The 576,716-nt window shown below is 43.8% G+C and overlaps 10 protein-coding genes across 11 annotated transcripts in view; 6 read left to right on the top strand and 4 right to left on the bottom strand.

The window, feature by feature from the left end:
* The window catches only part of LOC118796549 (calcium-binding mitochondrial carrier protein Aralar2), a 41,863-nt gene extending 28,571 nt beyond the window's left edge, over positions 1 to 13,292 (bottom strand). The window contains exons 1-4 of the mRNA XM_036555492.1: positions 13,226 to 13,292; positions 11,286 to 11,339; positions 9,753 to 9,895; positions 1,157 to 1,272 (exon numbers count right to left, since the gene is read on the bottom strand). Coding sequence (XP_036411385.1) covers positions 1,157 to 1,272; positions 9,753 to 9,895; positions 11,286 to 11,339; positions 13,226 to 13,237 — 325 coding nt within the window. The 5' untranslated portion in view covers positions 13,238 to 13,292. The remainder of the gene's footprint in view (positions 1 to 1,156; positions 1,273 to 9,752; positions 9,896 to 11,285; positions 11,340 to 13,225) is intronic.
* A 17,727-nt stretch (positions 13,293 to 31,019) lies between these two features.
* On the bottom strand, positions 31,020 to 35,944 carry sem1 (SEM1 26S proteasome complex subunit). The gene is made up of 3 exons (XM_036515884.1): positions 35,777 to 35,944; positions 34,300 to 34,393; positions 31,020 to 31,179 (listed from the first exon to the last, which is right to left on the bottom strand). The coding sequence occupies exons 1-3, from the start codon at positions 35,850 to 35,852 to the stop codon at positions 31,137 to 31,139; spliced, it is 213 nt and encodes a 70-aa protein (XP_036371777.1). The 5' UTR covers positions 35,853 to 35,944; the 3' UTR covers positions 31,020 to 31,136.
* Positions 35,945 to 85,131: 49,187 nt separating this feature from the next.
* On the top strand, positions 85,132 to 87,799 carry dlx6a (distal-less homeobox 6a). The gene is made up of 3 exons (XM_036555595.1): positions 85,132 to 85,649; positions 86,390 to 86,583; positions 87,005 to 87,799. The coding sequence occupies exons 1-3, from the start codon at positions 85,340 to 85,342 to the stop codon at positions 87,242 to 87,244; spliced, it is 744 nt and encodes a 247-aa protein (XP_036411488.1). The 5' UTR covers positions 85,132 to 85,339; the 3' UTR covers positions 87,245 to 87,799.
* Positions 87,800 to 93,118: 5,319 nt separating this feature from the next.
* Positions 93,119 to 95,602, bottom strand: dlx5a (distal-less homeobox 5a). The gene is made up of 3 exons (XM_036515876.1): positions 95,149 to 95,602; positions 94,319 to 94,503; positions 93,119 to 93,902 (listed from the first exon to the last, which is right to left on the bottom strand). Exons 1-3 carry the CDS (start codon positions 95,504 to 95,506, stop codon positions 93,594 to 93,596), a joined length of 852 nt encoding a protein of 283 aa, XP_036371769.1. The 5' UTR covers positions 95,507 to 95,602; the 3' UTR covers positions 93,119 to 93,593.
* An 11,252-nt stretch (positions 95,603 to 106,854) lies between these two features.
* ago2 (argonaute RISC catalytic component 2) lies at positions 106,855 to 124,201 on the top strand. Its single transcript, XM_036555568.1, has 20 exons — positions 106,855 to 107,071; positions 109,824 to 109,871; positions 113,950 to 114,130; positions 114,421 to 114,541; positions 114,803 to 114,984; positions 115,871 to 116,007; positions 116,151 to 116,285; positions 116,574 to 116,661; positions 116,879 to 117,026; positions 117,358 to 117,477; positions 118,035 to 118,157; positions 118,293 to 118,426; positions 118,549 to 118,733; positions 119,424 to 119,583; positions 119,696 to 119,786; positions 120,167 to 120,361; positions 121,343 to 121,477; positions 122,006 to 122,107; positions 122,213 to 122,412; positions 122,933 to 124,201. The coding sequence occupies exons 1-20, from the start codon at positions 107,047 to 107,049 to the stop codon at positions 123,039 to 123,041; spliced, it is 2,619 nt and encodes an 872-aa protein (XP_036411461.1). The 5' UTR covers positions 106,855 to 107,046; the 3' UTR covers positions 123,042 to 124,201.
* Positions 124,202 to 139,163: 14,962 nt separating this feature from the next.
* On the top strand, positions 139,164 to 144,522 carry si:ch211-57n23.1. Of its 2 annotated transcripts, XM_036516105.1 has the most exons (4): positions 139,164 to 139,240; positions 139,807 to 139,920; positions 141,010 to 141,497; positions 144,089 to 144,522. In XM_036516105.1, the coding sequence occupies exons 3-4, from the start codon at positions 141,016 to 141,018 to the stop codon at positions 144,228 to 144,230; spliced, it is 624 nt and encodes a 207-aa protein (XP_036371998.1). In that variant the 5' UTR covers positions 139,164 to 139,240; positions 139,807 to 139,920; positions 141,010 to 141,015; the 3' UTR covers positions 144,231 to 144,522. The 2 variants fall into 2 exon arrangements, with proteins under 2 accessions (XP_036371998.1, XP_036371999.1); XM_036516106.1 differs by lacking the exon at positions 139,807 to 139,920 and having other exon boundaries at positions 139,180 to 139,240.
* Positions 144,523 to 146,396: 1,874 nt separating this feature from the next.
* On the bottom strand, positions 146,397 to 148,055 carry chrac1 (chromatin accessibility complex subunit 1). The gene is made up of 3 exons (XM_036515725.1): positions 147,875 to 148,055; positions 147,620 to 147,746; positions 146,397 to 146,821 (listed from the first exon to the last, which is right to left on the bottom strand). The coding sequence occupies exons 1-3, from the start codon at positions 148,031 to 148,033 to the stop codon at positions 146,745 to 146,747; spliced, it is 363 nt and encodes a 120-aa protein (XP_036371618.1). The 5' UTR covers positions 148,034 to 148,055; the 3' UTR covers positions 146,397 to 146,744.
* A 1,979-nt stretch (positions 148,056 to 150,034) lies between these two features.
* trappc9 (trafficking protein particle complex 9) lies at positions 150,035 to 417,949 on the top strand. Its single transcript, XM_036555457.1, has 23 exons — positions 150,035 to 150,102; positions 151,536 to 152,137; positions 156,014 to 156,159; positions 156,867 to 156,992; positions 158,898 to 158,924; positions 163,004 to 163,125; positions 168,403 to 168,528; positions 172,417 to 172,633; positions 181,804 to 181,947; positions 198,690 to 198,816; positions 200,600 to 200,745; positions 214,251 to 214,336; positions 222,927 to 223,053; positions 227,289 to 227,421; positions 233,243 to 233,406; positions 250,261 to 250,413; positions 261,638 to 261,756; positions 297,212 to 297,354; positions 307,753 to 307,863; positions 327,201 to 327,354; positions 335,192 to 335,282; positions 417,026 to 417,249; positions 417,651 to 417,949. The coding sequence occupies exons 2-23, from the start codon at positions 151,554 to 151,556 to the stop codon at positions 417,828 to 417,830; spliced, it is 3,450 nt and encodes a 1,149-aa protein (XP_036411350.1). The 5' UTR covers positions 150,035 to 150,102; positions 151,536 to 151,553; the 3' UTR covers positions 417,831 to 417,949.
* A 37,323-nt stretch (positions 417,950 to 455,272) lies between these two features.
* kcnk9 (potassium channel, subfamily K, member 9) lies at positions 455,273 to 503,071 on the top strand. The gene is made up of 2 exons (XM_036515855.1): positions 455,273 to 456,992; positions 502,180 to 503,071. Exons 1-2 carry the CDS (start codon positions 456,404 to 456,406, stop codon positions 503,019 to 503,021), a joined length of 1,431 nt encoding a protein of 476 aa, XP_036371748.1. The 5' UTR covers positions 455,273 to 456,403; the 3' UTR covers positions 503,022 to 503,071.
* A 29,974-nt stretch (positions 503,072 to 533,045) lies between these two features.
* The window catches only part of col22a1 (collagen, type XXII, alpha 1), a 70,257-nt gene continuing 26,586 nt past the window's right edge, over positions 533,046 to 576,716 (top strand). The window contains exons 1-23 of the mRNA XM_036515661.1: positions 533,046 to 533,240; positions 537,153 to 537,301; positions 537,410 to 537,976; positions 546,786 to 546,866; positions 553,312 to 553,423; positions 558,459 to 558,582; positions 559,003 to 559,278; positions 559,550 to 559,630; positions 559,901 to 560,020; positions 560,691 to 560,735; positions 560,860 to 560,922; positions 561,331 to 561,369; positions 564,049 to 564,102; positions 564,992 to 565,045; positions 565,376 to 565,429; positions 567,520 to 567,573; positions 567,998 to 568,042; positions 569,994 to 570,047; positions 570,901 to 570,954; positions 572,090 to 572,125; positions 572,641 to 572,670; positions 573,677 to 573,730; positions 574,599 to 574,652. Coding sequence (XP_036371554.1) covers positions 537,211 to 537,301; positions 537,410 to 537,976; positions 546,786 to 546,866; positions 553,312 to 553,423; positions 558,459 to 558,582; positions 559,003 to 559,278; positions 559,550 to 559,630; positions 559,901 to 560,020; positions 560,691 to 560,735; positions 560,860 to 560,922; positions 561,331 to 561,369; positions 564,049 to 564,102; positions 564,992 to 565,045; positions 565,376 to 565,429; positions 567,520 to 567,573; positions 567,998 to 568,042; positions 569,994 to 570,047; positions 570,901 to 570,954; positions 572,090 to 572,125; positions 572,641 to 572,670; positions 573,677 to 573,730; positions 574,599 to 574,652 — 2,142 coding nt within the window. The 5' untranslated portion in view covers positions 533,046 to 533,240; positions 537,153 to 537,210. The remainder of the gene's footprint in view (positions 533,241 to 537,152; positions 537,302 to 537,409; positions 537,977 to 546,785; positions 546,867 to 553,311; positions 553,424 to 558,458; positions 558,583 to 559,002; positions 559,279 to 559,549; positions 559,631 to 559,900; positions 560,021 to 560,690; positions 560,736 to 560,859; positions 560,923 to 561,330; positions 561,370 to 564,048; positions 564,103 to 564,991; positions 565,046 to 565,375; positions 565,430 to 567,519; positions 567,574 to 567,997; positions 568,043 to 569,993; positions 570,048 to 570,900; positions 570,955 to 572,089; positions 572,126 to 572,640; positions 572,671 to 573,676; positions 573,731 to 574,598; positions 574,653 to 576,716) is intronic.

Raw genomic sequence — 576,716 nt, 5'->3', positions numbered from 1 at the left:
ATACAACCAGGGTGAGGCAATTAATTCTTTTAATATGGTTATAAAGCTGCAAGTCTTTTCATTCACGCAGAGTAGCTATTCAGTGTAATGAAAGCTGAAAAACAAACATAAAATGTTGTAATACATCACATATAGGGACTTTCGCATTACTCCAAGTCTACTGTGATTAATTTTTTATTTGAAATTGCAGCTGAATGATTCTGTGTTAGAAACACTAACACGTGTAATGCCCTCCACGTTACTTTGTGCTTTTCCCTAGTTAAAATTTTTCACTCTGCTTTTCAATATACTGTACCATTAAGTACACTCATTAACCTTTAAAAGGCACAGATAACAACAGACCTTTTAATTATGAAACTGAAATGTCTCAATTAAATATTTTAATTAAAGCTTTTAAATTTGAAAATTTAAATATGTGCATAAAATCAACTGTAATGATCATACTCCCTACTGACTATAACAATTACACCGGTATTTTCTTTCTCTCTGCGCTGGTGTATGTGCGGCGCATTTTAAATAAAGTTGGGATAATGTGCCACATAAACGCAAGGGAAAACGAGGTTATTTAAATTAATTAGGGAATCTGAAATATGCAATAACTGCAGATACCTGTTCTTTTCACCTTGGTGCACTGCAGCATTAAGGTAATGATGTCAATCACGTTCTATTAACATGGAAGTGTCAGTAAATATTATCTGCAGAGTATCTTTAGCTTTCAGACTTCTTAATGGGGAAAAAGACTCAGATTAAGTGCAGATTTCTGGGAGCATCCTTGCTTTGAGGAACATAGCTGAATATATAGACATATACACACAACATGTACACAACTGAATAACATATACACATATATAAATGAATATAATAAATATAATGAATTTAATGAATACATAAACACACAAACAAATGTAAATAAAAGGTCCAGCTGCTGAGACGTCACCAAATTAAACAGGATATTATCAAAAATAGCGATATCGTGTTGGGGTAATCAGTACCACTGCAAAACAACTGTATGTTAACACGGTCACACTTTGTCAAACGTATACTGACACCGACATGAATGAATTTTTTTTTTTATTCCTTACACCGGTCAAAAAAGTAAGGTGTTATGTGACCCACAAAGGGGGGCCTCAAAAAGGCAGAAACAGAAAGCATTTACCAAATGTCGCCTCCCCATTGCCGGTTTTATCGAAGAGCGCAAAAGCCACCATGAACAGCGCATCCGGGGAGCACAGCACCGACTCGAAAGCCAGGAACTCCTGAAAGGAGATCAACCTGAAAGACAAAAAAACAACAACATAGAGACGCGTCTTTAGAAGCTGTGGGAGCTCGAGAGACGTCCGAGACGCAGCTGAAAAGGCACCGAACCGCACAGACCTGCATTCGTAATAAAGGCAGTCCGATCCCCCCAGCGGCCCGGACGTATTTTTTGCAGAACGGACACATATTTTCATCCGGCGATTTTATGAATGAGTTATCAAAGAGTAATCAATTTGTGCGAGCGTGATTCCGTGATCGGTTTCCACACTCGAGCAAACGAGCACACTTGTGCAGCACACACTTGACACCTTTTGGAATGCTGTACAGTAATTAAGAGCATTAAACAATTTTGCAGAAAATATTAAAATTTCGGGTCTAGTTTCAGTGTAAGGCGCTGGATTTAACTGGATGCCAAAACAAATTGATATAATTGGCCATTTATCCGCTGCCATCTGTATTCAAGCACATAACATTCAACTGGGATATTATATTACAATGAGTAACAAAAAAAAATACAGTATTGAGTTACGAGAATGAAAGCCAGATACAGCTGGAAAAAAATATTATTGTACATAATGCATTTCTTTGCCAATCTCTGGTAAGGAGTTCACCTAATGGGACTGGCCAGTGAACAAAAATCCCTAACACTGCACCTAATCCCTAACAACTGCCAAACTGGTGCTTTAGCTGCTGAGATTTTGGCACCTCGCTAGTCAGCTCCACTTTTCTGATTTACAGTGTGCAATGTGCATGTTACTAGGTAATTGGCTTGGACCCCCTGTAAGCATAAAGCCCCACCTCCACCCATTACTGTGTGTGCAACACTTCACAGCGGAGACCCTCCCAAACACTTCCATGATGACCAAATAGGATAACATGAGATGATGCTATTAATGACCTTTACTGTTACACTTACAATCATATAAACATAAGGATTTTGGCATAACCTTTGTTATGTACACTCAACCCACATTAGCCCAGTGACTAAAATCTCCTTGGGTCATTCTATGTGAAATTACACCCATCTTGGCATGATCCGCCCCCGCCCCCCCCATTGTCTTTTAAGTTGGACCATATATTTCTCTGCCAGTAACTAATAACCCCACAGACCAAATGAAAAAAATGATTAAACATGACTGAATCTCCCACCCCATTTAATAGAGTGCTTTTGGTTACCTTTGGTTTACTTTGGTCTGTCTCACTTTTAAATCCCTGACCACAGGTTTATGAAACATAGTTAAATGTGCATTTATCTGTGTGTGTGTGTGTGCGTGTATGTGTGTACTGTATGTACATGTGCAGAACTGTGACTGACACAGAGAGGGAAAAGGCATTTGTAAAGTGTGAAAAGTGAAGGGCTTATTCAGGGCTGGGATGCACTGGGAACTGTGTCAAAATACAGAGCATTCCATTATATTCACCCCCGCCTCCCTAAACCCATCCACCGCCCCATCACATACCCACAGCACCCCCTCCCTTCCCAACATTACTCACGCAAAATTCAGCACCTAAAGCCATTCCAGAACCTGGGGGAAACCCAGCGGACCACACAATCCTGTCTTTATTTAAGCCTAGTTCAGAGCTGCCTGAACTCCATTAAGAATCGCACAAATGGATGTGATAATTGCGCGAGGTCACCGCTAATGAACAGTCCCCATAACGTGCATCTGTAATTTATTTCAATTTCCAGGAGGCAGTGATTACATTCGGTGGCCACTCTAATTAATTTTGTTACTGATGAAATTCAAAGCTGCCTGAAAGTTGTACGGCTCTGGCATGCAAATCTGGCCTATTGTGAAGTCAGGAGTAATTGTTTTATTAACTAAACGAGCAGTGTTAAAACACAGAACCGCTACCTTAGAGCGAGCGGGGGTATTAAGCACTCATCTTAGATAATGTATATCAGTGATACATATGAGTGTGTGCATGCATATGTACGTATATATATATATATATATATATATATATATATATATATATATATATATATATATATATATATATATATATATATACACAATATGTGTAGTGTAGTGTAGTGTTTGATGCTTGTTAAAACTCTGATACACAGTGGATCTGCTTTACCAGGATACTGACACCTGTCTGCAGAATAGGACTATGATCCAGGAAACAAAGCCTCTTTGAACATGTTATCATGGATCGTGAAAGGGGGCCGCATCGGAAAGAGGTCAATGCCTAATCTGTGGCAAGTGCGCATTTGTACTGACATCACTTTGTTTCTTTGTGCAAAATGCTGAGAAAACAGATTCACACCTCCGAAGACTGCAGAGGATGTTTTCACAATTCTTAAAAGTATGACTGCGCAGTAACGCAGGCCCTGGGAATGACGGACCAAGATACGTTGCGCTATCCGAGAAGCAGACCCACTCGCCATAACCCCCCGTTTTTAGACAGTAGTGTTTGTGTAGACACACCTCTTACACACTGCAACCCCCCCAGGTCTTCACGAACTCTGACCTCTTCTGAAAACGTATGTTCTAGACCGCCCCACCAAGACTGAACCCGCACGAAAACTATATAATTGCCTGCAACCCACTTCGATATTATTGCTAAGGATTATATCACTAGCTTTAGGGTAGTGCGATCGTTAAATTGCCATACCGCAGCGGTTTTGGTTTACGATGCGATGCGCTGCCGTCGCCATTTGCAGCGTGTTTTCAAGTTGTGCTCTGTGTAGCTCCCCACACTCGTATCTTCATGCACTCTGCAAATTTCCCTGGATAAGAGCGCTTCCCAAACACATAAATAATAATAATAACAAACACTGCTCCCATTGTTCTCCGCTGATTGCTCCGAGGATAAAGTTTATGATGGTTGATTAACGGTGCCATGACTACTAGAGAACAACTGCAAAAAAAATGCCATCACCCCTCAATGCAAACTAAATCAAGACCAAAATAATAAAACCAATCTAGGATATCTCCCAACCATCAACTAATGTGGCACAGGCCCAGGTTTTCCTTTTAAATGCATTTGCATTTACCGCGCAAAGCAGAGTACATTTGAGTGGGAGGGTGGGTGTGTCTGTGCATATCTGTAACGCTTGGTCATAAATGAAATGGTGCCTTGTCTTTAATGGTTATTGTTATTGAACTTATTATTTTAAGTTTGTTTTGTATCTCCGAGTGAACTTGGTCGCAGTGGTTATTGTTGTAAAGTATGGCTAAACAAGTAGTGTGTAAGCAATTACGATTACAAACATATATCTGACATTTTGGTAGCATTATGCTCACACCTTTGATACCATGAAATTCGGTGTAATTTCACATGAATGTCAACATAATTTCAACGTAATTGCTTGTTTCTTTTTTGCTTCAATCCACATACTTTGGGTAAGTCCAGGTAATTGCAACTTGCTGGCTTACCATTTCTACTATATTAGAGCTATGCAAACAGATATTTTGTTATTTACTTATGTCTCTGTGTGCATATAACACAAACAATATTCAGAATGAAAATGTACATGTTACTCTGGTTTGTTTTAAATTCATCAAAATTAACGTACAAATATGCTATACCTAGCTCATCTCATCATTACCAGAATAGCATGAATCAGAATTAGATTCTGTGTAGATGGCTCCCATTACAGTTTTATTATGACAACTACCATTCTTCTATTTCAAATGCCATACTCTGCTATTACAAGGTCAGCTTTGGTGTACGGCATCTTTTACACATATCAAGCCAATGGTTTGTGAGCATGAATTTGGTATTGATTACAATGACAGCAGTGATTATAATAAGAATGGCTAGTCAGGACAGCTGTAATAAATGGTAAATTGTATGCAGAGTTTATATTGTTTGTCTTCCTTTTCCAGTTTCTGAATAAATATATGAAAAAGGTACTAGACATTTAGAGGCCAAGGGCTGATCACCACTTACACTGAAGGAGAAATGCATTTACATTTATAGTTGTGTCACTATATTATTCTTATTTACTTGCCACGTTTTTTCAAAGCCAATTTATCCAGATAAGCTTATTTTTCACTCAACATTTTATGGCAACACTTGCCATTCAAAAAAAAAAAAAATCCACCCAGTAAGAACACTTAATTTGAATCAGATGGTTTGGGTGCTAAAAATTTAGACTCATCCCAGACAGAATCTCAGGCAGTTCCAGAGGTGCACAATAATGTTCCACAGTTTTAAAAAATGCAGCCACAATACCCAATCAATCAAGCCTTGCTTTTAATCAATTTCCTTATTCCTTTTTCAGAGTTTATTCATGCTTTATGCTTGGCTAGCAAGAAGTATAGCTTTGATAAGATCAGTCCACAGCGTCATCACTGACCACCCCCCCCCACCACCCTCACCCAACCCCACCTAGAGGCAACTGCAATTTGGTTTGGTTTTCAGAGCAAACCCCCCCTGACCAGACTGAATGCACATGGTCAGGGACTGCTATTTTCCCAGCATGCCCTCTTTACAAAGTTTTAACCCATGGGAGACGAGGAGTTTCACACTTGAAGAGTTTCCCATCAAAAAAATGCCTGACACATCTTGGAGTCAGCAGGGAAGTCTACATGCACACATGTACTGAATAACTGATTTCCAGCCTTCTGCGGCATGGCTTTTGAGGCTGTGAAAAGAGGGAGCAGTTGCAACATGATTTCTAGTGCCAGGGTTATGACACTACACATATAGAGCAAGAAAGGAAGATGCTATTTAGTTTTTATCGTTCCTGTGAAAATACTTCTAAGCACATTTTCAATACTGAATTTTCAACAGGCCTCTTGGCAACCAGCTGTACACAACAGTCGTTACATAAGCAATAAAACAATGAACTGTTTTGAAATGCAGATTTTGAGTTGGTGTTGTCACATACACCCCTTGCATTTAGCTAGCTAGGGGACAGCAGTAACTTCATTAATCATGGTCCGATTTGAGCGTCTGTTTTAGTTTTCGGCCACTTTACTCATTTGGCTTTGCTGACAGCCAAGACTTTTCATGAGGACAGTCCCTTACTGAATGTCTGGTCAAATTCTCAGGAGGTGTGATGTGTATCTGAGGACTGCCCAGCACTCCTGCGTGTTTTCAGTGGTTTTCACTGGAGTGGTGGCTAGTTTAAATTTGTACATGGCGACCACTAAAGTTGGGTGAAAAAGGGGCAAGATACAAAATGGAAAATTTTCAAAAACAGATATAAAAAAATGGCTGATCCAAAAACAGTCTCACTGAGTAAAGTATCAATGATGACAGTGGAGTAACACTGATCAGTACCCCCTGTGCTTCTTGAGGTGTGATCCTTGTGAATACTTTTGGCAATAGCAGTGCAGCTACACTTTGCAAGCAACTCCCTAACACTTCTAACAGTATATTAGTAATATTATTATTATGAATACTGTAATTGTGATTTATCATCACGGCATATTACCATAACATTTTATTTCAAAGCTTCAATATGACTTTGATTTTGAAGATGAAACAAAGTATGAATCTTATGAAAGGGAAGATTCAGACCCGCACAGTGAGCCGCTTTCCCCATTAATTTAGAGAGAAAAAGCCTCGATGACAATGACACACAATGGGACATATTGCGCAGTCACCTTAATTTAAGGACTGATTACCCTTCATGCATTCATCTGTGCAAAGGATACTAAAGGACTGCATCTCCTCCTCAAGCTCAATGCACTGCATAATTCTTCTCATTATTGTGTATCACCACTTGTTTTGCCCATCAAAATGGAAGTGTATTCTTCTCAAAAATGCCCAACAGAGGGAAAGCTGGGATATGGTCTTACAGTGGGCAGCAGGGTAGCACAATGGTTAAGGAGCAGGACTCGTAACCGAAAGGTTGCCGGTTCGATCCCCACTGGGATGCTGCTGCTGTACCCTTGGGCAAGGTACTTATACCTTATACTTATGCTTGCCTCAGCTGTATAAACGGATCACATTGTAAAGAACTATAACCTATGTAAGTCACTTTGGATGAAAGCGTCTGCCAAATGAATAAATGTAAATGTACAGTGGTCAACCAGGGAGGGTTATATTCCAGATTGACAGTATGTCAAAGTGTGAAGGGAGTTTGCAATTCTCAATGATTTATGGTTTATTCATTGTTAAAAATTCAACACAGCTGTAAGTTGTAACTGCACAAATGCTATCAATGACTTTGTATCCCTTCAGTGATGAAAACTGAGTATCTCTCACATGCTCTACACTATACTCCATAAATTTGTACTAAATAAACAGTACTCTTTCAGTATCTACACTATACTCCATAGGCATAAACAGAAGTACTGTTTACAAAAACAGTGAAGTGTTCTCCAACCAAAGGTCAGAAATGAGCAACAAAGAACTCAACATACAATGTAATCGGCTGCTGACACTCGGGCCTCTGAAGCTCGGTAAAATACCATGTGCTACACTCAAACACAAATTTAATACAAATATAATCTCTGTGATTTTGCATTCACATACACATATTTTTTCACTTAGTCTTGATGGACACATCCAAAAATTACCTGTGGTACAATAAATGGTACAACCAAATCACGCATTAATGATGACAATGTCAAATGTATAGCCTTCAGATGCATTTAAATGAAATCTATTTTCTGGGTTGATTAAACCGGCAATTTTGGTGCTTATTATTTTCACTACCCCCAAATCAGGTGTGGATACTACTCTACCCATGATTCCTAATAGACTTATCCCTTATTAGCAGTAATGCAAGCATTTATCTGCCTTACGATCCACACAATGCAAGAGCTGAATAGCAATTTTTCACAGGCAATTACAGTGCATGTGTGATTCCCTGTTTAAAGCAGCTTTAATAATGTAAGCAACATGACCACATGCACTCTGCTCTGCGCCGAACACAGGTAGTTGCCAGGGTAACGAATTTTCTTTCTGACTTACCCTAACATTTTATTGACTGTCATTATGTATTATTAAAAACATACATATTAATGTAAAAGACGAATTAGGCCGTTGAAAGGAGCAACACCTGAAAGGCTTTTTACGTGTGAAAGTTGGCCCTTCTCTAATAAAGCCTTCAAATAAACTTGTACTTTACATATGAAATAGCACGTTCATCCAATAAAATTTTAGAATTTTTTTTTGATATATATATATATATATATATATATATATATATATATACACACACACATATACATATACATATATAATACACACACACATACACACACATTTTATATATATATATATATATATATACATACATATATATATATATATATATATATATATATATATATATAATGTGTGTATGTATATATATATATAATGTATATATATATATAATGTGTATATATATATATATATATATATATATATATATATATAATGCATTAAAACATGCAGTATATATCAACATAATGTCATGAAAATGTGATAAGAGCATTGACATTAGACCAACAGGGTCTATAAAAAGGGGTCAGTATGGTTCTGGGGAACAGTCACATGTGCAGAACATGTGCATGTAAAGTTACATTAAAATTCATGCTAAAATGATCTAGTTAGCCACCGTAAACTTTAAAACGATCAGAAGCCTTTGTGACATGACCTTTGACTTTGCTACCTGAAAATGGATCCGGTTCTTTACATAATCACCCTTGTGCTGGATTTGTTAGCGGAAATACAAAAAGATTAAAAATAGGGCATAGAAACTGTACATCAGAAACTCACAACAGTCATTTTCTTCACTGAGATTAGCTTATTTGAATGTCTTACACTATTGTAGGATGGTCCAAAAAAATGTTCAAACCAAAATAGTACCATGTAACACAAAAACATACAGCTCACGGCCATTCAAAACAACTCATTATACTGTGTGACACTGGATGAAGTAAAACCGCACATAAAATTGGAGGGAAATTGGGGGACCAAAATTTACATTTTGATCCGGTCACTTTAATATGGACCAAAGCTCCTCATTACCCTATTACACAGAGTAAATGATCTTCATCTAGACGATTTCCACTATCATCACAGTCAATCCACTCACTGGGAAGCTGACAAAAACATAAAAAATAACTTCATCAGTGCCTTTTTATGAATATTTCTGTTGAGCGCATTGAAGAGGAGGAGCTCTGCGTTGGACAGACATGGGATGAGCCTGTGTGGTGGTGGCAGCTGTACCATTATCCCTCCCCGCTGCTGAAAGACCCTGCTGGTGGTAACCGCTAATTACTGACCATATGAGAACACCAGAGGATAGAACGAGACAAACTGAAATGAGTATGAGAAGAGTAGTCATGTTTAAAAATGTCAGACATGATATAATTCTGAAACACCCATTCAAGAATGGATAAACAAATACTCTGTGGCAGCTCACCGAGTTATGACAAAAACAAAAACAAAAATCTCCCAACCCTCAGGAAACTCAGTTCTTTTGGCAGGTGAAGACGTTCCTTACCGCTGCTGGACCACAGCACAACTTGCATTTCCACAACATTGGTGGAAATTTGGGGGAAAAGGGGGAAGGGGGGGGGAGAGGGTGCACCTACCCGTCTTTGGTCTGGTCGACCACCCCTGCCAGCAGGGCCACAGCCTCCTCAGACAGCTTGATATCGGTGTGCGCGTGAAGAAACCGAGAAACAAAGTCCTCCGGCGACATGAAGTGCTCCTCATTCTTCTGAATACTTGCATACTGCAAAAACACATCCCATCAAATGCACAGTGACAGTCTGACAAATATTGAAAAAAATGCACGTATACAATACCATCAGAATGTACTCATACCTCCAACCAAATATGTGCAAGTGTTTACTAATGACCAATTTCAGTCCAAACAACATGAGTAAAAAATATTTAGTCACATGTTTAGGAAATTTCTGGAATTAAAATCCAACAAATACTAATTTACATCAGCATTCCACTTTTTGGAAGGTCAGTGGAAGCTTACACTTCTACTATATAGGGGCATCCAAATACACAGAAGACGTATTAGTAGCATGCATTATTATATAGTTAAGGTCAGAGAGCATGGCAAAGACTGCAGGCAAAAGAATGGATATGAAAGAATTCACAAGAATTTGAGTCCACAACATTCCATTGTATTGCCCATCACTAGGAAAGGCTGATTGGCTGATTGGCTGTTTCATAATGTTTCTACAGTTGGATGCAGTATTATTGGTTTAATCACTTACTTTAAAACTATACAACTAAAGGACAAAAAAGCTATAACTGGCTACTCCTAAAGTAACAAAAAATGGGCTTCCAGTAACACTAGTAGTAACTAATAGTAACACTCAATTTAACAATGAAACATAGTGCATGACAAATGGTTCAGAAAACAAAACAAAAAAAAAAAACATTAAAAAGACATTAGCAAGGCTGTGATATAATGCAAGGTGATATTAACAGGGTTCATAAATGTGCATATATATCAAATATACAGTATATACACTAGGTATAGTGAGTACAATGTATATACAGTGTATAGTGTGTGTACATATGTACACACACACATTCACCCAGATACAATGGTCCATTTTTATTTCTGTCATTTTCACTTTTTTCACAGCATTATTGACATTTTCTGTGGCAGCGATGCAGCAGCCGATAATTAAAGCCAGCACCTGCTGCTCGAGACTCCTGCTTCAGTTCACTTTGCAGAGGAGGAAGACAATACCGATTCCCAGATGGAGCCCTGCAACTACACAACTGTAAACAATGTCTCTTTCCAAAGTCTGGCCTTTTCACAGCTCTTGCCACAGGTCAAGGGACTAATAATGCTTTTAAAAATTGCCAGTTGGGCTCTAAATGTTTAGCTTTTGAAGTGCATTGATTCACTCACGCGTTTTAATTTTTCTGATCGCACCAAATATCTTTCTTAGAGTTTTAACCCTGAGATGGTAACAAAATTTTTTGTTCCGATAGAGAAATGACTATAACAAAGTCACAAAATTTAGAAAAAGACTGACGTAAAATCATCAAAGTTACACTGTGGTAAAAGAGAAAGGATTAATTATGAATCCAAAACAAGTGAAGAATTCTGCTTATACATACTCAGCCAAGGTTTGCAAAACTAAACTTACCTTTAAAAAAATAGACTTTAATTCTGCTGGATCAGCCCTTTTGGGAAAGACTACCTGAAAAAAATGAATACAACACAAATTTTAACAAATGCTATGCTGACTCCGTTAACTAGACATATAGTGGTTAGTGAATCCTTAAATACAATTATATGGTGAATTTGACAGTTTACTATTCCCTGTTTAAACTAGCATTCTGTTGATTCAGCTGCCATACATCTCTGTGCTATTCAGGGAGCATGTGAGTGGAGCATAAGCAACCAAAACAAGCAAACTATTCATAACCACTGATGTGTATCATCATCACATAGGTTCATTCCGTTTTTTCCTATTGGTTTACCTGTCCCTATTTCACTATAATTTCACCTCGCAGTTGTCCTCTGCTATGATCTGACACATGGTATTATCCAGAAGTGCAATATTTTGTCACAAATTTATTGCTGCTTGTTTATGATCAGCACTTGTATTACATCTGTCCTGTTAGAGCTTATGATCATATGTGATCATAAGCTCTATGATCATTATGATCTGTAGCAGGTGACTCCTAACCAATGGCACAAGGAAGAACATTTAAGCATAGACAGTGCAGTGAGCAGAGCTAGCATGTTCTCCAAACTGTTCTTGGAAATGCGCAGCTGTAGAAATGAGCCATACCCAAGGTGCAGTGGTTTTCTCTGGAAAAGGTATCTGCTAAGCCAAGGGTTAATGCAATGCAATAATATTACTGGTCTTAGTTGGAGAGGAGCTGCTGTGTTTCGACCAGCTGTGTAGGTGAAGATTTGGAGGGGGAGCACGCTACAGTATCAAAAAGTGAGGAAAATAAACCCTTCAAATGAGTCCTTCTTTACTGATAACCCAACTCAGGTTTGGGTTCAGCAATAATTTGTACATTAGGTGGGAGCAGGACAAATGATACTGCGTAATTCAAATCTAAAATAGCTCAACAAGCCAATAAACCACAACTGGAGAAAGAAAAACTAATACTGGAGAAGAGGACATTAAACATCTAAAATAAGGGGAAAAAATACTGCTAGATATAACCTGAGAGCACGTTACCTAACTAGTATGCTTTCTCACATAAGTAACAGAAGTTTGGGTTAAGTAATATGCAAATCTTGCGACACACCTGTCGTTAGCCGGCTGGTTGACTAATTAATGTACGGCAACAAATTCCGTTTTCTGTCAAGGCAGGTTTATTCTAGTAATATAATTACAATTACACAAGGGTCCCTGATTCCTGAGTGTATTCAACAGACTGCTCAAATACCTAGGTTTTTATAACGTACTGTAACATTTATCAGTCCGCCATGGTAGCTTCCTACCAGCTGGCTTCCTAAATTACCTAGCTTACTTGCTAAGGACCAACTAATTGCAAAGGCTGAGTTCAGTATAAATTCTTACTAACCCACATTTGACAGACAGCCCATGCTTTACTACACTTTATTCTTACTGCTACCTAGCTCTGTTTATTTTTCTTTGGAAAGTGCGACAGCTAGCCGGCTTTGAGTTCACTACCCGGTAAAACTCAAGCCGTACCGGCTTCCTTGGCTGGTTCACGTTAATCAAGTTCACAGATGGAAACATAGGAAGCTATATGAAAGACAAATAATATTGTCCTGTCATGAATGTACTAATATACAATATTGACAGTGTTGGAAATAATGTTTCCATTACCGCCATGTCTTTGAATTTCTGCGCCTAGCTAAGTAGATGCCGTTAGCTACAGTATATTAGTTCATGTTTCAATGTCATTGACACTGACGGCGGACATCATCTTAGCTAGCAGCTAGCTAGCCGGCTGTGTGGGAGAGGGATGTGTATCCACAGTAGAAAAGCTTTCTTGGGCATCCCTGATAGAAACGCATGTCTGAAATGCTCATGAATAACTCGACATGGACGACCGATGCGCGGACGGCTAATTTTCTGCTCAAAACTGATCTTACCTTTGCAGCCATGCTTAGATTACAACTCTGCCCAACACACTCACTTCCTTGTGCGTGATGACGTTTCCATGGAAATCACGTGTGGACCACTGGCGTTGTTGGAAAGAAGAGAAAATGAAAGCGGCTGAGCTGGTCACGTGGTGCGCCAGCCGCAAAGGGAGGCGACACGTGAAGGACGGGCAGTTGGTCGCTCATTTGCATATTCATACGATTGCGCAACTGGGCAGCTAGTATAGGTGGTTTAAATAAGCATTATCGCCATAGTATTATCACCTTGGGATGGAGCTCCATACTCCCCGCACAGTCGCGTTGTCTCAGCGGCGGGGATAACACCTGATCAGACCAGTGATATCGTTTTATTTACCTACCAGCTAGCATTGTATACTGCTATAGAAGTGGAGGCTACTTGCTAGTTAGTCTACACAACGCTCTTGTAGCCTACTGCTGGGAGACAGCGTTAGTCTTTATCAGTGTGTCGCACGGTACGTTACATTTTCATGTAATGTTAAGTAGTTATTGGCCTCAACACGTATACGGGGATGCCGTGTTACTCTAAATTTAGAACATCCAAGGAGACCGAACGACCTTGCTCTAATCAGTCCCGTGTCACGTGGTGTCTGTTGAGCCGTATTTCAAATTAGCAAATAACCACGGTTTACTATCCAACTCGGCCCAGACTTCGGTGTGGGACACAGCAGTCAACACAGTGGCCTGTGGGCGGTAATTAAGCTAATATTGAAATAAGCAGAGTTGTAGTAGCCTATCAAATGTAGCTCCTTAAAATATACAGTGTTTCCCTGGAATACTACAGACTGTAGTCTGAGACTGTAGTTGACACTTAAATGATCTCTTAAGCCTAAAAACTAGCACATTTAAATTTATTATAGAAATGGATATGGTATACAATTGTATTCCGCTAATTGCACTGCATGATTTCGTGATGCGTTGTTCTTTTCAAACCTGCACTGTTATTGCCTGTTATGTCCCAGATGTCTAAACCGTCATCGTACAGAATAATTGTGGGGTGCAAAAACTGACTAAAACATTTGTGTTGTTGTGCAAAGCTTGTGCTAAGACAGTTGTATGACTGCATCATCAACCTGACAACGTGACAAAGCGATAGCGTGTATATACGTAGCACTTGCCACAAAACACAATACCGGCCACGCTGGATTCGCAAGAACAGTAAACCACACATGCAGAATGCCATAAATGTAATCATGACCACTGACAAATGGTCAACAAGACCAGTCATGCCACGTTCATACTTTGTAACTGCATCCGATGCATGACCGCAAAATTTCATCATGGATAAGGTTTGGGGAAAAAAGAAAAAAAAACCCTACATTACTTTTTTTGAGAAAGAGAGAGAGAGAGATTCATAAGCTGTGTGACTAAATCTTCCTGCCAAACTATGCGTTTTGGAAAAAGATAAAGCTATAGTTTATTATTTGCTTCATTGATCACTTTTATTATCCAACCCTAGAGCTCTACTGGCTGTGAGTTCTTCAGAGATTGTAACTCACATAAAAGACATCTCAACAGGCAGTACAATACAAAGTAGGGAATTATCCTATACCGCAAAACACATTCACAAAAAGCAATTACTTACTGTATTTTGCTCTTTTAGAAATTATTTGTTCTTTGTCCCCCCTGGGCCCCCATAGCCCATATTATATCATGGCCCAAACCAGTCGTAGATTTATTCTCACTGTGAGGAAATGTTGGCTGTCATGGGGTGAACTCCTTTGCCACTTATGTTTACCAGTATACTTATGTACTTATGATTCTGTCATTATGAATTCTTACTTAATATTCATACAATAACAGCATATGTTGTGTCTGTGCCATGCATTGATTGTTTCACCCCAAACCGACAGATAGGAATTGACGCTAATACGACATGTAAATAAATCTTGTTTTGTATTCACAGAGATACTCCCTGTCATGTTGCCAGATCTGAAACATGTCAAGTACAAGTACATTTAATAATTTTTGAATAAATGGCATATTGAGACAGCATTAAATGTATATTACTTTTTGCTAACTATGAAATGAAAACTGTGAAACTATGAAATGAATGTAATAGAATGTAATAACTGCAATGCTAAATGTACTTGTGTATTTATGATGAAATGTGTTGCATTGTAAAAGTGATATCACAAACACAACAGAATAATCTGCAATAAAACCAAAATGAAAGTATGAGGGAAAAAATCCCCCCAAAATTGAATGATCTCTGGCCTTTAGTTAGTTACTGCCTTATTGCTCAGTGATTTTTTTTGATAAAATAAAATAAATAAAAAAAAAAATAAAATAAATAAAATCCAAATGCCTGTGTTTTTGTGCAGGATGAGTGGGTGTTGAGAACCCAAGAATACCTGTTGTGTTGGTCAATAGGACAGTATGGTTCTGAGTTGTAAATGAGCAAGACTGTTCCAATCAAAGTTGGTACCAAAGTCACCATGTACCAAATAAAAATCGCTTTCATCAACTCCTACAATTAATTTTTAATATCATTTTATGTATAAGCCCCCCCCCCCAAAAAAAAAAGTTTCCACAAACATGAAATCACGGTTTAGTTTCTTTCAAGCTGGCTGCAGTCAATAGCATAGTATCTTCACTACATCCCATTATCCAAGCATCTGAAAAATGTTTACTTAATTATAATATTGTAGGCACACAAATATACATGTTTTACTATATGTACATGAAAAACCTTCCGTGTGCTGATCCAGTTAATAGGTCATCACTTTTTCTACCTTAAGATAAAACACATTGTTATTAGTACTGAGCCATGCATCATTCCAATGTACATTACTTAACCCAATTCACATTAACAGCTAATATACTCGTTGACCGTGTAGAATAACATTTTAAAAATTTTTCACTGCAGCTGTAGAACGCAGGTGGGTTCACAGACCAGAAGTGTCCAAAAAAAATAAAAGTCATGCGCTCGAACTGAGTCCATCTTTGCCATCAGACATCCTTTTATCCAGCGCTAAATGGTTCTTCTACTTTATTTCCAGGCATTCCAGCCACTGGATGCTTTCTCACCAAAAAGGAGAATTCCATAACTACAAAAGCAAAGGTTAACATTACTCACAGCATAAAAACAATTTAAAAGGGAGCAAAAGGGCTCTAATGGCAGATGGTCTTCAAAGAAAATGCATTTTGCGCACAAAAATAATTCATAGCTTTTTGTCGGTGGCTTCTTGGAGTCTCGGAGTAACAGCATGAACCACAGCATTTTTCTCAGTGGGTCTCCTGCTCCTTCAAAATGGGCTCCTCCAGGAAATTTCTCTTCCCCCAAATATTGATGGCACAGCTCTGTCACTTATTGGAAAATAGCTGTCAGTAATGTTTTATAAACTAATAAAATCGCTCAAGCTGCATTCTGTTTTGCGAGAGTGTGAGAAGATGTAATGTTGTTTAGTCTTTTTTTCTGACATTTTACAGGTGAATAAAACTTGGCACGCTTGACCTATTAAATGGTTCATATTATTTGCTTAGCAGTCGGTTTTATGTCTAGCGCTGATTTTTCTTCATCGTAATCCCTGTGAGGTTGAAAATGTTGCACTTGCTGTGTGCTTGCAGACATCAGTGAATGTTTGTCTTATTTTCTTAGGCAGTAGTTTAATACATCAGTTCTGCAGTAACGACATTAAAAAATCTGAATGACGGTGGCATTACTCCTGCCACAAGATCAATTGGCATGTCTTCAGATTCGGTCATGTGTTATTAAGAAAAACATAACACGAGAGACTATTTTCCCAAAGCATTTAGTCAAATTGGCCCATTTTCTGTGAGGGATCAGGGTATTCGGACGTATTCTGAAACCTATGACCCACCAATACTTGGACATGATTTCCGCTGCCCCCAAGGAACTGTGCATCTTTGAAAAGCTGACATGAGAGGGGAACAAACATCTTTTTGCCAAGTGCCTATATTTAGCCACCCAGACCCAGTGGTTTTAAATAGCTCCGGTACAAACAAATGATTAGACCATTTTGTTGCTTCTCCAACCAGGGTGCCTCTATTAACGGTCAATGATGGCCGACCCACCAGGCCCCAAGGTCAAATACTTTCTATTTAAAGAAACCAATTGAGAAATGTGGTGAGCCTTTGGAAAGTGTTCCCTCATTCAAAATGCTGACAGGCTCATCTATTTTTTTTTTATTTTTCATCAAATACCGGCACAAACGATAGACCCATTCTCACATATTATGCCATTGTCCGTCAGTCACATATATCATTTTTTTCTAATGTGCAAGGATGATATTGCCGGGCAGGTTTTGCATTTAACTTGCGGATGTTTTTTTTTTTCCCCTCCTGCTGTGCCTCAAAATGCCTGACACTAGGTCATACTGAAAACGAGGTTCAAAGAGAAACACGTTGGAGATGTATTCATGATATGAAAATGAGATTCAGGAGCATTAGGCACACCGACTGTTAGGACCCAGGGAAAAAAAAAAGGTTAACATTTGCAGCAGGCTCCCAGGTCTCCATTAGCAAAGTTATACAACCATTTTCTGTAAGCCCGCTCACTTAAATATTAATACACGCTTTAATTTTGCTGGTGATAGTCATGTCTTTGAAACATAGGGAACATTTTCTTTATTTTCAAAACTCTAAGAGTGGCTTAGTGAACTAGACATGTAGGAGGCACAAAAGCAGAGATTTGAGGTGTATGTGTTTTTTTTTTTGTTTTTTTACAACATGATAACACAAGGGGTTGCTTTGTTTAAATTGTGGAGCGAGACTGATTTAAACAAGGATTTATTTGCTCAAGTGGGTATGACAGTTGAGTGTGTTCACATCCAATAAATCCAACTCTGTTTGATCTTGCACCCTTTACAATGATCGAGCGTACAAACACAATACAGTTGGGCTTGCAGATTGTCATTAGAAGGGCAATTGTGAGTGCAGTTTGAAGTGTAATAAATTTATGTTTGATTGGATGCAGGTAAATTCAGGGAGGGTCCAAGGACAAATGTGGGGACATCACGGACAGGGAGTGGATATAGTTCCAATGTTTGTCCTGATTGTATAATCACGTTAAACTGATTTTGTTTCAGGCTACTAATTTTCAGTTGTATGAATGTAGCGTTGATAGAAAACTGAGGCACGCAAAAAAATTGAATGGAATGTAGGAATTAATCATAGGAATCCACAGATTTTGCTCAATTTATTTCTAAACTATAGTCTGCATGCCAGAGGCAGCAGAGAGTAATAGCAGGTCCCATAGGTGATGTGTGGTTTTGGAATGACTAATGCGATGTGTAAAATCATTCAAAGAAACAGGCACTCTGATCCAAAATCTGATCTCATAAAAAATCTGAAGTAGATGAAGTCTGCACTGCAAGACATTACAGCAACCATGCAGCAAAATCTTCAATGTGTCATGCATTTCTGCTCATCAAGCAAATACCTCACGCCCAACAAAGTGCACTTTGCTAAGATCTGGCTCAGGCATAACCAATAAGCACAATACGCTTCCAAACATTATACATTATCTATGTGCTTAATTTATGAGTATTTAGAGGGTCATTATAACAGTGCACCAATTTGAATACAGGGTGCTCGGGTGGATATCAACATGCCCTGCGCTTATGTCTGTAGCGCAACTGCTCTCAGCATACTTTGTTATTTAAATTATATATGCACTTATGAGGAAAACCCCAACCGTCCATGTCTCTGAAAGGAGCTGAGAAATGGAAGATGAGGGATCACTGTGAGATTCACAGTAGGACGCAATTTTTAGAGGAGACATTGATTAGCAACATTAGCAATCCGAGCGCATTGATGTGTCAAGGATGAGACGGGGTGAGGTAAACAAGATGATCCAAATAATTACCTGGTAACTTGGTATCTGTGTGCTCCGACTGAAACAGAGATGATGCATTTACATGGATCTGGTGTTTTGCGAATGCTGTGAAGGACAGCTGACACATTCAGAGTGCCCCACACGGATGTTATGAGGGAATTTTGTTTCATGCTTATTAGTATGTATGGCAGGGTTTACTAAAGCTGCTGTCTTTGGAATGTACTGTGGCAAGACCATTATTACTCAGGCACCATATTTTAGTGAACAACTAGGCACAGCATTGCCTTAATACATAGAGTACATCACCAATGCACTACTACCATGATCTGTCATCAGCATGCCACAAACGGACTGGTAATCCTGCTTTTAATAAAGGAACTGGCAATCTTGATATACTACACCGCAAAATAATATAATATAACACACAAAGACAATATATAATATACAAAGACATTGCTGTTTTTGTAATATAGACCATATAAGGATGTGAACTTCCAACCAATTATCTGACTGAAAAAGCATTGTAGATCTTCATGAGATAATCGAACGCAAAAACAACATACTGTCCAAACCTCAAAATGGCCCAGACAACCCCCAAATGGTGTTTATGTAACTGCTTAGTTGACATGTGCACAATGCACTGAACCACAGCTCCGTGCGACAATCTGGCTTGCAGAAAGAACAGGCAAGAAACGCTGGGCATTAAATGAAGGAAAATGGTAAAAACATTCATAATAAAGTAAAAAAAGTAAAATATTAATCAGAGTACAACAATCCAAAAAATCCCCCGCTTTAACTGATGCTAACAATCCCCTGCTTTATGCAGTGATGAATGCAGAAACCAACTGTTTGCGTCTTTTTATCTACCCATCTGTCAGATACATGACAAACTCAGTCAAAAATGACAGGGCATGTGTAACGTGTAAAAGTGACAGTGATATAAACAGTATATAATGGACTGTGGCAGGATCTTTGTGTTTACATTAAAATAAATCCATGTTAAAATAACACGATGATAAGTGACTCCACAGTCCCACTCACGCTGGCTTCGTTCAACCTGGAACAAAATAAACAGCCCTGACATTATTGTCACAATTAAATATGGACAAATCCTATACGCAGTGCTTCTGCTTAGAGGAGTCATTTGCTCAAATCGCCGTGGTAACAGATTGATTGAGCCCCTCTGAAGTTCACAAAGGGGAGGGGGTTCGATGTCAGAAAATGCCAAGTATTGGCAATGATTTTATGCCCGTTTTCATGGATGCTGCTCGGTTTACATTTTTCTCCCCAAGTTTTGCCCTTGTTTCCCCCCTCCCTTCAAAAACCTCAAGGAGACCGGCTTCTGAATGAATCTGTTTAACATCTTTCAGCTCAAATGAGGAGCTACACTAAACATGCACAGGGCATCTGGGATGGGCGAAATTGCCCCTCAGGAGAGATGGGCGGATGCGCCAGGGCTGCTTGAGAAGGTCCAGGCGGGCCCCTTTTTTTTTCAATGCTAAAAACAGAGCCCACTCTCAAACCTGCAACCCAAGAGGACGGTGGGTCCCCCCCCCCCTCCCTCACTCCAGCCTAGTTAAATGAACCCAGATGCGACGCACAAACACGGAGACCAGGCATTCTGGGGAAAAAAAAAAAACACTGAGCCTTGGGGCTTTTTTTTTTTCTTCTCCCTCAGCCGCAGCAGTTGTCTTTGAGATTCCTGGGCGTAATCTCTGATCACAGCGCTTGCTAACTTCATTGTGGGAAATCGTCAGAGGAGCATTTGTCTTGGAATGAAATGAGCATGTCGGCTAATCTCTAAGTCCTTTCCTTTTCCCCTTCCTGAGAACTCACCACCTGCGCTGAGCGGTAAAACAGCGGGCCCTTCGGTAAACCCTCGGATAAATGTCACTAAATCCCAAGCAGCCGAGTGATTCAAGATTAAATCTGAAGGATGGTGTCAGAGATAAACTTACCAGATATATCAATTGCAGATATGTCTGATTTCACTGGGGTCTACGCAGATCCATTTTCACTTTGACTTTGTAGTCACATGGCATTTCCGTCGATAAGTTACACAGAAAGGGGCAACTAGTTACTTCAGACAGACAATCTTACTGTGAGAGGACACAAAACATTTTTTTTGCCTCAGCAATACCTCATATTTCCAATCAAATATGCCATTTTATGTAAGCCAGGAATCAGTTGAGGGCTTGTTTTTTTTTTCTATCTACTGTGAGGCAGAACATGCAGAACACAATCCACGGTTCTCATGGTTACAGCTGAGTCACCACGGAAAGAAACAAAACGCAAAACAAGAATCACCAAGGAAGTATCCTATATTTGAAGTGTTCTGAATATGCTTTGAAAGAATTCTGACCGAGTGCTCAGTGCTCTATTGTAAAATTAAATAGGAGCTGAATTGAAAGTAGAAAGGTTTTGGTTGTCATGAGTGAAGGGATGGCAAAGTAGGACAATGGTATAGTATAGAGTGGTAAAAACATTTTTTGGGCGGTCCTTTTAACATCTGCATGTGGTGTGATGGGCTTTTAGAGAGACAGAGAGATTGACATGCTGAAAGTCTCTGGAAGAAAGTGATGCGTAGACATAAATAGCTCTATTTTGTATAGAGCTACCAAACATGAGTATCATAAGTAAGTACATAAGTACATAAGTAACCTGTACATTTGAATGTTCCAATACATTGTCACGTTTTACACAGGAACGAAAATACTGTTCCAGCACAGATGATATACACACCTGTACTTATCATGATAGTGTTAAGATTGTATTCCTACGGAACAACAAAGTCTATGCTAATATAACTGCATTTTAATAAAAGCTACATAGTAAAGTCAGTTTTACCATACCTACCACAACTACTTTCTACACTACAAGTCCCGTAGTGCACCAGGAGGCAGGTGCCAAATGGAGGATAGGCACATACCCAACTCACTGGCATGTGCCAACTCACAGTGAGCCAAGAGAAGTGAAATGTGGGGACCCCTGGCCAACCTACCCGCCCCACCCACCTCTATCCCAGGTAGGAGAAAGGCAATCTCACTGCCATGGGCTCCAGGTCATTGTCAGATAAAATGACTGGGTTTGAATGCAGGCCACAGGGCTAAGCCTGCACCGGAACAAGTACTTTGTTTGAGCTACGTTGGAGCATCCTACGCTTTGTTTGGTACTCATTACCAAGGATCTATTCAGTACACTGCACCTGTTACTCTCCTCTTATAAACAAAACAATCCAGCAGCTGAATAAGATGGTGGAGTTTATGAAAATTGAATAGTATCTTATCGTAGCTGGATAGAGAATAGTTTGGATTTTTGAAGCTGTGCTGCTTCTCCAATAACCTGCTCTTGCATTAGAAACAAAGGCCCTGAACATTCCCCTCTGCAGACAGGTGCCATGCACACAGAACAGTCATTTGATCCCTGAGCCAAAGGAGGGTTGGACAACACAACAGAATGTCAGAGAGCAATTGTGCCAAATTCTCAGTTAAAACATCCAATGCATCTGATGGCCTAATTAAAGGCAAAGGTTGAACCTTCCATATATTACGCCTGCCATGGAGGTGGACCTGCAGGGCCAAGGAACAGGCTTCTCAATGGGGCAAGATATCAGATTTGAGCAGGACAGTCTGTATGGAAAAAAGGAGGAAAAACTAGAGCATTCTCTCTCTCTCCATTTAGGAGCATGTGATAGAGGGTAACCAATGATTCGTAGCTGTTTTCCCAGCAGGCTCAAGAGTCTTTCTCAGGAAAGACCCTGGAGTAACCTGTGTCGCTCTCAATTTCGACGGCTTTGGGTGACACAGCCCAGATACTCCATCCTGAAACGCACACCGGCTCTTTGTCTAGCCCGAGCCGCATTTATTTTTCTTCCCTCCCCAAATCCTGGCGTAGCAGTAAGGATAAACTACAAATTTCCTCTCTCGTTTGGTTGGGCTTAGCCTGCGTTGGCTCATTCTTAAAAGAGTTTGCCACTCAGAAGACGAATAGTTAAATTAAGGATGACTAAACTTCCCCAAAATAAACGAGTAGGCTTGTCAATCCATGTTCTGTTTGTGATGCTTACAAAAATGGAGAGTCTTGTCGTTGGAGTGTCAGGAGAGTTATGCTTGTGTTAACACCATATGATACACGCGTAAGCCATTGCCTTTGCATCTATTTTATATTGCGAGTGATGAGCAAGCGGTGCAAAATATGATTTGCTTCAATTAGAGGACAGAGAAGAACTATGTGAGACAAGTAATATGAATATTAATACAGTATCCATTGATAGGTTGCAATTTCTTAGCAATTTATTGCAGCAAGCAAAACAACAGACAAGTCAAAGCTGTTTGTTGGATTCTCATTTCCTGCAGCAGAGGGAGGGGTGAGATTGTTGTTGTCTTGCAAGCAGACACCCACTCACATGATTAATTGTTTCCTTACTGAGTTTTTGCCAGAGATTGTCCCTCTGCCAAGCCCTCCCTGGCTTTTTGACCAAAGGCCATTCTCAGTGCGCTAATGTTCCAAAGGTTGTTTCTCTGCTCCATGTGTGTAAATGCAATGTGTGGTCTCCTTACCTTAAGGCCCTGAAGCAGGTATTACCTTCATAGCACATCCTCTGTTGGCTTGAAAAACTCTCTCACTCATAATTTTGTCCAAGAAATAAAAAAGCGCCTACCTGTTGCAGATACAATGTGAATTAAAGTTACATAAGTTAACTCCTCTTGGACAATCGGCATTTCAGTGAGACAGAAGCCTCAGTCTTTAACTGCACATACTTGAAAATGCTTGCTATTTACACCACTTAATTCACCCATTGAACAGCTCACTACTTGGATTGCACTTTGCTTCACAGCAGTTCTGCCTCAAAAGTTGTAACAGCATTGTTTGGGAAATGTTTAAGTATGCAGTGTCTATCAATTTTAATGGAAAGAAGTATTCAAGAAACAAGAATAGGGGAAATGTCTGTGAGCTCACAGTGCCTTCACCTTGCATTCTCAGTGTTTGTACGAGTGCATGAATGAGCGAGATGATTAATTAATTACAATTATTAGGCCAGTGATAATTCACCAGCGATGATAACGTCAAGAGTGGCTAATTGCTCTGCGAAGCCTCTCCGTGCTTAAATTGTTCCGTTAATTTTTTTCCCCTTACTGTCCGGGCCTATTATGTTCAGTGGAATGGCTTTGTGCGCGTGCTTACAAACACAATGAGGAAAATTAATAAAAACAGCAAACAAACTATAATTAGTGGCTATCGGTGTACATGCGGATGGCTCCAGAGTCGCAGTGGGGAGTTCGCCGGAGACGTCACGTAAACCGTCCCCCGTCTTTCAGGGCCCTCTCAGCCATCTGACACGATCAAGGCTTAATGACAGCATAAAGACAATTCTTGTGGAACATTGAGCCAACGTCTGCAACCTCTAATTACATTCAACTTTACTTCCCCGATGTGAAGTGAGGAAGAAGCTTTTTTCTTCCTGCAACCAGTACAAAGCGTGGCAATCTGATGCTGCTGTTATTAGTATATTGATTTTGTTGTTAAACGAAATGGCTTTTTCGCCGCATTAAGTTAAAATCAAGGGTGGGAACATTAAGACGGTTAGCTCTACCTGATAAAATGATAAAATAATATGAATACCAACCCGAAAGAAGACAGGCAAATGCCAACCTGCTTTCAGCTGCCTATGTTAAGGCTTAGAAATGACAGTAACTCATTTAAAAATACAAGGCTTTCTTACCATGTCAGAACAGAACAGATCTGGACTTTTTGCATTTTTTTTCAGTAACAGGTGGCTGACACTTCCACCAGAAGAGAAGGCGTTTGTGGCTATACCCAGTTATGTGTGACCTCAACATGTTGTTAGCTACCTGTCCAACTAGTCCAGCCTGATGTTAGCTATAATATGCTACTTGCAAGGGTTGAATGCAGTAAGCTGTGTCCTGCAAGAACATTGCAATGCAATTCACTTGGAAACAAGTGAAAAAGGAAAAAAGAAACAAAAAAGAAATCTGTATAGCTGTTTTTTTGAGGTGGCTGGCATGAGTTTATGAACCTTGAACCTTATTTTCATCTTACTTTCTGCACCAAGGGTGCACATGCATTGGCACATAGGGTGCACCTATGATGTCATACTTGTTTGTTAACATTAGAGTGTTTGGAACACATATACATTTTCATGGCAACAACTGAAAGTACACTTCAGTTCTGAAGCCTCATGAAGCATGTAAAGGCAGCAGGAAATATTTTCCCAGTGCACATGCATTGAATACAATACAATGGGTTCAACCAGATGTATCATCACACAATGGAGGCATCATCAAGAACCCCCCCACCCTCCCATATTAGCAATATTAGATCAGAAGGACATGCAAATGAGAGGGTAACAGCAAATGACTAGTGCACGTTTGTATCATCCTGCTTTGATCATGCACGGTTTGTTCATGAGAGGTTCAGTAAGTGGTACAGTAGTGATAAGCTCGCGTATGCCATTACAGTTCTGAAAATAAAAAATGTGTATGTCCTCAAATCAATTTTGATGCACATTTTTCATACAAACATCCAAGACAAATCTTAAATTAATACAACACAAAAGATATGCAGCAACGTAATTTAAATTACCTTCATCAGAGCAAGATCTGTAACCATCTGATAACTATAAATGGCAATGGAATTATACCCCACCTGAAGTGTATATGAAAAGTTAAAAACAATAAATCAGTCACACCTTTGAGGAAAACAACTACTTTCCTAATAAACGCTGTCAGGAAATTGCCAGCTGAACACCAAAACATAAGTGAACAAGCCATCTTGCTTACAAACTGGTTACCTCTTTAGCTTCTGTAGCTAGCAACTGGATCTCACTCGAACACTTAGCTAAACTCAGCAGACTAGCTAAACTAACACAAAATTACAGGTTGCAGTAGTTAGCTAGCATGCTCGGTGACACAAACATCTTGCAAACTAGTTGCACTTGGAAATGCAGGACCTCGAACGGGCGATTTACTTGGTTGCATGGCCCTGCAACCACACTCAAGCTAGCCTCTGCCAAAGCTTAAAATGGGCCTGAACGCTAAGTACAAATGTGCACAGAGGCCATTCTTGCTGGAGATCTTCCTCCCGCAGTGGGGAATGCATCAGCTGGACCTGGCAATGCCATATGTACCTTCTCACCTGGTCACCTGCTCAGGACATGTTGGTTGGGTGCAGTCTCAGTGCAGTCTCCCTCTCAACACCTTGGCTCCCTGTCTTGTCAGATACTGCTTTGATGCCCTGTTTCCCATTGTTCAAACAAGCAGACAGCAGGTGGATACATTGGTTTTTCAGCCTTGTCTTGCCTTAAATAAGCCACTGAAGCTAATTACCTTTGAAAGGTGGGGTGTAAGCAAAAGGAAGGTCTGTATAATATAACGTTATAGCTATTTTCATTGTGTATTTTATTCTCTTACTGCTGACGCACTGTCAAGCTAATGGATATTAAATTGTATAACATTCAACAGCTAACAAGCTTCAGTAAGCCTTTAACATTACTCCCTGGTTTCCTCATAAGTTATCATTAAGCACAAATGCCGTGACTGCATGGTGTGGACTGCATTAGCCTATTTCAGAACTGTTGATAGTTAATTACAAATGCTTTGAATTCTTGGCTAAGAATTAGTCATTTACAGTAACTAGCATATGTCATGCAATCAGCTAATGTAATTTTGCATAGTTTTCCCAGGATTGTTCATGTAACTGTTAGAGAATTCAGTTCCAGAACAAGCAAACTAAGTGGTAATATGTTACAGTGAAATTCTTTCATGTGCAGACTAAGATATGTTGACAAATTTAGCCACTTTGATAACTGCACTAATGTTTGTGATGTTTAGGGCACTAATGCTGTTGCATAGACTATTTAGTGTATTATCTGGTGATTCTATTATTATCCTAGAATTTATGAACAAAAAATAACCTGTTTTGGTGTGTGTTTCTGATCTGTTTAAGTAAAAATTCTCAAAATTAAGGAAAAAGCACATTGCACTGATTGAATTGAGGTTTTACTTATAGTTTACGAACGATCATTTTTGAGGTAATTTCTCAGATCAAACTAAGTTTTTGTTCCAAGTATTATACCTCAAAGCTCTCCTGAGACCCAGTTTCCCTGCTTGAAACAAGGATCTGTAAAGGCCGCAAAGACGCATAGCTTATAGTTCACTCCAACAATGTAGAACACTGTAATACAGATTGACATTAAAACCAAAGAGGCTGTTATTGCAGTGACTCAACCACCACTGTTGGTGTAAAAAAAATACCTTCATGTTTTCCTCTATGTCTGAGCACGTCAGTTCCCTATAAACGCAGATTGCTCTTAAATGGCACTGAAACGCAATCGGTCTGATCTTGCAGTTCGCAACGTCTCACTTCATGTTTACATTTCAAAGACTTGTAAGGCCCAACTTTTTCACTTGATATTATAAGATTTTCACTGCGCAAAAACAGAAAAGGAAAAAGGACAGGGGTGCTTAGAATTCCCGCTCTCGTTTCAATGTCAAACCGCGAAAGCGGATTCAAAGTCGGCGCCGTGATCGCAAAAACCAGCAGAACGACAGGAAAAAACGGACTCTTACACTGACACGGTGTCGTAGGGCGTTCGGAAGGAAAGAGAGGTGCTCCTCTATTTCCTCACGAGTTATTATTCCCTCTCGCGATAAACAGGCATGCCATTGTCACATCGGGAGCACTTATTATTATTTTTGAAGTAATTACACCTTATTATCCGTGTTTGCTTGTGCGCGAGTGCAGGTGTGGGATGCGGAGCTGTGGGTGGTGGATATGTGCCTCACTGGCAGCAGTCACCCCATGAGTCATTTTTTTTTTCTCGGGGTTTGGGCATTGTAGCTGTTTTTGCCACTAATTTCACCCCACAAAAGAAATGTGCAATTAGGCCTATTATTGTAGCAGCTGCGTGCTGCCGTACAATGGCCCCCGTCTTTCTTGGCTTGCGGAGAGAGAGACACTGCGGTCGAGTGCTCCCGCTCAGCAGCGGCCGGGTGAAACCCGCGCTGGCGTGCAGTCAACTTGGGAGCACCGCGACCGCAATGGGGGTAATCCATAACTAGGCGATTATCTTCGGCGCCTTTCCTTCAGTTTACACGTAGGTGTAGGGACCGTTCCCGGCTGGCTTTGTGTCGTACGCATTAACAGCACAGCCTTGAAAAGTCAAATACAGGCATGATCGTAACTTAGGAAACATGCGACCTAATGCGCTAGATACAGGTTGTTTGAGGTCTGTTTGCTTTGGAAACGACCAATGCTCAGGGGGATGGCGCTTCAGCGTGATGTGCCTCAAATGCAGGTATTATCTGTGGGTGCTATTCCAGTTTTTTTTTTTAAATAAAACATTTGTATTATTTGATTTGTAGCCAGTTATACCAAGGAACAAATTACAGTTTTACTTAAATTACAGCTTTTTTTTCTATCAGTGTTGAACCTGAGTAAGTAAAAATGTGTATGAAACAGTATTAAGTAAACAGTATTAGAAGGTAAAATAAATACATTCTACAATATCAGAACAACTGAAATAATAATATGGCAAATACACACTGCGATGTCTTGGCTTGGGGTAAAATCAATATATCTATCTAGTCAGAGCGCTGACATCTGATCAATACTGTTACAGAGGGTCACAGTAAGCAGCGAGCTGAGGCCAGAAAATATCTTATGGGTCAAGACTGAAATATAGAAGTGAGGCAAATAGAAGCAATTAATATGAAGCACAAAGGAAAAAGCACTGGGAAAATGGTAAAGAGTCAGGAATCAAAACTCCAGCTTCATTGTCTAGCGGATTCTGCCACTGGAACACCAGCAAAGACACAGGTGTCACAGAAATGGCATGTGTGTCAAACACAAGAGGCTAATCTTCCGCTTTTTGGCACAAACAAAACGGCCACAGACTCACCATCATTGCCCCCGCTTTCTGATTTACACACTTCAATAACTTCCCAACAATTAAAATAATGATCCAGCACACAGCACCTAATTTCATGGCCTAGGAGGATTTGCATGGTTTTGTGTTGTTTTTCTAGTTTGTTTGCAGCCAGGTGATACATAGTGGGGCATTCTAAAAAAGGTAGTCCCTGCGGTTTCTGTCATAATCTCAATTTTGTGAGACAGAGAATGCTGTTCTTAGATAAACATCCATTGCATTTTTCCAAATCAATTTCTTGTTTCATGCAACACGTTCACCAACAATCAGTATAATCTAGTCTAGGTAAAACATAAGTCTTCTTCTTGCAATTTAGCCCTGGTTTGTGAACAGAACTCAAGTGAATGACTAAATACCGTGTATAATTTTTTTCGGAGGTTGTTTATCTAACGTACAGTGTATTCACCACCCTTTTGGAAACCACAAAAAGTCACATTCATTTAACACAAAGGCCAGCCATCAAATACAGCTGTTGGACATGATCCTAATTTTATCCTAAAATAACTAATTCGTTTCAACTGCATTGCAACTACAATTGAAAAAGTCAACTAATTCAACAACCAACAACAGGTCTGCACAACTTCAAGCCGGCGTTCCTTTTAAAAAATAATCCCAACACTGAACAAACTTGTTTTCCCCGAGCTGAAGATCGGAGACTTCTCAGACTTTCGGTGCGATCCTAGACCAAAGAAAAACACACCGCACCTGCTCCCTGGACCCGGCTCACTGAAGACGGCCCGACGGACCCTGTCGGTCCGGCTTGCAGATGACAACATTTGTGATAATCGCCGGTGAAAGAGGAGCTTTAACCTCTGGGGCTACAGCCTGACATCCATGATGAAAGAACCTCACATCTTAGACACAGACTGAGAACATCACTGGAATTAGAAACAACTGGGGGGCGAGGCTGGATGCACTTAAAATGGCTGATCTATACAGGTGGGCTCCTTCTTTTGAGTTTTCCCTCCCTACCACTTTCACCAATAACCAGTCATCGTACATCTGCGTTCTGTCATACTGCAATCAAAAAATTACGGCTGTAGGACAAGGAGGGGGAAATCATGGGACTCGGACGCCCTGAAAATGTTAAATATGAATCTAGCATGCGTGTGGTGCGTGAACGGCAAGCTCGGGCTGCGGTTGGCCGCGCCGTCTGAATTTCAATTAGCGAACAAAGAGGAACTGTGAAAGCGCAGAGGGGCGTGGCGCGAGGAAGCCCTCCTGTCGCAGGCGATCCTCCACCGGCATCCATTTCAGCTCATTAAAGCGTGTGGGCTGAGGAGTCCAGAACCCGGCGCAATCATTTGCCGGGAGCGCAGCCTCGGCAAATTGGCCTCTGGTTCTGTGGGAGAACCCGCTGTGAGGCGGAAGACTAGCCCCGGTTTTCCACATGACAGAAGGCAGGCCCGGGCAGGACCGATTGGGCCACACGCTGTGACCAACCCCCCCCCCCCCCACACACACACACACGACACCCCTCCCCTCAGAAAACACAGTACTGGATAATCTCCCGATCAGAGACTCCGCAAAGCCCCACCGGTCCCGGGAGGTGGGGGGAGGCACCCTGTATACAGGCGTACGGCCCCTAGTCACAGAGCTGCTCATTTATGATGCTGTACCTCAGGAGAGTGAGAGTACACGGCTAATAGGCTGCTGCATTTAATTCTCCGCTTTAGCTACCACTTTCACCTTCTCTTCAAATACCTTAAAATATCTGCCAAACAAGTGATCCAGATCTACACTATAAATGTAACATTGCTGGTCTAAACAGGATTCATTTATCAGCCAATATTATCCATCCAACACTTTCTCATAACACTTTTGAGGAGCCTAGATTTTATAATACTCATCCTTTAATCCCAGCAAGGGCTGACAGGCCAACCAAATGAACTTAAAATAAAAAGGAAGAAGACCCAAAAAGAACACCCAAAAAGACTGTCATTAACTGGCACTAACTTAACATTAGAAAAGTAACAACATCTGTGATCGTGTTAAAACACTTTATTTTACATATGTTTATTTTATTACAAAAGAAAGAAGCAGCCAAAGTACACTATCAAACATCCCCTCTGAAGTGAATTAATGTTCGAATGTGGCAGACAACATTCCAAATAGAAATTTCACAGGTGTGCCAGAAGCTACGATGTCTCCATCTTGTAGCCATGTTTTTCAAGCTCAGCTCTGCGGAGAAAAGAAAAAAAAATCAAGTCACTTAAGGAACACCGTGATTTTCATTTGCCATGGTTTTGAGTCAGGAACAATGCCATATTGATTAACAATCAGCTTTCTGGTGATCTCAGGTGAGAGGGAAAGTATGCATATTAACAACAAAGTTGCAAACTCATTTGTGAAAACAGTGCTGACTTCAAGCCACTGTGGCAAGTAAACATAAGTGTGAAAAAAATCCTGCCACAATAGTCTCTTAACAGAGGCATGCATTACATATCTAAATATTCTGACATTTGAATATCAAAACAAGTGATATTAAAGAGGAAATGTGTTTTTATAGTACCCAACACAGAGAAGCATGTAACATCACTTAAAGAATTGTTTCTGGAAACAACAGAAAATCTTAGGACACCAATAGCCATATTAAAAATGTACTAACACTGACCCCTAAACTACAGTCTTGCTTGTGTGCTTAATTTAACTTTAGCAGTTAACTACCACTACCAATGGCAACTCCAATGTACATTGTGAAGATGTAATTTTGAACCAGTAAACCAGTAATTAAAGAAAATGGCTCTGCAACCACAAGGCTTTGGAGTTACCGCACAGAAAAGTCTGCAACGTTGCCGACGACATTAACCAATTTGTAAATCAAAGGGTATTTACAAGATTAAACCAATCTAAAGGTAGTTCGCTTCCACCTACGATAATCGCGCTACAGTTCACCTCAAACCGTTGCCGTTACCACCACTTAGAGAAGGAAGACCCTTTTCCTCAGTTCAGTCGAACCATGTAATTTACAGGACAGCTTACCCATTCATTGGAGTCATTGTGGTCTCGGACCACCTAGAGCACATTGGTTTGTAACTGGTTTCAAAATCCCAAAAGAAGCTACTTACAGACTGGAGTTTTACATTTAAGCCCGTACACAATGTTTTCCTCAACACACGATGGCCGTTTCACATTTATTGTGGCTTTTGTATGGGATTGAGGAAAATGAAGAGAACTCATTTATCTGGTGGGAAAAAATGTGTTTGAACCGACAAGGAAGAGATTTACATTCAGGAAAATCTTCAGGGTCCCATTTTACGATCACAAAGGATTACTGATTTATGTCCCCTAAAGACAAAGACTCCAGCATTATTTTTATGGTCAAGGATACGTGAAACATATCCAGACTTCACATGCTTTGTCAGAAAAAAAAAATTCCACATAGTAAAAAAATTACTATTGTAGGCTAAGACACTTTGCATTAAGAGCCCTTTCACATAAACCACCAGAGTTCGAATCTGAGCAAATTGGAGGTACTGGGGCTCTTGCCCTCTCCTGGTGAGATGGACCCGCAAATGAATTCTGAAGGAACCGCATGGACAGGAAGTACCTGCGGTCCACTCTAAGGGTTGGTGACAGGTTACATTTATGATCCTCCAATAAATCCACTGAGAAAAGATGCAGGCCATTTCTGTACTTCCATTTTCTCCCATTGTTAAAACGTGTTTTGAGTCACGGAAAAAAATGGGTAATAGAATCCTTGCTATAATGATGCCATTTTTTCCTTGCCATGAGTAATCCGTGGACAGATATTTTGAACAGTGCAAGAAGAAGCTGGTAGAATTCCTGCTATGAAACAGAGTGCAAAGTGTAATCTGGTTGTGCTCCTTCTATTTTTGTGTTTTGGTGGCAGCATTTATGAACATCACATGCCAGCTGACCGCCTGAAGTAAGACACAGTTATGAGCACCATGTTCCCATACTGGGAACTGTAGTTCCATATGGAAATTATATCTCACATCTTTGAGGCCTGCAAAGGGATAGCATCAAACCAATGTGAAACCAAATGTCATCAGGAGGCAACAGCTTGGAATATGAATGCAGGCCTCTAAGACTAAATTAACTCTTCCTTGCTCTGTTTGTGAACGCGGGCTTGTCACAAAAAATGAAGCACACTGAAACCGCGTCTGGCTGGCTGGCCATGCTGCTGTAAAAATGCTGCCGGCTGTGTGGTGGCAGTCACCGCATGCCCTGCAATCAGAGACAGGACCCCCTCAGATCCTCTAACACCGCACCCGGCGCTCTCCGCAGCACAGGTCCGAGCCGCCACGGGGGAGGGCGTTCGACTCCTGCTGCCGACAGCGTGAAGTCCATCCTGCCTGAACCAGCATGAGCAGTGAGATTAAAACGCCTGCTCTCCCGTGCTACTTTTTATTTTTCCTCGCTTTATTCTCCCCCCCCCCATCCTTTATCACTAAGTGGTGCTGACGGGTGTTTAGTTTAAGGGTAATCTGGTGAGTTCCTCGCATTCTGCGGGTCAGCAGTCTTCCGAGGGCAGTCTTTTAGGCTGTCTGAGGGAACGTTCGAGAACCCCGGAACCCCGCCTCGGCGGGTCAAGCGTGTTGGATCTCCAATGAAGCCGTATATGGCACAGCACCACCTCGAAAAGCGGTGTGTGTCTGAAAGCCCCATCATAGCTTTGGTAAAGTAAGAATGCTGTGGCACTCTTACTTAAATGTCCCTACTTTCTCGGTTTTGTCAACAATTTCAGTCGGTTGACAGCTTTTTTGTTTTGTTCTGAATATGCTGTAATGTGGCTTGCTATTTTAGCAAACGTGTGTTCGTGTGTAAAGACAACACTACAAAAGATATGCACTACAAACAGGAATGCAAAGTATAGGTTAAGTGGCATTCCAACACGACTGACTGTTGAGCTTACGCACTTCATGAAAAAGTAAAATATCTTGCATGCATCTGTGTGTCAAGAGAAAGACAAAAGGGTCCTTTACTCAAAGATCAAGTCTGCATAAATAGCAGGTGGAAGCCAATGAAAATGCTCAGAAGAACATGGACAACCACTGATAGCGTCTTCTTCATTTGTCTATGTCAAATTACTTCATGACAACAAAATGAAGGCCAGAGTATCTATCTTGCACGCCTCTAATAACACTTCAAGCTAGTCAGCAAGTACTGACACTGATTATGAAAACCTGTAATGCAAACAGATTTTTTCCCCCAACTAAAAACAGTGTGACACCTTACATTATTGCACCTCCTAATAGTGAACTGGGCCAAAACGGATCGATCCACTTTCTGATTGTCCATGCGAAAGCACTTTAAGCGGCCGTGGTGCCGTCTTACCTCAGCTGATTTGAGAAGTCATCCTCTACATTGTCATCATCCCAGTTATCTTCCCACACATGAGCATCTTCATCCTCATCCAACCCAGTCCAATCTATTACAAACACAGGCAAAATGAACAATCCAAATCCATGATCATCCAAGCATCCCTTAGAATAATGGAACATGATCAACATATGTTAAAGTTAGACACATTTATAAGTTAAAGGAAACAGTAAATACTTGTCTACAAACAAGCTGACTAGTAACCTAAAATGAAATGACAAATTTAACTTGCACAGTGGTTTAAAGTTGCACGATATCTACAACTTAATTAATTAGTGAATTTGTATTTTGCTTTTTAAAAGTGTATTAATTGGACAACCTAGCAAATGTCCTTTCTCATGCCTTAAGGGGACACACAAACCGTAAGGCGATATGGAATCACAGGAAAGATAGACACCTTCGGGGTTATTATTCCCTTACCCTTTCAGTTTGCGCGCATTCACTACACTACCAAACTGTTTGTTTACATATGTGGGCTACAGTTAGCCTACTTTAAAGCAGGTCAGTGAATGTATGGACAACGACACAGCGTTCCACTACTAACTTCTACATGACATTTTCGTCATTTAGCAGACGCTCTTATCCAGAGTGAGTTAATCGGGTCAGTTTGTCCATTTATACATCTGGATATTTGCCTTCTCTGGATTAAGTACCTCACCTAAGGGTACAGCAGCAGTGCCCCAGCGGGGAATCGAACCAGCAATCTTTCGGTTACCGGCCCTGCTCCATACCACTATACCTCCATATATGCCCAGTCAGTCATTTAGTAAATTATCATAATCAAAGCATTTTACCGCAGTGACTCGTCTATATGCATCACTAGCTAGCAAACCGGGTGCATGTTACAACAACGAAACAGGCCTCATGGCATCAACCTTAGCTAACGTTAGCGAGCACAAGAACTGGTAGCATTTATTCGCTTTCTAGGTCACGTCAGCTACCCTGCAAGACATAGTAATTAATGGTTCGCTTCTTTGCTGAACGACATTCGTAGACGCACAACAGTCATTTCACCGACAATGAACTCCCATTTAACTAGCTAGCAATGTAGTTAGCTAAACAGCTAGTTAGCCAGCAAGCTAACCCACTGGCATCAATATCCTTACAACTGACTACAGACAGCTAGCCATGGTAGCAGTTCACAAAACTGGTGGCCATAAACTACAGCTTATTGCTCTCTACAAAAATAAATAAAACAGGCCGCTAACGGGCAAGCTGGCTACATATAGTTCTATATGACGGCCTACACTGAGTGCTGACACCCCTGAGGCTAGCTAACGTTAGCAACATAGCAAGATACTAAGCTGAGTCACTGGCTAGTCCGGCTAGCTAGCTAACGTTAGCAGGTTTGGCAAACCATTTTGATTTGGCTACAGGAAAAGAACTGGTAAGACTCGCACAGTACACACGCAGGCTCTCGGGCTGACTTTACCTTCTGCTGGGAATTCTTCAAACTCGTCGTCCTCCTCTAATAGTCCCAAATCCACAGTTTGTTTCTTTTCCGACATCGTCTCCGACTTTCTCTGAGCGCGCTCGCGAGCTAAGCGTTTGCGTTACTGTAATGCAGGCCTTACGGGACAGCGGTGCTGTTTCCCTGCTCTGCGCATGCGCATTTGGTAAAGCGGTGATTTGGACGAAGGGCTTCGCGCAGGCGCTTCCACAGAGGCACTGAAAGCAGCCGGGGACTTCGGGCTTTGGATAATCTTGACCAAAACCTATAGCACCCCATTACATTTTTCTCCAATATAACCCATATTCATATTTATTCAGAAATATTTGGATAAATGTTTATGAATACCAATAAATGTTTTGTTTTATTTGTTTTGTAAATTGTTATATTATTTTAGTGCTAGAATTTATTATGTTATAAAGAAATGATTATATGTTGAATTAATTGTATATTTTAAATAAATTGTATTATTCTAATCTGATTAATATGTTTTTGTCATTCCACATTGTTTATTGCACCTCTACAGCAAAGGGAAAATGCTTACACTGCCAAATGAGCCACAGTGTCCATGTCATTGTGTTGGAGGAAGCTTGTGATGATTCGTCTACATTGTAAAAACTATGTTTGTACTTTCATTTTTGTATATATTTATGAGAAGATATATTCATTGCTAGCTATTGCACTGTGACCATGCACCGTGTCTTGCATTGTAATGAATGAAAAGCACACTCTCTGAAACTCCTTACTCAAAATGAAGGACAACTTGCAAAAAAAGGGGGGGGGGTGAATAACCATCTGAGATTGAAAATCATTCTGGCATTGAGGCCTAGACCAATACAAAGCCTTCAATCAATGGGTATCAATGGTTGACCAGTCACTTCCATCAAGGGAAATGACATGGCTACCATTCAAATTCAATACAATTAACATCAGATAACATAAGATACTGTATTTACACTCTTACATTTAAAGGAATAACATAGCCTTAAGACTAAAATAAATATGAAGTTACTTAAAATGTGAAGATCACCTTCAAGGGTGTTGCCACACGTGATACAGAAACTATGAGTGATTCCATATCGCACATGTTGAATTCTTAAGACAATGTAAAGCATAACAAACAACAAGCACACCTTCAATACCTGTGTACTCATGTTGGACATTGAAAAGTTTCAAAGGCATTGCTGGAGTCAGAGACGCAATAAGGAATCAGACAATAGTTCCAAAAATAGTAATAATATTGTTAAAATAATGATAATAATGTTGAAGTCAAACTCTGCTGATGTTGTTATTTATTAACATAGTTTGAAAAACTGATAAACTGAAATGCAAATGGTGCCAACAGAAGCAGAATATATGTAGACCTGCTTGTTCACGTAAGTGAAATGCAACTGTCAAAAAGGAAAATAACAGTCATATGTTAATATTGTCAGAAGCCCTGCCAGAAATTATTACCAAGCCAGTGGACCTCTATTAGCAGATATCACTTAATAAGATTTTATAATCAAAAGGTTTACATTCTTATTTAGGTGGCTTGTTTAAATAAGGTGATCAACTTCAGCCAAATGTGAACTGTTAGAAAATGTAAATGCATCCACTGCAAGGCCACATGCACCACTGTGTAGTTTCATACCACGAAGGACAGAAAAACCTCCCTCATGTCTGGATTCAGTCATTTACTCTTCTCTCAAATTATTCTGCAGTCCTCAAAAGCATTTGACATACAACAGTGCTTGTGAAACAGAGGCGCAAGTTCAAGAAAATTACCTCAGATCAAAACAAGTGCCCAGCTGATATGATAAAAAAAGTCATCATAATAATGGCGATGTAGAGCAAAGCCAATGAGAGGATATACAAATCTCAAAATTACTTGTTTGCTCCAGGAGAGCTGGTGGAGGTTTCTCACCAACCCAGAAAAAGGAAAGGGAAACAAAATATGAAGAAATAAGTGAGCACACCGGTGAGGTCAATGACCGCTCTCAGTCTCAGGTGAGTCTCTGGGAAGTGGCTGCAGCGTCTGCCTGGCATACCTGAGACTGCTGTTACACTGTGGCGCCTGGAGTCTCCCGGGGCAGACAGTGGACTGCCCAGACTGACTCCTGGGCATTCTTCGCATCTGAGAATGCCTTTCATAGTGTGGGCCTGTCCCAGAGGGCCTAAGCCTTAGCTGGGACTGCAGCCGAGACTGGCAGTCTCTGTTCCCGGGCCCCTATCAAGGCAGGTGATCGTGATATGGCCTTTGGGGTGGGGGGAGGGGGGGGGTAAGGGATGGGGGAGAGGGGGGTGGGGTGTGAGACAATGACAGTCATCACCTCCCACCCCCCTTCCCCCACCCCCCACCGCCCGAGTTCTCTCCTCACTGATTCCCCACTCAGATTAGGGACACGGCTACTTGTCTGCCAGAGAAAGTGACAACATCTGAGAGACGGGGACAAGGGGCCTTACTCCATGCTGGAGCCACAGAGCTGATAACCATCCCGTAACGTCCCCTCAGATCGGCTGATCACTGATTTACCCAAGTGTTTCTCCTGGGACAGATCGTCACCGACATTCTGCTGAATCTGATTCAAAAGTCATCATCATTGACAAGGGGCCACAGTTTTGTGGATGTTTTGTGTTTTGTGTGTGTGTGTGTGTGTGTGTGTGTGTGTGTGTGTGTGTGTACAGTGCACTGTTGCTGTGTTCTCCATTCCCCAGACTGATTACAAGGTGGCAATAATTTACCAAGATAAAAATAAGGGAAAAAGATATTTTTGAAGAGATGTTGGGAATGATCACTGTGGATTAGGGCTGCCTAATCATCCAATTAATAAGATTAATTTCAGAAAAACATGTCTGCTTTGGTCTTCGGAAATCTGCTGGGGCTGAGACCCTTCCAGGATATATCTGTCAAGATTCTGTATTAAACTTGATCCCGTGGCCTGAGTCAAGGGCTTTGTGTTCGGGATCAGAACCATTGTCATTAAAAGTGGCGGTCTCATCAGGGAGAAACACAAGACACGGTCAAAGTAAATTTGTTGAACATAGCCAGTGTTTTGGGTGGTGGATATAAAATATATATAAGAGTGATGCCCGTTTCTGGGGGGGGTTTTGGTCATCTTCTCTTTTCTCCACAGACCATTTCATTTAACAGTCTGTCATGAAGAATTTAAGTTTCATATTTTCCTCTGTCAGTCTTGAAAAGATCTGTCATCTGTGGCTTGAAGTACAGTTTGCCAACAGGCTAATAGCCCCCTATGACAATACAATCCAATATTTGTCCTTCCAGGCCCCAGGTAATCCTGTCCACCTTAGCTGCTCAGTTATGGTCAGGCTTAAGTTGCATATTTTGTTTTTATCAGGATTTCGCTGATAAATGCTATCAGCGAGAGTGAAATGAAATATGGGGGGTCTATCTCGTGTTGCAAGATTGGACAGTTACCATCTCGTTTTATGAAGGGGGTTTGTTCATATCTCAAAATAACACACAGAACAATGGCGCCTTCATTGGCAACGAGTTCATTGATAATGCATTTGTAATGTGTGTCAAAGTGGTCGCGATGTGAACCTAACAGCAGTCCTGTTGCATCCCTACTTAGTCTCATTTTTCAGTAAGTGTACCATTTTTGTCTGTAAAATTTGCCTGAGTGTGGGTTTTAATGAGCCCTCAGCCCTCCACTAACAATAAATCACAAACAGCTGTGTGTACTTGTATAAAATTTTATTAGTCATATTAAAATGATGACAACACAGTTTACTCACATATTTCTTGAATTGTTTAATAACATTAAAAAAACACCCAAATTACGAATGAAATTTAAACCCTTATTAAATAATGTGAAAATGGTGAAGTGGTCTTTTTGGTTTTCAGACTTTTTGAAAAATATGAATGATTACATTTATAATAGTCATTATTGTTCATGCATTTGTTTTATTTATCCCAAATTCAGCTATTCTTGCACAGCACAGATTATGCGGTGCATATTCATAAACAACTTCAGGAACAAATTTCACGCCGTTGACTTGATTTAGCTGGGTGCATTTCAGGGCAGTGTCATTTTAGTAACATTTTCTTCATTCATGCTTCATCATGAAATGTCCAAGGTAATAATAACATTTGGTGGAAACTGAAAAAGACAGATATCTGCATTTTTAAAATATTCGAATATGGATTATTACAATGATAGCGGCCACATCAAAGTACAGTTTATGCAGTACAAGTTAAGTTAATGACAACATAATGCATATGCACAAGGAGGATAGTCCTTCAAGTATTCCAAACCTTTCAGACAGCTGTTTATATATTTTATTTATTTATTTATATATGTTTTATATTTCCCATACTGTACTGACAATGCATCTCGTATTCTGCAGCCACTGAAATTAATGACACATTTAGGAGAAGGCAAAATGGTAACACTTGCTTAAACATTTGCTTACTCAACTTTGAGAAAAAAGCACATTGTGGTTAAAATGTGGGCTTAAATGGGAATTTTAAGAGCTTTCTGAAAGAACCCTTAAAGGGCACACATTTGTAAGCCATTTCTCTATGTATAAATGTTTTCACTTACGCCTTCCACTGAGTCGCTTGGACTTTACCAGAGTGATTCTGTTCATTTTGCCAAGTATTTTGCCATTGCTGCTCTGGCCTACTATATTTCAGGTTACTTCACATTTAACACTGAAATGCTGGTGTATAGCTTATAGTATAGCAGTGGTGGATATAGATATTAATGCCAGTGCAACGGAAAGCAAGGTGTGATGAAAAGACATCTTGGTGATCTGTCAAAGCCTGTGCTTTTTTTTTTGCAAATACACACATCTTCTAACAAGGAACTTTCAGTCCACAAAGACCTGGGATTCAAATATATTGAATACACCCCATGACGTTTACACATCTGAATTTCTGTTACACACCTGAATTTCTTATTTGTTTCTTTGGAAAGTACCGAGGGGTCTCTAATGACTACAGCAGCAGGTCATGACATATTTCATCCCAAATGAAATATATATATATATATATATATATATATATATATATATATATATCCCAAATCCCAAAAGGAGTTTCCTGCAGCAGCATCCTTACTAGTTCTTATTACTGTGTGTGTCTGTGTGTCTATATATATATATACTATATTTATATAGATTTGATTTGTTCAACGCTTTTTTGATGACTGCATAATTCCTATTAACTATTTCATAGTTTTGATGAGGAACCCTTCTATAAGTAGATGTGTCCAAACATTTGACTGGTACTGTATTTATACACAAGCACAGAAAGATGTTACGGAGACATAATTACTAGCACTGAAAGATGTTACAACCAGCACATAAAGTGTATTTTTTCCAGCCAAGGGAAAAACAGTCCACCAAGCTTCGTCGTCAATCAAACAGACAAGCACTTTGCTCGCGTTTGAAATATGGACCTCTTGAGACTCAACAAAGGTCAGTCCTTCTATAAACAGAAGGTGATGCACCTTGCCTTTTCTTCCCCTCTTCCCCCGCACAATGCAGTGGCATTGATCCAAACCCTGAGGTGAAACCGGAGCATTATTTTGCATCCTCCCTCTTCCAAACCAAGCCCTAGCCGAAGTTGCTTGGGGTTTTCTCTCCCGGCCACAATGGGGCTTTTTGTCTGCCGCATGTCGTTCGCATGCCTTAAGATAGAAGCCCGCGGTGTCTGGCGCGGCCTCTCCTGCTGACCTGGTTTCTCCTGTTTTCTCCAGGTCACTCTGTGACAGCCTCAAGTGGCCATCCTTCAGCGGCCGGTTCAGCGGGCGATGAAGTGGCCGGCTCTAATACCTCCTCATTCTGCATCTGTCATTCCAGGAGTATTAAGAACAAATGACATAACATGCCTCAGGTGATGCCAATGCCTCTCATTTATGCCTGTTTATAATCAGTGTGACATCTTGCCAGGCTTTGCACATACCAGTGGTGTTCCACGTGCATTATATAACTTAATTGCCCTTTTAAATTGCGCCTTTAATTTGTAACTAGTTTGGCACTGGAGTAGCCAAATCAATGGCAGAGAACACAGAGCACTCTTGGAGTGTGCAGTTGGCATGCGCTTATTTGTCAGGGGAATATATCTGTAATGTGATACAAATTCTGCCACTTTGCAAATGCAGAAAAATACATACATTGCATGTGCCATGCATATCTTTCTGTCAAATCATTTTTTTTCATTAAATTATCTGTAAAAATGCATACCTTTCACCTTTAGTCTTGAGAGTTCTTCTGTAAAATTATTTTTCACTATGCTTCTTGAGGTTTTTCACGTTATCTTTTTACAAGGAGAACCTGCTGATTTGGTGCACCCATTGTGTAATTATGTTAGTGTGAACAGGGTATTACTCCAGGGTTATTGGGGGCAATTACACTTAGGTGAAGATTGCAGGAAGAAGGAAAGTGTAATATCAAATTGGCTCTAAGGTAGTGGCTAGAAACAATAGCAATTTAGGGAACTTATAGGAGTATCTGTATCATAATGTACTTGAGTGCACTAACACCTACTTCCCAGCTTCCCATGTGTACAAATCAATAGAATTGAACCTGTCCACCTACACAACTGCCTTTAAGATGAACAGGTGAAAGTTTTTATGTCACTTTGTGACAGATCTGGGTTTTGTTACATGTTAAAATAATAAAGAGTTTGTGTGTTTGTATGTATGTGTATATGTATCAGCTTAGCTTTGAAATGTAAAATATTTTTATTCCGAAATATTTTTCAAAATATTTTTATTTCATTAGTATTATTTCAATGGCAGGTAGGATCATTTTGAATCGAACTGAATTTCTCACAGAATTTCATTTCCTCTCCACCATTCAAAATACTTCATTCTGGAAATCTCCGAATGCAGAGATTCAAGGAATTTTAACTAAAAAACTAAACTAAACTTTAGCTTTCCATTCTGACATCATTTACTATTACTGGCTGGGCACTTCCAGACAGCAGCATAATTCATGCACCACCTCATTACTAACCATTATCCCCACAGATGGCATGTCAATGCAGATCCAAACAGCATAATAAAATGCATAATTTTACATTCCATCTGGTGTGTTCTATAACAAAACCATTCTGAAGGTATCAATACTATTCTCGGGACTTCGGCCACAATATGGATGACAAAAGTCTGCCAAACATGTGGTCACCCCCCCCCCCCCACCAAAACATGTGGCAATCCAACGCCCCCCCCCCCCCCATGCATTTCATTGGCTGAATTGATAAATGAACCTCTTTTTGTTTTCTAGGAATGCTTTTTTCTGAGGCCTACAGCTCTGGACTTTGTCCAGGAAACCTCTAACAGCCGCTAATTAAGTTGTTAGATGTAGGAGGCAGGGACGCAGGCCTCCGGTTGTCACCTGGGCCTGTGTTTATTGGAACAGGGGATCGTGCCTGATCACAACAGGAGACCCCTCACCCCTGCTGGAGAGCCTCCGCTCCTCAGCTCCTCTTTCTTCTCCTCCAGGACCCTCGGACTCCGTGTTTTTACAGCTTGGCTGGGACATTTACAAACGCAATTATTAGTATTTTATCAAAACATCCCCTCCAATGCCGCCAATACGTCCTTGTCTCGCGGCCGCATTTAAGCGAATTCAAGGTATCTGTATGTTGCGGTGAGGTTGACATGTGCACAAACAAAGCGGGAAAGCATATGTGCGGGTCATTTTGTGAGAGTTAGTGAAACGGGAGGAGAGTGTCGTTGGTGTGAAGGTGCATGACATGAAATGAAGCGGGTTCAGCTAAAACCAGACTCAAGATGAGATGTTCTAGTGAGGATGTTAGCAGGTAACACTCACAATGATGTTAACATATGAACAAATAAATAGGGACTCACACAAGCCAGTCATTTTTTTGTAAGCTTGCAAAATGAGAGAAGAGATTCATCAGAGTGTGTGCAAAATTAAATGAAAGGGGTCAGCTGGAACAAGATTAAAGATGAGCGACTCCCCTAAGGACATATACAGATGGCACTTACCTACTTATGAAAGTGTGTCTGACTCATGCACAAAAACTTTGGAAGAGCCAGAATGAAGTCAGCCTTTTTCTTACTTAATGGACAGATATTAATATTCAAAACAATCGAGACTAACACACCGGCAGTTACAACAGTGTCTATTTCCCTTGCTCTGAAATAGATTTAATGATAGCTTGATGGAAATCTGAAAGAAGAACAGTGAAGATGAGTTCTCTCCATGAGAGCTAATGTGTCCTTGGTCCATTTAAAACATAACAAGTGTTGTTAATTTGGTGACAAATTTTTTTTAAAAAATCAACATAAATAACAAATCAACAAAAAATAACAACTGTGAACAAGAAGAGTGAATGCACCTTATTAATCAAGGGGAAGCAAAAGGAATCTCAAAGTACGGTAACATCCATTGTTGTGTTCAGCAAATTTCAAATTGGCAGGGAGAAACATCAATTCTGATCACTTCTGAATCACTCTGAGGACAAAAAAATGGGGTCTGAGCTCTGAGATTGGCACAGAGCTGGCTGCATTAGGTAGCTAATTACTCTGGAGCAGTTCAGAAGTATGCAAACATTTTGCCAGAACTTCCCCAGTGTCAAAGTCATTACTGTCTGATAATTGTCTCTTCCCCTTCATTGAATTCTTACGCAGGATTCAACATCTGCTGTTTAAAATCAATTCTGAATTTCCAAGCGGGGAAATCTATTTTGCGTAAACCTTTCCAATTATTAGGAAGCGCTCAGATCCCCGGTGGGGCCTGCACTAATGTTTTAAACTGATTTAATTTTTAACTCGTTCCTAACCCAGACTTGGATTGTTTCTTATGGCTTTGCTGTAACCGTTGCTGGATTCTCTTTTCTCTGGTGTTTATTGCCACAATCCATTCCACAAGTTAAGGTCATAACGGCCCCGCTGTAGATCGGCCATGGCCACACCCCCAACCATTAGAGCAACAGCACACACCTTTTCCCATTGTTTGAAGCCTGCGAAACCCAGTTTGCCCCTAAGCCTAACCCCTCTGCTGAACTCAGCCTTCCACAGTGACCAACCTGCTGCTAAACTCAACCCAGATAAACCTCACTCCCTGCTGAGGCCAACCCTCCGCTAAGATCATTCTGTCTGCCAAGGCAAATCAGTGTGCTAAGCCCAACCCGCTGCTAAGACCAAACCAAGTTTAAGTCATTTGAAAAAACGGACAAATTAAGGTAATAATAAACAGTGAATGCTATCGAAGTTTACATGTAGATATTCCAGTTTATGCGCACATAAATGATCCATACAATATGAATGGCAAATGTATGTCAGCAACGTGGTTTTGAATGTCATTTGAATGTCTCTAGTCTTGTTATCTTCAGATGCTGAATGTATTCAGCCTGACAAATGTTTGAAAATATTTTCTGATTAATGTGATAATAATATTGTTATTTGTTGAACTGTTATCATCTTTTTTGTTCACCTTTGTGTGCTAAACATTTAAATTACAGCTTGATACCTCAGCATCATGTCTGGTAATCTCTGTCATAGTCTGAATGGCATTGCTTTATGAACGAGTCCGGGCTCAATGCTGGATCCTTCACAGTCTGAATGCTAGTCTAACAGTTTAAGTTGTGATTCATTTTTGAGGACACCAGACTGTGCCTTATCATTAGCAACACTGAACAAACTCTTCAACTGTTCTGCAACTTTACAGGACACATTGACCTAAACTATGGAAACAGCTCTGGCCTGAGCTTAAAAATGACTGTAGAGGTATTAAGCCCCACTTGTGTGCAGAAGTTAGGGCAGGAGACCAAAAATAATTTTGAGAACATACCCACAGGCGAGGTGTAAGCTGCTCAGCCAATGACAAGTGTTTAAGTAGACCAGAACACCCTTGGTAGAGTGCAGATGAAACAGGAGGAGGTGAAGGGGAAAGTGGTGATTTGTCATTAAGACTTTTCAAAGAAATGAGAACGCAGAGGGTCCAATTTAACCCCCCCCCCCCCCCCCCCCCCCCCGCACCCTCTCTCAAAATGCACATGTGGCCCTACCTCTAAAAGAGCTTAATGTTAATACTTAGAGCAGCGAGCGATAGCTTGCCCCTTAATACAGCAAAGGCACAACAGCCAGGCATGTGATTATTGGAAAACAACCAAAACAAACATTATGAAAAGAGGCTGTCATTTTATTTCTGGTAATTTAATTCCAGCGTGTAATGAGGATTTATTCACAATGAGGATGCATTCATTTATGTGGGAATCCCATATTTGTTTTCATGCAAACATTAAAAGATGTTCCCGAGAGTACTTTTACATATCCATGTATAACATAACATTTAACTGAACTTTTCATTAACTGTTGTACTAAATACAGTACAGACATATTTAAGAACACATTCACAGATTTTAGTTTTACTGATTGTAGAATGCACTTCAAAAAACATGATGGAATACCACAAATACTCATTGTAAAGTATAATATGAAATCTTTAGCTGTTAGCCCTTCCATTGTTTAGTGTCCTACTGGTCAAAGGATCTGATTTTGGTCTGGTTTACCATCCTGTCAATCATGGCTGAAGTTCAACAAAAGCAAAAACTAGCATGAGAGTACCTTGCTGAAGCCACTGCAACTTCACACGAATCACACTGCAAGCTATGACTTTGAAATTACATTGAGGGATAATCATTATCTGTTACAAACCTCAGCCATTACTTAACATCAAAGCTACATCATTCACAGTTTTTTGCACATAAAATTGCCTTTTAGCAGTAATTGAATGAGTGAAACATACAGATGGGAGGCGTTAGCCTGGGAAGACAAAGTGGGATGATGCTCTTTTGTTAGAAGACATACTCAAAGGATTTTTTTCACTCTGAATCTCATTTTCAAATTGATATGAAAACAAAAAAAAAACTAAAGTAGCCTAAGAGCCTGGAGGAAAGCACCGTTGTGAATTTAATGTATCAGATTCATTAAAAATGCATAAAAATGGCCTGTTATGTGGGTGTGTCTGCATTTTGGCCAAGAAGCCATTTGAGGTTAGACATATTTCAATGTAGTACATCTTTCAATGTTTTTGACTATCTGTCTATTTATCTATCTATCTATCTATCTATCTATCTATCTATCTATCTATCTATCTGTCTGTCTCTCTGTCTGTCTATAGATATGTATATTAAACCATAATAGCAGTGTTTTCCCTATCTTGGCATCATTGTTTGCTGCATGGGATTGACATGTGATCATTTACATGAACCTACATGAACAAACCAGTCAGACTGAGAGAAGCAACAGTATCAATTTCTGTGTATGATGGCATCAGCCAAAGGTGGACCAATAAAGCAGCAGCTACATTTGTCCTTGCCAGCTGTAACACCTCACCTCATTGGTTAATCAGATACCTCGATGTTGGAGTGCAACGTGAAGAGCACAATAACAAAACCACAAACCATGAAATCATAATATGCTAACACATAGTTCCGAAGAAAAACCGGAATGTGAAAAAACCCGACCTGGTCTTTTTTGCCTCGAGAAGAAAACTTTCTGGAGCTGAGAGACACAAGAGTGTATCTTTAATTCTGTGTGACATAATGCACAAGTTACAAATATTTTGGGAATGGAGGACATTCAGAAACCAAATACACAAATTAGCTGCAATTTAACAAATGTGTAAATATTGACCACGTGCTCACTATGCTTTAAAACCTTCCAAACTCAAACAAAAATATGCAAAGCCACATATCTATGAGTGTGCTGTAACATAAAATATCAAAGCATTTTTCCAGACCTGTGGACAGTTAATGCTGGGCAAAAATTTTGTCTATTAAAAATTGATAAACACAGACTTCATCACCCACTGTTTTGTCAGGATGCCGTGCGCTTTTCCCCCTTCAGTTTTCACATGTGCATTTGCCAGCGCTGTTGGTCTTGTTCTGTTTTGACTGTAAATGGGAGTGCAAGGGTCTCGTATCCTGAGGTTTCTCCTCTGTGGAGGGGCTCCAGAAAGGGGGGGGCGGTGGGGGGGGGAGGCAGGCTGTACTTTGAACAGCTGCCAGCCATTGTTTATTTTGGCTTCTACATCTTTATGAAATATTTTTTTGAATTCTGGACTTTGGAATCAAACATTTCATTTCTCAATGGGAAATTGCTTCAGACCATTGCCTAAGAAGTCCGGCGTTAGTTACATTTTTTGTGCAACGATCAGTTTCACCATTAAAATGTTAAACAGAAAACTAGAATGAGATGTTACATCCCTGTGAGGCACGGCCAGAGAAATTAGTGGAAAGTATATGTTAAAAGATGCAACTGTACATGGACAAGTAAAGTACAAAATACATGATTCCAAGTTCTGCTTGCAGATTTCATGTAAGTGGTTGGCTACATTGTTCTAATTGCACCTCAGAAAGCATCCCTCAGGACCCAGTAACGAGCTGTGTCTATTGTGTTCTGTGATGTGTGCCCCTAGCTGTGACAATAGGGTGTTCCTGTGGACTGACTGCGTAATTACCTGCTTTCCATAACTAGTCTTAGTAAATTGGTCGTTAACTTCACGCTGATTCCAGCCACAATGAACCTGGGTGTGTTTGTGCTGGGCCTATCACCTTGGTGAGTCTTTTCCTTTTACTCATGGGCAAGCAGTATCTTCCATGTAAATGCTATTTATGTTTCTATGTAAACTTTATCAAGATTTATATTCCAAATTGTACTTATTTGTGGCTGACATTGTCACTTACAGTCCCTTAACCTTTACCGGTGAGTATCAGCACTGTCACCAGGTCAGTTCATTTAAGGTGTTATCTTTTTAATTACTATGTAATAACACAAAAATAGATCTACTAGTTATACTAAAGGATGTGGCTTAAACTACATCATTTATAGCTGGGTAAATCCCGGTGATATTAGAGAAGGTTGATTGAATTTTACTGCATGCATTCTGTGGGGTGACGGGTTCTGTCCAGAACCTCAAGTGAAGGCCACACCTGGACTTTGGAGGGTACCAGGCGGTGCGAGCTCATAGACTGCTGATATTAGGCTGTTTATTCTGAAGACAGAGGACGGAGGCTGTCATGCTGGAGGTGTCTGAGTGCTTCCTCTTCCTCCTGGATGTGAGCTCTCCATCTAAACCCCCATGGGCTGTAGCCCTGCAGCTGGACCAGCGCTGCTGCTGCTGCTCCATGTCCAGACAGGGCCAGGGGGGACAGGGGGGCCCAGAGAGGACCGGGGGGCCGGCGAAGGCCGGAGATAGCGTGACCAGCCCAGACTAGCAAGCACTGTGCCGCACTTGTTCCAGGAGTAGATGAACAAGCACAGACTTTCATAGGGGTGTCGGTACAAATAAGCTCTTTTATATCCCTTGGGGGGGGGGGGCAGACAAGAGGGCCAACTGGAGCTGTGCGACATGGAGCTTAACAACACAGGACGGGTTGGTGGTGGTGGCGGTGGGGGTTTGGGGGGGGGGGGGGGGGGGGGGGGGCAGAAAATGGGTTAATTGATGAGCCTGCATGACATCAGTCCCGTCGCTATGACTTCCCAGCCCAACCCCCCCCCCACCCCCTCCAAGTTTTCAGATCCTGTCTGAGACACTTTTTTTACACGTTTGCCACAACTTCCCCTCATTCCGTCCCAGATGGCAAATAACACCGGGCCCGCTGGTCTGCGAGCTCCAGCGTGATGTTAATAATTAGTGTCATTTACGCTGAGACAAGGACTGGGGATCTGCCGACGGTCCCCACTTTTCAAACAATCGCGTCCCCCTAAGCCATTCACAGAGGCAGAGGAGGATATGCAAATTCCCCCCCCCAGCACCACCATTGTCCATACTGTCATCGAAGCACTTCACTACAAAAGAGCTGTCTGCCAAAAACCCAGCTCTTTTGAATGTTTAACAAATACGGATTTTCTTCCATAAATAATTCCGAAAATTAGACACCATTCAAGGAACACAAATACACAGATCATAACACATACATGTATGTGCGGCTGAACAGATCATCTCGAAAAAAGTTTCTTTCAAGCTAATTTGGATTATTCTTTCCCGAAAATGTGAGTCAAGTGGATTGTTTGTTGGCTGTACATCTGAACGCATACAATCATGTTACAACCAGGATCTGATAGGCTGAGAGATTGTTTTTACAAAATATGTGCAAATGAAACACATTTGTGAAATGTAAATTCTGCAGCAGTCATATGGGTTATCAGATTATGGCAGCATGCATGCCTGCTGAAAAGGTCTCCATTTTATTTAATTGTCTCATAAACCACATGCTAGAGTTATGGCTGAAGCAGTTAAACATCGCAAAAAGGGATGTTTTTTTCCTTGTCTGAAGCATGCGGACATAGTTGCATGTTTGTGTTGTTTCATGTAACCACAGCAACCATCTCTGATGACGTCTCACAGAGCTACTGCTTGTGATTACTGTACTGCAATGCGCGCTAGCATCAAACATCACTTGTGTAAAAAACAGTGATAATAACAGCAAACATTAACAGGCAATGCAAAGGTGAGGAAAATGTCACAGTTGGTCGGGTGACGAGAACCTGAGAGAAATGACGAGCCGCCGTGGCTCTGAAACGGTCTTCGTTGAGCACCAAGAAGCAGCGCCCGTGTTTGGTTAAGGCTCTAATCACGAGCTTCCGGAAGAGCGGACGGAACGTTCGGGGGGGAGAGAAGGAGGGATGGGGGGGGGAGAAAATTGTCCTGGGGGCGAGCGAGCCTTACGTGCGAATCAGACGTGCCCGGATGACAAATGGCTCTGCTGGACAGCAAGGTTCATCCAGCTGGTTGGCCCTTTGCTTTGTGATTGATGGTGTTGATGTTCTAAATCGGCCTTAGATATGCCAAGTACAGGAATCATAATAACAGGCTTTAGATTTGCACTGTAGATAGCAGGAAGAGAAGAGGGAAAAGGAGGCTTGTTCTCAACCTACGGCCACGGGACTGAGTCACCACGTCTCTCTGTTCTTTGAATTGGCCTGCTTCAGATATATACAGGGTATTTTTCATTTGGGGAACTGGCCAGGGTCAGTACTGTAGCTTTAATGTCAAACATAACCGAGTCCCAGGGAGAGTTGCACATTCCGGCCTCTGCTGTAGCTAATCGCAGTTCACCTTTGTCCTTAACTTTAAGTAAGGAATTTAAGCAAGTGTTGCTTAATTTTTTTTTTTATTCTCACAGAAAACAATGGGTTTGGCGGTGAGATAAATGAACAAAAAATAATGTGGAAAGAATGAAAAAAAGATGTTATGCTTAAATTTATCACAAAGAGTTGTGGAAAAACTGCACATAAATAATACAGTAAAATACAACTAATATAAGTAAATAAACTGGTGCATAAAAGTTCATTCTGATGCTAAACCTGAAGTAAACAAAGATACCATTGTTTAAAAGTGTATAGCAGGAGGTTTTCCAGCAGCTTTTATGGTTTCGGCAGATGGCATGAAAAAAGATGTCAAAGGTGGTTCAGTCAGCTAAGGAAATCTTTCTGAGCGAAGGTTGTCCCTTATAGTCCATATTCGAATCCGACCGTGGCATTACCTACCAAAGACTGTGAGCCCACAGTAGCGGAACAAACTGGCTTTGTTGTCCCAAAGAAGGGTTGTGTTTGTCAGTGGTGTTTCCCCATCTCACCCCTCTCAGGCACCCAGGTGTCTATGAGCGAACCAGATGACATCATTGCAGGTGCACCGATCCCCCAATCGGCATGTGCTTAAATGAGGTGCAGCGCGGGGATTTCTAAAGCAGCGGCGGCTGCATGTGTGTCAGTGCATCACAGGATTACATTCACTATCCCCAGTGCTCCTGCTCCTGGTTGTCATGGTTGCTGTGACCCTAACATGCAACTGGCAGGTCCAAAACAAGCGAAGCAAGAATGGGGAAAACGCATGAAGAAAGCTAGCAGCTCTGAGCAAAATGCATTTATATTTTTTATATATCACTAAAGTGACGCGCAAAAGGCCTCTAATGGCTGGCCAGGGCTGAAAGGGGTAGCACATAAGACGATGAGAGTTAAGTTGGCCAAAGCAAAAATGAAATGTGCGCCCCTCATTGCAGACTTTTACGATGAGTAGTAATTTCAAACAAGACTTCATGCAAACTATTAAATAGATACATATGCGAAGTAACCCGTGGTCACAATATGTGCATTCTGTAGACAATGACTGGCATTGCTACTGCAGCGGAGCTTGGAGCTCTCGTAGCTCCCCGTAATAGAATTAGTCTCCTATGACTCCTCTGCACTCTAGGGACAGTACCAGGCCCGGCACCAGGAGCAAATACGGAGAGTACAATCGCAATCCACAGAGGGACACAAAACGTCATATCTTAAAAAAACATAATAAATACTAGGCAGACATTAGGATATAAGGAGACAACTGGGGGTACACTAAGGTCCGTCTGGGGGTGCAATGCACCCCTAAGCACCTCCATAGTGCCGGCCCTGGTTCACACTCCAGGCCTGTGATACATAATTTATAGTTTCTGATGTCATTTGCATAGTCAGCTGCGTTGGTCATTTTACTGAGCTCCATCCTGTTCCCGTAATGTCAGTCATCCCCATCAAAGCCATGGGTAAGTATTCACACATTACCCAATAATGAGGAAATGGCCACTATCAGTTTGGATGGAGAGACACCAGGCTGTTATTTTTAAGCACGTAACCTGTTGTGTGTTAACAACTGCTACCACAGCGACTACTGTTCCTGCAGCTAACGGTGAAACAGCTGTGACCAAAAATAACATTAGCATTGAGGGCTTTATTATAGTTGTGTGCTGTATAAATGACACTGAGGAGCTTTTGATCCGAGAGGCAATCGGTTGTGTGGGGTTTAATTAAAGCCAGTAATCCCAGCACATGCAAAACAGCACTGCGTGCACAAGAATGCATCAGGCTGCGAAACGTAAAAAGAGATGAATGCGCTGATTATTTTGCTTCAGAAAGAATGTTCCGTGATGTATCCAAAAATCATGTTTTTGATCATCAGAATTGATAATCAAGGCTCAATTCAGCCGAGCTTATTGCTTTCGCAATTATTTAAATCAGTAGTAGATTTAAGGCAGTATTATGTTGTGTCATTATTGACATAATCTTTCAATTTTTTTCTCCCTTGACTTGGCAAATAGGGATATTATAATCATCCTGTTCATGTCGTCTGTAATAAACAAACAAACACCATCACAACAGGGTAAATGGGCTGAATCGACAGCAAAAGCGAAAGAGAGCCAGAACAAACAGAGAGTGCAAGAGAGATAAAGAGAGAGAGTGGAAAGATACAATAAGAACAGATAAGAATGTATATGCCATTCATGAAGAGGGTACCAGGTATTTTTCCCAAATGTGATCATTCATTTCTCAGTGTACTTTCATTTCAAAGGACTATCTACATTACTGTTTGAGAGACTATACAGAGTTTTTCAGCTATTAAACTTATATTGACCTTGGTAAAAAAAAAAGAATGCTCTTTTCAGTTATGTGAATGTGTGCAATTGAAGATAATGGCCATTTAAAAGAGAGCTAGTAGCACCGTAGAGTATGTATAACAAGGTTCGGTTTTCAAGTATTTAAATGAAATCATTAGCTTGATGTAGACACTTCCCTTCTAAAAGGAGGCATTTTGACAGTGAAAAGTCATATATGAAAAAGGTCAATTTTTTGTTTAATGGCTTATTAAACAAGTAATAACTGCTTTATTACCCGCTGATAAAGTATTTAACTGTTGTTTTAAAAATTGAACTGTGTTTGTATGGTCAGATTTGTGGTTACACCTTTGCGGTAACCCGTGGACATTAACAGTGGATTATGCAGATCTTAAAACAGGCTGATGTGTTGTGTTTTTGGTCCCCAGACTCAGGTGAGAGATTAATTTACCAATACTGCTGACGCCACTCCCTTAGTATTGTATAAATTAAAATATATGTAGCACTTTACTTTACAGCTCAGAATAAGGTAGTAACAAGATGGTAAGAACATGGTAACAAGTTGTAGTTTCTTGTACTTAGAAAAACTACTTAATTGAACTTAACACATAACAGTGTAATGAATAAGCAATTATTTTAATAACATGGTTAAAATTTGGTTTAAAATGTTATCCTTAGTCATAATTGGGAAATATAATTTTTTATTAAATCACAAGCACAGGAATGAGTGATAGTTCAGTAAGTAATTGTTTTTTAAGACTTTTTAAGAAGTGAGAAGCGGTGTTCAATTCAATACTTCCATACCGTTCCTTGCTCTTATCTGTCTTTATGGCACCGGTGTTTTGCTTGTGAGATGTATAGAGTAGTAAGATTGCTTTTAATCTCCCTCACTGTGAACACTATTTAGTCTCCCACAGAACAGAGAGAGAATATTCCATCCACTCCATCCAGAGTAAACCATCACAGAAAAGTTACACAAAATAGACAGAGAACGCACCTGACCGTGGACATTAAAACATCAGAATTCACACTCTTTTGTCCTAGAGTCCACTGCATATGCAATTCCGTCTGTCAGCACAGTTGACTTCTGAAATGGCAAGCGAGCATGGAGTTTTTCTTCAAACAGTGAAAGCGATTTGACAAAATTGCTTTGTTATTGATTTGTTAAAATGTATAGTGTTTTGTTGGAACGTAGCTATATTTAAGACATACATAAACGCTCAAAATGCCAGGCACACTACCTGTTAACATTTTGTTCCTTAAACAGTAAAAAAAAATAACAGCGACTGCTTTATGAGTGAGCCGAAGAAGTCTGTTACTTGTTTGCAAAAGGCACAAACAGTCCTTTGAAATTAAGTTTGACTCAAAATAGCTTTACCCATTTACAAGCTTTTCTTCTCATTATTTTTATCGCCAGTTGTAAAAGTCTAGTGTACACTATCACACTAACCATTGTTTGGGAATAATGGTTGTGTAGAAACTTCTGTGCGGAGTGGGAGGGTGTTGATGCGTTGATGTGTATGGCCCCAGGCCTCTGAGATCGCCCTCCTCATGAAGTGGCCCCATTGTGCGCGCGTCCCCCAGGGAGGGAGAATTCTTCCCAGGATCCTCCACACGCACGAGAGATCCAGACGTCCGACCCCTCTGTATTTTCTCTGGACATGTGCGCAGTCTTCACCCCCTCCCAGGCCGGGCTGACCCCCCGAATTCCTGGATAATTTGCCCCTCTTGCTTTCAGTCTGGTGGAGCCACTCCCCAGTGCAAACATCTGAGAGGGATCGAGCCATCGAGTGGCGCAGTCCAATTTGAGGGCTCCCCCCTCACAGCTGCGGGCTGCAGGTGAGGCCAGTGGGAAAGGGCGTAAGGGGGATCACGAGTAATGTTCTTCCCCGCTGATCCCTCTCCTGTACTTCCCAGCACTGTGAAGACTACATGACAGGCCAATAGCTGCAACATTTTTCTAAGGGAAGTGACTTCACTTTGCTAGCTTTGTCCATTCCCTTGGCAGTCTTCCAGTTTAAATACTCTTCATAATATAAATGACCATACAAATTCAATTACACAGAAATTAGACATTAATTAGACTAGCATCCTTAAAAACTGAAGACCATCAGTTGTCAATTGTGTTCCGGATTACATATGAAGCTGTTGTGTTCAGAGCTGAATGTTAATTGTTTAGGGTTTAAGACCTACTATACCAGGGATTGTGGGATTAAATGATGACACAGAGGATGGTAGCTAGTGTTTTGCCAGCCCTGAGAATTGGTGCAGAAATAAAAATCAGTTTTACAATACCATCTGTGTAGTGTATAACATCAGTAGTATATGTTCAATTAGTAAATAAATAAAAAAGGGACAAGAAAGAACACAAAGGGAATTAGAAGGCCTTGTGCAGCCATTCTTAGGAAAACAGACCGACAGCGCTTCTTTTATGAGTTTACTCTGCAGATTAACTTTATGTGCCTTGTTTCCTGTTTCATTAGCAGTATTTGCTCTCTATGAACATGTCATAAGATAAATAGGGTGCTCTGAAATGGCAAAGAAGGGGCCACCATGCCCTCGGCATTCAGAGCCGTCTAGAACGCAGCCAGAATGGGAGTCGGAACTTTCCATGGTGGCTGGTGCCTCGCTTCTGGCGCTGTTCTGGCAAATTTTCTTTTTCCAATTAAATGACAGCGTTCCCTCTAACTGCAGAAGTGAGAACAGCACAGATCAATTCCTCTGGTTTAAAATGTGTCCCTAAATGCCATTAATAATTACGCGAGAGGACCACATGCATTGCAGCTAATCGATTCCATAACCTATCAACATGTGCACCCCATTAATGGTCTCGGAGAACGCCGCACGGCCCAGACTCTGGGTTTTCTGGGTGGAAGGCGCTTGTCTGTTCCGGATTAAAAAAATAACAGTGTGGGTGACACGGCGCTCTCCAAGATTTAAGTTGCGGAGAAAAACCAAAATAGTGCTCTGCAGAAATTGTTGGCACGGTTTTTTAAGGGCTCCTCTTACCCAACTGCCACTTCTCGGGCTTAAGCGACTTCAGATGTGTGCTTCCGGGCGTGTGTTTTTTCCACATTATCTGTTCCATGCACTAAGCAGACCCCGCACATCTCCAGGCCCTCCGCGCTCCCCTTCTGTCAGAGGGACGCTTCTTCCCCGCCCGCGAAAAGCCCTTCAGTTAACAGCTTCATAATGGGTATACCTGCGGCCTTTCGGAGTGATGTCACGTCTAGCCCAGGACGGCCGCCGTGATTTCGGATTGCGGTCATTAATGCGGAATTATAGAGCATTGTTAGGAGGCTAAAAAAAAAGAGAAACGGAATGGATTGCTCTTTGTTTGTCTGGAATGTGATTAATACCTTTAGTGGGCCTGCAATGAAACTCATTGCACACAGATGGTAGATGAAAGGCTAACGCGTTTGCGAAACTGCAGACAGCGCCGGCCGTCTCCGACTTCGTCGGGCCAACTGGACTTTGACCGTGGCGGAGCAGCGGGGGATGAGTTTGTCTGTCCAGCACCAGGAACATGTCCCATGGACTGCAGCCCCCGGCCAATTGGTAGGTAGTCCCTGTTTAGAATGGCCCCACCCTAATAGAAGATGGTGGCGCCGTGGAAGAGGTTTTTTTCCGTCTTTGGAAATGTAGTCTCTTGTCCTTATCCTTTCAACCTGAATCTGAGCATTTATATTTGGAGGCATGCATTTAGGCCACGCTTTCCACTGTAGTGATCTGAACTGCCTTTCACCCAATCAGAACAAGAGTGTTTTTTGGAATTCGTGAAGACCTTAGGCTTGCATTTATGGGCATGTGCAGAATAACACCGCCATGATAAAAGACTCCCTTCCATGTTTAATTGTCTTGTTTGCTGTCAAGTTGTCTTACATTTAATCTGTATTAGCAGCTTTTTGTTATACTTCAACTAATTTCATTGTATCCGGATGGTGTAATACACACAAACACAGGTATTAATAATGTTAATGTCATGTAGTACTTGCCACTGCACACACCAATCGGAATAATGTAGACTCTTAGTCAGTTGCTTGGAGATAAAGCTCTCCATCTAGTTCCATCACAACACTAAAGGTCCTGGTGTTTTTAATCTCTGGGTAGGAAATGAAAGTGTTTTAGACAGTCTGGCTACCATTAGTGGTGGAGAGTCTTGGAAAGAGCCGGCGGTTGTCTTAAATGTTAGAGCAGTTTTGCTCGTTTTTGTTGAACTCAAGTGAAAGAAGGGGTCTAAGGTCATGTGGGTTACCTGTGAAAAAAAAATCAGAACTAAATGCATTTGAAAGACAGCTACTTGAGTTCTGTCTGTCTGCCTTTTCTAAATGTATCACAAGAAGGAAACTAAAACTGAACCTATGATGCAACCTCAAAAAAGAGTGATTATCAAAGAGGTCAATGATACCACTGGAAAAAGGCATCGCCTAGTATCCGGTGTCTGAAGACAATCGGCTATTCATGAGAAAGAGGGCTGGGGGGTTATTGTTTTAGGATGCAGGAGGGGTAGAGACAGACCATTGGAGTGTCACTTTTAGATCTAGAGGCTTTCAGCTTTGAAATGGTCAGAGGGTCTCGTCAGGGGAGATTGCAAGGGAGAAGAGGGAGGCTTTGATGACTGGCTCAGGCTGTCATTTGGAAGTGGTGTCCCATGGTCCCCCGTGTCCTGGACTTTACGTTGGCAGTCAGGCCACAGAGCCCCCCCCCCCCCCCCCCACTTCCCCACCCCGGTACATTTCTGAGCTTCTGCGAATATTTTTTGACTACCCTCTCCTTTCAGAGACCCCTCATCCTGACAGTTTACATTCACCCAGTGTCAGGCTTCTCTTCAAAAGCTCCGCCATTTGGGATGGCAAGTCAAATCCTTCGGGATTCTTCATTGGGGAAAAAAAAGAAACGAGGGGAAAAAAGACAGAGAGCGGAGAACAAGGAACGTAAAACATGCGGCACCCGCCAAACATGAGTGCGGGCGTGGTTCTCGTCCTCGCTGTCCCAAATCTTGACATTTCCCTCAAAACAACATATCTCGTCTTCCTCCTCCTCACTTCTTTACCCGAGCCAAGCCGCAGAACAGGAGTAGAGAGGACTTTCGAGAGAGAATAAAAAAACGACAAAAAAAACACCCCTAGCCAGAAGAGAGAGCAGCAGCGGGGTCCAGGGCGTTATTACAGGTGTTCGGAGAGAAAGCACGGCTGATTGTATTCCCCAGTGCAAGCGCGCTCGAAGCCAGAGCCTGATGCTAACTTATTGCGGGCTTCCTCCCCCCGCTGTCGGCCTGGTTGTTTGCCTTAATGGATCTGCTCTGTTGACGAATTCCCTGTCAGACCGCGCTCTGGACGCTGCTCCCGCAGGTGGCTCTGCCCGCCGTCCCTCCTCCCACGTCTCTCCATCGTGAGCTCACTCCGCGGCCCACAGCATCCAAAACACCCCTGAGGGAGCAGCTGGGGCCCGCGGCGCAAACCAGGCTCACGGAAGATCCGAAAAACCCCCGCCTCCGCCTCGCCACTTGCCCCTCGCCTTCCCCCACGGCCCTGTTTTTCTTGGCGCCCTTTGGGCTTGTGTCAGTGTGCCGGGGTGTGCAGTGCATAGGCTGAGCTAATTAAGTTACCTCAAAGACAGCAAAAAAAGGTAATTATTAAGCAGTGTGTTACCGCTTGTCAGGAGTTTGTGTCAGGTTGGTGCAACACAGTCTAAATGAGACAGCCCCAATTAAGAATATGGGCTAGGCGGACAGGTGAGTTGTTAGGGCCACTCAAAATAGTAAAATTACATTTTCTTATTTCTTTTACTCTAAATCAACAACGTAAATATCCTTACAAAAGAGTTTCCCCCTTCCATTTTGGATAAAGTTATTTATTTTGATGTAATCAAGGGCACAGAAGGGTATTTGTCAGTCGGAGCCTGGTTGCATGCTGTCGTCAATAGGAAAACGAATTGTGCGCACCTGAACGTCCCGCAAACGCCTAATAATTTATTACAGCAATTTTCAGGTGGTTATGTAAGCATTGGCTTGTTTAACTTCGTGCTGAAAGCTAATAAATCTTACGCACACTTGAAGTGCATTTGCTTACCGGTCGCGTGCTCGCTGTGACAAAAGTCAGCTCTGCGCAGCGGCTAGCTTCCGCCCCATTCCTGTAAACAGAAACAAAAACCCGAAATGGATGTTTTGCCTGATTTCGATCTCTTTTTTTCCCAGGATATGGCAGCATGAGCAGTAGACGGCACAGCACCTACTTACTAACATGAATAATAATGTACTGCAATAACGCAATAAAGACATAAAAAAGCTTTTCTGTGTTATTATTGTTGAGATATTGTTGACATGATCATTTCCGCTCACTGCTGGTGCATGTATTCATAGCTTGTGCCCTGGATGTCATGACAACATTTTTTTTTTTTGTCAATCAATTAGTCCACAGCTGTTAAAGGTGAGTAATCAACTAATCAAGTACCCCCCATCCCACACATTTTAATTAACAGTGTTTTAATTGTCTTTCTCAGGGTTCTGCTCAAGCAGAACTTTTCTGAGAGAGCACCATATTCAACATTCAAGGCTGTCCAAGATTTTTTATTTTACAGTTTTATATTGGGAAACCCTTTCCCACTGGTTGCAAAGGACCTTAAGTTAAGTTTACAACAAGTTTAGTGTTACACCTGTGAGGGCCAGGATTGTGGTATAGCGGCGAGGGACATGGCTTGTAGTTGAAAGGTTACCATTTCAATTCACTGGCAAGGGACTGCTGTTGTACCCTTAGGCAAGGTGCATAGCCAGAATTGTCTCAGTATATATACGGCTGTATAAACGGATATCCTGTAAGCTATTTAAGTGCCCGTAGATAAGAGTGACAGGTAGGCCACTGTAATGTAACTAATTTGTAGAACACAATCTGATCTAGTGTTCAGCACTCTAATCATTACACCGCAGGATGCCCTGCAGCTTTCAGTGAGAAAGTCTGCCATTGATTCCATCAGTTTGCGTTACGTTAAGGATCACTTGATTTGAGCTCATTACTTTCCCGCTCCTGCGTTGTGTGTGAACCGAGGCGTGCGACACTGTGCAGGCTTAAAGACCATTTTCTGCTGACGGCGAGTTTGTGGTGGCACATCGGTTGGGCCTCCCCTAAAAACTGCTGCACATTTGGATTTCAGGACAGTCACCTCTCTCTCTCTCTCTCTCTCTCTCTCTCTCTCTCTCCTTCTATTTCTCACTCTGTCTCTCTCAGCCTGTCCTCTCTCTGTGTCTTCCTCTCCCTCTCTCCCTCTCTTTCTAACTCTCTATCTATCTCAGCTTCTCCTCTCTTTTTGTCTTTCTCCCCCCCCCCTCCCCCCGGCTGCTCTGGGGTTAGAGAATGCCACAGGCGAATGTGAGGCCGGGGAGAGACATGTGAAAGACATTACCTGGGGGTGAAGCCCAGATGATTATGTTTAAGAGGTTTACAATGCTCATTAACAGCCCTCCACCACAACCTCTGGCTCGGCTGCCTGGCTCCTCCTGTCATTGCCCGCGCTCGCGCTCAATTGCTTTCTGCTCCCTCACCTTGAAACCCAGCCAGCCCGGGGACGGCTCCGTGCCAACGAGAGGCCGAAATGAAGATAAAGGGATTAAGTGCGCAATCTAAAGTGCAAGCTCTCCTCTGTGTGATATATTCCAAAAAAAAAAACCATAGACTCCGTTCTGGAAACAATAACAACAACTAAAAATATGAAGCCCATAGCTCATAATTAAATAAAGCCTGGGCTCCGATTTGCTTTTCTCTCGATGATTTTATTGCCTTTTAATCTGAAAATTTTACAAGAGCACTGGTATAAACGCGTGTATAATTTCGGAGCAGCGGAGCTGTTTTTGAATAAGCGCCACGACGCGCTGATGTTATCCAGACCCTCTTGGGCGTTCTTGTCTCCATCACACAGGTAGCTGCAATTTGCTGGCCGACCTGCTACTGTTATTTTTATAAGAATATTTAAAACCACTGAATAAACTATTTTTAACTCGCTTCGCACAATATGTCACTGAGCGGTTCAAAGTCATGTATTGACTCCATATTTCAATTTCAAGCTCACTTTCATTTACCATCGCAGAGCAAACCAGAGAAGTGATTATACTTCTGTCTCATGACCAATATTTCATGCCATGTTTCATGCATGGAGCAATTGCCACAGAGTTTGAGTAATAGGACTGAAAGCAAAGTAACATGCATTCTTTTAAATGTGTGTCCTAACATTATCTTTAATGTTAGATTTGTAGTTTTGTTTTAATATGTTGGGAGGCTTTTCTTCTTGTGAAACTAAAAAATTACCTTGTGTTTTGAAAATATAATATTGGTAAAATTGTGATTTACTTGGTGAATAACGTGTTTACTATTAATCTGTCATCATTAAAATGGCTAAAAACACCTGAGGTCCTGTTTGGCACAGATGTATACACTTGAACATGATGGCTAACTACTGTAAGTTTTGCTGGTAGCCTTTTCAACTGTAGCTCTTAAAGATGATACATCCACTCAGCCTGATTAGCCCTTTCCCATACCTCCCACTCGAACTTAAGCAGTTCTTAACTACTATCTGCTGAGTCCTGCACACCGAGAATAGGATATCTGTGTTGTTTCCAGCTCCATATGCATTACCATCGCACAACACTGTTCCTCATTCACATTGACGCTGCATCATGGGTAGGGTCGGGTATAGTTCGAATTTTATCGATTCCAATTCTGATCCTGCTTATCGATTCTGATTCCGATTCTGCTTATTCTTGCTTATCACAAGACATCCAACACTGTGCAGTCTTTCAGATCGACGCCGTGCTGCCTTAAATGTTTGGTCAGATTTGATATGCAACCTGATTTGCAGCTAATTAGCTTCCCACATGCATTGCACTTTGCCTTGTCGTCGTTTTCTTTTCTAAAGTGAAGCCACACTTTTGACCGTTAACTGCGGTCCATCTTTCACACTGTTGTGACGTTAGCCATGCATGCTAGCTCGTATTTAACCCTTTCGCACGTAACTTATTTTTATGCTATTTAGCGCGCATGTTATGTTACATGATTCATTATGTTTTCATCAGCGTTATTAAGCTTCTCATAGTTTTCAATTAGCATTTCCTATGTTTTTAACGTTAAATCACTGTTTCCTCAAAGCTAAAATGAGCTAGAATTTTTCCAATCTAGTGTTCTAATCGCACCAGTTTTAGCATATGTGCTGAATGGCTAATCACACCAGTGTGACAGTACGTGTGAAACGGCTAAACAAATAGATGTGTTGATGCGTGACGTAGTCACATAGACAGGTCCTGGCAGATAGCTACATACATCCTTGCAGATACAGTATGTAGCCTTTGTTTGCAATAATAAAGGGTTATCGCGTTTAGGAAACGATAAGCAGAACTGAAATTCAATTTTTTTTACGAGGACCCAGTATTTGGCATTTTGGATTCAGTTTGGAAATTTGGAAATTTCTAATTTGGAACTGAGTTTCAGTTCCCAACCCTAATCATTGGCCTTTGCCGCAGTATGTTTAATATGCCACACATCCGCTGCCCGTCGGTGTCTCACAGTCTTCTGTCATTAATGCCAATTGAAACAATTTTCTCATGTTTGAGCTGGCCCGGCGAATCTCAGCACTAATCTCAGTATTAATTAAACTAGCCCTCTCAATCACCTATCCTTGTCAAATTCACTCATGCCACACACGATTACAGACCACACCGAGGTTCTGAAATAACAGCTTTCTCTGTTGCTTTCAACTCTGTATCCCTTTCCTCCAATGAGAAGATACCTTACTGGTTAACCTGGAGCACAGAGTGACATAGCCTACGTCTCAGTCGTTTGACCTTACTAAAGAAGAACAATGTTAAAAGATAGTTTAGACAGCTGATTAGTCACTCGGGTTTCGGGGAACTTGTCTCAGTTTCAGACATGTTGTGTATATGCTGTTGTGTATGTACAACACCACTGTAGAATTTGTTTGTACTTCAATAAAATTGCCCCTGTGAGTTTGCCAGGATACTAATATCGAGGCCTCTGTTCTATCTCACTGCAACGTGCTTAGGCTTCACTTTAAATAACAGACATAAAGCAAGTATAACGGATTTCTTTTTGTTTTTGACCCAACACTACAATTCTGAAGTTTTTTGAATTAAGGAAGATGCTGTGTCAGAAATGGAGAAACAACTACCTTTTAAGTTTCGTTTTGCAGTTAGATTGTGGAGCCAAAATTACTATCCACTGCTAGTTTCCCATCCACAAGTGAGGAACACATTTAACAAAGACTACATGTCATTTCAATGACATACTGGGTCATTTTCTAATCATAAACATTGAGTGAGTGTTTGTTTGGAAGCAATATTTATCTGTCAGTATAAATATAAATGTGAGTTTGATATAGCTACAGATATCTTCCAGAAAACTTTATTCTAAGTTGCACTGAGATGTGTTAAATGATAACGCTGACATAGATGAGCGTCAGTGATTTATGAAACAGCAATTTTGGTGCCCTCGAAGGAACATAAAGAGTCATTTTCTGGGAGTGTAATTATGTCAACAAGCTAAAACCAAGCTATACATTTATTCTTCCTTCAAACATGTGCTCACTTGAAATTTTGGACAGGGATGTGTTGCACAGTTAAATGTATGGCCTACTTAGTTTTATGAGCTCCAGTCTAATTCACTTCACTCTTACGAGTGTCTCCACTTTGGTCTCCCACCTAACCCTTTGGAGTAGAGCTCTCTTAATTCCCGCAAAGTAAGTTAGGGATGGCTGCATCCCTGGCTGTAGACACTGAAGTATGGAAAAATTCATTCTTCTTGAAAGGCTTTCTGTTTTGTCAATAATCTTAACTAGGATCCATAAAAAAAATTCCCAATGGAGACCGCATGTGATTTACGAAGAGACACTAAAACCTTATTATAGCTTTCCTTTATGTCAAATTAGTAGAGGCGGTATCTTAAAAACGGTGGGCGCAAGAATGGCGGGCTCACACACCGTATAGCGGTCAGGGAGGCACAAAAGAGTCTTGTTGGCGTTGCCAGACTCTGAGACATGAGACTTAGGTCCTGACCAAATCATAACTTCGGCCCGCCCGCTAATCACCAGCTGCAGACCAGCTCTTGATAGCTGGTATATTTATGAATAGTGGAAATAAGCACATGCCTTGCTCCGGGACTCTGCCCCTTGTGTAACAGGCGGCTCGGTGTTATCACTCGGACTCAATCCTCCGTTGTCATGACGGTTGAATTGTACTCCCGCACGCACGGTGCTGACTGGAGCGTGCATGGGAAAAATTGTGATCGACGTGTCACTAGATGGTTTTTCCTCATGAGATGTCACCAAATGTAACAATTTTCATACTAGACACTTTTTTTTCTGCATCTTGTGTTCTCCTCCCTCCGTGTGGCCTGGCCGCAGCTTTAAATAGCAAGTACAAGGAGGGGATGCCTGGTTGTGAGTTCTAGCTAAAATAAATGAAAAATGTTGTCTAAATAACTACCAAAAAATGACCACTTCCTTAAATTTGTTGCTGAAAGTTGCCTCTCATCCACAATGTGGGTCATATGAATTCCATCCATGGAGCAATCTGTTCTTTTTGTTTTGCGAGCAGTTGTCACAATTATTTTTCATTTGTTTTCCTTGACCAATGTTTGTAATATTTGGGAAAGCTGAAAACTGAACAGCACCAATATTAAGACATTCATTGACAAAACACAAAGCAATGTCTTTGCTTGTGGGACAATATAAGTGAATACAATTGAGATGTTGGAAATTTGGGAAAGTTATGAGGTTGGCAGGGCATATTCTATACCTACACAACACAGAGACTCGGCCCTTTCTTGGGGTTTCCTACAGAATCAACCACAATGACCCGGAGGTCTGACTCATTGTGAACACTTACGTCTATGCCTTCTAACCTCATGTAAACATACAGAATTCGGATACAGTCTGGGTTGACCGCACGATAAAGTAACCTGTGCCTGTTGTCATTCGAGAAGCCGTGCTACTTTATCAGCAGCTACGCCCTGTGCAGTCAGTGTCTGTGACATGGCTCAGAGGCTATCAGCTGTTAGTTGCTTCAATGTACAAACTGGTAATAAACTATTAAACACATGCCCACATTTTGTACTCTCCACCTGGACTGTCTGTGCTGTTGAGTTTACATTTGTCTAACTTTGGCTCGTTTTCATGACAGACTGGAACAGATGTATTCCAAATGCCTATCTACTTTTCAGTATGTGGATTTTGTTACATTTTTCAGATCCAGGGCTGTAATCATGAGTTTACATGTACTCATACCCAGACTCAAAGAAAGAGTCTGTTCTTTGCAGCCACATCTGCCCTAATGCAAGGGAGCACTCGGTTTCATTGCCATTCAAGGCGAAGTAAACACCCTTCAGTCCTCGGGATGGGCGGGGGGGGGGGTTGATTTCCAAAACATTCTATCTTTTTTTGCGGAACATGCTAAGCCTCACGCGACATGGGCTGAGGGACTTTTGATCGCCCTCCAAGCAAAGCACTCTGGGATTCTGGGCTGCCTTTATCAATGAGTTCGGCTGACGGACGGCCCCGCAACGTCCATGAAAACGATCGCTTTACATTTTTTGGACAGGCCCAGAGACGGATGATGCGTGGGGGTTGGGGGGGGGGGCTGACAGGGGCGGAGGGGGGGTGGGGGGTGCACCCCTGACTTTGTAGTGATTAATACGCGGCCGCGGCAGGCCGCGCTCACGAAGATTTATTTTACACAGAAGCCTAATAAACATATTGAAAAAGCTAAGGTTGAAAAATTGCAAGGACGCAGGTTTGTCTTGGCTCGCTGGCTTGTTCCATTCTCCTGCGGCGGGCCACTGGTCTACAGGCAGCCTTTTATTGACTGTGCCTCACGACCAGGGGAAAAAACGGCTTTGTATAATAACCTTATGGCAGAAGAAAAAAAAATATGCTGGCAGCAGTCTGTACTGCGTACTAAAAAAGAGACATTTCTGACCGCGACTCATAAACCACACTTTATTTACACTGGCTTGCACCCATTATTTCTTCATTGGCTTTCTGTCTCTGAGAAATGTGTTCCAGTGTTTCGGGGGGTGGAAGGTGGGGGTGGGGGTGGGGGGGGGGGGGGGGGGGGGCGCTGCCAGTTGTTGCCATGACATTCCATTAGCCCAGGCAATATTGGCCTCATCAGTAGTCACATACCAACAGGAAAGAGCAGCAAATGGGAGAGGGGACGTGGATCATATAGGCTCGTGTGCTACAAGGAGCTGCATGTATTTCCATTAGGAGAACATTAGGTGCATGAATGGAGGAGAGAGGCTGAAATAAGCCTTAGAGATGTATTGCTGGATGCAGTGACGAGAGTCCAACTTGAGAGTGTAACGTCCACAGCATTAATTGCATTAATTAACTTTTGATTTGCTTCCTGCCTTACGTTTTATCTCTGTTGACATGGAAACAAACGTCAGGCGCGGCTCATAGCCCGAACATCCCACCTTTTGCGTTGAGGCGGCTTTGGAGATTAAAAAAAAAAAACAGACTGGTGCAATTGATGTTTATGCACAGCCCTAGTGCACATTCACAAAATTTCCCCTGTTGCCGTAGTGAACATGGAAAATGCATGTTATGCAACCTGTTTGTTTTTGTGGTGAGCTGTTCCTTTCAAATATTGAATGAAATCGATACTTAATGAAATTGTGCTTCATTTTTCATTTTGACTTTTGTTTGTAATACTGTCTGGGGAACATATGACCTATGTTGTTGTTGCTGTTGATGTTTTTTTTTGGGGGGGGGGGGTTAATAGGGGTTGTTTACCTGCTGCCCCTTTAATTGAACTATAATCACACATGATTGAAGTAGTAAGAGTCAGTAATTAGTATAACCAACATCCTTGTTCCATTGTCTGGTTCAGTCCGTCTTTTTGCAGATGTTTTTGACGTCACCACATAAAATCTGGAATCCCACCATTGCATAACATCCCTTTGACAGTGGCGCTGAACTGAGAACAGTCCGGTGTAGCGCTTGATTCTGGTTGGTTTGAGCAGGGAAAATTAATGCAAGACATGGAAGAAGCTGCATGTCTTTCAGTGCCGAAGCCATCTGTCCTGAAAGGTCCCGGCAGCACAAGTGTGCTTTATTTTCCATACGAAACAAATGTAAACGGTGCCACAGAGTTCTAAGAGCTGGAAGAGCATTACAGTAGGATTATTACTAGTCTGCAGGCCTGGAGGCTACATCTGTTTTAGCTAAGTGTAGCACTTGTGCTATTCATGTAATTTGTAGATTTAATTCTTGCTATAAATCATTATTGTAATTGCGTGTTGGATGTTCTTACCTGAACCGTTTACAGCTGGCGGCTTGGCAACTCTGACCTGTTTTAAATCATGACTCCCTTTTTGTGAAGAGCTGTTTTACTCTTTGATCTATTTGTGCTGATAAGTATTTCCTATAGATGTAGGCTTTATATTCACACTTATTGTGAGACACACTGTACTTTAAATCACCCTCAGTCAGGACATTGGTCTATACGTAAGAGTGAAAACAATTTGCTGGATGAAAGCTCAACCCTGACGGGTTTTGGGTTAATTAAGTGTTTATTTAAAAGCTGAGGGGTCTCAGGAAGGCACAAGACACATGGTGATGGGATTCTTAAAAAGTAGAACAGATTCTTTGTCTCCCCTGAGTCCTCTCTGAATCACATTCAGCAGCTCCTGTGTCCAGACTGTTCCTGTTGATGCGCTGGTGGTGGTTTTGGGAGGGGGGGGGGGGGGTTGCCAAGTCAGAGGAAGATAAATCCCTACTTCCAGTGGATCTGTTCTGCCTTTTATTACATCAACAGGGAGCCGCAATAGAATGTTGCCAGGTGGCCACCAGGTATTCATGGCTGTACCGAAAAGCAAAGTCACATAGTCCTCTGCCAGACGGACAGACAGACAAACAGATACATACATACATACATACATACATAGGTAAGCACTTTATTAATCCATTGAAGAACAACGCCAAAGACTGTTCATTTGATTTTCAGGTGGGCAACGTCTGTTGTCTCTTTGGACAAGGTATTTAACCTGAATTGTTCCCAGTATATATCCAGCTGTATGAAAACGCGTGAAAATCGTCATGAGTGCTCTAGATAAGAGCATCTGCTAGGAAAAAATCTGTGTGATGTAATGGTTCACTGTCAGCAGTGAAGCCACGTTGTTATTTGGTACAGCAGAGCACAGGAACAGTGACAACCCTGTCTGCCTGCTGCCAGGGGACCTGATGTCATCTCTCAGACACAGCACAGCCTAAAATTTCTCCTACCAGAGGTGGATGTGCTGCTAATTTTCATGGTGATTATAATAAAATATGCATTTTTTAGTTTGAGAAGCATCAAAGCCATTGCTCTTTATGTGTCCTTGCTGTGAGATTTATAATCCATAATTGGAAAATGACACACTAATATACATAACCAGTTTCCAAAAATAGCAATGGGATGATGAAACAAATATAAAGCATGACACTATTTTAGTGGTGATTTTCAGTAACCCGCACTGGAAGAAGTTTTATTTCCTTTTTTATGCAAAGTATGGCATTACTTTATGAGACACCGAAGGCTGTACTGTAAAATTATTTGTAACCCATCAGTATTTGTGATTTTCCAACCTTTTCACTCGCCTGTTTTTGCACATAAAAGTTGTCTCATTGCAACATCCCCTGGTGCCTTATAATGCAAAGCCTCTTCTTGGTTAACATAAATTCCTGACTGCATGACCTGCTCCAGTAGCCAGGTCAAAGGTCACAGAAATTCTTGTGTGGTGCCACATGCAATATGAAATTTGGCTGATTTTGCATTAAAAGTTTGTTGCAAAACTTGTTGCAGATCCTGTGCCTGTTATTACAGTGTCACATTATTGTCAGGAGGTAAGGGAAGGTGAACAGCAATTATGAATATTTTAAAAAATCGAAGTACTCGGACTGGCAGATTGGAGAAGCAGTATTTGTTCAGAGTGTTCAACTGACCAGGAGACCTGTCAGCTCAGTGCCAACCTGTGATGAAGGTTCCCCATGACAACTGGCAGGAGCTGCGGTGGTGGCCCCAGTGCCAGGCCAAGATGCTGACCTTTTTAAGATGAATTGATACCTTGCTAACGCTGGGAGTGCTGTGACAGGCTCAGTGTTGTGACAGGAAACAGGAAGCAGGAGGCAGGAAGCCTGAAGTGACCAGCTGAGGTGCCATATGTTGGGATACGCTGGGCTACTTCTGAATGTCTTCTCAGCCCTTCGACATCTTGAGGGCAGTGGCTACTCTGTGCTCGGGTCTGCGGATGATGAAAGAAACGAGCAAGCTGACGTGTCCGTCCGAGTGCACGAAACCCGCCACATTTATGAAAACAAAAGCTTCCGGGTGGTGTTGCCATGGTTGCTGCACTCTGCAGTCTTTGCACTTTTGCTCACATGACAGAACTTTGCATCAGTAAGATTCCTGCTCGGTGCTGGAAGACACTATCATTATGTATGTTTGCAATCATGAGATTTGAACACCCGTCTCGCAATATGGAGAATGCCATCTCTTCTGCGCCGTTCTGAATCGCGCGAAATGCATTTGCTATTACAGTGCTGCTCTGTTTACCCCAGTGGGAGACAACACAGGAGGGTTCGGAACGGGAGGGATGCAAAACACTGTAAAATGAGCAAAATACATACATTAAGACTTTGTATTCCGGCCGCAAAGACTCATTTCAATATAAATAGAAGACTGGAAGGGTAGCCTTATACCTACTTTGCGTGGCACAAAAGTACAGCAAACCCTAGTGTCACAGCTCCTCTGTGAAGAGACAGCCTCGGCTGTAATTTCCCACCGCTGTTTCAGAGACTCCGTGGAAAGTTGCTCTTTGTCTTTCTTTCACTCGAGCTGGATGAATTTGCCTCAGACAATGCTATCAGGTGCCAAAAATACTATCGAGCGTTTGAAAGACTCTGCATCACGCTCTCTGTGAGCCTTGCCATAACGTAACAAAGGAATGACAGATGTCACCTTACTGTGAAATTCCCAGCGGGTGCCTTATTTTAGTTCGGTTTACGTTGTGAGTGTCCTCAGCTACTCATCCCCCCATTATTACGAAGGTATAATGAAGGTTGCATGTGTGTATCCAAATCAGAATTATTCTTCACAAGTAGTGTCAGAATTATTCAAGTCCAACAGAGTTGAAGCTTGATCTGAGGTTGTAAGATTTGTGAAGTCTTGATTTTAGCAGATGCAGTAGGGCTGTGAAATGAAATTTCTGGGGCAGAGAAATGGATATCAATCCCTGCCGGTTCACCCTCTATAGCTGTAAGTCAAGGTGGCACACAGCCATTTTACACATTGAGCATTACTGTATGTGTGTCTTTAAAGATGATTGAAATTAACACTGATCACATGATGAGGGCGGAATGTAGAGTTGTCTTATGTCTTCTCTCAGCTTCCATAGTTTGCTGCTAGTTGACATTCTGCAGCAGGTAAACAGTAGGGACTGAAGGGCAGGTGCATGTGTCTGAGCTTAGCTCCAAGGCCTCTGTTCGATCTAAGCACTATGCGTTTTCTCTATGGCTTTGACCACTGAATTAAAGCAGGAGCGACACTTTTTCCTTCATTTTCACTGATTTGAGTCATTGCTGACATCAAGCTATGGTGAAAAACAATCATATCTGAAGTGACTATTCAAAGCTGAGGAAAAATTGCATTGTGGGTACAATGAACTTGGCAATCTGGCTTTTCCTAGGCCCACACCTGTGCGCCTGACTACTTCACCCTCACCTTGACACCCCCCCCCCCCCTCCAAATTAGACACCTTCCACCACATGGAGCACTGATGTTGTTTTTGGACACACTTATGTGTCTGTAGATCAGGAATAAACATTTCTGTGTTGGCCTTTCAATGACAATCAAAAGTCTTTCAGCACTGAGAATGCTTTCAGAAGCATAAAAGGGATTTTCTTGTCAAAGGCACGAATATGTGTTTGCATTCTGTGCCTTGAAATTTTGAACAATAGTCGTTCCAGTATTGCTTCATCACTATTTAAAAAGCAGAGAAGAGAAGGATAACAATTTAGACATTTTTATCTTTGAATCCTTTATTCAACTAAAATATACATGCAACAGAACGAGGCATGCACAAGAGACTTGTGTCAAGTGCATTTAAACATAAAGGCAAGCATGTTTTTCCTGTTACAGATTTCCAACAATACTGTTCAATAGCCTGGACCTCATTCATTTACCCAACAACATGCAATATGTATTTCAGTATTTGCAAAAAAAAATATTTTAGATACATTTATACTCAACAAGCAGCTACACGCAGGTAAAAATGAAGTCAGATGGATCTGAATCCAGATGCAAATTGTACCTTTACGTACTGTTTTTCCCTATTTAGATACATTTTATTAATATTGGTTATGAATTATCAGTCAAAAAGCATAACATTAAAAATAATACCTCCAACTCAGAATGCATCCTTTTTAAATTTGAATGCAGATACTTTGGTGAGAATGTGAACACATTCAAATACATTCAAATGAAAATACCTCAGAATTTAGATTTACATATGAAAGGGTTTAAATGTGGCCCCTCTGTGACACATATCTTTGACCAAATACTCATGCACGTATACCTGAGTGTACACAGGCATGTGTTCACATGTGCACGTATGCGTGCGTGTGTGCGTGTGTGTGTGTGTGTGTGTGTGTGTGTGTGTGTGTGTGTGTGTGTTTGTCAATGTGTGTGCTTGGAATACTTTTTCCCTGAGATGGTAGTTTTTCCCTATTACCATTATTTATTAAGGAGAATTGCAAAAAAATGTACATTTAAATAAGCTTTCAAATGATGACAAGCCAACATAAATTTCAAAATCAATTAAATTTCTCCTGAAAGCAATTCTGGAGATTACCCTACATGTTATCATTGTAAATTTTGAAAGCTGGTTAGCTGGTTTAGTAATAATGTAATCCCACAGAAAAGAAAAAGAATATATATGTATATATTTGTGTGTGTGTGTGTGTATAGTGCTACAGGTTAAATTGTATGTATCCAGTACATGCTGGTAGGTGCATAGCAAAAACAGAAGAAAGCCATCAGATACACATACTCATCAGATGCAAGCATGATTCTGTGAGATCACTTTTCATGCCTCTTCATACCTTCAGAGGGAATATCCACCCTTGATATATCATCTGAGTATTTTAATGTGCATATGCAAGTCAGTAAATAAATCGAGAGGGGGAGAAGGTGGTGATGTGGGGGGTGTTTGGGGGGGGGGGGGGGTCGAGTGACAGGGGATTTAGTGCAGAATCCTTTTAGTAGACCATTGACACATGAATGAGGAGGAAAAAAAAAGTAGACAACCAATTTGGAAGTAATGCCACTAAAAACAGACAAGTGTAATTTCATCCATCTGGGTAGATGTGTAAAAGTGCTCTGCTGAGCATTCCCCATGATTCCCTCTGATTGATCTTGCCCGGACTGAAACACCTATTATTAGCCACAAGCCTAATAGCACCAGGATGGCTCGTCGCTTTCCGAGGGCTATTTCTCCGGTCATCTCTCACACCGCCGCAGCTGTGGAAACTAGAAAGAGAGATAGGAGGAGGAGGAGGAGAGACGGAGAGAGAGAGAGGGATGAGGGGGGACAGAGGGGAGGTCTGAAAACGGTTCATCACTCTCGATCGATAGTTTGGATCGAAAGCCTCTGTGATTTTTTTTTTTTTTTTTACCCTGGCGCTAACAAAAACTGGTGGTGATGAAACAGTTTGGGTCCAGAACAGATTGGGGAGGAACACAAATGTGACAGAAAAGTTAACGTAGAGAAAATGGAGTTTTAAAATGTTTAATTGCTCCTCCTTATACTTCTTCCCAAGGTACTATAAGATTGGTCGTGTTCAAATAAGTTCTGTGACACTTCCATTTCAGTGTCCATGCTCAAAGCACCACTCATGCATTTGTTTGGGATTAAAAAATAATTAGCCACACTCAACCTAACTGAGGACTTATTAAGCAGTTATTGGATGCTTGTTTTGCTTATTGATGAGGAACCTCTCAAAGAGATTGTAGGCCCAGACCCAAACCAACCTGTAACATTAACTTAACATGTACACAAACCCCTAGCATTTATCCATAATCTAATCTAATCAAATCTAATACCAATAAGCACATAACCTTTATATGGTGATAGAAAATACCAAATAATGTACATATCGTTCACAAAATTTACAGTGCTGCTCAATACGTGCCTCCTTCTGGAATATCTTAATACATGGCAATAACCTAATTCTTGTTATCTGATCCATTGCATTTACCTTCCTGTAAAAGCAAAACAAACATGAGATTACTGAAGGAATAGGTGGACATTTTGATGAAACTTCCGATGGGGGAAATTGCCGGACTGGAGGACTCGAGGGTTACCGTCTGATAATGACAGAATAATGAGCGTGAGACAGGAGAGAGATCCTTTTAGCGCTTTTATGCGCCTGTGTCTGTGCAAAGGCGAAGGACGGCCTGGCCGTGGGCCCCGAGATCCCGTGTCTGAGGAGCGTGCCTCCCCTTCGCCCCTTTCCCACCCCGTCCGCATCTCAGAGGTCTACCTCAAGACCCCAACTCGCTTTTGATCCGTTGGTGGAGCCCGAAATAAGGCTTCTTTGGTCTGCCTTACAGCTCGACGCGCTCTGCTCCCTCCGCCCCCCCCCCCCCCCCCCCCCCCCCCCCCCCCCAAACCACCCTCGCAATCCACGTGCATCTGATATGCCCTTAACAGCACCGCAATCTCAGAGCAAGACAATGCCTTGCCCGTGACGGGTATGGTTTTTGCATTCCGTGTCATTTGAAAAAGAAAAAGCTTAGTAAAACATTCGGAATTTGTTTGCATGCACTTGCCAGTCACTTTATTGCTCAGTAGAAGGCAATGCAACTCGCCGAATACACCATAAAGATACATTTGTGGAAAGCATACAGTGATCAATGGTAACCTATGCGTTTATCTGTGTGTGCGTGTGTGTGTGTGTGTGTGTGTGTGTGTGCGCGCGTGCGTGCGTGCGTGCGTGTGTGTGTCTTTTGGGGGTTGAGGGCACTACTAATGCACTGAAAGCAGAATACAACACAGATATCTTTTGTAAACTTATGTGAACACAACACCACACAATGGTATTGCTTTGCAGCTGATTGGTTTTTACAGAGTTTGACTGTTTGGCTGTTTGAAAATAGTGCCCCGAGATATCACAGCGGCCTTGGTTTTAAAGCAGCAGGAGTCATCTTCTTTTGTAGCATGGTTTTCCCATACCACTTTTTTCATTGGAACAAACAGGGTTTAACCTATAGGGGTAGATTCAGTATTCCATACAACCCATGCTGACATCCGGTGTGATTTATTAAAATCAGTTATGACTCTGAAGCTAGGCGACTTTTGTCAGTATTTGTGAAACCTTTTTCATTGTTTGATTTAGTTTGAAACAAAGAGACTGCAGTAATTGTAATGGAAAAAATAGCTGCCTTTAATTCATTGTTGATTTTACTTCTCTGCCATGGTGATTCCATGTATTCAAGCCATGGTCACACATGTGAACCTTTCATGAAAAATGCAAAGCACACATAACTGATGCTTTTTCAAAAAAAAAAAAAAAAACAATAATGTGACAAAATAAATGGCTGTTAAATAAATTGCAATGGCACTTTAAAACCAATGAAAATAAGAGCTCGGGGACTTCTCAGCACTAAACATTAATAACTGTGAAATTATATGGCCAATACTACAAATTATCTCCCCAAGTGCCCGTAAAAGAAATGCTCTGTGATTCAAACCTCTGAACGTCAATATTCTGAGTCAAGATCAGTGTTTTGCACCTTCTGTGCATCTTTACAAAGAAGCACGTAACCAGCTGCATTAATTGTGTGTTCTTCTCTGTCAATTTGCTCTCAAATGGAGAAAAAAATACAATCTTTGTTTTTCCTCTTTTTTTTTGCAATATCGCTGTCATGTTTTCAGGGCCACTTGCCTTCAGAAAGTGCAAGTGGAGCAGGCCTCAGTTGTAATGGTACATCAGAGACAACAGCAATACCTTTGTCCTCCCAAAGAAAAAAAAAGCAAAAAACAAAAAAAATGACACACCTACTTCCACCAAAAGAGCAATCCTCCACCGAGTTTCACCTCTGCAAAGCATTCATTATTCACCAATGTGCCCGGTCTGAAGCAGACTTGGAGGGACTTTTTGTCCGTGAGAAAGGAATTCCTCTGTAATACAGGCAGGCTTTGGCAGGTGACAATGGGAAATATTGTGAGCCGTCTCCTTAAACCAAGCATTGTGAACCAGGCATTGTGGTTACCATGAGAGCCTGGGCCGGCTAATGCATGGGGAAGCCTGTTCCTGCGGAGGTGCTTCACCAGGTGGGACTCCGTTCTTTCTTTCCCTTATTTTTCGCCTCAGCGCATACGGGCCGCTTGAATTTCAAGCACCCTTTTTGTTGTTAGCCAAAGCCATTATCTGTGCCACTTCCCCCTTCTTTGCCATTCAGATCGCGTTGATCTGGTCAACTTCTTGTTTCTACACACGCAACATGTTTTGGAATGCTATACTCCCCATCCACCCCCCCACCCCCCCGTCTCCCCCACCCACCCCCACTCCCCCCGTCTTCATGAGAAAGCCTGTGAGATGTTGTTGCTTGCTGTGTCTCCTGTTCAGTTCATTCAAATTCACTTAAGATCAGTGTGAGGTTCTTTTTTTGTCTTATTGAAATGGGCTTACTAAGATCAATGAGGAGCCTCAATGTGACCGCAAAGTGGTTTGGCCTTAAAAATCTCAATAATGAATTTAAGTCAGTGCTACCTTTTTTGTCGAAACTTACATAATGTTTCAATTTTCTTTTATGCTGAAGACAAAAAAAGGAAAAGTAAACTTAAATTAAGTTAAATTTGTTATTGAAAGTTAAGGGCAAACCGCTTTGTGGTTTGATTGAATCAACCACTTAATTTGCGCTGTCGTACAGCAGAGATCATGGAGAGACTTTAAAACAAAGAAAGTGGCGTTATTATTAGATTGTGTTGACATGTTCGCGTTGACGGGAAATTGCTGGGATTTGTATTTTAAGGACAAAAATGTGCATTTATGCTTCATACTGTAAACTGCAGCTGTCATTAAAAATGAGTACTGCGAAACATGCAGTGTACGTTCGGGTATCACTCATGAAGATAACACGCATGCACTTTACATGAAGGAAATGATGTTTTAATAGTCTAGTTTGACCTTTGCTATTGGGCCTAAATCAAAACTGGAGCCGGATATTTGCTCAGATGAAGATTAAGACGCAAGAGCAGAATCACTGTAATTTGCAGTTTGTGGCAATGCAAACAGAATGCATTCAGTGTTATTGCTGCTTATACACTTTCAGACTGTAAATCACTGTTACGAAGTGCGTAGACTGGCACTGCAGCGTGTAGGAATCACATGGGAAGATAGACTTCCATGTCAGACTTGCCTTGGATCATTTCTCATATAAAAACGCAAACATATGCACATGTGTGCACGCATGCACGTATGCACATGCACACGTGCGCGCGCGCACACACACACACACAGCGTCATTGCTATGAAAACAGTTTCAACTAAACTGACCGAGGGGAGCTTGTTTTATTTCAAAAATAAATAATAAATAAATAATTTTTCCAACGTTACTTTTTGTCTTAGCCCAAGCAGTAGCGTTGTATTTACTGAAGCTGAAATATTATATCGAGATAAAGAACATAAACCTTTACTGCGAGTAACAAAACGAGTGTATTCTTTATTTTAAATTATGGCTAAACCATTTAGTGGCTGTGACGAATCTCCCCAAAATTCCAGCATTCCAAGTGGTTGTATAAATTGCGATAAACAACTCAAAATGTTGGTGTAAATACATCATTATCATACAGTTGCGCTTTACTTGCACAATTTCAGTCAGAAATCAGCTTGGAACAGACAGTTACAACTTACAATCTTGTATGTTACCATTTCATAAATTGTACTGCCGTTGGGTTATGTATTCATTGAACAACCAGCAACATTTTGCCGCTAACAAAAGCGTACGTACTTGCATTATAATTTTAAACTTTTTTTGCATCATAGGCCCGGGGCCAGATTCAATCAAACTGCAACGCGTTTCGTCTTCGACATTTAGCACCCAGTTTTGGTTAGCTTTCCTTTTTAAATTCATAAACATTCTTAATTTCAACCAACGCCAAACTGGTGATGATACACAGTGTCCTACATCCAAAACGTATGCAAACGCGCTTTCAAATTCGCACTGTATTTAGATTGCAGTAGAATCTACTTTCACTGTTTGTTAACTGAAAGAAAGGGTGACAAAATAAAGATAAAAGCAATTTACATTCCAGCGTGTGAAGTGACCTGTCTTGCAACCGCCAACTAACTTCAAAATTCATGAAGCCAACGGAGCGTTAAAGAAACGGGAGAGGATATCGGTAATAGCCATTTCTTTTCTGTTGTAAACCTTGGGTTTCGTGTTGTCTAAATTATAGACTATAACGATTACACACTCCAGTGATTTAATTATAAGTGGTGTTTTACATCACACTACAGCACGGACCAGAGGCGTTATGTAGGCTACCCCTTGGCGTTAGCCACCTGTCTATGCAAACTCAGAGGTAGTATAATTCAACGCCAGTGGACCTCGAGATCTATTACCGAATGTTAATACTTTTTTTTTATTTGCTGAGATCAAAGACGAATTATCATAGTCAACGCTGATTAAAGGACACTTCAAAGAAAAGAATATGCACAGTATTTTCCTTTGTGGACAAATCTAGGACGTTTCAAACAAAGGCACATCCTTGCTGCGACTGTAAAATAGTGGCTATATTTAATGTTATTCATTTGTGGGCAATTTTGCCCGGCTACACACGGGTACGTTATTTTAAAGAAAAACAATTTTCATATGGGAATAATGAAATATTCTGCAACTTCAAGCCACGGCATCTTTCCAAATGAGGCAAAACAAGAAATTATGGTAATAACAACTAGGGTTAAATAATAGTACTAATAATATTACTACTACTACTAACAACAACAAAAAAACAAAAACAAAACAACAACAACCACAATATTATTATTATTTATTTTTAAATTTTATTATTATTATTATTATTATTATTATTATTATTATTATTATCATTATTATTATTTTGTGCACCCACATAGTTTTTTGAGTCAAATAAATTTTAAATCGTTTTTTGTTTGGTTTTTTAATGCATTTTTATCACCTGTTTCCCGCCCTCCAGAAATTGCTTAAACGTGTTATATGTCTATAGCTATTTATTATTATTCATATTGTTTTGTAATTTCAGGCCTATGCCCATTCACGGACTTATCATATCTAACATGACCTATGGAGGCATATCTTACTGTATAGCCCAAGCTACTGTGCTTTCGAACGAAAATATCAGCAATATCAAATGCTAACATGGACCAATTATATGACACATAAAATAATAACAATAGCTGTATTATGTAACCAGATTCAGCTTCACGATATCATACAGCTACATATAATTTACCAAAAGCTGTTTATTCCACAGCAAGTCATTATGTGAAATTAATCAGTTCACCCAATTCTATATGCGACATCGTTTTCTTTACAAAAGAGTAAAATCCTAATGACATCATTAAAATCGTAAACTGCAATTAGTGGCGGAGCATAATGCGATGTTGGGCCTTCTGTTTAACACAGATTTCAGAGCTTATTTATCCAAAACACATTTCGTGACAGGCTGCACGCCCAGCCATGTTTTTAATCTTACAAAGGGGGTTAGCCTGTAGCATATTGACAAACTGCAGATTTGTGGTAATGTCACTGACTACATCACTGTCGATTCTCAAAACGTAGCGCAGAGGGGCATTTTTATAATGAAAAAATATAAATATTGACCTAACCTGTGTGTTCAAAATTTGAAATTTGCGTAATTTCTTCCTGTAATGATTATAACCATTTTAACATTTTACATGAATTATTTTCATTATAGCAAATCCAATGACCATGTAGACTACAGGTAAAAATCAAACGTACAGATCAGGCAGCCATGTGATACTGAATCTTTTCTGTAAAATGATAAAAGTCGTTTTAAAAATATCATTAATGACGGCAATGTTCAGTGGGAAAGGCTTATATTTTCAAACTATTTAAGCATTTTGAAGATGTATAATTGCCTTTGAAGTACACCAGGGTCTCTGTGATTTGCAAGTGTTGAATTGAAGGCCCGGGCATTGCTGAAAACGAAAAATTACAAAAAAAAAAGCCCCTGCGCAAGAAAAAAAAGGTATCTTTGTTTGGTCTCCTTTGTTTACGGCGGGATTTTTCATTTTACTAATTCATTTCAATGGCTTTCAAACTGGAAAATGGAAATGTTGCTCTTGCCCTCTATTTCAGCTCCAGCGTCCTGGCAACAGAGCAATTTTCTATCATCAAGGATAAATGGCATCGAACAGTACATTCTGATAAAAAAGCCTTAGTCCAAGAAGCCCATGATTGCTGCCCTTCCTGTCTGTCATCTCGCGACGAAATCCTCTCCTCCAAACCCGAGCCGTTTGCTGTCAGAGCTAATAACGTCTTGTATTAAGGCGAAAAAAGACCCCAAAATCTACACACAATGTTCTCATTTGTCCAACATCCTACAAACGGTTATTTCTGTGTGGCAAATTCCGTGGTCTTAATTTCGTCCGCCGTAAATTAAAATTAAGAAAAGCAGGACGGTTCGGTGAGAAGTATGTAAGGTAACATGATGTCCGTATTTCCCTTCACAAGCCATGACACCCGTTTACACTTTTACTTAAGGGCTGTTAATGCCAGGCGTATACCACTGAGAAAATCTAGTGGTTTGATTAGCTCTCTCGGTTAGTTAGCTGGCACAGTCGAGTAAATGTGTTCATATTTTGTTTGCCATGTCATCACGCCTCTTAAATCGTTAGCATGTGCAGTAGTGTGACAATAAACAGCTCGTTATTGATTACATGTAATTGTCTGGGGAATAATATAGCATTAATCCTTTGATCACTAGTAGGCTAATATTGCGTATGTACTCTCTGTACTTGAGGTCTCCGTTTCAGCTGAAACAGGCCAAGTTCATGGCTATAGTATACAACCAGTCGTTAAAAATACTAATGATAGTAATAGTAACAATAAAGGTTCATGTTGTGAAAGGTCGACTGTTTAGAAAAACTGGGAATAAAAAAATAAGAAATATTAATGTTATTTTCTCTCAACTTGTTTCTTCCGTCGCCTATTAAAAGTAGCCTAGCAATCTGGGGTTTGTTGTGTTCACTTCATTGGTTTGGAGGGCAATTGAATCAGTCCGTCAGAGACTGAGAAGGTAGAATCCTGAGATAAGCAATAGGCTACACTGTTATTCACCACTGAGAATTACAGTGGGTCATGAAATGACACGAACTAGCTTGTATGACTGGTACTAACGCAGAGATGGAGAAGTTGGGGGTAAATATGGTAGGAATTCCAATATAAACACACACACACACCTACTACTACTACTACCACTGCTTCATAATATTATTATTATTAATAATAATAATAATAATAATAATAACAATAATAATAATAACATACGTTACATTTCAAAACACTGAAAGAATATGATAATAACAGATAATTACGGTTCTAATTATATTCTGTACCCCTCCACATCACTCATCTTTTCGATGACCTCATCACTCAACCCGCCCGATCTGTGACGGCAGGTTGTTTCTGAAGACAAGCGGACAGTGGAAACTATCACCTTGACTGGCAAACGATTATTTCAAACCTCATATTTGACATCTTGAATATTGACGTGTAATAATATGTAACAAGTGTCATTTATCAACGTATACAGGTTGCACATCTTAACTCATTTACAAACCCTGTTGCATTTTTGAAATATTATTAACCTTAAATTGGCTGCTTTAAAATAAACTAAGTAGTTACGCACTTTCATTACATTATCATCAGCAGGCCAACTCATCTGCAGTAGGCCTTCACATATTCTCAGGTATATACGCCATTTAGTTAAATTTCGAATTATTATTATTGTTATTATTGTTATTATTACTATTATTATTATCATTATTATTATTATTATTGAGGTTGTTATTGCTGTTGAACAGTAAGAGAACATTAAGAATGTATGGCTGCTTCGGGTCCCATAAACTTATGTCAGACAATTTGTTGAACCACAAATATGTGCTATGCCAACCCATGAACTGTGTCGCTGGTATATACAGTGCGCCGGGTGCATATTACAAAATACCAACGACTTCGTTTCCAGACTGGCAACATTCCTTATTCTGCTCTATGAAATTGTTGTCACGTGTCGAATGGTGTTCCTGGACGGTTTATTTCCAGGCGGAAGAAAAATCGGTCTCGGCAGTGGCGCAGTGCGTGGATCTGCACAAACGTTTGAGCCAGAGCTGAAAAGCGATGATGTTTGCACGGGACTTTGCGGATGCTCTCCTTCTGATTTGTATTAATGCTGACCCGTGTTAGAATACTGTGAGCTGCGTGTGGGATCCATCTGCTCTCGTTTTCCCTCGCCACTTCCTTCACACTGCAGCGATGGAAATCCATCGACGCCTGCGTGTCTGTGTGGAGCTAGTGGGTTTGAGCTCCAGAGAAAAGACACTTTAACTCTTTCTACTGGACTGGCAAGTTCTGACGCCCCGAACTCTCCTGAAAACGGAGCCCTACAATCAAGGAGGTGGCTTCCCATGCAATCCAGTCAATAGCTGTTAAAGCAAATGACCGCAAAAACTCAGCCGCTTGGAAGAAATATGAATGTGTTTTGTACGAGCTCCATGTTAACGCTCAAATATGATTAACATATGTCGCCATTTTAAAAACAGAAACATGGAGGCATGCACGCCGGTACGCTCTCCCCCCACCACACACACCCCCAAACACACACGCACCCACACACACACACACACACACACACACACACACACACACACACACACACACACACACGTTTGTAGTTAACGACTGAATAATACTATTACGAAAATTATGTTTTGAAAAATGTTAGTGTCAATGCTAAATTGAATATGTTCATTTTCATATTTTCCCAGGTCATTATTAGAAATCATGCGTACTGTGCGTACTGTGTTCACGAAATCTTTTCGGTTTTGCATTAATTTGAATGGATTGCTTAGTTTGCATATATCAGATTCAGAGACATCAGTGACTCAACTACGATATGAAATCATTCTTGTGTCCAGATGATATTTTGTTCTATTGAAATTAGTTAAAACGCCTCCTCCTGCTACTTTTTGGGGTAATACATGTGCAATTTTAGAGTTCAGCGTTTATGAGTGCTCGGGCAACGCTGTGGCCACATTGTGGCAATACACTGAGCACCTGTCATTTTCGTGCTTCTCAGAATGCAATTTCAGTCCTCAACGAAGAAACAAACACACAAGACAATTTGCAATAGTAATATATGTTTTCATATATGCATGTATGTATGTATGTGTGTGTGTGTGTTTGTGTGTGTGTGTCAGAGAGAGATAGAGAGAGAGAGACGGGGGACGTTTGTGTGCGTTCCTACTTACTCACAAGCAAATTTATTCATTCACATACACGCATACATGAATTCATGCACGTGTGTGTATGACTGTAAGTAGGCCTACATATAGACATATATTTGTAGGTGTGCGTGTGTGTGTGTGTGATGGTAGATGGGGTAAATGACTGTAGACATAAATTAATGCATATTTACAGGTAAAATAGTTAAGTTTACACAGAAATGTTTGAATATAGTACAGTTAAGTGCAATCGCATTTTTCATATCATGACCAATATTTCCCAAGCTTAATTTGGACACCTAGTTAAACTTAAAAAAAAAATCCAATTTCATTTTAAACGCCTGCAGTAACCGGATAAAACGAGATGTAGAATTCATACTACGAAAGTTACTTAAATTGTCTTTAATATATCTGTTTGTTGTATTTGAACGTTTTCATTTCTAAAGGTCAGACATTAATAAAATCATAAATGCAAAAAAAAAAAAAATTGACGGTAATTTATTGTAGCGTCTGTAGTCTCACCCCAACACAATATGCGATGAATTATGACATGCTGGCAATCTCTCATTCTTTTCATCATAACAATTTATTTCATCTAAAAAAGTTCAACGTACTTATTGCGCCGGAGGGATACTTAGCGTCCATGTTACACTTTATCCCATGTTCAAAAGCAATCAACCTGCCAGAGCAGGAAGATTATGTTCAGTCGTACTAAAGGTAATAAACCATGATGTCTCAACTAATTAAACACTGAAAGAGAAGTAAGCAAGAAAACCTGAAAGTTTTGTTTGTGTTATTCAAAGCCGATTAGAAAAAAAAAGTATGGATCTGGTTTCTCTCTCGCGTGTTAAAGAGGAACCCAGATTGTGGGAGACTGTGGGCTCATTCAGAGATGTCGCGGTGATGCAAAAATGGAACCAGTCAACATGCACGCGCTCTGCTTCCCTAAAACACGGCATTGATTATATTGATATTGTATGTGTTACGTTTTTGAGCGATACATGAACATGTGAAGGCTTAAACCTAATGTTGGCTACCAATACAACCTTAATTTCTAGTAAAATCAGTATCCCTTTAAAAATGCGCCAGTAGATATAATAGCATTCCTACCTCATCTTGCAACGTCCACAAACAGGCATCAAATATTGTATCCACAGGACATTGTATTTAAGAAAAAGACAAAATTTCAATATGTGGAAACTAAATATTTCCATCTATAGGCTACTTTCAGTGTTTCCCTGCAGTCAACCTTGAGGAATGGTTATCCAGCCCGGCGGTGGACTTATAAATCCCCAAGTAAATAACAACCCCAGTAATAATAGCAAGGTACCAACTTCTTGTTACAGAAAGGGAGAAAATTGAAACTAAACGCTGCATTTAGACAACCATTTTTGATAAGAGGATAATTGAGGCGACACTAGTGTATAATTAGCGGATAATTTATGCTATATCCACTTTTATTCCACCTCCCAAAATAAACCTAGTCCATAATCATTACAGGCGAATTGTTCTTAATTTTATAACCGCAATTTGAATAAAGTGTAGCGGTTAATCAGAGACGAATTGTTCAGTATAACTGATTGCGACCATAATTGCTTTTTTCCACCATTTTTTAAATAAATGAATACCACATTATGAAAAATGTGTTGACAATTAAATAAAAATCAACTGAAATAAGAATTAAGAGACCATAAAAGAGTATAGGTAGTTTACATTGATAGTTTATAATGTGATCGAGATTTGCCAAACCGCTAACCGCACGTACAATTTGCATACATTTGAAACTATAACAGAAGCTCCTGTTTTCAATAGGGAGAAATGTTGCTGACGGTTTGCCCCCGGATGCCACCGTCCTGATTCTTAAAGCATTTTTAATAGACTGTCTTGCGAGCAATGAATGAATTCACATTTTGTGCGACCATGTGAAAGTCTAAATAACAGCAATTAGACTATTATCTTGCTTTCAAAAAAAAATCCAAAAGAAACGATCACAGACACTCGAAATGTTACATGCATGATATTTTCAATGAAGCGTTTCAGCAAAATCGTTTACAACACCGGTGCATTAGCCTCAAGGTTATTTTGCACACCTTAAACCCGGTCAAGTGTGGCGAATTTTGAGGAAAGTCTCGGCGAAAAAAAAAACATATATAGGAACATTGATATTGTTGCTTTCGGGCGAATAGTGTGTGTCCTGTTACAAGCACCGTGCGTATACATTGTTTTCGCAGCGGTTATTCCAAAGATCTCCCACCATTAATTTTTCCTTTAAGTGTAGTTATGGGTACGGTAGAAGCTGGTAAGGTGGGTTAACTCACTGTGAAGTCTCCGAGAAGCACAGTACTGATGACGTTGGGTTGAATGACCAATCGGAAGGCGCTGCCCTTTGGAGACAAACCATTTTACTTGTAGTGTCTGCATCAAGTCTGGAAGCAGGGACTCAAATTTAACAGAATCCACCTTAAAATCTCTGCCCTAACTCCTACCCACCTTCTGCCAAACCGAGTAAGAATTTCAGGACCTAAAGGAGCAGTGAAATTTGGAGTTAATAAGACAATATCGCTTCGCCGAGGGGGGGAAACACAAGCACTGCGAGAGAACCCATTTGGACTTGAGAGAGGGTAAGTACTCTCAAAGCAGAAAATTTGATGATGACCATGACTGCCATGGCTGACGGTCTGGAAGCTCAGGACTCGTCCAAGTCTGCCTTCATGGAGTTTGGTCAGCAATCTCATTCACAGCAGAGCTCCCCGTCCATGGCCGCCAGCCACTACCCGCTCCACTGTCTCCACTCGGGTTCTCACCCGCATCACCAGCACGATAACTCCCCGTACTCCGCTACGAACTCCTACAACAGATCGCTACCTTACTCCTATGTGAGTCATTCCCATCACAGCCCATACCTACCGTCTTACCACAGTAACACCACAGCCAGCCAGACTCGGTTAGACGGCACAGGTAAGATTTTTTTCTCCTGCTATAAACGGAATTGGTTGATATGAGTGTCTTCTCTGTTTAAGTCAATAACGCTTACACGAATTGTCTACGCACAGACGGGAAACACTTACCCCCGCGCTCATTTGCGGGAAGGTAAAATCGCTAAATTTGCTATTAAACGAATTGCTCGCGATTGTGCTCGTGGGGTATAAATCGCTCCTCAGCCGTGGATCTCTTCTGCTCGTTGTGTCTCCTTTGGTCCCAGAGCACAGTCTCCGTTTTCCTTCTACCTGCATTCTTCTCTGGTCAAATGATAACCGAGGCACCATCAAGAGTTATTGTACAGGCTATTGTACGTCTCTTTAAAATTTGTAATTAGCATTTAATTGACTCATTTTAGCAATGCCATTACGTGCAATTCCCTAAATATTACAGTGCATTCTAGAGAAGATAACACACACGTGTAGCTATCAGTGGGCATAGCCGATATTACACCTTTGATTTTAGTATTCAAAAAGAGCAATTTCTACAAATTGTCGTGACCTTTTTGTTTGGGAATGATACCAAAGATCATGGATGATTAAAATATATCCACCGGGCACAAATGAATAAAAATGAGTGGGGTCATCTTACAAGCACATTTAATACAGTATTAATAATGAAATGCTTTTGCAGCATGATGATAACTTTCAGCGTTTCTGTAGCTTTCTATGTTTATCTTGCCACGGGCGTCGAAGTAATTTTGCCCTCTCTTTGTTCAGAACAGCAGAAAACGACAGTGATTGAAAATGGAGAAATTCGTTTTAACGGAAAGGGCAAGAAGATACGCAAACCTCGGACGATTTACTCTAGTTTGCAGCTACAAGCTTTAAATCACCGCTTCCAGCAAACCCAATACCTTGCACTGCCCGAGAGAGCAGAGCTTGCGGCTTCGCTCGGACTTACCCAGACGCAGGTAACTCCATTATATGTATATATATATAGGTAGTTCTCGTCGCTCCATAGTACTAGCGTTAAACTGCAGTTATTGCTGCAAATCTGTTTACCCCACGAAAACGTGTCCTCAGGTTGCCGTTTGCGTTGTTAATGTTAGACTTGGATAATAACTATATAATTTAAGAATGCCTCATTTAAAGTATTGTTGTTTTGCTGTTACATATATAAATGATATTGTGAATTCCTTCAACATTATATGACAAATGCAATTAACCATCAATGTCATAATGTTCGGTGTCTTTAAATGTGTAAGATGCAACACCGCAGTATTTACTAAAAAGCTGAAACACTATTCCTCATTTGTTTGTAAATGAATACTCATCTCCTTATTATTTTTACAATGACATTTATTTTATTATCTAATGTTGTTGCCATAACAGGTAAAAATCTGGTTTCAAAACAAGAGGTCGAAGTTCAAGAAGCTACTGAAACAAGGCGGTAACCCTCACGAGAGTGACCCTCTACCGGGTTCCATCGCCCTTTCGCCGCGATCCCCGGCGATCCCGCCAATTTGGGACGTTTCATCGACCACGAAAGGAGTAAATATGCCCGCTAACAGCTACATGCCCGGCTACTCTCACTGGTATTCCTCTCCGCATCAGGACACAATGCCGAGATAGGTTTCCAGCGAAATCAATACGCAGGTAGGCCCTAAGGCCTTGCTGCGGAGGTTCTTACCCAAACCCGCGTAACCTGCGCCACTGATTACCGACATTTTAAGAACAAAGCGTGGCCGCCGAACACTGAACAACTTTACAAAGAAAAGCGGGGACTTTTGAAGGACAACTGAGAATGGCTGTTCTGATGTGACAATTTCCAAAGGAATGGACCTTGAATTAGAACATAGCCTGCTCGTGGTTGTTCAGTGGGATACCCTCTTATCTTGCATTTTCGTTCATACTAAAGCGGACGTTTAAAACCAAATATGAGACGAAACAAGAACTTGCGCATAAAAGGGATACTTTCAAATGTGTTTCACAGGACAACGTGAAATCGTGTTTTCAAATGAACGGAAACGTGTTGTCTTTGCATTGCCACTGGCCATTTTTAAACATGCAAAACGAGGCAAGCTGCATATGTATATATTGTCCAATTTTAGTTGTATATACTTTTTATGTTTTGTCTTTCATATATGGAGTAAAACATGACTTAAAATAACGTCTCATGTGTTTGATGCCGGATATATCATATTGAAATGTTGATATTTCCAAAGGATGAAAGGTGTATATTAAATGTGGTGTTCAGTTTTAGAGGTGTGCTTCTGTCTTCGATTGTCAATATCAAACCCTCAACACTTGCCTCGAAATGTCGTTTATGCATGCAAGGTGTATAGGCTCTATGATCACGCGCCCATGTCAAATCATACGTCCATAAACATGCCTCAGATACTCAGTAGATACATAAGATTATGTAATCCAAGAAACGTATACATTCCTACCAAACAGTAAAAATACACATTTAACAGAGTTTTAAAAAGTAATTAGCTTAAAACCATAGTACGATTAATAAAAATAAAGACAATAGAAACGGACTTACCCTAGTCCTTCTTCTGTCTACACTAATTTTTCCGTAGAAGTCGGCTGCTTCTTGTCCAGTCAATCGTGCCATTTTCTGCCTCAATTATTAGAGTATTGACAAAATGTTTCACCCCTCTATCCCCCGCTCTCGCTATGAAACGCTGAATGCCAAGCGCCACAGGATCGATTCTGAACAATGCCTCCAGCTGCAGCCCTGTTCAATATGAAGGAGATATTTGGGACAATTTATGGGTTTTATCTACGAGAAGGTTTTTTTCTCATTCTCATAAATGCAGACATAATTAGGGTAATTTTTGATGTAGCCCGCTGATTACAGCGTTTTTACCGTCAAAGATAATTACCTGTAATTTTCTACCACTTTTAATACTAAAAGGCATCTTTATTTGGATTTGAGGTAGCAAAGACGAAACAAAAGACAAAATTATTCTGTTATTCATATACAAATTGCCAAGAAGAGTGAACGCTGGGGAAATTATCTGAAATTACAATGTTGAAAAGAAAAATGAGAAAGCGCTGCGCGGCTGTCAAGTTGGCAATGCTGTAGGCGCCTAGTATTTTAGTTGATTTATAGAGTAAAATCTCAGAATCGTGGCATTCGTGCTTTTATATATGTGTACGTCTCATATCTATATCTATCTATCTATCTATCTATATATATATATATATATATATATATATATATATATATATATATATGGGGAAATTAACGTATGTACGTGCACACATTTTGTTATTAAATAAAGCAATTATCCACAGTTGAAAAAAATACAAATATATAATATGATACCTTAAGTTTTAACAGTGGTTATTTGCTTTATTAATAATTTAGACAAAACCATTGTGCCTACTACGCAGGGGCCTGTTGAGTAAGCGTTTGGGGGCCCTCTGTCATTGTACCGGTGTAATTTAATATCTCTGCTCGCCACTTGCTTAGCATTATAGTTTTTTTTATCTGTACTGGCTGCAAACTATGTCTCGAGAAGACATAGATGGAGAAATACCTCAATCAAGCACAGCACAGTGGAGAGGACTCAGACAGAGGGAAAGAGAGAGAACAGAGACAGAGGGAGAGAGAGGAAGAGAGAGAGAGAGAGAGAGAGAGAGAGGTGAAAACACATTGGGCACATCAGGTTTATGTGGTGTATGCTTATGTGGTTAATTCTTAAGTGCGGCCACGACGGATCCAGCAAACAGCATCACTAACAGACTGGAAACAATTCCAAGTAAACGTTTCAAATTCACATGGTAGGCTCTTCGGGTTATGAAACACATTAGGGCAAGAATGAATTTAGGATGCAAATCGCTGGTTTACGGTACAAGACACTTCACAAAGAAGAATGCAAAAAACATCTAAACAACATAGTTTCCCTTCATATCTTGGGACAGTTTTAAACAGCAAATGTGTCCAAGTATCCTATCTTGATTTAAGGAAGACATTTTTACTGAAGTAATGAATAATAATGCACTGAAAAATGCATACTAATGGTGTTGTTTACAGTGTAAACATGCGTAATTCATAGCATTAGCAAAAATATGTAACGTACAATATTTTTGACTACATTAAACAGAATCACAGATATTTAACTTTTTTCCACGATAAGAATGAAATGCAGTTGAAAAGCCATCCTATAAGTGTAACATTCAGTTTAAAGCATAAACTAAAACCGATTCCAATGAAATGCACAAGCGACACAGCAGAAGCAATCTTAGAGATAAAAGAGACATGAAAGACCGAGGCTGTATCCTTACCTCGATGCTTCTCTTTTGAAATAAGTTGCAATGGTCACCCATACCGAAGCCGGGAGAAATACTTTACTGCGACTGAGCGCGATCTGGTACACCACTCTTGGTTGAGTAAGCACACCCAGGTGTGAAATTGTTTGCACACCCCGACACCTCTTATATTGCCAGCAAAATTAGCTGTTATTACTGTCACTGTTTAGTGATGGTGAGATAGAAAAAAAAGCTTTCTGTAATCAAGACCGGGCGCATCTTTGTAAATTATAGATAATTGTAAATGTCCAGATTATGATAATGGAATCCTAATCCAGGCGGAAGTATAATTATTTTTGAGTGTTACAGTTGAAGCTGTCCAGTAAATCTAACTCTGTCATTATTTAGACCCGATTTTCTTCTGCAGATGGACTTGCTGAGTGGAAAATGTTCAGTTGAAATTTAACGGGCACTCGATATAATGGCATAGGCTGGGAGGAGGGGGTAAACAGCAATACATCTATGATGGAGTGATCAAATCAAACATATTTAAGGACAGTACGCATGTTTATACCTCATAAAATACGTACAATCAAAGGAAAGGCGCAGCAGTGTTTTGGATTTACATGCGGTGTGTTCTCTCAGCATCTTCCGCGTTGCACCATATTATTTTTCCTCAACATTTTCAAATTGCCTACTTCATACAGTTTTTTTCCATAAAATCGCGCAGAGATTTACTTCCTTGTACAACAGGCCTGGGTAAAGGGCGCTCGAGTTGGCTGACCCTGTGGATGTCTGTAAGGCCTAGAGGCTTCAGAGATATTCAGTCATTTTGGTAAACCCCTGAGCTGTGGCTGGGTGGATATCTCCTCGGGCTGCGGTGGCGGAGCGTCCACATTCTTTTTTTCATTCTAAATTTTGCTTTCGGATTTTAAATGCGTGTATGCGTGTGCACGAACGTCTGGTGTGTGCATTTTTCTCTTTCTTTCTCTCTCTCTCTCTCTCTCTTTCTGTGTGTGTGTGTGTGTGTGTGCGTGTGTGTGTGTGTGTGTGTGTGTGTGTGAGAGAGAGAGAGAGAGAGAGAGAAAGAAAATGTGACAGAGAAATTTGTGGGTGTGTGAAAGGAAGACAGAGAAAGGCAAGCAAGATAAATATGCTCATATTTGCGTTGTCATGTGCCGATAAGTCACGTGTATTCTTCAATAAAGTATCCGAAATTGAAACTGAAGATAATAAAAAGCGAGGGCAAGAACGAGCGCAAGAGCATGTGTGTATTTTCACACACATATGAGCTGATTTAAAAACATAGCAAAGTATACCACATACTTGCTCATCAAATTCTACTAACCTTAAACCGACGGTGGTGTTCGCATCACTAAACGCCCCAAACGAGGCTAAAAACAGGCTTTGCATTTTTCTTAAAACCATCGCCATTAAAATATCCTTAACCCAATAGGAGATATAGCAAGCGATACTACAACAGGGTATTTTCCCCGCAGCACAAAATTTAACTTGCGCCAAAAAATGTCTAATAAATGTCTTTAATGGTTCCATCTGAATGAGAAGCAGATGCCCATACATTCTGGGACAATGGAAGGTGAGGTGAAACCAACGGGTCCTAAATTTTCCCACGGGACAAAGGTAAACACGAGCTGCGCACGCAGGCTATAACACGCAACGCAAGGCAACGCAATCTGACAACGCCGAAGACAGGGGCATGGAACCAACGGTCTCCACGATGTCCTGCTGAGTTCTGAGTGTGGAATCTGGATGTCTGTGTCAAGTAAATCTGTTGTAAATAAATCTATGATTAGGGAATGTTGTGCTATTATTAAAAGTAGAAGTGGTAGTAATGTTGATACGTAATGCAACAGTAACAATACAACATTTACAACAACAACAACAGCAATAATCATAATAATAATAATAATAATAATAATAATAATAACATGATTATCATAATTCCGAACAACTTCCCTATTATTTCAATGTTTATTATTTCTTATTATTTTTGTTTGATGTTGTAAGTATTACTGCTGTTATTATTATTGTTTTTACGATGTCTACATTGAAGATTGTACCAACAAGCTTAAACTGAGGTGGGCTGCGGCCGGGAGTGGCAGAGAGCTGGAGCCGGTCTGCCCCCACAGGAATGCGGACTGCCTCAGATCTCCGTGCCGCCCCTTCGCCTCCTTTCTGCCATTCAAAGCGACTAATTGTAGGCCATACAAAGAGAGAGAGAGACTGCAGACAGTCTGCCAGACCGACACCCATATTCTCGGGAGGAGGTTGGAATCCAGATGTAACCCAAGAAATGAGCCAAAAAATGCATTTAGCTCGTTTTTAACAAAAGCCCGAATGAGTCGACTGCGACATACAAAATATGTATGTGCACAGAAAAAAAACTGCTACAGCAACAACGAAAATAAAACCTAGAAAAATTATAGAGAGAAAAAGAAGAACTATTTAAAAATAAATATGTCCTTTCAATCATCGACTCTAATGGCGCGAGCACAACGTGACTCCATAAACACTGATATTGATACACAAATGCTGATCATCAGGGACACAGTCCGATAGCAAAGTGTATTGACTCAATTCAAAACAAAATAAATATCAAACCTAAACGTGCCAGTAAAAATCCTATGCTGAACTTCGAGCGGGTAACGTTTTGAGTGGCACAACAGTAGTTATACGAAATAATAATTTGAAGAGTACCTTTACTAAAATTATGAGGTAAATCAACAGTTTATAATTTTAGCTGTCTTTCACAGAGTTCCTCTGCACAGTGAAAGCTGATGTTTAAACTGGATTTGATTTGCTATTAACAACTACAGGTAAACGATGAACAACAAACTTCATACATAGGTTATATTTTTCAGCAAAGTGGTTGCAGATGGTAATATCCCAGAGTATCTCCTTACTCTGTAATGCAGTTTTGGAAATCAGACTTAATTCGTAAATCTATCATACATTATAAATCCATCCTCAACCCCATTCCCTTTAACAATTAGGTCATCCAAACCACAGTGATTTAAATCCAAACCCAGTTATTACTAACTAAATCACATCCAATGACGTTTTCTGTTATCATCGAAAAGATGGTCTATTAGCGAATGCCACTCGACGGACATAGACTGAATACTCTCATAGCAATGGACTTTTTTGTATTTTTAATGAAAAAAAACACAGTCTACAAAAGCCTTGATACACCTCGTTTGGAGATGATGTCCATACCACGGTTCAATTTAAAAATTACACAAAGTAGGCTAATTAAATTATATTTAGGCAACTGATACTCCCAAGACCACGTCCCGTGGTCCATAAAAGCAACGCACACAATGATGTAGCTAATCATGCTTGTTTTTTAATTTTTTTGATTAAATGCAGATGGATATGAAGATTCGAATTCATTCTCAGATGATGTTGTTTAATCACGTATTCTTTGTTGCTATATACAATTGAATTTCCCTATCAACATATTCAGTGTAATGTTAAAGGGGGCCGAAAGTCTTGAGGTCAAAATTGAAGGCACCATTGCAAGTGTCTGGAATTCCACTGTCCGTTTAAAACATGTTTAATGTCTGTTCCAAATGCAATAAATTACATGCACACATTTACACATTATACACTTTGTTCTATAACTGTCGTATTAATACATTGCATATTCCTCAGAAATTTAAACAAGTCCGGTACAATTAAATATTTAAATAGCGTTTCAGTACAACGTCCCCGGTCCAAGAGCCAACGAGTGTTGTATCGAGTTGGGGGCCTGAAGGTGGGTATTAACCGTACCAGCTGCGGAATACCAAGAACTTGAATTTTCCAAGAAGGTTGAGCCCGCGGTGTTCATGCTCTGCTGGTGGCCGTGAGGCCTGGCGGGTCCTTGCGAGTCCCAGACAACGGGGGATTGGGGGGAGTTACACGCCATGGGGTCGCTGGAGCTCGGGCTGTGCTCCGGCGGTAGCTCGCCGTTTTTTATGATCTTTTTCAGTTTAGATCTTTTGTTCTGGAACCAGATTTTGACCTGCAGAGAAACGAAGGTTTCAAGGTAAAGCCGCAGTCCCGAGGCCACAAAGTGAAAACATGTCAAAACATCTTCGTAATTAATCATAGGCTAGGAAGAATCAAAGCGAATAGCAAAGATGACCTAATTCATTCACTGCCGAAGGCACTGCGAAGGAAATTAGTCTTATGAAAACATCGTGATGTTTATACAATCTATTTATTTAATAACAGCATAAGATTATGTGCAGTTACATTTATGGTTTATGTTTAATTTTGCGGTGAACCCACAGAGTAGCCTTCCATTAATTAAAAACGCAAATTCAACCAGCTATTACAAATAAGGTCTAAACCGATAAAATGTGGAAAAAATCAATTTCATAATACTTTTCATAATTTCATAACACTATTTCAGATTTCAAGGATGAATGGCATTACCTGCGTTTGCGTGAGCCCAAGCGAGGCCGCGAGCTCGGCTCTCTCCGGTAAGGCGAGGTATTGTGTATTCTGAAACCTTCTTTGCAGAGCAGCCAGCTGAAAACTTGAATAGATTGTGCGAGGTTTCCGGACCTTCTTGGGCTTGCCGTTAACCATTCGGACCTCCGGCTCGGTTACTTCTTTTTCTGAAAATAAAATTAAAAAAAAAAAAAGTTTATAGTAGGCGAAATTTCCGAACACGCCTGTAATGTGAACGAGTAAAACACACCAACACTACCGTTGGTGCTTGTCTTGTAAAAATTATACAGACGATTTTGTGAATGCCTCATAAATAAGAATGTTTAAACTACCGTATATTATCTGAGAAAGTCGAGTTAAATCGTACTAACTCAAGACATCCGCAGCGGGAGAAAGGGACATTAAAATTATTTTTTATTTTTGTCGGGCTTAATACATGAAAGTAGTGTGAGTTGTGGAACGAGTGACATATCCACAGGCTACTGTGAAAGGGCTACGAATAGATCAGTTCCTTTTAGCCTTTTTGCATGAAACCACTTACTATCTTTACAGAATAATTCACATTGTTCAAAAATACTCAAACCGAGCTGCTTCCACGAACCGAATTGACTTCGAAACATTGAAATACATCTTTTCGAAACATTGAAATACATCTTTTCGAAACATTGAAATACATCTTTTCGAAACAAAAATAAATTATCCATTTATATGGGCATCTATTATCCGTTTGTATAAACACTAAAAGTTTAAATATTTTCACACGGAGATATGCATGTATATACTGGTCATTTTAATTATAACCATAAACCTACCTTGTGGACTCGACTGGGGTTGCACTCTGCTATAACTTCCGGCATATTGGTGGTAAGCAGCGCTTGTGTATGTAGTGTAATCTGGATATGATTTCGCAGGGTAATTTCCAGCAGATCCGTTTACGCCGTGGTACTGGTACTGGTAGGCATTAAGCGCTTTGCCATACGAAGCTGAGCTGGGCGAACAATAGCCGTGATGGGCTCCGCCAGCAGGGCTGTAGTAGCCAGAATCCGTGGCCGAAGACTCGGGTAACGTCGGCGATTCCTGAGACGGGTGATGCATCGTGGAAATTTGAAAAGGGCTCTGGAAATCTGACGGTTTAATACTTGGAATCCTTCTGTCGAATACTCCAGTCATAGTTCGAGGGGTGCAGCTGTGGCAACTTGAAGGGTAGCCTATGTACAGTCGTCTTAAGTTCACACTGACATCGCGTGTGCTACGCTGACAGGGTTCTCTTGCAGACTGCTGCCAGCCGCGCAGCAAAGACTTGGTTAAATCCTAAATTGCGCTCTTACGCGCTGCAGGGAGGATCCGGTTCTATTGGCCAAAGGGAGCCGACTGCAGCTACACCCCAACTTGTTCAACTAGTTCGACAAAAACAATTCGTATTGATACTCAGATGTTTTTTTTTTAACATATCAACCAAATAGAAAAACGATAAAATCATTAAAAAGGGAAATGGTAACTGGTGATTTAATTTAGTACGCTTACTTTATGCATGTTATATGAACCTCGACAAAATTATGTTAAACAGAGGTTTGAATGAACGCCCACTTATGGATTTTGCACGCCCCTTCATTGCTATAAGGCTTTTCTGAATCAAAATAAACATTACTACTTGGGAAATTAATACATTACTACTCGTATAACCGCCACTGATCTATGCAAATAGGCCTACCTAAATACCTGGATTATAAGGCATACAAAATTTTCAAACAACGAATAGTATGGTATTTTCATATAGATAACTAGTAAGGGATAGCTTTGGAGGATGTTATATTACCTTTTTTTAACAGTTCATAAAATTCCGAGTTCGGTTTTTGCCTTAATCCAAACTCATCAAATGTGTTTAAAAATCAAAAGTGTTCGGTACTCTGAAGAATAATGGTAATATACGTCATGCTGGGTATTTTTGGAATTGTTTTCTCTTTTTTAATGCTACGACGTCAGGTTCTGCAACCCAGCAACAATACTGCTGGGGTGATCACGCTGAAATGTAGCGTGCATTTATGTTCATATTTATTTACTGTGTCAAACAACAGTAATATTTTTTTCATTTATCAAGTATATGGACCTCGTTAGATATTAATATTATTAATCGGTTTTTATGTAATAACAATAGTTTTTTGTGTAGTGACACACACATACATGCACACTTTACCTATAGGCTAATATCGTCCATCGCGCATAATAAAACTAATATTCGTCAAGTGAAAGATAGCCCTTGGATTATGACATCAACCAAACTAGTCACTGTAAATACGATTGTGTAGATTTGGATAATGCACAGCACTTTGAAGGCAATTGAAATTTGCTTATGGTGGTAAAGTGGCTCCACCTTGTGGTCAAAAGCAGGGAAACGTTTGTAAAACCATTGTTTTGCATACTGATCTACAACAAATCTGCAATAATATGATTTGTCTGAATTCTAAACACAGGAAATATGACAACAAAATCCAAAGACTGAATATGACCAATTGCTTAACGTCAGCCATCAGTGTAAAGAGATTGTATTCGATTGAGTACTGGCTACTTATCAATTTCTCACCTTCCTCCTCTGCCGTGCGTGTAACACAAACGGTAAATTAATAGTTTATTCCTGCTATATTATCACCATTAGGTTCCCGTCCATTCATTCACCCCGTAAAATGTCTGTGTGCAGAAAACTATGAAAACCAAGGCTATTACGTTGTTTTTGTTGTAACATAGGTTTAACTATTGAACGAAATTTGAACATATCTGGAAAATATATATATACATAATTAAGAAGAACAGAGAATAGAGACACGTTTCGAAAAGAAAATTCAGTTAAAAAGAGGGCATATTGGAAAAAAAAAATAATTATATATTACAGAATCTCAGACGCTGTGACGTCACCTTTATGTCGCATTCAAATTCATGTTGTATAAGGATGAGGGGCGCCATTTAGTTATAGCGTGAGCAGAGTATGTATGCCTACTGTAAACGTGTAGGAACCTGTTTGAAGGCATTAAGACACTGGGAGGGTAAAAACATCTGTATTGCTTACGCATGAATAACAGAATCTACTTAGGGATTGAGTGGTCATTTTGACAGGTTCTGATTCAGTGAAAGACGGTGAAATCACACCTCCTTTACTTGCCTTATTTACCGGAAACAGGTTTCGTACACTTCCTACAAGTATCTAATTTACTCAATAAAAATACTTAAATAGCTGGTGTTCACATATAAGTCTGGGCTGAAACAGAAATCTAATGACAGATTTCCCTCATGGCTTTATTCAAATTCTATCAAATACAGCCTCTTAAAGGGCTTATTTGTGACACTCCTATAGCGAAATCTCATATAAGCATGCTGTACAACCCTGGGAAATTTCATGCTTGTATCATTAACTGAACAATAGCCCCCTAAATTTGTCACATAACCGCCTGGGCCCAGAGGGGGCTGCTGTGATGGAGTTTGGGAAAAAGAGTGGGCCAGCCCAGCATTCCTGTGGGGGCGACGTGCCTGCAAGCTGAAGTTTCCGTGATGAATCACAGACACAGCAGTCAGGAGGGCCCAGCGGCAACGACCGTAGCAGGGATCTCAACCGTGAGCCCTGACCGCTTAGACCGCTGAATTCCATCCCGGCTGGAAGTGGAAGCTCCTAATCTCAGATCAGCGTTTTTTTGAATGGAGGCTGCACCCCTCAAACCTTGCCGGGGGAACTGGGGGCGTTGCTTCCTCAAAAGGGGAGATGGAGATCTGGTTCTCAGACTGTGAAACATGGTGTCATTTAAAGGCCATAACAGGCTGCGAGGGATACAAGTGACCAGGCAGCCATCGTAGGAAATCCTCCTGGTGCATCACACCTGTTGATTCTAAATGGACACAGTTCTACACACAGACAGTCAACAGTCTGCGAGCAACTTTTAGTCGCTAGACCAGTCATATCGCTTTTCCTATTAGGGACAGTGGCTTACCCAGAAAATTTCAATTTCAATTTAAATTGCAATTTCAATATGTAAATGTAAATGTTATTTCAGTTTCAATTTCCACAAGATGTTTATTGTTTAGCACATGACTCCACCATAGAACCTGGAGCCAACAGTCCAGAGTGACTTACATAGCTTATAATTTGTATTATGATATAATAATATATTATACTTACTGCTGCAGTTTAGGTACCATGCCCAAGGGTGCAATGGCTGTGGCCCATATGGGAATCAAAGCCCTGATCCTTACAACTACGTCACAATGTAGGGAAGGCAGGGGCACCAGTTACCACTTAGGGAAATGATGACACAGAAATGTTTGTCTGTCGTTGGACCCCATATACACCCCATGCACCACATACCTCAGAGAGAGCAGCATAAGCTCCAAGGGCCAGGAAGCATTTTCCTGCATTCACATTTTTATGGAAAACCCATCACTGATTCAGAACAACAGTGCAGGGATTTCCACAGAGCTGCATGGAGCAAAATAGGAAAAAACTTCCACTGTGTGCTTGACCTTGTTTCCTGGCAGGGAAATGTTGCCTGTTGTGTTGCAGACAGGAAAGCGACAAAAAAAATATTTTGTGGAGGTGAAAAACTGACTCTCCTGTATCAGAAGATGTACATGTCGGGGAATGGAAGTGACTATGATTTTCCTGCATATTTGTGAATGCAGGGTTTGTTTTGCATTTTGTAAGCTGCTCCGGATAAGAGCGTCTGCTAAACGACAGTAATGTAATAATGTCATTTTTTGTGCAGTTACACATTTTTACAATAGTGGGATACATTGATAAGGACTACAAAGGGCATTTTTATGACTTTATATTATAAACGGCTATGATGTATGAGGTGTCATTAAGTCATAGGCTACATCCCCCACAGGGTTCAGTCAAACACCTCCAAATAAGGTTTGGGGCCAGAAATTTCACAGTTCGTTCCTTCTTAGCGGGATCCCATGATAACGGAGACAAACACTATCCAAGATTTTGTCAGAATTTAACAGCACAGCACACAGGTGAAAAAAGGGTATCGGGGACCGGGAGGTGCAACCTGACAGCCATATTAGCTAATGTGTGAAGTGAGCACTGTAGATGGCGCTTTCAGCATTCTCTATCCAAATATGAAGAGACGCAAGTCCGAACTACTCCAAAAACTACTCTCTGATACAAAGCGCAAATAAAAACAGGAGTGGATGGCTGGGCTGGTGTTTTAAGCGACACACATGAAGCGCAGATCTACTCAAGGTGAATTTGAAAAGACGTGCTGGCACCTCCTTTCCTGCTACAACCATTGCATTTGCTGTTGTTCACGGAGGGTGAAGTGAGGACAAAGTTTGGCCCGCACAGCCCCGGGCTGTGTGCCTGAGGTGTTTCACTGCTTTCAGCAGTGTTTATTTCATTCTACTCACACAGGCTGAGAGCAGGAAAGGACCAGCAACCCCTGTGCACCCTGGTGCATCTTGTACTGCAAAGAAAGATAATTACTTCCCAAGAACTTCCAGCCCTGGCTTGCCCAAGGGCCATTGACTCAGGGCGGAGAGGGCCGCAGGTGAGCGTGCTACAGCACGTCACATGCACTCCTCATTACGGCTGCCTCCGTGATTGCCTACTTCTTGAGAATTATCAAAATCAAATAAGAGCGCAGATGAAAAACAAAACTGAAATGTGTGTCTGATATTGGGAAAGGTTGTAGACCAGCATTTAAGACAAATAGTAGGCACCATAAACCATATGGTTTTGTTTGGTTTTCAACGCACTTTCTAGAATATGGGAGTGCACTAGGTCACCGTTGCCAATTCTAATTAGCTATTATGACTGTAACAATGTAGTTCGATTCCAGAAGCATTGATACCTTATTTTGTAAGAACATGAGATGTTGTTAGACAGTAGAATGAAGTACTGCCTACCGATGCATTCCTTTATTTATCTGACTTATCTACCCACACTAACATGAGTCAAACATGCTTTAATGAATGAAAGCAGTCCTCCATTACAAGACCTACTACGTCTGCAAACAAATAATTCAGTTAAATAAATCGATTTAATCAGGATTCCATCTGCAATCTTCTCTAAAATGCACAACAAGTGAAAATGAAGCAATAGAAGACTCTGTTCTGTACTGTATAGCATGTTTGAAAGTAGGCCTAATTCTCAAGTCAAATCAAAGTGTTGAGCACTCCAGCACACAGGCTAAAATCTTGTCCTCTTATGCTTTTGTCCAGGAAGGTTGTTTATGTAAATAAATCTAATATCATCAATGAATAACTCTGCAAAATTCAGTACTAAAATTGTTATCATTATTACCACGGTTGTTAGTATTGTTAATCATAATAATAATTATTTACTTTTGTTACAAGAATTGATGACAACACACTAGTAGCAGTTGTCTTAATGTTGAAATGTCACTGCTAACAACCCCCTGAAGCATTGTAGATGATCTGGCTAGGAATGTTTAATAGCTAGCATCGTCATGGACGAAGAAATATTTCCTTGTTAGCAAACATTAGCCCTGTGACTGACCCTGTTCAAACATTACTGGCTAGCACATTGGCTGTGTTATACCCATCTGCACTTTTTCCTGTTCCCTGTTTCCATGCGCACCTGTGAATGTCAAATAACAATAACTATCCAGACTGTTTCCCATCCATCCTTCTAGAGAGACCAATTAAACCACGACATAGCAGAAGGGGGTCAGAGATGTAGACCACTACAACTGCTGAGAGAAGATAATGGACTGTAACTAAAAGAGGGGATGTGAGCATTCCAGGCTGTGAGCTACCGGCTCCATCTCAGGCAATGCAAGGAGCTACCACAATTTCTCATGGAATCTACATGCACTGAAGGAAACAAATAAAACAACCCGTGGGGTTGCCATTGATCCAGGGTGATCGTTTTGTAAAAGGGTGTTGTAGTATCAAAGCTACAGCTGCCAAATGGCTGAAGCAGAGGATTCAATCACCAAAGAATTACTTTCATTCCACATTAGCGTTGCAAGAGCTCAGAAGAGACGGAGCCGAAATTAGAGAGAGCACGTGACTACTTTTATCAAAATCAATGATAGATGATTGGAGATGAAGTTTCTTCACTGAGCTGCCAGTGTGCATTACATGGTACCCAAGCATTGATATGTTTTCAGGACTTTTCTTGCAATAGTGCACCTGTACCTTGAGATATTTGGCATACAGAACTGGGGTTGTCAGAAGTAACAATAGAAAACACTGTTTGACTGTTGCTTGTCCAAATTTACAAAAAGCTTGGGTTCATGGTCACATGGGGCCCCTAGCGTTGGCTGCTCTACCCACTGTTTCCGACAGTACAGCCCTCCCCAGTGCATGATTGACTGCTTTCATGTTATCATATTATCATGAAAAAGCCTGAAAAATGAATGCTCAAAAAGTGCAGCAGTAAAAGTCTTCACTGCACATGTCCACCTTGGCACTGTGTAGGGTTCCAGGGTGAAGTTTCGTTAAAAGGAAGCAGGACCTTGCTTGCATTGATCGCTTGTGCAACAGGTATTGTGTGCTAGTTAATCTGGGGGGAAGGCATTGTATTTAAAGAATGATGTGGAAAAAATAAAGAACTGAAATTCACTGACACATACACTTTGCCATATGGTGTTGCAGATATGATAATGCTGCACCTTACCAGTTGTTCCTCATGATTTTTGTTGCGGTTAATTGGGGGTGAAATATTATTCCATTATTTGATCGTCCTACATGTGTCTGTTGTAATAGCATGTAGATATGTAGAAGTAACCTTTTCCTCTAATTCAACCATTCATTTAGTTGCATTTCAGGACATTGCTTGTCTGGCTGGAAGATCTGTGGCCTGTTTTTCCTTTGCACAATAATACGATGAACATTGCAGTTGTTCTTGATATGATTAAGTTGAAGCACACACTATTAGTGCTTCATAACCATACCAAAACATGAAGGAAAATTGGCTGTCACCTTCACAGAGCATGTTTCAGCCTTTATTCAGCTGTCAGCTGTTATTTCCCTGTCATCACACCTCTGAATCAGGCTCTCTGATATACTAATAAAGTCTGATATCATAGCCTTGAGGTGGATCCAACCAAAAGGCAGCTCCTTGCTGGTGTACTTAGAGAAAATTGGGCCATATGTAGCTATGCATTTAGACTATCAGAGCATCAGAAATCAGGGACAAAATTGTTTATCATTTTCCAAAAGATAGTAAGGATTTGTGCTGATTTAGCGAGGTAGAGTTGTGTTTTGTTCCTGCACATAGCTTTCTGGCTACCAATGGGCTGCATTTGCTAGCTGGTATGAACATGAGCATTAGCTAGCTGTGCAAACATGTAACTGCTCTTTGGAAAATGAGATGCAGTAAACTTCATTAGGTAATGAACTTTGTTCTGGAATGACACATGTACTTGCACAAATGACTGTGTTATTGTAGCTAGCTACCTGTTTTTGGGGATAATTTTACTTCTTGGGTTTCAGAAAATATTGTATCCCTGCCCTGGACATAACTTGCTATGACCTCACTAAATATGTGCCAATGTAACTATAGAAATCATGAGCAACAGGATATCAAAAATGGTATGATTCTCATCTCTAAGTGAAAAAACCTCAGGATTCCTGTGCTAGCGGCAGTTTGCAGCTTCACAGCAAACTATGTCATTGTTTCACTGTCATCGAGTGCATTGTTTGGCTCCTGACAATAGCAAAATACAGTTGAGCAATCAGCAACGTCTGTTTGACCAGTTCTTCGCGAGCTCATCTCCGCTTCCCTGACAACGTGCCATTTCCGCGAGAGCTCGTCCTTAGCAACTGCCTCATTGAGGTAGCCATTATCTCTTGAGATGCTGTCAACAATGGGTTTGTTGCCTGCTTTAAAGAGGCTATGGATTACAAGGAACTAGCTGTAGATCACTATCTCTGTCCACCATGTTTTGATATTGTGAGTAAATTGCCCTAGTTATCTGGGGTTGTGGTACCAGGCAGACTAGATTTGCGCTACTAAACCAATCCACCTTTCCCAGTTAACCTCAAGGTCCAAAGTGACATTTTCATCAGAAAGGGACATGACACTACTTGAGGTGATTTTCATTCATTCATTTCATGTAAAATTGATTTTTTCAGGACTATCTACCATGTAGTTTGACCCAGAAGTCATCGGGATATCGATATGAGCATTGCGCCAAGCTGACAGCGTCTGGTTTTGCCTTGTATTGATATCTGCCATCGTTATTCAGACGATCAATATACTCTAACGCAGCATTTCCCAAACCTGTCCTGGAGTACCCCTTGTCCTGCATGTTTTAGATCTCCCCCTGCTCCAACACAGCTGATTTAAATGATCAGTTTGTTATTAAGTAGCCTCAGGAGTTCATAACAAGTTGATCATTTGAATTAGCTATGTTGGAGCAGGGAGAGATCTAAAACATGCAGGACAAGGGGTCCTCCAGGAGAGGGTTTGGGAAACGCTGCTCTAACAGTATATTTCTCTCCTAGTGTTTTCTCTCTTACCTTTCGCTTCTCATAAACTGCTTTTGGGAATCCATCTAAAAACATGACCATTGGAACCATGTACTGGATTTCTCCAAAAGTTGCATCCTTCTGTAATGACAGTGACAAAAGAAATAAAGAAAATAATTGCTAAAATAAATACTTCTATCAAAAATATCTTTGGTAGTGAGCTAAATAAATTGACAGGGCTTCTGTTGATGGAGGAGTACCTACCTTGTGTCAGCTAGCTGCGGTGGCTATAATTTTAGTATAACTGTGCAACTATCACACTGAAGCCAACATTGCTTTGTTCTGTTTTTGTTCTGTTCTTTAGCAAGCGAGATAAAAGACGGCCATTTTCTTGTCCTCAGCTCACAAGACTCTCCAGTTTTGCTTGTTACTGCAAGTTACTGCTCCTCATCCCTGAAGTAAGCACTGCTTTGTCTGCTCTCTGTGTGAACAGCCATCCACCAGCATATATCGCTGCAGCCTTGCCCACCAATAAGCAGGACACACACTGGTTCCTTACTGTGATTACCCTCCTTGATTTTCTCTGGGCTTTATTCGTTCAGCATCTTAAATCAGCTGCGCCCAATCACCTGTCCGACTGACAAAGTGATGCAGCACATCTGCCATGTAAATGTATCAGTCAGTCATGAATAATCAAGTCATCAGCAGATATTTAATCAGCATCTAAAAAATCCATACACCCTACTCTACTCTCTAAAAACAGACCTGCATAATAAATAGGGTGACAAGATTCCTTTGATGCTCAGCATATCTTCCTAAACAGGTTTATCGGCAACAGGGCTCGTTTTCCCACCTTGAATCTGGAAGGTGTTAGGTTGAAACCTGTGCTGCCTTTTACATCACTCTGCACACTCACCTGCCACTCAAATCTTACCACTGCAGGTAGCGACAGAGGGACAGTAGAGGGTGGGCTGGAGTCTTTCACATTATTCATTTTGGGATTGTTGCATTGGGGAAATAAAAGGGGACCTGGAAACCATGGAGAATGTGGTGGACTTGTGCAAGACCTGCATCTACATTTCACTCACAGCCTATCAAATTGTCAGAAGCACCCACTGTCCAGTTACTATAGTTAAAATGTCATAAACTATATATGCGGTGAACTGTGGTTATATCCAATGAGTGTCAGGGTGGTGACAAGGAGATATCCCATATTATGCCACAGCAAAGTGAGACCTTCCACTACAATCTGACAGGGTCCATGGCCCTCCTGTCATTCCTGTTTTTCAGGTCACAAATACTGCCTGCTTTTGGACGTGACCCGAGCAATTTCTACACAAACTTTCCCCTGAGGTTCCCTGCAAGGTTCATTTCTCATCATAAACTATTAATTACGGCTTTACTGTGACACTTCTGAATTTGGTAATATGTTTATAGCATGAGACTATAAAAATCCTAACCATTGCCTCTGTGCCTGGAACTGGCCACATCAGAGATGGATTGTGGCAGTGATGGTCTGTCCTGTCAGGATAAACTGCAAATCACATTCTGAAGATTTAAAAAGGACACGGTATAATCTGCAGCAGATGGTCTGGAAGATATTTTACTAAACAAAGTGAAATGCGGCACCATAATTCTAATTTATTGAAGGGAATGCAGTTTCAATCCACCTTTGTTGAATCTTCATTATTCTGACATTTTTACCTTAAAGAAGGGATTTACAGGAATTGGGCAAAAATGGTACTATTTCAAACTGAGGACACAGTATCTAACTCTGCAAAATCACTTGAGTGGTTTCATAGATGAGGATTATTCAATTGACACTACAATCAGCATAAACACCTGAGTGAGTTTATTCTTTGTTTTGATGTCTTGTTAGTTTGTTGTATGTCTGTCATTGTTTTTATTTGTTGTAAGTTTCCTTTTTGGGTGCCCAGGGTTTTTGGCAGACTATCTGTACTGTCACAGCAACCTACAATCCATTACACTTGTGCCCTAATCACCATCAGCAGAGGCAAATGAGGGAATTTCTAACATGTTTTTGTATGTTGAATAACTGGGGAATCCATTGCACAAGGGCCATTCCTCATCCATTTTCTCCCTACCTTTTCCATGAAGCTATGTAGAAAAACAGCACCCAGTTAGCAGCTGTGAATCTACAACATTGTGACCATTTGAGCCCTATTTGAATTCTGATGTCCTTGCTATGTGATACCTTGCATTAAATCAAACAGTATGACAAGGGTTGACTGAATCCTGCAATAAACCAATATATTCTTAGCGACAGGGATGACATAAAAACAGTAGGCTCTCATTGTAATTAGAGGGTTTATTCCATTCCAAGAGGGTTCATTCAGGATGCTTGCAGTAAATAAACTAAATCACAGGCTTACCTAGAACTACAAATGTGCTCAAATTCATTTTATGAGATTATGCTGGGGTTATTTCGTGATGACACAAAACATTAAACTATCTGCGATATATTTTACCTAATTTTCACTTAACGCAGCTTTTAGTGGATTTACAAGTCATCAGCAAAAACTGCTGACCCAACAGCCAGCTAGCTAATCAAGACCAGCTACAAATTTGACATGGTTCTTAATAGCTTGTTTTCATATACCAAAAGGCAAACATACAACAGAAACCGTTATCAGCCATAACATATTCACAATTTAGCATTTCAGTCACTGATCCGTCTGATAATCTATGGAACTTCCGACGCCTTCTCGTCTACTTTGGTTAGGAAAATATGAACCTTCAGCGGCGAGCACGTGCCCCCGGAAATGACGTACTTATGGAGGCCTACTCAGTGATTCCTCATACAAAATGATTCTAATAAAACTCCACAAATAGACGATTGAATATCCGTGCAATTTTATTCGGCGCGTATACACTAATTGTAGAATTCAAACGAATTGCCTATTAATGGTCTCGGTGAACGACGGTGATATATGTTGAATTCGGCGCTCTTAGAGGGTGTAAACACGGAGGGAAGCTGAGCGGGACTGTCGGGTGACGTCACGCAGAGGCTGTTACGCCTCGCGCACAAACTACGCGCGTGCATAAACTCGGTGCGCGTGTATGTTGGGGGATGGGGGACGGGGACGGAAAAGCTCCCGCGGTGCTGTAATTTAGTGCTTCTTTCAAACCTTCCATTCCCTCTCTACCTAAATTATTTGGTGTAAATTTTGCCTTCGCTGTATGTACTCTAGGGAAATAATATAATCAAAGTGGAACATCGGTAGCTACGACTGTTACAGTGGAAGCAGGAAAACGGCGAAAAAATGTATTCCAGCGGAGCAGCTGGTGGTAAGTCATTTCAGTTAGCAGGCTAGCAGGCTAACGGTAGGCAGCTCACGCTAGCTTGTTTTGGTATTTCAGCTGGAGGTCCGCTTAACGTATTAAAGGCAGCGCGGTTCATTTGTTTGCACTAGTCTTTGTTTTTGTTCGTATTCTCGCTCGGTGTATGTTTAGTTTTCCGTTTAACCTTTGCGAGGTTTTGCCGGCCCAGGTTGTTATTAGCTAGCTAGCCTGTGTTGACCTGGCTTTCTATTGTAGCCAGCGAACGTTGGCTAGCTAACTAGCATAGCTGTGAGGCGCTTAGCTACTTAGTTAGCTCTGTGGCTGGCTAACTAGCTAGCAACGTATCCGGGCAACTTGCTGGCTGCTCCTGTTTCGACGCTTTTGAGATCTGGCGTTGTCTGCCAGTTTAAAACGACACATGATATCCAAAACAGGTTACATCCCGACTTATTTCTTGTCTGATATGTCACACTCCTTACTTCCCGAGCTCTCACGTAAAGCGACAGCCAGCTGGCTAGTTAAGGTTGGAGGGCTTCACAGTTTAGCTCGCTTACGTTAGCTTGATAGCTTGCTAAGTGTTTGAGGAAAGTGTTTAGTTTGCTAACTAGCTAACTTGCAATTGTCTCTGTTCGGTGGTAGTATCAAGTGAGTACTCCTAACCGAACTTATTAAACTTATTCGATGCATTGCAAATATTGAATAATATTCCCTGTCACCTGGCAAGCTAAACTGACGCTAGCTAAGTTAGACAACAAGCTAAGTAATAGGATGGCTACCTTGAATGTTAATTAACGTGAAATAACTTCGCAAACTCGCTAGCAAAGTTGCCGACGTTTCAGGAGGGATGCTGCTCGCAATAAAATATGTATTAGTGTTGCTATCGTCGGAGTATCAGTTAAAGGATTTGTTATTTTCTTGTTAATTGTTTGAAAGTTATAACTTTTGGCTAATTGGTATATCCATACGTTAAGATACTGTAAATTGGGCTGTTACCAGGTTTTCCATTTTTATCCAGGTTGTGTAGGCCTACGTTATACATACATTAAGACACTGTTTTCTGTGAGGAATTTAACAACGTGCTAAAAACAAAAAAAGGTGGCAACTCATGGGTATTTCAGAAGAAGCCATGGAAATTATTCATTTGTGGTTTGCCCACCTGTTCGTTAGCAGATAAAACATCCCTTATTTTAGTTGGGACCACAAGCAACTGACCTTAGTGTTAACTGTGCAGAGGTACATTCTCCTTGGGTAAAGTCTTATGTTAGTACAGATCCATGTAGTAGAATATTCTCGTGTGTGAAGAATAAATATGATTTTGCATTTGTCTGTTAAAACGGCAGCAGTGTGGCGTAGAGGTAAGGAGAAGGGCTCACAACCAAAAGATGGGGCGCTGCTGGTGTACCCTCGGGCAAGGTACTTAACCCAGAACTGCCTCAGTAAATATCCAGCTGTATAAATGGATAAAATTGTAACCTGTTGTATGCAAGTCACTTTGGATAAGAGCATCTGCTAAATGAAAATAATGTAATTAAAAAAACTTTGGCCTTAAGGCTTAATCTCTGTGGTAAGTGTTGCTGAAGTAATGTCTATCTGTCCATCTTTGCACACTTCCTTCTGTCATAAATTAGTCCTGCAGAGTAAATCAAAATTCAAGTACAACACGGTCTGTTTTCAAAGCATTAATTGCCCACTGTGCCTATTGACTTGAATTACAATGATAAGTTGAACACATTTTAAAGTTCAAATTGTATTCTGCTAAATGACATGTGAAAGAGTTGTTTTGAGGTATACTGTGTTCTGCGTTCTGGTGGAGGAACCACCGCCTTGTCTTTATTAGGGCAAGTGGTTTTAGGTGTGGTTAGTCAGCCTGTTGCTTGGCGATATTGATAAGGGCATTACCCTGTATTGCCTGCAGTACCTCCCGGAGAGGTATATCCCTCAGACTTGCGGCTATCTTCAGCTGGGCCTAGCTCTGTGTCGGAGGTGATGAAGCATGGCGTGTCCTGCTTTGGGAAATTGAAATGTAGGGAATTTCACACTAACACATCCATTTTCCCCCACGCTGTGCTAGCTTGTCAGCGGTGACATACATGCAAAAGCTCTTTAGCCAAGAACACGTGGTTTGCCTTCAGAACATCAGCTGCTCACGTAACTATTGCGCCACTGAAGTCCACTGCTGCGGTTCTCTTGGAGTCAGGGATGGCGTACCACACACATTTTTAAATCTGGGAGTGTCGTGCGTGTCACCACCGAGGATGCGGCTATGATTACCGCCACCATTATGGAGTTTTCTATTGTCTCCCTAGCTTGCCCTGAGGTACCTTAATTACAGAGCACAACTCCAGGGCATAGAAAATCACCTCTCAGATCTACCAAGCCTCCTGGCTTCTTCTGTCTGCTCAGTTTGCTTTCATTGTTTGGTGTGGTGGGGTTGCTGCACATGGATCACATAAGCACTCCTGTTCTTGTCTTCCTTAGTTTTCTCTGTCCAGCACTTTCTGATAAGGCAGACACTTGAACTACATTGTGTCTATAGTAATGAGCCGAGACCTTGGCACTCACGCTGAACTCGTTAACTGCTCCTGCAGAGTACTAGCTGGGTTTAAGCTGTCATTTATTGTTGCCTCCCAACTGTCCCTTGTATCTGTATTAATGATTGTAACTGTTGGCTGGTGACTCAGTAAAACCCAGCCTTCTCCCCCTGACTGGTTAGAGACCTGCTGAAAGAAAAATAAAATTGTGATTTTGTCTTCTATAGCTGCTGAGATGTGTGAGGGGCCCCACTCCACCGGGTCAGTTGGTTCTGGTAAGCGCTCCTGCCATAAACACCAGTAGTTAAGTAGAACACTGCGACAGCCTGCCATACCCACAAGTAGCAGCTGCTGCATTTTGCCATCAGCGTCATACACCAAACACTGCTTGGGCAGACTGAGATCAGCATACAGACGCTAGCTGTAAATGAATGCAGCCAAAAGCACACAAGAAAAATCGACACAGTGGGTTAGGAGAGGACATGACAGAGCAGTGCCCTGATGTGTCACTTTAAAGAGGAAAGACCCATTGCTCGTTTATGTTGCGGTTGCTCAGCTGAATCACTGTGTAACGTCTTTAAGTTCCGTACACTGGGAGGTTAACCTAAGACGTGTGCGTGGCAGAAGAGTGTAGCTGATAAAATAGTTTTTGGGTCATTTTATCTGAAAGTAACATGTTTTCTGACATGATCCCCATAAATGACTAATATGGTCACGCAAGCTGTGTTTGTTCAACTCACCCCTCTTTTTTTGTAATTCAAATGTTTAAGTGTGCAAAGCGTTTCTTACATTGTACATTTGTGTGATTATGGTGTCACTGTAAAGCTTTTTGCATTCCCTGGTGCATTACAATATTTTTCAGTAAGATTTGGAACATAAATATTAAAAATGTTAAAGTATTTGTGTATATTAATATATTGAAGTATTGCTTAATGTTTTTTGTATTTCTTTGTAATAATTCACTGATACCAAAGTCAAAGTAGTGTTTTATTTATTTATTTTTAAAGGGTATTGATTTTATGACTGCACAAGGTCACATTTCTAATTAAGATTTTCATAAGTAATTTACTCATTCAACAGCAGCTGTTAATGGACAGTCAGGAGTGATTTATGCTGAAATACCCAGGAACACACGCTCTCTGGTAACTGGCAAATTAGCCTAGTGACAGCTAGTCGAAGGCTATATTGGACAAAGTTGTTTCAGTGTAGTCACGCTGCATTTAAATTGTAAACCAACTTTCTTGCAGCTTTCAGTACTTAAGTGAACAAAGACAGACCATTTGTTTGTGAGATCAGTGTGGAAAAACTACAAGATCAGCAGCAGCAACTTAGAAAGCTAAAGCAGAAGAAAAATGTTTACCAGCAGTGCTTTTTGTTTGGTTGCTTGGTTTGTCATTATCTAAAACGATCCTGTAGACATGAGACCTGTTTTGTGTGCATTTCAGGTGCTTTTGTAGGTTTTGAGGTTGTGTCCCTGGAAGTTGAATCTCTGGGTGGTGGGCATTATTGTATTGCACTTCAAAATTTCTTTTCCTCCCATCTTGAGTTAATTTGACTTGGTGTGTGCATTTTGAGGTGGAAGTTATAGTCTGTGTTGTGCTGCTAATTTCATTCTGCTTGCGTTTCCCTTACTTCAGTTTATATGCTCCAAGCTGGTCACTCTGAACAGGTGTGTAGCTCCTCATGGTACATGCAGGCATGCTTCCTGTCATCGTGTAACTGGGTGCCCATGCCAAGCGGTGGCATCTGCAGTGCTCAGTCATAGTCCCAGCTGCCACCATGTGGGTGGCTTCTTTTGAGGCTTGCCGGGTTTCACCCTTGGCAACGGCCCCACTACACCTCCAGGAACAGTGGCTGCGAAAATCAGACCCTTACTGCCCTGCCCCCAGGCTGCCACCACTGCTTCAGAATCTTTTGCATCATAATTCAAGTGTACACGTACATTCAGAGAAAGTCATCTGTAATGAGTGCATCATATATGCCTCGTGACGTTTTGAGAGCGCGTGTTTAGTCTGACGAAATGCCCCTTGACATGATGTCCGCAGTCACTGCCCAGCTGCTTGTGGCAGCGGAAAGGAGAAACAGCCCATCGATATCATAGGGGCTGTCACCATATCAAGTGACATTTCAAACAAATTACGATTTGGCCCACAGACATCATGCAATGACTCACAGTGCGGTCATTCTGTGTCATGCAGGTGCGATGGTAAAGATGCAGGCGAAGGTCAGCGCAGCGGCCTGCCTCTCACGTGGCGTTGCTAATGACACCGCCCCGCCTCTTGCATCGACGCTTGCTTTTTGGAGCACTTTAAAGCCATCAGAAACCCTCCAGTGTGAGCAAGTGGAAGTCCTGATATGTGGATCAGTCTAAGTGCTGTTATATTTCCAGAGAAAGTCATGAGAAAATTAGACCCGAATTCTTTGCGTGGCCTTTGCGTTCTTCTGACTGGAGCCAGGTCTGGCGTCAGCCTCAGTTATGCCTTTGAAATGATCACTGGCCCTCTGTGGGAGTTCTACTCTGGCGAGGGCATGTGTAAAAGAAGCATTTTCAGAGTCATCTTTCTCTCTGCTAATAAAGCCCAATGTGAGCTGAACTCCTCCTGTTCTCTCTGCCTGTGTTTAATGTCTTGTCCTTTGCACGGTTATGCTGCTGCTGCGCTGTTGACTTAACCCGTTTAGTTACTGGACTACAGCGTGTGCATTCCATTGCTCCGCCCCCTCTAAAGAAACACTCTTTCCCCAAAAAGGAGTGAAAGTCCATGTGCCACTCCCACAACTGTCCATTTTAATCTCATTAATTAACGCACAGTGCCAGAGCTGCCTGCTCACCTGGTACTTTAGGCTCAGGACGGCACCAGATTGCCAGTGCATTCCAACATGCACAGACGAATGTACCGCAGCATACTGTGTAATTCTATGTATCTGCCATTGAGGAAATGGTCTGATTGTGGCGTGAGGCTTTTGTGCAGATGCCAGCTCTGTGTAACCTGCACCTTTGTGTATATTCTCACCTCCTGTTTGAAATGGTGTAGAAATATACTGGCTGCTGCCTCTTCTTATTCCCACATGGAAAATGATCAGAAAATAGATTTTGCAGTAGTAGAAGTCCTTGTTTTACCAGTCAGTCGTATTGTCTAATTTTAGATGAGATTTAGACGCTTATTTAAAGCTGTTGGGCCCGCGTGGCCAGTAATAGGACTCCAAGGATTGGAATCGTCTACCCTTGCAGTAGTGAATCAGACTTGCGAAGTATCAGAATGATAAAACTCTGCAGCTTTACATTAATAAAAAGGGTTGAGTCCATTCCTTCGGCTGCTGTTATTATATTAGAAATAGACTGATCAAATGCACACCAAATGAGCAATATACTGATTTTTTTAACTGATTTTTTTAACTGATTTTTGGGGCACCACACGGCTGTCTGAAAAATTCTTTTTTGTCTAATGATAGTGTAGTAATCATGTATAATTTGGCCTTGATGTTCTGGGAAGGCTTTGTAAATGTTAGAAAATGAACCACAGAGAAAGTGTTCGAACGGACATACTGAGCTCGTATCAAACATGGCGTTCATAATGCCCGAGATGTCAAAGTGAAACACTTTTCTTTGCTTTCATTTTCACATACGACATTGCGATCGCTGTCATTTTGCCTCTTGCGTAAAACATGAGATTCTATAAGGCTCTTATCCCCGCTCTTGCAACGTAGACTCCATCACACTTTGAACTCGGAACCGTCTCGCCAGAAGCTGGGTTTCAGCGCGGTCGATAGAGCTGTCGCTTTGCTCAGTCGAACCTCCCGCGCCTGGCTGTTGCCACGCACACACCCACCAGGAACAATACAGCGCGGGGGGGAGGGAGGGGGGGAGGCGGACGGTTGCGAGAGGCGCGGTTATCAGAGGAAGAGTGACGTGGGTGTGCTGCGGAGCAGAGCGCCGCCGGGGGGAGGTGTGTGGACGCAGCCGAAAGCTGAGGGGGAGAGATAAGAGGGCCAGGCCTTCTCCCCCGCTGCCGCCGGGCCTGCGCCGCAGAGAGAGGGGCTCACGCCCTAGTGCTGCGGGTGGCTCAGACCGCGAGCTTAGCAGATAGCGCGCCGTTAGCGCCTCCCGGAGAGCAGGGTCACACTCATCCATGCACCGTCAGTCTGCTTGGGAAATGAAGCAGTAACGTGGGAGTGCAGAAGGAAAGACTTCACACCTGCGGGTTTTAGAGGAACACAGTGTTACACCCCAGCTTAAGTTTCAGGCTAAGTTGCAGCTTAAGTTTCAGGTTATTGAAAAATTTGAATCTCCCCGTAATTGGGTATTTTACCGTTTCTTTTTTTTATTTTTTATTTTTTTATCCCTTTGTCCTCCAGACCCCCCCTCTCCTCCGGTGCCGGAGTATGTATTCAAACCCCCACAGAGGCCGGATTTTGGCACCATGGGCAGGACAATCAAACTGCAGGCCAACTTCTTCGAGATGGAGATCCCAAAGCTCGAGGTGTACCATTACGACATCGACATCAAGCCCGAGAAGTGTCCGAGGAGAGTCAACAGGTAAGATTACTCAGCTGTTTGGGCAATTTTGTTCCCCTTTTTTCATCAAGAAAAGGTACTTTCTCTTTTGCACTTCTCATGCATTGACGTTGCGTTTTGATGTAATGATCTGAAGGTAGCGCTTTGAGCCATGTCAGTAAGTTAGTTTAGTAATAAGTTTATTGTCAGTAAGTTTAATTGGTCAAAAACTAAATTAAATACACGTTAGTATATTGGTGGACTAAGTGTGTATGAATGTTTTCTCTCTAAATCTGATGATATTGGGGTTTTCTTCTTCCTGCCTTTGACAGAGAAATTGTAGAGCACATGGTCCAGCACTTTAAAACGCAGATCTTCGGGGATAGAAAGCCAGTTTACGATGGAAGGAAGAACCTCTACACAGCCATGCCCCTGCCAATAGGAAGAGAAAAAGTAAGGAGCTCTGACTACTCTGCACAGCCTGGCCACTGCTAGTAGGGGGTGCTACACTGCTCTGCTTTTCTCAGCTCCTCAGGTTTCTGCACGTTACATCAAACCTCTGCTTAACGCACCCTCTGTCTTTTTCATCTCTCCCCAAGCTTATTTTCAGAGCTCCAAACGGGAAGGATGGGGGAGTGGGGGGTTTTGAAGGTGTTGAGAGGTAACACTCAGCCGGGGAAAGCTGGTAAATTTGCACCGGTTCCCGTCCCGCAGGTAGAGCTGGAAGTGACCATCCCGGGGGAGGGGAAGGACAGGAGCTTCAAGGTGGCAATAAAGTGGGTGTCCTGCGTCAGCCTGCAGGCGCTGCACGAGGCCCTCTCCGGACGGCTGCCAAACATCCCCTTCGAAACGATCCAGGCCCTGGATGTGGTGATGAGACATTTGCCCTCTATGAGGTAAGCCTCCCCCGCTCGGAGCCTGCGGTCGGCATGCGCGCAGCGCCTGCACACAGCAGCCAGTCAATCGGCATTTTGTTCTCCGGCCGTTAACGTCGGGAGACTCGGGCACCACGCTGGCATTGCGGCTGGTTAACCAAGCATCTCTGCTGGAATGGGAAACTGCACAGCTGTGTCAAGCCAAGAAACAAAGTAGCTCTGAGTGTGCCGAAAAGAAACAAAACAGCAATTCTAGTGCTGCTAAATGCGTGCTACTCTTCACTGTAACAGTCACTCACCAGGGAGTTTATGAAGTTATGAATGAGTGTTTGAGTTGAGGTTATGAACACCCTCCACTCCCAAGGAGCGTGAAAAGTTGTCATTGCTTTACTGAAGTGCAAACACGCTACTTGAATATTAATGTTTGTCCTGTGTGTGTCATAACGTGCTTTGTGTGCGGAGAGTGAGTGTGGAGGAAATTGAATCCGCTCTGGATGGAATGCAGAAAATGCCTCGGGAATTAAATTATTAAAATGAGTTTTAGCGTGCCGCTGTAACAGCAAATCCTATCTGGCTATATTCATAGAGCGGTCGAGTAGTAGGCAAGTAGCTCAAGAGCACAGCGTTTATTTTCCAAGTGAATCATCCGACCTGTTGAATTGGGAAATTTCGCCATGTACCACTAGAGGGCAGTGTAGGATCATATTACAGATCATGACCACAGAGGTTAGGAGGGTTTCAGGTTCTGATTTGACAGATTTACACGTTGTCAGCAATTGTTTCTGGCTTTGATTTCTGCAAGCTTGATAGATGTCGTAAGGATATTGGTTTCAGAGCAGCCTTGGATGTGTTCAGAAGTGTCTTGGCTGTAGAATGCTAATCCTCTGCACCCTCCCCTTTTCCCCAGGTACACCCCCGTAGGCCGATCCTTCTTCACTCCCTCAGAAGGCTGTTCCAACCCCCTGGGTGGGGGTAGGGAGGTCTGGTTTGGTTTCCACCAGTCCGTCAGACCGTCGCTATGGAAAATGATGCTGAACATCGACGGTAAGCGCCGTGCGCGTGCCGTGCTCTCCGCACACAGCATAACCGTAACTCTACGCGGCTGCTTTTCGGGGGGGGGGTTTCCTCCGGAGATGGCAGGACGGTCTGTTTTCAACGACACGTTTTCTTTTCTCGTTAACGCGCAGTATCGGCCACCGCGTTCTACAAGGCCCAGCCCGTGATCGAGTTCATGTGCGAGGTTTTGGATTTCAAAAGCATAGAGGAACAACAGAAGCCCTTAACCGATTCCCAGAGAGTCAAGTTCACCAAGGAGATTAAAGGTGAGCCCCGTTTCCCTGCAGCACTTTGCTTTGTGTGTCTCGCCTACTGTGAGGATGATCCCTCTCAAACTAGCTCTCGCTCTCAGGGTGCTTACGGTATCTTGCTGTGCATTTGTAGGAGCCAGCATTAAAGCAGCACTTGCAACAGAACAGTAGAGAATTATGTGTAGGTTTCTAAGACTCTTACTGAACCGCAGCGGTAGGGGCGTGACGGGTAAGAGAAGAGCTGCTTGGCGGGTGAAGCGGTGTGATAAGGTGGCTTTCTGTTTTCCCCCGCGGTGGCAACAGGTCTGAAGGTGGAGATCACACACTGCGGCCAGATGAAGAGGAAGTATAGAGTGTGCAACGTGACGCGGAGACCGGCCAGCCACCAAACGTAAGAGCCCGCCCCTCCCTGCAGGCACTCTGAGCGCAGTCGCACACAGCAGAACCACCTGGAAGGTACCGCGTGCGGCGAGAGAGGAGCGCCGGTCCAGCGTATGCCGCCTTGGTGCCGTTCCCTGGAGCTGAGAGCCAGGGCTGGGGGTGTGCCACCTTGCCGAAGCTTGCCGTTTAGCTCATTTATCTCATTTCCTCCTGTCCGCTCCCCCCAGGTTCCCCCTGCAGCAGGAGAACGGGCAGACCATCGAGTGCACGGTGGCCCAGTACTTCAAGGATAAGTACAAGCTGGTGCTGCGCTACCCCCACCTTCCCTGTTTACAGGTCGGCCAGGAGCAGAAGCACACCTACCTTCCCCTGGAGGTCAGTCCTGCTGCTGCCTCTCTGAGCATGAGGTTTCTGCAGCCGAGCCTCCTTCAGCTTCCCCTGCAGCGGTGAAGCTCTAATAGTCAGGATGTCACCTTCTCTCTGCATAGATGTGCGCTGCGATGCACTTGTTTCTACTGTGCTTTACTTAGTCGGTTACTGCCTGTGTCGCTGCTAACAGGCATTAGCAAAGACGATCTACATGATCTTTTTATGTTTTTTGGAATATATATAATCCCGACACATGTTTGATTTCTGAAGTATTCTGATGATTGCCTGCATGTAAACGGTGGTGATTGTCCCCGTGCGTATCGCCTGTAAACTGCAGGTTTGCAACATCGTGGCGGGGCAGCGGTGTATAAAGAAGCTGACGGACAATCAGACCTCCACTATGATTCGTGCCACAGCCAGGTCTGCACCTGACCGGCAGGATGAGATCAGCAAACTGGTGAGCGTGCGGGCATGTTAGCCCTCAGCCAGTCAAGCCTCAGCATAAGCATATAGGATCATGGGCTCCACTGTTGTGGGGCAGAGTGTATATGGCATTAACAGTGCTAAGGAGGTGCAGGTTAACTGGTTAGCTACACTCTTGCACCACAATCTACATTTGCTTTGAATTGAAGAGAGCCCAATGTTTTGAAGTAAGCAGTGCGATTGTCAGGGTGTGGTTTGCTACATATTACAGTGCAAGAGTTTGTGACTTTGCTTACAAAGGTATGATGAGGCAAGCCTGTATCTTTTTATTGATGTCTCTTTTTGTTGGCAGCTGCATTATGTCACAGTTGCTTAGCAGATGCACTTATCCAGAGCGACTTGGATAGTCTACAGGCTTAAAACGTTATCCATTTTTACAGCCCGTTATTTACTGAGGTGTTTCAGGTTAAGCACCTTGTAGTGTTCCTTACCATTATTCCACGCAGACGCCCCAGAAAAATAAAACTAGCGAGAGTGAATGTTATTCTCTTGGTACATTGTTCCCTATGAATTTCAACGTGTGCTTTCCAGATGAGAAGTGCCAACTTTAACACTGATCCTTACGTTCGGGAATTTGGCATCATGGTGAGGGACGAGATGACGGAAGTGAACGGGCGCGTTCTTCAAGCGCCGTCCATCCTGTACGGCGGCCGGGTAAGCGCCCGCCAGCCCGATCACCGCGGAGCTCCTGTCCCCGCGTGAACCCCGCCGCTCTAAACCAGATGCCCTGGCTGCGTCCCAGCGTGGCGTCTCATGCGGCTGTTGCTCCCTCCCCCCTCCCTCCCGCAGAACAAGGCGATAGCGACTCCAATCCAAGGCGTGTGGGACATGAGGAACAAGCAGTTCCACACCGGCATCGAGATCAAAGTGTGGGCCATCGCCTGCTTCGCGCCCCAGCGGCAGTGCACCGAGCTCCTGCTCAAGTGAGTGCGCCCCTCCCCGCTGTCCCGCGCGGCGCTCCTGGGACCCTCTTTCCCGGGAGCGTCCCTCCGTCACTCTTGAGCTGTCATTAGCTCTGCTAAGGCGCCTTTGACTCGATTGGCAGGGCGTTCACAGACCAGCTGAGGAAGATCTCGCGCGACGCGGGGATGCCCATCCAGGGCCAGCCCTGCTTCTGCAAGTACGCCCAGGGGGCCGACAGCGTGGAGCCCATGTTCAAGCACCTCAAGTACACCTACCAGGGCCTGCAGCTGGTGGTGGTCATTCTGCCCGGGAAGACGCCTGTCTATGGTGGGTCGCCCTCTCCCCCTCTGTCTCTCTCTCTCCCTCCCTCTCTCTTTTTCTCTCTTTCCCGCCAAACACTCATCCTGCCTGCACACATCTGCTTGGCTCATGTTTTATGAGTCCTGCTACTTGCTCAAATGTGGGTCAGCAAGTATTTGCTTTTTGTCACTCCACACTGCTACTGAAAAGTGAAGTTTTTATAAACGGTGCATGCACTGATAGCAGTTTGTTGGTAGCTAGTAGTTATTCTGTCGGAGTATATGGAGAATAGTTTGTCCGAGAGACACGTTTAGAAAGCGTATGATGGTACTGTTATACGTATCCCCCCCCCTTGTGGATGTTGGAATGATGTCGCGAGTAGCATTGGGAAGTTTGTTACGTTTACATTACATTTGCTTAGCTGGCGTTCACATCCAGAGCAGCTTGCATAACTCACTTTTTACACGTTGGCCGTTTGCAAAGCTGGATAGATTAAGGAGTTGGCCCGAGTATACAGCAACAGTGACCCATCTGGGGACTGAACCAGAAACCTTTAGGTTGTGAGCCCTGCTCTGTAACCATTACGCCACATCTCGGTGAAAGGGGCTGCTCTGAGTATAGGAAGCCTCCAGCCGAGGCTGTGGCAGTCAGTCAGCTCTCTCGGTCGGCGGCTCCACCGCTGGCGGCGCTGACGGCGTCCCGTTTCCCCCCTCCCAGCTGAGGTGAAGCGCGTGGGCGACACGGTGCTGGGCATGGCCACGCAGTGCGTGCAGGTGAAGAACGTGCAGAAGACCACGCCCCAGACCCTCTCCAACCTCTGCCTGAAGATCAACGTCAAGCTGGGCGGAGTCAACAACATCCTGCTCCCGCAGGGCAGGTGAGTCGCGGCGGAGTCGCCGAGGAGTCGCCGCGCCTGTCTCACGCTCTTCGCGGCACCCTGGCCGCGCGAATGCGTGAGTGAACGCAGTGTGGCTCTCGCCCGTTTCCAGGCCCCTGGTGTTCCAGCAGCCAGTCATCTTCCTCGGTGCAGATGTAACCCACCCTCCTGCGGGAGATGGCAAGAAGCCCTCCATCGCTGCGGTAATGCCACACCCATCAGATCACCAGACAACATCCTGAAAAAGAACAGTGTCTCTACCCATTACAGCAAACTGAGTCAGAGACACATGCAGCATGAAATTGTGTATCAATGCTTTCTATTCCAGTATATTATACAGAAGTTTGGTTTTCTATAGAGTATCGTGTATACATGGAATATTTGTAAGTATATTTAGAAAGTAAGACTACACAATTACAATATATAATTTCACTTACACCTTGCAAATTTCAGTACAGCAGTACAGGCAGGCATGTGGCTCAGTGACATTACCCCACCCCGGATTTGAACCTGCAGCTCTCAGGGGTCTCAGGGGTCCAGGTCTGCCACGTGTTTGACAGGGCGTTTCCCCGGTCTTCTCAAGGTTGTGGGCAGCATGGACGCCCACCCCAGCCGCTACTGCGCCACGGTGCGGGTCCAGCAGCACCGGCAGGACATCATCCAGGACCTGGCCACCATGGTGCGCGAGCTGCTGATCCAGTTCTACAAGTCCACCCGCTTCAAGCCCACGCGCATCATCTACTACCGCGACGGCATCTCCGAGGGCCAGTTCAACCAGGTCAGGGCTCCGACAGGCACACCCAGGGCGCAAAGCTGCGTGTGTTCTCCGCCCTGTGAGATGGCTTCACTCAGCTTTCCCACAAAAGCTCTGATTTACTTGGTCTGTGTTTGTAAAAAGCGACCTCTGTTGTGCAACCGAAGTTTAAAGCGTTCCATGTGTTTCAGCGGAAGAGTTTACAGGATGAGGTCATACCTCTTGCTGACTTGTCTGTAGCTCTGGGGTGTCTGTATCTCGATGCCAACAGGGTTTGGGAAAGCGAATCAAGTCGCCGAGCACATAGCGAGGGAGAAGAGGGAGAATTCCCATTTTCCACGTCTGCACGTGGACAGTGCATAGTGTCGTGGGCACGATTGGTCTAGGCTAGGGGTATGATCTTCGTTTACACAAAAAGGCAGCTGCCCCGGAATGACGAAACTGGAAGGAAACCGGAACTTACCCTCACCAGGTCGCTTCGTAAGTTTTCTGGGCCAGTCCAAACCGCCGCTCTGCCGGCGAAGAGCTCCGCGTTTTTAGTTGTCAAGCTTAGTTCAGTTGTATGTGATATTTTGTCTGAAAGCACAGCAGTCTTACATGAAAACAAAAAAAACCTTGGCGAAGAAAGGGGTAGGTGAGCTTTCTCTGGAGGACAGGCAGGTCCCAGGTGCATCATCACACCCCGCTTTCCCTCCATTTTGGCTTTTTAAAAAGAAATGCCCTCCCTCACGAACGACTGGCGCCCAATCAAGACGCAAGGCGTTGTCCCCAATCTCCATACCAGCCACCCTTCCGGAAGCACAGCTGCCATGGCACTAAATGAGTGCTAGTTTTAAACATTTTATTAATAACAAGCATGAGGAGTTATTATGCCCTGCGCACTAATGCGTGGGCATAGCAATAGCCTCTGTTTGAGACGGCTGCCTGAGCGTATTGCGGTCATCACCTTTCGCATGCGTGTCGCGCTCTTCTCCGCGAGGCACTGAACGAACCCCCCTCCTGCAGGTGCTCCAGCACGAGCTGCTCGCCATCCGTGAGGCCTGCATCAAGCTGGAGAAGGACTACCAGCCCGGCATCACCTTCGTGGTGGTGCAGAAACGCCACCACACCAGGCTCTTCTGCATGGATCGCAACGAGAGGGTAGGCTACCGTCAGAGATCCTGCCAATTTCAACAGCAAGCGTTGCTCGAAGGAGTCCGAGTCTTCAGCTTTTCAAGCACAGGACGGCATTATTCATGGTTTAGTTTTTTTGTTTTTTTTTTGTCAATAATTCTTTGCTCATTGTAAGTACGAGCTGTGTTTATTATTGGTTAAAATCATTTAGTGTGGAAACAATCTGCCATTGAGCTTAATTTCCTTAATGGAACCAGCCAGCTCGTTTGGTTGATAATTAAAGGATCTCCTTCCCACAATGTATTTGATTTGTGGATTCAGTCTGCCTCCTCTGCATAGTGGACTGTTTCCGGGAAGAAACCGAGCTGCAGCTACTGAAGGACAAGGCTTGTAATTTAGTTGTACTTGCGCATAGGCAGAATTAAGAAGAGCGTTTGGGAGTTGGCACAGAAATTGGCTGTAGGTATTAACCATGATGGTGTCTTTTGGTGTACCATTGATTTGTAAGTTGATCCTGAAACATTGCGATAACTATAGATGTGTTTCATTTTTAAGGTGGGAAAGAGCGGAAACATCCCAGCCGGCACCACGGTGGACACCAAAATCACCCACCCCTCAGAGTTTGACTTCTACCTGTGCAGCCATGCTGGCATTCAAGTGAGTATTCGGCCAGGCTGCAGGCGCGGCTGTGATTGGTCTGGTGATGTTTCCTGATGAGGACTGAGGGGAAGAGTCGCTCTGATCGGGCCGTTTCCTCTGCAGGGCACCAGCCGGCCCTCGCACTACCACGTGCTGTGGGACGACAACCATTTCACCTCGGACGAGCTGCAGGTCCTCACCTACCAGCTGTGCCACACCTACGTGCGCTGCACCCGCTCCGTCTCCATCCCCGCGCCCGCCTACTACGCCCACCTGGTGGCGTTCCGGGCGCGCTACCACCTGGTGGACAAGGAGCATGACAGGTACGTGAGACCCCCCATGCCGTGTTTGCTCTGAGTTAGCGTGACATAAAGGGGGCGTGTCGGTTCTTTAAGCGGGAGGAACTGAGCTGGGGGGGGGGGGGGGGTCTGTTACAAATAGTTATCAGAAAGTTTGGGATATTTTTAGATGGCACAGATGGCAATTTTCTCTATGCTCGGAGAAGGAGAAAGTAAATTTGAGTAGCACTGTTTAAATTCCCCCTTTCATTCCCGATTGGGTGCTGGATGTCCTGGATCGTAGCTGAGAGATGCACTGACAGTATGCTGCGGCTCTCATTGAACATAATGACTTGTGGGTGGAGGCAATGCAGAAGCCCTGCCAAAAGAATGTAACAATCGTATCAGCACAGCAGGCCGGTCAAAGAGGTGGCACAAGCCGTTTCCTCAGCCTGTCAGAGACGAGTAACAGGAGGGAGGTGCAGTTAGCCAGGTTGTGCGTGTGCGTGTGCGTGCGTGTGTGTGTGTGTGTGTATAATGAGTGTAACTCCTCCCTGCATTGCAGCGCGGAGGGCAGCCACACTTCGGGGCAGAGTAACGGGAGGGACCAGCAGGCCCTGGCCAAAGCGGTGCAGATCCACCAGGACACGCTGCGCACCATGTACTTCGCCTGATCCGCCAGCGCTGGGAGCGGTGAGAGCCAGCCCGGGTGGGGGGGGGGGGGCCCGCCCCGCGGTCGCGTGCGCGTGCGCACCGCGTCCCTCCTCTCAGCGGGTTCATTCTCACGCTCGCCTGAAAAACAACCCCCTACACGCCCGCACACACACACACAGGGCTCGCCTCCTACTGTACGTGGAACGGGACGACGCGCGCAGGTTCATGCAAAACGAAACGCAGCTCAGTTTACCTGTAGTTGATTAGGGGTGTCAAAACTGTCAGCAAAAGCCCTTGGTTCTCTCTCTCCCTGCATGTATGCTTGTTTCAGCACCACCAGTACTTAATTCAACCAATTACTCAACCAGGTCAACTGTTTAAAAGGAATTACGTTTTCATTAGTGAGACATGAAAAGAGTACTTACACCTCATACTGGGGCAGTGTTGCTGCGGTGTTTTATTCAGAGGTATGAGGTGCACAGTGTGTTACCTAACTGGACCAATTACACCAGATTGGTTTGAAACAAACTGGGGCGCACACTGCATTTCTACTCCTGCTGCAGCTCTCCATACATGTACTTGCAGAGAAAACGAAGGACTTTGTTTACACACAGCTACACACGTTCTTGACCTTTTTACATCTCAGATTTTGCATTCATGGGGAAGTATATTTTTAAATACACATTTGCATGTTCAGGGATGGAAATAAACTGCCATCGCATGGCAATTCGCTGGCCAAAACATGGCCCCAGCAACACGCAGATTTGCTTTGCTTTAAAACTGACATTGAAGTTTCCACAAACTGGTCTTGCTGAGGCAAGGGATCGTCTCACAAGTGACGCACGCTGTCACTCCAGCAGCCAGAAAGCGTGCGTGCTGCTCCCTGCATCAGCTCGCTCATTTGGTGGCAGAGGAACCACCTGCCAAGGCGCCGCATTCAATTACATACAGGGGGTTGACTCGGGTCAGCTTGCTGAATCGGTGATAATGGGGGGGAAAGATCATCACAATATTTACTAAATTGACTAGCAATATTTCCAGCCGTGTCATTCTCAGAAGGTCGATGAAGGAAATTCAGAAGGTAATGCAAGATGAACATTTTGGGCATTTTGTACATTGGCGTTACTGACAGTTCAGAGCAATACTAACCAAATGAAACGCGTTCGTAAAACTGCCCCCCCCCCCCAGCACTGCTTTTTGAGCGGTCTCTGTGGTTGCGCGGTTGGAATCGCCATGTAAACCCTAAAGCTTATTTCCATCCCTGCCTTTTAAACACGGGTTGCAGAGGGAGGGGAGGGGAGGGGTACCGAGGGGAGGGCGTCTCTGCCACCACAGCGCTGTGCTTCTCACCCCCACGCAACTGTTCAGCCAAACAACGGGAAGAGCACTGACCAAATGGGTACTGCAGGACTTACAAGTACTTAACACATCTGTTCGTCATTTCTTTTTCTTTTATTTTTCTTTTTTGTTTTTCTACTTTGAGTTTATTCGGGCTGTACAGTTTAAGTGTTGTTAGCCCCTCCGCTCGGTGCGTGGGTCGGCCGAACCACCAGGATTGCGTTCGCCGTGGAAACGGGACTGGCTCCCACCGACCTTACCGCCATCGTCGTCTTAAGGTTGGGTCTCCGCTGTTGTGAACGGGAGCGAATCCGGAATTTCCAGAAGCGCTCCTGAAATGAAATTTTGTCGAGTGTCACGCAATCCACCCTGTCAGTTCTTTTCGTTTTCGTTCGTGTTTTGATTGTTTTCATTGATTAGCATTTAGATGACTTGTGCGTTTGTTTTAAGCTTTGAGGACTCATTGTACCGAGACTGGGTGAAATCTCAACTTTAACCAAACCCCTGAGATTTTAGTGTAAATTCTGATTCATTTGGCATCGGACAGTATCATTCGCCTGCTGTATCTGAGTTGGCGATGGCTGTAGTAATGTGTGATTTGTTGAGGCGCAGACTTGGGGTTCAGCAGGATCGATATCCAGTGGCACTTTAAGCGAGAGAGAGAAGGATCTTCTGCACCTTGTTAAGCTCCCATACCAGCTGTCTAGTTCAACTGTGTATATACATGGTTCATAGTTTAAACACGTATACATATTGCCATTCATTTTGCAGCATGCTCTCTAATACAGTCCTGTGGCATACGAACCTATAAAACTATAACTGAAAACTCGCATTTTGAGGTATAATTTAAAGCCAGGGATAGTTTATTTTTTTAATGTCATGACTATAATGCAAAGAAGGGGTCTATGTCATGCAAAATTATCATAAGCAAGCTCTGATGCAAAGGTTTTTAGTATTTTTTATTTTTCTGGTTGTCTAGAATCCTGGGATGTATGGCTGTGGGGGGCTGGAGAGGCTTAGTGATTATGTACACTCAACTATATGAACACAGTGGCCCATGTTGTACTGTAGAAATGGGTCATTTTAGCTGCAGTGTGTCCACATTTCTGTATATCCTCAATTTTAATGCAAATACAGCCTTCCAAAGTAATCAATTTTTAAAGAAAAAAAGTTTGACTACAAATTACTGTAAGTTTTTTTTTTTCTTTTGGTTCGCATTAAATTTTTAGCATAGGATAATAACCTAGATTGGGGAGTGTGGTTGTAATGCTTTTTCTAACTATGCAGTGTTTTATAGCCAAGTATTTTAGCAGTATATAAATATCTATATATAAATGTCATAGGGGAATTCATAATTACTTATATGATTCATAGTGTTGTAGATTGTCATTTTTGAGCTGTGCATTTAACAGTATGCACCTTTATTGCTGTGGAGATGTTTTTTTCTCATTTGTATTGTTTTGTATATTTATAACAAAATCATAGTGCATCCTTTGTATGAGACACACCATTAATCACCAAACTAAACATGACAGACTATTTCCTTGTACTAATGGAAAATTAACATCCTATAGCAATTAAGCACAACTGGACATTTAATCATGGGTGCTAGTTTTACAGAGCAAGGATATCTAAGATTAACACTTCTTGCCCAGTTTGCATTTGACCCCCGCATTTACCAAAAAAAAAAAACTTAAGTCGATCCCTGAAAGTGGCTGTGAAGTGCTTCACCTGTTGAAGCAATCTTGGCCTTTTTAACTTTTTATTTGTCATTGTATTTATTCTTGTTTGTTTAAAAATCGATCTACTTTCTCTGACAGATTGTGTATAATGGGCATTCTTAGAATCAAGTACTTGATATTTTCGCTTAAACCCCCCCCCCCAGTTCTCGTCAGCGCTGGTCTCACAATATTTAAACACCGACGCACTTTGGATCGTCGAAGACGAGTGGCGAATTCCATCAGCTGAAGTGGCAGCTGTTGAAAAAGCAGGGCCGCTCTGGTGTAATTGTGTGGAAATGGCTTTGTGTACTACCTCTTGTTACCTGTTGAAATTAATGGTAACATTGCAGCACAGGTCATTTCTTCACAATTGCGCGTTATGTAGACAGCAGCAGGATCGAGCTGCACGTTGTGTCGCTTGTATTCTGAACGTGTTGGCCTTGACAGTGCATGCGCTCTGTGTCACGCGCATTGGTTTCCCTGTGCTGTTCCCACGTGGAGAATCATTCCGCGCTAGCTGGTAAGGCTCAACACGCGCGAACGGAGCTGGCTCTTTTTGTAGTCTCCGCCATAATTTTACATTCTCTTGGTCGTTTTGCCTGACGGAGCAGTTAATGATCATTGTAAGATGTGGAAGTGATACGTCAAATAAAATTGTATGAAAGTCGGTCAGAGCTGTGCGAAGAATGAGTAATGAAAATGATTGATTGTGTGATGGTATAAATAAGATATCTGGGCTCAAAAACCTTGAATACTCAGCAGTCATGTTCATATAATCTGGTTTGTAAGCATACATTTGGACGTAAGTATTTTCCCCACTTTGTAATTTTATTTGGCTGTTTTGAATTTGACAAAACACTGAAGTATTACTACATTTTTATTTAAAATGGGCGAGTATCACATCTGTATGTGTAATGTGTACTTTCGTTATACACATATCCTGGTCTGTAGTTGCCAGTGTACTTCATGACTACCTGGAACACCACAAAACAGTGTATTTGTTGAATGTGACTTTGCAGCCCTTGAAGTGGTAGTGTCCCTCACTTACCCACTGACTGGGCGTCTCCCCTAAAGTCGTAACATTACCTTTGTTTCACCACTAGATGGGGGAAAGGGCACTAATAAGGGGATTCACCAAAGTAGCTGCAGCTCCCCAGTGGCGCCTGTCTGCATTTGCCAGTTCTAACACCTGCTTCCACTCAGTATTGAGCAGAAACACTTGAAATGCCCAAAGTCTAACAGAAAGTAAATGTAAAGTGTTTACATATCCAATGGAATGTGATATTCCTGTTTTGATGTGAACACTAAAATTGTCAAAACCAGCCTTTGGGATCATTTTTTAAAAATTTGGTTACATCAGCAGCCTGGCTTTTCTTTCATTTTTTTAATGTGTGATGTGTTATTCATGTTTGAATATATATGTATATGTATGTGTGTGTTTTTTTTCTGGTGACACATCTACTCAATAGCAATTGTGGTTGAAAAATGCTTATTTGGTTGAGACGATATACCCTTTGAGTTTTTTAAATTTTTTTTTTTTTTTTTTTAATGTGGTCTTAACTGTTGTTACTACTTGCTAGTATTTTTCTGATTCACACCAGCACCTTAGACTGACAAATCTGTACAGCATGTGTAAAGCCATTTATGCTGAACAAAATCCCCAGCTCTGTGATTTGCACTATAATAAAATAATTTCTGTAGACCTTGCACGGTCATGGATGCAGTGTGTCACAGGCATTACAGAGAGCTGTGCTTCATGAGTAGTGAAGACAGGAGCAGCCATTTGGTGATTACAGGATGTTGGGGGCGGGGCTACAGTGGAGTATTTTTTCCAATCAGTGAAGTTTCCTGAAGCCTTGGTCGGTCATTCGTGGAGGATTGAAAGTAGGAGGAGTCAGTGCTGAGGAAAATGCTGAGTACTTGATTGTTCAATACAAGGCGAAAGGCCTCTGTAATGTGTCTCATGTGAGCGCCACAGCCTGCTACAGGTTATTATTGGAAGTGAGGTGAAAGACACTGTTCCAGGGCTGCCTTCATTCTCACTCAGTGGTGATTCACAAGGAAGGGGAAGAAAACCAAACCTAGACGTTGTACTTGACAATACTGATAAAGTAATATGTGTTGTGAGAATACCAGCTCTTATTAAGCTTTCTTTAAGTTGGGTTTACACACGGAGCAAACAGGTTTTTTTTTCTTCATTCATTCTAGTACTTTGTGGGGGGGATACGAATAAGGTTTACTGTCTGCAAAAAAAACCTTTCAGATGTTTGTCATAAATTCCCCTTCTTGGGGGGTTTTTAAGGGCGGAGGTTTCTGTGTCTCTGGCAGAATGTACTTGACCTGGGTCTTGAATGTCAGTGTCATGTACACTAAGCTGGACAGTCTGTAAGAGAAGCCAATTTTTGGGAGTCAAGATTGAGAACAGAGCCTGTGTCTGCCAGCATCCTGGATTATACACCTAATTTTGGCCAGAAACGGGGTGATTCTGTAAGAATACAGTGATTAGCCAGTTGGAGTGCATTAAATGTGAACGAATGCCAGCGTTGAGGAAGGCAACATTTCACCCATTTGACTTGCATGACCATGATCCGATTGCCTGAGATTCTCGTTAGTCGTGCGTTTTACCATGTTTTTTGTGCAGCCGTTCCCTTCTAATACGGATTTGTCTGCATTTTGAATTAGTCTTTAAACCGACTGTTAGGATGGATATTTTCAATTTTATATCAGCACACATACTTACTCAACGTGAACTGACAGATGTATCACAGTATATTATATATGTGGCAGGGAGACTTCAATAAGAAAGGACTGGGATTTATAAGATTGCATTATTGCATTATTGTCATTTAGCAGACGCTGTTATCCAGAGCGACTTACACGGGCTACAGTGTTTTTATTTATTTTTTTTTACATTATCCATTTATACACCTAGATGTTTATTGAGGCAGTTGTGGGTTAAGTACCTTTCAGTACCCCAAGGGTACAGCAGCAGTGCCCCAGCGGGGAAATCGAACCAGCAACCTTTTCAAGCCCTGCTCCTTACCACTGTGCCACACTGCTGCCCTCGCAACCTTAATGCATTTAGTAGTATTACTAGTAGTACAAGCAGTAAGCAGTAGTACTAGTAGTGAGAGCTGTCATAGAAACAATAACACTAATCATACTAGTTGTCTTATCCCAAACAACTTAGAAGGCTACCACGACAACGATAGGCCTACATTAATCATATATGAACAATAACACAGACATGCAGAACAGACAACCGCAGAAGGCCAACCATCAGAGCAGATTTTTCACTGCCCATACATTGCTCAGGTACATTTCTGAATGTGTATTTCAAACCGTGATTACAATATAGCAGACTGAAGATGTGATTCTCATGCAGACTTTATCCACAGATAACCTAGCTACCTACAGGCTAATGTTCCTTCACATTTTGGCTGAAGCGGGGAAAAAACAGCCAAAGGTTTTCTTTATTATTTCCAAAGAAACACTGCATAGATGCTGAAAAGATTTTCACATATCTGAATAGCACTGTCGTGTTTCAAAAGAATATTAGACACAGGATTTCCTTAAAAAAGCAATTACACCTGCAGGATGACACTGCAAAGACTAAGTTTAGCAAGGACACACTGAAACTTCCAGTCAATACATTAAAGCAGTGTGTTATGGTAGCTAAATGCAACTGCATGTACGTTATGTATACACAGTAACTTTAATTAATGCCAGAGATACCTAAACAGCGAAACGAATATGGTCTTTAAATAGTTTAATAGTTTTAAGACAAACTGCTCCTTCACTGGGTTTTTCCTCCTGTCACTTTGTAATTTAAATGCAAAAATCTGATAATATCCAGCTACAGGGATAATCGGCTGCACAGCTCCTGCCACCCTATGATTCATTACATGACCTCACACCTCTACATGAGCTTGGGAACTTGTCTGGTAGCCCCTTCCCCTTCCGAGCACCATTCCCAACTTGGCCTTTTTCCTCAATGGCCCCCTGGTGGCGGAATGAGCTCCCTGCAACCATCGAGTGCAAATCGGATTTCCCGAGTTCCAGCGACTGACGTGCTGAAAAGTAGGATCAGGATCATAGCTCTCATTCTCGTGTGAAGCGGAGCGCTCCTATGGCAATGAAACGGCGCTCCCACCGCCATAATTTCCCTTCTCTAACTCCGTTCTCCCTTCTCTCTTCTATGTCGTAGGAAGACTTGCTTGGTGAAATCAAGCCAAGTTTTAAAAAAAAAAAAAAGCAAAAAAAAACTTGCGTAGGACTGTATTACACATTTAGTTGAAGGTAAATGCATTAACACATCAGGGCTTCAAGTTTGTGTGAATTTCACTGTGGTTATCTGCAAAAGCAGGTCTCTGCAGGGGAAGGTAATTTGGGGGAAAGGGACCAGGTGGACAGGTGAGAGGTGGAGATCGTACAGCTTTTTTTTTCTTTTTATTGGAGTAGTTCATCAGTAGGCGCTTAGGGTGCTTAGGGACACAAAGTAAGGAGACCTGCCGCCCCTTTGTAAAGCACCAGTACAGTCTCTTTTGGAAAAGAAAGTGCGAGGCATGGCTAACAGTCCTGTTCTTACATCTTTGATTATGCGAGGGCCTGGACCTCTTAACTTGGTATAAATACACATGGTTTTTGTTAACCAATAAAGGAGGTGGTGGTAAGGTCATGCCACTCTTTGCTAGCAGTTGGCCACTTTTCTGTGTAAGGAATTGGTACCACCATGTTGTCGATCCAGTCCCTGAAATTGTTGTTATTGCAGGCACTCTCGTTGGCGTAGCCTGCCAGAGTGTCAATTGGTTTTTGATTAACCGAGTGTCGGTGTTTGGTAGGCTGTGGGACCTGATGTTGGAGAGGACAGCAGAGGATAGCTCTCCCCTCCCAGGACAGGTGTGGAGAATGCCTGGCCACGTTGTTTAACCGGCTGAAAGAAGTAGTACAAAGTCTTGAACGTGGGCACACTGTGATCAGTAAAACCCAAGGCATATCATCTACCAGCGTGACACATCGGCTCATTTTGTCTGTGGCTTATGTATACTAGCCCGTGTTGGTGCTGACAGGAATATATACTGTAGTTTATCAGATTTGAGCTTCATTTGGTCGTACAGAATAACTTGTAACACAGTATTCTGTGTCTTTGTGCATTTGTGTGTGTGCGTATGCATGGAACAGTAGTTAACCCATTTCCCAAGCTAAACACTAGGTGTAGGATGTATTTATTTATTTAGGGGTGCTTTTAAATATAGTTTCTTGCATCTTGAGGTACAGCACTGACTGCCATTGTAAATTAGCAAAGAATGTATTTGAGCACGCAAAGGAATTACGCGGAAGGTCGCATTGTAAAACGTTAAAATGACTCTTACCGCCAGTACTGAAAGTACTTCTCAAGCAAAAACAAACCAAAATTTTTTTTGCTTCTGACAGTTTCGAATACCTTTCCTATTTACCTGTGTTAGGTTTGTTGATATTCTGGCTTCATATTAGTTGGTGCTGAGTGTTGCCTTTTCAGAACTTGAGGAATCCATTCCTTAGCTTTGTGCTCATAGTTCTCATATGGGTTTGCAGGTTAATGCATTATGGAGTGTCAAACTGTCAGGCCCTGTTTTGCAATGGCAAGCTTCAGGACTCTTTCTGGGAAGTGCTGTCTGGCCTCTCTCACTGTGGGTTTTAGGTCCTGCGAAAGGTAGACTGTCCCTTACAGACCAGGCCACAGTTGGCTAACATACCAAGCCCTGCAGGTCTACAGTGGGAATGGCAGCATCTGCCCACGCTCTGCTGTGGTTCTCCTCTCCTAGCCTGTCAGGTGGTAGAGACTCGAAACCCACGGCTGCATAGCTGACCTCTGGGCACCAGGCACAGCTTCCAGTGCTGCGTGACCCAGGGGTCCATCCAGCCTCCCGTGCGGCCAGAGACTCCCACAGAAGCAGCCCGTCTGCCTTCTAGCAATATTCTTCACCAAGAGAGCCCCAGCCTCTCTGATCAGCTTTGTTGTCACTCATCATTCAGCTTGACTTGGAAACGAGTAGAATTCCTCAGCCCCTTTGTGATACACCTGGATATTTCCATTCAAGAGAGGTGCTGATAAAACTGACAGCTTCAGCAGTTGCTTACTCAGTGTGAGCTTCCTTCTTGGAATGGGAGACACCTGTGTTAGCTGAGTAGTGTGTGAAAGAAAATACAAATGCCAGGGGTCACGTGAAAAGGAATATGCATACTGTCACGTTTGCACAATGGACTACTGCTGGTGATCTTTGGTGCTCTTTTGGAGTATTTTGGATGGTTAGGACAAGGTAGGATATTCCAGTTGCAAGCCCACTTCTTCAGACACCCTCTCTCCAAATGCGGCATTGCATATTTTAGAACGTGGGCGCATCCCTTTGCAGTAGAATTTTTAACCGAAAGTTAACAAGCGGAGTGAATGTACTTTGAAACGCCAGCGTTTTATAACATTTAATGTATGTAACTAACAATGTACGCATGTACATACACAGCCTATAAACATAACATTCCCTACACTAATGTGTAAAGCATGAAAAACATGGAGAATACACTGGCTCCATAAAGGAAATCTAAAAGCTCCTTGTCTCCTTTTTTTTTGTTGGGGTTCTGTATGTTCTGGTAGACGGACCCAAAACGTTGCTTGCAGTCACGATTGTGTGGCCCGGCACATTGGGACTCCTTAGATGTTGGAAGAAGCAGCGCTTCTTTTCACGAGCCTCTTCGGCCTTGCTCATCCTGTACTGCCAAGCTTTCGGTAGGACTGCAATGAAGAGTGAATGTGTGAAAATGCAAGGAGTGGGTAATTTGAGGGAGTGGCCTACGGTGATCATTCTAAACAGTGCCTGACATTTACAACGGTCAAATACACTGGAGCGCCTCGCACTCAGCAATATGTATTTCTTGGTAAATCGCCAGTCGATTACAAAATTAGGTTGAACTCACGCTGACGTTATTCAAGTATGAGATTCTCTCCTGCGGATCAAGTCTTTTTTTTTTTTTCTATTTTTTTTTTTGCACAGAGCTGGTTTTGAGATATGCAACAAAAAATTCACATAAAAACTAAAAAGTGGAAAGATTGAAATAGGTGCTTTCTCCTGTAATTGTGTGTGTGTGTGTGTGTGTGTGTGTGTGAAAGAGAGAGAATGAGAGAGAGCTGCCACTGTGCACAGTACTGTTATGTGTTCAGCAGTGAAGGTGATAATCTTATGGTGTTGTACACCCTCATTTGAAGCGTGAAGTTTATTTCCCGTTTTATAAGGTGCTCGTGACAGCGTTTTCTTGCAACCGGCTCATTTTTGCAGTTCTCTTTGGTTCATTTCTCGGCCCCTTTCCTGCAGAGCTGAGAAATGATCACGTCACTCTCATAGATTAGCAAAGGTACTGAACATATTGACACAAAGCAGCGCATTTCTATCAGCACTAGCTTTCTAGGTTCGACCAGGCTTTTCTTTTTTGCATTTTATTTTTCCTTGTGATTGTGCTTTGGCTTTTTAATCTTGTGTTCTTCGGCAGTACGTTCGTGTTTTGACGTGTGCTTCTCGCTGTCTCCAGTATGTTCTGCTGCGACAGTCCTTTGTCCATACTCTCCCTAGTGAGGCTCTGGGTGTGCAGTACAGAGTCTCTGGCTGAGCTGATGTTGAGTGCTAGCCTATGACAGCTTTCATGCCATGCCTGTCCCCTTGTTTTCACATCCTCCCATGTCTTTGGTTGACCCACAGAAATGTTATCCTGAAAAAAACTTGTAAAAAAAAAGACAGAATTATCACAGGGCTCTAAAAATACAAAACTGATGCCATATAATCTTAAGTGCGTAACAAAAGCGTGCAAGACTGAAACATATTTTGTACTTTTTTTTTTGGGCTCAAGGCACTAAAGAGCTTCAGAATGACCTGGCTTTTTACACCAACATGGAACTACCTCAGAACAAAGTCGGGTGCTAGAATTGTAATCCCTAATTTATAAGATTAAAAAGAACAATACTAGTGACCAAACGAAAAGCCAATACTGTGTAAATGGTCTCTTTATTTTTTGTTTTCTAAAAAATTTGTAGTTATGAATTAACTAGAGGGATGTTTTAATATGTAACAGGAGTTCAGGGGACCAATTTTTGTAATTGGAAATCCAGTGTAAAATGTTACATCTTATATTTTTTATGTATGCATGTGCTCCCTTTTTAAAATGTAGTAAAGACATTTACTTTGGCAGGTTTACAGCTAAGAATCCGAATATTGCAATATGAGCCTTAGATGTGACATGAGGATGTACTGAATTTAACCTGCCAATAAGAAGACTGCACAGAAATGTGAGAGTAGACGTTGTTCACAGTGTTCTGACTGCTTCTCGGGGCTGGTGGTTGCCAGCCCTACCGATTGTCAGTATGCCAGAAGACAGGCAAGGAATTATCATTTGATGTGCTCTAGACTGAGTAGTAGACACTTGGTTCAGACTCCTGGCAGATTTATGAGCAGAATCTCTCCCAGGCTTGAATTTTAAGCAGTCACATCACACAAGTACAGTTCACACATCAGACCATATCTGTTTTCTTTCCTGCTTCTAAATTATCAGAATTTTGCAGACTTGGAAAAAAAATGTTGGCAATATACGTTGACTCTAAAAGCAGGAAGTGAATGTGAATGTCAGTCGGATTTTTGGGCGAGATTCTGCTCATGAGCCTGTGTCTCGGAATCATGGCTAAGTCTTTGATTCCAGTTGCAGCATCTGACACGTTCTTCACAACATAAATTAGAGTTTACCGGAGTTTCACTTAAACACCATACAAGAGAAAGAATGAAAATGACCCATCTCAACCAAGCATTTACGAGGGGCAGGATTTCCTGCTGAAAACGTTTGAAGTGAGCGTAGAAGTTTTAAACTTGCCAACTGCCTGTGTGTTTTACTGTAGAACATCACTTTGCTTAACATGTTCCATTTTGATCCCCTCTTGTATCGCAATAAAGTGAGGTTATGCTTGCATCCAGCAAATTAAACCACCCGCTGTTTTTACTCAGAAGTGAAAAGCAGGATTGCATTTAATATGCTGTACATCAGCCCCATCATTTTCGGTTCAGATTTGTGGTAGGCATGAAATGCTACAATATCAGAAGTGACAGTGGTTATGATCACTGTTTGCATTTTGGGATAAGCCTTGTGCTGTGTATCAACAGTGTAGTAAAGTCATGTTATTCACAAATTTCTGCAGTTTTAAAGGAGAACCCCATTTTTAAACAGTTTTTCAGATAGATACTGGTAAATTCCCAGATCATTTTTTAAAAAATTGGAACCGAAAATGATGGGATTTAGCATGACAATAATCCAACCTAATATCTATTGTGTGATTTCTATTTTTTTTTTTAAGTACTACATTTTATAAAGGGAATATAAATATTTCAAACTTCTATTTTATGATCTACTTACTGATGGCATATATTTCAGTAACTGAAAATCCTTTGTTGACTCATTGGAAAGGTACAAAGGTTGTGTGGAAATTCAGAAAAGCTGATTGTGTTTATCTGTCTCGTCTTGGCTGAAAATGCCCCCTTGGTTTACGTGTGCCTTTTCTCTTGCGTCTCCACTCATCCCTAATGGGTTTCTTTCAATGTACAGCACCACACACAAAGAATTTCAACATCGATTATCATGCAACCTTGAATATGCTGCATAGAACGATCAGTATTTGTTTTGCACTTTCTAAGCAGTTACAAAATTGCCCTATAGGTCGGGCAAATTTAAAAAAAAAAAAAAAAAAAAAAGACGAGGTATTTTATGCTAACGAGGAATTGTAAGGAATAACATGACTTTGGACACATTTTCTAAGTATATAATATACATACATGCATACATACATACATGAAGTACCTCATAAGCCTGATATATGCTGCATTGAGTTTGTTTTTCCTTTAATATTTTGTGTACTCCATATTGTCCAAGGAAATTTTGAAATTACTTTCCCCCCCATTTATTATAAGGCTTGATGTTTGCATAGGACTGTGCATATGCCATTTTCTAAGGCAATTTTCTGGAGAGAATAGCCTTGACTGATACAAAAAACCATTTATGCGCATGGTGATTGCTCTTTAAAATGGATATAAAAAATGGAATAAAGTGATTGGTATGTTGACTCCTCAGAGTCGAGTGGATGTTAGTAATGACTTGTCAGCAGGCAAGACGCTTTAAGTTCCTTGAATCTAAAGCTTTACAGTGGGCTGGCTCAGCCAACAGGACTGGCCTGTGGGGTTTATTGATGCTACTCTGTCTTGAGGTTTAGTAGCTGTTGCTGTGGCTGGGTAGACTGATACCCCCCCTCCTATTCATTCATTAAAAGTCCCAGTAATTCCCTCGCTATATCAGCATGACTCTTGACTCAGGCATTGGCATTTAAAGGGCTGCATCTGCTCCTTTTGGTCCTCCCTTTACCTGTCACTCTTGTCTTAAGTAGCCTTAGAATTCCATGCGGGACATTATTTGACAGATTGGCCTTAAACTAAAAAGTTAGTGCACTATAACCCACCCTTCGGAAATTAACTTGAAAGTTTTACCGTACGCTCTAGTCATGCCATGCGCCTTTGCCATATCTACCTCCTATGAACTGAGGGATGTCCTGGAAGAAATGCCATAACCCTTTTATATATATATATATATACACAGAGGCATCATTGGACACATGACAATCACTTAAGCTAAATACTGACCTCATACAGAAGACAACTGAGAAAGCAGAGTTCACACTTCACAGCATCCAGTCTTACTCTCAAATGGAAACCCTTCATTCTCCACAACTCGAACTGAGAGGGTTGTCATGTTCTTCTGGGACGGTCCTCGGTGCTGTAGTTGGGTTTGTCGGTATAATTCAAAAGCAAGTCCATGTTCGTGCAACCTGGGGAGGGGGGGGGCAAAGTGACCAAAGTCTTTTTTTTTTTTTTTTTTTTAAATTGGCCCTCTGCACAGTCCTGTGTAACATTAGCCTTCCTTCATATTGTGGATTTCATTATTTTACTTTACTCTGTACCACATGCCAAAATTAGTGACATTCCTGTCATGGCGAGGTGTTTTGTTGCTGTTTTATTTTTCTTTTTGGATTTCACTGCTAAGCTCCTTGTTGTTGTAAAGTGTAAGTGAGCAATGATATTAGTTTCCTTCTGTTAACAATTCTGAATACAACTCGAATATGCTGTAAACCCTATTAGGACATAATGTGAAAATGTATCTCTTTGAAATTGATATGGATATAGTTCACACTTTTGGCTTGACTGTATATTGCATTAATAAAATGTAAACTTTCTGTGCTTGTCGGGCTGGTCATTTTGTCCTAAAGTGCAGCTCCTCTCCACAGACGTCGTCCTTGAGTGAAATCCTGGGCTTTTGTGTGGGGGGTATGCGCCTGCTGTTCTCCTGAATATCAGATGTCACTGGATGTCCTCACAGAAATAGTTTGCAAGGAACGTCGTCAGCTGCCAAGCTACATGCAGCCTTGGGTTAGATATTCAAACGAAAGTAAAAAAAAAAAAAAAATTAAAGATAAATGTGTTTAACATGTATACAGTTACATTTTGACTATTTTTTGTAGTAATTCATGTCATCTTTATTGTACATGTATCTGAACACTGAAAGTTCTTTGTCTGCATTCTCTACTCAGACATTTTTACAAGATATTTCCCCTGAGTACAAGATAAGGTACAATTGGGATCTACTTTTAAGAGGCGATTCTTTATGAATTATGGGGTGTGTGAATTTGGACTTCTGCCAAGAACAACATTGTATTCCAGTGATGTCACTGCTTTGGATGTTTCCCAGAGCAGCCTATACAACTGTCTTGCACCGAAACACCAGTTGGTGATCAAACACCTCTGTGTCAAAGACCCAAGCCCATAAAAATAACCAATAACTAGGGGTTTTGATTTTAGCTCTCTCTGTTTTTGAGGTGGTGTTTTTTTCTGGGGGGGTTGTTGGAATTTCAAAACTGACAATCATCAGGGGTCTTTTTTAGAAAGGAAAAAAACTTAACTTGTAACAGCAGAATGTTTGGTATGGTCTTCTGTGCACATTGAGCAATCCAATTTGACATATTTATAGATCTGCCCTCGAATCAAATTTTAAAGGCAATTTTGCATACAAGACCCATTTGGTAGACTGACTTATGCAATTCAAAATAGTACAAATTAAAAATAAAATTCCCTGGTTTAAATCCTAAATGTACGTCCAGTATCGGTTTAGTACATTGAAGACCATGCATTATCTTTGGGGCATTGAATAATTATATATTTATTACGCGAACGTTAACGATTTAATGCGATAAGTCTTGCATGGCTTATGACATTGACGATTACTTTAAACTTAAAGACCAAGGTTCCTCACCTATGCTAACTAAACAGATGACATCACCATCTGTCATGCTAAATTGAACAAGGAACCCTGTAACTCGTTCCATATGCAGTAGAAAAGTAGTCTGTTTTTGGACATTATGTTTTTGTGATAGTACTATTCCTAAAATACTTTTACCACTTAACTGTATTTGTTAACCATTTTTATATCATACTCGTTCAGTTATACAGGGCAGACCTAATTAGGCTGGTATTGGGTATGGATTAATGCAGTGTACTGCAGAACCCTATAGCACGGGTTTCCCGTTCTCATTTTACTCTCAAAATCTGTTTTACTGGCTTTACATCATGCGATGTTAACTCCATACACCAGTACTAGTCTTTTACAGAAGTATGTTTCATGAAAGAATATGACCCAAGTGTTGCTTTGTACGTATCTCTTTAAGTCTGTTTCATGAGGGAAATGCAATACTTAAAAATGAGTGGGATGTATAAATCGGTAAGAAATGCAAAAATGACATTTCTTGAGATAACATGACTTAAGACATTAGATTTGAAACAGGCTGTTATCACAATACATGATTTTCCAAGGTACATGCATACATGACATAACTCTTCAGGTTTTTTTTAAACATTTTGGTGAAACGAATTATGATGGAATGGGTGGAGATATGTAGGTTCTGTTTGCCTACATGTATAAAATGCTCTGCCCTCCTTGTTCTGATAGCGCGGAGCGGGAGCAGTCCTCGCTGTCAGGGTGGGGACAGCCCCATTCCACTACTGATTACTACTTTATAATGCGCGTCTGACCGCCTGGGGTCCACTCGTAAAGAGGTAAGCCTAAAAATACTAACCTCTACATCGCCTTCCACTCTTCACCCTGTAGGTCTAGGAAAAGGGGGACCTGTAGAACGAGAAACATAAGGACGTATTATATCCACTGGGTTCTAAGAATCTCGCCATAGAACGCTAAAAAAATCTGGTCTATACTCTTCAAATAGTTATTCAATGGGTAAGAAACATTCAGCTTTTTAAAATTAGATCGTTACATTCTTTGTTTTCACAATGGAAAGTTGTATATGCAGTATTTGCGTGTATTTAACCCGGAGTTCGACACATCAGTTATGAAGGTAAAACGCTTTATATTTGCGTTTATTTAACTCCTCGGGTTTTCGTGGTGCTTGTAGGTCAGCTTTAACCCTGAAATGACTTAAAAGCGAAGGTTATTTGTTTAGACTTTCCATAATAACCCTAGATTTAAGATGCCAAGAATGCTCGGAAGAACTCACCTGTCGGATCGAAAACATTAAAAGAATCCAAAGGACAGTCTATTAGGGAATCTGCGCTCCCGTTGGCATATTACGGCAATTAAATAGTGTTTTGCGTTTCCCTTTAACCAGACCGGCAGTCGCGATAGCGAGTCAAACTTTCCAATAGCTCATCTGTGCGTGTGCCTTGTCTCAACTGGTTCTAGCGGACAAGTCACCATTCTTCTGTAAGATTTCCACCGAAAGGTAAGGACTTTTCCGATTTTACGTTGACTGGAATATTTTCCTAAAAATTTGTCTGTTTTACAATTACATGTTCAGTGATTATAGCTGTTTAAAAGGCTATACCTTTTAGACATCTCAAATTCTACAGTAAGCACCTTCAATTTTTTGCAGATTGTTTTGTTACCTTGCGAAGTTAGCGAGCTAGCTAGCAAACAAATGTAGATCTCAACTAGAGCTATTGGAATGAACTGAAATACTGCATTTGTTGACTTAATGTAAAAAAAAAAATCTAAATGAACAATTTAAATATTCATTTTATTGCGTTATTTCACCGAAATATGGTTTAGTCGTGTTTTCAAGGTTAACGTTCTAGCTAATGTTTCATAGCCAGCTAATTACGTGCCAGTGCGTTATTGGCACAATAATGAATTGCCATGTTAATAAATTACCCGACATGTATTTGGTCGCCTGTGTTGGAATGGGAAAAATGTTTACCGTTTTAACTTCCCATAGCTCTGAATGTGTAAAAATACTGTATAGTTTTTCTAAAATACAATATGGAAACGTATCACAAATGCTACATAGACGTTTGGTCGGAGGACAGGGTCACATATCTGCATTTGCTGTCCCTCCATTACCTGTCACCTTTTGTTCTGTAGAGAATTTGAGTCACCCCTCTCTGAAAATCCAGACGTAAAGTTTTGCAGTCTGCGTGCCAAACTCGGTCGCCAAAAATGAATACATGGCCACGCTAACATTTTGTGGACAAAAACAAGGCTGGGGTACTAGTTCACGATAAATGGAACTAAGTTTAAACAGTGCTTTTGATGGGTTGTGGAGGGAGGTGTTATTAAGTGTTCAGACTGTACGTTAGCCTGTAGAATTTAAGGGGGCCCATGCCTTAGGCTTTCTTTCACCATGGTGGGAATTCGTTGTTCAGAGAAGCGAGTTGCAACATTCAAACAAACCTTTAGCTAGGGGTATGGAAAAAGAACATTTTAATGTAGCTTTAAAAAAAAAATAGTACATGAATTTAATGAGACTTGGAGGCATGTAGACACGCAATGCGTTGATTGGCCTGTTGTGGTGAGGCTGTGTGGGTTATTCCAGGAGAGAATGAGGGGGGCTTGGCTGTCCGGCTGCCTCCTGCTGGGAGCGCTGTGTCTGGTGGAGGCGGCGGAGGTTGAGCTGGAGACGGACCGGGACTGGGACTGGGGCTCGGGCCTCCAGGAGCTCCTCCACAGCTTCCCTGCCGACAGCCCCTTCGTGACGGAGACCCCGGGGAGCCCCGCCAACTGCACCCAGCGGTACTGGCTGCCCCCGTCCTCGCCCATCTGCTGGGACAACATCGTGGGCCCGGAGGAGTTCGAGAAGACCCGCCTCCTGGCCCTCCAGAACCGGGCCGCCCTGCGGGCCGTGTCCGAGGCCAGCGGCGTCGGAGAGGGGAGCGCCTCCTACAACGAGCAGGCGAGGGAGGACATGCAGGGCATCCGGGCCGACTACCTCAGCATCACCCAGACGGCCGACACCATGCAGAAAGTCTTCCACAACCTGGAGGAGAAGAGGAGGGACGGCACCGAGCTCTGGACTTTCTCAAGGTGAGCGTCAAGCCCAGCGACAAGGAAGCCAGTTCCAACACATGGTTTTTAATGGCAGGGGAAATAAAACAGGCGTTCAATACACAAGATGTGAGGCGGTTACGTGGAAGGCCCTGTGTGAGGTAATGGGAAGCAGAGTTGCTGGATTTTTCAAGGATGAAGTCACTCGAATCAGGGCACTTCCCACTGGTCTGAGTTGTCCAAAGTGGAACACAAACCAGTTGTCCATGTGCTGACCCAATCTTTTCACATACTCCTTTCAGCCTTGCGCACATCTGGTTTTGTAGAAACTCTGGCTTAAAACAGGAACATTTTTGTACATTTTAATGTTGCACCATGAGGTAATGTGATACTGCATGTTAAATATTTGAATACACAGATTTAGCTTGGAGAGGCTTTGGATTCATTTCTTAAACGTAGATGTTGTGGCAATTACTTCCATCAAAAAGTGAAGTTATTGGCATCAGTAGTGATTCAGGATTGGTTTTGTAATTCACTCTACATGCCATATTTTTTCTTTGAAAGCTCATATTTCAAAAATATGTTGAACATTAAAAAGGAGCTTTTGAAAAAAGCAAAAAGAAACCTTTTAAACCAAATACATTAATTTAACAGGACAATTACTCCTTTGAGTAGAGTCAAGTAAAATTCAATCCTTGTCACACAAACTTCCTAGAAACCATTTGTTTCTGTAACAGACATTTATAATACAATGGTTAATTGGTTAGCATTACCATTTTCTCTTCAGAAATATGTGACATAGTTTTGAAGATCTACTATCAGTATTATCATATTATCAATAATATTAGATTCAGGAGACAGAAAAGTGTGTTTTTATACAAACATTCAGTTAACTGACAGTTTCACCTTGAGACATCTGTAATTCTACAAATAGACTATAAAAGAGTAAACATTGCCTAAGATAATGGCAAATCTAGATAACCAAGGCGTGATTAAAAGGCTGGTGGTTGCAGTCCATGACACTTTGTCTAGATTGATGTTCAGACAGATGTTGTAGTTTAATATTAAGGTAAACAATATTTTTAATTGGGCAGCAGTGTGGTATAGTGGTAAGGGGCGGGACTGGTAACCAAAAGGTTGCTGGTTCAGTTTCCTTACGGGGCATTGCTGTTGTACCCTTGGGCAAGGTACTTAACAAGGTCAAGGTACTTGGACAAGGTACTCCACAACTGCCTCAGTAAATATCCAGTCGTATAAATGGATAAAATTGTAAGCTATGCAAGTTGCTCTAGATAAGAGCATCTGCTAAAGGACAGTCATGAAATGTAACTGACATCTGTTTTTATATTACGCTGGCTTTGCTGTTTTAAACATTAGCATTGCTTTCAGATGAGGCTTTTTGTAGACTTTTCAGTTGCACAACTTGTAAACTGACTTGAGGTAAATATTTATTATTGCACTCTGTTGATGATAAGAGCTATAACGTCTGCTACTGTTGTGATCCTGCCAATTGAAATGGTAAGCATGAAAACATCAAAGTGAAAGTTTTTTAGGCTTTCTCATTGCAAGCTCTGTTCCCTTCAAATTGATTTCCCCCTCTGAGAATTACGTGCCATAGAAGTCCTTTTACACTCATTGATTTTTATACTAACTTTTTCAAACATGTTGGTTTTACCATTTTACCATTTAGTGTTTCTATTGTATGATACAGCTATCGATGTTCTTTGTTGGCAACTGGTAAAAATGGCTAATAATAGCAAGCCTGTTAACTGCATAATGAGTAAAAGTTGTTATAAATTATATAATTGCAGCCCATGGCAGTAGACACAGTCTCAACGGGGGTGCAACACACAGCATGGGCCATAAACACCAGGAAGTGGTTACTGGATCCGAGCAGTGGGAGTCATTGCTGTCAGTCTAGTTCTCTGTCCACAGTCCCAGTCACTTCTTTTTCTCATCTGAAGAATATTCTGGGTATTGCTGTCATTTTCAAGTCCTTTTGTGGAAGGAATTCCAGTCCAGCTGCTTAATCTATAGTTCTATAACCCAATGTAGCTGGGAGTGTTGTGCTCTGAGGGTTCCAAACAGCGTAGAGGTTAAATGCTCTGTCAGATTGCATTTGGCTTATGCTAATTGACTTTTGGCTCACACCTCAACCCACAACGGCTCCTCCAGAGAAATGGGTAAAGACCGACCCAGCCCAAATTGGCATTCTACTCTCTGGGCAAAAGTTTGATGTCATCTTGGCTGGTTCTTTAAAATACTGGTTGCATGGTGGCAAACTTGCATATTTTAAACCTGCATATGTATTTCTACTTTTGTATTTATATGTAAATGTTTTTTTTTTTTTAAAGATGATAGTTAAAAATGACGGCAAATGACAAAATCTCAATGTTTTTGGGAAAACACATTTACTTTAATAAAACTTTAATCCAGAATTGTCACCAGCTGAAACCTTCCCTCGCCATTGCATGGAAAAAGGATCACTGCTGGCTGTTGAACCCTTGACATCACATATCTAAATATGGACACAAAAGCCAGCCCTGTGATCTGACCTGATCTGGTACTAGTTTATCTGCAAACACAGAATTCCCTGTGCATCTCATTTCTGAAGTGTGTTGTTTCTCAAGTTTGAAGGAGCAGCTTGGAACAGCGAAGGACTCCATCCATGGCAGGGAGCAATTGGCGGACGTTCTGGAGAAGCAGTTAACCAGCCTGGAGAGATCGCTGCACTTTCTTCAGCTCCGACTGGCCAAGTTACTGGCACGATGAGCGCAGCCAAGCCAGAATGGCAACTCCTAATGGATGCCAGCTCATACTCTGTATGTAATGCATGTCTGCCAAGCTGAAAGACAAGCATGAGAAAATGATTTCATGTAAAAAATGACCTATATATGCGCTTACCCATGTAGCTGCCCTCCACAGGGAAGTTCTCACTCAGGGTCCTAGCTACATATCACTTATAACTATACTTCTAACTTTCTCTCTAGCTTTCCAGAGATCCGCTCTCACAGTGTAATACAGGCTTGTACTGAAGTCATTGTAATAAAATCTATTTTTATACGCCCAGCCTGCAGTTGTGTTCCATAAAGGGGTTTCACATATTTTTAATAATCTTGTTAAAGGATTTAAACTACAGAGCAGTTGTTTAATTCACACTTGGTGTCATTGACAGAAAACATGGAAATTCTGAGTAACAGACATTTGGGCTGTTCATTCTCTGAAAACGAAGTGTTTGCTGCACACATGAATATGGCTTTATAAAGAAATGTATAAATCTTAAAATATAAATCGCTGGTCATTTTCTGGTTTCGTGCAACTGAACACTTTCCCCGATGTTTGTTTTTAAATACTGAAATTTTATTCAGAAAATGTAAAAATCATTGAAAAAGAAAAAAATAAGCAAACACAAGAGCTATGCACCACAACCCAGTTTATTCCTCATTACAAAACTAAACTATTGTACAAAAGACACTTTTAAAAGACAAATTTACTGAGGGCCAAGGCTGCTGAAATTCACATTTCTAGAAAAATTATTTACAACTACTTAAATATATTTCTCATTCCAAATAGAAACAGTGCATACCAGCAGCTACACTGTTGTGAAAGCTAATGAAGTTACCTTTGCACAAGCACAGGACTTCAGCACCATTGCAAATTACTGTAACAGGAACTGAGAGAAACTGTCATTTCTGACTCTGATTGGAAGCACTGATAAAACCATACTACCACTAAGAACTGGTCTCCACATTCAAACTTACAAACTCTGTTCATAACAAGTGGAAGATGTGGAATCTAGAATGGTGTCTAGCCTGCTCTTCTTAGTGGATCTCATCGGACTTGAAACCTGAATATCCCTTGAGTCCACAAAAACAGGTCATGCTGTTACTTCATTTTTACAACTTAAATACTGTCCTTTATCCATCATTACATTGTAGTTATGCTTTCCGCTTATTTTACCTTTCATCTTTGGTATTCATTCATTATATTTTCCTGTAATTTGCTTTGTGGCAATTCCAATGGAAAATTAGCTGTGTGAATCAGATTAAAAAATGCATCTCATCTTTACCCCCTTTCTTTAGTTTTGGGGATTGGGGAAGGTGTCATATGTTTAAATGCTACTGTCTACTGCCCAAAACATCCCATCCTAAAGCATAACTGAAAAAAGCCCGATTCAATGTACACATTTTAATTTTTCTTCAAGTACTGTGTAATAAAAATACCTAGAACTTAAATTAGGGCAGGCTCATCTGCTAAACTAAGGAAAAGAACAATACTAGCTGAGCATGAGAGAAAATATGTGCCTCTTCAAATAGTTAACTGATTTACTTGCATTCCCTCCTTCAAGACTCACAAATTGCTTAAAGTAAAGACATCCGAGCCAGTGCAGCTGTTTTCTAGACACCTGCTGTTGAGTAGTTTTCCAGCATGGTCTGGTTTCACTTTCCAGGAGACTGCAGCTCCTACACAGTCAAAAGTGAATGCAGAATTGCAAACAACTGACCATGTGCAGTTTAGTGTTAGCAACAGCTGTGTATATTGGTACCTATATACCCAGTTAAGGCAGGAACTCTGATGATACTGCTCTCCTGAAAGGCTGTATGGTGAACGTATTTACCTGAATGCCTTAATTCCTGATTGTGTGCATTGTAGGTTTCACTTAACCAGTAGCTACATTTCCCCTTTTTTAACTCAGCAAGGTCCTGTGTAGAAAGGCAGAGACTAAAGATCTGCATTCCTAAGCCCTAAGTGTTAACAAGTTACAGAGCATCAATGACAATACAGTGGTAACAAAATTACCTACACAGTCAGTAGTAAAGAGTGAGTGGTACTGTTCTTTGGCAGCTGGTGCATGGGTGGTCATGTTTGGTCAAAGAGGCCAGGAATGCTTTTCCTCCCCCCCTTTGTACCCAATGGTACTGACAGTGATTGATTCTCTTTTTTTTGTGCCGTGTGTATCAATCAGTGGTTAATCAATTCAGTCGACCAACAAATCATTTCATGTGACGGCGCAAAAAAACAAACAAACAAAAAAAAAACATAAAATGCTCTGCCATTACATATCAAGAGGCAATGCAGAACAGAGGAGAAAACCCTGAGGACAACACATGATTTGTCTAAAACCTGACAAACCAGTTTTGGAGCTGCGTTCATGTTCAGTGCTTTCAGGTCGAACTGATATAACCATGGTCACATAGTGGTTGTGCCGTGAAGACACGCAACGGGAGAGTGGAGGTTAATAGGAAATCTGAAACACTCCGCTCTCTCAGTGTCTGCCACTCTGGGTTAGTCATCGCCGTCTTCTTGCCTCTCCTCCAGCGACCTCAGGTAGTCTCTTGCCAAAATCTTTTTTGGCAGGATATCTGTAAGGGTACAATAACTGGGGAGCACATTAATGATACATTAAACCAACCCCACCGCCCCTAAAAGTCTTCACTATGACAAACACAAACCCTGTTTAGAAGTTAATAAACCATTTTTCCTGACTGTGTGTTTCACTGACTGCAGTAACAGCTGAAGGGGAACAGCAACGCATGTAACGTTGGGCACTGACTGCATAACATCAAGTTTTACATTGCAATGTGGTGGAATAAATCACTGATTCATATGATTGATAAATAGGGTCAAGTCATGCGTAAATTACAATCTATGAAAACCTATCAAATGGGATAACATGGGATACGTCGTTGCTAGAATTATAAACTGGTGCTTTGGAACCTTAAAAAATGGCTTTCGGATCACTGCTCAGTGAAACACCTGCCTGAGAGCCCAAGCTAACGTTACAAGCCATGTTCCTCGCCACACCGGTGACAGCCGTGTCATTAGCGAGCTACCTAGCAGCTAACACTATTTCGAGATGGGGCTAGGTGCGATCCATGGTGAACTGTTTTCCTTGCCTAGCGCTGTATCGTTAACCTGCAGTCGGTCACCTCGATGGCGTGGCAGTTACACTACAGCGGCAGCAAGTGTGAAAATGTTCTTCAAATAACCACGCAAACATCCCGTGTGGTGCTATCAGCAATCCAGCTTGCTAACTATTAGAAGCTGCGGCCTAAGACAGCTAAAGCTAACGAGGACATGGTGAGGTACAGAGGCCTAGCTTAACTAGTTTAGCATTTGGCGGGGCTTGAACCGCTGCAGTATCTTAGCTAAACACTTACCCGTGAGAAACTGAAAAGTCTCCGATTCCTCAGCAGCATTTGCTAGATCACTGTACGCCAGCGTGGTTTTCTCTTTACCAGAGCCGTTTTTGTAAGAACACTGCGCCAAGTGTTGGACAAAAAGTTCCTGCAAAGAGACGAAGACCAGCAAACCTCAGTAACAAATCGAGGTCATGTATTTTCCAACGCTTCAGTAACGTTAGCTCCTCTAAATGACGTTAGCCTGTAACTGAATTCAACTGGACTTATCTTTACCGTTGCTTTCGTTGTCAAGAAGAGAGCATCTTGGTTAATGCTGGAAACGTCCGGAGAACTTTTCATGATCAGTTTCACCCGTGACATAGGAAGCGAAATATTTTTGCTGTTTAATGTACTATTGGCATCAACTTTGTCACCCACATTGTTTCCCGACATCTTTCCACACACGGCTTGCTAACACAACACAAGCCTGTTGTTCAACGGAAGCTGCCCGTCACTTTTGAAACATGATTTCGTGAGAGCGGTGCTGATAGGGAATTGTAGTTTCATGGTTGGAGGCAGACGCCGCTCGTACTGCACTATGCCCAGTTTTGATGTTTACTTTGGTTAAAATTAGGATTAGGACTGAGAAATCTGGTCCTCCACCAACTTTCGGGCTGCCTCGAGCAGTTTCCGTGCAGTCATGTTGACGCGCTTCAGATCACAATTTTCTTACCTTATTTCAATGTATTAGGTTATCATAGAAACCACTCTGGAGGTCATTTTGAGTGACTAATTATGAAATAGCTTTGCAAAATAAAGCCAATGCATGAACAGATTAATCTAGGAATACAAGAACGATGAATGCCACTTAGTTTAGCAAATATTGATACAACTCCATACAATTGAAATGTACTCACCTTTTACACTTGTAAGCACCACGGTTCTGTAGCCTAATGATGAAGCCGGTGGTATTGATGGTGATGATAAAGATAATAATAATTAATATTGTTAAATTGAAATGCTTGCATATTATATATGATAACAAATTGTCCTATGTTCTTTATGTTCATGTTATGCTTCTGCATCTAAAGAGAAATCATCATTCACCAAGGTGACATTAATATAGGAGAAATGGGTTATACCACTACTAACTGAAAGCTGTTCAGATATCAATGGAAGAGGAACAGTAATATGTCCCTTGTAAAATAAAATAAAATAAAAAAAAAACTAAAAAAAAAAAAAAAAAACAGCCAAAAACAATGGACTCCAGCAATGAAAGGGCGTTGGTACAAGCTTAGCTTCCTTCCAAGTGGAAGAGGAACAGACAGTGATGGCAAGTCTATTAATCTGTCATTAATGGCCTGTCTCCCAGTTGTCCTTGACCAGCCTAGAGAACAGTTGATTTTCACTTGGCGACCAGGTATGTGGATGCACAGTTTGCATCATTCAGATGCATCAAGTCACAACATTTTAAATTATTACTAATTTATTTAGCAAATGCACTTGTTATTCAAAATAAGCTCCTCGGTGATGGTCAAGATTCACTGAAACACATATTAGAAAAGTGACAAGCTACAATCAGTGACACTGTAATGAGCACTGTAATAAGCCAGAAACAGTAATTGTATTATCATAAACATAATACATAACAGTCTTTCTAAAGCATAACATACCAGCATCACATTTTTGTGAACATGATCTTCTAAAATTATCTTTGAGGGAAACATTTACCTTAAAAAATTAATGATAACCAACCCTGACAAGAGCTGCAAAACTGTCCATGGGTGTCCCCTTCACAAAACACAATGACTGAACTAGATTCATTCAGAGAAGGTCAGAAAGGAACCAATAAGTAAAGCCATTTTGCATTAAGCTATATCTTTAATATTTGCAGCAAATGCGTATTTTAAAAGAAATTTCCCAATTTTAAAAGACACAGACATTTCTGACAATTATTGCGCTGTGGCTTCAACAATATATTCATTCATAAAAATGTGTTTTATTAATATTTTTTTTTTTTTACTGTTTCTAGTGCCATTCTCTCTTTTAGTGCAAGTGCCCCCGAATAAAAGACCTACAGAGGTCATTTGTTTCAGACTGGCAGACGGGATGAAATTAAATTGGCTGTGAGAGACAGGTTCAGAAAAAATTAGTCTGTTTTGTTGCTGGTGCGCTCGAATGTACGCAATAATTGCGTCAAACAGCAGGCGGGGAGCGCAACCAAATATCAGAGGTAAAAAAATTTGGCTCAATTATCTATGGTGATACAGTAAAACCCATATATTCCATATTTGGTTCATGTCATTACAAAATATGTTAAAATAAATCGCAGTTATATTAAATGAACTGATCACGGGTTTTCCCCGTGATAACATCCTCATAAATAGACGCGTAAAGAAACACTTCCCCCTTCTGAGATAGGACGGGCTATGAAGCAGGAAGTTGTCGCTGTCATTCAAGGAAATATTCCGGCTAGCCAGCAATTCAGGTCCTCCGTAAAAAAAACATTGGAAAGTGGACTTGTGAGTATGACAATATGTTTCGGCACAATTTGCAGACTGACAAAAAATAAGGCTGCAAAGCAGATGCGAGAAAGTATCTGATGTCTAGAGTATGGGGTAGATAGCAAACTAGCATTTATTTACAACAGCGGTGGCTAGCGCTAACTAGCACCAACACATTTAGCTGAAAAGCTGCTGTATAGTAGAAACAGCATTAGCGAGACCGAGCAGCCTAGCTAGTAAAGCTGTATATCCGTGAACATTAGGAGATACTGCAAATTACGATGCCAGCAAGCTGTGTATTGTTACGATGTTGGAATGCTTTTACTCTGACATACTGGGATGGATAACTGGTGGGTGAGATCGCTAGTTAGCTGACGAGACATTTCTTCTGCGACTGGGCTAGCCAGGATCGTCGCTAACTATTGTACAGTATCATCTAGTCAAAATATTGGAAACTACCTTGCTATTTATGGAGCAAGATAGGTTGCTATCTCTCTGATGTGCTCAGCGAGCTGTCTAGCTAGTTTCTCAGCTGTAAGGCTCGACGTAAATTCAGCATACATATTCACGCATGGCCATGCTTTTCAGTTGATTGGAGTTGATTTAATTTCTCTTTATTGTTGTGCAGCAATAACGTATCGCCCTGGACTATTTCATCATGGTGGTATTGGTGTGCAATTGCTAAGTTGTTACGAATAGCAAGTGACACCTGTATGCACGCAAGAATTGAATGTAACTCGCTCACTCAGCTGAATCGTGGCGTCGGAATTTTAAATGATGATGTCTTCGGTATTTTAAGTGACTCAATTCATTATTTCTATCAGTACGTGAAACACATTATGTTGAAGACGGAAGCCTTCGTCTAGCGAAGCGTGTGACAGTATAAGCTGTGCTATATTTCCGTGAGCGTCGTAGTTTTCTGACCGTGGGGTGTCTGCTACCAGAAGCCCCATTGAACACAAGTGTGTCACATCCTGCTAAGCAGTAGGAAGCAGTTGTGTGAAGTGGGGATTTTAAAAGGAGGCTCACAGATATATTGGCAGGAGTGCACTTAGTTATGTTGCACGTTGTTCCAGCATCAATTGGCGTTATGACGTAAAGTGCGGAGCAGGCTGTAAACGCAATGTTAATCCTCGGACATGCAACACTGTCTCTTTGGGTTTTTCTGGTGGAGTGCAATGGTAGTGGAGTCTCCTTTAGTTAAAACAAGGCTCAGAGAAGCCTGCAAAATGGAACACGGTTATACATGAGGTTATATGGCTGAATAGTAAGATAGACCATTGATAGACTGTTTGATGGTTTGGTTTGTTTCAGTGCTTTGCCAGTGGAGGTGCTACTTTGTTGGGGATATTGTAATGGCGGTGCTTCAGCCACAATAGATTAATGTGCAGTTTCTCAAAACGGGGTTCTCAGTCCTTACTGGGTGTGTGTTGTGGCCCCCTCTCCTCCAGGCCAAAGCCGCCTGAGCCATGAGTATCCCGGACTACATGCAGTGCGCCGAGGACCACCAGACTGTCCTGGTGGTGGTGCAGCCCGTGGGCATCGTGCCTGAGGACCAGTTCTTCCGCATCTACAAGCGCATCGCCAGCGTCAGCCAGGTTAGCGTGCGCGACTCGCAGCGGCTCCTGTACATCCGCTACCGGCACCACTACCCGCCGGAGAACAACGAGTGGGGTGACTTCCAGACGCACCGGAAGGTGGTGGGGCTGATTGCCGTGACGACGTGCGCCACGGCCAAGGAGTGGCCGCAGACAGCCGACCGCTTCCACGGGCAGAAGGAGGTGTTTGGCGCCACGCTCTACGACTCGCGCCTGCTGGTGTTCGGCCTGCAGGGGGAGATCGCCGAGCAGACGCGCACCGACGTGGCCTTCTACCCCGGCTTCGACCAGTGCGACGACGTGGAGAAGAGGGTGGAGGACTTTGTGGAGTCCATCTTCATCGTGCTGGAGTCCAAGAGGCTGGACCGGGCCACAGACAAGTCCGGGGACAAGATACCCCTGCTCTGCGTCCCCTTTGAAAAGAAGGACTTCGTGGGGCTGGACACAGACAGCAGGTGAGACCTTTTCTGCCGCAACGTGTCTCACGGTGGGGAAAAATTACGCTCTGAGCATTGCAACATCCCTGGCTCATTCTTTTTCTTGGTCTAATTCCATTACCACACAAATAATGCCTGTAATGCTCGATTTGTGCCAAGTGATCCAGTTCTTTGTATGTCAAAAGTTATTGAGTCTCTGGATTGTCGACCGTTGAAAGTGTTGCATGAGACTACCATTTGATAGAGGTTCTGAGTGTCAGTGAACTACTTTGTAAAGACCGTACTCATAGAATGGGAAAGTCACAAACCAGAACTTGAAGGATTCATGCCTGTGTCCAGAAAATTAGCTGAGTGTCTCAGATTTTTCTTTCACATGAAACAATAGCTTATTAACAGCACTAAAACCATCGCACAGAAGCAAATGTTTCTCTGTTTTATGTCTTGCAAAATGTCCATAACATTGCAGAGGTGGCAATGGCACTCCCAATGCGTAGCGGTTTGAGCCACTCCAGGTTTTACTATGAGGCAGTTGCCACAGGCAGCTTCTGCTCAGTGCACTGTCCTGCTCGTAGTAAAACCTGGAATGGCTCAAACCGCAAGGCATTGGGAGTGCTGTCTCCATCCCTGACACGGTTTGGCCTAAAAACCTCACCTGTTCTCTCCTGTCATTGTTTATGCTCAGTTCTTTTTTTGTTGATTTATCTTGCTTTATTTGTCTTTCTTCCTTTTTTTCTTTCATACTGTCCTGTGAGTTTGTTATTGGGTGTGAAAAGGTGAGCTGGAGCCCTGTACGTCGCTATAGTGACTCCCATCCCTGTCCATCAGCTTCTGCCCCTCCCCTCCTGCTCCCATACAAGAAGCCTCTGTGTCAGTGCTCAAGAGCCTCAGCTCAGTGCCAAAACGCATCGCTCTTCCTCGCGCTAAGAAACGTCAAATAGATTTTAGAATTGCCACCTTACTCAGTGAAAAATGCTCTTTTAATATTAAAGTATCGGGGAGGTTATGTACGGTTAATCCACAGACTTTGATTGTGTCTTGTTGAATGTGTTTTCAAAACTGGGAGCGTAGAGGATGCATTGCCCTCATCTTCAAAGTTAGTGCATTTATAATGAACACTCTGTTTGGAAATGAGAAACTTATTTTGTACTTCGGCCTTGATTTAGCACACAAGCGGAGCACAGCTGCAGGGTCATGCCGCTAAATTATACACAGCCTAAATCATGCTGACAGACCTCCATCTCGGGGAAATAAGTTCCGCATTTTGTTGAACCTAATATTTGCATAATAAGATTTATAATCCAGCTGTCATTTCAGTGACTGTGTCTCACATCGAAATCTGTCACGGCTCTGTGGTGATGATGATGATGATGATGATAATGATGGTGATTATTTATTGTTATTAGCTTTATATGCCCTCTCGTTGAAAATACGACATTCATTACACTGTTTATGATAAAGCACAAATTGAATGAGCACAGAACGTGTGATGAAAGAACTAAAGCGCTAAAGCACTACTACCCTGCTCTTTAAGGAGCAGTTCAGCCCCCGTCGAAGGAAATGAAGGTTTGCCAGACTGGACTGGTGGCTGAGCAGAGGAGGTAGCGATGGCTTGGAAAGGGTACCCCGTTGAGTAACCCGAAAACGGGAAGGTTAAGTGTCCTCTCCGATGCAGAACGCCGCTATGTTGACTCGTGGTACCTGGATTTCATACAGTAATTCATGGGCGATGCATTGCCACAGCTTGGCTTACCATTATTGCTATTGTCATAGCATGAATTTAATATGGCATCCATGTACTCTGCCGCCAAAATGGTGAGGGCATATTGGATCGGTCTATATTTCAGTAGGCTTTTGTGCGTCCTGAGTTACACTGCCCTGGTTTTGATTCTGGGATATTGCTGTGTTTCTTGAATTATTACTGATACAAAATGTCTTTGTAGAAATTGCCACTTAGGCTACAACTGCCACCCCAAATCATCTAAAACATAGTAAAACAAAAAACCTCAGTGGATGTTCGCTGTTTTGCACACATCCCTTGGCCACATAGCTTTGAACATCTGCTGCCATTAAATAGATGAGAAAAAAAGAACCTTGAAATGAGAAGCTGTAGTTGAGGGAACATCAGTCTGATCCCCCTGTAAGCTCTTACGCAAATCCCAGCAGGGTCAGTGAAAAGTAGACCTATGAGATCAGTGATGCTGTGCATGGTGGCGTGGAAGCAAAAGCAAATTACTTACTTTCGCTGTGTGATTAGTGTTGGATAAAACTTCTGGCAAAATTGCGTCTGAGTAATGCAACAAGTAAATGGAATCGATTATATAAATGGCACAAGAAACCATCTTTCGAAAAAGGACTGAAGAGAGTGTTTTGGCCCCAGGACTGTAATTGGTGTCGACTTTTAGGTTACTGTAGAGAACAAGTTAGTCTAGACTAAAAGCTAGCTGGAGTAGTGCTGAGTGATACTTCCTGTTAAACTATAATGATATTACATAACCCTTCACCGCTCAGAAAGTTTTACTTTGCATTGAAATTGTCCAGTTTCTTTTTGAATACTGAAATTTCGTACTCCGTGGCCAGTCCCGTTTTCAGTGGACTTGAATTCGTTTGGAAATTGAGTGACGAGGAGAATCCACCTTTTACCCCCACCGCTAACTCTACCTTCCTTTAATCAGGGCTTATGAAACGGTGTGGGTGACCGCGATCATCTCCCGTTTGGTTTTTCAGGGCTTTGCGTATGTGGTTAAAGCGGTGAGTGGGAGGACGCTTAACCTTCCCCTGCGCTGAGGCTTCAGCAGAGAGCCACAGAGGCCTTGCATGATAGGCTCCCCTCGTTTTAGCTCTCCAGATCAAACGCCTTTTGTTCCTCCTCCTTTTTAACCCTTTGTTTCCACACAAGATGTAGGGATAGAGAGAGGAGCTTTTGTTTGTGTTGTACTGGGGTGCCTGGGCTGTGCTTGTGCCATGTCATCCCTTAACCATTTGGCCAAGTGACCACGGCAGCAGACGGGCCAGGCCTCTGGCACCTTGTGACGTAAGAAGTGACACTATAGGGGAACTAGGAAAAAACGTGACATGGTCATATTTTTGCCTTTGCAGAAAAATAAAGCAGACAGGTAAGAGTGTCTTACATGTGATGTCCTGAAATTTTGTGAGGAGTTTTTTTTTTCTTAGTTCCCTTGTGATATAGCAGGAGGCTTCAGCCTTTTTATGTGAAGGAAACTCCTCACAGACAGCAAGAGGAGGTATTAAAGTGATAAGTGACAACACAGGATTCATTAAATGTTTTCTTTCTTTGTATATAGTTAATATTTGGGAGACTTTCTGAAAAATTGGCTCCGCCATCCAAGATATCCAAAGTCTTGAGATCGTCTGGCATCCCTTGACTTAAGTGACAGATTAGATTTGCAAATGACTTTTGATATCTTCGCTGAGAGTGTGAGCGTCTCACAATCCCTCCCCCACTAGTTATCCAAGACAAGAAAACCTTTAATGAATTTTGAATTTTTGCTGTAGTTCATCATGTAGTTCATGAGGAAGCTATTATCCACAATTTCAGATTTTGTCAGTTTTACGAATCATCTCAAGTTACGTCACAATGCCATCAGCATCCATTGGCAAGTTGGCTATATCACAGTATTTAACATTTATGCACTTGGCAGTTTATTTTTTTCTGGATTGTGCAGTGGATCCCCTTAAATTAAGCTCTAGCATCCCTAGGGGGTCCCCGAGGAAGCTCCTGAGGAAGTTTGTTCATAATAAAAAAATCTGTGCTTTTCTTTAATTTCTGGGAGACGCAAAGCAGTACTCATGCTTCCCCTGTTTTTAGTGAGAATAAAGGTGCAGTGGATGTTTGCGTCGGGCTAACGTGTCGTCCCCCCCCCCCTTCCCTGCCAGGCACTATAAGAAGCGCTGCCAGGGCCGCATGCGGAAGCACGTGGGGGACCTGTGCCTGCAGGCAGGCATGTTGCAGGACGCCCTCGTCCACTACCACATGGCCGTGGAGCTGCTGCGATCCGTCAACGACTTCCTGTGGCTCGGGGGTGAGTGGACCCGCTCTCTCCCATTGCCCCCAAAATAACTGACCCAGGAGCAGCTTAGTACACCTTGAATCCCGACCCCCAACCGGTGTGTTGGGGGGAAATTAAGCTGATCCTAGGTCAGTGCTTGGGGGTGCACTCTGGTTACCCATGGTTAGGTCAGTGCTGGTTGGGAGGTTGCTTGTCATAAATGGAATTTGGGAATGTTATGTTTAGGTGCTGAGCCAGGAATGCATAAGTCCAAACTGTTATTTTGAGAAGGAAGTCCCCTGCTATTCCAGGTGCAGATTGGTTACCCGCTGAAACGTGACCCTAAAACCGACAGGTCTCGTCTACCCTCAAGTGCTGGAGCTTCATATTGTTTAGTATGTGCATTATGAAGCCTTTGATATAAGGTTTTAGCAATAGCTAACTGTTGATCAGATGTGAGTACAACAGGAGACACAACAGCATTGTGCTAAAAGGGGAAGCTGTCAGAGCAGTCATCGCAGGTGACCGAATGCTCGCGGTTGGAAGTTGAGGATTATGCACTGGGCTGGTCCTGGAGGTCACGCCGCTGCATGTGTGAAACCAGCGCGGCTGAAACCAGATGGCTCTTTATTGCCTCGCAAACACGCGGTGATGAACTGCGGCTCCCGCCGAGAGCCCGGCTGATAATGTCTCTCCCAGCTTGTGTCCAGCGCGCTGACGGCCGTGTTTCCTGTCTCCAGCTGCTCTGGAGGGGCTGTGCTCGGCCTCGGTGATTTACCATTACCCAGGAGGCACGGCGGGCAGGACCGGGGGCCGCAAGCCCAGCATCGCGCAGGCGGCTGACGCCGGGAAGAGGCACCGTCCAGGTAACCCCACGGGTCCCTCCTCTGATGTCCCTGAAGCACTCAGATGAAGTTTTTGCTTGTGATAGGCAAAGTAACCCTTTTCATGCACGAAAGAACGAACAAAACGCAGCATTGAATCACAGTGTATTATACATCACTTCAGTTTTAAATTGTAAAGCCAATGTAGTTATGTTAAACTCAGTTAAGACTTCCTGCAGTGCATATCAACCCAAGGCCAATCTTTTTCAAACTCCAAGCTTTGGTACACCTAGTTCTGGCAGACTACAGATTTGATGTGAATATTTGCCATACTGTTTTCACATCAACAGGTTTATTATATGTCTGCTCATATTCCTACTGAATAGCCTGTTCATTTTGACATGCATTTCATGGAACACAAAATAAAAAACTAAATTTCAATTTATAAGGATATAGACACAGACACGTGCATTACCTTACCTACAAAAAACTAAGGCACATAGCTCTGTGTTTGAGATGCTGCTATGGACATTACTGTGTTTCTTATTTGTAACAACTGAAAGAACAGTTTTTTTCTATCCAGAGGCCATGAAAAGGTGTGGAATGATCCCCCTGGGTGATTGTGATTGGTGGGAATGGTGGCAAGGAGGAGGAGTCACTGTTGGACATGTGACCCAGCAAGCAAGCTTTGCTTAGCTTCCCAGCTTAGCTGCTTCTAATGTTTGTGCCTGGTCATCTCTCTAACCGCTCTCACTGAAACCACAGCCGATAACCCCTCAGCATAGCCTAGTAATGAAAAGTTAACATCATTTGTTGTTTCCTCATGGAAAAAAAGACCACATTCGCTTCTCTTGATCCCCCTTCAACAACAGAAAAAGATACGAACAAAATATTTTCTTGCAATGTCATTTGAAGTATTGCCAGTTTGAGAAAGGGGTTCTGTTACACAGAATCAGACTTTACCTTTTAAAGGCAATTTTAGTGGTTTTATCAGGTAGTCAAACCCAGGGAAAGTGCTCACATGGACTGAGCATGTAGCAGTAACCCTTGTCTGGATCTCATACTCATTTCTAAATATGTCAGCTGAACACAGAAATGGCATTCGTATGCTTGGCTTTTGCCAGAAAGCTCCCTTTTAAGCTCAAACACCCCTTATGCTAAATTTATCATTTTTATAATGATAATCTTAAAACTACCTTTTTGGGATTAATATCCCTGCAGCTGAAGTGCTCCCGCATAGCAGACTGGGCGGGCAAGGGCTTGTGGGCATTAGCATAGCGCTAGCAGATGTGGAGACCATTTGTTTGCTTTACTGCTGGAAATGGCTGCTCTGAGAGCAAGGCGCTAGCTGTCCCTCATAGCAGGACGAGGCCCCTTGTTGACTGGAGACCCTCTGAGGCTCACGTCGATAGGAAAACAAGCCTGGCGTGCGCCAGACCCCCTAACAGGAAACCGCACTTTCCCCTCTCTTTGTGTTTTCTCTGAGATTGGCATATGAAGGAGCATTTCCATGCTCTCTGTAGACACAAACTTTTTCTGAAGGGAAAAAAGATGTCTTTGATCTAAAAAAAAAAAAAAAAAGAATCAGACACAACAAACCGCCCTTCTATGCTTGGAGATAAACCTTAACAGTGCTTGTGGGCAGACTGACTGGAAAATCACTCCACTGAGAGCAAGGGCCAATTTCACAATGCACTGAAGTACTGTAATGTGACTCAATATATAAAGGAAAGCAGTGCAGTACATTGCATTTACATGCTGTTATTGGTCCCCAAAGGAGGGACACGCAGTCTGAGGTGACATTTAAAATTCCCCGGCTTTATTAGGTGCTGGAAGTGAAACAAAGTTTGTGTCTCACCAGAGCATTGAAATGGAGGGGACTAATATTGGCTACATTAACTGCGCTTTGAGCCGTGGAGTGAAACTGCATTCTCTCTCTCTCTGTAGGGGCACAGGAAGTTCTCATTGACCCAGGTACTGTATCCATTGGCTTGTAGCTGTAGCGATGCCTGTGTTTGCTTGTGGCCTTGTGTGTTTGTGCTTCGACCCACCCCCCCCGCTACGTAGTTTATAGTCCAAGTGACTACCTTTTCTAATGGACCAATTTTCTGGGTGTTTTCGGTTCAAAACTGATTGCACATCATCCAGTCAGCTCTGATAAACTGCAGTGGCTGTGTCAGAGCTGGTTGTGTTCCTGGCTGTCATTTTGTTACCTCCTTCTCTCAGGATCAAAACCCTTACTACTCTTCCAATCATGAACAGTGTTGGATTTTTTGTTTGTTTTCTTTCTCTCTTTTATTATTTTATTTTATCATCTTAAAGTGTGCATTTAATCTTTTATTAGGTCTGATGTGTATGATTTTTTTCTTGCAATAGTTGCAGTCTGTAATTCCCATTATCACCAGGTGGTGGCAGTGTGGTGACTGAAATGGGACTGCTGAAACGTTGCGGTGACTTATCTCACTTGTATAGCTGCTTTTTGGTTAATGGAAATGCATATAGGAATACATTTATAACTGTGGAAGAAGGTAATTAAAATTCTTCTATGAGTACCCTGGATGAATATTATATTAGTGTGATTATGAACACTTAATTTATACATACTTTTCCCAACCCTGTAAAGCAGGGTTTGCCTTTGACCACTTTAAGTTAACTTTTTTAAAAAAGGACAAATTTATGCGTTTGGTTTATACAGCGAGTAGCATGAATTCCCATCTGATTCCGCAAGATGGTATAGCGCTAGAGCTACACAGCTGATATGGACTCTAGAGCTGGAGCCAAGGGATGCATTTTTAAAAAGAAATTTGAACTTGAGTTAAATTAATATTGAAGTAGTTTCAGTTTTGCGTGAGTTGAAAACCGAACTGAAAGCCAACCCGCTGCAAAAGCTTTGATTACACCATACATTACTGTGGGGTTTTCAGTAACGGCAGAATTTTGCTTAAATCCTTTATTCACTTTTCAAAGGCTTGCAGCCCAAGCAAAAGAGTCCTAAGCTTTGAATGTGAACAAAGATGAGCAGCATAGGAACTTACAGCACTTGAACGTGATCCGGCTCTGCCTGCGTCTAATACAAGTGGAGGCAAGCTGTAAAAAGAGAAAATGGTTTATTTTTTAATGTTGTTTGTTCTCATACTGAAAGGTTTCTCACACACGCACGCATACACGCACCAAGATGCACACAAACCAGCTATTTCTGGGATGTACAGGAATATGTTTTCTTTCATCAGAAAGTGTGATGATTTTGTAAAAAAAACAAAAAAAAAAACAAAACAGAATTTCAAAGTTTGGTCGGCAGCACGGAGCTTTGTGCTGGCATCTTTCGTTTTACATCATCTTTAAGCCCCTGAATAACAGGAAACATCAAATCAGGCACGCTGTGCACCAAACTTTTTAGTGTCCTTAGATAGTTTCTCTGTTCTACCCTGCACAGGGGCGGGGATAGTGCTTCTGTCCAATACTTTGAGGGAAGGAATAGGACACATTAGAAACACTTTGAACCCGTTTGTCTTTGGATGCTGCTAACAGCATGGTAATGGAAGCTTTGCTGGAGCTCGGCAGACCCGAAACGACTTGGAGTCAGTTCCAAAGAGTACACCCCTTGGAAAAGTGCCTGTCCAGGGCAGGGCCTGCATTGTCTCTCTGCTCGACAAGCCCTCTCATCCTGGGCACCTTTCGTAGCTTACCGGTCACACATCATCCATGTGGCAGCTCGGATTAAGCTGCCTGCACTCATTTGGGAAGAGACCCTGCAGGTTAATTGTTTGCCAATAAGCCCAGTTCCATGCTGTCCTGTAATTTGTAGCAGAGCCACAGAGGGGCACTGTGTAGGGAAGTAGCATGTCCCTTTTTTGAAGCCTTTTTATTGATTAAGCAGAAAGCAAAACCGTTCCGTGGCCCGCTCTCTCCAAAGCCTAAAGGGCTGTCCACATTTAAAGCGATTCGCCCGTCGCTTTGTCGCTGACAGTTGGTCGCTAGTGGACATTCCAGGGTCTGGTTGCCTAGGTATCTCTCTTGTATATTTCCTACCCCAAATGTTTCTGAGTGAAACAAGCAGTAGCTGGCTAGTTCTGCAAGACCATAAATATATCACTAGTGTATGCATATGGGCAGAGCTACGCTTCAACAGTGACAATGCAGACCCACATTTAATTTCTTTTGGTTCACAGATGGTACAGTTTATAGATCAAAGCCGTAGTGGTAGGAACCAAAGTCCTGGACGTTGTCTCCTTGTGGTAAACGTTTGGGGAACTCAGTGTTGGCGTCATCTGTCAGTCAACAGTATCCTTCGTTCCCATTGGTCGCTGCCTCAGTCGTGTCGCCTCAAAGTTGAGATTAGTTTAGTTTAACTTCCCCCTTCCCTCCCACTTCGCGTCGCCAACTGTCATGTCACCTGACATCGCTGCAAGTCGCCGAATTTCATTAACATTCCATGGTCTGTCGTCGCTTAATCTCTTCCAGTGTGTACGGGGCTAAAGGAGCTGGCGTGGAGAGTCTGGCCAGTCTCTGCATCATCTGAGACTGCATTTCACTGGATCAAAAAAAAAAGATTCAGATCCAGACTGCCACCTGTTTTATGAGTCTTTTGGCTTTGCGTGGCAGTCGCGTGAAACGAACGCTCTAACCCCCAAAGCCGCGTTATTGGCATGCCCTGTTATTTTGTGCTGCCAAACGAGCTGGAATAGCTTCGTTATTCCAAACAAAGTCTCAGTGTTGTGAATTTCCGTCCTGGGACGTGCGGGGTAAATAACATCTCCTCTGACGATTTCAAGCAAACAAACAAGGCGGGTCCCGCGGGGCCGCTCCACTGGCGGGCGGCGTTTTTCGAGTTTGGGTTTTTACATCGCAGTTGGTGGCAGCTTGTTGTCTCTACACGGCCCCCGCTCTCAGCACGAGATCCCTCCCCCCGCCGCACCGTGACCCTGTGGCGTTCCCTGCTCGGTGGCTGTCGTCCTTAAACGCGTCACTGTGCTGGCCTGGACTGACCCTGACCTCTCCTCCCAGTGACGCGAGATGGTTTCCTTTCAAAGGGAAGAAAACATTCCGTGCAGAACGTTGAGGGGGAGCTACCCAGCGCTGAATAAGTTAATTCTGGCACTAAGAAACAAAATGTACGATCCATACTCCCCAGGCCTACCTGTTGGCCTACCACCATGACGAAAATCATTTGAGCCACTCCGTCACAAAGACAGACATTCCAAGAAAGCCATAAACTCCTTACAGTAGGCAAATACTGGTTTGGTACCTGCATCAGGCACAATGAGTTTTCTGCTAATTTTTCTTATTGGACCTAGACCTACTGCTAACAGTATCACTCGACAATGGCTGATTTGATTTGTAAGTTATTTTACTCTTAGCTGCATTACAAAGTATGTCTAACAGAGTAGGGGTCAATTCCATTTCAGTTCGGTTAATTCGGGACAAATGTTCAAATTCAATTCTTTAATTGAAAAATCCTCATAAAAAACAATGCTCAATACGCAATTCATTTCATTCTGAATTCAATTCATTCTGAATCAGTTCATTCCCATGATTGACTGCACTGAAATAGAACTGACCTCAAATCTAATGTCCAAGCAGTGACGTGGAATCCCTCAGCCCATTCAAACAGCAGTAAAGCCCTTGAAACCGACCAGACTTTGCTGCAGGTATCTGAAATCCCAAGCGGTGCACTCACTCCCTTACCTCAGTGAGGCCACAGCTCCCAGGGCCGGTCTGTGGTGCATGGCAGCCAGGATGGTGCCGCTGGGTCGTGGATGTTTGTGCGCTCAGACAGGCAAAGCGCCGTCCTGCTTGTGGCTGTGGCATGAGCTACAGTGTGACATGTACAACGCGGACACGGGCGCGTGTGATATTTTAGGGTCGTTATGACGACCGCACAGCTCCTGTGGTCTTGGTTCTGTTTCACGCCGTGGGCCGTGTGCATGGTTCTCCCCCCCCTGTGCAGCATGCCTGAGAGGTCCGGGCTCCGTTCGCCCCGCCGTTCCTCTCCTTTCCTCTCCGCGGCGCGCTAACGCGGGCGCTAACGCCGGCTCTGCTCTCTGTGAGTGCAGGTGCGCTCACCACCAACGGGATCAGCGCCGACACCAGCAGCGAGATCGGCCGCGCCAAGAACTGCCTGAGCCCCGAGGACATCATCGAGAAGTACAAGGAGGCCATCTCCTACTACGGCAAGGTACGGCGCCCCTGTGTGTGCATGTGAGTGTGCGTGTGAGGTCACAGAGAGGGGCCCTCTGCTACACCAAGGTACTGTGCCCATGCAGATGCATGTGTGCATGTTGTGTGTGTGTGTGCACAGTCACACTAGCGCTGTGTGCTTCCGTGTGTAAGTGTGTATGTCTGCGAGGGCTGTCAACAGCACAATATGACTATTTTTAGAGTGTTTTTGGCCGAGTTAGGACTGGAGAAACCTGATTGGATTTATTTGATCAGATCAATTAATGAAGGGTCTGACTCATAAAAAAAGATCAAGACATTTTCTTGTCGTTGCAAAGTTTTATTTGAAATCTACCAGTGTGACTCTGGTATGTTAGTATTACTGAGGAAAACCTCTTTGTGAAGCTGTTTCTTAATGTGTGTATGAAAATTTAGAAGTACACAGTAGAGACAGAAAAACACAGGAGCAAAAAGCTTCATTTAAATTGTAAGTGCTTTCTCGTTAAAAAGTGGCTGAATATTAATGAAGGTCATATTTATTCAAAGCTAATATTTGGATTCTGTTGACTATAATTAACATCTCAGCTGTTGTTAGTGGCTCTATTAGTGTTTTATTGAAGATGCAAAATATCGAGATTAGACAGACACAAAGCTGTTTTTTAATTGCAGAAACAAGTTGTACTGGGTCTAAAGCTGCAGTTGGCTTCTCTGCATTCTATCTTTCCACCACCAGGGGTCTCTGCAGCCTTCATAGTGAAAGTAATTAGCCAGATGATCTCATCAAAGTGTGGGAGTAATTAGAGTGAAACTGAAATGAAAACCAGTTAGGACAAATCTCTTAACGTCTCTTAAGCAATATATATCAGGACTGTCTAGAATGCTGTCTATATCAGGGAATGAAGGCTGTCAAAGCTTAGGCAGAAATTACTTTGAATGGTCGTGCAGAAAAGTATGTGCCAGGGCTGAAAGGTTGAATATATTTTGCGCAGTTTACAGCTCGAGTCTGCATCACTTTAGCAAAGCTCCGAACGCCACATTAAGGGTAATTTCTGATGCGCAAACCCAGAAAACGAACGAAAACAACTACTGTCTCATCGACGCGTTCCTAAGCGTGGACCCGTCCTCGGAGAGCGACGATCGCCCCGAACAGCGGCGCTTTTTTTTTTTTTAAACAAACTGCGTAGTTAACGGGGCAAACCTCTATGGAGCTGTCAGCTGAGGGGAAGAGTGTGTACCGAGACTGGCTGCTTCCCAATGAAAAGGAAAGCGCAGACACTCGGTGTCCCAGGAAAGTGCGCACGCAGATTCAGACGAGCACAGAGACACCCCCCACATCAGCATGCCACGCAAGTTCTGTTTGCGTTACGGCTAAACGAGCTCGCTGTTCTACACTCTGAGCTGGCGCGGCTGCCCTGCATCACCCTCTGTGTCAGCTTGGGAGGCCATTGCTACCGTCATGAGCAGGGCGTAGGCAATTAGCGGTGCTTACCAGAAGTACGCACAATCAACGCGGCCAAGTCACGCAAACAAATACATGCATAATGTAATTGGGAATGAACATCGGTTCAAAGGCTTTTAGATTGGCTACGATCCTTGTATGTCAGCTCTACCACTTAGTAATGCAGGGAGACGAGGTTGGAAAGGGTCAGACACTGCAGGCTTGTCAAAACAGGTTCAAGCAGATTTATCTTAACCATGAGAAACAGGTTAGTATTAAAATATATGAATGTTAAGTTCTGCTAATTTTTTTTTAAAGAATGTAATAAGAACCAATCCTTTGGGGTTGGGATTTGTCACTTGTTTTCCCAAAGGATATCTCAACAAATGGGTTATAAGTCTTGCAGTTTAGAGACTTTACTCTGCCTAACTGACAGTTTTGTTTAAGCAAAGCACTTTAAAGATGTGTGTTGCGACTTTTGCAGATGGTCCCATAGGGGCAAAACATGCCCTCCACAAGATCAATCCACCCGTTTCCTCCATATTCGAGTCAAGTGTTGGCTCACTGAGCCTCCTCTTCTCCTTTCAGCCATGTTTGCTTTTATGCCCCAGCAGTTCTAACACACTGTCCCCACTGCACACTCTCAGAGAGCAATCTTATTGGCTAGCTGTCAAGCACAAACCAATAGGGCGTGACACATTATAGGGCCCCGTGAGAAAAGCGAATCTATTTTTGCTTTTTTTTTTTTTTTCACCGCCTGTTCGAAATGAACCGAGCGATTTCTGGCTGTGCCTTCGCCGCTGACATTTTGTGCTGGACCTGTGACCCCCACAGCAAAGTCTCAGCCGCGTGGATGCTCTTCTTGCAGGGTGAGCCCCGTATCAAGGGCTTGCAGCGATGGTGTCGCAAGCTCTGTTAGCGAATGCAGTTCACAAGACCTGCGACGAGCTCCTCTGCCACCTCCCAATGCCTTGAGCACCCAAAGGGGACTCTCCCCCTCGGGCGGAGTCACACGGGAGAAGCCCAGAGGGGTAGACACAGGCCACAATTTGGATCTGATGAAGCGGGTTTAAGCACCCGGCTCATACACGCACCTTAAGAGTGACGACGTGAAGCTCCCTCCCAATCTCACTGAAACCGATGCGGGTCGTCTGTGGTCAGCAGATCTGTAGAGATGCTGAAGTCAGTACGCTTTCATCAGACACAGTGTTTGCACTGCGAAAACAATCAGAGGAGGAGCGTGTTAATCAATTGACAATGCTTATATTTAATAGCTGCATTTAATACAGACCTACTGATACAGCTCTGTATTAAATGTGTGCCTGAATGACTATTCAATTTTTCTTGGTCACGCTTTAATTTAATGGCCTATTTATACTGCGGGGAAAGCTAATAACTGCATTGCAAGCGATTAATTCAATATTCTACTTATTTATTTCATTTAACCGTTACTTAACCTTGCAGGTCAACTGAGAACTTGTTTCTCCTCGACAGTGAAGGCTGCCCCCTAGTGGCCCATGGGCACCACTTCCAGTAGCACCCTGGTTTTCTCTAGGAGCTCTCCTAGCCAGTACTCACTAATCCCAGCCACTCTGAGGCTCAGACATCAGGCAGCAGAAAGCGGCATGGTGGTAACACTACTGAGAGAGATGGCTGAAATTGAACACATGTAGCAAACACATTGTGAACAAGAATCAAGTTAGTTTTAAATGATGTGATCCTCATTCAGAAATCAATGTGTTGATAGTGTAATTCATATTTGGATTTCTTGTTTTAAACGAATGTTATTTTTATATTAATTGTTAATTAATGATATCCACGAAAGTTGCAAGGTACAGAGGCTGCATGCTACTTGGCAATCTAACCTGTAACGTTTTGGCTATAAGCCCAGTTCCTAAGCCACTGCACCGCACTGCCAGCCTGGTGTTCGGTATGCCTGAGAGGCTTTCACCCCAATAAAGCGTTATGCCAGAGGTGCCCACTGCTGTATGGATAAAGAGGAAAAATGGTAAGGCCTCTTCCCCCCCCAGAACAAGGCCTCCTCCCTGACATTTACTTGGCTGTCATTGAAGCTCTCTCCCCTGATGCAATTAAGCGTCTTAAAGCATGCGTCATGCGCTTCCAGGGAAGAGGGAATTATGTCACCTCTGTCACGTGACACGGATCGGGGGGAAAGGCAGAGGAAAGCGTTCGCCGGCGGGTCAGCGCTTCCACATCTGACCCACAGGGGGCAGTGTTTGCCTTCGGTATGAGCCTCTGTAGCTGTGAGTGAGCAGGAGAGGAGCGCGTTTGGGAGCTTTGCAGCTGATCTCAAAGCAAAAAAAAAAAAACAGGTTGTACAGAGGCAAGACATGAGCTCCGGGCGCAGATAAAGCCACTTGTAAAGCGCAAACATCTCTCGTTGTGACCGTCTTTGTTTCAGGACTAAAAGGCCCTGCTAATTATTTCTGCTTACGCGGCGCTTCGGATCTTTCTCGCTGTGACATTTAAAGCAAGCAAACGGCAGCCTGACCGCGCCACGCCGTCCGTACTCGCGGGCGCGTGTGGTGACGTGCGCACGCGCCCCCAATGAAAGTACCAGAAATCGAGCTGCTCGGCGCGGAGACGTCGGCCCGTGGCGAGCGCGCTTGTGCGAGAGCTCACAGAGGCACAACACGCATCAAGCCGGCGCAACAACAGACAGGGGAGAAGGGCTGGCCTTTGCAACTAATTGCCTGCTTTACATGCACGTCGCGTCCAGACTCTTTCACCTCTAACTAGTTCATGCCATTTCAAATTACACCCTTGATACAGGGGCAATTTGATAGTAATTGGATTTAATTAGGAAGATACTGGTAGTTTTAATGGTTTCGGGCCTGGTTCTGCAATTCTGTCGATTCCATTGTTTTTGCTCGGCCCTAATAGCTATGCTTTTGAAGCTTATTCCGATGTGAATGGTATTTACAAATTTCCAAGTTGTTTTGATGCGTTCGGTCCGGTGTGGGTGTCCATGCGAAGCTTGGGCTGTTGGGCGTGGTAGTGAAGAAATTTGTATGGAGATGTTTTCCATGTTTTTAAATGATTGCCTAAGGTTGACAATAATTTTCGGGACATTGAAAATCCGTAACTGCAAACTGTACAGACTGTCAATGGCTGAATAGTATTTTGCAACCTTGTCTCTTGAGCCCCGAAGACTAACTTGTTCCCGAGGATGCAGCTATTAAATGAAATGACTCTTTCATAACCTTTCACCTACTTAAGAGCATAACTATGGATGTTTCTAAACATGGAGAGTGTGCTGGGTAGTAGAGGGCCTGCACTTGGGGTGTGGAGAGCCTGTCTTGTTTTGGGAGCTAGGGATGTCCCCTCTCTCACTGGCCATGAGTGACAAGGGAATCCTACTGTGTGAGAGAGGAGCGGATTGGTCACCTAAAGAAGGTTCTGAACTGCAGTTCTGGTTTCGACCTAATGTATTGGCTGCAGAAAGCCAGTCACTGCACCACTGCGTGCAGTGAAAGCTGAAAATTCATCTCTTCAAGCTGTATCTGTAGTCTACCTTCCTCTCTATCTATCTCTATCTATCATATCTATCCCTATTTTCTATTAAAAAGGCACTACATTAGTTTAGCACTTAACTCAGTATCTTCCTGACCTCTTGTAATACTTCTTGCTACCTTCTCTTAGCATAGTGATGCACTTATTTGGAAGTCACTCTGGGTAAGAGCGTCTGCTAAATGACGTAATGTAATGTAACTACAGGCTGCCACCCCTGCTAGATCAAATACCAAGGTCAGACGCTGTGGTTTTATATGGGGCTTTTATATGAGGCTTGCTGCAACGCCCCCCCACTGACTCCCTCCTCTGCTCTATGTTTCCCAGTACAAGAACGCCGGCGTGATCGAGCTGGAAGCCTGCGTCAAGGCGGTGCGCGTGCTGGCCATCCAGAAGAGGGCCATGGAGGCCTCTGAGTTCCTGCAGAACGCCGTCTACATCAACCTGGGCCAGGTAACCCCGACGGCCGGCCACAGCGCCACCTGCAGGCTCCACACAAGAGCTGCGGAACAGTCTGGAAACTCAAAATATCAGAACAACGCCCAAGTCAGTTTTAACAGTGGTTAAGTTTAGAAGTGATGTCTTGTAATGACAACCTGAATGGGTGTTTGAAAATGAAGCCAAGCGCTGTCGCTTTGATGAATACTGAGAATGTGTGGGGTCCCACATTTAGTGTGCTACAGTATGTTCAAACAAAGTGCACCTCTCCACTGAAAAGCTGCCTAGGGCTCTGTTCAGTTACGGATAAAAAGTCAGTAGTTGGGCATATGTAATATAAGCTTGAAATGAATGGCAGGTTTTCAGGTAGAAATAAAACAAGCCAAAGTGAAATATGTAGTTGCGCTCATGAAGCACGCAGTATTTGAAGAAGTCTTGCAGGCTTACTTGATGAATGCATGTTACATCCAGCTGAGCAGTGAAGGAGGGGTCATTCTGCAGATGCCATCAGAGCATGATCCTAAAGATAAAGCATGCTCCCTGGTTATATGTATGTGTATTTAATGTGAGTGTGTGTTTTTGTGTGTTTGTCTGTGTGTGTGTATGAGTGTGAGAGTGTGAGAGTGTGTGTGTGTGTGAGAGAAGTGGCAGCCACTGGCTGGGTAAGCAGGCAGGGGAGTGCTCTGCGCTGTCAGTCCCCTGTGTTGCTGTCCCTGAAGGGCGGCCAAGCTGTGAGACAGAGCTGCTCTGCACCTGTGTGTGGGAGGAGCCATCAGCAGGCCTTAGCCACACACACACACACACACACACACTGCTCACACTGCTCACACACCAGCACACATACACATAAACCAGATAATCTCACGCATATACAGACACAAGCACACACACACACACACACACACACACACACACACACACACACACACACACACACACACACACACTGCTCACACTGCTCACACACCAGCACACAAGCACATAAACCAGATGAACACATGCATACATACACCATAAATACACACACATAGAGACGTATACACTCACAGACACACACTCATACACAGCCTGGAACACGAGTACATGCTTGTCTGTGCTTACCAGTCACAGCCCACACCCAATGCCACAGCTCACATCAAGAGTCTGACCTTCACTTTTGCACTTCTTGCTTGTCTTTTATTGGCTGACTATACAGCTGGGCATTAAAGCAGCTTAGGGCTACAACAGTGGCGCCTCGCTGGGAATCGAACCTTAAACCTTCCAGTCACCAGCCGCACGCCACAGTGCCATCCCTTGTCGTTGACAGGAGCGTACCTTCTTCACTCTCCCAGCACCTGGTGCATTAGCATTTACATTTTGCTAACATTATGAACAAATCGAGAACCACGTCGCCGTGACATCTCGGCCTTGGTTTTGCCCTCAGCTTGCAGTTTAGCCGGCGTGGCGCGCAGCAGATGTACCAACACTTCAGCTGCGTGCCAAACCAGCCGGCCTGGGATGACCCCCGCGGTCTGCGCCCCCCTGCTGACTGCGCAGCGGAAGCCTTTTGTTTTGGTGGGGTGGAGAGCGTGCTGCCTACTGGGCCTCAGTGTGTGCCCCCCTCCAGGATTAATTAGGGAGAGCTGTGTAGGAGAAGCGGGCTGGAAACTGGCAGAGTGGTGGGAATGGAGGCGCTAGGAGAGTTAGCACAATAGCGTTTTTGAAGTGCTCCGTTAATGCGTTTTTTTTTTTTTTTTTTCTTTCTCAGGTGCATTGGCAGGTATCGGTGGGTCTCCGCTGTTTTCGTGGAGAGCCTATTGTAGGTGTAATTAAACCCAAATATTAAACATTCTGCACCCTCCGGATTTGGCTTTTGAAGGCAGGCTTTGAAAAGTTCATCCAAATTTTAATAATGTTTTTTTCATTAATATTGTTTCGTTATTATTTTGCCGAGGCCAGTTTTTTCCGTTTTCACAGCAGAAATGAAATGACAAGTTTAGTGTTGTACTGCATTATTGTAACTTTGATTATTTTTACAACTACCAGTATCTGTGGGCCTTCAACTTGTGATAGACTGAAAATTTTGTCTTAAGACACAATTTTTTGCTGCCTATATATTATATAATTTTACTTTATGTATCACAATGTCTGAAGGCTATGAGGATAGATTGAATTGCTCCTCTAGGTCAAAAGGGAAGAAAAAAATCTAAAAACTAAAAACTACCAGAAGCTGTAGGCGGTAATGGGTTGTCATGTTTTATATGTAGAAATATTAAATTCAAGTCATTTTCAAGCTGGCAAAACAAAGGCCCATCTGTGGGAAGTCTCAGGCGAATTCTTTATGCGAATAATATGCCAATGTTTAGGTGGGAATCGCGTCCTAGTCAAGCAATAGCGCAGCATTTGATTAGCACCAAACTGCTCTTTTAGGAGAAGGTATAATTAAGGCTTTATTAACACAAAAGCTGACGTCCCAGGAACGGCTCGACATTTTGTGATTCCCGTGCTCGCGGCGTGTGCTGTGTGTGTGTACACGCTGTGTGCGCGCGTGCGTGTGTGTAGGTGCACCGGGGGCGCGTGCAGCTGGCTCTGCGGAGTGTGTAATAATGGCCATTACCGCCGCAGACGGCGTTTTGCGCCCGCTAGCTTGAGCGGCCGCACCGATGCTAGCTTAAGGAAAGCTCCCAGCGTCCCAGAGCAGCGAAACTTCCGAAAGACGAATATTATTTTCATTTTTAGCCGTTCTCCTTATCATTATTTTTCTCAGAACAATCTCCCGTGAAGTCTGTAGGGGCCGTGCAGTCGGCTGAGGTGCGCTGCTATGGCTGTTTCTGTGATCGTACACTCTCTGTGTGGGGAGTTATGTCGCCTGAGAGGAATGTGAGATTCAATTCACACAGATAACTATAGTAATTCATATGATAGAATTGCCTCTCCAGGAAGCTGCCTGAATTATCCAAGTTGCTAATATGCTTGTGAATTTACTACTGTAAATAAAAAAATAAAAAATGATTGCAACATGCTGTTGAAAACTGGCTAATCTACATGAGTTGTGCTAAAGATTCAATGTGATAAATGGTTTTATTTGTATTCAGTATCACCAAGGTGAAACATGTATTATTAACTGTATTATTAATAAGACTGTATCCTCCACTGGATGATGAGGTCACATCATTCAGCAGAGATTGCACGTTAATTTCAGACCAAGAGAGAGGAGGGATGTTACATAAAGGCCCAATTAGAGTTAAAAATGTCTGCTCTTTGTGTGATTATTGTCAATATTATGTCATTCAGCTTTACAGATGTGTCTGAGTAAGACATGATTAAGGCCTAGTGATTTTCCTGTAATTTGCGAGTGGTTGTGTGTTGATATGGGAAGCTTCAGAGCTGAAATGCAGGGGAAATTGCAAACAGGGGTGGTTATGGGGGTAAAAAGCAGCCTACTTTCTGAGACAAAGCCTTCACAGATGCTCCAGTTCTGAGCATCACAGCTCCTTATAACTGCTACTAAAAACCACCACAGAGTATTTCGAGAACTGCAGTGTTGTAACTCATATTATGTTCTCCCTGTGTGTGTTTCAGTGCATTACTCAGTAATATTTCAGTGAAAGATGCTGATCATCCAGTTTCATGAAGAATAAGTTATAATTACACAAGTATAATATGAGGAAAAAGGCACACTTTCCCTGTTGCTTCTGCCTTGTCCTCTCGCTTACTGCTTATAAGTTACTGTGCTCTCAGGGCAGCCATTATGAAAGAAATGCTAATTGAAATGTTCCTTTGCTGCCATTACCTTTCCAATTGCTTACAGCACTTTCCAAGTTGGCGGGATGTAACTGCAGAAGTGAGTGTAACTTCTCTTGCATTAGCAATTTCAGAGACGGACTTTTGAGCGCAGGCCGTCATGTGCTTTGCTCCCCCCAGCTGTCCGAAGAGGAGAAGATCCAGCGCTACAGCATCCTGTCCGAGCTCTACGAGCTGATCGGCTTCCACCGCAAGTCCGCCTTCTTCAAGCGCGTGGCGGCCATGCAGTGCGTGGCTCCGACCATCCCCGAGCCCGGCTGGAGAGCCTGTTACAAGCTGCTGCTGGAGACCCTGCCCGGCTACAGCCTGTCCCTGGACCCCAAGGACTTCTGCAAAGGTAACACTCCCCTCCCGAATCGCCTGCGTCAACACCCCACAGTTTACCCATTCCTCACTTAAACCACCTGGGCCCCAAGTTCCAATGACGCTGGAACAAAAAAAGTGCCAGATTTTTAAATATGTCTTAAACGTGTTCTTTTTTTAATCCTTTAATCCTAATGTTGTATGTGCAAATGTACAGCTGGCGGAACATCAACCAATGTCACGTGTCTTTGCTTTGAACCATTTATGGTTCTGTGTCCTTTATTCCTTTTTCAGAACCACATTTTCAGCAATTCAAAAGTCCATTTCATCTTAATAAATATAAATTGTTTAGAAGCAATATGCAGCTATTCATGTAACCCTTTCTTTGATAATGCTTTTCATGCAGAGGCTGGCAGAAATGATTGCTGGAAACGTCCAAGCTCAGCATCTGTGCAGTCTGTTTCTGTGTGCTGGGGTGCTGTGTGATGTTAGATGCACTAGAGGTAGACGCCTAATTGCTTGTGCACCTGGTAATTAACAGGGCCGCCAGCTGTCTCCTTCCAAGCATTCGGCGTCTAAAACAAGTAACGCCGTTCAGCAAACATTTTCAAAGAAAATGGACTAAATGGACATAAGTCTCCATAATGGAGAGCCAGTTTCACATGCGGAATTTGTAGCGCACCGCGTTTTTGTTACTGGATTATGGTTTTGAAGAGGCATCTTCAAGAGTGAGGTGCATCCAGAGCACCACTTCACCCGAAAACCGCGATCGATGCAAAACCCGACCCAGGTTTTCAAACATGCAGAGCGTGGAGTGTGGGGGCCCCGGCAGGCACTCGACCCCCCACTTCACGCAGTCCACTTAACAGCGGGTTCTTAAAAACATCATACGATAAAACAAAGACTGCCGGTTCAAACATCCCCCCCCTTCGTTGCGCTGAGAGGTAGAAACCGGCAGGAGTTTTTCTGCGCCATGGTCCTTGACCTCGTAGCCCACTTCTCAACAGATGGGGCTTTGAGAAGGAGAGAAACGTTTTGGTAGCTGGAATCAAGATTTATAAGCGCTGTCCAGAACGCCGCTTCTATTCTCCGCTCTGCTCCGCGGTGCCGCGGCGTCGGGAAGGGAAGGAATGGAGCCGGGTATCGATTATCCTTTTCTTCTGTCTTCCCCTCCCCACAGAACAAAGCCGAGCGGAGGAGCACCGCTTCTTAGTCTTTAGTGAGGCAATTTACCTTTCCGTCTGCTTCCTCACCTGCTTCCTCAGAGCGGGGCCTGGCCCACACCGGCCTGGTTAGGCTGTGTTCTTTCAGCTCCGAAAGTTTGACTTTATTTATCACCCGAGCAGACAGGCTCACTTCCTGCTCGGCAGAGCTTCACATACTTTTTCTTGTGTTTGTCCCAGCAGAGTGTAAAACTTCTCTGTGGATGAAAGGATACGTAGCTAATATGAAATATTTGTATTTGTTTACCATGAAAGAAGGATGTGTTTGTCCTTGCTATTCAATGCTGGTGCACTTTGAAGACCGTATGTATTGTACGTTGATTCGAGTGTGGCGTTTGCACGCATGTTCGTTCATCTTGAAAGGTGTGGTTCACTCTTGAGGTGTAAAAGGTTGCTTTGCACCAGAGTATGGGCCAGCAAGTGGTGTCTGGGTTCGCACCTACCAGGGAGGGAATCGCGGCGGGGAGGGTGCCCTGGAGGGTCTCTGCTGGTGTGGAAAGCCATTATATCGCCTCACTTTTGGTTGATATTGAGAGTTCCATCTCAGTTAAGCATTTCTAAAATAGGTCTTTCATTTAAGGCACTCTGATGCAGGCTCTCTCTCCAAGCATTGCTGTGCACCGTCAAGCTTTCCTCACTTTAAATAAAGACCAGTTTCCCTATTTTTATATAAGCTAAATTAGTAACAGATCTGCAGTCAGTGTTTCCAGCAAGGAATAAGGCTAAAGATTCAAATGTTTCAGCATGCAGTGCTTTTTCTTGCCGGTGTAATGATGTGATTCTCATGGCAACCTTTATATACCTAACTCTGAAGCATCACCACAGGAGTGCAGTTCTATTTTCAGCAAGGCTATTAATGGGATTCTGACTTGTCGGAGCAAATCCAAACTGTGTGTTAGAGTTATTAAAAGGGAGAAATTAATGTGAAATCCACTTTTGTTACAAATACTCATACTATGCTATACTATATTATACAATACTATAGGCTCTAATTTAATTTGATTGATTTGTGCATTGACTGACAGGTTTGAAGCCATTATCACCCTTGATAAGGGTGATATTTCCTAATAAAATATCTCTAAAAAGATTCCTATTGTCAAAGTGCATCCAGCTGTTCTGGGAAGGTTGACTTTTACACAGTGCTTAGACTTCATTAACACGCTTTTTTCCATCCATCTTCAGTTACAGCTTTCTGTGTTCCAATATCCAGTATTAACAGCATGCAAGCATTAGTATTGGAACTAACATTGCTTGCGTGGTTAGTGATATTTTTTCCTCATCTTTCTCATCTCACTTTCTCACCTGCATGAAGAACCAGCCAAATGAGACATGACACATTATAGGTATCAAGCCGCACGTTAATTCACAAAAGAGAGTGATGATTTTTATCTGAATTGCGACAGAGTGCATTTTTGATTTAATTCACTACAGCTCAGTCTGGCACTTGGATTTGATAACGGTATGATTTGAACAAAATATCTCTGCAAGGTGACAGTAATCTCATTTATTCAAGGACCGTTATAGGTGTTGTAAGTGTAGGTGAGGAAAAACAAATGTCAAAATTAATATTTTCCAGCAGCAATAAATGTATTCCTCAGACAAGCAGACATTGTGCTTTCAGATTGAAATTTGATTACTTTCAGTGGAAAAATACATTTGCATTCGTACTTGTGTAGTGACAGACTTCACTTACATGGGCAGCATTTTAGGACTGTGGCTACTTTGAGTTAATTTGGTGCAAATATATGTACCCTTGCCTCTCATGGGTACAGTGGTTCAGGAGCTGTTATCTTCCTGTGATTTCATGCAGGGCAGTAATGTGGTATAGCTCTAAGGAGCAGGGCTCATAATCACAGGGTTACGGGTTCAATTCCCCACTGGGGCCTACTGTTGTACCCATGGGCAAGGTTCTTAAACCTAATAAAAAAAAAAGCCTCTGTAAATAATCGGTTGAATAAGGATTTAATATTGTAACCTATGTTGCTTCGGATAAGAGCATCTGCTAAATGACAGTAATGTAATTTGCAGAGTGACGATTCAAATTTTGAGAATTAACACTTCAGCTCTGTTAACACTCAGCTATTCATCTGGTACGTAGTGTAGTAATAATTGAGATGTATCATTGTTTTAAACCAAATAACTAAAAGTCGGTTAAAGCCGTCAGTTTCTTAGCTTCGTTTTAGCTTCGTTCCTTCAAGTCACTGTCAAGTCTGTGTCAGATTAGCTTGTTCTATAGCTTGTTGAATGAAGTGTTCACCACAATCTGGTATTTTCACACCATGCGAAAAAATATGCAGCACACAAAAAGCTAGATCCCAGAAGAAAGGCGGTGAATGTTTGAATGTCCACATTAGATAACCGAATTCAGGCTGCGCATACTTGACTATCTCTGACATGCAGTGCTCAACCGAAATCAATTTTACTTCTCCAATGCACTTTGGGCAATCTCGCTTTAGGATGCAGTACATTATATTCTGATCCATGCTGCGATAAGTTGTGTATGAATTTAAAATGGAAAAAACGTGCAGCACTGTGATAAAATTATGTTCCCCTCCCCAGCACAGCTTCATTGGCCTCTCTGGAGCAAAACCCGAATTTTCAGTGATGGTATGAAGCTTTGCTCTGCTCATACCAGTGAAGGGTGTCCTCCCATTTCGAGCCCCTCCTGCGCTGACCTATTTAAAGGGGAGCGAAGTCTGGTTCATGTGAGATGATGGAGCAGATCAATGACATACTGTAGCTGTCGAGAGATAACGGGAACCTATCTGTGGTGTGTCTTCCCCAGAGCCACCACTAGGGAGAATTCTCTCCAGAGTTTGGGCTTCGCACTACGTCACAGTCTCAGAACTGAGAGTCAGGCGGTCAGAGGGAAAGAGTGAGGGAGTGACTGATTTTTATTCCTAAAGCTGCCAGGTGAAGGAAGTATATGAAGACTCAGTGCTCTGGCAGTCGTTGCTTTTGAGATGTGGCTGTTGTGCTCAGTCCCAGCATACATCTGTCCCAGTGATTGTCCCCCCTGTTGTGGCCGTGCTGCTTGATAGCCCTCCTTCTGTCGGAGATGGGGTGAGACTCCATGCTGCGAGGGCCAGGTGGTCCCCCTCTGCTTAGGCCTCCAGTACCACAGATGAATGTGACACCCCCCCACACCACCACCACAGCCCAGAGTGGCCTCAGCCGTGAGTTAATGGAGCCCTGGAGAGCGTCACCCCCATGCTGTGATACCGAAGAAGGAGGAAAATGGGACCCTCAATAGACTGGGCCAGCAGGGATAGCGGTGGTTTGAGAAATCGAGGAGGAAATGGGTTTTTAATCGGCTGGGGAGCGCTCCTACTCCCTCCTAAATTACCAGAGGTGCCGGCTGAGGCTAGACTGTGCCAGCCGCCAGGAGCATCAACCATCAGATAGACAGCTTGTACTCTTATACGCTTTTCCTCCCTCCCTCTCTCTCCCTCTCCCCCTCTCTCTCCTTCTCTCTTGAGAATTCATTATCCACATGAAGGGCAAAAAAAATTAGGGGGTCATTCAGTCAGATGGTTTGTCCTTCGTGTTACTTTTAGTAACAAATTGAAGGAAAGATCAAGTGATTTCGATTCATAAGGTGCATTTTTATTGCAGTTCAGTGATACACTTGCAGTGATTTCTAAGTGAATAAATGGAGTGCACTTCGTTACTGTTATGATGTGCCATAGCAGTCAGGTTTAAAAGTCTTATATGGGATATATTGTACACACATGTTCAGGTGAAGTATTGGAAAATGCACTTCGCTATTTAACCAAAGTACACTAGGCACATTGTGCAGTCTAGCCTCCAAAATGCCTATGCACAGGTTAGCGGCTTGGTGTAGCAAGCATAGTGGAGCCTTTATTTCTTGATGTTCAGCAGATTAAATCACTTCCTCCCAGACTAATATGATGTCATGCTTATGTGTCACGGTGAATTGGTAATGAGCAATGAATAGTTTAAAACGGATCATTAAAAAAACTGAATGTGCAAAATGACTATATATTTTCTTATAAACCACAGTTGATACTTTTCTTTTAATGCTGAGTTCTAACACTATGATGTTATTGATCTCTGTGAATGTGATCAATGAAATCATTTTCGTATGTTTTATACATACTTTTAGGGTACCGTTTCTGGATTCTCTGTTAAAAGGTACTGAGGAGGGTGAAATTACTGGTTTTAGATATCAAAGATGTAAGTTATGTAGAGGGGTTTAAGAAAATATCTTTTGTCTCACCAAAAAGAAGCTCTGCATGTGATCGAGTGTTAAGTTTTTTAAAAAGGGATCACTGAAGTGGATTTCAGGAGCCTTCTTATATTGAGTCCTGTCATCAGAAAATGAGGGATATTTGGTCAATTTTGCACAGACATTAGGAAGATGTTTCACAGTTATTAATGTGCACCAAAGCAAGAAAAGACCCTTGGAGAATTTAAGATTGCACGCTAGATACTCACCAGTCTGGACGTAGGGCGCAATGAGCCCGGATGGGCAAAATGGCCTGTTTTAATCATTAAATATTCTCCCATAATCACTCCACTTAGCAGACGCCTTTGTCTAGTGATATTAGCAGTGCATGTCGCATTAGTAGCCACAGTAACCAGTCAACATCGAGCAACGTGTGAGAAATAGATGGGAGCTGAAAGAAAGTGGAATATGGTAAGTTAAAGCTGAAAAGTGCTAGGCGGTAAGCACAGTTTTGATGCTGGTGGGAGGTTCCTCCCGACACAGAGAAGCAAGCAGAGCAAGAGATTAAGATCCCAAAATTAGAGAAGTGGCGGTCTGAGCAGACTCTGCAAAATATACTGAGCACTACCACAGCTTTCTATATTACAGCATGCTTTGGTAGCGCGTTAGCTCGTTAGCTCTCATATGCCCATCAAGCACATTTTTAACATGCAGTTCTTGGGGGGGGGGGGGGGAGGAGAGAGATTAGCATCAGACATCTTGTACAAGGACTCTGTGTCTTTTAGTTGGCCAGAAGGTGCAGTGTCTTTGATTCAGGCAATGTGTGACGGGGTGATAGCTCTGCGGTGGCGCTGGTGTCATTATCTTGGTGGTGTGCTAATTGGATTGCCAGACACATGTTTTTTTTTTTTTTTTTTGTGTGAGGAGAGCTGCAGCCCAGAGCCCGCCCTCTCCGATCCCCTCCCCCAGTCAGATAAGGCCTCGTTTCATGTTCAGTCACAGGAACCAGGTGGAATGGTGGCTATTTTTAGAGCGCTTTATTGGGTGCACTTTCAGAAAAGCTTAAGGATTTGCATGTATTTCTTTTTCTCTTTTTTTTTTGACAAGAAAAGACGCGTTTCCAGAAAAAAGGAGGGCTAACACGAGGCTGCGAAATGCTGAAGTCAGGAATGAAATTGCGCGCTCGCTGGATCGGTTTGGGTCGAGGAACAGCGGCTCACTTTAAACTGGCAGCGTTACCCAAGCGCAACTCAGGCGGTTTTATCACCGCGAACCAGAAATGACAGACAATGGCGTAGCTGCGAAGAGAACAGTAACCCCACAGTAGCAAGCTGGGACTTCACAGGCAGACTGTAGCATTCTGTAGCCTGTCTTTAAGCTGTGGACTGTGCAATGTTGCTGCTGAGATGGAGGAAGCTGTAGGAAAAAAAGAAAAGTTTCTCGCTTATCAGGATAATTATTAGACATTTTTGTCTTTCTAGTGGGGTATCTAATACCTTTAAACATCAGAACCTGCTTGAAATTTGAAAAGCGTTAGCACAGTGGACAAACTTTGAATGGGTTTTGTTTTGCACTACATCCAGATCATTATTGATTGCCTAAGACTGTACCTACTTGGGTTGGAATTAAAGAGAATTAATTAAAGAAAGGTTGTGGGCTTATTGGAGTTTTAGGCCAAAGTTTGTATGGCCCCATTTCCTGAGCCTAACAACATGAAGCGGTTAATTCTGCAACAAATCGCCCTTTTATGGCTTGTCACAAGGAGAGCATGTGTGAGGTCAGTGCTGAATTGAGCACATGATGAAGATATTATTCCGGTATGTTATAGTGTTGTGCATGTTATTCAATACTCTGAGGTTTTTCCCCCACAACATGTTATGTTGTTGTAAATATTCATGAGACACCAACACATGCTACATCTTAAATCCAGCTTCCACCCCCCCCCCCCCCCACCCCCCAGACGGATTAAGAAATGTGGTCCATGTATATCCTGACGTGCAACAAAGGTCCATAGAAGCGGTCTTCCAAATGAAGAATATTTATTAGGCTTCTTTGGGGTGCTGAGTGCATGCCACCATATGTGTCTTGCATAAAGCGAGCTGCATTTCAGAGCTCTGGAAATTTACCTCATAAATGCGAGGCGTGCACTTAGCGTAGCCGGCGGTGCTTTCAGCAGAATGCAGAGCGCATAATCGACTGCTCGATTTAAGCACGCTCATCCCGGCGACGCGCTCACGCGTGAAAAATGACACATGTCTCCGGAAGACACTCTAACCCATCGGAAGCGGTCGATAAATCTCCCGCAAGTTTATTCCGAGCTCTTCAACCTTACTCTCTCAGTAGTTTCTCCCAAGCTGTCATTTTTAATAGGTCTGGTTCTCCATCTGTTGCTAGTGAACGCTTATGAGTTCTTCTCAGGGCGTTTTTTTTTTTATTTTTTATGTGGAACCTGTAATGTAGGAAATTGAGGTATTCCAATAAGGTTTTTATTGCACGCTCTTCCTGAGATTTATGCAAGATGTCAGGGGCTAAGTGCGCAAGGCCTCTGCACCTGCTTGTGAACATGGCTGAGCAAATGCAGGGCCAGGTGAGTGCACATCTGACATAGGGGCTTGGAGTCACAGGGATTAGCCTCCTCCGGAATGAAGGAGCAGCTTCGCTAAACACAGATGGAAGGGAAGAACCGGGCGAGCCTCTCGCTCCCGGAGCCTGGAGACCGGCGTGCTCTCTCGAAAGGGAAGCCGAGGTCTCGAAATTTAAAGAAAACAAATGTCTGCCCGGCGCTGCCTCCGAACCTGCGAGGGGGCGGGGGGGGGGGGGGGGGCTGACAGATGCTGCGCACTCCTTGCCAAAAGCCGCAGTGGAGGGAGAGAGATTGTCTGCTCGGAGCGCGGGGGTAAACAGTCTCCGACACGAAGCAGCCTCTCCGATCGTCCATCACGGTGTACTTTGAAAGCGTCGCGTCTGTCAGCGTGATGGACGGCGTTAATTTGCGTCCTTCAGTGCTCGGAATTTTGGGCGACTAACAGAACATTGCTGCAAAACACAGTACTGATTACCCATGTAGAAAGTGTTTTTTTTTTTTTTTTTGGTGGCGGTGTTGCTGGTGAAGATGATGCAAACCAGAGCTAATACAATTAAAGTTTAACTAGTGGCCCAGGTGTGAAGTGTGGTTCCTTGTGGGCCCTTTGGCTTTTGAGAAGTGATCAAATAAATTTACCTCTGTAATACATGCTGTTATTTCTGATTCTTCATGGCTTCTCTGATTGCGGATGTATTGATATATCTGTGGATCTGCAGTACTCATTTTTCAGTATTGTTTTATTTGTTTAATAAATTGATCATGAGGGTACTGCTGATGATCTCTGTAAATGTTAGGTTTAATAGCAGTGTGCATCTTAAGAATGTGTCTGTATACACATATACATGCTACTTATTCATACAGAGGTTTATGAATAGGAAAATGTTTGACCCCCATGAAAAGTAGTTGAAGTAAACACTTGGTGTGTGTGTGAGGTCGGGGTGTCTGAGATACGCGCGCCTGTGCGTGTGTGTGTGTGTGTGTGACATGATCATGTGTAAGAGAGGTGTGCATGTATATGTGTGTGTATGTGAGTGCACGAGTTTATGTGAAGTATGTTTTTGTGCATGTGAGCTGATCGTGTGTTAGATATATGCCGGTATGTGTACATGCGTATGAGTCTGTGTGCGATTTGCATGTGTATGTGTGTATGGAGGGTATCACCACACTAACCCCCGCTCTCTCTCTCTCCCCCCCCCCGTCTCTCGCAGGTACCCACCGCGGCTGGGCGGCGGTGCAGATGCGCCTCCTCCACGAGCTGGTGTACGCCTCGCGCCGCATGGGCAACCCTGGCCTGTCCGTGCGCCACCTGTCCTTCCTCCTGCAGACCATGCTGGACTTCCTGTCCGACCAAGGTCAGCCCCCGCTGTCACGCGCCCCTGTCACGACCAGCCAGCGTCTTCTTGAGGACATCCTACATGCCTGTCCTCAAAACGAGCCCTAGATGCTGCCGGCCTCCATAGATTGCTACGCTAGAATAGCACCGTATCGCTCTGCGGAGCCCCTTACACAAGACACATACGTGACAAAACAGCCCTGTGGGGACATCAGTGTTACAAATGGGGCGGAAACCCACACAGCTGCAAACCCTCATGAGCAAAGGGGTCTCGATCCATTAAGCAAAGGAAAGATTAAAGCTGGTTATAGATCTGTATAACAAATACAGTAGCAGGTAGCATCAGCCTGAGTGGCGGTACTATACACACGCAGCCCCTGTATCTGATTCAGCCTCCCTCCTCTCATGGTTTATCGCCACTTCAAGCGCACAGCATGCATTAGACGGTGCTCGGAGCTGTTTGGCGAGCGTGGTGTTCAGTCCACCGGCGAAGCTTATCGCTGCCGCTTCGTCTGTTAGCACACGGCGGCCTCCTGCGGTGGGGGGGGCTGGGGGGGAAAGGAACGGTCACCTGCAGGGGACCAGCGCTTTGCCCGTGCGCCAATCCCAGCGCCGTGATTGATGTGAACGAATTATATCCTGGCTCATTGTGGGGATCCCAATTTGTGGGGGTGAACAGGTAAATGGGGTTGGGGAATACTGAGCGAGTGAGTGAGTGAGTGAGTGTTTGTGTGGTAGAAAGCTGGAGATTCTGTTCAGGCTTCAGGGAAGAGGATGCCAGTGTAGTATCGTCATACCTATACCGTCCCACCTTAAGAAGAGCATGGCACCCCAGGTAGTAATCGCTGCCTTTGAACAGTAGGAGGTGGACATGAGCCTCACCTTACACAGTGTGTTTGAATGAAATCTTGGCTTAATTTTAAACAGCATTGCATCTCTGTTGCCTGCTGGCACAGTAGCATGGGCTTATGAACAGTAAGACTGGTTTACCTCCTGGTTTTTTTTTTATGTTCCTTTAAGTATCGTTACATTTCAGCATGAGACAACAACGTCACAGCTGTGATGAAATGTACTGATAATGTAAATTAAATGGGTTAATGAACGGAAGAATGGAAACTCATAATGTCTGATAGCCATGCCCACCTCTAAACAATAGAGCCAGGTCAGTTGGGTATCAGATTTACATTTACATTTATTCATTTAGCAGACGCTTTTATCCAAAGCGACGTACAAAAGTGCATACAGTGGGCAAACAGGCACAAGGGCAAGATGTGTACAGGTCATACAATGCAGATAGTGCTGAAGCTGAGCACAAGGTCGGTGTAGCAAGACAGAGCTAATCTGATCTAAGGATACATATATCAAATACAGTCACTGGGACAATAAAGTGCTGCTATACTACCTAGGCAAAAGCGTGCTACAAAGGTAAGAGATAGAGCTACAAGTACAAGCCAAGAATCTTAGATTAACAAGGTCAAAATGGCAAGGGTATCAGTCAGATGTTATGGGATTCCATTCTTTGAAGAAGCTCAGGGAGGTAAAATAGATTCAGACACATGTATGGTTCATTTTTTTTCCCCCCAATGGCAATCCTCATATTTAACCCTGGGCTAAAAATGTAACACTGTCTGTGTTTACATCTCGCACTGAGAAGTGTGCACGGGCCACCAGTTGATATTGTGTTGCCACAGGAATAGAGGTGCTTCCTGTAATGGGAATTGTAGTTTTATTATGTGCTGACACATGGCAGTATAAATATTGATACGCTCAATGAGTCGTGTAATAAGTGTTTCACTGCTCATGCATTGATATTTCATGATTTAACTTGCTTCGGTCAGACCAGCATCAGATTAATGCTAGATTAATCAGATCAGATTAATCAGATGTAGAAAGTCTGTATGTGGCTGAAAACGTACTTTCCGCTGATAGCATAATGGAGGTGCATGTAGCCCTCCGCCGAAGAGAGCGAGAGAGCGCCAATGGTGTGAAATATTCATCAGCGCTAGCGGGAGCCGCGCACGGCCGGCCGCTCGTCCGGGCACGCAGGGGCCTCCTCTCAGAGCTGCCCGCGGAAACGCCGGCCGCGCTTCACCTGCAGTTAAACCGGCACCTGACAGCTCGCTCCCACCCGAGAGCGACGAGTCGAGCGACGAGCCGGGCGGCGTCAGCGTCATTATCTCCGGAAAGCAGGGGACCGGCTCGCCCGCGCCCGGAATGCGTAATGACAGGGGCGCGAGCTGCGGGCGCTGCTCTCGTTTCGCATGCAGGGCCGTCTGTTTTACATCCCACATTTACATTTACAAGCCGAGAGAGCGCGCCGCGGTGCTAGTCCTGTCCCGCACCTTAGCAGCGTATGAGATTTCAGCTATGCTGTACCTGTCTGCTTACAAGGACCACATGACCATTTACAGACATGTTTTGCAGCGGAGTCATCTGCTTGGCCATCCCGCCCCACCCGTCGGAATGGTACTGCTGTTGCTTTCTTTCTCCGCCAGCAGGTGGCGCTATGTAAATTGCACTTCGTGGTGCCACACTCTCACACTCGCACGCTTGGTCTCTGTCACAGCTCCTCCTCTGGCGGCTGCCCGGCCTGCTGCTAATCCCATTCGCTGGCGTGGCGATAGGGTGGCACTGGGAAGCGGCTGGCCTCGGGAAGCCCTGGAGGGGGGCACATGGGGTGGCGGATGATTCCGGGCCAGCAGCCCGGGAGTGTGTGGGGTCAGGGTGCTCATGGATGCCTGTCTCCGCCTCTTGGTGCTGCTTGCTGGATTCGACCTGCTGCACATTGTCTCTTGTGATTATGCTGTGCCAGGGTCTATTCGCCATAAAGTGTTCCCAGTTAAAGGGAGGCAAGAATGTCTAACCAGACAGCAATAGCATTAAATAGGCTACACACTTAGACTTAGAGGGATCTGACACTTAGTTAGTGGCTTGTTGTTTGCCCATAAAATATTTTCTGCATCTGTCAGAAAGCACTATGGGTAAAGTGAAGCTTCCCTCTGTTAGCCGTGATAGTTCCCTCCTTCCTCTATGACACTGACAGCCATTTTGCTCCAGAATGCTTAAGGCACAGTATTGGTTGAGCTGGAGGCGCAAGGGAGAAGCACATGTTGGTTCTCAAACTGGGGATGGTGGTCATGCACAAGCACAACTACTGCTTTGCATGGTCATAGAATCAATAGGTTTAATTTGTTCAGCAAGAACAAGAGACATCCGTGCAATATGGATTAGCATGGAGTGGAACAAGTGAGATCGGTACAATATGGTTAAGCATGGATGTGAAAAGGCATTCGGATTGTAACTGATTATAGCAAAAAACAGTATGATATATTGTGATAGGTTTTTTTTATACACCAATCCAAGACATGCAAACATAAGACAATTTAAGTAGTTATGTGGGCATAATTAATAGCAAAAATTAAAAGATGTTGCAGCGTAGCTGGGAAGCAACAAAAATGTTGTTAAAATGGAACAAAACTCAGTTAATCTTCGATAGCAGAAGTATTTTAACACCCTCCTGGTCCCTGGTCAGGGCAGCCTTCCCAACGAGGCCATTTTAAACACCGATATTTAAGTCCCACAGCTAATGCTGTTTGTGCTGTATGCCTTTCTCATTGCTCATTTTGTCCTCAATGCCCTTTAACTAGTAATTACTGTGCTGCTGACTTGCAAGCACCATTTAGAGTTATGCTGTATAAATACTTAGCTCTTGCATGGATATTATGATGTAAAGGGGTATTAGGCTGGCATAGTGGTGAGGAGCAGAATTGCCAGTTTGAATCCCAGGTGGGCCACTGCTGTTGTACTGCTGGGAAAGGTACTTAGCCTGTATTGCCTCAGTAAATACTCAGCTGTTTAAATGGATCACTTGTAAGAATTGAAAGCTATGTAAGTGGCTCTCAGTGAGAGTGTCTGCTAAGCAAATGTATTGCAATGTAAGATAATGGAAGCTTGGGCCTGAATCGAATCAAAACTTGTACTTAAATTTGATCCACAGTTGAATGCAGGTGCTTTATAACACGGGTGGGTGAATTCACTGGTCCATATTAACAAAAAATTGTATTGGAAATGGTAACACTTCCATTCAGCTAGTCAATCACAGTTGATTGAAATGTTGATTGAATTGGTGCCCTGCTCTTAAGATGTTAATATTTTAGCTTTGTTTGCTGTACATAAGTCCTTTTTAAAATACTGGACAGGATTTATACGGGATATATTTCCTAGTTTAGTTTAGTGTATGAGATGTGTCCATCTGTACGCAGGGCTAGTATAATACTGTAGCTAGGAGTTGGCAGCTCCACAGCTTGCCTTGTGATAGCAGTTCAGGGTAGTCATTTCTTCGGTACCGCTGTAACGGGTCTCCTGGAGGTGTCGCTGAAGGACTGCCTAACTTTTTTTCAGACTCCTGGGGAATAAAAATGATGGAGTTATCAAGTTCGCACGACGGGGGGGAAAAAAGGCCCAAAAGCTCACTAACAAACAAAAATGTTAAAGGATGATCATAAATCATGTGGCAGCACGCGAGAGTGTTGAAACTGAGCGCGCTCTGAAAAGCTGGAGCTCTACCTTTGAGCTCGGGGTTGATCATTAGTCCCCCCGTTTAAGGTCACACTTTTTTTTCGCTCCCGGGGAAGGTAGAGCTTTGAATTTGGGGCAGGCTCCTTTCAAAGACCCGTCTGCGGCAGCACCTTTCAAGTCCCCACCGTGACATTCAAATCGCCGCTCAAATGTTTTATTTAAGTTTGCCTCGGCGGCGCCGCGGCCCTTGATGATAGGGCTTAGCGTCACCTCGGGTCCAGGGAAGGTGATCGCGGCAAGCTAATTGCCACCGAGTCACGCTGGCTTGTCCTCATGTGGCACTGGCACTGCCACCTGGTGCGGCGGCACTAGGGGACGGGAGCAATCATTCCTTCCGTCTTACACTTGGCACTCTTTCAAGTGGACACGTCCGACGCGCACCGAAATCTCTGAAACAAGCCACGCCCGCGTTTAAGGTCTTCTTTTGGCTTAGTGCGGTGTGTCATTAGCCATTATGGAATCATTCCTTGATCATCCTTTTTTTTTTGTTTGGTATCTGTTATACAGTTTTATAATTTTTTGCATATCAGTTATCATATTTTTTCAGCAATCAGTATTTAGTTTTCACTCATTCACTCGGGTCGTTTTGCACGGTGTTCTGCGCAGAGTACATCATGATAAGCCAACAGATTGTCTCTCAGCCAGTGAACCGCATTCTACATTATATTCACCCCTTTAATGGCTTTGATCACAGCTGTCAGACTCTGTACATGACAGAGCAAAGGTGAGCCCGTGTCACAAAATTGATTTAGAATGTTTTGTTCATTATATTTATTACATCACATTTTAGTAGTGTTGATTAAAGTTAATTAATTACAGGAATATGGGAGGAACCCTGCGTGAACAGTGAGCATTGAAACATATGTCAGAAACCACAGGATGGTAACCGAGATATTGGTTTTGTTTTCATGAATGGACGTTCATACATTATGTTTACCCAGATGCATCTCTTCAGGTATCTGATACAGGTTTTTTGTGTCTTGAATTGGTTCCATTAACTCAGAGTGTATGAGTCTACTCGGTGTCCCCTGGTTCTCCACAGTGCTCCAAGTGGGGCTGTGAGGATTATTCATACCTCTTAAGTTTAGTTAAGGAGGACTGCAATTGAAATATCAGGTTCATTCACTCAGGATCTGAACTAGCGCTGATGTTGATGTTGTACTCTTGAGTGCTTACCTGGACTTGCTTCAGTGGCTACCCCATTGTATAAATATAAATAAGAGAACACATGAGATGCATATGTAGGAACCTATTCAAGGTGCTTCACCTGACTTGCTCCAGCATTACTATCTCAGAGTGAAAAGGGATAATATGCAAGAAAGGTGTACGTAGGAATCTATTCACGTTGGCCTGGGTAAGTGTGCATGCTGAGCGCGTGAACAGTGATGCTAATTACTGCCCCGTGTAATATTACAGCTATGTTTCACGCAGTCTCTCAGGCAATGCCGGGCAACAGTCTGAGAGCCCACCACAGCTTTGGGCATCGCTGTAGGCAGTCTTACAAAAATGAAGGTGTTTCCACCGAAAGAGCACGCAGTCTCTAAGAGAATCTGAGAGATTCCCCTTTAGGAACGCAGAAAAAAAGACCTCTGTCCTACAGGATGCAGATATAAAGCTCTCCTGAAAGTTAACACGGAATAACCCCGCAGCTAAGGCAGGAAAAGAAAAACAAAAATAAGCCCAGGGTGACGAACAGAACTGTGTGTAGCGAGTCGCTGCGCGTCGTCACCGGTGACGGAGGTGCAGCTGACCTCAGAATGCGTCGGATGCGAATTGTTCCACGGTATCTCATTTACATCTGTGTTTGCACGGCGGCGCCATGAATATGAATATGGCTTTTAATAGATCCCTCATTTGTTTTGCAATAAGGAAGGCACTATGAGCTGGCATGTCGTTTGGCAAATCATTTGCACTTAAAAACCCCGGTGACTGAGTCATGCAACTCCTCTCAATGGGAAAGAGCCAAGACGTGCCACAATGCGGTACTTTACGAACAGAGAGTCCCTGTCTGCACACTCCAAATATAAATCCGCGTTATGGCAACATGACAGGGAATAACTCCGTGTAACTCGCTGTAGGAGAAGTAAAAAAAAAAAAAGCGACATGTATAACAGGGAAACTATCAGATTGGTGTGTGATATTTTTCCACATCATTAGTCAGGGTTGCATTTGCTCTGCAAAATATCTTCGCTGTGAATTATTCCACAAAGGCTCATTTACATACCTGCTTGATTCTGCTTATGCGTCTTAGGAATAGGTTCTCCTTTGTTTCATGATACGGTCTGTGACTTTGAAACTGTAACAGAATGCCAAGAAAGACCCTTTGATATCCGTCCTCATAGAGTCGCATTACGGCTTGGTGCACGTTTTGCATTTATAAACAATAGCCATCGAGTCTCACAGCTCCTCTCGTGGAAGAAACCACGATGTGATGTTTTTACGAGCAGGAAGGTCCTGTCCTGACCGTGGAGAGAGGTGACTGAGGGCCCCGCTCGACCTCTGAGGCAACCCCACACGCCTGCGGCTTTAAATGAGCTTTTTACAAGCGCCTTGTCTTTTGTGTTCTCCAGACATCTCCAAACCAAGTGCAAACTTTTGCTGTTTGCCCTTGGCCGTTCCCTTTGACTTAGTGTTTCCCCCAGATTTCTCAGAATACTTTAAACTGTTGGTTGGCCATGTGTGTTGCTCTGAAAGCCGAATGTCACAGTGGAAAGAGACAGGTTAGCGTGATCAGATCGGCGCATCTGTGACGACACTCCCCCTCCCCTCCCCCCACCCCAAATTTAAACAGAACGCAAAATCCTGTCACAGAAACTCAGGGCAAGGCAACCGACAGCTCAAAAAATAACCCGCATTAGGAAGCCTGCCAGAGGAGTTGGCATGGAAACAGAACTTCCTTCGGCCCTGGACGCGGGGCGTGGTGGCCTTGCCGTTGCTGAGGCGCTCCGGTGTACGAGGGCGGGTTTGCGCAGGGCCTGGTGGCATCATGGCGTCACGGCTGTCACACGGTGTCCGTGTGACAGCTTCCGCTGGCAGGTAGACCCAGGTGTTCCAAGGCATGCCCGATCAGGGGCTCATAAACTCACTGGCTGCCAGCGCTGCCGGCTGTCTGCAGTACTAAACCCAGTCTAACAGAGACAGGCTTTCACTCTGCCTTAGCAAGCCAGCATACCCGTAACATCAGCTCAGCAGGCCTGCAGCTGCCTCCCCAGGGCCAACCTGTGTGGGGGAGAATAGCAAATAGGGCCAACAGTACCTTTTAGTATTTGCACTCTCTCTTTTGAGTGCGTGTTTATGTATACATTGCCAGTCAAAAGCTCGGCACACTTTTCTTTATGCAGCGACAAAAAAGCGTTATGAACAAATCAAAGCTATTTTATATTTTAGGTTCTTCAAAATAGCCAAAACTTTTTTTTAATTAAATTTCTTTTTTTTGGAAAGAAATTCATACATAGACATTTGTAAGATTTGTATTTGTCTAAGAAATAAAGCAGAAGTCTTAAGATCAAAATGTCTTTGAATGCATATGTCCAAACTTCTGACTGGCACTGTGCATTTAATCCACATATGAAAGTGGATAGAATATTCAGCTGTGTGGAATGGGTGTGCTTGGTTTTTGTGAAAAGTCTGTTACACAGGTGGTGTTAGGCAGAGCAGGTTAAGGAGAAGGTGAGCCCTGCATGGCTTGTCCAGGTGTCTGCGTGTTTCCAGGGTAGCAGTGAGAGTGGAGGGGTGGGTATTCCAGCAGGTTCCGCCCGTGTTGTTAACCCCGGCACCACGGCCATGACCTCTCTCATTTTTTCGGTTACTGCCAGAACATGCCTGACTGAGATGCCGGTTGTCGGTCATCAGCCTCCCTCCCTCTTAAAGTTTAAACCAGCTTTCAGCTGCATGTGGACTACAGAGCCATACTGGATCCTGTGTCCGCAGCTTGTTTTTTTTTTCTTACGGCTGTCTACTTCTGTTTCCAAACTGCTAAAATAAATGATTCATAATTCATTTGACATTTATTCCTGTTTGTATTCTGTCAGCAGTTTCCACATCAGGCCGTGCCTGGCAGTTCATCTTGCCTGACAGTCACCGGCGTTCAGGCCGATTTTATTTGCTTTATTGCGCCGTTAATGTTACAAACACATTCACCCCCCCCGATCCCTCCCGGGGCTTAGGTGAAGACACACAGCAAAGCCCAGGCACTATGTTAACTCCAGAAAGGGGGTTCAGAGGGCTGGACCTGAGACTGATAAAGGTCCTGACCCTCTTTTACTGTTTCTAACATGTCCATTTCAGTAAGTATCCTCAGTCAGCAACTGGCTCCTAATTGTAATAATGTGTGTTGTTGCATTGCCTTTGTGAACTTCATGTAAACTCTCTCTCAGTTGGGTTTTGTTCACTTGGGAAAAACAGGGTAAAAACGGCAGACATCAAATTGGCTGTAAAATTGACAAACCATTGAACTGTGTACAAATGTACAGCTGAACATATTGTTTAAAAAATGTAACATTACTTTTAAAATGGATAGGACTGAACTAGTGATCAAAGAGCACACAGACTGTAGTCTGCAGTTTGCATGGGAGACATACTACCGAAACCACATCTTACAGTATTTAGGGTTATCTTACGGTAAATAAATAATGTTTAAAGTACTTATATATTGTAAGATTTAATGCTATCTTAAAGTATTTAAAAGGGGACAAATGACTGATTTCTTTTATCGTATTAGTCTTCAGTAAATCGTCCAATGAAAACCTGTCTAAACACAAAGCTGTATTTCACCAGCTTTGTCATGAGTCACCCTCATTTTTCCACCAAAGGACATATGTGAACAGGCCGTAATCATGGTATTTCAGTGTTTTTTTAGTCCCTCCCCTTGTCAGAATTGGCGAACTCGCCACAGAGGTACCTGTCTGGAGCGAGAGGCACGCGCACAGAACCTCGCCACCTTCGGAGGGCCGGCTGCTCCCCCCGGAGGGCTTGAGCAGCCGGAGGAGAGAGCTCGGGCGTTCTGCTTCGCCGGACCGCGTAATGAAGTCGTCCTCTCGCGACCCCCTGCCCCCGCCAGCTCGCCGAGGATGGCGAGAGGTGAATCCAGCACCAGCGCACACAGGTTCAACATTCAGTAAGCCAGGCCTGGACCGACCTTTCCTTCCTGCGTCCCGGAAAGCGCCTTTCTGGGTTATATTGCGGCCGGCTGTTACCGTGGAGTGGATGCGTCCCCATTGGTCCGGAGTTCAGTGGAAATCTCGAATGAAATTTCCAGTCTTTTTTAGGATGAAGGGACTCCTAAATGTGTTGACTGACCTGCACAAATTGGGGGAAATCTGTTGCAAAACTTCATATTGAAATGTGCCAGGTGTACGGGCCTGATTGGCCTTAGCTTGTAGATAGTGTGCAAGAAAAGTTGTGTGTTCTGTCAATGGAGTTCTGGCTGTCAGGAGTACAGCAAAGTGCTGCGCTTAGCAACTTCATCCCTGAGTTTGGGAAAGTTCAGACTGTACACAGTTGCCTGAAGAGGAGCAGCAGTGTGGCCGTTGTGGTCAGGCACAGGGCTCATAACCTAAAGTTTGCCGGTGCAATTCCCAGGTGGGCCACTGCTGTTGTATGTGTAAAAATTAGATACGTGTAAGTCTCTTTGGATAAGTGTTTCCTGAGCAAGGCTACTTCTAATATTTATCTCAGCAGCAGGACTGTATCGGGCGACTGGCTGACTGTTGCCCGTCATGTAATGACATCCCAAGCGCTTTATGCAGTTGTACCGCTAAACCCGTCTGCCTGGTAGTTTGAATAACCCACCCTGCCTGACAGACAGTACCCCCCAGATCTACCTCCTCAGTGCACGCTGTGTCCGGATTTGGAGGCGTGAGATCGCTCCCCTTCGCCCGGAAGCCCCTTTGTTACCGTGCTCACTAAATCTCCTCTGGGCCAGAATTGGAAATGCCAGGGTTCATTTATTCAGCCGCGCCTGTGTACTGCGGTGGCTCATTACTCAGCTCACAAAAAAAAGAAAGAAAGAAAAGGCTCACCTTCCCCCTCCGTGGTAAAGTGGAGGTAGCATTTATTTATAGTTTGCCATTTGTCAGCGTCCATTGTGGCTACAGACCTCGGGATAGTTAGGCACACAGCTTCGGGTAGCTGGGTTTAAAACATAACACGGGCTGCAGCAATCAGTTGCCTACCTAAGCAGAAAGTCACTTAAAACCTGAGGGATATGGAAATCCATTGACTTGTTGTGCTTTCTCAGATGGTTAGAGTTCTTCAATTTTCATATTAGACAAGTTAGCATTTGTTAGGATTTCTGTCACCATCTTCCATAGTAACAGCTACAGCTAGGAGTGTGTGATTTTAGCCATTACTTTTTATCCTGAAATTCATTTACATTTACATTTATTCATTTAGCAGACGCTTTTATCCGAAGCGACTTACATAGGTTACAGTTCTTTACAATGTTATCCATTTATACAGCTGGATATTTTACTGAGGCAATTGTGGGTTAAGTACCTTGCCCAAGGGTACAGCAGCAGTGTCCCAGCGGGGATCGAACCGGCAACCTTTCGGTTACGAGTCCTGCTCCTTAACCACTATGCTACACTGCCGCCGCAGGAACGACACACTATTTTCACGTGCTTTTGGTTAGTGTCTGAAGGTGTCTCCAGAGCAGTGAGCCTGTGGGGCGACGCTCATTGCATAACCACGGAGCAGTCAGTGTTGATGGCCATCAAAAATCACTTGAAGTATTTTCATTAAACATGGCTCTATTGGTAACAATAAAATGAAATTGAATAGATCAAGGACCAGTAGGTTTTTTCCTTCATCACTGCTTGTCATTTTGTTTTTAAGATAAAAGCAGGTTTTGTGCTTTTACATTCATGCTGTCTAGTAAATTGATTCTGTTCAATTCCTTTTCTTAACACAGTCCTGCTCGTCTAATTTATTCTTGAATAGCAACAGCGTACAAACGGTTATCATGTTCTCTCTTGGCGTTGCATTAGTTTGAAAAGGGGCCATGATCTCACAGAGGTCCGGGGGAAGATGGTATTGAGATTTCCATTAATTTGAGTAATTCATATCTAATGGTTCTCATGTTACAGCTGAAGAAAAAAAAGCCATCATTTTTGATTTTGCCAGCTTTCTTGAGGGCCTGTGAATGTGTTTAAATAATGATGACAGTTACCACTACTACTGCAAATAATAAAGTCACTTTACAGAGAATAGACAAAATACGTCTTGTGTTAACGTTTGCGTGTCTGTGATGACGTCTTGGTATGTCTGTGTTAATCTGTCACTTTGTTCACCGGATGCTTCAGTCAGTTAGCCTTGAGTGTGTTACTCTGAGTTTTCCTCAGCATTATGCTTTCTCACTTTGGAAAAACATTGGAAAGAATGACTTTAATATTCTCGGGTCGCTGGTGCCAGACATTGACATTGATGTTGATGTCAGTATTCGCGCACTTGCATTTCCTTGATTTTATTCATGTTTTGTCATTTTAATCTGAGCAGATGCTTCTTAGACTGTAATGGGAAACCAAGCCATTTACTGCACACGCGACCATATTCTCAACATCCAAGCACAGATTCAGCCAATCGCTAACTCCATTTGCTCCTGCTGTAATCTGAGCAGATGCCTCAGAGAGGGCAGCGAACAAAATCAAGCCGTTTGCATTCTGACATTGGCTCAACATCCAAGAACGGAACAGGCAAATTGAAAGCGGCCATTAATGGGATTTCAGCGTGGTTATTTCGGTTATTAGCGGATGCCGTTTGCCGTTCCCTGTTCCCCCCGGTGTCGAGGCCCCGGAGCTGGTGGGCGGGGACGTCGGGGAGCTTGTGCGGCGCTCGCGTGGGCCGATTAAGGGCCCGTGTGTGCCCGGGCTGCCAGCCCGCCTGCCAGTGTCAGCCAGTCCCCGGCGCACCGAGTTCTGTTCCTTTCTAGACGGAATAACACCCGGCGCTAATTTTGGATGGAGCTCTGCCGAGCCAGCACGGCTTCGCGCCCCTCTTTTTTTTTGTTCCTTCATTTCTTTATTTCTTTATTTTTTTTGTCTTCGGCGGGATGATTAATGCCTCGGAGTTGAGAAGTTATTATGAATCACTGTGTGAGCTTCGCCCATGATATGCTTGTCATTACTTCTCTGCCAAAGCAGAAACTGCTCTCCCTGTTGGGTGCTCCGAACTCCCAGAGGACTGGAATTGGAAAACTATACATATATTTATATATATATAATGTCTGTGAGTGAGTGTGTGTGTGTGTGTGTGTGTGTGTGTGTGTGTCTGTTTTTGCTTTTCCCTGCATGATCATGCACTCGGAGACACAGCAGAGAATGTCTGCTGTTTTAATAAGTTTCAGTTTCACACATACACACAAAAAAAAATGTCTACCTTAAATTCTGTCACCCCTTCTCCTCTCTTTCCACTCGATCCAATGTCATGAGCAGAGCCGCACTGTGCCTCCATGACAGCGGTGTTTTCACCTTTTGCGCCTCCTGTGTGCTAGCGTCCCTGGCTCTTTATGGAATGTTTGCTGGGGCAACAGCAGCGGGCGTCAAGGTGGTGCGTGTGGGCAGACGGATGAACGCGCTCGCCGTTCCGCTCACGAAACCCGGAGACGAGGGGGCGACCCGCCCAAAGCGAGGGTGTGAATTAGACACAGGTGGACTGGCCTATCGCTCTCCTGGAGCCTGTTATTTGCCTGCAGTTATTGTTCTTCCTATTGTCTACACCGTCCTAAAACAGCAATAAAACGGGCCGGGGGCTGGCGTGGTAATTATTTTCTGCCTCTCCGCGGTGATGTACTGTGTTTGGATTTCTCTGTCCATCCCAGACACAAACAGACACACACAGGCATTTCTTGGTATTTACTGCCTTCCTAGATGTACCATTGGCCTTGTTAGGAAATGTTCAAAGCTCAATGACCATCTTGCTGTCACTTGTGCAGCACCTGCATGGTGATGGTTATGTTTGGTTAAAAGTGAAGCTCTTCAGTCTAAACAATGTGCGCCGTTTGCAAGAGCATAATGGTGAAAGTGATGGTGATTTTTTTTTTTTTTTTATTGATTTTGAGATTTATCTTAAGAGGTACAGCAGCAGCTGTATTTGTGGAGTTATTTAAATGTTTATTAGTGAATTTTCTCATTGGAAATTTAAAAAAACAAAAACGATAGCTTCACTTCAGTCACCCTTTGTGTTTGTCACATATGAAGAGCAGAAAACACGTGTTCTCCCTGCAGAAAGTTTTGGGCACAGTGGCTTTCCAACAGCGATTTCAGCACTTTGTGGTTTTCCATAACTGGCTGTTTACAGTACCTGTCAGCTCAGTGAAAATAGGCTCCCTAGTTAAATCTGAAATCTTGTCAATGAAAATGGGTATTTTCCAGTTAAGACTGAAAGCTTACCTGTAAACTGGGCATTTTTCAGCTTGTTTTCAATTTTCACAGCATTTTCTGTGAAAGTGGCCATTTTCAGCATTGCGGCTGTGAAAGCCGCAATGCATTTTTTTTAGAAAGCCTCTCTGTGAAAATGGCCATTTTCCAGTCAACTTTCTAGTCTTAAATTTTGAGGGAATGTTCTGAGGGAACGTAAGCGTTGTGTTATTAATGTCACGCTCAGCTGTTCAGTTTGAGCAGTGTGAAAGAGAAGAGAATCTCTGCAAAGTCCATTTTATTATTGCTGATATACAGCCAGGAAATTGGCTCTTCACTCTGAGTGGATGCTTCAGTGGAATTCCAAACGCTGATGCAAAGTGATGGCTATTTCTTATTGAATGGTAGTATTTCTATCTGGACAGAACCAGTGCTTTCAGAATAGATCAATCATGAAATTAAAGTGAAAGCAATTGTTTTCTGTACTTGAAATTCAGGCCTTGAGGCTAAAAAATCAAAATAGAATAATATGGGTATATAGTAAATGCAGAAAGTTCCTCAGCAAAAGCATTTGAGTTTAGGACATTGTGAGGTAGAGAGCCTCACATTAAACAATGTTTTCAAAGAACAAAGACGAGTATCTAGAGTTATTTTATTTTAAATAGTATATGAGTAAATAAGTCCACAAGACTAGTGGACGTTTTCGTACACAGAAAGATAACTAAGGCCAATGCCACAACTCTGCAGCTCCTTCAGAAATGACCTCCTTCACCTCCTCACACCTACTTTTATACTGTGGATAACCTATTGGCATCAGGTGCATAACAATGAACCAATTAATACTGCCTGTCCTCAGTGGTAGACCGCAACAAATGATTACAGTATCAGTTGAAGTGGTTCTGATGGCTGGCCTGCAGTTTTGCGTTAAATGTTTCATTGTATGTGAGCACCCGTGAAGACCTGCGTGCATATACAAATTTAAAAGCACAAGTCTTTGCATGCATTAGGGGAAAGTGAAGTCCGTTTTGCTGAAGATGAGGCCCGCGTCTTCACAAGGAAGCACTTAAATTCACAGAAGCGTTTGTTTACTCACCTTTTCCCTCTTGATACCTTCAACTGTGAAAGCAACTTTCACAGCAGATTTTCCCGGGCTGAAGAAAAGTTTACTCTAGCCGAGATAGCCGAGAGGGGAGCCGGCTGAGAAAACGGACTGTGCAGTCCAACGGATTTGTTTGCCACGCGGTGAACTTGGGGAGTGCATTTTTGGGCTTACAGCAAATTTTCCCAGAAAAGTAATCAATACCACATTGTCCGCCACACCACACAGATGTCCTTCAGCTCGCTGGTCACATTATTTTTTGCTGTAGGCTTTTGCTACTGGAGCCGCAATGCATTTTTCAAAAGGGATGAAAGCTATCGACTGCAGGCGTGTCAAGGCTCGGTCGAATTAACCAGTGGCAGGCAGGAGCTGGCTCCAAGTGGCCAAGTGTTTGACGGCAGAGGTAGTTTCTCTTCCGCAGTAGAATAATGTACTTTGAAAAGCAATATTGCCAGACATATTATTTTCTTCCTAATCTGAATGCAGAACATTTGTGTTTGTTGAGAGTCCTGCAGCTGGAAACTGCAGGTCTTGGGTAAATCCCCAAACTGATTGTGACAGTGCAATACACATGCATAAGGCTTTGACGCAGATTCATGAGTCATTTTCTATTGTCTGGGTAGTGGCCCAAAAGTGGCCTGCTGAATTTGAATGTGAGACTCCTCACTGCGTCTGCAATCTTCTGGGCACTTTAGTTTTGAAGCTGTCAACCTGAGATTGAGGTCTTAAAACCTTCCGTTTTGAGTGTCCATGAACCAATGGAATGCATTATGGCGTGCCATTTTAGTGCAGGAAAAACAAAGATATTTTGCTGTATTCTTTATCGCCAAAAGCCAATAAGAAGGTCCGCCGAAGCAGGAATCACAAACCACAAACCAATCATTGGGGTCATCCAGTTCCCCCTGCAGAGATGGCTGACTTTTTATTGCTGGGGGATAACGATATCGGCTTAAACACAAGGGTGTGTCATAAAAACTCACCTGCTGTGTATTTTTTTTTTTTCGTCTTTTTTTAGACTGTTCACCGCGTCAGGAGTGCACCTCCTTATTACAGGCTGGAAGAGCCAGGCAGCAAAACCCCTTGTGATATTCTGGTAGCGTCCTTCAGCCTCCAACCCCGTCCTCCTGGAACAATTAGTGGTGCGACCATTAATAAGCAATGAGGCTGAGCGCAGTGAGGGAGGATCGTGCCCCCTCCCCTTTCTGACGGGTGCAGCAGTGTAACTCAGAGAGACATGTTTGTTATGCAAGAAAGAGAGCGGTCCCGGAGCGATGACATAGCGCGGTCGTAAACCTTTTATAGATATAGCCATAAAATGGTGTCAGTCCACCTGAAGGCCAGGGTGAAATAGGACACTCCGTGAAGCGCACACCCAATGATCTACAAGTGCGAGGTAATTTGCCTCGTTAAATTTATGTTGACGGCAGAGGTTAACCCCCCGATGAGTAGAAGTGACAGTGAAGCACCTGTGTGTAAAGAATCCACTCTTCTGGAAGACTGTCAGCCCCCCAGAGCATCCTCGCCTCAAAAATTCAGTGTTTTCTTGGAGGTGAAAAATCATAGTGTTTACAGCCATTGTCTCGAAGCTGTCTTGCGATTACGAAGCATATTCAGTTCTGTATTTTGGCAGGGGCAGCCAGCAGATTTGCCGCCGCCCCCCCCCCCCCCGTGTAATGCCATAGCAGCAGTGAGCCACCTCCAGTTTTTAACAGTGTTTTTCATTTCCCACAGAGAAGAAAGAGGTCACCCAGAGCTTGGAAAACTACACCTCCAAGTGTCCCGGAGGCATGGAGGTCATCACTCTCCCAGACGGGCTGAAGCTGCCACCTGTCCCCTTCACCAGGCTGCCCATCGTCAAGTGAGTCAGAGTCCCGCTCTTTCCCGTGCCACTTCCTGTGAGGGAGCCCGCCTCACTGCCTCTGAGGCAGCCTGCCTCTTTTGCTGTAAAAGAGCTCGCATCCGCGTCACGCAAAGGGGCGTAGTGTCAGGTGTGTCACACACGCTCAAACATTAGCTGCAATGAGAACCCTCATGCTTATTTATGTGGAGTTTAAGATTTGTCTGGCATCATGTGCCTCTTTATGTAAGCTCTTGTAGCATATTTGAGTCTGTTAGTACTTTGTAGATCAAGACTGCACAGCCTCTAAGTGAAGCTTCATTTTTTTTGATCTTCTTTTATAGCATAAAAAGTCTTTTATTCATTTTTGCAATGCGCAGTTCCCAGCTACTTGTTGACGGCTTCACTGCACGTTTTTTTGCTTGATCTTGGCTCATTTCAATCAGTCCTGGCTTCCAGTTGGGTTGTTTATTGCCAGAGGAAATTAATGCAACTAATGGAAGTGCTTATTGAAAGGTACATGTAAGGGGTAAACAGTTCTCCAGTACCAGACGCCTAGCAGTGCTGAACACACCGGGAAGATCTGAAAGCGTCATTGACTAATTGAGTTGCAGGACGGCTTTGCACAGATGTGCAGAAGATCAGTGGGTTCTAATGAGTTGTTTTTCGAAAGAAAGTTTTTCTGAAATGGGTTTTCTCACTGAAGTCCTTGTTTAATTACAAATGTAATTACAAAAATTCATTTTCTTGTGAAAATTAAATGTACGTACCTGGAGGGCTTTGTTTTATTGGTAGCAGCATGTTTAGAGATGGGGGAATGTTTGTATAATTCTTTCAATTATATTCAATGTAGTAAAGTATTGGCTGTTAATTTTACTTTAGGTTTTGCCAGGATACTGCTGTGGTTTCATTATATCAAACAGTAGTTACTGATATAAAGGTATTGATGTCTTTACAAATTACTTTTTAAAAGTACATTTTAATGCAAATATTTAGGATACTTTAACTGTAAAAGAGTGGTCAGGGTAGATACAGTTCTTAACTCTGTTGTAAGATCCAGAAATCCAGGTCTGAGAGATGTATGCTGTCCAGAAACAGTTTCAGGTTTTTCAATTTAAGAAACTTTGTCTCAGCAACAGGCTTATATATGTTTGTTCATTTATTTTATATTCTATTGTTTTCCTCTAGTAACATGCACAGAAGCTTTGAATCCAGGCATTGCACACATCCCCTTAAAATACTGTGTGCTGCATGCACGGAAAGCAGACCTGTGGCCACAGCTGTATGTCGGGCTGTCTCTGTGTGCTCAGCATAGTGTTCCATGAGGCACTTCTGCCACTCATTTCCCCTCCTGCTGTACCTTTACATCCTTAATTCTTCTCTGTTTAGTTTTCTCACGCTCTCTCCCTTACGTGGCATGTGTCTGTTTGTTTGCCGTAACTCGGTGAGGAAGAGGCAGTGGCTGCTTCTTGAGTGCAGACAGATCTGGAAGGGAGCCATGTCTAACGGCAGCCGTCCGAGCTGTGAGGCCGTGTGTGAGTGTGGGGCGAGACGGGAATGGGCTATCCTGAAACAGGCGCTGTTCCACTCACAGCTAACAGTGCTGAATCAGCAGTATCCTCTGGCTCCAGAACCTGCCCATGGTCCAGGCCTAAATTGCCAGGGTCTCTCTCGGGGTGAGCTTTCTTGGGCTCTGTCTTGTTGAGTGTAATGTGGCCATTCTCTCCCCCCCCCCCCCCCCCCCCCCCCCCTTCTCTCTCTCTTTTTCTCCCTCTCCCCTCCCCACCCCCTCGCTCCGAAACAGGTCTGTAAAGCTCCTCAACCTGCCGGTCACGCTGCGACCCCACAAGGTGAAGGGCCTCCTGGGACAGAACATGAGCACCAAGAGCCCCTTCATCTACTCGCCCATCATCATGCACAACTGTGGGGAGGAGCGCTGCAAGAAGATCGGTGAGCTGGGGAACACCCGAAACCCCCCCCCCCCCACACACCCCGCCCGCCTTCCCACCCGGTCTGCACACATACCCACGCGTAACCCTCAAACACGGGAGCCTCCGCTGCCAGCTCAAAGGCCTAACTCTGGCAGCCAGACATGTCACTTTCCATTCCATTAAGGTGGAAAAGATCCCATTTTAGCTTGATAAAAGAATAAGCCTTTTTCCTTCCTCCATGCTTTTCATGTCAGGTAGGTGACTACCTCAGTGTGTAACCTGTACTGTGGAGTATAACAACTCGTATGTTACAACAGAATGTGTCCCTCTGCATGCAATTTTCCATTGGTAAGAGTACAGTATTTGCCTGTCTCTAGACAAAAAAGGTCTTCAACATACAGAAAAGGGCAAATTTCCACTGCTCAAGTCTGTTTAAGTGGTGATATTAAGAATATGGCATGTTCTCTCACATTATATAATAGGTTCAGCTCCACATAAGGCATATTGGCATCACAGCGAGGCAGATTGAGCTTAAGTTGCCAGTTGTATGGAGGTGACTAGCTATGTGTAAATTCAGTAAATGCCTTGTCATTCCCATATACATTAGAATGTAGAATTTCTCTGTCGTTTCTTGTTTTCTGGTCAATGTTTTAAAAAAAATCTGTAGTTGGCTGGCTTTTCGATGAGGCCTGGCATATGAGCTTGCTCTTGAGGGCCCCCCCCCCCCCCCTTTTTATCTGTAGAAGAACTGAAGAACGTTCTAGTGGCAGGAAGCGGACAAAGACAGATGGGGTTTCAGCACAAATGCGCCCTTGAGTTTCAGAGAGCTGCAGGATGGGGTTAAACGTCTCCTCCGGCAGGCCCTGATCTCACGCTGCATTATATCGCATTTTATCCTGAGCAGTTTGCATAGCTCATGGTTTTTATGTAGTATTTATCAGTGAAGCCGTTCAAGGAGCGCGGCCGAGCCTGTGAATACAGACCAACTGTAGATTGCGTGCTGTACTGCTTCAGATATAACAGGCCAATTCCCATGAGTTCAGAACCTCGCATGCTGCAGAGTCAAGGCCATTTCAAACTCTTCTTATTGATCGCCATGCTTAAAACGTGCTGGATCTTCCTATCACATTCAAGTTTTGTGTTTGAATGCTAAGTTGAAAAGAGAATGTCACAGAATGGCTGAATATCGCGCTGTGTTATAAATCCTTTAAGTACCACGTGTGAATTTGCTTCACTCTTATTTTCAAGTTTTTGTTAGTGTGCTTTTGCTTGTTTTTTAATGTGTGCCCTCTTGCACGATGTCATTCAATGTATATTAATGAGCTGGCTATGAAATAACTGACAATTTGGAGGTACAGATACAGATGTTTTAATTTGAAGCTAACTGAATACTTCATTTTCCACATTTCTTATGTGAGCTATGTTTACTGCACTCACTGAAGTCACACTGTTGCTTAGAAAACCATAAGACACACAAATATGAGGGAAAATTTCACAGAATCTGCATAAGAAACCAGTTTCAGTGAATACTGAATATCTGTAACGGGCTAGAAAAACTCAGCTGGTGCCATCCTTATAAGAATGACATTTGGAACCACGCAACAGTGACTGACAGTGACAGCAGTAATAATTTATATTATGAATTATTTATCCTTCATATATAGAACTGTAGAGTGATGTAAGTCCTTGTCGACTGCATGTTAACTAGTATTGTTTTATCCTTTTTTCCAGTGCTGTGTGTCCTGTTAGAGAGTGATGCATTGTCCAGAGTCTCTAGCTGCCTGTCTTTTTCAGCTCTCATTGTCTGACCCTCGGTAGCTACACACAGTCTTACCCTGCAGCCATTTATGTACCACGCAGTCATTGCAGATATCCTCATATTAAATATGGTAGTGAATTACAGAGGCCTGTCAGCTCAGGCTGATTCATCTCTGCAATTTTTGTGCTCCAGGAAACAAGTTTTGTCTTAAGCCGTGAAACGAAAGGCACTGGAAGAAAAAAATGGAAATTTCCTTGCGGTCTGTATAGCGTTGTTAATAATTTCAATTATTCATAGAATGTTTGTTACATTATGACCCCTGTGCAAATTCCGGCGGGGCGGCCCTCGTAAGCAGGGGATATTATCTCCGCGGTCCGGGCCGGATTAATGCCCTCCACCAGTAAATTCCCAGGCCGCTCAAACAGTGACAGATATTTGTCATCCAGGACAGAAGCTGCCAGCGCGCCAAGGCTGTGGGCAAGTGAGTCACCTCTCCTGACATGCAGTTTTTCAGGCGTGATAAACTGCACCTGTAACGGGCACATCTGTTTAAATATTTTAGACCATTACAAGCATTTCTCACCAGCTTTAAACTGGACTTAACATCTGAGAAGATGGATATAATATTACTCTGGATGCGTGTGTAAGCATGTGCGTAAAGTAGCGTAGGGAATGATTTCTCTTAGAAATCCCAGTTTGAATAGCACTGCTGTGGTAAGTTAGGGGCCTGAGGCGACATACAGAAACCGACCTGGGAGAGTGAAACGTGCAATTTTAAATCCTCTAAAGGACGATGTTCTGTGCGCCAGGCTGTCTCCTGGCTGTGGCCGCTCGCTCTGCCATTGCGTGAGGAGAAAAAGGAGATGATGTCACCCTCTCTCTCACTCTCCCTCCGAGCGCGTGGAGAGGTTCGGGCGCGGACGCGTCGGTATCGCGCAGCCGCCTGTCAGCACCCCTCTGCGGAGCTGCCGGATGCCACGCTGCGAGACAAATAGAGCAGCGCCTCACGAGTGCCCTTCACCCCGCCACCCTGCGCCGCGCCGGAGCCCGCGCCGCACCTCCGCCAAAAGGCCCCGCTCGGCCCGACTGTCACACCGCGGGACCTGAAATTTAGACAAGGGTTTGCCAACCTGACATTCAGAAGAACCCGACGCTCAGACCGCAAGACTCGACATTTAGACAGCAGAACCTGGACCGTGGACAGCGGTGCATAAGTGTTACAGACAAGCGTTTGGCTACCTGACATTCGCACAAAATTTCTGACAGAACCTGATAATGAGAGAGCAGAACCTGAAATGTAGAGAAGGGTTTTGGCTTTATGAAGTTTACACAGCAGCGTATGAAATTTAGGGTAGGGGCTTAGCCACATAAAATTTACACACCAGAGCCTGAAATACAGACAAGGGTATTGGCTATGGCAAATGTAGACAGCAGAAGGTGAAATACAGGCAAAGGTCCTTTGGCTACATGAAATTTATGTGAAAGCCTGAAATGTTGGGGGTAGGCTACCTGAACTGTAGGCAGGAGGACCCACAAAACTGCTGTTCCTCTCCTGTGTTCTTCACTGCTCATTTTGTTCAATGCAGTTTTTTAAAATGGAATATTAGCATAGATGGACTCCTTGGTAGTGAACTGGTGGAATGTAGAATTTTACGCTTTCAAGCAGAAAGTATCAGTTCAGCAGTCACTGACACAACTGGTCAGGACCTCAGTCACGTCAGCACAACAGTCTAAAAGAATATGGAAACGACAAAGGATGTTTTTTAAGATTGTGCAGAGGAAAGCAGTTTCTCTCAGCATAGAAGACGTCCCAGCCTTCCTCCTGTCCTCCTTCAAGTGCACCTCACTGAGAGGCTGGCGGCGTCCTCGGGATTTTCGCCGCCATGCTCTCCGTCTCCGCCTCCTCACCCGTCAATCTCACCGGCTGAACGTCACAGCTGTCAGTCAGAACGGCTGACATTCAGCCCCTTAAGCTGCCAGAAGCGGAGAGGCATTTTAAATAACGCGTCCGCCGAGAGGTGCTTCACAGCGGCGCCGAAGCAGAGCCGTTTGCGCCCACCTCTTAGCGGGTTCTGAGGAGGACTGAAGCTTGAGGCCGCCCCAAAGCCGTGCTGCACACGAGGGCCGTCGACGAACGCCCGCCGAGAATGTGGTTTTAGCTGAATGTGAACGCATTGTTTCTCCCTCCCTCTCCGTGCAGGGCTTTTAGGGTTTACTGACTTTTTAGAGTTTACTGCCTCCTTTGCCACATGCTTTGCAGTCATAAGCGGGAGGAGATTTGCTGTCCTGCTCCGGAATGCGAGCTCCGGACAATTTTGGTGCGCTCCGCTCCGTGTCATATTCCATAAAGAAGATTGATGCAAAGCTATAAAAAGGGGCATTCTATAATAGGGGATTGTTTTTCTCTGTAATTGCTCAGAGACTTGGTTTAAGATACTGCCGTATCTGCCAGTATCCACCAGCACCTCCATTGATATTACTGCGCAGTCGATGCATGTTTTACCAATGTAAGCACAAGTGTGTAGTATTTGTTGCAGCGATCATCCACTTTACTCCACAGTCACGTGGAAAGTTCGGGTTTAAGGTGCTGTAACTTTCCTGGTAAAAGTTACCTGGCTGTGGGATGCAGTACGGCTCATGAGCCCCCAGCTATTGTTCCTGACTTTAAGTCTGGAGTTAAGTTTACCTCAGTAACTGAAAGCTCTTCTTTTAGCGGGGAGCGATTGACTGTTTCCAGGTTTCAGGGGTGAGCACCACTCTGCCCTTTTGACAGTGCAAGGTTTCAGACAGCAGCAGCCCAAAGCCAACAACCTCTGCAAGAAAACACAAGCCTGTCCAGATGTCCTCAGCCACTAGAGTTTCCCCTTGAACATGTGCTGTCCAGTAAAGTAGTGTTTACCTTGTGGTTCGAACAAGTTTATAAATGTTTCCTATAAATGCTGGCTTTTCTGAATTCATGCAGAGACGTGGTACGCTGTGCAGCTACCTGAGTAAAAGAAGACGTTCGACCTTCACGGCCGGCAGTTGTCTTGAATGTGAACGCACAAGGGTTAACCTCGAGTTTCCACACAGAGAAGCACAGAACCTCAAACTCGAAACTTCGTTTCAATATTTATGATTTATTTAAGCCCCTGTGTTTCCTATTCGTTTCGGGCCGAACATTGCATTTGAAGAGAGTGGAATACATTTGCACACATTACCTTGAGCTAAATCCAGCCAGGGGCTGTATGTTATGGGGAGTTTGCTTTAATTTGACTGTTTCTCGCTAATTTGAAAAGGCAGGATTAAATGGGCTCGCTCTCTTTAAGAAGACGTGAGCACTGTCCTTGCAAACCTCCAGGTATTTCCTTTCTTTTGTGAAATTTTAATTCCCCTGTAATACCCACGGCTCCCTATTGATTGCCTTTGTTGGGATTTACGTCCATAAAGAAGCCATTGTTATTGTTACGCGTGATTTGCAGTGTACTTCTTACACATTCAAATGATGCTGTCTTACCCAGCAGACATGCAATCTCTTAGCGTAGATGTGCTTTAAAAAAAAAAAAAAACCTAACTTAATGCAATGATAAAACAGCACATCTTTCATTCTCAGTCCGCTGTTCAGATTCAGGTTCTTTCTACCAGTGCATTCTGGGAAGGATCTGTCCACCCCTGCAGACTGTAGCAGTGAGAACCTTGCATTGACTGCCCTGTTAAACAGACCGGCACAGGTTCATGGGTCCTCCTTGCATCTCCCAAGCAAGTCACAGCTTGCTGCACTGCCACACTAATAGGTCTCTGGCCGTGCCGTTTCATGTTGCCCTTATGAGATCCACACATCGCTGTCTGCGTATGCTTTTCCCCGCGGACTGGAATGTTGTGTTGCTGACGGTTTTTACATAAGTGTGTGACTGTTTACACGCTGCTGTGGATGCTGATAAGGCCTGGATTGCAGGGGACGTTATGTGAGTCAGTGGAAAAGGTGGTATTTATAACCGGGCAGCTTGACACAGAACTCAGACATTGTGTTCTGGGTTGGCAGGCGGTGAGACAGAGAAAAATATTTTCACCCATCAATTTCTGCTGCACTTGTTTGTGTTTTTTCTGTTTCTGGATGCAAAATGAGTGCCTTTATTAATGTAAAAATAATCAAACGCCGACAAAGCGCCGATCTGCTAATAAGGAGTGCGGACGCTGATCTCAAAAGCCGGAGCGAGGCTTTTGACCCCAATTATGGCAGGACGTTCCGGAAAAGAAGGGCCTTTTGACGTCCCGAGCGGCCCGTTTGCCTGGTGTGATGTAACGTGTGAGGGCAAATCGCATCCGGATCGTTTAGGGTATGCCCGTAGGAAGGAGAGGCAGGGAGAAGAGGCAGAGAATCCATCAGAGTCACTGCCACATAAATGCTATCGAACTGACCGAGGGGGTGCAGACAGTTTGAACACATATGCAGGCAAGAAGAACGATTGGGGGGGTTTGGGACTACATAAGAGTGTCTTTAAGGCTTTCACTGCTGTGGCCCATAGGTACCCTACTCTCCGCATAAACTATAAAACAAAGGGGCTTTTTGCATCCTGTGGATCCAGCGGAGAGCAGGATGGCCCATCATTGTGAGCTGTGAGGTGTAGGACAGTGCTGGGCAGATGGCCGGAGAAACAAAAGCCAATTCATTTTACTTAATATGAATATTATGGATATTACTTTATTACCAAAAAAAAAATAATTTTTTTGCTTCAGAGGAAAATGACTGGAAACGCGACTCCCATTGGTGTCATGTCTGCCAGTTGTCCAGTGGAGATCCACTAATGCTCTGGTGTTTTTTTAGGGCCATGGGGGAGGAGGCGCAATTTTATGAGTTATAAAGCCGGCACTTGTCATTAGTTGTGTAATGAGCCTGGGGTGTTACCTGTTGTAAGGATGTCTTTATGGTTGTGTGCGCACCTCTTCCACACAGCGCTAAGCTCTGTCGTCTCTCTCTCACACCACCTGCTGGACAGGCCTTTCATTGGTCCGACAGTTAAATCCGGTCTTCCGCTGTAGTGTTTTATGTAAGGCTCTGTTGGCTTCGGTGCCCTCCCGAAGGAGCGATTCAAACCCGTCTCACATCGGTGACTGTTTTTGGCTCGAGTTGTCCACGCAGGCATACCGGCCTTAAAGCTGATAGCTGAGGGGCGGAGGCTTTCACTTAATGAAAAGCGGGCGTCTCTCAGGGGACCGCCATGTGACCCTTTTTGTAACGGCGCGCAGCTCAGCCGTTTCAGCTTAACTCCCTGGCACTCGCGGCGCCGCTGAGCAGAAAGGGCCGAATGGCAGGGTCTCGACGGTGCCCGGGCGGAGTCATAAACTTGGTGGTTGTTAGTCGGCAGATGGAGCTGTTTTATTTAATCGGCCCCGGTGAAGGAAACAGCATTGTGCTCCCTGCCCGAGAGCGCTTAACTGCCAGTCATCGCGCCAGGCCCGTTTGGCCGTGCTAGAGGGGTCTGCGAAACCCAATCTGGAGGCGGAGTTAATTGGCTCTTGCAGGATGCGCCAGTGATCCTCTGAGATGTGAAAGCTGTGGTTTTCACGCAGCGGTGTTGCGCTGCTAAGGTGCGTGCCGGGGTGAGTTTGGCTCTTCCGCTTCCATGGGCGCTGGAAAAAGGCTTTGCGCGTGACTGTGAATTTGTGTGGACTGATTGCGATTTGGCAAAGCCGGGGCCGGGAAGAGAGGCAGATGAAGCAGAGGCTGCTGGGAAGGGGCACGCGGAGGCGCTTTCTGTGGATTATGTGTCTGCCGCTGACGGTGACCGATCCCATGGGCATTTTTGGAGTGTCGTTCAGAACCCCCGATCCATCACCGGCCTAATTGAAGAGCGTGTTCCTGCCGTCCTAGTCCGGGGCGGAACCCTGGTGGGGCGGGGAGAATTTGGAGAGGGCAACGGGGGTGCGGGGGAGGGGTGGGGGGAGGCTGCTGACTGCCTTCACCAGAAACAAAAGCGAGAGAGCTGGAGAGTGCTCATCTGTCTTCTAATGGAAAGAGCCACCTGTCAAAGCAGGGCCTGGAGCGATGGTGCCTTTTTACGGCTTTTGGCAGGTGGACTGAAGGGTTCCAAACGATCCTCATGGGCAGGGCGGTGTGGACTCATCTATTCATTTTTATTTCTGGCCCAGTGAAAGCATGCCAGACTGCTGCTCTAAACTGAAGCTGTTGGTGGAGGGCAGGCCAGACCTTGCCCGTGTGCGCGTTCTGTACTGACCCAACGCGGTCTCTGCAGAACTGCCGACAGCTAACCCTTCCTGTTTAGATTGTAAAGGATGCACTGAAGGGATTGCAGCCTCACCCAGATGCTCCTCCAGAATCCCTCAGCTATTTTACAACATAATGTCCGCTGGCTTCAGCATTTGCATTCCGCCGGCTGCAATAGCCTCTCATTATAGCAGTTCTAGTTGTGTTCCATCTCTGCACTGGTCACTGGCAGAAAAAACAGGGGACAGTTTTTCAGCAGGAAGTCTAAATCGGTGTAATCACTGCCTCATTTTCAGTTTTGTTCAATTTTCCATTTTAGCGAACACCTACAGCAGTAATCCTGAAGGTCACAAAGACGCCGATATTATATGGCACACTCCTGCGTGTGATACAGACATCTGACCAGGTGAAGCCGCGGACTTTTCGATCCGCCATTGGGTATGTGGGGCGCGCACACGGGGCTGAATAAGTGAACTGAATAAGTGTCACTTCGTGTGTCCTTGTGCTCCTTTTGGTCCGCGTTCGCAGTTTTGAGAGCGTTGTAGCGCCTTGGCCGGCTTTCATTGCGTAAGAAACGCCCGCGAGGTCGCTCAGGTTTGCAGCTGCCGCGTGCGCGTGGGTTCCTGGGATTAAGTAACCAGACCCGCAGCCCCTCCGGTCTGCATGCGTAAGCCGGCGCTGCGGCCGTGCGTTAATAATGCCGCTCCTGCCGAGGGGTTACCTCGCGCCGCCGCGTTCAGCAGCCGGTCTCCCCCGCTTCGCACGCATGCATTATTCACCGCCAGAGATTGCTGTGGCTGCCAGCTCATTGTTAGGATCAATTGGACAAATACAAGAGCAGTAAATGTCTTATGGTTTATCATAACTAGCGGAACAGGGACTGAACAGTCAAACGAATGGAGCGGTGTTTGGGGGGGGGGGGGACCGACGTCACGAAGCCGCTTCTTAGCAGTGCGCTCATTCATTCAGGGAAGAGGTCTGATAAAATTTAATCAATGGAGTTTCAAAGAGAACGCCTGCAGCTTTGGAGATCTCTGCAGTGCCATTGATTTGCATCTCTTTTTTTTTTCTCCCCGGCCTAAACTCCTAGGCCTTTTTGAATATTCCATTAAGATAGATAAAACCAGTCGTCGTGTACACCTGCTTAAATCCAGTGTGACATTCTTCAGACTCCAGGGCCAGGCTCTGTCCGCTGTTTGACTGGACATCTGTCACGTTTGGAGGGTCTGACTTTCTGCCTGGCTCGCACTGTGCGTGAATTTGCTCTCAATTCTTAAACCGATGAATGAAAGTAAATGTGTTTTTAAATTCGTTTTTAGTTGGATGTCCTCTTGAAATTTCCCTCACTGTCGGTGCCTGCATTGTTTTCAGTGGTAGTCGGGCGTATTGACCAATGCAGCTCCAGTATTTCTGCTCATCTTGTTGTCCATTGAAAAACAGAGCCCCAAACCATGCGGTGTAAGAAGCAGGCCAGATTAAGTTTCCTGCGGATCCTCGCTGGGGGATGACTGAACATTGCAGTACAAGCGGAGACGCTCTTCCGAGCGGTTATTAGTTGTGACGGAACGCTCCCGCAGAGACGGTCATACGAGAAGCCGCGCGGCACACCGGTGTGGCTCGTCGTCAAAGGCGTGACACCTCATTACTCCTCCGCCGACAGGGGCATCGGCTCACGCTCGTGGCCCGTTGGTCCAAACCGAGTGGGCCGGGCGCCGTGAGTGGCCGCGCCGTCCCTTTCCTCCCCGGCTCCCGGCTCCCGTTTCCTTTTTTTTTTTTTAATTGGCCGGCTCTGCGAGGGCTCCTGTGAAGTTATGAGGGATCTCTCTGGGCGCGCTCGCATTATGGACGTCCTCCTCTGACTGCCTTTAATTTCCCATGAGCGCAGCCGAGGCTTACCGGGCATAAATCCTCCCGCCTGCTGCGTTTCTGCCAGGATTTGTCAGGGCTCATCTTATGAGACCACTTACTGTATTTAGACATCGCAACAGAGCAGTATAGGAGCACACATTCAACATGGAGGAGAAGGAGGGGGTTTGCATGTTTATAAAGGGACACGGTCCGACTGGCCCACCCTGTGTTTAAATTTGCTCTCAAATTTAACTTCAGCGCATTAATGTCTTTATTCTAGACACGTATTCTCTTCAAATTTCTCTCACTGCTGTAGCTGTCATTGCCATAGTGATTGGGTATTATGATGGCGGCAAGAACTGCTTATTTCTGGTCCTGTAGTTAAACGCGAGGCAAAACTCCAGACCATGAAGTGAATGAGAGAGAATGGATTAAGTTTCCTGCAGACCAGAGTGATAGAAAAGCACTCTCAAGATGGAGCTAAACAGATTGAGGAGTTACTTTTAAAGGAGTAGAAGTGTTGCCTTTTGTGAACGGCTACTCTGAGTCGTGTCTGCCATGCAGAGGGGTAAGAGTCCATGCTTTTAAGCTCACACCATTACACTCGTATGTCAAATTCAGCTCGGTCACTCCCAGCTAGAATACTAGGGAGGTGGACAGCAGTAAAGGATGTTGCAAATTCTCTGGCACACCACATGATGGATATGCAACTGAGGCCATCACTAGGCACGTGTAGGCAGTAGTGACCGTAATATTTAGAGGCAACAAATGTGTTTTCGGATACAAATGTTAAGTCTTTCACCAGGAATGACAAAATTAAGACAGACGACTGAAATTGTCTTAGTCTGAATTGAGTTTGATTGTTTCGTTGTTTGAGACTTTGAAAGGCTTATGCCAATATGCAGTGTTAGCATCCAGGTTTTTGTCTTCGTTTTGAAAGTAGCGCTCGCCTGTTTTTTTTTTTTTTTTTTTTCCCCTGTGTGGAGGTTCGGGCCGAGCTCCCAGCGCGGCTGTAACTGAGAAACATTCACTTTCTCCATTCCTGGGTCAGTGTAGCTGCCAGTGAAGCCACAGAAGTCACAGCTCCAGCTTCATACCCGTTATGTCCAAAAACACGCTCTGTCGCTCTGGCCCGCCGCAGCCAATTCCTGCCCTGTGTGGTGTGGATTTGAAATGCAACGGTAGACCTTCATCTCCCAGCATAACGAAACTCTACAGGATCGCCGCTGAAGGAAACATCTTTTGACTCTACACCCAAAAATTCTGCAGCAGCACACCGAGATCAAAGACACCATTTGCATTTTTCACATATTTTTCTAGTCTTGATCTTTTGACACAGCGAAATATTTGTGGGTCAGTGTCGCTTCATTAGAATATCTTGTATTGATTGCAGTACAGATTAATTTCATTTGATCAGTGAACTAACAGTGAGCCCTAACATGACTCCATCTGTGCCCATTTGTCCCCTGTTTTGGCTTGGAGTCTAATGAATTTTGTTTGAGTAGCTCCAAGTACACAACGCTGGCTAATGGAATACATTAGTAGGCATTGCACGTGTTTAGGAAGCTTGTGCAAATTTAAAAATTTGTATATTTTGTAAGTCTTGAGGCATTTAAGGATTATGCCGCCCATCTGCCTTAAGCATGTACTAATTAATTGTATAAAGTACCGTTATGCAAATGTTTACAAAGTTGTGTTGCTCAAGTGTACATGTGCACACACATACACACACACACACACACACACACACACACGCATCTACACAAAGTCTCACATGCAGGCACCTACACAAACTGTTACATGCATGTACACACTCAAACTTGCGCACACACATGAAAACATACACACACACACACGTATATACACACATGCACGTACACGCTCAAACTTGCACACAGACACACACACGCATGAAGGCACCTACACCAACTCTCGCATGCATGTACAAACTTGCGCACGCACACACAAACACACACAAACATATGTAGTGGATTTAATCTCACATTTATCAGATTTAAAAATCGTCTGAGATTACAGTGTAATACTATTGTCTTGAAATGTTCAGTTTGCTCCCTCTGCTGTTTTTCATATTCCTGCCATTCACAGTTTCCAGGAGTGCGGCGCGCCTTCTCCCAAGTCCTCCAAACCACTTACCTTTAAATGTTAACAAGATTTCATTAGGACGTGATTGCGTTCTGATTATGAACGTATTATTCAATCTGAATGTTGGCTAGTCGCGGCAGGAGCTCCGCAATTAGAGCGGCGGACCAGACGGCCGAGCTCTGCGCGCCTCCGGAGCCGGGGAGGAGCGCGGCGTGGCGCTAACGCCGGCTCATCAAGGCCGAGAGCGCAAACCTCTTCACTGACCCCCCGGCACGCGCAGCCGGGGCTTTAAGGTCAATCAGCACGGGGACTTTCAGCTCAGACTCGCCTGGCGTTTCAGTTATTGGGAGGGGGAAGGAGCGGGACTCATACCTGCCCTTATGAAGCAGTCTTTTCCTTTGTCTGTTCCTGCTCCGTTTTCAACGTCCCTGGTGAAGTGTGCGCACGCATACAGCTTCCTGAGCACACACAAAGGACTGCTTTATGGTACATATTATGGATTTTGTGTCAGAAATGTTCTGTAATAATTGTGGGGGGGTTTGCAAGCTGGTTATTATCTCTGGATTCATTAAGTTTGCTCTCATACACAGCACATGCTGGTGCTCCCTGCGTCTTGCTCGCTGGGTTTCAAAAAACAACAGCTCTGAAAGAATGACCTTACTGAGAATGACCTTGACTCCCTGCTCGCTTAGTTTAGCTATTTGTGTTCAGTCAACCACATCAAATACAAAACTCATTGTTTCAGGCCTTGCGGTACTTGTTAGTGTGACATCTGTAAAAATCAATACAGAATTAGGTGTAGGTCAAAACGGGGTTAATGTGGTGCATTTCAGGTTGACCTTGGAACAGGTATATTTGAGGAAGTGTTCCTTACACAAGGCAATTTTATGAATGCTGTATAAGATTGTCCCTTCTTTGTGCTGTTAGAAACAGTGGTACTGGTCATCAAAAACTGCTGGTTTCTTTTTGTGTTCCCTTTGATCCAGTTGTTGTAAGATAATTAAGTATATATGAAAGTAAGACTACATAAACTTGGGATCTTTGTGCTAGATGAGCAGTATAGTTCTACAGAAAGATATTCAGGATACCTCATTCCTAGCAAGGAGGCAATGTACTGATTTGACGAGTCCTCTGAACAAAGGTAAATTTGGTGCTAATTGGATGGTAAACTGTTTTTATCCTCTCATTATGTTGGTTTAATTTAATTTTCTTGTTGGACTCCTCTAAACGTGCTCCACAACACTGCTTTAAAAAAGCACCAGCTACTGGGCTGGACTGGCCTGTGATGTTTGCCAGACTGTTAACTGTTAACTGAAGATTGGAAATGTAAAAATAGCAAAAACTGGCAAAAACTGCTACCAGATTTGAAAGATACCAGTTTGAAAGGCGTTTGGCTGCCATTTACTTTTTAAAAAAAAAAAACAAGTCCAGTTAACTAGCCCTGGTGACAGAGTCATAATGGAAAATACCTGGAGCATCTCACAGGGTGTCGGAATGTTCCACATGGCATGCAGGAAATGATCGATGTGATGATCTGGTCGTACCCCTCACTTCTCCTGGTCTCTCCTCATGCTGTAACTGGGGTTCTCTTGCCATTCTGTTTTCGCAGACTTCCAGTGGGTGCAGGGTGATGTGTGTGAGGTCCAGCTGATGGTGTACAACCCCATGCCCTTCGAGCTGCGTGTGGAGAACATGGTGAGTGTGGCGTCGCGGCGCAATGGTGAGGGGTCAAGATGGAGAAGCAAACGGAAACAGCAAACCCTCTTTACCCGGTATTTAATTTTCCTCCGGTGTCTCCTCGGCCGAATGTCAAAACCTAGTGGTGGTCTGGGCAGGGCCTGTTTTGGTCAGAAACAAGGAATGAAGAACATGCTCTCCCAACTTAACCAAACTTTACGTTAAGGATGCACTGGTGCTTAATCAGCCTCAGTAGCTACATTCCGCTAATGTTTCCATTGTTATCATTAATTTGCTATTGAAAGCTTTTAAAAGCCCAATTGTGGCATTTTAATGTGGATAATAAGTGTATGGGATAAGAGAACAGAGGAAACTCTGGACTGACACATCGCATAATGTAAGAGGAAGAAAGCCCCACGGTGCCATTAGGGTTTATGCTGGGCGTTTCTTCCTGTCAGTGTTAAAACGTCTCTGTTAGGAGAGTGAGAGTGAGAGTGAGAACCTATTAAATTCAGATACGCATTTGCTGCCCCCCTGTCCGTCCGAGCCCCGCTCTAAAAACCCCATCAGGCGTCGGGGCGTCCAATTTAACACGGCCTGTTTGATGGGCTGTGTAGCGAGGGGTAGCTCTTTGTGCTGAAGATTTCGATCAGGGCCCTCATTAAAGCAAGCTGACTGTTCAAACCCCCTCCGCCCTCTCCCAGTGCCGGTTTCATACCAGCAATCCATTTAAATAAAGCCTCGGCAAGTGGCGTCTGTGAATGTCTGGATTTACATTTAGATCCTCTGAAGTATACGTTACTGATGGCCATAACCCACATGTCGTATTTCACTGTGGATGTGGTTGTCTCCCGCTATAAGACATATTGAAACCAATCCTTCAGTTTCTTCTGATTGCCCTCTTTATTAGATTGCTAAGAATGTGTTGTGGCCCTGTAGTATCCAAATCCATTGTCTACAGCCTTGGGAAATTAATGAGAACCTTTACATGTGTATTAGGTTCACATATATGGAAAAGCACCTCAGCCAGTTACTTTATTTCCCTTATGCCTGAAAGGGCATAATGTACATTAAAAACAAATTCTTACTGTTGTGTTACCTGAAGGGCTATCATACACGTTAAAACTAGAATGCTACATATGCAGTTAAGGAAGCTGCAATGTTCCAGACGCGGCATTTGTCTTTGGATAACAGGACGTATTGAAAGGTTTCGGCGGCAGGTACCGTGTGATGCCACACAGCAAGTGTGGGAATGCGTATGGCCCAGCATTAGCAGGCCGCTCCCTAATGGCTGTGAAGCATCCTCGCAGGCGCGTTGTAATGAAAATGTGACATTTGTGAGAGTGCTGGTATTACCTGATAGGGTCTGGGTGAGTAATTTGCCTCTCATTGTAATGGCCCGTGATGGCACTCAGAGGTCGCGCGGAGGGAGCGGAATTATGAGCATCTGCAAGGTGTAATGATGACTGCAGGAAGGCAGGGCTGATGGAAGGAAAGCGTGACCGTGAGTGAGAGAGAGAGAGAGAGAGGGGGGGAGAGAGAGAGAGAGAGAGAGAGAGAGAGAGAGAGGGAAGGAATGAGGGGGAGAGAGAGAGAGGGAGAGAGGGGGGAAGGAATGAGGGGGAGGGGGAGAAAGAGAGGGAAGATGGGGGGGAGGGGAACAAAGAGAAGGAAGGAGAAAGCAAGAGAGGGGGAAAGGAATGAGGAGGAGAAGGAGAGAGAAAGAGAGAGAGGAGAAGGAGGCAGAACATGAGGCAAAGAGAGAAATGAAGAGAGTGATAGATAGGGAAGGAGAGGGAAAGAGAGAGGGAGAAAAGGAGGGAGGGAGAGGGACAGGGTACAGTGACAGACTGGAAACCCAGAGGTGAACAGGAATGAGGGATATTCTAACCCTGACTCCTAGGGAGAGTGACAGGCAGCCTGCCAGGTGAGAGAACACACACACACACACACACAGAGGGGCCTCTCCAAATCAGCCCGTGCCGCGGTGCATCAGGACGCAGATGGCTTCGCGAATCCGGCCCTACAAGCCAAACCTTCAGGTGGCGTTTCAGGCTGGGGGGGCGCGAGAGCGTCAGGGTGACCCCCACACAAGCGGCACCTTGTTTTATGGTGTTTACAGCCATCGGGCAGCCCGCCACCATGCCTGCGCCCCGCAGGTCCGCGGGGGGGGGGGGGGGGGTCTGCTGTCTGTCACCACCGCCACCGTCACCAAAGGCACCTTCCTCTTCCACTGCCAGCAAGGTGACCCAGCAGTCAGAGCAGCAGCGCCCCTCCGCTCTGCCCGGGCCTGCACCCCACAGCAGCCTTCCGACCGCTATGCGCCTCTCATCGATTTCCACTCAGTCTGGCGGATCATTCCCGCAGCCGCCGCCGCCGCCGCTTCCCTCGCTAGGAAAACTCACACTTAAGCTCCGCGTTTCGAGGGCTCTTTTCCCTCTCCTGGGGGAACAAAGGTTTTTTTTTTCCAGAATTGAGTTTTATTTAACGACTGTATTATTATTGCATTATTACATTACATCTCTGCCTTTTGATTCATTTTATTCATTTTCTCAACTGGTGACTCATTTGAAATTGAACTCGAAAGAGAAACCACTGCGCGCCCGCTCTCTTCTGTGTAATGCCTTTGAAATGAGTTAAATTGAATACAAACACGCGAACAGGGCTAAAGACTGAAGCTTCTAGGATGAATATGGATCTCGTCCAAGGGCAAAAAACAAGGGCATCCTTACTGCTGTGATGCTTGCTTCTTAGATTTGTCGCGCATTTTCTGCGGAGAAGGGTTTTTCTATGAAAAATCGTAAGTATTTTTAAGGCAGTCCCACATTCTGGAAAGTGTTAATACTACTGCAACTAATATACTTGCTAGTCAAAATTTTGAATGTTTGGATCTTGTCTTAATTGACCGCAGTACAGTACAGTTGGTCTGAATGCTAATTGGATTGTCATAATTGGAGAGGAAGTGGAGAAAAAAAATGCCAGTGCTGACTTTGTAGCTCCTAGGTGATTTCAACTGAGGATTAAAATGGCATTTGAATGCGTATATTTACTCACCTGTCATCAGCATTGGCCTAGGAGGTAATTAACCATTTCAAGGTTGTGCAGAAATGAGATTTCCCTGATGGGTTAGGCTGGGTACTCATACCTGCATACATTAATTCCCTTTGGAAAAGCAAGATGTCCACTTCAAATGAATGCCACAGAAAGTGAGCTGTAACCTTAAAAGAGGAATCTTAATGAGGCCGATATTTCATAAATGAGTGATGGTGGCATTTAGCTATTTGCAGAAATTTATGACACGGATCGGTAATGCTCAATCTCTTTCTAATTCTGTTATAAATTTAGGTGTTTTTCCCACATTAAACCCCCTTACTGTACGAGAGCCAGGATGCGTGAGCAATTCTGGGCCTTTCACAGAGGCAATAGGGAACAAGACTGACTTTATTTGGATTCTATTTCCAGCCCCTGTCTGGAAGCAAAATCCGTAATGATCTACATCATGGCAAGTCAGCTCTGGTTCCCAGCATGGGATTGTGAATCACGCAGTTGCTAATGCTAGCTAGCGAGCTAGTTGAACAGCTTGTGTTTTGTTGTTACTTGTATCTTGCTAGCAAGGTAGTTATGAAATATAGTACTGGAAAATGTACTTGTTACATTACGTCGCTTGTTTGTCAGACACTGCTGTCCAAGGTGACTTTGATGTTGCTTTTGCAGTTCTTTCAAACTTCAAGCTATCCAAGTTTCCTGGCTCTGTTGTGTTTGTTTCACAGCTGTGCCTTCTGCCATGCAAATTGTGCATTGTGAAGAATTTACCCTGTATGAAGCCAAAGGCTTTGCAGTTATGCAACAACAAACCAAACTTGCCTGTTTGCTCATAAAAAGCCATTCATTAATGCGGTTAGGAAATGGCCTGTCTGAACCCACTTTGCTGTAACAGCATCCTAAATTTCTTTAATTTCCTGAGATTTCGTCGTGCCGCAGAAGTGTAATTTAATTGTGATCTACGAACGTCTGTTCACGCCAAATTCGCTTATAAATGGCAGCGATTTTGCAGGCAGCACAATGGCCGGTTAGCCTTCGTGTTTTATTTTTCTTGTTGAATTTGGATTCCTGCAGGTGCTGATGGTGGTGTGAGCCAGGTTTAGGCCCGCATTGAATCTAGGTGATGCTATCCTGTCATTCTGTCAGTTTCTACAGTGGAGAACTGTTGTTGTGTTATAATGTGATTCACAGCCTTTTTGCTCTAGTTGACACTCCCTTCAAGAACTCATTGAGGTGGAGGGGAATAGCAGAAAAAGCTAACAAACAGCTGAAGCAAACTGCATAGTTACCGTTGACTTCTTACAACTTACCCTTTTGTGGCTTCCACATTTCTGTTTGTATTGAAATGGCAAGTGATACAATTGTGTAATCATGGCAGTCTATGGAGAGGCGTAGGCTCTCGGAATGCCGTGGACAGCCCAAAAAGGCCTCATCTGCGAGTCTCCTAATGAGCGTCATCGCTGCCAAATAATAAATGTGAATGTGAAATGGCCGGAAAAATTGTCGACGTGATCACGATGCGAATCACTTGTGTTTAGTGCCGTCACAGTCCTCGTGCCCCACGCTCCGTTCCAAGAGTCAACACGTCCAAGGAGGGTTTATCACACTCCCATTTAATTGCTCGTTGGATGTCTGGGTTATGTAGTTTGCGGGACAATTTGCCTTTGTTATGTGTGGCCCTTTCTGTAGAGTAGCTGGTAGCGATGCCATAAGTCAGTCAAAAGCCTCTTGATAGCAAAGGGCCCATTGGGAGGATCCCCGCACAGGGCCTCAGATCTGAACACTGATGTGCAAAATGAGGTTCAGGGGGTGAGGAAAGGAGGATCATTGAAAAGGTCTCTGTGTTGTTTTCTGAGGCAGCAACAATAATCATTTGATGGCCAGTGACTTAGATGGCTCAAGTAGCGTCCAAAATGTCAGTTAAGTTACGCTGGAAAAGCACCAGTCACAGTGAATTGGAAAGCAGCTGGCCTCTGTAGTGATGGGGACAAAGTAGCTGGCTACAGTATTGGCACTGTTTTCCATGGGCTCTACTTCCCAAGTATTTATAATGCAGCTGTCTGCGTGCTATCGCTTTGCCTTTGCCTGCTCTCAGTTAACTGCGTTAGGTGCCGTTTAGCCGTAGCGCTCCCTGCAAATGAGAAGCATATGGATGAGTCTTGGGGCTGATTCAATTTCAGTGATTTGTGCGAGTTAACGCTTTGGTACAGTGCGGCGTCGTAATTGACGTCTCTTCTGAGCTTGGTCGATCGGCGTAGCGCCCGTGAACAGGGAAGATGGAGAGCGGGCTCGCTCTGGCAAGAGCAGCCTCTCACCGTTATGGATTAAGCTTATTACTAACTAATTAAGCAGACCCTAATAAGAGGTCCCAAATCGGAATGGCGCCGCATCTGTCCTGTCCAGAGGCTTAGTAAATCCAAGGGCGCGTGGCGGATTCAAATCGCCCTCTCACGCTGGATTTCTGGGTGCCACTTATAGGAGCCATCAGTCAAACGTCCACCTCTGGCAAAGCCTCGAGGCGGAGCTATGAGGGGTAAACCGGCTCTGAGATGTGGGGCTCCTATCTGCAGAGGATGGGCTCCATGTGGGCGGCAGTGTAGCATAGTGGTTAAGGAGCAGGACTCGTAACCGAAAGGTTGCCGGTTCAATCCCCGCTGGGACATTGCTGCTGTACCCTTGGGCAAGGTACTTAACCCACAATTGCCTCAGTAAATATCCAGCTGTATAAATGGATAACATTGTAAAATACTGTAACCTATGTAAGTCGCTTTGGATAAAAGCGTCTGCCAAATGAATAAATGTAAAATGTAAATGTGAGAGCTCTGAGCGCTAGGACATGGGGTGGTGTATCCCAGCTGTGGGATGCCTTTACTGTGGTACTTTTGCTGTAACGTTCGAACCCCACATTCACACCCATTAACTTGCATCCCACATTTATACTCACAGTGATTGTATACCGTATTTAAACCCATAGTATGTTAACACTGTATGCAAAGCCATAGTATTTTCATGCCATATTTAAGTCAATAGGATCTGCATGCTATATTTAAACCTGTGCTACCTGTACCTCATATTAAAATGCTTAGTATTTGCACAGCATATTTAAACCTGTAATATTTATACGCCATATTTGCACCCATAATGTTTGCAGCCTATATTTTAAAACATTTTGTTTACACTTTACACATGGTATTTGCACACAATATTTATACCAGTATTGATTACACCCTGTATTTAATCCCGTTGCATGTGCACCCCCTTATTTGATCCCTTTGTGTTTGCACCCCATATTGAAGCCATATCACATGTGTGTATTTGCATCCCGTGTACACCGTGTTCTCCCTCTTGCTTCTTGGACTCAATTTCCTGTCACTAATGTCGAGCGTGACCTGTCCCACTCCCCCCCCCCCCCCCCCCCCCAGCACAATTATTCTCCTTTTCCCCGGAAAAACGAGTTCTTCTGTGCGTGTTTACGTGGGTCTTGCAGGTGCAGGGCTTCTGGTGAAGGGCCACTCTGTGTTTGTGAAGGGGAAAGATTGCTCAGAACATCCCTCAAAAGGTCTGCGAAGTGGGCCTCAGCTAGGTTTAAGTATTTGCCACGGCTCATTAATTTTTTTTTTGTGCAATTTTATGCTCAAGGAGTTTTGAGAGATGAGCCCCCATTAAAACACAAACAAACAAACAAAAAAAAAAAAGCTAAAATGGCTAAAAAACACTGGAGGGATCTTGTGAATTTCCTGAATTACCCGCCTTGCCACTGTATACAGTACCGTTTAACCACAGTCGGTCACGCCACAGGGCCAGCGGTAATACCGTTTAAAGGGTAGATTTTTAAAGAACTTGCATTGTCTCTGGGTAAGTATGAAAGCTCATTACTGAGATATAGTGGAGTGCCTCTCAGAAACGGCCGCCATGTCGAGGATGGATGACTTATAGCGTTTTAAGGCAGGAAAATCCAGGTGCTCTTTAATTGGCTGTCAGTCAGGAAGTGGATCTTTCCTCTGCTGAGGCCCCGTTCAGGCTGGATTAGCAGAACAGGCTAGCGGAACAGCAGATGCTGACGTGCTTGTGTGGATTGAGGGTCCGGTGTCGGTCCAGGCCCACTTTATCGCATCTGTTTCTGTCGTGGGAGGAGTCTTGAGTCTTCCGGCAGCTCCTGTCTGTCCCTCGAGCCAAACCCAGGGCCTCGGCCTGGTTAAAAGAAGCCTAGCAGCGAGAAGGCGCACATCCTGACAGGCTCATTTTTAATCTCTTCACAGACAGGTTTTTGAGAAACACGGTTTCTCTTTCGGTCGCGGTGTGAACAAGAGCAATTTTCTCCCTGGAAGAGAGCCAGAGCATGCTGGGACTGATTTGATCTGAGGGATATCATGGGCAGATGAGTGTGATTGATTAGGCGCAGGGATGCAGGGCTCACACATACAGCACGGCAGATGAGGACAGCACAGTGACCGAAATCCACTCCACTGCAGTCACACGGGTCAGAGGATTATCTTACTCATTACAACCGCACTACTGCTGTGTTACGTCGAAAATACCCTTTTTGTTATGTCATTTTCTTTCTCATAAACTAGTGCACCTGTATTGATTTTGCTAGAGGTTTTACTACAGAAATATTATTTGGCCCTGTCGTCCATTCTGTTTAAGACTCCCCTATCACAATAAGATTTATGACAAAAAATAACAAAGTAACAAAGAATATTCCTCATTTATGTCTTCCCCATGTCTTGGGTTTAGGTTTCTGATTAATTAGAAGATGATCCAAAGTACAGCACGTATCTTGGCGCAGTAGGAGATAATGACCCATCAAGTCACATTAAGTGACGGTCCCATCAATATCAATTTATGAACACCTACATAAAGCCTTATTCCCCTATTATTATTTTTAATTGCATCGTGAAATAGAATTGAAGTTGTTTGAGAGCTGTTGAGAGACCCAATAAATCCTAATTCCCTCCACATCTAAACACTCTTTTAACTGCTGTTTGGTCAGGACAGCAATCTATCTCTCTTTTGTTGTGCTACGCAGTCTGTTATTGTCAATGTGGACATTGTATTTAATTTTGAAGTCAATATCAGGACATACTCATGGTTCAAAGTCAATTGTATAGATAGCCAAAGCATTGAACTGAAAATTAAAAGTTATTGGAAGCAAATATGACTTTCCAGTGCCAGATCAACAATTTGCCAAAATATCCACTTGGCTGCAGAATTACAGGAGTGAAAAAGTTTGTTTGCGTGTGTGTGTGAGAGTGCGTGTGTGTTTGTGTGTGTGTGTGTGGTTTGGTGACCGTAATTGATACCCTCAGACACATCAGTTTGTAACTTCATCATGATATTTGCATAGGTACACTAATTCATCTAGCTAAATATGTCTTTTCACGTTGTTTATCAGGCTTCGGAACCTCTGTTGGCACTCAACATGTTGTTCATTTTATTGTAATGAACGTCAGGAATCATTCATGGGTCAGAGTTTGCTGTCACAGACATCACGCTGCGATCGCAGATCAACAGCGAACTGCCTCTGATCAGGGGTGGGGCTCTTCCCTTCTGGTTTGTCTTCCAGGGCCTCCTGACATCAGGGGTGGAGTTTGAGTCCCTGCCCGCCGCCCTCTCCCTGCCCGCGGAGTCCGGCCTGTACCCCGTCACCCTGGTGGGCGTGCCGCGCACCGCGGGCAACATCACAGTCAACGGTGAGCCTCGACCCCTCACCCCCACACGCTCCTCCTCCTCCTCTCCGAGAGTTCACAAGCGTGATGGTTATGGATGTCATATAAGGCACTAAGTGTCAAGGAATTTCTCCAGTGTTTCACAGAGATGTTTATGTTGTACAGAGGGATTTATCTGATCCAGAGTACTCTCTTACTCTCCTTACTGCTGGTGATATGTTTGAGTCAAAGGCAGTGCATTAGAGCATTACTCTTCATTGACCATATTAACTACTGTAGTACTACTGTGTCCATGTAGGCTAATTTGGAGTTGGAATGCGCTCATCAAGGGTTCAACAAATTGTGTGGCTATATAAGCTGTGCTGTGAGACAGACTGGTGGATATTGAAATGTCGTCTGTATGTCCATCAGTCTGTCTCACAGTGCAGTAACACCCAGTTCTATAGTGATTATAGAATAAGTGCTACATAAGTGCTAATAACATCAGGTAGTGATATAGAGGAACAGTAATGGTGTAGGGGCTGTTAGGTAGGGGACCGAAAGAGGTGGGTCCTCAGTCTGTGACAGTCTTCCCTGGACTGTAGATCCTGTTTTTGCTGGGTCTCATTCCGGCAGATCTGCGTGGGGCGAGGCCCAGGGGATGGTGTCACAGGCTCAGGGTTAGCGCTCTGACGTCGGCACGGGCCTGTTAGAGATTTCCGCAGTCTCCGCGGCCGGGTCGCTCGCCTGTGGCCGTGCTCTAGATAGATGCGTAATGCGGGGGCCCCGGTGACGCACGCGGCCCTGTGACGGACGAGCACGCCCCCCTCCAGGGCCAGACACCGCGCCCTGGCATCTCTCGTGAGGGCACGTCACTCGTCACTTGTCGCTCGTCAGTCATCAGTGCTGCCTCCCAGCATGACTGTCAGGCCGGGATGGCGCACCTGCTGAGATGCCCGTGATGGATTTCACTGCATTGCGCCTACTTTTCACATAATCTCTTACATCTTGCATACAGATTGCTGTTGTGCATCAGAACAAAAATGCCACTGCTTATGCATGTATGCTTTACCAGAAATAGGATACAGAGAATTAAGGAATAAGGATACAGAATTTTATATATTAATTATATGCGTTAGGCAACAGTTTGATTAATTGATTGTTCATAATGGACTGCGATACATCTTCCCAAGTTAGAAATGCATGTGAACAGAGGGAGTGAGCAAACAAATATTCATGTGAGGCTAGCTCACATGCTTTTAGGCCATACAGTACATACATTTTCCTAAAAGCGAGTCTTTTTTAAATAAAGTGCTGGGTTTGTTTTGATGCGCAGAGTGTTATCATTTGATGCAAGTTGTAACATGGTTGAATGACGCAGTTGGGATTAAACTCATGGGTACAGTAGCAAGGTTCTACGTGGAGCTTCCATCTGGTTTTGAGTCCAGTTTCCTAACCAGTACTCCACATTATCACTCCTCCGCACTGCCTCAATTACACACCACCACCGCTCCACACTGTTAATACTCCACACTGCCACTGCTCCGCACACTGCTAATACTCCACATTATCACTGCTCCACACTGTTAATACTCCACATTATCACTGCTCCACACTGTTAATACTCCACATTATCACTGCTCCACACTGCTAATACTCCACATTATCACTGCTCCACACTGTTAATACTCCACACTGCCACTGCTCCACACTGTTAATACTCCACAATATCACTGGTCCACACTGCTAATACTCCACATTATCACTGCTCCACACTAATACTCCACATTATCACTGCTCCACACTGTTAATACTCCACATTATCACTGCTCCACACTGTTAATACTCCACATTATCACTGCTCCACACTGCCACTGCTCCACACTGTTAATACTCCACATTATCACTGCTCCACACTGCCACTGCTCCACACTGCTAATACTCCACATTATCACTGCTCCACACTGTTAATACTCCACATTATCACTGCTCCACACTGCCACTGCTCCACACTGCTAATACTCCACATTATCACTGATCCACACTGCCACTGCTCCACACTGCTAATACTCCACATTATCACTGCTCCACACTGCCACTGCTCCACACTGCTAATACTCCACATTATCACTGCTCCACACTGCCACTGCTTCACACTGTTGAATAAACACACCTGTGATTAAATGCAGTTGAACGCAGTTGGTAAATGATACGATAGAAATGATATGGTATGAATGATACAGTTCCACAGACTTTTAAAAAGGCAGGGAGTCGTAACTGAAATGATAAAAAATCCCATTTTAAAAATGGGCTTTATGGCCCTTTGAAGCATTCCCTGCCTTAGACGCATTTACACACAGACATGGTGTAAGTGGCAGGCTTATGCTAGAGGTACGGCTTGACTTGCCCCGTCTTCTCTGTGAGGGAGACAGAGCGGAGCGCCTGAAAAGCCGAACGGAGCCACTCTGAGAGCGCTCCCATTCCCGGCACGTTCCCGTCCCCCTGGCCTCCCTCGCTCTGGCGGGCCCGCGTAATCCGCCCCATCTGCGGCCTCCCCTCCAGAGCGAGTTCACGGGTGTCCATTACCTTAACGCAGTTATCCCGCGTGTCATGTCGCGCTCATTACATCCCTGTTTAAGACCTCATTAATTCCCGTAATCGCTGCAGCCGTACGGCGGCCATACGCGGCAGTAATTGCTCTAAATGCCGTTCCGCGGCCGTCTGGGGAAATGACTGGGGGAGAATTTCCCGAGGACCGTCTCGGAGCCGAGTCCTGTGGGCGCTGTGTGAAATTCCAATTGACCCTCCGAGGCTCCTCAAGTGCCATTCCAAGCGCAGAGAGAGAGTGGGTCCATGTGCTTTTCCAGTCCCTTGCACGGAGCGTAATATTGCACGTTGCCTTGGGAGACGTTATCGTAATGGAACGGTTTGATTGAACGTTTCTCGCTTGAGGTGGTGGGCGGGAGAGGAGGAGTCTCTGGCTCCTTGAGGTTAGCTTTCATTTAGTTCCGTGTGTGGCCCTCCACCCCCCCTTCCCATTAAGGGCCTCACACTCCAGTGTGGGATGGCAGTGGGGTGTTCATTCTTCCGCAGCCCTCTGTGTGTAGTGTCTGTGGACGCCATTTTGGAGCACTTCCTTGTGCTGATTTTGAAGGCAGCTTCATTTACTTCATTTTTCCATTTCCTTCATTTTCATACTTTAATGCGGGCGTGATTTGTTCCTTCTCTCACGGGTGGTTGATGAGTGGATCTGTAACCCCCAGAACAAGTCTTTATATTTCCACTCTCCACACGAGCCATGGTGGCTGTGCTGAAATATTTAAGCCGTTCACTTTTTAGCGGGAAGTTATTATTTCGACAAATTTTTGTTTCATCCAAATGAACTTCATCTCGGTTTGTTCCTTTGTCAATGCACATTGAAGCTGTTCAAGCCAGCTGTGGCTGTTATCGTTCAACTGTTTCACTGCTGAAATCAATATAAACTCAAGTTCCTCGCAGTAAGACCAAACCAGTTTAGTGTACAAAGACTAGACTTTATCTATTCTACAGCTTAACTTAATGTTTGCAGCCTGTGTTTATGTGCTGCAGTGGTCAAATTTCAAAAAGGTTTTTAAAGAATGTGTAACAAGAGAGATTGTATAAATTATGAAGTATAAATCCTTGCAGTCCACCAAGAGAAAAATACAGTGAATTCTTGATTTTGTATGAGACATGGCCCGAAGGATACGGAATCACACTGAATTTCAGATCAATTCCTGTTATCAGTTAAAAGAAGTCAAGAGCTTTTTTGTATAAATACCAATGTAATAAAGATAATGATCGACAAATAACATTTCAAATGTAGATTGAAGTAACACTTTAAATGTTTCATAAAACACAGATGTAGTGATTGCTTTCAAGTGTAATAGTCGCATGCACAAAAAATAATGAACCCACTTGTTTCATCCACTTTGAGTTGTTATGGATCCAATGATAATTATGCACTAATTTGGATAAGTGCTTGACAAACGGTGGTTGCTGAGTGCTTTTGGTGAACCTATACAGTCATACTGTTGTATGATGTTGTATGATTCTGGAACAAGGATTGTGGCCTAATTGTGCAACATTTGTGGAAATTCATTAGATCTGTTTGGCGAGGCTATTATATGACAGGACCCTTTATTTTTAAATATTGTTTTGGTAGACCAGGCTCCATTGAGGGTCAGTCACTCCATTGAAGGATCAGCCAATTCAGAGAATGTGTGGCGTTCTACTAAACTACTCGCCCCCTGCATTTCCAGGGTACCACACGTCGGTTTTCGGGGTGACCAGTGACTGCCTGCTGGACAGCCTGCCGGGGGTGAAGACGAGCGGCTGCACTGTGGAGGTGGTGCCGGCCCTGCCACGCCTTCAGCTCAGCACCTCTCTGCCACGGTGAGACAAATTCACTTTCCGATTGAGATTCAAAAGCTTTGTTCAAATGCTTTGCTGACATGACTGTTGCAATTATATCAATAATACCCAAATAGTCATTCTTATTATCATGTTCTAGCACGTAAACAGATCAGTTATCAATGACATAGAGAAAAGCAAACAGGCAAAAAAAATATACATATATGTATCCATCAATAATACTGTGAATGGTGATCTTAACAGTATGGAGATTAGTCAGCTGCTGTCCCTTTGGTTGTTGTCCGTCCCTCTGCTAGGTTAATGGCAGGCTTTTCTGATTTTTCTCCAGTTCTTTAAATTTCAGAATGATTCTAGCAAATTTTTCAAAGTAATGTGCCCTTATATCTCAACCTCAGCCGTTGTACGGTGACCACAGATTCTCTTGCGCCGTGACAGGTGCTGTCTGTCCCCTCCCACCCTTACTTCATAAACTAAAGCTTCTTAACTTAAAAACGATCTGTGTTAGTTGTTACGTTTCAGAGAGGCTAAACCTGCGTGGATATGAAGTCACCTTACTATTAAGAGGTTAGCAGCACTTTTGGGCAGCCAAGCACGGCAGCTCGTTCCTTACCTCATTACCCAAATGGGAATGTATTCCAACTGCACCTTTGTGATAGGCATTTATCTAGCCAGCTAAGCCTGAGGCACACACACACACAGTAGTGTCAGAGGAGCGGCTAGCGTAGCGGCCTGGCGCTGCTTTATCTGTCTTTTTGTCCCCGGCTGTAAGCCTGGGTGCCTTCACCTCTTTATTGTATTGTGTTAATCACCGTTGGTTTCCTCCCCTTGGTGTGTTCACAGCGAGTGTGTTTGCATGGCGCTGGCAAAACATGAAGTCATGTGAAAAGGAAATTGTGTGCTTTGTACTAGCGTGGAAATGTGTGTCTGTTGTAGTTTTAAATCAGTCCATGCGGAGTCTCAATGCGAAGTTCTCAAAGCAAGCAAAGCCCGCGAGTGCTGCCAGAAACAAGAGGTAATTAACCGAGGGTTCTGTTGCACACGTTACATGGTAATCACTGACATTGCCTGTCAGGACTGTCTCAAATGTACTTTAAGAAAGGAGTTTATTGTGACAAACAGTTGAAAAAATTTAACCAAGGAGACTGGATTGGCTTTGTTTGAAATATACAAATCATACGCTTGTAGAGGTGTGAGTAAGCACAAACTTAAAGTTAAGTCAGGGGCTTAAATCGACACTTAAATGGACACTAAATCGATTGCCACTTTGAGTTTTGACCCCTTTCTTTACAGAGGTAACTTTGAAGCCTGCTATCCCCGAGCAATTACATCACTGTTTTCCCCTCCACGATAAAGCCCTCTCTCCCTAATACATCATTGCCACCGGCTGTAATACGTTCGGGTTTGCCTAAATTTAGAAATGTTTATGATATGACTGGGGGAATGGTACCGATGCGTCCGCGCATAGCTACTTCAGAATTAATTCAAGGGAGCGTTTATTGTCCAAGGAGAGAGCCTAAATGGAGATAGCGGGACACGTCAGAATTTTAAACAGCGGGCTTATCATCATGATTAATGGGCACTTAGCCTCCATACAGGTATTTTTGGACAAGGATTTTTTTTTTATGATTTAACATAAACGTGTTTTACACCACAAGAATTACAAAGCATCTATTATGATGTCATACTCACAGCAGGCTTTAGTCCCTTGTTAGAGCACCGATCTGAGGGTCACAGCGGTAATTGAATTGGCCATGATTCATGATTCACTCAGGAACACAGGTTCATATTGATGCTATGTGCCTGTCGGTGCAGTGGTTTAAACATCTATACACAGACAGTACAGCCCTGTGACATGGGCTGGTTTCCTTTTCAGCCTGTTACTCTCCCTTTGCTGACATTATGTGGTGTGTATATCAGGTGGAGCGCGGGTGAGCGTGACTCATTTATTTTTTCAAGGAAATGGAGGAAGCATCTTCTCCCTCTCAGCCGCAGCGCGCGGCAGCAGAAAGCACATGGAAATGGAGCTAATACAGAGCAGGATTGTGGCAGCAGACGAGCCTCGTAATGCCTTCAAAGGGAAAATCCATTTCTGCAGAAGTCGAAAATAATGGACCGTCTGAAAGCAGACGGGGGCGGGCCTGCGCAGTACAGTGCGCCGGGGTGAAAGAGAGGCCAGCGAGCGCACCTGTTTCTCGCCGAAACGAAACGGCAAGGAAGGGAAAAAGGGAATGGAGAGTTGTTGTGATTTATTTGATGGATTGCGTTTAAGCACGGCGGTGACGTCCTTTTCCTTCTATATATTAAAGGGTAATCAGTTGGCCGCCCTCTGGATGTGTCAAAGAAAAACAAGTTCAGTTCTACTGTACAACTGGACTGGATACCATAAATCATTGTATCTCTTAATGGGTTTTGTTTGTACAGTCCTGTTGTGTGACAGTGTTTACCCTGTCCGAGTGCTGTACTGTCATACAGTTGCCATACAACTCTGATTTTTAGTCATACTCTAGTATTGTATTTAAATTGCCTGCAAAACAACTTTGTGAACATGTTCCAGCTTTTGTTACCTGCGAATGATCAGGGTGATACTGAGTCTGGACTACAGTTAACCAAAGGTTTGGAGCTTGTGGAATTCATTACAGCAGTGTGGCCTGGACAGTATTACCAGCACTGTCAAATCAAACACAGTTCATTCTGTCTTTTCCTCACTGGAACTAAATTAACCTTGGGAAGGCAGGTGGACCCCGGCGGTCGGACAGTATTATTATCATGAATCACACCTCCATTTTCTGAAACTGTAAAGGCTTTTTTTAATGATCTGTGTGATCCTCAGAAACATTTTATTGTGATAGATGTAGCCTCAGTGATTACTCACATATATATTCTGGTGATTCAGAGGTCCAATAGGAACTGGGCAGACAGCACATTGAGACTGATGAAGTCCACGTCTTGTCAGTATGTGCCTCCACAGCGCAGAAAGGGCCGGGGGGGGGGGGGGGGGGGGGGTTAGAGTGGAGTGGGCGTGGGGGTAGGACGTCATGTTACAAAAACAGCAGGGGCATATACCTTCCTCCATTGAACACTGATGGCTTGGAGACATTGTATGTTGCATTGTATATGAGGCCGTAACTATAGCAGCCACATCTGAGAATGGAGTCGCCTTCAGCCAAATCTCAGTTCTGTGTTAGTTTGAGACATGCGATTTTGAGTCTTTGCAGTTTTGACAGCTCTGTGCCGTAGGACCGCCATGACTCCGGCGGAGTTCTGCGATGTCCCACCCCAGCGCACTGTCCTGCAGTCAGGAATTCGCAGCCTAATTCTCAACCGGGCGTCTTCGGGTGTCGGGAAAGACAGGAGTGCGTATGTACTGACACACACACCGTCTCAGCAGTCGAATGGTAGCTGGGCACCCAGGCGAAAACACTCATTGTTAATGTAGTGCGAAGTGAAAGATTAATTAACACAGAGTGGGTTTCGGGCGATGTAACGTGGCTCCGTCGAGACCTTTCAAAGCCAGCTGAAAAGGCTGAAAAGTTTGTGCAAGGCAACTGAGGACACTTCTCAGATATCAATCTGATCCTGCTAAACCATGACTGTCTCCTCCACTGCAGGGTAAGGAGAGACAAATCATTTCAGCTACATCATTCAAATCGTTCATCGGCATTTTCGGCTCCAAGACACATTTTAAATTACCCTGAGATGCTTTAAGACAACCGCTATGTACTCACTGATAATTCGTTAATTACAGGTACTTATCTTATTTGTGAAACAGAGGCTGTTTAATTTCCTGAATGTGTACCACTTCTTAATGCATGCTGGGAAAAAATGCTGTTATATTGATATGCTACACTTCTGACTCGATAACATGCTACAGTGATTTCTTACTTTCTGTCATTACTAGTTGACAACTCTGTGTTGTTCCCGGCTTTTCATTCATTTGTGATATCATTTAAATTGCTCTCTGTTGAGCAGATTGGAGCATACAGCATACCAACACACTCTTAGTGTGAGTATCCATGTAGTTCATTCGCTGCAGAATTGAACAGATACTCATGCTTATTGTTCACCTTTATGAAACCATGGGTGGTCACTCATTGGTCGTGGCATGTGTTCAACCGCCTGAAAGTGACTGGAGCCGAGTGTCAGATACACAGCACACAGAGTGCATCATGGGAAATTTCCTCATATCTCTGAATGTTTGTAGGTTACTTGATATGGAGTCTTGGCTGAAGACAATGGTGTGACTATGTCCCAGACCCGCTGCACTCCTTGAGTGCTCTTGTTATCTGGGGCTTAAAAACACACAGGGTCAAACCAATCTGAGTGATCTCACTTACCCTACAGCCCTCGTGGGTTTGCTCATCAAAAATGTAAAAGCTTGACCTGTGTCTCTGATCTTACGCTGGAGTTGAATCATCTTGCGGAATGTTTTGCTGGAACAATTTCCAAACATAGTTGGAAAGCACCATTGGTCAGGGTCTTACATTACAAGTAGACTTCAATCAGGGATTAAGGCAGGTTCAGGTGACTACATCCAAGGCTGCGTGGCCAAGGCTTGTACACTGATCTCAGGCAGAAAGCCTGTTCCCTCATTCTCTCTCTCTCTGTCATAAAACTTGACATTTCCTGGTAGGATCACATAAAGAACCGTGGAAGAATTTCAGAATGAACAAGGACACAATTCTAAGCTCCCATCTTTTGAGGTTCCCTTCTTTTGTGGCAATTTGAGTTTGCTTTCCCACAACCCCACACTGTGCTGTACACAAGCTGTCCTTAACCTTAGAATACCATGGCCTTTGTCTCCCAATAAAGCCTTTCCCTGTGGGGAAACCTCATCTCGGCCACGTCACTTAGGCCTTCTTTGTGTGGTCTTGGAGACCGTTAGTGCTGTCCACTTAAATGGAGCGGAGGGCCTGCGGCTCCCGGGTTTGTACTTATGCCAGGAGCGCCAGGGCCATCTGGGGGAAAGAGGCGGTGCCGATCACCAGGGTATTTTCCCTGCGGGGCGGCAGTTTGCATGGAGTGTGCCACAGAGGGGTGCCTCCAACTGGACGAGGGTCAAACCTCCAGTTCTCCTCTGGAGGCAGTTGAGTGGCACTCCTTAAAGGTTGCGGGCGGCCCTGCGTGGGGCCCGCTCTGCGGGCAGCGGTTCTTCTCACTCACTGCAGCAGTGCTGCCGTTTGGCATTGATGTCTGAGTTTGTCAGTATCTTGTCAGCATCCTTAAAGGATGTGTGATTTGATCTTGAAAGTTCAGTGACTTTGAAAGAGGTTTTAACCTGCCACACTGTTAAAGCTCGAACAGTGTCTTCACCCCCATTTCGTGACCTGTATTGTATATTTACAGCTCAGAGTATCCAAATCGATAGTAAAACTTGGATGGATGTTGACTCGTGTGTCAGAAAGGTACTCAAAGACACTTAAGACACAGATACCATGCTGTTGTTGCTTGTCTGGAGTGTGTATGTTTTCTTTGTCCATGGACAGTACTGTGATTTTTCTGTGTAAGAACTGCTGTAGTAAAACTTGTAGGTTGTTTTGGTTCTAAAGTGAATGGAGGACCTCATCCCTAGCTCTAACCTAAGCTAGGTCCTAACCTAATCCTAACCCTAACCTTAACCCTAACCCTAACTTTCACCCGAACCCTACTCCTAGCCCTTAACCTTGTCCTTATCCTTGGCAGCTGGGATAAGAATGTTTGCCAAATCTAATGATACATTCTGATAAATAATAAATATTACCAGAAATTTTCTGGCTCAGGTTATGCTGTAATAAGATCAGGCGTCTCCCAGAGTGCATTCATCTGGAGGAAGCTGGGGTCTCAACGCATTGCCCTCCTTCTGCAGGTCTGCCAATGCCCTGCAGCCCCCCTCAGGGGAAGAGCTGTCCAGCAGTGTGTCTGTGCAGCTCTTCAACGGCGAGACCCAGCAGCTGGTCATCACGCTGGAGAACATTGGCACCGAGCTCCTGGAGACCCTGGAGGTCACCTCCAAGACCGTCAACACCAAAGGTAGGGCGGGAGGGTGCCCCCGACACACAGACCTGTTTCAGTCAAAACGGAGCACTACCTCGCGAAGACAAAGACATTACATTAAAATGTTGTCATTTAGCAGACGCTCTTACCCAGAGCGACTTACATCAGTTACAATGTTATCCATTTATACAGCTGGATATTTACTGAGCGAGTTTTGGGGTTAAGTACCTTGCCCAAGGGTATAACAGCAGTGCCCCAGCAGGGAATCGAACCCGCAACCTTTTTGGTCACGAGCCCTGCTCCTTAACCACTATCCTACACTGCTGCCCCACAAAGACAAAACAAAAGCCAAAATAAAGTGACCCACTCAAACAAAGCAAAAAATATTTGTGTAGTGTGTGTTACACAGCCTCTCTGCATCCTGTATCCAAACAGGTTACTTTTTGAGCCATTTTTGTGTTGCTCTAAATGTAACAAAACAGCATAGACATAGGAGAATTCTGTGTACGTAGGATGTGGTGTGGAGGTGACTCATTGATGAGTACATGTTTCAACAGATGTATGTTCAAGGCAAGTTACTTTGTAGTAGTCCCTCAAGTGTTGATAAAGAGTTAAAATCACCTGAATCTCCCTCCGTCAAGGTGTGTAGAGCACTTCAATAGAGAGTCAAAGTGCTTGGTCAGACACACCAGCTGATACAAAGCAGCTGGCCATGCAAGCACTTTTCCTGAGTTGTAGCAGTGCCTGGGCAAGCTTTTGAAGGTCACGGTGACCACAGCACTCAGAGGAGAGAGACTGCATTGCTGAGGGGAGAGGTATGAGGAGCCCAAAGCATTTCCAGCCAGAAATCCTGTAAAACTGAATGCCGCTGCTTAGATAATTGATACCTACTGGCTGTTGCTATGCCAACATCTACTCATATATTCAGAATATCTCTTTCGGTGGCCAGTAGGTGTTGACTAAGTTACAGAAAAGTTGACTACATTTGAGCTTGAGGGCTTTAGTGGAGGAGCCCTCCTGAATAAAAGCGTACCTCAGCTTCTGGCTTCCTGTATGGATTAAGGGTACTAATAAGAAGAAAAAAAAACATTGTTTCAGAATGAATGCAATACCAAGACAGCTTTATATCAGTACTTATTAATAGATGAACAGTTGTGGGTCTCGGTGGGGGATCACAGCAGGAAGGAGGCAATATTAGATGTGTGATACTAGCATGATAGCACTGCTCGGGAAGCTTCTGGAGGCTGATGCGCCCGCGCTGATGGTGAATGATGCCTCTGACTGCTACAGACAGTGCCCCCTCTGTGAGCTTTCGGGGCCAGGTGTCCTCTGTCCCTCTGACCGCCATGGAGGTCACTGCTCATTGCTCCGGTTCCTCGCCTTGTGCGATATCAGCCTTTCGAGCTTTTGCTTTCTGTTAGATCACACCACTTAACACCTGCTCTCCCTACACTCCTCTCCAGATCCCTCTTGTCTCTCTTTCTCTCTTTCGCTCTGTCTCCTCCTCTATCTCTCTTTCTCCTTCTCTCTTTCTCTGTTTCTGTCACTCTCAGGTTCTCTCCCCTTGTCACTCCTTTCAATAGTTGGACAACAGCGGTCTCCAATTCCTGGGCCAGATTTAGAGTGTTTGTTTTTAAATGTTACACACGCCCATTTCAGTCAAAACGGAACACTACCTCGCAAACACAAAGACAAAACAAAATTCAAAACAAAAGCCAAAATAATGTGTCCCACCCAAACAAAACAAAAAATATTTATGTAGTGTGACACAGCCTCTCTGCATCCTATATCCGAACAAAAAGCTTATTATTAGTTATCATTTCTTTCTGAATTGTGAAAACTCAGTTATTAAAGCAATATATATTTTTGTTGCACAGTGAAAATGAAAAAATGAAAAAGGCAGAAATGACTGAAATTCCTCTGATCCACGCACCTCTGTTTTCTGCCTGGTTAAATTAGTATACATTGCAGCTATTTTGAAAAGGTATGTGATGTTTTCTCTGGATTCTCCACCATGAGTTGAGAGCTCACTATCAGCCAGCAGGCCCAGCTCTCATTACAATTGATATAATTGCGTGCGGGCACACGGCAGGCGAACCTGTCACACATCCTGAGAGGATACAGCCCGGACTGACGGAGCTGCGGCTGACACGCCACAGAAGTTTTGAAAATGGAATTTCATAGTACGTGTCATAAGGTCATGAAGCGCTCAGCGTGGTGCCAGAACATGGTCGTTGACCGTTTCAATCAAGCCAGTCACCCTGGCTTTTTCCAGCTGTCATGCTTCTGTGGCCTGGCACAGTAAGTGTGTGCAGATGGATCATGTAAACCCTTGTGTTGGCTTTGGCTTACCACCTGCATCTTTTGCCACTGCAGCATTGTATGGAGCTTTTCTTTCGCTATCCAGGAAACTGTCCATAACACGTAGCTGCCTGTGGCTTGCACATTGTGCTGCGGAATGCCTTTTTTTCATTGGCTGTTTGCAGTCTCTCACGACTTATGAAATCTGACACCAAACGGGATTCTGCAAACCTTTCAAGCCTGCGCAAAATCCACTCACCCACCGTAGGTGTTGGCAAGAACAGTTGTTATTGCTCGAAGCCTCCTGACACGCGACACACTAACATCCAAGAATAGAAACAAACATGTAATAACTATTAAAAGAGAAAAATTGGGGCTAAAAATGTAATTTGTGCATTTAAGGTTTTACTCAAAGTAGAGGCGTTGATTGGGACTTCTCAAATTAACTTGTATCTTGACTGTGCTTGGTTTTTAGAGCAAAGGTTTTTTATAAAATCTGCCAACAGAATATCTCCCTTTCGCCAATAAAGGCTGCATGCATTTGAGTCATAACCCTTATCTTCATTTAAACCAAAACAAAGGGAAAAAGGCTGATCTTTTATGAGTGTAGTTAATGAGTGGTCTTTTGGGGTGCTATTTGCTGTTAATTTGAAGGCAGTAGTGTTATTACTGAAGGATAAAACTGATGCATACTCAGAATATTTTCTCAGATGAAAGGACCCTCAGTGTAAAAAGACAGTCCGACGCATCCTCTCTGATCCTCTTTTGGGAATTAAAATTCTGTCACATTCTGCGTAGTGTTTGGCCTCAGCTACTGTATCTCCAATCTCCTATCAGTCTCCTTCACCAAATCAGTGTTCAGAGTGCAGAATTCCTCTGAAATGTCGAAAACAATGACGCGTGAAACGATACAGATCTAAGGGCTTTCCCGAACTAGACAAATGATTATTCATAACTATGTGCATTTATAAAAGTGCACTTTTTTCCACACAGTTACACTTTACTTTTGGCTTTTTGCCGTATCTGTGGATGCAGTTGCTCTCTTTGTGTCTCAGTCTCTCTCACTGTTACAAACAAGCTCACTGGCTCTGCTCATACTTACCAGCACTGACTGGCTTTCAGTTGCGAAACATTACCAGTACAAACTCAACCACTCCTCCTTGGCAACGTGTCACCAGCACCCCCACGCTTAGTTGTACGCACTATGCACCCGCCAGGGCGAAGCGCAAGGTTGCACGTGCACCAGCTGGACGGTGAGCGCCGTGTACGATGCAGTATTGGCGCCGGTTTGCCCGGCCGCCGCACCAAATTGAGCGGCTGCGCTGAAATCGCCCGCCTTCGAAGTTGCCAAGGAAACTGGCCGAGACATGCAGGTCTGCAGTGGCTGTAGTGGAAGAGCGGTGCGGTAAATGGCCTAGCGTGGACAGGGGAGGGGGCTGCTGGTCTTGCGTTCGTGTTTAACGCCGGCGCATCTACATGTGTTGCGTTTTAACTCGCCTACGAGCAGCGCTGGCGCCGAGGCCCCCTAACTGAGGAGCCGTGGGGATTGCTGTTTGAAAACGGCGAGCCTTCTCAGGCAGCCCTCAGGCAAAATGTTTGTGAGAGTTGTGGGAGGCTGGCACGCCTCTGGACGCCTCTCGGGCCCGCTCTTGCCTTTCAGACGTTGTTAATAACCAAAGAAAAAACACAAACGAGCACTCTGTAAACACGGCCGCCTGCATGCGTCAGGAGGAAGAAATCAGGTGGACTCTCACTCTTTTTTTCCCGCCATAGCTGTGATAAGACAGGGTTTAGTGTGTACATTTGTCTCCCTTAAGTTCTTCATCAGCAGCATAATGCAAAAAACCAGACACTTCCACGTTGTGCTGATATGTGGATTGTGTCGCTGTCAGTACAAATGACTTTGGAAGGAATATAGATTGTAATCTTTGTTGCAGATGTGACAGGAGACTTTTTTTTTTTTTTGGAGAGAATGATGGGAGAAACACTAGGCTGGCAATTCAGTGAAAAGCTAATTAGTGAACTTTATGCAGTAATGAAATCTAATGCGACCATTGAGGTGGAAAAGGTGCTCGAGGGTGGGCATGACGGTGAAGATCATGTCACTGCCATAACAAACACTGTTGACATTGCTAATGGAAAGGAAAGGCAAAATGAAATGGGCACACATGTAGCTCACACGCATGCGCATACAGACATGCACACACGCACATCCATTGTACATTAATGTGCACTTAAGCAACACTATACACAAACATACACACGCACATGCATATGCATGTACACACACTGAACATGAGTATGCATTGTACAGCACTGTACACAAATGCACATGCACTCTTTCACTCACACACACACACACACACACACACACACACACACACACACACACACACACATACATACACACACACGGTGTGTAACAGAATACAATCAGTGAGCAGTTTGCAGACAGTGAATGGTACTGACATACATTTCAGTGTTTCAGCGTGAGACAAAGCAAACACTATCACATGGACTTACACTGATTCTGCTCTCAGCTCTATGTTTAAGTACAGCTATTCATGAGACTATCTTTCTCCATACGGCCCCATCCACAGTGCCAGCAGGAACCAAGTGACTGTCTCAAGTTGCATATTACTCACAAAGATAATCAAGGCTGGGCCGAATTGAATCTCAGGAACCTGACAGAGGGGCGCCATCTCTCTCTGCCTTATTTGAAAGCCGAGGTGGCAAATGGATCAAGGGGACACTCGAGAGAAATAAGCTTTGTTTTTTTGTGCTTTGCTGCTGGGGCCGCTGACAATATTAATAAGAAACGAGGGGGAAAAAAAGGAGATAATGGAATCGATTTGACGTTGTCGGCCGGCCGCGGCCCCTGCTTTAATTGAAGAGGCCCTCTCCGGATCCGAAGGCAAAGATTTGATTTTGATGGCCCTGTCCTGCGGCCGGTAGCGATTTTAGACGGCGGGTTTTATCAGTGAAACCCCCCCGCCTCTCCTTGCCGTCACAGAGATCTTTAAAAAGGCATAAAACTAATGACTTCCCTGCCACCGGACCCCAGGACACGTCGGCGGAGCCGGTGAGCGGGATTCGCGGCCGCTCTGCTCAGACGGGTTCATTACATGGGATATAGCACCTAAACCAATTAAGCACAGCAAAGCACAGCTTAAATCAGAGACCTTTAGGAGGTATTAGATGACAGATCCACGGCCCTCGCCGGAGAGATGGAGAGTAACCTTTTGTCTTTTTCATTTGTGTTCTTTCCCCGGAGCCCGTGGGGGGAGTGATCGATGGCCTGACCGCGTTCGGCTGCCGCCGCCGCCGCTACCGCCGCTACCGCCGCTACCGCCGAGCAGCTCTGGAGCGACTGCCGGGGCTCTGTGGTCAGGCTTATTGACCACGCAAGGTTGTGAAAGACTGCAACCAGAAAACCCAGGGTTTGGACCCCGGTCCTAGCCATGTTGCGCTTACATTTACATTTACATTTATTCATTTGGCAGACGCTTTTATCCAAAGCGACTTACAAGTAAGGTACAATACAACAGAAGCTTCCACGACCGTGGTCCAAACCCTGGCCCCTGAACGTGGTCCGCTGTAGTTCTCGGCAGCTCTTGCCGACCTCTGAGGAAGCGCCTGCCATTTTTTGCATAGAAATGGGACTGGAAAGTCACATGGGAGAGCTCCGGACCCCTCCCTGTTTTGTTTTTATGGAAATAAGGGCAATCTCTGCCTGTGTAATGCCCCCTGGGGGCAGACTGAATCCCCTCGCGGCCTAAACCAAAGGAGACAGTTAAATTCCATGCGCAGATTATCCCGTGGAGGGCCTGGGCTGTTGTTTCCACCTCCTCTCTGAGGAACGTTGCCTTCACGTTTTCCGCGGGGGCTTTTGCATTCGGCAAGCTCCCAGCATGCAAATGGTTTTTGGTGCGCCTACAGAGGGGGTCTAGCTGAAGCCCTGTGGTTACTGTGGGCCCACGGGCACCCCGCCTTCTGCAGGCAAACTGAATGATTTGTTGGGCAATTAAAGTACAGTTACCTGGACAGGCTATTGTCACAGTCCTTGATGATACAGAGTGATTTGACAAAAATTGAAGTGGTCCCCACATCAGTTAACAGCACTGAATTTTCTAATACCGCAAGCCCCAAATACACTCTCTGTTACAGGGCTAAATGATGGGCCTCTCAAAGATCTCTGGAATTCCAAAAATGAACAGGGAGTCAGAAGATAAACACTCCAGAATCGTTCGGAGAGGTCCACCGTTGCACTTGCAGAGCACACTGGTACTCTCACAGTTCGTTTCCGCGGACATTGTCATGTACCGGAATTACTTTCCTATACTCTTCTGATCATATCCAATTCTCAGAATTGAAGAAGTGTCCACACTCCTGGCTCATACCGGCAGCCCTGTCACTGCAGAACAGGAGAGAGGAGACTGCATTTCTGAAGTGGCTTCCAGACCGTTCGTGGAGAAACCCAAATTATTTGGTAGGGTGCAGAGAGAAGAGTGGTGGACTTCAGAAGCCTGTGTTGGCATCCGAAAATTGCACTGTGCAATACAACAGAATATACATCTATCCCATACTCAGGTATAAGAAGTTGACTGTATATGTGTGACATGAGGCTGGTGCCTAAGTTGTACTCACATTTTTAATTGAATTGAACTGGATAGAATCTCGGTACGTTCTGTCAGGGAGTAGATTACCAGACACACTCAGTCGTTTTGAATATCGGTTGAACAGATGGGATATCTCAGGTGTAGCTGGAGTGTGGCATAGCTCTGAGTAACACTGTGTTGACAGTAAGCCTACTTACATCCAGATTAGGAGTTCAGATGAAGGAGCACTTTGCTTTGGGGGAAGCGGCTACCAGGTCCAGGCTTCACAGCATTTCTCGTTGCGTTGGCAATTTGTGCCTGACAGTAGGCTTCTCATGTTTGTCCATCACAGATAGGGATAGGGATTCTCTGGGTTCTTTTCTGTTGTTCTGTTCTGTCTGTTCGGAGGGAGTCTCAGTTGTGGTCTCTGAATGTGTCTTCAGCTGTTGTCTCTGTCTTAGTGTATGCTTCTTGATGCAGTCTTGATGTGGGTGCTCAACGGAGAGTTGGGGGGGCGGGGGTTTGCTTTTCCTTACCCTTAAAAGTGTCAGAACTTTTATTCTCGGTTTCCTTACTGGATTGATCTTCCTGCAGAGATTCACTGATCCTTAAGGGCCATCCATGTCATGTGTAAGTCAATGAGTCGTCTGTGATGAGTCGTCAATGATGCGTCTCCAGGCGACATACATAAATTGAGGGACAGTTTAAGTTCCAGAATACCAGATTGAATTCAAGACAATGAGGGAAGATGGGAATAAGAACATCAGATATTAAAAAACACAACATGTCAAGATATGTTTTCTTTAGTAGTTTTTACCTTTAAGCTCCATTATGTGCAACGTTCTGGATAGATTCATTTATATGGTTGTTGCTTTTATATAGTCTCCTCGCAAGCTTGTCAGTGTGACAGAGGTGTTGTTCCTTGACGTCAGCCAGCTCCATGCCTGCGGTGGACGCTCCATTCAAAAGTGTTTGTTGAAATGACCCCTGGACAGCAGAGGAAATTGAAGGCGGCTTTGAAATCTGTCCTCCCACTCGTTGCGGCCGATAATTAGCACAAATTGGTATGCCGCTGGTGTCACTCAGTTGTGAAGCCCGGCCAGGCCCCAGACTCGGGGAGCGGGCCGGAAAACCTCGGCAGCGGGAGAGGTTGCGGCCTGCAAAGAGGCGGGTCTCCTCGTACGCGGCGCCGGCTCATTACCGCACGTGTCGTCGGGACATGCGGGGTGAAATTTCACGAGCTCGGCTGCTCTTCGCGCATCCTTTCAACAGAGCGACCCCCAGGATGTCAGACACTTGGAGCACAGTAATTGCATCTCTGCGGCTGTCATCCCGGAACAATGTGCCATTGAGCTGTTTTGTCATTCTTAATACTCACTGTCGCAATGACTGGCAGAGAGGCAAAACAACATGTTTTAATTGCGCTGCAGAACGAATGAACCCCATCAGATTATCAACAGCTTTCTGCTTCGTTTTTGTTTCTGCTTAGGGGGGCTTTGCTGTGACAACGCGATCGTCCAAAGCAGTCAGTCTGTCCTGTGATCTGGTAAGGTGAGGTGGGCTGCTTCATTTGCTCCTTATTTTGGGGGAGTGGCAAACCGTTCTAACATAATCCCACTCCTGGCACCACTGGAAAATGTATAAAACAACAGTGAAGGCGCAGCTGCGGTACTTTGCTGTCTGAGTTCAGAAGTTTGATCGTCGCGGTGCCACGCTGGACACCAGAAGGCAAGTGTCTGTAATTTCATCCTTGCGGCTAACGTGCCTTCTCGCCACAAGGTTAAAGCAAGTAAATATTTTTGGCTGCTGCGGAGAGAGGTCAGCTGAGGTGTGCCGGGAGCAGATGGCTCATCCGTTCCTCCAAGAGACGGAGGCAAAAGAGCAGAATGGTCTGAAGGTCACGGCGCAGGTTCGATTGAGTTAGCCCGGGGCCCCCTGCCAGACCCACGGGCGGTCGACGGGTTCTCAGTGCGGTCGCGGACCGGTCAAGTGTTCATGCCTCGCCGTCTCCGTGCAGCCTATCTCTGTACAAAGAAGGGATTAATAGAAGGTGGCCCTTTCGCAGCGTTGCGTCGACTGTGATAAAAGCAAATGCCGTGTCCTTACTGAGCATGCGATGCCGCAGAAGGAGCCAGCTGACAAGCAAGCTCACGGAACGCTTGCCTAAAGCATGGGGGGAGACGCAGTTCCTCGATCGGCCAACAGAGGGCAGTGGAGTCAACGCAAACAGACCGCTGAAGCAGCAGGAATCAAAGCCAACCTTTGCCCGGGACTGAAGGGATTTTGTCGGTCTTTAAAAACGATATAGAACATTTCCATTACGAGTGAGTGACGGGCAAAACTGCCTCCATCCAGCCGACAGATGGCAATTATGTACTTTTCCCCTCTCTTTTCTCTGTTTCCTCTCCACCGGTAATGTTTTTGCAGCAATAGCAGAGACCTCCCCTCCCTCTGCTGGAAATATCGGGGTATATCGGGGTCTCTGAGAAACGTTAAAAACAAAAACAGTCAGAGGAATAGCTGGATCCTTCCATGTTTAAATGAAACGGCGGCCGCTGACAGTGTGAGAACTGCTCAGTCAAAGTGGAGTCTGCTCCGCTGACAGTTCAATTTCTCCACGGGGAGCCTCTTTTCGCCTAAGCTGGAATTCATACATAATAAGTCTGCAGAAGAGGCTTTTATTGCACAACAGATAGATATTTTCTATTGGTAATTTGATAAAAAAAAGTGTATCATGGTTTTTTTTTTCCTCTCCCACAAAGGATGGCGTATCTGCTACATATGCAGTGCGGTTTGCATGGAGGACAGACCTGAAGCAGAGGGAATGTCAGGAGGGAAAACCGTTTGAAAAGGGAATTCAAGGCTGAATGCATTGTGCTTGCCTTCAGCTCCTTTTGAAGCCACTGGTGTGCGCTACATTCAGAACTGTACAATAATGGAGGCATGGCTAGTATACTTGATCAGTATACTATACCTTTTTACCTCAGACTGGAGTCAGATGTGCTTTGCATTGTCCGACCAGTTTTCATGACTACTTTCATTTTCATTGCAGTGACTGAGCAAAAAATGTAAGGCTGCACTCTCGGCGTTATCTGTGGTCTCATTTCCGTGTGGTTTATCCCTGACCTCCCTGAGTCTTAATAGGTGGGGCAGGGGGTAAAAAGAGGTCTTTGTGCTGCCTGAACATGGCTTCCCCAGGAGAGCTGTGTTTACCACACGGCGCTTGTCTGCGGCTCGCTGTGATGGTCACACATCACAAATGGCCTACTCTTCCCCTTCTCCCTCTGGGGGGTGGGACTGTCAGCTTTTGAAGCCCAGAGAGGCCCTGTGGCGGAGGGCCGCCGTAGCGGGACGTCCTGCATCGAGCAGGGCCAGTGGGGCGTCGTGACGGTTGCGGGAGGGAAGAGGGGAGTAAAGGCAGCGAGGGCTCAAAGCGGCGGGAAGGCCTTTGAGTCGCCAGGCGTTTTGTGTGGGCTTCAGACTGCGGCCAGCGTGATCCACGTTGCTCGCTCCTTTAACACGCCCAGCAAGGCCCCCCCTCGGGATGAATCACATGATTACCCTGCTTATGCACAATTAACGCGTGACTCATCCGTTTGAAGCTTGCATGCTGATCTTGTCCGCTGCTTGTTGAATGCAGCGTCGAGGTACTGCTCCCTCAGGGAAAGGGGGGGGGGGGGGGGGTTGGGGGAGGGGGCAGGGCGTGTGACAGGAAAATGAGTCCCTCTCCTTTACTCTCTCTCTCCCTCTTGCTCTGTCTTTTTCTCTGTCCTCACATCCTTCTCCTCCATTAACTGACCCCCAAGGACTTTGAGTTCATTAATATTTCACACTGTCTGTCATTAAAATCTATATTTAATACATACACCTCCTCACCTTTTTTCAGGTGCGGGGGGGGGGGGGGGGGTGTAAGGCTGACTGATTTCCAGAGATATGCTTAGGGCTGTTCTGGTTTAGTAACAGGCTTTAAGGCACACTGCACTCTCATGACCTCCCGGAAAGCTTCACACACCAAACCATGATTTTGTGTTCTGGTGATTTGGCTTATTAGAGGGGAGAGGGTATGGGCCTTCAACTTCACTCAGAAACACGTATTCCCTACCTTTCACAGAGATGAACCAGTTGCTAAACTTTGTTTAGCAAGTTTGTCTTTGGTTGTTAACAGTATAGAGCATGTGAATTCCCCCAGTGTCTTGTATGATTGAAAAGGATTGCCTTGGTCCTGCACTGAATGCTGCAGCAGATGTGTTTGTGCGGAAATGGCAAATGATCACTGTGAGTCAGGATTTCATCACCAAATGTGTAATGATTTGGGGGGGGGGGGTCTCTTGCCAAGTCTCCTGGGAAACAAAGATTGAATAGAAATCACTTATGTGTCACTCCGTTCAGATTATAACGCTGCAGTCAATGGAAAACACCTTATACTGTATTGATTTAATATTAGATCATTCTGATACAGTACATAAGGTGTGAATGTGTATTGAAAATCTGTAAAGAGTGATACAAATGCATATTAAAAGATCCCAGCAAAAAATAACAATAGTAATGACACGGAGAATGAAGAGGAATGAGATGGGCAGTGATAAATAGACTCCAGCCGGTGTTTCCACAGGCCTGCTGCTGTGGCTTATGACCTGTGGAGATCCGTCTTTAACGGTCCCAGGTCCATCGCTGTGTCCACCGCCTGGCAGCTGGGTTCCAGTCTTGCCTGGGCTTAGTTCAGCTCCAGTCGACCGCCGCTGTGCCCGAACAGGCACCTCGCAGCAGTCTTCTCGGAAGAGAAAGGAAACGCACCCACAGCTTGAATTCCGTAAGCACTGGATGTCGTGAAATCCGTTTTAGATTGTTATCGGCATCTGATTCTCTTGCTTTTTGGCTGAATGGTCACACTTTAACACAGAAAGGTAATCAGCCACAGTTGTGTGTGCCATTCACGCCTTTGTCGTGGATAAATACAACCTGGGAAGACCTGTGTTACCTATATTCCTGGTGTGTTTTATTGTGTTTGGTTTCTGCCTGGTAGAGCAGTTTGTGGGCATCATATCTGGAACGAGTTGGTGCCAATTCCTGTTTGAGACTTTTGATGTGTTTTGCATGGGACGGGAATTAAAGCTTGCGGTGACACGTCTCGGGGAGCGCTGCTCGCCTCTCGAATCGGCCCCGGTCCCTGCCTCCTCGCTGGAGAGCGGCGAGAGGCTCACTGCGGCTGACGAGGAGGGATCTTCACCACCTGCCAGCACTCAGGCAGAGAGCGCTCCCTCTCCAAAAAGACGGCAGGCCCCTCGCCGAGCGGCCAGATCGGCCTGTCACTTGGCGGCGGGCTGAGGGCCGCCCCTCTGGTGCTGGCAGCGCACGCCGCTGGCAGGGGCTCTGGGGAGCGGGGGTCTCTCGCATTCCGGAGAGGCCCGGAGCAGCCTGGGAAATTTGCCCCGTTCTGCACCCAAACGCGGGCGTGTGTTATCCTGCACAGGTGCACCGGGCATGCTTTCTGAAACGGCACAGGGACGTGAAGTGGAATCAAACATATTTACAGAGAAACGGTATGTTTCTCATTGAAAGATTAAACAAGGACCTGTTCCACAGTGTTTTGGTTTTCGTTCTTACATACCACCTACGTGCAAGCGTTGCAAAAAAAGAATGGTCTTTTTTTTTGTATTACTGAGAGACACAGTGGCTGGTGAGAAGGAAGCATCCATCTCCCCAGTCTTCTCCCCTAAAAATATCAAAGGCTCTGTGCCCCCCTGCGCTTCATGCTTGCTTGTTGCGAAGGTGCCACGGCGTCTTGGCAATGAGTGAAATATTGAGGCTGGGTGAATCTCATTCTGTGCCTCTGATGGTCTGGATGCTTGCCGTTATTCTATTATTGATGCGGTACGGGATGAGGCTGTATTTCCACATGTATTGAAAGTAATGTATTGTAAAGCCTAATAATAACCCATAAAATATAATAAATGTTATCGCATTGAAGTGTTTGTTTTATATGGTGTCACAGGTCACAGTCTTTAAAATGTGGTTGCCAGGAATTAGTCTATCACCTGTACTCCCTTTTCAGCTCCTTAACTTTTTTTTATTACTGATTGGCTTGACAGTTGAATACATTGTTCCCCAAACTTGAAAAAAAAAAAATGAAAAATGCATTTTATAATGGTTGTTTATTTAAAAAGTCTATAAAGACTATTTCACCATCTCACACAACATCAAGTAGTGTGCTAGCAGTAATTTTTTGCATTCATGAAGGACCAGGCATTAATGTGGTAAACTCTTAGACATCGATCACTATTGTTTAAGGTTTCATTTTGGAGAGCAGCATCACTAAGCTACCCTCAGTGAAGGAAGCGCATGGCATTGTTTGAGTCTGCGATGCTAACTCCAGAATCCCGCCTCCTCAGTACCAGTGGCTGTGGCATTGTTACTTGGGGTTGGATGTTGACGGGGGCAGTCCATTGTGATGGCCTTCCGTTCAGTTGTTTAATTAGCGTCACATTCCGCTCCTTTTATTTTTCGGTGAAGGTGGCCCGGGTCCTCCCTCCCTTGTACCTCTCCACCAGCTTGCCCGTCTCCGTATGTGATCTCACTTCCCTTTGAACTGCGTCCAGCCGGGTCTGGCCACCGGCTGCGCGGCTTCTCTCCTGGCCCGCTCTGCAACGGCGCCCCCTGTCCTTCGCCGCGGGTCGGCCTTTTTCATGTGAGGAGGATTACGGCGCGATGACGTCTGACCTGAAATCGAGGCCGCTTTCTGCAGGACCCTCTCCCCTCTGCAGCTGAGATATCCAGCGAGGTGAAATTAGGGACAGGTGATAAGGTTGAATTGGTTGTCTTTTATCCATTTTTGCCAACTAGAGCCAATTTTAACATTATTACTGGCAGCTGTGGTGTGTTGTGAGGAAATACCTTTCTGTGAGAAAGGGATCAGCTGTAGAACAAGCACAGGAGTAGGAATCATACATGCCATGCATGTTAAGTCTGTGTGGAAACCTACTTTATGAATTATTCTCTAACCCCCCCCCCCCCCCCCTTCCTTCCACCACACCCCTGGCAAGGGGATTGGGGGGGCTTCACTCTTGACTGGGCCAGTGTGTATTCGCTGGAGCCCTCTCTGTATTCACCTCGGCTCCGCGCATGCCGCCGAAATCGCACACACCTCCTCGCCGCAACACATCGACGTCAGGAAAAAATGACTTGCGGCCTGAGCGCTGACGTGAGGCGGCGATGAGATTCAACACCCTGTCGCTAGTGCAATCTACGGACAGGAGGCTATTTATAGCGCGCGCCGACGGCCACGGGAGGGGTTTAGCTCGTGAGGCGCTTAACAGATGAAGTGGCACATCAAAGGAGATGCTCTGACTTGCAGCCGCACACAGCAGCGGCTCCTTCAGCACAGTGCTGCACCTACGGCTCATATAACTGGCCTTATGTTCACGAGTCAGGGCTCCTACAGGAGTCTACGTTTGAGTCAGAGCTCCTACATGAGTCTACGTTTGAGTCAGAGCTCCTACAGGAGTCTACGTTTGAGTCAGAGCTCCTACAGGCTGACAAAGTCAAGCGATGGTTGAACAAAATCATCATGGGTCTATAGTAGAACATGTCTATGTCTAAGTGTCTGTCTATTTATGTTATATAGCACTCTTTCTGTTTGTGTTTGGATGTCTATGGATGGATAAGGGTGTGAACCTATGTTGTACTTTTCTGTTCTACAATGTACACTCATTTAGGCAAGTTTCATTTCTCTCTGTATCTTACAGATTGGGCTTGACTTTGTGGGACCTTGGCTTTCTCCTTGGGTGTTCTGTAATGCGTGTGTGGAGTTTTTGGTAGGCTGCACGAGCATTCCCTCCCCGGTTGGAGCGCTTGATAATGATGTGGACTGGCTGCCCATACAGCAGCAGATTTTCGCTCATGCATTTTTCAGCGGAAAGGGAAAATTCCTCTGCCCGGCCTAAGAGGCAGTGGTTCGCTGAGGTCGGCGGCCTTAGCACGGTTCATAGGGAAAAGCCTCATTGGATTCAAGGGCCTTCAGGGGCTTTCACTCTGCAACCAGAGCCTGGTTTGAGGCACCTGTTGGGGACCACCTGGGCTATACCCAATACCCAAGTTAGTGAGAGAGGTGCAAGTGAGCGAGTCCATATTCCACACCAATGTCAGGCAAGTACACAGTACACACTTGACAAGGGGATGGGTGTTATTTTGGAGGCACGTATGGGACGCAGTCTACTGCATTCATTTCAGTGCTGTGCTTTGTGATGGAACAAGATCAACTCAAAAAAAAAATTCTGCGCAAAAGCATGGAAACAGCAGAAGCATGACATCTGTAAAATGTGTTGGAATGAAAATGTTCAGCTGATCTGATATATCTAATGGGAGAAGCTAACTAATGTGTGTGGTTTAAAGACGATTCATGATGCTACACTACGTTATACAACACTATTCTGAACACGTAATGATTATTGCTGCATTTTTTTCCACATCGATCAGGGATCCATTTGTCTGGTCTGGCGGGTAGCTTTAACGTGAAGATATTGCTTGGTAAACTCGGGGAAAGGGAAGCATTCTGTGATGTATAATTAAAATGTTTAATTATGGATACTTCAACTGTACAACCTATCAGGAAATATATTTTTCATGTACAAAATAATAAAAAAAATACATGTTCCGGCACGTTGGTTATGTGTCTTCTGGGTGACTAGAAAACGGTTATCTTATTGGCCTTAAAAGCCTTGAATTGCTCGACCCCTGCTTAATAAATATGAAAGCGATTTGAATTCGTGTAATAAATTCATGTAATCCTTAGCAAGGACATTGCCAGAGAGTGCTCTGAGAGCTGAATTGGAAATGCACAGTGAAAACCACGCATGTTTGAAAATGCTTTTCAGATTCAAATTAAAATTTAGCTCTGCAGGTTGTCTGCTTACTGTCAGTTTGGGGTAATGGAAATGGCTTTTTTGAGCTGGCTCATGCTAACGCATTCACTCCTAGTCACAGCTATGGTCAGTTCTACGTTAATGTCTTATTTATGTGTGGATAAATGGCTAAAAGCCTATAAGCTGATGGTGGAGTTTTAAGAACTGATACATCTTTTGCTTGTTTAGTGAAAAGTTGCAAAATTTAGGTGCATGGAAGTAAATGTTATATGTTGCATTTTTGACCGCAGTCATATATTTGATATGTACCAATTAGCCAGGTGAACGTCAGGCGAAACGATCCAATCAAAGTTCATTAAACATGAACATTACCCATTATCTTAGACAAACAAGGCATCCAGACTCGTTCCTCATAACATTACCATTGTGTTTGTGCCTGAGGATGTCATTAGGGGATGGAGTGTCACAGCTCTTTTGTAAGTGACTAATTGGTATTGGGATTTGGGCCTGGTGCAGTGGCTGAGTCCCTCTCCCAGGGCTCTGAAAGCTACATTGCGGTTGTTGGAGGCCCAGCCACCCTCTCAGGGTCTGTTGTGTCACAGTGCGGAGTGTGAAATGGGATAGTGGCACCTCCTAAGTGGAGTGCTGTTCTGTGTGAAAGACAGCTCATGGCTAATGATGCTCAAATGGGATGTGAGTGACCCGCTAGGCCCAAGTGTTCACAGGGGGACTGAAGAATCTCTAAGATGTCAGAAGCTTCTGTTGTCCAAAAAGCGTGCTCTCTCAGCGCACACACAGACAGACACGTGAAAATGCACACACATACAGACTCAGAAATGCACACAGCCCCTCAGGCGCATACCCGCACACAGACACAAATGCACAGACGGTCACACTCAGAAACACACACACCCACAATTAGACAGACACACGCTCACACATGCATACTGACAGACACACTCAGAAATAAACAGACACTTATGCCTGTCTGTATACAGACATAGACAGTGTGTGCAAACAAACATTCAGACTTCAACACACACAGGTGCCACAGACACACACACACACCCACACACACACCGAGCCTGTGCTTGTCCCCCTCATTGCCCTCTGTTCTGCTTGTCATCCCACAGAGAAGCTGTTTGGAGAGTTCCTGAGCTGGGACCTGGACGAGGCTCTCTCCCAGTTCCCCCTGAAACCGGGCCAGGTGGTCACCCTCACGGTCAACATCAAGGTCAAACTGGACTTCTCCGGGCAGGAGAACCTCCTGCAGGACCTCAACGATGGTGAGTCAGGGCTGCGGCCTTCCCCTTCGCCCCTGCGGCGGCTCGTGCCGATTAACATTCAGACGCATGCTTTACCGTCTGGAGAGCAGGGCGACGCAGAACGGAGAGACAGTGCAGCAGGTGCTGTGTAGGATGTCACAGGTATTCAACACCTGCGCCGGCAGCATTAGTAACACTTTACTCCCCTGCCTACTATCTGCTTGCCTTCTTTCCTTAATGCTAAGGAAACAGGCTGTGCTGCGAGACACTTCCCTTGCCAGGCCTGGTTTACTATGGCTGAAGTTAAACCATTGCCTGGTGCTGGGATGTCTCTCGCTGAGTCCCTGAAATGGCGGTGAGAGCTAAGCGGTTGGTGCGTCACCTGAGGTGCGCTGAACAAACCTCTCTATGTTCCTATCCAGCAAGCCTCTCTCATTCCCACCCACCAAACTTTTCTCCATTCCCATCACCTAACTTTGCTCCATTACAACCCATCCAGCAGAGCTCCCTGTTAGTAGTTGTGGGGCAGTGTGTTTAATATTAATGAAAAGCATCTGAGGGCATGTCCACATGCGTTGTGTTTGCCCACAAATAAGGCAGGCAGGCAAACAGCGCAGTTGGCCCCTGTAATCTTCACATGGCAATTGCAGAGATACCGTTGACATTTTTTAATTGGTTTGGTAATAACAACAGAGCCCTGAATTGGCGAGATAAGCAACAGTTCCCTTACACAACCACTCAGAGCTGTTGTTTAATGTAGGGGGGCACAGTGATTGCTAAATAATGCGGATTAAGGCTAGCATGGATTATAATATAGCATTGTTATTTACATTAATAATGTTGTTGCTGACGCTGAGACATTTGTTACTGTTTGCACCAGGACTGACTGTGGTAGATAGCTAAGAAGTCAAAGTAACTTTATGGTATTATTGAGGACTTTTCTGTGCATTCCCTTGTTAATGGGATATATCAGACCCATGCTTTCTTCTGTACCATCCTGGCATTTTCTTTTTCACATCTTGTGCATATCCATCCTTGGAGATCTGTCTAAAGCTTCCTTGAGCATCCTTCAGCTTATTCCAAACTCATTTAGCTGTTTCCTCTCCCAGGATCCTTGCCACACTGTAGACACACAACACCCCTATTTTACTACTGGGTTCTGGTTCCTTCCCCAGTAAATTCCCAAAATTCCAGCTTGAATTTCTATTATTAAACCCCGCCCTACATTTATGATGTCATAACTCCTTCAGCACATCCCTCTGCTTCGAGGCCACTGCCATGGAAGCCGTTCCCGTAGTCATTGTAAATGACAGCTTTGAGGTGTGGCACAGACCAAAGGCACCGTTTAAATGCGTTTGGGATCGTATTTTAATGCAAATGTAAAGTTAGCAGGCCAGACGTCTCCACAAAGGAGGACACAGATGCTAGCTTGCAATCATTGTTTGTTGAAAGGAGGAGAAAATATAAAAATAATAGAAAAAAGTTGTTTGTTAGAACAGATGCTTGTCCCTGTGATTGGGATGCAGTGATGTTTAAATCTGAGGGACATTTTCCCTCTAAAGTAAAATTAGTTTTGTCAGTGTGGCAGAGGCATGCGTGCATATGGCTATCTGTGCGTGGTGTGTGCGCGTGCGTGCGCGCGCGCGCCTGATTACCTGATTACGTAAAGTGTGTGTGCGCCGTGTGCCTGTATGCGAGTGTAAGATATGAAATGAAAAGGCTGTACCGTAGGTGATGTTATTCCCTGGTCTTTTTGGTCTGTTCTTTAGACCTTGTTGTAATGCCCTTGTTGTGCTGTGTATTGTGCCCTGTAGCTGGAGCTGGAGTGAGTTCTCCATTCTGAATAAGCCCTTAGCTTTAGAGAAGGCTTCACAGGCTCAACTGCTCCCGGTTCCTTCAGAGGGGGAAGAAAAAAAAAGTGGAAAACAGTCTTCTCCTCCTCCCAGTGTTCCCTGCTGTAGGCCTGTTATATTGCCGTAGTAGCTCAACTCAGTGTTTTCTGATGTAGGCCTGTTACGTCGCTATAGTAGCCCAGCCCTGTGTCAAAGTGAGCTGCCTCAGAAGGCAACATTTTAAGGCAACATGAGCCTGTCGGCCATTTTAAGTTGGTGGGGTCTCGGAGGTGCCTCCAAAGTTGCCTACTTCTTGATGAAATTGAAGGACAGAACTGATGGTTCCTTCAAACAGAAGGAACTGGGGGAGTGACAGTTTTGATTTTTAATATTCTTAATGCTTAGAACCCAATAATAAATTGGGCTGTATTATTGTTTTTATTGTATTCTTTATATTTGCTGTTATGTGATTTTATCCTGTAGAATTCAGTAGTGGAATTAAAGTTGGCTAACTGATGCTACTTTCAGTGAAGGACTAACATTATTGGATAACTAGCTTATCTTGAAGCTAGCTCCACAATGTTAATCACCTTAATGTCAGTTTAGTAGCTAGCTAGCTACATGCTTTCTGTGATTACAGTAAGCTAGGTAGCTAGTTATGATTGGGTCACTTAGCTATATACATATTAAAGCTCTATTGTCAATTTGCTCCAGGGAATAATGAGGGTATGGGGGCTTTTTTCGCCAAGCAGAAGCTACTAGCAATCACTGTTTCTCAACACAAATAACTCCACGCTCGTAGGCTGAAGGTAAGAAATTGTTTCTTAGTCGGGGAAAAGCGTCTATTCAGACGCTAACTAGCTAGTTATGGTTCTGATTTATGAGACTAGTCAGTGGACATTGTATTTATATATTAATGTCATCTCAGGCTGTCAGACACCTGAAGCTGCATAGCGTAACATACACTATATGGCCAAAAGTATGTGAACACCCATCCTAATTATTGAGTTCAGGTGTTTCAACCACACCAATTGTTAACTGGCGTATAAAATCAAGCACATAGCCATGCAATCTACAGAGACAAACCTTGGAAGTAGAATGGGTTGTACTGGAGAGCTCCGTGACTTTAAACGTGGCACTGTCATAGGATGCCACCTTTGTCACAAGTCATTTCGAAATTTCTGCCCTGCTAGATCTGCCCCGGTCAACTGTAAGTGCTGTTATTGTGGAAGCATCTAGGAGCAACAACAGCTCAGCCACGAAGCGGTAGACCACGCAAACTTACAGAGCGGGGCCACCAAGTGCTGAAGCGCGTAGCACGTAAAAACCGCCTATCCTCTGTTGAATCACTCACTACAGTGTGAATCACTACAGAGTTCCAAACTGTCTCAGGCTGCAACATCAGCACAAGAACTGTCCGTCAGGAGCTTCATGAAATGGGTTTCCATGGCCGAGCAGCTGCACGCAAGCCCAACATCACTATGTGCAATGCCAAGTGACGGCTGGAGTGGTGCAAAGCATGCCGCCACTGGACTCTGGAGCAGTGGAAACGCGTTCTCTCTCAACTCCATGTTAATGCCCATAGTTTTGGAATGGGATGTCCAATAAGCTCATATACATTACATGGACAAAAGTATGTGGTCACACCTGTTTTTCAGGGTTTGGGCTAGGCCCCTTATCTCCAGTAAAGGGCAATCTTTATGCTTCAGCATACCAAGACATTTTGGACAATGCTATGCTTCCAACTTTGTGGCAACAGTTTGGGGAAGGCCCTTTTCTATTCCAACATGACTGTGCCCCAGTGCACAAAGCAAGGACTATAAAGACACGGTTTGATGAGTTCGGTGTGGAAGAACTTGACTGGCCCGCACAGAGCCCTGACCTCAACCCCATCGAGCACCTTTGGGATGAACTGGAACGGAGATTGTGAGCCAGGCCTTCTCGTCCAACATCATTGCCTGACCTCATAAATGGTCTACAGAATGAATGGGCACAAATTCCCACAGAAACACTCCAAAATCTTGTGGAAAGCCTTCCAAGAAGAGTGGAAGCTGTTATAGCTGCAAAAGGGGGGCAAACTCTATATTAAAGTATATGTATTTGAATACAGTGTCACTACAATGTAATGTTCAGGCATCCAAATACTTTTGTCCATGTAGTGTATATGTATTTGAATACAATGTCGTTACAATGTAATGGTCAGGCGTCCGAATACTTTTGTCCATATACTGTAGGTGTGATGGTCAGGTGTCCACGTACTTTTGGCCATATGTTGTAGGTCTGCATGCTACACAAAGTTAAGACGATGTAGACATTGACACACACTCTGCAATCACTGTCCACATTCATATTTTTTCATATTTTTGTCAGTTACATGTCCTGCTTGCTCTCCCTACAAAGGTAGCTGCTTTTGTAGGCATCAAGGCAACAGGCTGCTCACTTCAAAAATATACCACTGCCACTGTCCCTATACTTGTGTGGGCAGCAGTGGGAATATCCGCAGTGAGCTCAGTTACTCAGATTACCCTGACCCAGAGAAAGCACTTAGGATCCCCCATGTGGATCTGATTCACCACTCCGCCAGCTCTCTCTCTCTGGTTCCCGTTCAGACCAAGCGCGCCTAAATCGCACTTTAAACAGAGCATGGGTGTCAGAACACACAGCCACGGTTCCTACATTTACATTTGCGTCATTTAGCGGACACATTTCTCTGGAGCGATTTACAATGTAAGCCAGTGGGGTTTTGCTTAACTCAGATCCTGTTGGTTTAGACTGTGTAAATGTCACACCGGTCGTGCCTGTTCAAAGCGACGCTTTGTCTCGGAAGTTTGGGTCGTGATGCTCCTCTCTCGTTCAGAACTCCCAATCAGAACATACTGTATAATCACAGGAAACTGTGCACAATCCAGTCTGTACAAATTCCAAACGTTGCTGTGCGGATAGCAAAAATGTCACCAAGAACAACCTAATTAAAAGGAATTAAAGCGGAGAGTGAGAAGCATTAAAAAGCCATTACGAGTTGAGTGGGATGTCAACATCATTACCTCATGGGCAAGTCACTCTGCAAAGCTTGGCCCTCTGCCGGGATTAGAGCGAGCCAATGAGCTCGCGTGCTGATGTCATCAGTCTCTGAATAGCATCATCACAGCATCAGAACCAGGGTAGCTGACACATGTATAGCCATTCACATACAATATAAAAAGGACATAAGTGAAAGATTATCTTGAGTCTGAAAGACAGATCAGTACTGAACACCTTTGCCTAGTGACTGGGTGATTGATGATTCACACCGTCACCATGTTTTTTCTCTCTTAGACGGACATCTCATATCTTTGATTAAATTACTGTATCAAGTGCTAGTTCATTATACATAACAAAGATAATGGAAGGGAAGCCATTTTATTTTCCAGGGAATGGCCATAGGTGCACTTAAAGCAGGTTGCTATGTGTTAATTAAACCTTTTCACTTTCAATTTTGTCCTTTGTCATCAGATTATAGCTCGAGGAAGCTCAGTCAAGTGAGTGCAGCAGGAAAAACACACTGTAGGTGTATTTTAACAAATGAGAGATGAGCTTGCGACTTAGTAATGATGGCAGGCCATTTGTGTGTAAAATCTTTTGTCTTTTGTTCAGCTTTTCAGTGATGCGAACTCATAGGTTTTTTTTTTTTTGTCCAGAACAAGCAGAGAAAGTCCAAAAGAGCAGAGAGACCGAGGAGTTAAATAGTCAGTCATGCTGCTCAGATTTTTAAATGAAACGCTCTCCATTTGTGAGAAATTCTAAAGGGCCAATCTGCAGAGCACCAGAATAGCACAGATCATTTACTGCTATTGAAACTCTGAAAACTGAATTGAGGGATATTTGGACAATCATTTGAACCATATTATTTGGACGTAATTGACCGTGGAACGAAGTATTTTTGAACACGCCCCAAGAATATGACTATTTAGCCATTCTCACCGCTGTTCCCTCTTTGAAGGTAATGCACATCTGGTTCCTCATCACTCCTGAATAGATAGGGGTAACCCTGAATTAAATATCTCTAGCCGGGCCATCAGTGATTCTATTAGGGCTCCTACTTTCCATAAGATCAGAGAAATTGGAAGAAGAAGAATAAGAAAAAAAATCCCACTGAATTTATGACTCATTTTTCAACTCCTGTTCGTGGATCGTTATGAAAATCTTAGAGTAACCAATTTGGAGAAGAATATAGAGGACTTTCCGGGATTCTGAAATAAACCCTTTATTTGTTCCATGTAGACAATTCCTCTGTCAGTAATTCTGCTCTCATTCTCGCTCAAGCAACTCTTTGCAGTGATAATTCATTCAGACCTTCACTTGTGTGCTTTATACAGAGCCCTTCCAGCAAAGGTCTCCACTTATGTTAGAAAGCAGGCAGTATGCCAAGAAAGCCCAGGCCCTTAGATGTAATCATAAGAACAGCTCTCTGAAACTCACACAATAACTGGAGTTTTTTCCCATTTGCATTCTCAGAAGCCTGCAGGAAAATGCATACATCACAGCATTATAACCGAAAATAAACCTACACTTAATTGGAGCTGTTAATTACCAGCACATGAGCCTGTACTTAATTGGCAGCTGTTCCATTACCGCTTTAAATACTCTAGATGAATGTTAAAAATAGATGTCGTAAAATAATAAAAGGCTAAATCTGAGGTTTCTGCATTCCAAATGGAGACTTTATTAAATCAATTTCTCCAGAACACATCCGCCAAAAAAAATGAGTCCCCTGCTTGGATTAGTCATGTTCCCGAGAGGCGAGTAGCCGTCATGAGCATGAGAGCAGATGCTTTGAGCAAGTGGGTCGTTTGCTGTGGAAGGGGGCGGCGGGGACATCTGGGACTCCGTTTGGGGCGCGGGGAAGGACGGCGGCCCCCGCGTCTCCGCGGATCGCACCCTTCACTGCGCAGGACGATCGCGGTGGCAGGAGCAGCTGCCGCCGCCGCCGCCCTCGGTCCCGGCCAACAGGAAACGGCAGCCCATCATCTCTCGGGAAACCGCTGCGCCGGGGCTGGCTCCCTGCTTTTTTTAATGCGCCACTTTCCCCTCCGAGCTGTGGAAAGTGATGTAATGCTGAAGGTCTGTTGTGTGCGAGTTTTGGGGTTATTATGGATCGCGTCCCTTGGTGGCCGAACAGAGTATCTGAGAAATGTCCCGATTTGTGGAGAAAGTCTCTTCCGTTCAGCACTGCTGTTGTTTGTGTCGACCGCGCTTGTCAGAAAGCCTTAGTTCCGCGTTCAGTGCTGCCACATTCGCTGTTTCAGCGTAATGCAGTTGATGTGAAGCCTTAGTGTTAAGCGGCGTCGTGTTTGTTGTGTGCTCAGCATTGCGTGTCATTGTTGCCCTGGTGTTCAGGGCCTTTGTCTCAATGTTTTGTTTAGTCAGACAGGCTCAGGACAAAGGCAGTGGCCCTTGCTGTGGTGATTTAGAAATGCCTGACATGCCCAATGCTCAACTAAATTCTTTCCCTAGGTTTTAGTTTGTTTTAATATTAATGAAGTAATAAATGAAGCTAATTATGTAAATAAGCAAAAACAAATGAGTAAACAACTTAAAACACAACACTTTCTTTTAAACTAGAATTGTCTGATTATATGACCGGTTCTGGTTGATAATCCATTTCTTTCTGCTCAGTGCCTTTCAAAAAAGACTTTGTGTTTCATTACCTTTAATGCAGGAATTTATTGACATTCCAGCTTTATTGTCTTTTGCCACACACCACAGGACAGTAGAAAATTTGCTGTGTCTGGTATATTGAGTCATGTGTCTACAGCCTAAGGATGTTGTGTTTGTGTTTCCACGTGTGTGTGTGTGTGTGTGTGTGTGTGTGTGTTTTGCCAGCTGAGGCATCCATGGTGAGACAGTGCAGTGGTTGCTTTGCTGGTCACACCCTGATGACCAAACACAAACTCTGAATTGGAAAACTGCCACACAAAAAAGCTGGGAACGGCTATGCTAATGATCAGTGATTCTTTGGTAATCATCCCCAAGCCAACATTTCATTTCCCCAGTCTTTGCAGTCGATGTATTCACACATACTGTTAATAATAGATAGCACCTTGCAGTATTTCTCCAAATACGTTTCTCAATTTCAAAAGTAGTGCTTGAAAAAGTAGTCAAAATGTAGTACTCCAGGGGGGATCTTGTCTAGGGAGCAGTACTGCTAAAAAGAAGTCATAATACTAGATTACTTACAGTAATCTGTTTACAATACATGGCTGTTTTAAAGGAGTTATGCCTGTTGAGCCATATAAACAACATGTTTTTTTATTTGCCTCTTATATGCACATAAAGTTTATTACAACTGTAAATTCTACTGTGCTTCTACTTCAGTGGAGACATTTGTTGCTGTTACTGTTACGATTATTATTTTGTTCTAGTTTTGATTTTGGTTGAATAGGTATCAAAGTGCACTATCGATAGGCACCCCAGTTTTCAGGTGAGCACTTATCTAAATAGTTTTCCCATTGAGGAAACAAACAACATTCCGTCAAAGTGAGGTTGAACCCTTCAGCCCGACTCCTGTTTCTGTGATCAAAGGACTCTTCCATCTTCCGGAGCCCGGTGAGGGAGCTGTCCTATTCACAGTGTCGTACCTATTGGCCGGAACACTTTGTGTCAGCCCCTCGCCACACCTCCCGTCCCCAGGGGGATGCTGGGTAACCCGGAGCGGGCCACGCCCGTCCCAGCCATCGCGCCAGGGACAGAAACGCCTCTCCCCCGTACTCGGCACTTAATAGCAGTCAGCATAATATTTTCACAGGCCGGCGAGCGGGGGAGGGCCGCTCCCGCTAATGCCGCCATTAATCTTTCCATTGGCTGCTCACACTTTCATCCCACTCCTTCGGCGGGACACGAGAACTTCTGCAGGGCCTGTAATAGAGCCATTAGTCACTAGTGGAGAGATAATGTGTCTGTGTGCTTCCGGCGCTTTCTCCCTCATTTAGGACAGAACAGGGGAAAGTCCTGCTCCGCCATTCAATAAAACTCTAATAAAAGCAATGAATTTGCCGTATTAAATTTTCATTGCTGTGTGTTGGCCGTTTTTTTTTTTTTTTTTTTTCTCCTTCGGTTCTGGGTGAATTTTTGTTTTCTGACTCAGCGTATGAATGGTGGGTATTCTGGGGGAAAAAAGGAACTGCGGCGTCTGCATTGAGATATCTGTGTGTGTGTGTGTGTGTGTGTGTGTGTGTGGGGAAATACACACATGAATACACACACACATTTAGATATATATACACGCATACACACAATGAACAATGAAAAATACTGCCATCAACAGGTTTTTGATTGTCTGTCTGTTGCTGTGGTGAAAATTTTTGCACTTATCTTTAGTCAGCCTCTAAATCGCATCTGGTGGCTGTGAAATGCACACCCATTAAGTGGTATAGTGCTTACACTGTACATGTTGAGCTCTTGACATTTTATCCTGGCTTCTCGATGACATTCCCCCTGATGAGAGGCAGCATCTATACATCAAGCATTCGAGGAAGAAAATTGCTGTTTGACGGTGAAGCCGCCGTCTGTTTTCGTTTTTCGCTTTTTCTTTGCGCGAGATCCCTCCCGCTGGAAGATCGTAATGGCGCCTGGGTCAGCGGCCATCGGTCCGCACCGCTACGCTTCAGTCGCCCGGTGCGCTTGCCTCATGCATTTTTGATTCGCCGACGCCCTTTTCCTTCCACTGTGGAAGCAGCCGCACGGTTGGTCATGTCGCGTTGCGCAGGGCTCGGATAGATACGGCAACATGCGGCTGCCGCCATTTCAGTGCGAAAGGAAGGCATTCCCGACGCCGAGCCTTTCGGCGTCGGCCCTCAAGCAGGCGCTTTCTCAGAATCTCAGGGGTTTTATTTTTAAGGGATTTTAATAAAGATAAATAATTTAGGGACGCGCAGTTCATAAATACTCATCTCAGCATCTGCGCTTCAGCATTTCAGGTTTGTCGTTCTCCTCGGCGGCGTTTTCTGAAGTAACGCTCGTGGTGGTTTGCTAATCTCGGAGGCAGCTGATAAATAAACATCCATTGTTTTCGGAAGGGGGGGTGCGATTTGCTCGGAGAACGCACGCTTGCGGAGAACGAGAGGGTAATAAACGCCACCGTCAGACACAATCAGGGAAATGATACCGTATTTATTGTGCTTACAAAAAAAAAAGGAAAAAAACGAGAAAAACTGATTTTGTTTTCAGTCACTGAGGATCTTGGGGGAGCTTGGAGAGAGAGGAACCAGATGCAGTAAACCAGAGTGGCTGGAGCCCGTCATGTTTTATGCATGTGCAGTAGAACGGTTAAAGAGGCACATCAACTATCCCGGTCATGGGTGTGTGAGCATCTGGGATTTACAGCCAGCCCCTGGGTGTGAGCAAACACTGTAGCCTGCCCAGCACCACATACCTCTGCTCCACGTGCACTTTAAGGTGCACAGGCCATCCGTAGAATATGGTGAACGATCTGCATTTGACAGGTTTTCGTCCCCAAGCACTGACCATGGATCAGCACTTACCTTTTGCCCAAAATGATTGTGGTTTGACATTGAGGTGCGCGTATTGTGATCCAGGATCAGTTAGTATGTTACCGCAGGCACCCGGGGCTCGTAGGAAGCATTGATAAAACATCAGTGTTGGTGTTTTAAGTGGAGCTCTGTGACGTGACACGCTGAGGCGCCTCAAGCAGGCTGACAGGTGACCTCTTCCCAGCGCGTAGCGGAAAACGGGCGTGACAGACAGACGGACGGACTCTCGGACTTGCATGCCGGGAGCTTCTTCGTGCGTGTGCGGCCGTTCCCTGAGGAAGGGGAGATACGTTCTCATTGACGTCAGGGCGTCAGCGCTGAGGTCGCTGTGGAGCGTTGCCTGTGTGTGTGCAGGGAGTGCTAATAACGCTAAAGGTGGTGCACTGGAGCAGTATGTCACAATGTTATCTGTAGCTCGCTGACATGCATGAGCTGTTAAGTAGAGCAACGTTTCCCAAACCTCAAACACAGCTGATTTAGATATTAAGCAGCTTCAGGAGTTCATAACGAGTTGACCATTTGAATCAGTTGTGCTGGAGCAGGGAGAGATCTAAAACATGCAGGACGAGGGGTCCTGCAGGAGAGGGTTTGGGAAATGCTGAAGTAGAGTGCTTGAAGGTGGAACTGAGTGGGAGTCATTACTAACAGGTGTGGTCTGTAGAAGGGGGGGGGGGTTACTGATGAAAAGTGATATCGGGAGGGGGGGGGGGGTGACTAATGATTGTGGTTTTTGGGGTGGGGGAGTTGCTGGTTTGGGGGTTGTGACAAGGTGACGGGGGTGACGGAGGTTGTGATGAAGGGACAGGGGTGAGTGAAATGGTGGCAGGTGAGTGACGCTGACACAGTGACAGGTGTGAGTGACGCTGTGGCGTGGTGTCGTTTCAGACGGGATCAGTGTGACCGGCCTGCCCATCTCCAGCCCGCTCAGACAGGTCCTCAAACCCCGAGCCGAGTCCAAGCCCGTCAGCGCCGAGTCCGGCAAAGCGGAGTACAACCACGTCAAGGTAAGACGCATTCCCCTCACACACAACCAGCCACCCGCAAAGAGAGATGCAGCACACCACTCATTGCGCTCATCATTTACATGTGCTCAATTGTGTCTGTCAGTATATAGGGACTGTATCTCAGGACTCTAATCAATTTGGTTGGTAATACAATACCAGCTAATCAAAGCCTATTTCATGCCATATATGATACAGGCAGCAGAAGAAGAAGTAATAGGTCTCTGAAGCAGCCAGAGTGTGCGGCTGTTGTGAACTGCAGAGTATCCACATGTGGAGTAATGAGGTGTGGTTGCTCATGTGGGGATTGGAGGCCTTATAGTGTGAGATCCCTGAGATCCCAGCTGTAAGCCTGGTCACTGGACGGCCAGAGGGCTCCTGCTCTCCCAGTGCTTCTGAGCACGCTCTGTCGCCATAGGCAACCGCACTCCACTCAGACTGATAACAGCGGCGTGCTACAACCTCACCCAGTGCACTCGACTGGTGGGCCGCGTTCAAACAAATAAACAAACACACACACACACACACACACACATGGCTCAGTTAATGATCACTCACTCATTGGATTTTCAGATCAAGACCATTGTCTTTTTCTGTGGTAGCACGCTGCATTTCCTTTTCGGAAAAGGTCACTCAATTCCAAAATATCAACACTGTTGTTTCCTCGACACAATATTAAACTCAAGATGAAAGAGTAAGACTCCTCAGGGAGTAAGGAGAGGCACATGGGGAATCTGCCGGGGCTCATCGCACAGAGTTTACAGTAGCGGTGCTAACATGCAAGAAAACACACTTCTGATTGGCTACACCACGGAGCAGAGATGTTAATGCGCCATTCATTAGGAGCTGTGTAACGGCAGCCTGTGTGATAGGTCAGACGTTGCTATGAGTATTGACATGGTGTTGAGGAAGAGCTGTGTAGCTGCAGTCAGTGTGTTCAGTAGGGATTGTGCACGGGTATTGATCGGGTATTTAGTCAGAGCTGCATTAAGCGCATTGACCAGCAGCCTTTCCTCTTGGAAAAATTGCCATGAGCCGTGCCTGAGCATAAAATACAGTTTAACTGCCCATTGTCACGTATTGTATCCACTGCGAACGAAATAGTTCTCAGCGACTGATTAAAAATGTCCTTGAAAAAGCCATGCTTTGCCTCAGTCACTTTTGTTAATTACCTGTTTAATTTGCTCCTTGCCCCCGAGTGCGGCTGCCTCTTCAAAGTCAAATGATTCGAATGCCTTTCTGACCGTGTTCATCAAGGTTGTCACTCTCATCTGTCAGGCCGTCCCTGCCTCCCGCCCCTCTCTCTGCTTTAAAGCGAGACTCCCCTTTCCGCGCGAGATACCGAGGCAACCCCGGCAGTCTGTGCAAGCGTGGCCCAACTGGGACGCACGCTATTGCATACATTATTTAACACGCACATCGCATTTACTGACTACGGGGTTGCACTCATGCACTGTAGCGATGGGGAGCAGCGGTGGGGGTTGGCTTTAGACGCGTGTGTTACAGGCGCGGCACTTAACCTGGAACAGATAGATGGTTAGTGTTGCCTTTCGGTTGAGTTAGCAAAGTCTTTGAGGAATAACGTGTGGAGTAACTGTGTGCACGCATGGCATTTACAGTTAGCATTACCAGCTGTCAGTGCAGAAACTACCATCGCTTCAGAACCGAGAGAATATGGAAACAGAAGGAGGCAAAATGGTTATGCTTCTGTTCGCTGTCATTTGTGTGTACATTTTAGACAGTCACCTGTGTTTTGTCTGAACTGATTATTGCTGCTCACTCCAAGAGTAATCAGTTTTAGTTAAGCTACCATTAAATTGACATTAAGATGAAGTCGGACAGTAATAATTTAGCTTAAAATGTGTTTAAGTCCGCTCATTTGACATAATAAGAGTTTTCAGATAAGGTACATCTCCGTCAGTATTCAGATGAATGGGGTTTCGGCGTGTGAGAGTGCACTCAGCTCCTGTGACATTCAGCTTTACAGCGTGTCTCCGGCTGCTCTCTCCATCTCCACGTCCCCCGGCGGCGTACCGCTTGAGTAGCTGCTTAAATTGTCAGCTCCACCCATGCGGTGCAGCCAGGCAATAAGGGTCTCTATGCGTTCTCACACAGCCAGGGAAACATCCTCCATTACATTTCAGCTGGAGTAGCAATGGAATAAAGTAGCTCTTTTGCTCAAATGCAGTGTATTTTATATATGTCTGCCCTGTTTTTTAATGTCTGTCATGGTAATGACAGTGAAAGAAAAAAATCTTCACCTTGTCTATTTGTGGGTGGCACAACCCTGGTTCCTTGACCTGCAGTGTTTCAAAAGCCACAGCCACGTATGCTGTGCCATCTTTGGCCGTGCCGTGCATCCTAGAGCAAAGTGAGAGATCGTTCCGCGTGGTCTGGGAAATGCCGTACATGGAGTTGATGTAAACTGGACCGGAGCCACACTGCCGCGCTGCGGTACAGCCAAGCCCAGGCCAGTGTAAGCACACCGCATGTGTGTTCATGGTGTTCGGTACAAGGTGCTTGCTGTGAAAGCCCTCTTCTTTAGCCTCTCTGAGGAAGTGTGACCACACACACACACACACACACACACACGCGCGCGCACCCTGACAGGGCGGGAGGGACCTCTCTCTCCCTCTCCTGTAGCGTTTGGTTGGAGGCGTCTTACCCGCAGCGCTGCTCCCCCTGTGAGCCCCTGTCAGCCTCTGTCACAGGTGAGCTGTGAGGGACAGTTTTCATTATCTGACAGAACGTAGCGGCTACTCGGGGACGCCTCCTCTCGCCCGTCTGCATCGGCACTTTCCCTCTCCTCTCACCTTTCATCTGCCCAATTTAAGCCTTGCCTCCGGCCATGTTGCACAATGCATTATACATGAGGGATTTATACATGGGGAAGTGCTTTTTAATTCCCCCTCCCCAACGCTCGCTTTCTGAAAATAAAAGTTTGCTCTTTTGTCAGCAGTCTGACCTTATCACAACTAGAAGCGTGTGACTGTTAACAAACGTTTCTAGTGGTAACCCAAGAGCAGGCACGGCCTTAATGGCTTCTACACTTTCCTGCATAAACTTGGACATCACTGGTCTTCCTCAAGCAGCAAGCAGCGGGGCGTCACTCGTTGACGCAGATGAAACCGAATTGCTGGATGCCACTGACCCTTTGTACACTGCTGATTTTAACTTTTTTGAGTTGGTTTTTGTTTATTTATTTATTTTTTTAAACTTGAGCAGTTGCCGACTCATCGTTTTCACCGTGATTGGGCACAGAGCGGGGCTCGGCGGCGTGAGCGCTGTGACTCTTGCCCGGAGGGTTGCGAGTCTGAATCCTGTCTGAGCAGTGCCCTGGAGCGGGGCGCTTTGCCTCAGTTGCTCCCGAAGCCAGCCGTCCAGCTGCGCTAAATTGGCTGCCGAGCGTGCGAGCCATGCTTCTCGCCCCGGGTTAGGGCATCTGCTAGGCAATTAAATTCCAATTATAGTAAAAAAGTGGGAGAACGTCTTGCTTCAGCGCTTTTTCCCTAGATTAACCCCGCTTCCTCCGCCGTGAGGCACACCTTTGCTGAGGCAAGCTGCACACCTGGAACAGGGTTTAGAGATTTGATAATTTCAGTGTCGGATCTGAAATGGTGACAATTAGAATGGCTTCACGTTGTTTTTTTTTTTTTTTTTTGATTTTTTACTTCTCGGTTAATTTTGCTGATGACATGACAAGGTATCAGGGAGCTCATGTCTTAAAATTTCCTTGTCTTTTACATGATTTTATACATTTGATGAAGGAGGAGGGCTTGAATTTACCTGTTAGGATAACCTGCCTCAAATCTGCTTGGACTTTAGCCGTTTCCTTTTTTTGCCGCTGAATATTTAATGATGGTTATGTATGTAGCATACATTAGACAAAATACAGACTCATCACTTTCACAGGAGAGCATCTCTGGCCACGTTGTAAAATACTGTATGCCTCACAACACTTTTACTGAATATGCTGCAGCAGGTGCACACCCCTGTGTGTGGGAGTGGTTGGCATATTCTGTAATCTGCCCAGTATAGTTTGACATGTTGTGTGTTGGAGCTGAGAGAGGCTCACTCTGGAGAGTGGCGGTAAAGAGGTGCTTGGAGCCTTGACTGCTGGCGGCGAGTGCGGTGTTGGCCCAGCATGCACTGGTGTGGAGTTTCCCGGGAAACAAGTGCTCTAGTAAATCAGCACGCCTCCTTAACCTGCCGACGAAGAACAAGCACATTTACCTGACCCCCGCCCCCTCCCCCCCTCCCCCCCGCCACCCCCTCCATGAGTTCAGCGTTACGCTTCATTCTTCCCGCTAAATCGCTCTTTTTTTCCGCCAACCCTCAGGCTGTCAGTGGGAGAAAACGTACCTTTGCGTGCGACGGCCTCTCTTTCTGAGGCCGACCACGAGCCGGTGACCTCCTCTCTGCTCAGGGCCCCGCCCAGGGTCCAGCTTCCTCTGTGCTTCGGGTTGCCCCTTTCCCCTGCAAGCCGCGCTCTGCCATTAGCTCCCGCTGCGTCCATTAGCCGGAGGGACGCCACTGCGGAGGTGCGCTGGGGGTTACAGACGCCGCAGACAGAGTGCAGATTGTGCTTCCGCGGTTTGAAGGGGGGAGTGGGGTTTTGAGTGGCAGGCTGGGAGTGGGAGAAGAAAAAAGCAATCAGCGCACCTGGCAAGCTCCACTGACTCTTCCCAAGCTCCGCACTGGAAGCACATTTATTAATTTACCTTTCTCATGAGCCCATCTTTCCGCGGTAGATGGCATCGCGCTGGCTTTGGGGACGCTGCCAAATTCAAAGAGCGGGCTCTCAGACTCTCTCTCGCTATCTTCAAAACTGCAAATGGCTGCAGTGCTGGGCTCAGCTGTGCTTAAGAGTATGGCTGCTTTTTTGCCTGGAGTTATCCAGGGCATTATGGGGGATACATACAGGAGTGTTTTTTGTGCAGGGAAGATAAGCAGTTTGCAGGTGGTTGCAGTAATGCAGTGTTTGTAGTAGAGAGTGTATGTGTGTGACAGCATGTGTATGCTTGTGAGAGTGTGTGCGAGCATGAGTGTGTTTGTAAGTGGGAGCAGGAGTGTGTGTGTGAATAAATGTGCACATATGTTTGTGAGTGTGTGTATGTGAATTAGTGTGTGCGTATGTGTCTGTGAGAGTGTGTGTTTGTATGAGAGCGAGTGTGCATGTGTGAGAAGGCATGCGAGAATGTGTGAGTTTGTGTGGGCGCATGTGTGAGAGCGCATGTGTGTTTGTGAGCGTATGTGCGTGTGAGATTGTGTGTGTGTGTGTGGGTGTGTGAGGACACGTATGTCTGCACGCATGTGTGTATGTGGGTAGGTTTGTGTGAGAGTGTGTGTATGTTTGTGAGTGCGTGAGTGTGTTCATGTTTGTGAGCGCGTGAGAGTGTGTTCATGTTTGTGAGCGTGTGAGAGTGTGTGTATGTTTGTGAGCGTGTGAGAGTGTGTTCATGTTTGTGAGCGTGTGAGAGTGTGTTCATGTTTGTGAGCGTGTGAGAGTGTGTTCATGTTTGTGAGCGTGTGAGAGTGTGTGTATGTTTGTGAGCGTGTGAGAGTGTGTGTATGTTTGTGAGCGTGTGAGAGTGTGTTCATGTTTGTGAGCGTGTGAGAGTGTGTGTATGTTTGTGAGCGTGTGAGAGTGTGTGTATGTTTGTGAGTGTGTGAGAGTGTGTGTATGTTTGTGAGCGTGTGAGAGTGTGTTCATGTTTGTGAGCGTGTGAGAGTGTGTGTATGTTTGTGAGCGTGTGAGAGTGTTCATGTTTGTGAGCGTGTGAGAGTGTGTTCATGTTTGTGAGCGTGTGAGAGTGTGTTCATGTTTGTGAGCGTGTGAGAGTGTGTGTATGTTTGTGAGCGTGTGAGAGTGTGTGTATGTTTGTGAGCGTGTGAGAGTGTGTGTATGTTTGTGAGCGTGTGAGAGTGTGTGTATGTTTGTGAGCGTGTGAGAGTGTGTTCATGTTTGTGAGCGTGTGAGAGTGTGTTCATGTTTGTGAGCGTGTGAGAGTGTGTGTATGTTTGTGAGCGTGTGAGAGTGTGTTCATGTTTGTGAGCGTGTGAGAGTGTGTTCATGTTTGTGAGCGTGTGAGAGTGTGAGCGAGTGTCTGCATCTGATGAATGCAGGGAGCGGTGTGCAGTACCGGACGGAGCCCTCCAATCAGCACTGAAGGTGCTGGGCTCTCTGTGGTGGGCGGGCCCCGGCGGGCCAAGCGCACGGCCCTCAGCAGATGGCTCTCTCTCTCAGGCCCGGTCCTGCAGGACCCGCCCAGCGCCCGGGCCTGGCGTCTCCGCACAGCTGCCAACCCCTCCTGCGGTGCGGGGGGAGCCGCCCTGCTCGTCCTCCCCCAGGCCCACCCACCCACGCCCCTGCAGCTCCCTCTGCAACCTGGGGCTCGGCACCACGCGGGGCCAACAGGAACTGCAGCCTGTTGCCCAACAGGAAGTGCAGGCCATCGCCTGACAGGGGGTGCAGGTCGTCGCCCCCACACGGGTCGTTTGGCGTGAAGCGGTGCACGGTCACATGCATTGGCTGCACCACAGGCCCTCCTTCCCATACATTTGCGCTGCGCCGTCTGCAGTGAGTGCTCTCAAAGTGCAGCCCGCCCACACGCTGCATCTGCAGAGCCGTCCTCAATTGGATTAAACCCCGACAAAGGAGCTTTGTTTGGCAGCATTGTGAACATGAGAGAGATAATGTGAAGGATTCTTCGCCCTCACGACAGTCAGTGCGGGGAGAATTACCCAAAGTCACAAAGAACCGATTATCTCAAACGCACCTCGACAGAAAGGAACAGATCATTCAGGAAGATAAATAAAATAAAATCAAGCGCTCACCAGCGTGACAATTTCTATTCTCCACAAAGTATTTTGGTTTTGTTTTCAGCCCTGCTCCCACAGAATTGTCTGTAATGAGTCATTGAGCATTGAACTTGAGTGCATTGAAATATTACTGAGATGAATGTTGCCACTGAATGACAGGCTTTTGAGTGAATGCCAGCATTTTCATGCAGATACAGAAGCATACTGAAGGTAAAAAAGGCACATAGGTGACAGCAGTGTTTTATGAAGAGCAACATGAGAAGGCATCAGATTTCTTTTTCCCTCCAATCAAATGCATGCTAAAGTCAACTACTAACTATAGCATGGACAATGAGCAGGCATGAACAATGTTTGCTTTCATCCTTAATGGTAAACACACAGCATTTTTGCTGTGAACGTTAGAACTTAAGAACGGATAGGGATTCTTTTTTTTGTGTGTTCTTGCTTTGTGTCACTCTACAAGTGTGGGTGTGAATCTCGTCCTTTGAGCGAATACCCAAACAGAATTCTTTTGGCTGTGGCTGAGTCGGACAGATGCAGCCTGTCAGGAAAGTATATTTTTTTTTCCTGTTCGGAAGGCTCATGATGCTCTTCGGCACATCGTGCTGTTTCCAGAGCTCTGTCCACATACGGAGAGTTTGTGAGGGTTGTCGCTTGTTAAACGAGGGTGGTCTTTGAAAATAAAATGTTGCCAATAATATTGCCAATAGAATCTACCGATAATTTTGTGCCGCTTGATGCAGTGTACTGCCATACGGTTTCTGAGAATGTCATCTATAAGTATCCTTGTTTAACATGAGTTAAAGTTACCACTTCTGTGTCACTGTTTTGGTGGGATAACTCCATGCGATACATCGTAGTTCACAACTCCGCCCCATTATCATTGCTTTTTAGCTGCTCGTCTCCCTGGGAGAAGGAGATAGCCTGCTTATGTGTTGTCTGTGTGAGATTTCAGATTTCACTTTGTCTTTTTTCATCCTGCCTTTAAACATGTCTCTCAACATTGGGTAAAAGCACTTGTTCCGAACACGAGTCACTACTCTGCAGGTCAACGGGGTGGGCTGCTGCTCCAAATTCAAGCATTCTCTCAAAAGGTCTAAAAAAACACAGTAGTGCAGGACATACAGTTCTGGTTATGCTGGAGGTGTGAAATTTGGTACAAGATCTGATCAGATTTCTGGGCATATTTGACTTCTGATTTCAAGATCAGATTTGTGAACTACCTATGTGGTACATCAGGAAAAGCCTCTGTGTGGGTTATGTCTAAACTCAAATCCTGAATCACTCGTAAAGAGACCTGTTAGTTCATTGCTTCAAATGAGTGCTTTGTTAATGTGCTAACCGACTGCTTTTATTAATTTACTTCCATAGGTTACAGCTTTACATGTTACCCATTTATGCAACTTGATATTTACTGAGGCAATTCTGGGTTAAGCACCTTGCCCAAGGGTACTGCAGCAGTGCTTGAGCAGGGAATTAAACTTGCAACCTTTCTGTTACGAGCCCCGCTCCTTACCGCTACACCACACTGCCACCAGTTTAGGTAGAATATTGTAGTTAAAACCTGTAGAATTTGAACGGGAGGTCCTGCGCATACATTATGAAAAGCAAAAAAAAAAAATCAATAATATAATGCACAAATCAAATATTCCAATTTCTGGAATAAAACGAGTTCTAATCCGCACCCGTGTTAACATTCTCCTCGTGAGGCGAGTTGCCCTTTGGCTGCTCTGGAGGAAGCGTCTCTCCGAGGACGGCCGGTCTCTGAGGAGAACCGCGGTAGCTGAGCGAGGGAGGAGGGGGGTCTAATGAAAGCCGAGAGAGAGAGAGAGAGCGAGCGCAGGAGTCTGCTGCCTGCTATTTTTAGCCCTCCCTGCTGACTTGTGCCCAGGCGCTGCTTAAAGATTCACATCGCGCTCCTGATGGGGATATTTATAACTCGGCTGCCGCCTGCCTGCCCGCCCGAGTGTGAACGTCTTGATAAATGATAAATACATTTTTTTTGGGAGGAAGCTTTCATTTGTTTACCGTCCTTAACCCTTTGCGGGGAAGGGGTCTGGCGCTCCTGGACCCTCAGTCACCCTCAGAGGGCCTGTCTGTGTAGCAGAATGAATAGGACACAACATACTGTCCAGCGTGAGTCAGTGGGTAATGAGCGCTCTGAGTAGTTTGTTTAAATTTAAAAAAATTCTGGAATGTATTCACAAATCTCATTTTGCTTTTTGCTTGTATGTTTTTGTGTTTCATCAAACTGTGGTCACACTTGTCTGAGTAAGACACTGGATTTGGGGATGACACTTGAAAAAAAAAAAGTCAAATTCCTCATCTGTGCGCTCTTGTGTGTGACTGACTCATTAGCAGTGTAACAGGCCCTTGAAAGAATGTGTGACCGTAACGTGCCTGATGGCCTCTGTTCGTCACCAGACTGCAGTGAGTCCTCTGCATGCCCCTGCGTTTCTCGCTGAGCATCGTTGGCAGGCCGCGGGAGTAAACGAAAGGAGCGGCGCGGTGGAAACGCGTGCGCGCTCCGTTGCGTGATGGGCGGCGGCCTCGAGCACGTTTAATTGAGTACGTTGAGCTGCTGGTGTATTACACAGCCGAAATGAAATTGTTTTCGCACCGCGCGGAACTGAAACAAGATCAGATACGGGCTTGGTGGTCCCTGTGATGGTAAATCGGAATCAATATTTTCCCTCTTAAGTATTGATGCTGCGTCATTCAGGGCTCGTGTTTTCCTGAGCATTTCGGGGAGGAATGCGTGTGTGCTGCAGCCTGCAGAGAGAGTGAGGGAGGCATATCCCAGGGCTGATTCTGCCGGTGCTGCTCTCTTCTGCGGTTCTCCTATAGAAGGCAACCCTCAAAGGCAGGATGAATACCTGCTCTGTGTGTGTGCGTGTGTGTGTGCGTGTGTGTGTGTGCGTGTGTGTGTGTGTGCGTGTGTGTGCGTGCGTGCGTGCGTGTGCGCATGAGTGTGTGAGTGTGTGAGTGTGTGAGTGTGTGAGTGTGTGAGTGTGTTTGTGTGTGTGTGTGTGTGTGTGCGTGTGTGTGTGTGTGAGAGGTACGTGTGCACGTGTAGGCGCCCTAACTTTGATGCATGCGCCACAACGCACAGTGTTAACATTCAAAGCACATATTCCCCAGAGTAACTTCACAAGACCTTTGATGCACCGCTTATTTGAAGGGCCCGCGTCTGTGCAGGGCTACGGCAGCGCACTGATTCACGCCTGACAGCTGACTCATCAAACATGCCGTGGACAAAGCTGACCGCAACTTTTACAACAACGGCAGATGATTCATTGAATAATTATGTGAAGGAGACAATCGCTTAAATGAAGAGTGTGGACTGTGTCACTGAAGCAGGTTCACCTTTAAATGCCTCATATTTTAACCATAAAACTGCAGGTCGAGCTGATAAAGATGAAACGAGAGTCATAACCTGCAAAGTTACATATGTATTTTGTGTAATGAAAAGCTTACCTGCATTGGCAAAATTGTGTGGATCCTTAAAACAAGCATCTGAGCACAGATGTAGTACATTACATACTGTATCTGTGATATAATATGTAGAGAACTAAGGATCTAAGGAACCATTTGTGGCACATTCTTCTACTTTCCTATGAGAAAAATCCCTGGGGGTTATTGATACAATGTTACTAATAAGGGATACTTTCTGAGTTAACACCCTTAGAAATCTTGCCTGAAGACTGCTTAAATTACGATTTTGATATCAAACCATCTAAAATTTTGCACTCATGATACTTATAAAATATAGAATCAGTCGATCAGTCAATAGGCTTATTTTCCAGCCAGACTTCTGAATTGTCACTGATTCTGCAGTGATTGAAAAGCAGGCCTGCATGTTGATTTTTTTTCCCTAGAATTGTGTTGACTTTGGTCATGTCTGTGTTTCACAGTGAAGCACTTGTTGTAAGAAAGCAGTTGACAGCCTTTATGTTTTATTTTGGCCTTTTCCAAAGTAAATCTTTTTCAGAGTTTAGTGTAACGTAGTTTTGCATTTAGCTGATAGCATTAGGGTATGCCCATGCAACTGTAAGAATATATTCCTCAATCATTCATATGAGAATATCAGCAGGCTCTGTATTCTAACTATAGGTATCACCCCTGGCTAAAATTTTGCCTGTCATTTTATTTTCTGTTCTGAATATCTCAAGAAATAATATAATCATCTGTGAGCGTATTTCCTGAATCATGAATCTTTCCCACTTTAAAACAATTTATGTGTAGTCAGTGTATACCAAATTTCATTTCATCATGTTAAATTTTTGTTCGGCACCATTAGCATTTAGCATTCATGAATCCACGTTATGACGTAGCATGGTTTCTACACCAGAGGGCACAGGATCTACTCAGCTCTCTGGGAGACAAACTCATTATGATTGTTAATGGAAGCCATTATTTATCCATTTCATGCGTATCCTCAGCCTCCAGTATGTGTGAGTGAACTCCCTGTTAGCATTACAGGGACTTTACTGCAGTCTGGTAATGACTCTCTGTGAGAGTCTTAGTGTTTTAAGGTTTTGTATCTTGATGATTCTTTGATTGATATTGGTATCTTGGCTGTGAATTTTGCCCCTTGTTTAATCCTGGGTTTGTAGTGGTGGCTGATGTGCCTGAAGCTGACTCCACCCCTACATCCTCTCCAATAAGAAAAGAAAAGGGTGCTGACGCTCGATGAACGCAATCCTCTGATACGCTTCCGAACAACCAAGGGCTTTTTCCACACTGCAAGTCACACAGTCCACCATGGGAAAGTGGACCCTGCATAGAGGAAGGGTGCATCCCCCACTGGCTTCATCTGATGAACTTGTGGGTGCTTAACAAATCAGTAGAGGGCACTAATGAGGCACGATGATGGGCCCCTGCCAGCCCACCCCACTCTGAAAGGAATGTTATGTTCCCGTTATGCTCCTTTGTTGCGGACTCCTGGTCATCGAGAGCTAATGACGCAGCCCAGACTGAAACTTGTCTTGTTGGTATCTTGCGCCATAGGGTTCAGCCCGCGCTTGGAATGAGCTCCTTTACCCAGCGAGCTATTCTGGAGCCTACGCAGAGGGCTGTTTTGCAGGTTCCATATGCCGTGCTATTAGCGGTTAGCAGTGCGTATTCAGTTCAGTCCAAACAGACTACTTTGCTGTAGTTATTCATACCTATTCAGCTGCCTTGAGTCCCCAGATGTGTTATTCTTGCCCTTTGTGTGTTTCAGCTAAGACTACATTGCCCACTGCCATCCTCTTGATTTAATAAAACATTTTTGTCATGACACATGATTTATGAAGGAAATTAAATTACAGAAAGGCATTACAAAAGACACTCAGTGGAGCAGATTCTGTATGCTTTATCTGAGTAGTTAATGATTGCTTCGCATTATCAAGTGATTATTACATGCAGCAAAGTGGGCTATTCGTGGTCTTAATAGTCCACCCTGGCCTCCATTATGTTTTTTCATCTCAAGTGCAGTCCTTTATATTGCTTTGCAAAATACTGGGTTTCTGGAGTGAGATTTTTGCCTCAAATTGACAGAGCGGTGTTAATGTAACTGGATCAGGCTTGAGTGTTGTTGAAGCTTGCGCTCTCTCTCTCTCCCTCTCTCTCTGTCCCTCTCTCTCTGTCCCTCTCTCTGTCTCTGTGTCTCTCTCTCTCTATTTCTGTCTCCCTCTCTCTCTGTCTCTCTCTCTCTCTTTTTCTCTGCCTGTCTCTTTCTCTCACTCTCTCGCTCTCTCTCTGTCTCTGTGTCTCTCTCTTTTTCTCTCACTCTCTCGCTCTCTCTCTGTCTCTGTGTCTCTCTCTTTTTCTCTCCCTCTCTCTCTGTCTCTCTCTGTCTCTGTGTCTCTCTCTTTTTCTCTCGCTCTCTCTCTGTCTCTCTCTGTCTCTGTGTCTCTCTCTTTTTCTCTCCCTCTCTCTGTCTCTCTTTCCCGTGTTTTTCCCACACCGCACGAGGCTGCATCTGAGCACGCCGGCAAGCAGAAAACGGCAGCGTGCGCGAGGACTCACCACGGTGACGCTGTTAGCATTAACTAGCACCGGTCCCCGCGGCTGGGAGGGAACGGTGGTGCTGTGCCGGCGGGGCCGGAGGGCCGAAACGGACAGGGTGCGGATGGACACGGGCTCCCGGGGGGTGACCCAGTGAGCCGCGGAGAGAGGCTTCTGCACCTGCGTGGCTGTGATGGCACTCCCCCACCCTCCGCTCACAGCGCTGCCCCCCCCCGATTGCAGGCCCAGATTAAAGAGACCAATCCGCCGTGAGGAAGTGGCGAAGCGCCTCTCCGCTCACGGTTATCGCGCCATCGGATGCCGGCTTAGTTATAGGTCTCCCGGCGCCGTGGAAATTGAATTGGCCCCCTGCTTGGTCGCTGTTCTCATGCTGGGTTTTTTTTTCTCATGCTCAGCTGCATTGCTACTCTCCCGATTCTTTTATCTGTCTGTGCCGTTTTTTTTTTTTTTCGCATTTCACATTCATGAAATGACACACGTTGTTCCTCTAAGAACAATAAATGAAATTCTTTTCCTGTCTACTACCGGTCTAACGTGTAGATGTCTGTTGAGCAGGCACTTGGCACAGTCTGTTCTGTTTTGCTCCATTGGTATTTTTTCGCACTTTCCCTTTATGGTGCTCTAATCCTACTTTAAAATGCATGTGAACATGTTGATGACAGTTGATGTTTATTTCCGCGCTGCCTCTGGGAATTTCAAGGCCTCCTGGGTATTGGTATATAAAGTAAAGAGAAATATTTTCCCCGGCAGCTTCGTGTTCCTGTAGCAGCTGAAATTACGTGCTGTTGCTCTGCTTTGGTTATTCATGCAGGAAACCTTTGATATCTGATGGTAGATCATAGGAAATCATGTAAAAATGCCCAAGCTGCTTCTGCTCCAGCTCTCATTTCCCTACCTCATGTTGCAATTTGGCATTGAAAGGCGGCTCTGTCTGAGAAGGAGTCCCAGGGAAGGTGTCTGGTTGTCCGTATCAAGCGCTTGTAAATCGGGACTGTTGATGCTACTGGTTAAGCTGCCTGGGCTTTTCACTGCATGTCATCGTGTTGCTTAGCAGATGCGCTTATCCAGAGCCGCTTAGCATAGCCTGATTTTTTTTTGAACGTTATCCATTCATACAGTTGGATATTTAGTGAGGGAATTTGTGTTAAGCAGCCTGTACAGGGGTACTGCAGCAGTGCCCCACCTGTGAGTCAAACCAGCAGCATTCAAGCTGCAATACCTGCTGTCCCCTAAAAAAATCCAGCTCCCACTTACCAGAAGTTAAAGGTAAGGTAAGATAGTGATGTCTTTGCAGAGGAATAGCACTGTGTGTCCAGATAAGGAAAAATAGCAATAGGTTTGGCTGGATATAAGGAAGGCATTTTCAGATATGATTGCCATGAAAAACAGGATCCACTCAGTGCAGGAAAACAGACCCTACAATAGGAGATGGTCACCAACATGAATATTTATGTGGGGTGGGGAAAAAAAAAAGAGTGCCATTACAGAATCATGTTTGACTTCCCCCCCCTAAAGCCAGTTGCTCCTGCTGTGGCATGCTGTGCATGTATGTTAGCTTGGGGGGACCTCCAGCAGGAACTTTTTAATTAGCCTGTACAGTACATGCCAGACATCTCACCAAGTAAACCCTCTTCTTTGACCAGCTTCCAACAGTCATTGCTGTATCACAGCTATGTGTGCTGTCTCAGTGAGCAGTTAATCACTGGCTGCCTAAAAAAAAAAACATGCCCCCCCCCCTCCCCCCTCCCCCCGCAGCAGTGCAACAGGCAGATTTGATACCCAGCATGAAGGATCCGAGACGTGTCGTCTTTATTCATTATGTCATCATTCTTTTAAAGGCACATCCACTTAAGTACTATTGCAGGCTTTGTTACATAATGGCCATCATGCTTTCTCTGTATTCACTGACAGTGCTTCTCCTCTTTGGCTTCGATTAGCATTATACTGTGCTGTCATTTTTATTGATTAACGCTGTACGCGCCAGTATCGTTGTAGTGCCATTGTGTTATTTCTTTGCTATGGAGCTTGTACTCCTTACTAGAGGAATCAATAGCATGTTCATAGTGTAATGAGGGTGGAAAACCCTGTCTTGCATGGCATTGCTGTGCAAACACACACCTCAGAGCCAGAGCGGCAGCAAGTGTATACTATTAAAGGACAAACAATTAAAGAAGACTCCTGTGTGTGTGTGTGTGAGTGTGTGTGTGTGTGTGTGTGAGTGTGTGAATGTGTGAGTGTGTACATGTGTGTATCTTTGTGTGAGTGTGTATGTGTGTGTGCCTGTCTGTGCTTGTGTATGTGTGTGTGGGAGCGGGGGTTCTGTAAGTGTGTGAGTGACTGTGTGTGTGGGATTTGAGGTTTTGTGCGTGTGTGTGTGTGTGGGTGGGAGAGTGGCATGTGTGGGGGGTAGGGTCACCTCGATTGGATCCACCTCCCCCAGCAATGATTGAGAGGCGAGCGCGAACGGATGTCAATTAAGCGGGAATTTACGAGGCAGATGCGCAGGGGAGATGTTGATGGAGCAATCAGGATGCCTCTATAAAAACACACATCCTCCCCCAGTGCGCCCTGGCTGTGCGCCGAGAACATTATTCCCCAATCTGCTCACCTTTACGAAGCGCTCCATCCACTTTCCCCTAATGTTCGCCAGCTGCTTGCGGGTCCTCCCGGCGTACCCGCACGTTCTGGCAGGGGGGCGTCACCGCCCCGCTGCGTTTGGGGCGCGCTGCCGAGGCAAAGTAAAAAGCTCATCGCCGTGGTTGTGCTGTGTGCCGGCGTTTATCGCGGCTGACAGGTGCAGTGTGAGGCCGGCGGAGGTCCCCCTTGCTAGCTGTTTTTGTAAACGGCAAGGCAAACATCGGCCGCTCTCCCGCTCCGTCCCGTTGGCGAACGTGGCGGGGGGGTGGGGGGATGGGGGCATTCGAGCTCCACACGACTGACAGCGTTCCACCTCAGAAAGCCTGCGCTTTCGCGCGGCATTGTGGGACGCGAGGGAGAGCGGGGCTGAAATTGGGAGTCCCTGTGGTAATTCCCATCTTGTCATTCATCATCCCGGTCTGTTTGTGCCGGGTGAGCAGAGAGACAGCCCTAATGAGCGAGCACCATTAGGCCCCATGGGAGTCCCTGCCTTTCACCTCACTGTTTAGCATCAGGCAGAGGGGGCCTAAGCAGTGCACATACCTTAGGGAATTGGACTGCATCTCAGCTCTCTCTATTACAGTTATACATGTGCATATATGTACTCTGTGAGTGTATACGTGCACATACAGGTATTGACATATGGATTCTCTAATTAGGAAAATGAAGATTGCTTCAACTATTTTACTTTTCTTTTAGACTATCAAAGGGAGGTGTGGCTGTGTTAATAAAAATACAATTTACTACTCTGAGATACAGTGTATATATAAAATAGAACTTTATTGATCCCACAGCGGGGAAATTCACTATGTGTGTATGTATATGTATGTATGCATGTTTATATATATATATATATATATATAAAAATATATACACATTTATATACACATATATATGCGTGCGTGCGTGTGTGTGTACGTGTGTACGTACACACATGTGTGTGTTTTGGGTTGGGGGGTGGAGAGAGAGGCAGAGAGATAAAGAAAGAAAGGGATATCCACAGAACAAAAACTGCAGAATTTACGTCTGAAGTTTAACCCTAACCCTAACCCAGACGTCTATTTTGCCTGTTAGCATCAGAAGCCAAATGCATAACTACCTTACGATGGTACATAAACCAAATTATGAATGCAAAACTAAATGTTCAAAGTCATGTACAAAGTCAAGTGTGGGAAAGGTTGCAGAGGTTTAAAGGAGGGCTGCATCTGCATCGCTTCAATCCCAAGGCCATAGAGTTCATTATTTTACTATGCCCCACAAGTACTCCAAATTAGAGGACTCCTTTTATGTGTAAAAGGGATGATAAAAAAGTATGAAATTGCTCTAATCACTTTATCAAATCATGCACTGGCTTCCATGGTTTTAGATCAGATTGTAGAGGCTGAACAATCCGCTGCTTCAAGATAAATGTTTTAAAGTTAAACCGAAACAAGCCATTTATGAGTCCATCAAACTTAACAATTTTAAGGATATTAATCCTTTCATTTTACAAGGAGGCACAAATGCAATAATTTGGGGGGCGGGGGCTGGGGGGTTCCTCTGCAGATCTTAAGAAAGACTAAAAGGAGGCAGTTTGGGCTTAAAGAGCAGGTGGCAACACAGAACATGTAAATATATTTAAAAAGTGAAGGCGAGGAACTGTATAATGTGGTAACTTACAGGACTAAGCGAGTGTCAGTAGTTCCAAACAGAAATATTATGCTGTGGTTAAATATAGTGGCTTTTAGACATAGAGATCAAAAATGAAAGCCAGTGTCAGGAAAATAAGACATGAAATAACTGCAGCTTGTTCTGATAGGAGTAGTTGGTCACTTTGCTAAAAGCAGCTGAATAATAAGGAATCTTAAGACTTGAGCTTTTTGAACAAGGAAATCCTGTTTAGAAAACTTGTACCTGCTTTATGTTTTTGAACAACTATGTGTACAGCTCATTAGGGCAAAACTGGAAGGGAAAGTTCCAATAAATGTCCAGAAAGCTATCACTGGAAAATGTCCAAGAATCAATGGGTTTTAAAAAGAATCTTTCTGCTGAGCTACAGAGAAAGTCAATTGGGTGAAAACTTGGACCTCCTCTGTAATTTATTCAGAAGTATTTTTTTTAATCTCATATAGACCCATATCTCTTCAACAGTAGAAGAAGTAGGCAAATTCAAATAGGAGCACTGTAACCTATGCCACGACAACACTTTCCAAAAAGGCGGTGTCAGTCCCCGCAGTATTACCATTGTAGAGGATGAGTAAGGAAACTTTCGACTCTTAAATAAACGGCTAATTCAGAACTTAATTAAGGGACAGTTAATGTTTCGCTCCCTATTTGCACGTTGGGTAACATGGGAATAACAGAAAAGAACATTTCTCCAGCACAGATAGGTCGATTAAAGGAAGTTTCTGTTCCATTAGGAAACTGGTGAATTTGCGACTGTGTCTCTGTGGGCGAGGGCGGCCCCTCTGCTTCAGAGGGGAGAACAGCTCCCATTATGAAGCAATTTGGCAGGCACACATGACTACACACGAAGCGTTCCTAGAAATACTCCATCCGAATGTCTCCCCTCTCTTCTCCAGGGGCACGGAGGAAGTCTCTCCTGCTTTGATTTTACAGCAATGACTTTGACGAGCGGTGAAGTTAATTATAAATTCTGTGAAGCCTTATTATTATTTTTTTAATCCACTCCCACGGGGAATTTCCAAAATGAATGCATAATGAGCCTGGTGATTAAATAGTCTCCTTAGTTTTGGGGCCTTTGGTCGTGTCAGATAACTCAATCGAATGGAAAACGAGAAGTTAGTTTTTGTGTATTTTTGTTTCGTGATGCTTTGCTCCTCTTCGAGCATTTCATCCCAGAATAACCTAACAAGGTTCGCATAACTCATACAGGAAACGATTTTCAATTCTTGTTGTAGCGGAGATTGAATAGTGCTATATGCGGTGAATGTGGATGTTGCGTGCAGCACTGTCTTTTGGGATGGGGGGGATAAGAAGTCAGTAATATCCCATAGCACAGGGCAAAAAAAAAAGTCCTTTATTTAAACAATCCGATCGTAGGAGCAAGTTAATGCAGCAGCAGACGGGAGGGAATGCTAATCGGTCGCTATCGCTAGCCACAATATGCCTGCCTCAGACGGGCTCGTAGAGCAGTTCACCGCCGACCAACACCGTGATTCCGCGGGCCGGGGCCGGGGCCGGGTTTAGGAACCTCGTCCATAAAAGACAGAATGGGAGAATAACTCCAATACATCATCCTCTCCCCCGTTTGCCACCGCTTCGTCGGCAGAAGCATACTGCCGCGCTTCGGTTGGCCCTATCTGTTATGACTGGCCAGTAAATTTCACAGCCATTAAACGAGCCCCGGAAAGCTTAAGTGGGCTCTTTGTATTCTTACCGCTAATCACATATTCCAATAAAACGCAACTTTCTCAGAACACTCAGTATTTTTATGGGGCGAAGCAGGACTGAGAGCTCATATTTCAGCACTTTGTTAGCCTGCCAGAGGACTGGTGGAGTTTCAGAAGAACAACATCCAGATAAAAGACCATGCGGCCCAGTGTTTGTTAATTCTCATTTCCATTATCAAATTAGCGCCGGCTATGCATTGTGACGTCAAGCCTGCCCGCTTCATGTAACATAAATCTACAGATTTTTATTTTTTACACTTATCTCTTTCTTAGTGGAAACTTTTTAATGTTACATTATTTTCATCCATGACAGTTAGGTAAAATGTTTGGCCGATTACCTACGGTTTGTTTGTGGGAAGTGCTGTTTATTTAGATTTAATGGAATCTTTTTAATGCCCCCAAACTTTTATTACCCCACAGACTGTTAGTGCTGTCCAGTGGTCTAAAAAGCCCTTTAATTAGGATATTTGAATTTTTCACTCAGATGACACAATGTTGCTGGTAACAGCAATGAAAACCCCATCTACTGAAAATAAGACTCCCGTTTCTGTTATATTAGAAGCCATTTGTCACCTTTTCCTTCCACAAATGGTCTGTTATTGTATTTCTAGTAGCGTAACAGCTTAACAGTTGGTTGTGGCATCTGCTAGAATACTGCAAATGCTTTGGGTAATGTATCAGCAAAGTGGTTTATTAAGATATGGCCAGTGATTGGTTGATGTGCACAGTTTTGAATCTGAAACAATATGAACACGGGGCTCCAGAGAATAGACATTGTTAAAAATAATACTGTACTGGGTTATGAATGACTGAGTTGCTAAATTTGAAATGGCAAGCACTTACTGTAAGTCCCTTGATTTTGAAATCAGTTTCAGATTGAAATGCTCTCCTCCATATGAAAGCAGTATAGATTTGGAATACAAAATAACAGACACGTTCTCAAATGGTGTATCCAAATCCAGCATAGCATGAGCAATTGTATAATGATAGTACAGTACATACAACTTCAAAAAGCAGCAGTGTAGAAAATGAGGGAGAACATTGACATCAACAGTATACAAACACGCACATGAAAAATGTGCCTTTTTCCATTTGCAGACTAGCATTAAACATGCCACTGTATAGATTTTACATGTAAGCTATTATTAGGCTACTCTCATTGGATGTACTTTTTATATTTCTTATAAAACCTCAAAATAAAATTTAATGGGAATAAGTGCCTAATTTGGAATTCTGGAACAAACATTGCTTTTAATTACTTAGTTAACTAGCAGCAGTAACAGGAAACGTGGCCTTGGATGTAGTTTGTAAAAGTGCAGGATGCTAAAATCTTTTGTCTTTGCCTTGTAAAAGGAATGCAATGCATTTGTTTTTGGCCATAATGTATAGCCATTGAGCTGGCGTGTTCATCTAAGGTAGGATCCATAAAACGTGAAATTATTAAAGTAAGCATTACTTTCAAATGCAAATTCGACTCAGTTCAGATAAAATGTGATCATCTGTAGTTTTTAAGGGTTTGAGTAAGGGAAGACTTAAGGTCAGTGGGAGGTGAGTTTAAAGTCAAGTTGGCAACGTAACGTTTACATTTTACGACCGCAGAAGGAGCCTCCCTGAGATTTTGAGTGGGGAGGTTTTGTTTGGATTTGATGACCAGGCCTACTCACGGACATGACGCCTCTACGCGCGGTCATAGTGAGGGAGCCCTGCAAAGCTGGCTCAGGTGGGCTTCCGTCACGTTCACCTGAAGTGCCTGCGCCTGCCCTCCAAAACATCATGTTAAACAACAAAGCAGCATTAGCGTAACTGATGTCAGTACAAATATGCAACCCTCCACGAATAGATTGAGCTCCGGTTAGCAAAGAAAAAGTCCTCAGCATGGAGTCGGTTGAGATTCAGACACGGCTCCATTGTGTCACTGTGATAATTTTGTTGCTTTGAACGTCCTCCTCAGTATTCATCTGCGTGGTGCATATTCATCTGTTCGTCTCAGGTACAAATGCAGCGGAGGCCTTTGTTTTATTTAAACAATTAAGAACAAAGGCGTTCGGTTTCCGGAGCGCAGTCACTTTTCTGTTTGAGGAAGGCCTCTTTGTTCAGAGGTATAAATTGAAATCTCGAGAGGCACGGCTCTGGCGTCTCCAGAGACGTCGCGGCTGATGAGCGTAAAGCAGAGAACAAGGGAACCTTTCCGTTACAGACCGTTTCAAAACCAGGTTATTAAACAAAGCACTGGATCGTGGCTCAAGTGTCTTCATGAAATTTAACTCCAGAGGTGTTTTTGTCATATATTAAAGTCAAAGATAAATAAACGGTAAAGAAGCGGCAGATCCCAAGCAGTGAGATGTCATCCTTGACATCAGCGTCAGTTAGCAGACTTTCCACTTGTGTAAAGTTCATTCTTACAGTTTTAATTCTGGTATTGCACCATCTCAAGAGTAAGGCAATCAGCTCTGAGCCAAGCTTCAAAAACACTGAACTGATAACACTGATGACCACGGTAAATGCGCATTAACGTAACATCCTTTTCTTATTTATCATTCATCTTTTCTAAACCATACCAGATGTAGAATTTAGAGCAAAATGGGCAAGATAACCATTTTGGTTGGCCTTAATATGGGACAAAATTCACATGAAATCATAAAGGCTCAGATAGTGTATCACAGCCTGAGCCCCTCATTGATTAGTTATTAAAAAGAATTTAATTGATTTTTTTTTTTGGGTGGAAAACTTCACCCATTTTAAGTGATTCAACCAGTCACAGGAGGGTCTGACAGGGCACCTGTTTGAAGCCATGAATGAAGCTGTCTCATTTGTGTGCCCTCGGGTTGAATGAACCGAGTACCGTATTGAAAAATGAATGGCCTGCATACCAGGAAGCATGTAGGAAGTCACCCGGGGCGATGGCACTGTACTGGCCACGCGCGGGCCACGGTAGAGCCTGATTACTCTAACCTCGTTTAAGCCGGGGGGCTAATAGCCGGCGGGCGCCTGCGCGGCGGAGCCGCCGAAGACACGCGCCGTGAGCGTGATTCGATTTATCGCGTTAGCGCCCCGGGCGCCCGGCTCGGAAGGTTGCCCGTAAGTTAATTTCACATCTGCCAGGTGTGCGCGGGAGATCTTCTCCCGCCCTGACTTAATCTGATTGGTGTAAATTGAGGGCCTGTCCCATTGGCTCAGAGGTCTCTCCCCCCACCCCTCGCTATCCACTCGTGCCCTCCTCAGATTAGATTCGGCGTGAGGGTATCAAACGGCAGGATATTGAGTGTGGCAGCTCCGAGCCCAAATTGAATTGGCCTCTTCCTTCGGCCGAGAGCACGCTGAGGCCAGCAGGTGTGCCGTCGCGAGTCACAGGGACGCTGTTTGCGTTGCCTCACGAGTCCGTTTGAATTGATTAGGCGTACAATATAACGACAGAGGGACAAAGATGAAGCGCCTGGGGGAAAAAAAAAACAAAGCTAAAATGACACGCTCGCAGCAGGTACGGTCGGGAAGGGATTCAGCATTTCATTATGCCGATTGTGATTCAATCCATGTGTGTAATCCATTCAGCCGGGCCAAACACGGGACCATATGCTTCTATATTTAGGAGCTGAACCAACATCGATCTGCGCTAATCACGCCGCCACATTGATAGCGCGCTCCGCGGCGGCTGTTTACCCAGCATGCACGTCTTCTAGCCTGCCAGAGAAGCTCTCCCTCTGTTTGCTCTTGCAGCTCTATTATTTCTGTTACGGCGTTTGTTGAAAGGCAATTTAGGCCCATTTTGCGTCGGCCGCCACGCACTGGTAATGGCGGTCGTTTTAGCGCCGAGGCGAGAGAATAGGCTTCTCACTTGTTTAAGCGCATGGTTTTTCATGAGGAAAGAGCAATGGCCCTAAATTGCGGTCTGCAAAAAAAAAAAAGGTTTCTGTCCAAAACATTTCTCAGAAAAATGACTGCCGCTTACCAAATAACGATGCTGTCTGTGCAATCTAGGATCTGTAAAAGTGTTAAAGGTACAGAAAATATTTACTGATTGTTTGCCGGTATAGCAGAAGTGGGCTTGTGAAAATATCCTTCACAATTTGATTTTGAATGCCTGACAGCATTTGACTAAGGCCTGTGAAGTGGGTACTGGATTGTGGCTGTAGCTGCTTCCTGTTTTACACATCAACGTGAACAACAAGAGCAGCACAATGCTAAGAGACTCGCTCAAAGGAAGACAGCAGCGGACTAGGTGAACTTCTTCCAGAAGTCACATGACTTGTCATGTGGTTTATCGGAGCAGGGTAAGCTTACATTCTGAAATGCCGGGTGGCCGTGCAGGTTGCGTTATTGCGTCAGAGGTCGCCCTCTCGCCCCCCTGTGGCTTGCCATGGTAAATGGTGCAGCATGTGCTGAGGGCGATGGCATTACATTAGCGAAAAATAAATAAATAAAAAGAAACACCCAGACCTAGTCGGTCGCAGTGACGCATGTACCCCGTTCCTTCTGGCGACACGAGAGTGACGAGCTGGCCCCTCTGAGCCGGGGGGACAGATGTCACGTTTTTGCCTGACGAGAGGTTGTCTGGAACTCCCCCTCCGGCCCCCCCCCCACCCCCCTCCTGGTCTCCCCCATTGGCTGATTGTGACCGGATCCTCCGACGCTCCGTAAATGCACCAAAAATATCCCGCTAGCTTTAGGAAATCTCTTCCAGAAGTGTTGATCGATAGCGCTCCCGGCCTCCCTGCTTTTGTGGCCCTGTCAGACATTCCGAGCACGCGTTCGGGGAGGGGAGACCCTGCTGGATCTAGCCACATGTAGGGGTTGGCATATCGGTATGTTAATGAATGTGTTGAACAAGACAGGGTCCCGGGAGGCGACAGCAGTAGATTGCGCCGGGCGTCCCCGGAGCAAGCGAGAGGTCACCGTGGAAGCGGTTCCGTGTGACACTGCGGGAGGGGTGCGAGGTGGGGGGGGGGTGGCAGGGGACAGACGAGTAGATCTGTAATCAAACACGAGCCGCTGTCACGATGAAGGAAATCAAAACAACTTAGTTTCGCGGGGCAGGACATCTGGCACCCACGAGCTGACCAACAGATGGCCCCCCGATTCGTAATAGGACAGGGGCCAAGAGAGCGAGCACGATTTCGGGAGGAGACAGAAGGGGAGATGGAAGGATGAGGGGGAGAAGTGGGGATGGAGGGCCAAATCCAGAACGGGACACCATCAGTTAAACGCCGGACCCGCCGAATCTTATTCGGAAACTTATTTGTAGGATCATCAAGCTCTTCCTTACATTTACATTTATTCATTTGGCAGACGCTTTTATCCAAAGCGACTTACATAGGTTACAGTTCTTTTCAATGTTATCCATTTATACAGCCGGATATTTACTGAGGCAACTGTGGGTTAAGTAACTAGCCCAAGGGTACAGCAGCAGTGTCCCAGCGGGGATTGAACCGGCAACCTTTCGGTTACGAGTCCTGCTCCTTAACCACTATGCTACACTGCTGCCCCACAATTACAGTGGTTGCTGTGATAATGTTTTTGTTGTAAATAAGACACTAGTATACATGGCTAAGAGGAGTATGGAATCTCACACTGCAGCCTGAGAGAGCTGACAGATGTGTTTGTAATTCTGTGCAAAGCACCATGAAAGGAGTCCTCTTAAGTTTCTTGCAGTGGAATTTTTTTAATGCAAAGGAGTTGGGGGAAAAAAATATTGCAAGTTCAGATATATCAGTGCTTCAGAGAAATTTCTTCTTATTCTACCAGGAAACCATGGGGCTACAAATCTAGTATAATCATTTTCTGTATTATTATTATTAATATTATTAGCTATTATCTTTTTTGACTCCCTTTCATGCATGCACGCTAACATTGATAATTGCCAGTTGTACACATTAAGTTCAACCTCACTCCAGAAACCCAAGCTCAGAGGGGCTGTTTTGTATGTTTTTGGAAGTATTCTCTTCCCTTAACAAGCAGAACTAGTTCATCAGTTGGCAGAATGACTCCATTACTGGTTGTGACAGTTTAAATGTTGCATGATTTGACATAGCCAGGACTGAATTGGTGTATTTCAAACAGACCGTTAAAGATAGCTGTCCACTCGGAAGCAGTTACATTCAGGAAGCTAAGATTTTGGACGTTGACTGCATGGGCTGTTTTGTTATGTCAACCTGTACTCAATCACAATGCACCAGTCATCTTGGGTACATTACATTACATTATAAATAGTTATAGGTTGTTAGATATCCTGACCCATATTGTGTTCTTGCTTATAAATCAATATACATAGTGAATCATTAAATCCTACAAACCTCTGTTGTGTACATTTCATTTAGTGAATTGGTAAAATGATTAATGAAAAATGACTGAGGCCTGAAGGCTCTGTTCTTCTTAACGTGTCACGCCTCTGCTATGTGATCTTGTGTGGGTGCTTGCTTTGCAACATCACTACTCCTATCTCCCCGCGTCGAGCCTCAAGTTTCACCAGCTTAGCACTAAACTGTAATTGCCTGTTTAAATAATGAAGGCCCTTAGTTTTTTTTTTTTCCTCATTAAATGCATTCTGTCGACCGTAATTGAAAATGTCAGCTTTGTTTATTGAGCATTTCGGCTTTCGGATCACCGTTTTAATTAATAAAAGTTGCGAGCTGTAATCATTGTTTAGGAGTTTTTGTCGCGTTGTGGCGTTTCCGCTCGTTGCGGTTGGCAAACATGCAGCAGGTGCATTTATCGGGAGCTAACTGTTGCGGTTTCTGATGGGATGTTTGTAATATTTAATGCACGCTCTTCTCGTGATTGCTGAGAAGCAGCTGCTGATAGCATCTGCGGCTAAATCACACGCCCCTGTCCCCACTGCCGCAGAGAAGTCTGTTGAAAGTGTCGTCTTGTTTGTCTGAAATTAAAGGCGATCGGAAGGATCCAGAGCCAGCTGTGGGCTGCCAGCTGCTGTGCCTCGTGTTAAACTGGAGTGGAGCTGCAATCCCGTCTGTCACCAGTGGAGGGAGGCGGGGGTGGGGGGGGTTTGGGTTCCGCTGTGACAAAGGGGCGCCTGTTTGGCAACGCAAGCTGGTGAAGCTTTGACAGGATTGACCACTGGCAGCTTATGGAGGGAGGTCAGTACAGTGGGCATTTAGAGAGGCTTAGGATAATCCACAAAACTGCCAAGTGTACGCTACGTTCATAGCGCTAATAACCGCGCCAGTGTGTGCCGGCTCACAGAGGGGGAGAGAGCTCCCGGCCAAGTGTTCACACTCCAAACCGGGCCCTTTATCTACGGCGAATGTCACACTTCCCTGTATCTGAGTAATTAAGAGGGTCATCTGCTTTTTGGTCTAATTGATGCCCTGAAGCCTCCCTTAACGATGGCACGCGGCCACCGTGCCTCTCGCCAGGGTTTAGCTGCTGACCTCGGCGCTGCTCTGAGCCCGAAAGGTCAGTGGGGGGGGCGGTGAAAGATGCCAAACGTGGCACGGGTGAGTCATCGTGCAGCCTCCGCTTGACTCGGTCGCGCGCAGCTGGGATTGTGCTGCTCCGTCTTGCTCCGCGGGGTGCACCGGGGCGATTCTGAACAATACCAAACAAACAAACAAATACAGAGAGTCCTCACAGTGAGTTTTTTAATAAACACCTATTGATAATTTCATAGCTAAATGCCTCAGACATTTCCAGCCGTCTCGTTGCAGGAGAGTAGGAAGGGATAGGGAGGCGGTGACCTAGAGCACTGGGCAGGAGGAGAGATGGGAAACCAGAACTAGAGCCTCCGAGCTGCCAGGGCTCCCAGCCCCAGCCCTCCTGTCCCCCTGTACGAAACCCTCCCAGCAGAGAGACGCCCTGATCCTGAAGTGTGTGGGACTTTTATTGAGCCATCCAACGGAGGCATCGAAGCGCAGTTGAAGGGCCCCTCTCCCTGCACTGAGAGTGTGCTGAGTGACATCAGCCTGTATCAATATTTCCATAACCTATTACCCTCTTCAATAACTGAGGGCCCGCTGCTGGCTGCGGTCCATCATGCTCAGGTCCAGCGGGCCTTTCACCCTCCGCAGCATTTTAGATTGTAATGGGTACACCAGTCCCAGGATTGCATGCAGACTGTTACCCAGCATGCCGTTTAAACGCTGCGGCAGAGTACCGGCACCACTCCCACCCCCCACCCCCCCCCCCGGTTTGGCCACATTTCAGGTTTTTGGGATGTACTTGTATACTCTGTTCCCTTGAGGCCTCCCCTGTCTTAATCCCAGTCCTGTTTAGAGAAACATTCTGCCAGTCCTCCAGCCGCTTTGTTCCTGAACAAAAGCAGAATCTCTCACCATCAGCCTGTCCTGGATGAAGGCTTTGTTTAAGAGCTATTAAAAATCATAACGGATCCCCTCGGGACCCGCGAGCAATCGCCGGACAAAGACACGCCGTTGCTCTTCCTCGGAAAGAAAGTGTTCTATGTCGCCCGAGCAAGCTTCTGTTTTTTTTTTTTTTTTTTTTTACTTGACATTTTTCCTCATGAATCATCGATTTGCGTACCAGAAGTCTGATAATGTCACGCTGACGCCAGCCCACAATTAGAGGCTAGGCCTGCAGAAAGTGCCAGAGAGGGATGGAGAGAGAGAGAGAGAGGTGGAGAGAGACAGCCCACTTGGGGACAGGCTGCGCCCCTGGAAGCCCATTGCCACAGGTCCCCAACAAGGAACACAAACGCTGTGTGAAACTCGAGCAAAGGAATTGACTTTCTTTTTTTTACACCCCCCTCCTTCCCCACCTGTTGTGAATCAGGAGCGTATGATCTGTCCTCTATGACTATTTATATTCTGTTCCAGCAACTGAGCCAGCTCGCTACTGTATTTGCACCATAGGGGGGCTCGCACTTCAAAATCCCCAACGTTCGGGACTTTTTGCGCTTTGGCTTCTCCACACAGAGAGGAACTGGAAGAGGACTCGAGGCAACCCATTGATTGTTGCTGTGACTGACAGCCGAACGCTGGGTGTTCTGAAGCTCTAAGGGATTTCAGATCCCTATACCCCCCCCCCCCCCCGTCCCATCCCAGCTCCAGAGATCAGCGCCATCAGGACATAATTGTCTCTCTGGCCAGCAGCTTACTTCTGGTATTAGACAGATGCATCGCGGCTCATCGGGTCAAGGCTCATTTTAAGGACAATTAACTGCACTGCTTTTATGTTGGGCGGTCCAAAGCATTCTTTTGGGAAATAACTCTCGAAAATAAATACAGCAGAGTTTCATGAATAAATTCGAGGACAGCGATGAGGGAAGTTGCCAGAAGCGAGATTTTCAAACGTCTCTTTCAAGAGGGGGAAAGTGCTCGGCGCTTTAAAAAAAAAAAGAGACCAGGCAGTCAGAACAGCCTCTGCTGCCTCACTGCGCCTCACCCCCGAGTAGCCGCTCCAATTTGGCCTGCTTTGAAGAGATAATGAGGTTCTACGTCAGTGCCTTTTATCACCGCGCTCAATGAGAGGGTGAAAAAGACGGTCCTCTAGGCGCAGAGTGGCGCCATTTTTCAGCTGAACCCGGCCCGCCGCCCACACCCCGTCCTGTCCTTCCCATGTCATGCCATGTCACGTGTGACAGACACAGCGTAACCCGGCCTCCCAGCTGCCCAGCCCAGGGGCGGCGGCCTCATGAATAAACCACTAAAGAAGAGTGAGGTGATCTGGAATGCAGTAAACTAGATCAGAGGTCCCTGATTGAGTAGGTAAAGCCAGGAGGAAAGGACCATTTAGAGTCACCTTAACCGCAGGTTCCCATAGTAAATCCTCTATTCTCTGTCGTTATTGGAAGTGAGAAGTTAAGTTGACTTAAGTCATTCCTTTCACTGCCCGAGTGCTGACATGGAGAGATTGATTTGGGGGGAAATATTTATTTCACACGAAAAGGCTAATTTTGTATCAAAGTGTGTATCTGCTTTGATGCACTTTGAGATACAAATGTATATCAAAGAATACATATGTAAAATGGAAACATTAGCAATTGCCGCAGCGTGATGCACTGAGCTTAAACAGAGCCCCGCCATCCCAGCTGTGTGCAGCGTTTTGTTTGACGTCCGAGAGAGCCCCGACCAGTCCCTGAGAAGCTCCGCCCCTGGTCAGCGTGTGCAAGGCAGCGCGCTGGAGTTTGCGCTGTGCTGCGCAGCGGTCCAGCACACCCCAGACTGCGTCGCCTCATCAGCCAGCCCCGGGTATAAATAGCTCATTTTACAATGCGTTGGGGAAATGGATTATGTTGCGGACAGCTGTTCAGACACGTACGGCTCACAGAGATGGGGGGGGGGGGGGGGGGGGGGGGGGTTTGAAGAAGCCGGTGCCAGCAGCGAATTAGCTGTGTTTATGTTGTTAGTAGAACGGAGGCGCTTGATGTGCAAATGGCTAATTACCAAGGTAGTCCCACGTTCCCTGTCACCTGGCGGTGTGCGGCTCATCTCCGAAATATCGCGTACCGTACTAGCCCCCTCCCTTGGCGGGCCCCTCTCGTTTGGTGTCTGGTCCCGCCAGTAGTAGGATAAGGAGCAGAACCACCATGAGTCTCCCTCCTTGTAATTTCAGTCAAAAAACAAATGGGCGTGTGTTGTACAGACAGTAAGAAACGCTGTTTCATTTGCATCTTCATATCCACATATAAAAATTCTAGGTGCCCAGATTTATGTGTGATAAGCAAGCGAGATGTGTTCAGACAGTCATCTATTTCCTGTTTCATATTACCGAGCGCCCGCTCTACGCCTGATTAAAAATTTGCAATAAATCTTGAGGCTCACTCATTTTCTCTCTCCCGTCCCCCCTTGTGGCGAAACCAGGCCTCTGAATTCAGGGAGGGCATTTGAATTCTCCCAAAGCAAAGGGCAAATCCTCTGTACTGCCCCGGCACATCATATCCCTGACACCAAATAAAGGCTATTTTCCTCTCCCTGTCACTGTCTGTTTTCCTCGACTGGCGAGATGCCTGACAGAAATAGCTCTTTAGGAGATATGAGGCCTTGTGGTAACCTTGTGAAGTGCTTCAGGATAGTTATCTCTGACACCATGCATTCACAAAACAGTTTTTTCCCCCCTCCCTCTCTGTGAGGTGCGGAGTGGTGAATGCATTTTCTGTGTATAACACTACTTAATGCAAAGTGCTGGGAAACCGATGCTCCCATTGATATGTTACGAGGGTTACAGCCTGTGAAAAGGGGCATTATTCGTAAGTTGTCAGCTGTGCTTGAGAGGGGAAAAAAATCTGCACAGTTAATGAGCAGTGAGGTAAAACGGGCACAAAAGCTCTCAGAATGCAGTCAGCCAAATAGCACTTGGTAGGTGGCCCCCCTAGACACAGCGGTCTCTTTTGTCAGTTAAGGAAATTTAAATACGTATTCACAGAAAGCAGCACACACCTCAGAGTCGAGCGGTGTGCTTGGGAAAGGAGGGTGATTCCATGTAATGGACCGCTGCCTGTGAGATTTTTGGCGAGAAGGGGAGGGAGAGGAGGCAGGCGTCCCTCCATGAAATCCTTCTGCCTGCCCCGAATCACTGCAGCAATCTTCATATGGACATGGCCCGCAGAGCATGCCCCCCCCCCCCCCCGATTGCCTGCCCCGATCCTCAGATGCAGCCTGTGTGGAAAATCGGTGCTCCTTGTTTCGATCAGACCTCAAATCCTGTCAATATTGAAGCGCCCATTCAGAGCCTTTCAAATTGGCTCAGACCGGTAGCATCTTGATTATCGGGAACATTAAAAACCAGACAGCTGATTCTCATTTATTTATTTTTGTGAGGATGTGACAGGTTCAGCTACACCATTCTCTCGCATTTGGAGCTGGCAGCAGAAGAATCATTTAAAACAGCATATCCTGTGCCTTATGCACTAGTTGAAACATTTTTTTTTACCATATGCTGGTTTATTTTGCACACTGTTTGATGTAAGTGTGTTGCTTTTTATAATATGCAGTGAGACAGAATGGGAGAGTAAGGGTATTAATATCCCATGCTGAACTGTGCGGGGTGTTAGCTCAGTGAAAAGCCTGCTTCTCTCAGGCTCGGCGTTTCGCTGCTCTATTCCTCGCACGCCCGGCTCATTACAGGCAGCTCTATTTTTAGCCCGCGTGTGATTGAAATAGAGTCCTCCGGGAGCCCGGAGGGGGAGGGGGAGGGGGGCTGTGCCGCGTACCCGACTCCTGGGAGAGCGGAGTCTGGAAGCGAGCGTGCCGCCGACGGGGGGGGGGACGCGTGTCCCGGACAGGCTCCCTCAGGGGCCCTCGCGGTCGCACCGGCGCGCGGCAACCCAGGGCCGAGTCTGGAAAGGGCCCCTCCGCGGTCTCTCCCCCCTCCCGCCCGCCCCCGAAAGTCTCGGCCTTTGCTTGTGTTGGTTCATTCCGCATCGTGTACACAAGGCCGCTAATGCGGTTTGCTCAGGGGCAGAGGTCCTCAGAGCGAAATGCTGCAGTGATTGGCCCCTCTTACACATGGCATTCAACTGCTGCCCTGCTTTGCCCCCCGGGGGGACAAAATGTGATTACTGCAACAGAACACAATCTGTTTTCCTTTTTTTCCCAGATACAAACAAAATGGTGTTTTAGCCCCTCGTTTGACCTAAAGAGAAAATCTAAAGTTCACATTCCTCCTTGATTTTGAGGGAGGGATTAAGGCCTTGACACGGTAGTAAGCTGTCGCTGCAACAGCCTGTACATCTGAACGTCATCAATAGAATCTATCTACGTGTGGGAGGCACACTATTCAGACTTTCAAGTCTGCAATATCTTACTCCAATATCTACCTATGCAATATCTATCTCCCGGGAACAAATTCCATATTTTTGGTTTTGTCTTTTGACTGCACTGCCTTTCAGGGCTCTCTCCCTCTCTATCAAATATGAATCAGAAGGAGCATCAGTGACATACCACTTTAGTACACAGACAGCAAAAAAACGTCTGACACCCGTCACATAGATCAAAATGCCATTAAGCTGGAAGTATCCTCACGGAAATATATGCGTGTTTGCATGTTTCTCTCTAATCACAAACGCTCCTGCATGCAAATACGTAAGTGTGTTGTTATTCGTCATAAATAAAAAGAATACTCCCCCATTTTCTTGTCTACCCCTGCCTGTTTCTCTTCCCTTTATTCCTCTGGCAGCGTCTTCACAATGTGGCCACCCACTGTCCCTCACTCTCTCACCCCCTCCTGCCGCAGACACAGCGTACTGTGGAAAGTAACTGCTCTTCCTCCGGTGAAAGGTGCAAGAAAAATGTTACTGAGGAAATATCAGTCAAGTTTAAACTGATTAAATATGCTGTAAAAATATTGAAATCAATTAGCTCTGACGTAAATGTGGTGGGATTCAAAACATCTACAAGTACAACAGCAGTGGCATCACATAACCTTTCTTTCCTTCCAGAAATTGTTACAGATTATGGTTGAGTAAATTTGGAGGAATTGATTCTTGTTGGTTACCCAGGGTTTGTGTAATTGATTCTCTCAGATCCAGATACTGTACCTCAGAGTCTTAAATGTTTGGACTTTAATTGGATAAATATTTCACAAGACTTGTTTTGCCCTGGAATGTGTTTCCAAGGTCCCAAAGCATTAATTCTGTTTTATCTGCAGCTGGACGCTGGCTTTATGTCATTCTCCTCTAATTGAATAAACAAGTGTGCACATTTAATTATACATATAAATAAAAAAGCATATAAAAAAGTTTATTTTGATGGTCGACAATTTAGCAGCCGAGCTGCTGTGCTCCTGCCTTATGGAAAGGTTTAACAGCGTCAGCTGAATTTCCAGAAGGCTCTGCCGTTATCCGCTTTCACCCATCTCTCTTCGCTTTGTCGCTTGTGGGCCGGTCACCATTAACCTGTGGTCATGCTCCTGCCCGGTCTTCCCTGGCTCTCCGAACTTCAGCGTTCTAAATGTGAAAATAGCGGAGGGGTTCAGCAAATGCAACGCGCCACGCTTCATAAGGAAAGAAGCAATCCGAAAATTTAAAAAGGCCAGGTGTCTAGACTCTTGAGACAGAAGTGGATGTTCTTAGTGTGACACAGCACTACCTTTCAGTGTTTGTAAAACAAAGCTTAAAATTGAACTGAGGTCCAATTACCATGGCAGAATACAGGTATTTAATCCTCCAGAGCTTCTCAGTCCTCCTTGTAAAAGTAATCATTTATGAATAGGATCACGGTCTTTCTAGCTTGCCTTTACAGAATAAAAAACAATGGGACTTCCAGACAAATGACAGTTGTAATGGACTGTGGACTGTTGACAAATTAATGTTAACAAAGCGAGGAAAGGAAAATGGCTGTAAGCGTGCCGCGGGCCTCTGTCTGGACCGGCATCGCTTTTGAAAACGCGCTTTGTTGCTGTCAGAGCTCCGGTCAGCCGCCGCGGCGGGCCCGGTGGAGGCGTGTCGGCGGCGGAGGCGCCTGCTCCCGTTTGCGACGGCGCCCCGCTGTTTGTCACGGCGCCGCCGCGAAGGGAAAGAACACGGCGTCCCGGCCCCCTGTCTGAAGTGCGCCGCCGCCGCCGCCGGCCCCCGAGAATCAAAGGCATTCAAATCAGATCAAATCAAGCGCGGCTCCCGCAGCGCCTGTGCAGATCTCCGGCGCCGCCGGCGGGCCGCCCCGCGCGCCGCCCCGCGCGCCGCCCCGCGCGCCGCCCCGTGCGCCCCTCTCTCCCCCGGCCGGATCGATCACACGGCTTCACTGGGCTCCTCTTTACCCATGCAAATGACAGGGGAGTTATGTGCGCTTTTAAATAGAGGACATTGGTGACAGGTGAACAAAACATTTCTGTGCAGGCAAAGTGGCATTTAGCAGTGAAACTCAAGCAGCAGAGAGAGTTCACATTGTTACGGCTGCGCAACTATATTACAGCCTTTTTAGCACAACTCTTCAGTGTATTACATGTGACCTTTTACACATATGTAATTGCATGCTGCTTAAACACTGTAACAACATGCTGTTTGTGGTTTAGTATGTAAATCAAGTGCATTTGTACAGAAATCAGTTCTGCTCAATGCTTGTGACACTTACTGTGTTGTTTTTTAAGAATGCATAATAATTATGTTCGAGATCATAATGTTTTCATATTTTTATCTAGAAATTTGAGGAAAGTGCCAGTTGAATACTGGAAATCAATCTTGCTAATAATAACAGAGTTTGCTAGAGATCAAAATAAGAGTAAAAAATATCCCACAGGTATTGTATCTGTCAGCAGGGCTTGGAGTTAGCTGCAGTAGCCTAGCGTCTTTTCAGGGGAGTCGCAGCTGCGCCACTACGGCAGACCCCCCGGGCAGCAGCGGAGCCCCGTCCCGCTTAGCAGCTCGATGGAGAGGAGACGGGAGCAGAATCATAAAGAAGCCGTGTGTTTATTCCGGCCGGGGGCCGCCCCTGCCTCTATCAGCAATATGACAAATTTGTGGAAATGATGTACGCTCGGCGGTACAAAACGCCGCTTCAGCCAGCCGCCGTGGCTGCCCCTGAGTCAGCAGCACTCCTGCGCATTAACTGTCACTTTCGATTTCCTCTCTCCGTCCTCCGTCCCCCTTGCCGCCCCGTTGGCCTCCCTGGCTCCGGAGGTGGGGAGACGCCTGATTGCGCCGCCGCCCCCCCCACTAGAATCGAGTGGGCCGCGCGCCCCTCCCCGTGTCCCCGACGTGCCGTCCCTTCATCTGGGGCAGCCGGGCCTCCCAGCATGCAGTGCGTATCCCGCTGGGACATTGGGGTCCCCGAGAGGTCACCCGCCTCCTCGCGGAAGCTTCATCCTCGCCGTGCGGGCTCTCCCTGCTGACGCCGCCGAGAGCGTGCCAGCGCAAGCGAGTTGGCGTGTTAGCGGCGATTCCCAGGTAATGAAGGCCACGCTGGTCGTACTCGTCTCGGTCACGCCGCCTGCGAAATAGCGGCGAAATTCAGTTCCCAATTCAGGGCTCGCGAGCACAATCAAAACTCACCGGGGAGGGGGTGGGCGGTCAAGGAAGCCCAGGGAAATCCATTTCCAAATGAGCAGGCCTCACCTTTCCTCAGGAGGCCGTTTGCAGGCGAATGAGTTTGTTCCCTCCTGTCCAGCCTCGGGATTGGGAGGCGGGAATCAGAGGCCTGATGAGGCGTCTGCTGTAACTCTCAGGCCTACTTCTCATTTTCCTCGCAGGTCTCTCTTCTCCACTTACCAGCATTGATAACCAATGGCTAATTCGAGCAGCCTGAGGGAGCGGCACCGTTTCAAAGCAGCAGTATCTATATATCTACCATACGTATGGACACAGAGTTGGCTAATTCTGTGTGAAGCGCTCATTCGAACTTAATTACCCCTCGCGAGGAAATGAGCGCGGCGTTCATTAGCCTCTTGTTGACGGAACTGAAGCGAGGCAAACCTTGTAGGGCTTCAAATGATCAGTGGACGGAATCATACCGTGCTGAAGCGGTTCCCGCAGGGGTCCGCCGGTCCTCGTGGGCCGCACTTTAGCACTTTCGTCTGATCTCGCGAGCACACAGACACGCGGCCGGCTAATACCAGCTAAGAGGCTACCAGAGTGCTTCGCAGCAGGGCTGGCCTGCTCTCTGCCTGCCTCTCCGAGGGTAATTTACGGTGTTTACACTCTTAACCGGAGATGCGTCTCTCTCTCTCTCTTTCTCCCCTCTCTCTTTTTCCCGCAGACCCTGGAGGCCATCTTGAACTTCAAGTACTCAGGCGGCGCCGGGCACGTGGAGGGCTACTATCGCGAGCTGTCGCTGGGCGTGCGTGTGGACGTGGAGCCCTCGGTCCTCTTCACGCGCGTCAGCACCCTCCCCGCCACCAGGTAACCGGGGCGCCCCCCGAGCTGTCGCCGCCGGTCCCCGCTCCCGCCGATCCCGCATCAGCCACGCCAATTGTACATTATTACAGCTGTAATGATGGGAATCTTTTTCTCCCCTGGTCTTCCGTCGAAGGATGACATTTCCAATGACAGGACCGGAGCACAAATTAATGAATATTCCCCCCCCCCCCCGTCAGCTCGCAGATACCGCAGAAAACCTACAGCGAGGGAGACAGATCGCACCCCAGTCATCGGCACTTGAAGTGAATCATTAGCTGTAATAATATCTGCAGTTTAACCCATCCATCTTCCCCGGTGATAGATCTCGCTTCCCGCTGTACCGTCATCATCATCTTGTCACCCCTCTCGTCATTCCTCCCCCCACCCCACCCCGTCAAGCGCGAGACTCCAGATTTGCAGATTGCCGCAGCACTGTATGTCTTTAAGCGGTGACATTTCGCTGCTCTCTCCCGTTAATAACCTCTCTCCAGCCCTTTTCGGCTCCGGAGACAAAGAACTTGTTTATCGAGTGAGATTCTCGGAAGAAATTCAAGATTTGGACCCGGGGAGAAAAAAAAAAAAACACAATCTACAGTATGGCAGGAAGCAGATGGACGCTGAACTCTCTCTCAGATAAGATGCCTCTGCCAGCCTGGGTCAATGCGTGCGAATGAGGAGGAGGCTATCTGCCACACAGAGCCTCAGCCACCTGGAGGAGGGCCGCGGCGGTGGTGACGCTAATTCACCGTTCAGAATTAAGGGCGTGTCGGGTGGGGGGGGGGGGGCACGATAACCCGCGGACCTTTGGGAAATGAAGGTCTCGAGTGTTGGAAGAGGACTGGAAATGAAAACTCTCTTGGCGTGATTGCCGTGTGTCCTGTGATGGAAAAACGTGGTTCACTTGAAAAAAGATAAATATGGAACCGTGGGTTATTGGGCTATTCCAGGACACCAGTCACGTATAGTCACAGAGGGGCAACTCTGCTATTCCAAATGGGGCAGGGAAATGAAAACCAACTGAAGTCCAATACATTTACTTGATTTATTTGCAGAGTACCCACACACCTTTACCTTATCTTACCTTACCCCTTACATTCTATGTAGATTTTAATGTATGTATATACTTTATAACTGACTATCCTTTTAGCAATACAGTGAACAGTGCCACTATCAACAGCAGTGCACCACCAAGGTTTCAGAGCTGTTTTTTGGGGTACAAATGGAGTTCCCAGTGCACCACACTGCTGTGCTGAAAGCCAGACAAGAAAGGCTCGAGCAAACTGGCAGATGGTTCTTTTATACTGTTCGGACAGGCTTTGTTTTTGCTCAGCTGCCGGCCGCGCGCAGGTACCTGACGGGAAAGGGAAGCAGCCGCTGTCTCCAGATCAGTCGTGTCGGGCGTTCGAAGCGATTAGATGGAGTGGTTCGGCTCGCTGCGTCTCATTAAAGCTTGCTGTCTGGCGACGTGAGACTCCGGCTCTCCGGCACCTAGGGGAGGTCATCCGGCGTGAGGCCGCCGCTGTCTTGAAAACACGTTAAACAAAGATGTTCAGCCAGCGGAAGAGCGTAGGGGAATACTTTAATACACTGATATGTCTCTCACATGGGCAGTGCTCGACCCCCCCCCAAAAAAAAAGGTGCTGCGCTTTTGTTGGTTCAGAAAACACAGGACTGTGTTGAGGCACCTGCCCCACGTTTTAAGAAGTGTGTGGCATTTATGAGCGTTAGCCTTCGTCTCGCGGTGGAAAGCCACACCTCGGGTTCACACTCTTGCTGTGGGTCCCTGCTTATTCAGAGGTTGAATCCCGTGGAGAAAATGAGCTCACCCCTTCATTTTGGGCGCGGGGGCTTGTTTACGGGCAGGTTTGAGGGAAATGTGAGAGATGCTGGGACGCAGCGTTAATCCTCCTGACCTCTGTTTGATATGGTGCTGCGCAGTCTATGCCCAGAAACTCTGTAAGAACCAGATTACCCAGTGTGGAGTTAATGTGTTCTCCAGTACACAGGGGGGAGTTTTTGTGTGTGTGTGTGTGTGTGTGTGTGTGTGTGTGTGTGTGTGTGTTGGGGAGATTAGGGGATGTGTGGAATCTGTAGTAAGCCAACGCAAGTTGAATCCAGCTATTGTTTCTTTGCATATAGCAATGAGCTCTGATGAGTCAGTGTGTGTGTGTGTGTGTGTGTGTGTGTTGGGGTGGGTTAGGGGATATGTGGAATCTATTTCAACCCAGTGCAGGTTGAATCCAGCTGTTCTTTATACTGGGAGGAACTCTTTTTAGTGTGTATGTGTGTGTGTGTGTGTGTGTGTGTGTGTTTGAGAGAGAGAGAGAGAGAGAGTGATAGATGGACTGAGGGAGAGAGAGAGAGAGAGAGAGAGAGAGAGAGAGAGAGAGAGTAACGGATGTAAGTACACTGCCGTGTTTGTTTTTATCCCTTTGAGAAACAACAGAGCCAGTGCAGTTCTGTGTGTGAGTTCTGTGTGTGCGCCGCAGGAGGGCATACAAATGATGCTGCATCAGGATTCATGAAGCAGTTCGCCTTGCTACAAGTGAAGCTTCCATTCCGTCCGCGTCCACAAATGAATCCTGCTGACGCAAGGGATCCTCTCACAAGTGACGCGTGCCGCCACTCCAGCAGCCAGAAAGCGCGTGTGGTGCTCCATCCATCAGCTCTCTCATCGGTAGGCTGCTAGATGCCCAAGAAAATACGGCGGATTAAAATAAAATTTGCCTCGAGTAAAATGGGTTAGGATCGGTTCAGGTGAATTCATTAGACTGCCTCTGACAGTTACAATAACCTGTGTGGCGGTGTGTGGAAAGTAAACAGCAAGCTAGAAAACTAGCTTTAAGCACGCCCTTGGATGGACAGCTGTCTTTGTAGGTTTGTTTTCTTTTACCTGAGTTTGTAAAAAAAAAAAAAAAAAAAAAGAAAAAAATTGCAGTCTCGCATGGGAAATTGCATATTGTTCCTACGTTAGAATGTTAAAATAGAGGTCAAACGTTCAGATGGGAAATTCTAGGAAACCTTGCTCTGCAAGCTGTGTTCTAAACACGAGCATTAACGACAAGGCCGTTGAAAATATGCCTTTATCAAGGCTAGGCACTGAACAGCATTTGCTGAAAAACAGGAAAAAAAAACATGAATATTCCATTAGTCTAATTTTTAGAAACGGGGTAGATTCAAGGCTGCCGATAATTATTCTGTATCCAAATGAGCGTGCATTTTATGTTACCTGTGACGAACAGAAAATAAACACACCCAAAGAGAAATAAGCACAATAGAATGCTGTTATCAAAATAAATGGTGCTTTACAGTAGCACTGCATTTACTGTCATGTAGTTAGGTGTCCTGAAGGTACTTCATTATGTTGGACAATTTACACAGGACAGCATTAGTTGTCCTGACAGTCCGTGTATAGATAAACTTGTTTTTACATACATGCAGAGCTTTCCCAATAGTTACTCTTCAAATGAATGTTTGTGCTGTGAAATTTTCATGCAGACCAAAAAACTGCTGTGTATCTGTCCCTCTGTATGTGCAGTATATTTTGGAACAAAATAAATGACGTACATGTTTGATACATATGCTATTCTAATATATATCTAATATACAACATATAAACAAGGGCGGCAGTGTAGCATAGTGGTTAAGGAGCAGGACTCGTAATCGAAAGGTTACAGGTTCGATCCCCGCTGGGACAATGCTGCTGTACCCTTGGGCAAGGTACTTAACCCACAATTGCCTCAGTAAATATCCAGCTGTATAAATGGATAACATTGTAAAGAACTGTAACCTATGTAAGTCGCTTTGGATAAAAGCGTCTGTTAAATGAATAAATGTAAATGTAAACACACATGCTTCCACGCATATGCAGGTATAATATATGATTTTGCTGTTCCTGATTTTTACTGTTCCTGTATCTTCCTCCTTAAATTCGCTCAAGCATCTTCTCCCCCTCCTGCCTCCCCCGTTTCTAAAAATAGGCGATCTCCGACGGGCCTCTCGGTTCAGTCTGAGCTCATGCGCCTCCGTTTAATTTTATGGAGAGGGATGCGTCAGGCGTTGGGTCAAAAACAACTGCGAAATCAGCACTTATTGATCAGAGATCCTGGGGACGGACCAATGTTCCCTGTAAGATTGATCTGTTATTCCTCTCGTCTTCTCGGCCGCAGCCAGTGAGGCCATCGCTCTCTTGACTGTCGTCGTTGGCCGCTGGGCGGGGAGGGGCAAGCCGGGTTGAGTCGGGTTCACCGGGGTCGGCCTGCGGTCACCCCGCCGTGTCCGAAACACCTCGCGGTGCCGGGCGGCGGTAACGGTCAGCTTATTCAAGCCGTAAGCATTAGCGTCAGTTTGAACCCATACGAAGAGGCTAGCCTGAGAGATGTTCCTTGAATTATGTTCCTCGTGGAGCCTCCTCTGATCAATAGTGGCAAATAGCCGATCTCACACAACTCATTTGTTAGAGTGACAGAGCTTGTTCCATAAATAGAAGCTGTATTCATTGCCGCTCGCTGTGTTTTCCTGGGGTTGGCCATTTAAACTGCTTAGTCTTGGCTGTTGTTCCCTTGGTCGTTGTGCTTAAGTGCATTCTTGGCTTTCATTACGTTATCCCATCTCTTTTATTATGAGCTTGCATGTATGCAGAAGCCTCTTGCTTTTAGTATTGTAAGGTCTCCGTTAGCTGCTCTTAAGCGCATTTTTGTTTTGCCAAAACACAAGTCAGAGTGGTTTCGGCAGAATACGGTCTTGGAGCCAACAAACAGTCATCGGCTTGATTGATTTATGCACTTTCCCTGTCTTGGTTGTTTCAGTATTTTCAATAATGCATTTCCTGTGAAAATACTAGAGGCTCTGAGACACAAACACTGAATATTTTCCTCGTTTGCAAGAAAAAAATCTGTATCCCGTTACACATTATTGTAAGTCCAGATATTTCTCTGTCCAAATAAATATTGACAATCCCTCTTCCTTACAGTGATGTTTACTTGACATGTAAAGTAACACTGTTAAATCTACCTGAGAGGACTGAAATTAACAGCCATTTTAGAGATGCAGGAGAACTGTAGCCAAACTCAGCCATGTCAATCAGACATTAGTGTTATCATTGGTAGTCACCTGTAATCTGAGCAATGCAATTGTGAGGGAATTTTAAAAGAGAGGGTCTGTGTTTGCCTATTTTGCTGGTATGAAAAATACATTTTATGGAAGGACAAGCTGCAGTCGCGGTGGAAATTGAAATGTAACTGACAGGGATTGCATTCAGCAGAGCCGATGATCATTCACAACCGAAAGCTGGAAAATGCCTTCATTTTTTTGACAGCTAAATTGACCAAACTGAAAATTAAGCCACTTAGGTAAAAATAACGCAACATCTCCACGGAGAATCGCTTCTAGAACATTTTAAAAGGAAGACTAGAATGTTAGTATTTTGTTATGGTTCAATACATTTACATAATAAAAGGCTCAAACAGTTTTGAATGTGAATTAATTATATCCTTTGTAGATTGGCAACTGTAACTTCGTCCGTTTATACAGTGGGAGAATATTGACTGAATTCAGCTGAAGTACTGTGCTTGAGGGCACGTAGTAGGTTCTTACAGTGATTATCACCTCCACCTCTGGTTTCTTAACCAACTATTCACAAACTTACCTTCTCAAATTGCTGAAATCTTCTTTTCCAGCATTAGCCTGCTGCCTGCTGTATGGCCACCTGAAAAGGATCTGTGAGGTGAATTGTTGTCTTGACGCGCGCCGGCTGTCGTCACCGACGTCTCCGCTACCCCGACTTCGGCCCAGGAACCCCCCCCTTCCTGCCCCGCCCGGTTTCCACGGCGGCCAGCCCTGATTGATTACAGCGGCTGAACGGCTCTACATATAAATCACTGCTTCGCCCCGTTCCCCATTAATCACGGCCCCTAACAGAGACAGAGAGACAATTAGAGAAACACGGATACCCTCCTTAAAAAATATGTGCCTTTAATTGCCAGACAGTTTATTAGGAACTTGGACACTTAAGCGGAGTTTGCCCATTTGCAGCAAAGATACTGTATTAGGCCGAGGATGGGCTGGGTGGCGTTGGAGGGTCCTTTTCTCACGGGCGATAGCTGGCGGTTGGGTTTGCCTCACAGCTCTGGTGCGTTCGACCGGTACGGAATGTTCTCGACCCCAGCACATCTCAGGCAGGTGGATTTACACCACGGATGGGTTCTGCAGGCTGTCAGTCAGCCAGAGGCGGATCAGAAAGGCTGGAGGCAGAGGCTTCGTCCGCAGAAGTAATGGAAACCAGGCCCTCGGGCCCCTGCCTGCCGCCATGCATAATGCAGGCAGTGACCCACCGCCGCTCAAAGCAGAGTATTTCGATGGATTCTTCTGTGGCGCTGGTCTCTTAGCCGCGGCCCTCTCTCCCACCGCGGCCCTCCTGTGGCATCCGCGGCAAGGAAACAGACATAAATCAGAGAAATGCATTGCAGGGACCCCGTATGCGGCACACGCCGAAGACTTCCGCACCCCCCCACACCACCACCACCACCTCCACCTCCCGCTCCTGCTGGGAGCTGTTTTCACAGCGGCGCCACGGTGATGTGCAGGAAATAGTGTTTCCACACCTCTGAGCTTGCAGTCGGGAAGCCCCCCCGAGTCACCTTGGAGCTGCAGACAAATTCAGCTCCCTCCCCTGCGCCAGGGCCTATCGGCCAACAGCGTACAGCCAGAGCACAGTCCGCTCCCCAGCCTACCCACAATGCACTGCATCCTAATTCAACTCTGAGTGGCTGGTATGATCAAGTTTTGCATCTTTTACGTCCCATGTGCAACATTTTCTGGTAAACTGCCAAAGCATCAAGCCACTGATTTATGTCTTTGAGTTTTTTTGTGATGACGTTGACGTTTTGTTGACGTTTCACGTTTATTTTCCAGTGATTTTACAGTTGTCACCGGCGGTAAACGTGTGTCATCCCCACCGCTGTGGAACCCTGTGCTCCCATTTGTGTTTGTGCAAACATAAACCACCCAATGGAGGGAGAGTACGCCACATCTGTCTCTCTCTCTCCGTTTTGATTGCTCGGGCATGAGTACCATTCAGCCGCTGTGCAGTACACTGTTGCGTGAACAGAATGTCCAACAAACAGCCTTTGTAGGCTTGGACTGCTGTTTTCCTTTAGGTTTATAATTACCGGTGTCTCTGTGAAGCGTTTAGCAGGCAAGAAGGAGCTTTGTTTCAGCTTTGTTTCGGGTACATTGTGAAAATTTCCATGGTGCATTGTGTCTCCTTCGGGATTCATTTTCATTCAGTCTTACTTAAAAGGTAACTCGTTAAAATGCCAACTGAAAAATGAATGACACATGACACATGCATTTTCTGACATTGTGGAGTATGTCAGCAGATGTATTCAGTTATTTAAAAGTACATCTACAAAGTGTATTCACGAAATAACGTAAGATTACAGTATCGTTTAACGTTCTGCAAAGGGTTTGAATTTGAAGCTGTGGAAAAAGTTTTTGGGCTTTTAGGAGAGAAATGTCGGAAGTGAACAACTCAGAACATTTGCAGATCATGGTGATTGGTGCAGTTGTTTGGCCCTTTCCACCTGCTGAGGTTTTCCCCATGTCTGTCAGACATCAGCCCTCACACAGCACAGTGTGACCTGTTGTTTCTACCTGCCTCTCAATCTCCTCTGGCTGAGCTCTCAATCTCTCTGGAGTCAGTCACTCTCTCTCTGCATTCTCTCCTAATCAAACGTTGGCCGTGGCTCTGTTTCTGTTTCTGTCTTTCTCTGAATCAGCGTCAGGGTCAAATTCTATTTGAATTCAGTCAGTTCTGGAAATTAATTGAAATTCAACTGGATTCAGCTATTTAAAAGATTGTCTTTGAAATGACGGTCAATTTTTTTCACTCCCTGAATTGCTGAAATTGGAATTTAATTGACCCCACCTCTGCTAGATATTTTTTTCTATGACTCACTTTCCACACCCTCCCCTTCAAATGTGGCCTAGACCTTACAGTATATAGTACACAGCACTATGCTTGATGTGAGTCACCCTGACCGCACTGTAGTAACACTGTTTCTTTGCATTCACTGTTGCAATTCTCTGTTCACTGGCATTCCCCCTTCAGCTCATATAGAATTGTGCTGCTTGAGTTGTCCTCTCTTCCTCTCCTGTGGTCTCTTGTTTTTAATTTCAGAACAGCTTCACCTCGGAAGGCTTACTTTCACCGTGTTGCTTCTTGTCAAATCTTTGCTTGCACCTTTTCTTTAGTTTGCCAAGAGCATTGTGTACTTTTAGGCTGTCTCCTCCTTATTCCTTTTTTGTTGTTGAATATTAGTGTTAAATATTATTCCCTTTTTCTCTAGCTTCACACTGGTGGAATGACCTGTCATGTCGTAATGAGTTGCTTCTTTAAACAATAGCCCCCGTGTTTCCTCTTTTAGAAGCTTCTTCTCTTTGCGCCTCATTTAATGCCTTAAATGTACTCCGCTCTTGAATTTTTTTAATAACCTGTGATTTCTGTTGTCTAATAAGCCTTGGTTTCTTTTTTTTCCCCCAAGCGGATCTTGTACACGGGCTTGTTTTAGCCTGAACTGAATGAGCGCTCGCATATTAACTGTTGCTCGCATGCCATTTTGTGCTTAACAAGCATGTTCTCACTCCAAAGTAATGTGGTGCAGAAAGGGTACATTTCTTTAGAGTTAAACTTCAGACAAAGTTCTCTGTTTTGCCATTGAGCAAGATTTCTTTGGCTGCTTTCCCTATTATGATATGCCATTTGATAATTGGAATTAACACTTGGAGTGATTCATTCTGCGACTGAGCTTTGCCAAAAGTCAGCGCTGATCTAATCTCAGTTTTACTTTCATTTGCGAGCTTTCTTGGCAGATTCTTATCTGTACCACTTGATCCCGCTGCCCTTTTTAACCTCAAATCTGTCTAAGTAGTACCTCACTAATGAGTGTCCAGGATGGAAGTCCCTGTTGTGTTATGTCTGAAGCTTAGACGGCCGCAGTGCTGGAACTGCACAGCATGGCCCCTTACAGTGTTGCACGGGCATATTTCAGTCTTCCACTGCGGGTGCTGTTTTGGCATGGGCGTACTCTGGAAGGAGTGGGGGTTGGGTCCCAGACCCACAATCCAGTGGGAATCAGCCAGCTCATTTCTGTGCCTGGGCTGTACTTGATAGTCGTTGTGATGAATATAAACCATTATTGCATTGAGTGGAAAGTACGATGATCGTGAGTGTAAAGTATGACTGTGGAAAGTGTTACGTATGAATGTGTTTTAAATGTAAAGTATGACTGTAGTTAGTGTAAAATATGTTCAAGATGTGTGTGATGTGTCTAGGACTTGGGTATGCATTGTCCCTCATGGACCATATGTGTTCATACATGTTTTTATGTAACCGTGCTAATAACTGCCATTATAATTATATGTGTGGTAAGTATTAATAATTGACTACTATATTAATACTTTAATACTTTATTAATCCAAACCATAAATCATGAGCCTACATTTAATTCTGTTTTATAGCCTTTAGTTCAGTGGGAGGTGTTTAAATTGCTGTACCCGCACAGCAGAGGAAATCGATTACTGACGAATAATCTTGCCAATTATCAGGTATTAATAGAGAGAAAATGCCACGTCCATGTATCCTTGATCAAGATGAACTTTTCAAGCTTGCTGAATTTGCATGGGCATAATTGAATATGTAGTGCTCTGCGCTCACAGAGAGGGGATTATCAGTGTTGCAGCGTGGGGTGCAGTGACCTTTCGTTTGTTCCACGTGGATCTAAATCGCAAATCGACCCACTCATGATCTGCATGTGAAAAATAAGGGCGTCCGCTCGAAGGCTGCCTCCCACGGCCTTCGCCGCACTCGTCCAACCCCACCAAGGCCTTGTGACATTTGATGTCACGGGGGGGGGGGTGACAAGTGCTGTTTGTGCTCCATTGTTTTTGTCCTCATTAAACGTGTTTGGGGGCCGCGCACTTTCTCTGGACGGGTGCGGACGGGAACAAAACAGCACGCTACTTGAATGGAGCGAAAAGTTCCAGTCCGTTATGATGCGTTTGTGTGCTTACATGTGTGTGGGATGGCACGGAGCCTCATCACGTTGTATGTGATTTTTAAGAAACGTGTTTCATTGTATCTATGGTATCAGTCTCGCCTTAGGGGTAGTTGTAGGTCATTTCAGTTTCTGTCCTGCACTTGCCTAATAACATGTGTTCTGCCCTTGTGCTGTCCCAAGCATCTGTCATGTAAATAAATAACGCCTGTGATATTGTGTGTAATTTTTACTGATGGTAAAGCTCTGTGGGGATTGTCCCAGGACGCGTCTGGGTAGGAGGGGTGTGCGTGTGGCACTGAGGCAGATCTGATTGGCTCTTCCCCTCCCTCTCTCCTCTTGCCAGTACTCGCCAGTGCCACCTACTGTTGGATGTCTTCAACTCGACTGAGCACGAGCTCACGGTCAGCGCCAAGAACAACCAGGACCTAGTGCTGCACCCCAGCGAGTGCCAGAGGTGAGCTGTGCACACACACACTAACACACACACACACACACACACACGCGCACAGGGTACACCCTTACTCACGCACACACAGACACATACACACACCCTGACACAAACATGCACAGTGTGCATAGAGGTTCTCTTTCACTCAGTGATGTAATTTTATTATTATTATTATTATTATTATTATTGTTACGTTAGGTTTGTCCATGGTGCATATATTTATGCAGAACAGGTAAAGTATGCTGTGGTTTTAGGTGTGTGCTTTCCCAGACTGGCAATGGCCACCAAATCAGATGGCTAAGATACCATGGCATCTCTAAGATGATAGTATTGGTTACAGTCATGTGATTCTATCTGTTATCCTTTCACCTAGACAAGCACCTGATATTATTCCTGATTTAAATTCTGTAAATTGATTTAACCGTTTCGTGGTGCTCATCTTATAATGATTCTTCTGGATTTCTCCTCTGACTGCCGGCAGTCTCCCTCAGGACAAAGTTACGATTACACAACTATCCCTGCAGATACAGCCATGCGCCGCTTAACGTCCACGATAGGTTCTGTGAAAGAAGACATTATGTGATTTGGACGTTGTGCGAACACCATGCTATATAGCCAAGATACTGTAAACATATAGTACCGTCCTGTATCTCAACTAATGTATCTGGTAAAGAACACTGTAATATATGGGTTAAGTTGGTTATTATTGTACAATACTAAACATAAAGCACATTAATACACTGTAACATTATACGCCTGGCAGCGCAATCGCTTTATTTCCATAAGACATGAGATACATGTATTGCGTGCGGGAAGCGTTGCCTTCACTACATCCGATTACGTCCGGTACATCCCGTTCTGTGATCAGGATTTTTAAACTTTATTATTACCATATGGCACTACGGATGTATATGTCCATTCGACGTTGTCCGAATGGATGTTAAGCGGCGCATGACTCTACATTTTAATAATTTAGCAGCTGAAGATGTTTATTCCTCTTAAGATATTTACGATTGATTTTACTGTTGGCTGCTTCAGTCCCTCTCATAACAGTGTACTTAGTCACAGAGTAGAAAGTTCATGTAGTTGCTGCCCAACTGAAGTCAAAAACCCCCATGCCCTCAGCTGCTGTGAATTAGACGCCTTAAACAGGCCCTCTTCTCGCCTTACTTTACTGCGCTAATGAGACAGTAATTGCTGGTATGGATTTATCCAGAGGATGCCATAACCTTTACCGTGTTATATCATTTGTCAATTTCTCCCTCCCTGTGTCTATTGACAGCCGTTGCACTGTTGCCTAAAGCGCCGGCTTCAATTCGACGTCGGTCCTGTCATAGCAAGCCCTCCTGCAATGGTCCCCTCCCGAGCCGAATCGTCCCCTACTTCGTTTTCATGGCGATAATCCGCGGTTATCGACCCCCCGTAAACGTTCTCGCCGGCGCTGTTGTGCCTAAAGTAACGCCGCACGTGAGACTTGCTGCTTCAAATGGCTCTTAAGAAAAGCGGCTCGGCGCGCTTCTCAGGGGTTATTTGGTTTCCTCTCAGCGCTGTGCGGCTCGTTATAAAAAAAAAGGCCCGTGCCGACGCGCCACCTCGCCTCCCACTCTCCGAGTCCTCCCGCTGCGCGGGATCCACAATCTTCGCTTTAATTAAATGTCTCGCTTAACGTGCCCTCCTCCAGGAATTTTTCCGCGGTTTCAGAACGGGCCGCGTCGTCCCAGCACAGCGCGCGTGTTCCACCGCGCGCAGACAGGGAACGTCTTTGTGTCGCGCGTAGTAACACATGTAGAAAATGTGCTTTAAGGTGGGGAGTTGTGTCAGGGCCCAGTCTGAGAGGCGATCTCTGTCTTGTTTATGTCTCTCCCAGAGGTAGCAGATAAAGCGTGGCTTCTGTGATGTGCTTTGGGATCCGCATTGACAGTACGAACAAAGAACTCAGCTCTGCACACAAAGGCCTCACTGCAGGGGTTAGCAGCTCTTGCTCTGAAGGAAATGCTTTAAGATATAGCCAGTGTGGTTTGGTTATTCAGCTGAAGCCAAACGTGGCCATTGGCACATTATCCCAAACCTTTGTTTCGGAGAACGTGATGAGTTCTGTATTTAAAATACAGCTGAATATTTTTTTCCCTGTTCAGCCTCCCTCCCACCGTCGGCCGCGCCGCTGTTCTGAGTTTACGGTGCCCCCCCCCCCTTCCAAGGTTAGGCACAGGGTTGCCGGCGCCGAAAGTTTTCCGCGAGTTGAAAATTGTTTTAATTAAAAATGTGTATCCGAGCCACTGCACAGTCAGGTCAGCGTTCCATTTTTAATCGCCGGCGTTCCAGCTGCGGTGGAAACAAAGCCGGCTAAAACTGGGCCGGGCGGCGCCTCGGCCGTCTCCGAGCAGGTGAGCGCGCGGCGCTTTTCGCGCCCGCTCTGCTGTGAACAGCGTTACGGAGCATCACCCAGCTCTGATCCTCTCGGCTCTGCCTCTCTCTGCTTCAGCCATTTTGTTACTTACGCGACGCTTTTACAACAGATGGCTGCACGCGCAGCGCAAGTCGGTCATTTATCCACAGAAATGTTTTCACAAAAGCTGAAATATTAAAGAAGGACACAAAAGAAATGTCACAAAGTCACAGACTTGTTTCATCATGTAACTCGAGTGGATTGTCTCAATCTGGTAACCCTCTCCCCTTTGCTAAGACCTCTTAATGCTGGACTAAGCAGCAGCATTGTTTTTTTTTTTTTTTTAAAAATGATGTTATAATGCCATTATTGATGCTTTTTAAGCACTGGTGTTCGCACTGCATTGTGTATAGAGAGAAATGACTGATAAGCAGCCTGTGTGAGCTCAGCCCTCTCTCCCAAACAGCGAGCCAGGGTCCTGCAGCGGGCTGGCAAGGGGAGCCAGTTCGGCCGCTGGGCGCCGGGCGGTTCATTTCAAATGATGTCACCTCTGCCTGCGCGGCTCTCCGAGCATGCTGCAGGACTACTGTTTAATTGGGTATCTTTTCCTTGGGAGCCGGTCGAGAGGGCTAGGGGCAAAACGTGAAAGGACTGCATTACAAAAATACTACGCTGGTATTACAATACACTAGTGTGGAAAAATGGAAACGGTTGTAAAGCTCTGAGGAACTGTTCATATTGTGGGAAAAGCTGATGTAGTGGAGCAGTCCTGTTTGTCCGTAGATGTAAGCCAGTATTGTAAGCCAGTTATTATTCTTTTTCACATGATAGTCTACTTCTCAGCGCTCTTTTAAGTCATTCTGTAAGCTTCCTAACAAGCTTTACAACACAAGCACTGAGTTCATTTACAAAACAGGTAAATTGTGCGCATCACCTGGGCGGCCAGTTTACTGAATAGACCAGTGATATGTTTAATGGGTCTTTCCATATTTGCCCAAGTAAACAAGCGAAGTTATCTCCCATTCTTTTTGGGAGCTCATAACGGCGGGCAGCGCTTATCTGTTGCGATGCCGATCAGCGGCGCACGCGGTTTTAATTCCGAGATAAACAGAAGACAAAAGAGCAGAAAACAGCGGATAATGATTCCGCCGCGCGAGGATATTGAAAAACGCGAGGCGTCCCCCGGGGGTTCGCGAGGCGATTTAGTCATCACGCCAATCGCTGCTCTGCGAGAGGCTCCTGATTCAGACCCGCAACGCAGATCGTTAAAGCCCGCGACGCCTAAACGCTGGAACCCGCTCCCAATCACGGCTGATGGAGCTGAAGTTTGCTTCGTTTATCGTGTTTCTAAATTCCTGTCTATGCCTAACATCTGAGGAACAAGAGCAGCCCTCGTTTCTGACTGGCTTTTTTTTTTTCTGACGGTTTAGGCCTCGAGTCAAACCCTTAACCAGTGGCCTCCTTCTGGCTGCCAGATGCTGGCTGGTTAATACCGTACTGCTGTCACTTCAGGCTGAGCTCCCCTTGTTTGTTTGTTTTATTTTGATTAATTTGATTGATTGATTGATTGATTGATATGCTTATTCATCCCCATGGGGAAATTCTCCTTCCAGCACGGATTACGTGAATAAACACACGAGCACAGAAACGGTAGACATCGGTCATAAAAGCACAGCGGTATATGATGAATATTTACAAAGGATATCAAAAGTACAGCCACTTTAATGTACTGATACATTAATGCATTTTGGCTTTATCGGCAGGGGATCTTCCCTATGATAAGTCGTAATGGCACTTTTGCACAGGCATTGAACGATGGTCAAAGGCTTTAACACTTGTTTAAAAAAGCATTGGCAATCCACTAGTATCACAGCATTACTATAGCATTAATCCCACTACGAGCCCAGCTCTCTGTGCTCCCCTAATAATTATCTATGAAGAATGAATCATATGAATTATATTTGATACGCCCCTGTGACATGGCTCAGCGTGGAGGGATTTCAGCGTGTGCTGAAGTGGTTTTCAGGTGCATCTCGGGCCCTCTTGTAATAATGGTTGTTTGATAATGATGCGGGGCGCGCAGCTCACTGTAACCTCAGAGTCTGGGATCAGCCCTCATGTGGCGAGCGGGAAGCCCAGCCAAGCGGAGAGCCGCCCCCCCCCCTCCTTAAACATATTGCGCGTGTCTCTCTGTTTCCCGTTCCTCCGGTGGCAGATGGGCCTGTCACTTCCCATTCCCTGACATTTTTTGATAAATGAGGCGTCGGGTGTGGGAAGTATTTTGGGAGAGTTTCGGGAGGGCGATTAAGGTGAGCATGCATCGTTGGCGGGAGTGAAGCGTCCGTCAATCACGCAGGGAAGGTTTCTTTCGGCTCGGGAGGGCCACTTCTTCAACCCGTTCCAAGGTGATCTTGGGAGCGCCGGAACACAAGCCCCGCCTCCTAACTCCGCCCATAAGGCATGGCGTTGGAACTTGTCGAGACTACGGTGCTGAGCTGAGTCGAGTTACTTTTTCTACGAGCTGTGATTTTGGCCCACGCCATCCCCATTGCCCGCCTTTGCAGAGAGAGAAGAGGACCCATTGCCCCACATCTCCATGTTGTGGTTACCGGCATATGCACAAAAAAAAAAAAAACGAACAGAGCACGTTGCTTTGATCTCCTTGTGTCTTTCAAAGCCACGTCTTTTAGAAGCAGTTCCCGCCCCCCTCCTCCTTTCATCCCTTCCATGTGTAATGAAGCGGAGGCCGTGGTGATGAATAAGAATGGGGCGCTCTGATGGAGGCAGGCCACCAGGTGCGCAGGGCCTGGGCAGAGTTAAGCCAGCCACTCGTCAGCACTTTCCCAGCCCTCAGCATTTTTCCTCTCCTCCACCTTTTTTTTTGTTAATACTGTTAAAGCTCAAGTAAACAAGCTTGCGGGCATTTGCGATTCCAGATGATTCACTGCGTGATTGAGGTCAGGGCATCATGTCATGTATGTAAATGTTCAAAGCCGAGACAAGCATGGACATTTGTTAAATTTGCATTGGGGGGCCGCAGGCGGTATTGTTTCAATTGAATGTACCGGGGTGCAGGCTGCTTTGTGTTTGTTTAGAGGCTATGTAGCATTTTGTACACTTTGTAATGCCCCAGTAGCTGTTTCACAGTGTCCTGGTCGCTGTTTCTCACATGTGACATGTTTTGTACACACATATACCACTTTGTGAGGAAGCGATTACTATTAAGCGTATGGTGCTGTGGTATTACAGCTACAGTGTAGTGTATCGGTCTTTAACAATACCTTAACCAGTGCGTTCAGCACAGCCAGTTTTTCAAAAGCCTATTCCCCCCTTTATGCAGCTCCTTTTTGGGATCATCACTTGCACGTTGGGCTCGTCTCACCACGGCAACCTGTGTACTTGCGCAAGTGTGGCGAAGCAAGACCGATGCACTCCTCAGATAGGCCCACACGTAGCCAAAAGGCCTCAGCGCAGTCCAGTACAGCCAGAGCTGATTGGAGGATAGGTGTGGCTCCACTGATGTCATCTTAAGGGCTCTTGGCTGCCTGATGAATTCCAGGAGAGACAGGGTAAACCCTGGATGGCATACCCGCCCCTACCCCAGCAGAACGAAGGCTGTATGTTTCGCTGCTGTGGGCTCCTGGTGGTGTTGTTGGCTGATGACATGGCTGGGACTGAACCAGTGCTGCAGGGCTCAGCCAACACTCGAGGTGAGGCCCATGTCCACTGAGCCGCCCGGGAGCCTTTCCGCGTGTAAGTGCAGCTCTATCCTTACGTGTAAATCCACTTTAAATTCAGCAAAGCATTTTGAAACATCAGCCCACCCTTTTTTCATGTTTAATTGAATGCCATAATTTACTTTCATGGCCAAATAGTTCATAATAAATACGTTAATCTCCCAATATGCCCTAGGAATGCTCTCATTATTACACTATATGTAAATCATCTGCAGGCTTCTATGTACAGTGCAGAACATGTGTATGCATACATAACATATCTTTATGCAAATAGTTCTCTACGGGAGGGTTTTAATTTACATTAATCAGTAATTTCATTAGGTATGTTTGTCTGTATATAGCAAGAGAGCTGTTTTGTAATATAACACTGCTGTAAATGTTACACGGACAGTTCATGTCTGGTTGGAAGAGGCATTCAGCTTTGGGGTCTGGAGGGAGCGGTTTTGACCCGCTTGGGAAGATTCTAGAAACGGAACGTATCAAACCTGTGAGAAAAAAGACCGGGGCGGTCTCTCACTGCAGTGTGAGGGAAGGAGGGCGGTTGACTGGTGAGGCGTCTTCGAAGAACACCTGAAGAGCAGCAGGTAAAATCGATAGGAGCCCGTGCTACGGCCCCCGCGTGTTTGCGCTCGGTTTTTACAACACGCCTGAAGTGACTCTCAAAGCAGGGTTGCCAGTGGTGGAAATCCCCCCGGGGTCCTCGGCCTTAATAAGGCACCCGGGTGCCCTCACGCGGCTCCTCCTCCTTTCATCTGCATTTCTTTATCCTCTCGCCATTCACCGCATCAGCCGCTTATTTCATGAATGGCAACGAGACCACTGGTTATAGTCTCTCTGTCTCTCTGGCGCTCGATCTGAACTCAGCTCTGTGTCATTCATTCCATCGACCCTCTGTTTCATTGCCCATGAAGTGTCTCTGTGACGGAGTGCCGTCACCACGGTTGAGTATGCGCTCTGACTGCCATACCAACGAGCCTGGCTCTTTGGCGTCGCGGTCAAAGTCGCATGTTTGGTACCCCGTAGACCCAGGTTTGAGGCTGGGTGGGGTGACTGCTCTCGCCCTTCGCTACAAATGGTGTCAGAAGTGGGATGGCTTGCTGCGAGGCCATTGGAGGTGTGCCTGGTGCGTGAGCCGTATGAGGGACCCCCAGGTTTGGTTGACCCCGGTGTGTGAGGGACCCCAGAGATGGGTGAAGCACTAGTGAGTGGGGCACCCTGGGATGGGAGAACTACGGCAGGGGAATGCGTGAGGGACGCCATGGTGCATGAAGCGCATGGGCACGCTTCCCGAAGGGGAGGGCAGTGTGACGGAGTGCCGTCACCACGGTTGAGTATGTGCTGTGACTGCCATACCAACGAGCCTGGCTCTTTGGCGTCGCGGTCAAAGTCGCATGTTTGGTACCCCATAGACCCGGGTTCGAGGCCGGATGGGGTGAGTGCTCTCGCCCTTCGCTACAGTCTCATTTAGCTCATTTCCATTTAGCGTATGTGTAAGGGACCCGTCCCTAATGTGCCCTTGCAAGCTAGTGGATGAAGAGGTGGCCGAACATCGCCTGTCCCTTTAGAGGTCCCACTTCTTGCATGTAAGCTTCTACTTATATGTATTTGGCTTGTGCACCAGAGCCTCAGAGCATTGCCACCAACAAGTCAGGATCCAATCAAAGTCTTTGCTCAGGCCCTTGGTCATAAGCAGCAGTCTTGCACTCCAGTGAGCGCAGTTCTTGATTGTTGGGTGACTATGGTGCTTTGAATGTCTGCCCATTCAGTACCGTGCGCTTTCGGTATGACGTGTGACCGGTTTGCCAAATTCTCTTGTGGGCACGCCAGCAGGCCCTAAGGGGGCGTCCCGTCACAGAGGGACCCACGGGGGGCGACAGCTGGCCAAGACAGAGCCACAGTACACGGGGTCCCAGATCTGTGGACGCACTCCCTGGGGAGGCTCCATTTGGGCTTCAGCTATTTTAAGAACCTCCCCCCCCCCCTCTCAGGCGGCGTCCCGTCTCCGTCACGTGCGTGTGCTTGTGTGCGCGAGCCGTCCGTGGCCTCTCCCGTTTCCCCTGCGCCGAGCGCACGCCGTCAGTTTCCATAGTGACCGCTCCCTGCACCCCGCATTAATAAAGGCGAGGTTTATCGCCGCGACACTCTCGTGCCCCCCCCCCCCAATTCCCTTTCCTGATAGCGAGCTCCTCTTTTCTCATTCACACACATCTTGTTCTCCGCACTCTGAGAGCTCAGCAGACGTGTAGTCTTCGAGCTGGCACTGGCCGGGATTCGTCCCCTGCATCACTGGGGCGGGGCACACACACGCAGCCTCTGTTAATAATGCGACTCGTTTAAGATCCCGGCATTATGAGGCAAGAGTCGCCCCATCACGCTAACGACGTCATCCACAAGGAAGGTCGACTTTCAGAGCTGCGTCGCATTATCGTTTGGGCATCATAATTCAGTCCCCGGGGAGACATGCTGTGTGTAGCTTACACCATCGCCCATGCATATCTGATTCTGGTTGAGCACCTTCCTTGAAAGTGTGCCCAATCCGGGACTTGAACCCATAACCTTCCAAAAAAAAACCTTCCAAAGCCAGCAGGACTGACCGCGCGATGTCAGACTTGAGGAGTGCACTTCCGCTGGTCACGTCCTGGTAGAATTCCACTTCCCCAAGCTGTCAGCGAGCGGGTCTCAGGTGTCCACGCCGCAAGACCTTCGCCCGCTCCTCTGTGTCCGCAGAGCCTTTTCGCATTGTGTGGGTTTTAAACGGTGCGGAAAGGTCGGGACTCTCAGACAGTGCCGGCCTGCTCTTCCTATGAGGCAGGGCGAGTGACCTTTCAGCGAGAGCGGCCTTAGAAAGCGAGGCGAGCCGAGCACCGCGCCCAGCGCGTCGGGACCTGAGCTGAAAGAGAGCGAGATGATAAAGCATGAGGTAGATTTTGTTGCTGTGCCGGAGATTGAATGCGCCTCTCTCTCCCCTCTCCTGCTGGAGTGAGTTCCTATTACAATGCACTCCTCTGTCTGCCTCAGAGCCTCACAAAAAATACCGGAATGTTTCTCCCCGTATAAGTGTCTTGCAGCCAGACATATTTGTGTGCCTGTGTGTGGGTATATTTCTCGAGAATGCTGTGCACCTGACAGTTAATGCACTGGGCTGGTAACCAATACACTGCACCGGCCCAATACCAGCCAGTGCTTTGCTTTGGAGCGTTTAATCATTTTGACAAACTGCGGTTTTGAGAGGAGCCCTCAAACGGTTAATCTCCTGTTTTCATTTTGCCTTGCCATCGCTCTGCTCCTGTCAGGCAGCGCTCGGTTCGACGCGGGGCGGTAAAACCCAGGCTCTCGGCGGATTCCGCCGGTTCCATTTGTGCCGGAGCCCAACGGGCAGAGCGGTCGGGGCTGCGCCGGTTTGGATGCTGCAGGCAGCAGAGTGGGTTATGGGTGGGGGGGGGGGCGATGAGGCCGGCCGCGCTCTAAAAATAGCCACCGCTACAAAGCCTGCCGCCACGCAGCCAGCCGCTGATCTCCAGCGCTGAAACCGAGGCACGTGAGCTAAAAATAGCTTCCCCCCGCCCTTCCCCCCCTCTCCTCCTCTCCGCGCCCTCCCTTTCTCCTCTCGCCTTCTCCCCTGTGGAATAACACAATTACTGACTGTTAGAGCAGGAGGGGGAGGTGGGGGGGAAGGCTTTGATAAAACTCCCCACTCCCCTATGTGTTTTCTCTCTCTCGCCCCTAACGGGATTTTGCGCGGGTCTGAGTCCGATTCCGCAGCGTTGTTTAAGAGGGAACGCGAAAAAGGGCCGGAGGGTGTAAATATGGTCAAGCGCGCCCGCCCCGAAGGCTTAGGAGGCGAGGAGTATGCGGCCGAGCGATCTCATTTGTAGCTGAATGTGGTTTTGTGCTTTCGTTCGTTTTGCTTCCCCCGTTATCTCGCAGCCACGGTGTCGGAATAGCACACCTGAGATGGCTTTGCATGGTGACGCAGTTTAAAACCCGCCGTGAGCGCTGCGGTGATCTGATCTTGTCAGGGAGCGAAAGACATCCTGCTTTTTTACGTTTTAGAGACCGTTGTGTCCGCTAGCTTTAATCGCTCGGACCGTGTCTGCAGCCCACGAAACGATGCTGCATTTTTGCCCCTCGCGACACCGAGGTTTGGGTGGAGATCGATTCCCAGCATGCACTGCTGCTCAGCGTGATAGCGTCACACCTGCGGAATGCAGGAAGAGTGCAGACAGTTATCACATTTCAGGATTTCTGTTTTCTGTCTTCACAAGGGGAGAAACTTCCAAGCCTTCAGTGAGAGATGGGCCCTGTACAGATTCAGAGAAAAGCATGGTCAAACATGCAGATCAGCACCACTAAACCAGACATCAGCAGAAACAGGGCTTCAGTCAGCCACATCAGTACATGGCATTCAAAAAGGAATCTGCACCGATGAGGCTGGTCTAAGGCATGACGTGCATATATATCGTTTTTCAAAGCACATTTTTTCTGAGGGCAGTGCTTCATTGCACAGTGGAGGCATTTTTAAGAACTGCTTTCTTTTTTTGTATGCTTTTTTTGCATCTGCCCCCCTCCTCACATCCACACAACCCCCCCCCAGGCAAAAGTCAGCCTCATCCAGGAGCTCCGCTGGTCTCCAGGTGACAGCACTGCGGGGCGAGATGAGCAGCGCCGGGGCTCTTCCTCCAGCTGGCCAGCGGGGGCGCTGTTGTCACACTGCTGCCGCTCTTGCTGCTCTCCTGCCTCCTGCGTGCTGTTGTGCGGTCACACACACACTCTCACACACACACACGTGCACACACACACACACACACACACACACATGCACACCCCCCCGACCCCTCCGTTTCTCGAAGCACCGCGCTGACACGACGGCAGTGCCTGTTTGTCCTGAAATGCTCCTCTGTGATGAATAAGCTCCTCGGTGTAACATTAGCGCTAGCGGAGCACAGATGTTTTCCTGCATACCTGCATGCGTGTGCCGTGTGCCATATGTTTGTAAACAGAAGGCTTGCTTTTTCAGGCAGAGAGCTCCCAGGTAGCTAAGTTACACCACGACTAAAGCAGAAATAAGGATTCTGAACATGAGCGGAAAGCATTTATCATTTCGGGCCGAACGGAGGCAGGGTGGGAATGGATCACTGTTTCGGTTAGGCAGCAGGATCCGTCACAAACGGCTGCCCCGTTCCTGTGGCTGCTGGGAGGTGTCCCCCTGCTCGTAGGGGTGCAGGAGAGGGCTGATGGGGAGCGCAGCGTGTGTAATGGACTTCCACTCAGCTGGTGCTAAACTGCTGCCGCCCCTCTGATCCTCACGCTCTCCTGACACACATGGCTGGGCTGCTGTGGGTGAGGTCTTTTAGCACGGGGAGAGATAATGGAGCTTGTGGTGCGTGCCTGTGTGTGTGTGTGTGTGACTGTGTCCGTGTGCATGTGTGTGTATCTACACCGCTGTTTGGGTTTGTTTGTGTGCATGTGTGTGTGTGTGTGTGTGTGTGTGTGTGCATTTGTGTGTTTATCTGTGTGTGTGTGTGTGTGCTGGTGTGTTTGCCTGCATGCCACTGCGTGCTTCTGTGTGCATATGTGTCTGTGTGTCTGTGTGTGTGTGTGTGTGTGTGCGTGCGTGTGCGCATGCGTGTGTGTGTGTGTCTGTGTGTGCATGTGCCCGTGTGTGTGTGTCTGTGTGTCTGTGTGTGTGTGTGCGTGTGCGCATGCGTGTGTGTGTGTGTGTGTGTGTGTGTGTCTGTGTGTGCATGTGCCCGTGTGTGTGTGCGTGCGTGCGTCTGCGTGTGCACATGCGTGTGTATGTGTGCACGTGTGTGTGTGCGTGTGTGTGCGCACGTGTGTATGTGTGTGCCTTTGTGTGTGTGTGTGCCTTTGTGTGTGTGTGTGTGTGTGTGTGTGTGTGTGTGTGTGTGTGTGTGTGTGTGTGTGTGTGTGTGTGCGCGCGTGTGTGTGTGCCTTTGTGTGTGTGTGTGTGTGTGTGTGCGCGTGTGTGTCTCTGTGTGTTTGCAGCATGTACTCGTATTGCTGTGTTTGTAGGGGCTGCTCAGTGAGACTCTCCCTCACCTTACTCCTGTCTCTCCCTCCTCCTTTACCACGGCGCTATCCAGCAGCACTCACACATGGGGGGGGGGGGGGGGGTTGGGCTGGGTCGTACGCTTTGAGCCAGGGGCCAGACAAGGGGGCCAGAGACCCGGCCCGCGGGGCCTTGGTGCTGGGTGAGAGCGAGCAGCCAGTTATTAAAAGCTGGGTCACACACCCAGAGCAGCTCACCGCTGCCGTCCAGTCCACCAGCCTGCGCCACCGAGCGTGGCTGTTAACCCCCACCTGCCCAGAGAGGGAACGGCGCAGCACCACAGCCTGCTGCACCACAGAGGGCGTCTGTTAACCCCTGCCTGAGATAGTCACAGAAAAACCAACTGTTACCCATCATGCCTTTCCCCCTAATGCTGAACTTATTTGAGACTGTATGGTACGAAACAGCACTGACTGACTCCTTTTCTGATGGCACAGCGTGTAACCGTCGAGCTCAATGGAGAACACAGGCAGGAGCGCGTGACAATGGCCGATGCTACGCGGTGAATAGTAAAAGGCTGACGTGCTTGGTGCCACTGGAGCGGGTCCGCAGACCCGGCTTAGAAGATGCACTTATGTATCTGTCAGTTTCCCCAGCCAGAAACCCGCTGCATGCTCTGCGCAGTCGTCCACAAAAGCTCTGCTTTTCAGACGCTCACCTCTGCTACAGATTGCTAGTTGTGTTTTTTTCGCGTTACATATGTCAGATCATTCATCCGTTTTTTTTTTTTTTTTTCTTTTTCCTTTCAGGGAAGGCAGTGCACCACAACATATACAGCGAGGTCTTTATTTGCCAAACATTTGTTGTAATTCAGGCTGAACACCTGCCCTTCAGCTACCAAACTCTTTTGCAGGGGTGATGGCAGGGGGAATTAGAGTGTGGCTTGACTCCCGTAGCTTGTGTGCTTAGACTCATGACTTTAGAGCGTGATCTTGTTGCTCTGTGTACGCTTCACCGCCACCGTCACACTTCTAAGCGCTTTTTGTCACAGAACAGAAAGGGAGCGTTCTTGCCATTCGCCTCCGGCGTTGTGTCTATATCCGGGCACATTACGCCAGCCCTGACTTCTTAGAGGTCCGCTAATGGCTAAATGCGTTCTTTTGATGATGCGCGTGGTGAGCGTATTGAAGACGTTTGAAGATGCAGGCCCGGTCGGTCGGGGGTGCCTGGCGTCTCGTCGGCCTGTAATCTCACAGGTCCGTGTTTATTGTATGGGGAACAGGCCTTTCTGACTCTCCTGGCACAGACCAAAAGTAATTGTTTAATTCCAGCATCTCCTTTGTAGTCAGGGCCTGTTAAATAATAATTCTGGCCTTCTTGTTCCTTCTTTTTCCTCTGAGTTCAGCGTAAGGGGGAGGGCCTCGCATTTGGAGCCTTGAGCAGGACAGCTTACGAAAGCCAGGCTGCCGGTCCACTTGAAACGTCTTTAGCATGCAGAGAGACACTGCCTTTTTAATTATATATATATATATTTTTTTTTGCATATTGCATCAAAGGTAAGAAAGCAGACCAAAGCCGGCGAGAGTTAGCCCTCTGAATTTGTGACTCATTTACAAAACAAAACAATACTTTACATCAAAGGCATGGAGGCGCATCCTAATTAGCGCGCCGCCCCCCTGCTGAATTCCCTCTCTCACCCTCATTTGCCCTCCTCCACTCCCCCTCCCGTAGTGTGGGTTTAGCGATGGTGATCGGTAGGGTGGGGGGGAGCCGCGGGGGACGAGCACGGACCCGTTGTGTCTTAAAGGGGCCTTTCTCACGTTCCCTGTTGGACACGGGCACCTTAATGGAGACGGCACGAACGCGGAGGACGTGGTCTGGATTCGGGGGAACGGGAGCCTCCCTGAGCCAGGCCTAGCGGCTGGCGCAGGCTGGCGTGCTGATGAGCCGGCTCGTGCCAGGTGTACAGATTGCATCTTCGCGACGGAGGGGGACGGTTCTCCCCGGGACCCGGACGGCGCGGCCAACAAGATGACGCCATCGGGGGAAACGGGAAGAAGAAACGCCTTGGAGCCCGAAAATGAGGAAGCCGGCGATGGCGGACCAGGCTTGGAGTGTTTCCCCGAGAGGAGGGAGCGGCCGTGGTTTCTGCTCTAACTCAGCACACCCTGCTGGAGAATCCGTTACATTCGCGATTGTAATCGCAGGGGAATATTCCATTGAGTGGGAAAGCGGGTTTCACTGTCAGTGAGTCAAACCCACAAAGGCAGCTTCCACCTGTGTCCTGGCATGCCTGTGCAGATGCCTCCAGCTGCATAATCCCCCAGCACGTCTCTAACCATGGTTTCTCACTCAGATTATGTGCTCTGTGGGTCCATGCAGAGTTTCTAAATAAGGCACACCTAAGCATTCCGCACGTCCCACTGATCCCTGACAGCCTTCCCGAAAAAGCACGCGGTCCTTTAGTTTGGGTCTTCATCTCGTTAGTCTTGACGGAAAGACACGGAAAGATGGCAGAGCCTCGCGCGGAGCTGTCGGCACATAGGAGCAGCGCTGTCCGCCGCGCCGCCGCGGAAACGCCTGCATCGCCAGCTCTCTGAGAGGAGGCAGAGCCCGGGTGTCAGGATGCGATCAGGCGTAGGCCGCAGTGATGCTTACCACAGAGCACCGAACGAGCCGCAGAAGGGCACAGCACTCCGTGCAATGATCATGACCTTCTGCGAATGGGTGCATCAGCTGAACGGCCTCGAAAGCTTCATTGGTCTAAGATAGCGGACTGCATAGCGTAGCATAGCTGGCAGGAGCAGGGTTTGTAACTGAAAGGTTACTAGTTCAATTCCCCCCAGGACTCTACTGCTGTAAACCTGTACAAGGTACCCAACCCAGAATGGCCTCAGTACATATGCAAGTGTATGAATGGATAACGGTATGTAAGTCGCTCTGCATAAGATCGTCTGCTGAATGACAGCAGTGAAATAATGGAATAGCGGCAGACCTGTTTCGCCGGCTCTGATTGGCTGGTCGCAGCTTGTGGATGATTGGGTAGAGTGACTGCGGGATCCTCACGCTGCTGCCTCGGGAGGATTAGCGTGAACGTATGAGAGGCTAGCAGATGAGAGAGTCCTGTCTGGCCCTGCGTACCGAGCATCATCATCATTCCTGATTATCGCTCTTTAATGAGGGAGCGCTCCTTGCCTTTGCCAAATTAGCCAGCCACGTCACTGTCAGAGCAGCCAGAGGCGATTCGTTTCGGCCTCGTTAGCGGGCGGGCGGGCGGGCGTGGGAGCTCCTCTGCAAGAGGCAACCCCTGATGTTCCCAAAACAGATCACTGCGAGTACAGTTACTGACGTGCTGGCCTCCCAGGCATTCTCCATTCCTTTTCATTTAAAGCAGTTAGGGACTTTACAACCTGGTTACAGTACATAATAGGCATTGCACTGGCACCCCAACCCCCCCCCCCCCCCATGCACCCACCCCTGTCCTCAGCTCCCTGGGTTCGCAGCTAAATGATTTGCAACGGTCGACTGCCTCCTTCATCTCTGCGTCATCACATCTGATCGTATCTCCTTCAGGTTTTTTTTCCCCTCCTGTTTTACAGATGAGCTTGTGGGACAGAAACGGTTCGTTTTATCCGCTGTGACAGGCCAAGGCCCGGGCTGTGGGAGGCGGTCCGACTGCGCGGCCTCTCCGGCTCGCGGCTGAGCTGACTGCAACAGCGGTGGCGATAATCAATAACAACCCCCTCAAGGGCAGTGTCTACACTGAATATCTGCTTATCCTCTATGCAGAGTGAGGAGCGCGGCCGTCTCCAAAGCACCCGAGACTCGTCTTTATAGTATCCTTACGAAGATTTCATTATAATATCTTTGTTGAAGATCTAGCCTCCTTGACCCGCCTCTCTATTGGTTTTTTCCTGCTTTGTTCATCGGTCTGCTGCTCACGATATTAAAGGATTTCATTATCATCCTTCATGGTCTCGCAGTGTGATAGATGTACTGTACGCTGATGGTCTAAGACAGTCTCTCGTGCCCGTACCCGGCGTTTCATTCTGACCCGGCCCGCACAGCCGCTTTGAATCCTTCCCTCAGATTAGTGTAGGCAGAGCGCTTTTGGAGGCAAAGCATAACAGGATGACAAGCCCGAAGAAGAGGGAATCAGGCTTTACTGAGTGGGCTATCGCCGCTTCCTGACTTAAATCCCATTGAGAAGCTGTGGGCCCAGGCTGCAGCCGGCGTGCGTGAGGGGGGGATCGCGGGCACCTGTGAGCGCACCGGACTGCAGCGAACGCCGCACGACACCCGCTGCCCGGTCCTGACAGGAGCGCGACATGAACGCCGTCGAAGCTAGCCAGCACAAACGGCTATGCTAACTGGCGCGAGCAACATGTGCAGGGACATTTCGGACTGTCTCCGTGTGGACATACACTGTGTGTGTGTGTGTGTGTGTGTGTGTGTGTGTGTGTGTGTGTGTGTGTGTGTGTGTGTGTGTGTGTGTACGTGTACGCGTATAGTGCATAGTGCAATTTTGAAAGAATGTATAAATAATTCAATTAAGGGGGTTCGGTTCTTCCTATGAATGAATTTTATCTTGTAAGTCCTCTGTTCGCCGCTAGCAATGGTCACACCCAGTGTAGTATCCACGTCACAAGAATGTTTGTCTGTCTCAGAAAGCAGGTTCACACTGCACGGCAAGAGCACACAGCGGTGGTCGTGGTGTGGTCACGCAGCTTGCCACGCGTATGGGGGTGCGGTCATAGCCTCGATGCGGTCTTGTAGCTCGGCAGGTGCACGCGGTCGTGGTCCTGATGTGGTCACAGTGTCTCAGAGGCGTTGCTGTAGTTTTGTGTTGGGTGAATAGCATATTTGTCAGTCTGTCAAATACAGACGCAAAGGGAATTCTGATAAACATGGTCAGCATGCGGCTGTGTTTGTATATGCAGCATATATGTAGCCAGACCTGTGAAACAAGGCAAGGGCAGTAGTGTGCTTGTCTGAACCCTGGAACACTGGACTCAAAGTCTTCATTTTCAGAGCCCCCAGGAGAGCGCTGCGGTCGCACCCCGGAGCAGAATGCCTTGCCTCTGTCTCCTGTGAGCTCCGTTTAATAAATGAGCCGCAGAATAAAAAGCAAGCATTAGGGCATCCTGTGAGTGTATAAATTATCTTGCGTTAGTTACGGGAGGCGAGCCAAGGTGTTGAGTGAGGAGCGTTTCAGTGCAACAGAGCAGGAAGAAAAAAGGCTTTATTTCACTCATCTGCTCAACGATTGGCTGCCAGCAGCCTGACACTGATTCCAGCCAATCCGTTGTATTTCAGCGTGGCCTAGTGGTAAGGAGCCAGGGTCATAACCGGAAGGTTGCTGGTTTGAGTCTTGGGTAGGCCACTGGTATATCTGCAAAATGCCACCTTTATCTGATAAATCCTCAAGTAACACAGCACCAACATCAAAAATTAATCAAAAATAAACTGTTACAATACTTATTAAAGAACTGTATTTGTTTTCCGAGACAGATGGCCTGCAGGTAGTATAATACATGATTCAAGATCTGTTGATTAGCACCAGCTCACAGGTATGGCCACGTGTGGTTAATTACAGGTAGCTAGTTTGGTAGCTGGCTGTGATGAACTTGTGGAACTAGCAGTTTGGTTGTATTTTAGTTCACCATATTAATGCAGTATATGCTATTTTACTTTTCCTCACTGTGTCTGTTTGAATGTCTTGATTGTTAGATTAAACTCTTCCCCTTCCACTACGTAAATATATGAAGAGGGTGCATCCATTGATTTTTTTTTTAATTAACTGTGCATGCATTTAAAACTACCAGCTCAGACCACCTGTAAACCGCTTAATCTGCAGGCAGGTACTCGGGGCTTGGCTGAACATGTGTGTTTATGTATGTGTGTGTGCATGTGTTTGCTGTAAATGCATGTCCTGCGTTTTTTCCTTTGAGCGTTTTGAACATATGGCAGGAGCGTTTCTACTGCTTGCTGTAAAGCAAGGTTTCTTACTCCTTACTACTTATAGGAGCCAAGCCATTGTAACACCTTAACAGAAAACATATGTACTGTACATAATTAACGCCTTCTCCTCATTGGTCCAGGATGACGCAGGTCTTCTGATTGGTTGACCAGCTGGCATGGGTGGCAAGTGTAGATGGAGGCTTCCAATCATAAAGAGTGCACTTCGTTGCTCGTGTCTTAAAAGCAGCGGCTGGAGCTTTAGGCTCAGAGTAGCCGCTAACAGGAAGTACACCTGGTCATCAGTAAAGGGTGTCTGGAGGCCTGGAGTCAGCAGAGCTGGGCAGTGCGATCCGACGCCCTCTCTAGCTGATTACCTCTGATTGAGGGGGTGGGGGCTTTCTGCTTAACACGTTAAGGGGACCGTAAGCAAACACTTCAACTGGAACTCCACCTCAGCTTAAAATGCAGGCCAGCCCCTTCAGTCTGAATTTTGGGAACATCCTCCCCCCATATCCGCGCTCAGGCTACGCTAACTCCCGGGTCAACATGCACAAGCAGAAGTGCAGCTGCACTGGTTTTGTGACGCAACATGCACATCGAGCGAAAATGTCTTTTGCCAACGTTAGTCTGCTCCTAGCACAACAAAATGATTTGCCCAAATGTAAATTATTTTTGGTTCTGTGGTCAGATGATTTAATTGAAACTGATTCCGCTTAAAAAAGCTTCGTTAGAGCTGTGTCAACATATGTCATCACTGCTTCCCCTGAATTTATGAGAGGGGTTTGCAGTACATCTCTCATAGACTGAGACTGATGCAATGTTACAGTTCCAAATGTTAAATTACAGGATATCTTGCTACCAGAAGGACTCATACAGCTGAAAATATGTTGAAATTAGCGAGCATAAGGTGGTGCACTTTTTTCTACTGAATAAAATGTTCCTCTGCATAGTTGAGCTTTTATCCGTTGTGTCAGATATCCAGTTTTGGATCATACGTGAAAAGAAATATTTTAATGTACATATGAACATATTTACAAAATGTAATTTTGAAAGAAATGAAATTTAAAAAATGAAAAAGGATGAAACGTACATGCACTGTGCTCTTTGCAAGTCTAATTTATTAAGCTGGCAGTCACTTCATAGAGGTGACAAACTTGTGGTTTTGAAAGGAAACCGGGGAATCCAGCAAACTGGGACGTAATCCGTGCTTTCAGCCGTTAACCTCGTTCCCACCCTCTGTGCATTCCAGAATGGCCATCCAGGTGGACAAGTTTGACTTCGACAGCCTCCCGGAGCCGGACGCGGAGCGGGTACGCTTCGCCAACCCCAAACAGCTGGAGGAGGAGCGGCAGCAAGCTCAGGGCTGCGAGATCAACAGCAAGTTGGGCATCCGCTGGACAATCATATCCTTTCCCTGGGTTCCCGGCCATTAACGCAGCACCGCTCCTATTTGCCAAATGCACTGGGAGACCATGTCACCCAAGTACAAATTATACTAAGCATGCTCATAAATTAGACAGCCCTCCTGAAGGGAGGCTACAGTAACCAAGAAGCCCATGATGATTGATGGCCAGCTTGAGCCATTTTTCAGAAATGTATGGCTTATGCTTTTGGTTCTGCCTGTCGTCCTTATAATGCCCACTTTGAATCCGGAGGTTTAGGCTGTTCAATGCAGGAAAGAGACATCTCGAAAATAGCTAACTCTTTACAGAGGCTCTAATTGCTTAGATCATCACCTTTATGCAAATTATACAGTGCTGCAGGTAAAATAATTTTACTCTTTCCTAAGGCAGGTACTTTTGAGAAAAAAATTATGGAGGTAAGATGATTGGTTCAAGTGTGATTACTGTTATTTGAATGTAAGACTGCAGGCAGACTTGACTAAAAAAAGTAGATATGAAGTCACTTAATCCAAATGACACCTGGATGCTCCATAAAAAGAATTTGTCTGGCATAATGATAACATTCATTTATAATGTAAACCGCAGTGGACAGAAGTCAGGGAATATTGCAGTCCAAATTATATGTATTGCTAGGAGATAAATTCATTATGTCAGTGCGTGGTGAGAAAATGAATCCAATGAAGAGGGCCTTGGTCACATGCTTTCAATAACACAGGGTGTGTAGTGAAATGCAGACAGGTGATTTCTGCTCTTGCCCTCTTGAGGGGCCATTTCTTCAGAAAAATGTGTGTTGTCCCTCTCTCCTGGTCTCCTCCTCACACGACTCTCAGCAAGTCAGATTGGGCCACATCATGTGTCTGGGAATTTTCCCATGTCAGTGTGTATGAGAGGGGGCCCAGTTTTACCACTTTTTCATATACGTTTTTCATTGACTTCTGCTTTAGCAGAGTTTACCTCAATGTCCATATGCCTGGAACCACAAATGTCAAGGGGTCCAGGCTGATAGGGCCTTATTAATAGGACTGTGCAGTTGTGCCAGTCAGGTTTTGTGGCCTGCAGTTCTGTCCTCCAGCTGTTTCGCAGTCTTTAGCAATCGTCCCATAGCAGTGCATAATTGTGTGTCAGTAGCAGCAACACTCATCTCTGCCCATCTTGCCATCTCACGCAGTCTTCATTCATATGGTATTGGGGCCTATACCCTCAGACCTCCAACAGGTCAGTCAGTCAGAATGCACTTTTACTCTATGTGTTTAACAAGAGCAGCTGTAGCACCACATAGTGGACGTCAAACTGAAGCGAATGGAAGGCACTACTTATCATACAACATAAAAACATAATATCTGAGTCTAATATTTGGTTTTTGATGGATGGAACCACTGTTGTGATTTAATCTACAGTCTTTATGAAAAACAAACTGGCTTTGGATGCAATGCCTACTGAACCAAAGAGTTGTCCTCCTGAAAATCGATATGACTTTTCCAGGGTGCAATTTGAATATAGGTTCAGTATATACAAGCTCTGATTATTTCCGAATGAAATCACAGTTCATACTGGTTTGGGAAAACTACATTTTCTGTCTCATTCGGCAGCCAAAGAGGAGCTCAGGAGAAATGAAGTCAAAAATGTTGTGACTACAGGTGTGTCTTCAGTCCTTTAAGTGCCTCTGAGAGTGCCAGATGTGACATGATTTTTTTTTTTTTTTCTTGAACACCTGTTCGCACAGCGTGAGGAATGCAGAAAAGCCATCCTGAAAAATGTACCTTACCTCATTACAAGGTACCACACCATACCTGTGTCATACTGAAAAGCATGTTTAACCGTTGTAAGGCACTTCCATCATTTACACAACATTGACGTGCAATTGGCTCTTTGAAAGCTGGCATCATTTCTAACCACCTAGTATCTTAATGCAGCAGAGTTCCAATTTAGTCACTGTCATTCAGCAGTGAGATGTAAAGACTCTTTGTTCTCTCTTTGTTCATCCATACATCATAAAGCCTTATCTGAGCACAGAACTGAACCCTCAACAAGCTGTCACGCACTTTGCAAGTTGACCACAGTCGTTAGCAATAAGCTAAAGCAGTGCGCGCCAGGGGGAACAAGCTTGAATAAGTCCTCTTTTCACCATTTCAGGTCAGCATTTGCCCTTGATTTTGACTCACAATTAATTGAAAGTGTTACTTTTTTTGTTCTTTTTTTCCATTCATTTTGGTCGTGGCTGAATTCACCGAACAGTGTATGTAATGTCTGCATTTAATCCTGAGTCAAGGTTAAGGACAAACGTTGATTAAGGCCTTAGCGCTGCATCAGTGTTAATTGGGGGAAAGAAAGCTGTCATTTGAACAAGTAGATTAGCCCCGCTGACTGTTACGAGACCTCTGAAGTAGTGCTCAGCTGGGCAGCTACAGGATGTTTGATTTCTTTGTGACATCGGTGGGGCCATTCTGCTGAAAGGGCCATTCTGTAATTGATCGGTGATCGAGTGGCTTGGTCTGGATGCTCCTTCAGTAATCGGTGCGGGGCTCGTTTTATCAGGGGGTCGCGTAGCCAAGCAGGGCCCGGTGAGAGAGACCTGGGCGCACACAGCAGGTGTCCCCTCGCCTCGTTTTGTTTCGGTGTTCGTGGCGGTAGATCTGACAGCCGCGCGGCATCTGCCGCAGACATCTGGATCCCCACCCACAGCGGCGGGAGCCCCGCCCGGCGGAGAGACAGGGAGCAGATGGGCGGCCGTGTTTTCGGAGCTGCACCGCGCGTGCTGTCTCTCCCAGCCGCTGGTGAAACGTTGTCCCCTCGCCCTGGACGCTCTGCGCCTCTCCCGCGGCCGGTAAAGGCTGCTCTCCGCTTTGGTTCCAATCCCCTCGTCGGCCGTCTGTCTCCGATGCCCGGCCGGCCCACGGGCGGAGTCGACCTCTGCTTTGTCTCACATTACCTTGTCAGATTTCTTTTCTTTCCCCCTGTCCGGCCCTGTCACGTCACTCCTGTCCTCCCGGGACGGGCTGACTACGGGAGATAAGGGCCCGCTCTCCAGATAGCGTTCGGGTCAGGTGTTCGGGTGACACGGCCGCGAAGGTACGTTATCTCCCCTTCACCCTGCAGAGATGCGCGGGTCCGGCCTCCTCGCCATCCTCCGTCTCTCCGCCACAGAGCCTTCAGAACAGCCTTTAGATGAACAGCGTTAAGTCGTTATTCGGGAGTGGGAACGTTCGTAAAGCCTCACGCGGTGCATTTGTAAAAACGGTTGGCGAGCAAATGCAGAAGCAATTACACATGCAGAGTCATTGCTGTTTAGAAGTGAAGTTGTTGGGAAGGGAGTCCAGTTAATTATTAATGCAATTGCAGAGCTATTGAACTTTGCATCAAATTTTCTAATTTATTAACATATAAATGCCCCTGTAATTACACACACTTTGTTTTATGAACAAGCGATTTGGCACGGTTCTGCAGGGCCTACAGGAAGAGTTCTGTAGAAAAATAACAGCAGGTACCAAGACTGCTGTTGGAAATGGAGCCCTGATGTGCTGTGATGTCCAAATGTGCAGCATATTTAGAAATGTTGCACAAAATCAATTTGTCCAGAGTTCAGATGTGGCCCAGAATCACAGCATTGAATAGAACTTAAGGTTGCTAAGAGATATTTGGTCTCTTGAAACTGTAATTACTTGAGCATAATCATTTAATATTAAAAAGTGTACTTAACTGGAGCTTAGCATTGATTATAGAGTCCTAGTAAGAAGCATCTGAAAATGAAACTGTGGGTAAGCGTTTGGTTGGACGCCCAGTAGAAGACAAAGTACGTGTTGTTCTCCGAACCATTTGCGGTAATTTCTGCAATATTTAAAGTGCCAGAAGCATTGTAAGCTAATTTAAATAACAGGTGGCTGTAATGAAAAAATGCTTCAGTTGCAACAACACGTTCATGCTGGGTTTAGCGATGTTTATACTGCCCTTAGTGTGCTGATGCTGTGTGGATGGGATTCTTGTGAAATCATTCCCTGCCTTGGTGAAGGAGGTAAACCACCCCCATCTGCTCTGATCTAAAATGGCTGTTGTTTCCTTGGGTTGTGCAGTGCTTATTTCCGTATGAAGTACATGCAAAATAACGAGGCGGCAGTTTTCACATAATGGAAATCCAGCTCTGCTGCCTGCTCTGTTTGCTGCCGGTTCTGTGCTGAGAGATGGGCCGCTTCACTCAGACGGGCGTCCGGCGGAGTGCCAGCGCTGCCGGGGAAATGCCGGGGGTCCGTATGGACACGCCGATTGGGCGCCAGCCTCCCCAGTGTTGGCTTTCCCGCGCGCGCATCAGCAAGGTGTTCAGACAGCTCCTCTTTTCCGCTTCACTGGAGCTCCTAATGCAGCAGCCAGATGCAGCAGGGAAGAGCCCACACACACTCTGTCACACACACTCACACACACGTGTGCGCGCACCTGTCTGCGTTTGGATAGAAACGTTATTTATGGCCTGACAAGCACAGAGCCGAAACAGAGCCTCTTTATATTTTACATTCATGTTGCTATGATGGTGGCGGCGGTGGGATGCATTAAATCCTCAAGACATTCCAAGAGACGTTTCTTGTTCACCCTTTATACAAAATACATATTAATGTTATTCTTGGAGGGGAGGGGTGTGGGGCGGTGGTGTTAAGACAGCTGAAAATTCACACCGCAGCACCTCATCCTAAAAATAGCCAAGGCACGACGGAAATACTCTGTCAGGGAGCGAGGCGAAGCGGCATTTTGAGTGGAGAGGGAGGCCCAGTCTGGCTTTCCCTTCGGGAGGCTGCGTTTGAGTTCATGATGGGTCTTCGGGGCTGAGGCGATCGTGCTCTCAAACGAGCCCCCCCCTCCCGTGGGCGCGCAGCCCACCCGGCAAGGGCGGCGGTGATGTCATTCAGTGCCGGCTCTCCCTTTCGGGTGGCGGTTTGGGCGGGAGGGTCCCGCTGCTGCGGTGCCACCCCGGCTCACCCACAAGCCATCCTCTTCGAGTAGAGGGAGTGTCATCACCACACCTCATGCAAAACCGCTGGCAGTGAAAGGCTGGGCGAGCTGAGATTCCCAAACAGGGAGAGATACCCAGGGCTTAAAGTGTGACGGCCGTGTTACTGCTGCGCTCAGATGCGTTTCATCACGGATATGTTTCATGAAAAATGCAAGGTAGTGCTCGGTTCGAGATGTTAAGTGTTTATTCAAGTCCAGTGCAAGGGCACATCTTGTTGATCCATCTGCCCAAACTTTCCCAGGGTTTCAGTTTCTTTTTACAGATACCTTAAAATTGTTAGTGCCGATTACATGAACAGTGATAGGAAGGTCAAGTTGTTATAGTTGTTTTTTTTTCCAAGCAACATCACTGGTGCCTTTCAAATGAGCTAAACATCTTTAAAAATGTTGCTTCTATAGTATAGTATGTATTGTATGTATTCTATCTATCATACTATGATTTGTGTCTGTACTATTGTGTATGTATGGTATCTGTAGTATCTACAGTATAGAACAGTATGTATGATATCTATAGTATCTATAGTGTAGTATGTATGATATATAGTATCAGTGGTGTAGAGTGTATATCTGTACTATCAGTAGTGTAGTATGTGTGGTACGTATGATATCTATAGTTGCAGTAGTGTAGTATGTATGATATCTGTAATTTCGACAGTGTAGTATGTATGATATCTATAGTATCAGTGGTGTATTGTGTATGATATCTGTAGTATCAGTAGTGTAGTATGTGTGGTACGTATGATATCTATAGTTGCAGTAGTGTAGTATGTATGATATCTGTAATTTCGACAGTGTAGTGTGTATGATATCTGTAGTATCAGTGGTGTAATGTGTATGATATCTGTAGTATCAATAGTGTAGTATGTATGATATCTATAGTTGCAGTAGTGTCATATGTATGATATCTGTACCATGGATAGTGTAGTACGTATAGTATGATACCTCTAGTATTGCTCGTGTACTTTGAATGGTATCTGTTCCCAGCATGGCAGTCAGATGATGAGTGCACCACATATCTCTAGAAACAGCAGTCTGTGCAACAAGCCTTAGCACAGCATTTCTCACCGCAGGTAGCTTTCCAGCTGGAGCATCTGGTGTGGAATTACGCACCGTTTATGACGCTGAAATGGAAATTGACCCGGAGCACCTTGCAGGCCACGCATGTTTAACTCGGCGCCTGGCGTGTGTTTCGGTGGAGATACCCGGGGGAGCCCTGTGAGCGGGCGATACAGGCCCCGCCCCGGGTGCTGCAGGAGTGGGGCGGAGAGCAGCGGCGTGACGCCCGCCTCGGGTTGGTTTGGGAGCGATTTCATACATACACGCACGTTCCCTGCATCCTTCTTCATTCCAGCAAGCCGCTTGCGCCGCTGTGTCGGTCCGGGCCACTCCTTTCAGGCTGCAACTCGCTACGACATTCCATTCCGCCACCATCGAGTGCTGCTTAGAAACGGCGTGGGGTCTGAGCGGTTGAGCGGTTTGCCTCGGGTTCGAGGGATGCAGCGAGCGTTGTGTTATTTTTCTTTTTGTAATATCGGGAGTGCTGCGCGCGCTCGAATCTTGTGGGAGCCGGTGTGAGTTCGGCTGCCTGATGCACGCTTCTGAGCAGGTAAACCCGTGAAGGCTGCTTTAAAGAAGCCCCAGCGCAAGCCTGGAGATCGGGCCGGCTGATCTGGGGCCTGTAGCCCGGCGCGATGGGGCCGCCTCTCCCCCTCCCTCATCTCCGATGCTGTTTTTACATCATGGCTGCTAACGGAAATGAAATTAAAAATGTTTTCAGTGTTAACATTGATGACCCCTTGGTCAAAGAATGAAAGCTGAAAGCTGTTAAAGGCGTTTTTGTGGGCTGGCCTTTCATCATCTTTTATCATTGCATTATTTATTTGCCTGGTAGACTCTCCTGAGAGTGTCTTGCACGCTTTGCATTTTGCATATCATCCATGTACACAGCAGGAGGCTGAAACTGAGGCAATGGCGGCTGGATCTTGCCCAGTGGTGTAGTACTGTGACTCTGATCTCCAATCTACTCCTTACAAACTGATTTGCCTACACAGCCACCTCATGCAGTTTTTTTATGTATTTATGAGATGTGCTAGTAATAAGAATGGGATTTTTGTGAGACTGGCCCTGACAATATTTTTCAACTATAAATCCTTGACCTGTAAGGTAGCTCATGCAATATCCATTTTTTAGGCTTTTATTGTTTGATCGCGTCATGATTGTGGTGATGTGGAAGCCGGAGGTGTCAGCGTGGTGATTTATGTGTCAGGAGTGCCGGTGGCGGTGTGGGTCTCTGCAGATATGAGTCCCCGTGCCCTGCAAAACAGAAACCTGTAACCCTATTTCACCTGCTGGGCCGTCGGCTTTCCCGCCGCCCCCAGCTCCCTGCCAAGGTCGTCCAACCATGCTCAGGCCCCAGGTGCCTGTGAGAGGAAGGAGCCTCTTCCTGGGCCGCTGTGTCACAGACCAGGACCAGAAGGCACTGCACTGGATGTCTGCCGTTTAGTGGCCAGGCAGAGGAATCGTTCACCCGGCCCCTTATCTCCCGGTGTGAGATCTCGGCTGGCGCATGGGATCCCTTTCCTTCTCCCCACACAAACAGGCTCCTTTGGCGGGTTGCTGACATAGACGGGAGAGCCGGGACAAGCAATTATCCCTTATCGGTGACCTGGATAATGAGGAGCACCTGACCCCTGTGTTTACTCTCCGGCATCAGATGCTGCGTGTGTGAATAATCCACCCTTTCCTCCCACAGCGCGCTCTCGGTCTCCTTCCCCCTGAATGGGACGGCGACCGCGTGAGTGTCTGGTTTTTGTGTCGGGGTTGCTCCTTAACCAGCCGCCACCCGTCGCTGCGACGGCAGGGAGAGGCCAGCGTGGAGGGCGTCCTCAACCAGCTGGTCCTGGAGCACCTGCAGCTGGCGCCTCTGCAGTGGGGTGAGTACCTTCCCGCGGTCCCTCTGTCGCCATCTTTCACTGCTCTTTCCCTCGTGGGGGGGTTGGGGAGGGGAGCAATGAAGCTCCCAGAAATATGTTTCCGGAACATCGAGAAAGAAGCTATCGGTCCATCAGTCTTTGTCAGTGTGTCTGTCAGTCCGTTGGTCGGTTTATCAGTCCGTCAGTCCTTCGTCGCTCGCTCCTTTCCCTTTCCCTCCGTTTTGGCGTGGCCTCGTAGGGCCGCCACGCCAGCGCCGCCTCTTCATGGAGCTCCAAAAGCACCTGTACACCTGGCATTTCAACAGACACCCCCCCCTCCCTCCGGTCTCAGGCTATGTTTTTATTTGCATTCGTAATAGGCACATGCCTATATTAGGAAGCTGCGAACGGCGGACTGGGGGAAAAAAAAATCCGAACGTGCGAAGTAATAACGCAGACGCTAGACCGGGGCGACATTCCTGGGCTTGGCCATCTGCGGCGGTCCCCGGAAATGATCGCCGCTCTATCGAAAGTGTTTATTTTCTCGGGGCCCCCGCTTGATTGGGTCAGTGTTTTAATTAGTCTGGCCTGTCTCCTTCGCTTAGTGATGGTCGCCATCTGTGCAGCTGCGTGGTTTGTTTGCGCTTATCTCCCTGTGCCTCCCCCCACCCCCCAAACGGTGGGACCGGAGCCGAGGCCGGCTCCCGAAATCCACGGAGGACTCCGCGGGCGCAGCCACCATCCAGGATCGGCCGGCGCGACGCCGTTCTCATGCTAGGAGCTGTTGCGCGTTCCCCCACACCTTGCGATCTCGAGCCGAGCAGCCACCTCCCCGCTGGGAGTGTTGAAATCGAGCGCAACACTCCACGTTAGGTGTGCATCTTCATATGTCACACCGAAAACACGACGTAGGTGTGGACCGTACGCTTGAATGGGAGGTTGGTTTATTTGTCTGAAGAAAAAACAGTTCGCAGACACACCGCTCTTTGGGTTTCTGTAGCAGAATGCTGCAGGTGTATGCCTCAGTATGCTTACTGTCCAGTTAATTTCTCTCAGCTGGAAAAAAAAATTGACTATCATAGTTATGCTCCTCCGAGCTATTTACACATGGAGAAGGAAAATCATTAGGAAGAGCGGATGTTTCAAAATCGCAGCAACACTGTTAGCCTTGCATTAGCCTGCCGGTGATTAAGACGGTAATCTATCGAAGTTAATCAGCCACATGTGTCTTTTGATCTGTGTAGAACTGTTATGATCAAACGAACCTGGTGTCAGATACATTCATCCTCAAAGGCCTGTAAGTTTCTGATTAGCAGGTTATGATGCTCTTTTTAATGTTCTGAGAGCCGGAGCTGTCAGTCCTCTGTGATGCAGGATGATGGAGCCTATTTAATTGCATTTGATTGTTTTTCTTTTCCTTTTGTGTGGAAGTGTTTTGTTTTCTGAAGTGGCAGAAGTCATCTCCGCCCCTGCGCTGCGTGGCGTTTTCCCATAATGGAAATGTGTTGGTTTTTGGGTCATGGGTTGCTATTTGCTTAATCTTATTTCTGTTTCACTGGGTTGGTGTTATTCTATTATTCAGAAGAGGATGAATCTCAAAAATGTCTGGTGTGGAAAGTGGCCAGACATTTTTTTTCTTCTTCTGCAAGCAAGGTTCATTTTGGGGAAACCTTTGTCATTTGTATGGGGGGTTATTTTTTTGTCACGTACAGGACTGAGCAGAACTTGATCTTGAATGTCAGTGGTCTTTCAGACTTCTGGCTTCTCAATAACTTAATGTCTGTGCTGTCCTCAGATTACTTTACTTCAGACAATCTTATTCAGGGTGACTTGAATTGCTTCCAGCTTTGTCGTGGTATCCATTTGTACAGCTAGATATATGCTCAGGCATTTAGGTTTAAGCAGCCTTATCCAAGGCTGCAACAACAGTGGCCTTAGGGTTAGGGTTAAAAGTCCTGATCCATACTACTACAACACACTGCTTTCTTTCACAGCTAAGGAGTTATACGATACGATAGAGCTGTACACAGAGGCGTTGATGTGCAGAGAAAGACAATGAAATCAGAAATGCCTTCCTGTAGGGATTATCATTAGATTTGAGGTTTCAAAGTAATAGAGAGATGAATTGGCAATGATGCAGTTTATTTAGAACCCAGCAATGCAGTGGCAGTCATATCCTACCATCCACAGCTCTCGCTAGTGTCTTGCAGGTGTGCTCTTGAGGGTTTTCATTGTTCATTTTTTCCCTTTCCTTCCATTTTCAGTTGAGGGGAGGGGAAAAAACGTCCGTCTCCTAAGATGCGTTCTGTGAAGGCATGTGCTGCGGAGACCAAACAGCAGGTTCCTCTCTGAAAGGCTCTCTGTCAGCAGTGCACAGTGGCTGCGTGCTTTTGGCCCTGCTGGCCACCTCGCCGGGCCACTCGCCTACTTTGTCACGCCCGCTGCTTTTCCTCAAAGCCCAGATCGAGACCGAGGGAAAGATGAGCGCGCGTGTGTCAGTGAATGTGCTGGGTACAGAGAGGAACAAACGCTGTGAGTCGAATCTGGCATTCTTGCCTTTTTCGTCATGTGACATGGGTGAGGATTATGTTTGCTCATTTGGAGCTCTTATCCACATAAAAGAACTTTAGTGCATGCAATAAAAACATGTGAATAACCATGTAGATCCAGAAAACAGTCAGTACTACATTTTAACAGAAACGAGCGTGTACAGTGTAGGGGTTAGATGTAAGTAGGGCTTGCATCATATGTCTAGCCAGAAAAGTGTTCTATCTTCAGCACGTCTCCCAAGAACCACCTTTCTGAGTGTCCCAGCTGTCTCCTGTCAGTCCATCTTGGAGTTCAGGGGAAAGTTGGCTTCATCTCAGCCTCGTGCTTCCTCCAGACAGCGCCTTTGCTTGAAGCATGCCTCCATCCTGCTGGTCCATGTAGAATACACAGCGGCAAGCGCCAGGCCTCGCCAAAACGCCCCCAAAAGACAGGTCAGAAAGTAGAAACGGAACCTGTTTATATGAGACTAAGAGAACCCTCTCACCTTGCTGCAATACTACGTTCACAGGCAACAGTGTGCTAAAAAAGTACAGAAGGCAGTGCACAGCTCAGTGAGCTGAGAGTGACTTTTGGTGTTTAATGCCATTGCAAATAAAATGGGGTTTTAGTTGCGCTGCTTACAGAGGAACTATTAGCCTAGCGGTCTCGCTTTGTGCTCTGAAAAGCAGACCGCAGTAATGCTTCACCCCGGTTTCCTAACAGCATACTAAAAGGCCAGGATGTTATTGTCTCCGATGATTATGTTTGAAATAAACAGAGCTAATTGGTGTGCATTTAATTGCGGGATTAAGGGTATTTCAATTTTCTGAAGTATACTCAATAATTTGCAAAGTAATCACACGCGTTCAGCATGGATTTGTTAAAGGCAGAGCAAACAAAGGCATTAAGGATGCCGCATTGTCCTGGTGCAATAACAGGACAAAAAAGCCATTAAATGCTCCGTGTGTTGAATGGGTCAGATTAGGGACGAATGGGGACGGACAGCTTCCGTTTCAGCGCGGCATTAATTCAACTTGTGCTCTGTGATGTTTGAATACACATTTCTTACCCAGTCAGAGAATAGTGACGCACGGTTCGTAGTGGTTACTGTTTTTTATCTGTTTTATACTTCAAGTGGCATGAAGGGTTCAGTTTGTGGTGCATGCAGTGTTGTGTGTCTTAGTTCTTTTGACTGCAGCAATAAATTTTGAATTTATCATTCGGCTAATTGTAGGGTTTACAATGTCTCAGATGCATTAAATCTATAAATTCACTGTCAGCTCCTTATCTCTGGCTGAAATATACATCGAGTACAGAATAGATATATCAGACACAGCAGGTGAATTGGGCTGAAGCGTAAGCTTCCATATTTCTGTTTATCGGTAATGGAATCTACCCCAGCCCAGATGAACAAACCTATCACCTGTTGTTAAATGAGTTTCAGGCGGTGACAAATGACGCTTCTCAACAGCGGCGATCAGGCAGGACTCGGGAGACTTTTAGAGGGATTACGGATCGTTGGAGAGCAGAGCTTTTCAGTTCCTGTTTTGTTTGCTTACTTATTTTAAAATGAAGTTTGACCTCGCGGCGTCAGGGGGGCGATTCGGGCGTTCCGAAATCCGAAAGGACGGGCAGAGCAGGCCGACGGCCGCGTCCATTTAGCAGCATCGCCTCTCCCTCCCCTCTCCTCCCGGTTCCCAGGCAACCGTAAACTTCCATCTATTACCATAGCAACAAGTGAATTTTTGATCACCCAATCTGTTTCTGGTTAATTCATTGGTCAGCTGTGTATTGAGAAGTACTTACCTATTGTTTTTCCCCAGTTTTTTATGATTATTATTATCGTCGTCATCACAGTTATTATAATACTTCTCGTGGGTTATGAGCCACAAATGTCTTCCTTTTCTTTTCTAAGCTTCTCATTATAGAGCGGCAGAAAAAACTGTGGCCTCTTTGATGTGCAGTACAGAGCAGGGGCTGAGTAATGTTTCAAAGGTGACCCTGGCCCCGTCCCCGTGACTGTGAGATCACTTCAGTTGCCAGGTAGTGGTCACAGACTGCTCTGAACAGCACTGTACGGGGCGGGGGGGGACGCGGCTTGGAGGGAAGCTTCACGGTCTACCTCAGCACAGCCCAGGGGTGAAAAAATGTAAATGGCAGAAAAAAAGTAATTATAGGAGTTAATATACCTCAGTGATCCATTTTCGGGCTGTTCATTGTTTTCCCCAGACGGTTTTGTTACATTAGTAACAAGACGAGGTTTAAAGTCTTCATTTGTGCGTGTGGCCACATTTAAAAGAAGTGCTTTCAGTAGACCTGCAGACATAAAAAGTTCTGAGGCTTGCACTTTTATATAAACAAGCACGGTTGAGGAAGGAACAGAAAACGCAACTGCGAATTTCCTCTGGGAAACAAAAGTGACTGCGTCGTGGTATAGATTGGTTAAATGTGACCCTTAGATGCTCGCCTCTGTTTTGTCAACACTCGTATCATAATTAATTCAGAGCCATTGATTGGCTAAACCTGTAAGCGCGGGCGGATCGACGTTCTATAACGTTGAGGGGCCTCCCTGCATCGTGCTCGGAAACAGCAGCCTTATCGTTTGTTTCCAGCTGGCTCTGCCTCCTCCCCCCCCCCGCAACAGAATAGCAGTGCACCAGCGAAACATTACCAGCCTAATTAGTGCAGTTGGATTACCATTTACTCAGTGGTGACACATTGACAGCCCACTCTAACCACAGTGACTCTTTGTGCTTCACTATTGGAAAGCAGAAACATCAATATTATTGGCTGGACACACTGTGTAATTTTGTGCTCAGCGCCGTGCTTTTTCGTTAGCGGATTAGATATTTCTTTCTTTCCTTTTTTTTCTACATACACCCAGGTGTCTCCTAAAGGACACCGTGGGCAAATACAATAAAAGAAAACTTTGTCATGGCTTTCCGCCACAATGCGCTCTGTCAGAGTGGACTTTGGATTTAAGCTGTGAATATTAATACAGCGTAATGTAATTTCAAGATGGCTCTGTAGTCGATGGCAACCATTCCATATAAACCTGGACAATCGGACAGCATTGGGTACTGTTTCCCTTTCGGCAGCTGTTGCAGTAATTAATAAGGTGGTGAGTTTATTTCAATTCCAGTCAGATGAGAATAGGTGTTTGCAGTGGACAAGTTTCAGTGCAGATGAATGGTATGGTTACTTTGATGAAATTATATGAAGGTGTATTCATATAAGTAGGAATTATCCAATATGAAGGCGTGTGCTATATGAAGGTCGTTCTGAGAGATATCTGAGATGTTTGGGTTGACCCTCTCAGATGCAGAGAGCTTTGAAGTGGGGGTACATTTCAGCTCTGGAAATGGCCACCAAATTTCAGGTTCATTTGCAATCTGGTATCGATTTTTTTTTTTTTCTTTTTTTTTTTTTACCCTCTTAGGTCTCAGTGTTGTAACCATTGATCTGGTGGAGTTTGAAAAGCTGCTTCACCACTCACTCTCATATATTTTTCTATATTTTTCAACCGAATTTATCAAGCTCTGGTGTGATCCCTCCCTCACTGTTTCTCCCCCGCCACTGTGTGGCGAGGAAAACTTTGTGCAGATTCTCTGTGCTTTGAGGCTCCCCGTCTTCCCCACCAGGCATTCATCATCTGAGTGCCTCGGACTTAACAAATTTCGGCGCAGGAAACTCTTCTCGGCTTTTCATTGACTTTGGTGTTTGATCGGCCCTCTCATTGAAGCACCCCGGATCGTGATTGATGACACGGCGCGGGGCTCTGAGGATGACATTCAGAAGACAAACCTGCTGTAAATGTAGAAGGAGCCATTATATTCCAGTGAAGGCCATCGATAATAATGCAGAGTGTCAGTCGGCCAAAATGAAAGCGGGGACGCGGCTTTGTCTTCAGCTCCGAGCCCCTCCCTCTGAAGTTCCCGTGATCCTGAAGTGACTCTCTCAGTTTGAGCGTCCAAAAAGTTGATGGTTGTTCTTCTACAGTGGCACATTGCAGTCTTCTTCTGTAAGATTTTGTAAGGCTAAAGGAAAAAATATAGGTGTTTCTGGTCTATAACTGTTGTTAAACCATCTTTATCGTGCCAATATTGTCATTGTGTCTCCATTACATACATATGTGTGTATATGTTTGTGTATGTGAACAAATTAATGTGCCTCTGAATTTACAGATACTAGTTTATCTACGGTACCAACAACCTGTGTGTATATGGGGCTGGCTGAAAAAAATATAACTGCATGTCATTCCAGTTTTGGTTCAAAGTTGCTTGTGATGTGCAGTCAGATTTGGACATGATACACAAACTGCAGCTTCTGCATTTGAAACCTAAAATGCTAGTGTGCTTATACTGCAACACTCTTAAATCTTACCTACCTTTGGAATTGCATTAGGCATCAGAGGGACTACAGATGATAAAGACAAGGCAACCTGAGAATCAAGCAGTCCTTGTCTTTTCTGGTCTGCTAGACCAAACAGTACTGTGATGCAGACACGACCTTTCCAACGTTAGCCTGTTAGCTAGCATTGACCAGCCAGCCTTACAGGGTGGATGACCCATGCAATGAAGTGTGCTGTAATTCAAAACAATATAATGACATTAATCAATCACAAGCATTAGCTAGTTCAATATCGTGACCTATTATTTACCAGTGATGCCTTACTGGCTATCTGTCCTCTCACCCCAGTCTGCTGTCCTTCCTTCCCCCTCATTAATGCTCTGTTCCAGTCACACCGCTATTGACGGGCTGGCCGGCAGCTTCACTGGTGCAAACCCATACTCAGCCAGGAGATCCATCTTCGCGACTGCTGGTGGAATTTATTTTATTTAATCTTGTATTTTTCTTCAAAAGTCAATTGAAGCTGTCTGCCTTTTAGGTTATATATTTTTTTACACTTAATATTTCAAAAACATATGTAACTATTTATATATACCAGCCTTTTCTAAAAATGGAACAGAAAAAAGCAACCTGCTTGCTGGAGTTTTTTCCTGAATTAATCAGAAATGCATCCAATGCATTTTATTGTGCCTCTGATTAACAAGGTTTAGCCTGATCTTTATATTGACGCAGAGTCAAACCTGGTTCTTTAGTGGTCACTGGAGATTCTGCCGCACTGTGCAAGGACCAGGCGTTCTGATTTTGCACTCACTATTTCAATACCAAATCATCCCTAAGCTTGAACTGAAAAATAATTTCTCTAACTAAACTGATGTGCAGTGAGAGGTTTAGCCCACCACAAAACCACATTATCCATGTGCGTGCTGCATGTCACTGTAATTAGGTGTTATTTTTCTGCATAGCAGAGCAGACTTTCATACATATCATGATGACAAGTTACACAAGGTAAAGGAGGAAACATTGAATAAAATTTCTTTGGAGCAGCGCTTGTCTGAGGTATAGTGGGCCAACTTGTGTCCTGTAATTTGACGTCCTTTTAATATCACACGTTTTAATGGCCCGTCTTTTGTGTATCGGAGAGAAATTCATGTCCTGCGCGCAGAGCTCGCTTGCCGTTTCTGTGCCAGTTGCATATTTACATGGCCGGATGCTTGCTGAAGTATTGCAGGTCAAACGGAGTGAGCGGCTGTGGGTGTTGTTGGCTCTGCAGAGGTCTCTACCTCGGCTGCCATGGACAGCTGTGTGCATTGCTAGGCAGCGTGTTCCCCGCTACCCGTTATCAGACAGGGCGGGAAAAATGCCCCTGTCTAAATGTCATCTGAGTGGCTTCAGCGTGCGACTACTTTTCTGTTTTTTTTTTCCCCCCCTCTCCTCCCATTGTTTTGCAGAAGGTTACTGGCTGGCCGCCTAATTATCTGTGACAAATGATTGTGAAGTTTCAGAGCACCTTGAGGGGCTCCTGTCATCCTCAGAAACTGATGAGTCAGAAAGAAAAAGAGAGAGGGGGAAGGAGAGAGGGAGAGAAACGAGAGGAGCGAACATGTCAGAGTGTGTCGGATCAAAATCAATACATCATATAGATAAGCAATGCAGAAGCACTGAATAAGAAACTGTGAGAGCTTTCTCAGCTGCTGACGTCCGGCCAGTGTTCGGGGAAATATTACACAGCAGCGTGTCTGTCGAACTGGTAATGGGGAGAAAGCGTTTTCAAATACAGAGAATGTCAATGTCAATGTGTGCAGAGAACCCGCCATATATCTGCATGCAAGACTCTTTACTGGCCGTTGATCTGTATAATAGGGCAAGAACACATTTAATATACATGAAATGCATTGCTACAAATAGCCTAGCAGTCAAGCATTTTTCATTAAGTCCGTGGAAATGTTCCTTTTTATAGAGGCATGCCAATCAGCCATGCCATTAGCAAAGTAGCTCATGGGTAACTGCCCATCATTAATATATAGGCAGGAAAGAGACTGAATGATTACCGTGAAATAAGTCATATGATGTATGTAGCATGCCTCATATTTCTGAAAACTTGGATTTTAAAGTAATTCAAAATTAATATTTCACCAGCAAATGAGCGAATTACTTCTTAAGTAAGAGTAGCTAACAGAATTATATGCATTAAAAAGAGTGGATGAATGTGCAGATTGGACTCAATGTTCTAGTGTTAAATTCATGTGCCTGGAATGAAGTTTTAACTCTGTACATTTCACTCTTGTTTTTGTGCTGCTTTTAAGAGGCTGAAATATTTGACCGTTCCATTATGAAGTGGAGGCAGACTCCATCAACTTTCCGCAGTGCATAGTACAGCTTTCCATTTTTATGTGGAAAGTAGTATTTAACTACTTGTGCTTGTATCAGTAGAGGCTTGTTGTAATGAAAGAAGTGTTAGGCCTCTCCTTGTCTTTCTCTCTCTCTCTCCCCCTCTCTCTCCCTGTCAGCACTCATATTATATAAATGGCATAAATAACATTGAGGATGTAAAGAATCAAGAGTTATTTAATAGCTTATGCATGTACTGTTTTGTTCCAAGTGAAGGCTAATGGCTCCTTGGAAAATTGTATCTATAAACAGGTAAAGGTACGTCTGTGCCCTCTAAGTGAATCGGGTGAATTGGCAGATGTAAGGAGAGACGGCCAGATTTGGCGTTCCTCTGCAGCAGAGATGGATCTCAGTGTGGAGACAGCAGCAGTCTGTGGGTCTGACCCCTAGCGGTGAGGGGCTAGGACAGACGATCCGTAATGGAGGGGAATAGTCCGGAGACATGCGCCCGGGTGACACCAAGTCTGAGGCAGCCGGTGTAATGTATTCCATTGTTGTGTCCCCGGCTCACGAGGGACCTCCGGTGAAATGGTAAATGGTACAAGTGAAAATCCTGCCGGACCTTAGTGAAATTTTATTATGTAGACAGTGTCACAATAAATATCCCTTCGCCCACGGAAGCTGAAAGCTTGATGTGCAGAAGCCAGACAGATAACATGAAAGTCCCTGCAGTTCGGAGCCCAGAGTTAGAAGCTAATGGAGGGAAGGACAAGGCTTCCTCATTAAAAATACGCATGTTTTCCCTTTCTCTGAAGCGGAAACATTAGCCAACAGCCACGCTGAAGCATGAAATATGCAGCATATCTGGAGGTCGGGCGCACGAGCGGCGGCGTAGACGCCGCGGCGAAATGCCGTCTTCGCAAGACGCGACTGTGCCGCTGATATTGATCAAAATTCAAGGACTGAAGTCAATGTCAGCGTAGGACATCAGAAAAAAAGCGTTAAAAGACTACAGAGCGAAGACAGGGAGTACACGATGTTTTAAAAGCTCATCTGAGAGTACTTTTCCGAGGAAAAATAACCCCGGGGAACATGTGTGATTTCACACACTCAGGCTTAATCAGATCAGCTTTTTAGGAGCCATTGCCGTGTCCTTGGCGTGGTCTTTCCAACTGAGCACTTTCCCTGCTTTGTGGCTTTCAGCAGTGGCTCCTTCAGGGTTACCGCTGCAAGACCATCAAGCGGTTCGTCCAGCTTAATGAGGACTGTTTTAGATTACAGGGCCTTTCCTGCATCTGGGGTGCCGGGGTGTCGCACCGTGGGGAAAGGCTCACGTCCTGCAGACGAGCTCCGGGGATTGTAGTCGAAGCCCCGCTCCCTCCACGTGAGCCCCAGAGTCTTATCCACGGCCTCCATCTTCACGCAGCGAGCCTCGTGCGGGAAGGTTTTAATCCCCACACCGTGGCAGCGCGTACGTTCGCCTGGCCAGTGATGACTTCAGAGCAGATTTACAAGCAATTTCGGTTAAGGTTATCTTTTTTTCCTCACGAGAGAGGTGATCCAGGACCTGGACTTTTAATGAGGTCACAAAGTCAAACTCCAAGCGGGGCACGGCTGTTGGACCCCCCAAGCACGGCACTTGCCCCAGAGTGTTTCAGTAAATACCCAGCTTTAAGTTTAAAAAGGTAATGTGTAAAATAAGTCACTGTAGGTGAGGGCCCCTGCAAATGAGGAAGTGGTACTGTAACAGTCTTATGGCTTCTGCTTTGACTGTAAGAAAGAGGCCCCCAGGTGTAGCGTGCACACCCCCTAACCCGCTGCTGGTGCAGCGGCGGGCCCAGTACTGTGACCCGTTCTCTCAGACGGGGCTCCGTGTCCTCCCTGACTCCAGGTAAAGGCTGGCGAAGCGAGGACAGGTGGCTCAGCGAATCCTCTGGCCCGGCGTTATGTAAATGGCACCATTGATTACTGCTCGCACACTGACATTTTAATTAAAAACAAAGCGGCGCACCTTGCGCTCAGAGCCCCTGTGTCAACTTAATAGAGTGTGGCTAAACAAACAGTCAGCAGCCCTGCTGGCTCGGCGTCTCCAGGGGGCGGGGCCCGGGCCGGGGGAAACAGCCTGTCAGAGCGGGACGCCGGGACAGCCGCTCCGTCTGCGCCAGGGGATGGTGGCAGACTCTGCCTTTAAAGTGGAAACACACGGTAACCGGGTCCAACCTGCCCATACTGAATCTCACTGTTCATTTCTGCACTTGTTTTATCAACCCAGTATTCAGTTTTTAAACTGTTATTCACAATGGTTAATATCACTGTTATTACTGTGGCACTTTAAAATCAGGCATTGTTGTTCGAGCTTGCATGTGAAGCATATGTACAGATAAATATTTATTAGAGCGGCGGCGCATATCCGAATAGCACTGATTTTGTTTGTTTGTCAGCAGTAAATCAGACATCAAAAGCGTGAATGTGCACATTTGGAAAGCAGCGCGCTCCAGAGGAGCGGGCCCCGCCGCCTCTCCTGCCAGGGCCTAGCAGGCACGGCTCATTTGTTATGCTGATGTCAGGGGGCCTGCTGCCATCCTGAGGGAGAGGGAGAGAGAGAGGGAGAGGGAGAGAGAGGGAGAGAGAGAGAGAGAGAGAGAGAGAGAGAGAGACGAAGAGGGATAGAGAGGGAAAGAGGGAGACAGAGAAAGAGAGGGAGATGACAGAGAGAGAGAGAGAGAGAGAGGGAAAGAGAGAGAGAGAGCACCGTCTCCTGTCTCCCATCCCTGCTGGACACCTTGGGAAACGCTTCTTAACAGAATGTGAATCCATCCATGAATGGAAAGACAAATATTTGGGCCGGGAGAGGAGGGAGACTGTAAAAAGCAGGAGGCTGTTTGATAAGAGGCCTCCGCTGAATGGGCGCTCCTTGGCTCCCCCTGCGCAGACAGATGGCCGGCCCGAGCGGTCACGACCCCGTGGTTTCTCACGGCACGCCCGCGGGCTTTTCGGAAGGGGAGGAGGGGGGGGGTATGACAAATGTAGCTGGCTCCCCTCCCCTCCCTCAACGATGACAGAACTGAGAGAGAGGGAGAGACATCGACGGCTGTATACAATCACACGCGGTAGCACACCAGAACAGTCATTCTTTTTGGTGGGGGGGTTTTAGTAACACTTGAGGGTGAATCACTGCTCCAGAATGAAAATGCCATAGTGCAAAGGACAGTGGAAGGGTCTGGAATGTTTCACGTGAGAACTCGGTGCGGAGCTGGCAGTTATGTCCCTCGTCAGCACACGCAGCGTGCTTTAGAGAACAAACACGGGTCTGTAGTGCCGGAATCGCCCCCCCCCGACATCATGAAGAGTGTGGTGTAGTGGTGCTCATGATGGAACGGGCACGGCTCCTCTGGGGAGAGCCTGTTCCCATCATCCTTTTCTGCTCACCTCTCTTGCTGAGTCAGTGTAAGCTCAGGCAGCCACCCGCTGACGGCCTGTAACATCCATGCGACGGCTGTGTGCTCGTTGAGAGTGCGGTCACCGTTGGAGTGGGACTGTGGTGCTGCAAATGAGAGCAGCTCACTGGCTTATTTGGGGCCGTTTGCTGTCTTGTCATGGGAGTGAAGGGGTTTCCATTGAATACAGGCATGTGGCGTGTGGGTTTCCCAATCGTTGTGGCAATGTTATTCCTCCACACAGATGTGTGTGAAAACAGAGCATCGCTGTTGTTTCCTGCGGATTTTATCTCCTCGGGTGTGTAGGTCCTGGTTTTAAAGGCCTGACATCACAGCAAGTTTCCCCTTGTTTCACCCCCGCGGGGACAAGACCGGCCGGCACCGCTGTTCTGCCGGACGTGCTCCGAATCTCCAGAGCAGAGAGATGAACCGCAACCTCCTCTCGCTCGGAAGCCGCGTGCAGCTCCAATCATCACAGCGCCTGGGAGGAACTCTAGAACAGAGCCGATCCAGCACAGGAGAGCTCAGACGGAGGATGGAGCTCGGGGGATCCTCAGAATCGCCCGTGCCACGGCCGGCTGGGCGCATTATCATAGCAAACCTTTTCGAATCCATCTCTGTCGCCCCTGCGTTCGGATCGGAGGGAGGTTAGAGCTGGCGCGGGGCGGCGTGACAGACAAACGGGGCCCCCGAGGTAAACAGGTGGAAGAAGGATGGCGAGGGCCTGACGGTGAGCAGGGGAAGAGGTGTAAATCAGGGGGGTGCTTTGCGGGTGTCAGGCGCCGCCTGGCTGGCTGACTGATAGGCGATGGGGAGGAGCCCGGGGGAGGCGACGCAGACTGATTTAGCTGCTTGTTTTTCAGAGCTGTCACCGGCAGGCTGTCCATCATGAAGCTCTTGGGTTTTGGGACAGGCGGAAGTTTGACAGAAGACAGAAGGAGGGGGAGGGCACGGTCGACACTTATTTCAGGAGTCGGCCTCGCATCTGTCGGACGCGAGATGGGGGGGGGGGGGGGGGGGGGGGGGGCAGGTGCAGATGTGTGCAGTGCATGATGGGATTGAGGAGGATGCACAGTCATGGTGGTGAGGCAATGGTGGCAGCAGAGGTGGTGGTCACCACATGCTCTTTTAGCAGCTCGATGAGGAGGATGGAGAGACAGGAGGATAAGAGAGGAGAGCAAAGGGAGGTGGAAGAAGTGTCTCCACCCCTGATTCTGCCCTTGACCCCACCCCCCACACTCAGGAGGCCAATCATGTCATACTTGTCACCTTGTCATTGACAGCTTCTCATGTGCACCTACTGTTCTGCTTCCAGGGCCTGAAAACCTTCATAGACAGCACCTCTTTAACATACTCTGTAGGTTCCGCAAATGTGGTCCGTTTGATTGAAATTGAATTGAATTGAAATCAAATGTTGACATTAGCGAGTGGTTAGCAAGCAAGTCCATACCCAACAGAATTTTGTGAGGATTCTTGTTCTTTCTTTTTTAATGTACTGTCTAGTTCCTGAGTTGTTCTATCATGTTCTCTATACTCTGCGAATTTCAGTCAATAAACAAAAAAACGAAACGCCTTTTTAGTTTTCCCTGTCAGCTGAGGTCTTATCACCACTATTTACAATGCGAATCCAATACACATTTTCACAGATAGCGTAAGCTCTCAGTTTCACATATTTTTGTAGAAATCAACTCTGCTGAACTTTAAAGAGGCGAAGGTGCCCTTTGCTGGACGTTAATCTCAGTCAGCAAAACAATCCAGCCTGTTACCAACTAAATCCAGATGAAATATGAAATAAATGATTACTCCTCCAGGACTGCAAAGATAGAGGAGTATGATTGCCTATTTGCAGCGACTGTGGCAGAATGCAGGGGCTATCGCACATATTTGGATATCTTAACAAAAAAAAACGTTGGGGGCGGGGTGAGAAGGAGGAATGTGCCAGTCATTCATATTGTTTTAGGCGTTATAGGGTACAGTGTTAGTTGTATGCTAAGTTAGTAGCAGAATCTAATGTGTTTGCTGCATGTTAGATTGTATGGTGTTTTTCTGATTTCTATCTTTGATACGTCCTGGAGCATCAGCAAAACATTAATTACTTATCCAGTACTAATTGAGCAGACATTTAGTTTTTCATGACAAAGATTTCAAGTTTTCAAGCAGACAATTTCTAGTCTTATTAGCAATATTGTTCAGACATTATACAGGGATGTGATGTAATGGTGATGGAAGGTTTTTAATTTTGTTGTGTGGTGTTAATGTCCGTAAATACGCCCTGTTAGGAAAAGCTGATGATTCACTCATTGAGGAAATCACTGTGTACAGAAAGCCTGCTCTTATCACTACACAGGGAGAGATGTAAATGCCCTCTCGCCTCACTAAATGAACAGGGGAGGTGACTCACGGAACACTCTCTCTCTCTCCGTCGTAAAGAGGCAGCCGACTTACGAGAAAGAGAGCGCAAATTACCGCGCTGGGTCCGTCTTGGCGAGGATGGCGATTCTGTCTCCGATTGGGTGACGGCGTGACAGGCGAGGAGTAGACACACGTCTTAAACGTGGCGTGTATCGTTCATCGCTTGAATTAGCCTGAGCGATTTTTGCCTGGCTCTCGCAGCGTTAACCACAGGAAGAAATGTTTGATGACATAACGTGTTTTTGAGTGAACCTTTGGACCCCATAACTTATTTCTCCCAGGTACTTTAGTTCCGCTAATCGGCAGACTCTCTTGAAGAAAAAAACACTCGCAAGGATTTTTTTAAGGAAACTAAGGTGCTACGGAGGCTGCGTTTTCATCCCTGAAAGACGAATTACCTGACATTTTTAAATGAAACAAAGGTTAACCTTTGGTGCTGTGTCTGTGTTTCTCCGTGCTCTGCTACGCCATAACGGTGCTGCTGAAAAGGAATAATGTGATATTGGTCTTTCTCTGCAAGAGTAAGAAAATTACTTCTGTGTTTTTTTGTACATTTCTGTCAGTTGGAATCCTATTTTTTTCTGGGCAAAAAAAAAAAAAACTGAGGCAGCCCTCAGAGAGCATCTCAGCAAACTGTAGGCCTCAGTTCAGTGCCTAACCCCAGTGTCCTCAGTGTGTCCTCTACTTAAAATTAACTAGTTTCTCCTTTTAATTTTGATACTGAATTTGGAATTTGTTGTGTATGAAGCCTGAACGCACATTTTACGCTGGGTGAAATTATGGCATATGAAAAAAGCCATCATTGCTGTTTCCATTGTGTATGAAGGCTCTTGCCATGAGCCGACAGTCTTCAACACAGGAGCTTTAATTTACAAACATGCCTTATCCATTTGGAGGTTAATGACTATTTACCTGCAGTCTTCAGAGAGCTCTCTGACCTTAACCATAATATTGCCTGCTATTGGTACATCCCTTCTGTGTTAACTGCCTTTATACTACACTAAACAGGAAGCCTGTAGGTGCATCAATAGTTCCAGACGCTTCAACTGAAATGTTGGTTTCAATTTGGGAGATGTTGTCTGAAAAAAATTACTAAAAGGTGAGAATAAATGTAACCATCATGTATTCTGGATTAAAAGTTCCTTTTTTGTGAACAACCTGAATTTTCTTTGTGGAAGGCTATTAAGATTAAAGTATAACATTTTAAATATTTTTTAAGTGGAATGAAATTATTGAATATGAAAGTACTGTATGTAAGTCAATCTTGATAAGACCATCTGATAAACAAATGATGATATCATAAAAGGCAACCACGGCGACCTCACAGAGCCTTTGGAAGTTTTCTTTTATTTTCAATGACGTTGCCAGGGCTATCAGAGCTTGCTTTGTACCTATTGCTTCTGCATCATCTGAAACATGTAAGAGTCCTGGTGACCTCATCTGCATGTGGGTATTTCTGTGTTAGATTGCGTAACGGGTGCAGCGCTGTCAGTGCGAATCGGCATCTCGGGGACAGTCCCGGGCAGGTCTACCTTTGGCTCCTTGACCTGAAGGTCACTCACCGAGAGCAGGGTGCATTTCTGCCTGGATTACCGCGGTAAGGGTAGCGTAAAGCGCACCAGCCACGGTGCACAACGGAGAGCGTCTTCTGTCCCTGTCACGCGAACTGTCGGCTTCTTTCATGCATTGTCCCACACAAAAGCCCATTATTTATTCATTTACTTACTTATTTTTTTGTACGTGTTCATGTCACATCACCGAAGATGCGTTTGTTTGCGTGAAAAAATGACAATTACTAATCAAGTCTTTGTTTGAGCGAGAGGTGCAGATGGCCAGGTTTTGTCTTCAGTTCCAGTCCGTGTCAAAGCCGTCCAACGCTCTTATGTCCAGACCTCATGGTCCAGATTGTTTGGTCCAGATTGGATGTGAAGGCAGTTCTTGTCGTCCACGACTTCAAATGGCATTACACAGGGGTTCTTTTTTTCCACTTATGTAACATTTTTTTGTTAATTACAGTGGATACTAAGCTTGAGACAAAAAAGTAACGGCTCATGTTTAGAATCATTAACTGAAGTTAAAGGTGAAGCACGCTGTGGTTACACTGAATGTAGCCCTTCATCTTGGCTGAAATTATTCCTCCAGCAATACACACAGGTGTATTTTTCTCTCGCAATCAAAGAAAATACCGTAGACATTCTAATGGCTTCTGTGCATCCGTGAAATACCTCAAAGCACGAGGAGTGTCTGGCTGTAGAATGAATGGCCGTAAGTATTTCCGTCTCTAATTTACACTTAAATGGTGTGGAGGCGAAGGTGTAATAAAATAATGCTTTTTCATTTTTTCTTGAAAATAAGTGACGAAAGGCACACATGACCCTCGATTCCTTATGTCTGGTAAGATGTTTCCTCTTGTTTGGTGGGTCCCTGACTTCAAGTGCATTGCTTTAAGTGTTTTAAAAGTTGTCATGTCCAAAGCCAGTGTAGATTTTTCCTGGTGTTGAACCATGCTCAGACACAGTGTGATTCCAAAAGAGGAGCCCTCTTTTGAACACACATCCACCTGTTCGGTCTGACTGAAACCTTATATCAATATCCAAATTCTGATTACATCAGTTCCTCCACACGGGAGCCAAAGTCACTGGTTTTGCAACACACCCACCAATACAGTTAAATCTGTATCAGTTAAAACAGTCTTTTAAATAGATTTGTTTGCTTATTCAGGATCTCACATTTTACATAGCCTCCATTTATACAGCTTGGTATTTTAATAAACAAAATCTCCTGTGCATTAAACTGAAGTACCTTCATGGGTTGTATGGTCCCCCTTGGGATTCTATCAGGAAGCTTTGCGGGTAGACCAATGCCCTAATTGCCAAGGGCAGAGAGGTTCTTTTCCTGGCTGAAAAGTACAGTGAAAGGCTTTCAGAGGTGTTCGAAACACAATTTGAAGCGGTCAGTCAATACAGAACCGCTGGGGGGGGCTTTCTCAGCTGAGTGCTCCTCTGGATCCCGTGGTGAGAAAATGCACACCAGCCATCCTCCTCCAGATGGGAACTGCTTGCTGCATTCAGCAGGGACACCAACCAAGGGGTGGGGAAAAAAAGGCAGCAGCCAAGTGACAACCTGAAGCCGGCGCTGCAGGTAACTGCCACATCTTAGCATTTAATACACAAGCCCGGGTGACATCTTGTGACAAGATCCTGGCCTCCGGTTCCCCAGGGAGGGGGTCGGAAGAGAAACCCCAGGAAGCCATGGGAGAGCTTTGAATAGCCCCCTGCTAATGGAGGCAGAATATGGAGCCCTTCCCTCAGGGGAGCTTGTCCCTCACACAGTGACAGCTCCAGGAAGGGGCCTGGCCCTGCTCGGTCCCACCGTCGCAATTTTCGGCAGGTTGCTATTTTTGTGAAAACACAAACAGCACCTCTCTTTCTCACCCCCCCCCCCCCTCTGTATGAGTGTGACGGGAGCAGGCCCATGCTGTCGTCGGGCCTGCGGTAATGAGTGCAGAGAGCTCGCAGGGAAAAGAGCTTCAGGGGAGAAAGAAGGGAAGTAAATAACGGCGTTTCCGACCTGCGTTACCATCTGCAGTCGAGCAGCGAGCACCATCCTTTCCTCGTAAGCTCTTTCCATTACTTACCTCTGAGCCTTGATAATCCATTTTATTAATCCTTTTGTGCTCAAAAACGGAGTAATACCGTGAACTTTTGATGTGTTTTACGCGCTTAGACCCTGTGGGTGATAGGGCCCTGTAGTTTGCAATTTACCTAAATTACCACACAGCCTCAGTGCGCCACTGGTTGCATCCCCCCCGTGCCCCGGTGACTCTGGGTGACAACATCCGCCCGCCGCTTTGAGGAGAGTTTATAAATAAACTAGGGTCCAATTACCGGTGGCCACCTTTCCCCGGCTGGCCCCGGCATGAGGCCCCGCTCTCTGGGGCGTGTGTCACAGCCTCGCCATCACCATAGCGACAGGCCCAGGTGACATGCCACGCCCTGCCTTTTGATTTCTTGTCACTGGAGCACCCGCAGCGGTGGAGGGGGGTGGGGGGGTGGGGGTCGGGGGGTAGTGGGGGGGGGGGTTAGTATGGGGGGCATGATGGGCAGTTGGGGTTTGGGGAAAGGGGGCTGGTGGAGGGGAGATGAGCAGGGACCACCGAGCGACCCTAACCCATTAATCTTAATGGCGGCACCCCTTTCGTCCGAAACACAATTAATAAAAAGCCACAGACGGGCGATCGATGAGCAAACTGTGCGCGGCGTAATTAAAGACGGCGGTGGGTGTGATAGCAGAGTGCTGAGTAATTAGCGGGAGCGCGGGAAGGCACCGTGGGGGCGGGAGGAAGGGGGGGGGGGTGCTCGATGGGACGCTGCGCCCACTCGCGAGTCCTGGAGTCTGCCGGGAGGGGGGAGCCGGCACACACTGCTGTACAGCAGAACTGGGTGGGATCTGGGGACGGATCGTTAGATTGTGCCTTTTGCAGCAGGTTGTTAAACGCGGTGCAAAACGTCAAAATTTGTGAGGAATTTACAAAAGGAAGCCAGTTGTGTTAGGGACTGAGAGCGTTCGTGCTATCGGGGTTAGAACCCCACACTCCAGTTGAAGACTGCAAAAATAAAAAGGCTTGCTGAACAGAGACGCTTGTCTCACTGTGTCTCAGGTGTTTACAGGGTGGGTTAGCTGTGATGCTGTGAGGCTTTGCAATGCAGCGCTAAGCTATGCTTGTTGTTGCTGCAGAGGAGGCTGTGTGTTCCAGGTTACCACGTGCTGGAAAGCCAAGTATGTTTTCCTTGATTTTAAGTCTTTCATTCTAACCAGTTGAAATGTACTTCGACAGATGAGCACAATTGAAAAATAGTAGGCAAAGTGGCAAAAAAGCATCTCGTTTATATGAGCAAGCCTTCTGAAAGCCACTTCACCTAGTCTAAAACTAGTCGACAAATATTTTTTATGATGTAATATTTCATGTTCATATACATATTTAATGTTCTGCAATGTACTGTGTCAAGCTAGCATTTACTACCAAGGTACCATGCCGTACTCTGTACAGAGTTCTTATAACAGATATTTTCTATATTTATTCGCTGTGCTTATTTACTTTGACTTCGTTGCGTTGTCATTGCATGTGATAAAATGTTATTTTTGTCCAAAGAGAAACAGCGCATCATATATCGGCTTGTAAGTCATTGCCCGGCCTTTTTCATTCTCCAAACCTTAGATGTGGCACTGCAAAGTAGCACATTTTCACCAAGTTCTGTTGTTTCTCCTTCCATCTGCCTCTGACTTCTACAGTTATAGAGCCTGTGGTGGTATGGAATGACACGTCTCGTAAAAATCCAGCCAGCGCCGTAATCAGCAGCTCTCAAAACCTGTCTCTGCATTAGGCTCTGCAATCACGGCTGTGTGCAGTTTGCAAGCTTGGAAACCTTTCAGACTCCTAATTGCATTCCTAACTGGAGTTCCCTCCAAGGCAGCACGTTAGCCGAAGTGACACTCGATGCCCCGGATAATACGCCTAATCTTGCTGGGAGGACCTGTTTTGATCTTCCTGTGGACACCCCCAAAGGGTCCTCATAACTCTTTCATAATTCTGTGCTGTGCAATAAAACAAAGAGCGTTTATTTATTTCCTAAACTTCTCGGCTCATCCCGTATTCAGGTATTCTCTCCTCCTTAATGAGGAAGACTGGATTCTAAAAGCAATCCACTTTGTCCTTAAATTCCTGTTTTAGTGTGAGTGTTTATGTATTTAGTTTAGTTAATGTTTTACATCAAATTCCTGCATAAATGTGTTTTTTATTGTTTTTATTTTTTAACACAAAACTTGTTAAGTGTTCATTGTAGTTTAATTTTTCATTTTAAATTCCTCCTTAGTTTTTACATTTTTATATATATATATATATATATATATATATATATATATATATATATATATATATATGTTAGTTTTTTTAATATGTTTTTAGTCACATTTTTTTAACTGGAAAAAAAGAGGAAGAGAAACAATAAATAAATTGGAGTGGCATTATGTGAAATTTGCTGAAAAGGCTGATGGATGCACACATTATTGCTTGATTGAACACAGACCAGCCCACGGAGGGGGCTTCCTGTTGGCAGGAATTTTGGCTTTGCCGGGCGGTGCAGACACAGCCCGTCCAGAGCCAGTGTACGGCCGCCAGGCGCGATCTTGAACAGCGCCAGCTGGAAGCAGGGTCCGCTCCCATCCAAATTGATTGCTTCTCCAAACCAAAAGCAATGGCCATCGATTCCCCCACCCCCCCACCCCCGGCTGCAATATGCCTCTAAATATGACAGCCATTGATTAGGAAGGATAATTAAAACAAGCTGTCTGCCACATGAAAGTGTGTTATCTCTTCCAGTGCTCCTGTGCATTCATTTACCACAGGTGGAATAATTGGTTCGGAGGGCCGGGTTTATTGATCCGGAGCCCCCGTGTTTGTTGCTGAACCCGTTAGTAGTATTTATTTCCTCTCAGTTCATTATAGACCGGGACTGGAACAGGTGACCGCGTGGGACTGTATGTTACACCCCCGGCTGACGTATTTTCATGTCCTTGAGCGAGCGGGAGCCGGAGTGCAGGAATGAAGCGCGGATCTATTAGACGGTTGCAAAGTGGGCAATCCATTCTCCTGCTCCCGCGATCGCTGGCCCGAATAACCCAGGAGATGAACCGTGCAGCCGCCGGGGAATTGGTAGAATCGGCATGTTGTTCGAGGGAGTCCAAGTCAAACTTACGCGTTACCTGCATTTGCTATGTAAGTCACTATCCAGACTGACGAATGTGCCATATTTACAATGTCGTCTGTATATATAGTAGGATGGATATAGCTATTTACTGAGGAAATTCAGGTTAAGTGTTTTGCCGGAGAGCAGAACAGCAGTGCCCCTCTAGGGATTTGAACCAGCAACCTTTGGCTGTTAAGCCCAACTGCTTAACCACTATGGCTCAGCTGCAAGTCCTTGCCCTGCCACACACCGCAGGTGAAATGAGTATCAGTGGCAGATCTGCTCCTAATCCCCCACGTGCCCTCAGACCCAGCAGCTAGGCCATTCCTGTGATGAACATAACCCTCCTGACCACAAGTCACATCAGAGCGGGCGGGGTGTCACACGTGAGGGACAGGCAAGGCTCTGCCCTCCGCTAGCTCTGACTCCAGAATGAAAGACTTTTCTTCATGCAAACAGATTCCTGGTTTGCTTTTTTTCCCCCTTTTGTTTGAGTTTCTTTGAGCTCACCACCACCATTTCTCAGTTTTTTTCCCCATCTCTGGGAAATTGGGATGTACAGAGATGTACATAGAGATGTACAGAGATCCCCGCTAACCTCGCCAACCACAGCTGGATGAAGCTGCAATTACCTAAAACCTGATATAACCAAGCGATGCCGGCTAAGTTATTCTCAGATCCATAGTTTTGTCTGTATTGATTGTTTGGCAGCCCTTACGCACTGAAAGGAGCTCGACGCAACACTTTGACGAGCTTCCCTTCCCCCAGGGCTGCACAAACACCCAATGGAGAAACATCCTCTCCGGATTGTCAATATCCATAATTCATTCTGTGTGCGCTTGTGCAAACCGCGAGAAGGTTTTCCAATCCAGTGCCGTAATTTATAATTCATAGCAAAATAAAGAAATGATACTAGATTCTGCAACCTGTTGCTAAAATATTAATTGTGCCAGTCTCGGTGGCAGTGCAAGACTGGCTTGCCCTCGGCAGCTAGCTGAGCGTCGGTAGCTTTAGCTGGGTGTTAAATGGAAGGCACGGTAGGCCTTTTGTTGTGTTATCATTTCAGGTGACTGTCTCACCCTGCCGAACAAGGCCCTTTGTCCCCCTCACTCCGTCTCCAGCCGAAGCCGCCATTGTTCTCCCCGGCCAATATTTGAAGACAATTGAGCAGCGCAGGGGCTGTAATTAGCTCCCGCTATACCCCCCCCCTTCCCTGGTTTCTATTTTAAGACCGTCGCCCCGTCGAACAAAAGCATGAGCAAGGAGCGGGGGGCGACGCTGAGGCATCGAAAAGGGGGGAAAAAAGCATGGGAGAGGCTAATGTGAAGCGACCGGTGCTTTAATCTGCCGCATAGGAGATGAAGGAGGCGAGCGGCGTTTGATATAACGAGCCTCAGAATGCTGCCTTTCGCCCCGGCTCGGTTGTGTTCAAGGGAACTTTTGCGGTGCTCTAATCTCAAGGGCCCCTGGAGCTGTCCCACCTTCCCCGCCTCGCGTGGGAATAGTGGCACAAGCTTTTCCGAACTGCAGGGAGTCGAGTCGCAGGGTTTGGAGCAGCACCCTTTCTGACGGCCTGCTGTGGCGTTGGGCCGCCCGGTTGTCCAATGGCCCGTCGTTTTTCGGCGCTCGTGGCGTCGCGGCTGTGCCACGCGTCACCCGTAGCAACACGTGCGGCGCAGACCGACGGCCGGGGACCCCCCCCGTCGGATCCCCATATGTGTGCGCGGCGCGGTCTGCGGAGTCCGTTTGTGACAGGCTGGAGCCGGCGAGGGGCATTAGTCAAACGGCTAACCCGCGCCACCGGGGGGCCGGCCGAAGCTGCGGGAACACGTGCCCGTCCTCTGACGGATGGCTTCCACACAAAGCGTCTGAGATTTGAGTCACCATGTCACCACCAAGAGCCGCAGTAAAAAGGCAGCGCTCTTATCTCCTGAGAGACCCCAGCAGTACAGGACAGGGTGTCTGTCCGTGTCACTCAATATTAAGAAAGAGCGAAAACTTTATTGAATTCTCCAGCAAGGCCGGAGCCTTGGGACCTGCCACACATGGAAACGCGGGCGTCTGGCTTATTTCTACAGCAGCAGCTTCACCTGGAACAGCTTCACCTCTCTTATGCTAAATGCCACCACACTGATCTGTCTCTGCTACCCTGAGTTTGGGGGCCATGAGGCGCGTTACAGCAAGCCCATGAGAGACCATTGAATCTGCCCAATCTCGCCTCCCCCCCATGCCGCTTTCCCCCAAAGGAGCTGCGCACGCCGTCCTTTCCCTGAACCCCGAGCGGCGGCCATTCTTTATCATTACCGCCAGGCCTTTCCGTCTCCATTATCTTTACGGCCGCCCGACAAAACCGCGCCGGCAAATTACGTTTCCGAATAAGGAGCGAATTACCATTTGGGAGCGAATTGAATGTCACGGGCGCGCGAACTCTCTTAGCTGCAGACAGGTGGGGTGAAATTACGAGGGGTCCCTCCGTCCCGCAGATGCCGCGGCGCCCGTGGGGGGGGGGAGCGGTTATTATCAGCGAGGGGCCGCTTTGACCCGTGGGGGTCATGCAGATGCAGGCAGGTGACAGCAGATCATTTACGGGTGACTATCCAGCCCACAGGCCCCATTAGCAGATGTGGTTCCAACGCAGGTCCATGTTGCACGGCTATCAGAGGTTATCAAAGCACCGCAGAGTTCTCTCACCTTGGGACACGGCTGGAATGTGATGTTTTGTGTGATTTCGAGCTCACATTTTCAGTAGGTCTGGATGAGGCACGTTAAATGGAGGTTTTCAGCAGCACCAGTGCTGTCGCTAATAATATTTCCTCATCTCTGGACTCCTAATGGCACGGAACCCGTAGTCAACCTGATTAGGCGTGCAGTGTCTCATCAAAAATTGCTTTTAAGTAGCAGTCCTTACAGCATTGATGTACACAACATGTGAAATTACAGCACAGACAACTACCATGCTGACATCGTAGTAATGCAGTGAAAATTTCAAATCACGGTGCATTTCAGAAGTAGCAATCGTATCTGTAATGGTGTCTTAGGGTGTCACACTCTCCGCAGTAGCAGACTCCAGCAGCTGTAGTTAAACGTGCCCCCCTGAAAGCTTCAGTCCTCCTCTCCCCAGCTGCGGTCTGCAGTGACGCGTGCTGGCATAGCTAATTGCTACTTATTCCCTTCCTTTGTCTCGCGGTGGGCGAACTGCGCAAGACCTCGGCTTTCATGACCCGTGGTGGCCGTCTGTCAGCCTTGTCTTTCTGTCTGTCTGTGCCTGTCCTACCGAGTGTTCACACACACAGATTCCCGTTCATGCCGGTGGAGTCCCTCTCACACGCTCGGAGCCAGGCGTTTGCTGACATGGAAACCCAGCAGGCAGGCCTGTGGAAATGAGATATTTCCCGCGATTTTGTTTTGTCTCGTTTGTCCTTGTCAAAGGTGCTGCGCTCTGGAAATGCAGCGTTTGTATTAACGCAGCGAGGAGCCACTTGTAGTCAGATCTCTAGGGATGTGCTAACAGGTGGTGTGACAGATAACAAGCCTGTTAATAATCGAATGCAGAGTAAAACGGCAGCTTTTTTATGCTTTTTTTTTTCTCTAAAAGCAGCCCCCTATTTGTAATTGCCAGCTGCTCACTAGCCTTGTCTAACTGCGATGAGCTCTGTAGTTATGGTGAACACCACTGATGCAGTAATTCTTCACACTACAAGACCCACAGTGCACCGTAGTGAAGCGGGCACCAATTGGAGGATCAGCACTACTCCACTCTCATCATTTGAGCGGCCCATAGGCACCTGTCAGATTGCAGGGTTCCTGACAGCAGTGAGAAAAGGAAACCCTGCTGCACCTTGACGGAGGGAAGCCAGTTTGTACCCCTGTTGTGCGAGCCTGCTCATTTTGGATCGCACCCACACTGTGTTAGGACAGCTGTGTCCCTAAGCTGTCTTTTCGCTAGCCTTGGATGACTTACTGGAAATTTTAACATTGGTAATATGGTTTCATTATTTTTTGGGACTTTTTTTTTTTTTAGCTCTTTGGCATTAGTCTTATTGTTTGAAATTGAAACTGAGATATTCATACTGGCAAAAAAGCACATTAAATACTTCAAGTTACATGAGTAAAGCATACAGATCCCTTCCAGTTTGTTTTTGTTTCTTAAACTGTCTGATTTTATGGATGCTGCCTATTAATCTAATATAGTAGACTGTAGATGTGACTCGGTGCATTTTCATTCTTTGGGCTTAAAATGGACTGGTTCCAGGAAAAGCACAAGACCATTTTCTGTGGCTCTCGGGAAAGCTAGGCGTCTCAAGCCCAGCATGGTCGGTTTGATATTTTAAAGTTACATGATCTACTTTGGCGAGGGTTATCTGCAGAGCGGTCACACTGATGAAGCTCGTCAGTGAGCCACACTGCTGTTTCCGCCTGCTTCTGAAAAGAGCACCCATCTCCCCCCCACCCGCCCACCCCCTGTGTCTCAGACATGCCATGGCATTCCCTGGCTTGATGGTTATCTGATTGTTTCAGGTTTACAGAATGTGATAGTTTCCAAAGGACAGCCGAATCGATTTTTTACAAACATTAATGATCCGTTTGCGTACTTCTAATCACACTCTCTTAATTGATTTTTTTTTTCCTCCCTCCTCCTTCCGCGGCTGGAACAAAAGCTCATCTGAGCAGTCGGTCAGATTGTGTGGCCTGTGGACCCTCGTGTGGGCGTGTTCAGACCAGCTGGTAAAGAATGGTCTGGAACAAACCCTGCATCTCCACACACAGCCCAGTGATTGTGAGGGTACCTACACACACACCCCTGCCTGGGTGCTGTGTGTGTGTGTGTTTGTGTGTGTGTGTGTGTGTGTGTGTGTGCACGTGTGGCTGTGAGCATGTGCATATGAGTGAGCGTGTGTGTGTGAGCATGTGTGTCAGCGAACACACGCGTGTGCGTGTGTGTGTTCACGTGTGTGTGCATGTGCATGTGTGTGAGTGTGTCTGTCCCTGCTTCGGGGCTGCCGAGGGGGTGGGAATAGGGGGAGGGGCGTGGTGGCTGTGCGACAGCGGGCCGGTGCCTTTGGGTCGGGAGGTGACCGGCCCCCGTGCCTGCTCCGGCCAGCTGCAGCAGGAGAGAGGAAGCGCTCCCCGCCAAGCGCCATGTGTCTGCCACGCCCACTCAGTGCTGGAGGGACACAGGACACCTCCCCGACACGCCTCCTACAGTCCAGGAGGGGCTTCATGAATGATCTGCATACACCAATTGTATATGTGTTTCTTGTCAGTCCTTTCTCTTGGCCACTTCTGTTTACTGTGTCTGTTCAGCGTTCTCTGCCATATCTCCCAAAGCATTGTGTAGCTGTGCTTCCAATATTACTTTGTTTCCAAACTCTGTAACACTCAAGAAAGGGTAGAATTACAGCCTTCAGAATTACAGCTTTTTTTATGAGAGTCCAGTAGGTGCTCACACTAAGTACTTCCTGCCCCACCTAAAACGTAGTAAGCATAAATGATGACAACTTAAATGTATAAGAGGATGTGGCCAAAAAAAGGATTTCCAAAGCATTTTGCAATCGCAGCGCTTCATGATGAGAATCAGTTAGATACGAAACTTTTTTTTTTGTCTTCAAGTGTCTTCAAGACCTTAATTTCCCGTGACAATGAACCAGAGTTTCGCAGTGCTACTTTAATCACAGGGGGGTAATGAGCAAGGAGCTGTCGTGTCCAGTTAACAGCCAACGATCCCGTCGTCAGGGGGAAACGAAGTAGCCCTTTTTCTCACATTGCGTATCATGTTGGAGAGTCAAATGGGAAAGTGAAACTGATGCGTGATGGGTATGCAAAAGAGGCCTGTCCCATCCAGATTGGTGGAAACCAGGGGCTTTGTTCTTCCTTTTGTAAAGGTGAACAAATGTGGCACAGCAGCAAAGAGACTTGACCTGTCTGAACCACAGTTGTTTTCTGTAATCATCTAGCTGTTTAGGTGCATATGTGTAAATCTGAGAGTGCAGGTATTGGGACAGTATACTAAAATGAATGCTAATTTCACTCTCATTTTCAATACATCCCATTTCATTCTCAGTATCTTTCCAAAAGCTAACATTTTCCTAGTATGCTCTTTTTATGGTATCAGTATCGCTAAAACTGTAAACTATGGCTGTGTCTAAGCTCATGACTGATGTTAATGCTCCCCCCAAAAGTGGTCTGTATAAAGTGGAGATTCAACTTACTCGTAGTGCAGTCAGGTATATGGTAAAGAGGTGGCTCTTAATGTTGAGTTTATTAGGGCGCCATTATTAAATTAAAGCACACTTGGAAGGTGACTCTTCCTTTAATTAGAAAGGCAAAATAAAAGGTATGAGCGGTTTTGGCACAGTGGATTGCCTCTCTGAAAGCTTGCTGTCCTGCAAGAAATGCAAATTATTATATAAAAAGTATTTTATATGGTGCGCTTTCATCCACCCGACCTACAGAAGAGGAGTGAGAGAGTAATCAGCTTGGTTATATTTGCAGTTAGCATTCAGGATTAGCCGTACTTGCTCTCGATTTGCATAGTAGTTTCACTTTTTTTGTTATTATTCATTTTGTCAAACTGTTTTTTTCTACCTTTTTCCCCGGCAAATTTACATTAAAATTGAAACGCGGGACCTGCAGGTGACCAAGCCTGTTTTAATGGAGACCGGGAGAGATATCATGCAAATTTATTTCAGCAAAAAATAGAAAAAAAGCAGGCACAAATTAAAGATATAAAAGAAAAAGGACAAGCGCGGCCCTCGCGCAAGATTAAAGGAGGTGAAAAGAATAGCTTCATTAATGCCGGTGTGTCACATCAAACGCGGCGTGGATTAGTGCTTGGAGTTCACAGCAAAGTCCCCTGAAAGGAGAACAGACTTCTCACTAATTCATTACTCCTTACAACGTTATCTTGATATGCGGATGATACCGCAGCTTTCGCGGGAGCGGGAACTGCGGCTGAGTTATTGTCTTGTTGTCGGTTTTGAAACCGCGTCGCTGGGGGAAGGTGAGAAATCCGGCCTCGGTTACTCAGCCGGAGAACGCCGCACACGGAGCTCGCGGAATAAAAATGAGTCCGCACTGAATGCGCATCTCCGCGGTTCAGGGCGGCGCGCAGAATGTAAACGGGCATTTTCTAAAGGGATGCAAACCCGGTGCTGGCGTGTCTGCCTCCATTCTCGGCACGCCTCTGGAGCTGTTTCACTTCCCTGAGATTCCAGGCAGCTTCACTGCTTGTGAGGAGCTGCTTAGTTATGATGCAGTCCTTTAATTGCAGGAGATTATCCCGTTCCGCTCTCTGCCTTGGCTGTGTTTAAGGTCACTTTTCAGATGTTTGACCTCACAGTTTTTTGGACCTAGAGACTTCTGTATCTTTTTTATACATAAATTATATACATATATATATATATATATATATATATATATATATATATATATATGCACACATTTATTTAACTTCTTAAATGAGGGAGTGAATTCATGACACAAAACACTCAACCAAAATAATAATATTTTGATTCCTGATGTTAAGAATAGAGCATCGTACTATAGAAGTTAGGTTGAATCTTGTAAGTGTAAAAGCAAACAGGAGAGGTTAAAGGAACTGACAGCATTAGAAGTTTAATGACCAGACCAGGCCACTTAGTTCAGCAAGGCTTATCACTCTGCTGATAGCCTAATGTATCTAGGGCTGTGTCAAGCCTGGTCCTGAACCCTCTAAGAGTCTCTGTTTCCAGTACAAATCCTGGTAAGGGTTTCAGGAAAGCAAGGGGAATAGACAGCACCCTCACACTAAGTGTGGGGATTGTAGTTTTCTAGGGCTGTATCGAATGCCATTTTTTGCGGTTCGAATTTTAGCCAACCTTTTTCGAACGAAGCTTCGAATGTCTGTGATGTGACGTCATCGTTTTGGCCTGTTGTTTCGGCATTTCGTAAGTGACCAAATGAATGTAAGTTTTAGCATTTGCTTTAGTGTACAGAATTATTCCTGTGCGATTTCATGACACATAATTCATTCCGTAAACTGCTGACTCACAGACTGTATTGGACCAAAGCCCTTTCGTGCACATCTTACCTTCAGTAATATAGCCTATGAACATAATTAATTTTATACTTAAGCAAAACACTGATGTCTACGAAAGTTCAAGCAGCCTTTGCTTTCGTGGATGGAATGCCTTCTGTAACTGCAGAGTCACGGAATATATTGTGCTAAATCCCTTTCGTGCACATCATTTCAGTAATATAGCAAAACGTTAAGTGGACAAAATGAATATTCGATGTCATGGAGTGATGATAGTATAGCGCATTCTGCATTTCGTGCCACAAAAGCATAAATGCTGGCCTAGGACATCTGTTACGCGGACGGGATTACCTTTGTCTACAAAATGAGTTTTTTTTTTGGTCCACAAAATGAAAAGCACAACGGTCAATTCAGTGCACGACATCCGTGCACGAAAGTATGTGCTCTCTTAAATATTTCGTGGACACAACGCGTTACAGTGTTACATGGTTTCGTAATGAATTTATGCGTTTCGTAGCACAGAAGGCATTCTGTCTACGAAAAAAAAGATCTGTTACACTGGGCGTCCCACAGTTTATTAGCAAAATTGTTTATGTTAAATGATAATAAAAAAAAGCCGCTTTAACATCTAAATTTCTTGTATTGCAGTAGCAATAACCTTAAAACTGCAACTGAGCACCCATGCTAATAATCGAATGCTTAATTTTACAATCGAATGCCAATTCGATGAACGAAGCCTCAAAGCTTCGAATCTTTCAGTACAGGCCTAGAGTTTTCGCTCTAATCTGAAGCACTGACTCAAGGCGAACATTTCAGGCCGGCTCCCTGGCACGCGATTGTGCCGGAGACAAATGGCATGCCACATTCTTCTGAATTATAAATGAAAGCAGAAGGGGTTTAGTTCTGCCTCCGCGGCCAAGCGTGATTCAACATCGATGTTCTGAGCAGGCATGAGCAACGCCGCAAACAACAGGTGGAATCTCACTCGAGTGCACAGCATTGTTTACATCGGACCAGCTCCTTTGGCCCAGGAACTCCCGCTGAGTCATCGACGTGCTGGGATGGCTGAGGCCTTGCGGTGCACCCCCCATGCCCCCCCCATGCCTGTTCATATGAGAGAAGAGCATTTCTGTTCGGGGGGGGGGGAAGCCTGCAACAAAATGTCTCCCGTGACTAACGCGAGGCATGTTACTACGCCGTGTGTCATCACCAGCTGCGCCTTTTTTCTCCGCCCCGGCTGCTCGGCGGTCAGAACGCAGGGATGTCCTTTGGACGCGGCCAACTGGGCCTGGCTGGTATTCGGCTACGCACGTGTTGCCGGACACTGCGGGCGTGAGTCACGGAACCCACGGGGGGGTGGGATCAAAGAGACCGTGTTAAGTGGGAATATAATTCTGGTCGCTCTTCTCACCTGCCCTATCTTCTGTTTGTGTAAGAAATAAAAATGCACCTCTACGGGTGGTTTGCATGCCCTCCATGTGTACAAGATGGCTGACGTGAAGGAAGAGCTGCGTTCTTGTTTTGGTCAAGTGGCAGTGCCTTTGGCGCATACCGCGACCCTTCAGGTAGCTGAATAAACTGGTATGGGACGGTCAGATTCTGTGGTAGCGCAGGTGTAACCGTTGTAATCCTCTTTCATCGTGGCCCAGGGGGTGGCTTTGCATCCAGGATCTGGCCCCCATCACGAGGTCCACAAGGCCAGAGAGTGTCATGGAGCGTCACTCTGTCCCCCTAGCAGGAGCCACCATGTTTTCCTGCCATCTGGCTGTGACGAGCAGGTGACACTTTGGACGTCAGAGGTCTTCAGCCCCCATTGGCAACCATTTTTTCCGAAGCAGATTGATGAAATCGGGACTGTCTCTCGTCGGCGGCTTTTTCTCTGCCCACAGGAGATTTAGCGACAAGGCCAACCCCCCACTCCTGAGTGTGGGCCTGTGTCAAGCCCAGAGCTGTCTTTTGTTCAGTGACAGACAAGGTGCCGGGCACTTGTGCTTCAGAAAGATCAGAGCTATTCATGCCTCCTTTCTGACAATCAGTGTCGGGAATCTCGTGTTGTCAACAGGGATGGAAGCTGCTGAGCTGCCGTTCTTGGCAGATCTGAATGCTTTCTCTGAGGCGCCGCGAGCGAAGAGCGGCACCCTGGTAACAGCTCTCGGCACGCCACCATCCCGCACGCGTTCACCAGTCGTCCGTCACTGCAACCCCATGTGACCGAGCCTGCCGCTCCATCTCGGATGTCCCTGAATGTAAACGGACGTGGCGCGGCCCTCACGAGGAACGTTTTTGCGTCGTTCCACCTGTGACACGGTCACGGCGTAGCCAGACTTCCTCATTGCAAGTGGCCGCAGTTTCCGCAGCTTGGCGTGTCACCATGCTGTGCGTGCGGCAGGGCCCTCTTTATGCTGTGGAGGTGTGCTCTAGGGGCCACAGGACCAGGCAGCGGTGCAACTGGAGCCAGCTTGGAGCAGCCTCCGCACTGCCTCTTACCTTAATGGCTGTGTATCTTGAATTGAAATCTCCCGTTCTCCAGGGCTCAGAGCAGGAGGCGGAATTTGGCGGTCAGTACCTTGTCACTGGACTGATACACTGTAGAGTCCTGCCAGCTGGGTTCGTTTCTCCTGTTGATAACAGTGACAGCAAAGCGTTCCTCTCTGTGATTGGGCTTGGTTTGGTTCTGTTCTCCCCAAGGTCGGGTTAGGTTTTGTTCTGTCCTCCCTGTGGTTGGGTTTGGATTGATAGTTCTGTCCTCTGTGATTGGGTTAGGTTTAGTTCCATCCTCTCTGTCATTGGGTGAGATTTAGTTCCTTCCTCTCTGTCATTGGGTGAGGTATGGTTCAAAGTTCGGTTCTATTCTGTCTGCCCTCTCTACGACTTCTTCACCTCTATAGAGACTTTAAGCATCCATTTAGCAGTGAAATGACCTTCAGAAAGGGCCCCTGTACACCCTCATAGGCCCCTAGCCCCATTTTTCCTTCAGGGCTTGTACCCGTAGTTCTCTGTGAGCCTGTAGCTCATCTAAACAGCTGTGGCGTACTGGAGTCTGTTAAAGGCACCTTGTGTGATGAGTTAATGAGGACAGTGATTATGTATTTATGTTTTGTGTATCACAAAATTTTGCCTTCACATTTGGAGGTGGGGGGGTTTATTAGGCCAATTTGCATATTTAAATCGAACAGCTGTGGAATCCCCCTCTCCGTGGGGATCCTACACAGCATATGTCTCAGCCCGAGACTAAATGAAATGATGCAAGCGGGATTGCTACCTCAGGTGACTCATCAAAGCCTGCTCGTTTCAAAGCCCATATTTTGTTGAACGAGCATGATTGACTCTGTCTGCGAGGGCCTTTTTCCTCCCGGATTTAATGATACCTTTGCTCTAACTGCTCACATGCCATCAAATCAAGCTATGTGTGACCCCGCCCTTCCTTCCTTGCAGCAGGCTTTTGATTGGTCATTTCCTTTTAGGTTATTTTCTGATACTCCTCCTCATGTAATTATGATAATTTACTACAATACAATGATGGTAACAGGCCTTATATTCATCCCTTGATAGACGTGGAAATTTTTAATAATCCCATGAGTAAATGATCAATTTTAAGTGTAATTTGAGGGGTTGACAGCATGAATTGGGTGATAATGCCTTTGTCCTTGTTTCAGTTTGCAACATTTTTATCATGGTTCGAAATTGCAGCCAATCATTTCAGTTTCTCGACGAATGAGGAGCACTCTCCATCAATCACATGCAAAAGCAAATGTGAACTGGAAATACAGCCATTTTAAACAGAAATAAATACATGGGCGAAAATTCCGAAAGTCGACAGTGACGCATTGTGAGACATCTCTGTGACATGTTTCCGCTCTGCCACCTGTCTCGAGCCTAGCGAGCAGCAGCAGGCCCTGCCAGCCCTTGGGGGAGAGCTGGCACCGCTGTGGCCCGTTCACCGGCGGGCACGGTCCCGGCTTCAACAGGCGGAATTCAACGCCCGCCGCTCTCAGCCTTAATCCTTATTATAAGTCACAGCAGCCGCGCTCTCTGCAGACTGGCGTTTCACTCGATACCGGATTAGCGGCTGTTTACGCCAAGCGCAAGGCTGCCCCTCGCCGTTCCAACCAGCGGGCCCGCGCTTTGTATTCCCCGCCGGCGGTTACCTGGTCGGGCGCGGCAGCTTTCCCGTTACAACCCGACCAGTGCGTAATGCAGATCTGGTTGCGGCTGTTCTTAGCGAGGAGATTAACGTATGCCGCTTTAAATGAGTCATTAGCGGAAATAATTGGGCTGCCAAACGACGTGTCTAAACCCCCGGCGGACACGCAAACGTGGCCATTAAAGCCAGTTTATAAAGCCTTTGTGAACGGAGAGCGTAAACGCTCAACACAGCAGCACAGTGCAGGGGAGGGCGGAGAAAACCTCAGTTGTGGTTAAGGGGATTTGATAACAAGTCGATTCTGCGTTTATTGTTCTCCTGTGTAGCCCGCCTTCACTGCACGGACTGTAGAGGTCGGGGAGGAGGTCAGCGCGTAGTTAGGCCCAGACCAGGAGTGCAACAGTTTCCCCACTACCAGCGGGGGAGGCGAACAATGGCGTCTGATTGGAGCTCTGTTCTCCGTGCGTCAGCTGCCCGCGTTGATAATGCATGTTAATGCCGGCTGAAACCACTTTCATTTGTCTTTGTCGGCACACACGCGTGTGCGGCGTGCCATTATCTGCTCATCAGTGGAACCACATACTTGTGGATCATTTGCCGTTCATCTTCCCCTGCGCTTTGCGCTAATAAAGTCCTGGAGTAGGTATGGAAATTGCAGCACGTTTCTGTGTTCTGTGTTTCCGCCTCTCATTGGAGGGAGTAATAAATCGCTCATAAACGCGTGCTGAAATTATGAATAATCGCAAACAGCCGTAATGCGTCAGGACGCTACTGCATGTCTCTGAAGATGAGCGCTAACGCACCCACACAGCGGCAGACTACAGGAAAGAAGCAATGTAAGGACCGGACTCTATGGAAGATCCTACAATGTACAGCTGTCAGTGGACATGTATTTGGTTAGCATTTTAATCTGTTTACATTTTGTTTTTACAATACTGATACTACCCTCATAGCGTGCTAGTTCTAGTTAACGCTTGTTAATGAGCCTGAACTGTACACTGCTCAGATGTCCGTCTTCCATGTCGAATCAGATACCCAAACCTTACAGGTTTTTTTTTTCGCATTTCACACTGCTTACAGCACATGATCCTCTACAGCAAAACTTTCCAAGAGGGTTGTATTATCTACAGATCAGTGTAGTGGGCCCAAAATTGCTGCCATGCATCACCCAGTCGCGTGCTAACACCCAGTCAGGGTTGGGTTGAGTCCCCTCCTTCCATACAAAGTGCTCTGAGAACATCGAAAGGCTGAAAGCCACTGTATAAATGTAATCCATCATTATTATTATTATCATAATGCATTTTGACTGGAATAGTGGTGATGGGAGGGGGGCCTGTTTCAGCTCTAGTGCTGAGACTGTTCTGTACTGCATACTGTACTTACAGTCAGGTAGTTCAGATGAGGCCATGAGTGTGTAAAATGGCTGCTACTGAAAGTGCATGAAACTGCATGACTGCAACTCAGGTCAGGCCTGAGGGTGCTTGCTGGAGCAACATGCTCACTTCTTACACAGCCAGGCATTTGGAGTTGTTACTGTAGATTCAAATAAGACACTATCTTTGAAGATGAAGAGACACATGGCAAAACACTATTTAGTCTGCAAGGCAACATTAATTGATATTTGCCCAAAATGGCTATGGTAGCCATTAAAAACTGCACCAGAAGCAGTGTTCCCTACCAATGACAAAGAGGGACTTGGACTTCTGTACCCATTAACAAGATGTCTGTTAGAGATACCTGGAAGTACCTTCATAACCCTTTTTCATCTGTATAGTTTTATTTCACTGAAAGAAAGATCCGCGCTTAAACTTCTGAAAATGTGACTCAGATGTCACTAAACGAGTAATGCAGGCTGAACTTCCAATTTTCCGGCCTAATTAGATTTTCTTGGCATGCGCAGTGCCATCTGAGGTCAGGAGGGGGGGGGCCTCCCGCAGGTGTGTACTTTAAATCAGCTCTCTAATCCCTGGCGCGGGTCGAGTTAAACTTAATTAGGGAGTTGCGGTAGCTGGAGGATTGTGTCTGTGTCCCTGGTGTCGTTAGTGGCGCAGAGAAGCCTTTTCTCACTCTGCCTCCTCAGGCCTGTCTGTGCTGTCTCCCCTGCAGACGCGGCCACCTCTCCGCCGTCTGGACCTCGTGCCACGCTCTTATTTAAAGGTTGATCGTCCTGTCGGATCCCTGACACCGGCCGTTTCCGCGGGGGTGACGTGATAAATCATACCGGCGTGTCAGATTCACACAGGAGATCCGCTGTGAATGGCGCGAGGTGATTCTCAGGTCAGACGCACAAGAGGTTTTGCCAAACCAATGCCCAGAGTCAGCTTTCTCCTTTTCATAATGGTTCTTTTTTCCATTGTATTCCTGCTGGAGCAATTCTGAGTTCTTAACTCAATTGGAGAAATGACAGCATCTCACCTGGAATTTGAATCCCAAGCTCCACGATCCTCAAAGGGCCGCGCCCATGTCCCCCGCCCCCCTGCCACCAGCACTGGAGGCGTGTCTCTGGGAGATGCCTGTGCCTCTCGGACAGGGTAAAAGACTGTTTTCTCACTTCTCTTTACATGCAAAGCGACGGCGGTTTGTCAACAGATAGAAGTGCCTCCCGCGGACGATAATTAGCCCCTTTGTCACTCGGAGTCTTGGCGGGGAGCGGGGTGCCGGCCAGGGTGAGCTGGGAGTTCTCCACGCTCTCTAACGGTGTCCCCCTCACTTGTCCGCCCTGGAGTCTCCGGGGCGTGGGGAGGAGTGGCGTGCCCGTCCAATCAGCAGAACAGCCCGCTCTGCAGAATCCAAAATTGAATTGGCTCCCGTTGTCTGAATGGATTACTCTCGACGTTGTGTAGTCCTCACGGCCAACAGCATCACGGTAAACCCATTTAGGTGAGTGAGCCGAAAGGATAGCAGAGCTGAGTGGGTAGAACAGATCTAAAAACCCCCACCTTAGTGTGAGGCTCACAGCCCAAATGAGGCCTTTCCAGAACACTGTGAGGGTCGCACAGTGCCCCCTGGCTGTATATCTCCCCTGGGTTGTACTGCCACCCCTACCACTAGCATTCTGGGAACAGATGTCTGACAGTTAAACAGGGCTGCACTATTCACTATTCACCCTCTGGAGCCGGGCTTGTTAAGGAAAGAGTCTGTTTCACCATGGGAGACCTGGGCCTGCTGCACTGTAAGCCAGCTGTGTGCTGCTAACTCCATGCACCATGCACTCATGCAGTTCGGGGGAAGGAGTTAGGCTTAGCATTTGAATAATGTGTAGGTACATACTTATGCAAAAGGTACATGACATGTCTTACCATTACGATTAATTACATAGTGATTCAACCACTTCTTATACTGCGGGACCAGCGATATCTGATACTCATGTTTTGAGACAATGTGAGTTTAGTGTTATCTTTACAGTTGCAGTAGAGGGGGTTTAATCATTCACAGAGCTGTGGCTGTGGCCAAATGGGTGAAGTACTAATGAGGTCAGTGAATTATTGAGCATACCGACAGGTCCCTCATGATAGAACCCTTAAAAAGATGCTTTTTACTGCAAGGTATCCTCATTATTTTTAATAGGGGTTGTGCTTCGGAGACAAGGGGGGAAAAAATGGCCGACTGCTATTTCCGTCCGACCAGATTGATTGAGACTGCGTTCACTCTTGAAGTTTCACGTGCTGAAATTCAGTTTGAGACCATCATGGCGCAGCGTTTCTCATATTTATCTGCAGATTTTTTTTACCCCCCCGTACGTTTAGAGATCTTTGTTTTCTCCATTAGACGGTCGAAGCCACGTTCCACGTAAATCACCCTTTAACGTGCACAGTGGCAGCGAAATGCGTTCCTGAATAAAAAGATAAGCTGTCGTGAGGCGGAGCGCCCTGGATGGTATCTCCACGCCGGGGAGGCCTCCCTCACTGTCCAGCGCGGGGCCCAGGTGAGCCGCTGTCCTTCGCCCTACCAGAGCCCTGCCGGACCGCTGGGCTACAACGGTGACTCATTGGGGTCGGGGCCCGCTTTATGCTGAGGTCGCGCCTGTTTGGTTTGCCGAGTGGGCTGGTGCGGACATTTCTTCTCTCTCTCCCTCTCTCTAATTCACACACATACACACACACACACACACACCAGGAGGACTGTATTTCTTATGGCATTGAAGCCATTGTCACAATGACTCACACTTGCCCTGAAGCCAGCTCTGCATGGAAGTGAGCCCGTTTCGAGGAAGCTCTGAAGAGAATACGGCACTCTGTTGAACTGTCTTTGCTTTTCCTTGTTTTGACTATTATTTGATACATCACAGCCACTTTGATTCATTACACTCATATAATTTAATTGGAATCACTGACTCTATTCAGTGCATTAATTCTCATTATATGCCTATGATTAAGCAGACGTCGTACCAAAAGAACGTTACTACAAGTCTGTCCATTCTTTCATAAGCTAACTTGGACCTGTATGTGTGGGCTGCCATTAGTACGCTAAGTGTGCAGCCATAATTATATGGACGGCTCTAACTGAAATCTCCCAAACTCATTCATATCCTTGATTGGATACAGTGCCATCGATTCTGCAGTGCGGTCGGGCCCTGTGTCCCCAGCACACGGAGTGACACTCTGCCGGCTCTGCCATGGCCAGTTTAATCATTCACCGCTCAGCATCTTCTAGCCAGTCACACTCCTTTATCAGCTGCTCCCTGAGCCGTTTTCCCTGTATGTGTGTGTGCGCATGTGTGTGTTTGTGTGTGTGTGTGTGTGTGTGTGTATGTGCGTGTGTGTGTGTGTGCGTGTGTATGTGTGTTTGATCCGGTAGCCACAGGGAGATAGAGGGCTGGCTATTTTTAGAACGGGGTGAGATGTGTCACAGGAGCTCTGATTCTCTCTGACAGAGCGGGGCAGCACTCCCAGAGGAGGCACCCGGATCCGCGGATTAAGGAGGGCCCCGGGAGGGAGAGTGGCCAGCCCCGAAATAGCCAAGGAGAGTGGCGTTTCTGCCACGGCGCGGCGCCTAGCTCAGCGCACGGCTCTGTCACCGAAGGACCTAAAATCACAGGGTACAACCCAACATCGAAGTAAACACACTCAGCCAAAGCGCCGAAGCGATCCGCTCGGACAGACCTTGTTCGCCGCGAACCTACCGACGAAAGGTCCACCGGAGGGCGAAGCGACAGGCAAGTACTGTCGTTGCCATGACAATCGGTAACCCGTAAAGTTTCGCCGCGGGCTGCCACGCGTCACCGAAATCGAAGAAGGGAAAAAAAGAGTCTAACTTCAGCCGATAGGTTTGACATTTATCTGGTTAATAGGACACGACACTCTGACACCCAGCAGCTTGGGCTGTGACCACAAACCGAGCCATAAACACCGAGCTGAGAAATTCTTCTCCCCAGCGCACCTTCTGTGGACAGTTGCCCCAATAATTTTGGACAGATTCACACGTGTGTCTGTTGAGTGGGGGGGTTCTCTGTGCTGCAAACGCTCTATATCTTGCTTTATAGTAAATCTTAATTCCGGTGTTACTGCTTAACAGTAGTAAGATTTCTGTATAAAGTGAAAATCGCATATTACTATAGTTATGCTAGCAGGAAAAGGGAGGTCAGTTAGTGCAGGTCAGGTAGTGACCACCCATGCACTCAGCCACCCAGCTGCCTTCTGCTTCCCTCACTGCCATGCCGTCCCCTCAAACCGAATTCAGCCAGCTTAAATCAGACAGCTCTTTCACTGGCGCAAACAACTAACGCTAACATGCTAGCATACGTGCCCTAAGCATACGCTCTGCTTGTGGAGCGCGCCCCGCCCCCTGCCGCTCGACGCCTCCCAGGCAGTGTTGTGCGAGGCAGCCGTTGGGGTCGGAGTCACGCTGCATCAGGACGGCGGGATGCCTTGCCACGCCCGTGCGAGGCAATTAGCGGCGCGAACCGCACGCTCCCGAACTGACCCGGATTGCATAATTGAACTGAGAGGTGCGGCGCCGTGGGATAGAATTAATTACTTTTCCGTTCTTCGTTGATTAAAAAGAGAAAGGCCTTGCGGTAGTTCGCCCGCTAGACGCGCTAATTCGAATGTTATTGGGCGCGTGGAAATGAACCCTCCGGGGTGCGCCCTTGGTAGAACGGAGTCAGACCTTCACAGGGCAAATGTCAGAGGGGGAGCTGGGCAGAGATAAATCCCGCCCATCCCCCTCTGTTCTCTTTCACCCCATGTCAGAATGTGATGCATGACGCATATGCACAAAAGCTGGTAACCCCGCCATTTTGAGCAGGGGCACCCCGGCTTCCTCCCTTGGACCCGCACACGTGGCTCAGCCCGAGCCGCCCCCCTCTCTCAGTTCATTAATATGGCTGTTCATTCATCCAGCCATTGCTAATCGAGTTCCCATCACTCCCATTCATCAGCACGGGTCCGTTCCTTCGGCGGCCGGCTCTGTATCGGCGTAGAATAATCGCGGCCCGAGGACAGCGCTCCCCAGTGATGAAACGGAGCGTCGCAGACTTGTTAAACAGCATTTATCAGTTCCGTCGTGTTTACTCTTCCCCTTGTAAGCGATAGCGGGGTCTGCGTTTCGGCGGTCACCTGCGTGTAGCCGAGAAAGGCTAGCCTTAACAGAGCTCAAATAGTTACCTCGGTCCGTCATTACAGGAAACAAGCCTCGGACAATGTCTCCTGATTGATAAGCTGACGGATGTGGCCGATTTGAGCACCTCACCCATGTAGTCAATAAAAACAGCTAATGCAGATACGGTCGTGTCGGCAGGTATATTGTGATTCGCACACGCACAGCAAATATTTGATCGCGGCGTGTAAAGCAGTTATGTATGCAAATCCGGCCCACGAGGCTCGGCTTGTTTCTCAGTAGACGGTAGTGAAAGCTACAGCATGCAAACTTTCGAGATTGTGAGTCTCGTATTGCAGGAGCTCTGCCAGTTTCTCCCACGGTGCACTGTGATTTATGGTAGTCATCAGTGCTGTCAGCCACAGCGTTTGATCCAAAAAAGAAAGCGTTCAGGAATTTAGCCCCTTTTTGGAGGCAGGAAATAAGGTTTGGCTAAACTCTGTACCCCCAAACTTATTCTAAACTTATGTGTACCCCCAGCATTAGAATTCAGTGTGTGATCTACAAAAAGGCTGTGTGTATTTGTGTGTGAGTGTGTGTGTGCATATGCATGTGTGTGTGTGTGTGTGTGTTTGGTAACAAACATTTTCGGTGTGTTCCTGTGAAGTCTAGATTGGTCTGAAGTTGAGTGGTACAGCAATTATGTAGTAATTGTGTTGAAGTTCATTTTGGGACGCACTAGGGATTCACTTTCATTTTTGCATCATGCTCCACAGCTCTGAGGATCAAAACATATCATTAGAGATATCAATAGTCCCACAGAAGCACCTGTATCTATAATTACAGTATGACAGATATTGAGTCTCATATTTATAGAATAAATTCCAAGTCATAATATCGCTGGTGTATGGAGTAGATCATTGAAGCCGAGTTGCTCCTCTGTTTCAAGAGTGAGGAGGAGGGGGTATTTTTTATGGTATTGATTTTGGAAGTGTAATATACTTCAGTGTGCTGACAATGGTTGAATGTTGTCCTAACTGTGTTTGAATTGGCTAAAACAAATTGCACAAACCGTAAACCGTAAACTGAGTCACGCCACAAGGCTCCCCTGGAGATACAGAAAACAGACTAAAAATAGACTCATGACTTCTTTATAAGTATGCTTAACTGTGACATGGGCACCTATCCTCACTGGCCACAAGCAACTGGGAGACAGCTGTTAACTGTAACCAATCAGGTTGCACTTTGCTTTAAGTTAAGCCAATCAGATCTCACAGTTTCTTTAACCTTCACGAAGCCCTCAGAAAACATAACTCACACCTTTAATGAGCATCACACTTCCATTTTATAAAGCATTCATAAGCAAACGAAGTCCTTTATTTTACAATGGATGAAGGGGAGTGATGTCTTTTCACACTATTTCAGATTTTTTGACATAATTGTGCTATAAAATGTCACTCCACTGCATATCAGTGGTCGTAAAGCACCGCAGATGCTGATGAAGGCTCATGCAATGGTAACTGTGTGCTCGTTGTTGTGCGAACACCCTATGAAGCCGCTCTTATTGGCCACCAAGCCCATAAACAAGACAGACGCATTCAGGCAGCAGTGTGCTAGTCTCTGTGGAGAAGAGCATCTGCTGGGCAGATGTAATGCGTCGTATTGTGGTTTTATGGAGTGTCTTGTCACTCGCACAAAGGACGAGGGCTATCACCGACGCATCGCATTAGGGAGTGATTCATGGAGTGGAAGTGTTACTCCTGCCCCGGCCAAACAGAGGGAGTCCTCTCAGTCAGTCCCGGGTGCCTGGTGCTCAGCGGCCTGCTTTCAGTCCTGTTCCCAGCCTGTCTCGGTATTGACAGGGTTGTCTGGATCCTGACATCAATCAGGCAGCCTCATCAGTAGAGGCGAAGAGAGGAGAGAACGTTCGCTGCCGGTGTTGGCTCCTTACTCGTGTTCGCACGGGCCGCGTGGTCAGAGGCTAATCACCCTGGGGCTAATGCGGTGTTGCACGGGTACTTCAGCAAGACACGGTTCCACCGAAGATATCCTGTGCCTTTCCTTTCCTCCTCCTCACCTCATTACCTAGGGTGTTCGGCCTGGTGCTTTCAGTGTTGCTATGGACCACACTCCCTCATGAATGTTCATGATGAGACGGCAAGTCACAGCATGGAAAGCTTCAGCAATACCAGGGACAGATTGTACGAGCACAAGGAGATGGGAGTGGGGTCCGTATATATACGGTAGAAGATCTCTGGTTTTACCCCCAGAGACTGGGTAGGGGGAGAAAGGACGAGATTCAGTGCAAGGGTGTGATGGAGTGAGAGAGAGGGAGAAGAAGCGAGCTTCCCGCGACCGGTGCCATCCAAACGTGATCACACGCAACAGGCATCTTGAAGGGCGGTCGTCATGGAAGCAGGGATCTCTGAGACACGGTCGCCCCTAATCATTGTAATGACCTCCTCCTACACTTCTTTGGCCTGTTACACTCGTGTCTTGACCATTCTGCAGGCCTCTGCCGTCGCCTCCCCTGATCTGCCCTCACTGCTTTCAGAGCCTCCTTACCTCTGGCATGGAGGCGCTGTTTGAGTTTAGTCAAAGTATTTTAATTTGGTGTAGTGGAGTTAGATCTGAAGGGCTGTGCTCTCACGTAGTGGAAGTCAGAGGTGCAAAGAAGAACAGGGACTCTTTTCCTGCTTTGCTGGTGTTTTTGCTCCTAGAGATAAAATATTGCTATTGGCGCTCACCGCTGAGGGAGTTATAGTGAGAAAATGAGAAAGGGAGACTCGACCATTACCGTTCCATATAATTGCAAAATTCCAGTTACACCAAAAAACTAAATTTACATGATAAGACTTCTGTCTTCAGTCTGTAATAACAACAAAATGACTTTCTCCCCAATGTGAACAAAGACATGATAATAAGGTAAAGCAGCTTGTCCTATATAGGTCGGTATGGGGCAGCTTTGATCACCCGAACAGTAGTAATTTAGTCATTGAGTAATCTTTGGCGATTTATTGGTAATTTTCTTGTCAGGTGCAGACCTCCACTGTAATCATTTCCCCAAAGCGACTGACACAATCCTTGCATATGCAGTTTCCCGGGAACTCGTACGGCGTTGTATCTTGTGTCATCTTTGCTTAGTTGTGAACAGAAGGAATTGAATTGGGAATAAATGAACTTCCTTGCCGTTCAACTCTCAACATTGTGTTGCTCTCATGTGTTGCTCTCACTTGGTCATGGGGACTGCTTACAAGGCACTTGTGGATTCTCGTGTCATACTTCCCTTATTTACCACTGTACGCAATTAGTAGTAAGCAGGTAGGTATTTTGGGAACGGTTGTTTGGGCACCCCCGGAGGGCCGGGAGGGGGTTGGGTGTCGGAGCGATCCGAGTGTTGCTTTATTAATCAATGAATATTTAACAGAGGGCTCTCTCCCGGGGCGCTTATCACAGCCCTGCTATTGATCGGGCGCTGGCGGGGGCCCCTTCTTTCAGGACCGCCTCTCAATTCCGCCCACGGCTCAAACCGCCGCGCCGTAATTGGCTGTGATACGCGAGGCCTCCGCCCGTCCCTGTGTTCGACAGCCAGGAGCCGGCGCGGGCTCTCGGAAGCAGCGCAGCGCCTGCCTCTTTAAAGAGATAAGCGTGTCAGCAGCAAGTACCCAATCGTGGGAGATGGTTATCGGGGACCACCTGCTTAGGGTAAGGAGAAGCTTCCGTGTATCTCGGGCTGAGAACTGAAGAAGACGTCTGTACGTACATACAGATAAAGGTGTTTTGGGTAATTAAATCCCCGGTGCGAAGCGGGTGCAGTCCGCCATAATGGAAGTGATGTTCTGGGCCCCGGTCCCTGCTAAGCTGCCAGAGCCGATACAAGGGTTAAGTCACCTGCTTCTGCCGCGCGCCGCCGCAACGCGCAACAGATCAGCGCCTGCTGGGAGGGGCAAACAAACAGAAGAACATGTGTGGCATACCCATAAGGCCGTGGGCCGCCGCTCAGGCAGGCAGTCATGGCTGGGGGGAGGATGGTGGTGCTGGGGGGGAACGTTTTGTCGAGCAATATGTTTCGCCTTTCGCTTGAGATCATAGCTAATCCCTTCCCCGCTACTGTTCCGTGAACGAGCGGTCCACGCGGGTTTGGTGCTTGTTTTGATAGTTTATTCATGAATCCGGGCTGATTAATGAATAGTCCACAGCATTTGGGGGGGGGGGGGGGGTGCTCAGCTGGGCTCGTCCCTGCACTGAATGCAGATACTCCAGACAGGACGAGTGCTTGCAGAATAGGGCAAGCTTTGGAGGGTCCATAGGAGGCTGTGTTTGCTCTGAGCCTCTTCCTGCTGCCTCTGCTCTGTAGATCTGTCCTTAGAACATCCCCATTAGACCACTCAGAAAGTAAGAAAGTTGGAAAGTCATGTACAAAAGATGCACCATATGCATCCAATAGAAATCCAATAATTTAGGCCTCCAGGCATAGACAGGGGTATGTGACTGGTCAAATCTTCTACTGCTTATTTTTCTTTGTTACATAAATGTCTGCAAGACTGTGCCTAAAAAATAAAACCGTGAGTTCAGTGGTAATCCATAATACATATTTTCTCCCTCAAAACTGAAAAGCCATGCATACTTAAAAAGATTTCTATTAATTTAGAGGCTGTTCTGCTGTTTTTAGACGTCTTGAGCTATTTCTAGAAGTGTGTACACACGTGCCTGACTGACTGAATAATTTAGCTGGGAGGAGGGAGAGGGAAAAGGAGGTGAAGGAATAACTTATGTTAGGTGCGGCGCTTGGTTCTCCGACGGAGACACCGACGGAGGAAGCCACAGTCAGGTCCCGCTCTGTTAATTATGCATCCCTCTGTCTCACTGCATTTCGGCCCGCAGTCATCCGTGCGTCCTTGTGCAGTCTCAGAGAAAGTGCCTATCGCTCCGCGAGTCCACGCTCTGTCACCGAAATTCACTCAACTTCAATTAAACCCGCAAATTTGCATTAATTGCCAACGATCGTAAAGAGCAGGCGTCGCTTCGAAATGATTTTTTCTCTTTCTTCGGTTCTCCTTTTTTCGCCCCTATATGGGTCAAGCTTATTTAGGTTCCACATTTATTTAGACAAATGTCAGGAAGCTGCAAACTCAGGATTGTTGGCCAGGTTTATAATTTGGTCACATGAAATGCAAAGGGTTAAATGTGGACAGTGTGAAAATTATACTCTTGCAGTATGAATAATTACATAAGAAGTATTCATGCCGTATTTCCAGGCTTTCCCCTGTATTTGTGCCCTGCATTACCCTTTGCTCCAATGAATCACAGACGTCTTAAACATTGGCACGCCCAGTCCTGCAGTCACAGGAAGTGAAGCAAGAGGCATGCTGAGGTCATGTAATCACACATTACACAAAGGCCAAGTGGCTCTTTGCCCAAGGTCCTTGACCCATGCAGTGTATCCGTTTGATGCAACCCACTCTTCCGATTCCAGCCAGAGTTTCCCCCCCTGTGAAGTGAAACTGTTGGAAGCAGCCCCAAAATAACACTCCCCTGAGGGGGGACTCCAGCTGCTCAGCTGGGAAGGGTTGGTCATGCGTGCCCACGTATACAGACAGTGACGAAAGCCCAAAATCACGCGGCGATGCAGGGGACAGTGACCCCGCTGCATGTGACAGCACTAATCCGACGGTTACGTGGCCATTAGAGCCCTGTTTTGTCTTTATTGATTGATAATGCAGTCTTTGGAGTTTTGATTCGTATTGATTGATCAACTAATTAATTGCATAATTGCTTACGGTTATAGCATTTGCCTGTCTGTGTAATTCTACCCAAAGTGGTCTTTTTCTGAAAACATTGAAATGTAACTTTTTCTTCTTACAAAATTCGAAATAATTGGTGACATAGCCTGACACCATATGTATTGATGATTAAATTTAATTAAATACTATAGATCTAGCTGCACCCATTTAGGCATGCATTGTATAGTGAACCAGTGTAATAAAACATGTCTTTGTGCTTTTGCGCGTGCGTGTATCCATGTGTATGTGTGTTGATGTGCGTGCATGTGTGTATGACTCAGAATGTCCAGTGTTGTCTATTGTTGTGATGCCCATTTCTTTTAGTTGTTCTGGCTAAATAAATACAGTCATTAGAATTCAAGTGGCTGTCTGGCATATGCAATGATTAATATGAAAAAAAGAAGGCTGTTTTTAAGTGGTCTGATGTAATTCACTTAATCATAAATGATTAAGATCAGGCAGTGGAAACTGCCAGCGTGCTACCATAATAAACAAAAGGATAATGATTGATTTTTCGCCACAACGCAGGCTGTACTTTAAAGGAGACGGAATAATTCAACTTTGACAGCGGTGTCATGCAATTAGCTGCGTTAGCTTAGAGCAAGCTTTAGTTTAGAAGAAGGAAACCTCTTTAAGAACCCCCCCCCCCCCTTCCTTCCAGAATATCAGAGAATTCATTTATCTTTTTGTCTGTGGGTTTACATCCATGGCCTCACTTACCGCCGCGTGATGGTCAGCGGCGACGCATTAAATAATAGATTTTCGTTTGAGTTCCCCTCTGGAGCCGCCCACTCGCGCCCCCTCTCTTTGGTTATTGATTTTAATTATTGCTGCTGCACCACTGAAAGCAATTACTGTCTTCACGGCAATTGTAATCAGACGGTTGGAGGAGGTCTCGGTAGCTATGTTTATCACAGTCGCCGTATCTGCGAGGCTCTCTGATTCAGCCTGCCAGGTGAAGCCCATCCGAGTTTTAGGCCCGCAACTTAGAGAGAGTCGTGAGATCTCTGGCTATTTCTCGTTCATTCCGCCACTTCTGAACCATACCGTTACACTCAGGCGGGAGCTGTGTTATGAAAATGTCTTATTGCCGTTTCCTTTCCTGAGTAATTAGCCCTGCATGTCTCTTATGCAGTGCAAACATTGGAGTACATGTACAGCTCCATGTTTCCTGTGTGTCTCTGTTCGGGTGCTACCTGGCTTGGAAGCGGTTAATAACCAGGTACCCAGTTGTTCAAGTTTGTTCGACCCAAATTAATGTTGCCCACCTGACGCAAAGGTACTCTTTTTAGCTCATGCTCAAAATCAAAACGAGCTACACATTTTCGGTTTGCAGTTGCAGACGTAAGTCACTGTGCCGAGCAGGGGAAATCGCAGGCAGATGCAGTGTAATACAAAGGCTGATTTAAGGATCGTCTGAAGTCGAGGAGTCGCGTAGGAGTTTAGCGATGTCCTCAGAGGGATACGTCCTCCGGGGGAGTGCCATAATGCATTTCAGCCGCAGCTGCCGAGGCCGAGTAGCACGATAAGGACAGGCTTGCTTTTCTCTCGAAAAATGGTCCGCGCCAAGGCCAAAACCTCAGGCCAAAGTGCTCTCTGAGGTCGTTCCAAAAGGAGATTAGCCTCGGTGAGTTTCCGAACGAGCCTGACGCTCAGAGTAAACTTGCACATGTAATCTTTCTCCAGGCCTTTCTCCAATGGCTCGACGAGATGCGACCCGGTGAAATTAAAATCAACCCTTTTCAATTGAAAAGGTGTAAACAGTGTTGCAGGAGTCTCATTGCTTGGACATAGCGTATCTACTAACACACTGGTGGAAATATTGCCTGAACAGTACCATCCTTTTGTCATTATATAACACTGTTTATTTTTTGTGTGAAGAACTAATTGTCATTTAACTCTATTAGCTTTTCAGGCATTAGTTCAGCAAAACTGAACTAAGGACTCAGTAGGAACGCTATAGTTTTAAAGTTCCAGCCAAATTGACACAGTGCCAGCAATGGCTTTCTTCAGATCTGGATACTGATTGCTTGCTTTTGCATCTGGTAGTGAGAAACATTCGGTTGTTAACCAGGGTGATCTGCCCGTTTATGAAAGATTCACCCAGAGGCGTATTCTCCATTAAAGTCCTGACGGTTTGACTGACCAGGTCCTTTGAGTAATTGAGACGGTTTAATCCACACTACTGCTCATACAGAGAGACTGAGAGACAGTGAACAGAGGCTCACACGACTTTTTACAACCACACAGATGGTTCTGTTATCTTTTCATTTGACTCTGTGAATAACTTGGTGGATACTGATATAATTCATTCACAGTGTAATCCAATAACGAAGATGATGATTTCTCTGTCCATACACTGCAACCCAAGTGGATATATTCCAGTTTGCTGAGAAGACATATTTCAACAGTACTGATACAGTTCATCTGTTTGAGAATTGAGTAACTTTTTTTAAACTGCCAGCCCATACCAAGAGACAAGAGCCATGCTGTGAGCAAACCACACACAGTTTTCACTGCATGAAAAATTAAATACAGTTTATTGATAAATAGATGTTAATGGGACATCAGTCACACTTCTGCTGGATATTTCTCATTGTGTTAAAATTCATCTTTCCACTAAGGAGCAATAAGTCGGCCAATTAATATGCAAAAATTATAAATCACTTTGTAAATGTATTTGTCTTGCCTTGACCTTGTACCTTCACAGTGGCTCTAAGAGGAAAAGGAATCTTTAGTCAGATGTTCAGGTCAGATGAAGAACACTTTGAAATGCCTGTTTTGGCAATTATACTGTCAGCAACAGAGCATTGCAATGCAATCTGTATTGGAGAGGGAAAATAAGGGCAGTTAATTAGTTATGTTGAGAATTGAGGGGCAACAAGTGGAATTTGATCATTGCCAGTGAGTTGCGGTTTGAGGCAGCACAGCATATCTCTGCATGGCTCAATGGATTGATGGTGTCGTCTACCTGAGCCGACCCATCTAGAAATGCGCCTCATAAGGCGTGTTCACGAATCTCTGATGCCTTTTCTGGCAGGTTGTCAACCCCCCCGCCCAAAACCCCCCGCATTTATGGATGTACCCCCCATCTGTTGCTCTCAGCCAATCAAAATCAGCTCAGAGCTTCCCAATGACGTCCGTCCGGGCTCTTCCCACTCCCCAGCTCGAATCAGACTTGTTTTCTTCTGGAGAACATGCACTTTATGACCCACCCCATGGATCCTTATTGCACACGCATGTTTGCCCGTCCCAGAAGCAACAAAGACCTACATCAGTATTGTTTGCGTCCTCTGATGTCTGAAATTAAGACTATTCATCTCTACACTCTGAGAGGTTTGTAATTAAAGTGTGGTAAAAATAAACGCTGCAATCATTATGTTGCTGCAGTGAATCATGCTTTCTGGCCCATGCAACAGAGCAGACAATAAATTGACTGATTTCTAAGTTTACCTAAGGGCTCGCAGACTTCCTCCACGGAGAAACTATACCATGAATAATAAATAATATCTTTGTAGCGCAAAATCTACGGGGGTGTCTTTGGCCTTGTTGAATTTATAAAACTTCATTAATTCCTCCATTTACCACTCCACCCGTCCTGGAAGGATTGTCCCCTTTTTAAGTGATGGCTTCTTGTTTACGTAGCGGAATAAATCTCTGTAAAAACAAGAACAGCAGCAGCTAATTATAAATTTGACCTCGGAAGCAATGCAATTTAATATTTTAACAAAAGTACCAGCCAGATTCATTCCAGCACAGTCCAGGTACCCCCGGACGTGTCCATCTGTAACAAATACAATGAGGGGTCGTTCCAAGGTGACATCATGCACCGCCTTTGGAAGCATCATTTTCCTCATACTTTGCACAAGACCAAGGGTCTGATCCGAGGTCTGTTAGTGTACGAACAGACATAGACCGTTTGATACCGGCCATGTCATTTGCCGACAATGACCGGGAGCCCACATCAGCGGAACAAATTGGCTTTGTTCTGCCAGGGATAGGGGTGAGTAGGTGGGCCGGGGTCTCTTCATCATTCCTGCAGACACCCTTGGACTCGTGGGCACCTGTGAGTTACTCGGCGTCAAGCACATACACCTGTCCTCCAATGGATTTTGCCTCCTGGTGCACTGTGGGACTTGTAGTGTGAAAAATAGTAGCGTTAGGCAGACGTGAGTATCAAAGGATTATGTGCACCTCACCCTGCATTCATATGTGAGTTCAGCAGTTGTTGTTGACAAGCTTAATTGCATAACTGATAACTACCAAGTAAAGGTGACTAAATTTGGGTGAAAAAACGGGGAAAAATGCAAAAATATGACAAAAGTGCATCAAACTGCTTTAAACGATGAATTAGCTGAATTAGTTAAGGTGAATGAAATCTAACCAAATCACACTTAACTACTGAGGTGTAAGGTACATGCTAATTGCAAGGTCTTTAAAGAGTAATCTAGTGATGTTGCTGGAACACCCAGTTTGTTGGGTAGTGACTGGGAAGACTTCATGAACTTGCTACTTAGTTGGTGTTTTTCTCCAGGTTAAGGCATGTATCATGGAACAGAAGTGTAAAAGGTTAGGGGCTGTTTTGACTCTTCTGCCAGGCATTGCTTGGGGCACTTTCCTCAAGAATTGTCTTGTTTCTGTTCAAGGTACCTTTTGCAGCAACTTCGTGCAAACTTTCAATCTCCCCCTAGAGATAACCTTGGACTCAGGAGTTGGCTCTCAAAAGTCTTGGGGTATTCCAGTGCCAGCAAATCAGATGAAAACAAATAAGTACCTTTCCGAAACCTAGCCGTTTTGCTTCTCAAAAGCTGCAGCAACTGGATGACATCAGCAACCAGTGCAGGTCAAGATAACAAACTTGCTCTTAAGGAAGTATAGGTAAGGTCCAGCCTAGTGGCCACTTCAGATTACTCAGAGCAATTTACTGAGGAATCTGTTACACGTAAAGCGACCGTCAGAAGTACAGCACTAAAGCTGGTCCCCATATAACCACTCTGTGGGCTTCTGTGAACCGCCTCAGAAGCTAATTCAGTTAGCAGCGGCTCTCCTATCTTTTCCTCCACATTGATTTTGTGTGGCTAATTTTAGTCAATCATTGCTCGAGCCCCAGATAGGGACTGGTTCCAGCTAGCATATTTCATAAATGGCTAGCATGCTAGGTACAGCACATAATCAGTTTGCCAAGTCCAGATGCGCACTGCCAGCACGAAAGCCAGTCTGAGGACAGAGAGTTCTGCGCCTCCTCTGCTGTGACCGGGCCAATGACGTCACCCATTACAATAGACAAAGGAAGTGCATGCCTGTGTCAGAGTTAAACATGCATGCTGGATTACTATGCTAACCCCAAGCAGGATCAGCTTTGTTAGTAATACAACAGTGCATAAATAACCAGGCCTGATTACATATGTGGTTCTGTTACATTCGGCATCAGCAGCGATGTGACTCAGTGCAATTGGTGCAGTATAATTTACTGTTGTATTCCCCTTAGGCGACTGCCAGCTCCTCTTAGCAGTCCAATGTGAATGTGGAAGCATAGTGCTGTATGTGTTGGGAGACTGAGGTTTAAGACTGCATGGGATTATCTGGCCTCAAACAAGACATGTTTGACGTTAATTGCGTTTTTTTGTTTAGTTTTGTTTTTTGATCAGCCTGTTTTATTTTCACGTACATAGTCGTGCCTGTTAACCAACGGCTTTGTGAGGGAAAACTCTTTCAAACAAAAACGCACAGTGCCTCCATATCCACTTTTTATTCTGAGCTGGCCAAGAGGACATTACTGCAGTTATTTTTCCCATGATCTTTCCGTTCCTTTTATTTGTTTTTAATCAGTCTGCTTCAGATGAGCACAGACTGTCTTTTGATAACCACCGCTGTTTATTAATAGCCCAAGTTTTAGAGTCAGAGAGTATCTGCTAGACACTCCAGTTAAAAAAAGACAGGAAACTCTTAGAACGCGGAACAAATGTGCAGCTAAGGCAAGAAATAAACAAACCAAAAGACTGAGCCACAAATCATTATGTGCGCTTTACTCATATTTTATCAATTATTATGTTGTACCTAGTTGATTAGTGGGCCAGGCCGCAAGTAATGGATGAATTCACCTCACTGTGCTGGGAGCTGTTGATTATAGTACAGGTAGGTGCATGTGGTGCGACTGTTCTAACAGCACAGTCTGGCTGATTTTTAGTCTGGCTGATTTTTCATCTGTCATGTTTTGAGGCCTTGACCCTGTGTGACCCTTGATCCTGCACATTTCAGAATGAGACAAAGGACACTGGTCATTGTTAGTATAATGTTATTCCAAACAAATGAATAATGAATCTATAACTGGGCCCATTGTTTCTGTATATCCTAAATGCTGTTTTTAAATGAGTAAAGCACCACATCTCAGTAAGATTTATATATTGCTACACTGGGCCCTTGCAGTTGCCTAGCTATTGGCCTAGCTATCGAATGTTATAGCTATGAGAGGAGTGATAAGGAAGGCAGCATTGGGGTGAGTATAATTATTATATAATATAATATAGATAATATATATAATTGTTATAATTGTTGACTCAGTTGCATATAATACGATATGCTGCTGAGTTCAATGGTCCATTTGTTTAAAAGCGTATTTTGAATTTGTATCTTGCATGAAAAACAACCTGATAGCCCATCAAACACTTTACTGTGCCATGACAATTTAGACCACGCAGGCTCACGCTACAATCCACCCCGTGCTAATCAATATCCAAAGGCAGGCACCGCTGTTGATTGGTGGCTGTGGCTCCACCCCACAGTGGGGTTTAAGGTGGCTTCTTGTCATGGGGTCGAGGGCCCTTATCTGCTCTTTCCACAGACCCTTGTGTCCGGCTGCGATGGGTCCGCATGCGCTCCTTTGTGAGGTTTGTTTGCAGCCGTTGGCTTCCAGGGGATGCGCTCCAGGAGCTCCTGCAAATCCACATAGACTCTCTGTTATTTTCTGGTTGTGAATCCTACCCTTAGCGAGGACCAGCCACGGAGGGTAAATTGGGGCTGTACTCCACGGGAGTATGAAATCGGCGATCACTCACTTCCAGGCTGTGCTCGTAACAGCTGCAGCAATGGCACCTCCTCTGTGAGGGTCGTGGGCAATCAGACACTACAGGATTATTCAGAGCTAAAACTCTTTACGCACCCACAGATCATAGAGCTATATCAGCTGGTTATTGATTGGCTCTCACCTCAGCTTTGTGTGCCGCTCTGTCTGAAATGGGCGTGCAGACCTTTCACCGTGGCCACCATGCAGAAACTGACCTTATGTATACACTAAGTGTGCATAGCTAAGGGCAACTTAGCAACACCCGCTGCTTAGCAACAAGAATTATTACGTTTAATTACACAATCATTTGTTATGCACATGATCCTGACTACGCTACGGGTGTAGCTGTGATCAGGTTTATGTTAGGCTGGCGCATTTGGTTGCAATGTCAGATCAGAAAGTTGGGCGGGCAAATGTCAGACATCAGACCAACTTCCTTATGCCCAACTGGTAGAAACAACTGCAGTGGTGGAGTGAGGCCCCTTTGAAGTCAATCGAACTGCCTGTCTTTCCACCCTCGTGGGACGGAGCCACACAGATGAAAAGACTGGGTTTGAATTTGACATTCCAAATATTTTCAAGTTGATTGGTTAAATTAATAACTTTTCAGGGTCATTCAGCAGCGGCCTCCCGGTGCAGAATCCTATTTTGCTGCGTTCAGAGTCCAGAGAAATGAAACTCACAATGATGAAGGGGGTATGCCAAACAGAAAGGATATTCTGCAGCTAGAAAAAAAATACATATATATGTGTATTTGACCGTACTGATCATTTCACACACTTTCGCATTTAGGTTTGGTCCAAAAGGAACTTGATAAACCCAGAGAAAGTGTTTCGTATGTTGCACTGAGCAAACACACACCAAATACAGTATTCAGTAGATATTGCAGGGTGATTGATGCCCTCACCCCAACTCTTTGCAAATGTATATATAAATCTAGCTCCAAACAGATTTAGTGTTTAGAGCTAGAGATGTTAATAGTAGAAGAGACAGCCCACAGAGTGTACATAGAACTATATGGTTAAATGGGTATCAAATACTGTAAATAATAGTGTGTCTTTTACATCCAATGTAAATGTAAATGTTTTCTCATCATTTCATTGGCAATTCATAGCCTTTAAAATGACAGCAGCTCATTCACTGAGGGAGGACTAGATGCTGTTCCTCAGTGCTACACAGAGGGGCTGTCTAAATATCTCTGTGACCACACTATTCTCTCCTTCATAACATGTCAGAAACAGACACAGACACACATGTGCACACATGCACACTTACACAGAACCAGGCATTCACTCACACACACACACACACACACACACTCACACACACACACACACCAGCACACATGTGCCGCAGTGTACCAAGACACTCACACACCCTAACAACAGCCAGAGGGGGGGCCCTGAGAGCCAATGAGCTGCCCCTTCGTGTGCACGGTCCCGCTGCCTTCCACGTTACCATAGTCGCCGTCACGGCACATAAAGTTCAAATACAGCACCTTTAAATTTGCTGGCAAGCTCGCTGCAGAATTCCCTGTGCTCTCTTTTCTTTAGATACATCAGCAGAGCAAATTTATATAATGGCCTGTGCTTTGTGGCTCCTTGTCATGAACTCAGCATCTCCGAGTATCTTCTTTATGTAACAACATTATATTGATGTTGATATTGCCTACAGTTTCTGGGAGGCCTTCGCCTGTCAGTTCCATGTCCCATGTCTCTCGAAGCGATCTTCATTGCTTCAGTCTGTGGTACACAGCTCCAGGTCAGCACTGACTCCTTCCTCTCCACAGCCCAAAGTTGTGAGGGAAAACCCAGAGAGCTGCGTTAGAAACAGGCGGTGCGAATTTGTGCAGCGCCAATAAGCATTAATAATCCATGCCATAGTGTCAGTGTATTGAGTGAATTTGTCAAAGCCATACCTGACCAGCAGCAGGAATAGGCTGCTGGGTTTCTACTTTCCTGGCATTTTGAAGGGTACGCCCTGGCATAGAGAACGGGTGGCACAGGTGGATGCTGGATCCTCTGGGCTGTGGTTGCGTTGCGCTTGGCTGACGTGTGGGTGCTCTGACTGTGATTGTGAAGCTCTCTGGGGCACCGCTCAGCAAATCCAGCCAGAATCCCAATGTTGCTGTGCCTATGAGCATACAGAGGACCGTAGCCAGAGAAACGTGAGGCCTTTGAGTTCTGTTCAATACAAGGGCAGGTGTGCAGTGTGAAAGCATACCGTTCACCTCCTGCTGATCAGAGAGTCCTTATCTTTACTCCCTACTGCCGTCTCTTGTAATAAGGTGTTGCTGAGGTCAGTATTTTGTCTCATCTTTTATTATATGTTTTTAATACGCAATTACATGTCAGTTGATTCTTATTCATCAGTATAACTGCTTATTATCAATACGTCTCTGATGTGCTTCTTCCTGCTTGCATTTGTGTCTTTCGGTGCCAAATTAAGAAAATTAAGCAGATTTTGTAAGATAATTTGAGTTGATTGTTATTGTAAAAAGGCAAACATCCAGTCTGATGAGTAAGGGCATTCACATTAGGCGTTGAGGTTTAATGTACACCTGCTCTAACAATCAGGTATAATATAAAAAAAACAATAGCAGTGATAATGCAGATCATAATGTTCTGGATTTATCTCCTCCAAATGGGCAGAATGTTGGATGGGTATTAGCTGCTACAGATGGATATTAGCTGCTAATAGCTGCAGAAACAAGGCCATATAGTTCATATGTTTAAAAGATGAGCAGGCTGTCCATGCAAACATATTCAAATGAAAAGCAGCATGCACCTGTTTAAAAAAGTGAGTGTTTCTATGTGGCATGCACTGTGCATTTCCTATTTTCAAGAGCCATTTGACTCCGAGATGCTGTAATGACATCTGACATCTGGCCACATGAACATTTTTCATTTTCCTGTCATTTTCCTCATCTAGAGTGTAGAAGTATGAACTGAGAATATTATTTACACAAGAGTGGCTTTGGGAATTGTGGGTATGTATTGATGTTGGATGTTTGGTAAATTACAGAAGAGTCAGGCATTTAAAGTTTGCTTGTTTTTTTAAAGTTTTGCTTTTTTTAACTCCAGAGATCGATGCAGATTTCTTTTTTGGGCCACCGTCTTTTCTGCTGAGTTGCTGATGGGGGGCGAGCCGGAGCGTGCTCGTTTTCCAGGCATGACCAGAGGGGGCGGGGACCGGACGCTGACACAGCGTTCCCGCCCACGCTGGCACATCACCGCTGCTGACTGGCCGATTGATCGGTCGGCGTGGGCCTCACCGGCAGAGATCGCCAGCATGCAAGGACAATAGGTGTCAGCTACAGATGCTAGAGGCGGGCTGTCCAAAAAGGCAGCCACGTCTAACTGATCCTGTCCAGGGATGTGACGTCCTTTGGGCCCATTTCTGCGAACTAAGCACTGCTCAGGGTGACAAACAGGTTTTGGGTTAGAGACAACAGCATCCAGGGGCAAGGTCACTTTGGGGGAGGACAGTCATTTTTGACACACCTGCCTCTTCTGAAGACAAACCGTTTCCATCCAGAAAGGAGAACAGCAGGGACTACAGACAATTTTGAGATATCCTGGCCCAGTTGGTGAAATTTTGAATTAGAAAGGTCTGTCCTTTATGATCGATCCAGTCAGAGGTCCCAAACCTTTTAACACCCCGTTGTCATTATCAGCTGTTGGAGATTCCATTCCGCCAAATAAATGTGGTTCTAACAGAAGCATCGCTTCACCCACAAACGCTTACCTCTGTGCAATGGTAAAGTCACAGAATAGCCTGTAACCAGCCCTGTCAGGGTTTGCAAATTCTGGGGTCCAAATTGTGATGGTTGGAAATGTCGATGTGACTTGATTGAATGAACACGTTTCTCAAGGAGCCGGTTAGCAGGAGACAGCATGTTCATGAGGCGGGGGTGGTGGGGTTGGTGGAGGTGGGGGGAGGTGTCGGCATGGGGAGGTTTCGGCGTGGGAGTGGAAACGGGGGGGAAGGGCAAGGGGCTCAAGGGATCCTTGTTCTCTTGACGATAGCCTCACAAACTGCTCTCTTCCCATTTGTAACGGCCCATCTGCTGCTGGCTTACAGCCGTGATTTACACTCTGCTTCATTAAGCACCCTACGCAGGCCCGAAACACGAAAAAAATATATATCCAGGAGCAAATTCAATTTTTAATTTATTAGTTTGTTTTTAAATCCTTTTTTACGATGCATGTGTTTAGGTAAAGAATGGTAAACATGTGGTTTTGGTGTCTTACCTAGAGGGACTGTTCCTCTCATTAAGTATTTAATGTCCTAGGTCGAATAACTTATTTGCATAATTAGGATAAGGAAATATTAAGTCAGTGGAGGGGGGGGGGGAGCAATTAAACGAGGCGGTTAGATGAAATTTGCATCGCAGCAGGTGAAGCGGGCCGCGTTCGATCTACCTTTTTAAGCGGCAGGGGAGAAGCCGCACCGGTGCGTTTGTTTTTATTAATCTCGGCCGAATCAATTGGCATTGTTTTCAAAAAAACAAGGCGCCCCTCTCGAGCGGGGCCCGCGTAAATATCGCTATCGATCCCCACGCCCCGCCCGCCTGTTTAACTTTCCGTCCTCCACACTCATGTTACCCGAAAGAAGGAGATTGTCAGAACAATGCGTCTGTGAAAAGAACGATCCGCCGCCCTCTCCCCGTTTGCAAATATTTGACTGCGAGGCGGCTTTATTTCTCTCTCGAAACCGTACTTCAGCCCCGGTGATGAACTCTTCCCTATGTAAGCACTGCAGTGATGAATACACATTTGTGTTTCGTGCGCTTTTGACTCCTGTGGTCTTTGATTGTTTGCACTGTGTGACCGGTGTGTTGGTTTCGTACTGTACGAGGCATGTCATTTACAATAACTCCAGCCGGAACATTTTTAATTATTCATACTCCATGTTATTGCGTGTCATGGTGATATCCTAGTCTGTTGACAACCGGAGACGGCCCCAGGGTCAGCGAACGAAATTAATTGATCCAAAATGTTTATGAAAGTCTGTCAAAACACCATTGAACCCCTCGCAGGCTAATGCGTTATCTTGTACTGATGCCAGGTTTGTCACATGACTGCCTTCCAATTCCTTGGCAGTGTGCATCACCAGCCGTGGAAAAAAAGAACATGACAGAGATTTTTTGTGCATTCTATGCATTTTTTCTATTTTGTGCAGTCCTGGTGTCTGGGTGTTGATACATATAGTTCATTTGCACAGACACCTTATTTACTGGGTAAAAGACATGCTGTCTCTTTCACCAGCAGGCCTTTGGAATCGTATTATCGAAGGGTTGATGTCTTTTAGTGTCCATCAACGCCGATAAAGAGGGCCTTGCTTCATAAGGATAACCTTACCCTTGACAAGAACTTGGGTGTGCTGGCGAAAAACAACACGTAGCAGATGTTATTGATGATGTGTGGACAGCTGCAAGGTGTGATTGGTGAAGTGAGTGAGCAGGGCACCCTGAAGAGTGTGCGATCCAGAAGAGCTGGAAGATCTGCCGCTCAGATCAGTTAATATTCCAATCGTGACAGCAGTCTTGGCTAGCTTTGAAAGCATTCTTATCCAGGGTAATAAGGAGGAGTATCAGATTCCATTATGAATTCAAGCTGCTGTTGTTATACAGTGTTATTCTTTAGTTGTTCAATATTAATTCAGTCCACAGACTCGTTGTGTACTTTAAGGAAATTAACATAAACAAGAAGGTACTGTGTTTTCATTTTTACCATATAATAAGCTTGATTGTTCGTTTTTTGCCTGCTGTCTTCCTCAGACCTGTGTTTGTCAGAATTCATTTGCTCAATGATGATGTCAAAGATAATGTGTTACGGAACTCCACGGCGGCTCATTCAGTTTCAAGGCGCTTGCTCTGAATGTAGGCCAAGGCCTAAACCCTCCACCCTGCGTATCACACCCCCATCTCCCAATCTCCCCGGGTTTGACCCCAGCAGTATCACCAGCTGACAGTGACCAGGAGCCCGCAGTGGCGAAACAACTTAGCCGCACTCTACAGGTGCTGGAGGTGCAAGGTTGGCTTTGAAGCAGGGTTTCCACACCTCACCGCTTTCACTTCACTTGTCAGGAGTCCGTGAGTTACTCAGATGTCACCAGGGAGATCTGCCTATCCCCTGTTTGCTTGTGGCTAAAAGTCAAAAGGTCAAAAGCAATGAACATCGAGCTGAGGCTTCAGGTGCTTCCTGGAACAGCCACTGCTGTTATACTTGGCCAGAGTACTTAACTGAATTGCCTCGCTAAATATCCAACTGTAAAAATGTATAATATGTAAAAATGGTAAGTTGCTCTGGATAACAGTATCTGCAAAGCAACTTTAATAGAATAAATGTAATAGATTTTCCAGGTGTCTCTGAACAGTCAAATGCTGAGCTCCTGCAGAACGTGGTTAGCTGTAATCACTTAGGCTAATGTTTCGAGTTACATAGATAAGGGCTCGATTGGAATGCAGGCCGGACGTATCTGTAGCAGTCCAGAACCGGAGCTGGCCACCCTTCCTATTAAAGGAATCCTGTCTCATTCTCCCTCTCCCTGTATGCCTCGCCTTGTAGATAGTTACAAGCCCTGTGTGCTTCATGGCAAAGCTGGCCCTGAATGAGAATCTTAAGTGAAAATGAAAACGGGCATCTGCGTGGATGATACTTTTTTTTTGCTAAATCACGTACCTTACGTAACAGAGATGGGGAGAGCGCTAACACTAATGGCAGTGCCGGTAAGATCTTTAGCAAGAGGCTTTGTTTGGCGGTATTTGTAAAGGTGTGGCATGATTTACTTTGCAGTGTACTGCACCGCTCACTGGGAAATCCCTATTGAATGCAGGTGGGCTCTTTGTCCTCCTTTGTACTGTTCCCCACCTGGCGTTATTTCCCCCTTAATGTGGATTTATCTTTCATTGCAAACGAGGGACTGCGGATTAAACCTGTGTGACTTGTCAGATCACTGAATCATTACCAGCTATTAACTGTGTATTACCCAGAAACCCTTAGCTAACTCAGGATAAAAACCGGGTTTTTACAACAGTCAGTGCTGTTTTTTTATCACTTTTTATATCCTGGGCAGGCATGAAACAGCCCTTTTCTCTGTTTAACATTGGCTTTTCTCTGACCATGAGAGTGCAGCCGTATTATCACGTATTTTCTGAAAAACCCAGTAGCTTAAATCTCCTGCAGGAAGAAAGTTCTAATTATTTTCTATCTATAAGGGATTAACAGGGATTTGTTGGTAATGGCTCATTGATTTAGGCTGAGGAAGAGACTACGGCCTGTTATTCACTGCCAGCCTTTACATGGACTATCAGTTAGGAAATATTTACACCTAAGGAACTCAGTCCTCAGGGAGGGTCTGTCGCTCTCTCTCTCAGCTTTTTTGTGAGAGGTGAGCGCGCACATTTCATTTTCCGCTGTGTATGTGTGTCTCTGTGCCCCTGTGTACTTCACCATGATGGTTTTCTTTTTCATTTTTGTTTTATGCGGATGACAAGTTGATCTCCAAGACTTTAACGCTGTTAGAAGAACATTGCACAATCTCATGATGTAAAGACTCATTTAAAAAGAGGAAGTAGCAGTGAGCTACACAGTGAAGTCAGTCTTTACTGTTAAAATTTATGTGGGGTTTTTCTGTGATAAAAATGCAACCCAAAGTAAGTATTTGATTGGACATACCAAGGGTTTATAAAGAAGGGCATTGGCCCCTTACTGCAGTACGTCCAATCAAATGCATATAAAGTCTATTTCGTCATTAAAATGGTTAGTCCCTATCCTAATGCATCATTACTGATGTTAGCTTATTTTCTAATGTGTAACTGATGGGCTTACTATCACTCCTAATATGTCATTACAGGTGTTAATTGCTTTCCTAGTGCCTCATTAGTGGGGCTAGGCTCTGTCCTAATTCATCATTACAAGGGTTAGTCCCTTTCATAATGTACCATTACTGATGTTAGCTCCTCTCCTACTGTGTCATTGCTGGGCTTAATATTACTCGTAATGTATAATTGCCAGGGTTAATCCCTCTTTCAGTTTATCATTACAGGGGTTTGTCCCTTTCCTAATGTATAATTGCTGATTGTTAGGTCCGTTCCTAATGCGTCATTACTTGGGTAAGTCCCTTTCCCAATGCATAATTGCTGATGAACCTCCTTCCACTAAGTTTCATTACAGGTGTTAGGAAAGGAACTACATGCACCATTAGTGGAGTTAGTCCTTTTTTCTAAAGTACAATTACTGCCACTGACTTTGCACTAACCCTCTGGTGTGGAATGTTCCAGCACCCCCTGCCCCTCCCCAGTCTTAGAAAGCCGAGTGACTGTGCCGTATTGAGCTTTAATTATTTCCACGGTGTCAAACATTAATCCCCTGTGTTGCAGAGCTCCTATTCGCCAGCGATCCCGGGGCATTCAAAACCGAAGGGGGATAATTAGATAATTACACTTTTAATGCTGTTTAGGTTGCAGATTGATGCATTCTCCCAAAAAGAGTTGGGGGGGGGGGGGGGCTGAGAGGGGGGGGTGGAGGAGGGTAGGCAGTGAACGATTGACTCTGAGGCGTTGCTCTGCCTAATCTGTGTTGCAGTTCAGACTCATGTTGCGTGTAATGATGTAGCGTTCTTGTGAATGCAAGGCTAACAGGGTGGAAGCCATTTGTTCAGGATATTAGCTGGGGGGGGGGGGAACCCGCCCCTCCACGCGCCCATGCTAAGCCAGGTGCCTGGTTCCTGCGGATACAAGGCTGAGAAGGGGTGGCTGCATGCTGAATGCAGGCGCCTCCGTTCAGTTCCCTTGCGCATTGTTTTATGCCAGTTCTCCCACAGGTCATGTACCCTGGAATGTGTGTAGGCCCCTTTGAAAATTAGGGAGGCATTTGTTCACTGAATAAAATGAATGCATGCAAAGGAACTTATGCAAATGTCCACAGTGGTTTTTCTGTGGTACAGTTAGTGAGTAGTCACCTTTCCAGACCCCTTTGTTCATCTGAGGAAGCTTTGGTCTGCACTGTATATAGACACAGAGAAGCAGCAAACACGTGGTTTCTTGGGCTTGGACCAGTTCCCAGCTGTTTTATATGCTGCCCAGATACACTGTAGACATTTGTTACCGAGTGTAGCTCCATAGATGGGTCTCTGTTTGAGGAAAACAGAGATTGGATATTTTACAGCACTGGCGGTTGCTCTCTGAGGCAGTGTATTTCAGGCAGTTAAAGGCCGGTGCTATTGTTATTTCCATTAGAGTGCAGCACCCACAGTAAATCGCTTAAACAGCGCTTCTGTTGGAGTTCGTCAGGGTTCAGAGGGAAGGGATTTCCCAGAACCCCCTGCCCTCATCCCACTCCAGCGCAAGGGGGCATGTACCCTCCCGCACTGGCACAAGGCGCTGATATTAGCATCACGTGGCTCTGCAGCCAAAGCTTACCGACCAGAGTTCGCTGACTGCGGTCCTCATAGCCTTGGGGTGGGGTGTGCGGGTTGATCTGCGAAGAGAACAGATTCCTGCCCTGCTGGGGTCGGTAGAAGTCGGCAGGTGAAACGATGGACATCGCATCGGGCTGGACGAAGCTGTGTGGCAACAGCAGAGGAGCTGTAGAAGCCATTGACTGCAGTGGAATGCAGCTGTTTTTACTATTATTTTTTACTTCCTTCAAAGGTTGCCCACTACTTTGGAAGGCATGTCAGAAAGCCTCTACAACTTCCCCTATAGCTGTAGCCAGGACCGTCTGCAATGAAGGAGGAGGCAGTGAACTGACTGGTCACCATGCTGCCCCTTGTGTTATTCAAAGCCCCGTTTCCAAACTCCGGATACTTAACAGTTCAAGCATCAGTTTCCCTAATGCCGCCAAATCTTAACACTGTGTTGTGTAAAAATTGTCTGACTGATCAGCAATTGTAGTAGTGGGGCCCGCTTGCTGTTGCCTTCTCTCATCTCCACCTCCTGTATTTAGCAGCATTGTGGACTTTATGGGCAGTAGAATGTACAGCTAGTTTCATTTTTATTGCACTGTGTAAGTGTGTGGTGGTTTTCAGTATGGAAGCCAGTGGAATATTCCATGTTGTCATAAAACTCACTGTGGGTAAAACTGCATTACTGAAGAACACCACATATCTGCTGATGAGAAATTCACTGTGTATTTGATTGTATAGCTGCGGCTTTAGAACAGACGCAGCAAGAAGATCTATGTTCACTGCTGTTGTAAGAGAATATTAGGCCTTAACCATGCTCACTGTGGAGTGTGCACTGTATGGGTGGTTCTTGTTAGCTTGGAAGTCTGCTCAGTTGTGTACAGATTGATTGAACTGGGTGAGAAGTAATGAGCTTGTGTGGTCTCTGATGAAGCTGGTGAGACTCATCCTCTTTCTCTCACCACACACCAGAGCCTCTACACAACGATGCAGATCAATTCTTATAAGTAAATGCTGTTATGAACTGCAGCTCCTCATCCTGACCGATCTCTTCCGCCATTCCCCCCGAATGACCGAAGCCCTTGGATTCAATTGCAGCTCCGTCATAACGGCGAGTGAAGCATCGATCTCAGTGGAGCTTTTGAGGCCGAGGCTCAGACCTGCTTTTCCTAATAAAGCGGAATGATTTTCACCCCCCTCTCTGAGGCCCGACCCTCCGAGGATTGGCCATCCACCGTCATCCCGTGCTGACCCGCCTGGCAAATACCTCGGCGCATTTATACGAATCCATACCGCGAGAACAAACAAGTTTAGGCCCTTCTTAATAAGAAAAAGATGATGTATGATTACTGGCCGCATAAATCTATATTAACCGGTCTGAGGTGAGAGCCTCTCTGAGGAGATCGATGTGCGTTTGTTAGTTCTCGCCTCTGCGCTGTCGAAAAAGCAGTTTTCGCTACCGTTTCCGCCGCGTCAATTGCTCTTTTAATGTTTTGTTTTTTTTCACAACCATTACCAGGAAACACAGAGTGGGTTATTGTTCTGTTTGCAAATATGCTAACCAAGGATCTTTTATTATGCTGTCAGCGAGACTTTGTTTTAGTTGTGTATTAAATTGCTCTCGAGGCTGTCCACATGTAAGTGGAAGTCTTGGGCTTCATTTATATGGCGATTTTTATTAGCCAAACGCTGCTTATTTCCTGATAGATTGCCGTTTTTGATAGCAGCACATTTAATTGTGACTATAAAAAAGAAAAACACTGATGCGTTTCGCGTAGGTGTTGGAACTTTTGGCTTCCTTGCCGCCTTGTGTTTAATTTAGCCGATCTATTTTGAAGGTCCAGACTGCTTCAAAAACTCTGCGGATTACTCAAACATCACAGTCTGATGAAAAAGAGGGCGCAAAATTTATTTATTTTTTGCTTTCATGGTTGATTTTTCCCTATAGAATCCTGGTCTATCCAACACATTCATGATGCTGAATATCATGCACTGTGTCCTCTTCTCAGTACTGTTTCTACACTAGGTGCTTTTAGTCTCAAACCCCTGCATAACGCAACCCAAAGCGAGCCGTTTTCAGCACCCCGAAATAAGCCACGTTTTACAGACAGAAAATCCTCGTTTAAGCCCTGCTTTTAGGCTAATACACTCTTTCGTGGCCTTCCCGCAGGTACGTTGGGTGTTTAATGCGGCGAGGCTGGCGAAACGATGAAAGATGCATGCCGTCGTCTCCCCCCAGCCCGAGCCAGTACGCCGGAGCGAGGGAGATCTGAGGGGGCAGAGGCCTTTGCCTCGGCACCCAGAAGAGAGCTTCTCCCCCTCTCATCTTGCGGTGCTCTCCGAGGCCTCAATCCCATTTGCACTTCTTAATGCCGGAGGAAAATCCATAATGCGACTACGGCTTTAGTGGAGAGCGGCTCTCCTCCTTTCCTCCCGCGACTGAATGAAACATTCCTTCCCCCGTGCTCCTCCTCGCTGACCTATCAGAGTTGCGGACACTTCCACGCACGCCACAGGAAGGCCAAACATGGGTGCGTAACCAGTAAGGGTGGAGCTGCGTGCTTAGGTTCAGTTTTTTCCATCTTTCCACTGTCAGGACTTTCTAGAAGCTGGGTTAATTAAACTTGACTTTGGTTCGTAGAACATCCTTGAGCCTTCCTGTTTTTCTCTATATGGAAATTCTTAAGCTGGAGTGCTTCTTAGTAGTTTTCCTGAGATCACAGCCGCATGTGGGTACATGGATGCTCTCCTGCAAAATCTATCCCTAAAACCCCTGCCTACAAGTAATATGTTCCCACCTGCAGCCAATATCCTTCCCACGGCATACAGAGTGGGGCACACTGTGTTCATCAGCTATTTAACACTTTTGTCACTTGTCCATTTTCCCATTAGCCGTGACATTTATGTGCTACAGTTGGGCCTCCAGTCGGTAACAACCTGCATTTAAGGGAACTCTTAATGTACTTGCTGTTGGTGAAGCTCATTGGATTGAAATTCTCCCTGGGTGACCGAAGACCCTGTAATTAACTTTGAGCTTTTCAGTCATTCATTGCCACCATCGGCACTCCCATACAAACAATAGTCTGATGGGCTTCTAGCTGAGCTCCATTAAGTCAAATCTTCTTTTACAAAGACCAGCGCAAGTTTATGGACAGAAAAGGCTGGGTAGCAACGTACTATTCAGGCATTATATCCCAATTCAGGGATTTCAGGGGGTAATGTAATATGTATTGTAATATTGACAACATATATACAGAACAACAGAATATATATATATATATACACTGTATATATATTCTGTAGCGGAGCGAGCGGGGGGGCAGAGGGTGTGGCTGCCCCGGGCCCACGGTTCTTTCAGTTACAAAGGGGCCCACCTTGGGCCCAGTCTGCCTGACTGAACATGCATTTTTCTTGTTTAGTTGAATATTTTGAATAAAAATTGTTTGTGTGTCTTGATTGCGGCAAAAAATAAAAAGTCAGACTGAGGGCGTAATGGTTTTGACCGACCCCTAGCTAAGTTTCTCAGCACAATATTTATTTTGAATGAGCAGAGACACAATAGAGTTACAGAAAACTTTATTCGCTGTCCAGTATCCTTATGTAAGTGTACAAACAGAAAAATTATGCTCTCTGTTTGAGTCCCAAAGTAGGAACTAGGAGATCGCTGGCTGTCTTGTTTTATTCTCATCACCATCATTGCTGACGGAGCCATGATATTTAGCTATTTTGAATGAGCAGAGACACAATAGAGTTACAGAAAACTTTATTTGCTGTCCAGCATCCTTGTGTAAGTGTACAAACAGATTTCTCATTCTCATTCGGTATTTAAAAATGGTCTCACACAATGAGGTGTGCTGAAATATGTGTGTGTATATATATATATATATATATATATATATATATATATATATATATATATATATATATATATATATATATGTATATGTATATGTATATATGTGTGTGTGTGTGTGTATCCAGTATATTCACACACATAATAAGCTATTTAAATCTCATTCTAAATAGCTAAATAGCTGTTCTCCACTGCCTCCACTTCTGCAATCACTGTGATCAATAAACACCTCAAAATTTGATCAAGAGAATCCAGACATGCAAATGTTTCAGGCTTAGAAGAGCCTGGCAGCTGCTGGTCAGCCTCAGAAAAATGTTTTTTTGTCAATACTCAGCCTCATTGGAAGTGCTAAACTAGAATGGCCTCCGGTGGTCTTAAATCTCGCCCCAGTCCTGCTTAATAATTCATCCACTCAGCGGGGCGCCGCTTAAAAAGTTTGTTAAAAAAATCCCAAATTCACTCTAGCATCAGGTAGAGGGGAGAGAGGGGCCAAGGCCATGGGAAAGACCTGTGTGGTTTTCTCCCTCAGGCTCTGCAGCACTTTTTAAAAAACTTTTCCTTCGTTAAATCATGACCCTCAGACGCCAGTTGTAATTCTCCTGTTCTGAAATGTAAACCTTACGGTAATTTTTATCAGTACTAACTCATACCCAGTTATGATAAAATGTTGTACGCGGGTTGAGGTGTATGGGCTGTGCGAGTATCTCAAGTACCTTGAGTATCGAGTGATTCACACTCGTGATTGGCGTTTTTTTTTTTTATTATTATTTTTGCTCATATCAGAAACAAACAGAGGGGCAAGCCTCTGATGGCTGACGGGGGAGGATGAGTAACGTGGAGGGGGGTGCACGCAAGCCTCATAAAGCATTCTGACGTCTCTGCTTCCTGTGAAACGCTCTGAGAGGCGTAGCGGCTGATTTTGGATGAAGGTGAGTCATGCAGCTGCCACGCTCGTTGTGGGTAAATAAGAGAGAGACGTTTTTTTTCGTCTCTCGAATTCCTTGCCTTAATTCAAATGGTTCTGAATCTGAATTGCAGTCATTTCTCACCAAATGAAATTGTGTTGGAAGTGTGGTCCCCTCGGCAGGGGAAGTGGCGGGCCTCGCATTGTGGTGACGTGCACCCACTCATGGGGACTTGGTCTTCTGCCCGGTTCCCATCTTGCGTTCAGCTTGACGGTGGCGCAGCGGAGTCCTTTTGCTCACAAGGCGAGACAGACTTGTCCAAGTAAAGCGTTTCTGGTTGGTTGGTTGGTTGGTTGGGAGAATAGGATACGATTTAAAACAAATTAGCCAGAATTGCTCTCTGAACCAGTGGTGCTGCGTGGTTCCAAAGCAGTGACCCTTAGTCAATGGCGACTTCCAGGGAATATTTGATTAAACAGCCTTCTGAGGAGGTAAGATTACCTGCCAGTTGTCATTGGAACACGTAACCGATTCTTCCAAAAAATAAAAAAACTCATGACCAAAGTCAGACCCCTTGTATTGGTTCCATAGATTGATTTTATATGTTGATCCATACCATAGCACCACACAGGCCCTGTGTTTGGTTAAGCTGTAGCTCCCAGACTGATAAATCTTTCACCCACTAATGGTGCTTTGTGATCTTTAACACTGTCTGATTGTAGCTGAAATCTTCCCTTTAACGAGGTACACTAGAACTCAGTTTCTTGGTACCAGAAGGATGGTAAATGATCAGGCATTCTCACAGTAGATCAGCACACATGCACTCATAGTAAATTAGTAAAAGATCAGGCTTGCTCTCAGTAGATCAGCAGGCTTGCTCTCAGTAGATCACCAAGGCTTGCTCTCAGTAGATCAGCAGGTTTGCTCACAGTAGATGAGCAGCGGCCCTCTCAGTGGATCAGCAGTTTGCTCTCAGTAGATCAGCAGATTTGCTCACAGTAGATGAGAAGCGGCCCTCTCAGTGGATCAGCAGCTTGCTCTCAGTGGATCAGCAGGTTTGCTCACAGTAGATGAGCGGCGGCCCTCTCAGTGGATCAGCAGCTTGCTCTCAGTAGATCAGCAGGCTTGCTCACAGTAGATGAGCGGCGGCCCTCTCAGTGGATCAGCAGCTTGCTCTCAGTAGATCAGCAGGCTTGCTCACAGTAGATGAGCAGTGGTGCTCTCAGTGGATCAGCGGCTTGCTCTCAGTAGATCAGCAGGCTTGCTCACAGTAGATGAGCGGTGGTGCTCTCAGTGGATCAGCGGCTTGCTCTCAGTGGATCAGCAGGTTTGCTCACAGTAGATGAGCGGTGGTGCTCTCAGTAGATGAGCGGTGGTGCTCTCAGTGGATCAGCAGGCTTGTTCTCAGTAGATCAGCAGGTTTGCTCACAGTAGATGAGCGGTGGTGCTCTCAGTGGATCGGCGGCTTGCTCTCAGTGGATCAGCAGGTTTGCTCACAGTAGATGAGCGGTGGTGCTCTCAGTAGATGAGCGGTGGTGCTCTCAGTGGATCAGTGGCTTGCTCTCAGTGGATCAGCAGCTTGCTCTCAGTGGAGCGTCGGCCTCTCGTCCCGGTGGGGGGGGGTGTGTGCGGGCGCGCGGCTTGGCGCTGGAGCGCGAGCAGTAGCGTGGGTGCTGCCGCTGCTGCTGCTCGGCTGCGTGGGAGGGTGATGCGTTCAGTGTTTACATTGCGCACAGCTTGCGGCATGCATAACGATGCACGCTATCGATCAATGACCCCGCTCTTTCACAATGAAATATCCTGCCACTCAGGCTGCTTCTGATTCAGCCCTCCTCTCCAGCAGCATTTAACTTGTTGAGGGCGGAACTCATGAGAAGCCTCCAGCAACGTTTCACTGCATTCATCCGAGCATACCACGTTACATTCCTTCAAACCGGCAGGTGGTTTTTCAACTCTCTAACCGCCACCCTCCTGCCAAAAAAAAAGTCAAATTCCATCATAGTCACTGCTATGCTTGCTGTGGCTACATGACTTCTCTTTTTTCGGTTTGTTTTCATTACGTTTGCTTTCATATCACTCCTGGCGTTAATAAATTCATGAAACTATGTATCAATTTAGTTAATTAATACCTATGTTTTGTTATTTCATTTAAGTAACACCTGTAATGAAATAACTAATTACCTGCTTCTTAATCAATGTTTAATTTTTTGTATTTATATTTTCAACCCTAACAGGGTTGGAATCCATTAGTAGCTATGCTTATCAGACCACGGCACACCCAAAATCATGTGCAAGTAGGCCATTCTAGTACAGACACACTGAATATCCTGTCTCTTTTCTCCCCAGCTTTGGTCTGGGAGCCCCGCTATTCTTCCTGCTAGTGTCATGGTGTGAAATAGACTTCTGATCCACCAAAACATGGAAAATCTCAGGCAGGCAGTTGTGATTCACCAACCCGGCTTTCCTCCATGTCCCCCTGATCAGAGAGAACCCTGTCAGTCTGACCCCTGCGTCGGGATCCTTCACGTGACTGAGCCGTGCGTGTTCTGGTCTGTGTGTTACCGTGGTGAAGGTTTTGGGGAGCGCCGCCCCACCCCCGTCTCTGCTTCCTTTTAGTCCTTTAGTCATTCAGCATGGCATGGCCGTGTCACGGCGCTCCTTCTGATCCTTCGCTGTGAGAACCGCACGGGAGCAACTTTGGTGGCACAGGACAGAAACGGGCCGATTCTGTACTTCAGCACTTGGTTTGCCCCCCTCATTTACCCAGCAATTTACCCTGCCAGGAGTCCTCCCAGTAACATTAGCTCCTCTGACACTTTGACCTTGCTGTGGAGAGTGGCCTCGCTGTACGAACAGCTACAGCTGAGCAGAGCTTCTGGCATGGATATTGTTCTCTTGCTGATCCATTTTCATTGAAGACATATGTGTGCATAAATTGAAGCGTGTACTTTGTGTGTTTATTCCATACTATTATGTGCAGCTCCATTTTATTAGTAGATATTTACCTGCATTGTAGGGGCACTTGATCAGAACAGTTAACATATCTCATGTACTGTATCATCCATTCACACAGCTGGGTGTTTACTGAGGCAATTTAGGTTAAGTACCTCACCTAATGGTGCAACAGCAGTGCCCCACCAGGGAATCAAACCAGCAATCCTCGGGCTACAAGACCTGCAGCCTACCACTATGATGCACTGCTGCCTTTTGCAAAGAGTGTCCAAAGAGCACCTTACAGAAAGATCCTCCGCCGCTCCTGCTCTGGCGTGTTCTCTGCGGGGGGGGGGGGGGGGTGGAGAGGAGCCCCACTTGGTCTCTGGGTGCAAATGGGAGGCGTAACATTTGAGCGCGCCCGTGAGTGGGAGCGCAGAAGGGTTTCGGATGCGGTAATCGGAGCACTCAGCAGGATCCGCCATTCAGCTCCTAGCAGCCAAGAATCGCACCCACACTGCTGATCTCACACTGTTTTGATCGGCTTTTATCTGCTCGGTTTTGGGCTCGCTTTGGGAGGTTTCAGCGGAGAACTGTTTTTTTTTTTCCTCACTCTCTCTTTCTCTCTCCCTCTCTCACTGTGGCTCTCTCACTTTCACTCCTCTCTCCTTTTCCTTGGCCATTGTGACATCACAACCCACTCCCCTATTTTGGTGCATACACCTCCCATGTTCATTTTGAGCTTTGCGCATGGTTGCATTGTGAGGTACTTGGTGAACGGACAGGAAAATGTCCCGTGCTTCCAATATGCTCTTTCAAGATGGATGGACATAACTAATATCCACCTCTTCAGCATTGCAGTCTCCTTTACATTACATTGGAAAACTTGAAAGCAACTTTTTAATGACACGGATAAACTGTCTCATTATCACCGTTGGTATGGTTCCATTGGAAATCCATGGATTCCACTAATATCCCAATCCCTTAAAATTCCCCTAATGGGGATATTGCAATTGAGATATTAAGGTGGGTTAAATCAACTTGACTCAAAAGAACATATTCCCATCTTCCAAAAGGAAAGCGGTAATATCCCACCCTTCCCACAAGGGCTGGGATCAATCCTGTCCAGAATTACAATTGATTATTTTCCACCAATTCAGTTCAGGAACCAGAATTAATGCAGCGTAAGTGTGCGTGGAGATTGCATCGGCATTGACCATTTGGACTCGGGGCAGATTGGAAATGGGAGTGGAATGGAATTCCTCCCACAGCGCTAAGGATTTGCAAACGTGAATTCCCCGAAGAGGGAGAAGCTTGAAAGGTTATGAAAGAGGCAGTTAAACCGCGAGGATGAGCACTCCACATTCATTTCAACTGCAGGCTGTGAAGCGTTATTTTAATTGCCCGGCAGTCATTGGGCATAATTAGTAAATAGCATATATTTCCTTTGGGAGATACCAGCGTGGATATTTTCAGAAGGCTGATGTGTCCAGCCTTCTCTCCCTGTTTTCCTGGAGAAACAGGTCATGCCTTGCTGACCCCACAGTAATTAAACCACTTCCACACACATGTGTGCAGTGCACTAGTAGCTTGTCAGCTGTGAGCTAGCAGGATGAAAACGGGCCACCATTTACAAAGAAAACATAAATAAATCATAATGAATAATGAATTTCATTAAAAATGGTGTTATGGTAGAAATATGTAATAAGTGTATGTGATATAAAAATTTATTCATGTATACATGTATACATTTTATGTACATAAAAAACATTAATATTCCTCCAGAATTTTAATGCCTTAATTTTACTGCAGAATTTTCTTGTGGATGCAGTACCCACAGACATTTCACTTGATTAGGAAGATGACACAGTTACATTTACATTTACATTTATTCATTTAGCAGACGCTTTTATCCAAAGAGACGTACAAAAGTGCATATAGTGGGCAAACAGGCACAAGGGCAGGATGTGTACAGGTCATACAATGCAGATAGTGCTGAAGCTGAGCACAAGGTCGGTGTAGCGAGGCAGATCTAATCTGATCTATGGTTACATATATCAAATACAGTCACTGGGACAATAAAGTGCTGCTATACTACCTAGGCAAAAATGTGCTACAAATACAAGGTAAGAGATAGAGCTACAAGTACAAGCCAAGAATCTTAGATTAACAAGGTCAAAATGGCAAGGGTGTCAGTCCAGGTAGAGTCTGAAGAGTTGTGGGGGTGGGGAGTTCATTCCACCGCTGGATGATGGAAAAGCGACGTTGTGAGGAGCGTGGGCCTTTCGTTCTGTTGATGGGAGGAGCGAGGCATCCGGATGTGGCGGAGCGAAGTTGTCGAGGGGGTACGTAGGGTATGATGAGGTCCTGCAGATAGGTCGGGGAGGTTTTTTTTGCAGCAGAAAAGGTGGGGGTCAAGGTTTTGAAGCGGAACCTCATACTAAAAAGCTCATACTAAAAAGCAGTTACTCCTCACCTCATACTAAAAAGCTGTTTTCTCAATTGCTGTCTGTAGCACAGACTGAATATCAACATCGTGCATTTCCACAAGTTATAAGAGGAAAACTGGTTATAACAAAGAGTAAGCACTCAGACAGGTGTGGACAGACAAGCATCATTATTGGCTGAATCTCAATGAATACATGACACTTTGGGTGTGTATAAATAATTTTTTTTTTCATGTGAAGTCTTTGGAGATTTGAAACCTTTCAACATTGTTGCGCAGACAGTAGCATGAAATTAATATTGTGTTTCAGTGGTGTTATGGTACTTTCATCCACAAGATTATATTCACAAATTCTTCACCAATCAAATAAAATGTCATCTTTATACACACTCGGAAATGTATAATATTTCACACTGTCCAATGCTGCTGGGAAAAGGTTGGATTTCCACCGTGGCTAGAAAACAATAACAAATGATAATAACAACAAATAATATGTGCCCAAATACCCTAAACGAAAAACAGATTACCATCTCTATCAAGAAAGAGTGAGAAGGATGGATGGGTGGATAGACACATGGACAGAGACAAGAGAAGTGATAGGAAATAATGACTGCAATCCAAGAGAAAACGAAAAAGAAATTGCATGTGTCGAGATGGGTCTGTCTCTGCACAGTGGGGAAGGGTTTCTGGGATCAGACCACAATCATAATCGGCGCAATCATCAAGCCACGATCCAATTAAACGCAACCCAAGGAATAAGCACTGTCCAAATCCCAGGATGGATGCTCAATTTTTCTGACCTTGAATTCCTCCTAGGAAAAGAAAAAAAAGAAAAGATACAAAAGTGTGCTTTTCTCTTGTATTATTTAGGAAGGTGAAAAAAAAATCATGTCAGTCCTATTTACAGAAACTCATCTGATGTTCCTGTTTTTGGCAGCAGATGAAAGCAACGTGTAAGCTTGCTGATGCCAATGCTTCTTTTGTGGAAGGCAGTTAAGATGCTCGTAGGGTTGGCTGGCCGTGCGGCTCTCCGCTCAGACGAGCTTGAAGGGAGAGATAAATGGCGCAAAATGCGGGTTCCCACCGAGAGTTAATGAACTGGAGTGTGACGCGCGTCGCCCGTAAACCAGCTCCGTATCCACGGCCGCTTCCGAAGGCCTGGCTCCAGAAAACTCCTCCGGACGCCGATAGGCAAGTAATTGCATGCTGATTGTCCCCTGGAAAAGACGTGTGCTGAGAGGAATTAACAAGCTGTCAGAAATGCCAGGCCTGCGAGATGCAAACTGACACAACTGTTTTCCGGAACTTTCAGCGACGCGCTTGGTTCTCAGCACAGCTGCATCGTACTCCTGGCAGTTAGGTTTGTCATTTACATTATACTAGCATGAAATGCAGAATTAAGTACAGTAAAGAATGAATGAAATGACTTTGTCCAGGTTTACAGTCACATAAACTTACTTTGAAATCTCCCTCCAAGTTGGTAAGACTAGGGTGCAAGGAGTCACCTAATTGATAAAATCTATAGCTTGGCAAGTAACAGTGACAATCACTCAATTCCACTGAGTTGCATTCACAGTGATACCTTTGCAATATTCCATTTTTACAATACCGTAGAGGTAAAAAGGTTTACATAAAATGTGATCTGTCCATCACGGTGTAAGGACAGGAAAGGAGAGATCGGCACCCATTAGCTGGCCTAAGGATGTGATACTTTGCAGTTAGACTGGACTAGGAGCTGCCATTTTCTTTTAAGAGCTCATTTTAAAACTAAGATAAAAAGCATGGCTTAAGCCAAACTAGAAATCATATATTGAAAAAACAAAGCCAGGAACATGTGTGACTGGTGTACCACAGAGTGCTTGGCCACAGTTATTGGAGATGACCACTGGCCACTCCAAATCTGGGGCTTGATATGGACTTGTGGATTCAGCAGAACTTGCCATTCTAACATGCAAGTGGAACTTTTTCCATAGTATTTCTACATTAACAGGGCCATATGAGTAGCCAAAATTGTTTGAGGCATCAGTGATTGAAGATATTTGAAATCTGGCCATTATAGATCACCGTTTTCCACATATCAGGTGGTTGGAACAGGTACCATATCAACTTTGAAACAGAACATTCTGTTCAGGAATTGGTTGCTTGACAAGGTAAATCTAAAATTGTGAGAGACTCTGCAATCCACAGTTGTTCCTGCATGTATTATTTGTTTTTAAATCGATATGTCATATCAACAGTCTGCCTCCTGATAACATAAGTTATATTCTGTGTTATGGCTTGCTTTTATAGCAGCACAAAAAATCTTTTAAAACTCAATTGTTCAGGAAAAAAAGACAACAGAAATAACTTGGGTGGTTGTTATGGTGATAATTATAAAAGGAGCAGATGGCTGAAGATATCAGATGCTGCGCTATTTTTAGCCGTGTGATGGCACGCTTGCAACCTTTATAGCAACTATTCAAACTCCCATCAGCACAGCCGTTAAGAGCTTGCACTGGAAGGGCCCAGTTTTTGCTTCCACAAGTGGTCCCTGGATCTGCTGTCAGCCAGACAATCTGTGCCTCTTTTCGACCAGCCCTGAGCTCCTCCGCCATCGGTCCTCGGGAACACGTCCCCCCTCTGTCCCTCTGCCACCCCGCTCCCCAGCCACCTGCATTCCTTGTAAACAGTAACCCCGGTCACTTTTGCAAATTTGACCTGCCTCCTGCCCGGGAGATTAGCAAAGAACAAACTGAAATGTTTAGTGTTCAGCCCCCCTCCCCCCTCCCCCCCCCCCCCCCCCCCCCCCCAGAAAAGCTGCTGTCAGTCCTCACTCCTTCCTCCCTCTTCTTCTTTTTTGACCTTGTGAAGCATTATGACTGCATGGACAAACAGCATAGATCTCATAGCTCCCTTGTAGCACCTAGCAGAAATGGCTGGGTGTGCCATTTGTAATACCCCTGGCAAATCATGCCAGGTTGCCTCACATATGCCATATTGGGGCATTTGCCAGTTTAGTGCATTTAAAAATCATTGCCTCCTTTTCTGTGTGCTCAGCCATCGCCTCAGTTGAACCTGTTGCACAGTTATTTTAAAGGACATTTTAGAAATCAGTCGAATTGGAAGCAGAAGTGGATGGGACAGAGAGCAGAGCTGTTTTGTTTTCCTTTTTGCCGAAAAGTTTTTAATGTCACCAAAGGTTTTCTGGCTTTTACCCAGAACAATTTTTTCGCACTGCTGGCGCCACCGCCGAGCTGTCTGACGCGTCATTGAAAAGCCATCATAGTTAAGAGTGACTTGTGTGGGACATACAAGGGTGCTGACAAGTGAAACCCAGCCACTGTGACCACCTCGGGCCACCTCAAGTCAACCGGTCAAATACTGCAGTCGCAGACATACAAATACTGCAGTCTTAGACATACTTAAGAGTCAAGGAGTTTTAGAGGGGAAATTACCTCTGATTTCTCTCTAATTTCCAAAGGGCAAAGCATGCTTATGATCTGTGTCTCATTGGTACTGATATGCATTCTGTTGTTCATGTATTTGTATTATTGCTTATTCTTATTATCTTATTATATCTGTGACAGGTTCTCTGTGTGCTAACTATAGTTTCGCATAGAACAGCATATCACAACCTGTCGGTCTGTGCATGATCTGTTTAGATTGTTGCTACAGGATATAGTACAGTAATCAGGCTAGCCTCTGTCAGTGCTTCCAATTCCACCTTAAACTACTGAAATACATTAAAAGGCAGCTTGTATGTAGGCATATTCCTCCCCTGCCATATTTCAGAGGCACAGTGCACAGTTAAAGCAGCCCTCATCCCCCAACACTATTATTAAACTCTACTACAGTGATACATCCATGATATGTAACCAACACAATAACCTCTCACCTGCAAGTGATGTATTCACAAAATGGAGCCAGCCTCAGGAATAGGGTTTACACAGATGCTGCCCCTAAGCTCTGACCCCAGGTCAGGCAGAGTGTGTTTTTTCCACATACTCCAATGCGTGGGGTTGTGATTAGTAGGGGCAAAAAAAGTACCCAGACCTAGAAACAGTGTGATTTATTCACATATAAGCTCCAGTACTGATGCATCACTGAAACATGCGAGACAGATTGGCAGGTAAATTACAGCAGAGTGCGTTTAAGCACAGTGGCTAATGCACAGGTGGTAATGATCATCACGGCGCTGATAAAAGTCTGTTTGCTCCACTGCGGGCCATTAAGGGCAGAGGTCTAGTTCACGCAGTGTCAACGGCATTTTTCGCTTTTACAGTATGCCATTTGGCATCCAGGTGGCCCCATTATGATAAGAGGGAGAAAAAGAGGGCTCGATTCTCTGGGCAGTGGTCTCTTGGTGGTCTGTGGTACGGTGGCAGGCAGGAGCATAGGGGAAGGGGTGAGGGCCGCTGACGAGGGCTGCTAAATTCTGATGTTTTTTTTTTTTTTTTTGTGCTGCCGCACTGCGATGCCAGAGCGCACGGCGGGCGAGGGCCGGTTGCTGTGGCGACGCCGCGGCGCGCAGATGAAGCAGCCGTCAGGAGAGCTGCAGCGTTAGTGGCGCGTCGCGTGAGGGCACACGAAACATTCTGTTCTGCTGCCAAACTCAGCCGGCTTCAGAACCAGAGCGAACCACGTTCCGCGCCACTTTTCTCTCCCACCCAAAACTTATGGAGCACGTTGATTTTTACCACTCAGTCGGTGCCAGGCAGCACCGAGGAGCCCCTGAGGAGTTAACTTCAGACTGACATCTCCATTCAGATAGAAACGTTCATTTTTATATTTTATATTTTATACTTTATCCACATATCCCCTTTAGAGTAAAAGAGCAAACGCTTTCAGAATGTTGCAAGACATATTCTGATGAACAGGTGTGAGAGAGAAAGCAGAAGTAAACTGTATTGAAGGGGTATGACAAGTGCATAAATCAGCTGGATGAGATGGGGCTGCTTTTATGAATGTTTGCAGTCATGGCTGTATCTTAAATCTAGACAGTGACGTCTTAGTGCTGTACTGGGAGGTTGAGCAGCACTTTCATGCTGTCTGGTCCGCTGTTGAGGGGCATCATTACCTTACATCTCTGTCTCGCTCTCTCTCTCTTTCACACTCTTTTCTTTTTCCCATTTCTGGAACTTTCTTTCCTTACCATTTCCCCCCTCTCTCTATCTCTCTCTCTCTCTCTCTCTCTGTCATCTCTCTGTCTATTTTATATTTCTCACTCCCTTTCCCCATGTCTGTCTCTCTATCACTCTCTCCCTTTCTTGAACTCTCCTTCCTCACCATCTCTTCTCGCTCTCTCTCATCTCTTATATCCTTCTCTCTCCCTCACCCTGCTTCCATCTCTCCCTCCCTCCCTCCGTTCGGTGAGCTGGGAGTTACCCCCCCCCCCCCCCCCCCCCAAAAAAAAATCCTTTAATATATCCCATTAATTCTAGCTCATTGGGTTTCTATCATGCCTCTCCCTGGGAGCTATGTTTACCCAGCTCCAGAGCCACTGTAGTAAATCACACACCTGCTTAATGGAGAGATGCACAGGAGGGTAGTGGGGAGCGGGAGGCCGCGTGGCTGCTAAATGTTCTCAAATTAGTGCTCTAACCAGCGAGAGGGAGGGGGTTATATTCCCAATATGTTCCTTGAGGGCAATACTGTAGAAGTACAAATACATGCATGTAATGTATGCACTGTCTCCTCGTTTCTTGATGCTCACTGTACGTGCTAAGTAAGCAAATGGTTAACCTTGTAAATCTTTATAGGAGGGACCAGTCATGACTTCTCTATATATTACCAGTAAAGAAAGGGACAGCCCTTGTTTTATCTTCATGTGTAAAATGTTTTTTTGTGCTTGAAATATGATATTCTCATGCTCCTCCTGTTGAATCATAAAGGTCTGTGGTGGAAGGATCAAATAGGAAAGAAGGCTGGTTTCTCATCAAACAAATCCAAATATCGGAAGTTACACACATTTTTAGAACAGTATGTCCTTAGTATAAACAGTGTAGAACTCAGAATCACTATAAGCATTATGAGCAATTTTCTTGTTGAGGAAGACTGAGACTATGGGGTGCTTAGGGGTACATTGCACCCCCAGACGGACCTCAGTGCACCCCAGGTTGTCTCCTTATATCCCGATGTGTACATAGTATTTGTGACTTTTTGTGCGCCTCTGTGGGTTGCAGTTGCACCCCTCTGTATTTTCTCCTGGCGCCAAGCCTGGTTATGCTCGTAATGGGTGTCGACTTTGACGTGTTGATTTGTGCCATTTCCCTAGATTCACTCGATAATAGGCAGTTCACAGTAGTGTGGCCGGTGGAGAGCTGAAATGAGAATTCACAGATTGATGATTCAGATCCTTCTCTCGGTCCCCTTATGTTCTATTTTCAGGTAGATTTCATCATCTAAAAATAAAGAGGCTGCATTATATGGAATTATGTCATTACAGAAACCTGTTCCCCACTGCTTTTCCTCCTGTTTCTGCAGCGTGCCATTATGTGTGAAAAAAGAGCTTATTTCTTGCAATTGCTGCTTCAAAGTCACTACCGAGGAGGAAGGAGGAGCGACTGTCCTTTCTTTGGCAGCCGATCATGACTACCTCGTTCTCTCTTCTGTAGTTTCATCACTTCATTTCATAGTTGCCTTCACTTGGTTCAGCCTTAACACGGAGGAACTCATCATTTTCCTGTTTAGAACAGATGTACCTATAATTTGCTCATCTCCTAGCAACAAGCCTTTGAAAACTAAATATAACCACTTAGTAAGGTGTCGCGTTAGGACCGGCTTGATTGGTTGCGGAGACACGCAGTGCGCTGGAGTGGAGTGTCCCTCGGTCCCCCAGGTCCGGCGCTGCCATAATAATCCCAGACATAATAAAGTGGCCGAGATGTCAGCAGAAGCTCCTCTTCAAGGGTACCTCTGCTCGCCGGCTTTAGCGCGCCCAGCTGGTGGGCCGCGCCCTCCTGTTCAAGCGGGACAGAATCTGAAATCTGAGAGCCGTCCGCGTCACGGATCACGCCGTCGGGTCCGCTGAGCTGTGTGCCGATTCGTCCAACAGGGCCCTCGTGTGCAGTCACTGCTTATAAGACAAAGGGTAGTTGTGGACAGGGTGGGCCGTGATGGACAAGAGAGAAAACAGAAGAATCCATACAGATACAAATTTGTTCTCGTCAGCTGTACGACAGGGGTACAAGGCAGCTGGGTATTACAAACAATAATAAAAAATTTAAGACGGTCTGTGAATTCGCTCTCAGACGGTACCTGGACCCCGTCTGTCCTGCACTGTTGAACTATGGCCCGTCTGCCTTCCACTTGCAGTTTCACATCGATGGCGTTATTACAGATCTCTTTCAGCTCACAGAGCATGCCACAAGCCCCCTCCGGGCGATGCGGGGCCGCAGAATATTTATGAAAACCATTTGGTTCTTTTTATGAGAACGTTTCATCTTTATAAGCAAGCTTTGTTTGGTTCACATTGCGCAGTAATCATTTTTCTCATGCTGTCAGGTATATCGGTGCCAAAGAAAAAAAAAACAGATTAAAAGACCTAAACTTCCCATGGCTGTCTTTTTTTAGAAGACGAGACAAAAAGGCAGCGAAAAGATTGAAATGTGAATGCAGAAATAATCGAGTAGCTGCGCATCTGTTTTGTTGAGGAGAGGGTGAGGGATTTTTATCAGACAGGGAGATGAGAAGTCGGGAGAACAGGGCGATCCTGTACACCGTTCCCCTCCAGGGATCCATCAGTAAGAGGTAACGATGAGTGTGACAAAACGAATTCCACCCCCCCCAGCCCACTGGCCTTCTCTCGAGGGACGCGGCTCAGTGGCCGTCAAACCTCCAGGAGGCTCGCGTCTGACTCTACAGAACTGCCGCAAGCCCGCGGGGTACGGTCAGCACGAAAAGGCCTGAACAGCTCTATCGTGTGTCACCAGGGTGTCACGGCACGACAGGGCTGTCAGCGTTTACCGCGGCGGCGGGTCAGAGGCGGAGATCGCGGCCACACCGTGAACCTGCCGCCAGGCTCGGCCTCCTCGTTAGCCCGTCGCCTCTGTCATAATGAGAGAGGGTATTACACCCTTTTTGTCTGACCCCACCCACGGCTAATCGAGCTAATCTTCGGACGTGGAAGACGAGGGGCGCCACTTCCGCTGCAGCTGTGCTGAACTGGCGTGACGTTAGGATTCGTGACGCATTGGCCAAATAGAATTTACTCCCAACGCAACGCGGTTTGAAATGTCAGAGAGGGACCGCTTCGTGCAAGTGTGTAGGTGGGAGGGAGGAGGGGGTGGGTTGCAGCATGGGGTGGGGGGTGGGGGGGGGGGGGTTGCCTTCCAATCTCATTTGTCCCCTCTTGACAAAAATTAGTCATGCATGAGATTGATAGGATGCAGTTCGTTCCCTAAGCTCCTGCGCTCTCTGTTAATGTCAATAAAATGTATTTTAGGAGGACAAATCATTGATCCCTCACAAGAAACAATGTGATGGGATTTGATGTGTGCTTTCATTTTGAGGAATGCAAATGAGGTGGGGAGAGGAAGGCTCTAAATGTGGAATTTTCGAGTGTAAGTGTCGGTTAAACGACTGCTCAGATCCATCTCTGTTTTCTCAAGATATCTCAACGACAAAGACAAGTAGCTCTCATTGTGCCATCAGGAAGCTTGCAGATGCAAACACGTCTTTTTTGTGCTGTTGTCTTTGATATCGCTTGGTGCGTCTTTTAACATTGTTTTCTGTAGCAATTCTCTCCTTTTTTCTTCAGAAAAGCACCATTTTATGAGTGATCTTATGGGGTGCAGGCTTGTTGGAAACTCAGATCTGTAAAGGAAAACCTTTATTCTCCACCATAGCCTCTGTGAAAGTCCCCAGCCTGGCTGAGCCGTCCTCCCTCTCTCCACAGATGTGGCGGTGAACGGGAAGCCGTGTGACTGTGACGTCATCGCGGACTGCAAGGTGGGCGACACAGTGCCCCTAGAGGTCAAGCTGACCAACCGCAGCAAGAATGCTGTGGGCCCCCTGGCCCTGACCATCATCCCCTTCCAGGACTACCAGAACGGGGTCCACAACTATGACCTGCAAGATGCCGTCACCTTCATCGGCTCCAACACCTTCTACATCGACACTGTGAGTAGGCTTACAACACTAGTGGTGCTGTGTCAAAGGCAAAGTTGAGGTATTTTATTCATGTAAAATGGTGTGTCTCTTGTTAGCACCCCCTTTAAATAAATGTTTAAATACAGTAAATTCAACCTTGTAGTTTAGTAGATGTTAAATAAAAGCAATCTTACCTCATTATTCCCCCAAGGCACTTAATTATTTTTGTCAACAGTACAGCTTTTATGAAGTCGGGTATATTTTTTTTTTGTCATGGAATCAATACCCAGCATCTTTTGAGGCGTTTTCATTTTTGTAAATGAGGTTGCACTTTTAAAAGGAGGAGGGAAGGACAGTGAGGTGTGTGTCCTGTTTCCCAAACGGTTTATGCTTACAGTACGTTGAATTTGTCTTTCCCGTTTTTTTTCCAGGTCAACCCCACCGAAAACTCTATCTGTGTCGGTGCTCTCCTTTTCCTCTACACCGGAGACTTCTACCTGAACATCAAGTTCCAGGATGACAACCCGGCTCGCGAGCTTCCCCTGGCTTGGTTCTGTCTGCCCAGCGTCCACATTAAGGCTCTGGACCCTGCCCTTGAAGCTGCGTCCTAAAATCCTGGGCCTCCGTACCTGTAAATCCAGTCCTCCTTTTCTAGGGACCACTGTCCCACCCCAGGGGGGAAAAAAAACAATTTCATCTGAAATGAAAGACTACTCTCGTGGCTAGCCCCCCCCCCCCCCCCACCCTCTCTCTGAGTACTCCGGCATCATGAATTCATATGCATATGAATTCTGTAATCTACTGTATTTATGTATTTACCGCGGTCTTAAAAGCCAGTGCAGCTTTGCAGACCATTTAGTGGTGTGAGGGTGTTTTGGGTGTTTGGGCCTCTGTAATGGTAATTTACTCCAAGGACAGCAGTCATCTGACAGACTAATCTTAGCAGCTGTACCTCAGAAATGGGGGTTATCAGAAATACTTGCCTGTATTTGTATTTTTTGGCTTTGACTCTTGCCTGTGTTCAGAGAGATTTTTTTAGCAACTTAAAATGGGAGTCTGTCATAATCCCTTATGTTATGGGTCTTGCTGTGATTGGAGGCCAGTGAAAATAAGGCCACTGCTGTTTTCTCTGCTTGCTTTTAAGTTCACTGTCTCCTTTCCTCAGTCCAAGTGAAAGTACAAAATGGCCGAGTAAAATGTGCACCATGTTGCGGCTGAAAGAACCACCGCTGTGATGTAACTCACCCTCCCCCTCCCCACACATAAACCTCCAATATACTTAGCCTTATCCGCTGTTACCCCCTCCTCTAAGGGTTCTCAGACCAGGTGACACCTGCACAGAAGCTGGTGGCTACAGCAACACTGTGCAGCCTAATGAAGCTCTCCCACATTACAAACACAACACGGCACATCTGGGTCAGAGGTCAAGAGGTGTAAAAAGCTTCCGGAAATACCGTGTTAACATTTTGAAATGCACGGATCTGAACGGTTTTGGCTGTCTTTGTGTTGGCAACAAAAATTGCCAACATCATTTTTTCACGGGTTTTTACTAAGCACATGGTAAAGAATACACACACGAAAGGTATGTTTCTGCCTTTCTGTCATCCTTTCTTGCATTTTGTAAACTTTTTCAATGAGGGGAAAAAGCAACTCTTGAATTTCTGACAGTCATACTTCATGTATTCTGATCAGACCCCCCAACAACTTCTGTCAGACCCCAACAATCTCAGTTAATAGGTATGACAGCCTTTAATAAGAGCCAGTTTGATAATGCTAATTAAAGTCAGCCAGGTTGGTTAGCTAGCTAGCTAATTATATTATGAATGACTTTAGTCAGTGCTATCTAAGGAAGGCAGTATAGCTAGTCAGGTAGTTAGGCAGCCTACATTAGTAGAGTTGCTAATTAGCAGACTAGATGCCAGTATTCAGCAAATATAGCTAATGATACCAAGTTACCTATAAGTGACTGCTTAACATTAGCTCGCTAGCTATGTCATGTGTAGGTTACAACACATTCACTTCCTTGATGGATATGGTTAAGTAAGTGGCTAGGCTTGTCAATCTGTAAAAAGAGTCAATATAATATTAGCAAATTTTCAAATGCATTTCATTTAGCTATCTCTCTGTATTTATTTTTTGCTTTACAGCCAATATGTACCTAAAGTCACCAATTCGTCTAAATGGTGCATGACAAACATTAATTTGCCTTTGGTACAGTGTTCCCATGATTATATGTAGCTAAATTTTAATATTGTAGTAACACATACGTATCTCATGTGTAATTAAATGTAACACATGTGTTCTTCTGTTGTTGGGTTTTTCTGGTTGATGGCATGCTTGAATTTTTTTTACACCTCCTGACCTTTCATCCAAGATTTAGAATGCTATTTGAGGTCAAAGGTGATGCTGAGAAGATTTGGATCTTTCCAACGTCCCGGGTTACTGATAGATGCAGAAGGCAGTATTTGTATAGTACAGAATGTTATCTGCTTCTAGAGGTAAGATTGTAAGATCAAGAGCACCAGTCAGCCTGATTTGTAAAACTTGTATTAGCTTGTGTGCTGGTAAATTGCTTGGCCTGATGCAGAAATGACAGCAGGCACAATTATGCTACTGAATTTTTTTAGTGCCCTGTCCAAGATTAAATAAGACTCAGCCTCTTGTTGTTGTGTAAATAATAAATCTTGTAAATAATAAAATCTTGCAGTTGAGCTCTGACCAGCATTCTGTTGTGTTGCTTGCACAACTGCTTTGTTTTGTTTCATTTGTTTTTCCTGACTAATCTTGTTTTTAAGTTACCTGTATTCCTTTATATGACAATTATAATAATATCTTCCCCATATCCTGGCACCTGTTCTTCTCCACCCCTCCCTAGTATGCCAAATTATATAGCGCATGCACTTTAGGGTTCAGATTTTTGAACATGTTCCCGTGTTTGAACTGAGGATATGTTTCAGATTGCAGAAATACTCAAAAAGTTCATTTTAATGAAACTAAAAACAATAATTGAGACAAGTCTCTTGAGAAAATATTAGCGGATAATGGATATTTAATGCGTTAATGATAGCATATCACATTAGTGATTCGCACATTAAGGGGTAGCACACGGGAAAAAAAACAACAGTATATATATTGATTATTATTAATGTTGCTAATGCATTATTCAAAAAGCTTTCTTGTTTAGACATGTTAACACATACCACAATGTTCACATTGGTAATGATGAAAATGTAATTTTAGGTTGTTGAGGTAGATTTTTTTTTCTCTTTTTGTTTCAAAACAAAATTACAACGAAGAAAAGATGGTTGCAGTAATTCTTAATAAAGTTGATCCTCATCTCTCTGGAAATATTACATTTCCAATTTAGGTTGTATAAGTAAATTATTTCAAGTAACAAATATGCATTCAGCATAACTAAACTACAGTCCTGCCAGTTACTCACAACATGATTCTGACTTTTATTTTTGTTACGAAGCAATAAGTTATAAAGCTAGCCATGCCAACTATGTAGGTCCACTGTAGATTATTTTCTGAGATACACCCCAGAGAGCATATTTCCACGGATCAAATTCAAGTTATTTCTGAGGAGCTGAAATGCTATGCAGAATGTCAGTACCCCGTGGTAAAATATCTGGTTGGTCGGCTTTTGGGAATAAAAGCGCCTGTTGAATGTTTCTGCAATCTTAGCGAAACTGAAAGAACTGAAGGAGTTCTGCCGTTAATATTGGAGAAATTTTTTGTTGCTGCTGTTTGTTGTTCATGGCTGGATACGCATAAGAGTTTTTGCATTTTTAAACTCCTGAATGAACTCAGTATTCTGCAGAAAAACACTGCCTAGGTCAGGGGAGAATGTGCAGACATGTAAAAAGCAGTGATATGCAAAACACAAGTGAAGTGGCTATATTCATATGAAGAACCATTATCTTTTATTAACACTTACTAACATTTTTATTAACATTTTCTTATTGAGTATTTGATAGTTTTTCTTACTTGTTTTAGTGTCTTAATTAAAAACCATGTTAGTTATACAAATTGCTTTCAGAGCCAAACATCCTCTATTTTTCTGTGATGTTACCCATCAGATGCAGTACATGCATTTTTGATATCCAGACAGTGTTTTGAAAATAATCTGACACTGCTTGCTAGTGTTATTCAGCAAGTCAGTGACTCTTCTGAGAAACAAGACAATAGCTTACAAAAAGTAATTCCTGATCCCCTGATTCATGCATCCGCTCGATGGAAACAAGGAAAGTACAACGTACTAACAGAGGTCTGCTTTTACAGCTGTGGAAGCTAGTTTATCTTTACAGTAAACTAGGAAGGCAACTCACGTTGTATGGAATGGAATTAGCTAGCTTCATCCCCAATAATCTGGTGCCGCTGGCGAGGGGTGAGAAGATTCATGGTGAAAGCACAGCAGAAAAGCACAGAATAATGGTTTTGAATGTAATATAGAAAAGTATTACTGTTAAGCTGTGACCAGTTTTCAAATTGAAATCACCCTTAAATGCCAAAGGTACAGAATTGTTTGTTTTATCACTCATTTTCTTGGTAGGTTTCTTTTATTTTTTCCGAATGTTTCAATTCAGTACTTTGTGTGGTATTTTCAGATTCAGAACGGGCAAAATAAAATGGGTGCGTGGCTAGTTGTCAAATTCATCTGAGAATCATCTAGAAATTACCTTCAAATGCACGTCACACTATGCCAGCAGAGATGGCTGCAAAGGAAGAAGAGCACGCAGTGCCCAATCCACAGCAGCACACAGTGTGAATGCTGTCTGCTTTGCAGACAGTCAGCCCGGATCAGCAGTGTAGCTGTTTCTGTTTCTAGAAATAGCTCAGCATGTGGCTGAGTCCTCTGCAGACAGTGATGTAACCCCATGAACTCAGAAGAATAGTTCAAATAGTTACTCATGCTAGAAAGCTGAGGCCTTTTTTCTCCACTGTGAGTCGATTGCGTATCATGTTGCACCGTGAGCTACGTGAGTATCGGGTTTCACCGTGAGGTAATCACGGCATCGTGTTGTGCAGTGCTGTTGCGAATATCACAGTTTCTGCAGCTGCTCGCCACCACACCGGTTACAAAATATACATAATAAAAAGCGGTGACGGCGAAACACGCCAAATGCGAACAGTGTGACAGATTGGCGTGAGGCAAATGCAATGCAAATGTAATGAATTGTGCGTGTCCCAAAATCCCGGTGACGAATTATCGTTTTGGCTGGCTCAACAGGCATGCCCTCCAGTGCTTTGGCTTGCTTGCGCTGGGAAGGTGGAGAACCGCATCGGTTGCCTCTGAACGATGACGCCGTCTCTGCGGATGGACCGCATGTGCACTCGCATCTGTGAGTTCATATACAGCACGGGTGCCATTTTAACCTTATTTACGGGGAAGTTCCTAGATGACATAAAGTGCTTTCCCATAAAAAAGTAAAAGAATAAAACACTGCAATCAGTGTGCGGAAGAAAATTATAACAGACAAGTGCATAGCACAGTCAAGACCAGAAAATAGGTATATAAAAAAAAGCTAATTGAAAGCGGTACTCATAAAAGAATTTAAACAGACGAGTGGTAAAATGCAGACAAAACAAAAAGAAAGAAAGTGGAGATTAAAGATTTATAAAGAATTAAATGCATGATTAAAAAGGTGGGTTTTTAACAGACTTAAAAATAGATTCTGACAGCACTGCCTTGATGTGCTCCAGCACAGCACTGCAGACTTTTAGGGCTATTGAGGAGAAGGCTTTGCCGTTCTTTGTGGTAAGCCTTTCAACACCTTAACCCACCCACAGGCATAAATAACGCATCACAAGCTGGTGTTCAACAAAGAAGCTATTTCCTCATGTTGATTAGGTAGCACACATTAACTTAAGTTACCTAAATTAGTCATATAGACTGAGGGTAAGAAATTGGAAATTGAGCACAGATATTACGATAACATAGACTGTTATCCCCGAAAAGGAACACCTTCCCACATCAGCACCAGCCCAATCAAAAATCATCAATAAATTGCAAAATTAATCTCAAATTACCATTGTAATAACACTGGCCGAGGCAATTTAAGACTAATCTGGTAACCCAAAATTCCGAGAATGCACACCGACTCAGAGGTAAGTGTTGTTATTTGATGCTGCTTGAGATGCTAGAAAGTCACAATGAAAGACAAACAAAAAAAGGCTAAACAAAGATATTCAGGGTTTCTCAGGAACCGAACGGTGACATTCAAACAAATGGGCCTTCAGATGGCCTGAGTCTGAACAGAGATAACTCGAAGACCTTCAGTGACTTTCAAGTCAGAGCTGAAAACACAAAATATATATATGACAGGCCGGAGATGTGGTCAGACAATATGAAGAAGGATATAGTTTGTTTGCCATTATTCTCTGGTCATGAGGACACAGATAATACCCTTAGCTGATGGCTTAAGTTTGTAATCGTAGGCAGGAGTTTAGTACAGTGAGGGCCATTGAAATATAGAACCATATATATGTTTTCTGTGTATGTGACAGCGGAGTGTGTGAAAATGTGTGTGTTTATCAGCGGTGTGTGCGCACATGTGTGTGAGTCCATTGCACCTTGCAGTGGGTGGCCCTCCCAGCGTGCTGACATTTTCTGGCTGTGAACACCCTGCTGCTCACTTGGAGGCTCTCGCCAGCTCGAGGAGTCATTTACACCCCTATCGGCATGTCACACTGGGTCTCATATACAGTGAACACGGAAAGCTCAGACGGAGCCGGCAGCACCATGCTCCGCTGTTGATCATCATTTGAGGCCTTGTCCTCGAGACTCATTAAGCACTGGTGTCTCTGAACCAAATATCAACAACAGATGTACAACCTGTTATGCAAATGGTGCCTTGATTTAGACAATTTTGTAGGAGCACAGTACTGCAACACCAAAGCCACACAGGGACATGTCTCATAAGCAGCCTGCAGGGAGAGTGAGTCAATAGAGAAGGTCCTGCGAACAAAATCAGCCTTTTCTGCAATGCAAACGGTATCACTGCTTTGCCCAACTGGCGGTAAACTGACTCACAGCAGAATAGTTTTCCAATGTGGAAATATTTTTCCCATCTGTAATTGTGCACTAGAAAAGTGTATGACAAGTGAAAGTGGATGCAGAACAGCCCTTGTTGATAACTTTTATCAGAGCTGAATCCAAGCCCCAGGCACTCTGGTTGTATTATCTGAAAAACCATCACAACTGCTTAAAAAGTGCACCATGCACAGCTGTTTCCTTTAGGGGGGGAAAAAAGCAACATTTGATGATGTAAGTCCTGGGAAAAGGTACTGCAGCCTTTTGTGTGTCTAAATTCATTAATGGTGTTTTATGTTACATAACAGAAACTCATTTGTGTCATATTTAGAACATTAAATATGTTTTCTCTCCATCTCTGTTACCATAGTTATATAGGAAAGCATGAGTATGCTTCCACTGTACATAATGTTAATAAATGGGAGACATGGGGCTGTCTGTGTCTCCATGTAAACTTCTCACAGACATGCTGCAAAACAAACATGTACTGTAGGTACACATGCCCTGGCCCTTTAAAGCTGAAAAAAAAAAACATAACACAGAACTCTGAGCCGATGTTAAGGGTTTCTTTTGAGTCCTGACCTGTTTTGGATTAGCTTTACTGGCTGAATGTGAGAGATGCTCCTAGACAGGGCCAGTGGAACATTACACCTGGGGTAAATGTCACACATGCTTACCCAGGCATCCCAGCCCTGAGCTAGCGTCTGAAGAGCAAGACCCCCCTTGGATCTTTCCTCCTGATCCAAAACCATCTTGGCTCGCCCTGCTGATGTCACTCTCGGCTTTTTTTTCAGAACAGCCCTCCTCTGATGCCCAGAAAAGCAAAGGCCTTCGATTGGCTTTACCTTTACCCCCCACCACTACAGTTTCACATCTGCACCACTATGATTGGCACCAATCCACTGTGCTTTCCTCTCTTTTAGCTTTTCTAACAGCTGTTCCTCTGGAACCAAACTTCACTGTGATTACCTGTTATAGAGTCCTCTAAACAGGCAGTATGTCAGCTCATGGTGATGGCAGTGTGACGTGTTGGGAAGTCTCCATCGCCTCCATAAAATCCACGCTCCTCTTTCTTGCTGCTACTAGAATGGTTTTTTGCTGGTATGGAGCTTGGCAGCAGTCCTGGTTTTATTGAGCAGATATATTTGGTTGCTGGTTGCTGTTTGGCTTCTGAATAGATAGCTTGAGGGTGCAACCATGCCTCAAGCTCTGTTATTTTTCCCCAGGTATCTACATGTAGCAGGGAAGGACATAACCATGCTGTTATCTGTGAGTACACTGGACAGATGAGTATTTCCACTTTGCCTTGAGAAGCAAGCCTCGGGTGTGGCAAGACCTTGCCCAGACCCCTTATTGCCTCATGCCCACTGACCTATAGGATCTCTAAACCTCCCCTGCAGCACAGTCCTCTTCCTGAACCCACCCTTTCATTTCTCCTTGTCAATAGCGGCCTCGTGTCTAGGGAAGCCCCAGAAAACACCCAGGTCCTGACCTCCAGCAGGCTGCCCCCTCACCTGTCACACTACGGGACAGACAGGGCTCAGCCTGGTAAAATGCAAGTCATATTTATGTCAATGTCAATTTCAGCTTCATCTTCTGTGACCATGTTCCAACCTTGTTAGGTTTATATAGGCTTCAGTATGAGTGCTCAATTAGGGGGCAGGGCAACGTTCAATCAGGCCTAACTGAAGTGATGGTCATTTTTGTTCGCTTGTCTGCACTCAATAAGTATGTAGGTACCTTTTAAAATTAAGTTAATGTCATGGAATTGTCAGTTTGTTTGGCAGAATTAATGTCATACATATTATTAAAATGTTGGAAATAAGGGTAGTCATCAGGCAATCGTGTGCCAACGACATAAAGAGATGTTTTGAAAATGTTAATAGTTGCCAAAACATGTAACTGTTTTCGCCACACCATAAATTAGGTTCGAGTGATAAAACTAATAGCTACACATCCACACTTAGCCACAAAATGCCCAGGTGTCCCAGTAATTTTGGACCCTAGTGTATATATATATATATATATATATATATATATATACATATATATAAAACATATATAGTTTTTATATATAGTATTTTCCAGCTCAAGATAAGTGCTACTGTTTTTTTCCATTCCACAGCCTTCTTTTGTTTTTATGAGTGAAATCATGGCATAAGTGTTCAAGGTTGTCTTCGGCTGAATTCAGAAGTTAGGGGTGGCTGTTTTGACAAGGCGATGTACTTCTCCAGCTCCAAATCAGGACTCTTCTGCCAAAGGCTGTGGACTTGCACTGCAGACATGATTGTTTTACACAATGTCCTCATCTCTAGATGCTGCTGCTGCAGTACTGATTTTACCAGAAATGGTTATGATGATGTTCCCTGATTCCTGGTTAAGTACAGCGGTGGATTGCTGGAAGCAGAAGCAGCAGTGGTAGGACAGCAGACATGAAATTTTGCAAAGAAAATGACTGGCACACATACCCATCTCCCCCACCGTAGCATCCCTTAACCATCGCTGTGAATTTTTCCTCAGAATTCACTGTTGCTAAAACTTACATTCCGGCTGAAGATTTCCATGCATCTTGGATCAAGCATCGAATTATTTTAACGGCCAGACTTTTTGCTGTCATTGCATCGTGATTTGATATGTTTAAATGGACAAAATTTAAACAGATTTTTTTAGTGTACCAGAACTTATTTTCAAGATGGCAAGTTCTGTGAAAAATGGATTTGTACCTTTATACACTCAATGAAATGTACTCTGCTATACAGTAAATACAAGAGTAAATAAAAGAAATATGACAAGCTGATTTACTGAGGTAAATAACAAGTCAGCAAGCTAGTTCAAGTAACTGAAGTAAATTAATTTCGTTAAAGTAATAGCCTCTAACAGCAGGCATTGCCCATAATATCCATATTGTCCAATTCAGATTGTATAAACCCTACCATCAGCCACAATTAACAATTTGAATGATGAAATTGTAGCATGAATTAAATAACTGTTGAAATGAAATTTAAATAACCATGTAAAGGGAGCAGCTGTGGCTGTTCAGAGATCATTGGACAGTCAAATTGCATTGTAAAGCATGTAAACAATGGCCATATATCACGGGGGTTGGGGGTAGAGTGCTGTGAAGCTGGATTGCATTCTGGGCATGCGGTGTGTCACTGGTGGGCCTGCAGTTACATATCAGACAGAGAAGATTAAAGAGAGAGGAGCAGTGCGTGGAAGGGGATGAGAGGCTGTCAGACAGCTCTCGAGTGGGGATCCAGCCAGAGGTTGCTCAGGTGCCTGGCGGCCTGCGTGCGGCAGCCGCCCCTGAACGGGGCTGCTTATCAGCCACCCGCCGGGCGCCTTAGAGGCGGCAAACGCCCACCAGGCGCAGTCATCCCTTTCCCAGCATCCATCCCGCTTCCTCCACAGCTCCAATTCAAACCCCCCCCGCGCTCACTTCCTGGCACTCAGAGCCAAAATGGAGTCCTGAGACATCCTGTTGTTTCAGGTGGGCTGGAGGTAGGGAGAGGGCAGCTTATATGGCAAGTATTTCAAAATGTTCACCATGCAAATGATGTAAACACTGACAATGTTTAACTGGGGATTCTGCTGTAGCATTAATGTGACTGTTTTCTTACCTAAAGAAATCTTAATGTTCACGTACTGTATGTGGTCCTGGATGGTTTGAATGTGAGCTTTTAATGGTATAGTGACAACTCTCCTCTTTGGCCAAAAGAGCAATATGTACTAAAAGCCACTGATAAAGTACTACAAGTGATTTTCTTCAACTTAAATACTGTTTTTAGCACAAACTGCTGTCTTACAATATGAATAACAAAAAAAATTAAAATCCATGGATATTGAAAAAACTGCAGTTATGTTAAAATATGATGACTTTAGTTATAACATTTTTGTTTAGATTCTTAATGAGGGTACCTGAAAAGAACCCGAAAGTCTCCCATGTATTACTTCACAGTTTCTCCAGAACTTTCTCCACATTCAAATCACACCATCAATTGCACAGAATTTGTCATTTATGCCAGACATATTGTTGCAGCACTCTGATTGGTGAAACGTGTACCCCCTGCTATTCAGCAGTGGGGTACAATTAGTTCTCAGTGCTTCAGTGTCCTGGCTGCATTGTGTGCATATTAATGCGGTGTTGTCACCGCTTCATGCATGGTAATTGTGTGCAGACATTCACCAAAGCTCTATCCCGGACGTTTGTGGAAGTTTCTGAGTTTTGGGGGCGGCTCAGTTACAGGTACCTCCACTGAACTTCCTTAGCTTTTAAGCAGTGATAGTGTTTCATGAAGTGTCAAATGGGACTCATTCTTGGGGTCGCAAATTTGCCACCTGAACAGAGTGACTTTCTGAAGTGTTGTTGGACTACATTACACTTTCCTTTACTGATGCTCTTACCCAGAGTGACTTGCACTGCCTACAGATTTTACAGCTGGATATTTTACCAAGTCGAATAAGGTTAACCTTGTTGTAACCTTGCCCAAGGGTAGGACAGCTGACGCCCATCTAGTAGATGGAGATTACATAAATTAGATTAAAACTTGAAAATACGGAGTGTGGGTGGGAGGGGTGGGGGCTTAAATATTTAAATAAAATATCCTTACATTACCTTCCATTTACCAAAAATAAAATAAACTGTAAATTTAGTTTTGGTAAATTATACTGTTGAATAACACTGAAATGTTGTAATGACTACATTTTACTGCTAAATTTTACAGTTTCACTTACATCCTTCAGAAAACCTCATTAGAGGGTTTTGAGTTTTAAAAAAGTAAAGGAGAGATCAATCTTAAAAGTATGAAAGGTGAATCTTTGCATAAATCACAGGAATAATAAAAAATCTCATTTGGGCCTAAAGAACCTTGTTCTAATGAAACCATTTTCCTGGGATATATCTGCTTGCAATTATATTAAATGCAAGGTAGCACAACTGCACTGACACACCTGTGACTGTTCTAAGACCTGCTGGATACCTGAATGTTCTGTTTGAACATTGGTGCTAAGGAAATCATGGAGGAAGAAATGAAAAAAAAGAAGTTTTAAATCAGGCTTTTGTCTCTATTCCAGGTAATTACCAATACGCAAGTTGACTGTATGCTGAGTTCATCCTAGATCCCCATTATGTTTTCCTCAGTTCCAGGACACCCAAATCTTTTAAGGAGCAGTTATACAAAGGTGCAAAGAAAGTAGTGCTTCTCCTGATCACCAATTTAGTTTGAAAGGTTAAATGAATAATACATAGCCATAGGCAGGCAGCATACCACTTTGGACACACATTTCCTGCCAAAACAAGTGAACGCGTTAGCTCTCCTTTGTGTATTATTTATGATCCTAAAGACCAACAGAGGAAGACCAACAATAAATGGTAATGTATTTAGGCAGGGCACAGCGGGGTGTGAAGAATTAAAGAAGGATCGACTTCCAGACTTAGTTTGCTATTCTCATTCCATCCCAGAGAGGCTTCAGAGTTTCGATGTCCTCTTAAGCCTGGTGTTATACGCTCCTTTCATAACATGTTACACTGTAATTGTCTGCTCTTTACACTGTTACCTGTGTGTCCCATTCAGGCAATGCAGAATCTGGAGATGCTGCACACTTTGAATCTCTCTCCTTTGTTCCCTGCAAGGGTTAACATTGGTGAGAAGGTATAGCATAAAAATTAAATGGTTTTAGGGATGGAATCACCCAAGATAAGAGCATCTGCTGAATGAATGGATACTAATAAAAGGAAATGATTCTGTTTATGATTCCAGATGTCTTCACCAGACCTGTCCATTGGTTTACAATTAGTGCTCTGGATTAGTGGTGCCCAACTGGTGCGTTGTTTGTCTAGTCTTCTCAGGTGTGGCATGAAATCAGAGCCGAAGAAATACCTTAATTTATGAAATAAAATGTTTACAGTTAAACAAATAATGTCTGAAAGAATTTAAATCTGCATAAATTACAGAGACCCACGCACAATTGACCTTGGACGTCTTTGTGTATTGCATGTCAAAAGAAATCTATTGTACAATAGGACCGGAAAAAACTGCTATTGAAGCTGTGTAGCCATGCGTAGACCATGCATTTAACCAAGCAAGACAGCAGAAGACACCAGGCTCTGCACTCTGTGATTTCCTATAATCCAGTGCCATGAGTGAGCCAGGCCTCTGCAACCATGCTTAAAATCTCAGAAAGAACAGGCCTACAGAGAGAACAAAGCTCATGCTCAAAAGGTGTTGAAACAATAGATCTGCAATGGGGAAAAAAAAAAATCAAAGGCTTGTTCACAGACCATAGTGGCAATTATGTGGTCTTTGGATTTCCGTGGGCAGGTAAGGCTTCTTGTCCCATACTCGAATGACTGGTCTTCAGGGAGACGCTGTCAGATGCTGTAATGGTGCCAAGTAAATCACAACATCTTTTGAATACGTAACATGCTGGGCTTGCCAGAAAAGTATTTGGAGACAACAACCACCTTAAGCCCTTTTTTGGAAACAGCTGAAACACAAAGAATTGTTAAAGTCAGGATTAATCCTATGCTGATACGTCTGGATGTTTTTTCATCCGAGGTGTTCATGCATATCAGCTTGCTTTGGACTGTGCTAACACGTTTACCATTTCCTTTGACATACTTGCGTGAGATGATTTCTTAACATTTCATAGCATCAATGAGAAATAACTGGACTGAATTCCTGAAATATTAAAATCTGAAACTCTGCTCTGTCTTAGTGTATGCTGTAGGTATTTAAATGGAAGAAAAGAACTGTGTTCTGTTTTAGGATCTAGGACAGGAACCATATTAGCTGTTCGGTTCATGGGTTTAACTTCAGGGGTTTAACTGTTCAGTTCAGGGGTTGCAAAAGGATGTAGGTATTGTTGTTCATTGGCTTTTGTGATTTTTTTTCGTAAGGTATTTGATAAAAAGCTATTTCAGTTCAGCTTTAACATTCATTAACAGTCATTTAACAGCTTTAACTACTTACGCTATTTTTATGAAACATATTCTTTTTTCTCACATCATATGTAATACATATATGTGTGTGACCAATATCAAGTATCAAGACCAGTATCAAGGATACTGCTAAAAATAGTGATAAGGATAGCTCAAATATCAACCAACTAGTAATTTTTAAGGAGTGGCTATAACATTCTGAGGACTATGTTAGAAAGCTGCAATTTAATTGAAATAAAAATTAAACAAAATTAAAAGTTCAATATTAAATAGCATTATAATATTATGGGTATGAACCAGTCAGGGAAAGCATAGATCTGCAAAGACTAGATCTACAATGACCAATACTATAAGATGTTAAATGTAAACATATAAGAAATTACAATGTATTTATTTACCCAATAAATCCATGAATGCCATTGTTATGGGGATGTCACATGATGTCAGGTAAAGGGTGCACGAGATTAGGGGTTATGGGTCACGTGATGTCAGGGTCACGGGTGCACGAAGGTGTGCACCTCAGGTATTTGGAATGGCTATGGCGGCAAGCACAGTTGTCAGGGATTATTGTGAGTACCAGTGTGGTATACTGTGCAAATCTAGCCGTTCTCTTATATAGAGTTTAAGAGCAACCGTGTGTATGAAGTACGTGAGACGGTGGTGCATTATGTCGCATTTATTTTACAGTTTTATTTTGCTGTTTTGGGTAGGACGGTGGAGCCGGTCCAGTGGTCTATTGCAGACTAGCCGGTCCCCACTGTTTTATTTCATTCTTTTGCACACCGTACTCCAGAACTCATCTTCTCTCTGATCCACATTACCTTCTTCCTCCTCTCAACCCACTCTTTCTCATATTCATGGGCACCGCTATCTCTTCACCTAACTTTTCCTCTGACCCGTACAAATACATATATAAATCTAATCAGCTACAACCTTGTAACTCTTTGCCACTGCGTCGCCTGTCCAGCTGAACCAAATACCTAAGTGTGAGTAGCTGGGTTGTTTTACTTTTATGTGCAGAGTATTTATCCTGCTAACTGCCCTATGACTGCCTGTAGTCACCTTTGGCAGGAGCCTGACCGTAACAGCCATAAACCATGAGTAACAGGTAGTAACTGTAACACAATGCTCTTAACAGTATGCTCTGTGACTACATTAGTGGTCGCCAGGAAGGTGAGACATTATTAACGGGTGACTTCAACTGCCTTTCTAATACATAATCAGCTGAAATATGTCAGGACATTGAACTTGTACTTTTGTATGCTGTAAACAATTGTTAAATACAATTTGCTGACCTATCCAATGAGAGGCAATTCAGGACTAAACCATTTTGCTGTAATCCTGATTATTGAAATTATAAAATTGTAGGGCTCACGTACTTGAGCCACAAGGGTCAAGTGCCCACAGTACATTTTTAGTGTCAAATCCACTGACTCCAGGTCAAGGGTTTTTAATTTCAGACAAGCCAGTTTTAATGAGAGAGAAAGTATGAGAGTGATATGAGACATATGAGAGAGTGTGTATAATTTCTACACTGTGGAACTGAAAGAGAGAAGTGGTACAAATCAAAATGGATTATTTTTGACTTGCAGCATATATCCAAAAATGCAGGTTAAGAAAACATTAATAGGTTTAAATAAAGAGTCTCCACAGTGCATACACGAATTTTTATGGAAGAGTTTAAGACAGAAGAAGAAACTTTACAAAATATAATAAAAAGAAAACTCAGACTAATACGTTTGCATATGTGTTTGCCAGAGTTGAAAAAAAGGAATAAGTCTGGCCAAAAGGCTCTTTAGGAAGTAAATCTCTGAACATTGAAAAAAAGGGATTCTAAGCACTTTTTCTGACATTGTTCACAAAAAAGGGAAACTGGCGAAGAAGTTCGGGGCGTTAATAAAAGGGAAGGTGCTTTGCTGTAAAACAATAAAGATATTGCTGATACACTTGCACAGTTACTTTGTTGAGAGCTTTAGAGCTTTTGAGGTTATGAATACAGTTAAGTCTGATACTCCAGAAGTATTACATTTTGTACTGGAATAAAGGAGACTGAAGAACTGGCAAAATGACAAAACCTATAAGGAATATAAGTTGGCAGTGGTGCAGCCGCTGATAGTGTACGTCCAAGAGTACTTAAATAACTAGGGCAAATTATTTATGAACCATTTACAAAAATATTTCTGCAGTCTGTATAAACTGGAGAAATTGCTGTAGGCTGGAATAAGGTGATATATTACCAAAATATATATGAAAGGGGATCGAGGTCCAGAGTGATTCAGTCAGCAAGGCGCTCGCAGGCTGGGTCATTATGACTGTGATCCTACAATGGTGGGATTCCTAGTCTCTCTGCTCTCAGGCACTCTGTGATCCATTTAAAGTTGTCTATCTGGGGAGTTGTGATGTAGTGCCTACCCTGCCATTGGTGTCTACCCCACTGTAGTGTGCTGTATGATGTGTAGTTCAGAAAATATCAGCTGGCTGCATGGGAAAGCATGGTGTCTTGCCTCAGTGCTTGTGCACTAATGCAGAGGTTGTGCAGAGGTGAGATGAGACTAGTATACCATTGCCTGTTCAAAAAAAGTGTTGCATAAAGGGGAAAAATGTATGGCTAGAGATAGTCAGCATGGTTTTCACTGAGGGAAATTGTGCTTTACAAATCCCCTGGACTTCTCAGAGTGTATCCTCTTTGAGGAAAAATGTCTTCTGAAATCTGGCTTATGATATTGCATATTCTTTTTCTGAGAAACATTTGACAAAGTAAATTATGAGTGACTCATGGAATTGAAATTGATGAGAATCTCAAATAAGATTCAAAACAGCATACAGCATAAAAAAATACCAACAGGGAGGTGTTTTGAAAAAGTGTAGCACCCCACCTTTTCTGCTCAGCAACATGCGAACATCATCAAGCTTAACAAGCTTAAGCAACCTCTGTGGCAGTGGAGAAGTGTAGGACAAGGCAACTGTGGTCTGTAAGCCAGTGTGACTGCTTCTCACACTGCAAATCCCACAGTGCACCAGGAGGCCCATGCTGAGCAGAGAATAGCTGCTGTCAGCTCTCGGGCATTATCAGTAGATAACAGGACAAGTTTTGACCCCCCCATTATAGACCCTAACCTGCACCGAGAGCAAGCACCTTCACTTTCTGAGTACACAAAGTAAGAGCCAAAATTCTTATTTACATAAATGACCTCAACAAGAGCACTACTAACAAAAGAGTTACGTTTATATAAGATATATATATATATAAGTCTGTTTGGGAAAATTGGCCTGATGTTATGAACTGATTGTATAATTCAGGTTATTATATAATAATATAATATATAAATGATTTTTCTGAGAAACCCAAACAAGATCCAAGGATGAGCTCAAGTATAACTTGCTTGTCACAAGTAAGTATCTTGTGTTATGCTGCCCTTCAAATAATATGTTACCATGTGCCCTTTGAAATCGCTTATTTAACACCTGTTATTACTGTGCATTGAAATCCAGCTCAACAAGCTTGAATCCTTCTTTTTCAGAGCATAAAATGCAGTAATAAAAACACTGTAAAATAACTGTGCTTGTTAAACAAAATGACCTTGTTGTCCAAGTCATATTTTTATGTGTGACTTTATATAACCAAAAAACCACACATTTTCCTTACTGGCTGAAAAATTGTCATAGCTCACATTTTCATTAAGGATAGTTCATGACCAATTATTTAGGCTTCCCACAATACAGTGTTGTGAAGATGACTTGCTGGGCCAAAGTCGTTCATTTTCTTGTAGCCTCATTTCACCCAAAGTTACATTTACATTCACTCATTTGGCAGACACTTTTACCCAAAGCGACTTACAGGTGAAGTACAATACAATACAAATGAAAAAACCATACAGAGTCAACAATATTAGAAAGTGCTGCATGACAAAGTTCCAAAGGTTGGGCAGGGAAGGTACCAACTAGCAGGTAAAGCTAGTGAGTGCATTAAACCATTACAACCAAACCATTATGTTAAACCATTACAACCAAACCATTACGTTAAACTATTACAACCAAATTATTACATTTTTTATAGTTTAGGAGGAGATAGGGGGAAGTGTTTCAGGTGCTCGGGTGAGAGCGGAAGAGCAGTGTCTGTAGATGTTTCTTTAAGACAGAGAGGGACTCAGCAGAACGTATGAGGTGTGGAAGTTCATTCCACCACTGGGGGACAATGGCAGAGAAAGTCGTGGATAGTGATTTAACACCACGATGTGACGGGACCACCAGGCGCCGTTCGGTGGCAGAGCATAGCGGTTGGGAGGGAACATAGGGTTGCAACAGCGAGTTCAGGTACATAGATGCAGTTTTGTTGGTCACCCTGTACGCATCATACAGCACACATCAAGGCCTTGAACATGATGCAGGCAGCTACAGGGAGCCAGTGGAGTGAGACTAAGAGGGGTGTGACATGAGCCCTTTTTGGTTGGTTGAAAACCAGACGTGCAGCTCTGTTCTGTATAAACTGCAGAGGTTTAATAGTGAATGCAGGTAGGCCGGCCAAAAGAGCATTGCAGCAGTCCAGTCTTGAGATGACCAAGTGCCTGGACAAGGAGCTGCGCAGCATGCTTGGATAGGTAGGGCCTGATTTTCCTGATGTTGTACAGCGCAAATCTGCATCATCTGGTAGTCATAGCGATGTGATAAGTAAATTTAAGATGGTCATCGATCACTACCCCCAGGTTCCTTGCCGTTCCGGGACGCAGTCAGTGTTGTTGAGCCGAGCTGAACGGTGATGTTGGGCTGGATTGATGGCTGGCTGGGATTACTAGGAGCTCTGTCTTGGATATGTTGAGTTGAAGGTGGCGCTCCTTCATCCAGGCTGAGATATCTGAAGACAGGCAGAGGTCCATGCTGAGACAGTGAGGTCATCAGGTTGGAATGAGAGGTAGAGCTGGGTGTCTCATTACACTAAGTTAGTCTCACTATTGTTGAACGATAATGAAACACTAAATAAAATTAAGACAAATATTAAATTTTTGACATAGAGTATTGATATGTCTCATTGAATTTCCAGTTATTGAAGGAAAAACATACGTTAGTGGTCTGGATAAGTTTTTGGATACCTGTGTTGCATTTGTATTTCTCTTATAAGACACAACCCATGATGTCTGAATTTTCTTTAGGAACAACCTAAAAGAAAATTCAGTGTTATGAATGGGGTTCTGAATCTTTTGGGTTATGAACTGTTGTTCATTTCCTTCTGATAAATGAGGTAGCAGAAATCCATATACGTGCACATACACCCTTCAGTAATGAACCCATTTTGGGGACCTCAGGTTTAATGGCAGAAAATGTAAAGTGTGTATTTTTAAGGCCACTATCTATTTTGTGTGCTGTTATCTTTCAAATGCAGAATGAAGGCTCGGATGTAACAAGAACACGTTCTGAAAAGGTAAGAGTTGTTATGGGAGTTCTGACTGAATGTACGACAATGTCTCTCAAATTTCACAGATGTAGTTTCACTGAATTCACGTTTTCATATCTCATATCTCTCTAAAATCTTAAATATGAATCCGCTCATGCAGTTGACATTGAGTTACAGAGTTCCCACAGAGATGCTATTGTGTGAAAATGTTTTTTTTTCACACAATGTCCTTAAATCTCAGTTTGTCCCTAAAACAACTTCTAAGTATCACACATCTGCTAGTACAGCACAAATGCCATCTTTTTGTTATCAAGAATAGAAGCTCAGTTTTAATTGAGTGGACTACCAGGATATCTATATAATCCCCTCTGAATGTCAGTTGTTTCATGTTAGTAGACAATACAATTACATATATTTTAAAATAGTACTTATTGAGAACTTTAAAGATAAAAAGATGAATCAAATCAAACAAATGTTTAATTAAGTGAAGATTTTATGAGCTCATGTTAAAAAATAAACTGAATTATTGAGCATTGTGCACAATGAATAGAACTGTAACTTCAGTGATACAGTGTGATAATTTTATGACTGTTTCAGTAACAAATCTTCAAATACCCAGAGCTGGGTAACATCTGAAGTGAAGGCATTTATTTAAGTATATACATTTATTAAAAAAACAAGGGTATTTCTATATGCATTTGTGAACACAAATTCAGCATACCCATACAAAAAAAGTTTAAATGGAATATGTAAATTGTAAAATTTCTGGCAAATATTTTGATTTCTGATAATGATTTAAAGTATTATAAGAAATTAAGTGATTGTCAGTAAAAATAAATGCTTCTGAAATGGAAACCTAATGATGTGAATGCAGATGGTCCTGTCACAAATCAGCTTTGAAAATATAGCAAAAAACATATAGATTGACAGAAAGGAACATAATTTTCTACATACCCAGCAAGAATAGCTAGCTTGAATACTGCTTGAATATCTAAGTGAATATTAAACATGCAGATGCAAGTTTTACTCTTATCTGTGCCACAATGAACAGATTGATACAATGCTAATCCGGAGAATTCCTGGCTATCTGGGTTGGCCAGTGATGTAATGCTATGAAATGTCATGTACGTAGTGCCCTGTGATAGGAAAACTCACTGAATTCCAAATTCACAATTCCTGATTGCGTCAGAAAGGAAAATCACACTTGCCATGATCTCATGAATGCAGGTGTACAAATAAAGATGGATGATATGAACATTTTAACTGAAACTGTTAACTGTAACCAAAGGACCAGCGAGTCCTACAGGCAAGGCCAGTAGCACAAACTGTTAGCAATGGGAACTATAGCAGAATTCATGCAGTGTCTCTCTTTGCTTTTATCACAGTAATCCAGGAAACACTATTCCTTGAAAAAACATTTCAACAGGTATAGCTCTGGTAATACTGGACAGTGATATTCTGTCATTTATATATAGAGAAAATGTTATGAACCATATGACAATAGAAAAGGAACCCTGGACCTGGGCAGGGAAGTAGGACTGGATAGAATTGTTTTAGAAATGATATGCATCAGTAACAATGACTAAAAGTATGGAAAGAATATAAGGTGAACACTCCGTTATATAAGTAGGTTATGCAGATCATTTCAGTGCAACCGCTGAAATGGGTACTTTGGAATTTGCCGCTGTTTGTAAACAGCTTCACTAGATTCCATTAATCAGCACTCCAAGCCTGCATCCTGGCACTGAGCGTGGCATTTCAGCATTGTGAATTTCAAAATGAGCGCATCATCTCAGTTTTAATCCGTAACCAGGAACAATAAAAAAGAATTGCAGTCTCCCTGCCTAGAACAGCGCCGTTTATGGATTTTTTTGGTGTAATTGTGGACTTTTAACTTCCACTGAATCATCAGATAGTGGCAGTGAGCAGAAGAGGGAGCTTGGATCCAGCGCTGGCCTGCAGGAACTGATAAGCCTGCTCTCCTCTCACTTTTGCTCAGCAGAAATAATTTACCTCTCAGTTCCACAACATTTGTTATTTGATATTACACTATTGAAATGCTCCTCTATTTACAGTAGATATTTCATTATTTCAACTCAGAATAAAGAGAAGATATGCCTGGGTTCTGTGGCTTTTTTCTACAGTTCTGTCCGGGATGGCTTTTTCAAGTCCTTGTTTCAAATTGACTGTCATATTGCTTGTCATGATTATTAGTTTGGTTTTGAATATTTAATGGGAAATTGATTTTTTTTGTTTGTGTTACTTTTGCTGTATGAGCTCATAAATTATGTTCTGTTAATTATGATGAAAGCCACCTCTATTTTTGAAGCCACCTCCATTTGCACTGTGAGAGAGCTCCAAGTAAATGGACTGCAGCCAGATCTGTTTACTTTCCAATCAAACATGTCATACATTTTAGATTGGAATTTTCTCTATTATGTTTTCTTGTTACCGTATCAATGGGAGTAACTAGTTTCTGTCGTATGTTCCAAAACAAGCCACAAATAGACTGAGGCTTGAAAGTAGTACTAGTTTTATAAAAGTGGACTGAATAACTTCAGTTAAATAATGACTACCTCCAAAATGTAACTGTAATCCTGACAGTATAATGTCATTTTCTATAAGGAGATGTAATGAATGCTTATGAATCATGTCAGGTGGAGCTTACAAAGAGGTTATTACAGGTGACATAATGCTTATTTCTATCGTTTGTTAGAAATAAGTATATATAAAGTATATATAAAAAAACATTGTGTTATGTAAAACAAAACAATCATGTTATATGCCTGTAATATTTGATTTTTATCCAGAACTGTTTGTGTTTTACTTTTCAATTCATAAATCATTATCATCAGAGGTTGGCCGTGGGTATATGGGGGAGGCTTATGCAAAGTGCAAGGCAGCAAAATGAATCTCGTCTAGTCAAGCATAAAGCCCCAGCAGAATCCATCATCTTAAAAAATATCTCTTGAATATTTTGACATTTCAGCCACACAGCAACATATTACATGTTTCAATGGTTTCCATTTATTCACCCCCACCTAGTGCAATCTGCCGAGAAATGACCACGGCATTAAATCCAGATTATTCACAAACGACAAAGAGATGTTTCTGATCGATGTTGTTAACCTCTTAGCTTCAGTCACACGGAGAGGACAGTTGTCTGCCTGTGAAAGATAAATAGTTATGGAAGCATATTAAAGGTCAAAGTAGAAGGTTGAAAAAAAAAACGCTCACACATACATCACAGCTGTCCCTCGAATCTATGCATTTGGTGGAGAACTCAAGCATTAGGACATGTTGCCATAATGTTACTGAATAGTGAGAATGTCTTTCTTCCAACATACTGATGATCTGGTAAATAAGCAGTACCACTACACTGTAGGACACCTTAACAAGTGGACACAAGTGCATTCTGTGTCAGGACAGGTTACTGTATATATTTAAAACTGAACATTCAGACATTGCAAACAGGGCCTCGACCTAGCAGTTTTTACCTTTTACATGAAGGGAGACTAGAGACATATCCAAGAAAATGATCATGGGTCATATATAGGAACACTCTGCCCGCACCTACATTTAACAGTAAACAAGTCAGTCAGTCAAGTAGTCAGTCAGTCATTTCTCATTTTCCTTTTGATATAGCACTCAGCAAAGGAAGTGTCACAGCCAGGTTAAACAGGCTGCATTTTGTATTAACAGCTCGAGTCACAGCTGATGTTACTTCAACGAGTAGGGATGATGCTATATCAGCAGGAAGGAAATCAGCCAGACTGGCTGTAATAGAACCAAAGAGATGGATCCTAATGAAGTAACACTTACACAGTACAATGTCATATCCATGATTTTCTTATGGGAGAACAAAACAAGGCTGAAATGTTACAGAGGGAAAATATAGGAGCAATCCTATGAGTGGAATTGATATCAGTAGAAATGTAGACTACGCTGATTTGGGGGGTGAGGGTGGGAACAGGAATCCATTGCGCAAACACATTTCCCATGGAAATTTTGGGGAAAAAGCAAACATTGTTGATGATATTGAACCATTCTCTTTGATACACGTGACATATCAGATTATGTTATGCTGGATATTATCTTATTTTAAAGGATATCTAGATTACATACAGTCATCCCTCTGTGAAAGTGAGTCAATTAGTGTCAGTATATGATAAAAAAGTATGGCACACATTACAAATATCCATTCCTGAATCTTTTATTTTGTAGCTCCATGACTAGTCTCTATGAGGACGGGCTGGTTACACAGAGCAAGCTACAATATATGCAAAAAAATGCCTTTGTGTGAAAGCAAATGATAATAAACGATAATGATAATTAGATTTAGATACTATAGAGGAGTAGGATCAGTCAGGGCTTTAATATAATATATTCTAATGCCTTGAGCGGTGTTATGGAAGAGTGAATGGACATTTATTTATGAGAGAGATACTAAGAATAAGGTTTCAGACAGTTTGCGCAAATGAATTCTGTCGTCTCTTAGATTGAGTGATTTTCCTCCTAGCCCTGCTCTGCTTGCCGTTTAAGGACGTCATGAGCTGGTAATTCAGTGCTGATAGTCACATTAGATATATTATGGGCTTTTTATTCATCTTTTTCAAATTCAGTGCAGTTTATCTTCAAGAAGCACAAAATGAGTGAATGAACAAACCCATCTGGCCAACAGCTCTGCACCATATTTGATTATTAAATTGATTAATTTGCAAACTTCCAACACCCCTCCCAAATAATTATCATCATAATAACTATATTAATAATGACAATGATAAGACTGATATCCTATGCAGTGGGAGTGTGGGCTGACCTAAAGCTAAATATTGGATTATTTTTTTCATAGGATTGTTTTTCATATAACAATGCACATGTAATGCACACCTTTTTTTTTAAATCAGGGAACACTATCACTCCAGGCATCTCCAGTCTTAAACCTATGAGTTGTCTCACTTTGTCTTCTACCATTTTTGGCTGCATTAAACAGCTGTGTCCTTGTTACAATTATCCTGCAATAAAGCTTTCCTGGTGAAAAGCAAAATGTAGAAAGCTTGTAAAAACAAGTCATATGCCAGATAATATTATCTAGTGGCTCATTTAGAACTTAATAAACCAAAAAAGAAGGGCCTTAGCATTTTACATCATGTTATTACGTGGTTAGCATGCCCCCATACCCAGTGTGACTTGCATTACATTACACATCACATTAGATGCATTTTACCTGATATCCATTTACATAATCAGGCATTTTTATGAATCAGTCCAGATGAAGAATCTGTTGTACAATGGCACAACAGCGATGCCTAACCCCAGATTTGAACCTCCAGCCTTCGAACATAAATAATAAATGACTAAATAAACTAAGAGACAAACAAACCTGTTGGCTACAGAGAGAGTCCTCAAATCACCTCATGGATCCATCCCACCTGCAGGATTCCTCTAAAGGTGTGCAGTAAACAGAAGAGGAAAACAGTGTCCAAGGGAACGTTCACATCTTCTGACACTCTCTACTTTGTCAGAATCTACACAAGACATTAATCATGGCAACTAGGGTTACTTCCCTTTGAACCATTGTAAATCCACCATGGCTACATACATCCCACAATCAAACAGTCCAGGCTGAGAAAAGCGGGATTTGTCCTCCAGAATGACATGATGTTTCCACCCCCCCAATCCAGAGGAGGCATTTCCCGTGGAGTCTGATGATAATCAGCTTGTACTTACATTTCCTGAGGGCTATTCCTTCACTCCCATCTTCCAGTTACAATAAGAGAAATGATGAGCTCTTGTCTGAAAAGAAAAGTGAAATTATTTTTGGAATGAAGCAATCATTGCTCCGTCGAGCCGCAAGTGGCCCGGGTGGAGCATATGGCTTATGCAAATGAAACCACCAAAGTTCAACTTCTATTAAATTTTTTTGACTGTATTATTTCAATATTGAAAGCCAGTTGCATTACATTTTGCATTTTGATAACCTTAACATGTAAATGACCTTGGTTGTAGAAAGGAGATGTTACCTGAGGATGGTTTTAAAAAAAAAAAAAAACACAGCCTAACATGGCTAACACTGCAGAACTGGAGTTCTAACACCCTGTGATCAAAATTGTGGAGGATGGTAACCATCCAATGTTATCTCAAGTTGGTTGTCCTGTCATCTCAAATTAGGGGTGGTGGTGTGGTGTAGTGATCAGGAGCAGGGCTCGTAACCCATACGTTGCTGGTTCGATCCCCTACTGTGATGCTGCTGTTGTAGCCTTGGGAAAGGTACTTAAACCTGAATTGCCTCAGTAGAGATGAATAATACAGTATGTCAGAATTGGAACCTATGTAAGTTTATGTGACCACCTATGTGGAAGAGGGCGTCTGCTGAACAACTAAATGTAAAATGTATATTTGAGTGGAGGCAGCAATATCAGCAGACTAAAACTATTTCTCTGTAGTGGTGGGGCTGCCTTCCACCCATGGTAAGGTGTGGTTACATCACCAGAAGGTCTAATTAGCACCTTCTGGTGCTAATTAGCACCCCCTCTGCAACTTGTCAGGTGTCTGTAAGTTCTTATGTTGTCAGTGGAGGTAGATATGTGACAGTCCTCCAGTCAGCTTTGGCTCTCCTGTTGGTGCGCTACGGTGTTTATGGGGTGCCAAACAATTGTTGGTAGTGGGTGAGTGCATTGAAGGTGCACACACCCTGCTTCAGCACTTCCTGAGTGGGAAGCCAGGAGGGGTGATGGTGAATCAAACTAACTTTGAATGAAGGGCAGCCCATTATCTAGTATGCAGATCATGCGTGCTAAATTTCACGCGCATCAGTGGAGTGGTTCATGAGAAGACATATTTCATATTTCATATTTCATCCCTATTGGCAGCCACATTTTTCAATGGATTGCCTTTAAATTGGGCACACTGATAAGGTGTTGCCCACTATACCTATACAGCTGACCCAAGTGTGAAATTTACTCACATATTACAAACAAGCCACAGCAGTTTGATTGGCTTGTGGTAGCCATGTTGTTTCACCTGAACATCTGAATTAGACACATATGATGCCTGATGATAAAGTGTACCATTTAGAAGTTTAGAGGTTGTTGTTTTTGTGAACTTTTCCACAATGCCAGAATCAGGTACTGTTAAACAGACCCACACGTCTTCTCATGAATGACAAAAGAGGGTCATTCTAAATTCCATCCGTGTCCAGCTGAGTATTTCCTGAAGATATTCCAGTTCAGTAATTTAATAAAAGATTTACCTCCAGAGCCCCCTACCTCTCAATGGGTTGAACCTGATACCTTCTGGTTATAAGGTTGCAGATACATGACGTACTCAGGGTGGAATATCCCTTATTTTTGTGTATCTGCTTTTAATTTAATCTGATTTATTGCATGGATTAACTTCTTATGGGGTTTCTGAAGGCTTAGACCCTGGACAAGATATGAGGTTGACAGACAGATTGATAACAGCTTGCTAAGGTGAGTGGGGAGAGTGGTAACGGCATACAGTGAGGTCTTGGCAGCCAATCTGCAAACTCACTGAGCACATATGTGTATTAGGGACACTGTTCGCGACTGTCCATGATGTGTATAGTGTGAAAATTATCACTGCTACAAGGTCAAAGGGCAGGAAGGTAGGAATAGGGGATAGGGCAATGGGTTGAGTATGGGTCCTAAATGATTTAGAAGGAGCTCAGAAAAGCAGGAGAGGAGAGCCATCATTATGCTGGTGGCGTAGGAGTATGTGTGTGTGTGTGTGTGTGTGTGTGTGTGCGTGTGTGTGTGTGTGTGTGTGTGTGTGTGTGTGTGTGTGGGGCTGCTGGGAGGGTGCTGTCAATTGGTCCCCTAGGGACCAACAAACATCAGCCCAGCTGGAATGATAACTGTTTTATGACCTCAGCGGTGTGTAAATACTGAATAACACTTGGGGGGCCGTGCTATGTGCAATACCCCAGGTTTTCCTGGTGACTCTTACCTTACCTCATTTTGACTGATGCATAAATGGGTGATTCATAAGAGGACTCCCTCCAGTGCCAAAGATGTGTAAAGAAAATCTTCATCATTCAGCGTTATGAAACTGGGAGAGGGTGACTCACGCTGGCTCTGTGCTTCTGTTTAGCAGTCCGAAGCTCTGTGTCACATACATCTCACGCTACCTGCGGTGGCTTTGCAGAATCCTGAGAGACAGCCGGGCGACAGGGTCGGGTGAGGTGCTAATCATTCCTCCGGCGATATCTCCGCCAGAGGCAAGCCCCGGTACCTGATTGCTGTCCTCCCTGGTCGTCTGTTAGGGCTGACTGTCCACCGGTGCCCTGGTGCTGAAGGATGGGGTGACCGCGGAAAGGGGAGAGGGCCGACATTCTGGCCGTGGCCGCCGATCGAAGGCCTCTTATCAGGGGTCGCCCTGGCGACGGGGCCGCACGGAAAGCTCACCCCAGATGTCCGTCAAAGCCATAATGGGATTCCCCACGAGAAGACAAACCTTTCTGCTCGGCAAATGCGTGCTGTCAGAACCTGAGAAAAGAAAGCACCTGCCATGATCAATGTCACCTAATACCAGGCTGGAGACATTCCGAATCGCCCTGTCCTGGTTCTATTTTTCATTAATCATGCCGCACGCTAACAGATTCCCCCTTCCCAGCAGGATCGCCATGATAAATAATGATAGCTCTTTGTCTATGGTCTATGGTGCAATATTTAATAATGCATTTCTCCATCTCTCCAGTTTGCTACTTTTCACAACTCAGTTAACACATTACATTTATTTCACCCTTATGTCTTTCTTATTAGCCACAATTTTTTAACCTGACAAAAACCTTGCTCAGCGGCTTGCCTGTTATGTGGGATGTATTAAATTTCCTGCAAATTAATTAAATAATGACACAGCTAAAATGGTAACATCTACGTTGTTATTACCGTTTCTGTAATCCGTAGCTTTGCGTCAAATGTGCACTGCCAAGCAATCCTGAGTCAGTCAGCAGTCTTTGACTAAAGAGAATCTTTAACATTAATAATTTAAAGAACTTGAATTTTCACTACCAAAGTCATGTGAGGTAATGTTTATTTAAGGAAATTGCTCTCACATTAATAGCAAGAAAAAAGTGTGACTAAATGTTTACTGCCTGTGGGAGGTTGATAAAGTTTGCCGACTGGTGGGCTTTTGCAATCCAAATTCATGAACAGGACTGAGCATTAGAGAAATAATTTTGGGCTCTCTTTGGCATTATTAATGCCATCAATCACAATCAGATATGTGCAGACACACGCACACACACACCCACACACATACACACACCCACGCACGCGTGCATTCTGACAGTGTCTGTATTTCACCAACAGAGAATTTTAAACATCAGAATCACATAAGCAAAAGTAAGGGCTATTAATGCACAAGGGAAGGTGTGACTGAATTAAAAAAAAACACAACTCTTAGAGCTGTTAGTCAAGCATAAAAGATTTCATCCATTAGAAAACATACCAAGCCATTACAGCTATGCCTCTGCCTGAGTTGTTTCAGGAGGCAGTTTGGAAAGGTCAAGATTTATGAAATGAAACATTCATATTGATAATGTGGATGGTAGATTTGTACCATAAAAGTGAGATAAAAGTACAGGTTGTGTGAACCTGATAAGATTATAATATTTAAATCAACTGAAAACAGATATTACATCAGAGCAAGGACACTTGCCGCAAACTCAAGAATGTTTTTTTTCATAAGTGAAATCTTGCCAATTGTCATTAAGATGTTTTGTCATCTTAAAAGTTAAGAAACCTTTTTTACTAAAATTTGATTTAAGTGCTATTGTCTTACTTCATTTCAACCAAATGTCTTGTTTTTATGCTGTCAAATCATTATGTTTAAATTTGTCTTTGGTAATGCATAACTATTTCAAATTTTTCAAACTTTCAACAAAGTATGGGCAACATTATCTACAGACCCAGGTGAAAAAGGGAGCAGTTTGTCATGCTTTAAAAAGATAGTTTGAAGGGTATTTGTTCATTTAAACTTCATAAGCATGTAAAAAATCGGATTTGCCGAACAGGACGGATCAGTATTTTCAATGTCATTTGTGTTAGTCACTTCTGAAGGATGAAGTCTGAGCTGTTGTGAGACGATGGTCCCAGAATACCACAGCCGGGATGGGGAAGGGGGGTTTGGGGGGTGGGGGGTGCAGTGACGCACCAAATTCTGAATTTAGGCCAGCACCTCTACGCTGGGAATAACTCAAATCTAGGTTATAATAAATTAATGTTAAGTGCCCTGTTGGTGAGACAAGTTTTTGGATAAAGGCAGACGCGATGAGGGGTGTGTTCTTTTGTTAGTTTTGGGGCCAGGCTTGCCAGCGTCCAAACAGAAATGCTTGTTTTCTTAGTTCTTGTTTGGATAGTTTGTTCAGCTCATGTGGGCCAGGTTTGCTGACATCGTTGAGCTTTTCACCTGATATTGCCACAGAGGTGACCTCCGACACCCGGATTAAACAAATGTCCGTGAGGATACTCCTGCGGCGGAAGGACAGGGTCTCTGGCTGTGACCTGGTTCTCTCTGGCAATGATGACTCACTCAGAAGTAGTGGTTTAGGCCTGTGACGATTGACATCAACTCCAAGGACGGTTATTGCTTTGCTTTGATTCTGCAGGCAAAAGTGGGGCACTGATTTGTCCAGAGGTTGCCAGTACAGAATTCCTCTTCATTAGCTTCCAGGAAGAGGGAAAAAAAGACCTCTTTTCCCAGTAAACGGCGTGAACACAGATGGAAAATAATCGTGAACAGTGGAAAATGAATGAAAAACCCAGAGGGTTTCAGGATTCAAAAAGCAGTTGGCAAAATAGCTGGGGAGATAGAAAGGGGGAGGGGCAGTGGTAGTGATGCAAACTCACTGATTCACATGGGACTACACTCAGGGGACTCCAGTACATCTACTGCCATGTAAATAGGGTTCTCCCCCATGCACTGCGCCAAGAGTTAGCACCTTTTAAATGTTCCGATAGATCAAACCAGAATGGCTGCGGAATTGTACACTGCCCAAGCACTGAATTCCCTTCCCTTCAAATGGGAAAAAGACGTCCATACATTTCCTGTGACACGCAGCCCAAGAACATTTCCTAAACCTTAACCAGAACCTAAAACTGAACATTTCTATAGTCTCTTCCCATACAAAAACTAATATATTGGATATATTTTAGAAAATGTATTTTCAGCTCAATAAATATTGAAAAGATTGTTGCCATTTTGGTGTATTGCAATATATTTCTACTTTGTAGTAATATATTATAATGTTTTTGCAATATCTTGGGCTGAACAACATGATTCTCAATCCATTACAGTGTATTTCATTTTGGTATGGACTAACTCACCTACTAGACTCTTTCATCACAAAATGTTTTGGGCCATGTCTCAGTCTCCCCTGCGGTTTCCATCCCTAATCAGCCAGTCTTACCTCACACAGTGCTCCAATACCTCCTGCCCTACTGAAAATCCAGACTGTCAAAATGAAAACTTCAACAACAGCCAGTGTCAATGAAAAAATATCAGTGCCATACACTTAATAGATAACTCCTCAATCATTTCTGGTGGTGTTATCTAGGACCGTTGTTACTGTTCGAAAGTACAATAAAGTACAATGCCTAAAGTACAATACAATAACACAAGTGTCACATCTGAGGCACAAGTGATACATTTTCAAAGACCAAAGTCATAGAATTGCAAGTAATGGACAAAGTGTTAAAAACACGGCAGTGGTATTTTTGAATTCACTCCCATCGAAACCCCTTAATTATTGATGAAATCAAAAGCATTTCCAAGGGCAAAACCAATCAAACATTTTTGCTGTTGAATATATTTTTGCATGAACACCTCATAATTTACAAGGAAATGGGGGCAAAATCAATCACGCGTAAATAATACATGGCCACAAACAAATATTATTTTGGGCAAATGTTTCAAATAAACAGACATATTTGTTGACGTGACATGGATCAGACCACAAATCAAAAATCTGTATTCTGGAAAGGCATATGCTAAGGTAAATAAAATAAGGCAAATACAGCACATAATACAAGTGTTACCTAGGTGGACTGTTGGAGGTGGTAAGGACACCCTGAAGAAACACAGGCATTTGAAAGGATGCCTGCATTCAGACACTACAGCCATTCAGGCATCTGCTTTGAAGACCCATGATGGAATTCAGCTCAGCCCTGGACCTGACCAAGCATCTAATTGTCTCCTGAGTAAGGAACCGTCAGCATGGCTTTGGGAAGAGTTGTGCTTGTTTAATTATTACAGCACATTTCCCAGTAGCGCTGGGCAGTCAGCTAGCTGTGTTTAGTATAAAGGAATGGTGTGCAATGTTCTGTGTTGCTGGGAGGGCCAGTGTGGGAGCAGAGGTTGACTTTCTCAATTGTTGGTCCTGAGGATTGCACAGCCTGTGAGACTTTCAGCACCTAGGACAGCAGCAGCCTCGCAGTCAAGCACACTCAGCTGAAATGCATTGGTAATCAGCTCGAGTATAGCTACCTGCTTTGATTCAGCTTTGTATCAAGGCATTTCCTGCATTCCTATGTTGCACTGAGGAATCCATCATATTGTGTGCATGTTTTCTGAGGTATTCGTATGCAGGCAATTGCAATGTTTGCAATGACAAGCAATTTACCTTGTAAACATGGATAGGGTGTCTTGTAGCTGAGTGGATTTGTAAGTACATTTTTTAATGCCTGCTGTTCATTCCCATTATATTTTAGAGTCTCTGACAAGAGTTTCATTTCAAGACAAAAGTAATGGGTCACATCTGCTGATGGCCAGATAGCCTGCCATGTGATAAAGCTATCAACTAACACTTTATTTAAAAAGTAATAAATGGCAACTTTTGTATTGAAATATAGCGTGTACTTATGTATTTGACATGCTGCAATCCTTAATAGTTCAGTTAAGAGTTGAATGGTTGTCTAATGGGCTGCATTTTAAAAAAATTACGTATAATTTAAATGTTTCTACATGGAACCGGTGGAAATGATGCATGCAGTGAAAGAAAAAGGAAATTGCCTTTATATTTCAAGGCTCTATGAGGAAGAATAATACATTTAATTCACTGACCCTGGGCATTCATGTAAAAATTAATAGACTGATATCTGTATGTCTTTGGTAGGGAAATGGCACTAAAATGTAAACAGGAGGCCAAAATAAATAATTACATGAATAAATAACAGCTGTGAAAATGATTGGGCACCACACACTTTGATCACGCACTTTTTTGTGTGTAACGAAGAACAAGATCTGATAAGTTATTTTTCTCCAATTACATTCTATTATTGTATTGATTATGTATTCTGGGTGGGTGTATGGAACATTTTCAGGAAGAGTAGAGACAGTGATGATCAGGGAGCTTTAAATGGTAGTCTGTTCCCTGGCAATGCCTGGACACCTTCAACCTTAACCTTTGCCACACCCACCTTTAGTTTAGAACCCACAGTACTGTAATAGGGTGAAGGTTCTAAAGATGGAATCAGGTGCCTGACTTAGCCATAAAAGACACATAGCTCTGAGAATGAACGGCCTCTACATGTTTGAATTATTCCTTTCACACTTCATATGATTGTAACTGTTCTTCCTCATATTTATGAAAAATAGTGTGGAAAAAAGTGTTACATTTTTAGAGTAGAGAGAGATTTTAGAGAGAAATTGTGCCATTTTTTAAGATTATAAAAACTATAAGATTAAAAAAAAACTAATGAAAAAAAGTAAAAATAAAGCCTGTCCTTGGCTTCCCAGTTCTGTCCTGGCATATCCTTGTTATTTTATAGCATACTTTGCCATTACCATGGAAACATCAAAATGGTCACTGTTATCAAACTTTCTTTTTTACACTTATCTGGAAATATGTGCGCTCCGTGGGTGGGTTGAGGGGAGCTCGAATGTGAGAACGCAGCTAAATATAGAGACTGTATGGGTCCAGACAGCAATAATTAGAAGAGAGGGTGGATTTCAAATGAATGTATCCAAAAGACATTCAATTAGGGAATTGAACTTCTGACACTTGTTCATTTACAGGGGAGACCTTTGATTTCTTATGTACCTGCTCCGTACCACTTCAAACTGGATCAAAGGCGGCTAATTAAACCACTGTGGACTGTCAGAACTGACCTGCACCATACTATCCCGATTTTAATTGAATCCAACTAATTAAACCTATTGGACATTCTGAATCCATCAATTCGATGCTGCCTCCTTTTTCAGATAGTAAATGGACCCTGAATTTGTTGTGTGACTCTTGTTCTGCTTCTATTGTTTTTCACTTTTCCTGAACTTTCTGTTTTTCTGTCCCCCCCCCGCCACGTGTTTTCTTTTTTGCTCTCTTCCGCGGAATTATCTCATTGCAATTTCGTTATTATGCCGCAATCATTTTTAACATGATGCATTCTGCAAAGTGCTCTCCGCGTGCTGCACTTACTTAAATTGGATGGGTTGTTTTCTCACAGGCGAAACACGGAGAAATGGGAAAAACGGCTATTTGAGCACATCGGAGAGTGGTGAGAGGTGAGAGCGCCGGCCGTTCAGCTCTGTGCTTCCAAGGGTTGCGTCCCTAAGCTTTGAATCTGTTAGTCTAGCATTGGCAATTTATCAGCTTGTTGTTCAAATGTAGAGCCTGCAGGAAATAATTAGACCAGTGCAGTCACCGCAATGCCTAATCCCTTACTTCATTTATAAAAGGAGTCTGTGTTGGCTGAATAAAGCTGTTAAACATTAAAAAAAAACGTGACTTGAATTTTTTCATTAATGGAACCCATCCTCTGTGTCTGTCTAAAGATTTATAATGTGATTCAAAATTCACACAACTCTAATTAGCCCAATGGCTTCTTTAACAAGAGAAAGAGAGTTACAGCAGCTTTCAGGCTAGGGAACATTAACCGGATTAGGTATCTACATATCAAGTCGTCATTATCATCATAATGATCATGTCAGCGCAAACGCATCTGTGTACAGTACACCATATCTAATCTTTTTTGGTCTTGTAAAAACACAAGAGCTTGCTTACAAGTTGCGTAAGGCCAGGGCTAAATACACTGGTTCATGAAACCATCTCAATAGCTACATCCTCTCACAATTGTGCAACAGTGAATTGCTGACTTGCCTGCGAAATCCTACTGGATATGAGCTGACGGTAGGTGGGCTTATCTTGAACAGTAGCAGATTGGACAGCTGACAGCAGATTTGATTCCCATGCTTTCATGGTGTGATTTATAGGTCTAGGAAGATTGAAGTACAAATTAGATCAAAATTCGTTTTCCAGAACTAGTCTGTGTTCCCATGAAGTAGTATGAAATACTATCATTTATCAGCTAGTTTTTAACATTTCATGCATCTATTGAGAAAGCAACATTCACTACCAGCTCTTGTTTCTCCATGGAATGATTCTGATGCATAAGTACTCTGTCTGAAAGCAGTTCTATTCCCCCCTAAATGTAGAATATTTACTCTTCTCTTTCTCTCTCTCTCTCTCTCTCTCAAATTCAAATTTTCAAATTCAAATGAGCTTTATTGGCATGACAAAAACTCCATTTGTATTGCCAAAGCAATAAATAAAGCTCTCTCTCTCTCTCTCTCTCTCAGAGATCTACTTGTTATTTCACTTTTTTATCAGAATATCCAACTAACACACCAACCATCCCAAATAAATATTGTTAAGTAGTTTCTACACATGCCTGGGGCGATTGACTATATTTTCTTTTGAGATTTAATCTGATTGTCTGATATTTTGGCATTTAAAAAGTAGTTTTTAGTAGTAAAAGTATGTTTTCTCACCTTCAACTGAATGTATTAAATGTGAGGCATTGGGCTAAATGTTCTGGAAGAATGTAAGATTTGTAACCTTGTGCTACTGTAAGGGACATTATATTATAAACAATGATCACAGTGTATCCATGGCTCCATTCCACTGTAGAGCAATACAGATGTTCCCAGGCACTGCTCAACAGTAACAGGTTGGACAGCTAACAACATGAACACCTTACATATGTCCCTGTATCAAACATATCCAATCAGTTTGATTTATGGGTCCTCTGAAGCATGTAAGGTGATATGACAAATCAGATAAAAGCGTGTTCGCTAAAGCTATTCTGTTTTCTAATTAAATATTGTAACTTGTTTGGAGCAAGCATAATTATCTTTGCAGCTAGCTAATAATGTTTGACGGGTCTAATGAGAAAGTATTTGTTCCCTGATTTGGGTCTCCACTTCCATGCTGCTTGAGTATACTGTATCCAGATGACTTCACTTTGGAGAATGGCATCTTTTGGTATTTATAAATTTCTTCATTGTCTCATCTAGTATAAAATGCAGAGCAGAATGCCATTCAAGTGTATTCTACATGTATCAAACATTTTTTCCTTCCTTCTTACATTAAGGATATTTAACTTGCTTCTGTTAACTGTTTCATCTGCTGTGTGAAAGGGTAACCTATGCATATTTCCCTGCCTGACTTGTGCACTAAGAGTAGTATATCTGAATGGAACTTCTTGGTCATAACTTTGCCACATAACTCCCGATAGCTTTTCATTGTTCAAGCTTTCTCTTTCTCTCTCTCTCCCTCCCTCCCTCTCTCTCATACACGCGCACATTTTTTTTTCCCATCTAATCCAACTAACATACCGGAAATGCCATGAGCTTCCTTACTGTAGCAAAATTATTTTCACTCTTTCAAGATGGGCTGAAAGGAGAGTGAAATGTTTATCAGATATGTTCTGATGTGAATCATCCCCCCCCCCCCCCCCCCAAGGTTTTCTTGGGAATTACAAATCCATTATTGTCTGTAACATTTGACCCAACGTGACGGATGCAGGGGAATAGGCTCAATGTTCTCGTGGACTGTATCATTTTACAACCTTGTCCTCTCTGCAAGAATGTCACCTTACAAGCAATGGTCACAGCGTGTACATAATTGCATTACACTGTAGCACAATACTGGTTTTCCATATAGTATTCAGCAGGAATAGTGGGTTGAACAGTTTCTGCCATGCACATGGCACGTTTGCATATGGTTTAGGTCTAATTTTTTGGGCGTGAATTCAACATTACAAATTAGATTAAAAAGAGAGATTAAAATTTGATTAAAATTAGAGTTTACTTTCTAACTTCTAACTTCTAACTGTATCCATGAGCCTTGGATGAAAATTCTTCTCACTGTGATCTGAAGTCAGCTATACCCATGCAATAACCCTTGCTACTGGTCTCTGTCCGAAACTGATGTAGAATATATTTAGAATATATATGCTTACTACTTAAGTGGAAATATGTTTATGTGACTAATGAGGAAACGCTAATTTGGTTGGCTTGATCCCTAATTGGCAACAAAATTCAGTTCAAATGTTTTTCATATCTAGACTTAGATTCACCACAGAATGACACTGAAAATGTTTCCATCAAAATTAAAATGGAAAATAGAATTCCATCAAAAGTCATTAAAAATGACTTTCTTCTGTTAAACATAATTTTTCTTAATGAATAGCTATTAATATTTTTCTTAATGACCTAAGAATACTTGAAACGTTGTGTTTATTGGAAAGACACTTCTTGGCTATAACTCAACAGTGAATTTCAATCAAGCTTTACTCTCAACCATCCTCTCAACCAGCTTATTCTAACCATTAACATTGTATCCAACTAACACATACAAACTACTAAAATAAATCCTCAAGATGGCAGTAAAATTAAATGATTTAACACTTGTTCATAAACGCAGTGAATTTTAATTCAAATAAGATCTGGTCTAATTCACTGCTTGCCTTTTTAGCTCTGTCATTTGGAACTGTTACATGTGAACTAATATTCTGGAGGAATTTAGGTTTTTGAAACGAAGTGATTTTGTCAAGGGGTATTTTGTCAAGTGAATACAATGGTCTCAGTGTTCCTGTGGTTACATAACAATGTAGCACAAATACCGATATTCAGTGTGTACATGAGAATGGCATTTCCATTTTAGATTAATAGTAAGAACCAGTCAACAGTCGAGAACGCTGAAATGTGGCCCTGGTTGAAAAGGTATCCTGCATATATCAGACTATTGAAACGGGCAAAGCTCTATTTAATGTCACTGCTTTACTCTACAGGGAAGGTCTGGAGAGCAACTATTCTCACTACGTCTTTCTGTTCAAAACGTAATTGCATCACTTTCTGAAGACTAGCACAGACTACGCAACTGTGTAGCACGCATTCCCCTGTGTCGAGCATGTCATGGATGCAGACCGAGAGCACTCGCAAGAACCCGCGCCATTGCGTCACCGAGCTGCCCTCCTCATTGGTGGGCAGAGAATGATTTATCATTTCGGCTTTACGCGAATAATATGGAACCACGTGATTCCTCGTATCCCCCCCCCAAGAGATTGTAATATGTTTATGAGTGGGAGTGGTCGGTTGATGCCGGGGTTGCGGGGGCAGGGAAGGATGGGGGAGGAGGAGGGGGGGTGTTGCTCGGAGAGAGGCAGGGATGCCCGGGGGAGACAGACGGACCACCGCGAACACGTCCAACAGGAGAAAGTACTGTACAGAGGACGCTTCTTAAAATAGAACGACACAGACAGACGCAAACCGAGGGAGCGTTCTCTGAACCGACGACACCATAAAAAAAAAATAACGGAGTGGCTCTAAATGATCAGTTAGGTACAAAAGCTCTGGTGTTACTGAAATACTCGGTTAAGACAAAAGTGCCTATTTATATCTAGTAAAAAGTAACATTCTTCCACAGCTTTGGGTTGTTGCAGCGATAACCATCAACAGGAATCAAAACCCCGTTTTTCAGTTCAAATTCTGTATGTCCAAGTTTATTGTTTTTCGTCAAGATATTCATCTGAGTCATTTCGACGCGCACACTTACGCCTCGTCCTAGGCTGGGAAGACAGTTGAACGCAACCGACGGGAGCATGAAAGGGATTCTGTGAATTCTCCGAGCCAGGCATGTTTTATCCATCTCTCAGGTCTGCTTGAATTTGGCTGTGGCTCGGGCATCCTTATGTAGGCTACACCTTACCGACAGCGAGGATCTAAAGGGTCGTGAGGGCAGCCACTTCAAAGACAGACAGACTTCTCTGTGATGGGAGCTATTTAATGAATGATTCATTATCCACGTTTGCCCTTGGATTCGAACGAGACACGCTTACTGTAGTTTGTGCTCTTTATATGTCTCCCTTAATGCAAGCTGCCACTCGCGCGGAATTGGAAACGGAGTGAATTTACAGCAAAAAAGGATGTTCCGTGTTTGTACGATCTGCTCCGTGTTTGATTCTTGCGCGTTCTAATTTACTGTAGGATCACTGCCTCTGATCATAGAACCCCCACGGCGACCATTCAGTAAGTTGCAGTTTTTCAGATCTTCCGCTGCTTTGCCCCTTAACTCTTTCGACTCCGCATACGCACCAAAAAAGCAACATAAATGGGAAAATAATTCGTGCCATTTATATGGTATCTTATGGTTCTGCATAGGGATTTCATGATTTCCACTGAACTAATGTAAAGCGGAGGTTTTCCTTCACCGGCTTGTGTACGTGTGGATGAAGCCGTGACGAACAGGTTGGTGCCGACTGCCAGAAACTTCGGAAAAGATGTACAAAGATGTCCTTCCTGCCACGTCTTCTCTGTCTTGGACCTTTTAAATTGTCCTACAAACTCCGGGGGATGCCGCTGGCAAAACCTAAAAAAACTTCATCAAAGATCAATCGATACATAATCAATATAATATAAAACAACCTTCTGACCATATTGTGTTTTAATTCGTTTCAACAGCCCGCGCCATTGACTCTTGTATCGCGAAAAAGCCAGGCAATCTCGTTGCTGGTTGTTGATGGCACTACGCACCGGGAGGACTTGGTTTGGGCAGGTCTTGCGCAGAGTCTCTCGGCTGCAGGGCACCTGGTCCCGGCGATCGAGCAGTCTCTTGTGTCTCTCTTCGAACCAGGAACAGGATCTGGGAACGTGTGACAGGGACCACAGCCGTCCCCGTTGCTCTGGCATTCATCGCACCCACCATCACCAGCACCACAATATCTGCCCCCCTGTTTCCGACCGCTGCCAGAGCTTTCCCAACTGCTGCGCCTTCTTGGAGAATCCGAGGGGACATGAACCCCTCACTCGCCGGTTCCTGGTGGCCATGAAGCGGCAGAACGTGCGGACCCTGTCCCTGATTATCTGCACGTTCACCTATCTCCTGGTCGGGGCGGCGGTGTTCGATGCTCTGGAATCGGATTTCGAAATGAGGGAGAAAGAGCAACTCGAGGCCGAGGAGAAACGACTCCAGGGGAAATATAACATAAGCGAGGACGACTATCGCAAACTGGAGACTATCATCATGGAGGCCGAGCCCCACAGAGCCGGGGTTCAGTGGAAATTTGCAGGCTCCTTTTACTTTGCAATTACAGTCATCACCACTATAGGTGAGTTTGCTGTTGAAGTTCGTTTGCCCTGAGCAACTTATGTCATCCTTACATACTTTTTACATGAGTTGGAGACAGAGTTAATACGATATCACTTTTTTTTACAAGCGTTCCGTGCGCATGTTGAATTCAGGTGTCTTCGCGATAAAGCCATATCACGATATAGACGACATGCCTTGCGCCATGTATATGTAATACTGAATGGTGCATGAACCTATTGTTGCAGCCAAAACCAACATGTTGGGAGGGCAGGTAGCTTACAAACTTAGCGTATCAACACGTATCAAGCTCACGTAGTCACTCAGGATCTGCCTTTTTCCTTTCTTAACTTAAGATCTACACGTAATTCAAAAGGGTACATAACTCAAAATGGTCCGTAAGGGGCAAAACAAACGCAGCAGACAATAATCACGCATTGCCACCTGTCGATTCCTTGTTTTCAGGCTGCCAGCATTAAGGAACCTCCAAAAATCCTAAGCGATTTATCGAGAGTTAATTTGTATTCTGAACGGGGTACGTTATATGTCATGATAGGTCTATTATTTGGTGAGCTGACAGCACATATGTGCTTAAAATACACCGATGATATTCTTAGAATCATGCAGCCTTAATTTTTGAGATGTATGTCGACCTGCTGTCATGTATTCTCAAAACAGAACATCTGATTATCCCAAAATACAATTAGTTATTTGATTAAATTATTAAGTAACACCCAGTTGCACAATTTTACGCAAACGCATCTCTTTATTCACTGCAGTTTTCGTTACAAAGCACAATTTTCGACTATTGCTCTTCTTGCTCTTGAAGTTTCGATTACATAATGCTAAAATTCAATCAGTGTGTCTCCGTCGCACTTTTGTAACTTCTGGCACGATACAAATGTACCATTTTCATGTGATCTGCACGGTTATGTGAATGAGACAGTCTGAAAAATGACAGAGTTTTCAGTGTACGGCAGCTCCAGAAAAAGTGTTGGTACATTATGCGAACGTCGTAGTACTGAAGAACAGCTCCGGGATTTTATCTCGCCGTGGACCACCGTACGAACGGGGTTCAGACAGTCTCCAACACACTAAGCGCAATTGGTATCGTGAGGCGCTACACCTATACTGTAACTGGTTCGCATGAGGACAAAAAGGGTAAACTGTGATAAACAATAATCAAATATCGCAGACTATCGCTGCTGCCGATTTTGACCATATGACAGCTACCACCAACACCAACTTTCGAATTAAATCAAAATCTAGAAAATGTATACAGTTGGCAATCTATCAATAAGATCTTTATGTTATTGCTGCTATTTCTGGCATAAAAGTCAATAATAATGCGTGTGTGGTTTCATGAAAATCAATAAACGGCGTATGATTTTGACTGAGTTTTTTTTAATTTACATATTTTAACATAGAACACCCACAGGTGTGTCCACAGTATGGTTCTCATTGCAGTTTACAGTAGCCTATGCGGCTTTCCAGTCAAATGTGCATTCATCAACAGACTTTAAAACATCTGAAAACATATTGCATTTGTTGCAATTGGCGACTTGACAACTTTTAAACCAAACGAAGATTATTTTTCTCGTCGGAGAAGTCCTCAAAGCTCTCTATTTAATTGTTAATTGTGAGTTAATTGTGGATCAGAGTTCTGCAAAAAATTCTGAGAAGCTGTTGTTTACAGTTCACGTAAGATTTAAGTGTAAAGTGAAGATTTTTGTTTTGCTTTCGACGATAAATTCTTTTTTTTCTGGACTGCAGGGTTTCTAGAGTAGTTGTACGCAGCGCAAGTTACTTACTCACTCTTAGACATTATTTTTATTAGTGGGAGATTTGAAAGAAATAACGAGTAACGTTTAGATACGATTGAAGTGGATTTAAAGGGACAGACATTTAGACATTACATGTTCATCTGGTAAATCCAGTGTGTCATATTGTGTGCGTGCGTGTGTGTGTGTATGTGTGTGTGTGTGTGTGCGTGCGTGCAAGTGTGTGTGTGGGAGGGGGTGCTTTCTGTAATAAAGGCCTCTCTTCTTCAGGGAATTGTCAACAGATTTCTTCGATTGCTCTTGAAGACATCCATCTGCAGATGATGTCATGCTACTTGGCGATGCTAGGCTGTAATTCCAAATCGATGAGTCAAGGCCGCACCACGCACTTTCTACGTATGTTTAATTTAAGATTACAGACATCGGGATGAGAAAACAGCTCCGGTATCCGGAACCATTTTCACGGCCTGAAGCAGCCTACAAGCCTGCAGTTGTAATACAAAAGGAAATAATCTTTAATTGTTTGGAGAAGACCTTGTTCCGTACGTTCGTGTCCAAAGAAATCAATTTCATGTTTTCGTCTCGCAGCTGTCACAGCCTATAGCGCTGCTGCTGGTTTAGATGCAATGTCTGCACCTTGTGGAGATCTAAAAAGAAAACTTTTTAAAATGATCAACAAGTGTTAAACTTCATGTCTTGTTATAATAGCTTTGAGATTCTAATAGCGAGAGTGAAATGCATGCATGTTCTAGCGCACATTACGTGTGACAGAAGAAAAAAGGAGCTGTTTTTCAGCACCACTGAAGCAACAAGTCTCTCAGTTCGTCGACCAGCTCAGCCGGCTACCTTATTACCGCACTCTTATAACAGACCGCAAAGCACTGACCGGACTGTCAGAAAGGCCCTTCAAAAAGGTGTAATGCTCGTTAAAATATGCCGGTTATATTCAGCTAGTACACAGCGACATCTTTAAGTTATGAAACGGAGTTCATTCTGGGTAGAATGATGTTCCCCTTGCAAGTCACTTTCACGCTTTCTCTGTTCTAGATGGTTCGATTCAAGTGTTGTAGATCGGGGTAAAGAAAAGGAATATGTATGCATGTCCTACAGAGTGGACTGGGCGAGGGGAAAGCTTCATCTGCAGCAGTTCTGTAGCGTCTCCGCGGAGTACGTGGCACTTTTACCCCAGCCTCTGTTTGGTGACATAGGCTACCGCAGATTGGTTTCATTGGTGGCGTTGTTTTCAGATGTTTCCTGATTACAGCGAAGTTCCATGTTTTGCCAAATCCATTCCATTGTAGTCTAAAATAGCACACCTCTGTCCGTGCTATATTGATTTCCAATTCAGCTTCTGAGCGGAAATTCGGCGACTTGTGCTGCGTCTTAACATCTACCGCATAAAGCTGTTCAGTGTCCCTGGGTAGAGAAGGAGGGACTTCGAGAGACACCCTACAACTCGCTATAACAATTTGCATGCATACAAAGACACGCTAACACAGGTCGCGTTAGATACTGTAGGCACACGTCTACTTCACAAACAGCTACTTTTAAGTATGTTTGGTTTGTCCACATTATATTGCACATTAGAATCAGGAAAACGGTTAACTTTGCATTTCAATAGCTGAGAAAACGACGGGGAAAACGACAGCAGGCTGCACTGTTGGCTGTCAGGTCAAATTGTGGCAATCACAATGATTCAGAAAGGTCTAACATATAGTGTATTCTGTAATTTCAATTTGTTACTTGTATTCCACATTCTGCATGGTCTGGAGGTCAGCGATGTAGCAGGCATGGTGTAATGTTCCTGTGGGAAAGCACTGGCTTGACATGGCCTCCTACAGTTCATGTTGCCACTCCAGTACCGCAGCTGTGTAATTTGTGTCAAATTCTGTCATCATCTTCCTTCCCATCCCAGCCCATACATGCTGTAAGCCACAAAATACAGTATGCTAGTGCGACTCTACATAGCTACATAGTTGTGCCTTGTGTACTATAGCTACACCGTCCTGACTTCACCTCCCCATTTCTGAAAAAAAAAAAAAAATCACTGAATAATTTATTTGTAATTCACCATGAACTCCAATGCTCCAGGTGCTCCAATGGTGCATTCCCAATTTACTGTATGGGTTAGCGCTTGGCTGTTGACCAGATAGACATTGCAGACACCAGAAACTGGGGTGGTCAACTAATGGTGTATAGGTAGCCCGAATGACTTCTGAATATATATATAGCTGTGTACATGGATAATACAGTGTGTTCAGTTTTGGCTGTGGATGCCAAGTTGGCAAGCAAATAATCTTACATAATTTTAGGTTAATTCCAAAGGGATTTAATGGTGTTTGATGGGAGGGGTCTGATTAGGGTTCAATTACTTTCCACGTATTTCTGGTGGGACAGTATATTTCAGATCAATCTGGTGCAGTATTATTTGTCAAAATGCATGTCTGGGAAAGACAGGAATGTTCTGAAACTGAAAGTACAGTTTTTGCTGCTGAACTGTACATTGAATAGGTAAAATTGAAAGCATTACACACAGCTATAATCGAGCCATTATTACTGTCATTTTACTCTAAGGGAGACCTAGCAGAGATTCATCTAGAGCAAGAGACTCATATCAGCTCTGAACAGCATAAATGAGAAAAGACAAAATGGAGTTAAGTCAAAGTTAAATCAACCATTTATTTTCATATTTAGCTTAGTTAACAGACCAAAAGTCACAAACATTCCACCCCATTGTAGGGATTCCTTGTGATTTTTGATGTCACTGGGGTCCAGTTGACAGACACTATGTTGCCTTATCTTCTTCTCTTTGAGGAATACTATCCATTTGGCAGTGATTTAATGTTTTCCTTTTCGAGAGTGCTTGTCTAAATGTCAGCTCGGTCATAATTTAAGTCCAGAGTACTACTGTAGTCAATACTACTAGTGCTTTAATAGAAATATCAATAGCACCTATACTACTACCACTGCTGCTGTTAGTACTATCATAATACTATTGTTACATCAACCAACAAAAATGCATGTAACACCCATAAATCAGAGTTCACCCATAAGTTAAAGTTCACAATTGGCTTTCTCTTACACAAACACACAAATATAAGTCCAGACAGTGGTTATACACAATGGCTCTTAAAGGCATAGAATAGCAGTCACTATCGTTTGGTAAATTTGCAGACACATATGTAAATGTTAGCTCCCGTTATCCATGGCTTCTGTTGCTCATACCCTGAATAGGAAAGAGGTATAAAACTGAACAGTACTACAGCATCTGGTTGTAACCAAAACCAATTCTTCCCTCTGTGGGCTAAAGAGGAAAAAAGTACTATTTTGCTGATAAGCTTTGCTATCTGCAGCACTGGAGGTGATTCAGAGTGAGACTGAATTTACTTCACCTTTTATGAGTTGAACATTATTGAAGGGAAAAAATCATGAACATCAAACACTTAACTACTGTCTGCAAAGTAATAAAATGCCTTACAACTGCTTCTATAGATAGTGAATGGTATGTTCCCATTCTGATGTGGTTGCTGGTGGCACAGCAGTGGAACATTGATTTAAGCCATTTTAGAGTACAGGATGGTCTTAGCACACTGTACACAATGGAGTTACACTGTGTAATCTATTACCCTACTCTAAGCTCAGCCCATGTCTTTAAATAGCCTCTGTTCATCTTGGCAGTGAATTAATGGCCTGTGGGTCTTCTGACTAATCACTCTGGGTTTTTAACCTTCTGCCCTCACTAGAGAGGGCAAAGTACGAGCAGTTACAGTCCTGACCATGCTGTCTTGTTTCTCGTTTGTCTTCTTCTTTTCAGTAGCTCCTTGTGGTGCAATTGCATGTCTCCTAGCATGCCGAGAGCATTTTTCTCTCATTGTTAAGATCAGATCTGATCCTCACTGAAAGGTTTGCTGACATTGGTCTTGGCAGAAATGTGCACCTGGTCAAACCAGATGATGCATCAGGCCAGCCCCAAACCCACAGGTCGCTGTCTGTGTGCATGTGGAGAGCAAGGATATGTTTTTGATGTCAGCTTGCCACGCTCGGGGGAAAAAAAGCTCCGCACACACTGTGTAAACAGGCCTCGGCAATGTTGGCAGAGGAGATCAGTGTAGGCCTACTGCTTAGAAAATTCTGCAGGGTGTCTGAGATGACTGGTCGATTTTCATCACAGGCAATGCAAATGGGCAGGGGCTTTCCATGTCCTGTTATTACAGTCTGAGATCCCTGTCTCCTAGGTTCTGATCCCACACCATTTGAAAAGGAATACACACATTGAAAGGAAGACACAAATCACCATTATAAACCAGAAGCTCTTCAAAATATGGGCACTGTGCCAGGAAGAACCTAAACTAAAGATTTACTAAAGTTAAAGATTAAACTAAAGCCCAAGTGTTAAAGGTGTAGATTTCTTCCATGAAACATACAGTACTGATCATCTAAAGTTAACAAGAAATACCACACAGAGGTACTATAAACCTATAAACAATCAGAAAGGGACCATATTTTACCATGCCAGTAACTGAAAAGTTGTAATGCACACTTCTATTAACAGCCAGATTGAGTTCATTCAGTTGAAACAATCGAATGTCAACAAGTCAATCTGCCTTTAAAATGAGCAATGGTTCTGCATGGATGTACACACATTAGGAACATGTTGTGCAGTATTTCTGTTCCATGGTTAACATGCATACTTCACCCTGTATCGCCAGCAGACAAGCTTCATACTTGAGGCTGGACAGACCTGGCAACATCAAAATGAATTTGCTTAAATATGTTGGCTCTAAACCCTGGGCCCAAGGCTCCGAGTGGAAATAACTCTGTGGTATCATCATCTGCCTTCTTCTTGTTTTTCTTAAAAAAAATTACAATGCATTGTCACATTCATCACAACTGCACACAATGCCAAGCACAAGTATGATTTCATAACAGAATATAATATTTGAAAATGCATCATTAAAAATAATGGCTTTTTAATCCATTTAAGTAAATCTAAAATGAATATAGTAACTGTAAAAGCTGGAGGTAAAATTGTGGGTATTAGAAAGATTCAGACATCAAGTAAATAGGAGGAATTCATAATGCACAAATGGAAGAAATATTAAAAGACCACAGAGATGCTTGAGTATTACTGTTTTTGTTTTTTTTTTGCAAGAATTGTAAATGAGTCTACAGGTCATGCATGATTCATTTCTGTTGTGTCTAGTTGAGATTGTACGTTTTCGCTCTGAGAATACAGACATTTCCCTTTGAAATCAGTTCTTTTATCGCTGCTGAGTCACACTGTATTCAGATTATACAGCCAGATTGTGGCATTTAGCATTCATGAAAGTGGTGTGCAGAACTGAGTGCTGATAAAGGAAGGAGAGGGTTTCCAGGTCAGGTGCACCCTCATGGCTGCAAAGGAAATTCTCCAAAATAAATGCACACAAGGCTGAGAAGCCGACAAATCAAAAGTACCTTGGAAATGGAAGATTCAGCTGAAATGTTCATAACAACCAGCAAATAAAAACCATATCATGTCTGGAAGGTGCAAGTGGCAATCACCGTGAAGGTATTGTGTATTTTGATCATGTTTGTGCCGCTAACCTCACATTTCTGCCCTCCAGATTGCCAAGCAGTTGATTTCCCTCATTTCGGTGATTAATTGCTTGCAATGTTTCCAGCTCTGAAGGTTGTGCTTCACTGAGTAAAACTGTACGGTCCCACCAAACACTCGACAGCAATCAGGTTTTTTTTCTTCCTTGCTTTGTTTGTTTCTCCTGTGCCGACGCCATAGTTTCAGCGGGGACTCTGAAATATGCACAGGGAAAAGATGGAGCTGTCAGGCGGAGACATGCCCATTTCGACCGGTCTCCGCAAATCGTTGGCTCAAGCTGAACGAGGCCTTTATTCCCGCTGCGGCTCAAAACACGTGCAGCACGTCGCATCAGCAAATTCACCTGTGCATTTGTCTGTCAGCCTTTTTGCCTGTCAGATTTTCTTTGAGGCCTATTATGGATGGACGTGGGGCTATTGTTGGATTATATTAGGCTAGTCGAGCCGAGTTGAGGGAAGTGTCCAACAGACTGGAATGTTTCCACGGTACAGGCCTTTGGTTTTTGAGATAAAGGAGTGTCTTTTGGGACTGACTGATATCCTACCCCTCTGAGGAAAGCAAAAGTTTTTTGATATGTTGCTCCTCAGGGGCCTGTAATCATTTAATGAACTGGCCACAAATATGATTTCTACAGGCACCCCGAGGTTTTCTTTCCTGGAATTGCATTGGCATGCAAACATTCATTTCTGTGTTCTCATTCTGTGTAAGCAAGACCTCCGCATGATGTAGGAGTAGCAGTGTAGTATGTAAACTCCCTTGATCATCTCGAGCTGAAGGAAGTAACCCCCCCCCCCCAGTTTTTGTTTGCAGTGGCTGGAAATGCGACATGCAAACCGATACATAAATATTTACCGAAACACAAACGTGCTTTGGCTTTAAGGTGCGCCACGCATTAAAAAAAAATTCATCCTGTCAAATCTCCACTGCTGTTTGTGTTGCCGTGAGAAACCACTGTCCGCTGTGCGGGGAAGCGTGGGGGCCCCCAGAAGATTGGGGCGGGCGCCACATGTTGTAAAGCTCCAGACCAAAGGTTGAGGGTTGAGGCGCTTGCAGCCACCACTCCGGCCTCGCCCACGTAGCTGGCGCCTCCCTGTGACGTATTCGCCACGTTTTCAGCCATCTGTCGCGGCCCTGCATTAGAGCATCTTCGCGTTCTTAATGCATTCCTCTGTCACTTGTTTGCTCTGCTTTTACCCAGGAAGAAGGGGGTTATTTTTAGGCGGTCTCAGCATGCTGTACTGACACTGATCTTTCATTACCAGTCCTCTTAGGAACCTTTTGTGGCACGCATACAGTTCTGAAGGAAAATATGATAGCATGAGCCAAGGCAGCAAGCACTTTCAACAACAGAATTTATTGTAAATGTAAACGCACTCTAGGTCTTTTTTTTCCCTGTTAAATAATATTATTATAACTGCTCTCATAGTATTAACAACAAAATGTCAGGAATGCTAATGTGCCAGGGGTTAGGGTTCGAGAGCTGTGTATTCATCACTAATGCTCCTTTGGAGAGAGCAAGTGATGAGGGGCAGACCCACTCCAGTGTGTCAAGACCCTTAGTGTAATGCATCACTGTTGACCTTTGACCTTTTCCCATGAGCCGGATCACTGCAGCACTTCGGAGACAAGTGGAGACAAGATGGAGAGAGAGGCCGTGATTGCAGCCAGCTTGTTGTAGGAGCAGTTAAAGGAACTGTAGGAGCAGTGTTATGAATTAGGCTGGACAGTGATGAAAACTGCCCAGGGTCTCTGCAAAGCAAGTGCTCATGGGAGCCTCTGTCGTGCTGGAGAGGTCCAAATGAGAATTGCTTGGATCTCAGACCGGCAGTGACTCAGACGCCTGCCGAGTCAGTCTGCCTTCTGTTTTCCTAGCTCACATGTTACTGGTCCACGGGAGAGCCGTGGAGAAACGCACCTAATCCCGCAGCGCCTTTTCGCCAAGGTGATGCTGTCACGTGTCGGCCCCAACAGCAGGCGCTCTTTGTTGCTGATTGACACCTCTCAGCAGTCGAAGCACTTTGCGACTGCATTCTCCCTCCCTTTCGCTCAGTAGTCATTGCTTTCCACAGACTGTAATCCTGACAAGAATTGTTTTGCGGGAAGCTTACCATTTACAGGTTTTGCAGTACAACAGATTTTGATTTCTTCAGGGACAGGGTCTGTAATACAATACCAAAAATGTGTCCTGTGGAAATGGGTACCCTCTAATAACAAGGGGGATCCCTACTCTTTAAGAAAGTAATTTCTATTTATCGCCAGTCAGTAAGACAGTCTACAGTAAATGGGCTCCCAATCAGTTGCCTCTGAAGATTGCGGGGATGATTGCAAAGAGGGTGTGGCCTGTCATGTGCCAACCACTGAATGGCTCCCTCTCACGACGTGCCTTTACCCTCTTCACAATCTGTGACTTACTCCCCATGTTCCTTACTGCTGCTTTCACTAATCCTGTTACAGTAACTCCCACACATGATGCGTGCATCACCAAATACAATGTGGCGTTTAACCAGAGGCGCATAATCTGGGCGGTAAGATCTTGAAAAACACTGACGTAAGGGATATTCGTTGGGAAGAAAGGATGTGAATCGCAGTCAATATTACTTTGCCGACCTCCAAGTCAATTGTGCTGATCCTTTCTGGCAGGCAGGTTACAACAATTTGCTAAGTGGGAAGATGATCCTGGGAGCAGTGTCAAGATTCATTAAGATAATGACATGTTTTTTTTTTTCTTATTCAAGTCAATGTATCCATATTATTGCCTCTGTGTACATTATACAAAGCGATTACAAAGGAATCACTTTGTCTCTCCATAGGTTAAAATTGGTCAAACAGTATGGAAAAGAACACATTACAATGGCCATTACTTCAAATGTATTCCCTTACATTTAAATAGACTCAGCTCAAAGACTTTATTTTGTAGTTTTTGATACTGAAAAAGACCTGCTGAGTGACTTTTTAATATGCAAAGGCTGCAGTTGACAGAAAAACAGGAACTGGGATTTACTTGTATGTTTGAAAGATACTGTACTTCAATCACTGCTGATAAATTACCCAACACTTTGTAGTGCAGACAGAATAATTACACAATTAACATTGTAATCACAATCACACTGATTATTGTATGTGATGACAAGTGAAAATTGAGCCTGATTTCTAATGTAAAAATGTTTGCTGCTTATGTAACTACAAATGCTATCTGAAGAGCATGTTCCCATTGGAGAGCTACTGTTAACCCCATCCTCATCACTAGTCCTCACCCTGAACCCCAATCTTTTATGGCATCAGTAGCACTTAACCAGTATTGATGTACTACAGTGAATTTCCTTAAATACATATCTTTCTTAAATGGATATGGGAGGATGTTATTCTATACTGCTGTCTTTCACATGCAACCCATCCTTTACCTATCCCTCTGTTACATCTTCTCTATATTTACATATAATCATTTGGCAGACACTCTTATCCAGGGCAGCTATCAAAGCCTATAACAAGGGCCAATGAACAATAGTGTGTACAACAAATGTCAGTTGTATCTGAGCATATGTCAGTTTGCGGCACAATGCTATAATAACCGGTACCACACTGAATATAGATTTAAGTGCAACAACAAGCAAAAAATTCAACAAGAGTCAAAGTGCAAAAAAGACAAGCTTTAAGTGCTATCAGCAGTAGGTTTGAATAATTTTGCTTTTACCATACAATTTTATGATGATGAATGGCCCATCTTGCTATTCTGTTCACACTGTGGAAAGCAGGGCAGGGCTATGCCATTACTTGTGAGAAGATATGATTGGTTCCCATTATATTCCCCCTTATTTAGAAACGCAAGAAGTGAGATATTATAAGAAAGCAAATTAGCAGACCCATTGGCCAACATGGAATGGAATCTCTCACTTCTGATGTAAATAATTCCGTTATAAACTATTGATTAGATAAACTAATAATGCAACGCTCACAGGTTTAGGTGGTCTGCAAACCCTTAACATTCCAGGAAAGGTGGTATCTACTCCAGGTCTAAAGTGACAAGTTTCATAAAATCTCTTGGAGCAGTGGAGCTGATGGGAAGAAGTCTACAGATTCTGCAGCTACCAAATTTACTGTATGGGATATATATATATAAAATTAACATATCAAGACCCAATTTTCCTTTACTTCTCCCCCCCTAGTCATCAAAAATGCAGGGAAATAGGCAGGGTTCCTCATGCAGTGGTCCACACAGGCGAAAAAAGTGTACCGCTATTAATAATATATCAAACAACGCAGTTATTACTTTTAAATATTGATCTATGCACTTTAAATATTGCATAATGCCTTAAAACATATGTACGATTTGATACGTGAATCTGGGAAATTTGAGAGATAAATAATCCAAGATTAGAAAGTAATAAAGTTAGAGTATGTTAGTCTCACAGACTTTAAACTGCTATCTACAGTTGGTTGATAGTAACGAGATTGAAGTCCTTTGGCCGCATAAATCAGTGTATTGTAATGCTATTCTTAAGTCTAACTTTCACTGGACATATCATAAATATTCTAAACTCAGTCCCTGTGGTTCTGTTGATCAATAATTTAACACAATTGTGCCTGTACATTGCAACATGCAAACACGAATCATTCTAATAGAGTTTGTTTCTATCCCTAATAAAGTCAACTTTTTTCAATTCCTGCAACATCCCTCCACCAATCAAAGAGATCGATAATACTCTTATTGTAATTCCAATTTGAATGTTCAGTTAAATTCGAGGAGAGGAAACGAGCAATCCGCTATCTCACAGCGTTCATTGGTTCCCAGGTGCAGAGGATGTGCAAGCGACTGGGTGCATATAAAAATAGCAACAGGTTTCAGTCTCACCGCAGTGGCTTCAGCTCAGCGTGGCATCTCTCGGGAATCAATATATTTTTCTTGTCTGTGTTTCATATTGAAGCAATGCATTTTTTCCTCTCAATTACCACATTCAGCAACGTGATTTGGGAAATAAAGACACACTCCCTCACATGCACCGTTAAACCGTTTCAGCCTGCATTAAAACAGTGGACGCAATCCAAGCTATGACATTTGACCACGCTTACTTATCCTGTTGGCAGCAAGTGGTTTATTGATCCGTGAACTTAATTTCTCCGAGAGTCCCCCGTGACTCAGCAGCCCGGCGCTCCGCGGCTTCTTTCCGCTTTGTTTCTCTCGTTTCCGTTCGAGCATGTCCGTGCCCTCACTGTCACTTCGCGTCCCCGTCTTGTGGCCCCCAACGTCAGGTGTCGACCTTGTCATGTCCCGTCGTGATACCCTTCAATCTCCCGAGTTTTTCCCTCTCAGGACGGGCCTTTTGTTTCAGTGATGGCTGATACGGAGCTCTGAGTGTGGTCACCTGTGACATTTGCGCAAAACGGCAAGGCAATGCAAGGCTATGACGGCGAAACTGCCATGACAAACGTCCAGATATGGTTGCCACTCAATATGACTATGAATGTATGATTAAACATGAAGTCCAAAATGTAAGGTATATTTGAAAACACAGGCTTTCAATTAAACTTTCAAGTATTGCAAATATTGTATAATGTATTGTTGTGTGTGTGTGTGTGTGTGGAGAGAGAGTATAATATGTGCAGTGCATTCATCATCTTTAGATTTTTAATTTTTTTTAAACTTATATTATTATATTATGACCATTTTACATACATTGTCATTGGATTCAATATGTTCAGATTGTGACATGTATCATGACATATTGAAAAGTATTCCTTGCTGGATTTGTATACTTCTCATATTTTTTACTTAGCAAAGAGAGTCTGTAGTTGTTCTTGTAGGACAGTGGTGAAAATCAAAATTAAAAGATGTTGTTATATAAGGGGTTGTTTTGGTTCTGTTTTCTGATTGGTTTGATTCTGATCTGAGGAAACATTCTTGCCGTGCTGTAATTGTGAGATACTCACAGTTATTATGACTCACAGCTGGAACTTGATCACCTGCACTGATAACACAATGCAATACGATATTATTAAAACACTGAAATGATTGAGGATTTTTCAGACTTTCACTTTTTTTGACCTATTTGGCCCAATGTGAATAATGCAGAAGGTGGAAGTTATCAATATTTTCTTAAAATACTTACATTTGAAATAGCTTCATTTTACTCTTGAGATACATACACCTTTCAATTGTGTTTTTTTTGAATACTTTTATCTGTACATTCATCCAAAAACAAATCTCTGAATAATAGAAATTTTTTGCAGAAAGATAATATTAGATATGTGGAATATAAGCTTTGAAAATATGTACTGCTTTAAAAAAAATAAAGATGTACATAAAACAAAGGTAAGAACAAACCATTAAACCCCACCAGATATAATTTACTGACATATATTTTTACAAAGAGCAGCAACTGCATGTTTTATGTTTGCTCCTGGAGCGGGGCTCCATGTTAAAGTGTCCCTTTAAAGTCAAACCCATTGAGTTATGCCCCCTTTGTATTACGCTTCCATTACACGGTCCTCGCTCTTCAAACAGCAGGATTTCCATGTGGTGCAATGGGCACCAATGAGGAATCAAATTTCCCAACTCCAATCCAGCTGGAACGCACTGGCTGGTGTATAAGTGGCCTCTGGAAATTGCTGCAAACCTAAACATAAAGATGTTTATTTTTTATCTTCACACTTATAGGTCAGCCTTTATTACGTTGTAGTCCTTTTTTAAGAGTACCTGGCTATTATACAGAACAGTTTAAAAGACGAAAAGTACCAAAACCCATCCTCTTCATATGCTTCCCACACCAGTTACCTTTCTTAACATTGTATCTGCCCATAACCACAAATTAACTGTAACCTAAACACTTGACACTTTCACAAAACCTCAGGCACATGGCATTTTTAAAAGGCTAACAATACTCAGCAATTCTGGTCTTACGTAGCTGCCCTAAGGCCTCCCTGACTGGAGACTACTGGAGATACACACTGACCTGAATACCACAACAGACCATATATTATAGAATGGTTATTAAGAAATGTTAGGCCTATTGTCTTATTTTTATATGAATTATTAAAATAAGTTACAACAATATGTCAACTCAAAACCAGGATTTATTTACTTTTCTTACCTTTAACAGTGTCCAAATGTTTTTGCAATGTTATCAAAAATCATCATATGGTTGCTTAACTAAACCACCTTGCTGTGATGGAGACAATGTAATGCATGTTTGCATGCATATTCCTGATATTGTCATGATTTTATCACGTAATGAAAACCAAAACATGACCTTTCTGCAATGTTGTGACTGCTTATTATGTTAGCAGGAATTTTACAGTAGGTGACATATAGTAAGTTTCACAGGGACTATGTTCTGTGGTGGAAGGATATCTATCATATTTCTTGCCAAATAAGTCTCCTTTCTTCAAAGATAATGAATACATTACTTTGCGGACTCACTGAGGCTTCGCGGTATATCAGGGGAATGGATATGGTGAGGTTTTTTGTAGGTAACAACATACCTTGCTGTGCTAATATTCCTTATATGGCTCGGTCTCTCAAGCAGTAGTGATTTAGTACAGGATGAAGCATGTCCTATTACAAAGACAAAAAACTAAGACCTCCTTCACTGTAGTGTCTTGTGTCTTATGTCTTGTAAACACAAATTTTAAAAAAGCATTGCTTAGAAATACAGAAGAAAATGCATTGTCTAGACTAAATAGGGGCCTGAACCTCTTTAATCGAGAAAGGGGATGTACTTATATGGCAGGATAAGCTGCTGTTGTGGTCAAGTGGTGGCAGCATGTCGGTATCTCTAGAGTTCATCTTGGCACAGCAGATAAAACCGAAGGGGTCGTTCTGTCAGGAAGTGGAGATTTCACCTACACTATAACAACATATGAGCTCTGTTCTGAATGCACCTGCTCTCAAAATTCAAAGCAGGGCTACTATTGGCACAGATTTCCTGCAGTGAGTTTCATCTCTTCCGGGTTCTTGTTGGAATTTCTGTCCTAATAAATGTTTTATCACTGATCGTAGGTATGTACGGGGTATTCTTCTTATTTCAGAGAGTTAGGGGACAGCTCTGGAGAGGCTGAGAACAGTTTCAGTTTTAGAGACTTGTATTTCTATTTCAGTGACTTTGTCAGCTCATGGAGTATGTTCACTTCGCTCTCCCACTTATGAGTTGCAGTTCTTGAGAGAAAAGGGAGTTGTTGTAAATTATATCAACTGGAGAGTCGTGGGTAATATTATTATTTCGAAATTTTTGAAGTAACTGAACTAAATTTTGTATTTCTTTCCAATTTCCCTGCACCGGGAAGTGAATAGTGAATACCAGGTTAGATTGGACATTTATATTATTGTAGATATGCCTTGGCATGTCTGTATTTGTGGAAATTCACACAAATAAAATTATTCGCCTTGCAATATGAATAATTTGAATGGAAAAGGGATGGATATGGAGGGGTATCAGCTTTCTAAAAAACTCTTCTTCATTTGGTCCCAAATGACATCCCGAAAACATGCGTGTTCTACCCCTGTGCTGGTTTTGCAGGGGCACACAGGGAGTTAAACCCAGGACCCAGCTGAGAGATGGAGGTGCTGTAAGACTTGTGCCTGCTGCCTGTAATCAGATATGCGCACATAGCCAGACCACTGCACAGAGAAATTAGCCTTTGAGGTTACCTTATTTGTTTTCTCAGAGTGGTGTCCTGGAGGCTTGTTGCGTGCCCTTGAGGTCTGCAATGTTAAAAATAAATATTCTTTTCCTAAAAAAGGAAAGAGGATAAGTATTGTGTGGTGGACACAGACGCCCTCCTGGGCACGGCATCCAGATGGAGACTGCAGCCAAGAATTGACTCACAGCGCCACCTACAGTCAAGATCAGGGACCACCCTGTATATTGTGTGTGTGTGTGTGTGTGTGTGTGTGTGCGTGTGTGTGTGTGTGTGTGCATGTGTGCGTGCACGTGTGCATGGCAGTTGAATCCTTATTGGAGAAAGCTGCTGGAACATGCCAAGAAGCAATAAACTCTGCATGGGTCATCTGTTCCAAAGAGAAGTGTAAAATATTATTCATTTTACGACCATTTGGTGCATTGCTTCTCCTTCCAATAATGGATGGCTTTATTTTCTCTACTGCAATTTATTATGGTGGCACATATAGATCAAAGGCAGATTCTCTAAGGATAGTCTCTATGTCAGACATTTTCCATTTTTCTAACCATACTGACAATGAAGCAGTGGTACAACTAGACGCAGTATGCAGGATGCAGGTAAGTTTAAACAAAGCACAGGAGCCGTTTGAAGTTGCAGGCATCTGGAGCTTTTAACTGAGGCTCACCTCCAAATTAACCAAAGACTGTGACCTCCTCAAAATAGGCTATTATAAAAATTAATGACATTCTTCATGTCATTATTGGCAATGCACAAAAATGTACATTCACTTTTGGGGACTTTCAGGGAAAGCTTTCAGATGTTCTTGGTGTACAATATGGAGGACATGGAGTGTCTCATGCTTGTTATGCATTTAGGCCGTATGATTTGTGAGAATTACAGTGAAGTGTTGACAGTGATTTATGCATTTCTGTGGTTTATGAGAATCAGATAATACACTAGTATGAATTGATTGGCTTTTGTATAAACTAGGTTATCCTGAATTTTTGTATTTTAATAGTATCCTATATCATCATTATTGTAAAGTGTGTTATTGTGGAAAACATCTGGATGGTGAGGTTTGTGGAGCTTTTCAACCAAACCGTGGCAGGTGGTACTGATAGTGCAGTTTTAAGAAACCCTCACCAGAGAAGGTGGCCAATCACCCTCACCTACAAGAGCCTCAATGCAGCAGAAAGAAAAGGTCAAAGTGCAGCCAGTTACACCACGTCTGTGTCTGCTTCCCTTTGGAACAGAGAATCTTTGCAAAAACAAAGTGCACAGAGCTTTCAGACCAGTGAATTCCACCCCGAGACATATGTTCTCACCAGTGAGGCCTCATTTTCTGGAGGAAAACGGAGAGAGGAGCGTATTAATCTGTTACTAAAACACACACACGAGCATAGTGCACTGAGAGGGGCTAGCCTATGGTGCATGCTCTTATCCTTGCGGCTCTGGGCTCCCCGGTGAGCCGGATTGCTCACTTCAGCTGAAGAGCCAATGTGAGACAAGGGCGGCCCAAGGGCAGCTGAGACAAACGAGCAGGGTTGCCCGAGTCAAGAGGGGGGGTGCGATGCCCCGCGGGGAGTGGCCCTCGGGACCTCGACTCAGCCATCAGACCCGCCCAGGGGGCCTGAGGGTCGTGGGAGCTTGGCAAAAAGGCGCTCCGTCCCACAGTTTCCCAACCACCAAAAAAAGAGAAGGAAGAAAAAGGCACGGGGACCGTCCTGTGTAATGTTTAACACGCCTCTACGGAGTTAAAAGCGCCCCGTAATTGACAGTCTCCAGGAGCCGTGCAGCTAATCTGCACCGGCCCTCATTTGAAGGCGGGCTGACTGGAGAGCGCCTGAGCTTGTGTGACTCCTCGTTAACTGTTTTAAGGGGTGGTAGTGTGCTGGGGGTGGGGAGGTGGGGTGGGGGGGGGAAGCTTTGACACAGAGCTTGTGACAAGGAGGCTCCGAGGAGGCAGCACACTAATCCTGGTTGCTTAGCAGCGCTCGGAGGCCTCAGCCGTCATGCGAAACGCGGGGACATTACGAGGCGCGAGAGCCACGTTCATTATGGGCGTTCCCCTCTACCGCTGGTCGCTAATGAGCGCGCGGGACCGCCTGTGGAGCCCGTAGCTGAACAGTCAGCAGAGTGAATGAGCCACTGAGCTTTCAGGTTGTGCAAAATTGGTGCATCCTTTTCCAATTTGACTACTGTGTTTTTTTGTTTTAGAGTAGACCACCTCTACAGTGTAAATCACTTCAGGAAGGGTCGCTCTGATTAGCAGAGCTGAGCGGGATAGCAGGTTGAGGTGGTGCACCTCGGTCCCAGTGATGTGACAGGGAGCGAGGGGTGAGTGCCGTTACTGATATGTGTGTGTAACCTTGTGCACGCTCGCCCCCCACCTGCCACTGCCCCCGAGATCACGCTCCTGAGAGGAGCTCCTCTTGCCACAGAGCGATGACCGGGCTCCATCTCTTTGTCCATGCCACTCTCTCTTGTCACTTCAGTTTAGTAAGTCCAAGCCCTGGACCAAAGGTAAAATAGTCCCTTCCTTACAAATTACCAGCCCCATTTTCATGTGTGCCGATTATCATCTTTGTCAGAAAAACACACTGTTTTGTTAAGGAGTGTGTGTGTGTGTGTGTTTTCTTTCTTCCTCAGATAGATACACATTGGTGATTTGATCCGAGGCCAAGGTGCTCAATACAATTTCATATTGTAGTGTATAAATCAATTATAAATTGCATCAATTCAATAAAACACATTCTGAAGTACAGAGGGCACTGTGCCTCTTTTTGCCTGATGTCGGGGTACACACTCTGTTTCTCAGCGGGAGAGACTATTATCATTCAGGTCTATGGACTCGATCAGAAAACAGCAGAAAGACACCCCCTGCTTATTTCAGTTACTGATTTCAGACTGTTATCAAGGACCGCGATACACTGAGACACGCCTCAGTGGGTCCATACTTTGCTGGTCCAGGGCATGAGAGCAGGTTGGAGCAAACAGCATGTAATGTGTGACCCGCTTGTCAGCATCCTCACTGAGAGAGTTATCATCAGAAACATCCTTTCCCATTTTATTTAGAGGAACCAAGGAGATTGCTGTAGTAGTGGCATGTAAGTTATATGTGTAGCTATGCCTATAGGTTGTAATTTAATATAAATTGTAAAGATACTTAAATCTGTCGCTAATACTTATAATTTCCATGTGCATGTTTCTTTGATAGTCAACTAGGTAATTCATATGTTTGCAGGATATATTTCTGAAATTGCAACAAGTTTTTATTTTATTTTATTGACTTTTTGTTTGCTGAGAAGCCCGCTGTGGGTCTTATGTTGACATTTGCAATCATCAGAGGTTTGTGAAGTTGTAACTCACCTTATTTAGAAGAGGATAGTTAATTTCTACTTATGCTTTCTAGAAGCTCTACCACATGTGTTGGACTGGCAGCTTAAACTGATTTCATCAAGTAGGCCCATTTGTTCTAGAAAATTTCAGTTTCATAGCTGTATATTTATTTACAAATACAAATGTGCATTGCTAAATTTGTGTGTTAGACAGTTAGTGATTGTATTATTGAAGTGATTATACCAATTACAGCGCATACCATTAATTTCATTTGGCATTACAACCACTCAAAAGGAACAGTGATGAAATGACTAGACAGTATATTTTCTTGCCATTATCATTACAAAGAGAATTGAATTTGAACAGAATGTACACCGAGTTCCAAGAGTTCCAGAGTTGCTTTATCAAACACTTAAAGTATTATGTAACAGCACTTACCCTTGTAAATAGACCTCTCTGCTATATTGTTTTAGCGAGGCTGCCATTTGTCTCCTATCGACCACAGATCTGAAGAGAGGTTCTGCAAAAGGTGTTAGTCTGAAGTGACCTCTTGGATAGCCGAAATAAGGCTCTGCTTATTTTGCAGACCCAATCTGAGGGAGGGGCAGAAAATGAGAGGGGGGAATGGCTGGTCTGAGAAAGGATGGATTGGAACAGCCCAAAAGATGGCGAGGGTTTTTTAACTCCGGCTCCCAAAAGGAAGAGAAGTTCCGAGTTGCTTGAGAACATCAGATACTTGTAACGGATTGGGCAGCAGCCTGGGAATGGTGGCAAATCCTATATAAGACTCTAGGCGTATGGACAGGGATAGAGACCTCAGCCCAGCAAACTGACGTGGATGGATTCTCAGAGTCTGGCTATCACTATGGAAACACTATGCACTCTCTTACACATTCACCGAAGGAGTTCACGTCTCTGTTTTAGCTGTTGATAGTTGACAGAACTTCCATGCAAATTTTGGAGTGTCTTCCTGGCTCCATGTCACCTATAGGTCACACATGGTACCAAATAAAATTATGTCTTGTTCAGATCATATTTAGCCATAGTGAATATCCATTATTTCTTTAGGAAGTCTGTTCCTTCTAACACTATGAAATTGCTCTGCAACTTTTAATGTGTGTATTCATAAATATCGGTTAGCTTCATAGTTTCAATTAGATTTCTTACAGAGTTCAGCCCCAGTGCAAAAACAAAACACTGTTAAAAATCACTTGACATGACTATCAACAGCAAAATTAAAAAGAGATCTGTTCATGTGAAATTGTGCAAATGCTGCTATTTCACAAACTGTCATTCAGCTTCCACCAGCTAAAACCGCAGACTGATCTGACTCCTTGCGTTTGTCATAGCTGGCAAGAGATATCCATTATACCAAAAGCCATTTCCACAGGGTAACAATACAATGGCTTGCTTTAATTATACCAGTGTATATTTGTCTACTGTGTCTGGGCTACGTCTTCTCGAACAATCCTGCCTGACAGAAGAGAACAGCCAACAAATCATCAGTGATCAAGTTCTGAGCATATTAATAATGATTGTGTGACTGGTATCTGCATATTACAAACTGTGAAGGATTCACAGAGATCATACTACAGACTGAGGAACCATATGTCAACACATACATGCACGCATGCGTGCGCGCGCACACACACACACACACACACACACACACAAACACACACTACAAACTTGCCTGTGAACTAAATTATGTTTTTTTTTGTTATGAACAGAACTCCAGAAAGATGTTTCAACTGTAGATTTTCTATCAATCTCTGCCTTATTTCACGACCCAGTGGGTGATTTGCTCTATAGTGGAAACACATATTTAAAATGGCTCTCATATGAATGTCATTTCAGAAAAATGAATAAACCTATAAATGTATAAATCTGCTGAATAATGCTTTTCTGTCCTCTCAGTGAAACAAGAGCAGTGTTCCATGGCTTTCTGTTTGAGACGTCCCACTGCTTCCTGTAATTTTATTAAATAATATCTAATCTGTGTTAAGCAACAATTTTGGCCCCAACAGTGAGAGAGCAGTTTGTTTCCTCTTTCTGTTGCGGTAAAGGATAGCTTGAGCTCGGTGTGAAACAAATGGCTCACATTGACACTGCTGAACCCTGTTGAATAGACACCATAAAACGACCGATTGATCCCAAGAGTTTTTTTTTGTGAGGAAAGTTGTGGATGAAAACATCAGATCTACCACTTTCTTTCTTTGTCACACTGTATCAGGCCAAAAGATCTCTACAGGTGCAAGCTGCATACTGCAAATTTGATGAGTCGTGGAGGAAAGAGAGTTCATATCTAATATAATGGCTTGTTGGATGGCCAAAAACTAAAAGTGTTATTGTATTAGGAGGCTGAACGTAAGGCTGCAGCTTCTCTTTTAAAGATAGTTTTAAAAGGGTAGGCTGCAAGCTTTTAGAAGTAAGCAACAGATAGGTCAAGGTATTGCTTATTAGCAACATAACTAGGAGTAAAGATGTCCTCAGTTGTTCTGTGAAGCTTTGCAGCTTGTCAAGGACAAAAAAAAAAAACAAAAAAACAACGACAACAGAAAAACAGGTTGGCAGACACATCTCTTGCCTTATTACAACTCTGGCCTTGTGTTGGAACAAGTCTCACGGTCACCTGAAATGCGAGTGAGCTCTGTTGCTCGGACACCGCGGAGTGCCCTTGCTCTTGTAATATGTGTGCGTGTAAACAAACACATACGTACGCGAAACACAATGGCACAAGTGCACCGAAGGCTGTTCGGTAGGCTACCAGCGTTGCCAATTATCAACGGGCATGTGAACGAACTCCATGCGCAACAATAAGAGGAGGAGAAAAGCTTACACATTAAAAGGTGCATTTATATATATATTTATTTATTTTACCACGAAATGTTTTAGACCCACAGATAGAAATGGCACGTATAGTAAGAGGCTGCAAGGGGAGGGAAAACTGCACAAGATACTGTACATCAATTGGTCCAGAGTGGTTGGCATACGTTCAATTTGGAGTATGATTTGAGCGCCCTCTGCCGGGAAGAACCATTCGTGTCGGTTAAGTCAAATGTAGTATTTTTGTACAATGAATAATTTATATACTATGTACTGTACCAATTACAAAGTAGAATTTACTGCGCCGATCTTACAAGTTCCTTTTTCATGTAATTGGCCTAAGGTGAACTTTGTTGTAGCGCAGCAGGATCAGTCGATGTTTCGTGTCATTTGCGTGGTTCCTCCGTCACGCTCTCTCGTAAAGCCGCTGTGTTTACAGTTAACGAACATCAGCAAACAAGCTTTTGAAAAGACACTTCAAAGCCGCCTCACAGCATGCATCTGGAGGATGTAAATTAGGGAAGCGCTCTTTCCGATTAACGACTGTACTACCGTGAGCGTTTTCTCAACAGAGATGATTCCCTATGACTTTCCCTTACTTTATTTTCGTTCATTGAACTTCAAGAAGCCTTTATATTCGGCCACATGGTAATGCCCTTTAAAGGAAATGGCAACAGAATACGTTAAAATATTTAGTTCAGCAGGGATCAAATGAGGTACTAGACCGCGAAGAAACTGAAAACGTGTCCGCTGTGAAACAAACGTTTGCAGTATTTCCATATTCTAATCGTAGGCAGTAATATTATCCCCACATTAATGATTCTACTAAAACAGCAGCATGACTGATCCGTGTGGGAACTTAAATGTATTTAAACATAATAAAACAAATATTAGGATACAGTAAATTCCGTGATATAATGTGTAACTTTTACAAGCAAAGCAAGCTACCTGTTGCCTCTATTTGCATACGCATGAGCGTGGCAATGGGTCAAGGAGCGTCATTGTTAACTGTCATAAATACAAGCAACGTCACTCTCTCGTATGTGTCACTGCTACATTCATATGTTGTCTCTGATTCTCCAAGGGTTACAATACTCTCTCAGTATTTCAACTATATTGTCTTTTTTTTAACCAACAACAGGAAAGGCTTTCCACTTTTAACTGACGTGTAACTGGCCGTCCATTTTCATATCTTTTCCACCTGTTTAAGCTTATTATTTTTAAAACTCAGAATAGCAATATCGGTGGCTAGCGCAATACCTGTCCACAATCAAGCCAACTTTTAGCTGCTTGTACTTTTAGCTAGCTGCCTAATTTCATAATGGATCAAAACTGTGAGGTAACTGATTCCAGTCTTTTCTCTCAAAGGGTATCATCCATGAACAGCTGCAATCATTCATAGTGTATACCGTACTGTCCACGCCCCTCAGGCTGGCTGGCCTTGTTAGTAAAAACTATGATTTTACCGATGCAATAATGTTTCTGCAGTACGGAAAAGGGACAAAAGGGTTAAACTCCCGCCCCGGCAATTAAGCTTGTCATCTCCCCGGAAACCCCTGCTGGCCACAGTACTATTTATGATTTGATTGTTTGGTTACAACCGCAGAATACATTGCCTCAGGCCATGCTAAGCTTGCTAGGTTCGAGCTTGTCATTACGATGTCGAGGAGAACCAGCGATACATATTACAGCACAAAATGAAATCAACAAACTTAAAATGAAGTGTACGCCTTGTGCGTGCTAATGTGCTGGCCTACACCATAGGCTATGTGTTTACGATGAGCCAGCCAGTCTTTTCTGCCATTGCGGGTATCGTTATTTGCATAATGTAAGGGGCGGTCATTCCGTTCCATCAATAACATACCTTTTTAAATATGGAGGGTGATTTGTAAAATAAAAATGAGAAAAATAAATATAACGTGAAACATTTCAAAACTTCCCCCCTCCCCTTTTTTCTAATTTGCTTACTCATTTTTAAAATTTTGGATTCTGCACTAGTGTGACAGGTAATTCATCATCCACCCCTTCTAGCAGGGGTTGTGTTGAATTGATTTCTCAGTTCCTGTCCGAGGGTGAGGTTGAGTCATCGCTAACAGACTTTCTTTAGCTGCTCAGTCTTGAACGTGGTGATGTGGTGTGGACATCACCCCAATGAGCTGCTGGATGCAATTAGACCAGCAATCCTCAACCTGTAGCAGCAAGTAGAGGGTGATGCTGTCAATGAGGATTTTTTTTTAATTAATTTATTTTTTTTGCTGTATCAGGTTGAGTGGATCTTGGACATTGGAGCAACGTTTTATTGAGTATGTTTCATCCTATGAGTTTGCTTCCAATTAATTGTACACCTAACCCAGCTCACCGGCCATAAAAAAAGCTTTTGCCATATTTGGGAGAAAACTGTGCAAGTTAGCAAGATTAGTAACAAAAACATTGTGACAGGTGCCATTTGCCTAGCTTACTTGGGTGTCTTGTTCACTAGCTTGGCAATGCTACCTGCAACTGTACATGGAAAATCCTGGTTTTATGGATGACCTTGGTGATCAAATCTGCTCTTTTTCCAGCAGAAAAAAAATCTAGGAACAAGCCTGGGGGGAATGCACTTGAAGAACTAACAGTGATACCTTTTGCCAGGATTGGCAGAAGTTCAAAACCTTTTTTGAGTTACTTAATGCTGTGACACAAATAGCGTAGGTAGCATTGGTTGCTATTGGGATGTCATCACATTTGTAACCTTCAGAATTTTAGATCTGTCAAAGCTTCTAGGTCAGCAGCTAAATTACCTCACATTGCTGAAATCATTCTCACTGTCTGAACAAATATTGACCAACGTGCTAAATACACAGCAAATGTATGTATAATAACGTATAACATTTGCATTCTAGAACATCTTTGATGCTTATTTACATCTTTCACCACCTGCTTCGTTTTCCATGAGCCCAGAAATACATACATTTGCATGGAACACAATTTCTCCAAAGCCATGTCATTTATGGTTGTCTGTATTCATTGCTAACATGACAAACTGCTATATATCATGAAACTTTCTTTTTTTGATTGATGTATGAGAGGCCAAAATGTTTAATTCAAACACGGGACGGGGCTGCAGTTTGAGAGGAATATGAAAAGTATCATATGCATTTTTCTATAACAGATCATAAATCAAACAAGCTGGGCTGCCAGGTAGGCTACCTCGGTGGTTAAAGTGCTTGCCTTGAACACAAGCTAGGCTCTACTGATCTGAAATGATACTGACTGGGGGCACACTGCGTTGGCTTTATAACGTTGGGGATAGCTGGTGGGTATGTTGGCAGGGTTTGCTTTTCTTGCTGCTCTCAGGCACCCTGCAACCTGTGAGACAGCTACAAGTTGCTTGAATGACATCAGCGGAGCGGTGCCTATCCTCCAATGAGCATGCCGGTCCACAGCAGGTCGCTTTGTGACTTGTAGCAGCGTCAAAACAACCATTGGCTGTATGCGAGTGTATGGGAGGACCGCGTTGATCTTCCCTCAGCATTCCGGCAAATAAATGCAGAGGTTGATGTGGTGAGGCCAGTCTTGCAGTTGCAACTGCTGATACGAAAACGGGGTGGAATAGATCGGAACAAACTTAAAAAAAAATAGAAATAAATAAATAACAAACAAAAAGATAATGGTAATTATCTTCAAGTTGGAAGTGGGTTTGTGTCTGAGATTAAAGCTAGTCCGCAGTGGTAGAGAAGCATATTTGTTAGCAGAAACAACACAAACTATTAACAATGCAACGTGGCTTACATGGAAATGAGTATGCTGTTAAAACTAAAGCCGTTCATGAAACGTGATTACCAAATGACTTGCGCCCAATAGCCTTTATTACAAGTTGAAACACATGTCCTAATATAATTTGCATCTTGAAAATTGAATCATTTGTTTGTTTGGGAATTGCACTATATGTTACAGTTAACTCCTGATAATTGCAAATTGTCCAAACAATTGGGATACATTTAAGCAGAGTATGCATTTAACAGAAGCAAGACATACCATACAACAAGACTGTCTATGTCTCTAAATAATACGAGATCATAGGGAGTTGGCTGTATTATACTGTCAAATTAAAGTGGTTTGTCATTGGTATACCACTTGTTAAAAAAAAAAAAAAATAAATAAAATCATTTCCTTTATAATGCCATATTTCTAAGTACCTGTTATGGTGAATCAATTTTGCTTGCCATTTGGCTATTTAGTTAATACCTTTCCATTACAAAGCTTTCTGCATTCATCTTTTTTGTAAACAATTGTTTTTATTACCTTACCCCTCCCAGAGCAAGCCATAATTCATAATAAGAAGACAGTGGAATATGCTTGCAGGATACATTTTCATTTTTTCTTAATATCCTAACAGTCAGTTAATGGTTGTCAGTGACTGCACAGAATTCCAACAATGTTCACAGATTGATACTAATAAAAAGAAGAAACATTTCAGAATGGGATAATTAATTTTATGGGCAGTTTATTTCATCAAATAAACACAAACGGCATGCTACATAAAATAGCTATGAACAGCCAACCAAATCAGCATGTATACTCTCCTGAATTTTCTTACTCCTAGAATTCTCAAGGATACAAATGCATCAACACTGCCATAGCAACAGATGCTGTTAGGTCAAAATCTGATTGTTATGCAACCTAGACAGATTTTGGAACCATGACTGGTCATGGCAGGACAAACCTTCCACAGATTCTTAATGTATTGGCCAGATAGTCAGCTCATGTGTGTTCCACATTTCCAGAAAATTCTGTCTAAGCTTCTGTTGAAGCAACAAGTACTCTGATATGTTGGCTTATTGTGAGCATTCTTGAAGGGGCATGGTCTTAAACAAACCATCCACCGTCAGAACAGAAATACAGGCAGCTCTGGAACTTCCTTCCTAGACAGAGGACTGAAGGAATACAGGAGCTGAATATCTGGTCATAATAGAATAATAATAGTAGAAATTACTACTAGTAGCAGCTGGTGTATCAGCACAGCAGATTCTGTAGCTGAACAGTAGGGTCTTTTTTTATCCGGCACTCACTTCTTCTTCACTTGTTTTTATACTTGGTTCACATTTGCACGCCACACCCCCTCTCAGAGACATTATCATGCATCGGATGCAGCATAACTTCCCATCTAAAACACCTGGCACTCTAGGAAGAATGATACATTACCTGTCAGAAATGCATAGAACAACAGAAAGGAATGGAAAAAGGAAATAAGGAAAGTAAAACAAATTGAGAGAACAAAAATGTATGCTATTTCTTTTTTATTTGTTTTGCACATGGCATTGTGACCGAAGTCATCTTCAGTACTGAGGATATAATAAGAATGAGTTGCTGTTTTATCTTTCATAATTTGGAGCTTCTTATAATGTGTGGCTGACCCCAAAGGAAACACTAGCTGAAGTGGGTCCATCAACTCGTACTTGCTTTCTGGGTGGGACTGGTGTTACCCAACACCCCCATTGACTGCGAGCCATGTCATTTCGTCAATATTTGTATGGTGTCTGTAAGATTCTACAAAATGAAGATAAACAATGGATTAATCAGTTAACCAATTAATCAAACTAATTGCCATCTTCACCGACTATCCTCGGATGTGTTGGTGACAATGTTTGTTCTCAACAAACAGTTGTTCAGCTGCAACAATATCTAAACTTCTGTGATATAGTTTAAACATGTAATTTGTATTGTGATGTCTGTCAGGTGTCACTCAAATTATCCTGATGGATTGTGCCATTATAGTCTCTGAGGTCAGGACCCTGCACATGCATGAAGACATAAAGACCTTAGGAGCCATGCAGTGCTGTGTGCACCCATGAGATCTTATCCATCACTTTTTAGAGTAACGGTTAAATTGAATCAGCCCTTAGGTGTAACTGGCCTTGACGTGGCTAAGTAATTCTAAAAATCTTTGGAAATGTAACTTCAGTTTAAGATATAATGCAGTTTTAGAAATCTCATGTCTTACCTTGAATTTCAGAGCACATCTTTTGATCTTATAAAATTACTCCTAGATGGATAAAGAAACTTTATCTTGTCATGTCATGTTTTCAAACCCGTACAGTGCAATTTGCAGTTGTGTTTGCTTGTTGCTTTGAGTAACAGCCCATTTAGGTATGTTGAACAGTCAGAGGTGTTCTATTCCACAGGATGGTACTGTGAAATTGATGAAAAAAAAAAAACGCTACAAACTATATTGTGGAATATAATGCTTTTGGCTTGGATAGTGCCCTTTAATTTACTTACAATTCAGCTTGCCAAAGTGTGCTATTTTTCAGAGCCAAGAGTACATTTTTTAAAACCCTGGCTTTCTGTGTCCAAGAAAAACCCACCTTAGAATATCAATTTGTCGAATGCTCCACTGATAAATCAACAAAGTGATACTCAACCAAAAAATTAAGCATATTCATGACACAGTATCTTGTCTTGCCTTACCTAATATACAGTAGTTAATATTGGTTTTCATCAAAGGCTTGCATGTCTCCATTTTGATTCAGCTGTGGTTATATGTTTGCAAATCAAAAAAAAATGTGGTCGGGTTCAACGGCAAGTTCATCTTACTGGATGAATGCAGAGTTTTCTTCCATTCTGAACTGAAGGCATATGTAGTGCGACATTTTCATATTAAGAACAGAATGCTCTTTTTCCTGCATTTCAATTGTATTTCACTTTATGTTTCATATTTAGATATTTTCATTTGCATTTGTACACAATTTAACCACACTTCTTTATTTTCATATATTTATGGAAAAGGGGGTTGGAGGCTTGAAATTCAACAGAGGATCAGTGTGATATTAGTGACACAACATAAAGTAAATCTGACTGTGATAGCACTGAATTTGATGGGGTAATTTGCAACAAAATCTATTGTATTTGATCCCTGGCTCTCTATTTCTGGATGTTTGCATGTTTAAGAAAGTGCATTCTCTCTCTCTTGCACACACACACACACACACACACACACACACACACATATACAGAGAGAGAGCAAAAGAGAGAGATACAGTGGATTTACATTCAATTTAGCATTCACAATAGTATTGTCAGGCAATTTCCACAGGGAGATAGTATTTAAATGCAATTTGACCTCAAGTCTTGACATTGGCAGCGGTCTGCTTTCTGTTGGCCTGATAAAATAACACCTCTTTTGTTTATAACAAATGCAAACAATTTCAGTGTTGTGCTTACTGCAAAAAGTCATCAAGTTTTTTTTTGCAAATAAAAGTGTTCATCTTACAATAAGAATGTACAAAATGCAATGCCTCAAGTGCTTCTCACGCTGCAAGCGTTTTCTCTCCAATTTGTTTCGGGTGCATCTTAAGAGAAACGCATTCATCCAGACACAAATGCGATGTGATGAGAATGTTTGTCAGTTCCACGCAGAACCAGCTCCCTGTGTTTAGTGACTGAGCAGGAGGGGGATAATTAGCGCCAAAGCACATACAGCACTGTTATGCACTCCGCGTTTCCAACCGGCGCATGCACTGTCAACGACATTTGTTAATAATGCTTCAGAAATCTACAAAAGGTTTATTTATTTTTTTTTTGGCGAACAGTTATCTGAAGTTCTCTGCCATCTTCCTTCATTAAAATGCAATGTCTCATAGCAATTAATGTCGTTGGGCTCTCCAGAAAATTGGAGTTGGATTAACCTCCGAAATAGATGTATAAAAACCTTCAGTTAAAGGCACTAAACGGCACTTGTGTAGTAATTAACTCCGCAGTGGAAAGGAATGAAGGGATTTTATGCCGTGCCATGGAAGTGGAGTAAGCAGGATTCTCACTTAAACTTTGTATGGCCTCAGGGTGGAAGGTCACTGACTCATAACAACCATATGAAGTCACTTTTTTTAAAGAAAAGATAAACTGTTATCTGCAGTTCAGTCCACAGCACTGAGAAAGGGAATGAAGATGACATCAAAACAGAATAGATTCATCTGTGTCCCTTATGTGTGTGTGTGTGTGTGTGTGTGTTTAATATGTGTATTGTGTTATGATTTCTGTTATTATTATCATTATACCTTTTCCAGGTTTCCTTGGCAATAAAGTACATTTAAACCACTTTACAATTAAATATGATAAAAGTCCTCCAGTAATTCAAACAATGTGTGAGTTTAGTGTGCCTACTATAGTATGCCTGTTTTTTTTTATAATTATGCCAATTATGTCATAGATAAGTCAACACGCATGTTGGTTATTCAAGTTTTAATTCTGTATATATGTGACTGAGATTGACAAAGAGGTTGATAGTCAGTGATGCAATCACACCTGGCAGTTCAAAGGCTTGTGCTTGAAAAATACCCAGAGGACTTTGCTCCGTGCTGTATAACATGCTCTTAGGGAAAAGAAATATTTTGTAATATTTTGAGAAATATGTTGTTCAGCCCAAGAACGTATCACAAATAATATAAATAACACATATTAATGCAAGCAGAAATATTCCCATGATGGTATACTGCAATATAATTTACATATATTAACAGAATTGATTGAAATAAAATATATTTTCTAAAGTATATTTTCATTATATTATATTATTTTTTCTATGGGGGAATTTGATTTTAACCAAAGATTGTTGATAGAACCAGTGGATATGCCTGTTGTATTCTCTCAGCTAGTGAGTTTGCTGTTGAGGTTGGCCTCTCCTTACAAACAAAAAATACAGGGGAGATTAAATGTTTGCATAAACAATATGTAAGATATAAACATGGATGCTGATGGTGTGGAAAAAATAAAACCCTATCAATAGAGATTACAAAATGAATGTTGTAGGAATTTGTCATTATCAAAATCCAATTATCAATATAAATTGTCATCAAAACTTCTTATCTAGCACAACTTTTCTCTACCTTAACTTATCCTCTTATCATTTAATGAAGCTCCTCCTCTCTTAATTTTTTACAATTCAACATTTTTGCAAATAAAAAGAAAACGATATTAATACAGTCTTATAAGTAGAAGAAATCTCAGTGGTAGCTGATGAGGTGAGACTTGTCTTGACCACACGGCGGCCATGACAGGTGAGACAGTGAGGAAGATGGGAGTCTGCCTTTCTACTTTCTAAATTCAGCTCAGTGGCCTGCTTCTTTCCTACCACCCCCCAGCTCATGTCCATATTTGGCAGTGGGGGGTGGGTCAAGGACATCGTCATGTAACCTTTAATCACAAGGGTTGCCTCATTGAACTTACTTCAAAGGACAGAGGGGATTAAATAAGCCACCTGAAATATGTACTATTATCATCTACGCCAGGTCCTGTTCAATCAAAGCCCCCGTTCTATTCCAGAGATAATCAGCATTTCTCTGTTCTTCGGATTTGAATTGCCACACATCTGCGTGCGCTCTTTGATTTATTCACAAAGGTGGCTATCAGCAGTAAGCCTTTAGTTAAATGCAACATGATATCTTTCAAGTTAATGGGATTAATAATGAATACATTTCCAAATGTTCGGTAGACCTATTATGAGGTCATAGACCATAAAGGATTTTACACTGTTGTAAAATATGTTGCCCAGGGGCACTAGAGTGGCTTTCCTTCTAAAAGAACACACAACAACCCAAGTCATAACTTTGCATTGTCTAACATTAACTGAGCAGAATTACATGTTCAAAAAATATTAAACTATTGATATTTGAAATCACGTTCTCTATGATAGATTATTATATTGCACATATTTATTTCCTGCAGTCAATGTACAATGACGATGAAAAATATTCAGTCATGTCATTATTTTCTGAATTGAGATTTTAATCTTCTTTAATTAAAAGAGTATAGAATAGCTATTTTTAAAGAGTAATCAGATTAGAGGGTTACCTGATTACAGGAAATTGGATTTGCTCATGCTTGCATGATTGGATTGGATTTGCTGGGATGTATGCATAAAACTGTAGTATAAAGTCACCAAATGCACAACACGTAAACAAATGTCTTGGTGTACTTAGCGGTTGGTAGCAAGAAGGACATTGCCGTTTCATTCTATAAAACTGAGTATTGTTAATGACAGTCAACTCTGCATGACATTGTAACATCCACAAACTGTTTGTTCGTGGTCATCAGTTCTTTACAGGCATATATATTCTTTACATTGCGATTGTTGCCAATCTTTGTGCTTCAGCCCATCCAAATGGCACACAGATCAGTGTATTTGTGCTACATCTGCTCAGAACTGATGCCCCTGAGCAAAAAGCACTCTCACCTAACATTTGGTGAAGATGCATTGCTCTGTGCTCCAGTACAATGCTAGCCATCATCTTGAGATACAGAACAAAAATATGATAAGCGTTATTGTTTTAATGTAATCGTTTTTTTATGCAAGTTCTACTATTGAAAATTTTGTCAGTCTTGAAAATCACAGTCAGTCATGAGTCATATTTATACATAGCAGATGAATTTTTGTTAATTTTCCATGTGCAAAAGGCAAGACACGGCAAGCCAGTGTCCTTTAACGCATCACTTTAACGCCATACAAATCGAAAATGCCATTTTTTGTGGGGGTTTTCACAACAGCAGCCAGGCAACATCCCAGTATAGGTTTTAATGCATCGCTAAAACCACAGTAAGGTTTAGCATCATGTCAAGTTCAATGCACACACTCCAGTACCTTCATAAAATGCATTTTGGTAATAAGACATTTCAAGTTTCCATCCAGCCAGGATGTTAAAATAACACATTTATGCCCATAGTGAAAGATCCTATGTGATGTATTGGGGACATTAGTGGAAATTTTTATTTCTGCAACATGCAGCATGTGAATTACATGTGATCAAAACATCCAGTATTCCTGACTATTTTATTTCATTTTCAAATTTGCTGACCTTTTATTTGCTGACAAAATGAAAATACTGATACTAATACAAGTTGATGCTGTCAAGCTGAGGCTGGACTACTCTTTTATATAGCCTTGTAGTACTTGTTTCTTGGGTGAAGTGAGGTGTGGGGATTAGCCGAAAATCAGCTAACACTGTAGCAACAGAAGTTACAATTGCCTCTTACATTGATTACTGTGCTACACATATTTTGGCATAGTTTCATCACATAGAAACTTGTTCTGAATGGAACAAAGTTTGATCACTAAGTAATCCTTCAGGATGCTTCAACTCAAACATCATCTGAAACTCATGTGTCCATTCAGAATATTTTTTAGCACAAAATCTAGCACAGATAGAATAGATGGGGTAATCGTTGTTTGCTGTTACAAGAGCATCACCTTCTGTGGTGAGCGTGCTCTCTCTCTCTCTCTCTCTCTCTATCTCTCTCTCATACACAAAAGCATTACTCAGTGTAATGCTTTTAACAATTCCCATCTTGTAATGAGATCGCCCGCCTTGGGCATAGGGCGTGGAGCAATTGATTCCTTGACAGGAGGCTATTGAGTGAGAAGGCATGTGTAAGCAACGCTGGTACACACCAGTGAGATTCTCTGTCACAGGAGGGCCTCGAGTGGGAGTCGCAGTTGACACCTCCTTATTATGGTGGGCGCAGGCCTCTCCAGCGCAGTGGAGGCCAGAGGCAGAGATCTGCTCTTCGTGGGCCTTTTCCAATTTAATGAGCGTGCTAATTATTTGTCAATGGACAGAGGAGACGTGCTCCTCGCCTCAGCATTCCACGCTACTGTTGACACAAGAATGCTTTTTCCCCACGTGTGGACGGCGGCTACATGGATAATTTAAAATCAATCACTGATCGGGAAAATGTGAGGGGAACAACTCATCTCGGAGATTCTGTTTGATACTGCGACAGCATTAAAACACACGCACGCCCTCGCGCTCATACACACCTGAGCATTACTGGTCTCTGCTCTACCAAACAAATGGCTCCGTTCCCTTGACAACGAGAGAATGGGATTATAATAGCAGGACAAGCACAATAAGACACTGCAGCCTCGAACCGCAACATCAAAAACAGACGGGCAGAACAAAGGCGAAAGCAAAACGGAGATAAACGGAACAATGCTTACACTACCTGCCTAGTGCATTAAGACTCCGAAAAAGTAATCCTCGCGCCCTTCCTCGCTTCGGTTTCACTTTCATGTTTTGCGGAAGGAGGCCTTCTCGTTTATGTAAACCTCCTACCGTAGGCCTACTCCATTAAGCTTCGAAAGGCGGACATTTTTTTTCTGGGGCATCGCTGCAACGACGTTTCTGAGGTTTTTTTTTTCTTTTTATTGTTGTTTATCACTGCTTGGAAAACACCAGCTCCAGTAATGACAAACTGGAAGTGAGACCAAGGCTAGTATTCAGTCTGACCACAATTTGATTTTACAGTTTTAAATGCTTCCTTTTTTGGTGTATGTAGCATTTTTCATTAATTTCAGGGGAAACCAATCTCTTTGATACTGTGTGATGTATGATGCTGTGTATGATATTTCGAACAAAAACACTTAAGTTAATTACTGGACATGAAAGACAGCATTTATTTCAGCCCCACTCAGCAGAGGAATAAGTTCCTTTTTGCAAACAGCTACTGACATTCTATAAACATTACAACGCACGTAAAAATAACTGTGTTTTAAGGGATCTTAAGTTTGACAAAGACAGAAAAGGTAATGAAATTTTTTTACACCAATTAACAGATCTGTTTAAACCGTGGTCATGATCATACACTGATGGCATTTTTGTGTTATCCCTATGATAACACACTATTCTCTGTGACTGTCTTTTCCCATATGACTGTTTTTATCTTCTCTGGAAAATCCACTATGCATTTGTACAGCACTTTGTTGCAATCTGAATTGTAAAATGTGCTATGATAAAAAGGTTTGATTTAATTTGATTTGGTTTGACTTGATACATCTTAAAAACACAACGAGAAAAGCTTGGAAACAGATAAGTAAATTATTTTACCTTCATTATTTACAGATTATACAGTAACAAAATGAGATTTATACAACTGTCTTAATGCACAGCCTTTTATCATCTGGACATATCTCCATCATACATCACATAATGAAATCACATAAACAACTGGCTCATGAGCTCGAAATAGCTTAGAACCTGATTTTGCTTGTTTTGCTTGATTGACAATCAAGCAATTAATTATCTGAATAATCCCTACCAGTCAGCTGCTGTTCCTTTCAGTCCACTGTATTTTGTGGTAGTTTTTTCAGCGTTTGTGCTAACAACATTGTGCAGAGTTTGTGCTGTCTCTGATTATTTAACCATGCAGATAAGTTTATTCTTTATTCGCGGTGCGTGAAGTTTAATTCCTGCAGCCAGCCTTGACAACAAAAAGATCAGTTATTCTGTGCAGTATGATTATTTGTCCATGTGAAAAAATGTAAGCTCTATTCTATGTGACTGCCTTGGCAAATTAACAACATAAATAACAGAAAGTGCTCCTAAAAATGCACAAATTTCCTGAAGTTTGTTCATTAGCCTTTGCTCTTCAGCCTCAAAACCTGCGTGATATGTAATCACAGAATGATTAATCTCTTTAGGGTAAAACTGTTGACTTTATAATGAGCTGAGCACACTAATTTAAAATCTCTCAAGTGATATCAAAAAAGATTTGTATGGCAATGGAAAATGTTTGATGTTTTTTATATTTTATATATATATATATATACATATATATATATATATATATATATATATATATCATGAAATTATTACAATTGTAATATTAGATATAGGGAAACCATGCATGTCCAGGGTGCACCATAGTACCTAAGTGTACCTAATACAGCGACAACCTCTGTATCTGAAGACAACCTCTGTATCTGAAACTACAAGTAAATATTATAATGATAAATTTAGCTGACCCATCAATTGAGAGAAACATTCACAGGATGTCAGTGGGGGCTTTGCAGCAGACTGAGTATTTCAGTTTCAGCAAATATTGCTAGAAGAAAAAAATCATGGAACAAGGAAGATTGTGTCTTTAGCGTTCATGTCATGAGTATAGAGAAAATTGTGTGTCCAGCACACTTCGGATAAGATCATATTTTCAGCTGTTGGACAGACTGTTTGAATCCTATGTTCAAGTCCTCCTCACAGGCCACCTGAAAGACCTGGAGAGTGGTGCACGCATTTTCCCTGAGATGAAGCCATGTACTGCGGAGTGCCATTTTGCAAACCACTGTGTGTTGGAAAACATTGCCAAGACCAAAGGTCAAGTAAGAGTTCTGTGGTGCACGTACTTGAATTTAAAATGCTGGAAGCTGGGAAGTAGATGATCTCATTTGTAAAGTGAAAAATTTTTCAGAGAGGTCTGAGACAGGCCCTGGTATGTGGATTTTGACATGGGTACTGGATCACATGAGTGCATTTTAACTTTGTATCACAAGCATTGAAATGAAGTGAAGTTTCTGAGTAGGAGTATCTGTTCCACCCCTAATAAAGTTCACCAGTCTAGTGGCTTAAACCTTAAAATTTTGTCTGCTAACAGTAACCCAACAGGCCCCACTTCCATTTAGAAGAAATGGTCAAGTTAAAAAGCAATTATGCTTATTTGGCACATAAAATTAGATAGATAAACTAGATAAAGTGCAATGGTTCTGTGTGATTTTTGGAAAAATATAGTTACCATGGCACCATGGGTTGTAGGAGTAAAGGTATGTAAAAACTGACATACATGTTGTTTGCCGGGGCGGCAGTGTAGCATAGTGGTTAAGGAGCAGGACTCGTAACCAAAAGGTTGCCGGTTCAATCCCCGCTGGGACACTGCTACCCTTGGGTAAGGTACTTAACCCATAGTTGCCTCAGTAAATAATGGATAAATGGATAACATTGTAAAAGCAACTGTAACCTATGTTAGTTGGATAAAAGCGTCTGCCAAATGAATAAATGAAACAGATGTCATAATACAAATATTGAAGGATAGCTAATAAAACTTTTACAATGTCGCACAAATCAGGGAAAATACCAATGTGTAAACACACAAAACAGTTCCAGTCCATTCATGTTTTCTTCCTCAGGGTTTAAGTCCCATAGAATGAGACCCATTGGAGATTTGCTGGAAGCAGAGGTTTCTTCTCTGCCCATTCACCAGTACTATGCAACATACTCAGCTTCAATCTCAACACATGCAGCATCAAACTAGCTAATCATGACATCAAGTTTTAGTTAATTAGCTTAGTGGAACTTTTGTCATGGTCAACACTCCATATCAATGCTTACCCTTTTCACATTCTACTTATAATTGCCATTTATTTACATGATGTGACATAGCCAGGCACTGTTGATTGATGACAATTTTTGAACAATGAAATAGAAATTAAATGTTGCCCTTTATTAACAAAAAGGTAAATATTTTCTTGAATGGAAATTTAAACAACCGCTTGTATCAACATCAGACAAGGTCAGGCAAAATTCAAAACACTGCATTCAGTATTTTCAGTACATCACATTTTCAATGACAAGATTACTTACATTTTAAAAGACTCCAACCAAATCGAGTTCCCATACATACACTTTGAAACAGACTTTTGAGTTGCTTCCTCACTGTTAATTTTGGCATTTGAAATCAGGCCAAATGCCTTGCATCTGCTGAGGCATTTTAATGCAACCAGAACCAGATCATTCTCAGACAGAATGCTTTCAGGTTCTTGGTGCTCAGGGCATTCTTTTCAGATGTGAAACTTTTGGCTGGGAGGAGTCTGGTACAGAACAATGGAACCTAATGATGCATGTTTGGCCTTTAAACTGGGACGCATAGCGATTGCCCATGGTCTGTGGTCACTCCTCAAGGCTCTTGAGGAGGCAGAGAGGATTATGTCCATATCCAACATGCCAGCGTCACTGAGTGGAGAGCCGGGGCAGCTTTGTGCAGTACACTTGCCATAATGACAGAAAAGCAACAATAGCAGAGCTGAGTGACTGAGTGACTGAGTGACGTTCCGCCCGCGGTCACCATCAATTATCGTCAGGCCCTGTTCACAATCTCAGCTTTAAGTGTCAAGGTCCGGGTGTGAGTGAAGCATACACGCAGTGGTTATGGCAGCACAGTGTCAGGGACTGGCTCATGTCTGAACATGGTCAGCTGTGTCCTGTATGTACTGTAAGCAACTTCATTGGATGCACTTGGTTTCTTCTGTGAAAGTTGCTCGAGATAAGAATGTCTGATAACTGACAAAATGGAAAAGGAAAGACACCTTGACTCCTTAAAAGACACCTTGACTCCTTGAGATGAACTATGACAAATAAAAACCCAGGACAAGTGGTTTGGACTAGTTGGACCAGTCATACCTCCATACACCACCCTTACAAAGGTGTATGCTTGATGTAGTTCTCCTGGGGTGCATTTTTAAATCCCTTGACATTTTCTAGTGCTATAGGTTAACTGCAAGGCCCAATTAGATATACATGTTAATTGATAATTGTAGGTAAACCACCAATCATTTTCCAGAACACAGCCCTGGGTTCCCGTTAGGACAAGTGCGCTCAGATTTCAAACCCAGTCATGTATAGCCGCTAATCAAGTACAATTTTTCAATTAATTACAGGTGCCAATATAATTCATGGAAGTATAATTTCACCACAGGAATTCTAATAGCCACAATAATCAATTCTAATTATCCTACTTAATGAGTAAGACTGCAAGACGGTAGCCTGGAGCCACGACTGATTTGGCAGAGATGCGGTTTTAAGTATTAACGGAAATGCGCGTCATCTCAGATGCAGACCAAAGAAAAAAATGACAGGGCAAAATCGACGAAGACGTCAAACGGAGTGCCTGCCCTCCGCAGAGGTGCCTAAGTGAGAGAGACGCGCGCGTTTCAGCCGTGCCGACGCCGAAAAGCGCCTAATAACTCTGAGGGTGTCATTTACTCCCGAGCTGGAGTTAATTAAACAGAAAACACAGATGACGATAGCGTCAGTAATATCATTCAATTACCGCACTCCAAGCACCGTGTCCCTGGGGAAGCCATCAGTGTGTGCAGATGGAGAAGATCAACGACCATAAAGGAGCCCGCCGAGCTCTGGCCCTGGGCGTAAAATGCTGCGGCCTCCTAAAACATGATGAAAGGGGTCATGGGGCAGTTACAAGAGCGATGGCACCCATCAGGGATTTGCTCAGTATTCAGCAGTCGCTGCAAGTCCACTGCAAACACCTTTCTAGTCTCTGAGGAAGCAATATTGATGTAACAAATAGAATACATTTATATGGGAAAGGAGGGTGGTTCACATGCTTGCACTGATCTGTGCTATGTTAACATAAACCCCTTTGACACCATACAGGTTCCCAGCAAAATATCAGCAATATTCCATCATTGAGATTTATTGTGATCGGGACTTAAAACCAATGGATGTCTTGGGCTCCTGAGTGGCTCAGCCAGTTAATGTGCTTGTTACTTGCAGGTTGAGTCTGAATTGTCTTTTGCAATGACTAGGAGTCTGTAGTGGTGGAATAAAATTGGCTTTTTCCCACCGGTACGGTGGTTTTCCTTGGCCAGGGTGTGCTTTGCTCACGGATATGGAATCCTCCTGAAGCTTGTGCAAATCTCTTGAATGACATCAGTGGAGAGCATTTGCTCTGCTGTAGCGTGCTGTGTGACTGTGTGTAGTGTCAAAAATAGTCATTGAAATATACTGGAGGGTTGCATTTGTCTTGCTTCAACACTCCCGTTAAACCACAGGATTTGGAAAGTCTAGTGTTGTTCTACTGACAATTCCAGATTTGGTGAAAAAGCAATTTTGAAAAGCACTTAAAGCTTATGGCTGGATTGTAGTGTCATTTTACTTGTAGCAATTTTTCTGTTTTTATCCAAATAACGATTATTAGATCATACTGTACCACTGTCAGTGTACCATGAATGGAGCAGGGAAATACATGTTTGAATGCATCTGGCAGAACGGCACCTTGCTATCATATTGGTCTCTTATGAGGCCAATCACAGAGCCTTAAGAAAACCTGTTCACACTGCAATGACATCAAAGGCAGCAACAAGAGACAGTAAACTCTGGACTCTGATGAGGACCTTTGGTATCATCAGCAAAGAGGAGCAGAAAAACCCATTCAACCAAACATAACTCACTCCTTTATAGTTGCATTTAATTTCACATCAAAATCTGACCTGAATGGTTACCATGACCTTAAAGGCCATATACCTTTAACTCTCATGTCCCAGATTAAACTTTAAACTGAAAATCAACATAATAATGGAAGGCACCTAGATTTACACAGTACAAAAAGACATGTATTATTCTATAACAGTTAAATATGGTTACATTATTGAAAAATAGGATACTAAGGACTGCAGAAATAGTAGTGTATCTCCCATTTTCCATCTTCCTGTGGATGTGAGAGGGCTTGAAGCGAACATATACATTCAAATGAATAAATACATGCTCTCTGGAGCACTGCTTTCTAGTTTCAAGCAGAGGCAATTTTTTTAGGAGGATACAAGTAAACAATAATGATGTCGAAAGTTGTTTGTCTCTCCACGGTCACAACAGGCATTGTGCTCTCCTGGAATCGGTTGAGAGGAAGACCAAATGCTGGCTCAGAAGCAATTGAGCAGTGAAAAGCCCAGACTGATGGCTCAATAACGAATACGTTCAGGTCAGACGTGGGGAGGAGCCTTGTCGTGGCTCCAGTGGTTATCGCCTGCTTATCAGCCAATCGGAGGACTCGGAGGATGATTTCCCCCGGGGGTGGGGGGGGAGAAGGCAGCTCGGATCCATTCCTCAGGGGAAAGCACAAATAAATAACGGGCGCACCTAGATGCCACTTGTGGATAACACTGATTGCTCTGCCAGACTCGGCGAGGTTGGGCCGCTGCCAACAGCTAGGCAGTTTATATACATAAGAGGGAATTCGCAGCCCGTGCTTCACATATCAAAACCAGCTCCTGAGGTGCTGCCAGTTTCACAGCGTTCATCGCCATGTGAAAGTCTTGTAGTAAATATGCCGGGTTTAGCATTGCGGCCCACCCGCCTGATGGCGTTTCTTAAGAAAGTTCAGATTGAGCAAAACAGGATCATTTAAAAATCTGATTATGCTCAAAAGAAAACAAACTAGGTAGCAGCGTATGTATTTTTAATGAGTGTTCTGCCAACAGGCTGCTAAAAATGCAAAACACTATCATATTCTGCATTCTCCACTACACACAAGATGCTATGTGTGTATTTTTAGGGGCATACAAGTAAACAATAATGATGTCGAAAGGAGAATTATCCTGATTTCTTAGCACAATCTATCTAATTATCACCTAGCTTGAATTACTGAAATGAAACCTCACTTTTTTAGACATATTTTAAAGACATTTCTGTGGTACTCTATTTATGCATTTATTGAGGCCTAGAATTTTCCTGTTGCACAGTCCTTACCCAACCTTAAAGATGTTATGTTGGAGAATAGAACTCTATTTATATCCTCAATACTGTGCACCACTGTACATACCACAGACTTACTGCCAAAGTGGAATTGTTTTTTGGTGTCTTGGTGGATTTTGATAAAGCCACACCTCAGCCTGCATGACTGAAGCTTGGTAGGCTCAGGAACAAAATGACTGGCCGACCTCTCTGATGGATACTGCACACTGGTCGTGGTCGAGGTATCACTTCTCCTCGACAGGTGATATAAATGCAAGTCTATGATTACGATTACCCTTATGAGTATGATTATTATTATTACTTCTGTCCTTCCCCCAGAGGGTATGGAGTTCTATTCGGCAAGGCTCTAAATGTAGAGCCGAAATGCACCAGACGCTAGGTTAATAATGCAGTTCCCTTTATTAATACCAGAGGGCTGCGGAGTCATAAAAATGATTGGGGGTTCAAGTATAAATAAATGATGAGGTTATGAATTGAGGTAATGAGGAGATTGCATGTGCACATTTTCTTGGAAAGTTCAAAGTTATATGAATGCTTAATATTTCGAAGTGGCCTTGCAGCAGCAGTGTGTTTCCGCCCGCTGTTTTGCGAAAATCGTGACCGCGCTGGAGTTTCAAAGCAGGGTATGACCAAAATGTCCACATGAGTGTGATGCGATCCACATGGTACAATGGAAAATGGACATGCGTAACCAGCAGTTTGGGTGGAGTATTGTTGTACCTTTAAGCAAACCAGATCATCTAAATCCCCTGTAGTGAATACCCTGCACAATGTGAAATATTACTCATGCAAAATAATTCATAATAATAATTCAGTAGCATGCAAGCTGTGTTTGATGTGGTCATAGTGGAACATTTTATTTGGCTTGGAGGCTAATGAAGGGATTGCACCTGGCCGTGGGCCGAGGTTGTTGACCCTCCTGTGATGACATCATAAACAGGGAAAAGAAAGGGGGGAGGTGGGGTGGAGGAGGGATGCCATGAACAGCTGACGCATAAGGGAAGTAGTGAGTGGGATTTTTATAGTCGTAGATTGGACCTGCTTGTCTAGGATCGGGTAATTGCATAGGGATTGTCTGGAAATTCTCCTAATGAATCTTCATTTGAAACTTCAATATGTAAAATCAGGGCTTGAGTAATTACAATGAACATTACTCCACTGTTGGTAAAAGCAGAATCATGTGATCAACAACATAAACCTTAACAACCACGAGATGACCTTTTGTGATGACCTCTTTCTCTGATTTTAGCTCCAAGGGGGCTGAGGCATGAGGCATGCACTTACTGTGCTTTAGTTCAGCACTAATACACTGTTTGCTACCCTTGATAATTACCCACATTAAAACACTACTTGTACAACAACAAGTCTGTTTGTTGCTCAGTTGAAGGGGGACTGTCTGTAATGAATTGACATTATTTGCCCCTCATTGTAACTAGACACCTCAAAGTGAGATAGAAATTTAAATGGTGATAAAGGACAATGAAGGCATTCAAAAAGTAATTAGAAAATGTCATGGCTCTTAATTCAGTAAAAGAGTGTTTGTCACAGAATTCATTAAATTCATTAAAATATGAGGCCCAGGTATGGTCAACGAAGATTAGGTAGCTACAATCATTTCACTAGCCGACATTTCCTTTATTTTCAAATAAAATACACCCCAGTTATTGGATTAATGTTCCATGTTTATGCATAATTTAAAGTGAAATGATATTAACAAGTGTTAATTCGTATGTGCTTTTTGTACTTGCTGGTGAGGATCTGAGATTTTTCAAATCACAGTGCAATATCACTGTGTGCTACCAAACTGCTTCAAGAGCAAATATATGTGCTCCACTTTTTGACTCCATTTTTCCATACAGATAATTGGCTTTGGACACTGTACATAAAACAACGCACACCTTCGCTCTTTGTACATGTCATTTTAAAACGTTTCCATAGTTTCCATGGTACAGCCCATAGGTCTACTTAAAAGGCATGTATATTTTGATAACCAATACATCACTACTCAACCACTTTGTCCATTCAATATATCGATAAATGTCTGATTGGCATAACTAGTTGAGATCATTACTTTTTTTTTAGAATGAGACTTATGTTTGATATGTGCAATCTTAATTAAAACACATTTGAAGTTACCATATGCGTCAGTGAGCCAATATATGGTTGAGAATTAGAACAAGCTTCATCTTATCATAGCTTCATTATTTAAGACCACCTATACATAAACATTTTTGAAAAATGTACTTGTAAAACATCAGCGCATCTCAGCTGGCGGTAATTGTGTTTGATACTAAGTAATGAAAGTAATTGTTACACTTTCTAGCATGCAGGCTTGGCTTCTTGGAGCTAGGCTTCTTGTGCAGTTGAATAGTAGGATTTGTAGTTGAACCGTCTCTCCTGGTACTGATTTTCTCTTAAACCATGTAAGTGAGGCAGAACAAGAGGATCTCGGCACTCCAGAGATAATCCTGCAGTATTTTAGTTTCCTGTAGAGGGCGATAAGATATTCAAAGGCCACTGCAGTTGGGACTAAGAGATAATATGCAGATCTGAAATAACACTGTTTTTTCAGGGGGATTTCACACGGCCAAAACAAGTCGGATGTTCACTGTAATTGGGATCAGCCTCGACAATGTAAATAGAGACTAAGCCGCGGATGATCCCATGCTAAACCACAACAAACAGAGTGTGGAAGGGCTCTTACACAGCCCCTATCAAAGGGTCCCCACAGTCCCAGAAAAAAGCATCTGTTAAACAAATACTGTAAATAATGTCATACAGTAGGTAATGCAGACAGGAAGAATTGGTGTGTGAGTGCTAAGTGCTAGAGAGACAGAGTTCTGCAAAGCCTTGGTCTGTGTAAAAACCAGAAAGATTTGTTTATGCCTGAGTGTGTGTGTGTGTGTGTGTGTGCATGTATGGTTTTGAGTGTGTATGTGTTTTGGCGGATGGGGCAGCAACAGGAAATCAAACTAACTGAAGTCACAAAAAAGGAATGCCTCAGTGTGATATTCATATGGGGCATATCTCATTACTCGTAGCAAAACAGAATGTGTTTACAACTTTTTTATCCCTTCAAAAATGTAACTTGTAACATCTGTCCTTTTCATTTTTTAAGTATCAGCACTAACTTCATTAGAAAAGCATGACAACGTTCCTGTGTGAGTCAGCAACTTTTGGCCCGGGCCCGCAGACAGAGTCTAATTAAGCTAAAAGCTTTGCTGGCCTCTCCGCCGATCCTTTTTTTAACAATAACTCCTACGTTACCGCCCCCTAGCACAAGACGAGGGAGGAAAGCTCTGACTAATTGAACACCTCCACAATCTTGGAGCTCGAACAAGATAAATGGGTCGTCTCTTTTTCGCTGTCAGGATCATGCTCCGTTACCTGCGTTGGCAGATGTGGAAGACCCGTCTTAAATACTTTGCTTGTTTACTCATGTTTATGTGCCGAGCTGAGGGAGGCAGCAGGAGTTGGGGGGGGGGGGGGGGGGGGAATTCACTTCTTGGAAGCAAGGGTGACAATGCTGATGATGACTCTGCAATAAAGGGGCATTGCAGCGTCAGCAAATATTCCGGCGCCTTTTTTTTTTTTGGTGTGGTGCCGAGCGACGTAACAAATCGATGTCCTTTATTTTAAGCAAGCCCCCGGGGTAATTGATTCTCCTCCTCCATAAGGAGTTTGTGCCCATCTTTTCCTACAGTGCGTCCTCATTGTCACAACTTCTTTTTGTGTGTGTGTGTGTCCGTCTGTCCCACCCCGCAGGTTACGGGCACGCGGCCCCAGGGACGGACGCCGGGAAGGCCTTCTGCATGTTCTACGCGGTGCTGGGCATCCCCCTGACGCTGGTGATGTTCCAGAGCCTGGGCGAGCGCATGAACACCTTCGTCAAGTACCTCCTGAAGCGCATCAAGAAGTGCTGCGGCATGCGCATCACCGACGTCTCCATGGAGAACATGGTGACCGTAGGCTTCTTCTCCTGCATCGGCACCCTGTGCATTGGGGCTGCGGCCTTCTCGCACTACGAGGACTGGAGCTTCTTCCAGTCCTACTACTACTGCTTCATTACATTGACTACCATAGGGTTCGGAGACTTCGTGGCCCTGCAAAAGAACCGGGCCCTGCAGAGAAAGCCCCTGTATGTGGCCTTCAGCTTCATGTACATCCTGGTGGGCCTGACCGTGATCGGGGCCTTCCTCAACCTGGTCGTCCTCCGATTCCTGACTATGAACAGCGAGGACGAACGCCGGGACGCCGAGGAGCGGGCGTCGCTGGCGGGCAACCGGAACAGCATGATCATCCACCTGCAGGAGGACTCCGGGCACGGGCGGCCGCGCTACAAGGCGGAGGTGACGGACCTGCAGTCCGTCTGCTCCTGCATGTGCTACCGCTCGCACGAGTTCACCAGCCGCGTGGCCTCACACCAGAACTCCTTCAGCTCGCAGCTGAACCCCCAGTACTTTCACTCCGTCTCCTACAAGATCGAGGAAATCTCGCCCAGCACCCTGAAGAACAGCTTCTTCCCCTCGCCTGTCAGCTCTGTGTCGCCTGGCCTCCACAGCTTCACGGACAACCACCGGCTAATGAAACGGAGGAAATCCATCTGAACCGACGGCGCCGTCGAGCTTTCATATTCTCTGTTTCCAAAATGCTGCTCCCACCAAATCTCATTTTAGCACTTTTCTGTTTTATATATAAATATATATACATATATACCAGTATACATAAATTATGTTTCCTTGGGATACGAGCGGAAGATTGGAGGAAAACCGCGACTTTGACACAGACACTACAGCCTTTCCTCTGGAGGATCTAGGGAACACAAAGCATGACGCATGGATAACTATCTTTCCTGAGGACTGATCCGAAAAGTAATCCACTTGCCCCCTCTCCACCCCCTTTCCTTGGATGAGTTAGAGTACAATATTTTAACCTTGGTTTCATACCAAACATTGCACACTTAAGCTAGGGCCACAGCATGGTGGGGGGTGGGGTGGAGGGGTAGACTTGGGGAAATGTTATTTTTTAAAGGGAGCGTGCCTGTTTGACCTTAACTTGAACTAGTCGCAGTCCTGTGCGATTCCAGTGCCACAGTGGAAAACAAAGAAATAATCCATTTCAAACGCGATTTTAAACGCATCAGGTATTATTTTCTATAAGCAATTATATTTCGAGAAGGGAAACTGGTTTCTTTGACTTCAGAAAACAATCATGCCAAAATATTCTTGCCAATCAGAGCATGTGCATTAAATGTCATATAAAGGGTGTGCCATGGCTGTTTGATTTTGGTTTTTGTTTTTTTTTTTTTTCAAACCACAGATTTCATATATATATGGTACATGTATCTATAGCTATGATTTTTCAGATTGTGTAAAATATGAAAATAGATAATTGAGGGGAGCAAGGATTTTTTAAAGCTTGCCAGTTCGCAAAAGTAAACAAATGCATGTACTTTGTAAAACTGGTATGCATATTGAGAAAACAGGATTTAAAACAATAGTAATCTAGCAATTGAATTAAATATTAAAAGCAAATAATCTTGGAATGATTTTTTTTAAAAGAAATAGTTTGTTTATTTGTTTTGCCACTTTAAATAATTCCAACAATTAAGTGTAATGGAAACTGTGTTACATACTTGCTTTTCAACTTTTGATTAAAAAAGTCTTATTTGTTAAATGGACGAATGATTTGTCATGGGGGACAATAATAATATTTGCTCTCAGGTTCAGAAATGAATAGCGTTCTGTGTTCTAAGCTTCCCAAAAAAGAATTGCATTGGGGTGCGGGGGGAAATTGCATTTAGATATTCTAATGCTGAACCCTCTCATCTGTAAGATAAAACAAAAAAGTATATACATATCAATTTATTTTTTTAAAAGAAGTACACATTTTCCCAGGAAAAGCTCATTGAGATGCATCATCTTATCAAGGGAAGCTTCCTGTCGGGTGTCGGCAGGGTTGGCTAGCTTCATAGCACAGCAGAGCATTACACAATACTCCCAATGTGAAATAAATATGAGTGCAGAGCTACAGAGGACTGCTAGACCTTATGAGCAATTCTGTAAGGACATTAATAAAGACGACAGGGCTGTTGATGGATTCAGCTGCTGTGTGTAGCATTCAGTCCGACTTCAAGGTTATAGACATGACATCATGGTTTGAAAAACAATCAAAGCATGGACAGGACTACAAATCACAAACGCTCCGAAACAGTACTGTCACCGGCTGGGCTCCTGAGAGTCTGTTCATACATAATAATATAGTTATTAGTGTGCCACTCTCAAATAACAGCCACGGCAGGTACTGTGAATAATTCAAAAACGTGTCCATCTCAAGAAAAGCCATCAAAATGAGAGGGACTGGGCATTAGTCAGTTTACACATGTTCTGTACGAAGCAGATCTAGTGGTACCTGTCTATTTCCATTGTTTTAGATGCAAATTTGTTCTGCTGCTAGCTTGTCACAGGGCTGCAGACAAATGCATTCAGCAACAAACAGCAAGCAAGAAAAAGAATGATAATATTTTAAAATACCAGCCTGCTACTTGCTACTCGTTACTTACTCTGAATGATAGGCACATTCGTGCCATAAACGTCACCTCAGAGCATCTAATTGCCAGTTTTGCTGAATCCCCAACATTTAATCTGAATACATCACATGTAAGCTGAAACCCTGCTGTCAAATGAGAGTGGCTGGAGGAGATGTTCTGAGTGGTCTGTCAGAATGGAACAAGTAAAGCTCTGAAAACTATTGAACAAGGGTTTAATTTTTATTCATTTAAACCCTTATGTAAATATGTGATTTTATAAATACTGTATAGTACAATATAATTTGGTATATTTAAGTACAGAGTACAAAGGCATTTACTTCATATAAATGCTAATGCAGTTATATTTCCACACTATGTCTTCTGTACAGTATTTGTGCCTTTAAGAAAACACCTTAGTTTTCCTGAAAAAGGCACATTGCTAATCCGGGCATCAATTCGGTCATTTGATTAATATGTCATTCAAACCAAAACACTTCCTTCTAGGACTGATGTTTAATCCGAACACCTTGACAACTAAACCAAAGCGTCTACCTACTAATGTGCAGAGATTTTTAGAGTGAACATGATTACTTGCTCCCTGGGAAAATTCATATTGGTATTTCATCATCTTAAAGAGAGCTAAGTTATAAAGAGAGATTAAATTCAATTCTATTTACAGTTTTCACTGGAAAATGCAAATAAGCATATTTTTCCTGCCATGAATTTGTAATTACAGGAGGTCCCTGCCTTTACGACAAAATATGTTCCTGGAAACCCCGATGGTGTCATGGAGTGAATTCAATGCTCCCTCAGACGCATGTTAATGCTTGCTCTCAACATTTTAAAGCTTCCCAACCCACCGCCCCACCACCACCAAAATGTCTAGATAAAAATGTCTGCCAAATCCAAATATTCACAAGGTTTTACTGTAAAAATATATTTGTACACTCGGATATACGTTCTTTTGAGTACAGTATTACTATTCGGTATTGTGAAGCACGGTTCGGGAATGACAGGACACAGAGAACAGCAAGACGCAAATCATGGTCCGTGTGGACACTCACATTTACACACGTGTAGGGAGATACAGCGCACACATCCATTGAATTAAATTCATAGCCTTTTTCCCCCTCTCAGAAGTTCCCTGAATGAAACCATTATCAATATGGAGCGTCGTAAACCGGATCATCCTGAAATGGGACCTGCCTGTACTCCCCAGCAATACATGCTCCTTCGGACAACAAATTCATGTATCAGATTAAATTGCAGAATTGCTCATAAATCTTTGCTTTATTAATTGATGTACTGTAGATAATTGTTGATTTCTTTCTCTTGAAATGGGTAGACAAGTTATTCAACTGATATTGTTTACTCAGAAAAACAAAACAAACACAAAAAATAAAAAAAGAACATTTCAATGTCAACAGATTAAAGTCATTTCTGTAAGTGGGATCCAACCCTCAGAAGATTTGTATCAAACTCTAAACATGGGACTGAAATTTTGAGATGAAGATCCACCAGACTCTAGAGTTCCCTCAATGACAGACTGAATTATTCTGGTATCCCACTACCTATAAAAGAGGAAGTTTTATCCACAGTTGCCAGTCAATACACAGTATACAATAATGAAAATCATTTAGTACTAATAAAATTGTTTTAAAATATCTGTGCTTAAGTCTAGCCATTGTAATCCGAAACAACATCCAGATTTAGACCGTCTGTCCATCTAACCACAATGCTCTTTGTCCTTGCTTTTGAGTAGCAAACTCCATCAAGAGTAACCTTTTTCCTTTTGTTGCATATTTTTCTCTAACTACAGCCATAACCCAACCCATAAAATTCTTGAAGACATTAAAGTAATTCCTGCTTAAATCTATTACTCAGATTGCATTGTGGTCAGAATGAATCGGGGTCTACATGATTTATCACTGTGGATAAAGGTTTATCTCTCTCTGTTGATAAAATGTAAATTGTTGGAATTTAACTTCTCTTTTTAATACTTACTTATTCATATATCTATTTAGTTCCTTATTATAATGCTGTGCTGCTGCAGCAACCTGCATGAACTGGAAGTATGTTTTTGGAATGCTTGGATTAAGATGGTTATGAATCCTTCAATGTCTTTTTTTCCTTTTGTTTTTTTCCGCTTCTGAGCTAATGTATTAGAAACAGTATCCCCACATGTACAGCTGGTTTTCAATCAACAACATCATTCTTGCCTTGAGTGAAATCTTGAGACAAAGGACAACAGTTGTGACAAGAACAAAAGTGGTAAAATTGCACTACTTCTTGTTTCGGATTAAAACAGAAATGTATTTTAAAACATGTAACAGACCTTTTGCTTATTTGTATTGTTAATTGTATATACCCAGCATTTTGCTGTTATTAGCAATGAAGCCATGCTAATGGTCACCCAGAGGTGTCCATCCGCCTAGGTACGGCAGGAGGAGGAGCTGAATGCATATGACACCCTACCCACACACACACAAACACACGCACACACACACACACACACACACACACACACACACACACACACACACACGCACCCCACGTTCATGATTTTTAAATGTCAAAAAGGGCCTTCTCATCCCAGTTATACATGAAACCTTTATGGAACTTTAATGGTTTCACCAGATGTGTCTCACTCCTTATTTTGGCACAACATGCGTTACCATGCAGTGGTACTGTTTCCCTCCTCCAGAGAAAAAAGAAGGGTGGAGGAGGGATATGTGCAAGCACAGACCATGATTTCTTTTCTCTTTTTTTTGTGTGCATGAACTGATGCGGATGACACACTCTGCCACTCGTTCAACACGAGTGCCGCTGTCACCACTTGAATTAAACCCCTGAGCTTTGGACCACTCTGTTCCTGGCCTCGCGCTCGGTCATTAGGCACTCTGCAGACTGCAGGATGACACATTTCACTGCTTGATCTGAACAAACCCCATTCTAATGCTCAGGCAGCGCCATGCAGTGGGTCCTGTGCTCACAGAACTCTACACTCCAGGCTCAGAGAAAGGCCGCTAAAGGCCTTTGCACCATGGATGCACCGGTGGTCACGAGATTGTCTTTTCTCTCTTGACGACAGGGGAACGGCCCAGTCTACGTTTCAGACTGATGTCAGCTCAAACCACTATATTTGAGAGAAATTGGAAGAATAAAATCAGACCAACAGTATTTGAGAGAAATTAGGGGGATGTTTCGTATGTTCCGCCATGTTCCATACATCTTTGTAAATTTGTTTCATATTAAAAATTTTGAATGACATAATCATGTTTCTTTGAATATATTTTTGTCTCACAGGATTTGAAAGGAGTGTGTTGGCACACCTGAATCACAAAATATGTAAATATAATACTGGCTTGTTTTCATTAGGTTTTTGAATTTCACTTGCATAATTAGGAGATCATATTTAATGTGGAAATATATCTTCTGAGTTCTTATTGGTTCTGTTTTTTGAGGAAATAAAAATACAGATATAACGTAATACAGACACACTTCTGTATTCAATCAATCCTGCAAAATCATCTTGAAGGAAAGAGATATAGCAAAAATTTATTGAGTAAAAACTTGTATAAGAAACAAAAATCCTGCTCCCTAGCTTCAGTATGAAATTGACCTTTTATTAATTTCCATCTACGACCTGACAGAATTCAGTGTGAATTAACTGTGGTTATCCATTCTTCTAATCCAATCCCATTCTTTTCACAATTTAAAAACTTTGATCAAATCCTTAGATTTGTAGATGTGGGACAGTTATTTCACAAGCCCTTTTCAAATATGGACACTTTTTTATCTCTCATAAATAAATAAATTGTTCTTGCCCATACGTACAAATATACATTTTTCTTATATAAATATCAGTATCCAATATCCAACCAATATCAGTATCCCTCTCTGTAATTTGTCTAGATACATACCCCCACAATAAAGGGCATGGTTTGCATGCGTTGAGATTGGGTGACCGAGAATAATTCATGAATTACAGGCAACCACAGCTGCTGACTGTGAGTCTAACAGAAGCAATTCAATCCACTGGATCCTGATGCCCTCACTAAATAAACAAGCAAAAAACTGTGTGTTTTACACCAACAGAATCTGTCATTAAGATGCAGCAATGACACAGCTTGGGCTACAGGAGAAAAGTACGCATCCTGTAAAACATCTATCAATACATAGCTATTTAAGACATGCAAAGGTGAACTGCTTTTAACACGATGTCTGTATCGAGGACTAGGGGTCCCGCTGTTGAGCAGGTTGCAGGTTCCTACTCCAACCCCCCCCCCGCCGACTATGGAGCAGATTCAGCAATCCCTGTGTGAGGAGCAGGTGACATCATGGAGGCAGGTGACATCATGGAGGTGCTCCTGCACCCCTGCTCCAATTTCCCTGACTGGAAGTTCAAGCCGTTCCAGTTCACCAATTTGCTGTTTGGACGGCCTCTGATCACCTCTGAAGGTAGCACTACAGGTAAGGTGGCGACATCTCTCTATGGAACAGAACCTGACACTGTGTTGCATTGGTCCTCCTGACCTGGCTGGTACTGTGGGTGGGCTTCAGCACTGCTGTTAGGGTTGAAGCCTACAGCCATTAGGCAGGATTGCTCCTGCTCTCTCTCCTTCTCTCTCTTTTTCTCTCTCCTTCTAGTCCTCTCCCTCCGACCAAGAGCCAGCTGTGACAGTCTAATGGGTCAACAAGCCATCTTCAAAAGACAAGGTGTCCAGCTGAATATTGGTGGGGTGTGGTGGAGTATTCTGAGAAATGGACAGAGACTGCATTATAGATATGTTTTGGTTGATATTCCTTATATTCCATATCAAGAAACAGTGCTCTTGGACATTTATCTTAATCTGAATTACCAGTGCTGGCATCCAACATCAGGAGTAAATAGCATTTATTCACCACACCAGATACAGGATTTCTATTGCTATGACACTTATCTCATGCAAGACCTCTCTGAATATGATAAGGAATGTGAATCTATGCTCCATATTTCAAAATGGTCACTGCTTTTCAGAAGCATACTGTCAATTGCATTTTGAATTGTCCTTTCAAAATATTGGAAAATAAATATTCCAAGATACAAATACAAATAGAAGACAATCTGACATTATTTTATTGAATAAGGAAACATATTATTTATTCTCTGTGGCATTTACACAAGGACATTTAACTGATGTAAGAATATAACATGGCAGAATTTAAAGAAATCGTGTTCTGCACAATGACAACCTGGATGACGTCTGTATCAGAATGATGTGTTTAAGAAAAAAAGTAAACTTGATTGAAGTAATTCTGTAAACTTTACTGTCATGCATCTACATACAAAATGAATGAAGTCACCAGCCTTTAATTCTTTGGGATGTCCTCAATATGAGGAGAATCACTAAATCAGTCCTTCATTACATTAGTAATAAAGACCATCTAAGAGGTTAACCTACAGCATAATCACTTTACTGCTGCAGTTAAATCCTTTAAGACTTTATACACAACTTGCCCTGTGAAGGTTGTCCCCAAAAGCCCAGTAAATGTGTTTTTCCAAGCTCAAACAGTCAGGTAATCAAAGCTCGGGAAATGTGCTTTCCTTTGGGTTGCTACGTCAATGGTGTGAAAGTCACATGCACTGTCAAGTCACATTGAGCAGGCAACAGCGTCATTCCCTGGATCCGACCCCACTTACAGTTTATTAACATGTATGAGGTGTTTAAAAGAGAAGAGCTGAAACATCTTGGAACTGGCTGAAATGAGGATGTACACTGTGACCTGTGTTTCGTTTAGGGTGTGATTCAATCTTCAATCAGATTCAAACAGTAAAATGGTTTTGTCCTCATTTGTCTTCTTTCTTTACAAAATTAAAATTTTTTAATAAAATTTTTTTTTCTTGACTTGGACTTTTTTTTATTAATCTTGACCAGCTGTAATTTATGATTTGTTATTCCTGACCTTTTAACTGTTGCATAGTTAAAAGAAAAACAAATGTAACATTTCCTTAAATGCGGTAGTGAAAGCTAAGCACAAAGCACTTCACGGCCTCAGCCTGTGGCGAAAGGTATTAGTCAGATCTGAAGTGTGCCGAGTCCCCATATCAAATCTTAAAACCAAGAGACCGTGATTTTTTTTTTTATCCCACTCCTGTTGCCAGGGCCCAGGCTGATGCCTAGCAACACGTATTGCCGAGCGGCTGGACCTCACAGTCTGTCATCTCCATATGGTGAGTGGGCATTACAGAGACCTGCTTCCTTATGAACCTACCTCATGTTGACAGTGGGCTGCGAAGTCCTCCCTATGAGCGATTGTGCCTCAACGAAAACCTGGGCATCTAACGTGCAAACACTTTACCTCAGAGCCGTTGCGAATCTCGCCTGAGAAAGCAAAAACAACAAAGTGGTCTTGCAGCTGCATGTTAGACCACTCGCAGCACATCAGAAGTAGAATATCTAATCCTTGTGGCATCCAATCATGTCTAGGCTGCCTCTGGAGCTCGTGAGCGGTCATGACTAACGTCTCATGTGATTCTCTGTAATGTGCGATTAGAACAGGTGACATTTATGCTTGGCTGAGTTCAGAGCTTCCATCTAAACATCTGTTATGTAATTACTTTAGTGACTCATATTGAATATCAATTGAGTTTGATTTCTATTCATTCCAACTCAGTGTGCTTTATCTCTAAGTTTCAGTGAGGAATTAAGGCAAATTGTATGTTTCATAAGAAACATTATTAGTTTGGGTGGTCTCTGAAGTGAGGAAAAACACTATTTAAGAAAGAAAGAAATAAGGAAACAATAACAACAAAACAATGTATGGCTAAATTTAATAACCTAAGCTGTCAATGTGGTAGGATGCAGTCATTCATGTAACTGTTCTTTGGAAGTAAATGCGGTCTGCTAATTTAAAAAAGAAGGCTCTCTCAGTTCAGTAAGTAACAATAAGGGCAATTTATGGAAAGCTGACTTTTGCAGTGTTGACTTGAGACCCTTTACTTCAGCTGAAGCAATACAAATGGCATTCCCCCACAAGGCATGCGTTATTTCACAACAAAGTTATGATACATTAAATCAAACCTTTTTTTTTCCTCTTCTGGGCATCAATCTGCATCAGATGTAGCCAGGTTGAAAAAGAACAGCAAAATGCAATATGTCATTAGTCCATGTATTCAGAAGTGCCCTGAGGAAGGCAGAAACTAATTTGCAACATACATATCTTCGGCATATTACACAACCGAACTTTGAGAGTAACTTAACCATGGCCTAAAATCTGAAAAGAACATTTTTAGCCTCAAGAGAGTGAACAAGAAGTCCTCACTGATGAAAATGCGAGAGCCTTTTGACCAAAATCTGGTGTATTTTTTTCAGATACAGATGCCTGAAGGCCGTTATTCCAGAAGGCACTCAATCACACAATCAATCTTTATCTAATATAGCGAGCTTAATAATGGTAACATCACATTTCATAGGGTATGTTTCACAGCAAAAACATTGAGGATACAAAGTGAAAGGACAATGATACACTTTCAGGAGAAAAGACGTAACTGAGAGTGACAGAAATTGACGCGACAAAAAATGATCATATTGCTCATATTCGTACAAATGTCCCAACAGACCACCTCACCCTTACCTCCTTGCCAGCCGCCAGTTCATCATCCACTGATGTGATTTAACGCAATTAACGAATCGGACAAAATCAGCGGTACTCTGCTTCGATTAAGCACGCTTTGACGCGCATTTAATTGGTCCAAATCTGTATGCTAATTTTCCTGTCTCCAGCATGTCTACCTTGTGTCCGCCGTCTGCTTCCCTTGTAGCCTACGGATGTGTGGAATTGGCTGTCCTGGGAAAGAGGCACTCCAGGGCGTGGGCGAAAAAGCTAAACTGATAGTAGGTTTATTGAGGAGGGGGCTACCGCTGAGTCACATTGAGAATGTGAAGAGCAGCTCTGTGTTAATTCAGAGCTGAAACTTTTGAAAAATATGTTTTACTAGGGATGTGTTGACTTTTCAAAATTTAAACTGTAGGCAATGACAGAAGAAATTTGTACTCTGAGCATGTCAAAGATAACGGAAAACTGCCTTCTGTAATTCCATTTCAATTGGATAGAACTACTGCCAATGAATATTTGAATCCTGTGATTGGAGTACAGCAGCAGAGGCTATTCTATGAACAGGCCTTTTCCTCTAGTGCTTGTACTTTGCACACAAGCTTTACCACAGTGTTAGCAGCGGAGCGCAGGGCTCCAGAAAATGGAAAGTGATCCATTGCCCTGACTGTTGCCTGAAGCTCACTCCATCACTTCATGGAAAGGGTAGAGAAGGGACATGTTTGGAGTGACTGACCCTTCCAAGAGGGTGCAACTTGATGACCAAATGTAGAGGAGAAGAGTAGTCTGACAGGAGTGTCGGGTATAAATTTAGACTTCATGTATGAAGGTCCTCTTCTTGTTACTGTTGATGAAGACGCACCTTTCCTTGTCCCCCAACTGTTTATTTAAATTAATTGGTTAATTGTGTAAGGATTCGTTTTCCACTTTTCAATTTCACCACAAATATGCTCCTTTAAATCAATTACATTCAAACTGTTCTTCAATTCTTTAATTGTAAATGTCTGTTTGTAATTTAAGCTATTGTCTGTCTGATTGTAGATGGCCAGCCATTAGTAATGAGCGTCACCTAGGAAATTAAGGGCAAGTTAAACATAGGTGTGTAGGTGGAGGAGGGCCCATCATTTTTTAGCAGTTTTGTTGTGTGTTTAGGGTGGTCATTTGTTGAGTTTTAAAATAAATTATTTGTTTTGTATTTTTCTCTATTCTCAATGTTTGCTGAGAAGGCTTAGCAAGCTTCTTAAAACTACTGCACTGGCTAAAACCAAAGTTTTGCATTTTATCTGAGCTGTAACAGGTGGGCAATGTAGGGAAATAAAGAGAGGCACGATATGATGGCATTTTGGTTGATTTGAACATTAGTTCAGTCTGGCTGCTGTGTTCTGAATCAGCTGAAGAGGCCTGATGGCATTTGCAGGGAGGCCAGTTAGAATGGAATTGGAGTCATGCAGTCAAGTCTAGTCTGGAGAGCATAATGGCTTGTACTAACTGTTGTGTTGATGTGGCAGTAAGAAATGGATGGATTCTACAGATGTTATATCGGAGGAATCTGCAGCTCCATGTTAATGCTGTGTTGTTGATTTGTCTTGTACAGGAGAGATTTGAACTTGAGGAGCAAAACCTCCATGCTTACAGTTGTCTTCCCCCTGAACAATTTCCTTTCCCAGTACATGGCACATTTGTACATTTTCATACCGGCATAGTTATTTGTTTATTTATTTAATAATTTTTATCTTGGTATGAACTTCCATTCCCTGTACTAGTACAGTACTCTGTACTGTACTATGATTAGTGTGCTGATGTCGATGTTGTCCTTTTGTATTTTGTTGGATGTGAACCCTGGCTGCAAAACATTTTCCCCATAGTGGGATAATAAAGATAATCTTGACCTTGAACCAATGTCGAGGTGGCTGGATGATATTTGCATTTTATTGCTTCAATGTGACCATATAGCTGAAAGAATTTATACAGGTGAGCATTCTATTTACAATTAGGCAAACCATCATAATAGATCAATTCCTATTATATTCAGAAGTAAGACACAAATGAAATACAAACAAAAAATAGCTGTAAATATTGTACTAAGTTACAGCCATAAATCAATGTATTTTCATGTGCTTCGGTGTCCTCCAATCCTACTGCAACTATATCTGACATAGATGACGCAAATAACAGAAAAACATGACCACAACTATAGCAAGGTTGGCAGACCCCTAGTTGTTACTCATGATTTTTGCAGCCTATCAAATGTATTCACATCTCCACAGCTCTGCATGTGGTCAGGCAGTTAGTTAAAGAGAGCTCCGTTGTTAAGGAGAGACTGTATATCATTGTGCGACAACACACTAACAGCAGGTACTGATCCGCATCAGCAGGGACAGCTCCTCCATTCTTAATTGCTCATCTTCACTTATATCCGTTATATATGTAGCATCTACTAACGTTTTCCGGCTTAACCTGCCATTTACCTTAGGATAGATTATTTGCATTATTAGTTAGTGAAGCTGTGTTGAAAATGTTGTAACACTGCCACATTAATATTGTCCACTATCAGTGTACTTTTAATTCTTAGCTTTGTCTTTGCTATCTGTATAAAACAAGCAAGCATGCTTTTTCCCCCAAGTTCAGCGTATTTGTAACCTTGATGTGCACATTAATGTTTGCCTCTCAAGGGCCACCTCCTCCATCTCCCAGTTTTCCAGGGACTGAAGCCCATGTGCCCATCCCTCTGGCACAGCTATAAGATACAGTATCATAGGGAGTTATGCTGTAGAGAGGCATCAAAATATAAAGGAACCTCATACACTCGCAAAGAAAAAAGTGGATACGAGAACAAGAAGTCAGTTTTGATGGATCTGAGCATAGACCCAACTTGAAAAGGATGCAGGGTATAACAGATGCACACAGTATAACAGATGCACACAGTTCAGAGTATAAGTTCTGAACAGCTGAAGAAGAAGAGAGCAAACACAGGTCCCCAGAGGAGAGCAGAGCCTATGCATTGATCAGGGGCTGAGTTACCTCCCGTAGAGCTGGAGCAGACTCGCCTCTGAAATGGATATCCGCAGCATGGGGACCAAGGTCCCCATATAAGAAAAACCACAGAGAAGGAAAGGAAGCCCATTCACTACTGGGTGGTAAGTAAGCATAGTTGCTAACAGGTGTGTGACATCTTTACAGCCCAAATGTCAAATGTGAAATAACCATATTGGCATTGAAGTTATGGCAGAGTAGGTATGAAAATGTCAGTACACACTAGATGTGTTCTTAATGCTCAGATATCAAGATGGGGGGGGGGGGGGGGGGGGGGGCATTTCATAACTTTGGGGCTCTGTGGTCAAATACCGTTCCACCAGTTATACTCTTTGGCAGATAGGCAGCTGTCAGAGAAAGTTTAGCGTCTAGTTGGATTATATGACATAATGAGCTCACTTGGGTTTAATGCTTTCTTGGTGAGGGATTTTGACATCTGCTAAGTATTCCAGACTAATTGTGGGGTAGTCAAAATAAAGTGTGCTGTCAGACAGCACGGTAATGAAATAATCCAGCCATAAGAGAACAAAGGCATGAATAAGGTTTTGTCTATCCTCAAGTGGTTGGTAATATCTTAGTTGACAGTGGCATAGAGGGACATACGCCTGGCCAGATAATTATTTTAGCATTTTCTCTTCAGTAGAAACAGTGCCAGTGTCAGTCATGGCATCAAACAATCATTACTTATAAGAACTTAAAAAAAAGACAGCATAATAGAAAAACTGTCAGCCTGATGCAAAAGTGGGATTGCTTTTTCCATTACTCCACTGATATGGTTATATTCTCCTAAGCGTCCAGTGGGGTCATTTCCCTGATCTACAGTAAAGCATATCAACGTTGAAAAAAATAAGATGCAAAAACATTTTGTTGATTTTGTGATCCTACTATTACTGATTTGAAAATGGATTTTAAAAAATACATTATTTTTGAATTAAATATTTTGTTTAGTTGAGTTTTTAAATGATTGCCCACAGCCAGCAGAGCATATGGTGGTGTTGGCCAGCGTATGTGCTGCATTTACTGGCAAGACTGCTTCTGTTTGTTTTACAAAGCCACCAGATTTCCTTGTAAAAGGAATGAAATGAAATCATTACCACAAAGCGTAAGGGGTATCGGCATTAGCAGGTGAGGCCCGGGGAGACTTTGAAAGCGCGGAGCCCGGCACGCCGAGTCCCACTCTCTCCCTTCACTCGGCGTGACACACAAAAGCAAGCGATCTTTTATTCACCGCCGGGTGCATCCAAGACGATTCAGCGGGTTGGCAGCTTCCATCACACCCTGCAACGCAAGGAACGAGCCCACACGCCGAATAGATGTGCTGACACCACGCGAATATGCTCAATCATTATGGGATATGGGAAGGGGGGGGGGGGGGGGGGTGGAGAAAGCTGTTCCAAGAAAAGTCACCTTTATGCATAAAAAAAGATCCCTTCTTGGCCCGCTGTGAAGTGTAAATGAATTCCCGCGACAGGGCTGTGAAATCCTGCAGCACTGTGTTTCTGTGAAACGGGTGACATGCAGACACACGGCTGCAAATTGCATCGTCGGCCTATTTTTAGAAACCACAGTCTGCCCCTGCGGGCAATGTTTATTAAAGCCCAGGCATATCTACACTATATGGACAAAAGTATTCGGACGCCTGACCATTACATTGTAATGAGATTGTATTCAAATACATATACTTTAATATGGAGTTGGTCCCCCTTTTGCAGCTATAACAGCTTCCACTCTTCTTGGAAGGCTTTCCACAAGATTTTGGAGTGTTTCTGTGGGAATTTCTGCCCATTCATTCTCTAGAGCATTTATGAGGTCAGGCACTGATGTTGGACGAGAAGGCCTGGCTCGCAATCTCCGTTCCAGTTCATCCCAAAGGTGCTCGATGGGGTTGAGGTCAGGGCTCTGTGCGGGCCAGTCAAGTTCTTCCACACTCAACTCATCAAACCATGTCTTTATAGTCCTTGCTTTGTGCACTGGGGCACAGTCATGTTGGAATAGAAAAGGGCCTTCCCCAAACTGTTGCCACAAAGTTGGAAGCATAGCATTCTCCAAAATGTCTTGGTATGCTGAAGCATTAAGATTGCCCTTCACTGGAGATAAGGGGCCTAGCCCAAACCCTGACAAACAGGTGTGGCCAAATACTTTTGTCCATGTAGTGTATATATTTACAGGCAGTTAGGGAAAACCTTTGAAAGCGTTGCGCGCAGTGGAATCTTAACTACTACAGATTTTTGGTACGTGTTGATTAAGAAGTGAGGGTCTGGACTGTAGGCCTCGACGCACAATTGTGATCAGTTGTACAGGATAAATCCTAAAGTCATACCATGTGATCACTGCAACTGGTGTACAGGGGATCACAGTCATAAAGCATCATTGCCATTGCGCTTAAAGTTGCTTTAAGATAAAGTTGCCATGTTGCATATTCTTTTTTTAGCTCTCCCTCGGTGTTATCAGACCGGTAGTGACCACACTCCTCATTTCATAAATTCAGTATTCAAAACCTTTTCATGGGTGGTAAGCAGCTAGTGAACAAGATGACTGTGGTGACCTTTTTTGTTTTTAAAGCTTAAACCTGATAGGGGTTAAGCGGTAAGAAGAAATATTTGCTTTGTTTGAATGCTGGAAGTTCAACAGGAATGCATATACACAAATAAAACATGATAAAACAAATTTTATTTAAAAAAAAAAAATACAGCAGGAGGAGGCATTTGCAGTGTAGACGTATTTGGTGATGGCATAAACAGACTTTTAAAATACTGTGTCTTCTGTAAAATCCAGGGGCTTTGTTTTTTTTTTTCAGTCATGAGATGGAGATGGCTTATTTCTGAGTTCAGACTATTGGGTGTAAACAAGGCTGGGAGATATCGCTGCCATTCCATTAGGTCAAAGTATTGTCTTAAGTGACTTCTCTGATCTTTCCGTATGATAGGTTTGTGAAAGCATGAGTCTCTCATAATTGTATACAGGTCGATGCGGAACCCACTCTGAAAACCATTTTTGTTGATAAAAAGAGGGGCTCAAAGCATGTTCGTAGGTAGGAACACTAAATGGCACTGTTGGGCAGAGAAAATGAACTGCGCAGAGTGAACAAACTTTGCTTGTTTAACTCTGAAAGGAATTAAATAAATTCTTTCATCGCTAAATTATTTGTCATTTGCTACCATTTACAATGCACTTTGAATATGCTGACCATGCTGTGCTTTAAGTAGACATTCCACCTATTGGATATAAATACACTTTCAGTATGTGTTATATAGCTGCAAGAAAGAACTGTATGCTACAGTGTGTTTGAACATTTGTTATATAAGTTGTGCGGTTACCCACAGTAAATGTCAGCATTGGTTTTGATACACCAGATACTGCTGCGGACATAATTAGCGTGGAAGAATTTCTCATGAGTTGGCTCTAATGAGTTTTTAATCACGCCATGTGTGCTATTTCTAGGAAATAAACAATACTATTGATTGTGCCGCTCTAGGACTGCAAGCTAAGGACCTAAAGTTAAAACGTATCATAAAAAACAATCGGCCCTTTTTATTAACTAATTAACTGTGCAGTTCCTGCGGTTCTACATAAACAGTTCCGTTAATCCTCAGACTGGATTTATCTCGTGTTGTAACAAACAGCTGCTGTTTGTAAGGACAATGACGATGCCCACCTGTAAACAGTAAATTGCCTCATCTATAATTAATGACTATGGTTCGTGACCACCTGAGGCGAAATAATCACTGACAATTCCTCAACCCCAGAGACAAATAGCGACTATCTTAACGATGTTACTTCTAAAGATGGAGGTGCGTGATGCATTTACAAGCACTAAATCCACTTCCAGACAGTGGCCTATACATGACTGCATCAGCGGCTCGCCCTGCCGCTATTACGACTCTTAAAACGAGTCGTAATCACGATGCAGCTCAGCCGCAAGCCGCAGCATCCTACCGCTCGGTTAAAGACAGCTTTCAGCGCGGTGATGTGCGGGTCGTGCTGACAGAGACAGGAAGGATGCGGGCAGAAAACAGAGGCGAACACGCTTATCAAAGGAGTCTTGGTGCAGCTGTATCTCCCCGATTCGCGTTCCGTAGGTGGGAGCTTATGCATAGCAGGCCTATTTATCCCGCCACGCACCCCAGTAATTATACTGTCAGCCTCGGACGTCAGGGACAGAGAGAGGCGACACAATAAAAACAGTGGTGGAGTGAGCGGAGACTATTCTCAGCATTAAGCCTGTAATTTTTTCGCATCTCAAATGATCATGTTCGCCGAACCGCTCGTTTTTTCCGCGATATGAGTGAGCTATTTAATAAACAGGTGCCGGAGCGAACCCCGCTTCGAACGGCGCTCTTGAACTGTGGGGGAAAATTTCCGCCACGGGCTTTCTGTGTTGGAAGACTAGTCGAAATGAAAACTTAATGTCGTTGTTGTAACAAAAAACGATGTGAGCGTCGGTGCCATGTCACAGATGACGTGGTGAAAAGAGTGAGCTCTAAATTTATTTGACCTGCTTTGCTTTCATTGGAGTCTTGTGATATTGGCTTTGGGCCTCTATTCAATCGAACCAAAATGAGTTACAAATTTGAAATAATCTGTATAGTACCCAATAAATGTTACATCATACGTTACACCACCTGTTTAAAAATTAAAAGTGCTACACTACAACTAGACAGAACAGAAATGTGTCACTGTAATAAAGACACAAGATCACAGCTGAGCTGGTTAAGTGAAGGTTAAATCGAATATGAAACTGAATAAATCTTTTAAAAGGTAGATCCTGCTCATAGTTTGATGCTGAAGCATTATGTCTGTCTGTCTTGGTTCTCCCAGATGTGATATCCATTGGTAAGTCCTCCAAAAGCACGTGCTTGCCAGCATTGGCATGCGCTGTATCCAGAATTTTTCAGTTCTGCTAGATTTATGCTGCTGTTTAGTTTTCTGATTTTTTTTCAGCTGTATTTAGCACGGGTTTGTTAGTTCCTCAGTCTGTTTGTAGTGTGTGGATTGTTCTTCAGACACACATCAAAAAATTGTTTAATTTGTTCTTATCTTGTTTTTTATGATCCAAGCTTCACACGCATATATTACATTTTGCCACGTGTCTGTCATGTCTGTACTTTTTGTATTTTTCTTTGAAGATATCTCTGTATCTTCTGAAAAGAATATTAATTAGACATTTCTTGTGGTGGAATAAACTGCAGCAACATAGGAACGTTTTTCTTTATATTGAGAACACACAAGATGTAATATCATACATTTTACTTTTATGATGAATAGATTAACCTTTAAAAAAAAGTCAGTTTTACAGTGGTGCACTCTTGTATTACAATCAAATGTGAACTGTAGACATTTGTGACAGTAACAACAGGTTGACTTTGGCAGTTTGTGTGTGTGTGCGCAAGTGTGCATGTGCGAGTGTGCGTGTGTGTGCTTTATATCTTTTATGAGGTTGTAAACCCATTGACGTTTGAAACAACAATGTCAACCCACTGACATTGGGTCAGATATCTACTGTTGATGTTTGACTATGATATCAGGCTGCAACAATCAAGCAGTTAATTGATGTCATTACGAGCTGCCTACCCTGTGTTTATTCAGACAGCCTATGGCTCGATTCAAAAGATCCATTTCAATGCTGACAGCACAAAATGGCTCTGCATCTGTTGTGGCCATTTCTATTCAACAACCTTTGCTCAAATACTATATAAATGCTTTCCACATTAGTTAGAATAAGTAGAGGTTACATCTGATCGTTGAGGAACCACACACTGCTGTTGGTTAGGCTCCAACATATCAGGGAAAAAAGGATTAAAAGTAAGCCCATTTTCTCATACCAGTATTTAGAGAATAACTATAACTGACAATCCTATATGAACAACTAGCAATGCAGTGCAGTCATTTTTGATTAAATTAATCAATCATTATGAATCATTGCCCCTTTTTTAAATGTTTTAAAATGTACCCTGACAATCTGTAAGAGTAAAATGAACACATGCAACTGCTTCCATAAGCTTGCACAGACATGAGCTGAAGAGGGACATTTCATACACTAGTTTATGGAGGAGGACCATCGCTGATGAGCTACAGGATCGACAAGCCCCTGGCCGACCTACCCTCCCCTACATCCCCAGTGGAACAAAGCTAATTATGTTCAGCCTTAGTGAGCCACTGGTCATTGTCAGTAGCTGACTTGATTGGGTTCAAATCTGGGCTCAGCCTTGCGCTTGAACATTGATCACTTTCACAACTGAGCCACTCAGGAGCCCCCAGCCATTCCCCTTTCTGACTGTACTTTACTGTACGCAAGTGGCAGAAGTGGAAACTGTAGGCTTATTTTGGAACAGGATGTGTGTGATATAAAGGGATCTTGCATTAACACTCCAGCTGAGGAATTAACATCTCTCCCCTCATTTGGCTTATATGACTTGGAGGAAGTGTTTAATGGACTGTAGCTCACCATATCTGAAACCCTAACTGTCCTGTTCCAGTTTTAGCCCAATATTGTTATTCCTTCTTGTCTGTTTTTTTTTTTTTTTTTTTTTTTTTAAGAACAGGGCTGAACTACAGGTGAGAAAACTATTTAAAAATAGTTCCCTGGGGGGAAAACCATGGAAACATATTTAAGTACTGTATGACTTAACTTTAGCCAAGGATGACCTGTCATCTACACATGTCAGGACCTCAGCCTTCACAATAGAACGCATTATATGGTATGAGGCCAAAAGGGGCACTCCAGGGTTAAAGAGCGGGCTTCGAAATGAACCGATGGCCAAGATCACACACCTCTGTCAATCTCTCATCACAAAAGAGATCACAGGAGTCAATCCCGTGAAATGAGAGGGAGGGCAATAGGTTGGGGCCTTCTGGGCCCCATCATTGTGCTTGTGCGGTGCAGGTCTGATCCCTGTGTGCTTGTCTGTGCAGCACCCTTCAGGGGAATGCATTCAGACAAAACACCATTGTTTCTGCGTAATGGGTTTCTCACAGCGAGCACAGCCCGCCTCAACTCCAAAAACCCCACTGTGAAGGGTAATTCAATGTGAAGAAACATGTGGAATTATGGACCACAAAAAAAAATAAATAAATAAAAGTGTTCTCCGGCGGAAAGAAAAACTCTTTCAAAGCGAGTTGGGGCATTATACAGTAGGGTGACATATGTGCTTTCATTCAGCATTTTATGTCATTTTAGAATTATGAGCTGGACTTTAAGTAAGGACTGAGACTTTCGGTCAACTGCACTTCAGCCATCATTGGGTGGGTGTCAGAGAAGGCCAGATTGAACCAGTCACTCTGTTTGGTAACAACACCTAGCCGGAAAGCTGAGAAATACAGGTGAACCGTTCATGCAGAAAACTGGTGAGGAATGTCTCGGAGGATCACTAGAAACCATGTTTCTGGAGAGGTCAAGCGTTTGATTTGTTCTCCCCAGCCTATTGCCCATCGCTGTGTAATTGTCTGTGTTCCTGTGCAACTGTTACACATACGTGCCTGCCCTAAAGCTCCTTAAAGGCCCATCCATATAAAAAAAATAAATAAAAGGAAACAGTAAAAAAAAAAAAAAAAAACATGAAGCGGTGCAGGATAACAGGAAACTGCATGCCAATTTATTCCTAGCTTTGAGTAACACCTTTATGCAGTTTGGTGTTATGAACACATAATGGTTAGGTTGAACAGATTGTTTTCCAGATTGTTGTGCAGGAATGGTTTCATAATGTGTTTATATTTAATCTTGAAGTGAGTCAAAATGGAAAATAATACTTCAGATTCAAAATTTTAAATACTTTTCTTTTCATTATGGATTATGTACTTACTTGTTTCCATGAATATTGAAATAGGCATTCATTGTAACAAGTTTTGCTCTTGACAAACCCAGCAAATTATTGTAGGGATTACTAATAAATTGCATGAATTAAATTTAGCCCTCTTCAAGAATCTTTTTCTCTGAGCTATATTATTTATACAGCACTATTTTGATGTTATGTTGGTTATAAGAGTTAGACTTTACATATTATTTTTCTGATTCAATGTAACCACAGTGTGTGTTGTCTTTGAAATAATTTTGTAGTATGCATCTAGTTCGACGTTCCCTCTTTGGCTTCTTACATTCACACTTACGGCGTACTCACACTAGGCCTGGTTGCCTTGTGCCGTGCCCGAGCACGATTGTCTCCCCTTCCCACTCCCCTGCTGGCCTGCGCTCAAATTGCACTTAACGTTCCGGGCCCGAGCACGCTTACGTCATGATTTTCAGTTAATTGTGCTGCACGTATAAGCAGATTTTTATAGAGGAAGCTGACGTTTCAGTCATTATGCTAAGGGACAGACCAATATTTTGTGTCAGATTACAGTAGCCTAATCACAATAATGTTAGCTAATGTTAACCAGTTAGGGCTATTACTTGTGTTTGCGCTACTGTCATCATTACAACAATAAACATATTCTATTACTACTTGGAATATTACACTTTTCAATTCATTCGAGAATATTTGGGTCTGGTTCTCACCTTATTGATGAACGTGAATTGTAGTCGGCAAGTAAAGCTCCAAATTCCTTCCTCAACATCAGCTGCCTCTAAAAATCGTCTTATACATGCAGCACGATTAACTGAAAATAGCTGTGGTGGATAATCGATGCTAACTGGCTGGGGAGCTAACATTAGCTATCTAGCGATAGATTTGACAAACACAGATAGTTAGCTAAGAGGCTACCTATCTGAATGATGGTTGAAGACTAGCTACTTAAACAGGTTGGCTGCTTTATTTGTGATACTCTTACTAAGCCCCTGACAACAGCAATGCTTTCATCGCCAGTTTTATTTTGCTTGCTAGTAATCAAGCTAATGTGGAGAGCCACAGAGTTATTTTAAGGTATAGATCTACAGAACTAACCAATCAAAGATCATTTTGGAGGTAGCCAGCTTGTTATATTTAAGGAAGTCAGCTAGCTAATCAAATAATGGTTTAAAGGATTTATTATGACTGGGCATGTAACTAACAGATATCCAGATAACTGTTGCTATAATGGATATATGTGTTAAATGGGACAGCCGCATCATTGACGGCATGTTTGAGTTCCGAGCTCAGGCACGGTTAGCGATTACACTAGATGCGTACTGTGCCTAAGTCCAACTGAACCGTGCCCAAGCTCACCTCTTCAAGCGGGCCCGAGCACGGTATGGAGCGATCACACTAGTCAAAGGAACTGGACTTTGGGGGTCAAACGTGCTCAGGCACGGTACGGACCGCCTAGTGTGAGTACACCCTTAGTAGTCCTTGAAAGTAATGAAAAAATGTAGTGTAAGAACTGAATACTTTGTTAAATTAATTTATTTGTATTGCTTACCCTTTTATAAGGAAGTGATGTCATGGTCAAGGTCTGAAGCGATTTGCTGGAGTCTGCACTTGAGTGACCCTGGAGAGGGTGTCCAAAATGATGGGGAGAGAACGACATCAGAGCCTCTGTCAGCACAGCCTCTTCCATTTCAGGCCTCTGAAGGAGTACATGCTTGAGTGCAGGATTGAGTGGATTTTAGCAGCAAAGGCCCACCACAGCATGAAGCAGAATATGAAGGCAAAACCTACAAAATGAGGCTTCAAGCTGTTTACACTGGCAGACTCTGAGGACAGGTACATGTGTGACTTCAACATCTATGCTGGCAACAATAAGCCATCCTCAGCCAGAAGGGCTGAGTAATGCAGAATGTGTTCTATCCGGGAGCATGTCACCACCTGTATGTAGATAACCTCTACACAATCACTGTGTCCCAGGAGTTGCTCCGTTGGCAGATAGGGGCATGTGGGGGTATGAGCAATAGCCACCTGGGATTCCCACATGCAGAGGAAACGGGGACTATCTGGTGGATTTTAGAGGCAGAGATGCTGTATGTGAAACAGTTGGATGGGTATGAGATGATGGTGTGAGGTGAAATGAGTGAGGGAAAAGGTGTACTGGTGGGTCAGGAACATGAAGAGTCCTGACTGCAACGCACTGAGCCTCTCCCTGCTGCAGTGAAGCAAGCTTATGGTAAAATGGACTTGTCTCTTGTCCTTCTTAAGGACAACAGCATCACACCTATAAACCACAAAGTGGAACAAGATGCTTTTTTATCATTGTGTTGATACTGCAGTTGACGGTGCCAACATATGGCATAAGGAGATGGGCAGTGGGAAGATGAGCAGTCTCTTGACTCAAAAAGTCTTCAGGCAGGAGCTTGGTCAGTACCTTGTGTCCTTCCAGTGTGGGCAAGCTCCAGTGATGGAGCTGCAACGGGGCGGTCCACTGAAAATGTGTGCTGTTACCCTGTCCCAATCTTGGACGCCGCCTGGTCCCCCCTCTGAGAAGGCCTCAGCAGGGAGGGAGCTGTGTGCCCGCTGCTTGTTAGCAAAGGTGTGAAACAAACCCCCTGGAAGTGTGATTAGTGTGCCTCATACTTAAACCTCTTTTAAGCTGCATCAAACTTGGGCACATAGCAAAGAGGGGAGATATTTCAGAAAGACGGTTGTGAATATTTCTGTAAATGTTTGTTCTGTTTTTTTGCATACTATTCTTAAAAGCCCTCTTTTCTTTATTGCAGATTTTTTCTTAGAACTGTTTACTAAGAAAAGAAGCTATCTTGCAGTGTTTTGCATGCTTTTTTTTTCTAACGCTTTCCAACGTCTGCATCGTAGGAGGCAGTGACAGTGACATTTAAAAGTGATTATTGTCAGTGCCATGTGTTGGAGATAATACAATGTTTTTCTGGACACTTGAGTATACAACAAACTGCAACATCTAGGGATTGATTTCTTACTAAATTCTGTAAAGGAATCATTTTCCATAAGAAAAAACATTGCATATGACATTTGGCTTGTTAAAAACATTGTCCAAAAATGTGCCAAATTTGGCTGGGTTTGGGATACTAGAAAGGACACTTGGACCTAGTGTTGGGGAAAAAACTTCACACTTGTGGTACACATATTGGGGAAGGACTATGTAGGAAAATAGTCCCTAGCTGATTTGAAATTTAAAATAGAAATATAGAAAATGCATTTGCATTTTCGTTTAGATTATGTACTCTGAATGCCAAGGCAAGCCTATTTTCAATTTTACTGTCTAACCATATATGTCTGGATCACACCAAGAAACAATGTCTGCACTGTATGGATACTGGACTGTAGACTATATATTAAGAGCAGTAAAAAAAATCTTTTGGCCTGGACACCAATAAGGTAAAGTGTTCACCCACAAATAAGGGGCTGAATAAAAGTAACAACAGTGCGGAAAAGTAATTTTAAAAATAAATTAATGTGAGGGTGCAACACAGGAAAAAAACACAGAAGCAAAAAGAAGAAATTGGCCATACCCACTGATGTTTATTCCAAAATTGTTTAGAAGTATTTTTAACATACATGCCATTTTAACTGCATATTTATGTGGAGTTCTGCACCCTGGTCATTTTAATTGAGCCAGTGGGACATCATTCCAACAGCCTTAACTTCTGAACTGTGGAAGTTGCTTCGTTTTGGAGCTGTAGTTTGCCTTACAATCTTCCAACCCGATTCAAAGATAAAAACAATACAAGAATCCTGCGTGGGAATCAGAAAAGGTCCAGAACACTTTATCCTCATGAATAATTTGTTGCGTTAGCCTGAGGCCTAGGTTTAAGGAGCAGGCCGCTAATACAAGGTAGAAGGCAAGCTAAACATCACACGAGCAGAGGAACTGTTAAACATGGTTTCCCCGTGAAACCAATTTCTAAAAACCTGACGGATTCTCACTTTACCTGTAACGAATTTCGTTTACAGAATGGCCTTAGGCACAGTTGTGTGCCTTCCAGCGCAAACACACTCTGGACCTCAGTGCTCAAATCTCAGGTGCGCCGCTGACGTTATGCCCTTTAGCAAGGTGCTTTTGCCCATTTACTCCAGTTAAACGTAATAATAAAAAAAAAACACCACTGTAAACCTGCACTGTCATTTAAAAAGATTTAGAGTGATCCTTCCTTTCTCGGCTGTTCGGCAGTTTCCTTACTGTGTAAATGCAGTTATTTTTTTTCACATGGGCGGACGCAGGTACACATGGTAATTTTTAGGCGGAGAAAGAGATTATGCTGCATAAAATAGACTTGGCCGCAAAAAAGTGTTTATTTACAACGGTTCAGAATTATAAATAGTCGTGGACTTTGGCCCCATCTAGCGGTGGAAAAAACAATATTAGCAATGGAAACAACGCTGGCCACAACAACTTTATTGGTTCATTGATTTCAATGTAATTCGGTTCATCTGTCAGCAAAGGTTTTGTTTTCCTTATTTCTTAGAAAATAAAGCACTCCTTAAGAATTTGTAAGTTGATGTCCCTTCAGCTTTCTTGCCACAAACTAATCAAAATGGTGAGACTTGAATGGTGAGAGTAGTATGATCCTGTTGAAATGACCCCTTGATTCGCGCTATTTGCCTCATAACAGCAGGTTTACTTTCATTTTTTGTTGCTGAACGAGCTGATTAAAATGGGGCCTTTTGTAGTCATTATCACGAAGATTTTGAGGTCTTTGTGCTGCGTCCTGAGCAAGGATTTCACACCGAGATCACTCTGCATGCATACTGACCCTAATCTGTGTAATTATCTTTCAGCTCTGCCACTAAGCCTCTCCCTGTAGCAATGTCACACCCTGAAGCAAGCTGGTGTCAACATCAGGGCTACCCGAGGAAGAGGACTTGATCCAGTTTGCTTGACGCACTGGCGAAATGATTCGGCAGAAACAGAGGAGAGAAATGCTAACTAAACTTGTAAGTACAGCTTTGTCTCACCCTCTCTTCAAGAGATTTAAGTGGTTCTCTGTGTGCTCTATTGTGTACGCATTCATAAATACATGAAGCTGAGTTTGAAAATGAGAGGGAGGCTAGTTTAGAAGTATTTAATACTGTAATAGTCACAACAGGTAAACATGAATCGTGCTGAACTTTAGAGGCAGCTGGAAGAATGACATGTATGTAATGTATTTGAAACAAATAATGAGGTTATCCTCTGAGGTGAAACATAAATGTTGGTGGATAATGGATAAATATAATGGCTCATAACATTATAGTATAATGCATTAATACAAAGGGGTACGTATACATAGTTTTATCATCTGTATTATCATGCTACGGTGTACCGTTGTGCAAAGAAACGCGAATAAAATTTAGTACGCTAAGAACAAATCATGCTAATGCAATATAGTTAATGTTCCACCAGCTGTCAAATGCTTGGTTAATGATCTCTTAGGGTATAAAGAGAAGGCAAGCGCAAGGGCAATTTAGCACGGTAGATAAAAGGACTAAAACAGCGGTTGTAACTTATAGGACTGGCACATTCAAAACTCAGTTACAGCCATGCTTCCCTTTCAGTTATCAATAGATATCATCAATAACAGTGCAATGACAGCACTGCCTCAAGAAATATATAGGCAGCGTCAATGTTATTGGTAAGATGATAGTTTGTGTTTCTCTCTGTGGTTCATAACCTGTCACCTATACTTAGGTAATAGGACCATGTAAAATATGTTATATCTATATCTATATCTATATCTATATCTATATCTATATCTATCTATCTATATACACACACACACACACACACACATACACACACACACACAGACATATGTGGATTGGCAACCAGCTGAACATGCTATATACAGGTATTACTAAATTTTATTTTGATTTTGAAGTGTAAAATTGAGAGTGGAATGTTTTTGTTCCCCAGGGGATGGCTCAGCATGAGGAGCTACCAAGCCCCCATGTTAAAAATACGGTGACTCATCTCAGTGGCCAGAACCTCCGACTGGCGCCTAAAAATGGCTGGGATTCCAAAACACCTGGCCTCCATCTGTCACCAGGCTACAGGGAGGAGGTAGCGGCTCAGCTTACAGCGGGAGAGCCACTGGCAGGGGCCCCGACGTGGAGGGACCCTCCACCGGAGCAGGAGAGGGAATGCGAGAACCTGCCGCCCAGACGCCCGCTGAAGCTGGCTCCCCTGGAGCTCCCCCGGGAGGTGCAGGAGTCCCAGAGGCAGAAGATCAAGGGGATCCAGCAGGAGGCCATGGCCGCCAACCGGAAGCTGGACACCGTGGTGAACGAGCCCCACCCGGGGAAGGCCAAGACGAAATCGCCCGAGCACCTGCCCTGCCGGCCCCTCCGGGAGCCCACGGAGACCCAGAGGCCCGTGAAGGCACTGCTCCCTGCCGCACAGGTACAGCCGAATGGCGCCCCACCCAGGGACCGCAGCACTGGACGGGGTAGCATCCGGAGGCAGGCGGCCCTCCCCAGCAAGCCGTCACTCCCACTGAAACCCGACGTCAAAGCTCAGGCAGCACGTGCGGAGGACGGCGCCGTGACGAACCCCGGCGCCTTTCCGGAAGCCGGCAGGAGGCGGCTCAGGCTGAGGAGGGCTCAGGGCCTTGACGAGGATCAGAGCAAATCAAGCTTGTCAACAGCGAGCAGATTATCGTCGGACGAGGGCAAGGAGGTCCAGGCAGGCGGTGACAGAGGGCAGCGGGCTGAGAAGGCCCTCCGAGAGGCCAGCCGCGTGCTGGATAAGGCATCAAGAAAGAACGCGGGGCCGCCAGACCTCACGGCGACCATGGAAATGTCAGCGAGGCCCGTGAGGAGAATGGCTGTTAGCGATATCCAAGATGCCATTCTCTGACTGAACGCACATGAGAAGAGACATTGTGGATGCACGCTTAAACGTGGCAAGCTATTCAGGTGTTGTCCTTGACTGAGTTCAAACTTACGTGTGAAGAACAGGGTATAGAAGTGCAATAATAATAATAATTTATAACTACTGATTGTAACATAACTCTCAGATACCATGGTTAAATAAGGTACAAAGGGTATATTATACTCTGGAAAAATATATAAAGTTGTGCAAAGCCAGAAATAATGATTGAATCTTTCAAAAATAAACACCTAACATTCCACTTGGAAAGGACCGATTGCAGGCATTTAAGTGTCACAGAATGACCAAAGGTGTGCCAAAAATGGACATTATCTGTTGATATTTCACCACACGGTCACACTATCTGAAAGCATCACCTACATCTGGACCAGCGTGGATGAAGCCGTATCATTCCCAGGATCCAGATCCACCAGCGCAATGGCAATTAAATGTTTACGGTAATTGTAACAGTGAATAAAGACACTGAAACATTTTTCCATTCTCAAATCTTTTTTGGCTGACTCATGCACATACAGTGCAGGGTTCTTAACACATGAATTGATTATGTGATCACTGTGTAAGAATCATGACGGTTGCCTTGTTAAGGTGGGAGGACCTTTAATGTGGGAATATTGCTGACTGTCACCTTCCAGCTTCCACCCTCCAAACTCATTCCACCCTTTCGCAGTTACTGCACAGGGCATTTAACAATGTAGATACTTAGACGGTAGGACACAAGCTGAGTTTGGGTCAGCTCCGCTTCAGTTCAGTCAGTTCAAGAAATGAATTGAAATTCTACTCATGGATGGATCAATACTTGTTGTAAATGATGGGCGATTTTCATGAACTGGATTTCAGTTCATTCCTTGAATTGACTAGATTACAATGGAACTGGTTCTAACTCTGGACACCAGGGGTGTTCAGCCATGGACAGAATTCGGGGCGCTGTGTTTTGGGAATGTTCGAGGCCTTGGGTATGTTTTTGTTTGAATCTTGAAGGACATTCGAAAGTAACTAGAATGACATCTTCTTTAGCCAGGCCAGACAGAACAGAGATCACTCGATTGTGCTCCTTTCTCCTTTCTCTGGATTTGCATCAGTCCTGTATTTTCTTGGCACTCTCCTTCTTGGACCTATTCCTTGCTGCACTCAGATTGAATTTCCAGATCTCTTCCCTAAAAAAAAAATCACAGGAAAAAGTCCATTCCTTGCCAACTCCGCATAAACATATTAAACACTGAAATCTTATCTTTGACCCCTTTCCAAAAATTTCTCTCAAGAGGGCACACATCTTAATGTAGAGAAACCGGGTCCAAGCCTATCAAGTGTGAATGCATTGATGTGCAAGGCAGTGGCTCCAGCTCAGCTAGCCAAGCTTGCCTGGGTGGTAATGCACCTCTTGCAGTTGTTGTGTGGCCAGTTGAGATGATGAGTCTCTGCTCTTGCAGTATGGCGGTCGGAGACGAATGACCCCTGCAGAGGCGTCTCGCTAATCCTACATCCTGCAATCCCCTTCAAAAGATCAACCCCCCCCTCGGCACGTGGTGGATACAGGTTGACCTCTTACAGTCTAAGGTCGCTCAGGCAACCTGACCCCCCCTGTCCCCAGCCTTCATGACACACAGCGGACATCTTGGTGCTCTGAGGTCACTGATCACGTCATGCATCTGCCTGAAAACATCACACACTCCCAAGGGTCTATAGTTAGCCTGCCCAGAGATGAGCAATTCCTGGGCTCAGGACTTGGCACTTGAAATACTTACCCTCTCTCTTGGCATTAGTCTGTGGAGAATCAAGGCCCTGCGAGACCATAAAGCAAGTGTTTTGTAACTTTGACAAGCAAGCAATTAAGGCTTTGTTTGATTGAATTCAGCTTGGCTGGAAATCTAGTGTTTGGTACATTTTGAAAGCTATGTTAAAAAAAAAGATACATCTGATGCTGTACTTGCTGTCTCTCTACAGCAGGGGGCGTGGTGAAGCCTGCAAAATCACTTTGCAGTAGGAAGTCGATCCAGCAGCTGATGCGTGCTGTCCAACTCACAGAGGGGTCAAAATACAAATCTTCCAAAAATATGCCATTCAGACAGGAAATCCGGCATGTTGAGTCACTAGGGAATTATAAGTCAGGCTGGGAAATTGAGAAACACCTAAGAACAAGACCAGTATTCCATCCCTGCCAGAGACATAGGCTGCCAATACAAGATGAAGTGAATATTACTTTTCAGTCTGACCAGCTCACATTTTAGCTGGAAAATAGTATTATTAACCTCTTCCTCGTTAAGTGCTGGAATAAGCGGGTCAGAACATGAAAGTGCAACCTTGCACAGGTTAAGTGTGCAATGTCATTAAAGGTTAAGTATTTCAGCCTTAAGTTAAATTGACAGTATACATTCATAATTAAGACAAACATTCCTAAATACCGAGCAATACCAAAAAGAGATGTCCGATAACAGGAGAGGGACAGGAATGCAAAGTACCGCATCTGCACGCTAAAACATGGACCCCCGCTGACAGCACCTACACTGCTGACCTGGGGCGGGGGGCGGCCCCGCTACGCTGCTCAAAGCGGCGGAGCAGAGACTGTGGCAGCAGGGCGAAGCTCTGCCCCGTCTCTGCGGGCCACGCTTCGGATGGGCGCAGTAAAAACGACAAAAATACCCACAAAGTCGCTCTATAATTGGACGGAGCCGTCAGCCTTCTTTTTTTTTTTCTCCATCCGTGAGCCACCCGGTGAAACCCTACACTTTCTCTGTGGTTCCTCCCACTCCAAGCAGCCACCCAAAGGTTTCTCAAGTGCCTCACCTCAGTTTTTAACAACACTTTGCTTGGATTGTCATGCTGGATTAATAATTGTATAATCTTTCTTTCTTTTAGAGGGTATTTGGGTTTTTTTTTTGGGTGCCTGCAGGATGCTGTGATCCTGTTGGGTCTGGGGACAAGTGTACATACACTGGTGACTCCAGAGGAAGTGAGAGGGAGTGAAAGTGCATGATTAACAGCCCAGGTAAGAACGGCTCTCCCAGTGCATGTATGGATTCCTTAACCTATTGACGTGACAGTCGCGCCTTTCAGGGTTTGGTCCTTTGATGAGGGTCCGGTCACCCTACTTTCCGCTTGGCTGAGTGTTGTGTTTTCTCTTGTGAAACGCTGAGGTGCTCCACGCGCTCAGATGGTCTGTTCAGAAGCTTGGTCCGGCAGTGTGCATTTCCATCATGGGGAGACTTTAATGGAGCATTTCTGGAAAAAGCCCTGTTCTTTCCATTTTGGAGGAGTGATGGAGAGCAGGGCTCTGGAATACGCATCAAGGTGTAATCCCACATCTGCCATTGAGCTGGGGCTGGAAAGCCACCTGGTTGCTACAGCGATGCGCGTTCGGGGATTTGGGCTGAGGATGTGGTTGCTGCTGACTAAGTTGAAACGGCATGTTTTTCGAGTCCGGTGTTAACCTTTCACATTAGCTCCAGGGTGCTCCGATGGCCCCTGTAAATGCAATACAAAAACCAGGGGCCGATCAGTAATCTGTACCTGCATTGTGTCGGCTGCCGTGTTGTTGGTGCTGTGCTGCTTGGGGACAGCTGGCACGTCATGCTGCTATTTGAATAGCTTAGCACTCGAGAGCTGATCCTATCTGAGTGTCAGTGGGACAGCGGTACTGAAAAAATGTTAAGTGGAGGCTTATACAGTGACACTTTTATATTCTGCTGGCAAAGAGGGAATAAAATTGAAGAGGATTACTTTAAAAATAACTTTGTTTGGCCATGATTTGAGGCTTGAGGAGATAACTTTTTCAAAAGGAGATGGCTGGAGATACTGTCACTTAAAATTTGTAAGCACAAATTGTAATAACTAATTATTATATAATAAAAACCTGTACATGTGCTCTTACATTCCGAGAGAGGGACCAAACAAAACAGTTTCACATTTTTATTTAGTCGATATTAGTGTGGCAAAGTGCATATCCAAGCTTGTGAGCTTTTGCATGGTTGCCTTGTTGCTACTTAGTAAGCTGTTATGACCCACCACCCTCATTCCACCATAAACCTGAACCTATAAATACATTTAACCTAACATAAGAGACATTGTCGGTGTTCTGGAAACTTGTCCTGATGATGAGGTAAGAGACCTCACCTCCTCATTAATTGGATGGCTTTTTTTTCTTCTACCCCTTGTATGCCTTTTCCTTTCTTTCCATTCTCAGTTGTGTACCTATGAGCCTCAGAGCATTTGCCTGTAATGCTGTTGGCCTACAAAGGCTTGCAGCAATTGTATTACAAACCTACCTCTCACAGGTTCAGGAAAATATTTTATTTTCTCAACAGGACATATTTATTTTTATTTGGAAATCAAGCAATCAATTAAAAAAAATGTTGTATTTTGGTTAGTTCTGAAACCCAGTTGGATTCTGGTCCTGTCAGACACATTTTTAATATATTTTATGGGTGCACAGATTTTAGCACAATTCAGTTCCATATGGAAATGGAATTATAAGCAATAATTAAGGGTATTTTGTAATTCTACCGTGTATCTCAAGTTTAGAAACAACCAATATTATTTTTCAGCCAGTATGTGGTGGTTTTATGCTGGAATCCTAGAATCCTTCACTAACAGAATAGCTGGATAGAAATTTTCCCCAAGAACAGCATAATTCATGAAAGGTTAATATCTATCGATGAATAAGAGAGTGTCCATCTATATATCTATATCTGTAAATACCTTTGACATACTTTTGGCATCTGTTTGGGTTATGCTTCAAATTTATAAATAAATCATTCTGAGTGATAAAATGTAACACCATACCGGTTCATCCTAAAAATATGCTAAAATAATATTTTTTATTCTTCTTGTGTTAGTATTGACTAACCCACTGAGCTGTAGATGAATTCCAGTCTAATATAACCAGGAAGAGTGTGCATTAGACAAAAAGCACTTTAAGGAAGTTCCACCCATAAATGAAATGTAGCTGAAAGGGAGCATATCTGTACTATATCAGCTAGAGCCAAGAAGCATTTCAGGTACTCCCTGGCCCCAACCACTGACCTATAAGCAGTTTTTCCATCCCTAAATCCAGCGACTACAAGATTACATACTGATCCAGGATCAGTGCTCAGGGGAAGAGGGAGGAAGGGGAGTTGATGGAACCCTGCATAGACAGATACCAAGCTTTGCAAACTTTCATTAGTTTCAATCAGGATAATGAGCTGATTAGGCTGGTATTTTAGCACTCATGCACCAAAGCTGAATTGTAATTTCCAATAAGCAGTCATGCTTTGCCTCATTAGCTCTACTTTCCAATATACGTCAACACAGCATTAAGTATTTTCACTTATTTGTTTTTCGATCTGCAGTTGAGCAAGTCTTTTTTTGATTTAATCCACCAATTAACGTGACATTTGTTTTATTGTATTCATATAGATCAATGAGAGTTATTATGAGGATTATCATGCTGTGATCTTGATAAGTGGACCATGGCAGTTCACCTCTTTCAGGTCAAGTAGTTCATCTAAGCTCACAGGGGAAAAAGGCATATTGAGAAAATTCTCATCTCTACAGAGACTAGTCTCTCTGTCCCTGTAAGCAATGTTACAGTCACTTCCTCTTAAAAAATAAAGAAAGAAAGACACACAAGAACCTCAGAACACTTCAAATGAATGCAGTGCAAATACAACATGTAGACCACATGACATTATATGTTCAGGCAACAGTCTGAATGGATGTTCAGTTTTATTGGATGAAGCAGTCTGTGCTTTACAGGGTATGGGAGTGGCAAATGCCACATCATCATGGTCGTGTACACCAAAGCCACACGCCATTCTGCTTTTTTCTAAACGACTCCCATACGCTCATGATGACAGTGTAGACATGAGGAAATTTCACTTTTCTCCTTTTTAATGAAGAAACACTTCCTCGAATAAATTTGTTTTATATCGCCACAGTGATGAGCGACGTAAGCGTTGGCGGGCAGAATACGTCACTGTCAGCTTTATAGATCAGAGGAAGGATAAAATGTTAAGACATCAAATGTTTTTGCTACAATATTCCCTGTGGTGTTCATAGCAATGTTACTGCAAGGAATCATCTGGCTACATCAGTCCTGGACTGCCATTATACGGTTATTTTTCTATCTCTCTCTTATTTTTCTATCTCTCCTTAAACTGCTAATACTCTTCGAACTGGTTACAGGAGTTACATTAGTTCAACCAAGGCAACAATTAACACAGGTGGTTACAGTAAATGGTGCCTGGAACAAAACTCTACAGACTCTGTGGCCCTCCAGGACCAGGGTTGTGTAGCCCTGCTCTAAAGATAGGCATTTCAAGCCTTTCCTGAGACTATGACACATAAAACACTTATAGACCATTGACCAGCATCCACTGTGTCAGGTTTCAGTGTGTCAGACATACAGAGGACTCACTGGGCCATTCTCTTCTCTGGTCCCTGAAGTTCCATTCAACTAAAACAAACACGAAGAAAACACTGTTACTGAAGACTTCTGAATGGACCTGGCTCTTATGTCACAGTGAGAGCAACGTGCAGGAAGCCGGAAACCACGCGGAGGAAAGTGAACACATTGTACCTGGAAAGAGCAGGTTCTCTCGGCAGATACCCATTAATTAACTGGATGCAGAATGTCATTCTTTCACATTACATAATTAAAGCTCTTTTTCATCAGTAAAGTAATCCAAAAAAACAGATCCATTTTGAATTGGATTATTTTTCTTTACCTGAAAGCCAAAGTTTCTGTACATTATTTCATTTGGAAACCGTGTTTAGCAGCGATTTCCATCCCAGCCAGCCAACTCAGTGTTTAAAAAGTGTGCACAGGAAGTCTTGAATACACGGTTTAAATGAAGCCCTGGTCACAGAGGGCCTACTTGTTAATAGAGGGCTTTGATACATTGCTCTGCTGTTTCCACAGGAGAAAACCTTGATGGTCATCCCTACCTCTGCCAGGAAACACTGTAATCGAGGCAGAGATGGTATTCCGAATGGGATTTCGGGTTTCTCAGATCCTTGTCATACTTGCCCTGACACTTTCGGGAGACAGAGCGGATGCACAGAGGGCAGGTAAGGCCGTTAGAAAGTATTTAAGCACCTGAGGGAGATGCTTAGAAAGACTATGTTTCTGTACCCATGTGTTGCACTCTGGATCCACTTCTTATGTTTTCAATCCAGGCTGCAAGAATGTCCACTATGACCTCGTGTTCATTTTGGATACGTCATCCAGCGTGGGAAAAGACAACTTTGAGAAGATCAGGCAGTGGGTGGCCAACCTGGTGGAGTCGTTCGACGTGGGGCCAGACAAGACACGCGTGGCTGTGGTCCGCTATAGTGACCGGCCGACCACTGAATTCAACCTGGGGAGATACAAGACCCTGGAGGAAGTCAAGAGGGCGGCCAAGAACATCCGTTACCTGGGGGGCAACACCATGACCGGGGACGCCATCAGCTACACCACCAAGAACATCTACACAGAGCTGGCTGGGGCCAGGCCCACCGCCCGGGGGATCCAGAGGGTAGCCATCCTTTTGACGGATGGCCGGAGCCAGGATTACGTCCTGGAACCGTCCAAGGCCGCCCAGCGGGCCGGGATCAGACTGTTCGCAGTGGGCATCGGGGAGGCGCTCAAGGTGGAGTTGGAGGAGATCGCTGCCGAGCCCAAGAATGCACACGTCTTCCACGTGTCTGACTTCAACGCCATAGACAAGATCCGCGGGAAACTGAGGAGAAGGCTTTGTGAGAGTAAGTGGAAAATGTTTTTTGTGCTTTCCACCCTGTATGCAACCTTGATCGGAGTCTGCAGTTCACAAGCGGCGTCTTCTGGAAGGGTGAGGTTAGATGAATACAATCCTTTGATGCACTTGCACATGCCAATGGTTATTTTTTGCACTACATGTCACACACTGCACCACAATTTAGTGGTCACTGATTGGAGGGTAGGCGCTTCAACACTGAAGTCATCCAAGTAACTCGCAGTCAGCTGACGAATTTTATGGTGCCTGAGAGCTGGAAGACAAGAACACACAGGTCAATCTACTCACCTCTATCACTGACGTAATGAAGCCAATTTGCTCCCGACCCCCTGTTGGCTCCCAGTCATTGTCACTAGATGACACTAGATGATAGCTGGTGTTGAACCCAGGCTGGATGGGTGCCTTGCTGATTAAGCCATTAGGGAGTATAAGTGGCACAAAATTCCTCTCTGATTTACTCAGTTCTGCCCCTGGTGGCATTTGCAAGCATCACTAAAGACCATACCTCTTTCTCAGTATGGCTTCAACAAGCACAAGAGAAACATTTGAAGTGTGTATACGTATGTGGGTCAATCTATATTAGTGCCATTTCCATGTGATAAGTGGGTATAAAAGATAAAGGTTGCAGACATTTCTATACTACAGGCTATACTGTATGGCATGACACAGGGCACATACACTGTTTATAGCAATAGACTGTAATATTTTCTGTATCACAAATACATTTTTCCTTATATTAAATTAAAATTCCTTCCCTATTTGTAACTAGAGTAAAGAAATGTCAGATTTCTCACTTTTTCCTAGCAGATATTACTAAACTCAGATTCTACCTGAATTTATCAACATCATTTTACTAAACACTCTGTCACAACAGAGTCAAATTTAATATTCTAACTATTAATCTATCTGTCTGTCTGTCTATCTATCTATTTGTCTGTCATCTTTCAATCTATATGTCTGGCTAGCACAAGACTGTTATCCAGCTAGATGACACAAAATGCATTCTAGCTAGATAGGTCTTGTTAACCTGTGGTAGTTAAACGTTTACAGACTGAACCTTAAGTAACACCACTTCGATAAAGATGTGGGCAAAGCCTTAGTCATATGGAATTAGAGCAATGTTTTGGCAACTATCGACCTAATGATCTTATGATGCTCTACAGAGGAGTTCTACTTGAAGAGCTGTCACATACTCCAATTGAATATCCTTAAATGCTTCCAATGTCTTCTGCAAATTGTGAAAGAAAGTTTTTTGTTTCTACATGGTTTACTGTGACTGTTATGTTTAGTCATTGCATAAGCAAAAATATACGATTGGCAGCACATCTCTATAATTAATCACAGCTAAGGTGTGTATCATTGTCAGACTGCTCTCAGTAGGCCAGTAATGTGTCTGTACGGCATTACATGGTAGTGTGGCATTGTGGTTAAGGAAGTGGGCTTGTAACAGATTGGCCGGTGGGGCACTACTGTTGTACCCTTGAGCCAAGGTACTTAACCTTGATTTAAATGGACAGCCAGCTGTAATTGGATAATATGTTAACTGTAACCTATATAACTCACCCTGGATAAGAGCACCTGCCAAATGAATACTACTACTAATAATAATAGTAATAATAATTGTGGCATCCACTTTGATCAGTACTAAACCAAACTCAACCATAAACTTTTATGTAATAACAAAAGGTATGTAAATAAAGGTGTGCTTTTACAGTGCTTACACAGCACACTCACAGTGTTTACACTATTTAACTACACTACTGCTAATTACAACTAACTACTGCCCTCGCAGAACTATATATATATATATATATATATATATGAACATATTGGTCATCAATGAAAATAAATAATTCATCAATAAAATGTAGTCATTAAAAAAATGAAATGAGGCTATATTTAATATTACTTTAGAAGCATTGAATTACATTTGTTAAAATATATGTTGAGTGAAATCCACTTATGGACTGACTATTTTTCATAGATCTAATGATTTTTTTTTCAATGTGCCTGTGATGGTGCTGGCTTTTTATTTTATTTTATTTCATGTTTTGTAAAATGTTACTCCTACTGTTTTTATCTAAACAGCACTGTACAGCTTCACAGCACCCACACATTGTTTAGGCCATTTTGTCTCTTGAGTATCGTTAGGTGTTGCTGGTGTGGCTACACAAATCCGCACAACAAAAACATCAGAAATTCACGTTTGCAAGCGAAATGTTGCTCTTTTTCTTTTGTTGGGAACCGCAGTTTCAAAGCTGTCAACACCCCAGCCCTGGGGATTACACCTTTTGTATCATATATTCATCTTAAATGTCATCTTGTATTTTAAAACAGAATGGGATGAGGTTGCAAAGTTAAGGAATCATGTAGTTTAAATACATCAAGGTGCAAATTAGGACAAGGAAGCTATAAACAGCTTCAAGTAGAAAATGTCTACTCATTACTGACATATGAAGTGCATCTGACTCAAGTGAATCAATGCACATGGAGAACTGTACAGCAGAACCTAGGTTGTACATGGCTGTTTCTGACGAGGACATTTTTGTGGTCAGCCATCTTAAGAGGCGTAATCCAGAGGTGTAAAGCGCTGCAAATGTTATTCTGACTCTGAAGAATTCCAGAGCAGTGGCGGCTTTCCAGCAGAAATAATGCTGGAATAATAGCACAAATTAAAACTCAGCAATGACGGCTGTCGAAAACCGACAATAAAAAATTCATAACCGAAATCCTGAAAATAAGTAAACAAAACATTGAGCGTTGTGTGGCCTGGGGACGTCCGTGGCTGAAGAGGACAGCTCGTGTTCAAAGGATGACTGATGCTCTCAGTTTACATTCCTGGCTAAAGTTAGTCAGTGGGGGAAGCAAAGATGCCAGAAATCCCACGCCCCAAATTGAAAATATGGCAACTTGAAGGATGCCACAACACGATGCACCTTCAGGATAAGGACGTCAAATTAACATTGGCATTGTAACTGAAGTCCCTCACAATATGGGTGACGGTACACTAAAAACATAAACACAGAATGTCAACATCTTTCACCAGCACCCAGTTCACTCACTCCTGTAAGCTCATATTGTAATAAGAAACTGTATTCTTTATTTAAATCAGATGTCCTTGTGGAGTGATACTGAACAACGTGGACTTGGCAGAGCATGTCGATTAATTTTAAACCCATCATGTGACCCTGCTTTTTAAATTGTAGATGCCAGCGTGGGCCCACCCATTTGTAAAATGCTAAATTTGCACAGTTCAGTGACACCAGTTAACTCCCATTTTCTCTGCAGGGAGGCATAGACAGTACAGTAGTACAATAGTATGTATGCGATCTCACCATGGTGACCTTTGTTATGAATTCATGTAATTACATATATTTCTTTGTTACTGGTTCATACACAACATTTTTGCAGTCAGTTCAGCAACCGGTGGGTGCATAAAGCTGTTTTGGAGGCGAGAAAATGAACACTTGCCTAAATTGGTCGCTCAAATCTGAGGACATAGAGCTCTGCGGTTCGACTCAACAGACATCCGTAACAGAAAATGGAAGGCGAGTGTGTCCTCTCTGTTCCTCCTCAAGAGCAGAGCCACACACACCCAGCTTTTTTTTTTCATGCCATAATCTTTTGGATGGCCACGCACTATACATCTAAGAATATCAGAGGAGAGCAAACAAGTTGGTCGAATGGCCAAGTTATTTTTGTTCGGAAAATTACAGTTCTAATGTTTCAAGTAGCCCTACAGTAAAGTTTAGACGTTAAGCTTTTGCGCACGGGTGTTTGTCGCCTTGTAATCTTCCGCTTTTAAAAACACGGCTATGAAAGCGGCAAAGAACCACTGACCCTTTTCTTTCACAGAGCCCTAATTTATGGCCCTGAGGTAGAGGAGTGACAGGCCTCCCTTAAACTGGAGAGAGAATTCCTCCCTGATGAATCAAAGTGTTATGTCATTGCTTTTGTAATTCTGTCTGATTAGTCAGTGTAGAGAATTTTAATAATGCAGTTTAAGATGTTTTCGTTTTAATTTATGTCTTTTAACATGGTGCCAGACTAACTGTTGGACACAGTACATTGTGTCACATTACATTAGACGCTTTTGTCCACAGTGACTTAAATAGCTTACAATTCTAATATACAGCTAGTTATTTACTTTGGAAATTCTGGTTATTTACTAAGGCAAGTACCTTGCCTAAGGATACAACAACACATGACTGGGTAATCAAGTCTGTAATCTTTGGTTTACAAGCCTTGCTTTCCCACTTTGTGCCAGCCATCATTTGAGGCCAGACGTTTTTATATTTTGGAGTCTTGTTGTTTGTAGTTTTGCGTTCTAATGATAATGGTGATATTACGTTTCAGTTACGTGTTGACTTCATGTACATTTCCTTGTTTTGTACAACATTTCATGCCATTTGGTTAAATGCACTTCGTATTTGCACATTGGGAGAGTGTCTGCTGAATGACAAAATGTAAAATGTAAATGTTTATGTATTTTTCAGTCTTCTTGTGAAGAAGTACAAGATGAGAGTCACAATGAGCAAATATTAAAAGTTATCTCATAAGGTTTTCATTGAGAATTTTAGTATTGACCCTCAAATCAAAATATAGAATATACAGTGTGTAATGTCTATTGAAACAAAACGTTTTTGGAAGTTACACCTTTCCTTCTGCTCAAGCTGTCAGGATATCAAAAACTGATTTAGCTCTCACTCAGTTCCATCATTGTCTTAAAGCTGTGCAGAACATGGGAAGCCTATTCAGAACTGAAAATAAAAATGAAAGGTATCCTTAAAATCACTCTGCCAGCTTGAATGCTCCTGGCACATGGTTGACTCTTGATTTTCTCTACACCCATAACCACAGGTTGTGTGGTCTCTAATCAAATCAGACGTGTTTCTAAATTTGACAGTGCTGCCCCGTAATAGTTTTGGGTGTCTTAATCCCCTTATGTTTGCTTTCAGCTTCAGAGGTAGTCATTCCCTAATCTGTTTTTGATTAGTGCCATACTGGTCCGTGAAACACAGGGGATGTTTTCCATTAGCCTGTTTTATGCTGCACTGTTTCCAGCTACTGACGGGTGCATTCTCCACCCCAAAGGGTCTGATGTAATTCCACAGAAAAAAAAAAAAAACAGGTCAGTAGTTTAACTGAATCTTTAAGGTTATTTAAAATTTGGTATTTTTAATTAACATTTAATTCCTTAAATTGAACACTGAAAACTGCAACAAAATATTGCATCATGTTACACCCGGCGTGTCACTATTACATTTAGCATCTGACAGTGTGCAGTAGGCCGCCACCTGCTGGCTGATCCTGGTAATACATTATCTGGCAATTCGAAGCGCGTTTGTTGTCTGCATTACGTTAAACACATCTTGCAGAGAGAAACCACCCAGAATAATTGGAGCAGTGGCTTTCTGAAGGAATGCTGTGCTTGACTATTTCCTTGCATGATGGGCTGCTTCATGCCACAAACAAAAGCTCAGGCAAAATCACAACAGAGTTAACATCTACATCTGCATTACATTTGCATCTATATTACTGAGACACTACCTGGCATATATGCCAGCATCTCAGCTGGCTTGGATTCAGAACATGTAGCGAAGCTATGGTCCATGTGCAATGCATCGTGGGGGAATGCCTGTGGACCCGAAGGGTGGGAAAGCGGTTGGGTCTCCAGTGTCGGGGGCCCCGCCCTGCACCGCTTCCATTTTAACTTGTCGGTCGATCTCTAAATTACAGCTTTTGGCCGCAAACACAGAGGCTGTTTTCTGTCGAGCACGGGGCCGAGAGCGTCGCATTGCGGCCCGGTCCAAAACACAGGCTGCCCATGCAGGGCCGTCCCTCAAGCGTGCCATCTGAGGGAGTCTGAGGTAGACCTGCCCACACTTTCAAGTTTGTAAATTTGCTCAGGCTGTGAGGACACGCTGTGCCAAACACATGCAAAGCCTCCTTTGTGTTGTGAGGGAAGTACAGAAGGGCAAAACTGGAAAAAAACAGCACCGTCATCTTCAATTCACACAAAACAAGAAGAGAAACAAAACAATCAGTTACGAAAAGACAAAATACACCTCGAGGAGGCAGGGAAAATGCTGAAAATTAGTGGTTGTTGGATACCCTTAAGATATAAACCTTGACATCGTTCTTTAACATACAGGAGCGATGGTTTGTTGAGCTCACCCCAAGAGCAAACCCTCACAAAATTTGCATTCTGCAAAGGACTCGAATGCCGAGAGCGCAAAAGAGAAAACGTGGAGAAGTTAAGTCTTTTTCAACTCAACAAAGTCCTTTTTATAGCCACGATTAAAGAAAATTACATGCTTTGATTGTACATGATTGTCAGAGATGCAAGCAGCCAGGGCGGTTTGGGCGTCTGCCCGGTTGTTTTTTTTTCCTCTCTTCAGCGCACACATTCAGGAATGAGAGAAAGTCATTGCTGAACCACCTGATTCCACTGGGGGCGGGACCTTGTTATCCAGATGCACCACAAGAGACAGTGTAAATCTGGGAGGCGGTGACAAGGACGCTCTTGTCCCGTAAGCATGCTTCCTGTCAGGAGAGCCCTTTGATGGCCCGCCCAAAAGTGCACGCACAGGCTGCTGTAAGTGGGTCATTCGGCATCCATTAAATTCATTTAAAAATATAACAATGAACTGTTTTCATTGGCAACAGGAGCCCTCCATACAGCAACTGTGAAAGGTATATACCAAGCACCAAGTTTAAAGAGTAATAATGGCAAGTGGAGCTGGTTATTATTAGAAAATCCCAGTTAAACTGTCAGGCTCTTGCCAAGTGGAACAGTGCACAGCAACATTCTACCTTAAGGCGTGACTCACAGTTGTTTATTACCTGGAATTGAAGAATTCCAGTATATATAAATCAATTCTTATTTTTAAATTTTTCTTCAAAGAAGGTAGATCAGCTAGTTGTTGCAGTTGAATTGAATACTGAGTATCCCAACAGTTACTCTCTGTTCTTAACTTTGTGTATTAAACCTCAGCAAGGGCCACATCTTTCTTGCAGAACATTTTCCCTTAAATTTGTAGCATCTGCCCAAGTACTTTTGAAAAAGTGAGCCCAAAAAAGTAACATTTGCTCTTGGGTATTTAAAGATAAACTATACTGTGGTCAGATACCTTGCGTTCTACTGAAACACTTTCCATATTACAGTGCTTTATGAAATAATGTACATTTTTTATTAGCTTAGGTTGTAACCTTCAGCGATGTGTCCAAACATTTTATGGCTTGTTTATTGTGTATAGGTCTATTTTCACAGCCAATTTTTTACTGAAGGCATTATACATCTTACTCAAGAGTGGAACAACTGTGTCCCACCCAAAATTTGAGCCTGTAACCTGCCGTTCCAGAAACTAATGCCTTACAGTACCCCAAAAGATAAATGGTTGAGAACACCCTACAAATAACACCATAATGGCCTGACTAAGATATTATCTTCCATGAAAATGTAAACTATTCATGCAATACTACTTACTAAAGAAGCAGTTTTATTTGCTAAACTTATGATGATTGACTTACATCATTTCAAGGTATGGCATGCATGTTTTGTAAGGTCAAGTTTGGTTCTACAGTATATCCCTGTGTGTGCTGGGGAAATTGTTCTGTTCTTCTATTTTGAAACAGAAGCACAAGACACCATTCATTAAGGTAATTAGCACAGTTGTGTCCCTTAAATGTCTAGGTCTCCTGCTAATTTCTCAAGCAGGATTGACTGAATTAGGTCCAGAACAATACACACTGAGATGGATTAGGTCTGCTCTGGTTGGCCTGAGCCACGGCATTTGGTCCCTGCTACCTGGGGTCTTTGTCAGTGGCTGTAGCTATGCGGAAACTCCCACAAATAGAACCGCGTCAGATGGTCTGCCAATGTAAACCAATCTGGCTGGTGTTGCCTTTCTGGCTGTCACCACCTGGAACGCCTGTTCCCGACTCTCTCTGGATGGCACAAGTCTTTGATATACACGCACATATTTTAAACTATCACCACAGGGGCCTTTATTTGTGTCTGTCAGCCCCATCCCCCCTGGAAGACATTACAAATGTTTGTCGCATCTGGCAGTGACAGTCTAGTGTTGCCAGCAATGTGGCTGGAGCTGTAGGAACGCAGTTATCAGAGTCACTCCAATGTCAGGCAACAAAGACTTCAGATCTACGATGTGTGAATGAACACCCCATAACATTCTTAAATACCTTACGCGTTTAAATACCTGTGATAATACTATGGTAAAGGGAATCATAAACAGTTTAGCAGAAGCTAATTCCAGACTAAGCATTTGTGTTCAGGATCATTTGCTTTCGAGAATGAGCAGTGCTAAGCAGAAAATAGTAAGTGCTTTGTGTTGGGGTCTGATAGTAGGAATTGCACATGGCTGACTGGACCAGGTTGTTGACCCAATATACAGAATGACAAGACTGAACCCCAACATGCAGGGTAACACAACTGAACCCCACCATGCAGAATAATAGACTGAACCCCAAATGTAGGGTAACACAGCTGAACCTCAGCATGCGGAAAAACATACTGAACCACAACATGCAAAATAGCAGACTGAACCCCAAAATGCAGGGTAACAGACTGAACCCTAACATGTAACGATCAGACATAATCTCAACATGCAGAGAAACAGACTAAACTATGAAAATAACAGAGGGAACCCCAACATGCAGCATAGCTAGTCCTTCTCACAATCATTGAGAGCTGGGTCTGTTGAGGAGTCCTTTGGGTGGTTGTAAATGAACTTTAACGCTCTGCCAACTGGTGTCTGTCTTTGTTTGCCTCTCAGACGTGCTCTGTCCAAACATGAAGGTGCAGCCGGACCGGTTCAAATCCAACAGCAGCAGTGCAGGCCTCGAGGAAGTTCCAGGTAAGAGTTTATTCTCCATTCCTTTTTAACATAATGATGAAATGATGAACACGATGAAGAGAATGTGACAAAATAAAAAAAGACGTGGGAATTCACCAGGTTGTGTGTGTAACAGTATTTGCGCATGTTACAGTATATACCTGTATTTTATTACATTACTTTGTAGCTTGGTTTCACAACCATCTGGAAGCAATTTGCTTTTCCCCACCAACGTAATTAATTGTTTTCCAGCATGGTCTGGCATTGCCTCCGTTTTTTTGTTCTTCAGGAGTAGAATGTATCATTTGGATAAATTATCCCCAACATCAAATTTAGGAGAGATTCGAGAATACAAGGGATTTTTGGAAAACTGGTGTGAATGCTCTCCTTTTTCCATGACAGTGGGTGATTGTTAGATTTTTTTCATTGGTTCCCAGTATCATGTGGCACTCTTACATTGACCTGCTAAACTGTGAATTACTATATAATAAAAAGATAAAAAAAAAATCTTTACTGAAGATTTTGGTTACTGCTTAACCAGACAGGTAGGATGTTTGTCTTTGAACCATTGGGGATCTGGGTTCCTGTCTAGCCACCCCCTCAGCCTTTATAGGTTTCTGAGAGAGAAAACAGACATGGACTAAGTTGATTCACGGCTGCTATGCTGTCTTTATATTATGATTTTACATATGAGATTTTCTGTTGTAGTGTTGCTTGACACAGTGGAGGAATTGTGTAATTGGAGACCTGCCACTGACATCTTTTAAAAGCCATTACCAAAACCAGAAAGTACATTTTTTTGCATTACACTCAATAATCTGTTATTATGCAAATGCAGAAGTTTGAAATGTTGCATCCCCAGAAGTTCTCCCTCAAGGGCTGATCCACTGTCAGACAATCCAACCTTAATCCTAGCCCTATGCATGTTGTGCAAAAAATGAAACTGATCCAGGGTCAGTGATTTGAGGTGCTCTTTGTGAAAGTGGAGGCAGGTGTCCAGTTTGAATAGAGCTCTAATTTTCAGTTGCCAAAACCTCCATTATCAATATAATTAACCCAGTCTAAATGATAACCTGTGAAGTTAAACCAAAACAAGAAAACACAGTGGTCAGGAATGTGAAAAAATACTTATGATAAAGGTGCTGGTGGAGGCAATCACACAGTCTCCAAACTAGACAGGGCTGGAGTAGCTTGGCAATACTTATCACCAGAATGAGACCTTCTCCGGATGTCATAGTTGCTTGAGGCCCATTGACTAGACTAGATACTGCTTCTGCCAGACAAGTAGAGTGCTAATTATGTGGGTAGACATTTACTGTACTCTGCAATATCACAGAGTACTCTAGATACATCACATGAACAGTCCAAGACTGTTCTGAAAAGATATATAATTGACCTGTAAAGTCCCCGTTAGACTCAGAATTTAAAAAAATAAATAAATAAATAAAAACAAAAACCATTTATGCTGAAACAAGAAGTGGTATTTATTTTGTAATTATCTTTATTTTTTGTGTGAAGTAGACCTTCCTTGATTTGATAATGGTAGTAATTTAGACCATTGTGATAATTTGGTTAATTATTTTTATTAGATAATTAATAGCTAGACTTTGATGCTTTGTCTTGTTTTGATTCTATGGTTTCAAAAAGTATGGTACATGCTGGCATGGTTTGAAGTGGCCAAACACTAAAAACTGGAATTAGAAAAGATCATGGTAGGAGGCAAGGGGTGATGGGTGAGGAGTGGGGGGGTCGGGTGTGGTCTGGGTGTGGTGATCCTGCCAGTCAAATGCTGGAGCTAGAATAAACTGCTACATTTGCTGCCAGTGAAAATGAAAGGTTTCATACAGGGTTAGCTAAAGATAAAACTGACACATCTTTTCAATAGGGGAGACTCATGTATTCTTTATCCTCATGTCTAAATTTCTGTCAACACTGCTATGCAGGTTACAGAAAAAGGAGCCTAATATGTCTGTCTGTCAATATGTCTGTTCTGAAAGAATTGTCTTGGATTCTACAATGCAGTACATTTCAAAGCAACAGATGCCTTTAGAGCAGAGTCATATATCTAAACCAGTGTCTACAATTTCCTTGTTCCAAAAGGAAAGATTTTTTTGTATTTGTATTTTTTTTTTTGTTCTTTGCATATTTATGCAACCCTTTGGTAAACACTTCCTGCAAATTCACAGGGATGACTTTCCCTTTTGAACCTATTCCCAGCGGTCGACCAAATGCCACAGCTCGCCTCAGCAGTGCAACCTGCAGAAGGCTGATAGGCATTGTGGGATGTCTGAACCGTTGCTAATGCTTGGTGTTGAAGGGAGAGAAAAGGCTGCAACACAACGCTGCGTTTAATTAAAGCCAGCGAGGTAGGCAGCGCATGCAGATGTTACCAGCTGCCCGGATCAAAAAGAATTTACTGGCTCTACGGTTTTTTTGTGTGTCCCCGTCGATACATATGGCTTTCCCCCGCAGAGTTCGCCCAGTGAAGCTTGGGGTTTTTCGCTGCCCGTTCAAAATAGCTCTTATGGATGATTACATGCTTTCCGTCGCCAATCCAAATTACAGGTTTACACTCGGATCATCCAGAGCCACGGACCAACACACAGAGGATATTTGACTGCATAGCTGATGGTGACAAGGGGAAAGCAGGCCAGTAGAAGCTCACAGCCTGACGGATATACGACTTTAAATCTACTGTAACACATTCTTTTTATAAGTCATACATTCGCATGAACTGAAAAATGTTCCCCACCGTTGTATGAACTTGTAGTAAAAAGAGCTTTCTCCCAAGGTTTGTGAGTAAATGTCGCATGTCTCTCCCACGTTTGCCCAAACACTGGCTGTATCAGACTGAAACCAGGATGGAGGAGTGCCTATCCCCCCTTCACCTGCAATGCTTCATCTGTCGTTATTTTCATGTTATTTTTACTTCTTTGCAAACGGAGTATCGGCTATCTGCGCGTAGCGCCACCTGTTTTCTTGCTATTTCTACCAGCCCGCGGTGAAATGAGTTGCATTTCGCCGCCTTCTCATGTTCTCCGCAGTTGCTATTAAACGGCAGGTGCTTCTCCGATCGTCTCAGGATTGTTCTGCTCCGTATAAATCATAATTAAGGAATACAATATGCCAGAAATGGTCACCCTGAACTCCCACACATTCACGCTCACTCTCGTGATATCTCTGAGGGATCGACTCAAGATTAACGACAGCTAAGAAGTGAGGACTGAGCCTAGGTCATGAATTATAGCTTTTGTTCGCAGTCTACGACCTTACTGCGTGAATATAGTTTTGCAGTTTTCACGGATTTCCTCCTAACTTTTCGGTTTTCCACGGTTTTCTCCTGACTAAAACAAGAAGGTACTGATGACTGACACAGTTACAGAGCAATTTATAATTGCAATGACAGAGCAAAAGCTACACCAACACAGTGCACGATAGGCTTCAGAAAATTCCGGCTCCTTCCCTGAGTAATTGTCAGCTCAGTGAGTATTTCCTTTAATTTCAAAATATGAGTGACGTACAAGGCAAGAGTCGGATACAAGCAGCGTAACCACAACTGACAAGCCTCCTGTGCAGCAGGCAAGTAGACCCGCTCATACCCCCTTGTTATTACCATAGTTACTCGTCCATTGTTTATGGGCGTGCTCATACTAAACTGCCTTTAAACGTAGGTTGGCTAACCCCAAAAAACCTCAGCAAATTTCAGATGAAATACCTCTACTGCAGTGCAGCACAAACCACTGGTCCGCTTGTATCCCAATGACATAATTGTATGGGTGAGCTATTATGGGCCAGCCTAAAAAGGTAAACTTTAATGCTATTGGCTGTGGATCTAAAAATTACAAACACAAATGTAATTAGTGGGACTGTCATGTAACCATGTCAAAGCAATGCCATGTTTCCACTTACTCAGTAAGTATATGATTTTAAGCTGCAGTTGTTCAACCATAAATACATTGTTATGAGTGCAGGGCGTGGTGAGGTTGACCCATATCTGTCACTTATTCAGATATAAATGCAGGAGTATGGGAATTGAATATTACTTGCAATAAATTATCTGAAAAAACACTAACATTGGCAGTACATGTAGCTTGTAATTAAATCAGACAACAAACCAAATTCAGTCCAGCCATTATATATTCTGTCTTTTACTTTAGATGAGATAATTTGCATTTATTAATTTTTACAAAGTATTACGAGTTTGGCTGTCTCACGGAGAAAAACAGTATGTAAGAAAGAGAAATGCAATACATACTTAAATTTGTTACTTGATTGAAAGATGTATGTTGCATTTACACAGAATAGATTCCAACTTTGCCATACCGTTTTGCTCTTCCTTTTTGCATCATAATACTTCTCACCTTCATACCTAAACCCAAAGTTTGCAGCTTGTGGAGCACAAGGCAAAAAGTACCCATTGGATACAGGCACTTTTACAAATGCACCTAGATGTAAAGAACTACAGGGAATTTAATCAAGCAGCAAGTCGAAGGTGCCAATGTTGATTCACAAGGAGCCGTCAAGAAACACCTTGATGAAGTTCCGCGATCGATAAGCTACTAAGTACATGGCAATCTTAATGGTCCTCTCTCCTGCCAAAGCGCTCATTTTTATTTACAGCTTTTTTTCCCTTGGCCTGACCTCAGCTACACTCCAGCATGGATGTCAACCTTAGGACAGGTGCACTGATCCATCCCTGCATTGAATTTTAATAAGTACTGGTGCACAAAATATGAACATTGATTTTTAATTTTTTAAAGAATTCAGAATTTGTACTCAGGGAATGTATTTGACTCCGATCACTACTCAATGAAAAAAAGGAATCTTCCTCATTTCATATCTTTTGAAACAACAGTAATAGGACCTAGCCGTAAGTCTTGGAATATACTTACGGTGACTTTTTTGACATACATATGAAGCAACCACATGCAAGCCACAAACAGCAGAGACAAAACATTTGAATTGGAATGAGCATGCACACTATACCTGAAATATATAATATACAACCTCTAAGAAATGGAAAATCACGCAGGCATGATTTTGGCCATGGGGTTTTATGTTTATGTAATATTTATGGGCTCAGTCATGATCATTTATTTGCATGTGTGTGATGCACTTTGCTTCAGTAATAGCTTGCTGGCAGCAGTGGAAACTATGACTATACTGACAGTGCCATTCAGGTGCATTCAAGGTGTGAGGCTCTAATACATCAAGCACCTACATGCTTTTAAGAAAGTGTAATGCAGCCTCCCACGCATTAAGGGCACCATGTCGCCAGCTATGCCAATACCTGTGTAATGAGGGAAAATAACAAATTAGGCACTTCCTGCCTCTGGTAACTAATGCCATTGTCTTCTCACAGATAGTGTGCATTGACGATAGTGTAAACGCCTGTCTGAGATTCTGTGGAGCTCATATGCAAAATTATATATTTTTCTGCTTCCACTCAGAAATTGTTACTTAACTCCGATTATGAGGCTGAACTACTTCTTCCCATGAATACTTTATGAACTCAGAGACAGATCAGACCTAATACTGTAACAAACTTAAAAGAATTACACTAAATTATTGGCCATAAGATTCGAGGAAGGGTTTCTGATTTTAGATTTTATGTTGAGGGCATAAGGTAACCCAAGCAAGAACACCCTAGACCAAGAATAAGAATTCCATGAAAACTTTCACCTAAATTTAGCAAAGAGTTAACAAACGTGAAATGCATATATCTAATACAATATTTACAGAAACACTGGATGATACCAATCCCTGACTAATAGAAGCCAAGTTACATCTGTTTAAGGTACCATAAGGACAGCAAACTGGCATATTATTCAGATACATTTTACTCTGGTAAAGTATTCAATGAATTAGGTTGATCTACAGTGGGAACACTGTAGAAATATTGCTATTGGAGAATTGATCCAGTATAAACACATCTAGTGGGATGCACAGGGAAAACACCTTCAGAAGAAATTTAAGCCTTGCCAAGGAGCTCAACTCTCAGGATTAAGTAAATGAGGAGAATGAAGACATAATATAATTACTCTCCTCCTGGGAAATCACCAGATGGGCCAGTGTGAGTTTTGAGTGTCAAATTCCTGATCTGTTTAACTCATCAGACAGCAGCGCTGAGCCTGTCATGCTACGGGATGTTCCCAAAAGTACGCTCAAGGAAATGGGATGAGTCAGTGATTTATGTCTGGGACTTAAAACACGGGATGTTTTGTGGGGATCAATGTGCTTTGATTTTATAAGCAGCCCTGCTACTTTCTGTGCGAGGCCTTAAATAACCCCGTTGCATTTGATAACTTTGGCTGTTCAGAACGATGCTCTGAATTGACAAAGCTGAACGTTATTCACATTGCATTGACTCTTTCAAATGGAGAAGATGGAGTTGTATGCACAGCTGTGACTTGTGTGTATGTGAGTGAGCAGTATGTTTGTTTTTTCCTTGTTTTCTTCTTCTCAGGATTTGACCTCATGGAGTACTTCAATGTGAGGGACATTTTGGGGACAAAATTTGAACCAGGCCAAAGCTCGTTTGTGAGACTTGGAACAATGCCTATTGTCCAACAGACTGAGTGAGTGCAAGTTCTGTTATCATCGCTGTGCATGGTGAACGTGCGTTTTCCAAACAAGTCGATATTCAAGTTTTAAAGTTTTCTGTTTTTCCTTCTAATACGTTTGTGTTTGTGTTTAAATGCCATTGTGGGTATCACACTGCTCTGACCTTGACAGCAAATGGGAAATGGATAGAACTGTTGATTTATATATTGAAAATTGTCTGTCACTTGCCATGCAGGTGTTTTAGTTCAAGAACTGAATTTCGTTTAATTCTGTGAATTGACTGAACTGAAGTGGAACTGACCCCAACTCTGACAAACATGAGAACATGACAATTCAAATACAATCCAACGTTTATGAACAAAAAATAAATCATATCCACACACATCTACGTGTATGGACCTATACATATGTGCATACATGCATGCATACTTACATACTGTACATACATGCATATGTATGCATGTATGTGTGCACAATGGCAGGGCTTAAAAAATCATAGTTTTACATGAATTAAAGTCTGACTGTGTATTATATGTTATACTATCGGTTGAATATAAACAGTTTTCCTAAATTAAACAGTTTAATTTAGGCACAATCAGTACTGTGTGTGTGTGTGTGTGTGTGTGTGTATGTGTGTGTGTGTGTGTGTGTGTGTGTGTGTGTGTGTGTGTGTGTGTGCGTGTGTGTGTGTGTGTGTGTGTGGGTGTGTCTGTTTGTGTGTTTTCCATCTGAGCATGAACAGTAGAAAGCTAAAACAAATTCAGTACACATCTCCAGAGCTGAGAAACTAATAAATGTCAGTATCAATGTGGACGTGGACATTTTATGTTACGTTAATGTCCTGCGTTTATTTAGTTACTTGTCATTCCTGTATGGATCACATAATAAATTGGAAAGGGCATGGAATTAAACTGGAAAATATTAAACTTTCTTTTAGGAAGACATTGCTTGCCAGTTAAGGTTGCCATGGTTGCATCTGGTCGCATCATTACTCAAGGTGCTCTTATTTTAGCAGTGACGCTAACCTGACAGCTGATATTCTGATCCTTTTCAGATGTTGAATGCTGTAACAGAGTATTTGGGTCTGACTGGTTATGGTGTCTAATTATGTCTATTTCACTCACAATAACAGATTTCAGTGAAAAATAGAGGGTTTTGCGATGATGCTGGTGACACTGCAATTCAGACACGCATGGGTCCTGGTACTGTGTGTGTAATTTGTGTTGTATTTTATGTCATGCTGTATAAATTTCTGTAGGATATTTTCATTGGAATGCATGTCATAATATCATTGTTAACTCATGATAATGTTGTTATATACTGTAATATAGTGGCATTGTGCCAACAGGAGCCTTTGTAGTAGTTCAGCACAGCACATACAGATTTCTGTTACCCTCGTTTTCTAAGGTGATCTGGTGTTGCGTGCTACCCGTAGAAAACAGAGGATCAATAAGTAACTCTGGGACATCCATTGAGGTTAATAGTAATCCACTTCGCTCAAAACCTGCAGGCAGAAGCTCCGTTTGTGACCTCACAGTGAGGTGAACTGAGGCCCACTTTTTCTAGGTGCATTATGTGGCATGCATGTGCCTCTTTGCTATCCAATGGGAAGTCAGAATGGAGTGCCTTTGGATTAACCCCGCCTTAGACCCCTCTTAGCCTATAGCTTTGAGAGCCTCTTCACCCTGTGATGGGAATGAGGCTGACCCCTTGCTACAGAGGGAGTCATTGCAGTTCAGAAGCTGCCACAATTCCTAATTGTGTCCCAGTGAACCATTCCCACACAGTCTGCCTGCATACATGGCAGTTTGGGGGCATTTGATTGAACTGAAACATGCCCTTCAAGTAAAACATATTGACTAAAGTGGCTTTAAAAGTCATGTTAGCACAGGTGTGGCCTTGGTTAAGGTCAGGATTCCCCAGGTGTTTCAGGGGAACGGCCCATTTTTTAAAGTTACAGGACACGTTTTTAGCTTCTCGGTTGTCACTCTCTGAGGTGTTTGAGAAACAGGTTTGATTGATTCACCAGAATAAATATGACAGGAATGTACATTAAAAGGAATAACAAAATCAGCCACCACAGTAACTGACACTGTCCCCCATGACAGTCATTTGAACTGTTTTTAAAAAATGATCTCACAATACACTGTGCTAAGTGGCTAGTTAGCCAGTTTGTGAGTCACAAAATGGGAAACCTGGTGTTTTCACAAGCATAATACATCTCTGTACTCATGGAGTACATTCATTCAGTAGTTCAGACGCTATGAAAAGTCCTGGGGCCAAAGGTATCAGTTTGCCAGCTTCTTGAGTGGAGGGTTTTCTCGAGCTGTATCAGTATGTTCTTGGTCATCAGCTCAATCAGGTTCACCTGCAGGCTATGCACTCCCAGACTGGGTGAAACATGTTTATGTATGCAAATACAGCACAGCTTGTTTGCTAACATTCACACATCCGTATATGGAAACTATGTATCTTACATCAATGCTTTCACTGTATGTGAATTAAGAGTAATTGGTAATACCGAAATGAAGTTGCCAAAATGAAGTTACTTTGAAAATGTATTGAGTCATTAATTTATTAAATTGTTTCATTGGGAAGCTTAAGTAGCTACAAGATATTCCACTGTGCTGTCTAACCTACTTATTTTAGCAGTTTTTGAACACTCATAACTTTAGCACATATTGCTGAATGAAGAGCTCCCTTCACTCCCAGTATCAAAGACATACCCATACGTGACCACTTTTAGGTCTCTATGTCCTTATGTCAATGACCATTCATTCGTCTTCCTGACATAAAGCAGTGAATCTGTGTTTTTGCTTATCGACCGTTGTGGTTAACTGTTGTCGGAGCTATTCAACAAGGAGTATAGTAGATGACTGCCCCTACAAATTTTTAATGATTGTCAAGAAATCACGTATTGTTGTCACCTGGTGATCTGTTGTTGAGTTGAACCATTATTGAAGTGCATTTGCAAGATCTTATTGACAGTCATTTCTACATTAAATCACTACCACTAGTTTAATGTTAGCCTCTGATATTGAATGAACTTCTATGGGTAGTGGAGAATCAATGGTTTAGTTTTGTCTGGAGAGTGGAAGGTGTGACATGATAATGAGATATCGAATGACAAGAATGTTACACCTTGACTCACATTGGAATGTGTCTGCTCTGTCAACCCTCTTATGCAGTTTAGAAAAACACAAGTACTCCATTTGTGTGTGTGTGTGTGTGTGTGTGTGTGTGTGTGTCCGCAGGATTCCCATTCAATACACACATTTTCAGAAATGACAGTAAATATGAAGACAGTTTGAACTCTTTACTTTACTGTATCATTAATTTTATGTTGGTTATTCTGTTCATACTCTGAACTAACAATATGATTATTACTGTCATTATTAGTATGTAATTTAGCAGATGTCTCTATCCAAGAAGACTTTCAATGCATGGCATAATTGGAGGGTGATAATATTGGAGGGGAATAATAATGGGTATTGAAACACAATTGAAATCTTCAAGAACATCAAAAACTTTGTTTAAATTATGTATTTGAAGGAATTGGAAAGGAATCGGAAAAGAAGACACAGAGAAATTATGACCTCTGATCAGTTCTTCTTTCACATACCTGATTCTTGTCTATAGTAACCAATTTGTATGTAGACTCGGCCTTTGTATCTTTATGAAATAGCTTTATTTCTCTCTCTTGTTGCTGTTATAAGACATAATCCTATTGTTCTTGATTCCCAGTGTTTTATTGTCTCGTCTGATCTTTTAGTGTTTGATTTTAGTGTTTGAAGGCAGTTTTCTAGATTGGTTATTTCCCTTCATACAAAAGACAAAATTCATTAGACAGTGTTATGAACCACACAGGACTGTGAATTCCTTTGTTTTTGTTTGAAAATGTCTGGTAGCAGATTTCACATTCAGTTTAAAAAAAAAACTTCCCATATCTCTCTTGTTCTTATTTTTGGATTGTATGCCCCTGTCATATTCCCAGGGTATGTGCCATGACAAACTTTATGCCAGGTGTCAGGAGGAGGAGCTGCAAAACAGAACATCCTGAACCCAAAATAATACCAATGTGCCCTGAGTGTTCACATCCACTCCATATATGTTTTGACCACCTCCCATCCTTTTCCCACATTTGGCACATCACTAGCACAATGGGGATGAAAATTGCATATTTGGTTGGTACAGAAGGCATTTTTGTGGAATGTTCTGACATGAAATTATCGAAGCCCACTGTGCACTATGATCTTCTGTGCCATTTTGTAGTGGCATTAAAATCTGACCCAGTGTGATCATTTCTGCCATTATTACTATGAAATCTAGCAGATCTTGATAGTCACGGTGGTCTATGATGCATGGAATTTTTGTACTGCAATGTCTATCACATGGGAAAAGAGCCCAATATCTGTTTATTGTAACAGGTGGATTAATAACGTTTTCAAGTCATGCTTTATTAAAAAGGCAATTGCTTATGAAAGACACAAAGATATGAGGAAAAGAAACAAAATAAATGAATTATGCAAGAGAGGGAAATTGAAAAGTAGGAAAAAATCATAGGTGACATTGAATGATACATATCTTGAGAAGGTGAGAAATGGAGGGAAGAGAAAAACAGGGGCTTTAACTACAGGCGATAGTGATCTAGATTTTCCATTGGCAATTATGTTTTTACATTTCCAATGGTTTTTTTACCCAACATAACAGGATCTGTTTGGAAGGCATTGTAATTCAGCTGATAACATCTTTGTAACATTATTACATGTGAAAGAGAATGAAATCAGTGCGACGTTACAGTTTCATTGGATCTCATGAATGGACAGTAGTATTCCACGAGCTGGCCAAAAACATACAGAACATGTTTAATTTGTGGTATTTCCCTGGAAGTTGAATATATCTGTGTCTCTGCTTTCATCTGTAGAAGCTGTATTCTCAGCCAGAAGAAAGCAGTGAGGACACATGCACTAAAACTGGGCTGAATAGAGTGAGGGGAGGTAGTGCAGTTAATATAACAGTCCCTGTCTTGTCCTGTTTTCTGTCTTCCAGAGATGTTTTCCCACAAGGTTTGCCAGATGAGTACGCTTTTGTGACGACTTTCAAATTCAGAAAGACCTCCAGAAGGGAAGACTGGTACCTCTGGCAGATCTTTGACAAGTACGGCATACCACAGGTAAGTGGAGGGAGCTTTACAGGTGGAAACAGCATTGTGATGCACTCACTAATGTCAGCAGGTAACAGCCTTGGAGACCAAAATATCTCTGCTATTGTGTCTACAGTTAATAGCCTCGTTCCTGATAAAAGCTAACTTTTCACAATTTTTTGCCTGTATAAAGAAGCTCTTAGATATTTACCTACATTTTGCAAATTGTAATGATCTGTAGGTCATTAAAATATACCACCATTTCCCTGCCTGTTAGGTAACCATTTCCTATGTCAAAATAACAAAAAATATGAATTTTTGTATGTCCCACTAGGTGCTTGAATATGAGCTGAAGTACATATGTACTTGAATGTGATTATAGCGGTTCCAAATCCTCTATGCCCTGCTTTTGATCTTTCTGTTTTGTTTCCGTTGCTTTCATATGACTAGGTTTCCATTCGCCTGGATGGAGAGAACAAGGCCGTGGAATACAATGCGGTCGGACTGACTAAGGATGCTGTGAGGGCGGTCTTCAAGAACCCAGAAGTTGACAACCTGTTTGACCGCAACTGGCACAAGATAGCTCTCAGCGTGCAGGCCAAGTCCGTGTCCCTCTACCTCGACTGCAAACACATAGAGACACTGCCGATCGAGGACAGGGAAGACATCGACATCCAGGGAAAGACAGTCATCGGCAAGAGGCTGTACGACAGTGTGCCGATTGACGTGAGTTGTTATTCCGTGTGAAGTGGGACATCACCGAGTCTGTGCGTCCATGTTCCGTATTTCACCAGCTGCTGGTTATTTTTAGATTATGTGCGGGTTTTACGTGCTGCCATTTGGCCTGCAAGCAGCCACGGTTTTGAGCGGTCATTGTGTTGCGGTGTGAATTTGATGTAACATTTCCGCAAGTTAACGTGTGAGAAATGTTGTCCGAGGTTTGGATAGCCCCTCTGACAATTTGTTCTCGTCTGTCTGCCCAAATTGCTTCCCCCAGTTTGACCTCCAGAGGATGGTGATCTACTGCGACTCCAAGCACGCCGAGCTGGAGACCTGCTGTGACCTCCCCACTGGCCCTGTGAGTACACCTGTCACTGTGAGACACTGGAGTGAGTTCCCGTGATGCCACAGTGATTACCCCCCCCCCCCACCCCCCGCCCCCACGCTTTCCATCCATTTCCTCTCATTGTGGCTTCCAAGCATCAGCCGAATTCCTGAAGTGGCCTTGCTCTCTCCCTCTGAGTGACAGCCAACCCAGCTTTGTCTCAATCGACTTTGATCTTTGTTTCTCGTAGTCATTTTTATGCGGATACGCGTTGCCGACCTTGATGGTGTTTCTGTTTTTCAGTGTCCCAAGAAGGTGGTGACAGAGGCGCCCCCTATCGAGATCCTAACCCCCACCCCCAAGAGCGGGGAGCAGCACAGTGGCCCCAAATCAGTGAACTGTTCCTGCCCTGCGGGAGAGAAGGTAGGGCCAATCAGACTGGATGTGTCTCTCTGCTGCAACTGTACTATCTAATCCTGCCAGGCTGTTTTCTCAAATAATGGTTGATTGTTTCAGTGTTCACTGGTGTAAAGATTAAGATCACACCTTTTCCTCTGAAAAGAAAATAAAAAATAAAGCCATTGTTCAAAGTAATGTTCAAATGTTTCTGTCTGAATAAGGCACATGGTACTGTTATATCATGATTCCGTTATTTGGCTGAGCAAGATCTCGCGTTCATTGAAACCCACAAATTGAAACATAAATATTTTGAGTATTTTTAACACAGCAATTTCTAAATTATTTCTCACTCTAAAAATGGATGTTTATAACTCATTGACTGTCTGTTTGGTAACAACTTATAGAAGGACAGACCAGCCCTCGCAGGGTCATGTTGGTCATGATGTATTGACATCATTTGATTGTCTTGGTGGGGAAATTAAAATTAAAGTATTTGTACAATGCTTTAAGTCCCACATTTTCATTCAAAAAAACACTAAAACTGTAAATCCTTTTGATACTGTGCTTTATTATTGCTGTTTAAATAAGCTACATGGTTAATACTATAGCATGATTACCAAGACCGGTCACAGATAGTGGATTTTTAAAAGGATTGTTCTTGGCCATTGACCATGTTCTTGCTTTCATCTTGCAGGGAGCGATTGGTCCACCTGGAGCCGGAGGTGCCAAGGGTGAAAAGGTCATATCATGTTTACACATTTATCTGTGTGGTGAAGAGGATTCTGTTGATAAGGGTCACAGACACGAGATTTGCTCTGTTTTCACTCTGTGATGTCATAAAACCGCGGTGCGTGTTCTTTCAGGGCGATCCTGGGATTCAGGGTGCAATTGGACCTCCTGGCCTCAAGGGACAGAAAGGAGATCCTGTATGATACCGTTACTCACATCACGACTATGGGGCTAAGACTGTGTGCAACAACACTGCAGAAAAACAGATAACAGTAGCAATACAGATAAAATATAATAAGCCCCATAGATAGTTTAAAGAGAGAGTAACTTAGAAAACAGTTGTCTTTTTATAACTTGAATGCATAGTAAATATTTTATATCATTAGTATAATGTTCTAGTATAAAGAACCAAACCACTTGATGTTTTGTATTTTTGGATTTGGAACATATTTTAATTTTTACATTTAAAATATGCTGTTCTCATAAGTTTTGGTTGTACAATTTCCATAGTTAGATATTTCATGCTCTTCTGTATTTCCTTTTCTGCTGCTGAGATGCATTGCATGGCTCAAAATAATTGATCCATGTCGATTGATTATTTGCAGGGTAAAGCTGTTTCTATCAAAGGTGATAGAGGCGAGAAGGTAAGCTCATGGTTTTAACAGTTAAACTCCTCACTTGCTGTGATGGATGGAGGTGTTAAGTACATGGAGTTACTCTTTGTCAACACCACCAGGCAGTTCAATAGAAATAAAAATAATACATTAACATAGTGGATCCAGTAGTATGCCTGTATGGAGCTGCGTTCTCATAATGACATCGATGTACAGTAAATTGTAGTTTAGATCCGTTTCTGTACGTGTATTTCTACGTGATAAAACAATTATCAGATACACAGTCATGGCTGACAACTTACATACTATCAACCCATACAAATGGATTTACTGAGGAAATTTCCATTAAAAACAGAACCTCACCTGTTGGGTAGACACTAGGAGCTACTGTATGGTGATATGCAAAGTTTTGCAGTCTGGGCTGTGTCCTGAGTTAGTTTAAGACACCTTGATAGCCGATTCTTATGACCTTAGCACTACGCGCTGCTGACTTGATAACGAGAAGAGATCTGACCTCTAAGCTCGACCCGGAAGTGGAAAGATAAAATGACTTGTTTCTCAGGGCTGTGTCCAGGAGTGAAGAAATGCTTAGATGACAGTGTCACAATTACAGGTCCAATCACCGCAGAGAATGTGTGATACAAGGGACAGGCCGGCAGGTCCGCCCACTCATCCCCTAAAAAAAAAAAAAAACCGCATTCCTTCCTCCGTGGCAATGCCAGCTGGGAGCTTCAACGTGTAATTTGGTCGTCCAGGCCCTGTCCCCAGCCCGTATCGCAGAGGCTGATGGAGGACAATATTTATAATGGCCGCAAGTGGGCAGGGAAGCACGGACTGGGAACCCCTCCCTTGCCTTTGATTTTGACTCCGGTTTTTGTTGCTCCTGTGACAGTCTGAGCCGCGTGTAGCCTAGCATCATCGCAATCCATAGGTGATATGATTTTGCAATGGGGCTCTGATCTTACAGTGCAATGTCACGAGGATCAGATGTGTTCTTTGACTTTGAAAGGAAGTCTTCTCTCTGTTGCTTTTCCCTGCTGGGTAACACAGGTCCTGCTTAAGAAAAAAGAAAAGAAAAGAAGTTTAGCCGCCCACAGCCAGAAAAAAAATGAAAATGAAAACAGAATGTCCAGTTCTGTAACAAGCACCCTCTGTGCAGGCGTTTGGATAGCAAGTTATGATTCCACTGCCTCCTTCTTTTAGCACATCTTCACTTTGTGTGTTGTCAGATTGTCATACGCTGAAACGATTACGGTAGTCAGCATTTAATGAAGTGAAAAAGACAATGAACCGTGCAGTGTGCCTCAGTCATTTTGCATTAACCTGTATTGAAGTTTGATAGGTTTAAATAGCACGTTTTCAGTTATTTCCATACTGTTGGTTTCCGTAATGCCTCGATTTGTCAGCCTATTCATATGTAGTCGTCAGCCTCCATTTACATTCACAGGTGCAATACAAAGAACAGAGGAGTTTACTGATTGAAATTACATGAAACTACAAACTCATGGCTGTTTGTGGTATATTTTCTATTGCTTAACTGTCTCCCTATTGCTATCCTCTACATTCTTTTCTTTCCCAGTCTTTTAACTAAAGGGTATAATCACAAAGTTGTCATATGCTGCAACTTTGTGAAGGTGAAGGTTCTCACACTCATATTCAATCTGACAGGACTGTGCTGCACTGTCTGTTCTTTTATTTACCATGTATTTAACCAGGTAAGTCCCATACAGACTAAAGACAAAACCATTCAAGAGGCAGCGCATGAGAGAAGGAGAGAGAGAGAGAGAGAGAGAGAGAGAGAGAGAGAGAGAGAGAAGAGCATAAGAGGAATAGAGGGAAAAGAGGGACAGAGAGAGAGTGCACCCACAGTAAGGGATGGAAAGGGAGAGAGAGACAACAACTTATTCAAAGCATTGACATTTTCCAAAAGACCTCTCTCGCTCCTTAATCACTGGCTTTAACCTGAAACAGAGTAACTCTAATAATAATAAAAAAAAGTGCTTACCGTGGTTATTCTAAGTTAACAGCAATAGCATTGCAGCTAGATTGAATCTGGGCCTACTGTATGAGTTGTTTTGGTACACCGGAAACTGGACCTAAATTTACAATATGCTATGATTTGTACATTCTGGAAAGTACAAGTGCTTTTTTCCCCTGTACATTTCTGAATGGTTATATTGTTTCATTGATGTTCTTCATTGTCTTGAATTGTCTTTATTGCACAGAAATATGTGTGGTTAAATCAAATTTAAATTTAATTTCACTGTAGACTGGAGACACATTGTTTTATGCAGATGTTGATTTTATCCATTTTAACAATATAGTCAAATGTGTACATGTAATACCCATTCCGAAAATAATTAAAGGCTAGCATTCCTCCACTTGTAAACTGGTTTATGAATTCAATAAAACATTATACAGGCTGGGATTCAGCAGCACTGTGTAATCAAGGGGTCATAAACTGTTTGTTTATGTTGAAGGACACCAACTGACATAGCTCAAACCAGACAACAATTCAAATTGAAGCACAGTATAAAAATACAGCTCTTGGGGCTTGTGCTGTTGGGATGAACATAGCTGGCCTGTACCAAGCCATGAACTGAAGTTGTGGGATTAGTTTTTACTCTTTGGCTTTGATGACAACGTCAGTGGTGCCACGTTCGTGCACCGAGGGTCAGCACAGTCTAAGATCCAAAATGTCTCCCCCAGGGTGAGGAGGGTGAGCAGGGTGAATCAGGAGAAAAAGGACAAAGGGGAGAAAAGGTAAGAGGCTCCCCCAGAAGAGTCTGTTTTAATTAGCGCTAATGAAGTTCTCTCTCATTGTTTGATTACAGTTGTTTTGAAGTGTTCAGGTAAAGGCCTACACCCCCCTCCCTATGTGGTGTAACTTCAAGAATTTAACTTTAAGTTCTGTGGAGAAGCTGGTCAGCAAATTAACAGAAAGAACAAATCCCAAATCAAAAACCCAATCATGTGTTTTCAAAACCAACAAACAACCAGTCTGAGTGCACACACACACAGCTCTCCAGGCACACACCTGGATATAATATGCCTTGAATTAGGCAGGTGTGGCTTGTTAACCAATGGGTTGGCTCACACAGACAGAGACAATTACCGATTGGCAATTGAACAATAAACCTGTATGGAATCAAATTGGTCAATGAGTTCAGTTATTGACAAGGTTGGAAATGCACGACATTCCTTAAACACTTAACAAAGTGACAATTTGACAGTCAGTACCGGGGGAAAGGTGAAGGCTCTCCTTTACAGCTACAAATTAAGCAGTTGTTTCTTTTAAGTTGCCAGTACAGCCTCATAACTCTGGCGGTTGGTAAAATTAATACATAATGTTAATTTCATTACATTAATTTTGAATTAAACAGAAAGATTTGCTTAAATGCATTCCACAAGTCCAAAGCTGAAATTGTTATCATTATTATTATTATTATTATTATTATTATCATCATCATTATTAAACCATGGACATCGCAAAAGTTTTTTTGTAAGATTTTTGTATGCAGCCATGTATATATGTAGGTATTTATTTGTTGGGGGGTATGAAAATCCAGAAAAATAATGTGGTTTATGTTTATTAGTTTTGTTTATTATACCACAATTCAGAAATTGACCTTTGATTTTCAATCACTCAAAGGGATCCGTCGGACTGCCCGGTCTCGGTGGAAAGAAAGGGGACAAAGGAGAGAGAGTGAGTTTTGGCTGTTTATACACTCCTGCCCTCAATACTGCAGCTCTGTCTCCCATTCTCCTTGCGACTCCCTCTGATGTTCAGCTAGGGGGCGCCCTATTTAAACACTATCACATGTTTCCCTTAACTCCGAATGACAAATGTAACCATGTATGTAATATTTTTTTGTTAATTTCAGCACAGACCAAAGTTGTAAGGATGAAGATTGACTACTTACCTGAATGCTGTGCTCTCATTAAGGACATTGCATCCCAGCAGATAAACTGAATGCCTCTCCTCCCCAGCCAAATTCTTTTATGTACTGATTTTTTTTTTTGTTTGTTTTTACAGGGTGAATCGGGAAAAGCGGGTGACACAGGACCGGCCGGCCCTCTGGGACCCAAGGTGAATCGATTCGGCTCCGGCATGCGTGCCTTGAAGAATCACTTCTGCTAGGATGACTTTCAGTTGGCCAATGTTCCAGCTTTTTTTTTGTGCTGCCCTCTGAAAGCTGCACGGCCGATGGATTTACCACATGACAGCTTATATACAGAGAAAAAACAGGCATTGCAATAAGTCAAACTGGGAAAATGTATTTCATATAGGATAGCTACAGTTTCCACTACATATATTCCATATGCTGGATGGTATTCTATAATGGTACTGCCATATATTACAAAAATAACTTTTGTTTGAATGGTAAGTAATGCAATTTTTCCAAGAGTTTTTAAAGTTTAATGAGTTGAGTGAATACATTTGCATTGTTTTAAATACAGATTTACAACATATATTCACAGCATATGAAAATGTGAAATGTGGCAGTTTGCGAACAAAATATAAATGATTAGATAATCACATTTCTGTAGGCACACTAATATGTGTGAAGCACAGTGTAAAGGCTGGAATTTATATTGATGGACGGATGGAAATAACCCCCTCATCACGCACAACAGCATCATTTCTTTTTTGTGACTCATACCAAAAGCGATGCTCTATTTTGGCGGCGCATCCCATGGGGGTGACAGCAGAGTGACACAGGGAACATCGCTATCTTGTCAGGAGACAAAATGGTCTTTCAGCAGACTGGTGACATGCATTGTGACAGGGGCATGTTGGTCCCGATCGCTGGCCCAGATGCCCAGATGCGAAGTGGGCGATACCCACGTGGGGCATAGCTGTCCCGAAAGTGTTTTCGGCAACCTCCCCTGAAAAATATCAAGCCTTTTTTTGTCTTTGCATTTATTCTGGCTTTTGTACATGGCAATTTTGATGGGACTTTCTGACAGATTTACAAATGCATAAATAGTTCTGATTCCATAGACGGGAACAGACATTTCAGTTTGAATGTGCAGAGGCAGGCTTGCACTTGCACTCCCCCCCTGGGGTCACAATTGTTTACACACAAGCACTTGTCTGCCTCACACCGACTCCTAGTGGAATTTTTTTTCCTGACCTGGTTTGCTCCCAATTGCAATTAACCGAGAGAGACGAAGAGGAAAGGGAAAGAGACAGCTGATTCAGGTTTAGCCCCGAGGCCATGTCCACTAAGTCTCTACCGTGACCATAGAAAGAGCCTCATGTCACCATGCCCAGAATCCCTGGTACGAGGGAGAGATGGACATGAAAGGGGAGCTACTGCCCCCTGCTGAAAATCGTGAATTATTACGTTACACTCAGGCTGAATGTTCAGGATTGCGTTCACTCAGTGCTCTGCCTTGAACGTGGAGCAGAGTCCAAACAAAGCATTTATTGAATAAATAATCTCTAGTGTTATCACTCAGCTGCTAACAGTGATACAAGGTTATCGGATACTTTTTTGAAGTCATGAAAGTGCAAAGGTTTATGTGAGGGAAGCAAGTGAATTTGGAGGAGGAAAGACATAAGGTAGCATTAGGAGCATGACTCTTAATGACAGGCGTTTAAGCCTCTTTAGGCCTTTAATGACCTGCTTAATCCCACCATATGATCATCAATTAGTTTAACCTCACCACAGAGAACCTCAGGTCATCTCTTTTTTTCTCCCATCCAAGTAGACTACATTTTTAGATTTTTTAAAATTTTTGATCAGTTGGTGGTCAATGCCAATCACGAATATGAATTAATCATATTAACAAGGGATTTGGGCTAACACTCTATAAAAATGTGTATGTTCTTTCATTGATATAATTTACAGAAAATGAGTTTATAATGAGAGAGGCCTTAACATGCAAAGACAATGATTTTACGATTCTATTTAAATATATTGCACCCACACAAAATGATGTACTTTTCTGTCTGTTGCCTTTTTTTCCTCATACTGGATTAAAAACTAGCCTGAAAAAGGCTCATGAAGACAGTTGTTGTTTGGTCAAAAGTGCATCAGCTGCACGTGGTCTCTGTCTATGCAGTGTATTTTCCTGCTGGGTTCTTTTGTGCACAGTCATTGGTGGAGTTTCATTTTGTCGGGGCGGAGTCAGTACTAACAAGGCGTGGCCTTACCTTCTCATCCCATGCAGGGAATACAGGGGGATGCGGGAACTCCAGGGTCACCTGGTCCCAAAGGCGTGACTGTGAGTTATCTTTCCTCCTTCCTTTCAAAACACACATCCCCAAAGACCTATTTAAAAGCAGTTAGAGGAATGGTGTTGATGCCAAGGGGCTAGTGTGCTACTCCGTGACTGAAGATTTTTCACTTAATGAGAATTTCAGGTAGATTTGAGGAAATCCATTATCCCTATCCAATTATCCAGAGGGAATTACAAAGACAATCTGATTGTGAAGTGTGTCCTACCAGATAAAATTGATTGGTGATGGGCTGACTGATTCAAATAAATAAACAAATGAGTTCAGAATTCTATGAATAAATAGGTCTCAAGGAATGGAAAAGATTTTTGCAGGAGCAGAACTTTCCCTGGGCTCTCAAAAATATGTAGACCATTTCTATGAAAATCAAACTCAGTTACAGTTGATAGTAATCTGTGTTTTTCCCTTTAGGGTGACAGAGGAGTGAAAGGGGAAAAGGGATCTGCAGGATTAAGGGTGAGAACTGATTCCTCCAAAAATATATAGTGCTGTTTTCTTTCACAGTTTAACCTTCCTACTGTCCTATAATACCTATGCTGTGTCTATAAGAGTGGATGCAGTCAACTGACTTTAAAATATATACAGAAAACAACGGCACAACTGTAAGCAGTGTCAGGTAACATTACAACTCTAGCTTTTACAAGTGAGCTTTTGTGCACTGAATTAAACTGATAACAAATATAGTTGTTTCTTTAGTAGGATGGGGGTGGTGGGGGTGGTATATATGAACAGTTGTAACAGGTAGCATTAGGCTATCACTACACTGAAATTATGTTGTGCAATTTAAAAAATAGTCAGGTAAGTAGCCCAGGAGCACTGATGGTGTTTAATTACATATTCTCAAAATGCTTTATCTGATGGCAGTGTAATTAATAAAGCTACCCAGAAAAAGTGTCTCTGTTGAAACATTTAGAAAAAATGCTTAGAGTGCCCTCTGTTGATGACAATCAGTCACTGCTCCCAGGCAGTCCAGCGTTCACAAAACCATTAAAGCAGCAGGGAATGTTGCTGAATTCTTTACCAAGGTAATCTAAGGTGATAACTACATAAAACGCACCAGCAGAGGGAAGAAAAATCGCGACCACCTCAGGTCAGAGATGAATGTGTGTCGTCTGTGAGAGGGTTAACAAACAGCGCAACGCTGCGTGTTACAGAAGCCTCTCAGATGTGGTCACCTCTCCATGGAGGAGTGAAATGGCACAAACAGATGTGGCCGTCTTGATTCGCTCTCCAAACTTCCTGTGCTGAGTCTGTGGGCGAGCTACAAAAATGCAGCCTTACAGAGGATGCGTCCTTATGAGTGATTCTCATTCGGTCCATTTTATTTTATCGGCAGTGTAAATGGCTACTATTATTAGTTTTATTGTTATCATTATTATTAGGAGTAGTAGTAGTATTTGCTGATGCACTTACTATGGCATTTAATGTATACAGTGTTCTGCTATAATGATTCCAACTGCTGAAGATTCAGTATTGTCTCTGCTCTTAGCCTAACCATTTTGTATGCACTGTTTTATGTTTCTGTTCATAAGAGCATCTCCTGTGACTAAGTATAAATGTAATTGTAGTACCAGTAACCATGTAACACTTGACATCTGGGTAAGTCATTATGCACGACATTAATCACTGTAACAAATGATATATCAGTGAACGTCTAAGTCCAAATCATAACATAATTAAACTAGCGGGTTTGAAGGGCGTATTGGTTTAAGGGAGCACATCATGGCAGCAGAGGTACCGAAAGTGGACTGAGAAAGACCATAGGTGAAGAGAAGAGCAACAGTTAGCACAGTCAAAACCAGCTCCATGCTCCATCGGGTAATGCAGACTTCATCGGAGTGGTCCGTTTGTGGTTGAGACTCATTTTCACAGTATTCCTGCGTAAAGAATTACACAGCAGGGTGCCCCACACACACTTTGTTGCCAAAGCGCAAGTACTGACATGACAGAATACTGCACACAGATTAATTACTGTATGGCAGTTTTTCATCTCATCATGGCCATATATAATTAAGCAAACTTTCAGCCAGCATGTGCTGAGATACAAGGCATGTTTGTGTTTTCCTGTGTGGTAGAAGGCCATGCTATAGCCATTAGCGCACCCCTTTGCTTTGTCTTTGTGGCAGGATCTGGAGAAATGCTTACCGTGTTATCTGAGGGTGAAAGGAACTCCTGAGAGGGGGGTGGAGGGAGATGGGAGTATGGGTAAAAGATTGAAAAACAGCACTTGGAACAAGCATACAGTGTACCTGCATAGTATCCCTTTATTAGCAGGCTGGTAAAGGATTAGTTCTTTTGAGGGTAGAAGGAGGATGGAAAACACTGGACTAAATTGTATTATACTGTATAGATCTGAACCATGTGTGCATCCATACATATGTCTTTTTATTTTCTCATTAATCATCAGGGAGAGCCCGGTCTGGATGGACTTCCTGGAAAACCGGGGCTTCCAGGGAAGGATGTAAGTCCTTGCTGTCAATCAAAGTGACTCAAACTGTAGCCACTTTGTTCTCCACCTGCCACCACTTACAACACATCCAGTGTATGTATATTGACCAGCTTCTGAAGAGGCTTTCACGAAGGATTTTATCTGAAAAATCATGAAAATGTAACTGTATTAATGTAACATCTTTCCTTGTCTTTCATTTCATTCATTTAACCTGAAAAGTCCAGCTGAACACTTGATTGCACTTTTTTAGTAAATCCTGCAGAATTTGACACACTTTCCAATGTTGCTTGAAAGTGTGTCATATAATGTAGGAGTGTTCTCCATGTAGTACTGCAACTTTGAGCGCAGTTCATGTTTACTGAGTTTAGGGCTATTGTACAAAGTTTCCAGAGCCAAGTGCCAGTAAGGAAAATCCTGCTGGCATGTTACTAAAAGGACATAGCTGTTGGCACACCTTGAAAAGGTGAGAGCACTAATGTTAACATACAGACACTCCCTTACACATTATTTGTGTACAGTTTCAGATGGAGAGCTCAGTATTCATAATTTTTATGAACACCCATGCCCTGTGATGAAGTGAATCATAAAAGCGGATAGAGATTCAGGTCTCCTGAGATGGCACTTCACTTTGTAAACACAAGCAACACATACTTTACAGGAAGGAAGAGTGGAATTTCAGTTAATGACAATAACATGTTGGACACTCAGTAGATTCCTTTCATTTTTATCTTCAACTGGTCAGTGGGATACAATGCTTACATTTCATTGGATATTTTTGTGTGCCACTTATATTATTGCCATTGTGGCCATACAAAATGAATGGAATATGCCATTTCTAATGCCAGGCTTTCTTTCTATATAACAGGGACTCCGCGGACTCACTGGCCTGCCAGGAGTTAGTGGTGGTAGAGGTGATAAGGTATGGATGTTATCTAATGCTTTTCTGATCAGAACCATTAGAAATGAATTTGCTGGCTGTATATTGACTTTCTTTCCATAGTTATATCTAAAGGGTGTCAAAGTAAAAACTATATTTTTTTCAACATTTCCATTGTCTTGATGTTTTTTTTACGATAAAAGTTTGCTGAATCAGACTGAATCAGTCTGATTCTATGCCGATTATTCATTATTTTTGGATAATAACTTAAAGCAAGTGTTACATTTTTCATTACTTTTTTTTTTCATTTCAGAGACCACCACATTCATAATGCTCTGTGAATAAGTGAAATGATAGCACTATATTTACTTTGTTATTCCTCTGTGTTTACATTGAATCACCTACACCTACAGAAAACACTGTGCATATGGGTGAAAGTCAAAACTTTTTTGTTTTTTCAAATCTTTCACATTGCTCATGGATATCACACACTCTACACTTCACTTGGCGTGGTGTCACAATCACTGAGAATACCCATGATCCCGTGATCAACATGGAAAACAACACGTCCACTAAAAAACCACTCTGAACAGCAGCTGTTTCGCTCAGGGGAGACAAAAAGTACTGAGAGGGCGTTTCCGAAACAGCTGGTGATTTACTGCACTGTGGCATATGACATCAGACGGGGCTCGGTTTCGCCGCGAAACCCCTTTCTCACCTCGAGACGCGCCAGACATTCCTCCCTCTGGATGACACCGAGGCACAGTCGTTTGTCTGGCTTTTTTTTAATGCGAGCGCAGGCTGCTATCTGTTGGCCCGTAATTACCGATTCATCTCCCGCTCGTGGGGGCGTGAGTCAGACCCGCTTTTCAGAGCATCACGCGTTCTCGCCTTGGGGGGGGGGGACTGCGGCGCGCTAGCGTGTCAGAGGTGCGGTCCCTCCGCTCGACGGGAGATGAATGGTAACCATGCCGAAACATGACATTCACACACCTCCCCTCAAGATAATTACTGCCCTCATTACCCCCCGAAATAGTCTCTCATTGCCCTCCATGGAATTTACCATTTGCTCCCATTGTACTGTCATTAGCACTGTAGCTCTTTTTCATTACAGAAGTGATTTGCAACTTGAAATTTTTTCCCTGACTGCATTCATGTTTTTTTTCGTGTTTCATAGGGAGAAAGGGGCCTTCCTGGAATGCCTGGTGATGTGGTAAGAACTTGTCATTGCATTCATATTATTGCATTGCATTGTGTACTTTTACACATTGACTTTACAAAGCTGCTTTTACATATCATACATTTACTTTACAAAGCTGTGTGCTGAAGGTATATGCAGTGACCACTTTAGTTGTCCACCATGTAACCCACTGAATATACATTGTACTGCATGTGTGCACACACATCTTGGCACTGTGTCTGGTACTGACACATGTTTGAATATGCCTATTGAATATGCCTGTGTCCTTGTTATTTACAACATTTCATGTTGTTTTGTTAAATGCACTTGCACTAGTGCTTTGGAAGTGGCTCCAGATAAGAGCCTCTGCTAAATGACAAAACATAAATGTAACTTTAAATGTAACAAAGGTGTATTCCACTAGAATTTATGTGGAAGAAATATAAGCTGTCTGCACAGGGGAAATGGCTTTGTCTCTGTGTCTGTATGTAATCCTATGTAAACTTTCCCACAAGCCATCTGACTGAATAAAACATTTATTTCCCCAGGTTCAGAAAGAGGGATTGAAAGGAGAGGCTGTAAGTACTTCTCTCACGTCTGGGTTTGTCAGGCCTATGTTTGTTCTTCAGTATAACCTGCTGTGGAAACTAAGGACACGACAACGTTCTCCTGCGTAAAGCCTACTACTAGTTATGGGAATGTGTAGCCGAAAAAACAGCGGATACGCTGTTGGCATTCAAATACAAAATCGCATTTTGTCTTAAGAGAGTTGAGAGTCTTATTACTTGAGGATCAAAGGCCAAGAAATGTGTAAACATGAAAGACAAATTTGCATAAAGTGGAAAATACCTTTGAGAGAAGTAAAGACCTTTGACTGCAAGCTGTTTATAAATACCAGCTGGAAAACAATAGATATTTGCAATTAATTAAAATGTGCAAATCTTGTGTTTGCATGATGCACAAGACCTGCATAACTATTACTTCAGACAACAAGATATTCATTATACCTACCTTGTTATATTTGCTTGCATTCAGTATACAATATCACACTCTGTTTTCCATGCTCTGTTTTCAGCCAAATTAACTGACTTTGTATGTCCAGTGTTGCAACCCAACCATTAGAAAACATGCAGGTTGTTAATGTTTATGAACTACTTTATACATTTCTAATTGTTTTAACCCTGTATAGCTGCAAACGCATATAGTCACTGTGACTAATTTGTTATTGATGCACCACTTTAAAGCAGGAAAGTCTCAGCTGGTTATTCAAAGTGAAAGTCTCTGAGCTCCATTGTGTAGCTAAGCTAAATCTGATTTTTTAAAATGTGTTTGACAACATAGAAAGTGTTAACTATTTAAAATAGTTTTTTATTTTGCCAATAGGAAAGGATTCTCATCCAGACTGTTTTAACCAGCTGCATAAGAACCTTATTCATTACTTTACTAATAATATAATGACCTCTTGCCCTTTGAACCTGCTGTCCTACCTGCCTATTTTAGGCTCCAAAGTCCATTTTATATTCTTCTTCCATTTATGTTCTGTACCTGAAGAGTTGTGTAGCCCACAGTCTCTTTGATTTACAGGGACCCCCAGGACCCCGTGGCCCCCCAGGGCCTATTGGACCCCCAGGACCCCCGGTAAGACCAAACAAGTCACTCTTTCCTGTGGAACTCCTGGGTACAACAAAGAACAGAGCATGTAGTTCACCCACTCTGGTGCATTGTGGGATACCCTGTTGGACAGTGGCTTTAGAGCCCCTCCATTCAAGGCTTTGCTATCCTTTTCCATTATACTGTCTATTTAACAGCAAATGTTGCCAGATACAAAATATGTCCTAATTATATATCTAGTAAAATATGTTCTTTAATACACTTTGCTTTGAACTATTGTTTTGAACATATCACATAATTAAAGCCATATATTGCTAAGAAATGTCTAATATGCTGTTTATGCATATAATTGTATCAACACAAATATAAGGATTATAAGGAATTTGTTAAATATTGTTTAAAATATGTAATATATTCCCTATTTTGTTATATCAAGATAAAAACACTTTAGAGCATATTTGTATATGGTCTGCCTATGAATATGTAACAAAGCAACAATACAATATAAACCATGAACAAATCAGGGATACATGTTCAAAATGAATCAATGTATGTTTCTGAGGAGGAGGTCAGGTCTGCTAGGACATTCCACATGAGATATATATACAATCTACACTGTTCCCATGGAGTACCTCAACAGTGAATATTGTAACTCTGTGTCCCAATCTGGTAACTTTGGCCTCCACCTTAATAAAATATTTATGCTTAGTTTCAGACTAAACCTCAACAATGTATATGTTAATGGTTCATAAAGCTGTTATTAATACTTTATTAAGTACGTCTAAGTGGACTGTATTGACATTTATCTTGTAAACCCTAAAAATATATTGACATATATTGCTTTTTTTAACAAGGAATTCCTTGAAGTGATTAGAAGTTGTCTGTTCTCTCATAGGGCCCACAAGGTCGTGAAGGCCCACCCGGAGAGCCTGGAGAGTTTGGCCAGAGGGTAAGACTGTCAATCATTTGGCTGGACAGAGGCAATCACAGTGTGTCTCACTAAATGGTCGATGTTCTGCAAGCAGTAGACAGCCTGCAAGCGGCCGGAGAGTGTATTACTGCCACCCTTTATTGGACCCAGTCTTCCTTACTTCATTGTTTTATGCTGATGTTATCCTTCTCATCACCGGTCTCTTCTCCAAAATTCCCTTAATGTGCAAAAGCCATTTGGGGCACTCCTGCATTCATCTAAGTAGGAGTAGCTCTTAGGAACTGCATGTAAACAGCTCTGTAATCACAATCACAGTGAAGACCTGGCCGTGTTCTGGAATTCCTCTATGTCCTATGGGGACATCATGGGGAATAACCCACAGCGAGAGGCCTGTGCGAGTGGAAGCTTTCATGGACACAGCTACCGGCAGGAGGCCCTGGGGAACGGCCATGTGCTGCTCTGTGATGCCCGTACAAATGCAGTGGTAAACAGCCATGACTACAGAGGCTACTGAAGCAGGCATGCTACCTGCTACGACTCTGGAAGTTTCTAAGTGAAAACCAGACCAATATCATACACACACATGCACACACACATACACACAGATGCCGTAATAGTTTCTTAACATCTTTATAGTCCTGTAACAACATCATGAATAAGGCCTGGGATGAAACAATATGAAAATGTCTCTTCTGTTGATTTATATACCAGTGAAAATGTACAAACAACTTGCCAGAAAATCCCCCCTAACGATGATTGGAGTGGTACGAGGGACGTAGCCAGCCATGTATCCTCTTGTTTGATCAATATCTACATCAAAAATCATCAAGACATCCAAAGAAAGCTCATTGGCATTATTTAAAATGCTTTTCTGAGAAAGCAAATACAGACTTCATTGTCTAAATGAGATGATTCATGTCTTCGCTCTGAACATGTTGTAAATCAAATAACAAATACTATTTCCAATCACCACCGCACCACCTACTCAATGCATATTTCTGGTTATTCAGCAGTCTTTTGGTCAGGTAATGAGCATGTGCACCCCTCAAAGCAAACAGAACGTTTTCCAAAGGAAACCAGGGACTGTGTTCAATCTGAATTTTGTGGGTTTTGTCCTTAGCTCAGAATATGGAATTTAAGCTGTTGAGGGTTATGATTTTTTGATTAGTGACTGCCAATATGGTCTGTAAGTGCTGAACAGCAAAACTTGGAGTTTCTCCTTCAGAGGTACGGACAAAGCTTTAGTGCAGGTGGGCTGAACGGAGGCCGAGAAGGAGAAACTCCAAGTTTTGCTGTTCAGCACTTACAGACCATATTGGCAGTCACTAATCAAAAAATCATAACCCTCAACAGCTTAAATTCCATATTCTGAGCTAAGGACAAAATCCAGATATTAACAGATAATACCATTTTTTATTGGTAGCCACATACGAGCTGCCCTCACCAGTCTTCCTTGCATGTATCCTATTGGAATGCTCTGTTTCCCATGGTATAACGTTTTAAAAAAGCAACAGGGTTTTAAGGGCGGTAAAACATCACTCTTTTTGAATATTGTGTAAATATATGTTTTGTCCTTGGTGATAGGAGACCCGTGTGTTGCTCTCACAGGACTCACTTTGGGCCATAGGCAGTACAAGTGCAAAATGCTTTGTTCCCTTATGCTGGGAATAACAAATATAAGCAAGTGTTACTTTTTGGTTGCGACCAAGGCAGCAGCCCTAGCAACAGTGCTTGCTCTCACTTAATCCCTGACTGACTGCGAGGCTAATGCAGTAACAGTGTTTTACCACTGGAGGGAGCTGTGACTGTGGAATCGTGCCAGCTCATTTCTGATTTCCATTACATCTGCAGAAAATGTTTCCTTTAGTTCAGAGAACACTGATCTCAGCATCATCTTCAATAGTGCAGTGTGCCCTACAAAACACTAATGTTTCCCTGCATCTGTTAGCCAAAGTTCAGTACAAAATACTTAACAGATTCATTGAATGAGGCTCAAAGTCAGACAGATTGGCGGACAGCAGTGTGGTGGCAGGCTCTGGATTGTTACCCGGTCTCAGCTTTGCAGGGATGAGTGACAGAAAG

This window comes from Megalops cyprinoides, chromosome 21 (assembly GCF_013368585.1).
Source record: "Megalops cyprinoides isolate fMegCyp1 chromosome 21, fMegCyp1.pri, whole genome shotgun sequence".
NCBI lineage: Eukaryota > Metazoa > Chordata > Actinopteri > Elopiformes > Megalopidae > Megalops > Megalops cyprinoides.
Note: the sequence above shows the minus strand (reverse complement) of the source record. Positions and strands in the feature narration are given on the sequence as shown.

Excerpts from the sequence above, each read along its gene's own strand:
- sem1 (XM_036515884.1), bottom strand. The coding sequence starts at position 35,852 with ATGTCGGAAAAGAAACAAACTGTGGATTTGGGACTATTAGAGGAGGAC. Across the intron at positions 34,394-35,776 it reads TGAAGAATTCCCAGCAGAAG|ATTGGACTGGGTTGGATGAG; the intron begins GTAAAGTCAGCC and ends TGTTTGTAATAG. Across the intron at positions 31,180-34,299 it reads GACTTCTCAAATCAGCTGAG|AGCTGAGCTTGAAAAACATG; the intron begins GTAAGACGGCAC and ends TTTTCTCCGCAG.
- dlx6a (XM_036555595.1), top strand. The coding sequence starts at position 85,340 with ATGATGACCATGACTGCCATGGCTGACGGTCTGGAAGCTCAGGACTCG. Across the intron at positions 85,650-86,389 it reads GACTCGGTTAGACGGCACAG|AACAGCAGAAAACGACAGTG; the intron begins GTAAGATTTTTT and ends CTCTTTGTTCAG. Across the intron at positions 86,584-87,004 it reads TCGGACTTACCCAGACGCAG|GTAAAAATCTGGTTTCAAAA; the intron begins GTAACTCCATTA and ends TTGCCATAACAG.
- dlx5a (XM_036515876.1), bottom strand. The coding sequence starts at position 95,506 with ATGACTGGAGTATTCGACAGAAGGATTCCAAGTATTAAACCGTCAGAT. Across the intron at positions 94,504-95,148 it reads ACCCCAGTCGAGTCCACAAG|AAAAAGAAGTAACCGAGCCG; the intron begins GTAGGTTTATGG and ends TTTTATTTTCAG. Across the intron at positions 93,903-94,318 it reads TTGGGCTCACGCAAACGCAG|GTCAAAATCTGGTTCCAGAA; the intron begins GTAATGCCATTC and ends GTTTCTCTGCAG.
- ago2 (XM_036555568.1), top strand. The coding sequence starts at position 107,047 with ATGTATTCCAGCGGAGCAGCTGGTG. Across the intron at positions 116,662-116,878 it reads AGACCGGCCAGCCACCAAAC|GTTCCCCCTGCAGCAGGAGA; the intron begins GTAAGAGCCCGC and ends CGCTCCCCCCAG. Across the intron at positions 122,108-122,212 it reads GCAGCCATGCTGGCATTCAA|GGCACCAGCCGGCCCTCGCA; the intron begins GTGAGTATTCGG and ends TTTCCTCTGCAG.
- si:ch211-57n23.1 (XM_036516105.1), top strand. The coding sequence starts at position 141,016 with ATGAGGGGGGCTTGGCTGTCCGGCTGCCTCCTGCTGGGAGCGCTGTGT. Across the intron at positions 141,498-144,088 it reads GAGCTCTGGACTTTCTCAAG|TTTGAAGGAGCAGCTTGGAA; the intron begins GTGAGCGTCAAG and ends TTGTTTCTCAAG.
- chrac1 (XM_036515725.1), bottom strand. The coding sequence starts at position 148,033 with ATGTCGGGAAACAATGTGGGTGACAAAGTTGATGCCAATAGTACATTA. Across the intron at positions 147,747-147,874 it reads TCTTGACAACGAAAGCAACG|GAACTTTTTGTCCAACACTT; the intron begins GTAAAGATAAGT and ends GTCTCTTTGCAG. Across the intron at positions 146,822-147,619 it reads GACTTTTCAGTTTCTCACGG|ATATCCTGCCAAAAAAGATT; the intron begins GTAAGTGTTTAG and ends GTACCCTTACAG.
- trappc9 (XM_036555457.1), top strand. The coding sequence starts at position 151,554 with ATGAGTATCCCGGACTACATGCAGTGCGCCGAGGACCACCAGACTGTC. Across the intron at positions 261,757-297,211 it reads CGGAGTACAACCACGTCAAG|ACCCTGGAGGCCATCTTGAA; the intron begins GTAAGACGCATT and ends TTTTTCCCGCAG. Across the intron at positions 335,283-417,025 it reads GCTGGCGCCTCTGCAGTGGG|ATGTGGCGGTGAACGGGAAG; the intron begins GTGAGTACCTTC and ends CTCTCTCCACAG.
- kcnk9 (XM_036515855.1), top strand. The coding sequence starts at position 456,404 with ATGGCACTACGCACCGGGAGGACTTGGTTTGGGCAGGTCTTGCGCAGA. Across the intron at positions 456,993-502,179 it reads TACAGTCATCACCACTATAG|GTTACGGGCACGCGGCCCCA; the intron begins GTGAGTTTGCTG and ends CCCACCCCGCAG.